At 37.8% G+C, this 576,716-nt stretch overlaps 6 protein-coding genes across 7 annotated transcripts; 1 reads left to right on the top strand and 5 right to left on the bottom strand.

The window, feature by feature from the left end:
* Positions 1–21,375: 21,375 nt before the first annotated feature.
* LOC128968153 (heparan sulfate glucosamine 3-O-sulfotransferase 1-like) lies at positions 21,376–22,416 on the top strand. Its single transcript, XM_054382500.1, has one exon. It carries the CDS (start codon positions 21,487–21,489, stop codon positions 22,414–22,416), a length of 930 nt encoding a protein of 309 aa, XP_054238475.1. The 5' UTR covers positions 21,376–21,486.
* Positions 22,417–72,724: 50,308 nt separating this feature from the next.
* LOC128968167 (homeobox protein vent1-like) lies at positions 72,725–74,212 on the bottom strand. The gene is made up of 3 exons (XM_054382521.1): positions 73,972–74,212; positions 73,577–73,812; positions 72,725–73,084 (listed from the first exon to the last, which is right to left on the bottom strand). The coding sequence occupies exons 1-3, from the start codon at positions 74,207–74,209 to the stop codon at positions 72,725–72,727; spliced, it is 834 nt and encodes a 277-aa protein (XP_054238496.1). The 5' UTR covers positions 74,210–74,212.
* Positions 74,213–83,570: 9,358 nt separating this feature from the next.
* On the bottom strand, positions 83,571–84,586 carry LOC128968053 (homeobox protein vex1-like). Its single transcript, XM_054382374.1, has 2 exons — positions 83,969–84,586; positions 83,571–83,882 (listed from the first exon to the last, which is right to left on the bottom strand). The coding sequence occupies exons 1-2, from the start codon at positions 84,584–84,586 to the stop codon at positions 83,571–83,573; spliced, it is 930 nt and encodes a 309-aa protein (XP_054238349.1).
* A 17,260-nt stretch (positions 84,587–101,846) lies between these two features.
* KNDC1 (kinase non-catalytic C-lobe domain containing 1) lies at positions 101,847–158,001 on the bottom strand. Its single transcript, XM_054382483.1, has 30 exons — positions 157,906–158,001; positions 155,217–155,415; positions 151,942–152,000; positions 137,204–137,350; positions 136,275–136,389; positions 134,905–135,926; positions 126,918–127,032; positions 123,755–123,826; positions 123,591–123,652; positions 121,152–121,310; positions 120,749–120,826; positions 120,301–120,394; positions 119,971–120,133; positions 119,029–119,873; positions 118,790–118,934; positions 116,755–116,846; positions 114,299–114,702; positions 112,120–112,213; positions 111,887–111,984; positions 110,504–110,715; positions 108,387–108,500; positions 107,826–107,973; positions 107,250–107,429; positions 105,958–106,173; positions 105,426–105,508; positions 104,067–104,217; positions 103,530–103,652; positions 103,368–103,427; positions 102,574–102,731; positions 101,847–102,078 (listed from the first exon to the last, which is right to left on the bottom strand). The coding sequence occupies exons 1-30, from the start codon at positions 157,999–158,001 to the stop codon at positions 101,847–101,849; spliced, it is 5,736 nt and encodes a 1,911-aa protein (XP_054238458.1).
* Positions 158,002–210,193: 52,192 nt separating this feature from the next.
* LOC128967977 (adhesion G protein-coupled receptor A3-like) lies at positions 210,194–467,754 on the bottom strand. Of its 2 annotated transcripts, XM_054382291.1 has the most exons (19): positions 467,528–467,754; positions 426,193–426,264; positions 374,852–374,923; positions 369,972–370,043; positions 362,042–362,113; positions 361,322–361,485; positions 344,312–344,525; positions 326,955–327,119; positions 323,378–323,576; positions 322,167–322,316; positions 318,212–318,373; positions 313,134–313,349; positions 257,153–257,360; positions 256,022–256,230; positions 246,243–246,370; positions 245,199–245,322; positions 237,712–237,857; positions 214,639–214,734; positions 210,194–211,415 (listed from the first exon to the last, which is right to left on the bottom strand). In XM_054382291.1, the coding sequence occupies exons 1-19, from the start codon at positions 467,752–467,754 to the stop codon at positions 210,194–210,196; spliced, it is 3,918 nt and encodes a 1,305-aa protein (XP_054238266.1). The 2 variants fall into 2 exon arrangements, with proteins under 2 accessions (XP_054238266.1, XP_054238267.1); XM_054382292.1 differs by lacking the exons at positions 374,852–374,923; positions 426,193–426,264; positions 467,528–467,754 and having other exon boundaries at positions 322,167–322,274; positions 369,972–370,003.
* A 61,076-nt stretch (positions 467,755–528,830) lies between these two features.
* On the bottom strand, positions 528,831–575,328 carry LOC128967879 (gamma-aminobutyric acid receptor subunit pi-like). The gene is made up of 9 exons (XM_054382146.1): positions 575,246–575,328; positions 568,697–568,800; positions 555,878–555,945; positions 554,207–554,424; positions 553,478–553,560; positions 546,762–546,899; positions 536,006–536,158; positions 534,968–535,161; positions 528,831–529,142 (listed from the first exon to the last, which is right to left on the bottom strand). Exons 1-9 carry the CDS (start codon positions 575,302–575,304, stop codon positions 528,831–528,833), a joined length of 1,329 nt encoding a protein of 442 aa, XP_054238121.1. The 5' UTR covers positions 575,305–575,328.
* Positions 575,329–576,716: the final 1,388 nt, after the last annotated feature.

The raw sequence follows: 576,716 nt of genomic DNA, 5'->3' as shown, positions 1-576,716 counted from the left end.
AAAACTTGAAGATTGATTCTCAGCATGGGTGATTATTGGCTGCGGGTTGCAAGTATGCCACAGCAGAAAATATTTCATTACAGGTGCAGCCAGAACCTCAGTGAAGAGGTGTAGTTCAAAGAATAAATAACAATGAAGTGACAAGATATTAAAAAAAAAAAAAAGTTTTCAGCAGAAAGGTAAAATTAAATTATCAGAACCAGGGAGAGCTCTCTTTCAGTACAGTTTCATCAAATTGAAATTTAAAGGCTTGCTAGCTCTTCAGGAGACTTCAAATTGAATAGTTTGGTAGTTTAGAGGGTTTTTTAAATGTATTTTTCACTGCATTTGGATTTTGATTCTTTGTTTAATTCTATCATTCTGTGTGTAAGCTCTATCAGACAGCTTAGTAGCTCAACCTCATTTACCATTAAGAGACTTTGGAAAATGGCCAAAGGGCATGAAAAGAATATCAGTATATAAACTGAATTTTTTTTTTCCCCCTGAAGTCTTTTTATTATGTTATCTGTCCAGGGAATCTTTAGTTTGTCAGTAGTGGAAAAATTTTTTTTTAGTCTTCAAAATAAAGTATATGTAATAATTTCTTCAAAAACAGGTTTACAATAACACTTTCAGGTGTTTTCCCAGCAGAAGTATATGATAGAAGTTATGCTGGGCAGAGTAGACACTAGTAGCACTAGAGAGTGTCTAGGCAGGAGACGTCCATCACCACCATCATAATATCCAGACTAACATCAAGAGTGTTTATAGTGGGAAGGAGCACACAACAGGTACTTCTTAAAAACAGTCTGCTGTGGTGGATTGAAGTCATCTCTGTGACATTGTCACCCAGTAACACTCTCTTCAAAAGAAACCTGACCCATTGTTGTCAGTAGCAGCTGTGTATCCTTTTATTACCTTTGCAAGGTAGATAAAGCAGTTCAGTAGCGAGTAGAAGCTTACTGTTTCATGAATAATCTATTACCAGAAATATGGAACAGTCCTCCAGTTTTTAGATTTTTTTAAGTACTAAACTTTCTAAACATTTTAATGCCAGTTTCCTTTACAAGTAGCATCTTCTATTGCATTCTTGTCCAAAGGATATTTTTAAAATCGTATTTTATTGCTAGATTTCTTCTCCAAAACTGCAAAAGGTACTTTTTTTTTTTTTTTACAGTGATGTCAGATGTCCATTTTTAGAGGAGAAAATGAACTAAGCATGAACTAAGAGACAACAGGAGTAATATGAGGAAAGAGTGAGATGTTAGAAAATAGTCATTAAGTAAAGGAGCAACTGGCTTTTGAAGGGCAAGCAAAGAATTTAAAATAGGGTAATGAAGTAACTCTTCTGATACTTTCTGATACTTTCTAGGATGTTTTGTGTGCAGAACTGCTCCATAAGAGAGTGAAGGACTCAACAGCAGAAATAAGGTACAGCTGGATGATAAATGAAAGATGGCAACAGGCAAGGATAGATTATAAAGCATTGAAGCAAACAGGAAGTAGAATACAGTGCAGATTTTTGGCCCATATTTTGATAGCTTCAAATCCTTTTAACCTTTTTTTCCTTTAAAGAATTAAGTTGTGGAACATTAGGGTTAAAGCAACTGTCCTTCCTACAAGATGTTACAATTTCTCAGAGAAGTTGCATGTTAATCTGGTTTAGTATTTTCTGTTAACTTTAAGTTGCAATAACTATAAAATCCAAATGATTTAAAGATCGAAGTCTCCTGAGAATACATCTGATTTTTTCCTTTTGTGTGTGAGGTTATTGAAAATTTCACTCAGAATGAATGGCTATTGCCATGCTTAATTAGCAAGCAGATCATAAGAGAAACTGCTTCTTCACCAACTGTGATCAGCAGGTATTGACAAGCAAGCCGTGTAAACTCTACAAATGACTGCTGGTGTGCTTAAAACAGCAGAAAAGCATGTTCACTGCAATGTCCCTAAGGCGTTTAGCTTTGTATATTAGACAGCAGCTTTTACTAGAAATGGGAGCACAGAGCTTGTGAACCTGCAAAAATCTATAGTTAATGTTCCAGCTATTTGAAAAAGCCCCCACATACTTATTAGTAGAGTGTCTTCAATATTTAACTTGGCAAGTTCGGAACTTTTTTCTAGGCAAATATACAAACAAAAAAAGAGATTGCTCTTTTACCATCTTTCAAAATAGGTTTTAATATGGTTTTGGTGCCTTTTTCTTCCAGCTATTAGGACTGAAGCCTTAAAGCAGTAAAATTACTTTCATAAAGGAGAGAAAAAGGAAAGGAAAATTAGAAGCTTTAATTAATGTGTATTAAATTCTGGAAATAATTTGCTTTACAAGTAAAATTCTGCTGTTAGTTATGTTGTTAGTAGAGAATTAATTCTACATCCTAATTACAAGCAACTGAGATTCCCAGATCTTGCTTGCAAATAAGCTCTCACACAATCATAGTATTGTTTTGGTTGGAAAAGACCTCTAAGATCATTGAGTCCAACCATCAGCCTAAGACAAGTATGGCCATTAAACCATGTCCTGAAGTGTCATGTTCACGCATTTCTTGACCACATCCAGGGACAGTGACTCCAACACCTCCCTGGGCAACCTATTCCAATGCCTGACCACTTAAGGAAATTTTTCTTAATATCAAACCTAAATCTCCCCTGACACAATTTCAGGCCATTTCATCTTGTTCTGTCACCTAATACTAGGGAGACAAGACCACCACTCACCTCACTACAAACTCTTTTCAGGTAGTTGTAGAGAGCAATGAGGTCTCCCCTCAACTTTCTCTTCTCCAGACAAAACAATCCCAGTTCCCTCAGCTGCTCCTCGTAAGATTTGTTCACTAGCTTTGTTGCTCTTCTCTGGACAGACTTCAGCAACTCAATCTCTTTCTTGTAGTGAGGACCCCAAAACTGAACCAAGCATTTGAGGTGCTGCCTCAGTACAGTGGGGCACACTCTTCTTGATAGAGGCCAGGATGGTGTTGGCCTCCTTGGCTACCTGAGCACACTTCTAACTCAGCACCCCCAGGTCCTTCACTGCCAGGCAAGGGTTCCAGCCCCAGCCTGTAACATTACATGGGGTTGTTGTGACCCAAGTACATGACCTGGCACTTGGCTTTGTTAAACCTCATACAACTGTCTTTGGCCCATTGATACAGCCTGTTCAGATACCTTTGCAGAGCCTTCTTACCCTCAAGCAGATCAACATTCCCACCCAATTTAGTGTCACTTGCAAACTTATTGTGGTCATCTTATATTGACCCTCCAGTGCAAGTCAGAGTGCTGACTTGACCTCGTTTGTGAAGGTACTAATTTGTTTGCTTCAACAGACCTAGGCCCTTGGGAATACTTAGCATTATAAATTTGTATTAAATCACAGCCCACCTGTGTGTATATGCATATATATGAATACATGATGGCATCTCAATCCTTCTGTATAAAAATAATATGAAAGTAAGACCTGTAAATTTATTTAGCCCACAGATTACACTGTTTTGGAGAATTTATTGTATGTGTACCTTGATTAATTATGAGGTCTTCTGTAACTTACCAATTAAGGGCACTCATGTTCAGTTATGCAGAATTTCTCTTTTCATAAAATTGAAAACCAACATGTATTTTGTATGCTTGGTCACAGAGGTGTGTGCATTGTTGTCACCTGTATGAATTCAAGAGTGACATATTGAGCATTAAAGCTGACAGGCTTAACCTTGCAGACTAATGTCAGTGAGAACTTTTTGCCACATTGGGTAGTAGGCGCAATTTGTAACAGGATTTTTGTAGATTGCCAAACGAAGCTGAGGAATTTCCATCACTGGAAATGTTTTAAGATGAGGGTATACAAACATCTGTCAAGAATGGTTTCCATATAGCTGATCCTGCCTTGGGGCAGAGAGACAGAGTAAGTGACCTCTTGAGGTCCCTTCCGCCTCATTTTTCTGTGATTCTGTGGCATTGTGATGCCATGTATTGTAGATACATGTACTAAAAGTTGCTCAGTTATAATAGTTTATTTATACTACTTTTATATATATCTTAAGCTTGGGGGATTCGTGTGCATAAGTAGGAAGGAAAGGAGAATGGTTCCTAATTAGTTATGGAAACTTGAATACCATATAATTGGATGCTGCATTTTAAGATCTGTCTTGAGACCGATGAAGAACAGAGTGCAAGAAAGGCAGAAAAACAAAGTAGCATAGATGAAGACTTGAAAGTTTTCTAAATCAACCTTTCTTACTAAAATATTTTTTAAATGTAATGCATCCATAAAGACAGGACAAAGTCTGACAGGAAAGCCTGCCACTGCCTGAGAGAAGACTTGAATGTTAGCAGAGAGGTGAGTTTAGTGTGAAATCCCATCCATGCAAGGTGTTGTGGATTCACAATTCCTGTTAAGCTCAACATGATCTCAGGGTGCATAAAAGAGCTGCAATGGACAAGTACTGCTTTACACAGTGGATTGTCTTGTGCCACAGATAGAAAATTTCTGTTTGTGCATTTACAACTGTCAATGACAGAGGTAGAATTCAGAAGGTAGACTGTGTCAAGGAAATAGCATTTATTGAAGAATGTTGCTTTCATTTCTTCCAGATAGTGGTGGTTTGCTTGGCAGAGTTGTCAGCCTTTACTAATTGGTGATAAAATGAAATATCTGTTCAGAATGTCCTTCCCTGAAGTTCATAAAAATGCATCTTTGCAGCCTTAGTCCTATTGATGGACAGCTACCTTTAGGAATCCTCATAACTATAGATGGAAGCAGATAGCAGCAACAATGTTATTGTTCCTGCCTGCAATTTATTATCAACTTCTCAAGCTCAAAAAATGAAAAGTCCAAGGAAGTTGGTAATTAAACTGGAGTTGAAAAAGGATGATTTCCTGTAAGATGTTTTTCTTTTGTGAAAAGGATGGGAAAGCTGGCAAATGAGGAGAAAACACAAGCATTATTCTTGGTGTGACCTAGCAAAGGAAAACTGGTTCTCAATCAGAAAAAAAGTCAGGTACTTGACTATTCTGATTAGTGTCCTAACCAAGACCCATCAAACATTTTTTAGTAAAATACGATTTTTGTTAAAATTGAAATGTTTCAGTTTTGGCTTTCTGCAGAAGTAACATCAAAATGAAATCTTTATAGATTATATAGCTTTGGAGTAACGATCTCCAGTACATGGTGTAGCTACAATTACCATAACTTACCTGGTATGAGAGAAACAGTGTGGCATCTTTAATCCAATCTAGTCTGAGTTTGCTAGAACTAACTGAAATTAAATCTCTGAAAGTATAGCAATAGTTTCACCAGCAGAACAGAATTCTAGTATCTTGACTCTTGAAGCATGCCTTAACCTTAAGTAATTTTTCAAGCCTAGTAACAATTCATAGATGTTTGTTGGGCTTTGGTCATTTGAAGGTATCTGTTATTTTGGGTGATGGGACTCCTCATGAATACTACTGACTTCTGGGTTTTTTTTAATTTAATATTATTTGAAATTATTATTTCATGTTTCTGTCATTAAAATGCATGTCTACTGTTAAACATTAGTTGTTGAGGATGCATTTTAAATAATACTGTGTAATAATGGACTGAAAGTATTGATGTTTTTGCAGCTGACCCATTTTTAGACATTTTTGCAACATGTGCAGATTCAGAATACAAACAACTGCTCCATTTATAGAACACTCATTAAAAATGAAATAGAAATCTACTGTAGGAATAGTTAAGAGGTCAGTGAAAGTCTCCATAGCGTGGAACTAAAGCATTTTTTACTTGTCTTGCTACATACCATTTTCAATCAGTAAGATTAAGAACTGGTAGCATGTAGGTAACATAAGCTGCTGGCTACCTCAGATCTGCATACATGATTAACTTTCTTATTCTGAGTAGACATAGTAAAATAATAAGTACTGATTATAATAATAAGCACATAAACCAATACTCACTTTCAAAGAAAATCATGAGAAACTCCAATGGATTTTGAATGTGAGTTATTAACATGAGCCTGAAGACTTGCTGAAATGAAGTCCAGGTGCTGTATACAGCAATCTAGTTAAATATTCCAAGAGTTAATGTGGAAGATACATCAACTGAGAATGATGTTGGTGGAATCGCAGCATGATATGAAAGGAATTATACAGAGGAGGAGAACTGAAAAAGGAGGGAGGGGTGAAATACAGGAGCAAAAGGAGAAAGGTGAAGCCCTGAAGGTAAATGCTGAGAGTGCAGAGCAAGTTAGATGGGAGAGATAAAGATCATAGATAGCATACAATAGTTGGATAAAAGTAGATGATAGGTGTCATTTTACTGTGAGCAGGTGTCTGCTGAAGTGTTTGAAAGGAGCAGTCCATAGTTATAGCTCACTTTCAGGAGGTTGTGTAGTCTTAAACAAATAATATGATATCAAGAGTAAAGAAATTATGGGCTTATTAGTGAAGAAATTATGGGCTTATTAACATTCTTTAACCCATTCATACGCACCATTCCTCTGCAAATTCTTTCTGGCAGGTGGGGTTTGTATCATATACTTACTGTACAGGACGTTTGCTGCAAAAACATCATTAAATCTCAACAAGGACATTTCAGAATGCTTTCATCTAGGCCACTTCCAAAACAGTGTGTTGGCATATTGAACCATTTGCTTGCTTCTGGTCTTGGACTTATGTCCCAAATTAAAATCCTATAGAAATAGAGCAAAGAAAATCATGGTTATAAGGAGCGTGGTTATAAGCAGGTTCACAGAGGTACACCTGTACTTTGAAAAGTTAAAGAATGAGTAGGATGAGTAAAGAATGATTAAGTTTTTCAAATGAGGAACAAGTAGAACTAAAAGTTTTCAGTTTGGGAAGAACAAAATTGAAAGAGGCTATGATAAATTTAAAACTCAAGAGTGGTGAGTAAATAGATTATGAGTCACTGTTCACAGACTCTTCTACTGTAAGGACATTAGGCATTAGAGAACACTAGTTGGTGGTGTAAGCTAAACCAAAGGAAGTATTCTTTTATGTTTCATCTAGTTATGCCTAGGAACTCCTTTTCTGAGTTTATGTTGATTCAAAAAGTACTAATTACTGATATTGTCTGTTAAGGACTATAAAGCTAATAATTCTGTCTCAGAAAGCCACTGAACCTCAGACTCACTGGAGGCTGGGAAGGCAGGCTTGGAAAAATGAGTGTTTGCTTTGGTTTTCTACACTCCCTTACAAGTCTGTGATGGGTCATTTCTAGTGAGGACATAAAGGACAAGGTAAAGGCTTGGTCTGACCAACATTAGCCTTTCTTAGATTAAGCTTAACAAATGTTTCAGTTTAAACTGCAAGATGCAACCAAGATTAAATTTGCATGTAGCTTCAGAGATGGAGAACTGGCTTAGTTTCTTTTGTGTGCTTGTTTTAATTTGACTTAATCTGAAATTAACATCTCACTTGAGATAAATGGGATAGCATATCTAGACCTTTGTTGTTATTCTACATGAAAGTATGTTCCTTTCATGGCTAGCTATATTTTGATTTATTCACTGCACATGTTCATCTCTTCTTTTTCTTCATTTAATCACACATGAAGTATTGTCTTGTATTTCATTCTTATACTTTGTAATATGTCTTGAATGAGAGTTGTGCTGTAGAGTTCAGTGTTTATTGGAAGAAAGCTGCCATTGACTACACAGTTTTTAAGCATAAGAAAACCAGTATGTAGAACCTCTTATTAATGACCTGGATGATGGAGGAGACATAGGTGACACTAAATAAGGAAGGGTGCAAGCACCTGGAGGGCAGAATTGGATGTCAAAATGTTGGTGCTCTATTCAAGAAATAGTTTCAACAAAATAGGCTGCAGTTTAATAGGAACAAGTACAAGTAGAAATAAACAGAAATGTTTAACTGTACAAGTGCCAGATTTGAGGTTACTGACTAGCTAAACAGTGCTACAATGAAGAATTACGTGTGTTTTGAAGGATTAGAAACTGCCCAAAAATTGATGCCATCCAAGCAAAAATGTAGGAAGAATGTAAAGATGAGTTACAGAGGCTATACTCTGGAAGCCAAGAGGAGTGGTTGGTTGTCCTCTGTGTTAGTTAGCTCTTATCTGAGGAAAGAAGCCCAGGATTTGGTTTTGTGATTGACATAGATATGAATCAACAGAAGGAGTCTGGAGGTTAGTGAGAATGGTCAAAAGTCTAGAAAACATGCCTCACAAGCCAAAATTAAATGACTGTGACCTTCTTAGGTTTTTCTTTGTACAGTATAATGTATTCAAATTCATTGAAAGCCATTACAAGACAACTGTTTCAGTTTCATCTCAATTTGTGTTCCTTTGTGCTTTGGTATCTGTAAAAGACAGAAGGCTCTTAAGTTCCTTTCTCTGTTAGCTTGCTTTGTTTTTTGTGTTTGCAGCCTCTTCTAGTATGTGACTCTCTCATGCTGCTGTCTTCTGTAAGTCATCTGACTTTGCTGATACTTTCAATACCAATGTCAAACTCCATGCTCTAATTGTACAGCTCCAGTCTTCACTGAAGTTAGTGAAACACACAAACTTATTCTTGAGCTATGACAGTGTAAACTCTAGTGATTTATTAAGAAATGGAAACTTTTCTCTGTCCCTCTTTCTACAAAACTCAACAAAGTAAATAAATACATTCAAACCTATTAAACATTATTTAGGCTTTATTTATTATGAAATTTCTCTGGAAAGTATATTCAAATGAGTTGTTATGTATTTTATATGATCTGCCCCCTAGTTATTGTGATCCCAGAAGTGCAGATTTCTCAACTGGTATTGTGTTTCACCTTGAAGTCTTGTAAAATCTATTTTATAGTATATTGCTTATTAAGACACTAAATACAGTATTTTGGTGTGCAGCTTGAAATGTCTTCTTTTTTTCTTTGTTTTCCTGTTGCCTGTTTTTTCTTTCATTTGTGTTACTTAGGTCTTCAGTAATGTTTAGTGGCAATGACATTCCTGGATTAATTGTGCGTTGTTCAGAGCATAGAACTTTGTCATCTTTAATTTTGTTGCCTTTCTGTTTCATTGAAATGTGTTTTTCCTGAACTTGCAAGGGCAAGAGCAAGGGTTATCATAGTTAATTTGTCTAACATAGCACTTGAAGTCCAAACTCCTTGGAACGAAAAATACCCACATCTTTTGAATATCTCCTTATATTAACAGATTATTTATGCTTGCTGTCAACAGCCACCTCTGAACTGCCCTTCTCTTTTGAGAGAGGTTGACCAGAAGGAAACAGTCTGTTCCTAGTCACTCTGAACCATTAGTTTATCAAAATACTTTGAAAGTGTGCTGGCATTTTCTCTCACTGCTTTTGCCTTTGTCCTTGCCTTTGTCTACTACTCTGCATCAAGCTAAAGTTTTCATGGAGATTTTTTTAGTACTTCATAAAGAATCCTAAGGGTAGGGCTTTCTAGGAAGTCTGAGTGATATAGGTGTCCATCTCTAATTTGAAATTTAAACTTCAAACAAATCAGTAACTGAAGGTCCCTTAGGCTCCTTTGAAACTCTCAGTCTGTATATTTTTTCTGAAGAAATGTGTGGTGCAATGTTCTGAATTAATCTGATGCTGAAAATTTCCTGTGTTCCTATACTTTGGTTTATGAGCTATTTTTTTAATTGGCATTGAATCTCTGCTTGTTACGTAGAAGCTAGTAGTCATTAAAATGATTAATAACATGGCAACATGTCTACAAATGCTTTCTTTTTTCTCATAACTTACATTACTTTACCCACTCCTTTTCTCTTTCACTGACAGCTTTGTGGTGCTTTCAGTAGAAGTTGGTTACATGTTGTAATTTAAAGTACTTCACATTGAATTACTCTTGCTTTCTTAAGAAAACAGGCAGATCTGTGTTTAATGAAGTAGGTTCAACTTCATGATTTATTTCTCCTGCCACTTTCAAATTTGACCGAAATTTTGTTTCTCAAACATTCTCATACTATGACTGACAATTATATCAGTCATTTTTAAAAAACATCAGGTGAGATAGCTTAATTTTATTAATGTTTTTGATGTGCTACTCTTAATTTCTTATACCATTTTTGTAAGCTTTATAGTTTAGGAATGGAGAGTTTCAATAATCAAACTTCTCACACACATACACATCAATATTGTTTGACTGCAAGATCTTTCATATCACATTTTTTCCCTTTGGACAGAAAGGTTCTGGAAGAAATTTAATGCTTGAACTATATTCATATTGATAGATGCCATAATGAATGTGGGACATATGAAAATATTTTAGCTAAGAAAAGTTAAATTACAAATTTAAGATGAAAAATCAGCATATATAATTTATAGTTTCTAGAAGAAACACTGTCCTCTCTTGAGAGGAAAAGCTATTAGCATTGCTTCAAAACAGAGCTGGCATCAATAACTGGTAGCTTACACTGCTTACTTGCATTACCTTTTTTAGCATGCTATAAAAAGAAATAACTATTCTGTATTTTACAGTTGCAAAATAAATTTAAAACCCAGATTTATTTTCCCCTGTGGGCACATATGTAAGGTAAGAGGACTGAATGTTCATAAACAGAATGCAAGAAAATATCCTTTATTGCCATAGAATTAAACATGATGTTGCATTAAATGGGAGTATATATATTTCACAAACTGCTCTGGGGGGAAATAGTCTCATGACTATGCTTTGAAACCACTTGATATATCAGTGACCAAACAGTGAGATACTAATAGCGGAGAGTGGTAGAATGGACATGTTGTAATAAGGAATTCTGGTATTTCAGCAGGTATCTTCTTTTCCTAAGTAAATTTCATGTTAATCTGCCAATATTACTGTGTGTTTGTGAAGGTTTTTTTAAAAACTCAAGTTATTCTGAAGTAGTACAAGGTTTGGACAGGTGTCACCAGCTACAAATACATAGGCTGTGAATGTTTGCCAGGGAATCTTAACTTATACACAAGTATGTTTCTTCCATCTTGTTGAGCTAGGAAATGTTTGTATCAGCATATGAGAACAGACAAACATCAGTGGAGTTCCCAGCCATCCTAGAGATACAAAAGTTCAACATCAAAGCTCAGATGCTCAACATCTTTAAAGATTACACCATCATTTATGTAGAGAATTAAGATTCTGTAGTCCTACATTCAGCACTATCCAACTCCAATTTTTAAATTGACTTCTCTGTAAGCAGCAGAATGTTTGTTTGATTTTTATGCTCTTTGAGGCACTCTATTTTGAAAGTGTTGATACTGGGCTTCACTTTCTGTTTTTTCTATGAATCTCACTGGACTTGCAAATTAACTGGTATTCAGATGTTGACATTTATTCTTCAAAAGATTTAAAGTAACTGCTAAGCTACTGATGAATGATGACACAGAAAATCTGCTGAAAATACTTCTGTTAACACTCCAGAAAAACTTAAAATTTATTGAAAGGGGGGGAAAAATGTACTCAGAGGTAAAATGTGCAATGAGACCATTTTTTTTTTTTTTGTAATCACACCATGTGTTCTTGTGGGGCAAGAGAAACAACAATCAGGATGCACAAGATTTGTATTTTATGTTTAAGGCCATCACATACAAACATCTCCATCCTTGCTTTATATGAAAATGCTTTAGAAGAAATAGAGAAAGGTGAAAGAGAAATAAAGACTGACCCTCAACTTCTCTTTTTAAAATTTTCTGAGGAAAAATTAAATGGACTAGAAGAGTATGGAATGTGTGAGTTGTATGCTACACATTAAGAAAAAAAATGTTTCTGGCTAGATGGTGCAAAAATAGATCACAAAATCAACCACCTCCTGTGATGGAAAGTAGAGGTCTTGTGCCAGTCTGACACTGAAATAACAAAATTTTGCACTTTGGGTTTTTTTTATTTTTTTCTGTTTTATCTGGAAGGAAAGAAGACAGAGAGAGAGAGGCAGAATGCAAAATAATGGACGTGCTCTTTGCTCTTATGCTATGGTAAAGTATTGATCTGGGGAAATTCCCAGTTGTTGTGACAATATAAAACTGCTGTTGTGCAGAGCAGCTGAAATCTCAGTGTCTACAATCAATTATAGTACATGTGCTGTACAGCCTACCCCTTTCTCCTCTGTTAGAGGAGTTTCTAGCACCTTGACAACAACCAGAATATTGGTAACCTTCAAGATTTAAGGAGAAAATTATTAAAAGGTCATTGTAGGATATCTGGGTGAAAAAGATAGTTTCCAAATTGATACTACATTTAAAAAATAAAGTACTGATTACAGTTTCTTTTCATCATAAGCAAAACCAAAATAGTTTCATCTGGGAGAGAATATTACCATACTCAATTCAGTCTTTGACTACATCTATTGTGGCTTTTCCTAGTTGGAGTTTCTAATGTGACCAACCCTTACCATTTGTCACAAGTCTCACAAATTTGCAGTCTTAAAGTCCAAATGAAGTCTTAAAGTTTTGAATGTATGATGGCTTCTAAATATGATTTTACCTGAAAGACCTAGGTGAAAATTGACAGACAGAGTTTAAAGGCTCAAAGAATTGCTGTAGGCACTCTCAGTCATCAAAGAGACTTTCTGAGAAGTTGTAACTGATTTGAAGTGAAGCAGCATTAAATGAATAGTGCAGAAAGCTTGTTTGGGTGCAAAGTAGGACTGAGCTATGGGGGAGAAGTGATAATGTGTGGCCTGGAGCATGTTCTGCTTGAATTAACCATGCTATTTTTCCCCTGGCTTTTCAGGTTTAGAGCATAATCACAGAATATGTTTTTCTGGGGAGACCTTAAAGTCATAGATGCAGAGATGGTTTCTGTGCAGGGGAGTTGTCACAACAACTGCCTGGACTGTGGGAAAGGGGAGAGCTTTGTCTACCACTAAAGTTTAAGAGGTTTTGATATATTTGTGTATCTCCAATGCTTTGATTCTGGTTGGACTACTGGTGTGCCTAGTTCAGGCTGTACATCCAAGTTTGAAAGATTGGAACTGCAGAAAAGCTTTCCTAAGTTCAGTCTTTCATAACTAATTACAGAATCTCAGAACGTTAGAGGTTGGAAGGGCCCTCCAGAGATCATCAAATCCACCCCCATGTCAAAGCAGGATCACCTAGGGCAGGCCACACAGGAACACATCCAGGCAGGTTTTGGAAGTCTTCAGAGAAGGAGACTCCACAACCTCTCTGAGCAGCCTGTTCCAATGTTTCATCACCCTCTGTAAAAAAAGTGTCCCCTTGTGTTGAGGTGGAACCTCCTCTGTTCTAGCTTGCACCTGTTGTTCCTTGTCGTATCACTGGGCACCACTGCAAAGAGACTACCACCTTCATCTTAACACCCACTTTTCAGATATTTATAGATGTTGATAGGATCCACTCTCAGCCTTCTCTTCTCAAGACTATACAGCCCCAAGTGTCTCAGTCTTTCTTCATAGAAGAGATGTTCAAGTCCCACAGTCATCCTCATAGCTCTCCACTGGACTCTCTCCAGCAGATCCCTGTCTCCCTTGAACTGGGGAGCCCAAAACTGGACACAGTATTCCAGGTGTGGTCTCATCAGGACAAAGTAGAGAGAATCTGTCTAGACCTGCTGGACACACTTTTCTTAATGCACTCCACAGCCACGTTGCTGTCCCATGGATAACTTGCAATCCACTAGGACTCCAAAGTCATTCTCCATGGAGCTGCTTTCCAGCAGGATCACCCCAAGTCTGTACTGGTGGCTGGTGTTACTCCTCCCCAGATGCAGGGCTCTCTACTTGTTCTTACAGGAGAGTATCAAAAGCCTTGCTGAAATCAGGATAGGTGATATCCACTGCTCTCCCTTCATCTCTCCATTTGCTCATGCCTGAGTAATTAGTGTAAAAGACAGTCAGACAAGAACCCTACTAAATCTCAGAAATCCTGGAGATAAGCAATAAGAAATGTTTGATATCAGCTATCTGCTCTTGGACTTTTCAGAGTGCTGAGCTTTCCTGTTACTGTATTTTGTCATACTACTTTGTTAGTGGAAACAGGTCTGGTAAGGAGCAAAGTTCTGATTTTTGCTTTTCTATGATATCCAGAAAATAAACTGTCTTTACTTACTCTGTTTGCAGACTGTTATCTTTGATGCTCTGGTTTTGCATGAGGAACAGTGTTAAAGAGATGTGACTTTGGCACACTGGGCCATATTCTTTGTTGTACTCTGGTTAGTAGACATTTTCAAATGGTTCCTCACCTGCTTTCATTTCTGTATCTCTGCAGCTGCCTGCTGGGTTGAGCATGCAAGTGACTCAATAAGGGATATGTGTCGAAGGCTTTAATTGAAATTTTATTCAGGAGGAGCATTATCTATTTCTTTTCTAATGTGTGTGCCTGTTCAATATTATGGCATGATATTCACCTTCTTTATTAGCATGGATTTGCTTACCAGTGTAAGAAAGACAGGCTTTTGCCTTTTTTTACTGCTTTCTCTATTAATCGATTCTAAATTTAAATTCCTAGGCAGTTGATTTCTGTGGTCTCTGTCTTCAAGTTCTGCATGTTTATTTACTTTGAGGAAAGGTAAACTGTGAGGCTTTTTTTTGTGTAACTTTGGATTCCTTGATTCTCAAAGCCTTTCAACATACCTAAACTCAGTGTGGATTGGGTATGTGGTTTTGCAAACTCTATTTCATCAATCAGGCCTTTTGTCTCTGATTCTTATCTTGACCTTGTCTCTTATCACAGCTTATGCCACTACCCAGAATTTCAGAATCATATTTTTAGCCTTAGATAAGTTGTCCAGATGATTTATGTTTTCAGCTTCTTTATATATTCCTTCATGTCCTTTGTTTTATAATCACACTTTAAACAAACAAACAAAGCCCAGAGCTGTTGTTTATTTTTCTCTGCAATATTTTTCACAGTCCTGTGTTAACTAAAAGCCATTAAAAAATATCAAGTACTACAGAAGTAGTTCTAGTGAGAAGAAATAATTATATCCTTTGGCTGCACATAGTAATGTAGTTCTTAAATTTTGTTAGTCATCTTTCAGAAGGCCAGAACATTTCAACTTTGGTGTGCCATTCTGCTACTTTGGTTTATTGTGGGTGAATTCTCAGCTCACTTTTACACCTGTGCTTTTCAGTATAATTGGTATATTCACAGAATCACAGAATGTTAGGGGTTGGAAGGGACCCCCAGAGACCTACTCCAATCCCCATGCCAAAGCAGGATCACCTGGGCAGACCACACAGGAATGCATCCAGCCCAAGGATTTGGCTGTTTCTCTTTGTGCCTGAATTTGACATTAGAAGGTCTTCAATCTACTGACTGTTGGGTAATATGACTTATTAACAAAGTAAGGGTCAGTTTATTTCATGCCTTGTATAATGGGAATATACAGCAGTTCTATACCACCAAATGCAGCAGTTCTTAACAGGCAGCAGCATCATATAACTACTTCCCAGATATCCTTGGAAAAACTCTCAGAAAAGATATTATAAACAGAGGGTAAGATACTGACCTTGGCTCAGCAGACTTGGATGAAGTGTTTAACTGTGGAAGAGCATTCAAACTGGGAGGAAAGGAGCCTCCTTGCCTGCAAGACTCCTGCTTCATAGCTTCTCTCCCTGGCTGGATCTTCACATGTCTGGGTGCCTTAGGTTAACTCTGCATTCAGCTGCCAGTGTCTGGTGAGCTCTAACCTGGAGCACTCTCACTCTGCACTAGGGCAGTGCTGGAAACATACCAGTTAATATTGACAAGTTCTGCCCAGAAAAACTCCTGCATGAGTCAAAGTTGTTCTCTTCTTGGAGGCCTTGAACTTGCAATGCTCTAGAATCCCCAGCTGTTCAGTTTATCATGGGTTTATGTTTTTGTGTTTTGGGTTTTTTTAATGTTGAGGTGCTGAAGACTTAACAAGAGGGCATTAACAGGTTCTAGGGTTCCCTGTTTGATGTCCTGTATTTGCTGGTTTGTACAACAGAGAGCTAACCTATCCTTGTTCCCATCAAATGCTTCTGTTGCCTTCTCTTACCCTCTGAGGAATCTTTTCCTTTGAAAGATGGGACTCATAAAACCTCTGCAGCAAACTCTTAATTTTAATTCCTGAACATCAGTGAATATTAAGGTGCTGTGAGAGTGAGTGTGCACAAATTAATAATATTAAAACAATTGTACCAACAATTTAATATTTTCTACCAACGTAGAAAGGTTGAAGTTTTACCTCAGTAAGACATGTAGGTGAAAACACAAAAGCTATTTACAAGTCCCACATTGTTACACCTTGTACTTTTATAATTACATAGTTGCAGCTTATTTGGCTGAAGACCTGGTGTGGCTACTTCACTTTCTATTAGTGCTGATGCATAGTTAACAATTACAGGTGCTAGTTTAAGTCAATGAAACAATAATATGATTCCATTTGAAATATGCCACTGTGATATGTAGAGTGATTAGATGTATAAAACTGCCCTTGTCATGTGCATTAAGCTGACCACTATCTATGCTTTACATGTTAATAGGAGCAGATGGGGCAGGGGGCTGATTATGACTATTTAGAGGTAGGCTTAGAATGCACCTGGCTTTATGGACTAAAATATATTAAGGGCCTTTATGAAATTGTAATTCAGTAACTTCTATGTGGATGGTGTTTTTTGAGTATGATTTTTTTTTTAAATACCATAAAATAGAAATGTGAAGGCTACATCCCTAGGTTTATTTAGCTCAGAAATAGATTAGTGTATTTATACTATATATACTACCATTTATAAGGTCCTGATGTATATTTGCAGTCATATCATCAGGCAATTTTCTGTCTTATCAGAAAAGGGAATTAAAAAGTATAATACTAGCCTCAGGGAAGCAAACTTTTTTGAAAACTCCTATCTGCTAATATCACCTGCCAATGATTTAATGTTTATAGTTTATGCTAACCTTTCTTAGCTTTCTTTTTATCCTTTATAGTCTGTGTACCTGGTAGAGGGGAAGCCTGCAGCCAATTGCCATTACTTTGTAGCTCCTATCTTTACTCACCAAATAGCTATTTTCTTTTTTATTCCTTTTTTTATTTTTTTTAAATTATTATTCCTGTAAGATACTAATTTTTGGCTGTTATAAAACTGTGATCTCATTATAAAAGGTTCATCCAAATAAATTCACAGCTATATTAGGACTTTAAATGTTAATGGCATTGTTTTACTTGGGAAAGACTTGGTTTTATATTGACACTTAAAGAGGCACCTTTAGATTATTTCATTTTGAGAAGAGTTGTTACAACAGCAAGAGAGTATTTTGGGACAGCTTGTGGGATCATAGTTTTTTAGGTAGTGCCACACTGAGGAATTCTTGGTAGACCTCCCTATTAAAAATATGTCTATAGTTTGAGTGCATACAAAAATCACAAGGTTCTTTATCAGTAATATGAACTGCTGCAATGTTTATTTAACTCTGGGATCTGTCGTCCTTTCTGTAGTTTCTTAGTCCTCTACTTCTTGTATAACCAGACACCAGTGGAGCTCAACTTGAACTCCAGTGTCACGTTTTAGTCGCACTCAACCTTTTCTTGCTTTCTGCAGCTTGCATCAGACATTTTCCAGTTACAGGTGGGAAGTATTCTTCATGTGCAGTCATGGAAACCAGCTAAGAAATTTTGATAAAGCCCAGTAATGATGTCATGGGAATGTTATTTAGTCAGTACACTTAGTCATAGAATTGTAGAATGGTTTGGGTTGAAACAGACCTTCAGAGGCCATCTAGTCCAACTCCCCTGCAGGCAGCAGGGACATCTTCACCTAGAGCAGGTTGCTCAGAGCCCCAAACAACCTGTCCTGGAAGCTTTCCAGGGATGAGTCATTTATCACCTCTTTGGGCAACATGTGCCAGTGTCTCACTGCCTTCTCTAAAATCAGGCACCAGAGTATAGAGTAGATGTGTAGTAGAATAGTTTTGTGTCCTATCTGCAAGTAGGTATCATGTGCTGGGAAAACTGTCCTTTCATATATAGTCTTCATGTTTAATGGAATGGGATTCACCTGAATCAGATCTCACTGAAACTTTTAGGACTTGGCTCTAAACATATTCAATTGTATCTATTTCTAATTGATCTCATTCTACCATAAGCCTGAAGTAAAGCACTGTTTGTAATAAAACAAAAAATCTACTCACAATTGTTTCTACGTGGGAAACTTTTAATACTTTTCGATCTCTTTCACACTCAGAAGCGTTCTCTCATTGCTTCCTGAACTCAGTCTAGGCATATCTGACCTGTGTGGGTCACAGCTGAATTTTACTTCCTTTCACTTAGTAATAAAAAGTGTACTTTTTTTTGTTCAACTATTGAACATGTGCCAACATTTAATGCCTAGAATTAATAGAAGTAGTCATTGCTTTATTGGATTTGAATAAATTGATACTGGAGTCTGTTAATCCCATATGCACTGGATTATTCATTTGCCTGTTTTACAAAAATATAGAAGCCATACTGAGAGCAGTTTTGCATTTATTATGCTGTGTAACTAGCCCTGCTTCTACAAAAGGGGAAAAAAAAGCCCAGATAAATTTCAGATCTTTGAAAGCTTTTAGAATTGCATTATTGTTGGTTTTGGTTTTGCTGTTACTTAGAAGCCAGACTGTATATGGATAGTTTATGCTGCCATAACTGTCATCACAGTGTGATTTTCTTTTTTCAAAGTTCCCAAAACAGTTCACCTTATATAACCTTTGGCTGTGAATACAGTTAGAGTGCTATAGGTTTTTTTGTATTGTGAGCATTGGAGATGTCCTTAATCGTAGACTATAATTGAGCTGTTATGAGTTTGTGTGTCTGTAAAACTTTTAAAAGTTTCAATTGTATTCAGTGGCTGATGTCTGTGCTGGGTTGAGTTGATATCTAAGGAAAAACTATACACTTTTAAAAATCCAACTCTATTTTTAAAAATCAAGACAAAAAATTGGTGCTTTGTTCTACTTGCTCTGACCACTGCCTGTTGTAGTTTTTAGTAGCAAACAGGCGCATGTCTGCTCATTGAAACAACAAAATCCTGAGTTTGTGTGCTGCTAAATCCTGAGGTAGTATGGAGGGGGGAGCATGTGGGAAGAAACTGCCATATTCCACAAAGTACTTGACTCTTATGCTGAATCGTTGAGGAATCTCTTTGCTTTTTGGTTCAGTGTGTGACCCAAATATAAGCTGCCATAGGACATGTGAGTGGCTGTCATGAAATGGCACAAAGTTGGAATTGGAAGGTGAATTAGAAGCCCTGAGGTTTTCATTCTTGATTGGACTGTAAACCTGTTGATGACCTTGAGCAGATCACATTAACCTGGATTTTCCAAAGCATTTGCGCTCTTGAACTGGCTCTATAGGTTGGTCAGTCCCAATTTCCTGTAAGGTGAGAATAGTGCTTTAATAGTGTGCAGACACTTCATTAAAAAGTGCTATGAAATTCTGCAATGCAAAGCATTACAGGTGGTGCAAAATATTGTTATGAATTAATAATATATAAATTAGTAATAATAACATGGTTAGGTTTACCCTATGATGATGTACTTTATCCTTAGCCAGGATAAACCATAATCCACTTAGGTTTTTTGGTTGTTTTTTTTTTTTTTTCTTTTTTACATTGGAGTGCAGCAGTTAAGGGTCTTTAGAACACTTCTGCAATATTAAAATGATTTTTCAGCCACTGTATTGGCTTCTTCAGTCTAGTCTATGATTTTAAAAAAGAAAAAAAAAACAAAAGCCCAAGGTATTATTTACTTAATTAGTCCCCTTTGCAGCATGAATTTCTTTGTGAACATTTCTGCTTAATAAGTATTATATCTGTTGATGTTCCTTATGTTACTAAGCAACACCACCACCATCAAATAATAGGAAAAAACCTGTGTAATAAGGCACTGTAATTCTGATCATGTATCATGGGGTTAATTTCATATGAATGGTCTGAGATTAAAAGAGTGTGCTGTGTAGCAATGTAAAATATTTATATTCCTTATAAAAAAAGAGTTCATATCTTGTAAAAGTGTGCATTTAATTGCAGAAAGGGAAAAAAGCAACACAAAAAGTATTGAAATAACATTCCAATTTTACTTGATAAATAATCTTTTAAAGCTTTACATTTATGTAGCAACTGTAACCTAATCATAGGATCTAAAGTCATAGAGCTTCATCAAAAATCAAATATCTTAGGCTGAAGCTGGAATCTTTTTCTGATGGAATTGCTCCTAAAGGCAATTTTCATCTATTTAGGCACTAGTCTTATAGCACATTTTGAATTTGATGATTTCTTGTAGTATTTTCTGGTTAAGGTTTTGGTCTAGCACTGACTCCCAAGAGATTTCCACTTTATAAAACAACTACTGAATTGCAAACTTTTTAAGCTAACATTATTGGTACAATTTTTGAAAACAATTCTTTGGTCTGTTAAAAAAAAAAGTGAAATCTCTTCTGTTACTTGTTTTTCAGAGTGTTTTGTAGATAACTGCTGTTTTCAGATGGTAAATTAAACAGAGTCAAACTTGCATTATATGTGAACATAAGAATATTCTACAAGACCAATTTTTTCCTTACGTCTCAGAATGAATTTCTCGTTTGGCCTCCAGGCTTCTTTGAATGACGGTATCTGCACCTGATTCCTAGGTACATGAAACCAGGTAACTAGCAGTTAATTAGGGATAAACTAATATTAAGTGTGTTGGACTTTTTGAAAATAATATTAAAGCAAATTTGAGCATTTTTTCATCTATCACCAGCTCTAGGAGAACACATCTCTGTCTATACTACTGCAAATTTCCCAGTCTCCAATATTTTTGTTGTGTTTTGTTTTCACACTGGCTTTACTTTATTTCAGAGAAATTCCTTCTTTATTTTCTCCTTTAAGTTGTTAACCTTGTTAATCTCAAGACTACTTAAAAACTCTAAAAATAGTTTTCTTTCAGGTGAAATAAAGTTGCCTAAATTATCTGTCAAGAATCCTCACAACAAGGGTGGCAAGACTCTGGAATGGATTGTCCAGAGAGATGCCTCCTCCCTGGAGATGTTCAGTGCCAGGCTGGATGGGGCTTTGAGTAACCTGCTCTAGTTGAGAGGCATCCTGGCAGGGAGGTTGGATTAGATGATCTCTAAGGTCTCTTCTGAGCCTAAGTCATTCTATGATTCTGTGATATGGGGTATGGTGCTCTATATGGCAAGATATGGAAGAGAGCTAGGGAAATCAAAGCAAGCAAGTAGCAGTTAGGAAATTAAAATCAGGTAAAAAATTCTAATTTGTGCTCAGAAGAAATACAAGTTGTTGAAGGGTTAGTGTCCATCACTGGTCACCTATAGGGTGAAAAAACACATGGCTTGGGTTTGTTGTTTTGTTTTTTTTTTTTCTTCTGAAATAAAGTCGGGGGTTTAGTAACTTCGGTATAAGTTTTCTATTGTGATCAAGGATTAGATTTGCAAATTTAATTTCCAACTGGTGATGGGTTTAGAAATACTGATTTGTCTTAATTTTATTTTATAGATGCTTCAGAAACTTGCTGTGCACTTACCACGGGTTCTGCCAGTCGGCTGGAAAGGGGACTTATCTATTCTTTCATTAGTCAAGCATAACCTTATCTCAAACTAATTATTCTTCTCCACATGGCCTTCCTACTCGTGTCAGCTTATCTTCTGCTGACTCATGCTCGGGGTGCTCCTGTTGAGAATGGGGCACTGTTGGAAACACTGAAGTCACAAGTAGGATTATTCAGCAATAAAAGTGAACACTATTCAGCACAGGTGAGACCTCCTGGCACAAGTCGACAAATACCTCAGACAATCATCATAGGAGTTCGTAAAGGAGGGACAAGAGCTTTGCTGGAAATGTTGGATATTCATCCTAATATTGTGGTAGCAGCTACAGAAGTCCACTTCTTTGACTGGGATGAAAATTATGTGAAAGGAATTGACTGGTATAGAAGTCTGATGCCATTTTCATATGGAAATCAAATTACAATTGAGAAAACACCAGGCTATTTTACATCGCCACAGGCTCCAGAAAGAATTCATGACATGAATAGCTCCATTAAACTGCTGCTCATTCTAAGAGATCCCACTGAGAGAGTTATATCTGACTATACCCAAGTATATTACAACAGAGTAGAAAGCCACAAGCCTGTTCAGCTTTTTGAAGATATTGTTATTAAGAATGGAGCACTTAATACCAAATACAAAGCTATTCAGAGAAGTCTATATGATGTTCATATGGAAAAGTGGCTTAAGCATTTCAGTTTGGACCAGATTCACATAGTCGATGGCAATACTTTAATCAAGGACCCTCTTCCTGAATTACAAAAAGTTGAAAGGTTTCTAAATCTTCCTTCCCGAATTGTGTCTTCTAATTTTTATTTTAACCAAACCAAGGGATTCTACTGCATTAGAAGTGATGGAAGAGAGAGATGTTTACATGAATCCAAAGGACGTCCCCATCCTCTTGTTAACAACACTGTTTTAGAGCAACTGTATTCATACTTCAGAGAGCACAATGCAAAATTTTACAGAATGGTTAATCATTCCTTTGACTGGCATTAATGCATTTGCAATCAATGTTTCTTAAAGGGCCTGAAAACAAACTCAGTCAAACATCTTTCTAAACTGTAAAGACGCCTATTACGGGACCTTCACACACTGGTTTTATGCTTCATCGGAATAACACATCTGTTAACTCATGGAAATGGTACCCTTTATGTTGGGAAAAATAAGTTTCACATAGTTGTATTATTACTGAGCATCCTACACTGATCTTTCTCCCATTATGCAAATACATTACCTTCAGCTAACTTATTTCTGATACGTATCTGTTAAAAAATTTGTGCTGGAAAAATGACTGTGTTAACAGTGTAAAAAAAAAAAAAAACCTGTAAATATTTGCAATGGTATTACTCTAACTGTTCTGTATCTTTTGTTGTTGTTAGTATTTTTTATATCATGCACAGCGATAGTGTCATTGATTTCTACAGTTTTTCATGCAATAAGTTAAATTGTATGGTGAAACAGGGCCATACCTAGTGGCTCCAGTAAGTAATTCATCCTCTGTTAATACACCAAAGTTCTTAATTAATAATAAAAGGAATCCATTTCACCTATGACTTTGAATAGGTGAAATAGAAGCTTCCTGTCTGTATATGGTTAGTATTAAACCACTCTTAATATCTTGGATTTAAAAAAAAAAAAAAATTTAAAAAAATCTCCAACCACAGTAAGAATGTAAACTGTTTGAAGAAGCTTTATATGAGAGTTCTGAATGTAAAGAAATGAGAATATCCTAGGCAACCTCAATTTACAGTGTTATTCTGTACACTAAGAAAAAAAAAAGGGGCAAAAACTTATTAGTATCAATAACTGTACAAGTATTTGACTATATGAATTACATCACTTTCTTCTTGAATGGAAAAACTCTTAATTAGTACTCCCATATTAATTATGTTTGTATTCTGTGACGGGTTGTTCTATTGCTTTCCTGGCTTTAGCTCACATATCTCCATAAGCACAATAATTCCTGGTTGCTTTTTGGTTTGGTTTGGTTTGGTTTTTGTTTTTAATAAATAGAGAGGGAGAGAGAGAGAATTTATTTGCTTGTCCTCCAAAGCAAGGAGTATTTTTTATTTTGTCATTTCTAACGCTGATCATCAGAACATCTCAAGGCTAAAATAACATCTTTTTATGCTGTATCTCAGACACAGTGGTCAATAAACCAGGTGTAACATATTCAGATTATATAAAAAAAACCCTGAATTAGGATTTTTAACTTTTTTTTTTAAGTTGGTTTTTTTTTTTTTGATTGACAGTATTGTGCTGGTCTGTTCTTTTTTTTTTTTTCTTTTGTGCATTAACATTTTATTATATGCCAATACCAAAGAAGAAAATCAACTTGAAATGTTAAATATGGTGCCAGATAGCACTCCAGATGCAGATGTGCTTATTTGAAATTGTACCTCTCAACCCAAATCCTCTAGTTCACCCTCTAGTAGAACCAGTCATGAGGTGCACTCCAAGTTTCTCAGATCACTGGTAAGCTGCAGTTGTGTGGGCCCTCTCTGAACATCACAGCATCAAACTCCACCTAACCCTGATGAGGATCCTGAGTCTATGTCCTGTCTGTCTAAGCTACCATGTGGAGTGTAAGTTCCTAATATGGGACTCAAGTCTTCCACTTCACATGCTAAAAGGTATGTATTGCATCACTGGGTTTTAGGGTTATAATACCTTTTGAGGGGGCTACTTAGATGTTAGGCAGATAGCAGTATTCCAGTGAAGCTGGACAGAAGCATACCCAGACAGATTCTACAGAAATAGTTTTCTTCAAACACTCCCTCAATAAATGTAAAATGTTAATATAATAAATCTTAATTCTTATCTCTTCCACTACTTGTATGCATATATATGAGAGAAAATTATATCTAATTTTTCTGTTAAGGTATAATTAATCTCTGAAGTTATCTTTCTGAAGTATGGTTATTTACTACACCTCTGATTTCTACAGGTGACTCAAACAGTTACTTATTTCTTCCATCTTTTCTGAGACTGTGGCTTTTAATCATTAATCTGACCACTACTCAGGAGCAGGAGGTTCTCTCTGGAATTTGCATTTCAAGAGAGCTGGTCTGTGTATGTTAATGATGCACACATCTACTTGCCTTGTTAGCACTCTTCACTCCCTCTCAGCTTTTTTGGGAAGGACAAAGCTGATGGAATGAATTCAATGATCATTCTAGTGTTTACTAATACCAGAAGAAAAATATGCATAATATAATTTGGATGAGGCATTGGTGGGGTTTTTTGGTTGGTTGGTTTTACATCAATCAAGATTCTCATCTGAAGTTTTGTTTGGGTAAATGTTCTACAAAGAGGCAACTTAACCTTTGCAAAGTAGAATTCAGTAAATATAGTAGACTATAATTTAACACTACAAACTTTCAATCAATTTCTCATTCTGTGGTCTGAAAAGTATTATCTCATGAAGCCCTGGCCTTCTCCACTCTTACCATCTTCAAAAAGCCCTTCTGTCATCCTCAGGAGAATGACAGCTTAATCCAAGATGCACTGAGCCATGCTTTAGTAATACTGGAATAAACACTATTCAGCTATTGGCACTTGGAATTCAAAACTAGTCAAAGTTTGGAATTAAGAAGGGAATTCTCAATTTAAGACATTACACATGTCCTTACCCTTACCTGTTTCCACATTTGATGCCAAATCAGAAAGTATTCTTCTCCAAACTGGCCATCGAAGGACTTTTATCTCATCATATGATACTCGAGCGGTGTTTGCAGAAATAAACTTCGTGTGGGAAGGTTGCTGAAGAGATCATGCAGTTTTTTTCAAAGGTTGTTGGGAGCATCTGAAACAGACAATAAGTGTAAGACTACTGCAGATTTTATGATGACTTGAGCAGCTCTTTGATGTCATTTTGAATTCCACATATAGTAAGCTATCACTTTAAATACTGTTTCTTTCCCTTTTTAGTTAAAATGCTATAGTTACAGTTGCTTTGATCTAGTATCACTGAGAACTAGCAATATCAACCAACCACAGCTGTAACTGGATCAGTTTAGTCTTTGACACAATAAGCAGCACACTTTTTTTTTTTTCATAGAGGCTATATATATTACCTGCAGTACATAAAGAAAAAACACTAGGAAACTGAAGAGCTAGGGTTTGGCCCCCAAAACCCTCTTCTAGTACTTAAACAATGAGCAAACAAAACCAAAAAGGTTCTCCTGTTGCACTCATCCCCATTGTTTTACTAGGAAGAGAGTTACATTTTTGTATTGTATCCTCTGCATCCAGCTCTCAAAGGCCTTGGGCTGACTTCTGGGTATTTTCTTAGCCATGACAGCGCATCTGTGGTTTCTCTTAAAGAATATCTGTTAGAGCAGAGGCAATATTGTGGAGAAGTTTAGAGAGCCGCACACTCAGTGCACTTCATCACATGCTGCTACACATCAACTCCTTCAGTATCCTTCTGATACAAAATTGATAGATAATCCTATAAAATGCATCAAAGTCTACTGCAGTGAGGTGCATCTGCATACAGAGTTTTCAGTCTTCATACACATTGTAGTGACAGACTTGATGGAGTGGGTGAAATGGCTGCACTTTGTGATCTCAGAGGTCCTTTCTGGCCTGGATTACAAGAGCACATCAAAAAGAGAATTAAAAATTGGGTTGCTTCCAGTTTGCTAATACAGATACTTTCATGAGCTGGACAAAAATTTTAATATTGTCATAACCTCTCTCATTTCTTGTTTGTGTGCCAAAACCAAAACTATGCTTATAAGAGCACAGTTGGTTTTAGTTTTTTGGTTTTGGTTTCTTCTGAAAGAGAGCCATGCCCAATACCTTGATCCACTGTAAAAGCTGCACAGTAACAATACTCACAATAACATTTCCTTGCAGAGAAAGCAACATCTAGATTGTTTTGATGTTTTTGATCATGCTACTTCAAATTCAATCATTTGATCATTTCCTTCAAAAGCTTGAATTTTATTATATAAATCAACACACACACTGGAATTAAAATCAGTAGTTATTTGCCTAGCACATAAGTCATTACCAGCAGTTACTGGCCAATAATTTCCATTTTTACTATGTCAACTTTCACTGTGACTTACTAAATTGTTTTGCTATTTTATAAAACAAATTTAGAAGTCAAAACCAAGAGTGGATAAAAAGACTGTAGTATCATTCTGTGACAATAGAGGAATTATCATGTCTTTAAGGTTAATTAACAGTGCCATGAGCTTACCACAATTCCTGAACATTATTGAAAGCCAAAATACTAACAGAACAGCAAAGTTAAATCTATTCCTTAGGGAAAATGCAACAGATTAAAAACAGACTAACAGACTGACGTAAATCATACTTCCCTGGAAAAATAGATGTGATATAAAACATGCAATATCTCATTAATTACCCCACAAAACAAGTACTATATGAAGTCTACTTTCTGATGCAGAATAGTCTTACACTTTCAGGTTGTAAGTTCTTTCTTTTAATACCATTACAACAACCTCTCAGTACATGTTTAAAGAAAAACATCTTAATGTAAACTCTTTTTATCAGTGGTACAGTTTTTCTCTCAAAGGACATTTCTCTGTTTTTTTTTTTTTTATTATTGTTTCCTCTGGGATGTGAAGGTGGTTTGAGTCACACTACAATAAAAGTAGAGTTATCATACCAGAATTAAGACCATAGCTTCTGTTTATTACAGTGCTCATTGAAGAACTTTTATTTTTTTTAATATAGGAACAACCTCTTATTTTCTCTCTCTTCATTAGATAATACAACTACATTGTAGATTTTCTTATTCAGAAGAATGTTAAACTCCTGCATATTACTCTAAAGCACTGATTAACAGATCTAAATCAGATGACAGTAACAAAAGGGAAACTGGTAATTAAGAATCTATTCCTCTTGCCACTCACACCGACTAAGATTTCCTTATTTTTAAACTCTCTTGATGTGAATATTATGATCTATTGTAAACTTTCTATTAGGAATGGACCAGCCAAACTTGTAACAGGAAAAAATTAAGGGCAACTAGAATGCATTAAGACCTTCTGCTGAGTATTTGTTGACATAAAAATGATGCATTTAAAAAGGAAAATTACAATTGGCCTGGAAAGGCAATGCACAGGACTAAGTAACATGCTGCTCCAGGGATTTATCTAGATACTCCACATGCCTGAATTGATTTTACTATCATTAGGCTTATTAGGGGTATACACAGAATGGCTTGAACTGGAAAGGACCTTAAAGAACCTGCAGTTTCAAACCCCCTACCAAAAATACACATTTTCCAAACACAGTATTTCAGCTTATTGGAAAATACTACAGTACTGTAAGGACAGGTTGAATATATTGGGTGAAATGCTGCACTGCTGCTAAGGCAAACTGGATGGGAATTAATTCTCTATACTAAGTGTTAGACACTTCTTGTAGAAAATAAGTGGCAGTAGATGCAGCAGGTTTGTTGTTTGACAAGGACTGTCACCTTAGAAGACTGAAGATACCATTTGTATACTTCACCATGATACAAATCTACAAATGAAGGCAAGTGACACAGATGGAACACTCTAAACTGCAAGGGGGTGCATTGCTGTCTTGAGTGAAGAAAGGTGAAAGGCTTATAAACAATATATGCACACATACCTGTCATATGTAGCTTGCAAAGTACACTCAGTCTAAAACAAAACCAATCAGGATCTATAGCTGTCCACTAAGTTGATCCTGTTGAAGGCATACTAAACTTGAAGGAACAACAGTTCCAGTAGGAGCTATTTGTAACTCACTACTGTATTTATAAACTGGAGTCTTAGGCCATGCACTAGGCATCTTCTGAGAGCTATCTCACCATATACTGCTCTTAATATTCTCACCTTGCAGACAATGGGTCCAGATTCAAAGTAAGCATCTATTATGTGTTTGCCAGACAGCCCATATTTATGCCATTGAAATTCTTTCTCAAGTGACCATACAACAAAATGACTGAAATGAATGGATTCTCTGGAATAAAAAAGTAGTTAATGGGTCATATGCTTAGGGTCTGTCTACGTACAGTAAACATAGCAGAGCAGAGTTCAAGTGAACTACCTTTCATACTTCTAAAAAATAAACTTTGTGTGGTTCTCTTTCCTTTAATTTAACAGGGAGGAATTCTCCTCCATATTAACAACAAACTTGTAATTTAAAAATTCAAAATTATCTTAGAATTTAAAAATATTTTGGTTTCAGTGTCTCAGATAAGAAATTACCATTCAAAAGTTACTACATTTTTAGCAGCATTAGAAAACTCTTCACTTTCTTTTTAGTTCTTTTCTGTCATGTGTCCCACTTTCCCATCCTTCCCTTCCAAAAATATTTTCATAGCAAATACCCTTTTGGACAGCAATGTTGTATGAGCAGAGTTCACAATATTAATCACTTGCATTAAAAATGCAAACATCAAACTTTAGGTAGAGTAATAGCTGAGTCTTACATTTCCACAGGTGGAAAGAAATGAGATATGAAATAAATTTATGGTCACTTAGAATGGGTACCTGAGTATTGTGTGCTCCAGATTATGCAGAGGTCAGGGCTGCTTCAACCATCCAAATAACTCTGTGCAATATCTTCTGTGAGTTCAGGACGATACTATTTGAACTGCAAAGAATAAATTGGTACTTGAAGTTGCATCTGCTGCTAGATACAATAAGCAAGAAAGTACAGGAGCTGTCATCTTGTGAGGGACCTATGCCCACAACTCCTTTTTATCAAATAAGTATTTGGTACAGTTATATATCCTTGTATGACTCCCTGTCCTATCATCCTTGTGTTCTGATCTAAGGTAGCAGGATTATGTTACCTCACTTTACCACTAATTTGCAAGACAAAATAGCTAATCCTAGTACATATAACAAGCAGAATGATTGAGGATATATTTTGGAGGTTAGGAAAAAAAAAATCACTTTCCATTTTAAAAAAAAAGTATTTATTTGCTATGTAACAGAAAAATTTGGATTCATGAGCTCCACTAATGTAAAGTGGCAGTGACTTCAGTCAGCTACAATGACTGCAGTAAAACTACCCTAATTTGTAGGTAAGGATCTAGTCTGAAATGTGTATAGGTAGGGAATGCTACTTCAGTCTTAGGTGAGTGATAAACCAAATGAAATAACTGTACTTTTGGAAACATAAATATTCTTTATCACTTAATACACAAAACAAACATTTTATAGTAATGCTAATAAGCTTTTTCTCTCTTCATTTGATTTGCCTGTAGAAATTCTCGTCAGTGACAAGCAATAAACTGCAAGGAGAGACGGGAGAAAAACTCCTTTATTTGCATTGCTGGCCTCATTCTGTCAATGTATCACCCAGATTGCTGGATACACACAGAGATGCATTCTGCCACTGCTAGGAAGGGACCTGCATTTCCTGCTGTCTATTTCAACTTATTAGTAATAGGACGATGCTTCTGGCACATCTAAAATAAATTAATATTGGATTAATTCAATTGAGAAAGGCATCAGAAAAACACATTGCAGATTCGCTCCTCACAAACTTGAGACCAATATATTTAAAAAAAAAAAGTAGCATGGTAATTATGTTTACATGTATAACTGCCTAAAGCTGAGCCAAATGACAGAACATATTCTAATGCTTTCTAACACAATTTCAGTGCTGATTAAGCTACCAGTTCATAAAACAACTCAATAGTGTTTTCAACACTAATAGTAATGCAAAGGAATGTTTTAAAATAGTTTTGGTTTATTTTACACAGCATTTCATCTGAATTACTAAAGTATTTTTTTATTTATTACTACAGATTCAAAGTTGTGCTCACTGATCATTTCTTTATTGTTCATTTATATCGCTTTGAATATCAGTGCAGCTGTCTTTTTTTAAGTGGTAATATGCTGGGCAAGAACAACTGCCAAACTTTACATAATTTACATAATTGACTTAAGTGTAGTACTTAAAAAACGTGTAACACTCTATCTAATCAATTTAAACGTAATGCAGTACTAAAAGTAATAAAGCAATAGAAAATTCTAAAGAAATGTTTTGGCATTTATAGTACCTACTGATAGGAAGATGAAAATGAACAGAACAAATGGGAGACACTTTCTGTAGCTTTTGACTAGAAATAACTCCTGCCTGTAACAGACTTTGTACTTGAGCTAGGGCTGCAGATCTCGATCACTGCTTTGAATGTGCTGTGTTCTGATATTTTGTTTATACTACCTGTGTCTCCAGTAGGACCTCAGATACAGTTCTATCATATTCAACCTAAGTAAAACTGTCAGAATTTCACTGGATGTGAGGATGAATTAGGATTTATTAATCTTGTGGCCCTAAGAGGCAGATAAGATACAAATAGAATAATAAAGATACCTTTAGCAAAAGGTCTCAGCATGTTTAGTAGCTTGCCCTTTGTGTTCAAGTGAAGAGCATAAAACCATTTTTGACTGAAGTATTTAATAGCTTATAATTTAAAATAATCAAGTATAATAGGCTCTCAAAAACTCTCAAGACCACTGGGAAATAAGCTGAAAGTGTCAAGTTATTTTTTTTTCATAAACAATGTCCACAGCAAAGAGTGATGGTTCTTTAATAAGGTTAGACAATTTCCACATTCTCTCTTCCTTTGTCAGCTAATTTAAAACATAACTACTAATAGCTGAATAATTACAGCTGAAAATATTGTTGCACAAAGCTTTCGGCTTATAGGTAGAATGCATATTTTTAAAGATACTAAGTGTATGACACATCTGAGCTCTGGGGGGCAAGCATTCCACACAAGTACTCCAGAGGGAAAGATACTCTCTCAGTTTATTCCATTTTAGAAAGCCCTCAGGCTCAAAGCGTCTTTCACCTAACCAACAAGATTGAAATGGAATACAGGGCCTCAGAAGCTGAAAATGCACTTGGGATGCAACCCTCTTGGGACTTTGAATATTAACATGAAAAATCTTAAACTTTGGGCTACCAGACAGCTGAGACAGATAGCAAAACATTGTGAAGAGTCAAGCTCCCTTCTGCTACTGTCTCCTTGCAATGATAACACACAACATCTTAGGGAACCAGCTGCAGGCAACAGATCACTTATGCAAGTTGCCCAATGCACTAGATGTGTTTCTCAAATCTGTCTTCCATTTCACAACAATATGCATCATTATAATCATCAGGGAATTCAAACAGCTTAATCTCATTATCATTGCCATGCACTTAACAGTGGCTTCAGGTCCTTAAGTTGCAGCTTCTGGTCAGTAACAGCACGTAGCCTGCACAACCTGCTGGCCTGCAGAAACAGTGCTTCATCATAATTCAAAAGGCCTCGGGAAAGAACACTTTCTTCAGACCTCCTGCCAGAACCAATCATGGTACATTAAATCTGCAGGGATTCTGCCTTAGCTAATCTCATCTTTTTATCATCTACTTCAGTCATAGAAATAGAAAACAATTGTGTGCCTCCTTTAGTTGCAACTGGGTATGGATTATGCTAGTGATAACTCAGGTCATCTTCACAAAATCACAGAATTAACCGGGTTGGAAAAGACCTTCATCAAGCCCAACCTATCACCCAACACCATCTAATAAACTAAACCATGGCACTAAGTGCCTCATCCAGTCTCATTTTAAACACTTCCAGGGTCAGTGACTCCGCCACCTCCCTTGGCAGCCCATTCCAATGGCCAATGTCTTTCTGTGAAGAATTTCTTCCTAACATCCAGCCTAAACCTCCCATGGTGCAGCTTGAGACTGTGTCCTCTTGTTCTGGTGCTGGTTGCCTGGGAGAAGAGCCCAACCCCCACCTGGCTACAGCTTCCCTTCAGGCAGTTGTAGATGGCAATAAGGTCACCCCTGAGCCTCCTCTTCTCCAGGCTAAACACCCCCAGCTCCCTCAGCCGCTTCTCATAGGGCTTGTGCTCCAGACCCCTCACCAGCTTTGTTGCCCTCAGTCCTTTGTTGCCCCCAGCTTTGTTGCTTTGCTCTCAATCTCTCAATAAATCAGATTGTGCTTTACACACAAGTATAGGAACCAAACCAGACACTTGTGAGATGCAATGCTAGGTGAAAACAGGCAAGAAAATAACTGGGTTTGAAACTATGGTGGTACCATCTGCTGTCCCAGGTGTCTTAGAAAAATAAAACAGTCCCAAATAAATGCAAGGCTGAAGGGAAAATCATGATTCTTCATACTCTTCAATTTGATTTCCCTTTCCATTTTTAAGCCTTCAAATTATTCTAGTGTAATATATTCATACATTTCTTACTGTACAACCAGAAAACATAAACATTTTCTTTAATTAAAAAATAATAAGACAAGATACTTGAATTAATATATTTCCAACAGATGAAACTTTTTTGGGGAACAAAAAAAAAAAAAAGAGCGATTACCTTGACACCTGAACTTCAAACATGGGAGCTGGCAAAGTTGAAGAGAGATTCAGCACACACTTCCTCTTCCTAGCAAATTAGCTGCATCTGCATTATCAGAAAGGAGATCATGCAAAAAGGTGGTGATATAAGACATAAATCAAAGAGGCCAACCTCTACTCCTCAGGTTAATTTTATGCTAAATGGTATAAATCAAAGGTAAATTCCTCTATTTGAATTTAACTTGTGATAGGAACTTGTTAACACTTAGATCAGGCTCTATGAACACTCACTTTTTTAATCTAGGGGATATATGCTTTCATTGATAAAAATCACTGCTACATACCCTTTACATTTTTTTCCTTATAACAACACATGCTATTATTTTAAAAGATTTGTGCAACATATTTTAAACAGAAATTCCAGATATTCAATCTTTTCCCTTTAGAATCTAAAGTCTTCTTTAGATTACTTTGATGATCCACATTTCACATGGATTTTGCTATCACTTGGTCATGAAGCTTTTCTATATGTTTCTGCAAGAAAGGAGTTAAATCAGATTGGAGCTATATTCATGCTCCAGTGCTGTCAGGCCTTTTGCCTATGAGAATGAAGTGTAAATTACATAATTTAATAAATGTCTGATTTGATAGCCAACATAGCTGTGTTGATGAATAACACCTACAAGTTAGTAAGTCAGTTAAGGATAGGAATGACAACAAGTTTTCATTTACAAACCCATTAACAAATGAAAGACCAATCTTTTCTAAAGTGCTGGAAAGGTCACTCTTTCATGGTAATCTTTTAGTTTACCCTCAAGCAAATACTCTGTCACCTTCAAAAACTTTACAATGGGAAACTTCCTTGTGGTCTTCAGAAGCCAGCATCGTATGCTAGTAGATCACAGAAACATTCAGGTAAGAAAAGACCCTCAGGATGACCAAGTCCAACTGAGAACCCCACTCTACAAAGGTCACCCCTAAACCATATCCTCAAGCACCACATCCAAACCACCTTTAAACACATCCAGGGTTGGTGACTCAGCTGCCTCCCTGGGCAGCCCATTCCAATGCCTGACCACTCTTGCTGTGAAATTTTTTTTCCTAATGTCCAGTCTAAACCAACCCAGTCATAGCTTGAGGCCATTCCCTCTTGTTCTGTCACTAATTACCTGTGAGATGAGACCAGCACCAGCCTCTCTACAACATCCTTTCAGGTAGCTGTAGAGAGCAATGAGGTCTCCCCTCAGCCTCCTCTTTTCCAGACTAAACAGCCCCAGCTCCCTCAGTTGCTCCTCATAAGATTTATTCTCCAAGCCCTTCACCAGCTTCATTGGCTGCGCTCACTCCAGCACCTCCACATCTCTCCGGTACTGAGATCCTAATCTCCTCCATCCGATTCACATCTATTTCAGTTTATGTGTAGGTACACAATCACTGTGACTAAATAATTGAAGAAAAAAAAATTGTTGCAAAGTTTTTTGTAAAAAGGCCAGCTGTTAATTTACTGTGACTTCTTTCAGCAGTAGTTAGAAGGATGTTTAACTAGGGAAAATACTGGGAGGGAAAAAAGAAGAAAAGAGAAAAGAGAGAAAAGAGAGAAAAGAGAGAAAAGAGAGAAAAGAGAGAAAAGAGAGAAAAGAGAGAAAAGAGAGAAAAGAGAGAAAAGAGAGAAAAGAGAGAAAAGAGAGAAAAGAGAGAAAAGAGAGAAAAGAGAAAAGGGAGAAAAGAGAAACAAGAGAAACGAGAAAAAAGAGAGAAAAAAGAAAAAATAAAAAAAAAAGAAAAAAGAAAAAAGAAAAAAGAAAAAAAGAAAAAAAAAAGAATAGGGGAAAAAAGAAAAAAGAAGAGGGAAAAAAAGTAAAAGAAAAAAAGAAAAAAAGAATGGCAAATGTTGGGACAATTTCATTACCTGATGCTATAGAATTTTAAATAATTTTTAAAACTGCACTCCCTTTGCAGACAATGCCTCTACTGATGTGAGCCACTGTTGGCATCCTTTATGTACACAATTCCACACTAATTGATACGTAGTCACACAGGCTGTGGTATTCCCTGAACTTCACAGCCAGAACACAGCCATACTGTGCCTATACCTCTGCTACAGGCAGAACATCTCTGGGGGATAGGTAGCCTGACCTCTAGTGGTGAATCTATCAGTGGTGGTTTATCAATTCAGTCTACTGACAAATCTTGACACCCAAAAAAAAAAAAAAAAAAGGTAACAAACAACAAATTCTCTTCCAAATTTCTTAAATGCAATGGGTCCATGTCTTTCCATAATGTGGGTAGCTGGGAAGAATCAAACTCCTGTGAACATCTGAGAAGGGAGAGAGAAAAATATATGCATTTATTTACTTCAAAGGCAGATATACAACAGAGCTACTGAGACAAATTTAGGGCCCCACAGTAGAAGTCAGCATTATAAGCATTCCTGTCATATGTGGGGCATATAAAACAGTGCCCATATTTCATGTGAAAAAAAGGTAATATTTATTGTGGTAAGATGCAGATTTACTTACATGCTGACCGTGTGTGGGTGTCATCCAATGCTAAATGGATCCTTATTTTGAAAGTTAAAAGCAATAACATATTAAATGGTAAAGAAAACAATAATGTATCATCTAAGGAGAATATTAGATAGATAAAGTTGGGTACAGTGTCACATGTAAATAGATTGAGTGTGTTGAATCTTATTTTTAGATTTTTCTTTTCCTCTCAAGATTAATCCATGATGTTCAAATATGCACTGTAGCATAAACAGAACACAGATGGGCTTAGAAATATTATGTATTGTAAGAATTACTTCTCAAACTTATTTTCTGTCATAGGCTTCTAATGATAGAAAACTACAATGTGAGCAGTAACAACCAAATGTTAAATCAGATGCTGAGCCGGTAAGAACATCTTTCAGACCAACCAAAGACACAGTGGATGTTCTTGGATTTTAAAGATACATCTTAGCTGTGCAAGTTTCACCAAGTTAGTTGGAATGACTAGCAGTCTGACCTGACAGTTACAGTTACTTTCTTTCCTGCCACAGCAATGGTTTATTTTTTCCACAGGTAGTTTTCCATGAAGTATTCCTATCTAGCTGTTTCCTCTTGACTAAAGCTAAGTTTTAATCGCAAATATCTAATTTATTCAAGTAATTTTGCATCTGTATATTATCTTTACTCAAACAGTCATGGAGGACGTTTTGGGAGGCCAAAGAGTCTGGCACTAAGTATGGGTTTTTCTAGTGCATGAAAGAGTGCAGTACATATTTCTAACTAAGTATTTTTAAATCTACTATTTCTATGTAAGTAAAGGAGAATTGGTACTGACTGTAGGCTCAGTAGGTTTTTCAGATGTATCTATTTAAAATGCAAATGTGTGTACGTGTGAATATCAGGGTCCAGGTCTATAAAAAGTCTCTTTAAATGTTCAAACTTCTAATTATTTTTTCAAAAGATGCCTGGGGATTCTTTCACTCAGATCGCCCTTCAATTTTTAATTTACTTTATTAAAATCTCAATAAATCATCCTATTGCCAACTTCTCTATCTGGAATTCATTAACATATCAGAAAATCATTTATCAGTCACATCTCATATATTACTTCTCATACATCAGTTTGTTGTTGTTTGGCTTTCATTCTCCTTTGTACGAACTAAGAAAAATCTCATTTTGAATTTCTATGAATCCAGAACACATAAATTTTAACTAGTTCAAGTCACCTAAATGCTTAAATTAACTAAGTTTACATGTGCCAGATCTGTAAACAACTTTTTTTTTTTTTGCTTGATATTGTAAACTACTGAAAGTACAGAAAAGGTTACATTTAAGATTCAACAATGTTGGCAAAATCTTGCAATAAGAGACTGATAACTGTTTATGAACAGCTAAGAACCATTTAGCTCTAGCATCACTAACAAGCTCTAACAGCTAAGAACCATTTAGCTCTAGCATTTATATAGCAAGACTACTGTTTTCTGTACAGTTTACAACAATTCACTTAAGCCTCCCTGAATCCCAGAGGGTTTCTGCAGGACATCAATCAGAAGAACAGAACAGTGCCCTAAGTAACCACTCTCCTTCTAGCATACATAGGTGTTGTGGATTAACATGTTTGTCACAATTCAATTTATCAGCAATTCAAGATTCATTAAGAAAATGAGATAAACCGAAGGCTGATTTTAGCAGGACTTACTGTAATAAACACTTTAGTACAGGAGTGATTTAATTGCTGGTTCAAGGATGACAAAAATCACACTCTTTTACTAGCTAGCAAGATATCTCCATCAAGAGCATGTGTACCACCACAAAAATACAGATACAGAAATACTTGGCCAGTGAAATATGCAGATGCCTACACTTGTAAAAGCATATGCATAAAATCAAATACCTAGATAGTTAGGGAGGTGGGCAGAAGAGACTATCCTATAGTCAAAATTTCCCCCTTTGAGGAAAATGCATAGGCTGGAAGTGGGGGATTCAGACTGGATGTGAGGAAGAAGTTCTTCACCATGTGAGTGGTAAGACCCTGGAATGGGTTATCCAGGGAGGTGGTTGAGGCCCCATCCCTGGAGGTGTTTAAGGCCAGGCTGGATGAGGCTCTGGCCAGCATGATCTAGTGTGAGGTGTCCCTGCCCATGGCAGGGGGGTTGGAACTGGATGATCCTTGTGTTCCCTTCCAACCCTGACTGATTCTATGATTCTAAAAAGAAGACAGTTGTAATTTCTTACTAATCTTCTCACCCCAATCATGTCTCTAATACTCACTTTATTCCAAACAAATTATCTCAGTCCATTTCAATCTTTCTTTGTTCTTATAGAAGTATTACTATACCTTTAATCACTTTAACACCTATCTGGACTTTTTCAGCCTCAGTTTTATCTTTCTTAGGCAGCTGTCAGACAAAGCTCTGGGGTCTCCAACATATACAGAAATACCAGTAACAGTTTCTCACATAAGATTTCTCAGACTACCAGTGAGCCTGTGCACTTGTTCATTTCTTGAATTTAAAACCCAAGATGTTCTTCTATCAGTTTATAGGCTGTAAATGAGCTTCTAGATTACACAATAATATGAGACTGAATTTGTGAAGGTTTCAAATGACAGCACAGACTTGTAAATTCTCATTAATACAAGATAGTCATGAAAACGAAGTGGCAGTCTGTCAAAGCAATATTTTACAATTTCAGGGAGTACTGTGGGAAAATATTGTGAATTATATGATAGAAAATACATGCCTAACAGCCACAGGGCCAAGAACAAGTATAAAGAACAGTGTGAGTTAAGAAAAAAGAAGTCACAGGAAATTTTGAAAAGAGTAGAAAATTAGTTGATTTAGCAAATCTACCCAGGTGGAAGGAGGGAAAGTGGTAGAAGATATTTCAAAAGATTAGAGTTGTTTTACTCTGGCTAAAGCAGCAGAGAAAAATAATTCCCACAAAGCACATATAAATTTTTTTTCTGAATCCTGTGAAGTTTAAGAATGTAGACAACCAATCACAGAATCATAGAATGTTAGGGGTTGGAAGGGACCTCCAGGGATCATCAAGTCCAACCTCCCTGCCAAAGCAGGATTGCCTAGGGCAGGCCACACAGGAATGCATCCAGGCAGGTCTTGAAAGTCTCCAGAGGAGATTCCACAAACCTCTGTGAGCAGCCTCTTCCAGTGCTCTGTCACTGTAAAGAAATGTCTCCTTTTGTTGAGGTGGACTCTCCTGTGTTCTAGCTTGTACCTGTTGTTCCTTGTCCTATCACTGGGCACCACTGAAAAGAGACCATGACCTTCATCTCGACACCCACCCCTCAGATATTTATGGGTGCTGACATGATTTCCCCTCAGCTTTCTCTTCTCAAGACAGCCCCAGGTCTCTCTCAGTCTTTCTTAATAGGACAGACATTCAAGTTCACTGAAACAATCATTCTCTTCAAATCAGTAGGGGTTTACTTGTTTTTTTAGACAAATTTTGTAGCACCATGATGACATCAAGTGGCTATTCAAGCCAATTACTCCACATCTGCTGGAAACAGTTAGTATGACATCTCCTTCATAAGCTTTTCCTACTGGGTAAACATAATTGCATTACCAGCTGCCTCTATTTTAAATTCAATTTTTACATGTCTTAATTTCAAGCCTTCTGTGCTTTCCTCAAGCTTCTCTCCAGAGATAATAAACCTAGAAATGTTCCAACTCATTAAATAAAACTTTTTCATCTAATACCTTTCAATTCAGGAAATCAGAAATATAGTTTTCTTTGGATTTAACAGGTTTATTAAATGTTGTAATAACTGGAATAATTAGGCTTAGCTAGTCAGACTTGTAACTAGAAGGAAAGAAAATAATCTAATACCCTGAAATATCTTGGTGTGTGGGACAGATTACTAATAACTGAAAGAAATTTCACATCTTAGCACAGTGAGAATATTCATTCACTGGAACAACTGCCCCAGTGACACAGTAGAGTCCCCATTGCTGGAAGTTTTCAAGGTGTAGTTGCAGAGGATGCTGAATCATAGAATCAGTCAGGGTTGGAAGGGACCACAAGGATCATCTAGTTCCAACCTCCCTGCCATGGGCAGGGACACCTCACACCAGATCAGGCTGGCCAGAGCCTCATCCAGCCTGGCCTTAAACACCAATAATCTCATATAGGCTCCCTTTCCTATGGAAGGTTGGACCAGCTGATCTTACAAGGTCCACTCCAGCCTGGGTTATTCTATGATTCTATATTCTAGGTAAGTAACATCTGTAGCTACTGCTATGCTTGTATTAAGGCTATAAAATATGATACCCAGTTTAGAACCAGTTAATGGATAAGAATTTCAAGCATCTTTTGACATTAGTAATAATATCATTCACTACCCTTCGTATTTCTCAACATTTTGTTCCAAGAAATGTCCATCTTCAAACGTGACAGTAAGGATTATCCAAAACTGAATTTGCAAACTATCCAAGAGTATTTATAGGACAATCTCTTTCCAACATGAAGAATGTGATCTTGAGAGCTCACATTTCCTTCCTAGCTGTTGTACAGGATTTCAGGAAGTCTTAAAGGGGGGGAATAATAATAATAATTATTATTATTATTGTTATTTTTATTACAACAACAACAAAAGTATTGGAACAGTCCTATAGTTTGAATCATTTGATCCCCTTACCAATCCTTACTCCCCACAAGAACCTCTATCTTATTTTAAACAACCAGATGTAACTCTGCTTGTTTTTCCTTTAGTGAGACACTATTTTGAATAAATCTCTTGCATCAGTGCCAGTTCCCCCAGGTGTCACAGGAATTTAAGTATAATTCAAGCTTGCTTGCAAGTAGCTATCATTTCAAACATTTTAATGGGTGCAAGGACTAGATGGAGAAAAACCACAGAGAGCTAACATTTAGTGAAAAACAAAACAACCAGATCCCAAACTCCCTACTAACTATTGCACTAAACAGATATCATTTTTCAAGGCATCTGTTTCTGTTCTTTCCCTGGCTCTCCCAACATCCTGTACTGATTTATAGAAGGCTAAAAAATCTTCCACATTCATTTTCTTTCCTTTTCCTTCCATCTAAATGTACTTGAGCAGAGTATCCACTCTGAAAATGCCTTGCAAAATATACCTAGAGGAGTTTTATCCAGATCTTGTCTTGGCAGTGGTTTCTACTCTGCTTGGATGTCAACCAGCATCTTCATTCAAATGCTCAAATGGCACCAAGCTATCGAGTTGTGCCAAGAGTTCCTGTAAGTCATGTTGTCGTGTTTTTATTTAAAATCTCTGACTGACTCTGGGAAAGAAGTTTTCATCTGCTATGAAGCCCACAGTAAGAAGATCTGTGCTAATTTTTAGAAAAGCAGGCTTTAAGGAAGCTACTCATCTAGAAAGAACTAGGCTGCTCTTCAGTCTCACAATCATCCAAAACCCCTCAGGGACTTTCCTAACAAGAGTCACCTTGTCTTGTCTGAGCTTTAGAGTTTCAGAGCTGGACTTGATGAGGAATGACAGCTCTTACTCAGGGCAGACTCTGGAACTAATAAACTTCTTGCAAATGACTGACAGAAAACCTGCTGCATTTAATCTGAGACTTTGTGGTACTGGGTATAGTACACATTTTTAAAGGATTTATCCTCTAAATATGAACTCATTTTTCTTCTTCAATCATGTATTCATATTGAAAGTAGTTTTAAAACACTGTAAACACGATGGTCATAGGCTTTATCAGAATTAACTAGTGTTACATTACTAGCAACTTAATAATCACCAGAGAGAGACAGCTTGAGTCTGTTTCCAGTGAAAATCACAGCAAAATGCATGAGTTTTAACAGAAATAACTCGAGATTCTAACATTTTTGGCACCTTTTTTTAATTTTTGAAGTATTTGCTTTTAGAAAAACATTGCAAATTTAAGCATCTGGAAAGTGCAGGCCATTATTCCTCTGAAGACTTCAAATTATTGCTAGTCTTACAAGTAACTGGCCAAGTGTTAGCTGAAGTGGTTCAGCTGGATTTTGCTAGTCGCATTCCCTTTCTGTGTCCACCTTTGGTAGCTCTACTTTCCCCAGAGTAAGATCAAAAGGATGTTTGTTCATGACCTCTTTGCTTTTCTTTATTCACAATACTTTTGGCCTTTCATTTTTAGGACACACTAGAAAACTAACTGTAAGCTTTGCAAGCATATTTGATTGTCATGATGCACAGATAAGAAATTCTCCTATTCCAGTCGTAGATTGAATACAAAGAGTACAGAATTAAGCACTAAGCATCTGGCATCATTAAGTCACTGGCTGTGTAACGCTGTCAGAAAATGGAAACAGGAGATATTCATCTAAAGCATTTTATACTCATTACTTCAAAGCAAGTTCTAATGCAAATTTGCTGCGAGCACAGACTTAGCCCCAGCAGGCAGATTTCAAGGTGACAAGGTGATAAAGGGCTTGACTTCAAACTTAAAAGCTATAGGAAGAGCCTGTAGGATACTGAACCAGAGCTAAAAGGCTGTTCTTCAGCTAGATTGATTTGAAGAAATTTCAGCCTTAGAGGAAAAGTCAAGGTCTTTCCATAAAGAGAAAAAATATTTTACCTAGTCTAGAAGACAACATAATGAAGCAGAAGGGGCAACAAATAGCTGAATTAGATTCAGTATCTTCTTGGCTGGCTTAGAACAGCTAAAATCATCTAGAATGTTTTTTCCCTTTCCAAATACAGAAAGATAGTTTTTCCATTTTCTTGTACAGGTTGGAAGAAAAATTGGTGCAGTGAACAAAGGAGACAAGATAAGGAAAGTTTTTTTGGGGGTGTTTAAGTGGGACCATGAGCAGAACAGAAGAGATCAAGAGAGCCAGAATGTGTATGGGATAACATTAACATAGTGGAAGTTGAAAACAAATAAACAAAGTGTGGCAAGATTTTGACAATATTAAGTTCCCACAGCTTTTGAACTATTTTTATATAGCCTGCTCTTCAGTTTATTGCCACATTGTGGCACTGTGCCTTCTCTTGTTTTGTTTCATTCCATGTTCATAAACCTGCACCTGGCTGGTTAATATCAGATTGTAGAGTAATTGAGGTTAGAAAGCTTCTCAGAAGGTCTCTAGACAGCCTCTGGTTCAAAGCAAAGTAAGCTTTGAACAGCTGAGACTGTCAGACCAGGTTAACTCAGGGATTTATCCAGCTGGGCTGTTAAAAATTCCAACACTTAACAGTCTCCATGGTCAAAAGGTTTTTTTCTTATATCAAGTAAGATCCTCTCTTCTTTCAGCTCATGTCCATTGTCTCTCACCCACCTATCAGGGACCACTGTGAAGGGCCTGAGACCAGCTTGGTGACCTTGAACTGGGAAGCTGCTATTAGATCCCCATGAAGTCTTCTCTAAAGTGAAAAAGGCAAACTTCCTCACCTGCCCTCATAGGGAATGACATCCAACCTCTTTCTGACCATCTTAGTGGCCATCCACTGAACTTGCTTGAGGTTATCAATGTCTTTCTTGTACTGAGCACAATATTCTAGAGGAGGTGTGCTGAGTAGAGGAGGATAATCACTTCCTTTGAGGTACTGACTATGCTTCTGCACCTACATGCAATCAGTGGTTTGACTCAGGGAAACTGCTAGGGAGTTGTGGACAAATTATTTCTCCTTGTCTAGTGTCACAAAGAGCTACACAGCTTATTTGTGATAGATTATTTCCTTTGCCAGTGGCTACATGACATATCTGTGCCATGTCACAGTGATGACGTAGAACAGTTACTGATTACTAAATATACAGAAAACTAGATTTGCTGTTCAATCAGCTAATGACTTAAATTACTACTTTGATTTCATAATTAATGTATTTGCTTCCTCCATGCCACCAAAACTTTTTACAAGTTTCCTGGTTTATTTCAATCCTACAAATGGACACTATTTTAGATGTTTCAGTTTGCATATTATCCAACAAGATTCTGAAACAGCATTTCCTTCCTGCTTATAATGCTTTATATTCACTAGTTCATTCTGTCTTCTAGGCTTGGAGTTTTACTGCATCAGAAACAGCCACTTTGGACACTGGGCACCTAACTTTCTCTTTCTTCTGTTTAAAAAAAAAAAAAAAAACAACAACAAAGAAAGAAACAAACAAAACAAAACAAAAACACAACAAAACACCAACCTCACAACCAGATAGAACAGTTTGAAGATCCTAGTAAAATAGTCAAAGCCCCAGAAAGCATTGCAAATAGCCTTTTAAAGTACCTTACATCCTGTATACAGACCTGTGAAAGATGATAATTCATATCTGACCTGGATTTGGAAATAGCAGAATGTCATGCCTAACATTTCTACCCAGACTCTGTATTTAGAGATTATATTCAAAATCAAACCCTGAGATGCTGTAGGGACCTATTTCATTTCACTTAGTTGTTACTGCCATCTAGTGATAAAATTTACTATCTTCAAAACTTCAACCACTTGAGTAAAGGAAGAAAGTGTTGCTTCTGAACTCAGAGACATTTCAGCATTGTTAATTAAGCATACAGATTATGCTATTGAGCACATCTATGACTTCTTGCATTCACTGGATCATTACCAAAGTAACTAAGTTGATGGACCATTAGCTATTCTGTTAGGGGTGTTTTGTGAGTCACTGAGTGTAAAGCCAGAGAATATTTCAAGTGATAAAAAAGCAGGCGTTCTGAATTCTCATTTCAAGAAGCTATCTACTAGTATCAGAAATCAAAGCCAAGACAGAAAACAGAAATCCCACTCATACTGAGAATTTTCATTGTCAAATTCTGTAACTTGCCAGAGCTAGCAAAGGGGATCAGACAAGTGCTCTCAAATCAGTGTGGTACCCAGAAGTGGTACAGGAAGAAGGATCATTCAGTCTTTAACCTTGAAATTGAATACAGGCTATAAGTAAGAATTAATTTTTAATGAAAACAACCGTTAGCCATTGTGAAAAACAAGAGCATGGAATTTAGGTATTAGGTCTTGAAACTACTAGTTTGTCACTGCCAAAAGGGGGGGATCTTGTTCCTCCTGCTTCTGACTGTATACACTATTCTTGCCCCTTCTTTCACATTTCACTTGTTCGGGTTGTCCTCCACGTCAGACCCTGCATTGAGTCAATTCAGCTTGTTGAACCAGAAGAAAACTAAACTAATAAAGTAAAGTGAATAGTTGATCTATGATTTAAAGACTTGAATCAATTTATCACACAATCAGTTAAGTGCTAGAGCTGGTATGAGGGAAAAGGTAGGATAATGCAGCAAAGAACCATTAAGGAAGAAATGATGCATTCCCAAGAGATCAAGCTATTGGATTACATCAGTCATGAAGTGCAATGTCATCCTCAAATTGTACCTCCAAATCCTGCTTGTTGTTGAGATGGAGTTTCACTTCCAAGCCATCCATACAGGGATACAGCTCCCTTCTCGCTCCCAGGTCTGGCGCTTGTCCAACCTGTGTACTACCATGATTAACAGACATTCATTTTTCTGTTGTCACTGGCATACTTTGCTGGGTTAGTGAGCTTTACTAAATAAATACATAAATAAGTTATAAAATCCAGTCAAACAAGCCATGTTGAAGTTGACATAGTAAAGGATCAGGAATGTTTAATCAAGGCACGTGAAGAATCCAGGCTAGTCCACAGAAGTCACACTGGCTTAGTTTGCCACTAAATTACAGTCTCCTTCAGACTTAGATAATGCTCTTTCCACCCCCTCTGCAAAAGTAACAGAAATATTTCCACACAGTATTCTCACTTTTTGTTCCATTTCCCTTTCATCAATGCTTTGGGCTACATCAATGTTTTTTGAATTAAGGACATGTCAATGATAACAGAATAGGGCCACTAGAATCATTAATTAGAAGGACAGCTAGAAGGTATGTGGGGACCATTAGGTCAGTGTTTAGCCCACTCTACTCCTTATCTTTACCACAAGTGGGGAATTATCTGAGGCTTACAGTCTGACTTTCTCACTAGCAGACTTCAGCAGCATGTAAAAATATTTCATTTTAATGATAATTGGCATTTTTTTTCACCCAAGTTTCTTCATATTGTGACTCACTGAAAAAAACAAGACTGAGCTAAAAATGACAAGTTTCAACACAGTATAAATCTTATTAAACTATTTGCTGTAATGAAAGCAAATCTATTATAACTAAACCCCTATAAAGACAGTATGCCAAAAAGTATAAAACCACCTGTGATATTATAGAATTCAGCAATAATGTGCCCACTATAATTGTAGTCTATATAATCCCTGATGAAAATTAATAAAAAGCACAACCAAGGTCAAAATAAGAATTTTACCTTATCACAGCTGGGTATTTATATCATATATCTAAAAAAGCAATGGCATAAGGTATGTGGAAAGTTGGGGGGTTGTTGTTGTTATAAATCTGATATCTTTTTAAAGCAATCCTGTACATAACAATTGCAAAAAGATAAAGGACTAAATGTTATGACTTTTGTTTCAGCTTGGAAGTTATGTGTTCAAAGACAGGACACGTCACTTTCACTATTTTTTTTAAATTTTACTAAATGTAATACTCCTGAAAAAGTTTCAAGCTAGCAACAAAGACACAGTTTGACTATTCAGCTACAAAGTTCAGGACAAGAAGCAATCACCTATAGAACTCACTTATTAGCTCTGCAGCAACTGTCTGGAGGTTGGTTCAGGATTCACTGTCCTTGAAATCTTTACAAGCTCTCACTGGTCTGTTGGAAATGATCAGGCTAACTCAGCTGTGATCAGTGTGATGGAGCCATCTGAAGATGCATCCCTTTTCTCCTGCAAATACAGCTCAGCATTACACCCAGCCCTATCACACAAAATGGATCTGGAGATCTCTAGGTGCAGCTTTCTGCTCAAAGAGTCAGCTTTGAGATTAGATGAAATTCCTTGGGACTTTATCTATTTAGCTATTGAAAAACCTATGAGGACAGAGACTGGGACAGGGGAAAAGATATCAAAACAGAATTAAGACAGATCTGAACTCAGGGAGAAAAACAGAATAATTCAAAAGGGTTTTTTTTTCCCCAAGTTTTAACATCTTCTGAAACAGTTCATTCCAACAACAAGATACAAATATTTTCACTATATTGTCTCATAAGATGCATTTTCTGGTTATAAATTGTGAAATAAAAATGCTGATATCCCCACACAAAAGATAACTTTTTAGATAGTAAGTCTGGTCACTTTTGTGTAGTCCTGCATTTCACCTATGTATTACTGACTCTAATTTGAGTATTATTTTACAATAGTTTGGGAACAAGGGCATAACATAAATGGCTTCTGAAAAGTCCTTTCTGCAAAAATATAAAAATTTTTAATCAGAAAAGCAGTCAATATTATCAAAGCTCTGGTTTGTTGTGGCAGTTTAGGCTGGGTGCCCCCTGCCACAGCTACATGAGATACACCTCTGGTGTCCTGGGTGCTCACCCACAGGGGTGGACACACGAAACGGCATATTTCTACCCATAAATCCTGCGCCCTATAAGGCCATCTGCAGAGTCATTCTCTTTCTCTTTCTTCCCTCTCTGCTCCCCTGGGAGATGCCCTCTCTTATTGGGTAATGCCGGGGAAGTATCCTCAAGGCCTCCTAGGCCTGTCTAGGCCTAATGCCAGGAGGAGAATGGAGGAGGGGGGCAGTCTCAGACCTGGCCAGCCTGAGACTTGCCTAGCAGCGGGACAGGGAAGAAAGAGCCCTGGGGGGTTTGGGTTTACCCTCGGGTGGGAAGAAGGGAAGGATTGGGAAGCCTTTGGGAATTCTGTGAGGGGTTCTGTACGCTTTGGGATACTCTTTGTCACTATGCTTTGTACTTTGTAGTTCTCTGTAGCTTCACCAATTGCTTTTCCATTTAAACTTTCCATCACTCTCCAATCCGTTTGTGTGAGTCTCATTCTTTTGTCCCTTTCGGGGCAAGAGACGATCTGTCTGGCCTCAAAACCAGCACAGATTTTTGGTAGCAGAGGATGGTTCCTGTGCTGAACTCTGTAAATTGGATTGGAGAAGAGCAAGGGTGGAAAAGTTAAAACAGTATCTGGGCGTTGTTGGTTTTTGGTGGCTGGGCTCAAGACTTTGTGCTGGGGCGACCGTGTGGGCGTTTTATGGGTTCCGAGGGGACACCCTGGTGCATAGCTGTGGCGTGGAATCCCTCCTGCTGTTCCGAAGTGGCAGCGGAAGCGTCCTGGGCCCATAACCCAGAGGTCGATGGATCGTAACCATCCTCTGCTACCAAAAATCTGTGCTGGTTTGGGGCCAGACAGATCCTTTAAGCCAAGCTCTGAAGTATGTTGGGTGATCTGTGTGTCATAAAAACATCATAAAAATACCTAAACATTTTTTTTATAAGGCAGAATAACTATTAAGAATGGCTTCCTGACCAGAAAATGTTTTTCTTTTCAGTTTCCCTGTGCAGAGTATAAAGACTTTTCAATATTTTATATTCTCCTTACTTTTTTTGTTTTTAACCTAAGTTTTCACTGAATTTTGAAAGTTTATTCACAGCAAATGATATTCCTTTTTCAGTACATATATGATTTTAAAAACACCTCAACAAAAATCAGGATTTGAAGCTTGTCAAAACAAATACATATGTGCTGGTTTGGGGCCAGACAGATCACCCAACATACTTCAGAGCTTGGCTTAAAGAGTTAAGATTTGAAGCAACTTTTTTAAAGTGAATGCTTATTGCACAAAACAGAAATATTTTTCTTTCTGCCATTTATCAGTCTGTCTCAAAAAAAAAAAAAAAAGTTTGTGCAGATGGCACAGAGGCTGCTTAGAGATGTTCCCAGCCACAGATACTGCCAGACATAGATAACATTTTTCACAAACAGTTCACTTGTTTTCTTTCTCTGTTTTAGGAGCTCACAATCCTGCTATGAAGGGGAGGAAATCTGTGACAATTCAATAACAGAAGAACAGACCTTTGTGCAATCCCACACTGGATAAATCTTTTGGGACAGATGAGTCATTACCCAGTACTGCTTATGGGAATCCCAGAAAGCAAAATTAAAAATTGTCTGTAACTACAGAAGTGTCAGGAGACCCTTAGTATCCAGAGCATGAAAGCCAGTAAAAACAGATATGAACAAATCCATGTGGACATCTGTCACAAAATCCTGATCTAATTACATCTATAAGAAAACACATCTTTTCACTGCAATAAAGCCATTTTTCCCCAATGTCCATTCATTTCTATCTGTCCTTAGTATATCACAACTTACTTCCACATATCCTGTATAAAGTGATCAAATTTACACATGTATGAAGCCAGCTTTCTTTTTTCTCAAAAGAGCTAATCTAATACACCCCTGGCAAAACATAAGGCCCAGTTATTTTCACTTTATGTTGTACTTTTCTCTCTTTCTACTTGCACTCTCAAGAATGCACCAGGAGAAATGTATTTTTCATCAGAATGGTGGAACTGTCAAACTCCTGTTGCCAGGTAGGAGTTTTCAGACTTCAATCTGCAGAAGAGTCTCCCATACTGCATTTCCCATGCAGCAGAGACAAATATTACACTGTGATTCACTGGGTATTGTTCTCCTTAAAGGCTCTTCAAAGAAAAGAAACCAACTATGAACTGGTGAAGTCACAGATTTACTAAAAGAACATGTATTCAGCGCAATATGACACAGCAGGTTTTCTTCGTGGCTTCTGCAAACCTAGAAACACTTAGTATTTTAATGATCACCAAAAAAAAAAAATGTTAACTTTTAAGGTCAGTATTGTTCTGGAATAGAATAAAGCACTTTTTACACACACAGTATAGAGTAGTCAGCTGAACACGATGTTTAAATAGCTCTGAAACAGTCACAAAATAAAGAAGATCACACAAAACATGGCCCATGGTAAGTTTGCTACAGAGCCAAAATAGCTCCTACAGAGTTAATAGGAGCCTCTTTTATTATAGAATCATACAATTGTCAGGGTTGAAAGGGACCTCAAGGATCACCTAGTTCCAACCCCCCTGCCATGGGTAGGGACACCTCACACTACATCAGGTTGCTCGGAGCCACATCCAGCCTGGCCTTAAACACCTCCAGGGATGGAGCTTCTGCCACCTCCCTGGGCAACCTGTTCCAGCGTCTCACCACCCTCATGGGGAAGAATTTCTTCCTATAGAGAGTGAGCTACTGCATTAGGATTCCCAGAAGTTAAAAACTGAAGTGCCTTCTCTAAACATGTTCCAAATCTCACACTCCTAAAAATCAGGTCTCATTAAGAAAATTCTGCATTTTGTTAAAAAAATGGGACCTTCTAGGGGCAGCTGCAGAGGAAAGGTTCAAACTCACCATCAGCTGCTTAGTACCTTGTCCTTAGTTCTTTATTAATATGGTCACAAAAGCATTTACCTCTAATTAGGCTACAGGTTGCAAACTTGTAGGATCCTGTTTGTCAGCTACATTTACAGTTATGCTGTCAGTTAAAAACATGCAGAAAGAAGTTAAATTCAGTGTAGATAAACTCAACTTGTAATGAAAGAGCAGGGTGGCAAATGTATGATATTTTTATTTAACTTTTAAATGAAGTGTGGATTTCACTTGTTACTGAATTCACGTTTTTCTTCAGCTGTTAGCAATGACCCTGGAGTTTTATGTTCTACATCAAAGTACAGGGGGGGAAGGTACTTCCAAAATCATAAACTGAAATACAAAAGAAAACAGAGAGCAGCTATATTTCTAGATATGGAATAACAGACTTCACTTTTCAGTAGCAGGGAATTGCTGATTCAGCAGTCTCAAAGAGCCCTACCCAACAGATGCTGTTCCATGAGTATGAAATATTCTAAATTTGTATTTAAAATAGGTTGAGTTGTTCAAGAGGCTAAGGTGGCAAAACCAAATGCCCCTTATTGAAGGGTTTTTTCTTTTTCTTCAACACTCATGAAAAAAAACCTGGCACTAAGCTGGGCAAGCTCTCTATTTATAGATTAATAGAATCAGTCAGGGTTGGAAGGGACCACAAGGCTCAGCCAGTTCCAACCCCCCTGCCACGGGCAGGGACACCTCACACTATATCAGGCTGGCCAGAACCTCATCCAGCCTGGCCTTAAACACCTCCAGGAATGGGGCCCCAACCACCTCCCTGGACAACCCATTCCAGGGTCTTACCACTCACATGGTGAAGAACTTCTTCCTCACCTCCAGCCTGAATCTCCCCACTTCCAGCTTTATTCCATTCCATTTTTCTGATGTAACATGTATCTTACAGAATAAGTTCTTTTAAAACATTTATTGTTTCTAGAGTCAGAAACCTCAGGGGAAAATTATTCTTTTTTTAAAAGCCCTAAGTATTCTGTGTAATCTCCTCTCCAAGTATAACTATACCTGTACTTCCTACCACAAAGGTGGAAATTGATGCACTTTTGTCATAAACTGCTTCTACTTGCTAAAATTCTCTATTTTGAAAGCAGCAACTTCATGGCTTGTTTTATTTTAGTATAACAATTATCCCATAAAACTGTATATCCATTATGCCATAGGCATACTTAAACTAAGATCTGAAAACCTATAGCAAAGGCACCAAATTTACACCCTAGGACACCCTATTTCTGAAGAAATTTTTAAAAAATAATAAAATAATTTTTAAAAGGACATTCTTAAAAATAGACTAGAAGACTGTTTATCACAGCCACCAAATAGCTAATAGTTAGTACACCCTATTGACCTATACATTCTAATAACAAAATCTCATGCCCTGAAATCTAAATTCTAATCATGGCATATCGAATGTGTGGCTGACAGTTTTTCAGCAGGTTGCCACAAATAGCAAAAAGATCCTCAAATACATCAGATAAGTCTGAATTTTATTCTTACTTCACTTAATTACTTAACCTTGTGAATTACATGAAAAGTAGACCGAGGTAGGAGCAAGAATTTTAAGCCTAAGATTAGGGTGCTGTATTTCTGCCCTGTTCAAATTAGGTACTTGGATGAAAGTTCACTTTCAAGAAGAGGGGTAAATAACATAATAATTGAACAAATCCTTCCACCAGGCTACAGAAAATGAGAAGGTACTGCATTTGCACTCAGAAATTTTAACACAAATAGGTCTGCTGGAACACCACTTGAAAAAGACGATAAATAAAATGTAACTGTCTGTAATCAGTTAAGAACTGTTGACCTTTTCATACCCATAACTTTAACATTGTGACATCTATTTTCACAAGACTGCTCTCCAAACAGTTTTCAAGGTTAATTTTGCTGTTACTCCCTCTGGCAGGGTAAGCAGATAAATTCTGTCTCTTCATTAATTGCTGTCCCAGCTTGTTTGATATCAGTAACTTCTTCCAATACTAAATGAAGTTTTCATCTTTTCTCAAGGCCACCATTTGAATCTTTCTGTTTCTAAAGGTAATACTGATACTTCAAAGGGTGTAGGAAAAAAACCAGGATTCCTCTTGTGAGTGAGACTGATGAGAATGTGGTATATGTTCAGTGCAAAATATTGAATGGCAAGGTGCTGTGCTTTTCCATTTCTAAATAATTAAAATTTAAAAGGATTTGTTCCAACCTGATCAAAAGTATTTGCCCCTGTGGCTGTGTAACAGAGTGGGAAGAGGAAAAAGAATTAACATTTGTTAGTCACAATGTCAAACATTAATAGGCCTTAAAGTTTTTCTTTTCAGATCATATCCATGAGAAAGTGTTTCATTCCTCCTATTACTCACATCAGTAATTCTGCTAAAATAAGAGTGCTCTACTAAATACAAACACGCAATTTTTTTTTTTTTTTAATTTGGGGAATATGATGCTTTTTGGACACAGGCAGCTTAGTTGTTGACAAAATTAATAGATTCAGACTCAAACTTGGGACTAGATGTAATGACAGTACTACATATTGAGAAATCCCTTTAGTTAATGCACATCTTTCAAGTTTCAACAACCTCCTAAATGCCACAATAGGAACTTTTATTCAATGTACAGCACAAAAAGTCTTTTGGGCCTGCCTCTGTGAATCAATATCATTTCAGCCCCAAAATTTTTACTCATTTACACTAGCTGATGATGTGGTCTACAGGAAGCGTATTACTTTGTATTTGAGGCTAGCAGATTGTTCAGATGCAATACCACCATTCCCTAATCACTCAGGTAAATGCTTGGAGTACTCAGAATCTTGTGAACTAATCCACATATTTATAGGTGAAAGAGATCTTATTTTATTAAGCATTTTCCCATGTATATCTGAAATGCATTCTTTTTCTAAAATTTTACAGAGCTACAGAGAAACAAAATAATAACAAGGGGTTTGATTCCAGTATGCTCTTTAGCATACATTACCTACTCCATTTCTAATTGGAATAGAGACAAAACCCATCTTGTGGAGCATGCACAGTTACCAGTTACACCATCCTGGAACAAGACACAGCAAAATCACACTTGTCCTGGTTATTTAGCACAGTTACCAGTTACACCATCCTGGAACAAGACACAGCAAAATGACTCTTATCCTGGCTATTTACACTTTGAAGGTGTAGTTTTGCAATCAGGACAGCAAATCTTGCTTTTACTAAAGTGGGGAGTCCTTAGTTTCCCTTCTTTTTCCTTACACCTTGCTAATCTGTCTGAAAACTACTGGTTTTGTTGCTGAATTAATCTTTCATTGAATGCTAAGTAAGGAGTTGAGCTGGGTTATGGAGAGGTACACTAAAAACAGAGCCAGCACAGAATAAGCAGCAAGACATTGTGGCTAGGGCATAGAGAGAAAGAGAGGTAGCAGCCAACTGTTAAGATCATCTCAGCTGATATCCAGAAATGGAATCTTTACAAATATTTGAAACTGACACAATTAACGATTTGCTTCCAACATCATCTTCCTCTAGATTTTCACAAACACAAATAGGGACATTTAACTTGGAACATGCTGAATTCCCTGGTATTATACTGAATTCATTACTACATCAATCAGTGTGCTAACAAAGCACAATGAATGAAGAGAGCACTGAGAAGAATTTTACAAACTGTTTGCACATGCTCCTTTCTGAGGAAATACAAGGTGCCAATGGTTCAAATACTTCTATCAATTCTCAACTTTAAATATGCCTTTTTTTTTTTTTCTTCTTCTTCTTTTTTTTCCTTCTTTAAAGTGAATAAATCTGCAGGGACTTAAAATGAAAATTATGTAACCGTTTACCAACGTTGCTGAATTAATTTGTGTGATCCACACAGCTCATACAGGAGGACATAACTCAGATATGAGATGCTAGTAATACAAAGCTGTTTTGTAGAATGTTAATTCATAGTTGGCAGAGATACAGTGGCTTTATCCCCCCCCCCAGTCATAATGTTACAATCATCTCCACAATCTTTGCCAGGCAACTGTGGAACGAATTGTTTGTCCTACTGAGGGCACAAGGGATCTGTCAGCTACTGAGCCGTTCAGCCTGTTTACCCACTGATACTCTGAGGAAGATATTTGTATGCAAAAGCATCTTGCAACCTTTATTATTTGCTTAAAGCAAATCACTTAACACAAGAAAAAAAAAAAAAACACAGCACCACATTTTAGTTCAAAAATCACTTGTGAGGTAGAAAGTGGCCAGCATCCACACTTCAGCAACAGTTCAAAGTCAGCCTGTACTGATGTGCAAAACTGAAACCAATTTTTGTTATTTTCTCTTTCAGAAAGGTGGAATAGTACCCTAGTACCCCAGATCAACCTGGAGTTTAAAACAGCTCTGCAATACATAAGTGAAAATTGTGTATGTTCAAGTTGTACCAAAAGATCACCCATACAAACACCCAGTTAAGCATGAGTTAATAGTATTTAATATAACAAAAAAAAAAATTCAAATGCCACAATTGGAAAAAAAAATCCTAAAAAACAAATATTCAAAAGAATGTGAGTTTTTCCTCCTTAAAAAGAGCAGCAGGGGGCCACTGAGGGGTAGGGAAAGGGCTCTTTGGATAGTTCTGAAAAATATGTGTATTAGTTAATATAAATCAAGTGAAACTTAAAAATAAGCAGATGGAAAACCTTCTTTAAAAAAAAAAACAAAAAAACGAGGCAACCAGAAAATAATTCCATTTATTGTGCTGAGTTTCTAATGCATCTAGACATTTAAGCTGGGTTTCAGCTCTGTTTTCTAAATTCCTGGCACTTCATATGTTACTCAGTCAAAACAGAAAAGAATAACAAAGATTTTGAGTCTTGTCTATAGCCCAGTGTTTCTCTGGGAATCTTTCACTGACCTTGGTGAACAGTGAACCAGATCTCTGAATATGAGTTTATTCTAGTGTAGTTTCATAAGCTATTTCCTGCTGTTTGCACATAATCAACTTTGTTCACCCTACATGGGCCAGGAAAAAAAAAAAAAAAATTCAAGGCCAGCAACTACATCTTGCATTCTTTTTAGTAGTTAAGAAGCTTGCCAACTTCATTCTTTCAGACACAAAATATGCAAGCTTTCTTTCTAACATCACTGACTATTTTTTTATATTTATTTTTTTATGCTTGTGCTTCAAATAACTGGGCACCATTCATGGATCTTCATTTTAAAATAATTATTCTTTTTACAAAACCCCAAGAACTAGCATAATAGAATATAATCTTGACACAGAAACAGAAATTGGCACTTGCAAAGAAAAATGCTTGTTCTCTTCTGCTGTTACAGTGCTTAACTAATTGGATCTTCCACAAAAGAACATTTTTTGCAAGGATCACTCACCACCTGCTTTTCTGTATCCAGTTTATTTTCCTGAAATAAACTTGCACAGATCCTGCTTTTAGCTAAACATATAAGACTTTAGGCACTGAACAGTGAACATGCACTGAAAAAAAACCTGAACCTGGGCATAGCATTACAATATGAAACTTCTGGAGCAGCCTAGCATTACACATAAATATTATGAACATCTTCAGTACTTTTCAGGTATGCTTTCTGTGATAAAATTACCTCAAATACTACAAATAATAGTATTTTAATTACATGTGTGCACAACTAAGGATGCTATGTTATGGAATAAATTAAAAGCTTATAACTTGACAGGGTCATAATTTAAACTCAGCAGTCCTCTGTGAAGTTCTTGTCAGATCCCCCAACCATCTGCTAAGAGGCTGTGTGTTGACCTTTTGTTTGGTAAAACACACGGGGCTCTAACTTCATTGAAAGGATTTAATCATTTGAGAGAAGAGATTCTATCAAGCACCAAAAAAAAAAAAAAAAAAAGCTATCAGTCAATAAAATCTTGCTCCATACAAACAGAAGATGAAGTAGGTGAAAACTATGAGACAATTAGTCTCACAAATTAGTGCTGACAAATTAGTCAGCATGATGTGCAATATGATCAGCCTCACAGCAACCTACCTACCAAGAAAGTTCCTGTAGATATTGAGGCAAAAGGTGAATTTTATCAGAAGACTTCCAGAAAACGAATCAAAAAGTTTTGCAGATGTGTAAACAAAGCCAGGTTGTGGAATAGAAAGCCAAAGATTCTTGTCTGGGAAAGTATCAAGGAATATTGTCATTCTTGGTTAATCAGAGGCACAATTTAGTTTTTCAGTAGTGAAAGCAGACTGCTACAAGTACTAATTGTGTATAAAAGGCCATGAATGGGGGGGGGGGGAGGGGGGGGGGAAAGGAGGAGAAAAAAAAGGCAGAATCTGCTTTATAACATAGGAAAGATGAAGGAAAAGAGGCCACAACTGACTTCTAAATAATGCTGCTGTTTCTGATGTTTGATATTTTACCTTTAGTAGGGCAACATACTAAATACTAAAATTGCATCTAATGTTTAAGGAGGAATATTAAGCACTCATGGAAAAAGGTGAAAAGACAAAAATATTTCCTCTGTGTGTGTGTTCAGTTGTGAAAGCCACCACCACAGCCTGGCAGACCCCATTCCAGTTAAAGTTCATCTTCAGACAGTATTTAAAACATAAAGAGTAACTCACATAATAAAAGAGAATTTAATTTTTAATCTTCCTACTTTGGGACATTACACAGAATGTGCAATTGCAAGTTAACATTCCAGCTTTATATCAGGTGCTATGGTAGAAGATGTAACAAATACTACTCCCGCATTTAAAATTTTAAGAAATTCACTAGAAAGGTCCAGACCTGTCATATCCAAATTTTTTTGAGAAATATTATATTGGGCTTAGCTTGGTTGTACATAGTATCTTGAGCTACTCACTCAAACTGCTGCTACATCTCCATAACCATAAAAACAACGTGCATTCTTTTAAAACCAGTGATTAAAATGAATTGTTAGCTCCACTTTAAAAATAATCTAAGACATACCATACAGAATTACTGAAGTTTCAATAGGAAAAGTGCATGGATTTATCCAGGCCATTGTTCAGTCAGTGTAGAAATCACTTTGGACATAAAAACACACACACTGAAGCTAAAAGGAGGTTGATTACTGACTTTAGGGACAGTATTCTCAAACCTTCAATCACCCAGCATTGGAGCTGTTTAAGAACACAGAAATGTGTCTGCCAAACCTTTGAAACATTGCCTCACATGTAGTGCAATCCAGGTTTGTTGCAAAATACAACAAAAAAAGCAAGATTCACACACCAACCAGATCACTACTTTTCCACCTCTGCAGCTATTTACAGCATTAGACTATCCAAAAGATATTACTGACATTATCATGATCCTGTCTCTTTGAGGACAGTAAGTGAATCATCTCTTAACAATAGACAGTTTATGGGTTTTTGTGGGGTTGGAGGGGGTGTTTCTCAGGGGGATGAGTGGTTTGGTAGGGAAAAGCTGGTAGGGTTTTTGTGGGTTTTTTGCTTGGTTTAGGTTTTTTTGTTTGGTTGGTTGGTTTGTGGTCAGTTTTTATTTGGTTGTTTTGTTTTAAAGAAACTTTGATTTTATCTTTCCTGGTCAAGATGCAAATATTTGGGCTTTGTAGAGGAACTGGATATTGACAGGACAGAATTTACATACCAAGAATGTGTGAACTAAATATCCTAGTAGTCCATCATCCTGGAATATTCAACTTTTCCTGTTTTATTAGCTGCTCAATGCAAAAGCAAATCTTTGCAAGATTGTCTTTGGCCTGCTTGGTACCACATATCCTACCAGTCAGCACAAAGGAAATTTTCATCAGGTGCTTTCTTCAGCTTTCACTTGCATGCTGTACTGAGAATTTATGTGGGAAATACAAATTCAAGCTAGGTCTCAGCTTTAACAAGACATTACTCCTCAAATATTTTTATCTAATGAAGGTACAGTGAGAATCTCTATTAGATCAATGTATCAATATATATACAAGCTATACCATCAGGATATGGTATATTTTCTTATTTTTAGGGAGCTGTAAGCAGCAACTTAAAGCCAAATGGCTCTATACCCCTGTAGATAGTGTTAATCAACACAAAATTTTTGACTGAAGAGATTCAGCAATATTCAATAAAAGTTTGTAACCAAAACCACCCCTCCTAAACTCTGAACTTTCTTTGTTCTTAGGGGAAGTACTCATGCGGTGTTTAAAGTGAAGCTTTTTCCAACACAATTCATCCTCTCTCCCACGATTTAGCCTTGAATTGGTCAGACAGTCGGACTAGATGATCACTGCATGTCCCTTCCAACTAAAAGTCTATTCTAAATTTCTCAAACAGTAAAAAATTAAAATTCTGTACAAAGTTTTATGTGCCCTAATTTAAAAAAAAAAAAAAATCCCAAAGCAAAAAGCAACTTGAGGCCCATAAATAAGCCTTTGCAAAACAACATACATAAACACACACATCTACTCATAAATGAAATTAAAAGTCCCTTTTCTACTGTTTAAGACGCCAGCAGAGAGAGAGCTCTGATGTAAGCAGATGAAAAATGTGTTCCAAAGCTTCTCAAGTACTATAATTTACCCTTTGGAAAATACATTACAATAGATAGTTGCGATTTCTAGTCTCACTAGTTCTAGCTGCTCAGAGGGGTTTGAAACAATAAATGTCTTCTAAAATATGACTGCTGCATTTCAAACTCTGTTTTTTCGTTCTGTCTTTTTTTTAAACAGCAACTAAAAGTCATGATCCACAGATCTATACATATATATATAAGTGAAGTTTGCATGGATCTTTTTATAGGAAAAGGTTGTTAAATATGAACATTTATGATACCAAATTGCACATACAATGCATAAAACGTTTGAGACATCAGTGCTTGAATGCATTAAAATGTCAGGCTACTTATTTCACACTAGCTACTTGACTTTATGTGACTTTCAGAGGAATGACTGAATGGAATACATTTCAGAAACCATGCCTTGAGGTTAAAAGTCACCAGATCACCTCTTTGCATTCAACATCAAAGGCAAAAGATTGACTAGTGTGTTCATTTCATTTTTTCCCCTAAAATTTCAAAGTTGCTTTCTGTATTTATTTCTGAATAAAACACATAATTTCATAAAAGTCTGATTCTGCAGTTCAAATCAAAACCAACTTTGATCATGCTCTTAAAAGAAACTGATAAATTACACATCAATTGTATCAGGTAAGTTTCCAATCCATAAATAAATAATACTAATTACAAGCCACAAAAATCACGAGGCTGCTCCTTCTCACACAAGTAAGCAGTCTCATTACTCTCAGAGAGAAGTTTTATCTGAATAGCCACTCCTGAGCATAAAGAGGAAAGCCTCAGGCCCCACTCCTGATTTCATTAAGGCCTTATGTGGATATAGCCCTTAGCTTCACACACCAACTAGTGTCAAAACACAACATTCCCAAATTGGTGATGTTTTCACTCTGTATTAGATGGCCTATCTAGGATGCCAGAATAAAGCATGAATGGTGCCTATATTCCAGCTGGTAATCCAGCATTTTAATGTTCAATCACACGGGGGGAAGGGGGAAGAAAAGTAAAAAAGACCAAAACCAACCCACTCAGCTCTTTCTCTCTATATATATATTTATCTTCTTATAGAAGAACACACACCAAAACCAAAACTGACAATTCCTCTAGCATTTCTGCTATATGAGAAGCTGTTTAGCACTACTCTGGTTCTGTGCAGGACAGATATTCTCTTTCCAGGTGTCACAGCTGTTTGATTAAGGCAGGAAGCCCAGCATAACTGAAGTAAGAACTTCATATTACGAATCACAAGACATACAATACTTGCTTCAGGACACAGCTAGGATGGCTTCAGACCAGAAACACAACAACTCTGAAGAAAAAATGAAAGAACTGACTGCATCCTTTGCAGAAATCCAAGGAAGAATTCATCCTAAACTAAAACCAGAAATATTTTTATTTCGAGGCACTGTACACAAATTGGGATGCAATGACTGCTTGCTATGATGGGAATCAAAAACTGAACCTGAGGTTACAAAATGGAAATCAAGGAAACTTGATAAATCAACTGACACTGAAAAGAGCACGTTTAATGAATTTCAGGAGTGTCCAAACTTTTGAATAAACAACAGCATGTAACAGTATTATGGCCACTTGTTACACTGTAGTTCTTTGAATTAATCCTAACCAATGCCAAACAATTTTAGCTGATCGCTCCAGACTTCTAATGTATTAAACAGGTCAACTTTACACAGGAAATCAAGTGTTATAGCATAATAAATGTCCTACAACAAAGAGAGCAACATGAAAGCAAGTGGTTAAAGATTTGTTAGCGAACAGAATTAAATACAGTGAAAGATGTTTCCCAGCCTTGGCATCCAGCAGGGAGCCTCACTAGTGCATGGATAAGCAGAGGAAAGCCTTGTACACAGACCTTGATATCTCCCAGTAAAGTCATATTTGCAGTGAAGGACATTGATAGAGATTCTCAAAAGAGTGTGCTAGGGAGAAGGGGGGTGGTTAGAAAACACAGCACAGGCTTTGAGAACAAGAAGTCCTCTCCCAGATCTGCGTTTTCCAAACACCACTGACGTATGTGAAAGAAAAGAGAGATGATAAATTCTCAGGGCGCGTTTCAAGCCATCACTTTAATTATTTCTATCAGTGTTGTTGTCCACTGCACTCCCATTGCTACCTCCCCCAACATATGAGTAATACTTTCCATGTTTTCAGCAGTTTTTACAAAAGAGCGCTTTTTGTGCAGCCAATCTGCAGGTGCAGCAAAGACCTTGGCAAGGGGCAAACCGATTATCACTTATGAAAACAGTTATACTGTATTGTTCATACTTCTTCAAGGTCTTGACCAAAGCATAAATTCTCATGAAAACGAACTTAGTGCAGTCCAAGCATCAGACAACGACATTGGTAAGTCTTACTGCTTTTCGTAGGGAAGATTTTACAGTATTTTATAATTCACAGCCTTTTCTCTCTCTCTCTCTCTCATGCATTTGTTCAGTAATTGAAATAGGCATTTTTGCAGCTCTTGACTTCAAAAAGCCTAAAAGACTGTGCAGCAGTGAAATGTACTGAAACCAGGACATCGTGATGGACTTCTAATTCATCTACAGGTCAATTCAATGGAGACTAATTCATTTTTTATAAGAACTCTACATTTTCATTTATGTCTTTTTTTTTTTTTAATGGGGGGGCACTGGTGAATTTTTAACATACTAAATACTGTTGAGTGTTTGCTGAATCCTAGGTATTAATGTTGGTTGTCCCACACTTTAACCTCTCTTCTAGCCTGCACTAGTTTTTAAGAGCCTTATAGTTGAGGAAAAAAAAGAAAGCAAAACCAAACAAACTTATTTTCACTCTCCTTAATCTATACATTTCTATTCCAGGTTTACTCTTGCTGCAGGTGGAGGTGATCTTGATCTGTTCGTTGTTCCTTTTTCCTATGCTTATATTTCTTTGGTAATTAGATCTAAAGAGATATAAGGCATGGGAAAATGGGGCAGCGGAGATACTTCACCATTCCTTTCAAGACATCGCCAAGGCGACCACAGAAATGCACAGAGAAAAAGGATGTATGAAGAAATTAAAGGGTAATTTATGACATTTTCAACCATCAAAAACTTAATAAAGAGATATTTTTGTTGTTTACTCTGAGATAGTAATTGAATGTTGGCTTCATCCTAAAAAAAAAAAAATCTGAATTATCACAAGAATAATATTTTAAGCATTTATCCATCTACAGTATTTAATACATTGCTTGGGTTTAGTGTGCCATCTAAAATATGTACACTGTTAAGAAGCTTGTTTTGCAGTCTTTATTCCCATAGACATCTAATTGAAAATAATGGGAATGCAGTTACACCAGCTGCAAAAATGCAGCTCTTTGAACCTATCTCATTTGCTGGGAGTCAGTCTTCAATGAATTCAGCTGGTGCTGACTCAAATCTGTAAGGCCTAGTCAGGCAAACGTTACCCAAGCAGGCTGTCTTCAACACACTATCTATTCTTAGAACTTGATCCTTTAGGATGTTAAGTACCTTCCACATGATGCCTGCATGTGTGGAATTGCAAATTCTTTCCTTGTAAAAACAGGCACTTAATAATAAATCAAATAATAAGCATGCTAATTTTTTGTTTTCTTCTTTTTCCCACAGGTATCTTGGAAGCTTAAGTGTAAAAGTTCTCTTGGCTTTCTTCATTCGTCAGGAAGATGGTTGTTAAACACATTTGTAATTTTTCTGTCCAATTGCTTTTGTTTGCTCTAATTAGCAATGTATCACATCAATTCTGGGGGGGAAATTTTGCTCTTATGAAATGGTGTAACTGTATGTATCGCATGCCAAATAAAAATCTAATCTTTCAATCACAGATGAAAAGTTTGCATTACCCTGCATCACTAGATCAGAAAAACAATCTGGGGAGAGGGGGGAGAGGGGGGAGAGGGGGGAGAGGGGGGAGAGGGGGGAGAGGGGGGAGAGGGGGGAGAGGGGGGAGAGGGGGGAGAAGGGGGAGAAGGGGGAGAAGGGGGAGAAGGGGGAGAAGGGGGAGAAGGGGGAGAAGGGGGAGAAGGGGGAGAAGGGGGAGAAGGGGGAGAAGGGGGAGAAGGGGGAGAAGGGGACATTCTGCTGCCCTCCCAGTGGAATCAGTTCTCTAATTTCGTACCTGCAAATCCCAATACATGGATACAGTGAAGAAAGAGAAGCAGCAATTGATTATGTTAGAAGGACACTTTCCAGCACCTTTGGAATCACAGTTTGAGGAAAGAGAGTGTTTACATTTTCTCTGTGCTCAATTTCTCTAATACAAACACGCATGACAGATTTGCCCTACGGAAAAGAGGCAATGCTTAACCAGACAGAAATGTTAATTTCTGCCTTCTTCAAAAACTCACTGACGTGCAAATTTAATTCATCTGTCGCACTACCTGTCAGCATTAGCATAAGTGACAGCAGTAAAGCAATAAGGAGTCATGGTCTGTACATCCAAATGTAGTATTTTGCTACAAAAACTAACAGCAGCAACATAGTACACCATGAATATTTACATTAATTTTTAACTGAAACTAAAGCTATGTCTACAAATTCATGTTCTGTCATCTGCACGAAACTCTCCTTGCTTTCTTTGCACCAATTCAGGCTAGTTTTCTGACCCTTAGTTAACTCTTGCCAAAAAACATCCAGAAAAAGGAAAATTCGTGGCTTTAAGTTTAAAAGAGGCAAACCAAACAAAACCTAAACAAAAATGCCACAAACTCCACCAAAAAAAAAAACAAAAACTTGGAGTATTTTTCTTTAACTGTTCTTTTTGTTTTGTTTTTTTCCTGAAGAACTACAGTTTAATGACAATTTACACACCGTGCATGTGTGGATAGAGGAAAATCAAACAAACAAACAAATTTTAAAAGCCGTGTCTCCACATCCAACCAAAACGGCCCAGAATGGGACTAATCCATGGGTTCGGACAACCGCTACAGCAATTAAACCGATGAGCTCTAATTCTTCTAACTTTAAATACTTGGACAAACAACAGAGAAGTGTTAGGTGTTACAAGTTTTAACAAGTCCCAGGTGTGCTTCCCTCCAAAAAGCCAAGTCAGAACAATTAGATTTCACACAGACTCCAGAGAGGAGCTGTGGAAATCCAGCATTCTCCGTAAACTGTCCCCCTGCTGTAGCACGCTTCGGCCGGGTTCCTACGGCCGCGCCCCGACCAGAGCCAGGCTCTGCCGCGCTCCCGGCGCTCCCCCTGTTGACAGCTCCCCGCTAAATGCGGAGAGAGAGAAGCAGCTGCGGTAAGAGATGGAGAGCATGACACTAAATACGGCATGTCGAATCAAAGGAGATCGGGTTTACAAAAGCAGAGATGAAGGCAAAAAGAACTGGATGTTTATGAAGCATATGGGAAGACAAGTGCTATTGCTGGAAGGAAAGAATTTGGGACCTTTAGGTTTTTTTTTTTTTCTGTTCTTTTAAGTTTCTATAAGACATGTTTCTACAACACAATCACCTTCAGATTTGGAATTACAATGTTTATTCCTGACAGCAAACTGCATCCTTTTTTGATTGTGAGCTTTGATATACAACCACATTGCGTATCTTGGTAAATATTAAGTAATTTACCAGGAGCTGAAAAGTTAACACATGATGAAATTACTCATACAATCTTAATTCTACTTTATCAAACATGTATTACAGTGTGGTCTGAATCTTCTCACTCCTATAAATTAGGATATTTTTCCCTCCACAAGACTCCTCCTCCGTTCTACAGGTTCAAAGATTTACCAGAGTTAGATATGGAAAACTGTAGGTCAAGCAAAGAAGGGAAAGCAGAAAGAAAAAAGAAAAACCTTGCAAGGAAAAAAAGGGTTAATAACATATCAACCAACTTCTTCTGGGATAGAGTTCCTGTGAGAAGGGTCGAGTTGTTGTTTGTGGTGGATTTATTAAAAATATCCTTGAGGGGTTTGTGTGGTTTATGTGGGTATTTTGGGGATTTTTCTTTGGTTGGTTGGGGTTTGATGTGTTTGGTTTGTTTTTCTCTTGGGTGTTTGGGTTTTTGTTTTGTTTGGGCTTGGTGTGGGATTTTTGTTTTGCTTTCTTTGGGGTTTTGGTTTGTTTTGTTGGTTTGGGATTTTTTTGTTTAGTTTTGTTGGGCGGGTGTTTTACAATGTAGGAAAGGGGTTAAATTAAGTACTATCTGAAAAATTATACAAAAGTATTGGTTCACTTTTTTTTTTTTAATTACCATCTGTTATCTTTTGAGGAAGAAAAGCCTTACCACTGTCGGAGGGAGCCTAAAAGCTCCTTTGTTGGAGCACATGAACTGAAAATTAAGCTGATACCCCACTATTGCTGGATCACAGATGCAGAGCACTTAAATCGAAGTGCACAGTTTTAGCCCCTAAACAGATTCTGCTTTGCATACCGCAAAGTGCCACTAGGTGACGTAATTCAGCATCATCCTGAGAGACCTTGCACCGGTGCGAGCAAACAATTCAGTCTAGTACTGGAGCAAGGAGCAGAGGACATACCACAGAGTCAAACTAATGTTATTAGAATATCTAGAAAAGCTATCAACGAAGAAGCCATATTCCAAAAAAATAATTATTTATTGAGTTATATGTGTGTCTGTAGATCACTCCAGTTCATGCCTTAGTCTCTCTGTCTGGAGAAAGTGAGTGTTATATCGACCCACCGACTATAAAGACACCAGCATTTATTTATATAAAGCAACAGAACTACTCACTACTACAAGGAATCATCCTGCTTCTTAGTTTTCCTTTCTACACACCAAGCATTCCTCTGTGCATGTTACAGAGCTCATCCTAACTGTAAAAAAGCTGTATGCTTTTGTTTTTCTGTTTGTTTCCCCCGCTGTCTTAGAAACTTAAATGGACTCCCTGATAGGTCAGCAGGTCGCTTAAACTCAGTATGTGGGGGAAAGCATGCTCAAAAAGATGGAGTGAGGAGTGAAACAACTCCCATCAATAGTAGAGAGCTGTTAGTTCCATTCAACACATTTCTTTTATCTAGTTGTGTCCTTTGTATAAGGTAGAAATCAATATGGCAGATAACATTTTTTTAAATCAGGTAAATGCCCTTTAAAATATTCAAACGATTGAATTAGCCTGTCTGCAGTGTTTTTCACCACTTAAGATACTTCCACTGCTAGCATGCTGACAAATTATAGTATAGCTTCTACACATAATATTTTCCATAATCAAACCAACAACACGCAAAGAATCATTGCTTTGTATGAAACTACCTTCACAAATGGTACAATGACTAAAAACACTTGGAGGCAATCTTGCTTCAACAAGACAGACAAAAGTAAACCAAGCTATAAATGATATGAAACATTTTCATTAAGATCTTAGTCAAAAAATATTATCCAATTTCAGCAGTAAAATGTGAATCAGCTGCACTTCTCTAGCTTACTATCCACATTCAGAGTTTCAGTATGTTTTTCTTGTCTAGGTGATCACAGAAAGTGCTAACAATCAATGGGAGATGGGATGTTTCTTCACAGGACCTGCTGATTGTTAATTACTAACCAAAAACACGTGGCAATTACCCTTAAAACTGAAATTGCTTTCATGTGATGGCCACTTACAGTATTACAATCACTCCACCAGCCCTTCAAATGGGGCCTTTGCCTCAAGCCACGGTCTGTATCTTAGGTAAATCATCCTAATAAAATTCAATGTGTGAACATTAGTATTTAAAAAACATAATTCATGTTGGGTTTTTGTGTTTATCAACTTCATAGCCACTGACACTTCCTCTTCTAATTTCTATTGAGCTCCCTGTTTCATTTTCTTTTAATGTTATTTTTGCAAGACCATTTCGACCTGTAAGGTTTGTTATGAATTAGGACCCTCCCCCTAAACTAACACCTGCTAACCAAAGCACTCAAGGAGACATCAGAAAGATCTCACAGAAAAACATGTTAAATAATACCAAAAGCATTTAATAACAAAACATATATTGAGTTTATAACATAGAAGATCACTATACATATTTTATAGTCCAGTCACATGTCAACATAGGAAAGTTTAGTCATGTTGTCTACTTCTGTTTGTAATAAATGGGTCAGTATTTAAAACATGGGCAGCCACCAGTCACTTTCATTTTGTGTCTGCACATGGTTTTCTGCTAACAGTTATACCAAGGCAAAAACGTTGTTGCCAAAATGCATTATTTTGCCCAAGAAGCTGCAGAAGTCCTTAATAGTATGTCCATATTGTTTAAATTAAAACTATTAACATTGTTTTTAACCTGACTGCATAAAATGCAAAAATATCGACAGCAGCAAACGTTCTCAGAGCAATTCTGACACAAACCTATACAAGTTTTTCTCACCAACATGAGAGTCCTTTATAAAGATACTTGGTTTTCAAAAAGAGTTGAGCAATATGGAAATCTCTACTCCCAGCCTCCCTAGTACAATTTCAAATCCAAACTACTTCAGAGAACATAAATTTTATAAATACTTTCCCAGGTGATTGAGTCCCATGGGGGAAAAAAAAAAAAATAGGAAGGAAACCTCACTAGTTAAACCAAGAATTCACTAACAAATATAGGTTTCATTTACACTAAACTACAGATTTAAAAACTGACATCATAGTGGCAATCCTTTTGTTGCTTAAATACATTTGTTCATCTGTTAAAATAAAAATAGTAATTATCAACTAGAAACGATAATAAATGAATTGATTATTTCTGGGATTAATTTGCAGGATTGTAAAACTAGGAACCAAGTCAACTAAAAATATTTCTAACGGATCTTTTCAGGCAGGTCATTCTCAACAGTGAATTATTTCCCAGCAATTTTTGAATAACATTACAAGTTCAAGACTATACCCCTTGATTGCCATCAAAGCAGACTACTTAGCCACTCTGTGGTTTTTGTTCGGGGTTTGATTGGGGGGGGGGAGGTGTTGGTTTTGTTTGGGCTTGGGTTTTATTCTTTGTTGATTGTAGTTTGGCGGGGGGGGGGGAGTATAGGATTTATTTTATATGGTAAATGTATAAAAACAATCTGCAGATTTTTCTGTGTTTTTTTGTTTGTTTTTGGTTGTTTTCATTAAAAAGAAAAGTTGTAACTTCTAAGTTGGATTTTGTTTATAAAAGCTGCAGATTGCTGTGGGTGGAAATATAAGTGCATTAAGATAATGCCACTGCCATTCCCGTTAGTCTAGCCAGATAAGCTTTTCAGTAAAACATGAGTGTCAGCTACGCAAACTCATTTCTTTACTTTGAAGTATATGTAGTCACCTCCTAGGAGTGTAAACCCCATTACATTTTATGAGAGAGAAATTATATTCTTACCTGAGAAAATACAGAAAACCGCAGAGGAAAAAAAAATAATTGAGGAGTAGAGTTACCTGAGTTTTGCCATCTCACTACAAATACATCACCGTTTATGAAAAGTGACACTAAGTTCTTTGAAGTCTAAAAATTAACATGTTGTCTCAAACATGTTAGCACTCCGTGAAAGATAGTTCATTATCTCTGACTGTATAAACTCAAGCAGTAGTGACTGTTTACTGAAACAACCTGTAAATGTGTTAGGCTGTGTTTGCAAAGGATAAGGACTGTGCCACCCCAAGCCCACTACAGACCATTTAAGTGGTTCTCTTCTCACTCTTATCTGAATCATCCTTGAACAGACTGCCTCTGAACAGTTTACACTCCTCTTCTTTGATCTACTTTATAAGAACATCAGAGCTGTTTACTTTGAAATGCACACGTTTCTTAGGATGCAGGGAAAGGAGATTATGTTTTAAGACATGAACAGATAAATTCAAGCCAGCTAGTCATTTTCTCAGTGTTTCTTATGCTGTCCAGTATCTTGAAACATAACTGCTCATATTATTAATGAGCAGTAAATCTTATTCTTAAAAGGATTACTAGGAATGAACTGATTTACTACTTACTCTCCCACTCTGCTTTCTGCAAAAGACCTAACAAATTGCCATACTAACACCACTGTGATGAAGCTTCAAACCTGCTCTCTATGAAGACTTCTTTAAATCTCTGATGCTACGTAAACTAAAGTCAACAACTGTACTTCTCACTTAAAAGAAAGAGCGGTCTTTTTTGCAACACGGACAGCAGTAAAAAACACTTAACTCTGCAAATCAGAAAACATCGGACTTTAAAAAGAGCAATATGTTACTCATAGGCATATTGGGAAAATACCAGCATCAGCACTACTCCATATTCTTTACCTGTTTGCAGGTTCAAGGACTACTCATTCCTACCCTGAGTCAGTCTCCTTTGCTAGCAGAAAAGCAACAGGGTTCTTCCAAACCTTGCATCAAATAAGCAAAAGGAGCTCCAAATTTGGGTTGAAGCCTTATAAAAGAAGCATCTCTATGTCCTGCGTTGTTATCAATCTTTTCTGAACTCCTGACCTTCATATTAGGCTATAAAGATTGACAATCACGAAGTGGTCCAAGCACAGGCCGTGATGCAATTATGAGGAGTTACGTGGTCAGAAGACTCAAGAGCTGAACTTGGCGCCAGGGCAGGTAGCCTTGAGTTCTGCTAACTACCCCGTTCAGAGATTAGGCGGATATAACAATCACCTGAAAGGGGAGATTAAAGCATCTCTCAATGGAGTCTTTTGTTCTCGGCCTCATTTGATGACCGCGGCCTTTTCAAACCAAACTGCGGAAGGTGCTTTAAATGTTTGCCCTTAAAGCCGGGCGGCTTTAGTGAGCGGGAGCGACGGCACAGTCAGGCGAGATGGAGAAGGGGCCGTTCTCAGTGGAGTGGCTGGCCCAGAGCAGCTCCGGCGCAGCCCAGCCCGTTGCTGCAGCCCACCAGCCTAACTCCCTTCTCGGAGACACCGGTAGCAAGCAGCCTCCGTCAGACCTCGGTGAGTCGCGCCTCTTCTCGCGGCTAAGGCACATAGACGGTTGGTGGCGACTGTTAGCCTAACAGGCGGCGACGTAGTCCTCTTCTGACGTTTCTATCCTGTCCCTGCAGCCACGCTCCGCGGTAAGGATGCCGCAGACCGCAGCAGCCTTGGGCAGGAAGCGGAGGCGGTTGGCGCAACCGGGCCCGGGCGACCCCGCACCAAGTTCTCGGCCGCGCAGCTGCAGGAGCTGGAGCGGAGCTTCCGCGAGCAGCGCTACATCGGCACCAGCGAGAAGCGGCGCCTAGCCGCCGTGCTCAATCTCTCCCAGAGCCAGGTGAGATGGGGCTCAGGCTGCCTTGGCCCTTGCTCTCCTGAAAACTGCGGGAGAGGGGAGAGGCCCTTGATGATCACGGGGGCGGTGACAGCACCTGCAGGTGCAGCGAGGTCAGGACTCCTGTTTATTCTTCTGGCAGAAAATAAGCACAAACCAGCTTACATCCCAGCTTCAGCTGGCATAGTTCTGCTACCTGTCATACTTCTGTGTTAAACCAGAGACAATATGCAAATGGAAAATAGTAACTACAAAGTTTAACAAGTGAAACCTCAGCATATATAAAAATACTTACACAGTCATCAGAATTCCCATTTTCAGGCTAACTGTTCGTTTAAATTTTTTATACACTTGGTAGTATTGAAGTACTGGTCCATATCTGATTATCTTGTCACAGATCATGGAGCTGTCACAGCTTGATTCCTAGTCACAGCATAATTATGCTACACTGAATATAGATCAATGTTATTAGCCCTAAATCTGTAGCTATATCCCATTACTCTGATCAAGTCTGACTTTTGCATGTATTACCATATGGAAAAGGGACAAGTGGGTTGGTTCTTGACTTCTTCCTTTGCTTTTTTTTTTTTTTTCTTTTCCTCAGATAAAAACCTGGTTTCAGAATCGTCGTATGAAGTTCAAACGTCAGACTCAAGATGCCAGGGTGGAAGCCCTTTTCTCAGGCTTGTTTTTGCCATATCATTGCTACCCAGATATTGTTACATCCAGCTGTTCTCATGAGATGGACATCAATGCCTCTTCAACCCCTACTGTTTGCCTTCACCCAGCTATGTCAAGCCCTGCCTTGCTGTTACCTTCTGTTCCAGCTCAATCCCTTCAGCCAGGATTATCTTGTTACTCTTCTGCAACTCCAGCAATGACTCTAACTGATGACCATAAAAGACTGAGTTTCCAGGCATCTCTTCTGTCTTATTTAGATTACAGATAGTACTTGGCATTTTTAACAAGAACTACCAATTATACCTTCATAGTAATTTATTTTGTTATATTAAATGGATTGACGATTCAAATTTTTTATTACATTTAAGAGTCTGGGTTTTTTAAGAAAAGATTTGTAAACTACAGCAAATGCTGGTACTAAAGGTGGCAGCTTTACAGACAAAACTGAAGAATTTGTTCAGTATTGTCTTTTATCTCTATATTCTGTACCATTCCTAAAGCCATCTCCCCTGTTTGTTGGTATATTTATTCCATTTATTCATTTAGAGAGTTGAGGGTAAGGAATTAACTGGCAAGCATGCATTTTGATGCCAGTGCCAAATGTAATTTAAATGTGGTGATGAAACCATTGGAAGTATTCACAAGTTCCAGTCTCCTGAGCCACCCAAAATGTTTCTGTTCTTACTCCTAAACTTTCAGCTGTAACTTGGCAGCCTCAGTAAATTTATACTGTGGGATTCTCTTAGCCATACCCTCAGGAACTCTCAAGGCTATTCCTAAAGCAGCCTTTATGGAAAATTATAAAGCTGAGCCTTTCGGAAATAACGAGGAACAAAAGGTCTTACAGCCACACAAAGTAAATGCAACAGGTGTTGCTACATCTTCCCTGCCCCCTCTCCCCCACCATCTTAGCCTCATTGATGGGTGATGGGCAGACTACAACAGCCTTGTGCCATACATTCCTTTCTTCCTCTTCCTCCCAGCACATTAACAGTCCTGTTGTGGGGCTAAGGAGACCAATGTTGAAATCAGGGATAGTGAGATGCAGGAGAGGACACAAATTCCATCCCAATTTCTGCCCTCCAGTGTGCCAGCTCCTGTTTGATTATAATCTCAGGTGACAAAGAAATCACTAAGCATGCCATTGGTAATTATCTCTGAATCTGCTCTCAAGCATCCTTACCTCTCCTGCCCAGTAAGGGGGAGTGGGGGTGTGGAGACACTTGAAATTTCTTCCCTCTCCCAACAGCTGCCTGCTCAGTAACACACCAGGAACGTACTGCTCTGAGATGTAGCTGGGCAGCCAAAGAGACATGTGCACTTCTCAGTCTCTTTAAACACAGACTATACAATGCAAGAAAGCAGCATGGCTACTAATTAAGTCCACCTGTAATTTCACATATCATTTTCCCCAAGCAACTAGCAACTTTGCTTCAAATATGCCAGCCTGGATCCTCTCAGAGTTAAGACTGCATCTGGTTGGGAACAGCATGATTGGAGGCAATTTTCTTTATCCTTTCCACAACATCATCTTTTCACAAGTGAGTTACCCCGTGGCTATTACACTTGAAACTCTTGATGGGTCATGGCAACAGAAGGTGCAACAGAGGGTGGAGCGGGCAAGTTTAGGCTACAATGCAACAATCAACTTAGTTTCTAATGCACTTAAAACACCTTTCAGGTTAATTAAGAAACTTCATTAAAGTCTAAAAGATCAAGAAACAATAAGTGTTAACTAAGATCTTTCAGGAGAGGAGTGAAAACTGACCCCATGAAGAACTGAAAAAAAAAAAAAACCAAAACAAACCCAGCTGAGCTACTCCCTTTTAAATGTATCTTTCAAAGGATTCATACTTAAAAAAAAAAAAAAAAAAAAAAAAAAGTTGAAAATGTGCAATTACAGGCATTTAGTGGTTAATCAAAGACCAAATTTGCAGGGGTTAAAATCCTCTATTTAGACAATATGGCTGTGAACAGAACGCAATTACACTCACAAAAAGTATTGTTTTGGCAATTGTAAAGCTTAAAAATTCCATACCAGGAGCATAAACTGTTTTAATCCCCGTTTAAAGACACACAGACTTAATATTTGTTATTAACACAGCTAATGCTTTCATGCAGGAGAGGGGACTAGAAATGCAAAATAACTCATTAATGTTTTGAAGAGAAACTTGGCAACAGTTTATCTTCCCTCCTGGAGGATGCATCTAGCCAAAAAGCTCAATGCAATGCAACAGGTGATGTCCAAGCTCCCAGACACAACAGAATGAGCATGGGAAAGTCAGACAAGATGTATTAAAATGCCTTAAAGCCTTCATTGTTACCCAAACAAGAATTCTGGTGGGCATGGTCATTTACACTGCACAAGTGCAACCTTTCTAGAGTTGGCATATATAAATATAAATCTGTTCAAATTTTTCTAACATATATGTGGATATATATATATATATAATCTATTTATATATATGTGGAAAACACAATGAAAACTATTTTCTTAACATGCTCATTTCAGACTAAATTTTTTACCATAGTAAATTTGGCAAAATAGGTTTCTCCTACTGCTTTTCTCTCTCCATTTCTCTTTTAGCATCTTCCTTTCAGTCTATCTTTTGATTATCAATATTTAAAAAAAAAAAAAAAGAAAAATAGCCCCTCAAATAATTACTATGACTGGCATCACATTCAGTAAATTTTAATATCAATTAGTACAAATATAAAATTATTCGATTTCACATTTCACTTAAAATAATAAACACATACTCTTCCAAATCCAACAACGTATTTTGAGCACAAAATATATTACATCATATAACACTTTTGCTCTTTGCCTGCTCCTTTTCTTTTTTTTTTTCACTATAATGCATATATAGGGTGGCACTGCTTGTCCATTTTATTATGAATAACCGTATGGAAAGAGGGATGAGGAAGAAAGTGTTGATGGTAGTACGGCAGCTCATTTGTTGTAAACCGGTAGGTGCTTTGTGATGCATCGTATGTGGGAAAGGAGAAGCTGAACTGCACTGCAGGCATCGGGGTAAAAGGCACGAGTCCCTGGTGCTGTGGAGCAAAGGGGTAGTGGAGACCATCTCGAAACAGAGCTGGTGGGGTTCCCAGGGGATAGCTGTAGAATGGAGTAGGAGACACGAGGCTGTGCTGGTGGTCCTGTATCTGCCTCTTCAGTTTCATCCTCCGATTCTGAAACCAGGTCTTGATCTGTGTAACAATAGGGGGAAAAAAAATGTGGTGAGGGGTGGAGACAAATCAAGGACTTTGGTGTCTGCTTAAAAATAACGTGCAGACTATAAACAGATGTATCTCAGCTAGATTGCCACCTTGCTTAACTTGCATTGTCAGAGTAGGACTGATGCTTTCGCCCTAGTTAACAGAGAGCAGAGGATCTGGAGGGTGTAGAGGGGATGAACGTCGGTGTTCAGCGATTTTATATTAATCACTTTGAACTTTAAAGCTTTGCAAGGTGCATGCAGACCGCTGCACATCAGAGGACAGCTGTTTTACCGTATTAAGAAACAAGGAACTCTGGTATTTCTTCTACGGAAAGTGCTCTCAGGTTCCCCAAATGTTAAGCTCATTAATCCACTATCCTTCCCACAGCCCATTCTAAATCAACTCTCGAGAAGACCCCTACATCAGTTCGGCGTAGGGAAGGTCAACGGACTAGGACGGATCGCGTCCTCCGGGACCCACCTGGACCTCCGAGAGATGTAAGGTAGCCGCCAGCTTCCTCCGCTCCGAGCCCCCCAAGTACTTCTGGCGCTGAAAGGTCTTCTCCAGCCGGCAGACCTGCTCCGAGGTGAAAGCGGTCCGTGCCCGTCGCTGCCGCCCGCGGGTCCCGCCCGCCGCCGCGGCGGCGCTGTCCACGCCCGCGCTCTCGCTCTCATAGCCGGATGACTCGTCGGCGCTCAGCCAGCCGCTGTCCGAGGCTGCAAAAGAGGTAAAGGGCAGGGATGAGGCCTCTTCCCTGGCTAGGGGTTGCCTGCGCTTCCCGTCGTCCTGCTGGGCCGTTACACTGACGGGAGCCGTGGTCTCGGGTGTCCCCCTCCCTCTCGCATCTTCTCCCAACCTTTCCCCTTCTAACCCACCTGGTTCCGACGGGGATGGGTCGATGAGCTCCCGGGAACTGTCTCGGCCCCTCTCCGCCGCGCAGGGCTTGTTGTCCGCGGGGCGGCTCGGCCGTGTATCCCCACGTCGGGGCTCGGCTCTGACCACAAGGGGGGTACTGCCGAGCAAGGTAGGGGCGCGAGGAGGGGGCGGGCAGCAGATGTGGGGCTTGACCCCATGGGGCTTGGTCTCTGCGGAAGGGAGTTGGGTCTGGTTCATGGTGGAGAGGAGCTGGTGACCGCCGGCCACTGCCCACTCTTATATGGGCGCTCCGGTCCCGGGCGGACTCGTTTGCAAGTGTGAACCCACATCAAGGTGGGAATCGAGCAGAGATAACAGCTGCCATCTAGAAGGAAAGTTCACACGTCTGGCAAATGTCTACAACCCTTGGCTCCAGCGTGTCTGTGGGGCCGAGGAGACCCCCTTGAAGTGCAAACCTGCCTCTCTCCCCCGGAGGGCAGGGCTCGAGCAAGCCCAGCCCCGCAAACGGGCGTTTAAAGATACCGACGGTGTAGATACCAGCGTGGTTTTACCCGCTCCCTTTTCAGCCGCGGGGTCTCTCATTCCGTAGGTACCTGAAACCAGCCCCAAGGAGGCCCAGCCTGGCCGTCACCGTCAGGGCACAGCTAACACGAGCAGGGTCTGCCAACCTTGCCGTCGGGTGCCGGCCTCCCTGGGAAAATTTGGGAAGGGGCCGCTGTCGAGAAGTCCCTATCCCCTCACCCCCTGGGACCACAGCCCGGCTGTGAAGTTAGCAGGGCTGCCAGCTCTCTCAGCTTGAACTTGGCGCCGTCTGTCTGGCCAGAGGACTCAAACGATCTCCCGGAGTTAAGCGATCAAAGCACCAAGTGAGCAGCGAAACTCGCACCTCATCAGCTTCAAACTATCCCAATCCACAGTCGCTTCCCGAGAAGGACAATTCCCTTGCAACGCAAGGAGGACACCAAGGCAATCCCTCAGCAAAGCTTGGCTGGGGAAAGGGGCATCCCGGCAGCCCGTCTTGTCTTTGAGCATTTCTTGTGTACACCTTGCACCCATTTTGTTAACCACCCGAGTGAAAAATACGGCACCAACCACCACCCCACCCACAGTAGCGATACTTTGGTAACACACAGTCCAGCCCTCGATGCTTCTTAAAGACGAGGGGAAGAGATCATTATCCCTGTAAATGGATAAATGCTGACAGGACCTCAGTTCCCACTGGGATGCACAAGGGAAAGGAGTGAGCACCATAAACCTGGGTCTAACGGGACAGAAACTTGCTTCTATCTAAGAACACAGCAATAATCCAGGCTCGCACACATAAGAGTAGACGTGAGTTTTCTTTCTCTTCAAAAAAAACCCACCCACCCAACCATTAAAAATAAGTCAGAGACTCCATCCAAATAAATTCCTCTCAAAAGTCTCCAGTTTATTATGAAAGATAAGCGGAGAAAATAATATTCTGCCCATTTTCATTGTTTCAAGTATTCTCATAACTCGGTGGCCACAGAAATGGACAAGTTGTAATCGATCCCTTCTGCCATCACAAAGGCCATGGCAGCTTATCCTAGCTCTGACCCCAGGGAAGCGATAAAGCCCAGGCACTAGTGAAATGCAAAATATCTCATCAAGCCCACAAAGCCCAGAAGCTGGATTCCTCCAGGAGCTTTACTTGCAACACCAGCCCTTAAGGGCAGGGATGGGAGAGGCTGGATTCACCTAAGCACAGTCTTGATGGAGAGATTTGCCTGTTGCTTAGGGGGTGCTAGGCACAGCCAACAACAGAGCTTCACTTATGGCTGGCACAAGACTACTATTTTGGCTGATACGTTCATGCCAGTGCAAATGTCCAAACAGCTGACCACTGAGCTGGAGGCCAGTCTCCCTCCCTGGATCAGAAACACACACCTGTGCATGTCATAGAATGGTCTGAGGACCTCCGGAGGTCATCTAGTCCAATCCTCTCCACAGTAAGCAGGAACATCCTCAGCTAGATCAGACTGCCCTGCCAAGCTTCGCTTTGAATCTCTTCAGGGACGGGGCCCGAACCACCTCCCTGGGAAACCTGTTCCAGTGTTCCACTATCTTCATGGTGAAGAACTTGTTCCTAACATCCAATCTAAACCTATTCTTCTCTAGTTTGAATCCATTGCCCCTTGTCCTGTCACTACACGCCTTTGTAAACAATCTCTCTCCATTCTTCTTGTAGGCCCCCTTCAGGTACTGGAAGGCTGCTATTAGGTCTCCCCAAAGCCACCTCTTTTCCAGGTTGACCAATTCTGGCTCCCTCAGTCTGTCTTTGTAACAGAGGTGCTACACTTTCAAGGCCTTGATCACTATCATGGCCCTCCTCTCGACCTGCTCCATCTCCATGTCCTTGTCATATTGAGGGCTTCAGACATGAATGCAGTACTCCAGGTGAAGTCTCACCAGAGCAAAGTGGCAGAATCACCTGCTGGCCACACATCTTTGGATGCAGCCCAGTCTGCCATTGGCTTTCTGGGCTGCAAGCACACACTGACTGCTCATGCTTAGCTTCTTGTCCATCAGCACTCCCAAGTCCTTTTCCACATGCCTGCTTTCTATCACCTCATCTCCTAGTCTGTATTGACAGTGAAGATTCTTCCAGCCCAGCTGCAGAACCCCACACTTGCTCTTGTTGAACCTCATGAGCTTCACCTAAGCCCACCTCTCCAGCTTGTCCAGGTCCCTCTGAATGACATTCCATCCCTCTGGTATATCGACAGCACCACTCAGCTTGGTGTCACCTGCAACCTTGCTGATGACGCATTGATCCAACAAAAATCACCACCATAGCAGGAGAGCATTTAAACCCCACTGCATCTCCCAGACACATTTTGGTCATGCACTGCTCCTCAAAAGCGGTAGTTCCTTGCACATTAGTTTTAATAACTTCTTTATTTAACAACTCTTCCAGCTGTGTATAATCCCTCTTTTTCTCAAGCAAACACACCACTGTACTTACTATCTCCATCTTATTTTAGAGCAACCATTTCTGAATAACCCCATGTGCTGAGAAATCCAAGCAGAGTAACTCAGACTCCACCATGTCTAAACCCACCCACCGCAAGCTGTTCCTCAGACCATAGTATTTACAGAGCCTGCCTGCCTCACCATGAACAAGTTTGGAGGTAGTATCTGAAAACCACTGGGATTCAGGAGCTTCTAAACTGAGCACACACCTACCCAACAAGCAGCTTTCCCATGCCTACGCAGGGCAGGCTCCCCACCGGATCTCCAGCAGATGAAACTTATGTCAAGCAGACAACCCTGGGTGCCATGTCCCAACCTGGGTACATGGTGACATCCAGGGACTACCTTCTAGGGAGACATATTTCAGGCCTACTACCAAAATTAAACCAGGCATGAGATTACCGTTTACCACTGTGCTCAAAAAGAACAGTGTGCCCATGTGTATTTATGATGTGTCTTACAAACTGTTAATACCCTGAGCAGCTACTGCCACTTCCCCTCTCATTTGACTAAGGATGCAAAGAAGCAGCTAACATGCCCCAATGTTTGCTAAAAGTCCATGAAAACTGAATTTTCACTTTTTTTTTTTTTTTAAGTAAATTAGAATCTACTCTAAATTGCCTGTTGAATAAGATGTTTATACCCAGCCCTAGAATGCTTCCCAAGCTGGGATGAAGAGAGCTGCATCTGTGGACCACATAACCACAAAACAGATGGGCAAGTGGGGGGAAGGTGTTATGTGGCAGCTGTAACTCCCGTGAGAAAGAGGTGGCAGCTTGAGAAACATGAAAATTTTGATGACCCTGGACCTTGGGAGAATAGAAGCTCTGCAGCTGCAGTTAAATCCTGCTCTCACCTTGCAGAAATATGGTGCTTCCAGGAGACACAAATTTACTTCCATTAAATTCTTTCCTATCACTTGAAACCTCTGTATTGTTCAATTGATATATAGCCACTACCAAAAATTAATCTACGTTTTTAGGGAAGTTAATTTGTACATCCAGAAAAGTGGGATACTGTATAATCTTGGGAAACATGTGCGTTTTTTCTTACTTGATTTGTCCTAAAAAATTAGTGGATCCATTTCTCCAAATAATATTTAATAATATTTATTGTTCTGCATTTGCATGCAAACCTTACAACCACAAGAATCATGCTTGCTTCAAGAAATTTACTGATAAGCTATATGCACTTATAATTCAGTATAATACAGTGACTAATGCCAGGATGTGAGAATTATAACTAAGGCTATCAGAGGGGGGAAAAGTGCTGTTTTCCTGTGAGCTCTACAAGGCTTCCAGGGACAAATGGTAGATTTATCTAACCAGTACACAATGGGAACACACAGAAAGTATAAGCCCATGGGAACAGACAGGACTGTAACAGTTCTTCATAAAGATATTGTTGAGGGAAAGATTAAAAATGGAAACCAGAAGAATAATCCTTCTTTAACACAAAAAGTAATTTCTACCATATTTGTGCAAACCTTCAGTTTCAAATCATTCTTTCTACTAGCTGTGTTTGTAAGAAGTAGTCCATGAAAAAACAGTATACTGAAGAAACTATCATAGCATTTATAATGGATTAAAGGCTGATGTAGTAGGTCACTAGACCTGCTGGGCTACCAGGTGACTGGCTCCATCATAAGCAAATCTTATTTATCTTTCTGAAAAGCCTAGCTCTTCCAAAGTTTTCTTGGCAAAACTTGAGAAGTGGAGACGATAGAGGATGTAGCAAGAACAATTGCAATGCCACTCTATGCCCAAGGGGGTAAACCCCCAACCAAACTCTATGTTTTGCTGCACAAATAGGTAGGAGAGAGTCTGGGGCAATGTAGCAGCGCTTCAGAGGCAAGTAAACTGATGTACTGCCCGGAATGAGCTTAATATTGATAGAAGCGCAGGCGAGACAAGATACTTTGCCCAGCTCTAGCCGGGGCCATAGAAAACTCAGGCAGCTGCTCCCTCTGGGCTGCGCGGCTGGTGGGACCATTGATGGTTGTTTGTACCCTTCCCTGCTCCCCTTTGGAAATGCTAACTCGGTTATTCAGCGCTTTCTTTGATGTCCTGATAGGTGCTATTAAATAGTCAATTAGGCATCAACGAGATCGATTGTTTCGGAATAGATGCTTTTCTGTTTGAAGTACCCGTGAACACTAACAGGGCCATCAGCCAGTCGCTCCTTAGACCATGGGAACAATAGGAACTAACACACAATAAATAACAAATGCTACTGACTCACTCGGCAGTGCTGCACCCTATTGCCTCCCGGCTCACACACTGCAAGCGCAGACACTCCTATTCAGCGACAGTGGAACAAACACGCGCTTTGCATTAAAAACAATTTATCGGGGAAATCTCATTCAGTTATTTGTGCAACTAGAGAACAAAGCGCTCAGATAAGCACAACTTAGCTGGAAACAAAATAGTGCTTGAATTCCCATGCACACCATCCTCACGTTGCCCGAGGACTTGTGTCACCTCCACAGAATCGCTCGGGCAGAATAACTAAGCACTAAAACAAGAATTAAAGCGCTTAACCTACCTGAATACCAAGAAAATGCCAGGATTAGCTCCCTACTAAACGCTATTAGAAGATAACACTAGGTCGAAGCCTAAGAGTTTAAAAGTCAGCTACAAAGGAAGAGTAGCAAAATCTACCACGAGGACCATGTCAGGACCAAGAGATCTCTCATCTTTCTTCTTCCCCTGCTTCGGTGGGATTTATCAAGTTAATTGTCATCTAATTGCGTATCAAAGAAAGAGATAATGGGCAGCAATTAGATGTAATGTCCTGCCTGTGCGAGATCTCTCCCGATTAGCACACAACGCTGAATAACTTCACCTGGTTTGTAAAGAGGTCCCTGGAGTGGCTCCACCGTGTCTGCGAGCTGCAGGGGGGCAATACCTAGACCCTATTCCCAGTCCCCTGTTGGCTGCTCTCGCCAAATTGGGACAGGAGTTAACGAGAGCGGGCTGCAGACAGCTCTCTGCCATTACAGCGGTGCTAATTCAATCGTATTTCTCCCCCTCCGATCACACTCAGCAGGGGAGAAAGGCTTTGAAGTTAGTCCTCTGGCAATTTTTCCCCTCCTACCCCGTTTTCCTCCCCAGGAAGCCGAATTTCCAGGTTATACAGCGTTTTCCTCGGGAGTCTCCAGGCTGAGAGCTCAAAACAGTTTCACTGCAGAAATATTAAACTGCTCCTCCTCAGCTAATCGACTCTTTTTTTTCCCTTCTTTCTTTCCCCCCCACCTCCCCCCCTCCCATTTGTAGCTGACTCGCAGACTTCGCTTTGTCTTGTCGGAGAGCATTCAGGTGCTGGTGGTTATTGTGATGCTATTAAAGACACAAAGGAGAGCGCTAGAAGCGAAGGGGGTTTTTAGTCACGGTGGGGTCCCGTTATGGGGACTGCGCTGTTCAGGGACACGGTGGCTGCCGGCCCTGGGGCCAGCGGTCTGACAGCAGCACTGCGTCACTCCACGGCTACCAATCACCACTGCACCTTTATTGCTGCGGGGAGTAAAACACAATGCACGAGAGATTCAAACAAGCAGGAATAAAACTTGAAGGGATGTCCGAGTTTCTTTATTTCAGATCAAAGTGAAGGCTTGCAATCACGTTTTAGTACAGAATTGGACCTCTCTAGCAAAAATGAAATTATTTCGCATATAGTTGTCTAGACCACTGTAATGTGGTAATTACCTTCCAGAGAAAGCTTACTTTTGCAGGGAGAATATGAATGATCATGCAGATACCCGGCACAATCTACTACTGAGTCTCACTGAACATCACCTCCCGCGTTCATTGGAGCAGCTGACGGGAAACGGGACAATATTTGCAGCTAGCTCTGCCAAAACAAGGCATTCCGTGTGCTTGTTGAGTATACACGCGTGGCCAAAGAGTCATTATGTTAAGTGATCATTAACACCTTCTCAAACAAGCCCTGCTTCCGCTACCCAGCCCGCTGCCCTAGTGCGAAGCCTGTGTGACTTAGCGAGAATACAGAGTAGACCGCATAGGTGCATCCCGCAAGCGACGCCTCCATCTCCGGGACAGCTCGGCCCGGCAGAGTTGTCCCCCACCACTCTCATGGGCATCGTTGAAAAGACTGCGACAATATATGTTGTCCCTGCAGCTCTAATTGCATCTGGCTTGCTTTGCACAGAAAGGGAACTGCTCCTCCCGCCCCTATGAGCACTGCTGCAGCTCAGCGAGCCGTGCTCGGGTGCGGGAAAATGCAGTGTCAGGCCGACTCTGTGATGTGCTCTCCATCGCATAGTCCTTCCCGGCTTTGCGGCTGTGGGGAGCCCGATACTGCAGCAGTGCCGGCTCCTCGTTACCAGTCCCGGGGCTGGGAGGATCCGGTAAAAAAGGACGGGACTGACACCCCGGGAGAGCTCAGCCAGAGCTGTCCGCAGCAGACAGCTCACCCGGGATGTTTGGAAATCCCAATAAGATGTGCTCCTACCCCTCCCTTACTACCTTTGGCAGGGGGCTCCGTCCCGCACAAACCCTGTCCCCGCGGAAGCAGCTCCCTTCCGGGAGTGGGAGTATTTTGTTCCCCTCTCTCCTTCCGAGCCTTTTCATCTCTCTCACTTCCCCCTGGCCCAGCTGCGGTGGTGCGCGTCCCCTCTTTCCTTTTACTCTCCCCCCATTTGGCCCAGGACTGGGGCACTCTCGCAGCGCTGCGGGCGGTTCCGGGCCTGGGACTCTGGCTCTGAACTCTGGCTGTTGCTTACTATTCCTTTAGTTTGGGGAGATCAAAGCATGTGGAGGAGAGGCAGGGTTCTCCTTTGTGGCTGTACAAGATTATAAGGGGATCGCCTAACCCCTCAACCACTATCCACTTGAAAATAGAATAGCCAAATTCGAGTCCCATGCTTAAGACCACCATTTTTTTTTTTTTTAGGTGAATAGTATATTTATTGTCCTTGACTGTTTTGCTGTTTTAAAAAGGTCACTGCTTTAGAGCACAGAAAATATTTGCAGAGAATGCAGAGCTTTCTCTAATGACTTTCGAAAGTCAGGGAGAAATGCATTTTCCCCCTCCCCCTTTTGAATCAATATAGGTATTTATTAATGCTTGGAGAAAAAAAAATCCACTCAAAGGAACATTTCATCTCATTTCAATGAATTTTTCTAATCCCAAACTACATCATACTCCTGAAGATGTCTCAGAAAGATTGATAGCACCTGAGCCCTGATTTTTCTGAAACTCTTGCATTACAGACATATTAATTGTGCAATTGCAAGTAAATACTAATATTTCAACAGGCTTGAAAAATACAGCTTGGATTACAAAACAATTAAGGAGACTTCCAGATGTGACAGCTACTCAGAAAATCAGCACAGCCTTCAGCAGCACCATTGTGTTTTTTGTTATTTTTTTGTTAGTTGGTTGTTTTCTTTCTTTCTTTTTTTTTTTTTTTTAACCAGGCAAGTGTACTCTAAGTGGCAGATTGGCTTCTGTACAGAAAATGAAATGTGTGTTCAAGAATGAGTAACAGAGAACTTTCAGACCATTCATTATATGAGCCGAGATTACAAGTGAATCGGAAATGTTCTAATAACCTCTGAGATCAACTCTAAAGTGATGTAAATTTTTATTACTCTTTTCATGTTAGTTGACGATTGATTCTGAAAGATTTATGGCAATTTACATCAGTCAAGGATCATTTCTTAGAGCCCTTTCTCTAGCCTGAAATCAAAACATTTTGATCTTCAATTTTCTAAAGCATCATGTAAATTTAAAAAAATTGCATAGCATAATGGTAACAAACTTTACTGCTACTTAGGAAAAATCAGCTTTGGAATGTTACATCTCTTTTGATCACCACTCTCATACCCCATTAGTTGCATGTGAGATGCCAAGACTATTTTTTTTTAAATAAGTTTCAAGGTTAGTTTTTTTCCAAGATCTGTTTAGACAAGAGGTTTGTTACTAATCCTCTGAGGCTGCACATGAAAGTGCAAAGATACATTTACATATTTATTTAGAAAGTAACTTTTTACATCTTAAAATCATATATATTATTTAAAGAGCTCCAAAATAAAGCATCTGTTCTGCTGCTACAGGAAGACCAGCATGAAGTACTAGTAAACAGCTATGAACACACACTTGGTTAAAAGCACAGTCCCATCAGAGAAAGTACCACCTACAAAGTAGCTAAAGGTCTTGGATACCTGCTTTAGAGGACAGGGCAAATTCATGCTTTTTTGCATGCATCCTCGGTAAATTGCAGGGGCCCAGAACGGATAGAGAACATGGAGCCTATTCTTCCTTTTAACGAAGAGGAGCTGTCTTTAAGGGCAGGATAAATAGCTCTACAATCCTTGTGGAAGGAACTGACAGGAAAGCTGAAAACAGTTTAGATTTATTAAAGATCCAGTTTATATTAGTGTTTGCTCCACAGTGTTCCTATTTCACACAATTGCCTATAAATGCAGCAGCCTGAAGTCCATGATTCAGATTGTCCAGTATGTCTCTCTAAAATATTTTGTTCAGTGTTGCGTTGTAACTGTACCAGGCAGTTACAGACAAGGGCAGCCTAGATAGCTATCAGTAGTGCAAATCTTCCTTAGTCATAGTCCATATCAGAAGGTCAGACACCCAGCAAGAAAGCTCTGGGATCCCTGTACCCTACAAAGCAGGGCGCCGCCCAAAAGCCCACAGGCTGTGCTCTGCAGGCGCTGCTGAGGTCCAGGGTGGGTGCCGGGAGCGCCGCCAAGTTGAAACCTCCAGAGGCAGCCCCTTGCTGGGGCAGAGGTGGTGGCCGGGCCACGTATGTGAGAGGCAAAGGCACAACGCCACTCTGAGGTCCGTAAGGGAGAGGAGGGCTGCAGAAAGGCTCTGTCCTCAGTTCCTGCAGCTGCCGCTTGAGCTTCATCCGACGGTTCTGAAACCAGGTTTTGATCTGGGGGAAAGGGGAAGAAGAGATGAGATCACAGCGTCTGTCAGCCCACACAGTGACCCATGCCCACGCGTTGCCCAGGCTCTCACCTGCACCTCCGAGAGCCGCATCCTGCCCGCCAACTTGCGGCGCTCAGCGGCGCCCAGGTACTGTTGACGCTGGAAGGAGCTCTCCAGGGTGCTGATCTGCTCCGCGCTGAAGGCCGTGCGCAGCCGCCGCCCGCCCCTGCCACCGGGCTCCTCCGCACTCGAGCACTCGGGACCGGCCTCCGGCTGGGGTTGCCCGCCCGCTCCTGGGACAGAGCAAACGGAGAAAAGGGTCACCCAGGCCCAGGAACCCTGGCGGTGCCCGGCTCCCCGCTTTCGCCTCTGGGCAGCCGCTTCACATTTGCACTTTACAGGGGCCCCGGGGGTTGGTACAAGGCCCGTCCTCCTCCTCCCGCCGCGAGAGCACCAAGATACCCGCCGGTCGCGGAGCCCGTGATTACCTGTAGCTGGGGCGGTCGCCAAGCGCTCTCTGCTCCTGCTGCCTCTCCTGGCCCGCGGGCCGGCAGACTGCTCCTTACTCCGCTCCCTCAAGCCAGGCCGAGAGCCGGAGCCGGGGCGGTGGCCCACAGAGGATGCTCCATGCGGTGAGCTCTCGATGGAGCTCTTGAGGGCCTGACTGCTCTGGGACAGCCACTCCACAGAGAAAGGGGCCTTGGTCATCCTGCTTAGTTTAGCAGATGCCGGGAAGGAGAGTGTCGGGGAGCACGGCTTCTCTTTTATACTGCAAGCCCCGGAGGAAAACGTTGTTTGTGTAAATACACATCAAAGGGACAGATAAGTATCATCTAATTGCCATCAGTCCTCCCCCCCAACAAAAGACACCGTTCACACATTGCCCACAGTTCTCGGAGGCCCGGCTCCGCCGAGTCTGCCCCTGGAAGAGTTCACTCCGCCGTCAGTGATTTACAGCTCTTGTTACATCCTACCCCGATGCAAATGGCATTTATAGAGCTGAGCAGCCTCAAACGGCGCTGGGGAATGCATCCCCGGGGGAGTGCACAGGGAACCCCCCCGGACGCTGGCGGAAGAGAGCACGTTACTGCTCCCGATGCTGCTTTTCCTAGAGATGGTTCTTAAATTGCTTTTCAAGCAGAAGACCCACTGTCTAAAGGGATCTTCCCAACCCTGCTCCGCTCTGGGCTGAGAACTGCGTTCCACATACAGCCTGAGGAAGGCAAGTGTATAAACTCACTCGTTTTGTTCTTCTGGGACTGGAGCAACAGGTTATATGCACGAGGTATAGGGTGAGAGGGTTGGAGAAGAAAATCGTGAAACAGAAAAAAGGTTAAGGCTGTTGGGTTGTGCAAGGGGCTGCCTTCTAGCTGTGCTTGTGTAAAGTAGGTTTTCTGGACTAAAGAATCAGAAAAAGTCTATTATTGCCTTACACTTAATGTTCTGTTGAGATTTCTGCTGAGGCCACAGAATTCGTGTGATACCTTCCCTCCCAGATCTTTTGCAGGTCACAGAGGCTTCTCTGCTATATTAAGCCTCCTGTCTTTCCTCTTGTTACCCAGCACATCTTTCAGAAGTGTTGTCATCTGTCTTTGGATTCTGTGTGCACGAGGAACACTTGGCTGCTGCAGTAATGCCTCTAGTATACTGATAAAAGGTTCCTGGTGCTTTATGGGCACTTTTTGACTGCAGAATAACCAAGAATTCCCTGTCCTTTCCACCCTCCCCTCCAGTCAAAAAACAGTGGGGTTACCATACCACTGATAACTCCTATCACACCACTGCCTGATATGAGCCTACTTCCAGACATCACAGCTGCAGGCCTGTTTTTATTGTCCTTGTTCCTGCCACCTCTACCACCTGCACACAAAAACAGTGACTTGCTCTGTTATTCTGCCACTCCTGCTGAGTTTCTCAGCATTCACTTTCTCTGCAAAGACAGTTAATGTAACCACCCTTCTATTTCTTAGACTGTCAACGAGGAAGAGGCTTGAAGACTGAAGTGCTCTTAGTTCATGTTTCCAGATAGTCAATTTTTTTTGTTGAAGATACATAGTTTTCTTCATATTAATCCAGCAAAAAGTTTTATTCAAACCCTCTTTCTCTATCTTTTCCTAAACCAAACATTTCAATTTCCTGTCTGTTCAAAATACATCACAAAATCCTTTCAGTTTTTGCTTATTAGAAAATTATTTTGTCCAACTGTATTCGAGATTGACTTGTGAGACCCTTTTAAGCTCTGTCAGTCCTTGCTTGTTCATTCTCATGGCATAGTCTGAGTCCGCCTCTGCTATACCAGTGATGTCACTGCTCAAGAGTTTCATTGTCTCTAACCAACAAAAATACAAAGACTAGCATCACCTTTATCTAATAAGTGATCTAGAATCACAACTAGGAATGACCAGAGCCCTGCAGAACATACACTGAAGGTTTTTTTTCCCCTCTGTGGTGTTTATCTAATTACTTGAAATTGCATCAATTTTTTCTTGCCAAACTCTTTCTGATTAACAATAGGAATTTTAGAAAGCTTACTTGACCAAATTGTACAAGACTGGTTTTCCTCTATTTTATTAAAAAATTCACCCCACCCCACCCACCCCTTCCCCTGCCCCATCTCAAATATTCCAAGCACGGGTTCTTCACTACTTTTTCACTAGGTCAATGTGAAAACTACCCCCATCACAAACCTGAGGAAATATTTTGAAATACCAGAACTGAGCATTAGCCAATCCTGGTGACAAAACATTTCACAAAGCAGAGCAAGCATACAGGAGATGGAGAAGAGACATAGAAGAGTCTGCTCTGTTAACTGAGGTACTAAATGATAAGTTCCTAGAGGCAGCTCTATTTAACATGTGGCCTGGCAGAAGCCTCTCCAGTCAAACCTGGGGGTATTAGTGCCATTATCTTCCTGGAGAATCCTGCCAAGCTTTGCTTGGTGAAATGCTTTTCTCAAGGACTAAAATTCTCACAAACATCAGGAAAAGGAAGTGTAACTTTCCTGCAAGCTTCCTTCTCAATTTAAATATCTCTGATGACTTTAACAGTATCACAAATGGGGCAAGATTCCATCCCAAGGAGATAAATATGTCCCTTGTGCCAAGAATCATTTCCATTCCTAGTTCCTACATAATATTATACATAGATATAAATAATACATGGTACTTACTTACTTTATAGAATATATATATATTTTAAGTCCAAAACAGTCTATCTCTATGACATTATTTTTTCCAGCTTTATTTTATGTCATCATATAAAGGCACTCGGCAAGCTGCTAGGACAAAAAAGACAAAAAAGGAGTACAGGACATATGATAGTACTCTAAAAAAAAAAAATCTTAGGTTTTAGCATCCATTGATACATCTGTCACATAGTTTCTTTAAAGATTTTAAGGCATTTTCACTGTCTGAGCTGCAAATTACATCTTTATACACTGCTGGTTTATTAATTGCATTTCATTGAGGCAAATGTCACAGACAAAAGATGATGTCAAATGCTAAGCTCTCAGAGACACAAACTGATCATGTTGTGACAAGGTTAAACCACATCTCATTTCCATTATACATCAAATGTGTAAATATCCCGGATGGATAGCAGATGACTTCTGGACATGACAACTGCTACAATATTTAGCAGCTGCTCATTAAATATGATGTAAAATTATTAGGCTGCCTTCTTTCAGCTTCTATGTATTATTCATTATGTGTTTGAAAACCACCTGCTAAACTGTGAATCAGAAATACCATGTCTAAAATCAAGCGATGTTGCCAATGGGATGAAAACCTGTTCGGGCTAAGTCCTCAGGAATTTGTCAGAGGGAAGCAGGAACCCATAGGACCTTTCATTCTGCTGCTACAAGAAGGTTAAGACAAAGAGCTCAGACATACCAGTATGATTGTCACTAGCAGAAGGCTTAGGATCCATTTACTTAAGGTAATGACAACACTTTATGCAGATGTTTGTACAATACATAGTTGATCTCTTTGGGGAGTCAGCACCTTCCCCATCAAAATAAAAGACCATCAGCTTCCTGAAGTCCAAAAGAGACTGAGGGTCATATTGCCAAATACCACTCCAGGCCATTCTGTGGGAGGTGATCTAGAAGGGAACATTTTAGCATCCAGGGGAATTAAAGCAAGTTGAAATTTTTCACTTGCCACTGATCTCTATATTTATTGTGAGCAGCTGCTGCATTCAAAGAGGACAAGAAGTGCCTTTATACATGTCTGTCTGGGACAGGTAGGAAGAGATCAGGATAATGGTGCTTATATGCAAACCAGCTCCACAGAAATGCAACGCTGGTTTTAAGTTTCTGCAGAACGAGCTAATCCTGCTTGGATGCCTACTAGGCAATTGACAACAATCTTTTGGAACTAATTGCTATTCCACATCCTCCAACCCAAAGGCCAGCTCTGCCCTAGTCAGCCAGCTCAGAGCCTGCAGAGGAGCAGGACTGTGCTCTGAGACATACCCTTCCTACTGAAACTTCGAAGGAAACAAAAAGAGTGTAAGTAAGGACTACCAAGTATCTCAAGTTCTCCACAGGCATGTGAGAAATCTGCCATGACTTGGCCTTGGTGCAGGAAAGGGACACAAGACCAAAGGAGGGGACTGTAATTTTGAAATGCTAGGTGACCCTTTCTTATAGCAGTGGAGGGTCCTCTGAAACTAGAGTAGGGTGAACAAGTGGTCCTTTGGAGTAGACAGGTGGTAATGCAAGGAAAAGAAAAAAAAAAGGCAGCTTAGGACAAACAGGAGGATGTGTGTTCATCTGGGGACATGCAGATTTCCTGTGAAGGTCTGCCCAGTGAAGCAAGGGCTGCTGGCTTCTCCCATACAATTTATATGCCTTTTGCCCTGGCATGTGTATCCAACTGTTGCAATCTCTGAGAAATCTCTCTTTAGGACTTAAAAGCATTACAAAGGGCCTCTAACCAATCTCTTTATTATCAATAATGATAATCATTCCTCTTTGACAGAATAAGAGCTACTTTTCCATGGGGAATGAAAAGACCATATGTGCAGAAATACCAGAAGGGCTTGGAATACACAGAGCGACAATGCATAGATGAAAATTAAATGTCTCATTAAGCTTGGAATTCATCTAAAGCAATGCAGCACTCAAATTGCAACAGCTCCCTTGGCTCCTTACCATAAGGCTGTTACCAGCAGCTAAACAGAATTAGTGAATGCTTTAAAAAGATATATAATCTGCAGATAGATGCTATAAATGTCAGGAAAGAAACCACTTCTCTGTTATGTTTTTAACAGTTCCTTACTCACGTTTAAGCTTATTTTTAAGAAGTCACATTCAATATGAATCAGGAGCACATTTAAAATATGTACCACTGTTGTTCCAGAAGCCAGGTTCACCAGCAGATTATTTAATTTTTTTTTAAATTAGGCAAACTAAAAAATTATTATAGTTGGAAAATCAGTCAAGTTTTGGGCATGTACACCCATCTTCAGCACTCATTGATGTCATACTATCAGAGAGATCTCTATGGACACTGGTCAAAAGTCTGTATTTATTTTAGTTCCTTTTAGACTAGTAATTAGACTCTAAAACTATTGGTTGAAAGGAAGCAGCATGAAAAGGATCTTTAGAAATGGTTTTATTTTCCAGAGTAGATGGGGATTGTTAGATGCACAAATATGCTTTAGGATGTGGGTTGCACTAAAAATATGAATTATCTAGGTAACACAGAATCATAAAATCATTCAGGTTGGAAAAGACCTTTGAGATCATCAGGTCCAACCACTAACCCAGGTCTACTAAGTTCACTACTAAACTACATTGCTGAGTGCCACATCTAAACAAGCTTTAAACATATCCAGGGATGGTGATCCAACCACCTCCATGTTCTAATGCTTGACTACTGTTTCAGTGAAAAAAATTTTCCTAGTGTCTAGCCTAAACCTACCCTTGTTCACCTTGAGGCTGTTTCTTGTTCTATCACTAATTACCTGTGAGAAGAGACCAGCACCTACCTCTTCTCTGTATTGTCCTTTCAGGTAGTTGTAAAGGGCGATAAGGCCTCCCTTCAGCCTCCTCTTCCTCAAACTAAACCACCCCAGTTCCCTCAGCCAACTTTCATTAGACTTATTTTCTAGGCCCTTCATCAGCTTAGTTGCTCTTCTTCATGCCTGCTCCTCAATGCCTTTCTCATACTGAGTTGCCCAAAACTGAACACAGTACTCAAAGTGTGGCCTCACCAATGCTGAATACAAGGGGACAATCACTTCCCTGTATGATATGAGATGCTCTTACAATGAATAATGTGCATAGGCAAATTCATATAAATCCCACTGGTTTCAGCAATTGTTTAAATCACTTGGACTAATAATCTAATCAAGACCACAAAATGTCACACTTGGACACTGAAATTTTTTCAAAACCTAACAGAGAGACTTACTTCACATTTGTATCAAAACCTTTTTCTTTACCAGTTTTTGATGAAGGATAGATTTTTTTCTTGTTGGTTACTTCTAAAGTTACATTTAACAACCTATTACATATAAAAATAAGAATATATTAAGCCAGAAATGGTCCTTTACTTTTACTTTTTGTTTGCCATGAATACTTTCTAAAGAAATTTAGCTACACTATGACTGAAGCATTTATCATTCCTAAAAGTAACTTTTCACTTTCAGTTATTCAAGAATTAATTTCCTTTCCTGCCCCCATTAGCATTTAATGATGAGTCAGCAGGAGAATGAGCTAACACAGTTGGCAGTCCTGGGTCATCTATCACCCTCTGTGCCTGCCCTGGTCTATGCCATACAATGCTGCTTTGAAATGCATTGGTCTCAGCAGTGAAAATATTTTACTGACTTGTGCTTAGCTCACACCTAATATAAATCAGATCTTTGTACTTCTTCAAAGCCTGTCTCTTCAAATTAAATGGAAAGAAATGTTACTTTTTTTTTTTTTTTTTGGCTCCCCCCACCCCCAACTTCAAGGCTTCTCCATTTCATGTTTCTGTTAATTCAAGGCAGCCAGCATGGCTTTACTAGGGGCAAATCCTGCCTCACCAACCTAATGGCTTTCTATGATAAAGTGGCTATGTCAGTGGAGAAGGTCATGACCTACGGACATGATCTATCTGGACTTCTGCAAGGCCTCTGATACAATCCCTAACAACATCCTACTCACCGAGTTGGAGAGATACAGATTTGATGGGTGGACTGTTCACTGGATAAGGAATTGGCTGGATGGTCGCATTCAGAGGGTAGTGCTCAATAGATTAAAGTCACTACAGAGAGCAGTGACAAGTGGTGTCCCTTAGAGGTCCATACTGGGACCTGTACTCTTCAATGCTTGTATCAATGATATTGACAGTGGGATTGAGTGCAAGTTTGCAGATAACACCAAGGTGAGTGGTGCTGTTAATATGGCAGAGGGATAGCATGTCATCCAGAGGAACCTGGACAAGCTGGAGAGTTGGGCCCATGTGAAGAAGAAGTTGAGGAAGAGAGTGGTGAGAGTCTGGAATGGGTTTTCCAGGGAGGTAGTTGAGGCCCCATCCCTGGAGGTGTTTAAGGCCAGGCTGGATGAGGCTCTGGCCAGCCTGATCTAGTGTGAGGTGTCCCTGCCCATGGCAGGGGGGTTGGAACTAGAGGATCCTTGTGGTCCCTTCCAACCCTGACTGATTCTACGATTCTATGAAGAGCAAGTGCAGGGACCTGCACCTGGGCCAGACCAATCCTCACTATCAATCCTCATCCTCACTGGGGGATGAGGTGGTCAAAATCAGCCCTGTGGAAATGGACTTGGGAGTGCTGATGGATGAGAAGCTGCACATGAGCAGGCAGTGTGTGCTTGCAGCCCAGAAGGCAACTCACATCTTGGGCTGCATCAAAAGATGTCCAGAGAGGTGATTCTGCCACTTTACTTTGCCCTGGTGAGACCTTGCCTGAAGTACTGCATCCATGTCTGGAGCCCTCAAAATAGGAAGGACATTGAGATAGAGTGGGTCCAAAGGAGGGCCACAAAAATGATCAGGGGGTTGGAGCACTTCTGCTCCAAAGACAGGCTGAGGGACCTGGGGCTGTTCAACCTAGAGAAGCAAAGGCTCCAGGGAGACCTAAGAGCATCCCTCCAGTACTTGAAAGGGGGCCTACAAGAAGGATGGAGAGAGACTGTTTACAAAGGCCTGTAGTGATAGGATGAGAGGCAATGGCTTCAAAGTAGGGAAGAGTAGATTTAGATTGGATGTTAGGAACAAGTTCTTTCCCATGAGGGTAGTGGAACACTGAAACAGGTTGCCCAGGGAGCTGGTTGAGGCTCCATCCCTGGAGATATTCAAGGTGAGGCTCAACAGGGCTCTGGGCACCTGATCTGAGATGCTGACCCCTCACCTAGACCTTTGGAGGTCCCTTCCAACCCAGACCATTCTATGATTCTATGATAATTTCTTCCATTTCCCTGCATTCTTCAAGATACACACTTTCATCCTATTTTCTTTCTTCCAGCCACATCCATCATCTACTCTGCAAATGTTGCTACTATCTGGGGAAGAGAATAAATTTGGCAGGATGCAGAACTGTAGCAACAGAGCACAAATGACTGCACCCCAAGAAAAGGGAGCACAGACATATCCTGACCTCCCTTTTCATCTTACTGATAAAGGCAAAGCTGGGCTATAACAGGTGAAGGCAAGAACGTAGTTAGGTAAGATGTTTAACACTGCCCCTGTAATGTGTAATTCAATGTCTACATATCCTCCAAGCACTGCAGTCTGCTTCCTCTGGCAGATTTTACGTCAGTGAGTGCATTACACATCAAGAGAAGGTAACTAAGACTTAAAATGACAACATTTTGTGTGCATACATTTGTCTAGAAGGTGAAAGGGAGCAGCTGAATGTAAACAGACGTTTGTTTTAAAAATGGGGTATAGAAAATTTCCACCATCTCGTGTTTGCCTGTTTCTGATGGGAAGATTTTAGGCAGACATCCGGAAGGCTGATCATTTTTCACAGTACCTTTGCTCATAGCGCAGCATATACAGCTCGAAGGCTGCAAGGGTCTCTTGTGCCATCTCCTGGTAAAACGAAGACTTCGCATCCAGGAAAGTGCTATACAAAACTAGGGAAAAAGTTGCAGAAGCTTAGCTGAGGGAGTGATAGAATCAGAGAATCATTTAGGTTGCAAGGGATCTTTAAGATCATCAAAAGTCCAACTGTTAACCTGGCACTGCCAAGTCCACTACTAACCCATCTCACTAAATACCTCCAGGGATGATGACTCAGTTCTTAGCAGCTCTTGCCAGTCTTAGAACTGGCAAGACTTGCTTTTCACCCTCCCCCAACTCAGAGATGTTCATTTTTAGAACTAAGTCACTTTTCCACTGTATTACCATATGTATATAATGGAAAATCAGTATCCCTTTACAGCATCTTTTACAGGAGCTCTAGATATGCACACCATGGCAACACCTACTTTTCTGCTATGGATCAGGGGGGAAATGCAACCAAAACCTTAAAAATTAAAGTGACTGGAATACAATTGAATTAATAACCAAATTAACAGTATAATAGCATTCTCTGAATGCAGGTAAGTATTTGTGTCCAATCTACTTTACTGAGAAGCCAGATGAATTGAAGATTACTGTCAAGCCCCTCTCCCTTCCCAGGTACAGGACCGAGTGTGTCTGGGAACTTACAACCATCTGATCTGAGCTGTTCTTACAAATGTACAGGAAAGGGGTCTTACAGGTGTGTTACAGGGGAGTAACCTGTTCCACATGAAGCTTTCCAGTGTAAAAACTGAAACAAGAATCTTCTTTGCTCCAAAATTATTATGGCTTGACTTAAACATAACAGAGCATGGAGAAAATTCTGTAACTACTCTCATTTTTCACAGCAGCATTTCACACATGCAGTCCTGCTCAATCTTGTCTATATAAGTCTAATTCTTTCAGTATTGGTTTATATTTGTAAAACATATTTTCATTACAGTCCTCTCTTTCATTTTGTCTGTATGTATCTCAAGTGTAGTGCCTAAATGGTGAAGTATTTCTGCTGATGCTTCACTAGAGCCAAGCAGAGCAAAATAATTGCCTTCTGTCATATATGGCTCTCTTATAGTACACCTCAGGTCTCCTCCCCACCAACCCCTCCTTTTGTTTTCCCCTTCTCTTCTCTTTGAAAACTGTACACAGGGATTCATATTACATTCGTAATCTATAGCCCCTGAGATTTTTTTCTGAAGTTCTGTAGCTATTCTTAATTTCTTATTTGTTCTTCAGAAATGGAAGACTTAGAGCTTAAATCATCAGCACGATTATTATGAGCTCTAATCTAGTATGTTTTGTGCTTTCCATCCCACCCTGCATTTCACTAGCAAAAATCCCAAACACAACTGGATTTAGGCTATTAATACTGTGCAGGCCATAAGAAGACTTTGTTATGACAACCCAGAATGGCTAACCTCCCTTGTCAGAGTGTGTAGAGTCTCAAACACATCTTATCTTGTTACTGTACCCTGGGACAGTTTGCTTCTTTCCATCCGAATACGTAGAGTCCCAGACACATCTTATCTTGTTTCCTGGGATAGTTCATTTCTTCCCATCCAAGTTTGTAGAGTTCCAAGCATGCTTTGTCTCCTTGTTACAGTAAGCCAGGATAGTTTGCTGTCATTCCATCTGCATGGGTTCCAAGGTGAAGACCACTTGCTGATCTTGGAATGTGGACAACAGCACCTGCATGACATCTGTTTGCTAATGAGCAAAACAAGACATTGCTGAATGGTCTGTTATTCAGTGCACATTTTATTACTCAACCTTGTGGTGCTTTCTCTTCAGCTTCACCCCTGAGCAGGGCTCCCCTGCATCAGGTCCTCATTTGATTAGTGTTGATGTCCCAGTATTCCCAGGGTAGCAATGCTACACTTTTGATAAAGTCAAAGCTTTCACTTCCTGAGTGTTGTGCCTCATTCCTGTGGGATCTGCACCTGCTTTTCACTCGTAACACATGTGTAGTCCTACCCCTTCTGCATACCAGTCAATTTATCTTCACAATTGAACAGCCACTGGCAACTGCCCTTTGAAATGAAGTATTGACCAGTTGTGTTACACTACCATCACCTGGATCTTAGCAAGCTAATATACAACCAGGTCAGGTGGATCTGTTGTCAAAGGGTTTATTAGACTTGAACATACTGTTTTGTTTCTACCTTCTGAGGCAGTTACCCTGACAAAGGAGACCATTAGGTTATTTAAAAACTTACTTCATAGACAAATGCATGTTAACCTTTGAAATTAGTCTCTGTGCTTGCAGATTTTTAGACCTTTTTTTCAGTAACACTTCTGCTATCAAAGTTCATCTGGCTGATTCCCCAAGTTATTCTCTTTACCTCACCTTTCCACTCATTCCTATGCTCTCACCCTCTTATTAAAAAGTAATATTAGTTTCTGGTTCTCTGTGAACTCACTCATTCTTCCTCAATTAAAAACAGAATAATTCCATTATTATTTCAGTTTTGTTCCTTATTACTGTAGAAGAGGCATAATCAGAATTTAATGTTCTAATACATATAATTAGCTTGATAGTCTCCAACTTTGACCTGCATTCCTGTTTCCTGGTTAGCTTTAAACAGGACACACTTCAGGCTTCTGTACCATGGGTTAGTTATTCATCTCCCCTGGAAAGCAGAGAACTCTTATTACATGACAGAAAATCGGTTAAAATGCATTTTTATTGTTTTGCTTTCCCCTTGTCAGCAATAGGCTGTTATATGTCCAGTTTTGTTCCCAACCTGCTGTGCTGTTCTTTGTAGTCATTCTTACCAACACAGCCTCCTTGTTCCTACTTTTTCCAGCATTCATTTTTTGATTTTTTTTCCCAGATCATTGATAAGCCCCTAATGCAGCCAACACTGCTCTATCAGTTTTCTTTAGTTTAACAACAGTCTATCCTCACGCCAAGTGTGGCCTGTTTCAGAAACCCTTAGAAACTCTCAGCTCTCCTGAAATTCTCTTTGCCTTAGAATTCCTTCCCCCAGGAGCTCATACACCAATTCCTTGAGTTTATTGAAGTTTGCTTTTTTGAATCCCACTGTTGCTATTCTGCTTCTTTAATTTCTTTCTTTCCTTTGGATCATGAACTTTCATCTTGATTGCTTTCCACCTTCAGATTTTGAACTAATTTACTGATCAGAATAACAGCCTTAATATCAGCCTACTGCCACAGATGAAGCCTCCACACTCTCTGGCTGATGATTAGTTACAGTCCCCATACCATGGCACTTAGCCCTTTTAAATTAAACACAGAAAATAGTATGTAGCTCTGCCTTTAGATTCCAAATCAATTACATATATTTTTGACATAATTTTGATAGTCTTCCCCTTGTCTTTCTTTCCTTCACTTCTATATGCTTGTTCCCTCCAATACTTTGCAATATTTTGTGTACTAAGGTGTAGCTTCCTGACCTTATTCCCCATGCTCCCACCACTAGCTTAGACACTCAAAGCTACATCTAATCTGTTCCCATGCCAGGCTCAGACCAAAGCACATCCTGGCTATCATAAGAGGGATGAGCAGGTAGTATGGGTATGCACTTGAAGCACAGTGTACTGCAATATGTCCCTTGGTCTGGATGAAAAACAAAAACAAAGAAAAAGTGACATTTCAAAATACATTATTCTTGCAATTTTAAATGGAGCCAAAGGTACTCGGTAATTTGTCAGCTATCTCACTTTATGTAGTTGGTTACCTATTGCAGTTCTCCATATTTTTCTCCAGGTTTCAGTCTTTTGATAAATTATTTTTTATTTAAACAAACTCATTTGGGGGGAATGTTGTATTATCTGTTAGCAGTTTTATCCAATCTTTGTCCTGCAGTTTACCTGCATGGAGAAAAGTTACCTTGCTAATGTCTGTGGACCTATATATATACCTTGGGAATCATCTGTCCTGTTTTGCTATTTTACCTTCAAGACCCTTTCACTTCTTTGCATCAAGAAATGGATAATTAGGAGATACCTGGAGGAGATAAGAAGACACCTCTTCCCCAGCATAAGTGACTTCATTCTTTATCCTCCCTTTTTCACAAAACCCAGTAACTCTAGTCTACATTTGTGCATCTGATTATCCTGGAGTTTGGCAAGTATGCAGAGCCCCACAAAAAACAGAGCACGCAACTAGGGCTAATGAAAGTATGAAGTAGTACCAAATGCCTGACTAGGCACAATCTTGCACTTTTATGTAACAAGTCACTGACAGCCACATTGTGGTTATCCAAACAAAAGTGGATGTGCTATTTAGAAATATTTTGTTTGTTTGTTTTTCTGGACATGTTCCACTAGCTTGTTTGCAGAAATATATATTGAGCATTGGTTACTTAAGTGAATAACTTACTACTGTTACTGTTTATGAGCTTCAAGAGATACTATAAATAAACATCTATTTGCAGACATTTTAATTCTGAATCTGATTCTCAGGCTCACCCATGCCCAGTTCAGCTTTTCAAATTATGTCTCTCTGATAATGGCAACTCAAATTGTCCAGTACTCTGAGCTCCTGAATTGCATTATGACAATTGACCTTTACCAGTTTAAAGCACAGTATCTATTCTAGTGTCCAAAACAAGTAGGTATTTAATTTTCAATGCCAAAATCAGAACAAGACCAAGCTTAGCATTAGAATGACAAATTAAATTAAATAATCTTACAGCTAAGACACAGGACAGATTTACAAGGCAGAACCCAAATCCCTGCCTTTTAGGCAAGTTACAAAAGCATCATTTACATTAGACCCAAAATGAACAAACAGAATGATGCAAAGTCCAGATCCCAGACTAGATTACTGAAATGGCCTGATGTAATATGGCAACTGAGAATTCCACTCATTTGTCAGACACTGAAATATCACTGAACAAGAAGTACATTAAAATAATGCCAAGATGAAGCTGCCCTGGCAAACTTTCAGGTTGTTTACAAAGAACCTACACATAATAGCTAAAAGACCTTCAAAAACTGCAACTAAAGAGCTTCTGTCTGAAAAGTGAGACAAGAAGATTCTGCAAATCAGTTTCTAGTCTACAGGGATTGTTGGCCCTCACTGACAGATTTAAAACAGCCACATAAAAAGGGCCTTCAAAATTTTGCTTCAGGAATCTTTAAATAGAGATTGGAAAAATGGAATTGTTCCTTCTCACCTGTAGTTTAGAGACTTATCAGAATGCAAAATCATAAGAAAACCTCCCAGTGGAATCGTTCACCATGGCTTCCTAATGTATTGATAGAATATTAAAAGATCTATTGGGAATAACCTTTTATGATGCAAACTCTAGTGGAGGCAACTAAAATGACTATTTGAAAATTCCTTACATTATAATACCTAAATGAAGACAAAAAAATTATTTATAGGTTCTTCAGAGATGACTCAAATTAAACTTGATTTATGGGGCTTGAGTTTCCAAATACAGTTCAAACCTGCATTTCCTATGCTTTGAGTCTCCTTCTAAAGCTCCATATGCAGTTAAATGTAATTATTTATAAAGCATGTTTTGGGGAAGATTTTCTGGGGAAAAAACAAACAAACAAACAAACAACAAAAACCCCTCAACAAAATCCAAATGGAAACTCTAAATGGATCACAACATGTAATTTAAATGAGGATATGTTCTGGCTCATACTTAAGCAAGTATGAGGGATATTATTTTATCTGCACTTTTCCTTTTATTGTAGAATCAAGGACTGAAATAATCAATCATATGTTTAACACCGAAAATTTGTTAGCTTCCTTTCTTTCAAAGTGCAGTTTATTAATTTATTATTTAGAAACAGATTTTCTAAAGTTGTAATCCTTTGAAAAATCACACACAGTACTCACAAAAGTTATGAGTCTTAGCAATGCTTATGAAACCAGCCCAATTTATAAAGAATGAATGTAGAAAACCATAAAAGCAAATTTTAGAAGTGGATGGAAATTTTCCAAGGACAGAAATTTGTTAGAGTCATGAGTCAGTGTTGATTCACAAAGTATTTCCCAGCTTCTGGGCTTGGGCTGCTGTGGAATAGTTCATATAACTCAACTGAATCTCCCTTGTTTGCTGGCAGGCTTCTGGAGGTGTTGGAGCTGGAAACCTGCATTCAAATGCGGTTAGTGTAACTAGGGCACAGTTCCCAAGTCTCTAGCAGGAGAGCTGAAAACCCCAGGGATCCTGGGGACAGACACCTACAAAGAGACACAGGAAGAGCACCAATGCACAGAGAACTGAAAAATGCTCCCCAGGAGTATACTTCCTTTCAGAAGCCCCATGGATCACTGTTTGAAAAATAAACAGCAAAGCCAAAACGAGGGAAGCATGATAAAAATGAAGGACTAGGACAAATTGTGGCAATTTGGGCTTAAAAACAAACTCTTTTTTTTCCCATTTTAATTGGCTATTGGAATGGAAACATGGGTTCAGACTGCACAGTCCCTCAGTTTTGCAATACGATTGATCTACATATTTTTTTTTGCCAACTAGAAACAACTGAACTTGCTTTTCTGATGTTTCTTTCTGTATTTTCTTTTACAATGACATTCCCCACAAAGGGATAAAACTTTAGCCCAACCCTTCCTGCTCATTAAACAAAAATAAGTCATAGAATTACATGCTAGACCTAACTTTATTCTGAACTCTGTGTCATGTAAGGTGTGCATACATCAGTGCTCACAGGCAAAAGCAAACCAGTTTCTTTGTATAAAAAGCTATTTCTTTTGTTATTGTTGTTTTGGGTTGGTGTCTAAATACAAAATCTTAAAAACACAGCAAAGCAGTATCAAAACTCAATATATGCTTTTATAACAATTAAAGGTCTAAGAGACCAAAGCATTATACAGGAGACGATTTAAAAATTCTTGCATAGCACCAGGTATCATCATAGAACAAAAAGGATATTTTCTAGGTGTAGTAGTTGTTTTAAATCTTCACAAAACTAAGAAATATATGATATAATTATCAGGAGTGAATGCAAAATACAAATGATAAATCAATCCACCAAAGAAAAAAAATTCAACAGTCTGTCAGCTATATAAAATGCATTTATTAATATCATGAGATCAGCAAGTTTTGTGGAGTCCTTTACATTAGTAAAGCTTATGCTACTTGAAATTTTACTGTCTTTCAAAGGCAAGGCGTGGCATTTAAGTGATTGGCAATTTTTAATTGAGGAAAAAACCAAATAACTACTAATAAACCAAATTACTTTAAATAAATGCATATAGATCAAACAAGAAATGTATGTCTGAAGATAAGGTTATCATAAACATTCTTAAATCATGGTATTACATAAAGATAGGAGGTAAATATTGAATAGCAACACCTTTCACTTCCCTAAGGGTATGCCAGAGTACTACAATTAATGACATGCTAGGCCTACATATGAGAAATAAAATAAATCATCTTAAAAGTAGAACAAATGCAAGAAAATTCTGTTGAGGACTGAATTCTCCAGTTTTCAAACCAATAGGAACACAAAAGTTAGTCTGGCATTAATATATTACTATGAAAAAGCAACCAAGGTATTTAATGGCAAGTCCAGACATACCTTGTGTTTGAAAAAAGATGAGCAGCAGGTGGCCTGTCATGTATATGTTGCTGTTACTGACAGGAGAGAAGAAACTTTCCTTTTATTGAAAAAAATCTACAATTTGACATGTGCACATGCATTTCTATCAAATACCACAGCACAATTTGCAAAATACCAGTGATGTGCACATTCCCACTTCTTATATCATTATCTCCCTCCATCACTAAAGCACACCAAGACATTTACTTCACATCTGCTTGTCACATCTCTCAAAGGAATTTTTTTTTTTTTTAAATTTTAAAAGACAGTTCTAGCAAATCACTTTCATGATAGAACTCATTTTAACTGTTTCTTGCCCTTCCCCAGTTCTCTTCTAGTACCACTGCTGCTCCCTCTGGTAGAAACACTTGTAACTAATTTGTAGCCTTAACATTTTGGACCTGGGTAAATCAGGGGTAGGTCATCAAACTTTCTAGCAATAGCATCACATTTCATCTCCATTTAGAAGGTCTTGTCAGTATAAGCTCTATAAACAGTCTAGGATCAAAAGTTGTACAAGTTGGAGATCCAAATTTCACACAGTTGTCTTCTGTTGCATGCTGTTGGAGCATTGCAATCCACAAAAGCAATCTCAGGAGCAAAAGCCATTATATGTACAGAGACCAGCAAAGTAATTCTTGTGCCAAATACAGAAGAAGAAAAACAATTTTGTATTTATTCTTTCTACAAGGCCACAAGAGCAGAAGTAGAGCAAAGAAGTGGTAGTATTTAGATTCAGATCTTAATTTCATTTGGAAATAGGTTAGTCTAATGACCTTAAAACTGAAACAACAACAAAAAAAATTGCATTGTGGCATTCCTCTCCTTCCTTAGTATGCTTGAAGAAAAAGGTGGCAAATTATTTAAGTCAACTATAGTTTTCATAACACACAACATAAAAGCAAGACACAGCAACAGTCAAAGAAGAGCAGAGGACCAGTGTCCCTGAATTCTATGCACACTGGGACAGATATAAGCAAACTATATTTATATAAAAATATATTCCACATTTAATGAACTACACTTTGAACTCTCCTAGGCCAACTTTGCAACAGGAGGTGCAATTGTAACTTATTGAAGTGGTATTTTTTTAGATTTTTTGTTTATGAGCTAATTAATTTTTTTTATGCTGAAGAACACTGGAAAATTTAATCATCCTTTTCATCTATACAATCTCTTTACTTTTGTCTTTATTTATATTCTTTTCATTTGTCTTCCAATTGCCAGGGACTCGGATCTCATCAGTCAGCGTTTTGTAAATCCGTGTTAAGCGATAGCATAATTTCAACTTGAAACGGAATTGTAAGTTACTTAAGTATTTGCTTGGGAATTGGTCCAGGAGATTAAGTCAACTTAATGCAGTTTTGCAGTCTACACTTGGAATAGAGCAGATGAGATGTAAATAATTACTGAAATGTTGCCTTCATTCTGCGCAGCGCATCCTGGATTTTTCGAGAATGTTTTTCTGCTGGTATCTGATGGAAGTTGGCACAGTTGTCAGCTGCCAAGGCAGAAATTTCTGCATCTTTAAAATGACTTATTCTTTGCCTGAGGTAAGACTGCAGCTTGAAATCTGGTGTATAGGTGTAAGGATTCTCTTGAAATGCATGGACTTGGCTCACGACTTTTGCAATATTTCTTGAAAGAGAATATGGTAAGGATATTAGTTTGTTTTGCTGATTAAAAACACCACCAAAAAACCCTGAACAAAACTCCTCAAGCCCCAGATCCCCAAACTTTAAAGGAAATTCCGCACTTTCTTCTATAGATATAGAATCATAGAATTGTTAAGGTTGGAAGGGACCTCAAGGATCATCTAGTTCCAATGCCCCTGCCATGGGCAGGGATACCTCTCACTAGATCATGTTGCCCAGAGCCACATCCAGATTGGCTTTAAAAACCTCCAGGGATGGGGCTTCTACCATCTCCCTGGGCAACTTGTCCCAATATCTCACCATCCTCATGGTAAAAAACTTCTTCCTACATGATGCTTCTTCTTATATGACCCTTTAGATGTCAAGACGACTGAAACCATTTTAGCTGCTGACTGTGAAATGTTGCATTAACTCTCATTTCCCCAGTAGAAAATAACACTTTAGAAATCCAGGTGACATACATAAATAGAACAATTACCTAAGTTTAGTCCACTTGTGAGCTCCATTTGTCATTGTGAATCCTCCAGTTTCAAGTTGCTGGACATGCATAGCCAAAACATGGGCTGATGGAATTGTTGGGTGTGTTTTGAATCTTTCTCCTTCCATTAAGCACAAACTGTCACTTTTTAAAAACACCTAGTTTAGAAAATGCACACAGACAAGTCTCAATTTCAGTGTGCCAGAGTAGGTTTTACAACAAATTCTTCACTTCATGTATTTAAGCACTATGGATTTACTTGTCATTACTTTTCTGGCATTGAAGCTGAAGACAACACTATCAATCAATCCGGCAGCAAGCACTTTAAAGTACAGAAATAAGGAAATGAACTCTAATCAAGATATACTTTGTACCTATTTTTTAATTGCTCTAAATCAGAGCTAAAACTACACTTTTAGAAATCCACTCTATTATTTGAAGTTGGATAGATCAGTGAGAGAATTCCTGTGATAAAAGAAACATTTAAGATTTTTCAAAACAGATTATAGCCACAAAGCTTCTGTGGAAATCATGAGGAAATCACAATGCCCCAGCTTGCTCTGAAATGTCTTTCTTGATTTTTAGACACACAGGATATATTTTTGGGAACTACTAAGATGAAAATTAATATGTAAGCTCTCAGCCTGAGAGTCAACAGCTTTAAATTGGATTAAAATTTCCTTCATCATACAAAGTAATAATTAAGGCTCTCATCCTGCAGAGGCATCCATTTAAGCAGATCTTGCACCTTAACCCTAAAGAAGTATTTCTACATTACAGACTTTATACTATACCTCAACAGCCTTGAGTTCCTCCATTATTTCAGCTACTTTTGCAGGTAAGATTTTCCAGGCCTTTTAACAAAACAAAACATATTTTTGTTTTTCACATTAACGTCCATATTGGAACAAGATTATGTTAAGTAAAATAGTTACAGAGGAGAGTCCCAAACTTACGGGTAACTGTCGCACAATAAGATTTTCCAAGCCTGCTAGGATTTGCATTGCAGTAGCAAAATTTCTTTGTTCATAGCAGCATTTTGCTATAAGAAGAAATTTTGATAACAAGCTCACCTGCAGCTGAAGAAAAAAAAGAAAAAAAAACAAAACACAAAACCTCCCTGAAATATATATAGTAAATCTGCATAAAAGGAAGAAGAGAGATACATTTTTCTCTTTGAGTTTATCATCAAAATTTTCACTCTAGTAATATTTTCCTCCCACACAAAGCTTCCTCTTTTCTGTCACTGAGGTGTCCCTGTTGAAATCTGACATCTATTCTCCTCAGGCAACTTATTTGTTACATTCTATTAGGTTTTTGACATCTGCTACTATAAAACATCCAAGACCCTCTTTGTGACAACAAACAAAATTGTTAACTGCCCACTCACAGGTGAATTTCAGAGTATTTCCTGCAGCTTTTCTACATAGCAACGTACATACAGTGATAAGTAACTGTTTCATAATAAATAATACAATATAACAACAACAAACCTTAGATGTGTGACATGTTACAATTTCAGCAGCAACCCAGGTGCTGATACTGTCTGCGTTTCTTAGTAACTGTAGAAGGTACTGATCTTGTATGCACTTAGACAGAAACAGATTACAGACTTGAAGTGAAACTGTCTCAGTAGAAACAGCTCTATGGAGAGAACGGGGGAAAGAAAGACAAAAACAATTCATGCTGACTTCGTATTTTTAAAGAAAATCATGACCGTGAAGATGCCAACTTAATAGTTTAATTTTGCAGTGCTTGCAGTTTTGAATTTATAATCTTTTACAAAGTACCTGGTGAGCTATGTTACTTTTTCTTCCTTACAATTACAAGATAAATATATGTAATTACAAGACAGGCAGGTGCTGTACCCATGCAGTATTTCTGTGCATAAAGACACCTTCACCATTTGTTACTGAATAAAATCTCCAACCTGATCCCATCTCCAATCTCCAACCCTGCATCCAATCTGACACAAAATAACAGCCAGAAATCCAAACTCATTATAAACTGCAGCTCTAAGAAATCAAGCCTGGCTCCTAGTGGCACAACACACATTTTTTTCCCCTGTGACTGAACCCTGAATCAGTATAAACCAGCTGAATTAGCCGCTGTCATTTAACAATCTGCAAAAGATGAGCTGCTTTAGATGCTCATTCCCCACTCTTAGAACAGTCTACTACATGTAGTGCAGTTATTAAGTTTTAATTAAAAGCTAGCTGAATCCACTGAGCATGTAAGAAGTAGACCATAAGCAAATATAATTATGTCCATGTGGTTGGAAACACTAATTACTGTTGGGCCAGTAACTTAAATAGGTTGGTAACCACTCTAATGACTGGTTATGTATCTATGAATACTGATACTTCATCTACCTAACAGTACAAAATGAACACTGCACTGAGAAGCTGCACTGCCTCCATCCACATTCAGGACCCAACTGCACATGATTCTGGGCAACTTATTCCAGCTGACCTTGTTCAAGGTTGGGGTGGTTGGACCACACAATCTTGAGAGGTCGTTTTCAACCTCATCTACTTTGTGATTCTGTAATTTTGGTAGTTGAGATTTTATACACATACAGACAGGCATTATCCAGCAGCCTCTTTCAGAAATCATTGCAATGTTTTTCAAACAAAACCAAAAACTCCTGACACAAGTCTTCAGAAATATTTTGGCCTGATCAATGTACCATATACATACACACATATAAAATAAAAAAAGAGTACATACACAGACTAGTTTGTTGAAAAGATGTTAAATTCTTAAGATGTTTCTCTTTTCCTAGATGCATTAAAAGTGTAAGGCTATTGTTCATTAACAGTACAGAAGGGCAGTTAAATGAAACAACTTACTTTTGGACAGCAACACATTTGTCTTTAACGCCAAGCGCTCTTGAGTTTAGAAAGTGTACTGGATGACATTTGTGAAACATTTCCTAAAAAAAAAAAAAAAAAAGAAAGAGAGAGAGAAAGGAAAAAAAAAAAAAGGAAAAAAAGAGCAAGATATATCTGTTGTTAGATCTAACAGTTCTTCTAAAATGCTCAGGGAAAAATGTGACAGAGGTTTCCCTCTCCCCAGCATGCCTTCAGCAAATTCATCAGAGGCATCGCAGCCTAGGAAGAGAATTAGCCATTCTAAATTTAACTGTAGAAATTTCAAGAGAAAAAAAAAAAAAAACAACCAACCAAAACACCCAACCCACACACAACCAAAAAACCAACCCAAACAAACAAAACCCAAACAAATGAGATTATTTGAATCCAAAGTCTTAGGAAATAGTACGAAATAAGCTTGAAACAGGTTTGGGAAATGGTAGAGAAAGGAGACTGAGTCTAAAGGAGTAAGATATTAATTGCACTTCCAAGCAACCCTAGTCCTTTGTACCTGTTGCAGTAATGTCAGCTGACAACAAAGCTGTTGTGCACTGTATTCTATTAAGAGATATGGTCCCATTTCATCTGCTTTAGCAAAGGAGACTGGGAATTCTTCTGTAAAACTGTAATAGCATGGCTTTGGCAAAACTGATGAGCTACTGTACAGTCGCTGTCTCTGATATTGTGCAATTGGTCCCATACCTTTGGAAAGTTTCCAGTTAAAGTTCTGTAGGAGAAAAAAAAAAGTAAAGCTACAACTTCCCTAAACCAAACATTGTGTCTTCCCTTGCTTTAACTTTCTGCAATGTTTTGTTACAGAAACACCTTTGTGGATGCAAAATTCTTCAACTAATCTTCAGGGTTAGCTCAGATGCTGATTGGCTTATCCAACACTGCTGTTCTAAGCTAATGTAATACAATATGCAGTCGATGAGTCTGAGCAGGAGGTTATCAGATCTCAATCAACAACTGAAACCCCTGTGTATTCAAGCTTTTTGCCATAAATGGTCTATATTTTTAAGCTTTGTACTTTGTTTTACTTCTTATCCCTACTATTCCTTGGACTCTTTTTGCTTAGAATCGAACAGCCCTTTCCAAAGAAACATTTGTTTTTGCATTCTGTTCCCTTCTTCCACCTTCCATTATGGTGCAGTGACAATAAATTAAATCTCTTTATTCTGCTTGCATGCACAGAATTCTGCACCTTTATCAAGAGGCTGGTTCAACTTGCACATTATTGACACATTTTCCTTTTACAGGTAATTGTGGTCACTCTGTAGAGAGATTTTTTTTTCAGCAAAAGCCACAGTACGCTCCAGCTTTTGGGGTTACTTTTAACTAGGATACTATACGAACCAGTAGACAAAGACAAAAGTTCAGACAAGCTTTTGCTACAAACTTGAAAGTTCTAGCAGGAAACACCTCACCCTTTCTCATCTTCCTATTATTATAAATATATAAACATATATGCCTAAAAAAAAAGTGTTCATCTGATGAAAGGGAAAATATTTCCTAGGAACTATGAGTCACATGCTAGCATCAAACATGAAGAGTTCAACTCCTCTCGAAATTCTGATTATTTGTTCTATTCCTGAAAGTGCTGACAGGGTACAATTAAGGCTGAAGATTTCCACAGTTACAGGACTATTTAGGCCTTAGATACTTTCAAAAGAAAATGTAAAATGCAGGTACATAAATTTTACTAAATCAGGGTGTAGACCCTAAGCTGGATACTTCAGGTTTTGTCAGAAAATACTATATGGAAATGTGCTTCATATACTGCATTCTGAAGAAAAGACATGCCTTTCTGCAAACATCTTCTGAGAGCTTTTTACATAGAGAATGTAATGTTTTCCTGTCTTCCTCGCCCTCCTCTTCACATTTGTCCATGCTGGAGCTCTGCTGAGCATTACCACTTTTCTTGGCAGAAGCATCCTCAAGCAATGACAATAAGTGCTCACCATAGCCATTTAATGGAGCAACCTGCAAATGCAAAATAGTTAAACAGAATATTGAACACAATTTCCCATAAATTATAAGCAAGCCATAATATAGCTGTAAGGCTCACATGGTCCAAAACCAGACATATTTAACATAGCTGTAAGGCTCACATGGTCCAAAACCAGACATATTTAACATAGCTGTAAGGCTCACATGGTCCAAAACCAGACATATTTAACATAGCTGTAAGGCTCACATGGTCCAAAACCAGACATATTTAACATAGCTCTCAAAGACAGTATTATTTATTTTTCTTTGACTTCAATTGCAATTAGGACAGTTGTTTGTAATAATCTTATATGTATCACAACTGATGTCAATTGATTTTTTTTTTTACTTTTATTTTTTCTTAAAGTTTCTACTGAAATTCTGGCTTACCTTGGAAGAAATAAATTCTTTTAGGGTACACAAAAGATCACTATTTGTTGCAAAGTCTACACTGTAGCAGTCTTCAATCCAAGCCTGCAGGATGTAGAAACTGCGGTTACGGATTTTGGTAAGTGACGTGGAAGAATCCAGGCTTGCACTGGTGAGAAGAAAAAGGAATTTATTTCACTAAAATTGATATCCAAGTCCAACTTAAAAATAACTGTTGAAAGAACCATGAGGATTATTTGGTACTGACTGCACTATCTTTAAATCTTCTGCTTCATGTCTCTAGTATCCATGGTTCTATGGAAAGAAGGCTGAGGTTGTACTTACAAGCCAGCACTGAACAACTGGCAGAAGTATGCCTCAGATTCATAAGTAAAAAATGATGCAAGCAGTCTGTCAACTATAGCACTTGCTCCAGTTTATCTCTCACTTGTTAAGAAAGTCTTACAAAAACAACTGCCACATTTAAATTAAATGTAATACTTTTCAGAAATACCTAGATAGTGTTGCAGGGGGAAGAGTCAATTGTGCTTTGATAGTATTTTTCAGGGGAAATTACTGTACCTGGATAAAGTGCTGCTGATTCTATCAAGAAGAAACTGCAAAAATTCTTCTTGTGTGCAGAAATAGCGAAAAGTGTAGAGAAATTGCTGTACGTAGCCTTCTAAAAACGCATTTCTGTGAAGCACAAGAAAAATTTCAGACAAGCCAGAACACACTTTCTGCTCACATTAGAAGAGTACAGCAACAGAAAAAAAAAAACCTTGAAAGATCAAGAATTAGCAGGGATTTTATATTCTCCTACATTATCTCTACGTAAAACCTGGATTTATTTTTGTTTTTACAAAACAAATACCGCAATTGCCAACACTGAAAGCATACTTTATTAAAAAAAAAAAAAAGCTTATCTACTTGTAATTTTGTAAAGAATCACTTTGACATTTCTATTATTATAAAAAATCATATTCTAAATGGTAGGGAAGGACATACCTAATTTTCTTTTTTTCTATCATCTCACTTCATGTTCTAAATGGTGTTCATAGAATCAACCAGGTTGGAAGAGACCTCCAAGATCTTCCAGTCCAACCGATCACTGAGCCCTAAGCAATCAACCAGACCATGGCACTAAGTGCCTCATCCAGTCTCCTCTTGAACGTCTCCAGCGATGGCGACTCCACCACCTCCCCGGGCAGCCCATTCCAATGGACAACCACCCTCTCTGTGAAGAACTTCCTCCTAACATCCAGCCTATACCTCTGGCACAACTTGAGACTGTGTCCTCTTGTTCTGCTGCTGGTTGCCTGGGAGAAGAGACCAACCCCCACCTGGCTACAACCTAGTTGTAGACAGCAATGAGGTCACCCCTGAGCCTCCTCTTCTCCAGGCTAAACACCCCCAGCTCCCTCAGCCTCTCCTTACAGGGTTTGTGTTCCAGACCCCTCACCACCTTCGTTGCCCTTCTCTGGACACGTTCCAGTACCTCAACATCTCTCTTGAATTGAGGAGCCCAGAACTGGACACAATACTCAAGGTGTGGCCTGACCAGGGCTGAGTACAGGGGAATAATAACCTCCCTTGTCCTGCTGGCCACACTATTCCTGATACAGCCCAGGATGCCATTGGCCTTCCTGGCCACCTGGGCACACTGCTGGCTCATGTTCAGCCCACTATCAACCAGTACCCCAGGTCCCTTTCTGTCTGGCCGTTCTCCAGCCACTCTGTCCCCAGCCTGTAGCGCTGGGTATTTGTTATAACAACAGCATAAAAAACATATACTTCAAGTGAGAAAATATTTTCTGTAATTCTTATTAGAGCAGTAGTTGCTTTAACAAGAGAACATACTAAAAATAAGTGTGTCTTACTTTTTCTTTACATACACACACACTCTCAAGGTCTTAACACAGGTCAGTTGTCACGTCTCCTGATGGCTCATGGCTATCCATTAAAGTTTGGGTTTGATGAATATGGAAACTGTGATTCCAAAATAATTTGTTTACTTTGTGCAAAACATTGACTACCGGGAAAAGCAGCACTCAGGATAAGAAACTAGGTCTCAGAGTTGGGATGAGCTGGGAGAAGTAGCTAGAAGGAAGCTGCTCCAACCAGTCTGGTGGAGACTCTCAGGCAGTTTCCATCCTTCATGCTATTATGGCTCAGGAACCTAAAACACTGCTCGCACCATTATTGAGGATTAAAGGACATCTTTGTCCCCATCATGCCCTGAGATAAGCCTCTATATTGATCTGTCCCAAGGTCTGAGAAAATAATATCTAAAACAGAACCTAGATATTTTCACATCCAGCCCATAATAATAAGAATTGTCAAATTATGTGTTCTGAAGAATTGCTATACTGCTGGTAGTAACATAAAGCCTTGATTCCATGGCAACTATCAGAGCAAAGCCTCAAATAAGTAAAGGATAAAAAAAGCTTAAAGTTATTAATGTTTTATTCATTATAAAATGATTTGAGTTTTGATTATTTCTTATCAAATGGTCCTCTGCCATTTCCATGCCCATTTTCTGTAAATAAGTATTCACAGAAACAACATTAAACTTAATACAAGAGAGGGGAATTTATGCCATGTTCAATAAATAGGATTTATCACGGCAAATATTTTTTGTGAATTAGAAGCTATGCCTCAACCCACTCCCAATTCAAGATGTGCAAAATATACTATACCTAGAATATAAATGAGCCATTAAACCAAGTGGTGTACCAGCCTGCAGAACTCTTGTTCCATTTTCATTATTACATTGGTGTTTGTCTGTGTTATAGTATAGTAGCAATGACGACTTGTCCACAGGTGCCACATCCGCAGTTTCAGTTCTCCCATCGTGAATGACTGCAGGCAGCACACAGGACTCCACACCCCACTGCTCTGCATACATGATCTGTTCAAGCCACCAGAAAACAAAATGTAGGAAAATAAAAAGGAAAATCCACACAAAATACAGCCAAATCAACTTCAGCCAAATCCTATTTCATGTGACTGCTTTTTTGACTTTTTAGGATCATAGAATCAGTCAGGGTTGGAAGGGACCACAAGGATCCTCTAGTTCCAACCCCCCTGCCATGGGCAGCGACACCTCACACTAGATCAGGCTGGCCAGAGCCTCATCCAGCCTGGCCTTAAACACCTTCAGGGATGGGGCCTCAACCACCTCCCTGGACAACCCATTCCAGGGTCTCATCATTCTCATGGTGAAGAACTTCTTCATCACCTCCAGCCTGAATCTCCCCACTTCCAGCTTCATTCCATGGCCCCTGTCCTATCACTACCTGATATCCTAAAAAGTCCCTCCCCAGCTCCCTCGGAGCCTTCTTTTCTCCAGACTGAACAGCCCCAACTCTTTCAGTCTGTCCTCATAGGAGAGGTGCTCCAGCCCTCTGATCATCCTGGTGGCCCTTCTCTGGACACGTTCCAGCATGTCCAGATCCCTCTTGTAATAGGGGCTCCAGAACTGGATGCAGTACTCCAGGTGGGGTCTCACCAGAGCTGAGTAGAGGGGGAGAATCACCTCCCTTGACCTGCTGGCCACACTTCCCTTGATGCATCCCAGGATCTGGTTGGCTTTCTGGGCTGCAAGTGCACATTGACAGCTCATGTTGAGCTTCTCATCCACTAGCACCCCCAAGTCCCTCTTCTCAGGGCTGCTCTCCAGCCACTCACTGCCCAGCCTGTATTTGTGCTTGGGATTGCCTTGACCCAGATGCAGGACCCTGCACTTGGTCTTGTTGAACCTCATGAGGTTGACTTGTGCCCACCTCTCCAGCCTGTCACGGTCCCTCTGGATGGCATTCCTTCCCTCCAGCATGTCTGCTCCACCACACAGCTCGGTGTCATCAGCAAACTTGCTGAGGGTGCACTCAATGCCACTGTCCATGTCACCAACAAAGATAATACTAGCAGCAATTAATTTTATTTTAATAATTTAGGGCCTGCTTGATTTTGCACTTCAACACAAAACACATTTCAGATTTCAGGTACCGACTTGAGCAGCCAACTACACTGATGCAGCAATGAAATGACAAATAAAACAAGCAAAATAAAGTCTGACTTGCCTGCACATATTTCTTCACCAGTTCAAGAAACTGAACTTTTGATTTCATCTCCTGTAGCTGTCCTCTCAGTTTGGGCAACATAGATTTAGTTTCAAGACCTTTAGATTTGAAACATACCATGTAGCAACATCAATGATTCTGATGTATAGAAAAAACCCCAACCAATAAACCCCCTTAAATCTTAAAATAACTAGAGCACCCATTTCACTACCGGCAAGTTGTTGTAATCTTACCTTTGCTGCTTCTTTCTTTCTGCAATAGTTTCTGGTAAAACTTTATGGTCTTCCTGTAATTTTTTGTCTCCATAGTTAGCAATTGTTCTAGTTCCTATTTAAAGAGAAAAGGGATTCTGATCAGAACGGTGAACAAAGATCCTAGTAGGAAACTGAAGTTTTAGAAGGGAATTATTTCATATGAGGGAAAAAAAAAAAAAAGAGCATCCAAACAGAGAAGAATATGACATCAACCAGGAAAAACTACCTCTCACACCTGTGCTTGCTTGCAAGTTAGAACATGCATCACCCAGCCCCAGAAAAAAAATTAGTTCTGCCCCAGTTCTACAGCTTAAGAACTAGAGCTGGTTTGTGTTATGATGACACCACACTGAAGTTTGTCTGAATCTGTTTATATAAATATGCTTTTAGTTATAATTACACTTATATCTCATTATTTGCAAGAGCATTTTGAAAAGTATGCTCAGAAGTCATCCAGAATTCAAACTGAAATCAGTGCAGACCCCAGAAGTGTTCTATTAGGCAGCTGACCTGTATCTGCAGCAAGAACTGAATGTTTGACTGAAAGCAATGTTTTCCAAACCAGTATAATTTTATTATGTTATACAACCAGGTCAGAAGGCAGACGAGAGCTGCTCTGTACATAACATACCAATTCTGAAGTTCAGCTTACATGTTTTATATTTATGTATTATTATGTAATATTATTTATGTGTTATTTATGTAATAGAAAAATAAATTAATTTTCTGGGAAATTATGTAACAACAAGCAACAGATAGAAATGAAAGATTTCTCAGAACAATATAAAATTTAATGTGAACATTTTTAATTGTTTGCATATCAAAGGTTTCATATTTTACCAACCAGTGGAAATGAGCCATCCAGCTTTGGTTCAGCTTCTGATTTATTATGAAGCAGCAAACATGATGTGTGTTGTGTTTTATAAAAGTGGTGGCTTTTGCACTTGGGTCCTAAGCTAACTGCCAGTGACCCAGTTACATGAAACAGCATTTTAAATGGAGTAAGTTCACTGAATGCAGCAGACAGGACTCCCACAGCAGAATGATCAGAAAACACACAGCTCAAAGTTAACATATCAAACAACAGATTGGTAAATAGGTTAGCTTTAATGGGATGGACTTACTAGAAATTAATCTGAGTCTGAGAAAAACTTGTCACTTCTTCAGAAAAGCTCAAAAGTTTTAACAACATAGTTCATTAGCAGCAGAAGTCACAAAAGGCCTGTGGATTTTTATAAGACTTACTGCTGCACAGGCCTCACAGTGAGAAGAGTGAAAGCACAGAAAAGCTGTTATCCAGACTCTGAATTGCAACATGCTTGCTTTTACTTAAAGTTTTGGGTTTGCTTCATTAACCAAAGTGAAACTATGTTAATTAAGAGATGAACACAGAAAGGAAATCCAAAAGAGTAGCGATTTTATGACATTTGGAATGTGGTGGACAGAAGGGGTTTGTCCCCTAAAAAACTTCAGGTGAGTGGCAATGAAGTCAGTAGCAAACTCCCAGTCTATTCCACAACACCTTCCACTTAAGTGGGTCTAGAATATAAGTATTTTAAATGAACCTATACATGCAATTGTTCTGCTTTCTCAGAAGTATTTTTGTCAGGGTACTTTTCTACAGAACATTTCTTAGGCTAGGGAACAAAGTAACGATAGAGTGACTCTGCTTACTTGAAACAAAACAAAACAAATTCCAGTCTGTTCTTGAAGCATAAATTTATGTGCAAATAACTGCCATTCTGCTGGCAAACAGTGAGAAGCTGTCAGGGAATGCATGGTGACCAAAGAAAAGGTGTCAAAGAATGACAGGGTGGACCTCTTGAGACCCTGTGATAGACACCAGTCATAGTCATTCTTTGCTTTTTTTCTATAATATTACCACTATGGTGTTGGTGTACATGGCAGACAGTACTTTTCCAGCCAACTTCAGGAAGAGAAGATGAGTTGTAGGTCAGTGGTTATAAATCTCATGTCAGTGCTCTTTTATTTTGGAATATGATCCTTAGCCTGGTTTACTGACAAGACATCACAAATTTTGAGGGTTTAAAAACAGTATTTAAAACAAGGGGGGTTCAACTCACTATAAACAAATATTATAGTACTTTTAATCAGCAAGTAAAGAGGTATTTTAATGATTTTAAATCAATATACTCACCACTTTTTTAGCATCTATATTTTGTGACTCACTTGATTTCTGCTTTCCAAGGTTTTTTGTGTAACTATGAACTTCTGAATCAAAACATTCAGCCCCATAAAATGCACTGCTCCAACCAGGACTACAGCCACGAAAGTCAGGTAGATTGGGAGACATAAGGTAGCTGCTTCCAGGTATCTTTATCATAGTCTCTTGCTCTGGCTCTGTATTTTCTTCTGCCAAGCCTGGACTGATACAACAGCTGTTGCTTTGTAAACATTGCTCCCCTTTCTCTACAAGGATAGTATTTTGCAGCTTCAGGTCCTTTTTGAAGTCATCCAAAGGTGACTCATCAAAATCCATTTCAGCTAATGATGCATTTCTCATAGGCTCAGCCTTCACATCAAAGATTGCTTCCCCTTTTCCTGAAGGGGATGTACGGAGGGGAAAGAAAGAATGGTCATGTGCTGCAATTCATCCTTTGCTGAATTTAAAACACTACACATATGAAACACAGTTACAAGACAAAGCTTTAACACAAAAGGTAAGTATGCCAGATTCATGCACACATTAGTAAAAAGCTTAGCTCTTGAGTTTTTTTTCCATACATAAGTTTTGAAGCTTTTATTCCATACATCCAGGGCAAGAATACTTGATAAGCCAAAGGGGACATAGATGTTAAAACTTTCTGCTCCTACAGGACTCATTCCCTTTAGCTACAACGGGACTTCTTTGCATTTATAGCAGCTACAACCAACCTTAAGGGACTGAGGCAATAGTCAAAGGTTGGTAGGATGCTGACAGAAGCTTTTATGCCTGCCAGAAGTCTCTCTTTTCACTGAGCAACACTCCAGGGCTTTTATGTGTCACCTTGGAGTCAAATGGTCCTAAAGTGCTAGCTCAAAGAAATCACATACCCCATGGGAAGGTCTGGCTCTCCATCTCCAATCATTCCAAGCCAAAATGAAAAATTGTAACATAATGACAGCAACCAAGTGCAAACTTAAAAATTTATGTTTTGCCACAGAAGTTAACAATGTAAGGGTATGAAGCATTTTTTAATGAACATGCAGTTTAATTGTGCTCAAAAGAGAGAATTAACTAAGCTTAAATGTTGGAACTTGGCTGAATCATCTTGGGGAAAAAAAAAAAAAAGGAGAGATACTAATACTACAGCAACCAAATATAAGCTGCCTGTGAATATATCAATCCTAGAAAGGGTAATGGTTTTCTTATAAGGGTAATTAGCAGACCCAGCTCAGGTTTGAGTTGAGGTACTGAAAGAGGGAACATTTTGTAAATCTTCAGTTACAAAGTTTTGATGATTTGAAACTTTTTAATTTTTCTTTGCAAAGTTCAAGCAGAGAAAGTGAAAGAGTGTCAATAAGTCACTATTGGGTATAAGAAAGCAAAATAATGATTGTTCTAAACACTTCCATTGGATAGATAGAAATGTTTAAGAACTACTACTCAAAACAAAGTGGGGCAGTCTGCAGTCAGGGCAGCTTGCTGGGGAAGAAGAAATAGCAGCCAGACACGCCACACAAAAGTATGCCAAACCCACACTGAAGTAGTCCAAATAACAATCACTAATATAATCTCACTGACTGCCCTGAAATAATATCCTGTAACCAAGTTTGTGATCAAAAGGCAAAACTGTCTTGATTAACAAATCATTTGTCCCAATGTTCATTTTGCTATCCACCTTTAAAAAGGCATTTCAGTGAATAGAATATGGAAGTGGTTGAATTTGTAGGAGAGATGAAGACTATTCTATTTTAACTGTTTGTGAAAAATCCTTTTAATCAACAGTTAAAAATGCCCATTTAGAATTAAAGAGCAATCAAGTTTCTAGATTTCTGTACAGTTTCCTTCCCCAGCATTTGTAAATAATTTTTATTGAAAACATACTTTTTTTTTAAAAAATGTTAATAGATATTTATTTTTACTGCTTAGTTTTGTTTTAATTCAGATAAGTGAACAAAGAAGAACCAGATCTGTTTGTACAGTCATTCTTCAATCAAATCTCAACTTTTTCAGTAACACTTAAGGAAGAATTTTCTAAACCTCTTTTCTCAGCCTAGCTAAGCTTGCTATGTTGTATGGAGCTGTCTTAGCCTGGCTGTCCCTCTTCCCTCTCTCTACTTTAGAAGCGTGCCACCAGAACATCTATTGGATGAACACAAGGAAATCACAGGTAGCAGTTAGGAATTTGGGAGTTTTGCAACAGAGAAATCTGTGAAAATAAAAGTAAATGAAACAGGCATCCTACTCAATGACATTTGGTTGTAGGTAAGCTTCATATAAAAGACAACAGGTCCTCAGGGCATTTATAATGTCCAGATTCACTGACAGTGTTGCTCAGTGATAAGGTGAGTGTTTTCCTGAATACACACTCAAAGTTCTAATCTCTCAACATTTATGACACTGAAGATCCCTAGCAAACACAGATCTAGAAACATGAAGTTCCTTCTCACCCTCTGTCTGTTCACTGCTTGGTAAAGAGTTATCAGATTTCTTCAGATCTTGCAATACATTGCCAGTCTTTGAATCATCTGCCTCAGTTAGGCTGAAAATACAAGATTGGGAAAAATTAGTATTTCCCAGAATCACAGAAAATATCCAGTTAGAAGAGACCTCAAAGATCATCCAGTCCAACCTTTGACCCAACACTGAAGGGGCAATATTAAACCATGTCCCTCAGTGCCAGGTCCACACACTGCTTAAACACCTTGAGGGACAGTGACTCCACCACTGCCCTGGGCAAACCAGTCCAATGTTTGATAACCCTCTCTGTGAAGAATTGTTTCCTAGCATCCAGCCTGAACCTGCCCTGGTGCAGCTTGAAACCATTTCCTCTAGTCCTGTTGCTTGCCACCAAGGAGAAGAAGCTGGCCCCTTTCTTGATCCAAGGTCCCTTCAGGTAGTTGTAGACAGCAATGAGGTCTCCCTTCAGCCTCTTCTTCTCCAGACTGAACAATCCCAGCTCCCTCAGATGCTCCTCATAGGCCATGTGCTCCAGATCTTTCTTGCAAACTACCATGTATATGAAGGGTGCCATATCATTTATGTATCTCCTGAAGTTTGTATGTTCAATTTCAGTTGCTATTTTACAAGAAAAAAAAACCCCAAAGTTCAAATGGACATTAAAGCACCAAACCACACAGATTTTCCTTCACAGTATTTGACAAAATTCCAACAAAGGTATCACAACACATATAAACAGAAGGGATAACTCCAGGAATAATTTAGCAGTGTAAATTGCAAATTGATGTAGTGGGTTTTTCAATCAGGATTCAAACCCTGGGGGAACAGCCTGACCCTAAGTCATCCCTCATTTTCAGTCAAAGAGGGTAACAGCTTAAAAATGCTATATTCTTTGTCTAAAGGATACTAAGTAAGCAATGTCCCAGAGGTATTCTGAGGCAATTCTTGTATGTCACCCAAAATCTACACCTGTGTTTTCATACTGGGTAATAAACAATGACTTCCTTTTCACACCCACTTTCAAAACCCAGTTTGTAACAGAAGTTCATACAGAGGATGGCCTCTTCATATACAGCAGTAATCCAGCTGCAACAGCTCAAGTTTCTCCTACCATAAGATTCAGCTCTGGAGAATTAAAAGCCTAATCTCCAACCAGTTTTCAATGGCTACTTTAAAATCCCAGCCCAAATAGGCCAGCCAGCATGTCAGGGTCTGATATCTACAGGTTGTAGTCTGTTCTCTCTGAATCTTGCTGTAAGGATTATACATCTTTTAAAACTGAAGTTTTTCCACACCGTATCTACCAAGCTTTTTTGTCAAAACTTCCACTCTGTAGCTCCAGATCACAACAGACAAACCCCCCATGTATAAATTCCACATTTAAATTGATTACTTCAATAAATTGGTTTTGTAAGTATGAAACATTTGGAGGCTGCAATAGAATAAAAATATTTTAAGTTGTTGTTTATTTAGATACGTCATTGAGGATGAAATAGTAAAAATGAGAAATTAACCTGATGTTTTCTTAGCAGGCTACTTCCCAAAGACTGCCAAGAGGAACACTGAGTTATAATACGCCAGTTAAGTAAAACTTCTGTCAAAGCTAAATTAATTTCCTTGTTCTTAGGTGTGAACAGAATGAAAGGATATGTAAGAAGTTAATTCAAATAGAATAAGCAAACTGAATAATAAGAATAATATATTTAACTTCTGACTAAGCAGTCTCTAACAAGACTATGAAGATTTCCATTAATGGTCAAAAACAATATTGATGAGAATTAAGTTTCCATTATCCAGCTATCCTAAAATGGAGTTAACAGATAAGCTTAACAGAAAATGTTTTCTGCTAAGCCATGAAGTCCTACTTCCTCTAAGACAAGCCATGAAGTATCTAGTTGACTAGGAAATTAATAGTTGGCAAGAAATGAGTAAGGATATCTGAAGAGAAGTGCATACCCTTCCCTGCTTCTAGGAAGTGGGGAAAAAAGCATTACTACAACAAGGAAAAAGTTGAAAAATACCTACCATAAATGTGAAGGTCTTTCTCCATTTACTACCTGATAGAGATTCTCCAGTAATTTTTCATCCCAGTAGAGGTCACAAAACTTCTCACAAATTGTATCAGAGAACATACCAAACTTGACTTCCTTTAAGTTTAAAATGAAGTTACCTTGTTTGAAAAAACAAATAAACAAAGAGAAAACAAGTAGCAACAATATTCTTATACATAAATGGTAAGAATATACAGAAGAAAAGGTACTTACCCATATCAAAAACTTCAACTCCATTCTCCAGATAGCCATCAAATGCAAACTCTTCTTGTATGAGATGAACCACTTCTTGTAGTGAAGCATCACTTGTTCTGTTCTGCTGGGGCAGGACTTCAGCATCAAAGAGATGATAATTGTCTTGATTCACCGAGGTACATGACGTGTGTTCTTGTTCAGTGAAAACACTGCCTATACTAGCAGCACACTCAATTTCTTGGCAGCTGGTTTGAATACCTGGGTTCCTTTTATCAGGCTTGTTCTGTGCATTAGTAGTCTCACAGCTTTGCATTTGGCAAAAGGAGCCACCATTATCTGCTTGTGCACTCATTTTATAGTTTGTGACAGTACTTGAAAGCAGCACTGGCAAGCGATGACAGCAATCGTAAGCAATTCTGGAACGAAGAGGTCTGTTTGGTATTTGCTCTGATACAGCTAAATGTACTGGTACAAATGTCAAAACTCTTTTCTCTGAGTCCTGTTTGAGAATGATGTTATTTATATGAAGGAAATTAGGAGATGTAGGACAAGCTAAGGATCTGGATGGAACTTCAGACAACGTGCTCTTTCCCTGTAGAGTATGTAAGGTGTCTGATGGTGATGGTAACCTAACTATAGAAGTAATTGCATCGTCTGACTTTTGGTCTTCCAAACATCTCTGGAATGAGTGGCTTGGAACTTGTAAATCACACTCAGATATTTCAGGTGCAGTTTCAACAACATATGTGTTCTCAGTACCATGGCTTTTACAGTCTTCTATATATCCTGATTGGTTGTGGTCCACTTGTTTTTCTTTTCTTGTTTCTTTCTCGAATTGCTCAGAAGCTGGTGTATGGCCCTCTCTGAAATAGAATAAAGAAAAAAAAAAATGAGGATAATTACAGTAGATTTAACAATGAATTTTCAAGTTTAACTTACTGTGCTTCAGGATATACTAACTTTGTTATATTAGCATTTTGTTGCAGAATAATAGGCTTAAAGTGAGTTGCAGGAGAGGTAAATGCAACAGGCAATGTAGTTTTCTCACAGTTTAGAGAAATCTGGCATGGTACAGGTCCTTTAACTGCTACAAGTTTACTTTCACTGGTAATAGGAACAAATCCTAAAAACAAAAACAAAGTTAAAAAGATGAACAATGTGTAAAATATAAACACAAGGTAAATAACAATTTAGGTAGAAAAAAATAGAATTGCATACAAGACTGAGGAAAATCTTACACAGAGAACTGATCTGAAAAAAAAGTAAACATGATAGATTCTCTTTGCTTACCTAGACTTGACTCTGAAGGGTCCATTTCATGTCTTTCATTTTTAAATTCAAAAGCAACATGATCTTGAGGTGAGGTTACTTTTTCTTTAACAGCCTAACAACAAAAATTGAAGTCCAAACTGAATTTATTAGCTGCATGCATAATAAATATACTTGAAACAAACAGAATACAACAATTACATATTAATGCCTTCTGTTCTCATAGAAGAGGTGATAGAGTGATTACAAAATGAGGTCACTGCTTCTTCAGCCAGAAGACTGTGTAGTCAGGGCACTCTGTGGAGTTACCACTCCAACAGTAAAAACCAGGAAAAAGCAATACTGGAAAGCTACTTGAAAATAAATACAAAAGGATAACAAATCTAACTATACTTGCAAGGAACAAAGTACTACCTGAATACAGTTTAATTGAAAACATGATGAGCATTAAAAAAGGTAGCACTCTTACCTTGAAGACAGATTTATTCAACAATGCCAAAATATTTTTGCTGTTTATACCTTGTTCAAGTAAATAACCATTGCACGTCTGGGGGGAAAAAAAAAATTCAATTAGGCAAGGTATTCCTGGACAAGGACAAAGTCAAGATAAACAGTCAATTAGAAGTAATCTAAGTTTAGAAAGTCTTATGAACCTATCCCAAATACCTTATTGACAAATTCAAGGTAAATTAAAACCACACCCATTTCTGTCCCTAGAGAGGTAACTTTAAAAGCAAATCCCAAAGTGACTGGTTATGATTTAATTAGGTATCAGTCTATTACCAAAAATAAAGTAATATTTTGATGTTCAGAGCACTACAATGAGACGTTAGACAACAGGATTTCACATAAAATTGCTTCAATCTAGTAACCTTAATTGCATCAGCTAGAGAAGGTCTTTCTTCAGGGTTTCTTTTTGCCATATCCAGAAGAAGCTTTTTCAATTTTCTTGGCAATGCTAGTTTGTGACTTGGTGGAACACTATATTTTGCAGCCATCCACAGAACTGCAGCAACACCATAAATGCAGACCTATTGATATAGTGTAAGAGACAGAAAATACATTAACAGACAAAAAACCCCACACAACCACCTTCCACTTCAAAGGCAATTCCAGCAAATTATCCAGAAACTCCTCTCACTCCCTTCCCCCACCCTCCCCCCCCCAAAAAAAAAAACCAACCAAACAACAACAGAGCCTCTGAAGTACAAAACACATTTAGCTTTTGAAAATGCTGATGAAAATCTCAATCCATTTAAAAAACTAGCTGTTATGCATGCAGGGCCAATAACAGTAGCTAATTTTCTACTGTTGGAGCAACAGACATAATTTGTCTTAGCATTTGTCTCGGAAAATTATTCAGGGAAAAAAGAAAAAAAAGTGGTTTTATGAACCATTTTGAAGAATTTCTTTCTCCCAAAACTCAGATGGCTGCAAGCCTTAAGAGTTCTACCATAAAACCTGGCCAGCTGCAATTTACTTAAAAAAGGTCAGGATAATTTAGCAAATGCATGGCACACAACAATTACAAGCCAGTCGGTATGAGTCATACTTGACAGAGAGAATCACACCTATCTGAAGAACAAGGCATTGTGTATTTATTTTAGCAGACATTGTGCTACCTGTGGCTAGACCAATTGAAGCTGCCATGATGAGTGACCTTGAAAAGTATGTGATCTTCACAAGCTGCCTTACTTGAGAATTACAATTTTCAGACAGAGCCAGGCTCGACGTTTAGCTTACGTGTGTTAACATGTACTACAAAGGCAATTTGGACAAAGTTACAGCATCATGCTTCTTCATGCTGCTTCTGAAAGACACTAAAAAAGCTCAAAGGACAGAAACCTAAGCACAGTACTAAATAATGTGGTCGTATAAAACAGTGTTTTCTAGCAGCCCTTGGAGCAAAATGAACAGCAATGATCACAGTATAACAAGGAAGTCTTCTATAAAGAAAGTAACCTGTGAAGCATTTGAACTGTTGAACAAAACCTGCTAGTAGGTATAAAAATATTTGAAATCAGAGAAAGCAGCTCCACTGTAAAGTTTTCTTCCCTCTTATGCTCAGGATTCCAAGAGTTCAATGGGATCACAATTTTAAGTTAAGCTTATTTATTCAGGAAAAAATCTGTCATCCAATCCAGTATCTCCTTCAAAACAGTTTCTTTTACTGATATAGTACTGATATAGTACTGCTGTCATGACTGACACTACATAGTCCTGATTCTCCCACCATAATTCTAACTCAGTGATTATAACAAGTAGAAAGATATCAGGAAAAACCAAAAAGACCCAGGTCATCTTATTCTATATATAATATGAAAAAACAATAACCAACCAAACAATCCCTTCCTCTCCCCCAAAAAACAAAGAGAAACAAAACTGAAAACCAAACCATAAAAGAAAAAAACCCACAAAAACCCCACAGAAAAAAAAAAAGATTACTTCAGATTTTCTAAAGAAAAAGCATAAAGCATAGAGAGTTTAGGATTATTAACTTCTAGGGTCTGGTAAAACTGCTCTGTTGTATTCCAAGGGTTAGTTTAAGCTTCAGTTTAAGTTACAGATAATTTACAGAAAGAAAATCTGTCTTCAGTAGATTTTTAGTGATTTTTTTTTTCCCTGATTCATGACTACTATGACTAATTGTAAACAACTCATGAAGCACAAGGTATATAATAGCAGACCATTTTTCTTGTTACATCATGGAAAAGCACCATAAATTTTGTTTTCCTCTTAAGAGGGCTGTGCTACAGTTTGTAATTCAGATGCAACAGAGGCAAATATTCACCTGCTATTTATTAACATTTTTATCATGTGTGGTCTGGGAGCTCCTTATGGCTTATAACTATAGTAAAAAGCTCAAAAAGCCTATATTGGTATGAGACATAATTCATAATGTTACCAGAGTGAAAATACGCTGATAGTGATATTTTTCCTCAGTCTTCCCAATGAGATTAATGTTTGGACTTTAGCCTAGACAGTCAAAAATACTGATCTTAGTGTGACTTCCAAAATAACAAAAACATGATTTCAAAGTCCATCTTACTGCTAACACACTGAAAATAATTAAGCTTTATAGAAAAATACTGAACAACATTTTTATGGCAGTTGCTCTAAAAATGTTGGAAAGCAAAATTATTTTTTTGAAGCAACTAATTTTGTAGGAGATAAATATATAAAACCCTCACAGATAACCAAGAAGTACTGGGAGAAATGAGAAATATTATCAGAATCCTTGAAGCAGTAGCAGAAGGGTACACCTGTCCTTTGATAAGACATTTAGCAGCCTACATAACCTACCACATTACCTTCTCAGTAACCACATCATCCTCTTCAATTTCAGGAGCTAAATAAAATATATCACAAGATTCTAAATGAGAAAAGAAACCAGAAACAAAAGGTAAGATATTTGTTTTCTTCTCCACTCCCCTCCGAAAGAAATAAGAGCAGAGCACATAATGTATTAGTTTACCTTCAGCTTTTGGAGCAGTAAAGAGGATACTTCCATGGCAGTCAATTAACACAGAGTTCAAACATAAGACCACTGCAAAATAAGCCACAAAGCCACACGGCATAATAAATATCTGTTCTTGATTGATACTAATAAAAATAGTTTAAATTATTTTTAAAGTAATTTGCAGAGCCAGCAACTACCAAAAAAAAAAAAAAAGCTTTAAATAACACGTCTAGAACAGACAATATCCAATAAAGAGACAGTGAGTGCATAGTCACTAAAAGAAATCCTAGAGAACAAAGACAAAAACATAAAATAAAATGGGATCACAATAAAAGGACTCAGAATACCAGAATAAGTGACAGCTAGATGTACTCTAGTCTTTTCACAATAAAAATTAGTCAATTTATCTTAAGCATTTCACCTCTCTTCCTTTCTCCAGCCCCATCAAAATACAGGGTCATTATCTGGAGACAGTTGAGATGTGGTCAGATCCAGAACTTCTCTAGGTGTGATCCAAACCGGAGTCCAATTTTGCACAAGCAGCTATAATCACACACATTCTCCTTCTGAAGTGTTACATAGAGTGCCATTTACAAGGCCTTGAAATTTTCTACAGTTAGGGAAGAAATAACTGACTTCTAAACCTGTTTTAAATGATCTGAGGTCTTCAGGAACCTAACAGTAAGGTCACGAGATCACGTTACATAAATTCAATGATGAAAACCCTGTGGTAGAACTGTGTCTATCTGTTTGGTATCGTCAAAGCACACTGCAATCATAACATGTTTCAGTATAAGCCAGCTGGCTAGCAACATAGTCCTGTCTTTTTAGGCTACCAAATATACTTTTTTCTTATTAAGAACAGAGTAATAGGAAAATAGATTCTTATGTTAAGTTAAATGAGGTTAAAACACTAATTATTTAACAAAACGAGGCACTTAGTGCCATGGTCTAGTTGATTGGATAGGGCTGAGTGATTGGTTGGACTGGATGATCTTGGAGGTCTCTTCCAACATGGTTGATTCTATGATTATATGATTGTAAATATTGAAGAGGTCTAAAAGTAAAGCAACTGTTTTTTATTAACTAGTAAGTTGAGGATGTGTAAGAGAAAAAGTAAAATTAAAAAAGGTCATAATGCCTCTGCTTTTGTAGTTGCCTGTACAAAACACACCCAAAGCCATTAAATTGTTCACTATGCTTAATGTAAATGAAGGCTTGTCTACTACCCTAACATTTAAGATGGAAAAACAAAGCTATCCTGAACAGCTCCCCTGAGAACACCTTGTGCTCACTATCTCTGCCTCTCAAAAGTTAACACCTCCAGCCCTGAGTCTGCCACAGCAAACAGGATCCCAGTGATTTCAGCACAACAGAGAATTCTCACCTGAGTTCTCTAAAGGCAACATGTAAGCAACATCCTCTGATAAGAGGAGAGAAAATAAGTGAAGTCTTGATGGAAGGTACAAACAACTTTTGTTGCAGGATTGAATGAAAACAAAAATATATATGAGGAGGCTAATTCTAGGGTATGTTTTCTTACCCAGATAATTCTTGCTTAGGATAATGAAAAAAAAGTGTAATCAAGGAAGAATTTGGAGAAAAAGGCTAACTAACTAAATAATAAATAATTCATTTTAGCATAAATAATGCACCTTGTTCTACTTTCAGATATTTTACTGTAACTCAACAGCCACCAATGTTACTCTATCACTAACACAAAGGGTATTTTAGCAAAAGCCTTATAGCATATCAATTTCACCTTTAATAAGTTAATATTATTCAAAAGAAGCACTAAGATAACTTTGCATGTGTGTGAGTACTGAATTAGCAACACCATTGGAAGTCATCCCACAATGTACAAACACTCTCAGAATGAGCAGAGAATCCTCTGGCAGAAACATTCTAAATCTGAAAACAACATTTAACTTCAAGGCACCTTTATTTGTCAAATATGGAATTTTAAATGAGGTGCCTCTCATTTAGTGGTTTGTATCATTATGTTAACAGGCTACTTCACATTCAGATCACAAATCAGTCTTTAGTATTTTGAATATTTACACATTCTGGGTACACATAATAACAGAGGCCAGCTAGGCATATTAAATTAGAATCTGAGTCATTATGTGCAGGTATGTAAAACCTTCAAAAATATTAGGAACTATGCTATGAGGCTGCAATAATCCTTCTGTTGCAAGGTACAGTAAAAACTTTATTTTAAGGGTAACTTTTGTGGCCATTTTCCTTTTTAACAGTTTTATATCATAAAAAATAGAATAGCTGAAGATGAAAACCAAAGAGATTCAGAAAGTTTTCTGGATCTTACTATCCAATTGTTTATATTTAGTTACAGACTTCAAACTCATCTTAGCCCAAACCCCCAAAAGCAAACTTTTTAAAAATGAAGAAAAAGCAAGGTACTAATGGTGGGAACCTCTGCTCAGTTTTTCATAACAGGGACATAACAGCTATAATTATTATTAATACAAGTGTAAACCAACATTTAGAATAACTATGGAAATTTAGGTCTTCAAGTGTCACACATATTCCAATTCTATCAAAGAACAGTTCCCTATTCCTCTCTCAGAAGTTGACTTCTGATAATTCTTCTGTAAACTGAAGCATAGGAAATGTGGAAGGAGTAATGTCATGATAACACCCTGGTGGCCCTAAACTGACAAAACCCTGTATTGTAAAAAATATGTCAGGAATCATTTGTCACAAAGAAATCCAGGAAAGAGAGGAAGTTTTATGTTTACATATATGTAAAACTTTTCTCCTGCTTTCAAGATACAAGTCTCAGTTGCTTTTCTTAAAAGTCACAGGAGTATCTCCGTCCCCAAAACATCTGAACCCAATACTTGTTTCACTGCTTGAGGTTATAAAGACGTTTTTCCCCTGCAAAAGCCATTGAAACTCTGAACAAAGAGAAAAAGCAGAAATTCTTCCCTATATAGAAGAAATTTCCCAACTAAGAAACAAACCAAAACAAAATCTAAGTCCCAATTTAAGACAGTGAAGTTAGAAACATTGCCAATTTTTTTTTCTGTACAAAAAGATCACAGGCAAGCTATTTTGCACCAACAGACTAAAAAAACCCCACCATTAATACAGTGAACATAAATAAACATTTTAAGCTAAGACGATTTGAGACTGTAAGATTATTTATTGACTATACCTGGATAATCTATGCAAGTCTGCAGAGTACATAAGCACTCGTGACATAATGCCCAGAGTTCATAGTCTTTCAGGGGTTTACCATACCAGGACAACAGGAATTTTAGAGAGATCCACTGGAAAAGAGTGCGGATGCAGAGAGTTATTAAAAGTTATCATAAACCAAAAATGTTTACTGATGCAATGAAAAAGTAAACTCTAATATATTGGAGCATTAAGAAAAGGCATTTATTGCCCTTGCCACTATTTAACTAACAGTACTTATTGAAAAAGTATTACACAGTTAGCCACTTGTAGTAGATGAAGCAGCAGTTTCATAATTGCATAACAGAAGTGTAAATCAAGTGAGATTTCAGCAAGTGTTTCAGAAGTGAGCTGTTTGGAAGCCCTTTCTCATTCAGGAAGGATTCTCTTTAGAAAGCTGAAGATGACAACTATAGGGACATTACTCAGGCTTTAAAAACAAAAATCCAAACAATCACCAACAAAACAATTCCCACCTTCAAATCCTAGTTTACCCTGACAGTTGCACTACAAGTCTTACCTTAGAAGATTTGATCAACATTTCTTGTTCTGTGAAAGATGTTAACAATATAGACAGAATTAATGACAGGTTTATTTGAAGTCCAAGTACTCTTTTCTGTTTTGAAGCACTGGGTGCTCAATTTGCAGTAACAGCACTTGGTTTTCTGGCTATCAATTTCACTTTTGATATCTGGCATACTACCTTAATGTGACAATGGAAACTTACTGTTCTTCAAAGAATCCATGTTTTACATGTTGGGCTTTTGTTTTGTTTTAGTTTTTTGGTTGGTTGGTTGTTTTTTTTTTGTGACTATAAGAACCTGACATCAATATTACTTGCAGATTAAACTCCATTAATAGAAGAGCTTATCACTACTAGTGGCTCTTTAAATCAGATGGACATTCATCTACTAGAGGAACAGTAAAAAATTCACTGTAGGCAGAAACCTCTGGAGCCATTCAATTATTTTAAAACACAGTACCAGCATGCTTTCAGTGCATATGCATCCCTAATGATCTCTAAGTGTCAATTTTAGGCCATGTTAGAAAAAAGAACTACCAGGAGAAACTCAAGATCAACTCTGGGGGAAAAAAAAAAAAAAAAAAAGAAAAAAGAAAACCAACGAAAAAACTGGAGCACAGGAGACAAAAAATTAAAGCCTCTGAACTGCTCTGTTGTTTTTACAGACACTTTTATATCCCAATCAATGTTTGTAAAAATCTAGAGACTCACACACAACAGTAGCACATCATTACATTTGACAAAACATTCCCAGCGCTGTAATTTACTGCAGTCAAGTTTTCATGATCCTGGCATAATACACCTTTCAGTGAGGCACTATTTGGACTTTACGATAAATGATGTCATTAAAAACAGACTACTGCAAAAACTTTCATCAAAATCAAGAAACAGAAATAGCTTCCCTGCTATAGATGGGGAGGAGAAAAAGAACCACATTAATTTCTGTAGCTGATATTTTGTTGGTAGTTTAATATTTACCAGAAGACCTTCTCAAGGACCACAATATTTTGGGCTCATACTGTTTAAATATTCCCTGAAGGTGAACCAGATAACAACATGTACCACCAAACACACCTTTTGAATTAAAAGGTTATGTTCTTCCTATCTGTGACACACTTAAAAATTAATTGGCTGCTTTTATTCTCCTATCCTCCATTGTGGCAAAAATCAGTAACTCCCGCACAGACAGATTTGAAGGCAGGCATCATTCTCAAATTTTGTTATCAACAGCATCCTGATGTGCAAAATTCTTTTGTCAGTGTGTTCCTTTGTTGTATCTAGAAAAGTAAACCCTTGAACTGTCTGGTACACAATTACACAGCAGGAAGGAAAGAGACAGTCGAAAGAATTAATTAGTCTACAGAGAACATTCAAGAGACAGCTTCATACTGTTAAGTGATTACTATCCCTGAGCAGTAATACACTGCCCCCTCTGCAGCATCCTGGTTCTCACGTGCTCTAAACATCTTTGCTCACAGACACTTTGCAATGAAAGAAGCAGACACATCTTCAAATTCACTCTGCCCAGTTGATATGCATGGAAAGAAATCAAAGGAGAAATTCCACAGACTGCACAGAATATTAAGAATGTTTTGGGATCTTTTGAAATAAGTAGACACTACTGCCACATGTCTCTCTGTAAGAGAATCTCCTTCTCTTGAAGCTTATGTCCCTATAGGTTCTAAAAGCTGCAGCACAGAAAGCTGAACCTCCTTTATTGTCTATACAAATCACCTTTCACTTCTGTAGAAGGTTATGAATGGCTAGCAAAGAAAGAAGAATTTCTCAATAAATAGGAGACTGAAGTTTGTTGTATAGCAGAAACCTGAAAGGCATTTCTTATCACATTGGGAAGAGCTCAGACTCTTCAGAAGAAGAAAGAAATGACAGAAAGAAATTTAAGCACGGGAGGAAAGTAAGAATAAGCCCCAAAAACAGCAGCAAAAGGTTATAGTAAGAAAGTGACAGTGACAGATTACAAAATAGAGGAGGAAAAGGCACCAGGAATAAATTCTTTTTCAGAGGAAAAAAGATGTAGGAAAAAGCAAACCTTAGCAGACATGAGAATCACTGCCATCTACAGGATGACCAAATTAACCTTAGTCAGGAATTACTTATTTTAATAATGTACATTATTAAATTTTAATTAATTCAAGTTTTAATTAAAGTAATTTACATTAATGTATACCCTGTCTCTAGCAACTATCCTACAGAAAGATTATATTGATATTGTTAGCTGGTACTCACATGCTATTTCTCCTCCTGTGACACCAATAATCTAACTGCATTCCTATTGTCTCTTACTGTAATTCAAGTCTCTCCCACTCTGATCAAAAGATTAATTTTATTCCTGAAACAAATACCTGAGGTTCATTCTCCTAATGTACTACTGATTCAAAAGTTCACCTTCCTATACCATAAAGGGAGAATTGTGGAAGACTTCATCTGAAGACTGAGAGTTCAGACCTGTTGGAAAACTTGTCCTTCTAACATCTTGTAAAAGTTATTTGATATAGTTAAGGTACATGGTAAGACATGTTTCATCACACATTTACACCTGTGATGAAAATAACATGCAGTCTGGTTAAAATAGTTTCCAAAGGAGAAAAAAAATACACTTCTCATTCTCAGGTTATAAGGCAATTTTTATGTAAGCCTCAAACCTTAAATAAAGGTATGTAATGCAACACACATTGACATTCCACTATATTTTGAGAAACTCAAGTGTAAAACTCTTATGTAGGCATCAGGTTTGGTTGTTTTGTTCTGATTTTTATCATGCAAGTCTCTGACTCGTGGCTATTACTGTTTTCTACAACTTCAAAAATCCCCACTCAATGACTGAGAAAAAAAAAAACTAAAGTGCTGAAAAAGATGATTAATTTTTTTTAGTCAAACTGCTTCTAGCACACATTGCTTCTTAACTACCTATTCACACATCTTAGCAAAGCAAGATCAAGACATCTGTAGAGCCTCCATAAGGTCTCAACTTAGGATCATAGAATCAGTCAGGGTTGGAAGGGACCACAAGGATCATCTAGTTCCACCCCCCCTGCCATGGGCAGGGACACCTCACAGTAGATCAGGCTGGCAAGAGCCTCGATTTAAAGGAATTAATATTAATACTGATAAAAAATATGAATATCTTATCACCAGTGAAACTGCACCACAGAGCAAACAAAACTATAATTCAGTGCCTCTTCCTGGAATTTTTTCTTTCATTTTCCAAACCAGACCTTTTCATAACTGAAATAACTCAGTTTGTAAAGGAAGAGAATGTTTTTCACAGCACAGAAATTTTAACAAAGTATGAAAAAGCCACAAGTGATTATTGCCTATAGCTATATACTGGTGACATTTTGATTTATGCCAAAAAGATTGCATTTTAAATCTCACTTGTTGAAAAAAGTGATGTTTTTCGTTTAGTGCTGCAAAGATCTTTTATTTCATTGTTGGCACCAGAATTGTAAACCCAGACTTTCAGCAAAGTGTTCAGACTATGTCAATGTGCTGCATTTTATGAACATAATGCTGGCATATTTTAAACAGCCAAAGCAAGCAAGATTCTCATTATTCTTAACTACTATTTTGGGAATTGGTAACTTTTCTTCTATTAAAGTGTTATTTCCCCAGCATTCAAGTGTCATTCTCTAGCTATATGGCTTTTCACTTCTCTCATGCTTGACTGGTTATGAATAACCAACAAAATAAATGTGTAAATGTCAGGTTACCACTAGCCCTTCCCACGTAAAGGCCATAGCATTTGGATCACAAAGAAACATTTAAAAGCATTAGAAATGAGATACCTGATTGGAATGAAATTGGTTAGTGAAATAAAAAGATCCCCACTCAAACTTGAAGTGAAAAATATTTATTTATGGCATGCAAAACTATAAAAATGACTAGGAAAACCCTCACAAGATACATTGCAATAGCCAGACACAAGCAAGCAAGTATTTTTAGTAATGCTTACTAGTAGTTAAAGCACACAACATTAAGAAGCACTGTTGGAATATCAGAAAAATACTGTCCACTGGAGAAATACTGACAGGCAAGAAAAATTGTCTGTTCTCCAGAGTAGACAAGGTTGATCTTCAACCGGATGGGACTGGTATTGCACTTTCTCTAAGGAACAAGAAATGCATGAAGAGATGTTAGAGATACTATTCTAAAAGCTCTATTTGGTGCAATCAGCCTTATCTGTTATAGAAAAATATTGAAAGAGCAGCGCTGTAAATCTTCTGAGGTGTTTTCTATTCAGCCTAGAAGATAGAAATCACATTAGTTGGGGCTTCACAATTTTTGTGCCTTTGCAGTAAATGAACAAACTCTCAGATTCAAGTTTTGCCTTCTTTAAAAATACCCAAATATCAAACATTTTTAGGTATTTGGTAAAACTCTGGCACAGAGAAATGAAAGGGAACATGAAAAAGACACATCAGTTGTAACTTTTTCATGTAAGGAATGGTGTGGCTTTATTTTTGCAGTTGTCAGGAGATAGAGGCAGAAACTGCTATGTTTCAGAAGCCTGAGGAATAAAATCTGTTTTCCAAAAGAAGAAAAAAGCTGAAAACATTTAAACCCCCCCCCCCCCCCCCCCCAACCTTTCTCTAAGAAAACTTCTAATAGAGTCTGCCATAGAGTTCAATGACTACTGAAAACAAATGACCCTCCTTCAGGAAACAAAAGATTACAAAGGCAAGAAGCTCAGCATTTCAGGGAACAGACAGCCATTTCAGAAACCTAGGTGTTAGTCACAGATGTGGATATATTGAAATGATTTTTTTTCTCCCTAGAGTAGTTGAAGAATCAAGGAAGGATTTGTTTAGTTTTTTTGGGGTTTTTTTGTGTGTGGTTTTGTTGTTCTGGGTTTTTGTTGTCATTATTGGTTTGTGGGTTTTGTTTGTTTGTTTAAAACCAGTTTAGGATTTTAGTATACTGTCTTCATGTGGCAGAACCAGAACATTTGCTGGAACTGATTGCTAACAAAAGAATAGAGCATGCATTTAGCAACCCTTTTCTTTTACTGAAAACACAGCTTTAGGACTCTGGTTTCACAGACAACCACCCTACTGTTTTCATTTCACTGCTTATTAGGGTAACTGGAATAGTTTTTAATCTCTTCTAATTCACCATGATTGTCCTGTGAACTCAGTGGGAGAATGAAAATCTCACTTGTACTTATTTAGAAGAATGAAATTCTGTTCAGGCTGAAAGGACACTATTTACATTGATGATGAAATACTTGAAGAAAAAGAGGATTTCAAAATGTCAGAATAACCCAAAAACATATTTTGGTTTATTAGTCTGTATGGCAATCTCCAGTGCTGCTACAGGGAATACAGACAGGACTATTCACTGCAGCTTTTAAATTCTGCAAGATTTTTGGGAATATGTAATTCTGAGGAAGATTATTTTCTTGGAAGTATATTCATGTACCCAGATTTAAATTGTTCTCCTGGTAATCCAGTAAAGACACAACATAGGTCTTATTTCCACCAATTTTTTTCCTCTTTAAAGAAAAAATTCTATCATCACACTCAATTTGTATTCTTAAGTGATGGCAGCTTATTCACCACACCTGTCTAGTTAAGAAGGAGGCTAAAGCAAGCTCACTTCCACCTCAAGGCAAGTGACTTCAGTGTAGTACCTCTGTTTCCCAGAATGAAAAGAAACCACAGCCACCACCACCAAGAAACACCAAACCAAAACTAAAAACCCCAACAAACCAGCTCTAGTGGTCTGATCGCCTTATCTTATCCATCCATGCTCTCCATGACAAATAAATATGCAAATTAATTCCTAAGTTTATACATTTTAGAATAAAAAAAATATAGAAAGACTCCATTCTGAAAAAAGACATTTGCACATAAGATGACAGTTGTTTCTGTTGCTTGAACACTAAGACACCTCTAGGTTTCTGCATACCAACAAGCTTGCTCACAAGTAGTCAGTGACTGAAATTGCTAGGATCCTTGACAGAAATATAAGTACATCTACCTAATGAAGAAGGTTCATGCAACTCCAGAATAACAACTAACAAGGCAAAAGGAGACAGTTTGGGAATGATTATAAACCTGGTTATTGCTTTGTACTCTCTTCTGAATATGTAAGGTTGCATTGTCCAGAGCACGAAGGAGAGTGGGAGGGGAAAACCAAAACAAAATCAAGAAAAGAAAGGATGTGTCTACAACAAATGGATCTTTTCCCAGAGTCTGAAAGAATGTACCTGCAGGATTAAAAAACTAAATTGAGGACTTAATATGCATAGAATAGAGTAACTCCCTCAGAGCAAAACCATGCCATGTGGTACTTATCCATATTTACCATTCTCCTGCACACCTGACAGTCCTAGACTACTGCTCTTCAGCGGAGGCATTCAGTCAAGGCAAAAAGAGGGATGGAAGCAGCCTTAAAATAATCCTAGGTGCCACTGCACAGAATGGCTGGAAGACTGGTGATTAGGCAAGGAGAACATGGCTGAGTTGTCAAGTAGACAAGTAAGGAAAAACCTTAGCATCTTCACCTAAGCATAATTTCTGAAAATTTAAAGTGGGAAGTTTATGCTGCTCATTTTTATCAAGTCACAGCAAGGCTGGAGAAGAATCAACTACGCTGCACTTTAGCCAGCAGCTCTCTTATGACATGGATTGTGTACATCTCTGAGTATAGCACAAGAGAAAACCATCTAGTCAGAGACCAAACTTGTCCACCTTGAGAATACGGAATTTGAGCAGAGAAGTGACCATACTACAATTACCAACAAATTATAGCAGATTAATTATCATTTCTCCCTCTTCTTATTTAGCTGCTCATAAAGGTGAAATATTTGAGACAACATATCCATCATATTGTGCACATATTTGAGCTCTGTAATGAAATACACAAACACAGAAGAGGTAATTTAAGAACACAGAACAGATATAGCATATGTACAATTTTCAAAAACTTAAATGTACATGTAAACTAAAACCAAAGTGGAGTCTTTTCACCTTCTGAAGCAGATGAAATATTCCCACTGATTTCAATGGGGTCAGGAACTCTGCAATTTTCACAAGCACCTGGGAAGCTCATTGCAAAGTAACAAAATTTAGGCATTGACAGTAACATAGCGTTAAAAATCTGCATACATTCTGGTACTGTTCTCTTAAGTATGCTGCTCTAATACACTAGGGAGCATATTCCATTTGTAAGAAAATACCCAAAAAATACCCAACAAACCTAAAATGAATGTTGATTTTGCAATAGCATAAAACTCGCTGTAGTACTTTACTTTCAACAAGGAAAAAAGGATTACCATGATTCCAATATTGACTCTTAGAATGTGCAGACTAGCAAGGGGATGCTAAAGGGGATGGGGGAGAAATCACAGTATTTAAGTCATTTCATCTCCACATAAGTGACTACAGCAACTATATAATGAAGACTTTATTTTTACTACCTGCTCATTACTTTTGATTTCTGACCCTCTGCCTCCACAAAGATTATCTTCATTATTGTTTGAGCTCATTGCACCGTTGCTCAATTCTGGAGACCTAGTTGGGTTTGATCCATATCTGTTCCCATTGGGTTTTGTTGTTAACAATGAAGTCATCTTGTTAAAACGTGGTAAATAATTTTCATTTGACCCTTGAGAAGTTTCAGAAGAGTCTTCCAACACCACGTAATTGTCTAGTTTATTTGCTTCAGCAATGGAATCATTCGGGCCTTTTAGCATACCAGCTGTATTTGACATTTCAGAGGTAGCATCAGAACAGTCTTCTCTGTGATTAGATGAAGCAAAACCTATCTTTTTACCATTAATAAGTGACATATGTTCTTCTAGATTCATGCCAGACACCTGTGTGCATACACATGGAGCTTCAAAATGAAGATCATTAACCTGGTGACTCTTTGGTTCTATTTTTGGTGGACTACTAATAGCAAAAGAATTAAGATTTTCCTTTGAAAAAGCAACCTCGTTATTATTTTCTGGAGGTAGTGACTCTTGTGTTAGCAAGTGATTTTTCCTAGCTAGTGGTCCACTGTTGGTTAGAGATGTAAAAAAGTTATTTGTATCTGTAGGTTCAAGTGGTAGCTTTGGAAAGGTTTTAATTTTTCTCAAAGAACCTTTCTTAAAAATGCCATCTCTCTCCAGGTCAGTAACACATGATTTTATATCCAAAGCAACACTAGCAAAACTGTCAGTATACATTGCATGTTTGTCCTCTTCTCTGTTCTTTTCAGCCTGAGTTCCAAGTTGAGAATGTCGAGTTTTCTCATCATCCAGATCAATTTGCATTTCCTTTAAACTACTTTCTCTGCCAGTCACCATAGAAACTACAGAAGAGTCCTTATGACAGGTAGCTGTCACATCTTCCACTGCAGACGGATCACCTGCTATGTTGTTTTTCTCATTTGAACATATTTTAGATCCCAAACTTTTCTGACACATTCTTCCCTTCCACATGTTATCACAGACATCTAGATGCAAAAAACAGATGCTTGTTACATTAAATGTGTTATTTAAACCTTCTAAACTTTCTTAGTAAATATTTTTATTTCTTTTTCTGCTGTTACATATCTTCAGTATGCTACATAATTTAATTATTTTTGGACAAGTAATTGCTAATACTAAAGTACACTAACTATATTAATTATGGTCATTAACAGTCCTATGTCACCTGCTCCCCGTTCCCAATCCACAAATATTTAACAATAACTTTTGGATATATTTTAATATGTATAAGAGGAAAGTACACAAAGACAGTATTCTAAAAGTCATTAAGATACATCAGGCAATCTGAAGTTCTAGGCATTGTAAAAGGTTACCTTGAGAAGCACCAAACGATTCAATTGAAAGAACCCTCCTTCCAACAGCAGACAAACTTTGACAGATATTACTTGAAGCAATCTTCAGTTTTTCTTCACATAGTGACAAGATGCTCTAAGAGAAAATTAGTGTTAAGTATTTATTTAGTGACAAACAATTTGTGACTTTTGACTAAAGCAAACCATATTAACTCACAGAGTACATCTAAATTTTTAGGATACTACATAGGAAGTCTTTCCTGCACTGTTCATTATACTGTGTGGTGCTGTAACATGGTTGAATTAGTTTCTCATTTTTACCATGGTCTATCATGCAATTATTTAGTATAGTTCAAGTTCTAGCCCTATAGTCAGAGCACTAAGAACAACAGATAAAAATGAGTAACCTTAGATGTTATCCTTTATGAATAATATACTGAAAACATAAAAAGCCACAGTAAGGATTATTTTTAAGCAGGCAGTCACTCACTTAAATTGAGTGACATAGGGTGATTAATGTTTTTATTACTGAAATTACATTAAGTCTTTTTAAAACTGCAAAAGACAAATATGTAGAAAGCACCATTCCCAATTAGAGAAAGCAATCAGTATCAGGTCACAAGAAGAAACAATACTACACATCTCTTGATCATCATTTGATGGCATTAAATCCCACACAATTAACCACAGACATTCATACATTGAAAAACTTGTCACTGGCTAGGAAGTAGAAGAGAGCTGCCTTTCCAAATGCACCTCAATGTTTCCTCTGTAAATGTTCCTATATACCACTGATGAGACCTCACACAACTCTGAGGGGCTGTTCTCACTTCCCCTTTCTTACAAAATCTGAGCATATTATATATAAAGATTCTCTCTCTATTAACGAGCACACATACAGAAATATTTTGGTCACTTTCTAAACAGAAAAATACTTAGTGCTATTTTACCTCAATATCTGGCCTATTTTCAGGCTTCTCTTCTTGCATTTGTTCCAGCAGAGCATGCAGATCTTGCCCAAATTCTGCTTCTGTCTCAGGTTCTACTATATATTCTATTGCTGCTTTCAATGTTGCACCCAAAGAATAGATGTGTGCCTGCATGAAGTTTAAAAAAAGACATCAAAAATGCTACCAATTCTCTTTCTCCTGCCAAAATAGCTCTGAGATCACAAGAAACACAGCTTATATTGTTTTCATTTCTAGCTTAGAAGGTAACAGCTTAATGGAAAGGTGGTCTAATTTAAACAGGAGGAACAAAATGGGCTTCAGTCCTGCTTTGGGTGATATGCTTGTTGCAAGCAAAATAAATAACCCTATGGGGTTACTTTTATTTCCTCACCAATAATCATTCTTACAACTGTTCATTAGCTACAGTTAAATATAAAACTCAGTCCCCTGTGTGTGTGCAAGTAATATTTAAGTTGGAAGGATGCTGGGAAACTGACATGGCATTCCTCTTAGCACAGGTGGAGAGGGAAAGAAAAAGAAAAAAAATGCAGTTTCACAAATACTTTGAATTGTAGAAGTACTTTTTGTGCTATCAGCCACAAAGAATGGAAGCAGAAACAATACAGCACAATATCACTTGTCTCTGAAGACACTTATGAAATGATTTTATGAAAATACTCCATGTTTGCCACCTCTGCTTCTCTTAAAGCCTACAACCTCGTGATGAGTTCCAATAAAAAGAAGTGAACCAATGACTTTCTAAAATATAGTGCTAATGCACCAGATTCGCCATACAACACCACTACCACTTCAGAAGTTTTCTGCTTCTTACAAAAACCAAAACAACAACAACAAAAATACTTTCAAAAGAACTGAAAATATTTTAACCCTAATTGTTAACTTGACACATTTATTTTTCCCTACTTGGCATTTAGCAAACAGAATACTTCAGGGAAATTCAATGAACTAGAACATAGAAAAAAAAATTCTTGTCCTGCGTCCTCCTCTTTTTGTTCAGTTCAACAGTGGTATTTTACATACTTCTGCAAGCATAACTTTTGAGGCTATCTTTTAGACATTACCTGCATATTTAAGCCTCTCTAAAAGATGTGATTCCTCAGCATCTGATTTAATTTACAGAATGTACTGTCTACTTCAAATACACACTGCATAAGACCAAACAACAGTTTATCTAGACTTCTCTCAGTAGGAAATCTGTATGAAATGAAGTATTTCTTATAATACAGAAGAATAAGAAAGTATACTTGAATATAATCTCATTAAATACAACTCAAATGCCAATTCCAAAAACAGAACAGAAAGATCAGGAACTTGGAAGGAACAAAAAAAAAAAAAATTGTCTTTGGACAAATTTTCCTCATCCACATGTGGATTGATGTGGACATTATAGGACACAGGAACCAGAGGGCAGAGCAACTTACTACCTCATCAGCACTTTCTGCAATTAATAATTTCTGTTCACAATGGAGTACAACTCATATCTCCTAGTCTGCCTTTAAAAGTATAGAGTGTGAGATATAAGTAGACAGGCTTTCAATCCCTTAATTTTGCTGTCCTATGTTCACTGTATCTTTTCTTTTACAAGGGAAGGTCAGTCCCAAACTGAATGAAGAAAAATGTTATTTTCTCTCCCCAAAGAAAATTGTTCTGCTGGTACTTTCAGTCCTCTGACATCCAGAACAGCTTAGTCTGGAAGATTTAATTACCATAGCTTGCAAATTTGGCCATTTAATTATAATAGCTTGTCATTAATTTATGTGTTAAAACATTTTTTTGGGAACTTCAACAACTTTTCCAACTTGAAACTTTTTATTTGACCTAAATCCCCATTTTAACTTTACCCTCTCTCAGTTCCCCAGTCACTTTGCCCTCAGGAAAAAAAAAAAAAAAGGAAGAAAATTCAGCTATTTAATCAATTTCCTGAGTTGGCAGTAAACATGGTTAATATGTAATGTATCCAACATAACCTTAAGTCTCCTATCTGAAGAGATGAGACAGTGAATTTGTGATCATCCACTAGGTGGGGTGTTCCCCAAATTTATGCATGGGACTTGCTTCTCCTCACCACATTGTTTAGGCTTAGGAAGATAATTTCACTTTAAATGTGAAAGCAGAGCAAGACAGTAAATGCAACAAATAAAGCACATTCATAAGTATAAAATACCTAATGCTCACTAGAAGGGACTTCTCTCAATGAAAACAGTATCACAATTAAGCTAAGAGGCTTTAGTGTGTTACAAGGAAATTAACAAACAGGAAGGGGCAGCAACCAACCTTCCTTTTCCTGGAAGACAAGCAGAAATTGATACTGTGTTGGCAGTTAAGGATTTTCTTAAAGAATTAAGAGGATTTTTTTCAGTGGAGATTTTTTCCTTACTTGCTGAAAAAGCTCACCCTTTTTAAATCTAGCTGCATTACAGGGTGCTATTAATGGCCTGATACATAGCATGAATTTCAAGAAAGATACAGATGAAAAAAAAAAAAAGGAAAGAAAGAAAACCTGCATCAAAACAACCTCTTCACAATTCCTAAAGTGACTTCCAAGTTAAAGACTAAATGTAACTTGTTACAAAAATTATGCAGACCCTGCAGGCAAAACTGCACTATACTAACAGCTTGAAAAAGGATGGGAGGAAAGGGAGGGAGTCACATTTAGAAACTGGTTTTCCAGATTTGGTCTTTATTACTTTTAGCCAAAAGTTAGCAAATGTAATAAGAATTGTATGCATCACTGGGAAGGTCATCATGGAAATAACATGCCCTTTAAAATTTAAAATGGCAGCATGAAGAAAAGATTTTTTTAGAGAAGTCACAAATATGATCTGAGGTCCTGAAGCTCTTCCTTTCAGCAACAAGCTAAGGAAGCTCATGCATTTCAGAGAAAAATCTGAAGGTCATAATCATACAAATAGCTTCAAATCAAGATAACTTCTAATAACCAGAATGATTTCAAAGACACAAATGCAGAGCAAGACTTAAAAGTGAAAAAAACCCAACCAACCAAACAACAAAATCCCCCCAAACCATCTAAAGATTCAAATGGTGAAGATACTACCTATTTTTAAAAAGTTCAGGCTAAGTATTGGAAGTACTTACACCAAGGGAGAGGGCAGATTCTGTCATCATGTTAAAATTTTATATTGTGAGTGAAATATATCAGAAAGGTGTCTGTCAGTTCCAATCAAAAGTTACCGGGCTTACTGCATGCCATTTTATGACCATTAAACAGTCAGAAAATCAGAAAATAGTAAAGATTCATTCTAGATTTAAAATCTGAAACTCAAAAGATCAAGAGAGGAAGTAAAAGCTCCAAGCCTACACTGAGTGTGACAGAGGCTTTGTTGTATCAGAGTTTGGCAGGGCTAAAGAGCTAATACTCTATAGGAACTCAGACTTGCAGAAAAACACGACAGAAAAAATGCTGACAAAAGAGCTTTTGAATAGTGGCTGCATAAGCACTTAGCACATTGCAATTATGAATAATGACCATTTAAATTTTGCATCGACATTTCACAGAGTTCAGAAATGTAGGTCTTCAACAGAACTGAAAAAGACAGACCATAATAGAACTAATAGTTTCTGTAAGATCTTTCTGACTGAATATTAAGCTATGGGAATAGTGTAAGACAATTCTTGGTTTGGACATTCATATCTGACCCTTATTTTACTTTGTAGTTTTTTCTTACTTCATTGAAATTGAAGTATAGATGAATATAGATGTTCTACCCTTTCACAATTCAAAGCATTTAAAGGGTCCATAAATGAAAGCATCAGTGTTGTTATAAAACTCAGCTTTATAAACAAATTCAAGATAATGCTTGAGAAAATTACCACTGGGAGAAAACATTCCATATTTAAGTCTTTTCAATGTACTCACTCTAAAATGCACTATTTTTATGCAAACCCAAGTCAGACAGTAGTATTCTTCAGCAACAAAAGGAAAGGGAAATAGGCCTATTATTTTTAATACTTTCCTTCACTACAAGGGGACTAAACATTTTTCTGCATAACTGTAATTACTGGAAGGTACTACACCAAATATTAGATTTTATTCATTTGGCACTTCGGATGTGTAGATAATTAGCCTGCAGAATGTGCTAAGAGTGCTAAACCACTGTAAACTAATCACAAAACATAATGATCTATCTTGAATTGTAGTAAATACTGGAAAACAACAACACTTTAAACCAAATCTGTATTTGCAGTTTGTCCCTTCTAGCTACAGTTGCCACTTAGCTTCATCTAAAAAAATTCTTTCCCAAAAGACTGCTAAAAAAAAAAATGTGGCCACAAAAATGCAGCTATAGGTCAGATTTTGTCAAATAACCTGTTCACAGCTGAAGTTTGCAGGTATTTTAACTCTCAAATTCCCTTTTAATTTACCTAACTGACTGAAAGCTTTCAAGTTTTGATATGTTCTTAGGCAACGGTCATGTGATCAGTTTACACTGCAAAACACAACCAAGGCTTCACAGATAACAATTGTCTAAAAAGCAATGCTGCAACAACATAAGGAGATACAAACCAAGCAAAACCCAGATGCACTTTGAAAGAGCATTGTAACAGTGTGAGAGCTGAAATCTCCATCCCACACCAACAATAACCAGGCTAGCTCAGTCTGGAAGCAAATGAAAGCTGTGTTTACAAGCAAAACTACAATCTATGATGAAATGCAATGAATATGTACAAATATACACTATTCACAACATTTACAAATATGTACAATCAACAGAAAAGCACAACCAAGCCCCCTTTGCTTCCCCCAAGGGGCCGCCTCCCCCCCAGCCAGAAGGAAACCCCCCAGGTCCCCCTAGCAGAAGGCAGAGTCAGGAAGCAGAGAGGCTGTTAGACTTAGCTCATCCAGGTCAGCATGTTATCTTCAGCCAGAAAAGAAGAAGAAGCAGACAGAAGCCCAGCAAGTTGAGACTGCCCAACTCCCCAACCTTGTTTTAAGTAGAGATTCTTAAACGTTTCTCTGTCTCCAATGGAAGTGTTTAGAATAATCATTATTTTGCTTTCTTACACCCAATAGTGATTTATTTACATTCTTTCACTTTCTCTACTCGAACTTTGTGGAGAAAAATTAAAAAGACAGTCTTAAAACCATCACAATCATGCATAACATCCTATGACTACATGTTTTCTACTCCCTGCATTTTACTGTCTCTTGGCTTCTTGTGACCCCAAGTGAGGAACTCTACCTAGTACATCACTCTAATCTCACAATATTGTAATCGTGGGCTTCTTGTCTGTCATGGTTCATGACAATGGTTTGATCTTCATGAATCTGTCTAAGCTTTATCCACACACAACCTTTTGCACCTAGATTTGCAGACATAATTGCTTATTGCATAACAAAGAAGTATTGCCTCTTGTTTGAGTCTACGTGTGTTCATCTCATTGTTGCCAGCTATTTCTTCATTTATGAGGGCTGGTAAATCCTCACTCCATGGCTACAATCATGGCATACTTTATAGATTTCCAGCATAATTTCTCCCTCAGGGCACTCTCTTCCAGGCTAAAGACCATTACTCTAAGTAATTGCTTCTTTTATGAATGCTGTTTCACCATCTGCTCCTGGAAATTTACTTTACTGCTAATTTCATCATCATGGTCACTAGTCTACTCTGACACTCTTATTTGAGTCACATTTTTAGTAACTCCCCATAAGGAATAATTGCAATGCAAGAACCTCCTGAAGGCCCCACAAGATGAAAAATATTGAAACTGTTTGTCTTCTATATCTTTCCCTGAAAAACTCTTCTGCATCTGCAGTTGTTGCAGACCTTGGGCAGCATTTCTGTGTTTTGACTGATTTAGAAAAATGTTTTCTGCTTTTTCAGACTTTTGTAAGCTTTGTGCATAATTTTTTACTTACTTCTTATCACCTCCTTAGGCTTCTGCACACAAAATTATTCAGCTGTTTTGGTTTTTTTTTTATTTTTTTTTTTTTTTGATAACTGACATCTTCTTTGATAGGAGATACATATTTGTTCCAAAGAAAAAAATATACAATATGTTTACAGCAGTTCCCCAAGCTACCTGGAAGCACTGTTTTAACAGCCATGTGTTTTGGGTTCCATATGGCTATGTAAAACACAGGTAATGGCTGTTCAGGCTAAGCTACTAGCATTTATACCATTCATTAATTTGAAATGCAATATTGTCAAGTCAGAGCTGCACACAAAGAAAAGGTAAAAATTATGATTTTTTTTTCAACTAGAACTCTGTCTAATTTCAAGAAGCTGTTACCTTAACTATTGCAGTGAAGACTGAGCTATAGCATGAGCTTCACATTAAGAAGTAATGCAAAGACGAACGTACACAGCACCTTGACTAAATTTGAACCAGGCTATGTCCATGAAATTACTCATGCACTTGCAGGGTAAGAACACAAATTAAGAAGAGCTTTCTTACACTTTCATCCCATTTTCAGTCTCACTCACAAAAATCAGCACCCTAACACTGATGAACAGCACACCAACTGACTCCTTTCCTACAAGTCTGCAGACATGTAATTATGACAAGTAAGGAACTACATTGCAATGAAACTGCTGAAGACCTCAGAGGTGAGATAGCAAAAGTTGCACATATTTATCTTTAAAGCTTCTTGAACAATGGAATTTTTCAAAAATTCCCTTAGAAACTGAATTTCATGTGTCAATTTTCCTTATGATTTATCAGCCATTAACCTCCTTACTTTTAGGTTACCTGCCATAGGTAATTCATTTATCACTTAATTAAACTAACAGAATTTATTCCCTGTAGGCATAGAAGCAAGAAAACCTAGAAAGAAGTTATTAGCATGCTGAGCAGACCTGCTCTGTCTTCTCTCAACTCTATAAATAATATATTTGCCGTACAATGAACAAATCTTAATGTTATTTGTAGCTATTGAAGTTATTTGTTTAAAATCTTAAGCCTAAAGAAGGTGCCTACAGATAAAATCTGTCACTCTTTGAGTTAAATTATGAATTTGCATAATCCTGTATTGGGGGGATGCTTATTCCACATTTTGAAGCTATAAAACTGAAGTGTAACACTTCCAGTTAAGAACACTATGGGCAAATAAACTCAGATAGCACCTCAATTATTTTACCATGCCATGAATCAGGGACATCAGGATTCTGATATGCAAAATATTTGCTGCTTGACAGTTTTTTTGATGGGGTTTTTTGGTTGGTTGGTTATTTTGTTTGTTTGTTTTTTTTTTTAAATGTTGTAACTGAGGAGAATTATGTGTGTGACAATCATTTTTGTCACAATCCTGAAGTCTCAAGCAACCTAGTAAGATAACTCCATGACCATTTAACTCATAGTGAAGACCGAACTAGTCTCAAAATTTTAATCTAGAGATTAGGACATTGTCCATTCTGCCACCTACTTCCATCTCAGTCAGCTCCTAAACTTTGCAAACAGAAGGTGGTACTTCTGAATGTTCTCATGCACTGGCAAAACAGCTCTATTTTCAGTTCATACAATGAAATTGTTTGTCATTGTTCCAGGGAGTATAAAGTCTCCAGATCCAGCCTAGCAATGATAATGGACTTTTTAGTGACCTGAATATCTATGTGGAATAAACATAAAATTAATGAAAGAAAAATCATTTGATATTGAGTAATGACAAAGAATATTATTGCTGGAGCTTTTCATTTTGCTTTAAGGGTTCAGGGTTACATTTTTGACATTCTAAAGAGTAAATTATGGAAATAAGTGGGGAGTGCAATAGAGAATTAAGTTCTGACAATAAGGCCAGCACGACAGTTAGTTCACCAAAGAAATGAGTTTGAATAGTTAGCAGCAGAAAGTGGTAAGATAATTCTACTAAGACTAAGGAGGACAACTGAGAAAGCTGAGAAAGTATCAATTCTAATCAGAAAAATTCATGTGGAAGAGGATGAAGATAAACAACTGATCCAAAACATTTGCATATCTTCCAGGAGCCTAGTGCTTTATGCCACTGCACAAGCATAATAGGGGAAAACTACCTGTTCTCTTTGACATAGTTCCCATCATGAGCAGAAAATCTATCTGCAAATTTATCCAACACAGGCTGTGTTGAAGTAAACTTCATCTGTCGGAAGAACCAACTGTTCTGCAACAGAAAATCAAGTCCTCTTTCCCAATTTCCTCCCAATCTTTCCCTCACAAAACCAAAATCCTCAACTAAAGCTGGTATGAAAAATGCTTTTGTACATCAGAGGACAATCCTGCTCAATCTTAAGGAAAATATGTATGTTAGGTTTAATAATGCTTTCTTGTAAGAACCTAATAGCTCACTAAGGAAAAAACTAAAATGTTATGTATTTTCCTTGAGCAGGTAACCTGTACAGTCAGTAATTCCTTCTGAGGGCATTTTTCTACTTTATCTTGAATAGTCTGTCTCTTAGGCAGAAGTAGCTCTCTCAGGAGTTGTGTTTCATATTTAGAGGCAAAACTGTAAAAATATTAGCAATAAACTCAAAAAGCTACCTAGAAAAGACCAATATGACAACTTTGCAAGCTCAACTTCATAACTAAGCCATAAGCTATAGGTTTTCGAGGTAATCAATTTATAAAGTTCAAGATATTCTATATATTAAAAAACCAAAAAAAATACAAAAAGGAAAAAAAGACTGCTGTAAAAAAAAAAAAAAAAAAGAAAACAATCCAGTCAGCCTACTTCTTCCTTTGGTTAGCTCTTTATATAAGCAACCGAAGGGTGCTACTGAGTTTTTTATTTAGTTTGTTCCAGGGGTTTTTGGGTCTTCTTTTCCACACCCCACACCCCCCTCTCTTTTGTATAAAGAAACTTGCTCCATACTAAGTTTTTGAATAGAACCTCATTTTGGGCCAATGATGTAGAAGCAAGAGCAGGAGAATTCGATCTCCTCTTCTATAGCACAGTAGAGGCACAGGTAATCAAATAAAAGTAACTTATTTTTGTCACTGAAGGAAAAGACGGCTTTGAATAAGGATGGCTTCAACTACACTAGGAGATAACTTATCATTTTCTGATGACAAGCCTTGCTGCTGTTAGATAGAATTAGTCTCAAGAGGAGGCTACATGAAATTAAGGGAAACAGAACTCGAGAAAAAAAGGCACTAGGTGTTTCAAAAGACATATTTCCCCCATCAGATAAAAAACAAAACCACAAACCCCTCTAGGAGAACAAGCAAAAAGTTTTTTTTTTTCCACCTGCACTGAGAGCTACAGAAAGAATAGAACAGGAGAGATAATCTCACAGCATTCAAAGCTACTGCTTTAAAAGACTAGGGAAGTGACAAAGGCAAGATTTCCTTTATTCTTTCTGTTGTTTTGATTTGGGAGAAAGACGAAAGCTTTCATATTTAGAGATGGACCAACAGCTGAGACCTGAGCACTAGCTCAGTCATGATCAGCTATTGAGAAATATTGCAGTATCAAACCATCAGATGAGTTTTCTTCAGTAGGACCAAACCATACATATAGACCTTGAACCTTTCTTTTTTTATTCCCTGTAAAACAGTATGTTTCATTTGGCTTTTCAATCCAGGCATTTGGATGCATATAAAATAACTGTATGTATACAATGTATCAATCCAACTGTCTTACCAGACTTCATAGGAATATGCCATATGAATCTTAGCAATTTCAGTTTAAAAACCCAAGTAATACATTTTAGCTTTTATCTTTACACAAGGTACACCATTTTGTGTAAAACAGTTTTCAAGGTTCTTGAAACACTTGGACTTTTTTGCATATAATACATATCAGTTATAACCCCTGAGAACTGCAAGTTGACAGCTGTCATATTCTAGCAAAGAGACAGGCAGTGTTCAGCCTTTTCTGGTTCTGATTCTCTCCCAGGTGAGAGATCAGCAAACCACTCATACCATGATAGTAAAAAACAAGAACAAGTTCTAGATGAGAAAACAGCAGTGTGAACTTCACTGTCTTCTCATTCTCTATCACATATTTCCTCCTTCCCTTCAAGGTAGTATTCAACTCTGTGTCACTTTTTCAGTTCTTTTGTTTTCATTTATTTATTTTATTTAATCTTGCTGCATACTGAGCTTTATCAACTACTTCACTTTACCACTTCTAAATAACATCAGAATTCATTCAAGAGAAGAATTCTTCCAGTCTGCTTTAGATATTAATTTTTAAAAAAAGGCAGATGACTGCAATTTCACTTTTACAGAGGTTCACTAGAACAAGCAAAATCAATAGCCACATTATTAAAAGATTATAAATGCAAATTCACACATGGCAGACATCAGTCCTTCATCTCACTGAAAGCTCATATGTTAGAAATGTGGGGTTCTTCATCAATGAAGCTCTGTGTCAGACTCAATGGCAGTTTTGTGATGCAGACAAATAGATATTTGAAACTGGTCTGAGACAGCCTGTTTCTAACCTGCAGTTTTATGATGCAGACAAATAGCTATTTGAAACTGGTCTGAGACAGCCTGCTTCTAACCTGAGGCAAATTTGTATTGTAGTAACAGAAATAAGGCTTATTAATGAACTCACCAATATTTAACTATTGCAGTTGTGCCTCACGCTGGTCAAATTTCACAAGTCCAGCACTGTATTTCCCAGGGCAAGAAAAAGAAATAGGAAACATTTCCACAAGGAAAAGGTTAAGTTACAGTGTGGAGCATAACTTTGAAGTTTCTCTCCTGTTTCCCTTTATTTGCAGCACCAGTCCACTAGGGCATAATGGTAATACAAGACTGTAAGGAGATAGCAAAGTTAGAGGGGAAAACAACAACATGAACTGATACTCAGAAGGGTCTCTACTTCAGTCCATTGTGTCCTCGAGGCCAATTGTACCTGCTTGGCTGTCTCTTCTGCTTACATCAGGAAGAGGAGGACACAACAGAACTATCCTATTAAATGGTGCTCTAACTGCTTAGCAACACAGTCATTTCAAGTTCTCTAGACCCTCAGAAACTGCAAACCTTCCTCCAACCCTACAGATTGGACCGGTGGCAACACTAAGGAAATCACCAGTTGGAAAGCTCTGCCACACTTTACTGTTGACATCAAAAGCCCCTTTCAGAGCTGCTTCCTTCTTACCATCTTTCTCTGAAAAATCTATTCTACACCTGACACTGAAATTGACAGCTCCCTCAAGAGCTAATTCTTAACCTTCCTACTCTCCAGAGTAACCAAAGTTGGTCTTACTATTCCAACTTTACAAATGGGGAGCAGGTCAGGAAACAGGGCACAAGTCTAAAACAGACTATGTGAAATCAGTTATTTCAATCCTGTGCATTTGGATGAAGCTTTAGATCTCTTGTTATTTGAAATTCCAACTAGAAACAGACATTTTTAATAGTGTTGTTTCAGACACAAAGACAGTAACACATTTCAATTTGTTTCCTGTGTCTATTACCCTTGTGTGCTTGTGAGTTCCAGCTAAGTTTAGTAACTAATTAGGCTGGAGTCGCAACTCCATTAGAGGTCTGGATCAGTAATTCACCAAGCAGGAAACAAAACAACTCTTGTTGAAATAACTGTAGCTTTGAGGGATTTTTTTTGAAAAGGGGCTTGAAGAGGAAGAAGTCATCCAGTAGCTACACAAATCTCACTGTGTGCTTCCATTCTAGAAGCCACAAAACAGGTCATGCTCAAATCAAGAGAAACCTCTGGCTGAAATAGGTATTTTAAATTAGCTGAGCTCTGGCACTGGATTAGCAGCTATCAAAGATCATTCTGAACATTATTAGTTTCAATGCTATTTTTTTTCTTTACATTGAAATTTAACAGTTTCAACACAATCACTACTTTCTGTTGTTCTCAACAAAGCCTACTAAGTAGCTGCAAAAACACTCCTGCAACAAAGAGCAACTAAGTAAGATCACTACAAAGGAAGGAGAATGAAGTAATGCAGATTTCATGCACCTGTAAAAAGGGCATCTTATTGCTGTAGTATAAGCAATCTTATAATAATGAGAAAGGACAAGGGACCAGGGCTTCCTCAGAGAGGTACATAAACAAGTGCTATTCTTCTGTTACACAGTAGGAGGTTACAGCTAGGGATATAGACAAAAGTATCAATACCTTTGAAAGAGAAGAACTTGAAATATTGGCACCAAGAAGGAAACAGCATGGAAAGACTACAGCATTATAAAAGCCTTGTAACAAATACATAAGAATTAACCCACTGTAGGTCCTAGAAACTCCAAAACCAAAAGCAAGCCAAGGTCAGTGTGGAATCCATGTCAGAATTTGATCTGGTACTAAAGTAATTAAAATTCAACCAAACTCTACAAGTGGTTTGAGGGAAAGCTTTAATAGTTCCACAAATACTCAGAATTCCCTAGCTGTCTGACAAAATGCACACAGTGTGCCCTTGTGGCCAAGAAGGCCAACGGTATCCTGGCATGCATTAAGAAGAGTGTGTCCAGCAGATGGAGGGAGGTTCTCCTCCCCCTCTACTCTGCCCTAGTGAGACTTCACCTGGAATATTGCATCCAGTTCTGGGCTCCCTAGTTCAAGAGGGACAAGGATCTACTTGAACTTGAGAGAGTCCAGTAGAGGGCTACAAGGATGATCAAGGGACTGCAGCATATGCCTTATGAGGAAAGGCTGAGAGCTGGGGCTTTATAGTCTGGGGAGGAGTAGACAAAGGGGATTTAATAAATGCTTACAAATATATGAGGGCTGGGTGTCAAGAAGGAAGGGACAGCCTCTTCTCCCTTGTACCCTGTGATAGGACAATGGCAATGGATGTACACTACAGCACAGGAAGTTCCACCTCAACAGGAGGAAGAACTTCTTTACTCTAAGGAGCACTGGAACAGGCTCCCTAGAGAGGTTGTGGAGTCTCCTTCTCTGGAGACTTTCAAGACCTGTCTGGATGTGCTTCTGTGTGACCTGCACTAGATTCTATGGTCCTGCTCTGGCAAGGCGTTTGGACTCAATGATGTCCAGAGGTCCCTTCCAACCCCTAACATCCTGTGAAATACCTGAATAAATCAATATACCTCTGCCTCAAAGGGGAAAGCCCTAGCTTTTCAGTCTTGTGCATTGACCTAGGTCAATGAGAAAGAGCTCAGGTAACAGGACACTGCTCTCCCTGCTTTGTAAGGCTCCCCAAATTGCTAGAAAAAAAAAACAAAGGAGCAATAGACAGAAAACAGTGCACCCAGGCCTTACTCCACAACAGATAAGGCAGAGCATGTTGACTTCCTTACACATTAGTGTGTACCTGCTTCATGTATCTTCATTGACCTTTGCAAAAGAAGTCAATGTTCAGAGTCTCTCCTGATTCAAACAGCTTTCACTGACTGTGTTAATTGTTGTTTGAGCTGTCCTTGGTATTGGAGATTCACTGGGCCTCAATAGGCCTGTAAGTTCTGGTGAAAGGACAGTCTTCTCAAACCTCATTTCATTTTGTCCTATCTCTTTGGTTTTCAAACCTCTTTCAGTGTATCTATTGCTATATGCATAACAGCTCAGCACCTCCTAAAGGGGAAAAAAGGGTTGAGGGGAAATGCAAGTTTGACAGAGGAGCAAATAATTCCACTATTCTTATAAATGTTTGTGTCAAGTCTTGGAGGCTTTTTAAGGGGCAAGGTCTGGAGAATGTATTTGCATAAAATCTGAAGTCCAACGTTTGAAGTGCAACAAAAAAAAACAAAAAATAGTCACCTTTGGGTGACTGTATGATGTTTGAATATAAAGGCTACTACTACAGTTGCCACATTCATGTGCAATACTGGCCACCTCCTAACCATTCCTCACTGGCCCCTTGTCCCCAGACAGACTCCCATAAAACCAGTCTAGGAGTGGGAGGGAGAATGAACACAAAATCACTAGAGCTCTGTTGGGCTATGTAACTACATCAACAAAGTGTAGCAAGAGGGAGAAATGCTGCCTCTCTAACCTTCAAAGACTTTACTATTTCATATTGTATAACACCACCCTTCCTGCCTTACTCTCATCTTACTTGTATCACACACTTCCAAGATTCACTTACCCTTCTCTTCCCACCTCCTTATGCCAAGGAAATACAGACAACTCTAAACATGACTATGAAGGATACAACTACGAAAAGTAAAAGGTACATAAACTATGAAGAAATAGAGTATTTTTTTATATATACCCTGAACAGAACATGTTGCTGATCAAAGCATTTGCATTATCTAAGAATAAATGCCAGAAAAAAAACTGTATTAAAAAAAGGATATTAAGCAAGCAAGCATTCCTGCAGCATGCAATGAGATGGTTGACTAGGGAGGCTAATGAATTAGTATAAACAATTTAAATCTAATTTAATTTAACAATGCAGAGCATTTGTGCACTGCAGAGCAACAGATAGTCATTTGTTTCTTCATTAAATCAAAGATAAAATTGCTGATCATCCTTCCATGAATTATTTTATTGAAGAGGATGGCAAACACACTTTATATTTAGTCATAAAAGTTCATGGCTAGTCCCCAAACAAGCAAATGTAACCAGTGAAGGATACCAGTGAACATAATAAAGACCAGCTGTGGTTTAGGGCAACACATTATTCAACCAAAATAGACTCTCACATCTTAATGAACAAATGTTTATACAGAAAATTAATACAGCATTTTAAGTTTACTTTTTATTTCCACAAAACATATCTAAATAACACAATTTATTATTCACAATCTTCAAATGTGTTAAAATTATACACTGAGAATGCTGAGAACTTGGTACTGCCAGAAATGCTAAAATGATTAAACCTCTATTTCACAGACATTTATGAACTTGCCTCAAAAGTGTTACCGGTGATATCAAATTCTGGTGGAACAAAGGCACCCTCTGGATCATCTTTGAAAGCAAAAGGAAACAATCCAGATTAGAAATTAATAATCTTCCTTTAAATAAAAAAACACAAATCAATTTGATTATAAAAATGTAATGATATAGTCACATCTGATACAAAAGAAACCATGCATATAGCAGTGTTTTGTTTCACTCATACCTGATGTTTAAAGAATTTGTTATACATGTTTCTAGCACTTTAAGTAAGATAAAGTGCTATTTTCAAACTGTCTGCAAGATGACACCATACTTTCCCTACCAAGAAACAAAACTGACAAAACAACCTCAAAGGAATACATTTACCATGCCTAACCACTTCTTGCCTTCAGACGTTTATATCTGGACCAAGTTATCCCCTAAGCTGGTGTGGCTCAGCTGTGTCAAGTCGATTTGATTCATGGGGCACATCCATTAACTGCTTTCCTCTTCTGACCTGGGTGACAAGTGCTCAAGCAGTAAAACCAACTTGAACAGCTAACTGCATCCTCATCTACAGACCAGCTTAGAACCTTGACCCTTCTGCTTTGTTTTAATTACGGGAAGAGCTGAGGAAGTACATTCTTCACCCACATGCTGCTTAGCAGAGAACAGAGCTACTGCAGCAGCCACTTCTGAGCAAAGAGGTGGAAAGAAAAAGAGAACATCTTAAGAGAAATTGATGCTGCTGCATCCAAGCATACAGCATCACACTGTACTGATGCCACAGAAACCCAGTAAAGAACAAAAAATCAAAATAAAAAAAGTGTCTGTCTAGAAACCTTCTCTTCATGTACAACTCACCTACACTGTCCTTCTGTGAATCTAATGGATGACTGAGACTGTAACTTTCCCTTCTCAACAGGAAATAAAAAATGCAAAAAGTATGCTCATGGGTATAGCAGTCATCATAGCTTTAGCTCCAACACAACTTTTGTGTGTGTGCGTTAGAAGCGAAATTCAAAGCTCTTATTGCGAGGTTACTAAGCTCTGTTCCATGGTAGAGAAGACAAGAGGGCACTTGTTTACATATTCATATATTGCAGCTACCTGGCGTGGTTGACTATCCTGATGCAACTAACTGATTTTCAGTTCCTTATGTTCCTGATTCTACTTTCCAACTGAAAAAGACCTATATACAACTAATTCTGCATTCCCCACTACCACCCACAACTTTTTTTACCTGATATTTGGGAGGCAGAAGGGGAAGGAAAGTAAAGGACACAAGACGTTTTGCTCTACTCTCTCCCCCATTCTCAGACTACTGCTCTTTCTTTTCATCTCCCCACTAACTTCTCCCTTTCTTTCAACAGATCACTTTAAAGGCTGTACAAGCATATAATTTTTATCACTAGTAAAGCTTAGCATATTATTTTAATATAATATTTAGAGTGGAAATTTATCTGATTTGAAGAGGCAAGAAGATATCAGAACCCTTGGCAGAACATCCTATTGAAAGTTTGTCACTTTAGCAACACAAAATCTGCAGGAAGCAGAACTTGCAGGAAGCAGAGGCGACAGGCTGTTCATTTTGTCTGCAAATCCAGAGGTCATAATTTTCTTCTAGAAGAATGAATCCATAGGCAAAAAACCACAGGAAAACAAAAAGGACAACTTCCCCAAGTGCCTAACCAGCAAGCTATATTTTAACCAAATAGTAACAAGATCTGAGGGACAGAGACAAACACACAGTAGAGTGTGTGCATGGAAAATATATATAACTTTGCATTCCTAGAAAAAAATGTAACTGTCTCTAAGGAAAACTAATGAAAAGTCTCTCCCTTAGAGGCTAACATGACTTCAGGGAACAAAATCTTTGTACATTAGGCTTTGCACAGGAATTTGTTATCCCACATCTTAAACACTTGAATATGGCAAATTCGTGTATCAGCTGTTTGCCAGCTATTCAATTAGACTAAAACATTTAGGGGGAAATTGACTTTTTTTCCCCTTTCCCAGCTAAAAGCAAAGATCTTAGTTGAGGGGTGTTTTTCATCCACTAGATTTATTTTCTTCAACAAGCCTTTCACACACCCTGATGAATATAAACAGCCTTTTTTTCTTTCTTTCTTTCTTTTTTTCAAAAGTAATTTTAGTTTATGACAAGCTCCTTAAAATAAAGGTAATTGATTTCACATTACCATGTTAACGTGGAACTGAAAGTTGACTCACATCTATTTGAGACATTTAAGCACAAAACAAATACCACAACAATTCTGAAGATACATTTTCACTGTTATTAATTACATCTTATGATGTTACATGCATATTTGAAAAAATGTCTTTAATTCTAAAAGCAACAAGTTGCAAAGTTACCTTATCCCCATTCTTCTAGATACTGTGATCTAGATTTTTGACCACAAAAACAAACACTTGTTCTGACACGGATTTGAAAATAAATTAGGTCAAAGAAAACATGACAAAAACCTGAATAGTGGATATATGGACTAGAACAGCTTTTAGTTACAAGCTCTCATCATTTTAAAAGGACTATAGAATAAGAGCTGGGTTTTTTTTTTGTTGTTTTATAATATCCTTAATAGACTCAAGACAGGTCATGTGAAAAGACAACAGCAACAATAATATGCTTTTTTTTGTCTGTGCTGAAATCTGAAGTAATCTTTTAAGTTAAGCATCCTCCCATTCATCTGCTAAGACACCTGAAGATCTTACATGCTACTACAAACTGCTTTTTAGCATATTAAAATTAATTTCTCAGTCAGTCACCATACTTGCGAAGTTTAAAAATTCTGACTTTAAAAAAATAATAATCCTTTACCCAAGAGAGTTTTCTTTCCTAGCAGTGAATATGCACTAGAACTGTCCCATTCCCTATGGCCACAATCTTCAAGGTACATTAAATGTCAGATTTCTCTAGAATGAGAACATATTCATGGAATGAGAAGAACTGGAAGGGGTCAAGAGCATGTTTTATATACGGAAAGAACACAGGTAAACAAATACATAACCACAGTGTTTACAATGGGTTAAATTCCTCTGGGTAAGTCTTATAACAATTAGGAGAAATCTTTCAAGTGAACTCATAAAAGCCTTTGTGCATCAATCACAAAACTGAGCATGTCACTTCATATAGACCTATACTCACCCTTTCCTAAGCAATTTTTTTGTTTTCTCTTTATTTTAATTGTACGTCCTAAGAATAGAATATGCTTTACTATAGTCTTTCACTATAAGTTTTCATAGTTCTAAAAAAAAAAAAAAAAGCCTGAAAACACAAATACTTACCACTGAGCTGCTCCATGAAGCATACATTGCCATTGGTGTTAAAAGCCAAAGTGTCAGGAGTGATGCAGAGTGTCTGGAAGATTGCAGAATGGGCAACGCTCTTCAGAGAATGGCAACACTCCAGGCAAATTGCCCAAATATCTTGCTCTGTAAGACAGCTATCCCGCAGTGACAAAATATCAGCAAGGGACACGTTCTCCTGCCAAGATACAAATTCATAAATTACCCTGGATTTCATGACGCTACTTTGTGTATCATAGATTACATTTGACACAATTGGCTAGGAGTAATGTTTCCAGCAAGTTCTAAGACTTTCTAGGACACTGATTACACCCCAAGAAACACCAAGTGCACGACTTTGCTCTTAACACAATGAGTTTCTTAAGACACACAATTAACTTGAACAAAGGTATCACAGTATGTTAATTTCAAAACCAGACTTAACGTGGGAGCTGTCATTCATATAAACATTGCATCAAAGTTATGGAAACAGACCATTTGGAGGTATAAGCAGAGATACTAAGTTAAAGCATTTTGTTTAACCCAGGTGCCTTTGGATAAACTATTTAAAAATTCTCTTCACAGCAGCTTTCCCCCTACCATCTGTAAGATGGGGAAAAGTACTCTCTAAACTAGCCTGCCTGAAAAATGATGATGTGAAGTTTAGTTTTGTAGGCCATTTAATAAACACTCAAAAGCCAAACAAGCTGTAAGAGAAGTGTTTGTATACTTTGACTTAAAACCAAATACTTGGTTGTCCTAGGCATCCCCATTACACCAAGAGCTCTTAGTGATTGAAACAGTTCATGAACTTCATGTCTAAGTCACTGTCCTAAACTGTAAGTCAACTTCCTTTGGCCTCATCATCACAGTAAGGCTATGAAGAGTCCAGCTCCCAAAAGATACAGCTATTCTAGTCAAGATGTTCAGAAACAATGTTCAGACCAAAGCAGCTATCCCTTAAATGTTTGGTTTTTAGACCAAAAAACCAAATATGATACCCAGAGGTACAGAATTAAAGTTTTCATGAACTCCAGTGACAAAAATCATAAAAACAAGACACCAATTCCACCTGTAAGGAAAAATAAGCTAACAAAAATGGAAGCATCTATGTTAGTTACTTTGCATCAAAGCTATACCACTATTAATTACACAAAGTATTTTCTCATTTATATGTAGTAATTAAGGAGTATATTTCTGAATGATGTTAAATGCACCTTAAAATTGTAGCTGCACATTACTTAGAATATATTAGAAAGAATATCTGTCATCATCAGCAAAACAGAACATGAGGAATCTTACAGCTCATGAAATTATAGTGGTTTCAACTTTTATCTTGGAAAATACAGTTATAATTATCTTTATGTATCTCAGTACAGGAGAATGGGGTTGCCTGAGCAAGCTCACTAAATCTCACTAAAGCTCTTCAATGCAATGCTTTTTTATTAACTTCACTGTAATCATCAGGTGATAAATAATGCCAATTCTTTCAACAAGAATACTGAAAGTATTCATGTGCCTGGAATAACTAGCAACAATAATATACTGGTGGGAATCCACAATCCCAGTATACACTGAACAGTTAAGAAAAACAGGCTCTGGCCTTCCTCATACAGAAGAGTTGAACACCAGCCTTCTTATCCTGAAAAAAAATAATCTAAATATTTAAGCTTATGCGTAGAAAGGAGGACACTACTACCCTGCCACCTTTCTTAATTATTTCTAATTGGCCAATCTGAGAGGTCCTACTACACTCAACATTACAGATGATGGAAGGAAGAGCCAAACTGGTGAGCCACTAGATGACTGATGAAAACTGGAAGGCACTTTCCAAACTCACTTCCAAATCCTGATTCAGCTCAGGTTCTTAACATAGCAGATGAGAACATCTGCAAGGTCTGTTGTAGGGAACAAGTGGCTCACATGTGGTTTGTAAGACTTTTACTTAAAAAATCCTCACAACCCAAAAGGTATTGCCCAAGCGTTCACTAGGGAGTAAGAAATACACTTCACATGGAAAGATAAAAAGAAAGATGAGCAAGAGCAATAAAAGCCAAGTGCAAATTAAAGTACGAACCCACACAAACACCAGGGCAGAACTGGGTTTAGCTACAGGTTATTTTAGCATAACAACTGAAGAAACAGATTTAATTAGATCCTTTTTTTTTTAAATTTCCCAGTGAAAAAGGCCTTTTTACACAGGCCAGCAAAAAACAGCTGCACAAAAATCTAGCTGGCAGCCACTGGAAACACTTTTGCCCGTGTAATAAATTTCCTTTGATTAGGTACGACAAGGATTATAAGGTGCGACAAGGACACATCCTAACTGCATCAGTAACAAACGGCTACGACTTGCTGTCGTCTGAAGAAGGCGCACGGTGACGGACTAAGCTCAACGTGGTAACCAGGCTCACCAGGCAAGAGAATGCAGGAAATTTGCCGTGAACACACGGAAAGAGAGCGCTTATGCTGACGCGGCCTGGCCGCTCCCAGCTGGGCGGGTGAACTCCCGGACCTCGGCGGTCTCCGGGGCCCGGTGCAGCTGCTGGGTTTCCTCCAACAGGACGGGCAGAAGGAATTGAGACGCCACGGGGTGGGGATGGGGGGACGCGGGCTGGCCCTGAGGCCGCCTCATTACAGGTGAGAGCAAGAGAGGCAGTAGCTCCATCCCCGCACCTGCCTCACTCACCTCATCCTCCAGCAGCGTCGGCAGAGGCTCGAAGTCGTAGCAATTCACCTCCTCCTCTTCATAAAGCACGTCTTCTGCAGCGCCAACAGCCTCCATTCTGGCCGGCGGGGGAGCAGAGGCTTCACCTCCGCAGCCTCCCTAAGCGCCCAGAGCACGGCCCTCGGCCCCCGATGCGGCTCATTCCCACACCCGCCTGCGGGCTGCCCTACGGCGGCAGGCCCGCCCGTCCTACCCTACTTTAACCTCTTTCCCCCTCCCAGCGGGTCTCGGCCGTGGGACGCCCCCTACCTCTCCCCACGGCCCTGCGCCGCCCGCTCAAACCCTTGGCTGGGGCAGCGCTGCCATGGCAACGAGGCCCGCCACCGCCTCGCCTGCGCGGCTTGGCTTTACTGCGGTGGCTCCCGCCCTCCTGCGGCGGTGCCCGCCCCCGTCGCTCGCCTCGCCCCGGGGCGCCCTCGAGAGTCACCGGGGGACAGGCACGAATTCTGGCCTGTCTCCCGCTCCTCCTCCTCCCCGCTCGCGATGAACTCGCGGCAGAAAGGCGGTAGCGAGGCGGTGGACCCTGAGGGGCGCTCCTGCCGCAATGCCAGCTGTGACTGCCGGGGCGCCGCGGGAGCCGGTGCAGGTCCCCTGCTCGGCAGCGCTCCCTGGGCGAACGCGGGTGATGCGGTGGGAGCGTGGGGCGGTGGCAGTGCCCTGTGTCTCAGGTGCTAATAGTTCGTACGGTCGGAGAGCTGCCCCCGCCCCGCCAGCGAATGATTTCCTCCCGTGAAGAGCACTTCGGTCGAGCTTAATCCCCCTCCCCGTCTGCCTCGGACTTGTTTTATAGTCACAGGCTCTTCAAATCACTGTGTTTACAAACAGGGAAGGACTGGTGGGTGATGTGATGGTTGGAAGCCGTCTTGGGCTTAGTGATCATGAAATAATAGAATTCTAGATTCTTGGTGCAGTAAGGAAGCGGGGGGATATGTCAGTAAAACGCTACCATGGACTTCTGGAGGGCAGACTTTGGACGGTTCAGGACACTGGTGTGTCCGTTAGGAGACAGTCCTGGAGGGCAAAGTGGTCCAGGAACGCTGGACATACTTCAAGAAGGAAGTCATAGAGGCACACGGGCAGGCTGTCCCCATGTGTCATAAACCGCTGGGGAAGACCTTAACCAGCCTTGCTGAACAGGGAGGTCTTGCAGGGGCTCAGGGGAAAAAAAATAGAGGTCACTGCCTTTGGCAAGAGGAGCAAGCAACTCAAGAAAAAGTGCAGGGATCTAGTTAGGTCATGCAGAGAGAACATCGCAAAGGCAAAAGCCTAGCTGGAACTCAACCTGTCTGCTGCTGGGAGGAATAACAAAAAAAGATTTTTACAAATACATTTAACAACAAAGAGAAAGGCAAGGAAAATGTCCACCCTTTATTGGATGCAGAGGACAACACTGCTATCGATGATGAGGAAAAGGCTGAGGAGTGTTGATCTGCTGGAGGGTAGGAAGTCTCTGCAGATCTGCAGATTGATGGGCTGAGATTGATGGGATGAGGTTTAACAAGACTAAGTGTCATGTCCTGCACTTTGTTCACAACAACCCCAAGCAACACTACAGGCTTGGGGAAGAGTGGCTGGAAAGAACTCTGGTGGAAAAGGATCTAGGGGTGCCAATGGATGGCCAGCTGGACATGAGTCAGCAGTGTGCCCAGTTGGCCAAGAAGGTCAATGGCATCCTGACCTGTATCAAACTGTGTCCAGCAGAAGTAGGGAAGCAATTGTGGTCCTGGGGAGGCCACAGCTGGAGTACTGTGTTCAGTTCTGGGCGCCACAATATACAAAAGACATTGAGGTCCTGAAGCATGTCCAAAGAAGAGCAACAAGGCTGTAGAGGGGTTAGGAGGGCAAGGCATATGAGGAGCTGCTGAGGGAGCTGGGGTTGTTTATTCCAGAGAAGAGAAAGCTTGTGGCCTAGGCTCATGACAGCATTGCAAATAAAAAGAAAAAATTCTCTGGTGCATAAATTCGGTCTGAGATCTACGGTCATCCATAAATACACCCTAGAGGAGTGCTCTCTTGCAATGACCTCCTGTGCATTCACAAACATTTCTGAAAAATCAGTTTAATTCAATCCTATAGATGCTGCATGAAAATTCACATGCTAGTTTTGAAAGGATCAGTGTTATCTGCTTAGTAAGAGAAATTCCCTTGCTAAGAGCAATTAGTAATTGAGTGATATGACATTTCCCTGTAAAGTTATCAGACTCAGGTTCGGACACCTACCCTGCATTATTTGGAACTTGAATCTATGCTTTGGTAGATTTTGTCAGAGTGAGTGACTAACTGTATCCCAGAGATTCAAGATGCTTGAGACCTATCTCCCAGTTGCTCTGGTTAACTTACTTGCTCTACTGAACTATTTATACCCAGTGGAATATATACAAAGGATTTCTCTGCAAACAAAAACCTAGCAGACTTAGCCTTATCACTTGTGCCTTGGTAGCAGAGTAGAACTGTCACTGGAGCTGATATAGTTGGTAGATTTAAAAAAAAAAAAATTAAATTGCTAAGCCTCCTCATCAGTAATTCTGTTGTTTTATTTTGCTCATTGGTCTCATGGTAGAGGCATGTACAAAGCCTTGTAACTTATTTGATACATTCATGTAGCAATTCTCACACTAGAGTATTCATTCTTATTAACATCTGCAATTAATCATGGCCCACAGGAATTGTTGGAAAACATGCAACTATAGGCAGTTCAGCATTATAAAAACACACGTAGATGAAGCTTTCAGTTTCTCTGTAGTCATATTTTCCATTCTTTTCCACAATATTTTTTAAAAAGTTAGAGTTCTTAAGAGGTCTTTGTAGAATATTGGCAGGTATTTTTCTAAAGACACTTTGATGGATATATGAGTGTCTGTGGAAATTATCTTCTGAGTCTGAGGTTCACTGAACATGCAAGTGAATATCATACTAAACTCAGAAATATGTAGAAGAGCAATTGGGTTCTCAAAGGTGAGGATTTTCAAAAGGCAGACATAAAAACATCACTTTGCACTAATAATAATCTATAGCCTGGAAAGAAATGAGAAATATTAGCATGGATGAAAGGAATATGACTGAAATTGTTTTGGAAAAACAGGTTTCATTATGGAAGTACCAGAGAGAGATTTTATTTCCCTGTGATCAGGTTTGGAATATGAGCTGAGACCTTTTTAGTAGCAATGACAACAGGAATCACAATTATTAGAGATTTTGACTTCTTAACTGCAGATTGGAGATGAAAAACCAAACAAAGGTAAACTCCAGGTATAGTGTAGATATACATGAGACACCTCTCAACCATAAAGTCATTGAATCAACATGGAATTTTGTCTCTTAGTGTATGATCATTGACAGTACAGAAGGACTGGATCTGATTTCAGTCTCCTCTCAGTTCTAGCATGCTCCCCTTAAGATGTATCTGATTTGGAGTAAATACAGTAGAGTTAGGGGAGTTTGTAATTTTCACATAAACCATGTTTGCAGCAAAATAGCTGACTGGATTTCTGTCTCTGACAGCAGTTGACAGCAGATATCTAGAAGACTGTAGGAACAAGGTAGTTACCTACTATACTCTTACAGTACAGTCTCACAGCTTCCAAAGAGTCACAGTTCAGGTATTTCCTAGTGTGGCATATACTGATTTAAGAGACACCAGAATATTTTTCTTTAATGAAGTTGTTCATTCACTTTTTGAGTCTGAATAGTTTCAGTGCCCACCACATCCTATTGCAAAATGCTTCAGCTGACAGACACATTGTATAAAGTACAATTTCCTAGAAAGTACAACCTTGTTCCACTTGAGACCCCTAATTTGTTGTATTTGAAAAGGTGGTGGATAGATTCCCTGTTTGTCATCATTCTATCACTCCCCTAGTTTCATCTTTTCACACTGAAAGGTCCTGGTCTAGTTGCTCATTTGCAGCATAGATATTACTTCATGACTTCAAATATGCTTTAGCACTTCACGGTACTTTTTCCAATTGTATCATTATGTAATTAAAAAGAAGGGAAGGGGAAGGGGAAGGGGAAGGGAAGATTAGCAGACTCTCAAGAAATTTTTGAAAATAATATATTAGTGACCTGCTAAGTTAAAGGAAGTGCCTCTCTTACCATGGTTTAATGATGCTTAGTGACGAGCTTCATGCCTTTTTATTTCCAGATGTCTTGATTCGTGAGATATTGTCAAGAAATAACTCAGTGGGTGCTGGCCATAGAGAATATATTCATGGAAATTCTGTCAGCACCTCTGTCACTGTATCATAGTCTAAATATAAGCTACAGAAAAAGGAAATTGTATAGGCTACTACTGCTACGCCACTTTGTGCCACTGGAGATGTCTTTCATGTTCTTTTGTAGGTTCTTTGGTTATTCATTTTAACAGATTATATAATCATAATTGACTATTAAAATTTTGGAGTGCCAGCCTTGTAGATGAAAAGTACACATTTGTTACACTATAATTAGATTGTACATTCTCCTTTTAAGAGTTTTCATTTAATGGCAGTTTGCCTAAAGGTTCTCATTTTAATTTAGTTTGGGTGAAACTGAGGGAACTGAAGGATTGCAGTATAAAGAATTGGGGTTTGTGTGTGTGTGTGACTTATATCCTTTTCAATTGTTTGATTTTTGTTAATCAGACATTGCTTTAATGCCATAGACTTTAATACTTTCACAGTCAATGAAATGACTCTTCTTCCTTTAACAGTTATATATATTTCAAGACAGAGAAAAGCTTTCTGCCAGTGGCCAACCACTGCTGCCTTTGTGGCAGCAGTGAGAAAGCATTGTAATAAAAAGCAAATTATGCATTGCTGCTACTGAAAAGCCTGAAAGAATTCAAAGGTAAAGATACTGCAATTTTTAGAACCCATCCCATTGCTGCTACGAATCACATATGAGCATAAATCTGCTTGCCTAAAGTGGCAGGTTAGTTTGTATTCCAAGTACTTCAGAATCTTACAAAGGCAATAGGGATGTGTTAGCTTTGCATTTCTGAAGAGGATCAGAAAATTGTATGCATTGGCTTCATACTCTATGGGCAAAACCATATATATAGGCATTCCGTTTTCACGGAGTTGAATGGTAGAATTGCAGACTTCAGAATTATCAAGCACAGTCTTCAGTCATAATAGACACCTGTCACTTCATTCTTTTCATAGAAATATCAAACTCCACCTGATCCTACACATCAGGAATCTTCTGATTTCCAGCTTCTACTTACACTCATTCACTTTTGCCCCAATATTGTCTTTTATCTTTTAATTTCATTTCCTCTTTCTTTACAAATTACTGTATTACATGTAAATCTGTTCTCTTGCTTTTGACTTTGTTTTCACCTTTTCCACACTGTTCATTTTCTTAAACTTGTGTTCTAGTCATGAATCCTTTACACTACACTACATTTTTCTTGTCTTTATAATACTGATAAATCTTAAGTTGATAATTTTCTCAGGTGCTTAGAAGATGTGATCTTTTCACTAGAATTCCATATACCTCCTTGGTGTATTTCTTTATCACAGAATCACAGAAACATTCAGCTTGGAAAAGACCCTCAGGATCACCAAGTCCAACTGATAACCCTGCTCTACAATGTTCACCCTTATGGAGCCTTGTGGTTTATTTTTCATCTTCTTAATCTTCTCCCATGTCTACTGTCTGAAGACTTTGATTTAATTTCATCTTCTTTGAATAGTAGTTTCATTTGTCCTCATATGAAAGAGTATCAAAGGGTTCTTCAGCTGTTCTCCTGAAGACATCTTTCAATCATCTAATATGTTTTCATTTGAACTGCAGCTGCATCTCCACCTCCTGTATTTTTTCTACATGGAATCTACTAAGCATAGATAGCTCCCATCATTTAGGCATCTCCACTTTCTTTGTGTGCCAGTGTGAGAAGAAAAATTAAAAAGACAGTTTCAAACCATCACACTTTGTCATACTTTAAATATCCTGTGCTGTTGGAGATGGATACTTCCTTTCTGTACCAGCTGAAAGGCTGGGAAATGCAGAAGGAAAAAAACGTATTTTAGCCCCAACTGAAGTCAATGGCAAAACTGTCATGCATAATTTCCACTGAAGAAAACTCACTGAGATGCAAGACTGAAGAATGGAATTAGTTTTTATTTGTATAGAAATGGGAAAGCAACCCAGTAAAGATTCAGTAGACAAATAAGTGACTTTCTTTTCACCACTGAAAAATTAGGACTAGAAGAAATTCAAAATCAGTCCAATGCTAAGTCTGGCATCTGAGAATTTCTGAGTCACTGTCTCATCAATTCAATTAGATTATGAGGTTTGTCACAGATAGTATCCAGAAATATATGTGTTCTATCACACATATATACATACAGAGAATTTGATAATGGGATTCTTTCTTCTGTTATCAGCCTGGAGTGTTATATGATTTCCTTTATCTTGGTGTCTTAGTACATCCCAAATATTCTCACAAGGTTTGTGTTGCAAGGTGAAGGCTGCTTGTGTGCTTCACACAGTAAAGTGAGGCACCATGAAAATAAATCACTTCCAACATTACTCAGGAGGCTCATATCAACTGGAAATTGAAGCTGTAAACCTGGAGAGCCAAATTTATGCTATAATTGCAAAGCATCCTCCAATTGATTCTGAACTGCTCTAGTTTTGACGTTATAATGTTGTCTTCATAACATGATACTGTCTTTATAGTACCTATTGGTCCCCTTGCTCTTTTAATTCATTTTAGTGGTGTTCCTTTGAAAGCACTAGTAAAAGTTGTGCAGAAGATCATTTAAAAAGATAATGTGCATAATAAAGCCTAATAGGATGCCTATGGCAATTTCACACTGGAAAATAAGCTGCAGGGTACTGCCAACCATTGTTCAGAGAAACACCTCATAATAATTAACTAAATCTTAAATTCGTATTAAAGAAACATAAAAATTAACTATGTGCAGGCAGAATTGTGAGCCTGAGATTGCTTACATTTCTGACATTTGACTATTTCTTTAACATTTCCTCTACAGAGATTTAGGAGATAATTATGAGCTGCTCATAATCATAAGAAAAACATTGACAAGTCAAGTATTCTCCCATCCTTGGGATAGTGAACAAAACTGCATTGTTTAAAGCCTTCTTGAATTTAATGAATCAGCAGGAAAAGTCCATCCTAAAGACTTACTGTCTCCAAAACAATCATCTGGTAACTCCAACAGCTGACATGAAATCCATGAGTGTCTTTGTTGTTTTATTCCTTTCTACAGAGACATAACCATGGTTATCCTGGGAATATTTCTCAATAAAGACAAACTAGAACACAGATGACACGATCTACTAGGAACAGAGTTAATGCACAATATTTACAATTTAATCTTTTTTTATTTACTGCGAGTGTTTGTCTCTAGTGAAGATACAGCTACTGTGTTTCATGATTGGGTCATTGCAGTTCTTTGTTCCTGACACTGAATTGAAAAGGCATTCAGAAATCCCACCTGTGCAGGACAAAACAACCAAAACTCTTGGAAGTGTACCAGATGCTGTTCTCTATATTTCTTACAGGGTCTCCAAAATAAAAACATTGCTAATCCAGCAACCTGTTCTCTATTCTTACTTTAGGAAAACAACTGCTCTTCATGGAAGCCCAAGGACTGCAGTACTCCACTGTGAAGCTTTCAGGAGCTGAGATCAGACCGTTCTTGGCAGAGGACCCTGTGTTGTGTTACTTTGTGCCATAACTGATTAGAACGAGTCTGATCACAATCAATTTCAGATCACAATGCCAAACTCAATCTTTCTGCCAAGCCCTTCAATCAGTAACAAAGATAGTTGAAAGAACTTTGAAAGGCACAGATTGTCCAATAAGGTAACTTGACCTCACAAGAGGTGAAGAGCAGATGTTTTCTATGTACAAACTGAGGCAAATCTCATGCAGGTTAAATGTTTGTTGAAAAACACAGCAGAAGCCATACTGAAGCTATTAAAAATGGAAACTTAATTTCCAAAATAGTTCCACAGAGATTTTTATCTTTCATATATTAGTCAGAACTGCAGAGGAAAAGGGCATTTGCTAAAGCTGATCTCTGCTGTCAAGGGTTAATGCTGGGCTGGCTAGTAAATCAGTGACAGACACTCTCTATTAATCCCTCTCCCTTTCCAGAGGGAATAGAAAGTGAATAATGGAGAGAGACTTATGGATTGGAAAAGAAAACTAAACTAGCTTTAATAAAAATAATAACAATAAAATTAAATATGTACAAATATATACAAACCCAGTGTCAAATCCAACCCCCTCTGATACCAATTACATCACTCTTACCACTGATGCTGTGGCAGAAGTCCCAGATTGGAGTCAGTTGCAGACAGGAACCAGATTCAGGAACTCATGGATTGGGATTGAAGGTAGAATGGTAAGAATCCTCCTTGGATGCCAGTTGTTGAGGAAGAGAACTTGACTCTTGTGATCCTTCAGCATTATACTGAATATGGTGTATATGGAATAGAATACTGCATTCCTGGTGGATGGAAGTAGACCTTTACACAGTCAGAATTTCAGTTTGAACCCTGGTGCCACACAGAGGTGAGTTCTCTTTTTGCATTCTGAGGAAAAACTCCAATGTTTCTATTTCCAGACACTCTAAATTAAGACTCTAACTTCTCAGTTTAGCTACTAACCCCAAAAAAATCAATTATTTGCACTACCCAAGTCTCAGTTTTGTAATTGCTGCCTAGACGATGCTGGCTGATGGATGCATTAATAATACCTTTGTATTGTGGCACTGGGGACTCCTTTATACTGCTCCTCTGAGGAGAAATAGTGAATACCCAGAATCTAGCCATGAAACTCATAAATACAGCCAGAAAACATAGTTAGGACTGAATCTTGTACATTGCACATACAGATTAGCAGGAAGAGAGAAATTCTTAGCAAAAGAGCTCCTCTTACCAAGAGAGCTCATTAGCAGAAGGGAGAAAATAGACCTCAGCCTTCACATGATACAAGGCCTGAAGATATAAGCTGCATTCTGGTAGACCTGTACATTTGTAGACTTCCCTGTCTTTTTTAGAACTACTTCAGGAGCAGAGGTGACTGATTTGCAGACTCCCAAAGACATTATTATTAGCTATAGTCTACCTGGACTTCAGCAAGGCCTTTGACACTGTCCTCCACAGCAAACTCCTGGCCAAGCTGGCAGCCTGTGGCTTGGACAGCAGCACTCTGCGCTGGGTTAGGAACTGGCTGGAGGGCCAGGCCCAGAGAGTGGTGGTGAATGGTGCCACATGCAGCTGGCAGCCTGTCACTAGTGGTGTCCCCCAGGGATCAGTGCTGGGCCCCATCCTGTTCAATATCTTTATTGATGATCTGGATGAGGGGATTGAGTCCATCATCAGTAAATTTGCAGATGACACCAAGCTGGGAGCAGGTGTTGATCTGTTAGAAGGTAGAAGGGCTCTGCAGAGGGACCTTGACAGGCTGGACAGATGGGCAGAGTCCAACAGGATGGCATTCAACAAATCCAAGTGCTGGGTGCTGCACTTCAGCCACAACAACCCCATGCAGAGCTACAGGCTGGGATCAGAGTGGCTGGAGAGCAGCCAGGTGGAAAGGGACCTGGGGGTACTGGTTGACAGGCGCCTGAACATGAGCCAGCAGTGTGCCCAGGTGGCCAAGAGAGCCAATGGCATCCTGGCCTGCATCAGGCATAGTGTGGCCAGCAGGAGCAGGGAGGTCATTGTACCCCTGTACACAGCACTGGTTAGGCCACACCTTGAGTACTGTGTCCAGTTCTGGGCCCCTCAGTTTAGGAAAGATGTTGAATTGCTGGAGCATGTCCAGAGAAGGGCAACGAGGCTGGTGAGAGGCCTTGAGCACAAGCCCTGTGAGGAGAGGCTGAGGGAGCTGGGACTGTTTAGCCTGGAGAAGAGGAGGCTCAGGGGAGACCTCATTGCTGTCTACAACTACCTGAAGGGAGGTTGTAGCCAGGAGGGGGTTGGTCTCTTCTCCCAGGCAACCAGCACCAGAACAAGAGGACACAGTCTCAAGCTGCGCCAGGGGAGGTTTAGGCTGGAGGTGAGGAGAAAGTTCTTCACAGAGAGAGTGGTTGGCCATTGGAATGTGCTGCCCAGGGAGGTGGTGGAGTCACCATCCCTGGAGGTGTTCAAGAGGGGATTGGACGTGGCACTTGGTGCCATGGTTTAGATAGGCATGAGGTGTAGGGTGACAGGTTGGACTCAATGATCCTTGAGGTCTCTTCCAACCTTCTTGATTCTTGATTCTTCTTGATTCTATATGTTACTGGCGCTCAAAATAGTGTTTAATGAGCCATGAAGAAAGGTAAACTGCTGAGTTCAGCTCAATGTCTATAGTAGTTACAGCCAGTATGTGTTTGAAACATTTATCATTAATTAGTCACCGTCAGTTACCTCTTGTATGAAGCCAAAGCCATCTTGGGCATCATAAAATCCATGAGCTGCAGTATATATCTCCAGAATTTGATAATCTAAATGAATCAACTGGGCAAAACTCCCTTCCAAACTGTTAGAGCTATTGATTCATCTGGATCTATAACATGTTATTAAATTTTCATTCTTAGTAAGGATAGTTGATTTATATTAAGAAAAAAACTCCAAAGACTGTCTGTAGCAAGCAGTTAGGTACATGAATATCTCTTAAAGAAACTCTCCTAGCACACACAGGGAGAAGCATAGTGCCACTGTCTCCATCCAGTACTATGTAGGACGCCACTGATTTCATGAAAGTTTTGATCTTTGCATTGTGTCTCTGTGAACACCCTTTTCAACAAGAACAAAAGAGCTGACTACTTGTATCTCAGAGGCAATACATCTCGATTTTCATCTACCTCACAAGGATCAGTACATTATTTCAATTCAGTTTATTGAATTAAAACACTATTATTTGCAGGAGCATAGCCAGGAAAAATGGTTAAACCAACCAAACAAACCACCTGTATGCAAGCTTCCCTAGTTCCTCTAATCCTGGCCAATTCCTTACCACTCCACAGAATTAGGGGGAAACTCTTCCTATTATGACTTCTCGCTGAATAGTCTCTTCTGTTTGGGACCTAAAAATACAGGACTAGATTCACTTACATATTCAGTGTAACAACCTTCAGTTGTCCTGAATGTATCTGATGCCTTCTGGGTTCCCCAGTCACAAACATTTGTCAGGGTGGCACAGGACCAGTGGAATGGCTTATTCCTACATTATGCAAAAAGCTACCTGGGCATGACTAGAAGACTAGGCCTCCAGGAACCTTCTTGGGACTGATCTGATCAGTGTGAAGCCAAACTACTGGATGGTTGGTTGGGTATGAAAGAGAGCCTTCAGGTGCTGTAGAACCAACATGGGAACATCCAGCTCATCCAGCACTCATATGGCTTATTCTGTCTCACGCTTGGGGCAGAACAAAGTAAAGCCTAGCAGCAGTCTAGTGTGCCAGTTCCCCTTGGCTGTGCCAGGCACACCTCAGCTGCAGCCAACAACCTGGCACTGAGGCTCAATTAATCAAAAGAGGTTATATAACAAGCACAGAATTCCAGCCAAGAACATTAAAACCTATTTGCACACAAAACCCTCATTGTCCAGTCCGGTCACTTCTGTTCTGCACCAGCTGCTTTTGTGAACAATTTTTCAGTTTATCCTCAAACAGTATCTGTCCTTGATCATTTAATTGGTATTTAAAGCTGTGCCTGTGATGTTATTGATCCCACTTGTGCCTCTAGTGCGTGTGTTTCCAATGGAAAATCCAGCACAGAAGAAAAGTGCAGAGCACTTTCTCAGCATCCAAAAGAACAAAAAGATGCTTTTTTTTTTTCCCTTTCTGATTTTATGGTTTGTTGTGTAATAGCAATAATCTCTATTGCTTTCATATACTTGCAGTAAATGGCTTTTGAGATCGATGAAATGTCTGAGCTTCACTTTGGCTATTAATCATTCTCACTAGCCATTTATTGCTTCATATATTACAAATAACAGAAGATATTCCTTAAACCTGCTCAGATAGCTGAGGACTGCAAATTTCAAACCTAACTCTGAGAGACAGATTCACTGATGGCAATCCCTGTGCTGTCTTTTATAACAGTAAGTAATAACAACAGCACTGTGCCTTCCATCTGCAGATTTCAAAACCCACTATACAACACATTAAGGTAAAATGAACCTTACTTTTGTAGTTTAAGGAGGGGAGAAGGTAACAATATAGGTAAGAAATATCTGTGAAGATCCCTTACCAATATTTTTCTCACTATCTGACAAAGCAATATTTGTAACCTGGTGCTATCCTGCTAGCAAAGCTCCTTGGGAGTTAACTTTCTGGCTTCAGCTAGGGGAACAGCCACTGACTGCCCTGGGAGTGAGATTGTGTTGTTATTCCTGGTCAACATCAGCAAGACTGGTGTGAAACAAATGTTCACTCAAACTTGCTTGACATGTTTCCTAATCTGAGAACTCTTTAGTCCCTCTCTTTGCTCCCTACTGGCCTTCTACCTAGGGCCTAATAATTTTTTTTTTTTTGGGGGGGGTGGTGTGGTGAACATAAAATAAAACTGGGCAGTGGCATCAAGGGAGAGAAATTCCCTCTAAGTTTGGGTTGGGAAAGCATGTTCTAACCCTGAGAAGAATAATGGGTGTCCTTCTCAAAGACTGAACTACCAGGAACTTGAGCAAGTGTGCTATTCTGCTGTATTAGAGGCTTCTGCTTTGACATATATCTGCCTCTTAGATGCCTCTGCTTTGATCATCCATCATTCCTTATTCCAATATAAATACATAGCCTATTTCTCAGTTCAGTGGAATTCTGTATTTGTTTACTCAGGTAATGACATTGGTATAACACCTTTGCCTGCAGATGGGATTTATCCAGTCTGGTCAGAAACTGTCATGACTCTGGTGGCTGTGACTATGTCGAATGTGAGTGGTCAGGTGCTAAGAAGCAACCAGAGCGTTCTCACAACAGGGCACAAAACATCTTACTATTACCATACACAGCATGTGAGGCTGTGTGAGCTCAGACTGTGCAGGAATCCTGGCTGGCTGGGAATAGATGTTGCTGGGAACTCAGAGAAAGAACGCCAGACATCTTGTCTTTGCCATGCAAGTTACATTGCATCAGGGCAAGGGCAGATGGTCAGTAAATCAGGGTGCCAGCTCCACCAGCAACACTGGCACTAAGTACATACTGGGGATGTACACAAGTATAAGTTCATCAGCACTGCAAATATATACCTCCTTATCCTAAAATTTCCAGTGAGCTAAGATGAAGATGGGGTGTTCTCTCACCTACTTATTTTTTCTGCAAGCGTCAGAAAGCCAAAGTGAAACTGGACTGGGATATCACAAGTCTTTTTTTTTTGGGGGGGGAGAGGAGGCTCAGCTAGCCTGAAGAAAGAGAGGGGAAAAGCAGCTTTAATGATTGTGACAGCATTCATTTTGATAACAGGCTTAGTGACTGGCTGTTTTATTATTACTATTTTTCAACTAAAGGACAGAATTCACTTTCTTCTCCCAAGTCTAGTCTAGGTACTTTTGTCTCTAATGTTACATTATCTTTAACCTTGCCTCATGGTTTAAAAATTCTTTATCCAGATTAGCCACCTCAATTCCCAGAGTTTATTGTAATGTTTTCTACAATTTAATAATGATTCACCCTGCTGAGTCTACTTCTGCATATAAAATAAGTCTATACTATTAATATTGAAGCACACATCTGCAACAGGCACATAGGTGAAAAGAACTGCCAAAGAAAACTCTGCTTTAAGACTTCCCTGGTTTTCAACATTTTCAATGTATTTTCATTAAGCTTACATAGGACATTGTGCCACCTTGCAAAGTACCTGTGTTTTAACAGTGCCTTCTTATTCCATGGATTACTTGCCTTTGAATATTCAGAACCATATTTTAGTAATGGTTTATTTACTGTCTCTCGCTCAATACAAGAAGATCAGATGGGGGAGAATTGGTTTCTGTTCCTTATGCATCAGTGGCTGATTTTTTTTTTTTCCACATTTTGAGTTTAATCCAGATTATACTTGTGTAACTTGAGAGTATGACAGAAGAGATGCAGGATTGAATCTGAGAGACTCTCGTAACCTGCTCTTAGAAGTTTAAAACAGTATTATCAAAAATAGTATTTAAAAAGTATTAAAAAAGTATTCACCATGAGGGTGGTGAGACACTGGAACAGGTTGCCCAGGGAGGTGGTAGAAGCTCCATCCCTGGAGGTTTTTCAGGCCAGGGTGGATGAGGCTCTGGGCAACCTGATCTAGTGTGAGGTGTCCCTGCCCATGGCAGGGGGGTTGGAACTAGATGATCCTTGAGGTCTCTTCCAACCCTAACAATTCTATGATTCTATGATTACAGACCTCTTCTCTCATCCTCCCTTACTCTCCTACCCTACTTTTCAGAAAGACATTTATTAGGGATGTCTGAAGTGGTTGTTCATACAGCTAAATGAGGTCTTCAGAACCAAATGAAGAACAGATCCTCCACATATCCAATGAATATAATTAATATTTTACCTCTAGCTACATGAGGACAAAATACAAGCTCTCATGCCTGAATATAAAAACTGACATATGGGTCAAACCAGAGATCCAGTTAGTTATGATGTTTCTGCTACTGGCCAACGGTGTGTTCTTAAAGTCTGTAAGAACAAAGCATGTGCAGAATGGTCCTTCCTCACTTTCAGGAAACAGTGGTTACAAAAAGATCCTTGTTAACTAGTGAGCAGAGCACAGGGGTCTGGAAAGATGAGTTCTCTAAATGACTCTTTGAATTGCTTTGTGCCCTCAGGCAATTCACAAAGGTTTTGACTCATTTACTCATCAGTGTGAAAATAGTCATCAGGCTTTGCAAGTTGGTAGGGATTGGATGCTCTTACAAAAGCTGTGTGTCGCCACAGCATGGCTCGTGACACAATAGCCATAAAAATCTGCTACTGCCAATAAGGGAAAAATGTGCCATGATAAGTGGCCTACAGATGCTCTCATATCTTGAAAACCAAACAGTCAAATGAGATTGTAAATTTATGATTCAGGGAAATTTCTACAGAGTTGAAACGGCAAATGAGATAGAAATACGTGGGTTTTTTTTTCTTTATTTGCAAATTGATTTCACAAACCTCTAAGACATCCCATGTTTATGTTTTGGAGACATTATTCATCATATTTCTATTTTAAAGATGCTGTTCTGAACCCATCAGTGTGCCCTGTTGTTTCACAATTGCCTCCCAGCGTATTTGTGTATCAGTTTTACGTGATTACATCAGGGAACAAGTTTCAAAATCTAGAAAACAGAAATATAACTCCTCAGAATAAAACTGTACCACATGTTATGTCTCCTAATTTCTACTTGTTCTTCTATTTAATAGAAAAATAATAAGAAAAATAAAGAAAACTAATTTACTCAGTGAATTGCATATATAAGTGGAAAAATATGCATGAGTTTCTTTGCTACATTCTAGCAAATTGCATATTATCCATCAATAATATTATCCAGCCATGTGGAATATTAAATAATAGGTTGGCTGCTTTCCATGACTTTCATAAAATGCTCCTGTTATACTTGAAAACCTCTTACAGCTTCAATGAGAAAAAGGTCAATCAGAGAAGTCCAGTGATATTCTTCACTATTTTAGATTTCTGACACAAGGGAGTTCTGTCTTGCTTCACTTGATACCTTGTCCTCTACTGTATTGGCTGCTATTTGATATGGTGATAAAATTTCCTCTAAAAACATCCAAGCATCTTGCAGGTTATGAAAAATGTATTTTGTTCTTTACAGCTATACTTTATCTAGTGGCAAATTGTGTCACAACCCTTAATGCATGTGTAGGCTAGTATTTTTCCCTTGTTCTTTAGAGTCTTACCATCAAATATGATATCCACTTATATTCAGAAAATGTAAGAATTAATAGTAAAAATCTTCTTTTTTAAAAGGTTCCCCTTCAACATCACCTGCCATAAAAAAGGTATATGCAAGTTTGTTTGGGTTTTGTTCCAAACACTGCTTGATCAGCAGCAAGGAAATTGCTTCCTATCAAAGTCTGAATGTTATTGTGTGGCAATGTTCTCCTCAGATGAGCTTTTCTGTACAGAAAAGCTGACCAGAACAGTTCTTTTTTTCCAAGAGATGTTTTTCTAAAGAGGGCTATTTTCCAAAGTAATGGTTTACTTTTTGAGTGCAGGGATGATGGGTCAGAGGGAATGCATTCCACTCCATTTTGCTGCATCAAAATCCTGCAAAGAACTAGAGATGAAATTTGCTCTTTGCCTCAGTTTTTTTAAGAGCAGCATGAAAGCTATTAAATAACAAGGCTGTCATCACAAGTAATTGTGGCATGTGATCTGCTTCTATCCGCAATAAATCACTGAGTCACCATATTGCATATTCGTAACATATAGTTCCCAGAATGGTCTCTGTCAAATGAATGGACTTATATGGCTCCTGTTAGCCATTAGGCACTAGGGAGTTTCACCTACAAATCCCTTTGTCTAACTATACTTGAATTATAATTTGCATTGTGAGAGGGAAATAGTAGCATGAAAGTTAAAGAGAAGGATGCTGCATTCTTACAATTGTCAAGATCTATGAGTAACCAAACTCTGAGAAGCTGTTCTGTCATATCAGCTAAATTATTTTCTTGTGGGACTCCAAAAGCATGAACAATATGGCAGAAGAATGCTCTAACATAAAATCAGTGTAACCAGAGAATATCTAGAAGAATATAAAAAGAAGGCATGATATATCTGCATGAGCTCAGAGTGACTCTCAGTTGTTTCATACCTGTCTGTGCTAATTCTGGACTATCAATACCATTTAAATTTTATGGTCACAAGCCTATCATTCCAAAGATGTAAGTACACCTAAGACAGGAAATGACCTAGGGAAACTGGAGAGTTTGACAGAGAGGACATTTTGCTAGCTTATGATTATGCCAACAGTATTCCTCTTTGTTCCAGTTTGTGGAAAGGGATTTGAAATGACTACTCATCCTTCCTACAGCCCTGTGAGAGGTAAAAAAGCCAAATGAATATTGCATTTATTTTTGGGTAATGTTTGAAAAGTAACTCTTCTTGTACTGTGTGTTGCTAAACCATTGTGTGACCATTCATGTGCATGAGTCTGTGTACCTGGGAAGGAACTGAATGTTATAGAACAGGAGAAATGCCCTTTGGTTGAGTTATGTCATAAAGTACTATATTATATATTGCATTTCTCCACACCATGGCCAGTGGTCAATAGAATTGAAACACTGCTTTCATTAGCATTTAGCTAATTTAATTACAAGAGGTCCTTGTCCTCTGCTGGCATGGGTTATGTAGCCATACTGTGTGGTCAGTGGAACTAAGTTGAATTATCCAGCAGAAAATCAGGACTAGTAGATTACTTGAAGTCAGAGTTGAGCTTCTTGATACTGTTCAGGTATTTTAAAGAGTGAAATGACTACAGTAGTGTTGCCACCAAAGAACAGTGTGTGCTGCATATTAACTGTCTCCTTCATCTTTATGGAGCAACAACAACTGTCACAGACTTCAGTTACAGACCAAGCTGCTCCTCAAGGTATAGGTTTTGTCAACCTTTCTATTTCTTGAGATAAATCATAATGCTATTAATAGGTAAGATATTGGGGGTTGCTGTTTTTGAGAACATCACAATAAGACAGAATTTGCAAGAAAAACTTTCACGATAAATCCCTTCCAAGAATGAAAAAAATAATGTAATATAACGTTCCAGTCCCGATGAAGTAGAAGATCTGGATAGCATCCAGCAACCAAACTGAGTGGAACGCTGCAGCTTAACATCTGCTTAAACGGAAGGAGCTTTTCAAGCCCCGGCTGCTTTCCTCCGAGGGTAAGCTAGCGCAAGTGCATTATCTCGATGCATGCAGCAGAGGACACTATTTTACACATCATCACCTCCCTGGCCAGTGCGGCGTGGCAACACAGCCCCCGCTTTCGTCAAACCTCGTCTGTTCTCTGAATACAAAAGCGAGGTCACATGAAGTTGTGGACGAAAGGCCATGCATGCCAAGAATGAAATGTCATCAAGACATCATCGTATAGTATCAACCACTGCAATGATAAAGGGATAGATTAGAGTTTCTGTGTTAAAGGTGTGAGAATGTGTCACCTGACCGGAGTTTTGCTGTGTATGAGCACTCTGAAATTCCCATTTTCTTCTTCCTACTTCCCCTACCTGGGATAATAAGCAAACTCTCACTCAATCCTCATCAGATCTCTGCGTTCAGCCATCTGTACATTCTGAACCCAGGATGCATGGTTGTGCTCTAAATCTCCTGGACTTAATTGGGTGATTCTGACTACAAGCAAGACATGGGGCACATGAAAATCTAGAGGAAAAATGCATTAATAAAGGTTGTTAAATGATTGTTATCCTGTTAGTTGTTTCAATGCTTAACTTAGTGCATCTAGGGAACTATTAAGTTTTCTTTGAAAGATCCTAACTATTAGCATATTTTAACAGGATTGGGAAACATAACTATATTCTTAGTTGAGGCTTTAATATATATATGTAATATTGACCTGCCTGCCTCCAACTAAGATGCTAAGGAATAAATTTGTAATGGTCTTTACAAAAAGAATTAAAAATCATCAGCATAAAAGTTCTGAAGAACCAGAAATTAAGACTTTGTTAAAAAAAAAAATTCCTCATGACCCATTTTCGAACTAGTGAGTCATTATATGGAGCCTTCATATAAATTTGATTAGGAAGCATCAGTCACATTCTACCTTTGGTGCTGTCATGTTTATTTATTAAGAACCGTCAGAAAGTCACATTTTCTGGACCAGCATAGTAACTCAATGACACAAGGCAAAATTTGGGATTCTCCCCTTCCAGTTCCCAGAGGCTTTCTGGTAACACCAAAGGTTCTCTTTCCTCATTTTTCTTTAAAGTCATGCTACACGAACATTTTCTACTTTATCTTGGACTCTTTTGTGTTTTCTCTTTTCTTCACTTCATATTTATCTGTATCCATTCACAAAGTCACTGCTCAAAGAAAACAGTAGGCACACTTCACGTTCACAGGCAAAACTTGCTGTGAAATACAATGGTATTACTTACCTGTACTGTTGCATGTGAAAATCACAAGCACATATCCAGGCTCTGTTGTGCAAGGAACAGTACACATGCACTAGGAAAAAAAAAAAAAAAAAAAAGATGTGTAACTGCACAAAGGCCAGTTGAATTGCATCACCATTAAATTACAATCATAGAACTGTTTTGGTTGGATTCCTAGAATTCTGGATATTATTTCTTGCTTCTGAAGAGCTTGTGCCTCAGAAATCAGGTTGCATTCCTGCTTTTACAGCAGGCACAGCTGTGTGTTTTACAGCAAAATGCATTAAGGCACAAGAGAAGTATCTTTTCTTTTGTCTTGCAATGCATCAGGCATATCCCAGGCATGAAACAAATAATAAATAAAATAACAGTGTAAGCATGGCTGGGACTAGCATACTATTACCATACTCTGGAGTCCCTGTCATGATCTTTCATCTAACTCTTGGCAATCCATTTGCCAGTTCACATCACAGTTTGAGAAAGATGCACCAGCATATCAGCTACATATGAGAACAAGAAACTCTAGATATATTTTTTATTAACTTGCTCTCTGCATGAGTGTTTCTCAAGAAGGCCTTTGAATATAGGTTCTGAGTACTGGCCAGTACAGAAAGACAGTGCAAGTTTTAGCATTTCTTTCCAATGAATTCTTAATCTGTCTTCTGAAAAAAAAAAGGCTGATATCAAGGCAAAAATACATATCCTTGAGCTCTTCCTGCCCTTTCTCCACTCTAATCCTTTGTTTGTGTGTGACTATATTGCATATATTGGAAAAGTCTGGTGAGGAATTCTGTCTCTAGTAACAATTATCTAGATTGTAGCAGTTTTGTATGTACAGGAAGACTAATGTAAACTGCTTAATAAATCCTGGAACTCACCTGGCATGGAACTCACCTGGCATGGCATTCATGGAGTTAAACACAGCCCCAAGTGCTGTGATTGTTCCACCTCTATATTTTATCTGACAGTTCTCTTTCTCTCCCTGGATTGTCATGTAGCCCTTTTGCTCTGTCTGTTCACATTACACTGTAGCTCCTCTGGTGTCTCTTTCAATTTTTTCCATACAAATGCATTCCCCATGATACATGAAAATTTGTGCACAAAAGACTTCCTTAGGCTCACTGGTTGGTTTGGCACACCTACCTTTATGCATAAATAATAATAATTAATTATATGAATATAATCAATAAACAAATGCCTGGCCAAAATATGAGGAGCACCTATGAAAGTTAATTTTCACAATATATGTCTTAACAAACTGCCAGCATAAAATTTCCCTTGTGGAGGTCTTCCTAATTCTTCCATAGTTTCACTAGTTTCAGTGTTTGTATCAGCAAACAGAGGAACTTTCAGTAACAAAAACTGATGGGGACAAAGGCTCTGATGAGGACATAGACTCAGATTTGTGAGAGATGACCACAAGTGCCCTCAGGCAGGGGCAGGCAAAGGAAACCTTACTGCACATGGCCCCAGGTATTAGAGGTTATATTACTACATAAAGAAAGACTTGGTGGATGTTTTTCTCTCAAAAGAGAATGGACAGGTAACATTCCATACAAGGACATTCAAGTTTTGCAACTGAGAAGTTAATATTTCCTTGAATAACTCTAAGGCTCCTCCTCTTCCCCAGGATGATTCTGGATGTGATCTGAACTGACACCCACAGTTGTGTGTTTGAATAGGTCTATTCAGTGCTAGGTTACAGTTTACATGTCAGCTTCCCAGACCTAAAAATCATGAAACTCTTGATTATGTTTGTCAGCCCATCCTAACTTTTTACTTCATTATGAAACTTATTGAAAAAGAAACATTGAGCACTTGATTTCCGTCTTCTAGATCTCTTTTGAATGTTACAGAAAAACTCACAGAATAATATAAATTCTCTCCCTAAAGGATTTGTATCTCTCCACATCAGTAATGACTTATAAACAAGAGAAGTCCACTTTAAAAACCTTTGCACAACATTATCCCTTGTTAATACATAGTTTGGCCTCTTTGGCTTGAAAAATACGTGAGACCAATGTAAATGAAAACACACATAAAAAAACTTACATGATCTATATACTTTCCATAGGAAATGAAAAAATTTCAAATGAATTAATTCTGAAAGGAACAGCTTTGAGGGTTATTGACTGAAAAAGCAGATGGTGCAAGGATACATTAGTGTCACGTAGCATTACCTTCATCCTTAGGAGCAGAGATGGAATCTCAATGGTGAACAGGGCTTTTTTTCATTGCTTTCTAGGTGCTTCAAATCATAAAACATAAAACCCCCTTCTACTTCTTACTAAAGTTGTGTACCAAAGGAGTTAACGTATCTCTGATTTACTCTTTGCATATAGATTGCTTCTCTGAGGGGAAAATTCAGCTTAAAGATGCTAACTCATTTAAGTCTCACCTAAAACCTTAAAATAGAGTGTAAGCATGACTTAAATTATGCATGAATCTTGAGATAGCCTTTTCAGAAGGGTAAACTTGGTTTCCTTAACCCTCACATGTTAGAAGTTCACCTGTTTTCAATTATAAAGAGAATGAAGGTTTGGCACATGGAGATACCTACTTGTCTTTTTCAGCTCTTTCCCATCACATAACCAGGTGAAACATGCTTGTAAAAAAATTCCTGAGTATTCTAATAGCAATATTCACAATTATCTGAATCCTGTCACAGCATAGCCTGGAAATCTGTCCTAATCCCAGAGCGCATCCTGTGAGGGTCACTGTGCCTTGCCTCAGGCTGTGCTGTGCTTCCAGGGATTCTGCAACCCAGATAGCAGCAGCCAGGATAAAGCAGAGAGGTAGCTGCCTTCCCTTCCACTCATCCAAGTCTTTTAGTAGAAGAGCAAACTAGGAAAAAGCTACCATGAACAAACCAATACAAAGGTTCCTATTAATCACATAAATGTAGTCCATAAAAACACAGTTCTTTTTAGTAAGCGCATCGTTATCAGTTCACTCAGCTCAACAGTCTCAGAAGGAGATTTTGCTAGAGAGACTACAGGAATATTAAATAATTACCTTTTTTTGGCTTCCTTCTGAGGTCACCCTTGCTTCACACTCTTAGCCATCTTATCAAACACACAGGAAGGGACATAACTCTTTGGGGCCTTACTGTGCAATTGTGACAAACCCAGGAAGTGTTCCCACTCCAGTATGACAATTTAATTCCATCAGTTCACACCTATTTTAAAAGAGACTCCTCTGGACAAAGTTCAACATTCAAAGTCTGTGTAAGCACTCCCTGGGGTTTTCTGTTCAGCCAGACACTGAATGTGCATCTGGGTAACACCTCATGGAGAACAGCTGTATGTCAGCAGGAAGAAGGAGCTAGATGACCTCACAAGTCTTTCTTTGGTCTCACTGCTGCTTTTTGATCAAGGTTAAAATAAGTTATACTAAACTGCCATCTGAGGCTGGGCCTTGATCCAAGCACACACAGCAGTCTGCTGTATTGGTTTGCTGAAGAAGGTGCTAAGAGCACGTGGACTTGCCCTCAGTATAGAGAAACAGCCCATGCTCCCAGATACCTCTAAACTTCTCCAGCCTCTTATAGAAGAGAAGATGGCATGAAAACATGCTTGTGGCAGCACAACTGCCTTTGGAACTGGGATGCACGTACTGCAGGAACCCCCTAATCAAGCCTCAGACAAATGGCGCAGCTATTTCTTCAACATAAAGAGGGGAGGATTGTGGAGACCCCTCCAGACTCTCCAGCTGTGCTCTGCCTTGCATCATTTACCTTTTTTGCTAATTAGAACCCTTTCATGAAGGAATTCCAGAAGACTGCTATACCTGGCTTTTGTATCACAGCTGTGGGAACATACAAGAGCAGAAGAGAACTTTCAATTGAGATTCTATTAAAAAAAAAATGCATTAGCTCAAGGAATGTGTTAATCTATAATTAAAAAGAAAAAGAAACAAAAATTAGCAAGACTTTTAAAAGATGACTTGACTTGAGAAAAATTGTTGAGAAAAATGTAAACTGAAATTAGCTCATTTCAGAGAGAGCTCATTTGGTTCAAAATGGTCAGGGGCTTAATTTACTTTGGCAAAAATACTGAATAACCATAAAAGTTTACAGACTTCAGACATGCTGTTGTTTATATATTACTATTAATTTACAAGAAGATGGAGGGAAAAGATTAATTTGCTTGCCTTTAAAGGTTTCAATTGCAAAGACATTAAAAAAAAAATCAAATGAGAAAATGTTCCTACAATAACTTAACTAGTGAGTGCAAGATGATTCATACTTGACACAAGACAACACATGACTATAGTAATGCATATGCATAAGATGATTGCAGGCAGCCACATTTGGATACTCTTCTCACTACTGTTCTAATGAATGGAACCCAAACAATCCCATTCTGCTGCAAACCTGCTTCCTTTGAGTAATCCCTTCAGCCATAGTCAAACTTGCAGATGAGCTTTTCCTATTTCATTCTTTTTTCTTCATTTAATATTGAAATGAGAGGAAACAAGCAAAAACGAGGTCCCAGATACTTGGTTTTGGTGGGTCTAGTTATGACTCTGACATTGTGAGTTGCCAGTAAAATAGTGAAGAGATGGGGAGATGTCTTTTGAATAGACAACTCTCAGAGTATCTGGTAATCAGGCACAGACCTCAGGCAGGCACTTCCTTGTTTAAGGTTGGATTCGTTTGATCTACTTTAGCCTTCTAGAAGTTGGGCATATGGTATGACCCACACTTGTGTTTCTAGTCAGTGGAGAGAACAAGGCCCTCAGAGAAGGTGATTAATCTTACCTATCTCAGGAAGGAATGAATCTTTGATTTAAAATGTTCATCTTTTGCCTAATAAAGTCAGCTGTTGTCTCTGTGTAGGTGGGAAGCTTGATTTGGATACGTAACAGTTAAATAGCTATAATTAGTGGAGATTAATCCTTTACATCTTCCCATTCCTTAATAAAATACAGTCTGTTTTTTCTAGGTCTGTCAGTAAAAGTACATGCTCCAGTTTCCAGCTGATGGGGAAATGAAAGTCCACATTGCACACCATCTGTCTGTTGTGAGCCTCAGCTTGGGCACAGGATATGTTGACGTAGGCTCCCCAGTATCTGAAGGGAGCCTACAAGAAAGCTGGGGAGGGACTTTTTAGGATATCAGGTAGTGATAGGACTAGGGGGAATGGAATAAAGCTGGAAGTGGGGAGATTCAGGCTGGACATGAGGAAGAAGTTCTTCACCATGAGAATGATGAGACCCTGGAATGGGTTGTCCAGGGAGGTGGTTGAGGCTCCATCCCTGGAGGTGTTTAAGGCCAGGCTGGATGAGGCTCTGGCCAGCCTGATCTAGTGTGAGGTGTCCCTGCCCATGGCAAGGGGGTTGGAACTAGATGATCCTTGTGGTCCCTTCCAACCCTGACTGATTCTATGATTGTATGATTCTATTCTAAAATGGTGATAAATGGTGGGATTCTGACTCCACTGGTATTGGTCAGTCCTGGAGGTAAGGCTGTGTAACAACAAAGTTCCATCTCACATACCAAAAAAGCCCCCCCAAACCAAACCATGTCACATTAAATATTCATAAATGTAATGTTTCAAGGTAGTGGGGGTTGGTTGGTTTGTTGTGATTTGGTTTGTTTTCTTTTCTTCTCTAGTGACAACTTAGACAAGTGGAAATAGGCTAGTTACATGAGCAGAAATTAAATGAAACAGTGAGAAGTGACAGGTTTCCTCTTCTGTGTGGGTTAATGAGACCCTGTAGGACAGCAAGAAGGTGGTTTTAACTGTTCTGATTAGCTTGACCTAAAAGCCATTTCACGATTCACACACAGAAAATGTAATTTAAAACGATCAACTTGATGATCAAATATGGACAAGTTAACAATAGAGATTTTAAAATGCCTTCTTCACAGCATCTTCTGCTCCTTCCAACCCCATGCCAGGTTTTATTGAATATAATGTCCTGGGCCATGAACAACTGCCACCAGAAATCTTGCATGTTTTAACACGCAGGATAGTTTTTCAGCACTCTTTCAAGTGATGTCTTTAAAATACACTGGATAAAAAATTCAGGACACCCACATTTCACCCTTTCTTATTCCTCTTTCCTTACCTCCAAACAAGTTTGACGGTGCCCTGTACTGTGTGGGTGAAGTCTGTCTGGGAGGAAGGATGCTGAAAGCCTGCACTGCAAGGGAGTGCACTGCTGGATCTCTGCTTTGTGGAAGCTGTCCTAGAAACCCGCTGGGAATTCTCTTGTTACAGAAGAACACTGTCTACATTAGATTTTTCTCCTATTGCTGGCTATTTTTGGTGGTGGTCCAACTTCATTATTGATGGGAAACTACTGGCATTTTAATCAGGGGCATCTCATTCTAATCTAACTGTAGGTGAAAATGGAAAAGAAAGGATGTATTTGATCCATCCTTCTAGCAAGGCAAAATTTTTCCTGTTGAATACTACAGAATCAGAGAGTTAAAACTCTTCAGATGACTAGAGGGAAGGTTTGAAAATCAATTCTACAAACAGTAGTTTGAAATGAAACTAAAGCTGCAGGTTCTGCTATAATGAGAGCAACAGGTTGGACAAATGAGAGAAAGATGTGAAACATGCATGTGATGTAAATCAGCACATTAAGTAATCTTTGTACTTATAAAGGACTCCCTTTATATATGTTAGAAACATATTTGGACAAGGGATATCAAATTAGCATAGGAGTCCGTTCCTTTTTTTTTTTTTTTTCCCTTAGTACATAGCCTGAAGTCTTTCCTAAGCCTGAAAAAAATGCATCTACTTAATGTGGTCATTGTCCTATAGCAAATTAATAAAGATCATAAAATCATTCATTCTTCTGAAGGCCATTTCCAATCTATCTCATTAGCACAATGTTCAATCCAGTTAAAGCTGAGTCAAACTAATGTGAGCAACTAATGGACTGAAACACTGCATTTTTTTTTTAATATGAATGTTCCTGAGCTAAAAAGTATATCTCAAATATAAGACCAAATGATAGATTGCAGCATTTTCTTGAGAAGGACTTTAAAAACAGATGACAACATATTCAGAACTGATTTGTTCTGGGCAAAAAATATGTTATGAAGGGATTAAATTGACAAGATACAACAAAATCCAAGTTGGATCCCAAGTAATAACTGGAAAGAAAATGAGTAGCTTTTGTATGTCTGAATATCATAAAAGTAATGATAAAAGGGGTAAACTTACCAAATACTATCCAGGTCATATTTAAATTCAAAAGCAACAGCCTGTAATCTATGCAGATTTTAAAACAATGCAGGTTCTGTCACACATTCCTATTTGCACTTGCAAAGTCAAACTTACCAGTATATGACTGAGGAGATTTGTATATATTGACTTGTAAGAGTTAATTGTGCAAAGTACGTTTTATACTTGCATGTGCAAAACAGGCAGAGAGTCTGGATGTGATCCTGACTGTGCTCTTCTGAGCTTCTGGCTACTAATACCTATACTGATGCCACAAACAAGTGATCAGTTCTGCAGGGGTCCTGGGATGGGTTTAGCACACATCCACATGCTCAGTTACAAGCAGACATGAGGTTGCTCCAGCAAGCCAGTGGGAGGCAAATGAAATCTCTCTGGACAAGGTGGCAATTTGCTTCGCCTGAGGTAACAGACTGTGCAATTCACTCTGTGAAACATATGCAGGCTGGACATATGCATGACCATGCAATTTCTCATTTCAGAGCTGTCGCTTAAATAGCTTTCACAAGGAGGTGTGTGTGGAGAAGACTGCACTTTTCTCCTTAAAATTATCTTGAAAATTGGCTGAAACTGACCCTATAAACACAAGCTAATTAGTGAATACAAGTGTGGGTCTGGGGTTTTTTTTGATCCAGTAACAGCAACATGAATGCAGTACAAACTACTCTACCATCCTGGTTCCCAGCATAAAAGAAATAAATATGCTAAGACACTGCAAAACCAGAATCACAATAATGCTGGTAGAGCTGTGGGAAATACTAAACAACTTAGCAAAATTAATTTCCTTAGCTTATCTATAACTAAATTAAAAATATTTGGTAGGAAATAGTCTATTTTGTTCAAAATTCTTTATAGTGAAAAGGAATCCTGTGAGAAGAAGAATCCTTCAACAAGCTCTAGTTACATCAGCAATGTTTGTACCTCATTTTCTTTTCTTTCTTTTCTTTTCTTTTTTTTTCTTTGTGGATGGTGGTGTTTTTGCTTTCTTATATTTTGAAGGAGAAATACCCTTTCTTTGTCTTGAATAACGACCAAGTTGTTTGTCTCCCTGTTCAGCTTGTATTGCTTGACATTTCAGAAGGGAATGACTTACAGTTCAGAGGCATTAAAGTTATGATCATCACAAGCTTTTGTTTTGGTGAAATAAACACATTTCTCTGTTCTTCCTCTCGCCTGCCAGCACTGATGACAATAGGTACACTGACAACTGTCAGGGCTATTAATGTGCATTGGGGAAAGACAAGGGAAAGGATATAGCAAAGAGCTCTTTGCTGTTGGAAAATTTCTTAGACTGGTGACAAATCCAGCAGGTGAGAACTCTAATTTTTACAGCTACAGTAATTCAGATCAAATTGGTGTAGTCTGCCTCCATAGTGGCATCTATCAAAAGCCCACCCAAATCTGACAGTGTTTAACAATGAGATTTTTCTCTGTGTGCAATGGAGTTTCTTGCAGTGCAGTGAAGTTCATGACATTCAAATAACTCTGGAATCCTCAGCAAGGGAAGGACTTGCTGCTTACTGCAGAGGGGGTTGGACTAGATGACCTTTGGAGCTCCCTTCCAACCCAGACCATTCTGTGACATGGACCTGTTGGAGCAGGTCTAGAGAAGGGCCACAAAACTGATCAGAGGGCTGGAGGACCCCTCCTGGGAGGAAATGCTGAGAGAGTTGGAGTTCAGCCTCGCGAAGAGATGGCTCTGGGGAGACCTTACTGCAGGCAAAATTTAGCAGGGCCTGTTGTAACAGGACAAGAGGTGATAGTTTTAAACTAAAGGAGGGTAGATAAGGAAGAAATTTGTTACAGTCATGAAATGCTGGAACAGGCTGTCCAGAGAGTTGGTAGATGCCCCATCCCTGGAAACATGCAAGGTCAGGTAGGATGGGGCTCTGAGCAACCTGCTCTAGTTGAAGATGTCCCTGCTTACTACAGGAGGGTTGGACCAGATGATCTTCAAAGGCCTCTTCCAACACAAACTACTCTATGATCCTGTGATGCCCAACCCTACCCTTGATAAGTTTTGCAGCACTGTTCTCCTTAACAACTTTTTTTTCCCCTTTTCCTTCCGCTGTGTTGCCAGGAAAAAAAAAAAGGATGAAAGCAAACCCAGTATTTCAGCACAAGACAGATGGCTCAGTCGACAAGACACTGCTGGTGACAGACTGAAGAAATCTTGGCTGGCTAACACAAGGCACAGAACAAGCCAATATTCACCCTTCACTATCAGGAAATAGATATATATGATATTTTTCCATACTCTACTCATCACGTTGCTTACCTCGGTGCTTCGTTCTCTGCAGCAGTTACTACCAGCGTCAGTAAATTCTGACCTCTGTCATATAAAAGGACCATGGGCTTCTGTAATCCAAGGACAGGTCAGGTATCTGAGGGCAGAAAAGAAAGGTCAGTTGTCTCTTTGCATCATTCCTGTAAACCACAGTATTATTACAGTGGTCTAGGTAGTTTAAACCAACCGTAAGGTAAGTAAAGATTCTACCAGAACTGCTTCTGTGGTTCTGAATTCAGCTCCAAGAGGCAAATAAATATAAATGAATCTGCATGTCTGGGGTAACACAGAAAAAAAGGATTTCTCTCATAATAGCAGGCTATTAAACTAGACATAAAATATGAAAGGCAGGGGAATGAGAAGGACAGAAAAAGAAGTTCCATCCGTTATTGTGTCATCCTCTGTGCAACTTCAAGTTTTCATTAACAAAATACAATTGAGCTCATCATTACTAAAGAACCTTTTAAAACATTCACATAAGTTTCCTCTCCCCTGTAGTTTCCATGAAACAGATGCATGTGCATATTAAGTTATATTTTACGATTCATCTGGGGCAACTTAGCTCTGACATATCTTTTTGTTTGCTACAAGAACAGCCTGGATTGGATTTTTTTTTGGCAAATAAATTGTTAGTGAATGACAGACTAAGGATTTTAGTTGCCAGAGTTGTAAAATTGTTTCTTCTGCTGTATGTCAAGTCAAAGCAATGCATAGCCAGGTTCTCATCAGGTATCGGGGTACAACCTTAAGGTCACATATCCTGACTCCAGTTTATGCATTAACAGAAAACATAGTCCATACTATGGTATGGAGCTGCTGTGGGATGGCAGCTTTAATTGACAGTTTGAGGGTGGCTCTTGATGGGTTATAGCTTCTCTCTAGCCACCAAGTCACTGACTTTTCTTTGAAACCTTCCTAATGTGCCTCAATGATTCACTTCTGCAAGGTGATGCTGAGAAAGCTCAGACAGCTCTAGCTGATGCATTTAGCCCTGGATTTCAGCAGTAAGGTGATGGCTAGAATAAAAATATTGAGGACCTTCTGGAATGGTGGTCCACAGTGTGCTGGAAGGTCATAAGCCCCAACTGCTGCACAGGGAACACCTGGTATTATGAATGTAAGATTGTTTTTAGTGAAGGCAGAGTGAATTAGGTTGCCTTATATAACAAAGGACTTACATTTAGATAAAGTACAGCCACCCGAGTGCTGGGGAAGACCTGGCTGGTTATTCTGTTGCTCAAGTTGTTTTCCCCTTCTATAACATTATCTTGAGTTGTGCATAGGAGAGTTTTTTCCACTCCATTAAATCGTACATCTGCAACATAAAAAGTTCTGCAAGCAGGTCTGCAACAGGCAGGTCATTAAGGTTTACTGTCATCTAAAAAGGCAGCAGGTTTATAGACCTTGTCATATACTACAGTAGGAGTTATTTTTTGCATGGTGTTGTTTATATAGGAAGTCCCAGGATGCTTGATGAAACTTCAAGGCTCTTATGCTTGATGTTTGAAATACTGTGCATGCAGTCATATGGTCATTTCATTCAGCTTCTTTTTCTTTCTTTTTCTATCTTTTGGTTTTTCTTTTTTCCTGCAGATTGCCAGATAATTGTGCAACACCAGCTCAGCTTTCACTGAAAAATACTGATTTCTACTTTTAGGGACAAAACTACCTTTAGTAACACTAGCCAAGCAAGTAATTTGGAAATGTCCACTTGAACCTGCAGGGAGAAACAATAACACCAGTGAGAATCACATCTGTTCATCTCCCATTTGCTGAACCTCAAATGAAAACAACAGGAATTAAGTAATATCTTTCTTTTATAGTTATTTCTTGAGAGAAATAACTATATATTATAGTGTATCCATTTTAATTCCCTTTTCTTAGGGACTATGAGTTTATACATGTCTCTAACCAAAGTCTGGTTTTGCTCTCAACAACATATTGTATCTCCATAGTAACATCCCATAAATAAAAGACCATTTAATTTGGAAAATTCTGGGTTCAATCAAATAATTATTTTTCATTTTTCTTGTAAACACATTCAAAAAATATATGAAAAAGAAATTTGTGTCAGTTATTGTAAGTGGATACAATATAGGATATATTATGGCACAACCCAAATTACTGACAAGGTATGTCTTACAATCAGGGAATTATGAAACAGTATCACAGCATATCAAAGGTTGGAAGGGTCCTCAAGAGATCATCAGGTCCAACCCCCCTGCCAAAGCAGGATCACTGAGGGTAGTCTGCACAGGAATGCATCCAGGTGGGTTTGGAAAGTCTCTAGAGAAGGAGACTTCACAATCCCCCTGCGGAGTCTGTTCCAGAGCTCTGTCACCCTCATTGTAAAGAAGTTTCTCCTCATGTTGAGGTGAAATCTTCTATGGTCAAGTTTGAACCCATTGTTCCTTGTCTTATCACTGTGAACCACCGAAAAGAGCCTGGCCCCCTCCACTTGACACCCACCCCTCAGATATTTATAGACATTGATCAGATCCCCTCAGAACTACCTTGAATCCAAACTGGCAATCACTCTTCTCTGTAAAGTATGCAAAGTCTCAGGATAAAATATCTCAGTTGCTAGTCAGTGCCAAAAGTCAAAATCACCTCATGTCTCCTGGTTGCCAGCATCTCCTGAAGTGACCACCTCAATTCTCCAATCTCAGTTTTACTTCTTCAGTGTGTTCTTTGCCTTAGTGTGTCTGGGAAATTAAATCTCCCAGTGATGAAAGATCTTTTATCCTTTACTTGTACTAATGTAGGTTCGATATCAATGTTATCATTTATGCTTTAATAATTCTTTTCTTTCCATTGTGTTACTACCCCCTCCAGCACTGATTTATTTTCTCTCAACAAGACAAGATCATTTTGTATCAAACTTCATTCTGCCTTCAAATGTGGTTACATGTTGTCCATCTGTCCTCTTCAGCTCAAATAGTAGGAGCTCTACCACCAAAGTGGCTATCAGAATACCTTTTTTTTTTTGTTGTTGTTTTTTGTTGTTGGTGGTTTAGCTTGCCTGATACCTCTGAGCATGGTTCTTACTGTTCTCTGTTACGTTAGTGACTCACAGATATGCTGTGGCTGTCAGGTTTCCAAATGTTTAATCTCAAATGTATAACTGTTGCCTTCCTTCCTAAATGCATTCCTTTGTTCAGTAAAAAAAACAAACAAAAAACAAACCCAAAAAACCCCAAAACTACCATGGCTAGATATTAATACTTTCTGCTATTAGTAATATTTGTTCTAAAACCTGTTTCTGGAAGGTCAAAATCTCCCACAAGGAGAATAAATCTTCCCAAATGATAATATTTCTCTTCCTAATAACATTACGGAGATCTTTGTCCAGTACAAATTAAACTCTAGGGGGCTAAAGCAGACATCCTACATTACTCAAACCTTTCTATGATCTTTCCTTAAATTGTTTTTATTTAAACTTATAAATTTTATCACTTAAACTTATTTTTTTTAGGTGAGCATATTGTATCTAAGTCTTTACCCTGCCTTTCATTTCTAGCTTGTCTGCAAATATCTACTCTTTCTATTTATGTTGCATCCTATTATTATGATTATTCTACTCAGCTGGGCTACCCCAATTATCTCTGGCTTGACACCTTGCATCATGAACTCAGTTTTCTTTCTTTTGTTGTCCAGGTGCTTTTAATTCCTATACTAGTATTTCTATTGCTTCTCAGTAGTACCATATGATTGCCTAGCTAGATTAGGGATATTTCATTGATGGCATTGCTCACCTGACTACTAATGTTACCAGCTTTTTCCTCCTTCAAATTCTGCAAATGACATTCCTTGCAGCTTCTTCACTGGCCTGTGCCACTGCTTGTGGTACACTGAGCCACCAAGGGTTGAGCAAAACAAATACCCAGTCCCTTCCCTTATGAGAGGTCTGTAGGTGTGAAGGAACCTGAAGAGAACAAGAAGAATATATATTGAAATTCAGAGTCATTTTGAAAAGGGTTCATTTACTCATAAGGTAACTGATGAGAAGAGAGAGCTCTCTCCCTCCCCCCCTCATAAATTCACCTGCTGAGGGTTTCTATGGTCACTGGAACTGATCTCCTTCATCTTCCACTGTACAGGAGCTGTGTTTTTAGGATAATGTGGGTTTGACAGAGAACAGGCTTTGATGTCAGAAACAACAGACTCAGGTATTTCCCTAAATCCCCTTAGCACAATAATAAAATATCGATTAATTAATAAAAGCATCTCCTGGAATACCAGGCTTTCAGAAATTAAACCAGTGCCTATGATGCTGTGTAATTCCATCATAATGTGCTATTTTAAATTGCTGTCAAAATCTTGCACTGGAAGGAAGGTGGCAACATGTGCAACAACTTTCCCCCTACCTAACATCTATATTTCTACATTTAAAGATGTGAGAAAGTTGTTATATTACTTTCAGATGTTGCACTGACTATAGAACTGGGTTGGTTTTGGTTTGTTTTTTAATCTGTAGGACTCTGTGACAAAAATGTCTTGACATCCAAAGAAAGAATGAATTCTATAAACATTGGAGTAGAATCTAAGATTTTTGGAGAAGGATTTCTTAAAGCACTTGCATCCCAGGCAGAAAATAAAAAAAGAGCTATGGAGTCAGATGAAGGCAAATAGAGAAGTCATAGCTGACACTGATTATAAACATGATAGGATTTATTCTTAGTACAAACTGTCAAGCAACAAACCTTGTTTTGGTAGGAAGTGAATGGGACAAATCTGACCTTCATTATTCCAGCTCCTCTGAACTATTAAACATGGCAAGTATTGAAACACGGATTTAGGGTATTTTCGCTGCCACTGGAGCAGCGATCTTAGTGGGGACTCAGATCCAGCCACAGGGCTCCATTAATTAAAATAGCCACTGTTAAACTATTTACTGCCCCTGATAATCAGAGCTATGCAATTTGTACTACTGAGTAAACAAATCATGCTTTGTAAGCTCCCAATTGGCTATTACAGCCTAGTCTGTCCGCTGTCATTTAGTTACAAAACCAATTTTCCATGTAGTTTATTTGCATAAACAACATTTTTTTTTCAAAGAGCTCCATGGAAAAAGAAATCACATTAAACAAAATTGAAATTAGGTTAAAGCAATGTTAATAATCTGACAAGCTCCCCAAAGCCAAACTAGTCCAAGATTTTTTTTTCTTTTTAAATTTCATGCTGAGCTTTTTTCTGATGTGTTCACCTCTCTAGGCAGGCTTGCAGTCTGTTAAAAGAGTGATCATTGCTGCTTCTTGAATCCTGTTAATTATGCATGTGCAGGGTTATTTGTAATTGGTCCCTCTCCAGATATTCTCTCATCTCTTTCCATTTTCATGAAAACCTAAAAAACATCCATGCCTGACTATCATTTACTCCCTAATATCTCTCTCATATATTTCAGGTGCCCTATAGTGATGTGTCCCAGATTGGACAGATTATTATCACATTGATTTTCTTCGGAAGGACAAGTTGCATCTGCCCACATTCCTTTACTGGGCCACCAGCTGTTTTAACACATTATAATCACAGACAAAGTGCAATGAATTTTTAATTTAAATATAGAACACTTCTCATAATTTGCATATACAGCTTAGCATATTAAATCTGCTCGAATTAGGACAGACATCTCATGCAAGGCACACCTAAGGACTTTTCACAGAGTAAGAATCCAATGGGGGTCACAGTGCAATCATGGATCTTTGGTGAGCAAATGGCATAGTTAGACTTGCTCTGTATTACAACAGCCTTCCCCTGATCTCCAGTAACAGTCTATGTGCCTTTACATCTTGTAACAGGTAGCAGAACTACCTTTTCAAGGTAGGAATAATACTTTAGTTTTATACATTTTTTTTTTAATTAAGGCTTTTCTCCATGTACTATCCCAATATCTTGTGTTTCACTCATGTCATTGAAATGCTGTTGTTTTCACTGAGAAGATTCTGCCCCCGAGATATAAATCTGACCAAAGATTGTAGTTTAAGGCAACGCTGCAGGGAATCCTGCTACAGTTGGAGCAGCTAAAACACTGTTTTCAACTGGGAAGTGCTGAAGGGTACAAAGTCTGCAGATTTCTCTGGAAATCTAATGTGCATCAACCACCCTGCAGGACCTGAAAGAATTGTTAACAAGTAAGTTTTAGGTAGTATCTGATCTCTGCTGTAAAATTTTCATTGCTTTATGATCCCTAGTGAGCTTTTAGATCTTACATTTATAATATCAGATGAGGAGAAAAAAGGGAAATATTGAAGCTGCTGAGTAAATAAGAGTAGCTAGACCCCTGTGCATCTTTCTCCTGATGACACTGATGCAATGAAAATTTGTCAGTGAAGATGGCATTTGCAGGTACAGCAGAGTTGCAGAAAACAAGAAAGGTCTTAAACTACCATGGATGGCTTTACCTTTGGGCAAGGAGAAACTTCTGAGGTTTACAGGATATTATTTTTTTTTTCACATGTCATTCAACATATGCTTATGCAATCAAACCCAATCTTGTTATTTATATTTAACAATATTTCAGGCCTGCATTTTCCCTTCTTCCCCAGAGGTTTGGCTGAGCTACTCTTGCTTGACTGCCTCTGTGCCTGCATCTGATTCCTGAGTGAATGTGCTTTCATGCTGCTGAGATAAAGGGCTTGCGCTGCAGTCATGACTTGCACAGGGCTGGATATTAGATCTCTTTTACGTCTAGACCTACAGGGATGACGACACGCTGACTCATCTATGAATAACCAAAGTGAACTCTCAGTCTCAAAAATAGGCTTTGCTCAATTCTGTTAACCCCAAGATGCCTGAACAACACTGAGATGTGGAAACAAAAGTCATGATGCATGCTCTGAAGGGATGTACGTACGTCTTGTAAATAGGATGAGACATAACAATGCAGAGGGGAATAAGGCTTAATTAAAGGCTGCATTTAAAAAATGGAGCTTACAAGTCTTTAAGGACACAGCCAGCTATGGCTTTCGATTTTCAGCTGAACAGATCATACTTTGATTCTCAGAGCTGCTCTTTTGCCCCACAACTCACCACTGAAACATAGAAATTCAATTGTTTTAGTATTAATTTCTCCTTTAGACTAGTCTCATGTATTAAAAATTTGGAATATTTTTGTTCTGTAAGTTATAAAGTCTACACTTTTCCTTGAATAAATATTTCTTAATTGAAGTTAGATGCTTGAGCATTGGCCAATGAGGAGAGAAGGACACTGGCTCACATTTATAGGGTAGTAGCTTATGGAAGCACACAGTAGCTAGGCAACTTGGGAACAGCTACAAATCTATTTCCTCCCTCAGGCTACTGTCCCAACAGAATGAGGTGAGTTTGAATTGAAAGATATTTATTTCTGTAATGTTTTCATTTCAGCATCAACAACAGGGGATAAACTTTCACAATTTGTCTGGGAGACTGATTTTTGCCTTTTGCCTAAAAATCTGCCTGCAGACATTTTCCTCCTTCCTCCCTCCCCACCCCACACCAGTAACTCCCAAGCAATGCATCTACAGATTGATGTGAATCCTTACTTTAATGGAAAAAAAGGTCATCTTACTGTTTATGAATTAAAAGATTTTATCATTATTTGAGGAAAACAAAATACTTGAGGTGTTTAATTAATTTTCTTACATCTCAGATTACTTATCTCACAATCCTTTAATGCTCACCCAAAATTATTGTTGTATTTTTATTTACTGACTGTTACAATTAGAGTTCAGATAAACATCTTGTGTCCAGTAGTCTTTTACATTGAATTAAAATTTAGAATAAATTTTTGAAATAAAGAACTGACCTCTGTTTAAAAGACATGTTTCTGTGAGGTCTTTTGCACTGCTGATATTTTTGTTTGTTTTTCAGTTTACAGACATTGAAGTAAGGTGACCTTCCACCACAGAGACTGCAACGAAGCTTAGGGGTGGCCTTGGGCACTGAATATCAGCTGCACCTCAATTTAGTAATCTTATTGTCTCTCTCAAAATTAGGTCATCTGAGAGCCAAGTCCTGTTCTTGCCTGTGGGGGATACTACATACCATATATTTCTATACAAAGAGATTTAGATGGAAGTGTTCACCCAATATTTGAAGAACAGACTCAGATTAACAGAAAGCAATTTTTCTACAAATGCCAGGAAGGTGCATGAGTACTTCTGATGAAATAATATAGTATCTGGCTTATGCTGAGATTCCATGCAGTGCCTGTGGATCATCTTTGTGTACAGGAGAAAAATGCAGAACGATTTGCTGACCCTCAGCTTTGTACTTAAGAGCCATGTGACATATCCCATGAAAAGTAGCATGTGTAAAGCATCATGTTATTATGTACAGCTGTTAAAGATCCAGAAAGCAAACAATGTGCTACTGACATACAAATAATACCTTCTGTGCACAGTTAAACATTGGTGCTATTTTTGCCAGATTTTAAGCTCTTTTGAGGCCAACTGGAACAGCTGAAATAGAACATTAAAAAAAAATAATAATGTTTTGATGCTGGGGCACAGATGGTGGTGGCCCAATGTGTCAAAATAAATGTTCCATTTTGGTTCTAATGTGGGGAAAATAGACCTTCTCAATTACTCCAATAATCACAGGTGCAGTGAATGCACTCTGTAGCTGTTTCAGATGGGCATTCAGAGAAATTCTATGTATCCTACTTACAACAGCCCAAAAAAGGTGAATTACTTTAGGCCAATGACTTACTGCCTTTAAAAGGGCTCTAACAGCTGCAATCAAGCCTGAAGTTTTAATCATTTATGTTGCACCTGAATTTCACAAACACAGAATTGCCTCTTCTGAGAGCCAGTCTGACGGACAACGGATCTCTTAACTTGACATCAATGTTGTGGTTATGGTTAGGAAATTTAGAACGGCTCAAACAGACTTCAGTACTTAAATGTTTGTCCAGAGTTTTCAAGAAGGCTTTGATGGCGTGCAGAACAAACAGGAGAGTTAATCAAGTGCAGGAAAGTTGCTAACATCTGCCCAGACCTTGCATGTCAGTGGCACTGGATGGCCACATCAAGCTAGGTGCATCCTCCAGCCTGTTGCAGCTGCTGGTGACACCCATCCTTCTTTTGACTGTTGTGTTTGTAACAGAGAGGACAACGTCTGCCTTTTGAAAAGGGGTAATCCACCAAGACATCCCACTGAAATATTAAAGTGCTCTGAGGAGAAACTTCAGATAACCCACAGATAACACCGTGGGAGAAGATAGGAGCTATTTAGAAGACAACATGTAAAATTACTTCAGCTGCTGATACTGTACACTGCCTGGTAACAGCTACAACACAGGGCTTTTGTCTGTAAAATGAGCAAAGTTGCAAAGAGTGAAGGATAATCCTTATGCTACAGCACAGCAGTAAAATGGTTCATGTTCTCTTACCCAAGATTTTACTTCCCATGTGAAATTTAAATCTGCTCCAGCTGGTGCAGTAGTAGTTCTCACAGTCTATGTGGCCAGGGAGGGAGCAAAGCAAAGTAGACTTGCTACTGGATCTGGAAGGCACTGCTCGTTTTCCTGAGACTGTGCCCTTCCAGGCAGCTCTACAGCTTGCTGGTGCAGAACTGTGGCTTTGTATTCTCATCTGCAGTGAGATTGCTGCATTTCTGCTGAAGAGGAGAGATTGTTGTTTTTCCCTGGGCACTGCACCACAGAAGGCAATGTATGAGGTTTTGGCTCTAAGGGACCCACAAAGACTGAAAAGCCTGAAAAAGTTTGTAAATACTATTGCAATATTCATTGCCTTAATCTAAACCACCTAATTTCTTTCATGCTTCTTAAAAAAAAAAAAATAAAAAAATCTGTTTTCAATGTACCTCAAAACGTTACTTTTTAGTGGGGTTAATTCTGTTCTCTAGGAATAAAAGTCAAACAAATAAATGAAAGAAAAGAAAAGGAAAAAGAAGAAAAAGAAAATAGAAAAAATAAAAAAGAAAAAAAGAAAAAAGAAAAAAGAAAAAAGAAAAAAGAAAAAAGAAAAAAGAAAAAAGAAAAAAGAAAAAAGAAAAAAGAAAAAAGAAAAAAAGAAAAAAAGAAAAAAGAAAAAAAAAAGAGAGGTTTGGACCAAAATCATTTGTTTTCAGAAGACCACTACGGCTGATTCTGTGCTTGAAGATGAAGTGCTTAGTGTGGGTTTTATGTGGGTGACCCAGGAAAGGCATAAGAAGGGGAATATGGTGCACACAACAAGTAAAGAACAAAATTATGAAGGTCTAGCCTGACTATAGGCTTTTAAAAATGTTTTTCACAAGCATAAACCCAGCATGACAGCTAAACCTCTGATCCATAAAGGTATTTCAAGGAGACAAAGGGATGTGTAAGAAGGTCTGTGAACTCTATGTTCAAAGAGCCCTCATGAGAAGGGACAGAAAGCACTAAGAGTAGTAGACACCCCATTCTCCTAGGTCTGGGAGAAGGAGGTTCTCCACAGGGGCCACAAATCCCCAAATGCTTCAAACTCAGATAGCTGCAATAGCTGGTATGCAGCTGCAGCTACAGAATCAATTCTGTCTGCATTCTGCTTTAATTCCAGATGGATAAATTAAGGCCAGCAAGAAATGAAGCAGCAGACAGTGACTGGTAAATGACCTAAATAAACTAGGCCAACAAAAAAGATTTCCAAACAGAGAGTTGTTAGAGCCACAAAACTTGCTAGAGGCACAGAGAAGTTGTTGAGCGAGTTAATTGTCAGCATCCCTCAAGTTATTATAGACAATTCTGAAGCTAAGGTTGAGCGATTCAACCTCTCATGTATGAGAGACACAGCACTTAGTCAAGAAAATTACAGCACTTATTCTGAGTACAGAATTCAATTTTCAAGGATTAATAAGTAAACACCTTAATTAATGTATGACTTTACAATAATTAAAGTAAGCCCTTTAAAGAGATTTAACACATTTTTTTCCAGGCTTTTATTTGTCCTGAATGATCTTCAGAATAATAACTACGCAAGCATTCCATATTTGTAATCTTCTACATCAGCCACAGCCAAAGAGTGGTTATAATTAAATTATTAATGATTCCTGCCTGTAATTGTTATGACTAGATAGACTGCAGTCTGACTCATTTAACTCTTAACTGGAGAAACTCATCAGTATCTTATTGTTCATGGAGAAATTTCCATTTGTAAACTCCATGCATCTGAAATAATTTGATTTTGAACCATTGTACTGGTTTTAGGGCTATGCCTTTACAATTTTTTCACAGATCTTGAACAGAAAGTAGTCAGAATGTAAATAAATCACTACTGGGTGAAGTTAATGTTGGGAGGGGAATTTCAACCCACCACAACCACGCAGCTTCAACTCCCTCAAAATACTGCACAGTAGTATTCTTTGCTGATAGAGTAAGACATTCCCATGGAATGTTGTTAAAAGGAATTTAAAGCTGCTAATGGATTTTTTTTTTCCCTTTTGTGAATAGCTGGGATACCTGTACCACTTAGAAAACTGTGGGTTCTATTTAAAACCAGTAGGAAATATTTCAAGTAGTGGTAAGACATCAGATTGGAAGACATTCTGAAAACACAGGCTGCTTGCTCAAAACAGAGGGAGGCAGTAACAAGCACTAAGTTGATGTTTCTCTCATATTCTTCACAGCTCATTTCTATGTATGTGTACAGATAGCCCCACACATACAAACTCTACACATGTATGCACACAGATACATGCACAGCTGTTTTAGAGCTATATAACACCTAAGTGCCAGTGAAAGGAAAAATAACCTCTCTGCTTTGCACAGTCTTTTCAGGTCAGCAGCCTTCTCTGGTGAGTGACAACAGTGAGACCCTTTCCAGAAAGGGCTAACTTCAGGAAGAGACCATCTGGATGCCATCTGAGCAGTGCAGAGCAAAGTGTGAGAGGGAGAATAAAATCCAAGAAATAGTAAGAAGCTTTAGGGGCAACACAGAAGTGGAAAGTAAAGAACACCTTTAAAGGGAAATGAAAGATACTTCCTGGTAGATTTGCACAACACTGCTGCTTTTGGGGGATGTCAGCAGAGGACTCAAACTGGCTGTGCTGCTTGTGTTTCAGTATTCATAAAGAATTAGTTTCTAGGCAAATAATGGATATTCCACAACAAATAGCATAGAAAACTAAGCAGAGCTGTGGGCTGCATGGCAGAGGCATTTTTAGAAAGGAAGAATAAAGAAGAGCACAACATGGATGCCTGACACCAAAGTTACACAACATGCTTGACAAGGGACACAAGCAATCCTATCACAGGACCCAGCACGCTGCAGCAGGCAGGAGAAATGTAGGGGGTGGGAGGACTGCAGTTTAATTATCTCCCTGGGTAAATCCACATCTAGAAGGAGAGAGAAAAAGACAGCAAAGAGCATTTGAGATCATAGACATGACACTACCCTGTCAGCACAAGACCTGGGGCTGTCAGGTAAACCGAGGTCGTGGCTGATCCTGTGCTGCCTTTCCAGAAGGACATGAAAAAGTGAGCAGAATGTACAGTAATGTGACTGAGTGCACAAACCAAAGTCAGGTAATGAAAAAGAGGGGAGGAACCATTGTGCATGAGGCTGGAAAGAGAAACATAACCAAGACCATTCAACACGGCCCAGGAACGGTTTCATTCTGTGCATCACAGTCTGAGGTGCACAAGTACAAATGCTGGGACTTATGCACAGACAGTAGGTGCAAAACCAGGGCTATCTCTACCTAGGAAACACCAGCCTCTGTGCAGGGTGTTAGGATCCTAACACATGGCTGATTTACTTTTGTTCCCAGCAGACTGAAGGCTGAATCATTTTGCATCAAGATCAAGTAAACATACCATGTGAAGAAGATGAAACTTTGCATGTAGAAGCTGGAATAAGGTTTTGGAAAACTTTGAAACTATGATTTTTCTGCTACTGGACATATGAAATTTGGAATTATTTTACCAACTTTACTGGAAAGACAGAAAACTCAGAGGATTATAAAGAAGATGTTATAGTATAGGCAACATCCTGGGATGCAGAAACATAAAATTCTTAATGTGGATCAAAGTTTGGCTGTTATATGCTACAGAGGAGATAAGGAAGATGACTTAGTGTGGATCATTACAGGAAATACTGATAACATCTAATTAAGCAAACACCATTGTGGCTTCAGAGGCTAAGGGAACTTTTAACTTAAAGCTGTAATTAAGAGCTTTATTATATCGCAGAATATAAAGTTTTTATTCATTAAAATATATGAACAACCTGGAATCATAAACCTAAAAATGGCACTGAAACTGAACAATGCCATGAAGCAAGGCCAGAGGGTGTGAGAGTACAATACATTTTCCAAAGTTCTCCTTAGATGGGTTGAGACATTGTCCCTTCTATTTTACCTCACCTCTACAATCCTGCTTTCTGAAAGTAGGATTTTTCTAAGGAACATCAAATACAATGTAAACTGTCTAGAAAACTTTACCCTGCAGTTCTTACAGCACTAAGGTAAAAAAAAAAAAGTGTTTGAAGTGAAATATATTGCTGAAAGGTATGCTCTCTTGAGTTAAGAACTTCAACTTACCATGTCACTAAGGAATTGTTATGAAGTTAATTACTTTTGCAGATTAAAGGACAAGTTCTCTTTCAGCTCCTAAACACTGTATCTTTTTTATACCTTTGCTGCTAGATTAAAGAACCTTCTGTGTGGTAGTTTCTGCCCATAGATACCCATGAACAGGGACTGAATCACACAAATTTTTCCACCCTCTCTCCACAACCAGAACATATTACATGCCCTGAACTTGAAGCATACTTACACTTTTCAGCCCATCTTCAAGTCTACTGTCCAAACATTAACAGGTCTCTTGGCATCCTCTCTGAATGAGCACAACAGGAACAGGCTCACCTGTGCAGTCCTGCTCCATTCATGCCTGCCCTTCACTCATGCAGGGCTTGTGGTCACTCTTATTCTCACACCATTTTAGCAGGCACTCGTGCTCGTTCAGTTATGCATCACAACACCCTTTTCCACCATTTCTCCTTCATTTCCATCCACTTTTCCTCCAGATCCTTCCCTCTGAGCATGTATGTCAGGACATGCAACCCCACACTATGATGCAAAACCTCCATTTAATGAAGCTTATAATTTTTCAGATTAGGTTCTAAACTGTACACTCTGCCTTCTCACTGTGCATTCAGCCTAATACTCATGAAAACCAATGGAAAGGTTCCTTGTAATTTCAACTCTACAGCTTATTGCTCTAAGGTGAAAAAAGTTTCACTGAAGACTGCATAAATAAAACATTTACAGCAGTAGTTACTCAAGGAATGAAAGCCTGTGCTGAGCTGTTCAAAATGCTGCTTTGTCGCTCTCTTTCATCATTTCACTGATTTAAATTCCAACCTCCTTATATCCTACACAAGATATTTGATTCTTACTTTGTCTAAGTAAAGGACTTCTGCTAAAGATTTTTCATCCTACAGCTCCAGGGCTTTTGAAATCATCTCCTGTATGTTTTTTCTCTATCAGCAGTTTCCCTGCATCAGTCTGCAATGAACTACATAAGCCACTTATACCAGAGACTGCTCTAGTCATTCTGGCTTTGATTGGCATATTCTGAGCTCCCAGGTTGTCTTAAGCAGGTTGAATTTTAATAATTCACTGAGAAGATGAATGGACTAATGAAGCAGGTTGCATGATCTGGAACGGTTCCCTTGCAGGTGAAGTTCTGAACCACTGACAGTAAGAGGATTTCTACCTCCTCCCTGCATTTTCCATGGTTATTTTTTGCTCTTGGTGCAGTGCTCTGCTCTGCAGCTCTCTGGCTTTGTGTTAGCTACATACTGAAGAAAAAGAACATCTCAGTGTAATACAGATGATTAGCTTTTTGTGTAATTAAAAAAGAGCAACTTTCTCTCTTTTTACTTCAAGTGCATGTCCGTGCTAAATGGATCCTTATTTAAACCAGCCCACCAGCACATTCAAGGATGCAAAAAATATTTCCACAGTACAACTGTGTACAGCTTATTTTCACCCAGAGGAAAAGCATTGTGGGTGAAGCATACTTCCTTTCAATGTCCTATAGTCACGTTGCTTGTGCTGTGCTGTGCTGTCAGGTGGAATACAACATTGTTATCGTGCTAGAATTAAGGCTTCTGTAATAACTCAAAATGGCTGGGGGTTTGTTTTGGTTTTTCTGGAGCACTTAAACTGTTCCCCTTACCATCCCAGAAGAGACTAGCAGGCCATTTAACTCTTTTCTCCCTGTTGTTGTTTCCCCCTCATATACAAACACAGGGAAGGTCTCAATAGGTTTTACACATCCCTCCATGCTGATGTTGCGTTCTCACACCATCTCATCAAGGTGACTGCAATTTCCCAGCTTGCAGCTTGGGCAGTAGACTCAGGGTTGGCAATGGAGTATGAGTTTTGACGAGACAGAACCTTCCTGGAGCTCATAGCAGAATGACTTTTGTATGAAGGCAGGGGCTAAACCTCATATTTGTATTGTGAAACTCTCTCCCACTGCTTAAGGTTAGCCAACTGTTGGCTTGAAAAGACCACTGTGTAGTGCCAGAGACAAAAGTATGTCCCTCTCCCATCAGCCAAAGCTGGCACATCCTGCACTCTGAAGGGCCAGGATGTGTAATGCCCTTCTCAGCAGCCTCAGATATGTTCCGTATAGGAGGCTTTCCAGAATAGGATCCATTGCAGGAAGATAGGATTTATGGGCAGCCCATATGTCAACACAGATATCACAGTTAAGGCATAGGCATAGGCTTCCTACAGTCTGTAATACAGCTGAACAGAGCCAGAGACTTCCTGGCTTCACTCTGCTCCTTCTCCTATTGCTCACAGCGACACCTGGAACAATTACACAACTTAAATACTTGGGAAAAGAACCCCAAATGAGGGGAAGCACAAAGAAGTCTTTCAAAAGCCACATCTTCCTTTCTAGCACTCAGCAAAGGGAAGAGTAGAAAAAGCAAGGTCTGTTATCATAAGGCTTCAACTTCAGAGTTCGTCTGAGAACGCTTTCTTTAAAAGTTCCAGAAAAAAAAAAATCAAGGAAAAAAAGATGGAAAAGAAAGTTTCCAGTGAAATGATGGGTGTACCTCTAGATGTCCACAAACTCACACATTTGAAGAACATTAGATGTGCAGCATCAAAGCCAAGGTGTTAGGAACAGCATGCACTCAAATAGTTAAAAGCAACATCAAAAGATAGACCAAAGCTGTGAATGGAAGCTCTAAAGGCAACCTTAATTCTAACAGTTCCTCAGATTGGTGCATTTGATTTTCACGGTCACTGACACTATTTGAAATCAGTTGTCTTTTTTTTTTTTTTGGTGATAGTTCCTGGATTTTGAAAAGGGACCTTAAAAATACAGAAATTCTATCATGTGGCACATGAAATACCTGGTTAATCAACAGCTTTGAGCATCTGTGATTTATTACACAGATTCCTGACACTTATGTTAATGAAATAGTTGACAGTGCTAATACACCCTCATTCTCCATGAGGACCAACACTATAAGCTGTCATGGTTTCAGGCCCAGCTGCAGCTGAGCCCCACACAGCACCTCACACAATTGCCTCCTCACCCTCTCCCCCTGGCACAATGGGAATGAGGAATTGGGAGTGAAATGCAAAACCCTGTGGGCTGAGAGAAGGGGAGTTCAACAGAACAATGCGAAGAGTGAACAAGCAACTGGAACAACAACAGTAACAAAGTAACATATAAACTGAGTAATATAAAATATGCAATGCATTCACTTGATGCTTTGAGGTCTGTGCAAGCCCTCCTCCCTTTATGTGGCAGGCATGACATTTATGGTATTGAGTATCCCACTGGCTGGTTCAGCTGACTGTCCTGGGCATGGCCCCTCCCAGCTTCTGGCAAAGAAAATTGACCCTATCTTAGCTGAACCCAGGACACAAGCAAATAACCATTTTGCTAGTAGGTTTTAAGATGCATACTGAGTTCAGAGGAATCACAAACAGCTTACACACCCAACTATGGACATAATTGTTTCACCCTACTCTCCCTCTCCCCCGTTACCAATTTGGTTTCAGTCTCTTCCCAGGCTCCAAGTCCTCCTTTTCGACTTTTTTGTCCTCTTTTCCTGCTGTTGTGACCCAGCCACAGAGGGAGGGTTTGTGGGAGGTTCTTTAGGGACACAGGGATAAAAGGTGAGGTAAATTGGCACTGAAATGGCTAGAATGATTGGCAATTAATTGATTACAAGTCAGTGCAGATCACTTTGATCATACAGTGGTTAAGGCAGGTGAGGTGATTACCTAGTCTGTGCCACAGAGAGAAAAAAAAAACACACGAGAGGGTGAAGAGAAGAGTGAAAACTGAGATAAGATCAGAGGTAGGAGGAGAAAAGTATCACCACTCCAGGTTCCAGTGGCATCTTGCATGGTCAATGTCTCCTTGGTGGTGGGTGCACACCAGCAGTTTGCGCTGCTGCCTTTTATTCCTGAATTCCTCTTCGCTCTCTGCCCATGGGTGGTTAGCAGAGGTGTTCCCAAAGCAGGGTGGATCATGCACTGCTTTGCTCGATGGTGCAGGCACATTGGGCATTGTGGTGGTCACAAAGTGGTGAGTGCCCCTAATATTCCGGGGGACTTCTGCTCCACCTTTGTTTGCACAAGCTCAGCTGTGAAGTAATGGCCTTGAGCTGGCACAGGTAAGATGCAGGCACACAAGGGGTGCCTGAACTGCAGCGTACTGTTCCAGGAATAGACTGTCATAGATGCTTGAGTACAAAGAAAGATGAGCAGAGAAGCAGTCTGTTTGAGAAAAATTTCTGTGATGGCAGAGAAATAGTTTGTGCAGGACAAACTTCTATGGGGACATATCTCTGACACCCTCCAAGCTTCAAATCTGCCCCCAAGCCAGCTTGTTGCAGCTTCCTACTCACACAAGCCTCTCCCCTTCTGGTCAGAAACCTGAAAGTTTTCTCCTCCATTTCATCACAGTGTCTATGAGGAGAAAACAAGCTGAAGAGTTTAGCAGAGAACATAAGAAGCTCCATGCTTTCCATCCTAATCATAGCTGAGGGCAGCTAAGTCAATCATTTATAGGGCAGATCCTTTTGAGGCCTTTGCAGCAGCACATACCAGTGAGTGTAGCCTCAGTCAAGCCACACATATATTAAAAAGAAGGGAGACTTTCCACAGTGGCATATTAGGATAGTGGCTGAAATCTGTCATCTGTATTGAACTGCTTGCTTTCTGGAAATAGCAAAAAGTGCCCTTACCTCTTCTTGTACTTGCCGTATTTCCCAAAGTTTTCAAATAATGGGCCTTGAAGACAGAATCATTAAGAAAACACTGAAATGTTGTGGACAAACATACTTTTCTCAAGCCTCTTTGCTGAAACCATTGCAGCTGTTTTGGTTGAACTCTAAAATCTGAGGGCAGTAACTGCTGAGGGCATAAATCAAGCTAAATGGTTAACTTCTGTCTATGTTCTAATTAGTAGAGAACAAGGTTTTACAACGGAAAGAATCAGGGAATAAGTAACTTTAACTGTTTATAGTAACAAATGGGCTAAAAAAACAAACTGCTGTGAGAAGAATATGACTAATGTGTTTTTATTGCTTTCTCTTCTAGAACTTCCTCCTAGCTCAAAATAACTCTTCCTGCTGCCTTCCTCAGGTCTTTTTGAGTACCTAGGAACCAAATAAAGGGATGAATGAAAACACCAACTATACTGGACAATCAATAATATGCTGCAGGTTAAGGGGTAAGGCTGGAGCAGAGTGACAGGCTGATGGGAACAGTCAGTCATTTTGCTGTTCAGCTTGCAAGGCACTACAGAATTCAAACAGATCAAAATGTAAAGAGACAGTAGTACCTGTGGGGTATACAGACACTACATTTACAAAAAAACCCTTACCTCTCAGGCATAGCCAGTTGCACAAGGTTCAAGTAGGATATTTGTCTGAGGTTGAACTGCTCTAGAGCTTGCAAACCAAATTTCAACCCTTCTTGCAGAGACGTGAGCCCTATAACACTGTCCTGAATTCACTGCTGCTTGCTTGTTTGGCTCCTGAAACCTCAGTAAATAGACTGGTAGGAAAAGGAAACAGGGATTCTCCTTTACAGACCTAGGAACAAAAAGCCATGGTTTATATAGTCAAGGCAGTTTGTAGAATTAGTTTTCTTCTTAGCAATTATATTTCTAATTAAAAGCTCATCAGCTGGGCACAGCAAAAGAAAACAAATGACCAATCTGAAAGCTCCCTTCTCTGTAGAGTTAACTAAGCAAGCAAAAGCTGCCTAGAGCACCAAATCACTACTGAAATTGCTTGGCTGAAGTCAGCCAGCCAGCCAGCCTTTAAACCCAGCTGATGGACTGTGATTGATCCAGCTGCCTTCTACAGCTTCTTTCTGAACTTGAGGATGCTCATACAGGAACTTGAATTTATGTTCTGGTAGGGAAGCTGCTGAGCTGCTATAGTCTTCATCAGCCTGACATGTTTTGTAGGCAACAAAAACTCATTGAGAGTAGAAGTGGTTTTCTTTACAGTTAACCATACCCACCTTTCTTTATTTCCTTTTTCAGGCAAAGATTCTATAGGAAAAGGGTTACAAGCCTGATCCCAGTGACAGCTTTCTTTTTCCCAAATAGTCAAATGGACAAGCCTCCTCTGTCAGGTGATCTCTTTATTGCAAAAAGGCATATAAATTAGAGCAGAACCTACCTCCAAATTTGTAGCATTGCAGTCAGCTTTGTAAGCATTAATAGTATCTCCCCTAGAGCGTTTTCAGATCTTCAGGGCATCCAGGATGCTTAGACCTCATGTCTCCACACATGAAGCAACTTTGTGGCAGAGAATCCAAAAAGGTTCTCCAACTTGAGTTTTCTGATAATTAACCCTGTTGTGCAGTTGCAATCTCATTTCAGCTAACCAGGAATTCTAGGTAAGCTGACTAACTTTGCCTAGATTTGGCAGATGTCTGTAGGCAGCAGATCTACTATGCAGGTGGTTTGGGCAGAGAGCTAGAGGAAGGAGAAGCTATAGTGCTTAAGGACACTTTTATTAGGTTCATCTGCCTTTAGTGCTCGGTATTCAGGTAGAGGCTGCCCAGTTGCCTGTGTTGTCCATCAAAGGTGGCCTTGACTTTGCTTTAAACACAGACTTTGCTTTTGGTTTAGACTGAAAGAATGCTTTAGATCTGCAGTGAAGGCTCTCATGGCAGGTTAACATCTGGATAGAGTGCCCACAGCATCGCTGGCAGGCAGCTGTGTGGTGAAGGAGAACATGTGTTCATGGACACTGATGGCAACTGCTCAGTCCTATTAGTGCAGACACAACCAACAGACTTGGGAACCACACATATGCTCAGGCATAACGTGTGAAAACTTATGTTGTATTTTTTACACCAAAACTCTTTAGATGAGGCTGGGTAGGAATTCCTCTTAACAGTCTTCATGACTTAATGGAGTCACCTATATGATCTGAAATTCGGTGATAAAACCTGCAACTTCTATATGCAGAGAAAAATACTACAGCATCAGAGCATATTTTACCCTGCTGGTACTGGAGTAACAATCCTTCAGATTTCTGTTGATTGCTTCAATCTCCAAAATTTTTTTAAATGAAATTTCTCTTGCTTAATCTCTGATAGAAACTGAACAGTACAAATCTATTCAGTTATTTTTATGTCATCAAAGAACCACCAAAACTAACACTTTGAAATGTGTTGCATGTGTATGCCCATGAGGAATTTACTAGGACAATATATTTCTTATACACCAGTTATTTCACTGACTTTATTTTTATAGGAAAGAAAATCAGGTAAAGAAATAATGGTTCACTGTCTATAATCGACCAAAGCCCCACAATAAAACAAAGTCAGACTCCCAAAGCATTGAAATTATCTCATTTATCTTAAGGAAAAAAAACAAACAAACAAAAAAGTCAAAAGCACAAAAAGCATTTTGGTCAAATTTGATGTTACAAAACATTTTTATATTTATTTAATATCACGTTCTCCTACTCTGTAGTTATACTGTATATTTTCTGAAAAAATAATATGCAAACAGCTTATTGCATAACACATCTCTTCCAAATTAGCCCAGAAATGTTCACTAAATTAATTTTTAACACAATAAGAAAAGTGTTTTAATATTTTACGTTTCAATTCCAGAGAGTTTTATCACATAAGATATTCTGTGGAAAGCAGCACCTATTTACCTCTTTGTAAGCCATTATGAAGATGGAACTTGCCTCTCAGACAAAACGACAGGGGTGATTAAAACACAAGCTGAATAAAGAAGCTCACGGAGTGGGATCTTGCAGGCTGAGTATTTCACTTGGCTGTGTGTGAGGAATATTTTGCATAATGGTCTACAGACCTCCTAGGATTTTGCCGTTACAGAATATGCATATACAGAGTGCTGAGACACAGAGAAGTGGTATTTCATATTATGTCTATGCTTGTTTAGGACTCACTGTCTATGTGGAATGAGTAAAAGTAGTATTAAAAGAAAATAATTAACAAACAGAAAATATTTAATTATGCAAACAAAGGAAAATACTGTATTTTAGAGACAGTTCACGCATATACAGCATATACATAATAAAGCTCAAGCATTTCTTTTTTTTTTTTTCTTTTGTATAAGCTAAAGAAGAAGTAGTGAAACTGTGGTATCTTGTGGTATATTGGCTTAAAACTCGACAACCATCTAGTGCACTCTTCTTGCTCACCTTTTAAAAATACACAATCTGGGATGGATACATTGCACCGCTGGAGTTTACAATATATATTTCAAATTTACAAAAATACAGAAGAAAACAAGATTTCTTGCACTCAGATACTGAGCATTAACCCTTTGAGTACTAAGTCCCACCTGCAACACTGCAGAACACATTCATCCGACTTACATGTTTTCATAACATTCTAACAATTATAATAATCGTCTTTATGTACAATATTAGGAAATGCATTCCTACATATTAAAAAAAATTAGAGACTGATAAACTGCTAACAACAGAAAACCAACGAGCTAAGGTCTGTGAAGATTTCTGCAATGTATACACAGAGAATTGCAGACTGATGACCCCTCAAGGTAATTTTCTATTTCCTCTCTGCTGCAATGTAGCAACTACATAAGCTTGTGTTAAGACATGACAGCAAACTTTCTTTATATGGTTATACAGAATTGTGCTTTTTCTGTTATTTATGGATGCACTGCTCACTTTCCACTGCAGATATTTTTCTCACAACTGTATGCTCCTGTTCACTTTCTGAAATCCATTATTGTACTGACCCTTCCTATTTGGAAAAAAAAAAAAAAAAAGCAGTTTTATTTCATATAGGGGTAATTATGATGCATTTCTGTACTGTGACTTGATGCTTTGTGTCCAGATGTTCATGGAAACATGAAAAAATTTCTTGCCAAGAGCCTTATTATTAGAGAGTGGAACTGACCCTGGAATGCCCTACAATTCAGCAGAAATCATGAACACAAAGAACTTCTCTGAAGGTCAAATTTGCATTAAAGGGTGAAGACAATTTGCTAGGGGAGGAAATGGCTTTTCAGAAAGCGAGTGGTGAAATTAATAGCTGAAGTCTAAGAAGCTATGTTTTGGAAAATGATTGAGTTTTCTCTTTCCTGACAACTCTGGACTACATTGATCATGAAACTAAACAGACAGTATCATATATACAGCGTCTCTGAATTAGAATAAGCCACTTTAAGAAAATAACTGTAGTCCTCAAAGAGTTAATGACAAAACTGCTCTACCTTAACAGATGTGGAAAGGTTATGTGGTGAAACAGCTTACAGAGTTGTTCAAAAGGCATACTTTACAAGGAAGTGTAAAACTTGTTGAGACAGTTGCTATTACACCGCACAGTGCCACATACGATGAGTAGTGCATGCTCTGTAAAGACATTAGAGTGGACCCTTATCAAAGCTATCATATAACCTTATACAAAGGATTGTGCCACTTAAACTAGTGCAGTGATTTTTTTTCCTGTAGATTTATAATGCTCTAGATTAATACCAATAGGGTTTTTCACAGCCTTGTACAACACTTTTTTTTTTGTTCTTTTTTTTTTTTTTAACACATATAACACTAGAAAACAGCAAATGGTATATCCTGACATATGTCATGCAAAATACAACCGATACAGCACCATAGATGTAACAGAGACATTACCTAGCACTTCTCTCCAACAAGAAAAAGGACAGAACAGAGACTGTACATTACACAATTTTACAGGCTGTATGCTACAGAAGATTTTTAGAGGCAGTATCGCTTTTGTAGATCTAAAAAGCTGTAAGTTTATAAAATCCAGTTTACCATTTCCACCATAGTCACTCCCAATTAAAATCCATGGCACATTAACAACATTTTGCTACAAAAATAAATAAGTAAAAGTTTAAGATGCTGATATGTTTTTAAAAAGTGCCTGATGCTACTGCAGAATAAAAGTGAAAGCAATGAATAAAAACAATGCGTTTCTAAAGAAATGTTCTGTGTAACAAAAGGATATTGCCTCTCATATTCAATTATCTAGACTTAATTTTCTAATTATCTTTCAGAATAATTTTATAACTTTCTCTTAAAAATAACTTCATTTTAAAACTGTCACTATCTCTCTCTTTTATACTCTTATTAAGAAAATGGAAATAAAGATGGAAAAGCTGTACAATTTACTGATGAGCTCCACAAATATGTTATCTTACTTCATTTGGAATAAAAACGAAGCTAACGATGGTTTAAGGGGGAAAACCACATTAGGATGGCCCAGGAACTACACAGTAGTTTCATTTTTCCACGGGCCAGTTTTGATATTTCCTGTACTATCTGAGCTGTAGATCATGGCTTCATGCACATTTCCCTTGAGAATTCCATTGTGATTCGTCGTATTAAATGGCAATGACTGTGTCCGTGAGTGCATTTCAAAGTGAGCAGGATGGTGCACAGTGTCACTCTCTGGCATTTTAGCACAGCTATATATTACAGTACTTGCGTCGCTACTTTCGGGCTGGTTGACAGTAGGATATGGATCACTTTTTGAGCAGCAGGCCCGTCTGTGACCTGACTGGCTATCATGTGTACTGTGGGGACTGTCTGTATGTGAGCTGTGGATGCTGCCGTCGATACTGGAAGGAATGTGATAGGCGTATTCTCTTTCACCTGCAGACCTATGCCGACTGAAATAACGTGGCTTAGTTCTGCTTTTCAGACATCTATGAATGTGCATATTGGGTCTGAAGGTTCCCTCGCTGTGGACGTGAATGTGAGCTTCATCGTCGAGCAGCTGATCACAGTGCATTTTTGCACAACATGGTGTCACAGGCGAAAGGCAGTTAACGTGATTTTGAACTGCTTGTAGGTTAGTAAGTTTGCAGTGGCTAGCTGCTGGATGATTAAACACAGCTGATTTGTTGGGACACGGTGACTCCTGAAGACAAGGTGCATGAACTTGAGTGTCACCATTGACATTAACCTTTGGGCGCACATTAACTTGGACAGAATAGGTGTTTCTTCTAGATGGGCAACAGGACCACCAGCAATGCCACACATCATCTCGTTTTGCACAGTGATGGATCAGGATGAAAAGCCCCAAGGTCACACAGAAGGCTCCGTAAAGACAGCTAAATATCATATCCAAGAAATGACCTTGTGATACTGCAAGCGCTCCAAAGGTCCAAGTGGCAGTAAACAGGAACAAAGTGAATGCTGCAGCCCGAAGCTGAGCCTTAAATGAATGCTCATTTTCCAATAAGGAGGAAGAAATCATGGAGCAAGTTGGCTGGGGAACTGACACAGAGTCTGTAATATGACTGTGGCCTACCTCAGTACTTGGTATTCTCTGTGGATCTTCTGTCTTTTCCTTTAACTCATACTTGCGCTCAGGATGGCGTTTCAGCTGCACGTACGTGCACAGAAAGTAAACACAGGTGACTAGCACAATGAATGCCACTGGCCCATAAAAAGCACCGAGACTAGGCTCCCATGCCATCCAGCAACTGAAAAAAAAAACAAAAAAAGAGTGTCAAGAATGTTTTATAGCCCACATTAGATGTGATGGACAACTGACTCATGTGAACCTGGGCCTTCTGACTAAGCTGCATGGCCCAACAGTGTCGCAGAAGTTTGGGTACATTCATTGTGGAGAAAGGGAGTGTGTCTTTAACATCAATTAAGCTGAGGCATCACTTTCATATTTTTAATAGAATAAAATGTCTAGTGTAATTTACAGGATATTAAAGCTGAAAATTTCCAAGAAATGTAGGTCAGTTTAGAATCTAGAATTGCAGTGAAGTATAAGACCATTTTATGTCAACGCTTTGTTCTGCTATTAAAAATGTCAGCGCTAATACTTTGATTAAAAAGCAAACGAGGCATAGTTTATACAATCTGTGTGAGCAATAGAAATGTACAGATTTCAAGAGTTTCTATTAATGAACTGTGATCCAAACTCTTAAGCCTGAAGATTGTTCTTACAGTTGATTTTTTTTGTTGTTGCCAGAGGACAGCCTGAATAACAAGAGAGGCTGAAAAAAGACTTCCAGTGTAACAGTCACTACGTTCTGCAGTGAGCAGCCCCAAAAGATAAATGCCGTTTCTGAATTCTGCACTGTTTCCGAGATTCCTGGGAGTTAATTTACATCAATTTGAATGTCCTCAGAAAAATTAATGGTCTCTTTGTGCTACACTGGTAGCCTAATGCTCTTGTAGCATGGATCATTATTTGCTAGGCTTTAAATGATATAACCATAACTGTTTTAGAGCAGCTTTAAGTAGTTCACAGGCTAGTACGAGCTGAACAAGCCTCAGTCAGCTGCATAATTTAGTAGCAGTCTAACAGGACTGTCCTGAGGATGAATGATCTAATCAAATAAACATGGGTGAAGAAAACACTTCTGGCTAATGAAATCCTAGATGGAAACTGGGAGAACTTTGGTCAGGGGGAGAAGGAGAACTTGCCTAGTTCTCAATCTTCTCTATGATCTGATTTTAGCCACAGTTACAGACAGGGAACTGAGCTGGCTGCATAAGGTAGTACAGCTGTTACTAGGTTCTTATATTCTAAATATTGCATGGATTTCTGGAAAAAGGAACGAGTTATCTATTGGACTAGAACAAGAAATAATGTGATTAAGCTGCAGCAATAAAGACTTAAACTAGATTTTTCAAAAAAGTTTCCTAGCTGTTAGAACAATTAGGACAATAAGCTGTTGGAATACACTGTGGTCTACCTATTATCAGAGCATTTAAAGGACCTCAAATAACTGTCAAGAATGATTTAGATATAGCTAATTTCCTACTGGATCAGAAAGACAGACCAGGTTACCTGTCATGCTCCATTCCAGCTCTAGAAGTGACACTGTATGACACTTCATACTCATTTAGGTGTGTGTGATTGCTTGTAGTCCCTCCAATAAAGCGAGGAACCTTCTGATACCACATTCTTGTCAAGCCAGGAGTCATCTACAATTTACTATAAAAAGTGCAGAATGTTTTCTTCTTCAAGGTTGAGAACCTCTCAGCTAAAAGGAGGCAGTCCCACTGGGTACTTATCACAAGAAACTGCAGAGTAACTAGTTTAAATTTTAAAAATCTGAACCTTAAACAAAAAACATACCCACTCTAAAGAGTATGTATTTTGCTGTCAGACATGGGCATGAAAAGATTCCCTGAGAGATAGCTGTGAATAGACAGGTAAGCTACCACCTATAAAATTGGATAAGCAGAGAGGACAAAGACACATGAATACTTGAAGTACATTTGAATGCTGCATATTTGATGTGAAGTGGAAAATGGAATGCTCCCCAGTGGAACAGTCTCTAGGGATGCTCTTATTTCAATTGAAATCTCATTGTGGATCACTTAAAAACCAGTTCAGTTTAAAAAAAAAAAAAAGTTCCAAGTTTGTGCATCTTCATTTACTGTACTAATAGCATTAAAAATTAATAAGGCAGATAACTCAGAATGCTGTTGTTGAATTAGAAGCTGTCTTTTAATTCAGTCTTATAACCATGCCTTGTTCGTGCCCTTTTTTTCTGTACTGACTCTGCTACCAGGTATTGATTGGCTATGATTAACAAGATTAAGGAAGCATAACCTCTGTAACTGTGCCAAAATGAAAAATGTCTCACATTTGTGCACATAAATGAGTCTTTTAATATACCACTGATTATAAGTGATTGTTTAATTGGGTAAGTTTGAATAAATATATGAATATGAGTTGGGCCCAAGGCAGAGCAAACAGTTAGCCATGGTGTGCGTTAATCTAATATCAGAATTTAAATTTCAATTACCTGTAAATATGCCTTTAAGGAGCCAAATAGCTCACTTACAAATCATTCGCCTTTGTTTCCACTTTTCTTACCCAGAATGTAACTAGTTTCAAATATATTAGAGTGGATGCTCAAAGCAGTAATTAAGAGTGATGTCCTCCAGAGTACTAGTGCTGGCAGAGTGCTAATATATCCATTGCCATGCCGATCATTTACACAGGATGTATTTAATGGTGCAGTCTGACTCATTTTCTGCTACTCTTTTTATGGAAAGGCTTACTCTACTTTCTTGATAGCTCATGTTTCATGCCAAGAATTAATCACAATGTGATGCCTAGACAGCTTGTGAAGGTATACTGAACACTAATACACTAGTACACCAGAGGGCCGTGTCAAGATCACAAGACATTGTGGCTGGAACAGCAGATGGTGAAAATCCAAAATAATTTGATTTGGTAGAGGAGGGGAAGGAGAGGTTTTTACTTCTCCCTTTTTTCCCCTCCACATAATTATAAGTAAATTACTTTAAATAAGTCACCTGAAAGGTACCAGTTCATGGTAGATAATGAATTCAGAGAATCACAGAATGTGATTATATTTAATTAATCAGTAGTTCCACTGCTATCCATTAGGTATTTTTAATATTCTTTCACTTATTTGGATGTAAATGAAGAGTAGTTCTGTAAATGAGGAGTAGTTCTGTAAATGAGTAGTTCTGTAAATGAAAAGTGATTCTATTGGCTGTATCAATTGAATCAAATTGATAGAAGTGAAGCAGCAAAGCCCAGATTAAGACATGATTCTTCCATAGCTATTATTTAACAGAATTTCCTAATAAATGTCATCCCCAATAGCTTGCTGGTAGCATTTATGAAGTCAGTTATATTTATTGACATAAGAAAAAGAGTATGTTTTCCTCAAAAGTTTTATGACAATAGTTTATACTTACTATGGTGCATTGCCTTCAATCCCGTAATTATTGATATTGGTTGCTGCTGTAATCCCACATATAATAAAAGGAACTCCGCCACTAATCAGGTAAAATCTGTTGAGAGATAACAACTGATAATTTGCCTGATTTGTAGTCTAATACTGTTTTTTAAAATAATTGTAACTTCTTGAAGTATCTTGAGTCTACAATACTGCTGAATCATTAAATGTCCATAAACCCAGAAAAGCAAAGGATGAAGTACTGTGACAATAAACACTATACTTTATGAACAGCAGAAAGCTTAATATTTAATATTTATACTCCTAACAGTCTTAACAAGCTCTTGACTTACATCTTTAGTAAATGTAGTTACTACTGCAGTCATATGAAGAACAACACTTGGTCTAATGAAAGAACCTACTTTCCAGATAACTTTATTCCACTCACCTAGATACTTATATTTAATAATATTAAATATGTAACCATTAAAAATTAAAAGATATTCAGGGAAAGCAGCTGTATTCACTTTAACTTGAAAATATTCCCAGGGAAATTCAATGAAATCACAAGAACGTTTTCCTAACTCCTAGATGACAAAGGAAATGGAGTTCAGCTAGGCAAAGACAAAAAGGGGCAGTCCACACATTCTGTTTTTTCTTTGGCACAAAGGAGCAATCTGAAGAAATCAGGAGCATTAAATGTCCCTTCACATATACCACACTTTTCTTCACTCACTCAATTCACAGCCTTGCAAATGTATTAAAATGTGATGCCCTCTAGGACTTCAGCAAGATCTCATAAATATCCAAGAAGGTTGTTAATCTTTCTGTAAAGACTTGTATTCAAAGAGAGAAAGCTTCACATCCCTTTAACCAGTTAAATGGCACTGAACTACTTGGAAGCAGCAGTCATAGCCCTGTATGATCATTAGGCTACACTGAAGTCCCAGGGGATGTCTCACTGAAGCTGGCATCCTGCATTCCTGTGTCCAAATTCAGCTAAATAAACCATCATCACCTTTTCCATCTATATAAGCAAACCACAAAATTATGAATGGAGCACAGCACTTTCACTGCTGTGGTCTCTGAGGTGCAGAACACTGGCCCCTGGGCATATGAGGCTACAGCTGGAAGGAATGCTGCTCAGGAACATGTTCCATCAAACATGTTCAAAAAGGAACATGTTCCACCAAATCTAGAAGCTCAGCTGGTTCTCTGAACATCCTGACTCATTTCCTGGTTTAACCAATCATTTTCTGTCAGTAAACAAAGTTAGCTTGTTTTCATGCCACTCCTCTGGTGCAGAGAACACTTCCTAATCACTATTATGTTGTTAATCAGGTCTAAGTGGAAGGTGTGAGACATATTCTGACCACAATTTGGCCATTAGTTTTCTCTAATGTGTTATAAATATCAGGAAATCTCACAGTCATTGCAAGGCAGGACATTTATAGAAATAGAGTTATAGCAAGATTAAATAAATCATTGCAGCATTTAAATCAAATCCAGAATTAGTGCTATAATGTCTTAACCTCATTTCCCCATCTCTTTCCAAAGCAGAATTAGAGGCTAGGCCTCAGAAAATTTCATGTTAACATTCAGAGCCAATCTTTGTCCTGGTGGTTTGAGCTGTGAACAGTGCAGAGAAAATCATCCTCCACATTCATCAAAATACCCTTCAAGATTTTTAAACTTTATAACTTCAAAGTAATGAAGTATAAATTTTTTCTTCAAACTTGGCTTATTCTGTAGAGCTCAACAAATTCCAATGAACAAGCTGCCTCCATACAAAATCCATTCATTCACTGCAGTTTAATGAGTGTACATATTTTTCAGCTTAAGCATGTTGAATAAGAAGGCTTAATAGCTTATTATTATTTTTAACAAAGACATGTTCAATGACATTTTTGAAATTCAGGAAATGACTAGGGTAAGCAATGAGGCATAGAAAAATGAATCCCAGTTTATCTAAGAAATAGTAAGGGGCAGAAAAATAGAACCAAGTATAGGAAACTGTACTTCAAACTCCTCTGAAGTGATTACCCCATAGAATTTACCTACAATGCAAGCTGCAATTTCATTTTTTGCAGTGCTGACACTTTTTACAGATTGGATACATACATTTAAATTGTATCTTTATCTAAAGTCTCAGACAAGCCAGTATTTGGGTGTTAGATAATCTGCGTCACATCTCACACTTTCAGTAGGCTGCTGAACACAGCAGTAGCATCAGATGTTCTGGAACCACTTAGCTCTACACTGCTTCAGATGTATGGCAAAATCTAGCCAAATTCCTGTCCTGGCTCATTCCTAAGAGAAAGAAAATACATCCTAGAAATAACACAATGTGAAGCCAACTGGTTTCAGTGTACCTGAGTTCCACTGTACTGATAACCTGCACAGCACAATGCTTGCCCTGTCTCACTAGAAAAAAAAAAAAGAAGAAAAGGGAGGAAGGAAGGGAGGGAGGGAAGGAAGGAAGGGAGGGAGGGAAGGAAGGAAGGGAGGGAGGGAAGGGAGGGAAGGGAGGGAAGGGAGGGAAGGAAGGGAAGGAAGGACAGCTTATACAAATGATTCTTCATTTGTGGATTTGGAGTTCTTGAAAAAAGTCTGCCAAATAGAAGAAAGTCAGCAAGAAAGGAATGGGATTGAAATAGAACGAACAGAAAATAAAACCAAAGAAATGGAAGTTAAATTGTAAGAGCAGGAGTGCATACTCTTGCCCATTTGTCTGAGCTCATGAGTGCCTTAAAGAGTATATGAAGCAGAAAAGATCACACTGGGAAGTGAGAAACATTGCTGAAGATCCATATACATGTTAGTTGTGAGGAAGTACTCCTAAATTAAGAAATTTAGACCAGTCTTTCCAAACATTAGTTTCTATGCAATCATTAGTTTTTATCAATTTCTTCTTCTTCACCAGATGAGATGATTAGGACAAATAATTCTGAAGAACAAGCTGAAGTAGAACTGATAGGGCATGAATAAAAAGTGAAGAAAATGTAGATAACAGTAATATTTTATTCTTTTAGAAAACCTTTTATCTAAGAGAATCAAAATGCTTTATAAGATTAATTCATTTAGCTTTACAGCTCCCCGTGTGGTCGATAAACATTATTATCCCTATTGTACAGATGAGAAAAGAAGCAAGGAGAGATTAAGTGTTCAAGGTCACATAAAAAATCTGTTTCAGAATGAGTCTTCTTAATTCCCATCCAATGTTTAAATGCAAGGCACCTCTCCATTACTGTAAATGAAAAGACTGGACAAATCATGGCATTCAAGAGTTTGTGAGTTCAAGCAGGAGATAGAAGAATATATCCATATCTGAAAGATCTCCTGCTTGGGGTGGTTCCCTCCCAGTACTCACTAAGCCTTGACAATGATCTGTTCCTCTCTTACAAAGCCTGACTTTGGAGGAGAAGCCCACATGCTCTATTGTGCAAGCCTAACATCCACTATTACTTTGTATAGCACTGCCTGGGTGCCCAGATTGTCCAGACCAGTTACAGTGATCTGAGCTTAAGGGATGTAACTGGAGAAACACCGGGTTCTGCTGGTTTTGCTGCTGCAGCCAATTTCTGGTATCTTTCAGCCACACAACAGTAAAAGTAGGAGGCAATGCTCCTGTTCAGTAAGGCTCTTTCACAACAACACAACAGAGAAGGATGAACCTTGTAGGCTGAGCAAATACCTGCTTTTCAACCATCTTATTTCCCTCCCCTCAAATATATTTTCTTATTTTGAAAACAATGAACGATCTTTTCCTACACTGTTTCCCTAACATTTACTACTTCTTCTCATGATGATCTTTTGGTTTTAAAGGTTTAAAGGTCTATGTCTTCTGTTTCAGTAACCAGCTTTTACCTTCCAATTACGTTTTTTGAATTAATTTTCTAATTTTTCTTATTAAGCCAGTGGGCTGTCTCCTCTTCACAAAAGAACACGTGGTTACTCAGCACCCAGAGCCAATTTAATTTGCTTGTGTTACTCTTTTACCATTCAAGAACGCAAACAGTGATACTCAGGCAACCAGTAATGAAACCCAGTAATGAAGCTCTGTAGGCAGCAGTAAGAAGACAGAACTGTGCTCTGACAGGTGTGACTTTTGTTGGAGCCAGCTAACACAGAGGGTTTGGCTATAGTCAAGATGGCCATGCATGCAAGTCTTTAAAGACTGGGAAACCACAGAAAGGATTTTTTTTTTCAGCTAAAAATAGATTTTGACAAACAGTTAATCTATTAGAATATTTTAAAACCAGCCTAATATTATTTTTAGTTTACTATCACTCATTTCAAACTATCTGTGGGATGACTTGGGGCTTTGAAACAACTGCCAAGCTGTTACTTCAATAGCCCTTGGGAAGAGTTTTAAAAATTTGTATATTGTTGTTGCTGGCCACCCAGGGATGTCCTGATGATTCCTAGCAGGCTTTCACATCAGCATACATTTATTTACTGAAGCTCGTTCTATCACATCTACACTAATACTGTTACCCAGGCTAATTAGATTAAAGCTAGCCTGGTATGCCTCAGCATGCTGCACTCGCACCTCTTAGCTGCAGTGTAGGCAACACCTATAGCCTGAAAACCAGGCTGTGCAGACAAGCACAAATGATGTGCAGTGATTTGTGGAGGGAGAAATCATACTCATTAAATATTAGCTGGAACCCTGAAGTTCCTCTTGCAGCTGCCTTAAACCAGCAAGTACAAAATTTTTTATTACATGCACTGACACAAAAACACCCCAACAGAGCAGAAGACACTGCTTGAGGTGATGTCCCTCTGTTGCCATCATAGTTTACAGTTTTCCATCTTCCTTTCAGCAAGAACTCCTCTTATAAGGCAAACTATGACAAAACACTGGGAGCTACATAGCCAATCTAACAGAAACAGGATAATGTCAGCAAGACTGACTGCAATAGCCTGCAGGCAGCATTCATTATGCTAACTTAACATATAGTATATTCTTCCAAGTTTATTTCCATAAATATTATTCAGTAAGTCAGCAAGTAAAAGAAGAGTTCTACCCAGGGATGAATTTTTTGCCTAAGCATCTGGCTATTCCTCTAGCCCCAAATTGCTTCCAGATTAACAACCTTGACTCTGGAATGAATTCTTACAAAAAAGACCTGGACTTGGCTTTGTGGATGTAATGCAAGAGAGATTTAACTTTTTTTTTTCCTGCAGAGGTTGACAGACTAGTGATGTATCAGAAAGTGACTTAATAGCTTCAAATAGCCTTTATTGCCAATGTTACTCAATTAAAATGCACATATATTTAAAAGTATTCCTCTCTGAATGTGCACATCTGGAAAGGTGCATGTTAGAAACATTACTCAGGTCATAAAAAAAAAAAAACAGGTTCATTTATTTATCTCTACTTACTTCTACGGCACATTTCATATAGGAAGAGATGTTAATCTACTAGCCACTTACAAAATAAACACGAGTTAAAAGAGGAGTCACAGCAAGACAACCTTCCTCCTTTATTTTTCCTTGAGCTGGACTTTGATTTTAACATCTTTGTGAAAATGATCCATACAGCAAATGTTCATTAACTTCTGAGCTAACCAGATGCCACAGTTCAAGAAGCCGGCAGGCAGACAAGTAGCTGCGTTGTAGAAAGCTGAATTTATAAGCCTGATTTTCAAATTATTCTTTCTGAATTTTTCATGCCTCACCTAATTTCATGGTCCTTTTCCCAGGAATTTTTATAAAACGAAAAGGAGACTTTGTATAAATTATGGAATTTTGAAAAGATACTTTTAATTAAAAAAAAAAACCCAAAACAACAAAAAGGGGTAATTTTGAATCCTATTCCCAGATAATCTTGATTTATGAACATGTTTACAAATACTATGTTAATTTTATTTCATGGCTTTGCTGAAGAGAAATAGCCTATATTTCTGAAGTGTAGATTAGTAGAGAGGGCAGAGAAACAAAAAATGCATATACTAAAAAAAAAAATATTCAAGAACTCGAAAAACGGTTAGAGAAAATCCAGTAGAAAGAGAAGTTAAGTTTCATTTACATAGAGAACTGTATTGTGTATTGGTGAACTAGACCAACTTGAAGAGACATTGCATCTAAGAAGTGAGAATGACCTTGCCCTTTTTGGTTTGTTTGTTGTATGCTTGTTTTATTGAAGAATGCCTTTGGGATCTGCTGGATGTCAAAGACTGAGACGTTTCCAACAGCGCATTCCATGCTGCACCTTAGGTCTATTGCTGCTCGGGATTAATAAATAAATAACTTAAGTCAGGCTATGGAGGTACCCATACTGAATATGAGTATATGGAGGTACTCATACTGAATATACTTCTGAAGGAAAGAAGTAAGTAAAATATTAAGCAACATGCTGATGAGAAGGAAAAGAGATTTATTACAATTAAAAGAAATAAATGCATATGTATTTTAAAAAGTTTTAAAAGAGCATTGAGCTCATAGAGAGAAAACTTTATGCTGATGCTTAGAGAGAAACAATAGCAGGAGAAATAATACTCCTGCGTTGAGTATTTTCTATTTGCACAATCATTTTATCTGTAAGGGGCACAACAGGCCTTTCAAATCTGCTTCCAGAGTTAATTTCTTATAGTAAAATGGCTGATACTCTGAAGCAATTCATTGCTACCTCATTTTTCCAGGCATTTGACTACTTTGGTCTAGAGCTGTTAGATGAAATTATATTTGTAGTTCCAGCTTACTGAATCAAATACAACTGCTTCACTGAGCATTGCAGTACACCTTTAGAAAGTCAATTACCATGAGGATGTCCTTCTGTCTTTCAAAGGGGAGAAAAGAACCATTAACCTATCAACCCTTATCAAGACAAGAAATTCTGATAACAGCCTATATATGACAATGCCATTTAATATAATATGAAAATGAAATGGAAAGTAAAGCATGCAAAGATACTAAGTGCTGCACCTTTATATTAGCACATATTTAATGCCCAATTCACATTATATTAGTATCAATGTTTTATGACTGTCAGTAGAATCACCTTGAATTTTAAATTGAAAATATGGATTTCTTTGATTTTACTTAATGTAATATTTCATTAAGCCTGCCAAAGGAACCAAATGAAACTATTAACAGGATGAAATATATTTTAATTTGGGTCAGCTGTAGAAGTCACTGACAGAGGTTTCTGGTGTATGACTAAATTTTGAAACTGTATTTTTAAAAAGGAACTTATGTCAATTCCATTATTTATTATGGCAGTCATCAACAAAACTCCTTGAATCCCCATTTCTTGTGCATCACTCAGTTTAATGCTTACTTCCTTTGTAGGCAAGATTTCTTTGTCAAGAAGAATGTTTTTTCTTCTGCAGTATTTTTCTTACATTTCAAATGGACCAGTCAAGTCCTTGTTTTGTAATTTTTACATCACCTGAAAATACACTATTTCCACCTCTCACAAGAGTATCTTCAAGTATCTTAGAAAGCTTGTTTCATTGACACAGGCTACTAAAATATTAAAATAACATGTTTAGGAAATCAAATGTTGCCCCATGAAATCTGCCATTTCTGAAAAAAAAAATTCTTTCTTCAATGAAATACACATAATTATATGTAAAACTGCTAAATGAATCAGCTGTTTTTTGTCAACCATTCAGTGATTACTATTATACAGAGTACTCTCAGAAATACTTTAAAATTACACATGTTCTGGCCATCATGTAACATACTTATTTTTTAATGTTAAATAGATTCCTATTTAATATATTCAAATGTCCTTAATAAAGTATTTTCTTGTGGAATTTACAGAACAGTGGTAAATTTAAGTTCTTTACCTAGGTTTGTTCACTATACCCTATGCATAAGCTTGAATGACACCCACCTACAATACCCAAGACATATTTATATTGTATGTGCATAGATAATACATGAAGGTAGCTCAATTGGATTTTAAATATGAAAACTTCAATGTGTTAAAGAATTCTCATTGTTTCTGAGGATTTCATCAATAAGGTAATAAACCTCTCATCTTTAAAATACTGTTAAGGATTAGGTGCTACATCCCCCAAATTAAACAGTTAGCGTTTCAGGCTTCTGCATCTCTGGTTTTACAATTATGTGCTAATCACAATTTACTCCTACCTTCCATCTATTTAGGTAATTGGGTTTATTTTCAACTGCATGTATCTAAAATCTAATCACACAGCTACAGTAAGATACATCCTCAGGCAAAGTGAGACTACAAACAGTCTTGTTTCAGACATGAAGAAACCACACACTAAATAAAAATAATATCGTTTTGATTATTAAATCTTCTTGGTCTACAAGAAGTATTCAGTCACAAACCCAGAGGGCCATTTAAAAATCAAAAAGCATTTACACAGAAGATCCATGGAAACCACAAAACCCTTTCTGCTGAGTGTTTCCAGCTACCATGCTTTTGTCATCAACTAATCAAACCCACATTTTAAGAGAAAAGATGAAACAGATTTCTGAAAGGAATTGTTTCTGATGTGAAAAGCATATAAGCAGGTTTTGAATTCCTCTATAGTCCATATTCACTATGCAGTACAGGAAGGCACTCTGTGCTTAATTTTGGTTCCCATGTTTTGATTTTTGGGGAATATTTTTAACATTTTAAGGATTTGCCACAGGTTAGTAAAGGAAAGGGGATGCCTGGAAGTTAAAAAAACCCCTAGTACCTCAGACATGATCTGCACAGAATGCTTTCAATCGTAAAAGAAGGCCTATGGAAACATTTTGAAGTGAAGTTAGTGCAAGGCATGGATGTTAACATCCTAAGATACATCCTAAATGACTTGATGTCTCAGTTCTGAAGACAGTACTTTTACACACCAAGGCTGCACACGGGAAAAATCTAATTTAAAAAAGTCAAACAAAGAAACAAACAAAGAAACAAATGTATTATGTAAGATGTTTTGTAAGGTTAAACACATGGCTTTTAATGTTTTCACATTTCTATCCTCATGTTATCTTTGTTCATAAATACTGGTTAGAGGAAAAAAAATTCAGTACTTATACAGAGCAGCAGAACATAATAGAGTGCCAGCCTCAAGACTGAGCCTGTACTCCACAAAGACTAGAGTTTCTGAGAATTTATGTACCAGAAAATTTAAATGAGATGCTGCAAAATATAGCTCAGGTGAAAATCACTAACTATTAAGATGAACCACTTCAATTTTCTTTTGCAATCAGAATTTTTTCGGAATATCAATTATCTAATTACTTGTGAATATTGACTTCAGCTTCCTTTTCAGAATAAGAAGATATATCAGAACCACTGTCACCTCCCAAGAATGATAATTCAGATTTACAGCTGGCCACATTTGTAACATTTATCTATAGTATATGCAACCACTACTTACGTCTCAACAGACTCATACAGAAAGGAAACATTAGAAATCCAAAATTTCACCCTTACCATTTGCAAAATAGAAAAAGCTTGCTTTTCCAGGCTTGTTTTAATGAAGAAAACCTTACATTAGGATTTATGCAATGTTATCCACTTCTACAACTTCCAATTTATCATCTTGACAGACATCCAGGTAGCCAAAACCGTAAAATGTTACCGACAAGGTGTTACTAAAAGTAACAAGCAGCAGTGAAGCATTAAAACATGATGGAAATAACTTTCCCTCATGGTTCTGGACTTTTGATTCTTTCTGGAACATTTTCTCCTTCACATTCCATACAACCTAATTCAATCTGCTAATGCAGAAGCAACAAAAAGCATCTCTTTTCATGCCATACATAAGAGAATGATTATGAATTACCCTGCTATTTAAATCATAGACAAACTGTATTCAATTAACGACGTGACTCCACAAAACCATGGAGATTTAAATTTACTGGTAAAAATTCAGATTGATGTCTTCTCCTTAATTTACTCTATTGAAAAGTAAGGAACAAAGGTACAATTGTGTGAGTTCCTGAGCGTCAACCCCAATTTTTAGCTTTAATGCTGAGGATTTTTACTCCTGTCGGTTTTAGTCTTACTAAGTTGAGCTACAGAAAATATTATATATATGATGATAGCATGAATGTTTGCTTTTATTTTGTTGTTTAAAAACTGACCTACACAGAAATCTATTTCTGGTGATCCATACCCCAGATTTTAACCAGAAGCAAAAACAAAGCTTTTCCATCATATATAAAAAGGTCAAAGGGTAAGTTTCTAAAAAAAAAAATCACATGGTTTCTTGGAGCACTCATCCAGAAGTGATTGTGAAATTTTGAAAGAAAAGGGCAAGCAAAGAGAGAGTTATCTTGACAAATAATAATTAAGAAATATTAATTAAAGCTAGGAATGACCCATCACTTACAGAATGTTACTGCATTATTAATGCAGAAAAAGGAATGAACAGCAGCCATTGCCATCTTCACAAAACTAGAAAAACCTTCTCATCACTCAACTTTCCTGGTCAAAAGGCCACCTAGGTTTACTAGAGGTGTTAACTGTTATCAGATTTGCCAGTACCAGAACCTCAGAAAAAAGTAAAGTGTTCTCTGTAATTGGAAAACATCCTCTTAAATACATGCAGAGAGAATATAGAATACAGTAATTTGCCCATGATTCCTGTTCCTTATCTTTTTGATTCATGAGAATGAATTTCACTGACATCAGTAATCCCAGAAATGAAATTCCAAAGCAGTATGCCTAAAGTAACAGAATCGCTTTGACTGGAAGAGACCTTTAAGATCCTCAAGTCCAACCTTTAACCTAATACTGTAGGTCACCACTAAGCCATGTCTCTGAGCACCACATCTACATGTCTTTTAAACATCTCCAGGAATGATGGCTTCACCACTTCTCCTTGGTCCTATTCCACCAGGCAGCTTTTCAGCTGCTCCTCACTGGATGGGGTTGTTGTGACCCAAGTTCAGGACCTAGTACTCCCCCTGAACCTCATACTATTGACCTCAGACCCCTGATCCAGACTGTCCAGATCCCTCTGTAGATCCTTCCTAAATTCAAGCAGATTGACACAGCCTCCTAAAACTGGTGTCGACTGCAAACTCATTGAGGGTGCTCTCAATCCCCTCATCCTGATTATTAATTAAAATATTGAAGCAAATAGGCCACAATACTGATACTGAGCTCTGAAGAACGCCACTTGTGACAGGCCACCACATTTCACCACAACTTTTTGGGCCTGTCTCCATGCATCCATTTTTTTTATCCTGTAAAGCTGGTTATTTCTTGTAAATAAACTCAGGTAGTATAGGTATATTTTCCAGCATTCCAGATGTCTGCAAACTCATCTAATATGAAGAGGCAAGGTGCTGTGACTGACTGCTCATGACTTCTGTAGTTAGCAAATACGACAAATTCAGGGACACTCCATAATGAACCTATGAAACGGATGACTGCAAAGGTAAAAGATTAACAGATAAACTAAAGCAGCAAGATGGCTGAATAAATTATCTGCATAAATTTGTGGATGACATTCTTAGTGAATTGCCTGTATCTACTGCTGTGACTATTTGTAATAAGCATAGCTACCAGACAAGGCATGCTGGAACTGAAAATTACTTCTTACATTTCATATGTTTCCCACAAGAATCATATAGAATATTTTAAGGTAACTCTCCGAAAACTCCGATTTCTTGACACTGATCATAAATATTGCAAAGAAAACACAAATGATCTTCACTTTGTACTCTGAAGTTCTTCTTCCTCATAATTAGTAGATAGAAAGTCAGGCATCTCATGGGGTCAGGTTTTCTTTCAAAGAAAACCTAAGCAATATTCACTTTCAGATAAATGTAAAATTTTGAATGATTCCCCGAGTACCATGTGTGATCCAATAATAATGACATCATTCCTTTGTTTGAATACCCAATCAATATAAGCATAAAGTTTAATCTGGCTATTCTAATTTGCTATGTTCTGTTAAATATTATATATTTAAATTATTTTACTCTCTATCATTAAAATACCAGAGAATTACCCGATTTTATTTGTAAGTAGCAATAAGCAATAATTTCCACCTCTGAACCAAAATCTTCCTGTGATTAAATATGTGCAACTCCAAGTGAAAACCTGTTGTGGGTGTGGATGTTTCAGAGCAGAGGCTGGCCTAATTTTTGTTATATTTTATATAGTAACATGGTACCTGAATAAAAATACCTGGAGGATCAGCATCCAGGTTTCACAAGACTCATAACATTTCCAAACACTGAAGGTGTGTTTGGAACACATTAGTTTCAGAGTCTCTTCTCTCAGAATTTGCTTGCATAATAAAACACAACATATTTTTTACAAGATGAGCAAGGCTGTAGGAAGTCAGCAGCAAAAGGTTTGGGAAAAGAGAACATTGCTAGGAAAAAAAATACTTGTTTCAGGAATAACAGAACTGTAGGGTGGGAATGAACATCAAGAAGTGATTTAGTCCACTCAAAAGCTTGGAGGCAGGGCCACATCAAAAGTCTACTATGACTGGCCTGGATTCATCTTATCTATGTGAACAAATTGCTTATGACAGAGTTTCCACAGCCTCCCGGGTAATCTGTTTTAATCGTCAAATATCTGCATAGTTTAAAATCTTTTTCTATTATCAACCTATTTACCCCCTAGTGCAACTTAAACCTATTCTTTGTTGTCCTGTCTTCAATAGTTTCAAAGAATTTAATTATCAATACATTTTAAACCTATCATCAATATTGTTGTTAACACTCATAACTTAACAGTGAAGGTCCCCAACTTTCAAGTGATTTGAGTTCATGTATTTCTTCTATTTTAATGTGGGGGGGGGTTTCCCTTTTTTTTTTTTTTTATGTGGCCGTCATGGTAAATAAGGGATTAGAATCTCTCTAAAAAATTTAAGCTGAGTGTTTCATACATGAGTCCAGAAAGTCAAGCTCTAAATAGACTATGAAATACCACAATTTTTGTGATGGCACTGCATGCATATTCTCTTTCCTTTCCCACCCTTTCAACTGTGGAACTGCTCAAGGGGCATGTCTCATGAACAGAGAGGTAATTTACTATGCCATTAAGAATAGGGTTAGAACAGAAATCACAGAAGATAGCTAAGGACAGATATGGACTTTTAAAATACATGACAAATTTTTTACCTACCTTGAGTTTTCTTGTCTCTTACCTTTCTGCAAGCTAGTGTTTTACTCTATTTTCTTTATTAATATTATCATCATTTCAGATGCCCTCATGACCCTAGTGATCTCTTTGAGACTTCCTGCAGTTCTCCCAAGGTCTGTATGTTCTGTTTCAAGACTCATCCTTTGCTTTTCATTAGATGCTTTCTGTATCACTTTCACACTCTCTATTTTATTCTGAGGCAAAATTTCATCTCCTAATGTACCTCATAATTTCTGTGACATGGCAGTTTATCAGGCTGCACAAAATACTTCACAATTCTTCACATCTTATGTTTGCTTGCAACTTTGTTTATGCTACAGTTAAACTGGATGTATACCAATGCCCACTTAAAATAGAGGTGCAACAAGCTTGGAGTTCCATCTTTATCATATAACAATTTTCCCAAGTAAGAATTTGTATTTAATTTGACTATGGGTTTATTTAAATAAAACAAAAGCTTCATTTTAAAATGTTCCTAATAAAAAAAAAAAATAGTACAATCATAGAATCATAGAACTGTTGAGGTTGGAAGAGACCTTTGAGATCATCAAATGATCCACCATTAAAAGATGGATAGCCTTTCCTGTAACTGTGGTGAAATTATTTCCTGCAGATGGGAATCTTAGTTCTTTGTCCACACTATGGCAATAAACACATTTTAAATTATCTCATGCATTTCTCTTTACAGCTTTTTTTACATAATCAAGTTTAATTTATATGACATCAGAGAATCATCTGAGAAAATGTTTAGCTCTTTCAAATCTGATAAAGTTTTCTATAAAGCTCCCATTGGAGTTTGAATATATTATCTTCAAGGATTTTTAGAACTTGCAAAATTCCCAATCAGCATTTTACATTTTGCCCAGGGCAGCATATCAAAACATGGAGCATTTTATCAAGCTTGTCCTACCCTCTAAGTTATCCTTTACAATTATGCATATGATTAGCTTGAATTCTAGAAAATGTTGAGGCAAGGAATAGTGAATCCTGAATTTCCAGGAAATACCTATATATGAACTCATGATAAAAGCAGCTGGAAAATTCAACCTAATATAGTTCTGCAGATCAGCATGTTGCAGTTATTCAGATTTCAAATCTGAATACCTCTCAGGAATCATTACAAGTCACCTGGAAGCTCACAGTGTTTCAAGCTTGTAGATACCATAACTCAATACAGTTGAAATTTCTAAGTTCCAAGAACACCACTCCCTCATTAAACGAAGAGTTATCACTCAGATGTTGTAATTTTCTTTTTTCTTTTTTTTTTTTTTTTGGCTACATTTGTCAACAGCTCTAGAGCTGAGGAAAGTTTCAGTTTAATGAGTCTTGACACATAACTTGTTAAGCTCTTTTATAGCTTGTTTACAAGTAGTAGGTTGACATAAGTTCCTTTCACAATAACCATAAACGAGGTATTTTCATCTATACTATCATAAAAAAAGCTACACTAAGCTGCTCAGACACTGTTCTTCAAACAAAGAGAGTAAAATTACACCTTCTACCCCAATATCTCTTAAATATTTGGTATTATTGGATTTCTACCCTGGAAAGCATCAACATTATGTGTATCTCACCTGTATGTTAGCTAATGAAGTTACGTAGTGAAGTTAAGTAACAAACCCCTTTGACTGCAATGCACCCTTGAAACATGATCAAATCAAAGAGGAACCTCTATTCCAGGCATTCACATTTGATAGTGCATTCAGGGCATAACTGAAGACTAGTGTTACCAGCTCGGAAATAAGAACAAACTTTTGAAACACTTCCAGTCTGAGTCACCATTCACAAGCCAGATGAAACATAACTAAAGGTAAAGTGAGTGGGTCTGTTGCTGTCATGCTTTTGATAGCACAATAATTCAATCACTCACCTTAAAAGTGAAGAAGCAAAGTTCTAATCACTTTTGCTTCATTCAGTGTATTCATGAAAATACTCACACACTGTGACACCATACACTGGCAGTCCTGTACTGCCTGCCATGAATCTTTACATGGCCTCTACAAAGTGGAACAGCTTTCTCAGGGTAGCACTGAAAGTATATTGCTACTGTGAATCTCCTTCATATTTTAGTATTTTGTTTTTACTGAAAATGTTCTTTTGCAGAACAATTAATTCAAAGCTGAATTAAACATTTTCTTTGACCTAAAATAATTTTCCCCTATATGGCGGAAATTTATTTAGTTTCAGGCTGAAATTGAATAAGAAGAATTCATGAAAATGTTTCCCTTGTTACTGTTTCATACTCCTTTTCCACTGCAGAGATTTCAGTTACATTCCTAGCTAGCAATAAAATGGCTCTGGCTATAATCCACGACTCCCTCTGACCATATATCAGGTTTTTAAGAGTGATCATGTTGAACAGCTTGAAATATCAATATGTCCCTAAAGTATCAAACCAACTTCCAAGTTAGGTTCTGCAGTCCTCTCTCTCTATCTCATTCATAATGAACAGTGTGTTTTGTTCTTAGCCTTCTGGGTTTTTTGCTGTCTATCCATCAGGTGAAAGATTCTTTCTGGTTATTCTGGCTGAAGTCCTACTATTGCAGTTCTTTGTGTCTGGTTGGATTTTTGGGGACTTGATGTGGTTTTTTGTTTTGTTTTGAGAACTTTCTTAAACTGGTGGACTGATATGACACAGTACAGTCTGACTGATAAGATCAATATTTCTGGTGCTACTGTTGTATCACTAGCTGTGTTGTGCTATCTTTGAATGTCAGAATTATTAAAATTATCTTCAGAAAACAGCATTGTTCAAAAGATTTGATCCCTAATTAACCCCCCCAAAAAATCTTGGAATGGCTCTTATGCTTAGATTATTTTAATATAATAATATACTAGCTTATTTTGATGTTATGAGTCTTATTTTGGTGAATAAAACTAAAACTAATAGCTGGAAGGAAAATATGGCTGCTCTTACAACCAATTTTTATCAAAGGCAAAAAATTTAAAATTGTATTTCAGCAATATGGGTGTTCTCCTTCCTGGGAAATATGATAAATACTGAAACAAGAAACATGGGAATGATGATTTGCAGATAACATGTATGAAAGCAGCTGTTACACATTTGGTTCTTTTTAGGAATTATGGCCTTGTCTTATGGTATTGAGGCTACTAGATGCCTTGCAAATACAGGAGGATTGCAAAAACTTCCATTGTTCAATAATGAACCTAATTACAGCACAATTTGAAAATCATCTACCAACTACACACTGGAAAAGACAATTTTTTAGTCTTAACTTCCAAGGACTAACGTAAGAAGTGTTGATATATCAGAGGCCTTAAACTTCCTGGTGACTGACCCTGCCCACATCCAAATATTCTGTCCTCTAAGCAAGAGATGCAATAGAGTATTTAAATTATAGACAACTTCCTTGAGCATGGTATAGCAGATTTTCAGTGAGACAGTTTGCTTAGTGTGCCATGCAACTGGTGGAAGTATTCCTTACTTGGAGACAGCACTTCTACTTACTCTCCAATAACAGAATTGTGTCTAGTCTAATGGTAAAGAATGAACAATAGAGATCTTCTCAGGGCTTCCAAGAATCCTGCCCCATGACATTTCCAACTTATTTCAACAGAGATAAACTATAAAGAGTTATTAAGGAAAAGGCAGATAATCCTTTGGGACAATCAGTCCTACATTAGCCCAGAAGACCAGTCACATCCTGGGCTGCATCTAAAGATGCATTGCCAGCAGATCCAGAGACCTTTGGAGGTCCCTTCCAGCCTGGATGATTCTATGATTAAACTTTATAGGGGTGGTTTGGGATATTCACGGTGGGAAGGAAAAATGATCTTCCGTGGATCAAGATCAGAGGCATTAATATTTAAGGGCACACCATAAAGAAGAAAACAATGGACTGAAATTGCTATTTTTCACCTGACCTCTTTCGCTCTCCCTCTCATCATTGTTTGATATCAGCAGACACGAATTCATGAGAGCCACCGCTAATGAAAAATGCACTAGAACTTAACTGGATTTCAGAGCAGCTGATGTCAAGGAGAAAAGTAATGTCTGTGTCTGTCAGAATGTAAATTTAGTCACTTCATATGATTCACACTCAAAATCCAGAAAAGAACGTGGCCAAGAAAATGCCTTGACATATTTGGCAAACTTGATGTTTAATAAAGAATTTGTTACCATGGTCAGATTTTGATCCCCCACTACGCTGTTGTTATGCTGCGATAAATGATAGCCTTGTTATCAAAGCTAATAAATCAATCATAAGTTACAACTTCTAAGGGAAATTTTCTAGATTCTGAGAGCAACAAAGATAATTTTCTGAAGACACTCTTGACTTCAAGAATATTATAAAGTCTTAGCTATTTTTATTCTAGGTTTTTCTCTGACAAAGGACATAATCATTCTTAAAAGTAGTTAATATAAGAAATCTTTAGTCTTTATAGCTGATGTGGTTTTAGTACCTCATTATGGTATAAAAACATCATGTGCCAGTTTTCAATGACATTAATATTGTTGTGTGCAATTCAAATTCAAGAAATAGCCTGCTTTTTTGGCAACTTATTCAGTAAAAATTGCCATATTATCAATTTCTGATGGAAAGCACACAGCAGTAGATTAATTTGTGCCCATGAGTTGCTTTCTAACTTGTCAGAATTCAGATCAAGCATCCAAATGTTCATCCTGAGACAAGCAGGGTTAACATTCTGAGCAAACAGTAAGGAGATGCCATGACCTCTGTGGTATCAGACAAGTCTGTAAAAATCTCCTCACTGCAAGGCACAGGGATTATCACTGAACTGGCTGACACAAACCAAAGGAGAGAACTTTCCTGGATTTGAAAGTTTAGCATGGTTTCTCCTTTTTGCAGGGGAAAAAGGTAGCATAATTCAGTGTTATAAAGATACAAAGCTACTGCTTAGCTGGATGCTATTGATTAATGTTTAGGTTGTTGAGAGAAATAATGAGCCAGGGAATGACTGCAAAGAGCTGCTGCCACGTTCACGAGAGAGGAGGAGGATGCAAGAACAACTTTATCCCATCTTGTACATCCATGTGATCAGGATGTAGGTTGTTAGTCATTACCACATCATAAACACTGCACACAAGCAAGACCCTTGTGTTGCTGCTACTTCCAACACACGACTCAGTCCTCTGGAAGTGTATGGATGATGTACAGAAACTTGCCCATATACAAGCTCATGTAGAACAGCAGACACAAAAACACAGGTACATGCACCTACACATCTATTACCAGGTAATACAGTTCAATGGAACAACTTCAGTGGTTCTCACCTACTATTTCTAGGTCTTTTCTGTGCAAGTAAAAATACAGTTAGGACACTTAAAGATATATGAAATATGCAAACTGCTTTCTCATTCTAAAATGATTCTTAACTTTTAAAATTAAAGTTGAAAACAATAAGAGAATGAAATTGAAGCCATTGGTATTGACTGTAAGCTGAGTGTGCTGCTGAAAATTCTTTTAATTTCCCTGGGTTATGATCATTCCCAATTCTCTATGTTCATTTTTAATAGCTACAGTACGAAGCCTAGTGCTCTGAATAGAGAAGGATGTACAATCTATTCCTAAACTGCTACTCCAGCTACATACACAATTTTTTCTAAAGCACTGTATGAAGTTCTTTTCCTAGAAGCCCCACAACTTTAGTAAGAACCTTTTAAAAAACTCATCAAAGTATGCTACATAATTAGCAAGATGAGACTCAGGAGTGACATCACCTGTTATACACTTTACAGTTGATTCTGCAACTTTATCTATGCACATTGCTATTTTTTCATGACATATATAGATTATTAAGAATCTCAGTAATCTGAAGTCTGCCATATTAGTTGCCTTGCAACATGTTAATTGAATGAAAGAGGATGGAAGAACTTAGGAGACATATTTGTACCTAACCCTAAGATAAAAAGTAACTTAATAACCTTTCTCCTTAACACCAAACCCTGGCCCATCTGGCAGCTTAATTATTTTTTATTTCAATGTTTAGAATGCAATTCTATCCAGTAGTTATTAAAATTACACTAGTCCACTTTTCCACCCCCTGTCTTTCTGGAAGGGAATGACGCTAGCAGAACATCTTTCAGAAATATTTTCTGCTTGGTCTGTACTCCTGCCTAATCCATATGTGCACAGAACATCACGTGAAAAATGCATGCATGTATCAGGTACTAAAAACTAATACTAAATGTGCCTCAGCTTGGGATGATGAGAAGATTTGTACATTGCAAGTAAATGCTGAATCTTGCATGCCCCTTTGTCTTTGCTGGCATAATCTGACGTCAGGTGAGTCAGAAGCCAAACTCTGCCAGGTTTACCAAATGTCCACAGAGGATGAACAGATAGAATAATTTATTTCTGTTAAGAATACCAGAGAGTATGTTTTACAGGAAGCAATTTCATTATCTGTTGAAGTGCTAGGGTTCAGTATTTCAATACACAAAAGTTGATCCACCTCATTAGCATGCAGGCACATTTAGTGAAAAATGGCAGAGCTGTTGTGGTAGATTCGTTATCAAAGTTACAGGCCCTGAGAACTTTAACTCTCTTAATTAATAGATAATATAACATATCTAGTATATATAATAAAAAAATATAATGTATAATATATAACATAATGTATCATACATGATTAATCTATAAAAAGAGGCAATTTTCAAAATCCTATTGTTATGAAGAACAAGTACCAGTAAAATCGCACTGCAAAAATATTTCAGCTTTGATCACTGTATCTAGAACAGAGAAAATAATAGAGAACCATAATTTTACAGAATAGAATCCACTGTGCCACAGCTCAAGGAAAACTAGGAGGAAAAGATCAAATGAATATGCAAATAGCAGGCAGAGAAACTGAGGCAATTTTCTGCTAACAGGCAAGGTCTCCTTCTAGATTTTTTTTTTGGGGGGGGGAATATCAGCTACTACTTAGAGTGGATCAAGTTCCTTGGAAAAAAAAATGTGGTGAGAGAATGTTTACAATTTCTTGTTAAATTCCATGACACAGGTTTATGCATTGATTTTTTTGGCACTAGTCCCTACTTACTGACTCATTCCTTATGTCTCATATAGCAAGTGTATATATAGGGAATACAAAAACACTCGTAAGTGAACTGTTGACCCAGTCTATCATATACATCCATCACCAGAAATGACCAAAGGAGAATAGCAAAGTATTACAGTTCTTGCCAAGAGTATTCATGTACTTGTGCTCAACAAAACCTGAACACAAATAAAAATACTTCTATTGGCAGGGATTACTGACAAACTACCTCTTGTTTAAAAGTGTCTTGCACACTGTGTTATATGCTTCCTAGCACTGATGGTCCTGACATATAAAAACCAGTTAACTCAATCATCATTTAAACAAATCTTATTACATTTAGCTATCTACTGGTATCAAATGGAGACAAATCCAGACCTGGACAAACTGTGATTTTATCTTTTATGTACCTGAGGCACAATATGCATAATGGCTGGCATAAGCTTATAAATACAAGAATACTGTCTAGTTAAAATGTTTCTTACACTGAGATATAAGCATCTTAAATGGATTTTATGGCTATATTATGATACAGAAAATTCTGATTTTATTAAAACCAGGATAGTTAAAGTGTCCATAAAAATGATCATTATCATTCTACAAGAACAACAATTACTAATTATGATTTTGGTATTTTCTTGCTTAAAGCAATTTTTAATTTTCCATATACTGTGACCATTTTCTACATGAAATTGATCCCTACTACTTTGAATCTAGTACTAACCATTATGAAATCACATTAGACATTTCAGTGCTTGTGTCTCTAGGACATATGGTGCTCTGAGTGAGAAAAGGAACTGATTTCACTTAGCTATTAAACAATTATATTCATGCTCTCTTAAAGCTAAAAGGAGGTTTAGAAATTCTATTACTAAACTTAAAATATTTACTGTTTATTTTCACTGAAAACTTTAATGTGACTGGTACAAGGATTCTAATGAGAGTAATCTTTGCTGTAACCCGATTGCCTATTGTTTTCCAACTCAAACAAGATTTGAATTTCAAGAACATACACTATGCTAAGTCTGTGTAACCTGTAACAATTTTCTACCTTAATAGCCACACTGCGGCATTTGAAAATTGGCAATTATTTCTTTTGCCATGAGCTGAGTGATACTCTCTTCTGTGAAGAATGGTATAGTAAATCATAGACTAGCAATTCAGGCACTCTCAGTCAAAGTATAACCTCTTGCTTACACCTAACAAAGCTAATACAGCTCTTCTCTTCAGCATACAAATTTTATGTTAACTTTAATCAATTTTATGCTTTCTTCAATATAACCCGGTTTTTAGTACAAAACTAATCATGTCAATAAATATTTCACTCAGTAGAAGCAGAGAGCAACTTCCGAAAGACTTTTAGAAAGTTTTGACAACCTCACACAACCATCTGTAAATGCTACTTAATAAACATTCTGTGTTCAAAATAAAATAAGCTAAGTCTGTTAAAAGGAATGCATGAGTGTGCACTTTACACAGCAAAGCCATAGAAAGTAGAATTTGCATTTCTTGTCCTTCATTATAAAGCTGAGGTGTCAACTGTAAATTGACCATTCAGAGCTTTCCATAACCTGTATGGAAAGAGAGGAACCTCCATGAGACAGTTCATCCTGTCCTCATGCAAACATTCAAGACACATGGAAGGAACTGCTCTTTGGAAGTTCCTCTTTCTCCTCCACTAGAAAACTTTAGCTAATATCTAACTTTTTCATGGCTAAAGTCAAAAAAGATGAATCCATCTTACATTCCTTTGGTTGGAAATCCTAGTTTGTGGTAAGTTGTTGCAGTGGTGTTTTGGGCTTTTTTGCTTTTTTTTTTAAATGTAGATGGACTATTTTGGCTTGAAGTTTCAGCATCTCACAGGCATCTGGTTAAAATTCTTACTGCATTACAACTGCCATATGTAACCTGTCTCTCTTAGAGACACGTTAGACTGCTGTAACAGTGTGAGAGCTGAAATCCCCGTCCCACACCGACAATAACCAGGCTAGCTCAGTCTGGAAGTAAATGAAAGCTGTATTTACAAGCAAAACTACAATCTATGATGAAATGCAATGAATATGTACAAATATACACTATTCACAACATTTACAAATATGTACAATCAACAGAAAAACACAACCAAGCCCCCTTTGCTTCCCCCAAGGGGCCTTCCGCGAGGGGCCTCCCCCCCAGCCAGAAGGAATGCCCCCCAGGCCCCCCTGGTAGAACGCAAAGAGTCAAGAAGCAGAGAGGCTGTTAGACTTAGCTTGTCAAGGTCAGTATGTTATCTTCAGCCAGAAAAGAAGCAGCAGCAGATAGAAATCCAGCAAGCTGAGACCCAGACAGCCCAACTCCCCAGCCTTGTTTTGAGTAGAAATTCTTAAACATTTCTATCTCTCCAAAGGAAGTGTTTAGAATAATCATTATTTTGCTTTCTTACACCCAATAAATTCTTTCACTTTCTCTGCTTGAACTTTGTGAAGAAAAATGAAAAAGTCTTAAAACCATCACAACTACTCCATCTAGAAAGCTGACAGGGAGTCCAGACTTTCAGTAGCTCTTGTAATAGTATTAGATCTCCGTTGATGAATGAGGAAGGTTACTAGGCAATCAATATGGATATGAGCAAGATTTGCAGCAGAACAGATAAGGGTAAAGTCAGAGCCCTTATCACACAGTTTCTGATTATTAAATAATGCCTTAACCCAGAAGCAAATCAGTTTTTATTTTCCATAAGAAATCAACATAAATATTTGAATTGTTCCTGTTCAGGTCAAGGTATCTGAACCTAGCCAATATCAGTTCCGCATATTTAATTCCCTTGCACAGAGTTATCTATTAGCATACAGTAAATATTCAGATCTTTAGACACACCTAAGTGACTCAATTCTTTATGGTTCCTATTTATAGTCTGTAAAAAGTAAAGAATACAGAAATAAAAAGGAGACTTTCTTTAAAATTCATGGATTAGGAGTACATTTAAGAAAAAAATATACTCCATACCTGAGTAGTGGTTGCTTTGGATAAGAAGGTTGATCACTGTTTTGGCATGACTGAGGTTTTTTTGTGACTTGCTTATAAATATTCCTGGCAGTTACTCCAATCCATAGCATAGTAGAGAGTGTAGAATAATGTAACACTATGCCAACCTAAAAAAAAGGAGCAAACAGTTAAACATGTCAGCAAAAGAATCAGTAATATCAGAGTTTTATAAGTATCTTATGGCAGAAGTATATAAGCAAATATTTTTTTAACTGAATTTGTAAATGTATCAATTTTTATCTTTCTTTCTGGTTATTTCTAACCAGGGAAAACACTTTTAAAAAACAGATTAAATAACAGATTCCATCTATCATAAACAATATATGTGACAGCAGATGGTATGCTGTGAAATCAAGACTGTAAAGACATTTGTTTCCTAAAAACCTGATTAATGACAACTTTCTGCACCTAGATTTAAAGTGACACAAAACTTAGTTTGTGTTGCAAGCTTTGTTAGTTTATCATGACAATGCAATTTAAAAACTAATGAAAGGCCAGCATTTGTGTTTGCTATTAAGCTACTCTTTTATTTCATTTTTCAGGACTATCCTGCTGTAGGTCTCTCTCAGCTACATATAACCAAAGCTGACTTCTTGTAATGGGATCAGTGCTGTTTGCCTAAAACCAGATTATTTTCAGACATATTTCAAGGAAGTTATAAACTTGGCCCTACAATTTTTAAAATTAAATGACAGATCCTGGCATCCTTCCTTGAAAGCAAATGCAAACTCCTCACTAGTGTTATTATCATCCTGTCCCCAAGAAAGTAGCGTGTTTATCATGGGAAGTAAAATAAAGTACAAACACCTCTAAAATACTAACATCTTTGTTATGTTAGTAATTGTTATTCATTACTATGGAAACAGTAATTGGAATTTTATCCAATCTCCAGTGCTTTATTACATCAGCTAAGTCTCCATCTGATTATATAAAATGAGGTTACCTTTGAAGCAATAATCTGACATTTTGCAGTGACAAGTAAAATATTGCTATAATTGGAAAGCACATAAATGTTTAAGGAATACAGAGAATTGCTGAATAAAGCTAACGCATCTATTATAACGATTTATTTGAACTAGAGCTCATTTTTGCTCCACTTAAAACAAAATAATTGATGGGTAAAGAAAGTAAGTCAATGAATTTTGTTTTTGTTCAGTAACATAGCACAAAGCTTGAAGATAGCAGTGAATATCACCAACAGAACACCCTTTGTAATTTTCTCTGGGACTTGTCTGACACATCAGACAAGGGAGCATAAAGCCTTTGTAGCTGTTGTCGCTTGAGGTAAAAGCAGCGGAAATAAGAGAATGAGACAACTTTGTACCATCAGCTGGCAGACGCTGCCAGTTCAGTGGCTAGTGCTGTCTGGACTTAGTTCATATGCGGCTTGCAGCATTTCTGTAGGGATGCAGTGAATATGACTATGAGCTGGGGGGAGGGGGGACGGGGAGTGAAAAAGTAAGGCAGAAGGGAGAAGACGAGGAGGAGGAGAAAGGGGGAGAAAAAAAGATGTGGGAACCATGAGAAACAACTGGAAAGAATCTAGAGCTTTGGTTCATAGCCTCTTTTGCATTTCGACATAGCACTGCTACTATATATTCAGTAGTTATTCTACACAAGTATGCCAAGGAGTCCATAAGAATATGAACAGCAGGTTTGTGAGAAGGCACTTACATGTGAAATCCTGACAACATATATAGCCATATATGCAGAAATGATCAGCTGCTAAAGTAAGTAAAATTCCTAAATATAGTATGATAAAATGATTTTATTGAACTTTCAAGGAGGCAACTGAACTGAAAATATAATCAGTATGCCACACCTTCATCAGATTACTTTTCTTCACAGTGTGCTCATATTTCAGCAACTTAGTTCCTTCTGATACATGGACAAATTGAACACAGACAAAAGACAGAAATGTTATCTTCTTCTCTACTAGCTCTTTAATAATATGCTATTTTCCTCTCAAAACCCCAAAACCTAGCAAAACAAACAAAATCATTTGCATTTCTTGCTTAAAGGAAAAGAGGATATATGCTGATGACACAGGAGCTCTTACAGATTTGAAGGACAATGATGAAAATCTGGAGATAAGATATATATGACACAACCAAAACATGGAAGTTGGAAGGGTGCACTGAGCTGTTATACTAAATTCCAAAGGAAATTACTTCTGCGTGGTAACGATTTTTGTTTCTCACTTCCCATCACAAAGTACGCTTTCTGGACTAGAATTTTTCCTCTTATTAACCCATTAATAATATTTAATAAAGAAAAGCTTGTCACACCTCATCCTGAAAATTCAGTGTTTCAAAGTAATGGGCTTTGCTCTCTGCTTTCCTTCTCCGTATCTCCACAGTGATATCAGTCATAGCATGGAGATGTATTTTCCTCACTGCTGCACTTAGGAGCTGTGGCTGCATGCTTTTTTGGTCCCCTTCAGTAGGCCCATCTCTTCCTAACTCTCCTAAGCTAGGAAGACATCTGAATCCTACGCTAGAAATATGCAAGATAACAACTCATGACATAGGAGGGGAAGACAAGGCTCAACAGAATGGGGAACAGCACAAAGATAGTTCTGTTCAGCAAATTCTCACTTAACTCTGTTAGCAAAAACTTAAGAGGCCAATAAGCAAATGCAAACTAAGTACCCATGTGTTAACTCAAAACCATTTTCACTACAAGTAGAACTTTTGTATTTCATTTAAAATTGTGTGGGAAGGGTCAAGTCTTCCACGCAGAACAGAGGATTATGCTTGAATATATAAAAGTAAGACCTTATTTGTAAGGTGTTCCACTGACAGGCTGAAAAGAACTGTCAGGACACACACATCGAAGACAGATTGGCACCTAAAGATATTTAATAAGCACACTTACACGGTGAAAATTCTCCTCTTTTTTTGGACTCATTTTTCCATGTCCTGTGCTCTTAAACCTCTTACCTTCAGGAATAAGCTCCAGCCTACTGAATAAAAGACTATGCTTTTCTATAGTAAGATGTTGTTGTCTGTAAGTGCTCCTTCAATAAATTCCAGTACCTTAGAGGTAACTGAAGTTCCACATCATGCAGTTACCATGGTAATGGCCAGAACACACATTTATGCAAAACATTTTGGAGCACGAAGCTCTCTTGATCAGCTTCAACTTGCACACAAAGGTCTTTGTTTTTGTCTAGTATTTAATTTAATTTCTCTGTTTCCAGCTGTAATCATACCTCAGATAAGACTGTCCTTCTGCAGCCAGTTCTATTTAAATGAGGATATGGATATGCACTGACATTCCGATTAAATAACTAATCCTGCACTGAAAGTGATTCTTTTCTGTGAGATGAAGGGATTCAGGAATTTCTCTGCAGTCTAGACCAGCACTGGATGTGAATATTTCATGATCTTAAAACATTTAGCCTTAGAATAACCTCATGTTTCCTTTACAGACAGAATTTAGAGCAAGATGTTGAGACCCACAAATCAGGTACCTGAGACCAGGCACATCTAATTGCATAGTGTGGAAAGTTTTTAGTTGTCATAGGTTGCTTTGATTAAAGTTTTCAGCCACCTAAAGTCCTGCTTGTGCTTCAGCACTCATCTCAACAGTGCTGAAAAATGCAGCAACTTTCTCACCAAAGACCACTCAAGAGTTCTTAAATAGCATTCTTTGTTTCAGACACCCTAACTGGCAAGCCTGATCACAGTACGTTAATTTCACACCCATGCAGAAAGAATTGCTCTTTTCCTTCTCTTTTTGGAGTATTTTTCTGCCTACCACTGCTACCTGAGATGTGGTGCATAGCTCTTAGGATCTCCTTAGTTTAACAGGATTCAAATGCAAATTATGGACTTCCAAAGGGTAGTACTCTAGCTTCTACCCTACCAGCTAGTATGCAACGGGCTTTGCCTTTCTTGCTGAAGATCATCTGCTCTACACAAAGGAATTCACAAGCAGTTTCACATAGGAAACTTGTCAGGGAGAAGGAAGATCTGAGCCTTTCCTAAATTTACATGGAGACTTATCTTCAATAAAACATACAGGTGGTACTTGGAGTGTGATCAAAATGATCATGCCACTCAGTGACCAGCCGCTAGGATAAAAAAAAAAAATATGATTCTGCCTCAATCCCTAACTTTTCTGGCTCCTGAATCTTGTGCCCCTAAGCATATTCATGCTTTAACATGTTGAACCAATTGTTTGATCACCTAGCATTCATAGCTTCATGGCTATTATACTCTATGGGAATGCAGATGACGTGAGACTGAAGTCTTTCAGACAGAGGGTATAGATTCAATCCCTCCCACACATGGGGAATGATCCAGCTACAGTTATGTCTCCTGCCTCATTCCTTATATGAATGGTATAATCCCCCCCTCTGCATTTGGAAGAAAGGTAATCTGAGACCCAAATTCTGGGAGATGGAAGGAGCTGACTACACCTACTGGCTGGCTAGCATACTGGCTCTGAATAATCCTATTCTGCCTTTCCTAACACAACTTTTGCCTTGCATGAAAGACGTTGCCATAAACTAGACTGGGTTCTACATCAACAGCAAGCATTCAGTGACACCTAGGATCACATTCAAGGATAATCTATACAGTCTGTAGATAGAATTCACACAGGGAATCTGTGAAGAAGTGATTAACTCTTCCAGACCATCACTCTAACACCAGTTTTCTTTATACATCATGAAGACTGCATAGAACATGCAAGTGAGACTGTCTATACAAATCCTCTTTGAAACAGGTCTGCAGGTTTGAAAGAGAGATTTAAATTTTCAGATTTCGGATAAAAATAAGTATCTCACCATCTTTCCAACACATTTTTTTTGTGTAATTACCTCACCTTCAAGGGGATGTGAAGGTTATTCCAGCTATCTGTCACAGAAAATGGGTCCATTTCCATAGGATTAATTCCTGCTGCTAAAAATTAAGCTGGGACAACTCGTTTAGAGGGAGAAGGTGATACAAATGAAGTTATTTTAGAACCACTCTTTCATGTTTCATTACAAAGGATAAAAATTAACTCAGTCTATTATTTCACTTGGGTAAGGATGCTGCAGTGAAATTTGTGTGAAAGTTTAAGGGATAATTACAATAAGAAAGATGGAGGTTCACTAACTCTAACACCACATTTCTGTTAGGACAGAAATTGCTCACACATGGAGTCTTCCTAGGAAACAAAAAGTGCAAATTACATTGCTGCAGGGTGAAGCTGTGTTTTGAACTGTAGCAGACAGAAAGGCACCTGTGCTATAGCACCGGTAGTGTTACACGTGGAATATAACTAATATTTTAGCACTGCTTGAAGAACTAACTTTTTTTAAAAAAATTATTTTTAAACCTTAACATCAGATTTTTCCAGAACTGAATTAAAAAAAAAAAAAAAAGAAAAAAGAGACAAAACTTAGACTTGATGGACCCACAAGCCCAAAACAGCTATAGAAATATACATTTCATCAGACTGAGTGATTTAATGAATTGCTATGTTCCATACACAGGAGAAAACGAATGCTGGTCACCCAACCACAACTTAGGCAAGCTCTAGGAAATGTTCAAATACGCGAGCTTCTTGGGAAACCACCAGTAGTCTAACTTTCCTACCTCCTAGCTTTAGCACTCTTGAATGTTAATTCAGAGTAATACTCTCAGGGTTATTACAGGAAGAGACAAGCAGTGAGACTAACAGAATTTTGAAAAACTTCACTGTCAGTAGGCAAGAAAGAGTCCATGGTGGGGTGCAATGTTCTGGGAGTAAACATGTGTTACTGGCTATCATTTTGCTTTAGGTTCTTGGACCATTAGCTCTACCTAATTACATAATACAATTTCTACCAGGAACCAGAGGACTGTGTGTCTTGTGTGTCCTGTATCTTTCCTGTATTTTACCTGCTGATGATACTGTCTCTTGATATAGCACGGTGTCAGGTAAATAAATAACTTTTAGGAACTCATTAGAAGGCATAGGTGAATGGATTCATTCTTTTTTTTCTAAGTATCCATGATTCTTGGCAGCTCCAAATCTATCCCTATACCATAGCAAGAAACAGCTGTCACTGGTAATACATTTTATGAAGATATTCCTGTAGCTTATGTATTACTCATAACAGATTATTAATAACTCATTTATCTCAATCAATTTTTCATTATCACTGTTAATACTGCATTGTTATCACGCAATCTGCAAAGTAAACACCCAGACAATAATTGCAACAACAGATGGTCATTTGTGATTGTGTAATTACATGGCCATGGCTGCCCTACAAACTAATCTGTTACCCTCACTTGCAAACTGCAGATAAAGACAATGGTAAGTGATATTTGAATTTGTCAGAACTCACAGATTAATTATGACACGATATGCTAGATATTGTTGGATATTTATCTCAGAATAATCTAGTGGTCAGCTGTGTTATTTAAGTGAATACCATGTAGACTTTGCACATAGAACATTAAAGATGCTTATAAGTCAACATGTGCTATTGATGGTCATGCACTAGTATAGGCAAAAGGCTTCCAAAGCATCTCACTGAAAATTAGAGTGATAACTCTTGCACTAATTATGCAAGTTTTGCAATGACTCTGCTGTTGACTGGTGACTTTTGCTGTTTACACCCATTCAAGCCAATCATAAGAACCTGATTAGCAACAGGGACTATCTGGGACAATGTTGGCTGAATAAAGTGCTTTGCTACAGGTGAATACCAACAGAGAAGAAGAAATATTTAAGACAAACAAACTGCAACCAGCCCTCTTCAGGCAGCACAGAAGATGACTGAAATTACTTTCTATACATGCTGTACAGACACAGCCTCAATATTCAGTGCAGCTGAAGCCATGCCCTCTCTGTGCATCTCATGGCACTATATTCCCAGGAAGGATAAAGCAAGAGATGTGAAATAGTGCAGCATTGTAAAAAGAGGTCCAATAATTTCAAGTGTATTCACCTGTTTTGTCTCCTTAGCTTGAGTTTTAATTATAAAAGACATAATCACACCCTAAACAATAAGCTGCTCAATTGCATATTTAGGCCCTTAGGCGAGGGCCACCCTAAGGCAAATGGTACACATATCACAACAGTGCAGCAGTAAATTTAGTTCTACACATTCAATCCAAAGATCAGAAGGGCCAGAAATATTTGGGAATTACAGGTTTCAACTGCCCTGTAGAACAGAGAAACATGATTTTCAGTTTGTTTTTTTTTTTTTTTTTAAATCAGGAAATCTGAGCTGTTAAGAAGGTAAATGCATTGGTCAGCCTCTCACAGAAACTCAGGTGACAACCAAACACTGAACGCTCCCAGTGCCAGCCTTTAAAAGACATGCTTACAACGATGACTTTTTGAGAACTTAAGATCCAGGAATAATACATGAAAAGAAAAGAGAACTATCAATATTATCTTAAAAGATGCAGTTTCAGGTTTTCATTCTATTAGGAAGAATTACTAAGGCAGATACTTACAGCTTGACATATAATTGGATATTTAATGCGATTGATTCCACCAGCAAAAACAGCAAATGTAAGAGCAGTATGGAAACAAAAGTTGAGAAGCATATGCCATCCTTTTCTACTTATTCGGATTGTGCTGTTGAAAAATCACATTTTAAAATTAAAACCCAGTGTATCTATTATGAAAATGAGAATTTGGAAAAAATTAATATGATAGAATTGAATTGTCTGACTCTCGAGTACATACTTAGCAATCTATCTATAGGACAGAGTTTGATTTATACAGCATTGAAATCAATGGTAAAAAGGTAAAATCAATGGTAAAAACTGTAGCCTACTGACAAGTGTCTACTTCAAGTTTCCTCCATCAAGTCAAGCATTTAAAGTAGAGTAATAAATGCAGTAGGTTTATTGCAATGCTTCTGATATACAGAACTTTAACAAGGCATCTCTGAAGGATTAAATGGAAACTGGAGATCAGAAGTCATTGCACTAACTAATACTTAGCAGCTTCTACAGTACAGTACATTCCTACTCTTTTAAATTGCTTATGGTCTTTAACAGAAGTATGTTGTTAAAATGGCATTCATATAAATCTTTCATATAAAAGAAGACAAGTTTTCTAAAGTCAAGAAGATTTAGAAGTTGAAGAAAATTTCTTTTATTCAATTATTTTTACCAGTCTTTCAACCAAACTTGGTCTTAGAAGCCAATGCCCCTAGTATAGCTGTCCAAAATGCTGCCTGCCTGGAATCTGCCAGAAAGCAACCTGATAGTGCTCATGGTTTTATGTTCAATTGTCAAGTCAGAAATCTCATGAAGGGTATGTAGACCATTTAGTCATATATCTAAGGAAAGACAGAGCTTGGGAACAGCTATATCTGAATCTGTGATAACCTTTTTTTTATTTCTCTGGTGTGAACCATATTGCTGGTGTCACTACCCAACAGTAATTCAGATAATTTTAATTCAACTTTCAGTGAAGGTCAGAAAAACTGAAGAACTTCAGCACAATGCTGACCATTTAACAGAAGGTTTTAAAAACTGAATTCTTACCTGTGATGGACAATGTAGGTGATAATGGAAGCAAACAGGCACAACAACATAACTGCAGTACACGCATATACCACAGGGTGCAGAAACTCCCCTGGGTACTGGGGGAAAGACAACACTGTCTTAAAATCCTATGGAGAAAACAAAATGATTTAACATTGTTAGGTATGTGTGAAACTCTGAGGCTTCATTTCAATATATCCTGTCCTTTCTAGCTGTTCCCTTGCACAAGCAGGAAAATAAGATGATGAACTTTTTATGTAGATACAGTTCATGAATTTACAATAAGATCAGACTACTCTTCCCTCATCTACATACATTTCGCAAGACAGAAATTAACCTTTTTGTACAAGCAGGCATATCCTAATTTAAAAAAAAAGGGTCTAAAAAAATACATGCATTTTCCAGGTAGGAGCAGTATCTGTTCCTTCTGATAACATGAACTGTGCATATTTTACTAGGATTTTAAGTATGAAATATTGAATTAGTATAAAGGCCTCAAAAATGGCATATACATGGCTGTAAAAGAATCACTCCATGAAACAAAAGCCATGAAATAAACTCAAATTATCAACTCCCTTGCTCTTATATTCAAATACAATTACCAGCTGATACACCTCCTCTGACCCAGTGACCTTCACTCTTAGTTGCAAATACTCTATTACCTATATCAACTCAAAAGCAGCTTGACAGCCACGTTAACAGCACGGTAAGAATCCATGCATTTGTTTTGGACCTGCTAGTACCTACTGACATGATTCTTCATGAAAAACAGAAAGAAAAACTGTAAATATCTTTGTAAAATCGACCATATCACAGTATCAGAGTATATCAGAGGTTGGAAGGGACCTCAAGAGATCATCAGGTCCAACCCCCCCTGCCAGAGCAGGATCACTTAGGGTAGTCTGCACAGAAATGCATCCAGGTGGGTTTGGAAAGTCTCCAGAGAAGGAGACTCCACAACCCCCCTGGGCAGCCTGTTCCAGGGCTCTGTCACACTCACTGTAAAGAAGTTTCTCCTCATGCTGAGGTGAAATCTTCTGTGTTCAAGTTTGAACCCATTGTTCCTTGTCTTATCACTGTGAACCACCGAAAAGAGCCTGGCCCCTTCCACTTGACACCCACCCCTCAGATATACATTTTTTTCTTCTCTCACGGCTAAATCCGCAGGCGTGACGGATGCAAAAACCAGTATTCCTTCAGACTTCTTGAATTAAACCAAACATTAGACATTCACTGTAATGCATTAAACCACATCTGTTTGTGGCACTATATTTCTGCAAACAAGTACTCTAAGTTAGACACAAATTATTATCCAAGAGCAAATAAAGTGTCACCTACATGCCTGTTTCCATGTGCAGTGGTATTAGCTGCACACACAAAAATGGATATACATCCCAGCACAGAAAAAGCTATGACCTGAAGTACTGAATATGACAACCCAGCAAATTTCAGCACTGAACATGCTGGTACACATTTAAAATATTTTGTTCTTATTTGTCAGTTTTAAATTACCCTTGGAAGAAGATTCAATGCATTATTTTCCTGAAGTGAAATCTCCCCTTTGGAGGCTGGGACTGCAACACTAATACATTTTTCTAATCGCATTTGCATGCAGAGAGCTGATTTCCAGAACCATTATTTATGTATATGAACTTGTCCATGTACAAGCAGCTAATGTTCATGAGTATACGCAATTATTAAATCAGGGGGAAATGTACTATTCTGTTTACCTTCCAGAAAAGTCCTTACAAGTAACAGATGCCCCAGTAGTAATGATTTTTCTTCGTACTAGCTTTAAAGTTCCTAAAATTGATTGTACGTGTTTCTCCAGATGCATACTAATGTCAGTGCTAAAACAGAGCAGCTTCCAACATATACAACAAAGACCATCAAAATGAACAAATAAGGTATGATCAAGATGGCAAAATAGATGTCCACTTCCTAAGCTTGCATGTGTACCTCAGTTAAATCTGCTCAGTCACTGCTTGCCCCACATGTCTCTTCTCAGCCCTGGCCAGTTTACCAAGACTCAAAGTCAGAGGTGGAATCAGCCATCACACAGGTAGTCTTATGATGTCTCCTTAAATCTCTTGTTACTCTTCCCTCAACCACAAGTGGAATATGAGGAAAATAACTCTTTTGATGTGGTAGCTTTTAATGTGATAGTCCTTATGCCTTTGAGGCCATCTCTTTATTTCCCCCCCCCTCACAAATTTCAAATAATTAGTTAAAAATCTATTGACCCAGAACTTCCACAGCATCTCCACTTGAACACCCATTTTCTGACTGTCATTTCTCCCAAGTTTTCACTTGCATCATTTCACAGGATCACAGGATGTTAGGGGTTGGACAGGACCTCTGGAGATCATCAAGTCCAACCCCCTTGCCAGAGCAGGACTATAGAATCTAGTGCAGGTCACACAGGAATGCATCCAGACAGATCTGGGGAGCCCGTTCCAGTGCTCCATGACCCTTACCATAAAGAAGTTCTTCCTCATGTTGAGGTGGAACTTCCTCTGCTGCAGTTTATATCCATTGCCCCTTGTCTTATCACAGGGCACAAGTGAGAAGAGGCTGTCCCTTCCTTCTTGACACCCAGCCCTCGTATGTTTATAAACATTTATTAAGTCCTCTCTCAGTCTTGTCCAGACTGAAAAGCCCATTTCCCCACTAATTCTTTTACAGGTTGAATTTCTTGAGGTAGACTACAAAAATGTTCAGTATAATTTTGACTCATATTATTAGAGAAATAATTTAAAGAATGGTCAGCTTAAATAGACATACTTTGCTGAAAGCCATAAAATATTTACTTGTAGCTCTTGCTGATATAAACATATATTGGTATACTAATAGTATGTGTTGCCATAATTTTATGTACACACTTGCTTCATTTGTGTGCATTAAGAAAACTGTTAATGCAATTAATGTAGTAGTAACAATGTAGTTAAAGAAATAACTATCTCGAATATTTCTTAGAAAAACAAATGAAAAACAACTTTGAAAAGTTAACAAAGTTGTGAAAAAGGTAGCAACAAAAAGAAGCAATTTGATTTGAGAGAGCATCATTCAGCATACTAAAGAACTAGCTTTAAATAATGTAAATGCAAGGATCAGCCAATCACTATGTTTGAACATGAACATGAAAGCAAATACACTATGTCCTACAGGAATACAATCATTGTGCTTGCAGAAGAATCAAGAACAATCAGCACCTTTAAGCTAATTCCATTTTTAAATACTCTTTTTTTTTTTTACTTATCTCTTTTCTAATCATGTAGCGTTAATAAGCGGTAGAACTTCTGAGTATCATAATGTACAATTGCCAACGTAGAATATCCTTTTAAAGAGTTTTATGTATTGAAAACTGATTTTATTATAGATATATAATAAACGTATCTTGTCTGCTTTTTGATGATAATTAAACCTTATTGATCTGTCAATCTCCCCTGAGTAATCCTCTGGGAGAGACAGCATGCAGAAAACAAAGGGGGGTTTAAGTCTCTACACAAAGCAGCATAATTTTATGTTACATTTTAAAAAGGTGAGTTTGACTTTATTTCCTAGAGGGGATTCAAACAATTATGATATTGAAAAATGGCATAAATTATCTACATGAAAATCACTACACACAAGACTTTGACCATTACTAACTGCTGCCAACAACTACAATGCCAGTGAAATGTTGTCTAATGAGAATCTGTCAGTCATTCACCCTTGTAAGGTATGAAACCAGCTTCTTTCAGTTGTGAATTCCACCATAGTACATAAAGCACAATAGAAATCAGCAATGGAAATTAGTGACAGAAAATACTTTTTATCAGCTACTGCATCCCACAATCAGAGTTAAAAAAACATCAGAGTGTAAATGGGACTTTCATTTTTACTTGAGACTTCACTCCAAAAACTGACTGAAATATTGATCAGTTAAAACTCAATATGAAAGAATAAAGAGGTACAGAGAAACTATATACCAAATGCAGTCCTGAGACATCTAATCGCAGATGCTGAGAAAGCTGAGGTGACCATTCTACAGGGAACTAATACTCTCTGATCTTTTGACAAAATTACAGGTGCTCAAAACAATCTAGTTTGCATTGTAAATGTTTGCAACCAATCTTCTTATACTGGCAAATTAAACATTTATTTTTAATATACTGCTTGTAATGGTATGATGCTGGAAAGTATAGCCTGACTGGTTGCATTTAAAGCAAGACACCTGAAATTGTGTTCCCTGAGAAAGCGATATCCAAGCACCACAGAGACTTGGATGAACACAAGTGCATTGAATCAGTTATGGTAAGGTTTATATTTCTATTTGTATTTAGATTCCTCCTGCTTAAACTATTTAGATTCCTCCTGCTTAAAACAAATCTTAAACCTTAGGTGCCTAATATTAGGATGTTTAGGAGCATCACAGTATGGAAATTATCCACAGAGCTGGATCTCTACAGAAAGCTGAAAACACTACAATGTACATTGAGTGGAGCAGTTGATGTGATGGAGGAAAGAACCACTATTTGACAGGACTGAAAGAAGGGGTTTACAGCAACCTCATAAAGTTCAACAAAGAGAAATAAAAAGTTTCCTCTCTCTGGCTTTGCAGAAGGATCAGAGTGTCCTGGTGAACAATAAATTGAAAGCAAAGCAGTGTTGAGCCCTTGTGGAACATAAGGTGAACCACACATTGGGCTGTACTAGTAAGAGTGGTGGAAGCAGGCTAAGGAAAGTGATACTCACTTTCATTCGCCACATGTGAGACCAAATCTCAGTTAGTGTGCCCAGTAAAAGACATTGATGAATGGGAAGGAACCCAGTAGAAACCACCGAGACAGTACAATAGCTCAAGACCTAGATTCTTTAACTTACATCTCCTATCTCCCAAGAGTTGACCTATTTTACTGAGCTCTTATATAGCACAGATCCCTTTACTCTCTGGTTGAAGTTGCACCATGAAGAATGCAAGACCCATTAAGCAGGGAGAAAGCAAGAGCAAATGGAAAAGAGTGAGTTTAAGCCAGAGGCTTGATTTGTTATAAAGTCAGTGCATTTTGAAGGAGACAAGCCTGGATTTTTGTTGCCAGTATCAAGCCAGTTTATGCATTTTACAGAGCAAATAATACATATTATTAAGTGTAATTTAATAAAAAGTAGGTGTAATCAAAGGAGAAAGGAATAAAAGCTGGATCTTGCTCTTATGAGTACTGTAATTCTAAGGTTCCATGCAAAAGATTGGCATATTCAGGAATATTCTGAAAAATATTCTGGAAAGTTGGACTCAACGCTGGCTGTGTGAGCTAAGCAGTCTCTGTTAGGTGAGCAGTACATGCCAGCTAAGGACTTCAATGAAGAGTATGTTACTCCTTGTCAGGCCTCTGAATGACAGCAGAGCTAAAAAGTCTCTCTCTTCACACTGGGAAGCATAGACACACATGCAGAGTAATCTTTTTCCAGGGAATTTTGCAATTCCCATTACACTGAATGATAATGTCACAGATAGCAAGTAAACTTTCTGGATTACTTGCATAGTCTTTGGTGCTTAAACTCTGCTAAGGTCTATTTCTGTAGGTGTAAAAGTAAGCATTTAAAACAAACAAAAGTTCATTCCTGAACTTCTCTTCATAAGCAGTCTGATTTTTCAAAGTAATGAACCATGTTTCTACATCCTCTTACAAGAAAACTCTGTGTTCTCTATGAGGAAAATGTCAAATACTGTAATTATGTCAACCTTCCAAATGACATCTCTGTAATACTTCCCTAACTCATGGCTTAATTTCTCAAAAGGCTTTGACAAGCTGTTTAATTTGGACAAGATCTGAAACGTGGAAGTTTACAACATTGTTCGCAGAATTCAGTTTCATGAATAGGTCTAAGAAATTCTGCAATTGTCTCCAATCACACTGAAAATATTGAAAACGTAGCTTTTGTGGTACTGTGATCCTACCAATTTGGAATGACTTAAAAGATTCAAGCAATGGTTATAAAACAACAGGAGAAAAATTCAGTAACTCTCGGCATGATCTACATATCTTGACTTTCCTCAAGTTCTCGTTGACAGAGATTTCTAAGATTTGCTTCCAGAACACCTTTAAATTTGTTATGTTTTTGTAAGCTCACTCTCTTCAGCCCTAATTATCTCAAGTAGCCATCCACTGAATGTATGCTACTTCTGCAAATAATGACTCTTTACACTCAAAGAAAAAAAAAATCCAACAAAACCTCCACCTGTGTTGTTTAGAATAATGAGATACTTTGTGACAAAACAGGAAATGAGTTGTACCTGGTTTTACATTCGTTTAACTTATCTTCAGGAATACAATTAAAAATGCTAACAGTATTTATTAATCCATTTTATGTTAATTGAGAAATAATATACTTAGGTTTAAGAATTTTACTAGTGTTTATTTGGCAGATTTGAGGAAATTATTATTGACAAAGCAGTCTGAGGAAGGAAAGGAACTACTGTATGCAATTACAGTAACATTCATTACTATTGAGTTGCCATTCTCTTCTAAGAGAAACTAAAGGAAGAACAAAGGACAACGTATGCCAAAACGTATCTAGCAAATTTTGAAATTCAGTGTTGTGATTGAATATTTTTGTAATATTCTGAATGGTTTGTATTTGGATATACTATGGCTACAGGGCAACTAGACTGGTCATAACATAACCAGATATTGTCCCAAAACATTAAAATATTGACACACAGCTCAATTCACAAAAGAGTACAAATACTTATAATTAAATATACCAAAACTTCAGAATATGTAAGTTCATAATGTTACTGTAAGACAGGTAATCACCAAGACTCTAGAGGGGTGTGGTCACCTCCCTTACACACTAGAGTGTGACTGTCTGTCCTCATCCTACAGATAACAGAAGAAAAGACAAAATAGAGGACTGGTCTAAAGACACAAGTATATGAAGGGAAAGGCTAGAACATAACTCAGGAGTTTAATTCACAGTATTTTACTCTCACCCCTAGGACATACCATTCAAAAGCTGATCAGAAATGATAATGCTGTATTATGTCTGACACTGCTATTTTACTTCCAACCACCAACGCAACCCAGAGCAGAGGGAAAGTGTGAGAGTATGCGGAAGAGCTTGTACCTCCTTTCCAACCCAACCTCCAAACTGTGCTCTCTCTCTCTCCTTGACATCACTTGAATAACTGTCACAGAGAGAAATCAAATGGCTCTACATGAATCCTCTCACTTGAAGTGTGCTCATGCTTATTAATTATCAATCATAGTTGATAAATCCTTGATTGCTGCATTTCTAAAAAAGGATTCTATGAAATCTTTATTTTAACCCTTTTATGGTACATAGGCAGAAACAACTTTTACAAAAGCAATTCAGGGAACTTTGTCCTACTGTTTAAAAAGATAACAAATCAGAATATGTGTTATACTAGCTATAAAATGGACATTTGGAGTAACTGAGGCTTCTATTTCATCTTCTTCCACAACAGGAAGAAGATGAAATTATTCTGATGGTAACCTTCAGCATTTTGCTTTATTGCTGCTCTTCAGTTTACAGATGCTACTTCAGTTTTCTTCTATTGGCCCAAAGTGTAATATCAATTACAAATTTTTATGGTTTAAAAGATCAGAGAATTATAGATTAATAGCATGTATCATAATATTATAGCTGATTTTTATTGGCTATATACCATATGCCAGCTACTTTGAATTTGCTCTCAGTTAAAATTTGAAAATAGACCAGGCACTCAGGTGTGAATTAAGAAGATACTTATAGATAGGCACTTTATACTGCTCATATTATAAATTAATATCTAACCAGAACAATGAAATATTTTTAATTTCTGGTAAAAGAATTGAACTGCCCCAAAAAGAATAGTCTCTAATAAAATATTCCCTGACTTTATGCCAAAAAACACTAACAAATAACACTTGAACGAAAATGATTTCACTAAATAAAGCTACAAAAGTTTCCAATAACTGTTTAAAAAGACAGCTGTTGGAACATACATTTGTGTCTGTGTGTCTACATGTATTAAAATGACTTAAGATCAAGCACTTTTTTTTAGTGACTGCAAAACACGAGTTAAAGAACATATGACATTATTTGCTGCTGTATCAATTGTAAAGCAAGAGTGTATCTTGCACAGAAAAAAAAGCAGGTACTGCTGAAAAAGACAAGAATTAAACCAGAACTACATACCAGATGTGAAAGCTGCATTAAAAGGTGCCTCAATGGCCTGGATGGCTGTAGAAATAACAATCTGCTACATCTTTCCAGAGATGAATGTGCATGCAGCTTTACAAACCAAAAATTAATTGTAGCCCTTGTGTCAGCATACAAATTTTGCAAACAAAATGAAACTACGGAATTGGCTGTTCGCAAGCAACTAGTTAGCATTTAGTAACTACTCAAAGTTTGAGAAGAACAGGCTGAACTCAAGCAGTTGAAGGAGGGGGAAGCCATTTTGGGTGTGGCACCTGCAAAGTCAACAGGTGCTTTCTTTAATGAATTGAGAAAATCACCCTCAAAGCAAAATTATGTTTCACATTTTGGGAAACAAGCAGCTGGGGGGAAAAGTGAACCATAGAAAGCTGTAGGAAATGGGATATATTTCGTATCATTAAATCTTAGGAACAGCTCTTAAATTCTGAACAATTCTGGAATGGGTGAATAACTCTGAGGGAAATCAGTTCTTATGAAGTGGACGATAATATCTGCATTTAACTCGTGGGTGCCACAGCCTTGTTCTATGATTGGCTGCCATCTGGGCTCCATCTGACAGCAGCAGATTGGTATTCTCTGCACACGTCCTTGCAATTCCTGTCGCCTCTGTTTGCTGTCCCTTACACATACACACAATACATTATTTACTCAACTATAAACATTTCTGTAATGTACACAAGCAGCTTCTACAGTGCAATCATGCACCAGCATTCAGGATCAACCAGGTATTAACAACACACATCTGGCCAATCTTTTTACCACTGATTTATAATAAATATTTTTAATGGTGCAAACATTTTCTTACTATGTATGTTAGAAAGATCTCACTTTTTTTTTGTTTGCTTTCCTCTAGTCCCTGAGCAATAAAAGGTCATGCATGTATCATATTTTTGCTTTCATAAAGGTAACTTTCTGTTAAGCAGGATAGTTAAATAACAGCAATGGGAACTGTAAGTGTGACTGAGAACAGACCAAAGCAGGCTGATGTGTTAGCACCGCACAGAAATATTTTTCTTCACAAACAGCAATTTTATCAGGCAGCTGTCAGCATTGGGATACAAACTGAAACTCCTACAGAATCAATAAGGACAGCACTGTCTTTACTTAAAAGAGAAGAAGATGCTATTCCTCTCCATTTATTAAATGATTCAACATTGCGGTATGTCTGCAACTAATTAGTATGATCAACACAGTGCAGGGCAGGAACAAAAGCAGACCAGCCTCTGAGATGTGCTGATGTAAAAGCACACAGGAGTATACATTTTAAAACCCTGTCCTGTAACTTACAACCATTACATACTGATCGTCCCTTGACAGAACTTAAATTTGTAATACCAAATTTAATGCCATTTCTGATTAGGCCTGTTTCTGGGTATTAAAACTGACCACCAGAATTATTTACTTTCTATTCACTTAAATAACTTCCTTTCTTTAAGACTGTCTTATACTAAACATTACAGAAAACAGAAGGTCAGTGGCTGACAAGAATGATACAGATGCACATAAAAAGAACGTATGTATGGCAAAGGAGAGAGGGAAATACAGGTATATTTGCTAAGTCATATACTTACCATTAGCACTGCAAAGTTACTGAAGTGTGTACTCTGAATGGTGGTAATATTGCCTGCAGAACTAATTATGTGGCACCCTTCTCCCCACCAGCCTCCATGTCCGTCTAGAAGGTCAAAATCCCAGAAGGCTGCAATGGGGTCTATACCCCGTGCAAAGTGCCTCAACCCTATAGTAAGAGGGCTGGTGAGGTTTCCAAAACTGCACCCATCTGCAAAAGCAACAAACAGAATCAGGTAGATGGAGTGGAAAACCCTTTATTGATGAATGCTGTGTGAAGAGATCAGATACACTAAACTGAAAGCAATAGACATATATGCTTAAGGGTCAAAATCAAAGGCAGTGCTCACATTCAGAAAAGTTTGCAATAGCATAAATAAACCTGAACATTTTAGTCCTATTATGTGTCCAAATGATCTGATCATCTTTCACACAGCAGGTTTTTTGTTGTTTCAGATTCTTCAGTTACAACCAGTGCTATACTACTGCCTGTGTAACTGCAGAAATGGCTCAGTTTCGTGGTATAATTAACAGCTGAAACAATCTGCACTTTGAAAGTCACATTTAAACGTTTAAAAAAGGTTAACAGAAATAAAAGCACTATTCAGTATCAAGTAGAATTAGTAAAATTGCCTAGGTGAATAATTGATCAAAATAATTACTCATTAGGACATACAATCCATCACATTTAGACAAAAGCTTTTAACAACACCTGTTTTATGTCCATTGTATCAGAAAGTATACTGCTAAGTATTGATACATGCAACAGGACACCAAGTCCCATTTCAAAACTGTATTTTTATCAGCACAGGACGTTAACATTGCAATTTTCATTGTGAAGTGTAAAGCAAGATTCTTTCCTAGAGCACCGAGCTTTAAGAAACAAGCATCTGTAACAACACTGTTAACAAACAGTAGCACAAAATTTGCATTCTAGTCATACAGCAAGTGCATTTCTCTATTTGGAAGATAATTTGAATAAAATCATACAGATAGGAACAACTGCAAACATTTGTAGTAAAGAAAGAGACTGTGTTCAGCCTCTGAGCACACTGTATACTCTACTCCTCTGTTCTCTACATAATCAAGTATAGCTTTTAGATTAAAGGAAACAATGCAGAACAGCTCCTTACCTATTTTAGCAAAAACAGCTGGTGTGGCAACCGTCCTACGTTTCCCATCATCTGCAAGATTTGATGAGTTTCCTGTGCTAGGAAAGAGTTTTCCATTCCGAAAGACAATAAACTGTAGCTTGCAAGTGGAGTTATCAACAGATTGCCAGGCTGAAGACTGAGAGAAGACAGACTGTGGCAAATGAACTGAAGCTACTGCTACAGCATTCTGTACAATGAGAAAAAAAAAGAAACATTTAAAATGCAAATCACAACAGGGCTGCTTTCATGATGTTTTAAACTCCTGTGCAAGAAATGTATGCTGCCTTCCTTTTCCAACAGACTGGAAGCAACCAAAGAAGCACGAGCTGTAACCATGGGAATAGGATTGGTACAGTGCATATTAAAAGAGAAAACGTTTTGATTGAATGCGAGAGTCTATATGGTCAAGCTCCCTGCTGCAGAGGTGAGAATGGTTCTTACCGTGCCTGCTAGAGGGTCCATCAACACTGCAGATCTGATTTAAAGAGACAACCTCTACCAGGTTTTCTCCTTCACTTAAAACAGAATCAGACAACTTACATTAAAACATTCCTCCAAAAGGGTACTTAAGGAGTAGAAAAATAATTTTATTAATGCAAAAAATTACATCAGCAGAGAACTGCAAGTGCAGTAAACACATTTTATGAATATGGGTTTTTTGCTTCATATAAGGAAAATCAGTTAACTCTGTGTCTGAGTAATGCAGGATTAAAAAAAATTACCAGCATTAACATGAAATAAGAAAACAAGACAGCAGTAGGAGAAAATGAATGAAGACTGTCAGCTCACTATAATGGTTTTGAGTTGTGAGTGTGTTATACACCCTTTTACAAGCAGATAATTCCCTTAAAGCAGAGCTATAAAATACACCAAACATTACATTCTGAGGACTTCACTCATCAAGCATTTTTTTTCCTGCCAAAGTAGCAAACTAATTATTAGACAGAGGTATTTACAAGAAAAAAAACAAATGATGAGCAACGGGAAAATAAACAGGGAGTCTGTCCTGAGCCTCGAAGTGAAAAGCGTATGTATTTAAAAACAAACAAACTACAAAATGTTCTAATTTGCATTTCCCCCAAGGGCAAAGTATAGCTTCTGTGCACATAATTTACATAGATTATCACACAGTTTACTCATAGCACATGTGCACTACCTCTTTGAGAAGTAAAACAACAATCTTCACAGTCACATAAACAAGCATGACATTAATATATACGTCCATGTAGTAGGAGAAATATACATGTGAGAAATTAAAGGTACAACAGAGATTTGTGAACTAGAATGAATATGATAGACATCTAGTGACCTCATCACAAACATGAGAGAAAAGAATGAGTACCAGTCTGTGATGTCACTGAAATGCTTAAATAAACAGATAAGGCTTCTGTACCATTTTCTCTTCATTACTATGTGTATTTCGGACAAGTTTTGTGATTTTAACAATAAAAATGCCCAAAAATTCTTTTAAAAATATGTATTCTGTCTAGGCACTGCAACTTATTAAAAATAAGATCAAATAGCAACAGGACATTTCTACATTAGATTTTAAAATTACTGTGAAAGCTTTAATTGGAATGAACGGAGCTAAATATCAAGCACTTGCCCTTAGACTGATTCCACTGCCTAATTCACTAAAGCTGTCATAACTGGCTTTATCTCATGCTTCTGAGAAAGACGTATTTTACTCTTTGATACCTCAAGGTACCTGTATGTGTTGAACCTCTTATGATGCCATTTTGGCTTTAAAAGTTATCAGCAAGTATGGACAGAATTTTTTTAAGTGTCATTTTGTCAAATGCTAGATCACAGTCGAGGACTTACCTGGAGCTGTATAGAAGTGTGAGGGAAATTACAGTGTGACTGTTATATTTATATTGGATTATTATTATTATTCTGTGTTGGACAAAGCAATAACAATGACATATTAAATTACATTAATCACTAATTATAGATAAAAAGTGAAAGCTAGAAGCATCTGAATAAGCTTATGATAATGAAACCAACAGCTAAAGGCACTGGGATAAGTACCAATGTGCTATGACTTGACAAATCCAGTTCTACACAACCCAAATAAATTTATAGCACTTTTGCTAAGAGGGGAAATGTCTAAATCATTGTAGTTCTCTGATTTCTTCTCCACTGGGACTTATGGGCACCAATGCGAAAAAATAATAGTGCAGACATCTTGGCTGTGAGACTGTGGAGGTGCAGAGAAGAGATTGCACACATCTGAAGCACAGAGAGCTGGCATGCAAGTCTGATGACAGCTTGCACAGCTGGGGAAAGACCAAGGTTATGTCCACCCCTTACCCTCTCACTATTTCCCTGTCTCTGCCTACACAAGGACCTTTGTGCTATGTAACATAAAAGAAAGGAACCCAACACAGTGCTCCAAATTTACGCACATACAACTTCACCTCACAGGGGCAAAGTCAAATGCAGTGAAGAAAAGTTATGTAAAGCCTACAGATGGGTTTAGTGTGGGCTGGTCATACTGCATGAGCTGACTGAGTAAATTTCACACATAGAGTAATTTACAGGACAAAGATGAATTTACAGAGAACAGATTTACTCATTAGACTTCAGGAGAGTGTTTTTCCCACTCTCTCTCCTCAAAACATACCAAGAATATGAATACTCATAACTAATTATTTCATAATATTTGCTAAATAACGTCTACAGTCACTTCCTAGAATCACAATTTAATTGTGATTAGTGTCCTATCTCATATTTCAAACAATTTCTTTTGAGTGCAGGCAGTCTGGTGAAGCAAAGGGCAAAGGGACAAGGCTGTTCCTTGACTGGAGAAACTGTACATGTAAAGCAAACTGCTCACTGCACATCAAATATTTACTTTACACAGAAATTCCTCAAAATTAAACATCAAACTGCCTGTTACAACAATATGCCTGCCAACAGGCTCCTCTGTAAGGATATTAATGAAAAATGCACACATTGTGATTGCCCACACAGTCACAATGCTGTTTATGAATAAATATTTATGAACAATTTCTACCATGTAAGATATGTGAGAATCATCTTTTCAATAGCATTAGTCATTATTCACAGGAGCAGGATGACCAGTGCACCCAGGCAATCCCCGTTGCTGTGGTAGGGAATGGGTGGAGTTTGATTGGAGTCTCAGTCTTGAATTCTGTTAATCTTAACATGTGATGATGAGTAAGTCAATTTCCTACACTTGCCTCAGTTTCCCTCTCACTTGGTGAAATAAAAATGATGGTATCTCTTTTGCTCTGTAAGGTGATCCATAGGCCTGAGATGAAGTCTAATATGGGAATAGATTATTACAAAACCCAATGAGATTAAAAGATTAAATTGTGAGTAAATGACAATGTTTCAGATACTTCAAAATCCACATAAATCATCTCATTAAAAAACTAATTATTTGGACACCATATCACATCACATAAGATCTGACATTTCTAATCATGCCAGTGCAGTATCAGGAAGCTGCTCCACCTCTACGAGGGCAGAAAGAGCACCAGAAAAAAACCCAAACCATCAAGTGTTCTGCATAGCAGCTGCAGTTTTGCAATGACATAGGTCGGCACTGGCATCTCGTATTTTCCCTGGAAAAGCTTAGATTTGGTGTCAGCAGTTTGCTAGTTAGGTTTAGACATTCTGTGAGCGTTTTCAAAACAGAATGTCAATAATCCCTTCAAGACCCCATTTCACTTTTAGTCCTATTAACTGGATTGTACTGGCATTGATTAGAAGAGGAAATCCTGAACATACTGTAGATTTTTCTAAGGAACATTTCTCTTCTAGAATGTCCAGTGTTTTAAAATGAAAGTTGTCCAAAGACATCCACTCATTTGCACAAAAATATGACAGAACTTTCAAAACCTCCCAGTAATCTTCTGTGTTATCTGCCCAGATACTTGAATATCTGCATTACGACCTACAGCCAGGGAAAGAAGGCTTATCAGCTCAAAACCAGTTCTGAGGATTACCCTGGAGGGCTCCTAGGAGTCCTGGGGTCCTATGCCATCTTGGGACCTAGGAAATATTCCAAGAAGCCAAATGAAAGGCTTTTTCAAACACTGTGAATCATAACTTGGAAAGTATGCTTTTGTAAGTACTTCTAAAATTTTATTTTCTCTTTCCAATTCAGAGTTATTTTTTTTTAGCATGTGGAAATTTTCAAAGTATCTATGCAACATAAACAGCACAAATAAATCCAGCTGGATCCTACAAGTTCTCAATGTGATTGGAAAATCTCGTTCTAAAGAGAAAATGGCTTATTAAAACTGTTTTAAGGGAAAAATGAAAGATTTAAAGTGAAGTTTTTCCACAGGCAATTTATTCTGGTCAGCAGTTCATTCCTTACAATCAATTTTAGCCTTAACAAGGAACTTTTAAGCATTTAGGAAAGAGTCTTTTGCCTTAGGTGCCTTTGAAATATGTAGGCCCTTCTACTTTCACATCTCTTTTAAGAGACCTGCTTCTGCTTCCACTATTGCCTCCCCACAATCATGTTCTACTTGTCTAAAAGCCAGCATAATATTGAGAGACCTATTATCAGACAATCATTATCAAGGGAGATGCTTGGTAATCACTGCGGAATAAAATCACATTTTTTTTCAGTAGCTCTTCCTTGCATATGCTTTAATACTAGATTGATTTTGAATTCAAGCACAGTGTTTCTGTTTGAGATAAAGCGTATTTCACAGGAAAGCATCCAATTTTGAGTCCTCAGAACACTCATAAGGTATATTTTCCAGTTGGCAATTTCCTTTACTTAAAAACCCGCAGCACCTCGACAAAAGGACAGAAGAAAACTGATGGGAAAAGGAGTAAATGAAATAACCTGATCACTTGGCAGAGAATTGGAAAAGCAGCTCCACTGCTTCCAGATTTTAAAGAAGCTGATGAAGTGTTTAATAGATTCAGATACAAGATGCCATATATTATATTAATTATATTATATTATCAATGATGAACAATTTGACAGGTCCTAAAAGAGATAGGATTGATTTTGTTTTCCTTTTTTTTTCAATGGGATAATACCGCTGTTTAAACACATATCTGGTAAGGATCTGGGATGACTAGCAAGTTAAAAGCAAAATTTATAAAGATTCCCAAAGAGAAATGAAAAGGTACAGCCAAAAATGCAACACAAAATCATCTGCCTATTGAGATGAAATTGCTAAACATGTTAGGATTATGTGATAAAGTCATTATGTAGTAATGCTGTAGTCCACATCCATCTCAATACCTGGAAACCTAAGCACAAAGCCCAAGATATGATTGTTCTAGCCAGGAATAAATGCTGGCTGAATGCATAGTGAAAATGTGGCATCAAAAAGAAATATAGGCAAATTGTATGAAAAACTACAAAATTATCTCAATGTGTGATTAAATTTCTCACTAATTAATAATAAAGGTTTCCTGGAGTCACGTTGTAGGAGAGTTATATTTAGCAAATAGCATGGAAATGTCAGAAAAACTAGTAAAACAACATCATGTTGGAAAACCTGATCATCAGGAACCATTTTGTAATAAAAGTAGAAATGAAAGTTGTCTCCACATTAGGATTTTGTATTGCAAATTTGAAAACTTGGGAAACTCAGGAAATTAATTGATAAAAGTTAACAAGACTTACAAGATCAAGAATGGATAATCACATCAAAAAGAACAATTAATATAATCAGAACGCCTATGAAAAGGACAACACTGATCAGTGAAACAAAATAGTACTTTAAGTTCTAGAAATAGCTGAATACAGTGATAATTGCTAAAATGTTTTACATATAACTACTAAGATCTTTAGATCTATTGTAAAAAAAAAAAAAGGAAAGTAGGGCTGCCATTCAGAAAGAATCAAGTAACACATTTTTATTTAATACCAATGAAAGTGTTGATGTTTACAGGAGACAATGTTAGGATCAATAAGAAGAACAAGAATAAAAATTTACCACGGAAAGAATAAAGAATTACCACGAATGTCACCGTAAAATTCAGTAATAGCTGAATTTTTCATACAAATCCTTGAAAGTATTGACACATCCAATCAAAGGACAACTGCAATTTTGATTTTTAGATAGGAATCTATCAAGTTGGCCATAAAGCAATGATGAGTGCTCTGTAAAATGATCTACAGTTAGGCTGAATGAGTAAACTATGTTTGGCATGTAGCTAATGGTATAGACTTCTGCATAAATTAGCAACTTCATTGCACAGTTCACAACATCACTTATAGCCACTGCTGCCATATTGGTCTCTGTGTCCACAGACAGACCACTTTTAACAAGTTCAAAAGAGCTGACTGATAAATTACATGAAAATATGGTGCCCTTTAGGCACTTCTATATGGACCACTATGCCATTGCTCCTGTGTTCCTGTGTGATGTACTGAAGTTGCCTACACATTCGTGCGTTATTCCTCCAAACCACAGCGCAGTATTTAGAATTTTGTTATTAATATACCTATGAAGATATGTCAGGAAACGTGATTGTTTTTTTCCTCAGGAGAGGAGAATGAGGAATTCTACAAGCAACAACTGACATCTAATATCATCTGACGGAAAGAGAAAAAGAAGAAAAAAAACCCTTAAGATATCGCACAGAGAGACAGGGTAGGTTTGCCAAAGCTAAATAATGCCAGACCCACAAGATAGTCCTTGACAAAACGTTTTTCTCAACAAGGCAAACAATTCACCTAATTTCTTTGGTGTTCAATAAAATATTGCATGATACATCAAAAAATGTTAACTGAGACGTTGAGAATTTGTAAGAAATAGTATCAGGTGCAGCAAGCTAAAATTTACTTTGAAAGGCTGGAGTATTTCCAAACTGTCTATGAAAAACAGTTCAGAGACTCCCAATTGTTATTTAATGACCTTGAAATACAGAGAAATGTCACACAGGACAAAGATCAAAATTATGTCTTTTACAGATATATAATGAGAATTTCTATTATAAGCTGGTGAAACAGCCCACTTTGGAAAGCAAGGGACAAGAAGGACCTGAAAGCACTGGTTGATCACAGGATGACTCAGAGCCATTCTGATTTAATTGCAACCAAAAAACCCAAACACAGTCTTGAACATAGAAGACAACACATTTGCATGAAAATACTCTGATTTTAAAGCCCTGACTAGAAACATACTACACAATTTTGATCAACTGGGATCAGGAAAATGCAGTCCAGAACAGAATAAATATAGAAGACAGTTAATAGGGTCACTATTTTAATGAATAATTCGTTTCAGAAGTGCAGAGTAAAAGATCTCAGCTTTCTTAACCTAGCAAAATGAAAGAACACCAGAGGAATAGCACCAGGGAGAAAGAGGAGTCATGTGAGCAAGCAGCTAGCATGTGCACAGGGACAAATAGAATGCTTGTCAAGAGCAAAAACGCAGACTAGAATGTATGAAAATGTTTCCGAGCCCTTATAGCAGAGAGGACAGGACAATTTTCAACAATTATGGACATACATCAAAATAAATTATCAGTTATTGAGTGAGTATTTGAAAACCTTATGATAAAATTACACAATGCAGTTAGAAAAATTTTGATTTGTCTGTTCTATAAGAAGTGTCTAAAATTCCTTTTGAGAACTTATGAATTCTGTGAATAAAGGAATTCTTGAACTTCCTAATTCTGCTTGCACCCCAAGTATATAGTTGACAGTTTGTAAAACTGTCAATAATAATGAGTTAAAAAACCTATACAGTCATAGTAGATCCAAAACACTCACATCTGCAATAAAAGAACATTGAACATAAAAAGGATATTATATTTTTGGGGGGGAACAAGAAAAAACTCTGCACATATGTAGGCTGCAGTCTGCGAACTTGAAAACTGAGCCCCTTATTTAATGTAGGCATCTAATTTAGAAATTTTAAATAAATGTCTAAGAAAAATAGAACAGTTAAACACAGTTGTCAGACAGAACAGTAAGGAATGAAGACATAGGTATGTTTTATTACTTATTTTCCTACTATTTGCCCTTAAAATTAAATAGATCTTTAGCACTTAAGTTACAAAAGCTCAATCTCCTATATGGTGTGGTGGTTGACAGCAATATCTGTCACTTCACCATTAACTACTGATACTCAGATAACATTTCTAATATATAATCACATAAAAATTGAATCACCCTAATCACTACACGACCATTCCTTAAAAAGAATCCTAGATTTACTCTACCTGAAATAGAATATAAAATGAGGATATCCTTCATTTGTGGTAGCATCAGTAGTAGCACTTCTGTGGCTACTACTTGTGACTCTGAAGAGAAGACAAAATCCACAGTGTTGAATCTGGTAAAAATCTCTAATATTTTCAAGCTGCAATTATAGGTAGGGCCATACTACTTAACTCCAATACTGTGGTGATTTCAAGGAAAGCCTCTGAAACAGAGGGAGTATCAGCTGAAACAGGTGATTCTGTGAAAGTCTCAACACAACAAACATGCAGACAACCTCCAACGTTATAGCTCCAGAAGGTAGGATGTACAAACATGGAGTAAGAACCCAATTTGTGAAAGACTTGTAGCTGATAATCTGTTAGCATATTTCCGGTGTGTTCCAAAATAACACATCAGCAATCTCATTTAAAGATTTACAAATTTTACCCAAGTTTTCACCTTTTATGGCAATGTGTATTTTGCCCAAATGTTGACAACAGGAATAAACACTGTAAAGCACGAGAGAAATCGTTATAGTATCAGTTGAATTTTATATGAGAAATGCTACATCATTTTGTTATAATGTCAGTTATTATTATATTTAAGTTTTTATCTTGAGGATCTTTTAAAGATTTTTTTTTTTTCCCCAGACAGTGCTAAATGACTGCTTCAGCTCTGGGTTCCTTATTGCATGCGAAGTAGAGTCCACACAATACTTGCCAAAATCCAGAAAGCTACACCAGAGGATTCATAAAATAGCTCTTCCTTGGGAATGTAAGAATTCTTAAGGGTGGTTTATGAGTTTTCAACTGGAATTTAAGGAGTTTGGAGAAAGAAGGTCCTTGATGTCTTAAACGAGTTTGGTCAAACCCCAAAATTCATACTGTAAGTTTCTGTTGTTTTCCTCTGGACCTACAGAGACTCACCGCAGCTTCATTTTTTGAAAGAATGTGGCAGTGTGCACTACAAGATTCACCCTATTAAGAGTTTGGTTCATGGGGCTCTTCAGGACATCTTAAAAATACATTTTCCTCTGGCTACCCTGGGATAAAGCAGTATTTTTCATTTCTATTTATAAGCTCAATTAATTTTTAGTTATTCAATATGTGAGATCTTTCTGGAAAGATGATAAGCATATTCAATTTTATTATTACATCAATGAGACTGTGGTTTAAAGTGTTGTACATGAGATGATAGAATGGGCATATAAGAAATTGCAAGAATCTTAAAATAAAACCAGAAAACAATCTCATGATTTGTCTATGTGGAAGAAACAGCTACATAATTACAAAGCTATCACAATGGATCTTAGGAAGGGCATCATAATTATACAGAATACATAACTAACCAAGTATCTTTTACAGCTCACTGAATTCAATTATACATAGAAACTGCCAGTTTAGAAGAAGGAATCATGTGAAGCATAGCTGTGGTATATTGGCATCAAGGTTGTTTTTTTTGCCATGACCTCTTTAAATTTATTTTTTTAACTAGGTGAATGGTGCTAAGGTAGGCCTTGTAACGGTCTTACTTCCTGTGTGGTCCATAGCTTAGTAATTATTGTATGTAAGCAACTATTAGGAATGGGAGCAAAGAGAATATTTCCCACTACTCCAACATAAAGTGTTAATAGAGGTTTTTTTAAGGTTGGAGAAACACAATTTGATTAATGGAGTGCAGTACATAATGTTACGGATTTTATATTTTTTTCTAACATCTTAGATAATTTCTGTATATCCATTTATTGAATCTAAGTACACAGTGATGCAGCCATTAGCCAATATAATAATTTAAAATAACTGAATATTGCAACTATTTAATCACACTAGATGATAGGATTTCTAATTTCACTGATGTGATATGCACACTTAGTTAAGCTAGATAAATATGAAGTTAATTTAGCAACATTAAGTGGGAATGTAGTGAAAAAGATTAATTCAGAAATTTTTGATTTCTGATTATATTTTGATATAATTTTCCTGAGGCGTAGTGAGTTTCTGCATTTCATATAATGTAGAGAAATCCGAGTATTAAAGTGTGTTTGTAGTGCTGCCTTGTCATAAAGATGACTGCAATGAACTGCTGACATTGCTGCTTGATGACTACTGAAACATTGCCCCTGTCTCATAATGAAGGTAAGCTGAAATGTCTGAAAATAAATAATTTTAGCAATTTCGGTTTCTCAGTATTCTGCAGAATTTGAATTGTTTAGATATTATCCTCAGGAATGATCCCCATTGCCTATAAACAATTCAGACCCAGCATTTCTCTTGCCAGCCATAATTTGGGCAAGGCACTTATTTCTAGAAGGGGATGTGCGATTACTACATTCCGTTGCTCTGCAATATAGAAAAAATTTCATGTATGCACAGGTCATACTTTCCTCCACTCTATTACAAGATACAAAGGTCAAGAAAATATGTCTCCTCAAGAGGAAAACACATAATGTAAAAAAAGTGAGTAAAAAAAGTACCAGTAAGAGAGAGGTTATGAGTCACAGAAGTGTCTTCACATTTGGATGGAAGTAGCCAAGGTCTCCAGAATTCGTATAACTGAGATTTGAATACAAAGAAGACAGACACTTCACTACTGCTAGCACCTGTAATTAGTAGCTGCTGCTCCACAAAGCTCCCATGCAAAGGGTGCACCTTGCTCCACCTTGCACACATCTTCAGGATTATGATCCATCCAACGTGTATACAAAAGATAACGTGCTCGACATGACAATGAAACATTAAAGTCAGAATTTCTTCTTTAAAGTCCAGTTCTGGCCAAAACCCATGCTGAGCACATAGTTTAAGCAACCAAATACATATTTGGCATGTATGTTTGTGTGTGAAATGAGAGACTATAGGTATTAAAAGGGATTTATCCAAGGCAACAGTTACATGAACTAATTATGAGCACTAGTGGGTCCAAATTTGTGCCACTGTGGTGATGTAAGCCTTTGTTTGTTTCTGACTTGAGAACTGGCTAGAAAAGGAATGGAGGAGTCACCTGGAAAGAAACTTGTCAATTAGTTAACAGCAGTACCCCTTTACAAGCCATTCTGGTTTTGTGTTATATATAGAAAACAGGTATTTTAGTATATTCCCCTATTCCTTTTTTAAAGAACAGTGTAAGTTGTCCTTCTTATACATAACGTATTTGCAGATACAACAACAATCGAATCCAGAGCCATGAAGAAGCTTTAAATATAAAGCATTGTGGGACATATTCCTAAGTACGCTATATGTATAGTTCATGTGAAAGTGACAGTCCTTTGGTTCATCTAGAAAGCATTCAGAGCCAAACAGAACACTTTCACCTCCAGCTGAATCCTTCGTACTCTCATTGACCTCATCATAGATTACTAGTTTATATGGACAGACTCCTTAGCCCAGAACACATCTATTCTAACAAGCAGCTTTGACATGGGATGCCAAAGAAGGTCACTTGAGACTTATACAGTACATGAATACTAACTCCAGGAGGAGCATCCCATTCAGTGACTCTTAATGAAGATTCCTAATGTAATAGGATAGATTTCTAATTCTTCCTTTAAATAGGGAGACAGGTGCTAGGCTACCTAAAGTCAGATGGGATGAAATTCATATAGGAATAAAATACTGAGAATGAAGAACTTGTATCAGCCTTCTCTCCACATTTCTCAGATCGAACAAAAGGAAACAACAATCTTAAATCTTCCAGTTGTAAAACTGCTCTCAGTTTGCAGTGGATGTGAAAGCATAGCCTTTTTGTTTTGCTCATGGCTTTTGAATTAATACAAGTTTTCAAGTATTAGTGCTGCAGGGCCTGCATACTGAAAAAGCAGCAGCAACATGTTCATTAAAAATAGCGGTCTATATGCCATGAAGTGTTCAGTTTTTAAATCTTTTACATTAGTTATGTAAGCAGCAAATTTGCAATTTAATCAGGAGAAACTGAATTGGTTTACATTGTTATATATAAGCATTCACAATGGTTTGAATATTTTTGGTCAACCCTTCTTGCTCTACTGATTTTCTAATCTTTTTTTCAGTAAAGGTCAATTCTTCTGGCATCAGTATATTTAATGTGTTCACAAATTTGTACCAAAGGCCTTTATTCTAAAAGGCTTCATTTTATCAGACACATCAATAGTGTGTATAATTCAGACTTTCTCAAGGGCTTCCACTGCCAAATTTGACTGATATTTTTTTTTCAAGTGTGTTATCATTCTTGCTGAATCACTTCCAGTCTCCTATTAAACTGATACGCCTTTATTTTTGGTTGTAGCACTGTTCATTTTCTATCATAAAAACTTAATATGTTCACCATTTCACTGCTTCTTCTGGACTCCCTGGTTTTACTTTCTGCATTAAATAGGATGGGAGTACTTTACTGAATCTTGCACATGCATTTCTGGACTCTTACCACTGCTACTGCCAGATGCCAATATGAGTACCTGAGTGTACAAATTAATTATTTAAGACTGAGGATCTCAAATAAACGTGCTCATGGAGGGAAAAAGAAAATCAATACAGAAAAAACCTGAGTTTCTCATGTCAACTGAGGAACTAACATCATGTACAAAATGAATAACTAACATTATTAGCTGAGAGACAGTGTATTTGAGAAAAACTGGCAGAGTCCCAAATTGTCTATCTCAGCAACAAGACTGAGGTGTGTGTTTTTGTTTTTCTTTTTTTTTTAAATCATCAGGAATTCTGAGTCTTGGAAGCTCTATATGCCTACAATGATATGAAAACACTGCTGCCAAGAGCAGAGACTCTACTAAAAACTGTATTCCCATTTTCTCTGGCTATTGTCTAACATAAAGGAGAAGCATTTTTATAGTAAGTATGAGGAACTAGATAAAACTAGAAAAAAATCATTTAACAAACAGATTTTGATCCTACTTCCCCAGCTACTCAGGTTTTCTTTCATACAGGATACATGACTTGAAAAGCAAAGGTCTTGAAAGAGCGTTAATTAAATTTTCAACTTAAAAAAATTGAAGTAACTTCAAATAATGTCCTATTTTCTTCCCATACATAAATGCAAAAAATAAAAATTGATTGTCCACTTCGTGCTCTTCTAAACTTTGATGTTCCCACATTTCCTCAATAAATCTCCACTAAAAATGCAGGGACAAATACCTTCATAAGAAAGCAAAACCATTTCACTAGTTATAAAGATCTTGCAGTCAGTCTTACAATTTTATATCCTCATGGCTTTTTTTGAGGGACATGCCAAAACCATATTTTCTGTATAGTTCTGATATTCTCTAGCTTTTTAGATTTTTTTTTTGTAATATCTCTGTTCAGAAGCAATAAACCAAAAATGATGCAGTCTGCATGTCTGAACAACAGCATTTTTTTGCTTTAGAACCTTGACATGGGGAATGCAAGATACTTGTACTCGCTAAGCCATGGTCTATTCAGTATCATTGTGTTAGCATTACTCACCAAGTGGAATTAAAAACTGCACTACAGTTACCATGACAACGAGCTGTCTCCCACATACAGCATCAGTTTGAATTTGTGCAGACCATTTCTAACAATGATTTAAGTCAACAAATCCAGTATTACCCTAAGGTAAAAATCTGGTTTAAAAACAAATATTTTCAGTTTCACACTACTTAGCTCAATACATTAATCCCAGTTATGACCTGTGAGATCTTCAGACTGCAGCAGTGACTTTTCATAGAAATTAAATTAATGGCAGTCTTCTGGTCACTACACAGTTGAGGAGCACTTAAATTCTTGATCCAATGAACATGTAAGAAGTATATGGAGAAGAGAAGGCATAACATTCATAACAGAGTTTATGGGAAAAAAGCATTAGAATATCTTTTTTAATGTTTTTCAAAATTTACATTTGAATGATGCTGTTGATTACCTTGGGTAAAATCACTAACATCTCATCAGTGTATGCTCGCTATGCAGATTCTTACTAGAAAATAGAAGTGTAATACACGTTCATCCAAAAGTATCAGCCAGAAATTGTCCATTGGGAAAATAATCTGAAACGTGGAATGTAATTTCTAGGGCAGGGAATTCTAAAATAAGTTCCTTTTCCAGTAAACTTGCAGAGTTTTTTGGTGGTTTTGGTAATCTACTTACAGGTACAGAGAACTTCCAGATACTTTTGAAGCAGTTGAGCTATAAAGGAGAGAGGGAACAGAAGTATGCCAAATGGATATTATATATACACTGTCTAGTGAAACATCATACAGTTACATATCCAGCCATTAGCATGAAATAGCCACCTGGCAGCTTTCAGATCCTTTCAATCACAAAGCATTCTTTCAGTGGAGAATGGCCAATTTTGATTAAGATTGTTTAGTCTAGATAAAAAGAAAAAAAGGATCAGGGGAAACCTTACCACTCTCTACAACTACCTAAAAGGATGCTGTAATGAGGTGGGCATTGGTCTCTTCTCCCAATTAACAAGCGATGGGACAAGAGGAAAAGGCCTCTAGTTGTGTCAGGAGAAGTTCAGACTGAACATTAGGAAAAAAAGGCACTGGAACAGGCTGCCCAGGGAAGTGGTGGAGTCACCATCCCTGGAGGCATAGGTGGATAGGTCTGCTTGCAGAACAGTAGGATGTATTGTTATGAAGAGAGGGAAAATAAGAACCCCTCATACTACCATAATTGTGCATTTGTAATTCGTAATTATGCATTTGTATATTGAGTGTGGGGAGAGGGTGGAAACCAAATGCTGAAAATAATATGGTTAAGATATTAAAAATGTAAAGGTAATAAAGTAACAACACTATTTTTATTGTAAGAAATAATATTAAAAAAAAAATCCAAGACAGAAAATTTAAAGAGTCTTGTATTTACTAAAGAAACCACTAGTGCTGCATACTGAAGAATGTACATATTGTTGACAGATCCTACATTTGTTCTTCTGGAAGCAAGTGCCACAACTGAATGTTACTGCAGACTTCTCAGTTGGTATATAGTACATCACTTGTTGCATCACAGAACATGCAAGAAAAGCAAACTGGATGAATAAATGTAATGCATCTAAAATGAAAACATACAGAGGCTATAAGGAATAGGATGCTATTATAAGTAATTTAATCTGTGATTGAGAGTTTTAGATCAAATCTAATGCTTTCAGTTTTAAATAATTTCATTTATGAGGGAATGCTGGTCAGAGGACAAAACCAGGAAAATAAGTATAATCAGAGAATCGTATCTAAAAGATTGAGGAAGGAAGTAGCCCAGAAATGCATTCAGTCCTGGATTGCAGTGGACACATTTGTTATCAGTGACAAGCAATGTGAAATCAAGCACAAACTGAAATCAAACCTTTCTTTAAGGTTATACTAAACTGAACTGACAAGAACGCTGCATGCAAGGAAGAAAAAGAAATTGATTTCTATAGAGCACTTCGATCTTCAACAATAGGAGTGCATAATGTTTAAATGTTAAAATGGGAGATTTCGAGGCAGAAAAGAGCTAGAAAGCAAGAGAAGAATAAAATATAACCTGAGGCTCCAAATCCACAAACCCAGACAGGAACAATTTTTTTGCCAGCAAAAAGGCTGCACAGTCAAAGGTAAACGACAATGGGAAAACAAAATACTGGAATTTAACAGATCTGTAGCAATCCATTAACCCTTAGACTGAGCTGCAGTATAATATCATAAAACAAAATTAAAATTAAAAGTAAATCAAGATGACAGCATAGGCAGACATGAATAATTTTACCCTGTGGCTGAGTACATATCCCTGTGTCAAAGATGCCTTAATGGGATGAAAACTGCATTGCTAACAATTAGTAGATGTTTTCTTGTTTTATTTCTAAAGTCAGGGGAAATGTCCTTCAGATATCAATTTTGAAAATAGAAAAACAAAAAAAATGCAGTCTCACCACTGCATTCCTCTAAAACAGGACTTAAGATATTTTTTTATAAGCTTGCCAGAACCATGCTTCTTGAGCACAGTAGACTTACAGGAGTGTCAGTACTAATGTTTTAGTTTAGATTTGGAACAGTAATCTGATATTCAGATACTGTTTTCAAAATGTGCCTGATATGAAACAAATTTGCCTTTGAAATTGTTTTTCCACAGATCTAGGCTGACATTTTCATGCAGATACCTTCTACTGTATTTGATATATACACTGGTTCTACTAACTGCTATGCTGTCATTATATTAATGCCCACCAATGTATGTCCAGTATTACAGAGGTTCACCTCTGCATCCTTCAGCTTTCATGAGCTGAAGAACCAACATTCAGTAAAACAAAACCACACTCTGAATTCAAGTGGAAAGTTCAAAACCACAATTTTGAAGTCCTTTCTTAAAACATGTGATAACAACATAAAAAGCTTACAAGCTCTTTTAACAATGCACCAGTTAAAAGGGAAAACTGCTCCTATAGTAACATATTGCCTCACAACATTCTGATTTTCTGAAATCATGGATCAAAGGATCACTATTCTCTTAGGAACAGACAACACTGAAGCTCAAAATCAATGGGTAGATGTCAGAGTAGAATTTTGCCTACTGCTCTGTTAGAGTATTTAATATGTTACATGGAGGATTATATGACACAAGATAAAAGAGAAGGATCATCTCTATGGAAACACTATGGTCTACTTCATCAGTAGTGGATAGCTCTGAAATGAACTATCCAAATGTTACAAGGCAGTCCAGTAATCTAACAATTTGAAACTAGTGCCTACATAACGAAAATAGAAGTATAAAATGGTTCACACTAATTGCGTGGGAGAGTTTACCAGCTACAACCACCACAGAGGTGATTAAACTTTTAATTGTTCTTTGGCCTTAGAGTGCATAATGTCCCCAAGGCTCCTTTCACTATACTGTCTGTTTCAAGAATTAGAAGTAAACTCTCATAGCATAATTTTTGACAGATGACTCAATTTTACACATTTAGTACAATCCTAGGAACCGACTCAGTAATTTCAGTTCTAAATTATGAGTATTTGAAATTAAATTCCACTAAAAAAATAAAAATATTATGATAAAATGGTATTGTTTTAATCAACAGCTTGACTCCTAATATTTATTCATGATGCAATTCCTTATTTTGGTGCCAAGGTATTATTTTTTTTAATTTTCATCAGCCCAGACATAAAACAGCAAAAAGCAGAATGAACTGTCTCCTGCTTCTCCTTGTGCATCACTGACTTGTACCCAGCCAGATGAAATTACAAAAAAACCCATTTGAGATGGTAATTGAGTAGTGGCATATTCTGAACCGTAAAAATGTTAGGTTTTGATTTAAAACAAATTCTAAAGTATAGGCTTTAAAGTACATCATAACTGGTAATGACTTAGCCCAGAAAAAGAAGTTTAATCATTGGTACTGATTCAAAATGCTGTACAAAAACTCACTGAAGTGACCTTAAAGTCATCTAGTTTCAACCCTCCCTGACACGGGCAGGGACACCTCCCACTAGACCAGGCTGCTCAAAGCCTCATCCAGCCTGGTTTTAAGCACATTCAGGAATGAGGCCTCCACAACTAAAGATTCGTATGAGTTAGAACAATAGACCTGGAGAAAGGACACCCATAAGACAGAAACTGGACTAAGTTTACAGAGAAAATGAGAGCTAGGAATAAACAAATTATATTCAATTACATTCCTTTTCTGAATTAATTTTGGTCTTGTCCTCCATATCTCTTCCATCTGTCTGCTGCTCTCAGTGACAGGTTCTATAACTGATATACTGCATACTGTTTTCATAGCTGCAAAAGATGGTGATTATAGTGCACACAATTATTTTAAATCTCAAATTCATTTTACATGAATTGTTAACTACATTATTCTCATTCTTTTTTTTTTACAGGTCTACAGTGGGCATGCACTGGATTCAAAGCTTTGCAAATGCAGATTTAGACCTATGTTTACAATAGGATCTTGAATCTATCCAAGAGGCTGCATGAAATAACCAGTAAGTTGTCAGCAGTCAGCAACAGACACTTTCTACAGTACTAAGTTGACTACATCTGGGTCAGAAAGAATCATCTACATGGCTTAATTAAGTCTTTCTGTTTGCAATATTCTTTTCACATGAATGACAAAGTGAAAACTGTTTGCCGTCAAACATTTTTGTTTCTCTTACTTCTGCTTACTTCTGCTCTCATGACTTTTTTTTTTGTTTGTTTTGTTTTTTTGGAACAGTTTCTATATATGTTATCTATTTGAACTGTTACTTATGTGTATAATCAGTCTATGCACACTGTTTTCATGCAGCATTCATAATTAAAGTAGCCCTCAATTGTCTAAGAGAATTAGCATCTACATCTAATTTTAATTAGGCAGGGTACTATATGGTCTGCTATGTTCTTGACCAGTTACCCTCTGCTTATGTCCATCTTACAATGGAGGATCTGACTTCTGATTGAATCTCCATACAACATAGTAAAAATGAAAAAAAATGAGAGGACAACAAATAAGGACAATCAGACTCCAAAATTTTCAAACTTAGCATTGTCAATGTTTCAGTCAAACACTATGCAAAACAAACAAGACAATTAATTGCAGGTGCCTGGTATACAATGTGAGTAAACCAGCCTAAAGCTATATGCCTGTCATATTGATAGCAAAACTCTTAATCCAATGAACTAATGGTGTTAATAGGTATTTGCAGACCTTGTACTACATCCCTCCTCATTGGTACTATGGACAGGTGCAGTAAGTAACGGAACTGATGCAGTCTTGCACATTTATGAAGGAATACCAATAGAGGATGTAATATGGTATAGGAAAGATATATTGTAAACATCCATGTTGGGAATGCAGGTGCAAGTCACATGAAACAAAAGCAGAGACATATGTCATATAGGAAATCAAGGCTCATAAAGCCAAAGGATAGCAAGAAAAAGGGATTGCAGAGATGATGCCATGCAAAAATCCTTTTGAACCATGGCTGAATATCTCTGCTTCGAGATGGCATGGCATGGGACATAGTAAAAACCCCAAATACCTTAAGAACAGGGTTATGACTGAAGATACCACCATGCAGAATCAACACAAAGATTAAAACAAAAACAGGTAAGGAGCATGGTAAATATGTATTTTGCTTTAGTTATATTCCAGATTTGAACAAAGCTTTAAATTGGTCAAAAGAATTTTAATTCAGAACTGCAAACTGACTTACATATGATATATTTTTGGGCAACACACAATCTGTGTGAAAGAAAATTACCTCAGTTTAATGTCGATTGCAATACATCTTTCTCAGCAATACAGTGAAATCCAGCAACCCACTAAAAATCAGTAAAAAGACATAGCTGTAAGTACAGAGCCATGGATAGAGGAATTCCTTCCTGACAATGTGTAATGAATTCACAAACTGATTTTTGGAAATGAGTCCTCAAGATGAGAGGACAGGAGCACACCCTGGGAATAAGCTGAGACAAATATTCTGAAAGCTCATGTGCTTCATAGCAAAGTATATGTTTTTGCCAATTTGTTGCGTATTATGCCGAACATTTGCATAATTAGGTTGGTGCACCAAATTACTCATACAAAAGCAATAAAAACATGTTAGTAATTAATCTTATTAGAAGTTGTGTTCATATACTACAGGCAATGCCAAAATCAAAGAATTATGCTCTTAATGTTAACAGAGAATAAAAATGACACACGAGACTACAGGATTTATTTAGCCAGCAATGTTGAATACTGTCTTTTAACAAAGTGAAAGTCAGAGATCAGAACATCAGTTTCAAGCCTGCTAATTCTGCCATACTGTCTTCACTAGTGGGAACCAAAGCCCGTTAAAGTTTGGAGCTCTTACTTGCTGGATATTTTAGCATTTTAAAAATTCCTTGGATTCTTTGTCATGAGAATAGTATTTTCTTTCTTCTCAGAAGATCAACTAATCTAGACAATGGCCTACAGAGATACGAATGGTAGGAAGATGATAACGATTCAGGTCACTCATGTGAGGAAAAATGTACAGTTCAAATGTGGAGCCACCAAAAATGACATATTTGTGAAAAGCCAGAAAGACAGCCTATGTATAGATATTTACAACAGCAGTTTAGGTCCTACTTCAAATCTGCAGTGCTCGCTTTCACTGAGTAGCTGTTGAAGAAATGCATAAAGCACAGAGGGAGAAAACAGAAACCAAACTTCATGTTACTGTTCAGCACTCTCATGGCTACCAGCGAACAGCGTCCAACCTTTTCTGGGGTCAGGAAAAGGGAGGAAAAGGATTAATCTCCTAGCAACACTTTAAAAACTCCGGTTTTATTGCTTCAAGTTAGAACATTTACAAAAGACTTTGAACTTCTCTAGAACACTGTGTTGGTGTGAGCTGAAATTCCCCCCCCACCAACAAGTAACCAGGCTAGCCCAGCCTGGAAGCAAATGAAGGCTGTATTTACAAGCAGAGAAATGCAATGAATATGTACAAATATACAAAATTCACAACATTTACAAATATATACAATCAACAGAAAAGCACAACCAGTCTTCCTTTACTTCTCCCCAAAGGGGACCCTTCCCAAAGGGGCCTCTCTCCCAGGAGCTTCCCCCCAGATCCCCCTGGACAGAGAAGCAGAGTTAGTTAAGCAGAAAGTTGTTAACTTAGCTGCCAAGGTCAGTGTGTTATCTTCAGCCAGAAGAGAAGAAGAAACAGCAGCCAGACAGCCCAGCAACTGCCCCCACTGCCGAACGCAGAATGTGCAGAGTGCCCACTTTGTTTTGGGTAATAGTTCTTAAACATTTCTATCTATCCAATGGAAGTGTTTAGAACAATCAGTATTTTGCTTTCTTACACCCAATAGTGACTTATTTACACTCTTTCACTTTCTCTGTTCTGAACTTTGCAAGGAAAAATTAAAAAGACAGTTTCAAACCACCACAAAGACCCAGTGTAATTGTGGTTAAATAGAAACCTCCCAGTTTCTATACATAAATAATGACAATTAACAATAGACACTTGGTTCCAAAGATATGACACAGAGCTTTTATATGAACTAGTATTGTATCTCAGTATCACAGTATATCAGAGGTTGGAAGGGACCTCAAGAGATCATCAGGTCCAACCCCCCTGCCAGAGCAGGATCACTTAGGGTAGTCCACACAGGAACGCATCCAGGTGGGTTTTGAAAGTCTCCAGAGAAGGAGACTTCCACAACCCCCCTGGGGCTGTAATAAAAAGAGTTTATGTATTTGATTTCTAGGAGAAGTTACTGCAGTTTAAGACCCATTTAACAAGATATTTGGGTAAATGTAACTTAAATGTGACTTCAAAATGCCAAATCTACACTGCTGTGCAAAAGCAGTCATGTGACTGGATCTGTGAGCAGTTACTTTGGATGCAAGCATTATAAGGAGAACCTACAAAGCTCCTAGGCACCTAGCTAGGCAATGTGCCTACCTATCTCACCATATTCTGTCTATTTTTGCTGACATTAGGAAACTGATGTCATAGGCAGTGATCCTGGCATTGGCAATTGGAGTAGACACAGAATAAAATTGCTTTTACAAAACATAGGATAAGGAATCTGCACTTAATACCTGAAATCTGTTGACCTTTCAAGCAGAAATATCTAAGCAGAAATATCCCCCAAACGTTATCTTGACAGTTAAAAATAAAGTTTAGAAAAAGAAAAACATAGTCCTAAAGATCAGGGAAGACCATAAACTCTGAGTAGGATTCAGACTGAGCAAAGAAAATTCTCAAGTGATTATAAAAAAACCAGTAATAACAGCATTCTGCTGAGTGAGAGATATATTCTTTCAATTCACACTTCTTTTTACTGGAAAGAATTTGCAATTTGCAAAACTAAAGTAATGCAAAGTAATTCACACCCCTGTATCTTGCTGTCTAAAGGTAACCACTGACATCAGTATTTATGCAAAGTAAGAAAAGAAACTAGCCAATTTTAGCCCAGGACTAACTCAATTTAATGCAGCTCTTATACTCCAGAAACAAGCATAGTACAAATATAGATAGAAAATATTTCCTCACCTGAAAAAACCTGATCTTATATAAGACAGTAAAAATTCTATTTCAGAAGTTTTACATGCCAAAACCAGTGATTTCCCTTGAAATCTTGTACTTGCCAGGCAGTGTAAGTTAGTGTCATTATTTGAATTACTGTAGTTGTTACAGTAAAGAAGGTCATATTGTATATTCTGAAGTTATTTACATAGTTTTACAAAATTTTTCAAGATTGGCAAGCGTGACCTTATGAGCTGTTTTACGTAAGTATTTGTCATGAACTTATGGATCTGTCCAGCTTCTCAACAAATTAATTTGCAAATGCAACAAGAATTGAACATTGTACCAAACTTAAGCAAAACAAATATCTATCGTTAACAAAAGAACAGTTTCCACCCCTACAGTGCATTCTATTCAAACATTTGAAAGTGCTTCATTAACATCTAACATAATCACGCAAGGTAATAATTATCCCTTAATTGCTCAGGTTTAAGAACTGAGTTGCAAAGAATTCAGGTGATTTAAGTATTACCATGGAGAAAATGATGTTCAGGCAGAAGTGCAATCCACAGCCTGCCTATGTACTAGTCTGAACCCTTACCCAAAAAAATGCATTTGTATGTTGTTCCTTGTATTAGACTAAACAGTTGAGATATTAGAAATTATCTAGCCATCGAGTTTGCTATAGAGACCATTAGTAATGCTTTACTGTTGCCCCCTGTCTTTTTCATGTTCAGTTCCTTATTAATCTGTGTGGCCACTTGCTGATTCAGTATGTCCATGTTCTTTCTGTACTGGAGAATCTAGACACAGCAATCCAGCTATGGTCTTACTGGTGCTGAGCAGATCATATGATGCAGACAGACTGCACTATCTAGCTGGGGCATCCATGATCTCTCATGTAATGAAAATGCAGAACAGCCTCTAATGTGAAGGAAACAACATAAAAGTTCCTTAGTATAAAGATTTTTAATGAGCTTCTGTAGATAAATAACCAAGGAATTAGAGCACGGCAACACTAAGCATAGTCAGGTCCCCTATGAAATCAAAGTATGTGCTTTATACTAACTTTCCAAAAAAAAAGAATAGTAACTAACCCCCAAAAATAGATGGCTTCTCATCTGGTGAGGTGTACTACATATTTATTATGTGATGCAGCATATATATTAGTCTTGAATAATACATGTTGTGTAGTGAGGTTTTCAGCAAGCAGCAATGTGAAGTCATATACATGTTGTTACGAAAGAAGCCTCAAACCTTTTATTGTTAAACAGACCTGTAATTCTTAGGAAGCGCTTCAGAACAAGGTAATGAAGGCAATAAAAAGTCAGTCTCTTCACCACAGTAAAAATATACCTCTTGGTTTCAGAGAGATTAAATAAAACCACATATAAAGTCTATGAGGATCCCTTTATGACCTTATAAAACAGATGTTTACACTTCAAAGGATATTTGTAGAAAGAAACAACCATTCATATAAAACAATAAATAATATTGAATGGTTACAACTGGTGTAAATGATATGTACATGACCACGTACAAATTTTGAGTTAATTTTCTGTTGATCAAACAAATTTCATTTTCACGTAAGTATTTAGAAGCAAATTCTAGATAGCCTTGCAACACAAGTAAATTAGCTCTACATAATGCAAAGTAAAAGGAGAGAGAAAATTCTTCCCCTAGGGTTCACAGCACTAGAGCAGCTGTTCTGCAGTCATTACTGCAGTCCATAGGCAGCAGCAACCACAGCTGTTACACATTACCCTAAACAGGCATCTTGGACAGTAGATTCATGTAATCACAGACTTGATGGTCATCTTCCCTCCCCTTGAACTCATTAACTCCTCATCACTGTTACAAGGGGGGAGATAGAGATTCTCCCAAAGTGAACAAGGAATGAAGAATTTCTGGTATGCCTTTGATGGCTTTCTCCTTAGCAAAACATTCTGTATGTACTGCTGCATGCATTGAAAAGAACAATGGAAATTTGCCTTCTAAGTAGTATCTTTAGTCTATGACATCTTCATTTTCCCATTATTTTTCTGCGTAAGAAAATTTGGGGTTTGAAGTTTTGTTTTGTTTTGGTTTTTTTTTTACATTCTGGACATATATTAGAAATGTGCCCTCTAATCTGCTCAGTAAATGGAATAAGTCAATACTTACTGCTAATTTGCACATGCATTGCATATCCAATCTTATGCAAAGTTTCTGTCAACAAAGCAATTCTCTTTCAGATCTCAGTTATAATAATAGTCATTGTAATAGCTAACAATAATTTAATGCCTCATATTCAGACTTGTTAGAATCTTTTCCCACCCTTTTCTCAATATTGGGCATGCCCTTAGAAAACTAATGATGGAGAACATTTTCTCATTCAGGCTTCTTTTCCCATCTCTTCCTCCTGTCACAAATGCTGTACTCAATACATCGATCATGACATAATTCCCAGACATTTAGTACAGTTCACTAAAGTCTCCAGATTTCAGTCTGTGAGCTCAGAATTTTTTCTTTTACATAAAATGTAATCGTATTCTATCAGTATATTACGGTGATACTGTGCCTCCTCAAGCTATAAAAAAAAGTGCTCCTTAAGTAAGGACATACAAGTGAAAAACAGAGGCAGAGATCCACCATATAGCTATAATGAATACATATTCTCTGCTGTTCAAGAGCTTAATATCTGTCAGAGACCTCTGGATAAAGATAAAAGGGAAGGAAGACTGGACCTGTCTCATAATAGGGGTCAGTGGTATATCAAATCAGTCAGAGAGTGAATGACTACTTCCCAGAGCAATTAACAGAATCAATCAAAGGATAGGGAAGTCCAAATAATGGCAAACTGGCTATCACTCTACTAGGTGAGTACTGCTGGAAGACATGAATTGTCTAACAAGTATTTGCTAAAAACCCTAGAGAGCTGAACAATTAAGTAGGCACTGGTTACAATTGCTACTTACACAGAAAAGTCGGTCAAGAGTATAAAGAACTAGGTAGTTTGAGTGAAAGATACCATAAAACAATCAGAATTCTACAACACTAGGAAAGGAAGTGTCACAGCACATTAAGAACAATGACATTCCAAAATCAGATGTTAACAAAGTGAGGAAACAAAAGATAGGATCTCTTTGGCAAACATTCAAAGTTTGGGTTTTTGTTTGTTTGTTTGTGGTTTGGGTTTTTTTCACTCTAAACAAATGAACAAACAAAAGGTTCTGGATAACTGGAAGTTTTACACATAACTGGTTCTGGAGGCAGAAAAACAACTTATCTCAAACAAGTGAAAAAGGAAGCACATGAAGAGCCCTAAGAGTCTAAATAAAGTTCTCTTGAATGATTAAAATTTTTAAAATAATTTTTAAAAAATAATAGTACTAAGAGTGTAAACAATATCACCTGTAAGGGAATAGCATCAATTTCTCAGGGAGGGTAGTGGATTAGGATTCTAACTAGGTAACAACAGGCAAGGTGCATTAAATCAATCAAGAAAATGTTATTAAAAATTGCAAGTAGAAGAAACTCAAAAGGGCCATTCATTAACAGAAAGAAAAAAAAGTCAAATCACTGACAACAGAGAAAGCTAAAACAGTTTGGCTTTTTTTTTTTCTTTTTAAACGAATGTGAGAGCACAGCAGACATGATGAAGGAGAAAGCGAAAGAGTAAAATAATAGTTAGATCTCCAATTCAGCAAGACTTAGCAATTTAAAAGCAATGTCAACTGGAACAAAACTTTAGCTGTTATGTCTGATAACATATGGAAGAGGAGGAGGTCTCAGAATTAAGGCAGCAACACCCGCGCTTACACTTTTCCCCTTGCTTTTTGTATGTACCTTGGGATTCACAAAGTAGTTGATTAAATTGGTGTATCTGAAATTTTACTAGAACTAATTATTCACAAATCCATTTCCAAGCACCTGGGGATAATAAGATAATAAACAGACAACACAGATTTGTCAAGAACAAATTACATTAAACCAACCTAATTTTATTTCATTTTTGTCAGACTAATTAGTCTAGTGGATAAGAAGGAAGAAATATTTGTAATGTATCCTACCCTAAGCAAAGGAAAATATAGTTTAGCTGACAGTCCTTAAAGATAAGCATATGTGGGCTGGAAATAATGAATGCAAAAAGTACATTCGATGCAAGATTACAGCAGAGAACATTTCTGCTTGAATTCCAAAAGCCCTGTTTGGGTCAGTCACCCTTACCTATGGTGATGAATGATTTAAGACATTGCATAGAAGACATTAACATTTAGTAATAGATTATTCTAAAAATATATACAATTAGCTTGATACATTTGGGAACAGTATGTGAGAAATTTCATGAAAGCAAATGAAAACTGTTACATTTTAAAAGAAAACATAAGCAGAAAGGTGATACAACTGATTAAGTCAACAGAAACAGAAAACTGTAAGTCATCTAATGCTGATGCTTGAAAAATGGATGTGTTTTGAAATAGGTGACATCAGGCAACTGAAGTGTCACATAAAGATGCAAAATGTTGCTATTTCTCTTTGTTTAAAGTTTTTGAGGTCTCAGCTAGAGTTCATTGTGGGGCATCCCACTTCCAGAAGACAGATGATCAGTTAAAATGACTTGATGTGATTTGATTTGTTAAATCTTAAAAAAGAGAAGGCAGAAAAGCAACATGATAACAAATTGTTTCACATTGCATGCAATCAATCACTTTCATGATATAAAGCAAAAGTTGGCTTATTTTCAACAAAGATGATACAGTTCTGATATCAGGAAGACCTTTTCAAAGATTAGAAGGCATAAGTTCATTACTACCTGTGCAAGGCTCTGATCATCAATACCTCTTATGAAAATAGATTTGTCAGCATAGCCTACATGTACTTGAAGTTGATAAAAAGAAGGTAGAGGCGATAGCTCTCCAGTCACTTGCTGCTTTCTTTTTTCTCTGCAGTTAAGCCATTTGATCTTAGCCAATTTTTGTTTAAGATTCTACTTCTAAAAAGTTAAATAACTTCTCTAGAAGATCTTTGTAGCCTCAAAGCAAACAAATACCATGGTCAGTGGACAGGTCAACAGGCCACTGAGAGAGAGACAAGGAACTAACTAGCTTTCAGGAAGAGAGGACTTCTTAAAAGGAGGATATAATACTGTTGATGTGAAAAAGACTGCCAGCCCCATACTCTCCTGTCATTGTTCCCTCCTGCTACAGCATTTCCTATCAACATACAGAGAGTCACTGAAGCTGAAACAAAGCCAAACTGCGTAAGAAAGCTGGTTATTTACCTATGGAATGAAATTCATACTGTTTGTTTTTGAGGTTGACATTTAGAATCAAGCCTCTTAAGAGGCTGCAACAGAACAAGGCACTTTGGTCATATTGTGGCACCTTTTTAGTTACACAAGTAGATATGCTGCAAAACCATTGACAAAAGCTCCAAATGCCCCAAATCCCAATTCAATGGGATTGCAAATTGGAAATGTACAAAGCTACATTCCAATTTGGAAAGACGCAGAGTATCTTACCACCTACCTATCTGTCATCTCAGACCTTGGCTTGTCCAGCCAAAGTATGCCTAGATGATTCTGGGAGTGATTTTTGGTCACACTGCTTGAAGACTGAAATATGGAGGATAAAGTATTCATACTGATAAATCGCAGTGCATGACAAAAAGATTCATGAAAGGAGAAAAAAGAAACCACCCTTCAACTTTAAAGCACATGCCTGAAATTTAAACAAATGGAACTCCCTTGTCAGCTTTTGTTGGAAGGTCATCTTCAAGTGATTGAAGAAGGCAACTGTCAGACAAACATTAAAAAGTCTTTGATTATATTTAGGTTTACTACATAACCTGATGACTTCAAGGAATCTCAGCGTTTTCACCCAAAGCACTCAAATCTTCATTAAAAGTGTTTAACTTAATTTTCAAAACTTAACCAAATGATGAAACATAGATTAAACTCCAACTCTGAACACAAATTTTATTGCTATTCTACGGCTTTCCCTCTATTGCATGAATAAGCACTGTGCTAACTGCCACGACAAGCTCTTTCCTTTCCAATTCTTACCAATGCAAGCATCTGTATTCTGACCATAAAGACCACCCTGTCAAAAAGTAAACTCAATTTATCCTGGCTGCAGTGTGGGCATTTATGAATTTGTGCCAGCTCATACACTGGGCTTCACTGGAATACAAAACCTGAAACAATCAGAAGCAAAGAATATATATTATATATTACATATTTTGTTTCATTATTTTAAAACATCAGTTAGAGCTCACAAGAACATTAGAATGTTTTAAGAGGCACGTTCCATATTGCGTTCTTTGTCTGCACATGGGAAAATATTTATGCCACTTAGCTACTTCCTGGCAAAAATGGGAGTGCTATCAATACAGATAATTCTAACATAGGTCCTTTGTTCCTTATCAACTTTATGTATTTCCTGGTTATATTTTATAATTTTACAGGTCCATCTTGTAAGTGGTTACTTACTATAGATTAGTCTAGGCCTCTTGCTTGGAGTACACACTACTCAAGGAAGAGTTAACAGGGAGAGAAACATACTATTATGCAATAACACCCCAATCAGCCATTTTTTTGCTAAGCAGGTATATAAGTTTTATTTTAGAAGCTTTGATTTGGTTTATCGCAAACTATATATTTATCAAAAGGTAAAATACTAATTTTTTAGAGGGTAACTTTTTTTTAATTCAAGGAAGCAGTATTTGTTAACATACTATATTTTACAAAAGGATCTTTGTCAGTTCTTTATAGGATTAGCTGTGCACTATCTACACTTTGAGTTTTTAAGATATATAATTTGTTGCTTGGTTCTTTCATGAGAAAGGTAGATTTAATGACATTTCAGATAGGAGTCTTCTAAGCATTTTGAGTTGTCTCGAGGCACTTCCATGCTTTACTGGTTTGGGATTATATAGTGAAACTTTAATTTTATTTTTTAAGATTGGTTCAGCTGGAAAAAAAATCTCATTTTTTTTTCCTCTGAGTCCTTGTGACCTGATATTTAGCTTTGGTGACAATTTTATTAAACTTTTTTTAATGTGTTTAAATGCAAACTCTGCATTTGTGTGTATATATTTTTAGTAATCTGAATGAAGAAGAAACACAGAATTCTCCTGCAGGTACAGATACCTGTGAAAAATGCAGCAGAAGTTCTAAATATTGCTAAAACACAGTCCCTCTATGTCAGTTAACAAGCAAGTCTATGTGATAAGGAGAGTTCCACTGGTGAGACTGCAATTCAGATATTACTGAAAAAGGCAATGGAATACAGACATAAGTTACTTAACCAGAGATAATGCAAGCTAACGATAACCAGCAAAACACTCTGCAGCATCAACAGGATTTGGCAGTTAGGGTACATTTTAACAAATCTTCAGTTCAAACAATGTTCCCATCATACCATATGGATAAAATAGATGGAAATTCATTAGCAGTGCCAACAGATGTCAAAAAACTCTCAAAGCAACTGCCTTAGAAATGGTTATCTGTATTAACTTTAAACAAAATACAAACACGCCAAAATTTCTCAGAGTTCATCAACCTTCCCTCCTCCCTGTGCTTGACCGGAAAGACCTTGAAAATATTCTGAGGCTCACATGAAGAATGAAGCCTGGGTATTTTCCTTTGCAGGGCAGAAAAACAAAGATGCAATGGGCCAAATGATATTATCTCCAAAGGAGAATTCTTGGAATAGAAAAAGAGAAGTGGATTTAGCAACAGGGGGAAAAAAGTCTTAACAGGACAGTGGTGACATAACCTTACTAGTGCCATAAGCAATATTTGATTCTGTGGGAAAATCTATGCAACATTTTTTGTTCCATTGAAACACTAATGTTATGCCGGGGGAATCTGACCTTTTCAACCCTTTCCAAAAAATTCTCTGAGGAAGGGTGTATTCAAGAGAGAAAAAAGGTCAATTTCTTTTTTTGGCTAATATTCAAACATGTTTCTCTTTGTTGTCTACAAACGTTCCTTCTCTTTCAGGCCATTCTGACCAATTTAGGGGCCTCAGATGGAAAGGAATGATTTGACATCAACTGTAAAGTTAGAAATGCTTTCCCTCCCCAGTCTGTTCATTAAAATGTAGCTTTTTGACTCATGCAAAGAGAAAACCTAGAAATTTCTTTTGAAATGTTACTGAGTATTTCTAAATACAGCATTGTTTACTGCATCAGACTTTAAGGTAATCTTTCTATTTATTCTATGGCAACACTGAAACCTGTTTTGCATCTGTTCTTAAAAGAACAAATTGTTAATAAATTCTGTGGAAGTAAAATATACAGTGGTGTGATCAAGCAGAACATAGCTGAATAATCTAACATCATTAATTCTTTGGCATTTCTTTTTAAAAAGAGATAGACAGAATGAAAATTTACCTGTCAAAATACAAAAAAGAAAATACCTGCTGGCACAGAAAATCAAGACACAGGTCATTGTAGCCTTTTTATTTTTCCCTTTTTTCTAAAATATGATCATGTTATCTTCTCAAGCAAATGAAATAAATATCAACATTATCAGGAGACCACTTTTTGCCACTAATGAATGTCTTTTGTTAGCAGTCTTCTCTATATGGGACGCTTGAGGTTTGGGATATATCATTGTAACAGAGTGGAAGACAACATTATGAATAATTACAGACTTCCAATATCAAAATACACATTTCAGTCAAATAGTTGAAGTACTTATTCATTAAATAATGAATGATATAGAACTAAGTACTTATAGATTTGGCTTGGTGCATTTTCTTAGATTTTCTTTTGTTGGTAGTTTGTTGTTGTTTGGCTTGGGGTTTTTTTTTGTCCTTTTAAATATTTGAAGATTCAGAAAATTATAAATCAGAGAAGACAAAGGATCTAATGCTACACAGAGCACAATTTCTAGTAACAGTCTGTTAAGAGTTTTATATATTGTTTACTGGGACACTTATTCTTTCATGATGTAGAAAACCCTTGTCAGAGTATTGTAAATCAATATACACAACGTATGGCCTACTAGAGTGAAATGCCGTATTTTGTAGCTGCTTTTAAAACAAATTTGTAAAAGGATATAAAGAGGAGTTTAGTCCATTGTAATAGAAAAGCAGTTGGGCTTTACAATATATTCAAGCAAATCTATTTGACACAAAATGTTAGTTTCATAAAAGGTATGCTAGAGAAGCAAAAGCACTCCACCTGAAAGTATGGAAAGCTTACCAATGCTGATGTGATTTAAGAAATATATATATATAATATATATACATACTACATACATACACACAAACACACACATACATGTGTTTACATATGTATATGTATAGGAGCTGCTAGTCCAAGAGAAATAATACATGTAGAGAGCTGATTTTGCCTCTTCCGTCTCTGTGCCTTCCTCATAGGCAAAAAGCCAGCAACCCGTTTCAGCGCCTGGTTAGCTGATGAATTATGTCAACTCTATTTCATCAACAGATTTCAATGTGTGGACCATGAATTTCTGAGAACATGTAGCCTACAAGGTCTTTTTAAAAAGTACTACAAAAAATAAATTCATAGATACTGTATACCAACCAACAAAGTTTCTAAGTCGTTCTACACAACCAGTGAAACAATACTAACGGTTCCAGGAACTGAAAAATCACTGGTGCTTGAACCTGAAGTGTGTTTACATGATGCTTCCACATAGCATCAAAATTAATTTCCCAAAATAGCAAATAGCAATGCAAATATGTTTTCAATTTCCTAATATACTGAAAGAGAGCTCTAGTGAAATATTAAAGTATTTCTAAAATGTTACCCAGATGAAATCAGTCAGATTATTCAAAAGACTGAGACCTCATCTGATCTGCCAACAAACTGTAATGAAATATCAGTGGAACAAGTGACAATTTTCCCCTACAACAGACCATGATAGCAGACCTGGAGCTGTTCAGGAACATATCTATGAATAGTCAAGATTAAACATAATATTTTGTACTTTTGCTATTATCATACTTATATAAATAAATATATATGTGTGTGTGTGTATGCATGCGTGTGTGTGTGTACACATATATTAAAAAGCCATAGGCTAAAACTCTCAGAGGAGTTATGGTAAAAGCAAGATAAAGATAAATTTTACAGATCTCAGGAAACAGTGTGTCACTGAATATTTGCTGTACATTATATTAGACAGTAAGCTTAGTAACTTCAAAGCTAGTGCAGCTATTTTGCATTATTTGAAAGATTATTTTTAGGTACTCATGTTAAACAGTAATTTCTAGGGGCCTAAAAGAATTGCACACAATTATCAATAATTTAATAATTAATATTTTAGTAGTATTATTAAATTCATTTATCAAAACAGGAAGCTTTCTTTAGGTCCTAAAACAAGAAAAAGCAAGTACATATGAGAGGGAGTTCCTTCGACATAGTTCTGTCATGACAATTTACAAGCAGTGAAATGTGTATCATGCCTTTCAGCCAAGTGCATCAGATCATACAAGATGCTAAACACCAGCTCTTAAGTATCCTGTTTTGGCAGATTATGCACTGGTCATGACTGAAAGTGTTGCAATTTTCATTATTAACAGTAAGATTTTTCAAAAATCTCCTCATTTTCTATCAAGAGAAAGTTTCTTATTGTCCTAGTTTTGAGCCATGAGTTGCCCAGGGCAAAAAGACTTCTTCCCTTACAAGGAGTAAAATAACAAATGCTCCACATTGGATTGGAAGTTTAAATGGGAATTCTATTTACAAATATATACATTCAGGTAAAAGGAATACAGGTGAGCCTTCCAGGCCAAAACATTCACAGCCTTCCAGAAATCCCCACCCAAATCAGCCTCAGCAGGCCCAAGAGCAGACCACGCTGCCTCCACAACTAGACTCAGGTCTACCACAGGCTTCAACAGGTCCAGTTGCTTGGCTGGAGATATGCTGCCAGCCAAGGCCAAGAGAAAAGCTCTCCCCCACAAACCATAAGATAAGATCATGCACCTCCCAACCAGAGAGGAGAGAGAGAGAGAGATAGATTTGTAGCTGTACAGTCCCTTAAAATAAAGAAATACAGGAAAACAGAATAGACTAGCAGATTACAATATCCTGGGATGAACTGCCCATCCCCATGGGACTCTCTCTAGCCTCTGGAGGACTTATCTTTGTGGTTATACCAATTAACTCTTGATTTCCCTTAACCTATAACACTCATCTGTCATTTACTGAAACAAAAACATGACTACAGATTCAACATCTGACTTTTACTGAAGTCAGTACTCTACTTCCTAGCTGAGCTGTTATTAGTAAATAATGTACAACAGTCTGCCTGACAGTCACAGACCAAATCCATGCTTCACGTAAGGTTTAAAATATAGTTTATCTTAAGTCACAATTCTGCCTCTTTCTCTAAAAAGACCCTAATAACAACAACACGTTATAAGATATTTCTCTAGCCAGGTTTGCACAAGGAAATTCAAAGCTGCAGACTGGTGGAGGATGAAGAAATGTTCGGGGACACTCTTCAGGCTAACCCTTTTCTGACACCCCTCCCTAAGCACTTGTTCTAGCTGCTGCCAAAGAATGCACAAGACATTGACTAATTTTTAGTCTGGGTCATTTGCATGTTTTTAGTCCTTTACCATGGATCCTAGGTTCAGCATCAATTAGTTAATAATGATATTTATACAAACTAAACACCATATCTTTACAAAGACCTTTGAAATTCATGGCCTATATCCCACACAAAGAAATGAGCACAGGCCAGGCCATTTAGACGACCTACCTCCTTCCACAGCATACACATAGGTTGGGACTTAAGACCTTCTAGGGACAGAAGGAAGATATTCTGTTATGAAAGAGCTGAGGCTGTTTTCACTTCAGGCTGTTTAGCCATCTACACTGCCCAGAACAGAAAACCAGGGTCAAACAATGGCTGTGGCACACAGGTGTGTTTGTAAGTGGCAGGCATCACTATGGTGCTCTGAACTGTAATGAGGCAAAGATGTAGATGCAAACACTGTATCTGTTAAGTCATTTCTAAGAGAAATGTAAATATGAAAACCACATGCAAAAACTGCAAACGAACTAGCAGGTAATTTCATGAAGATGATTTATGTTGGTATATTTAGACTATGACATTAAACACAAAACTGCACAAAGCAGCAACCTGTTACTGCTTTGATTAGTATTTCCTTCCATAGATATAGGGACACATGCTCTAGTCAGTAATATTTTTAACACAAGTGTTTAAAGTCTAGAAAAAAAGTTCATCTTTTAGCTACATTTCAAGTGTGTGTGTGTCTGCACTTGACTTCCTCAGCATTGACATCTGCAGCAGGTTTTTTTGAGACTTGAACAGTTTGAACCTTCAGTAGGATGGTAAATATAGTACACATATAAGTTCTTAACCATTCACATAACTAACTGAAGGTCAAGCCTATTAGGCTTGCTTCAGCTCACATCAATTATCCTCACCATTGAAGGTGATGTAACTATGATTCCGGCTAATTAAGTCTGTAATATTGAGATAGAGTAGCTAACAAGGCTCAACATGGGAGAATCAAGTTAACTCTGTCAATCTTATTTATAATAATGTATTTTGTCATATTAACAGTCCAACAGCCTAAGATTTGTAGATTTGCATTTGAGTGCCTTTTTCTGAAAGGCATATACAAATGTGTTTCTCTTGTGGTAAGATATCCTTCAAAGGCATTCAATGACATTGCACTAAATATATCCTAATATTGAAGAAGGTTAGGCCTATTTTACATTCTAGAAATAATTTATCACCTGTAAATGAGAAAAACAGACAAATAACCTCCAAGCAGCATCTAGTTAATAACTGCAAACGGAGAAGTATCTATCCAGTTATTCCAGCAATCAGTGTTAATTTTCAGTCTTCACATAGCTGTAGATAATCACATTCCTGTTAATTTACAGCTATGTTCTAATCCTTAATTTAAAACTCTACTGAGATTTTGATTTTAGTGCCTGAACAATCATTTGACAATGTGTGAAGAGGCAGAAGAATACTAGTAAACCTGAGACCTAGGTTTTGTCTAAGGGTATATATTCAAAGTAGAAAAGCATAAAAAATTCCTAGCTAAATGGACATCCCAACAATAACCCCATTTGAGGGTGGCTGGTCATAGCCTAGCCCACGCATGTGGTTTATACAATTCTCCTTCATCTACCTGGTCTCTCGTTAGACCATCTGAAAGGATATGGACAGATTTTGGAATAGCTGAGAATGTTTTTTATTCTTTTCTGGGGAGGATGGGTCAAATACCTGGAATACTGCTTTGTCCCAAAGCTCAGGAATCAGCTGAACCAGCTAACTGAGGCAATTACATGCAGGCTCAGCTCTGCTTGAAATACATATTAGAGGTGAAATGTACTACTACACAGATATATAATAGTTACAGCTGTGATTCTAAAAATCTGCAATGAAACAATATCTTACACAGGAAATTCTACAGTATTCTATTGCTGTCTTTGCATAAAGCATTTTAATTTAAAATTGCTAGGACAAATGACCTTATTTTCATATATTTTCATGATGTCAAGGTAGGATTCATGATGGTTTATCTCTTCAAAACATTAATGTACTACTACAGTAGCACTCAAGTTAAAGTACAAGGATTGCAAAACCTTTCTATTAAGCTTTCTATGACAAATTAGCATTCAACCCTTGCCACTAGCAAAGTGCTATTAATTATGCTTAGACAGCATAACAAAGACAACAGGTGCTTGTAGAAAGGTCACAAAGAGCATTTCACATGGACCTAAGAAATGATTGTTATAACCAATTGTATATCATAAAGCAATATACAATTTGAAGAAGAATTTACTTCTTGAAATTTGTTAATGGTCTAAACAAGGAAAAATTTGCCAGTATCCCAAAGAATATAATAGTTTTTCAGATTAAATGTATCAATAAAAATATGTAAACACAGGTGTGCTAAGCTGATCCAGCTGGAGGAAATAAAACATTTCATTAAAGATGTCATAAGTTTGTCTTTAACTACAATATTCCTTTATGCACAGGTGTATTGGAACAGTGGGAGAGCTGAAATCCCCCCTACCGACAGTGGGGGCGTGTCTAGAGTATCTTGCACTCTAGACAAACAGCAACTTTTAAGAGCTTCCAATCTGAACGTGTTACTTACCAAAGTGATAAGCTGTACTTAGCAACAAATAGAGGAGGCCTACTTTGCTACTAAATTTGTCACTGAAGATTAAATGATTAATTCACCTGTTCACTGTACAAGAAAGCTTAAAAATGAGGTTTGATGAATATGATTGTATTTGTTAAAGCTGAGGTAGACTCCTCATCATAAGACAGAAAAGACATGCAGAATATTACTAACATGGCTAAAACTATATTGTGCAACTAGAAGTACTTGTCAGTCCTTCCCATTTTCACCTGTTTCACTTTATGGTAATGGATTGCTCCTCCTCTACCCACATTGCTCCCATTGCAGAGACTTCTCTAATTTTCATTTCCAATAGATGTGATACCAGATCTTTTTAATAGTAGTTATAGAATTTGACTGTGTTGAACATTCCTGGACACCTAAAACAGAGTAATCTGCAGAACAGAGTATTTTTCTGGGCAGTAACAGAAATGCAGCAACTATCTGCCCATTATACAAACACAGGATTTTAAAGGGAAAGTCTTTCTTATACTTGAGCTCCTGTGCTGATCATTTTCTACAACTGTGATGAAACAAAGTTCAAGTGTTTAAAACAAGAGCCACTGTGTTGTAAAATCAACTTCTCAAATCAAAAGGGAACTTCTCTCTTGCTTCCCATTAACTGCCATACACAGGTCATCATCCTGGTGACACTAAGTCACAAAACCAGTAGATATGGTACTATCTAGCAGGTGAGCATGGTTCTGAAAAAACAGCTGCACGTTTATAGTAAAAGCTGAGTTGTACTTGGAATAGCTGGCTCGACTGTATTAGCCCTCTCCAATTTTTAGCATGAAAAAGGAAGAGATTACAGGCCAAGAATTTTCTAATAGTGACTACATTAAAAACTACTCCTGTAACCTTCACATCTGACACTGTGGGATAGGAGAGAGCACATTTCTACCCTGTGAATGAGCAGGCCAACTTTACCCTAACTAAAGAACGAGAGTGGTCCTGAATTCCCTAAGCAGTGAGACTGGCTATGATGATAGCATCAACTAGTACATACTATGGGATTTTAAAATCCTAACACTTCTTCCACTTCTGATTGAAAAAAAAAAAGAGAGAGATACTATCTTAAAACAAGTATTGAATATTCCTTAAAACTCTCCTCTTTTATACAAATTAAAAGATTTATAGTTGCAAGTCTGCTGCCCTCCTCCAGGCAAATAACTTCCAAAAGCACTAATATTAAAGTGTGAAATACAGTTGAGCTTATATTTCATCAGGTAAACAAATTAAAAAAATGAAATATACTTGTCTTACTATAGATGAGCTTCTAGGTTTTATCAAAACCATTATAACTTTGTTTGAGATTTCTGGGACACTTGAGATGGGGAGAGTGACCAAAAAGAACTGCAAGTCTATCATGAGAAGAAATAGAGAAATCCTTATAAAGAATCCATAACTAAGGTTTGGTAGACTCTTGTTCACTTGAAATTTTGTTCAGTCTCTGAATAAGTATGTTATAGGCCACAATAACAGAAATCAAGCTGTGATGGAAATTTCAAATGCAAAAATACGGCCTGAAGACTAGATGATGTGACCCATGGTTCACACTATGTGGTAGCTTTTTTCTAAAGTACTTTATCATATGATACAATCCCACTTACTAAAAGGTTATTTAAGGTTCTTGTGTCTTAAAACAAGAATGCAAGTAAACCACCACAGATCCCTAGACATTTCTGTGATTTATCTACTATACTATGAAAGTTCTTGCTCTAGGCATTTAAAATAACCACCATAAAGTCATGATCAATATATATATATATATACATATATTTCCCCTCCCCCCATCCTTTATGTCTATATCAAGATTAAACTTCTGGGTTTATGCAGTGATAATCATCCCCACAGTAGTATTTTTTTAAGTGAACTATTAAGATGTATTAAGAAATCAATGACAAGAATGACAGACAATATATATCATAAAAGATCCATAAAACCATTTAGGATTTCACTTCTTTTCACTGGGAAAGTAAATGTCAACTAGTTCTGCAAATAGAACAAAAGATGTGCAAGTTTAACTGAATGTATACTAAATATTCAATTCCCATGGAAGAGAGGTGAAAGATAAGCATTTACAAATCAGTGCCTGTACAAAGTTAAAAACAGTGTTATTCGTAAGGACTAAAATGGCTGTATAAAATACTTTTAGCTGTTTATATTTTAGTTACATATCTTGTATTTCTATAACCTCTGATAATTCTCAGCATTCTTTCAAATCTGAAAGAAACTCATTTGGCTTGGTCTTACTACCAGAGAAATAGGAGGGAAGGGAAGAAAAATGCCCTTTCTCCTTGAGTTTCTCAATTAGCCTTGACTGAAAGCATTTGAACCCTTGAATACTTAAGTCCATCCTTTTCATATCAAAGAGGCTTCATTAAAACAAACAAAAAACCCACAAAACACAACAACAACCAAGGATAAATAATACTTATTGGCCTCCTAGAGGTATTCTGAGACTAACTGGTTAACCCTTACATAACGTGTTAATATGTAATGTTCTGTTGCATGTTCCCTTACTAGTGTAATCACCACCTACATTAGAGGAGATTTGCCCATTGGCAAAATAGATTTCTATGTTTAATGGAAAGTTAAATGAAAGCAAGAAAATATGTAAACAGCTATTTTACAGAATTTAAAATAACTCTGATAAAGGTTTGGATTGCAACTCAGTGATTCCCCCCCAATTTACCTAATTTCATTTTAATCCACTTTTAAAGCACATTCTACAAGAAAGGAAGCTCTTACTCCTGTGGGAGATTAAGAGCAAAAATGGAGCAGATCCTGGAAACATTAAAATTAATGATGTCTGAGAAATCATTATGGTTATAAACCTTGAGCCTGACAGTTTTAATTCAAGGCTCAGAAAAACTGAGAAACAGTTAAATAAACTGAAGGACCAGATGGTCTTAGCCTTTAGGGATTTCACTACAGACAGATAAATTAGGAAACAAGAGTCAACAGTCAGAAACTAAAGATATTCTGAAGTGTTTTGAAGGGTTTGACTTCTGATTAAAAACTTGAGAAGATCATTTTTCTAAAGAAAAATAAACTGTGTTCCCGAAAACTGTTTTTCTAAAAGATTTTCCAATACTTACATTGCAAGAGGTTCAGATTTGGTGTTTCTATGCCCAAATTCAGATCTCTGAAATGAATTTTTTTTTAAAGAACATTTTAAGGCATCAAGACTTAAATTTGTCAAAGGAGAAGGAAAATTTCAAAATTTTACTTTCTAGAACTTCAGTTGTGACAAACATCTCTGCAGCTGAAATGGAACAACATAAAAAATTCTTTCAACATCTAAAAAAGGTCATTATAGGCAAACACAATGTCTTCCAAGTCATTATAATCTGAGAAAATTATGAGACTTGAAAAATTACACTACATTTTCCTGACTGAAAAAAAAAAGAAAGAACAATTTATTTCAGGTGTCTGACAGGTCACTAATGATGGATAATGCATCAGTAACTTAAAAAGAAAAAAAGAAAAAGGCAGGCAGCAGTTATCCACTCAAGTTTGCTTCTAAATGATACAGACTAAAGAAACCCTCTCTAATACCTTCTTCTGTCTCTATTGAGAGGCAAGTAAAACAATCTCATTTCTTCATGTCTGTGGCTTATAAAACCATGGAAGAAAAGTCAGCTAGTATTAGAGTATTAGTATTTTAATTCTTGAATCAGAATCATCAGGAAGTGATTAGGACAATGTGATCATATTGTCCAGACTGCTCCTTTGGTGTGACTGCTATTTAGCTTCCTACAGTTCAACAAAGTTGGCTATTTTCTGTCACATGAGGTTGTTTTTTTGTGGGTTTTGTTCTTGAAAATGCTATCCAACACCTCAAAATTCACAAAATACCACAATCAAAGAAGATGACTTCTGGTTAGTGGAATACAGGTAACAAAGAAGGAATATGGGAGGAGATTCATCAGTCCCTCCATAATACTTCAAGGTAATAGCAAGAACAGATGAAGAAGTGCACAAGGAGTAACAGTACCTGACACTTCTGCACAGTTGCCTCTTAAAGGAAACAGTTCTACAGTGTGGGTTGTGACCAGTAAAAGGAATAAGAAGTCAGAAAACAAAATTAAAGCATTGGAAGACTCACCCCAGTGATGGCCTGAGAAGTGTTACAAGGGTGGCACGCGAGCCCAAATGGGTTCACCATCAAGAAAGATTATCTACACCGTTCTGGAAGACATTAAATATCAAAATGAAAGTACCCAACTGTTTATTTTAGAACTGATGAAAAATTTTACTAGTTAGTGAGTAGGATAGATAATATGGAAATTCAAACATGGAAAGAAGAGAATGGCCTGAAACTACCTGCTAAAGTGTACCCATGACTTTTCAAAAAAAAAAAAAAATTGACTACCAATCAAAACTCGAAGCCCTGCTAACCAGACTGGAATTAGATGAACAAAAGCCAAAATTAAAGAAGATGTAGAGCAGCCCTTCACTACTCTGTTTTGTTGAAAACAACCCACAAAACAATTTACCAGTAAGGTCACCTGTGCTGAAAAGGAACACAATAGAACTAGTGAGGCCATTTGGGTTCAATATTGGCACCACACAGTACAAAACTAGTAAGATTTAACTAAAATCCTTGGAAGAGGCTTTTCACCAAGATTCTCTCTCACACATGCACACATATATACATATGCATATACGTTCTATAACAAACATCTAAATCATTCTACAAATGTTTAGTATTACTGTAGGTAGACAAACATTCAGTTTCCAGTCCCTGCATTGTCACTAGTAATGTCTGCAAGTCTGCTGCTCTTAGAGGGAGACTAAATGACATCTCTTTTTACATTTTTTTCCCTGATTGCCTGACAAGTAAAAACATGCTGCCATTAGATGCTGAGAAAAACACTGCCTGTGCATTGAAGCATTTAGAAAAAAGTGACCCCAAAATTCATAACTCACTTGTACCCTCAGACTTCCACATCAAACAGATTTTATTAAAAGGAACTAATTATGTTTTTGGTTTTTTCTCAATTAAGACAGAAGTTTGAATTCTAATACAGTAAGACAGATAAATAACTGCTTGTTCCTTCTTCTCTTATCCCAGTATGTTTATTACATTTTTTTACATATAATGGCAAACGACAGAGCATTAAAAAATGAATTTGTTTCAAGCTTTCGAAAAGACGTGCAACTAATCTAAACATGTGCCAATAATAACATTTCCTGCTCTATGAGATCATTAGCTGCTTAACACATGAAAGTAGGTATGGCATACTACAATGTGTATTATATAAATACTTCACTCCAAATCTATGCCAATTACAACAGAAAGGAAATTATTTACAAAAAAAAAAAAAAAAGATAAATTCAGATGCTTTTTTTTGCTGCAAAAAGACTTTGATTTTATTAGTGTATCAGTTGTTCACCCCCTTCAAAACTAACACTTTTCATGCATCATTCATAGGTTAACTACTTTCAACTATTCTCTGTGACTGCAGACTAATTTTCTGTAAATAGTTTTAAAAACAGCCATCTGACACCAGATAGGCCTAAACCATACATGGATGTAAATGATTTCACAATGACAGGCCTGCTCACGCCTAAGCCCATTGATTCTCAATATAGAAAGCTAGATATTTCTACAGACAAAAAGCAGTGATAAATATCTCACTTCTTATAAAACTGAGGGGATTTAAAGCAATACTGAGGCTTTAAGAGAAAATCATAGAATGCATTGGGCTGGAAGGGGACCTTTAAAGGCCCCCTAAAACCAGTACATGTAATCCAACCCCTGTTCAGTAAGCAGAGACATCCCCAACCAGATCAGGCTGCTCAGAGTCTCATCAAGCCTGACCTTGAATATCTCCAGCAACATGGCCTCCACCACACCTCTGGACAACCTGTTCCAGTGTTCCACCACCCTTATAGTAAAGAACGTCTTCCTAATGTTCAATCTAAATCTACTCTTCTATGGTTTAAAAGCATTGCCCCTGGTCCTAGTGCTACATGCCTTTGTAAAGAGTCCCTCCCCAGATTTCTTGTAGGCCCCCTTCAGGTACTTGAAAGCTACTATAAGGTCTTCTTGGAGCCCCCTCTTTTACAAGCTGAACAATTCTCTTGGCCTGCCTTCATATGAGTCATGCTCCAGCACTGATCATTTTTGTGGCCCTGCTCTGGACCCTCTCCATCAGGTCCATGTCCTTCTTGTATTGAAGGCCACAGAGCTGCACACTGTACTACTACAGGTGAGGTCTCACCAGAGCAGAGTGGCAGAATCAACTCTCTGAAAATTACTACCGGACATGAACTAACCTCTATCAAAAGCTGAAAAATATGCAGGAGCTGATTAATATGACTTACTACAACTATATTGAATTTTCACAAATTATCAGAGATCAACTTGCAGAAGGACTAACATCCTACAAAACTAAAAGAAAGCTGTTTTATTCTTTAAATATACAGCTGTGGGACATCCCACTATAGAATGACAGATGTTCCTCAATAACTGTACAGCAGGTAAATCTATGTACTCTGTAGGTCAGATCTTGTTAGCGACTCTGAAGGGCTTTTAGAATTATTTTCTAGTAAACCATGCACAGTGAATATGCACATCTTTTATCCTATTTCATTACAATAACACATTTGTTTTGATTGATTTGTATATTTAGGACCAAAGTATGTTGTTATTAAAAAACCCTGAAATATAATGAGCAAAGTTTTACCCAGCTTCTCTAACCTTATGTTAGAGATAAGAGTTATTATAATCTAGATATTTATAAAAGTAAATGGAGCAGTTGCTGAGCTATTTTTACATGGTTTATATTGCACATCTTTAAATAATACAAAAAATTTGATGAGTAAAAATTTCTATGACAATTCAACAATAAAAATAACTTTTGGCTTAGTGTGTACAATTTATAATTTTTTTCCAGTTATCTATCTAGTTGGTATTGAGATGGTCTCCAAGGAGTCTGTCTAATGATCATGAATTGAATGTCTTTAATTTGAAGAAAAGTAATTAGTGCTTTCACACCTGAACCACCAGTGACACAAAAGCAAAGAGCTGAATAATAAATCTCCTGTGAATGATGAATCTCCTGTGTTCCACTGCCCCTTATCCTGTCACTAGACACCATTGAGAAGAGTCTGGCTCCGTATATAAAAACACGTATCAGAAAAGCCCTATAACATAGACCTTTCCACCTAAGAATGTAATCCAACACTCACAGGATCACAGGATGTTAGGGGTTCAAAGGGACCTCTGGAGATCACCCAGTCCACCCCCACTGCCAGAGCAGGACCATAGAATCTAGTGCAGGTCACACAGAAATGCATCCAGATGGGTCTTGAAAGTGTCCAGAGAAGGAGACTCCACAACTTCTCTGGGGAGCCCGTTCCAGTGCTCTGTGACCCTCACAGTGAAGAAGTTCCTCACGTTGAGGTGGAACCTCCTGTGATGTAGTTTATATGCATTGCCCCTTGTCCTATCACAGGGTGCATCTAAGAAGAGCCTGTCCCCTCCCTCTTGACATTCAGCCCTCAGATATTGATAAACATTTATTAAATCCTCTCAGTCTTCTCTTCTCCAGACTAAAACGTCCCAGGTCACTCAGCCTCTCCCCACAGGGCATGTGCTGCAGTCCCTTAATCATCCTCCATTAGACTACGAAGGAAAAAAAAAGAAAAGGAAAATAAAAAAGAAAGAAAAAAAAAGTAATCAGATTTAAAAAGTAGTGAAAGAGAAACAAGTGAAAATAGTTCTCATTATCTTAATTCTACTTGTGCTTAATCGATAAGCAATCCCTCATGGCTAAAGCCTTCGAAGGCCCAATCTGATTTCTAAGGAATTCTTAGGCAAGGGTAAAGAAAACAGCCACAGACTACATTTTTTTTAAAAAAAGACTAATTCTTCAAAACATTGTAAGTAACATTTTAAAAGAGAAAGAGGCTTGCATTGTGACTTGATGTCAGAGCACATGGATTTCATAGAGTAGCTGGTCTTTGAATTTTAACTCCTTCATGTAAGATTCTTCTCTTACTATGGATTTGTGTGTATCTAATGAAGTCAGTCAAGAAAGGTGGCCTGTCCATCCTATGACAATAGTCACTGAAGCAGGATTTGCTACTGTAATGCTCCTGTACTTTGCCATGGGTTGAATAGCAGGTACAGCTTTGATGGATTTAGTAATTCGCTTCCTATTCTGCAAGTCTCGTAACCTGTAGGAATACAACAAATTCCAATAGGTTTGTCTGCATACAGATGGATATGATGAACCTGAAAATGCAGGCACTTCCTTCAAACAGTATGAGATTTATGCCTCTTTACAAAACACAGACACGTAGCTAGCAAAGCTTTCTGTGATTATGCTAGAAGGTGCAGGATTTCTTCCAACAAATAATAGTCTAACTAAATCAGCTCTAAGCATTTATCTTGCTGCTTAAGGGTTATAATGTGCTTGTACTACAAAATAAGTACTTAGAGCTTATAAGAAAATATAAACAGATATAAGATGACAAAAGCAGCTGGATATCTTGACACACACTGTCAGCAGCTTTATGAAAATTTTATGTACCTGAAGCTCCTCACTGATAAGTTCTCCTTCATTCAGCTCTACAGACTTATGTGCTTGTTATAATTTGAGGAATCAATGTGTATTTTTATTACATTTTATGCCGTGCTCTGCCTGGGTTGACTGCACAATCTTGTTATGTGACATAATTTTGGTAAATTTTATTTAGTTTATTTTCATGTTATCATTGTTTACAGATCATTAAAATAACCCAAATGGAATAATTTCTTCTATCTTTTTATTGTAATGATTTTTTAATTTAAATTTTATTTTAAATTTAAGAATGCAAGGGACTAAAAGTAATTGCTGAGAAAGCTACTATTATGTAACAGTATGAAACTGTTGATAAAGACATCTCAAAGATGTTATGAACAATGAAATGAAATCATCCTGAGCATGTGTTTAGACTCTGAAACCTTCTCAGCAATTTCTAAACATTGTGTTATGCAAATGTCCATTCCAGCTGTAACACAGCTTTTAGAGCTACAGTGATGCCACAGGATAAAAAGCTTACAGCATTTTTCAGTATGTAGATCCTCAGTTAAAATGATCTACCTTATTTCTTATTGGGATAATGAGAGGCCCATCAGTCCTCCTGCATGGCATAACAGATGAAATTCAACCAGGATGCAATAACAAAGCAACACTGAGACAGAGAGAGAGGAAAAATACCTATGCTTTCAAGACTGATTAAGCAAACAAAGTTCTCCTATATGGCAGAGGTATTAGAGAATGAGCTGCTTAGACTCCAGAGGAAATTATTAGGGAAAATGGGGAGAGAGTATGTCTCAAGGATGTCTGAAAAGGACGACCAAGAAAAATTAAAAGAAGTTATTAAAAGTCTTAAAATAAGTGAATATACTGCACTTTGATAATTTTCTTCATAACTTAGTGGCCTGGATTAATTTCCAAACTAATTAAACTAATTGAATTTGAAAGGGTACCTACTTTGGGTTTTGCTTAAACACTAAAAATCATTCTGATTAATTTTTCCCAGTATGTAGACAAAACTCTTAAATTGATTACAAATGAAGAAATGGTGAATGGAATGCCACTAGAAACCACTACTTTAAAAATAAAGTCTTCAGCAACTCAAAACTTACTATTTTGTAACACATTTTATGCATTTTTTTCAATATATACATATTGAAACCTACAGAGGAGATAGGCTTGTGCTCTCTCAAGCTCATTTAACTGCTAAGTAAAATGGAGTTGGCACCACTATTTCTTTGCAAATCAGTGTGGTACATTTTCACACCTGCACAAGAGAATGTATTAGCAAAGCTAAAGACATAACAAGATAAAAAGAGGTCTAGTGGTAGAGAAGTTTTTCCTACAGTTTTTTATTCTTCATAGTTGTGTGAAGATATCACCACAGCTGCAAGTGAAATCTGTAGCCTGTTCCATTTTTGCACTGATAATATTTAATTTAGTGTCCTAAAGTTGTGAACCTCACTCCAGTACTTGTTCAGTGAGCCAAATAAACATCTCCTTCCTAGCTCTTCAGGTTATATAACAACTTCGCATGACACATCTGCACATTTTGCCAACAGAAGGTATATTTAATTATGTTTGGTTTTTTTCCTACCTATAGCTCAGTTACAGAGCGTATATTTAATTTTAAAGGAAACTTATTCTAAAGTCCTAATAATTATTACAAATTTTAATTGTTTGGACTGAAATATAAGGCGAACTAATTTTACCAATGTACCATTTTCAAGGATACTGCGAAATCATCAAATACATGGTAGCTCATGTCAAGTGTATACATGTTCCTGAAAACAGAAGGAATGTTGGAAAGAAAATCATCATCATCTAGATATTACTCTTCCTAGTGGTAATAGTGTTTTAGCAGAAGTAAGATTGCCAGGGCATGTCTAATACATAAACAACTATTACTAGCATAGGCCTGAGCAAATACATTACCATCTGTTAAGGAGGAGCAGATTATTAGGAGGAGCAACTTGTTACCAGCTCATGCTGGTAAGTGTCTCAGTACTTACTGAATTATCTTACTTGGATGACTTAAGTTTGGCACATATTAAAGCATCCCTGAGCATAATGCTAAGAGAAAAAGACAACCTTTGGGAGTTTTTAAAATGTGACTTATGCTCTAGTCAATTTAAGCTTTTTTAATTTTTTTTTTAAAGTCATAAACTGTGCAATATATTCCCAGGAATTCACAATTATTAGGGAAAATAAATACAGATACCTTTTCAGTGCAGCGATTCCAATGGGATTACACAATGGTAAAGAAGGTCAAAATACTACAGTAGTATGTTTTCTGAGTATTTATTGCAAATAGTCAGCTATCAATAGATTTTAACATTCACTGTTAGTTTTCAGTTATGTCTAGAGTGATGTTCCATATTTCCATAGAATCGTAGAATCAGTCAGGGTTGGAAGGGACCACAAGGATCAGCCAGTTCCAACCCCCCTGCCATGGGCAGGGACACCTCACACTAGATCAGGCTGGCCAGAGCCTCATCCAGCCTGGCCTTAAACACCTCCAGGGATGGACCCTGAACCACCTCCCTGGACAACCCAATTCCAGACTCTCACCACTCTCATGGTGAAGAACTTCTTCCTTACATCCAGTCTGAATCTACCCACTTCCAGCTTCGTTCCATTCCCCTGAGTCCTGTCACTACCTGATATCCTATAAAGTCCCTCCCCAGCTTTCTTGTAGGCCCTCTTAATATACTGGAAGGCCACAATAAGGTCACCTTGGAGCCTTCTTGTCTCCAGACTGAACAGCCCCAACTCTCAGTCTGTCCTCATTTTAATGAATCACCAAAAAAAACCCAACACTCAGAACCACTGTAGAAAAAATGTACTCAAGTAGTCTGAAATTCTTTGAAAGCTCCTAGCAATTGCAATGCAAGGAAAACTTAATGCTGAAGCTTGACTTTGCCATTTGATTTGATATTTGACAGAATTAAACTAAACTCTATGGGTAAGAAGCATTTAATAACAGAGTAACACACAAATATACTACATGCATTCTGATACATGGTCCCATTAGACTTACTAACAGACTTCACTTAAATCACACATGAAATTTCTGAAAAGGAAAGACTAAAATATAGATGCCAAATCAATCAACTAGACTGGAAGCCCACAGAGACTGAAAAACATTGTTCTGGTGAACAAGAGCTGTAAATAGTTTGGAATGCATTTGTAATCCCGTTTTATGCAGAAATTGAGAATGTACACAATTAAATGATCAGTACTACTTCAATAGTATATCTGATGTTCTGTGGCAGTTTCCAGGCTGTATTCAGTAAGAGTTTCAAATCTTTTAGATACTTTACACAGTATTGAGCAAAGTGAGTTTATGAAATATAGGAGGTTTTCTCCTAATGTCACAGAAATGATTTTTTTTTTTTTTTTAAGTGTCAGGTCTTAATCCTACTCTTTTTCTCTTAGACTAGCAGCATATGCTGGTCAGCGAAGCGTACACTACACAGCTGCTACATCTACTGTATGACCTGTACATATTGAATTAGCCATTGTGTTTATAAATGCTGGTTCATCAGTTTTGATCTGAGGAGCTTACTCTAAACTTAGCAAAAGAATACAGTTCAGTGTTATCTTGTCTATCTATAATTCATAGCCTCCAGCCTGTTTTGATGCAAAACAATTGGTCAACTTTACTTTTTTTCTCTTATAAGTAATAACACAAGACTCATGGAAAAAAAAATCAGTATAATGGCAGAAAGCCTTCAGGACTGCAGTTTGATAGTTTATGAATGTATTTGGGCATACACACAGAGGATGTTAAAAGTTGTGAAGTTTTTAACAATCACTATCACTCCTGTTCTCAGGATTTTACATTAGATACTAAAAGACACAATCCATTAAGATGTCTCAAAACTTCAGAACTTTCTTTTTTTTCTTAAGAATGAACCAATTTCCTATATTGACAATCTTCTGGATACAGTCTGTTGTAGAAGAAATCCATAAGGCATACAAAGGTGAACATAAGAGAGAAGCACCACTTTATTTCCTTTACTCTATGTACTTTTCTTCCAAAGCACCTAGCCTATTAGACTTTTACCAGAGACAGGAAACAAAATTAAATTGAGGTTTGAGGCAACCCTTTATGCCTCTGCTTATATCTTTACATTCAAAACTTCTTCACTAACAGTTGGAAGAACATTAAATTTGAGTTTCTTACTTAAGTACTGAATCTTTCTAGCTGTCACAAGTACACTTGTAACTTCTGACTAGCATTTTGAAAATTAGTTTTTAGTCACACATTGATACCAGTAGAAGAAAGTGTTCCAAGGCCTGGATGAAGAGACATCTAAAACCATTTGTTTTTCTCAAATTCCTTAAGAAAACCTAGTTGCCTGTACTTCATCACTAAGTTCTCTCAGAAACAAACCAAAGCTGCATGTGAGTTTCATTCCCTAAAAGAAATATTGTGAAGCAAATTAACTTCACTTAGAATAACTGTGTATTAAGTCATACAATTTGGAATTCTATTTGGAATTCCTTTCTCTGTAAAACAGAGTATAGGTGCTTCAGCAAAAACCTAATCTGGCACTAAAACCAGTCAGTTCCTTCCTTGATTTGGAAACTCAGTTGTGAGTTCCTTCACTAACAGTCTGGGAGTACAACAAAAATTTAAAGTAATATATTAAGTCTATGTATAACTACAGAATTTTGAAGATGTGATTTTTATAACTCAGGGAGTTATGCTATCACATCTGTACTTTTCAAGTCAGTATTACGCCAACCATACATAAATCAGTAAAACAGAAAGAGTATAAACAGTATAAACAAACATGAATCAGCATGTCAACATTCATTTAGTTACCAATCACTTTCTCAGTGAGATGGGCTCAAGAAATACTATGCACATCTTCCTGAGATGCCCACCAGGATGGTACTTATGATCTTTTACAACCTATTTTAAAAACGTAACAAATTATATTCAGTCTACAATGGCAAAATAAGAATAAAGATTTACACTCTTAGACAGATCTCCTAACATCACAAGTCTTTTCATAAAGTATTGTTTCTTTAAAAAAAAACCCAATAAACAACTTCTTACTCTTTCCTCTTTCCCTATCACCAGATCTGTAGTGTCACTATAGTTCCTAACTACCACATCGAAAATCACACAGACTTATATTCCATTACATCCACAAAATCAAAAAGAATTAAAAAGCAAATCTTTGATACATGACCTCATATACTGCTGCATTTCTCCTAAGCATCTCTGATCCTTAAAAGGAGCTCCAGCTAACTCAGTCATTTTTGTACCTTTCTGTGGGCACCTTTATGCCACACGCAGTCTTTGAATACTCCAAAAGGAACCTCCTCATCTCTGTTCCATTGGCCATTTCCCCCTGATTATCACTTACAGCCAGAGACTGGAAAGTCAGGAAACAATTAGAGTTCCTAGAAAAATAACCCACATTCAGGAAAAAAACCTGCAGACACACAACCTGCTAATCATCATAGGAAATCTATTTTAGTGAACTCTTTGCCATCATCAAACTATTTGTGGCGCAACATAAGCCAACAAGAGTCAAACCATCTCTGGGAGAACAAAAATAACTTTTGAACACACTTCAACGGTTACTAAAATTGGAAATTGGAAGCGCCAGCGAAAATAAGTAACAATCAATTAGCTAAACGACCACGTAGTGAAAAAGGTTTTGAGGAGTTATTTATAGGATGGGGATGTATGTTCTGTTACATGGCATCAATCTTCCTCAGTGAAAATATATTAGGCATTAGGAAAGGATTTAGAAAAGAGCTGAAAATACTCATTTCCATATTCAAATATTCAGTTTTATAAGAAATGTAAAAAGTTGATTATTAGTGTAGAAGAAAATTAGAGGTGATTTGTAAACACTCAAACATTGATGCAGAACTTGGAATTTCACTGGTAGTCAGTATCCTGCTTGTTCATCATTACCATTGTACCATTAACTTAAAATATGTTGGAACAACTAAACTACTGTGGTATTAACTGTTATACTGTCAAACTGCTTTTGTGATGAGATTTATCTTTATTAGTGTACAAACTATTATTTAGCAGCAGAATGCACATGAGGGAGTCTGATAGTTTATAACAAGGAAACTAATCTTATAATGTCCTTTTGGAAATCCCAAAGAGAACTACTTTTTTTGTAACAAGTGCAACAGTGCAGAAAATCAGAACAGTCTTTTACCCAACCACTGTGGATGAGAGAGTGACAGCATATCGCTCAGATATATATTGACAGCAAACATAAAATCAATATGAGTTTTGTCTGTCAATAACAGAAGCTTGTTTTGCAAGAAGGGACATGTGAGTTGAAATAACAGAATTTTATATCAAACACAAGTTTGCAATCTTCACACTTCTTTTGTCCTTGTATTAATTTTCTTCAAGCTATTCAAGTTTTTACTTCTTCATACACAAGTTAGAATTCCAAACTGTACATAGTATTAAAGAAGAAGCAGTTAAATGACTTTAAGTTTTAGACATAATATGTCTCTCTGAAACATTAACATGATAAACATTGAAACTCAGAAAACATTTCCAGGTGGCCTATGCTATTTGCAGAATAAGCTTTTTTATCTGCTAAAAGAGAAATGGCAAAGTGCATGATGAAGATGAGCTTGTAATTACACATTTTAAAGTTTGTTCCTAGCACCTATGAAACAGAAAAAAGTGAGAGAATACTTTTTTCCTACTTTCAAATAAGCATAATGTATATTAACTTTTCTATGTTAAAACATCTAACAAATACAAGAATTGTAGAAGCCCTTCTGCATACCAACTGTATCTGACAGTTGTCACACAGGCACAAATAGTATTTTGGCATCGTTCCATTTTCTCTCTCTTTAGAAAAATCTGCAAGAGCAAGATAGCCATCCACACTATAGAAGACCATGGAAGCATGTGCAGTGAAAAGAAGATATATTGAACATAGAATACCAAACTATAAATGTTGAAGATGTCACAGTAGTCATAGATACATAAAAACATTGTCTGAGAAGGAATAGTAGTAAGCAGTATAAGTATATGAAATGCCATTTGAGCATTCTGGAAGAAGAAAGAGAGGGGCAGTTTGTCTTGTCTGGTTTTGATTTTGTAATGAAACCCATCTAATCAAATGAAAACCCAGATATTTCAGTTTTTTCCATAGCTAGAATTCAGTGTACAATCTGAACCCACCTGCAAGCAAACCAATGCCTGCACAAGAATACCAGTTTATGTATCATACTGCTGTAAATTAAATTGATAGAAAATTCCTCCCAGATCTTTTCTTAAGACTTCTACTGTAGTAGTTTTACTTAGTTTAAATTTTAAACAAAAACTCAATGGCTATAATAGGAGAGATACCAACAACTACTTTTCTATACTTCCTGTATATAATGTCAAAGAAATAAAAAGAATAGTAAAAAAAAAAATCTTTTTTCAAATATAAAAACATATTGAATGGGATTATTCAGATTATTGAATAGATACTATATGTCTGATTAGACTCTAAATCAGATGAAATATAATAAACTTCAAAATCCCTATATCACATAAGATATCCCTTTGTGACAGTACCAACAACCTACCCATGGAGAAAGAAAAAACAGATCCAGAGTGAAACGCTCCCCTTCACAACTGCTGTTTAGGTTTTCAGTTCTGTGTATTATCCTGCCCAAAATGCCTTACCACTTGGTGAAAATCTCTGCATTAAGTATTTTTCTGCACTCCTGTTAAATTTTACATGAGTTTACTATTATTTATACATTATTTGTATGATGTGACAATCAAGATTTATTTTATACTAGAAGATGCTTTCTTTCCATACTGATTGTACATTTTCCAGTAAGTATCTGAGACAAGAATACTTCTAAAATTGTGTAATGTCGTAAAGTGGTATAAGCAAGTCATCACAGGATTTTGACAAAGCACTTTAAAGGTTTTTTTCATGGTTAGCATGTCTAGAATGAACCACAGTACCAATTTTACCTTCAACATTTTATGACACGGACATCACCTGTAATACAACCTGACAAATCAAAAGGTCAGTCTGACTCAGAGCATATAATAAATAAAACAAATTGAAAAGTTAAACAGAATGCATGGAGAATATGGATTAAATGTGAGAACATAGATCACTGAAATTTTGAAACTTTATTTGATAATTTGTTTCTGTCAGAAGAATAATTAAAGGGAGAAAAAGACTTATTATTTGACAAGTGTTTCCAATGAAGCTGAAACTGTAAATTATTTTAATAAAACACTTTCCTTAAAGTCCAAGCATGAATACTGAAATCTACAATCCATTATTAATTACTTACTTTTTATGTATGTTAAAGTAATTTTTATTACTTTATGTAATAAAGTTTTATGTTAAAGTAATTTTTGTGAGTCAGAGGAAGGGTTAACTGCAAAACAGATTATCTGTGCACACTAGAGAGTTTACAGGATGAGTCTGGGAGAGAGATTAGATTCAAAGTATGTTTCAGGTCTGATATCAAATGGGAACCAGACACTGGATTCAAAATGAATGGCACTAAAATTTTGTGCAATAGTGATGAATAATTATTCTCAACCTTTCTGATTAGTTATTGGCTACAGAATCAGAATTAGATTTAAAGATACAAATTTGTGTTATCAAACTGCAGGAATATTTTGGTAGGGTATTTGGAAACACTGCAAGTTAGTATATAAAAGACCCACCACATATTTGAACTGTAAGTGGATACAGGTATATTTTAACAGTTATCTCCTACTAAACTTCTCTGAACAGTGGATCTCATTCAAAGCTGTTTACATTATTTAATTTTCATAGTTTATTCATCTTTACTGTTTTTCTAACTTATTTATTTACATTTTAAACATTTCTTCCTCTGTTTGTGGCTTTCTATCCGGTACCAACCAGATCAGTTCAGATCAGTACAGCCACTGACTTAGTTTGCATCCATTTCCTACCATTGCCAGAAATTATCACTATAGGTAAACTACAAAAATTTTCATTGCACTATTTGTGCAATGAAGTGATCACTTGATATAATCTTTTTCAGCCTTCTGTCAAACTGCCCACAAATTGCTTCATTAATATTCACTTAATTAGTGCAATTGGTTAGTAACAGACAAACAGCATAAACAATTGTTTAAGTTTAGCAAGTAGAGGATTTACAAAACCATATATTTGAGGAGGGCCAGCCTTTTTAGAAGAAAAATATTTAAACATTCTCTTTTAATATGCCTTTTAAGGACAACTTTTCACATTTCTATTAGGAGTAAATTATATTTGTAATTTGTAGCTAGTGATTTTCATTAGATTCTTTTATGCTTTATGATTAATCGTATGCTAAATAGAGGAAGATTCTAAGAATAATAATCTCAGCATCTAAGATAAGTTCTAAAGAGTCATAATAGCTATTACTTTAAAATACAGTGACTAAAACATAGGTAACTAAATTAAGCAACTCCCACCTCCATCACAAATTCTGTTTTCCTGATCTTTACATAGCACAGTCAAGTACTGTGTCAAGTACATTTACAATTTGCCTCCATTGAGCACACAGAGAAATAATTTTGCTAACAAATAATTAAAAAAATTCCCATTTTCTGTTATTAGTTACAATTCTACACACCATTCTATTATACAATAAAGAAATACAACTCATTTCAGAATTATTTAAGGAGTGCTTAACTTGGAAGTTGTAACATTTACAAATTCATATACAAGTGATAAATACTGACTACCTAATAAAGTCACTTTTGTCAGGATATGTATCACATACTTCCTAATGAATTTGCATGGCAGTAAGTTTACTTCCTGCTAGATTCGTTCTTTGTGTATTCAGTAGAGTTTCTCTGTATAAATTCAGTTAGGTTCAAAATATATTAGGAAAGATTTTACTGTAATCTTTACATTGTGATATTCTGCCAACATTTTAGAAAGAGGCTTCAAATATTCAAACTATTTGATGCATGCATGCTGGTAGGAGAGATGAGAAATTTGCATTCATGGTAGAATGCTCTGTAACAAGAGAAAGGCTCCAGTGCTTGCCCATCAAACTTTCAGTACATTGATTTACTAGAAATGTTGGTACTGTTTCTGAAGGAATACAAAATACATTCATGAGGCTGATAAAGAAAACTTTTAAACTCATGTAATCTCATGTATATTTCCATAATGGTAATACCCTCCCACAACATTGCAGAGTGTTGCTGCTTCTTGCAAAAATCTTCTCTTTTAGATCTCTGACATTTGGTTTTCTTCTTATGGGTGTCAAACTTTTCAGAGACAATTTTCTCTTTCCCATAGCCAGACATGTTAACAGTGTTTCCAGAAGAAATCAACTCAATTGCAGAAAGCAAATTTAACCTATTCTTCCATTATTACGATTACTTCTTTTTACCAGAAGATCTTGAGACCATAAACTACTATATCCCTGACTGTGTAGTTGACACAAGAAGATTAAAACGCACCAAAGAGAAAATAACTTCAATCAAAACACTTTCAAAGTTCAATGAACTAGTAATACTGTCTAGAAAAGTATCATTTTGTCATAATAAGTAGTTCAAGAAATAAGCCTATTAAACTGAGATTCAGCTCAAGGATAACAAAAATTCAACCCTGCAATACTAAAATTTAATAACATGCTCAGCCAAATGCAAAATTCCATTTCCTGCTAGATCAAAATTTAATTGTTCCACTTTATTATTTGATAATAACAGTGCATTCTATTAGAAGGATTATTTATTATTGTTTTTCTTCAGTTGCTACTCAAAAAGTCCAGTGCAACACACTTTCTGTACGAAGTTCAGAAGTTAGAAAATGTAATATAATTTAGTGGATGTAAAGGTAATTTCCCTTTAAAAATTACAGTTTTGCAATATAAAATTCCCTGAGAGCACCTCACTAAGACAAACATTTCCAAACTAATTTGAAGAGACTGCTTACACTTAGAAAAGTTCACAGAACTGGATCCAGAGACAGGAACAAGACATTAACTCATTTCTATTCACACACTGCATTTCTGCATTTTGCCTCATTACGTTATTGGAATATTTGTTAGCACAACAAAATATGCTACATCCATCAGTTTAAGGCCACTTACATGCCGAAATTACTAACCAACATACAATGCTAACATTTTCCAGACCAGAATTCTACCTAAAGGTGCTACAGAAAATAGACAAATACGTGTTATGATCACAATTGTACTTACTTACCCTGGTAGAAGAATTCACCAAGGAACCATTCAGATTTCCAGTGTTGCACTTGAAATTTAAATGTTGATCAGGATGATGATTTGCTTCCCAGCTTCCCAAATCATGTACCACTGACTTGTCAGAATTTGCAGATATTTTTTGGAAGGCAGTGCAAGTCATTCCTGTGAAACTAGATGGTTTGATCATAAAGGCCTCTAGAGCTATATTGCGAGATACCTGTGAAAACATTGTGAAGCAGATATGTTGCTAACTGATTAAGCATGTATATATTTTACAAAGTCTTATGCATGTACAAACTGCCATAAATATTCATAGGGTAAAAAAGAAAACATAACTTATTTAAAAAATCTGATCTATAATTCCACAATGGCATAGTGGGTTTGCTTAAATCTTCTTTAGGAATGTATCTATCAGTTGCAACAGGTGTTATTATATGTGTTTTGCAATTGTGTCATTATCAGCCTCAGTGAAATAAATGTACAAATGAGGCAAATGTATATAAAATTGGTGTGAAACCATCAGAACTTGAACCATCTTACTGACAAGAAATTATTTCACTGAAGAAAATCACATTAATTCCCAGTATTAAATGAATCTAAAGAAAACATTTAGCATTATAAAAAAAAAAAAAAAGAGAGAGCATGAGAGACAGTGCATGATTTGACTGGTCCTCCTTTGACATTAAGAAATGTTTTTTGACTGCTCCTTTTTCAGTCTGATGATTCTGCATACGTTCAAAGTTAAAGTACTGAAGTCTCACTAAGAAATGTATTTTAATTTTTGTCAAAATTACACAAAATGCAGAAGCTTTCAGTATATTTTATATATAAAAGTTATTTTTATATATATATTTTACTATTGAATTAAAAGCAGCCTAAAGATTCTTTCAAGTTGTTTCCAAATCTTGTGGATTAAATTTCCACCTCTTCTGTCCTTGCTTGGAGGTGATTTTTTAGTATGCTTCAACAAAAATGCCAAATATCACAGTATCACAGTGTATCAGAGGTTGGAAGGGACCTCAAGAGATCATCAGGTCCAACCCCCCTGCCAGAGCAGGACAACTTAGGATAGTCTGCACATGAACACATCCAGGTGGGTTTTGTAACTCTCCAGAGAAGGAGACTCCACAACCCCCCTGGGCAGCCGGTTCCAGTGCTCTGTCACCCTCACTGTAAAGAAGTTTCTCCTCATGTTGAGGTCAAATCTTCTATGTTCTAGTTTGAACCCATTGTTCCTTGTCTTATCACTGTGTACCACCAAAAAGAGCCTGGCTCCCTCCACTTGATACCCACCCCTCACATATTTATAGACATTGATCAGATCCCTTCTCAGTCTTCTCTTCTCAAGACTTAACAGCCCCAGGGATCTCAGTCTCTCTTCATAGGGGAGATGCTCAAGTTCCCTAATCATCCTCGTGGATCTCTGTTGGATTCTCTCCAGCAGGTCTCTGTCTCTCTTGAACTGGGAAACCCAAAACTGGACACAGGATTCCAGGTGTGGTCTGACCAGGGCAGAGTAGAGGGGTGGAAGAACCTCCCTAGACCTGCTGGACACACTTTTCTTGACGCTCCCCAGGATCCCATTGGCTCTCTTGGCCACAAGAGCACATTGTTGTTCCATGGAGAACTTGCTGCCCACCAGCACTCCAAGGTCTTTTTCTGTGGAGTTGCTTTCCAGCAGGGCAACCCCTAACCTGTACTGGTGCCTGTTGTTATTTCTGCCCAGATGCAGGACCCTGCACTTGTCCTTATTAAACTTCATGAGGTTTGCCTGCACCCAGCTCTCCAGCCTGTCCAGGTCATGTTGGATGGCTGCACAGCCTGATGGGGTGTCAGCCAACCCTCCCAGTTTTGTATCATCAGGAACTTGCTGAGGGTACTCTCAATGCCCTCATCCAGGTCGTTGATAAAGATACTGAACAAAACTGTACCCAGTACCAATTCCTGGGCGACACCACTTGCCACAGGCCTCCAAGTTGACTCTGTGCCACTGATGACAACCCGATGAACTCTGTTGTGGAGCCAGTTTGCAAGCCACCTCACTCACCAGCCATCTGTGCCACATCTCCTGAGCTTTTCTATGAGGATGTTACGATGGGAGACTGTATCAAAAGTTTTACTGAAGTTAAGATACATGACATCCACTGCTCTTCCCTCATCTACCCACTTGGTCATAACTTCATAGAATCAAATAATTTTTGTATTAAAAATCCAGTGTCTGTTTATCGGGAAATCCTAAACCAGGTTTATCTGGATAATTTCTGTATAATCTGTAGATATCCTTTCAAGGATATCTAGGGAACAATCCTTGCTATCAATACAGACTAGGAGATGAGGTGTTAGAAAGCAACCCTGTGGAAAAGGACTTGGGGTTGCTGATGAACGAGAAGCTGGACATGAGGAGGCAGTGTGTGCTTGCAGCCCAGAAGGCAAATCACAATGTGGGCTGCTTCAAAGGATGCGTTGCCAGCAGATCCAGAGAGGTGATTCTGTCACGTTGCTCTGGTGTGATCCCATATGGAGCCCTCAATACAGGAAGAACATGGCCCTGATGGATCAGGTTCAAAAGAAGGGCCACAAAAATGATCAGGGGGTTGAAGCTGGGGGTGTTCAGCCTGGAGAAGGCAAGGCTCCGGGGAGACCTAATTGCAGCCTTCCAGTACTCAAAGGGGGCCTACAAGGATGGAGAGAGCCTGTTTATAAAGGACTGTAGTGATAGGATGAGAGGCAATGGCTTCAAATTGGAAAAGAGCAGATTTAGATTGGATGTTAGGAACGTGTTCTTTACTACGAGGGTGGTGGAAAACTGGAACAGGTTGTTCAGGAAGGTGGTCGGGGCCCCATCCCTGAAGATACTCGAGGTAAGGCTCGACAGGGCTCTGGGCAGCCTGCTCTAGCTGAGGGTGCCCCTGCTTACTGCAGAGGGGGTTCAACTAGATGACCTTCAAAGGTCCCTTCCAACCCAGACCATTCTGTGGTTCTATAAGGAGTTAAAAAAAAATTATTCCAGCAGTCTCAAAGGCTGGAGAATGACATAAAATGCCTACCACTAACCTGGGGCCAGCCTCCCCTCTGCAGCCTGTTCTGGAGACCACCAGGCTTTAACTAGACATGGTTACTGTTGGGCCTGACCCTCATCCTGATCTGCAGCCCTGAATTCCCTTCCTGGCCTCATCACTGCCACTGAGGATGTGGCCCTGGGCTGAGGCTGTCCTCAGGTGCCCCCAAGTCTGCCCTTCTCCCTGTTTAGGGGGGCCCTGGCCCACACAGCATCCTGGCAAGAACCTTTTGTCTATGTGACTTCTCTAAGATTCTAAATACCATACAGCAGAATTACATCATCATTGTTTTACTGCTACATAATTATTAAAGGAAAGATAAAGGAAAGAAGAAAAAAAATATTTTTATAATATATATATGAAATAATCAAGTATTTGAAAGTTGCTACTGGTCATTCTTCTTGCAGCGTGTTTCGTATGGCATTTGACAGCAAGGGAAACTTCAGAAGATCTAAACAAAGGTATCCATCCTGGTGTTTTTCTGACCCTGAAATCAGTCACCCAACAATCTCATGAAACTGGAAAAAAAAAACGCTTTTGTCCTCCAAAAACAATACAGGAGTAACAGTAATGGATCCCATGTAGCTTTTCAATGTACATGGAACAGAGTTGTGCATGTTAAGTAAGTGATACAGTTTAATCAGGTTCCTTTTCTTTGGGAATTATAAGCTAGCAGATACCTCAGATTTGGGGGTTTTGTTTCCTGTTGACTAAAATAAAGAAAGCAGATGCAATTTTCTGGCTGGCCTCCCAAATGAACAGAAGTGTTTGGTATTACATTAGATGATACCAGAAAAAACTCTACAGCTTTGTTTATTAACAAATTGCACTCAACAGTAAACTAATTCTCCTACAGAAAAAGATAAGAAGCAAAATGATAAAGCATGGCAAAAAGGTTAGCAACACAGCTCTACATTTGAGGACACAGAATTACTGTTTACAGCAATGTCAACAGCTTCCTGAAGCACTGATGAGGAAAGAAAAAGACCTTTGGCACTTGACATTTAAAAAAAACATCTAAGCATAAAGCAACAGAGCCTTCCTAGCTGTCACATTGCAAATACTTCTAAAAGGCAGATTACTGACTTTACGTATTTAATATAAATATTTTAAGTGAATTTTCAAAATGGGAATTAAATACAAAAATCTCCTTTGAAAACTGTCCAATATATTTCTGTCTTTGTTTGAAAGACTGCTTTTCTAAAAATATAGGGTGAAGGAACTGCAGCCATTATACTGTTTGGCTCAGCCTATAATTCAGCTCAGGCTACAATTTTTTTTTTTTTTTTTAACTTTTGTACCTTATGGCTGTAATTGAAAGTAACACTGAACTCACTTTTAAACAGCATATTCATGTAAATGCAGTTGACAACTGAGAAAATAATAATGGTTATTAAAATCACTCAAGAAAGTTAACCAACCCAAGGAGCAATAAGGCTTACAAATATTTATCAGAAATTCTAAGGGGGTAAGTTTCAAGCTTTTGATTTAGATAAATTTCTGCTATTGAAATGTTGAAACCGGCAAAAGACAGTTGATCAGTGTCCACACGACAACACCTCAGTATCCAAGTGACAACCTCATGTAGGTGGAGGCCAAGGTATAAGCACAATTATTTCATACCACAAATTAATAGTCTTTATGACAAGATCCTTTTCTAAATCCTTTAAGCAAGTATGGTCTAGAAGCTTCTCGGAAAGACATTAAAATCTTCAAGCAACAAGGGAGCATGTCTTTTCTTACTAAAAATTTCACTCTACTTGGACTTTTCAAAATAAACCCCACATTATTACAGTGGCAAGAAGAATAGAAACAGAGTGAATTATAAGAACACTAGAAAGAGAGTATTGTGAACAGTCTATTGTAAGAATAAATATAATAAATCAAAGTCAAGAAAAAACATTTTTTATTACCATGAGTGATACTAAAAATAACATTTTGGTCTTTCAGATAGAATTATGAAGAAAAATGACATTTTAAAAATACATTCTGAGAAAAAGCTTTGAATTTCATGAAATACCTTCGATATAACTTGAATATTGCTGGTCAGTATTTGACTCGCAATGTGTTCCACACATCGTACAATCCTGGTGCAGGCCTTGTCTTCCTTTTGAGCCATCCACAACACATGGTCATCAACCAACATTATATTGCTGGCAATTTCAATAAGAGCATCTCCAATCTGAAAGAGTTGGGGGGGGGAGAACCAAAGCAGAAATTTTAGTCTGGCAAACTCACATAAATAGGAAAAGAGTAGAAGTGAAGCATCATTCAAAGACAACTTTTTGATTCTATTAAGAAAATTAAATGACTGAAAAAGAAAGTCCATGAAAAGAAAAGAAACTGAAAAAAGTTTGGATTTGGCACTTAGAGCCATAGTTTAGTTGTTAGGAGGTGTTAGGTATTAGGTAATAGGTTGGACTTGATGATCTCTGAGGTCTTTTCCAACCTGGTTGATTCTGTGATTCTGTGGAAAGATTTTTTTATTCATAATTTTAGAGTTTACATTCTAGATACACCACAAAGATTGAGGTTCTTACTGGGCAATAAACAGAATCCCAGAATTCTTAGATGTCTTTCTTAAATGAATTAAAATTGACTATGCCCCTCTCTAAAGAACAGCTTCATGCTTAATCAAAGGACCTCGGAGGGGGGAGGGAAGGGGAAGCAAAAACAACAAACCATAAATTTGAACTATAACTCAGGTGCTGATGCAAACCTTTATCATCTCATTGGCTATACAGAAAGTGTGGGCTTATAACTTCGAAAGTTTTCATTCACTCTGGTGGCTAACCCAAAGCAATAAATCTTTGTATTGTGAGATGACATTTTGCAGATTTCAGTAAATATGACTACGTGTTTCAATTTTTTACTGGTATATTACATTTAGAAAGAATAAATATCACTGTGAGTATTTGTCAAGTTCAAATGAAAGTATTTACTTTTTAAAATTCTAAAATTTAATTTGAGTGACATTTCAAAGTTAATACTAGCACACCACCATTATTAAGTTAAAGATATGCCAAAAATATACAAGGTTGTCACAAATGAACCTGTATAAAAAGGTATATAGAAGAGAAAACTGACAGAGAAATATAGCTGAAAGTTCAAGAGGCTAAAATGTCAAACTAATAGAAACAGAAAAAATAAGACAAATACACAGATATTTCAGTGGGATGGGTAGAAGAAATTCAGCAATGGTGAAAAAGGTATAAAGAATGACCGAGGTTATGAAGTTAGCTATTTCTGCATTTTCAATCTAAAAATACATAAATTTAACATGCACTGCAAGGCACACAGAAATAATGAGACTATATGTGAAACTTTATGTGACTCTTCTTGAACTACTTCATGTATTTTTAAGAGCATAATTACTATATAATGCTAGAGGGCTTTTGACAATGTGATAGATTTATCGACACCATGAATAATAAAATGCACTAATAGATTGGAGTGATTTATGAAAAACAATTAAAGCATACACCAATCAAGCTAAGCAGTAACCTACTGAGGGTAGAATGATAGTCTACAAATACACACAAGGAGAGAAATAAGAAAAGGAAGTAATTTATACCATAATTAAATATGTTAAAGGAGAGTAAAGGCATGGCATTAAAAAAAAATATTTAGGCTAATACTTGTACATCATTCTTGCAAAAACTACAGTACATTGCAAATGTCCTGGTGCGGCTGTTGAAGCTCTCATTTGAGAGATGAGCCACCAGATGGGTCAACGTCCCACACTAACTGACATGGAAAAGAATAATCCTGTGATAAGAGGGAGAGGCACTCCCCAGAGATGACATACAGAAACTGCACTCCAGAAGAAAATTTTTCAAAATGAGAACAAGTTAGACATTGGAATAATCTCCCAAGGGAAATAGTTGATTCCCCTACATTGGACAATTTTAAGACCCAACTTGAAAGGGTGCTGTGCCATCTCACTTAAATTCATAGAATCATAGAATCAGTCAGGGTTGGAAGCGACCACAAGGATCAGCCAGTTCCAACCCCCCTGCCATGGGCAGGGACACCTCACACTAGATCAGGCTGGCCAGAGCCTCATCCAACCTGGCCTTAAACACCTCCAGGGATGGGGCCTCAACCACCTCCCTGGACAACCCATTCCAGACTCTCACCACTCTCATGGTGAAGACCTTCTTCGTCACGTCCAGTCTGAATCTCCCCACTTCCAGCTTTATTCCATTTATTTATACTATTAGCTAGGAAGGCTTGACCCTCCTTAGGATCCCTTCCAACCTGGCATTCTGTGATTCTGTACTAGTTTACTAAAATGTGTTTTATATCATTTTGAGAAATCATAGAAAACCTTTGTGGAGGTATTTTCATTATAATGGTTGAAAACATGACATTGAAAGATTAACTACATTTTGAAATGTTTTTATATTACTTTTGTAAAATTATTTGAAAGTCAAAAAATATTTATCAAGGTTTCGGTTGCACTGATACATAAAATAAAAAAAATAAAATACAATTTAAAAAAAAAAAATCCTTTAAAACTTGGAGTAGATGATCTCCAGAGGTCACTTCCAACCCCTACCACTCTGTGATTTTGTGATTAATTTCTAATTATTTTATTTACCTGGAGTTTCAGCTGCTAGTCAATTCCAAACGAATACACTTTTGTTCATATGTTGCTTTGTACTAAATAAAATTCAATCCTATTTATAATTACACTAGTGCAGCCTCACATGTGTAATTGCTGACACTTTAACTTCACATGTATTTTTGTACCATCCGTGTGAGAGCTAAGAAAGAGGTGTTATTAAAGAGTTTAGTGAATGAAGAAGCTACTTAGTGAACTTGAGATGGACAAAAAAAATGTAAAGTCTAAAACAGAAGGAAACAGAGACAAATTAGATGAAACATTTTAAGCTATGAAAACAATAAGGTATTACAAAGTAAGAGATGAGGAGATAAGTGGTGGAGATGCAGATGTTCTGCTACCAAAACCCAGAAACTGAAACCTGTTTAAAAGGTAGAAGATATCCATAAGAACATTAGAGTGGTGTTCAGTTTTAATGGATAATGCATCAGCTGCTAGAAAAATAGAGAGTTAATGGTAAATCCAGCTGTTTCTTTTGAATGGTAAATTTTTGTTTTGTCAGAAAGCAGTAAGATCTTATCTGGATTTTAAGCTGAAATACAGTCATAGCTTGAAACACAATTCTTGGAGAGCACTTAATAATATACTCTAAGTCTGGCGTATGATGATGAAGTTGGAGGCTTTCTCAGATTGGCACTAAAATGGTAACTATTACAATCCCCAGAGCCAGAATGGAATGAACATTGCCAAACCCCAAAAACCCCAAATATTTTAACCATAGCTATCATCTGTACAAAATTACAGGTTATGAAATCTTTATCCAAGCAGTTACTCTGAAAATTAACAGTAAAAACTATGACAAATATTGCTGTCCTCTATAAATAAAACTATTTTTCCCATAGGGTTTGCATAAGTCTATTAGACTTCCTTGTAAAAATGCCATACACTCTGCTAAAATTTTCTGTAGGAAGTTGCACTTAAAGACACATGCTCTTCTCTTCACATGAACTGATACAGATGCTTTAAAAACTCAGTGAAAACCTCCCCATGAAATGGAAGAAAATGAAAGAAGCATGTGTAATTCCAGTGGCCAGATAGAGAGGCACCTTGAGTTCATTCTAATATGTTAGACATGCTAGAAATTAGAATGAGAACTAAAGCAGCAGCTTATGGAAATGCATTTTTATTCCTAAGCAGCAACATCTTTATCAGTCAGATAAGACAGCTTAGTGGTCCTTTTTGGCATAAAAATCCCATATCACAGCATGTGTTGAACATTTGCAGTCAGAACACCATCAATCAATTTTAGAAGCTACTCTTCAGTGCACGCCTGCATATATTAAGAACAGGGCCATGTGTGAAGGCTTCTAAGTGATACTTCTTTTTCAGTATAGAGAACATATCTTACATCTTCAACTTCATCCACGAAGACAATTAACTTTTCCATTATGTAAGCCAAATATATTACATCCATTTTATCTGCAAAGCGGGAAGCACCTCTCGTGTAGGCTGTCAGCTGGCGGGAAAATTCGAGCACGGTTGTCAAATTGATGTGCATCTGAAAACATAGCAGAACTGTTAGGTGCAATACATCAGGTAGCTTCCTTCTCTTTTAAAACTACAGACTACATCTATTTGTGTAATGCTTGCTATAATTTCACATGGGTTTATATGATATGCATCAGTAGTACCACGGACATAAATTTCAGGGGCATACATATGTATCTTCAGGATTAGGTCTTAGATTTCATTACTGTTATTTGAAAACATTACAACAGGACAAAAAAATTTTGAAGTCTACTTTTTCTAGACTGCAGCTATAGGTTCATGTAAGACGATACCAAGCTACTAACCTTGTTTTGCCTGTATCTTTAGATCATCATGACAAAAACAGTGATCGTTCATATATAGAGCAGTGCACAGTGGGAGAAGAAGCAACAAAGGCAGCAAGTTGAAAGAAGAGGAGTTCAGACTGATTATGAAGAAAATCTTTTCTGCCATGAGGATAGTCAGGCATTTGAACAGGTTACAACCAGAGGTTGTGCAGCCTCCATCCTCAGAGGTTTTAAAGACCAGAGTGGTTAATGCCCTGAGAAACCTGGCAGAACCTCCTTGCTTACAGGAGAATGGACAGGATTCTAGACAGCTTTCTAATTATTTTCTTTTACTATAATTGCACTTATTTTCAAAAATAGCATTCTAAAGTAGGCTTCATTTCCACATCTCTTGTTAATACAGTATGGACAATGGCCATGAGGAAAGGCACTTCAGCTGACAAAACTCTGATATGGGATTTCAAAAGAAATTAACATCTTTCTGGTAAAAATGCATCAGGGGAAGACAAAGAAGGAACTGAAGTGAAGCTATTAAGGCTTGTCAGCATTTCTAATGGTCACCTAGACACCAGGCATAGAGGAAAAAAAATAATGAAAAAAACAAAGGCAGTAAATTCTGTGCACTTATTTCTATTAAAACTTCAATTACCAAATACTTTGTCTTTCAAGTAAAACATTGTTAGAAGTCTAGCTATTCCAAACTTGTGGCACCACAGATATTTCTTGTGAATTATTCAATAAAATAAGTACTAGAAAAGGGAAGTCCTGAATTTCATGGCATTACCTGACTAAAAGCATGAAGAACTTGAGTCACTTCTTGTGAATAAGGACATTGAGAATAGTTTTCTTCATCCCAGCGTCCAGTTCGATTACATTTACGCCATGCCTTAGATTCTTCTGCACCATTGTGAAAGGCAAAGGAGTTAAATGAATATTGGAGACAGGGATGATAAGCAGTTATCCCAGCCAAAGTTTTGGGCCATCTATGAACAAAATTACAATTAAAAAATTACAACATGAAACTTCTTATTTAAAGACAACTTACAATATGGCAAAATACACAGAATAGATGAGGAAAAAACCCCACAATTTTAAATTTCATCTCATTATGTTCTGTAATGAATTACTTTATTTCCTTGAAATATGTTAAAATGATAAAAGTTCAGGTCTGGCTGATCACATATTAATTCTACACTGATTCCAGAAAGACGTTTGGTGTTAAGAAAAAAAAAAAAAAAAGGATGGTATTTCCCCTGCATTTATCTTTGCAAGCCGCAAAAAGTAGAGCAGTAAATCCTTAAAGCAAAAAAAAAAAAAAATCCAAGCCCTATTACTAAATGCTGTAAAAAGTAAATGCTTAAAATGTACCTGACAATCTTTCCTTTGCATTTTGACCCAACACTGCTAAGCCCTCTCTGCCACCAAGTCCTGAAAAGCAAAAATCTCTGAATGTATCAGAAACCAATGAACAAGACTGCAGCAGAGATTATCTCTCATGGAGAAGGAAGAAGGTAGCCCTCGAAAATTAACTATTTAGGTTGCAATTACATTATTTCTAATAATAAATAACATGATTTATGCAGCGTGATTCCAAAATACCCTTTGAAAACGAAGTATAAATCAGGAGCAGCTAGAATTTTTTTTAGTACATGGATCTATTATACAATTTTTTTTCTTTTGGCACATCTTCTGTATCCTCTAGAATGGCACAACTGGGATCTATTACTTTTGGTACCAAATCCATTGTCGTGTATGGACATAGAATGATCAGGTAATTGGGAGAAATCAAAGAAAAGCAGAAACATATCATTAGCAAGTCAGCATGTCTGAAGAGGATATGGTTCTTCAATTGCATTGATGTAATGAATTAATCCAATCAATCATAAAAATACTCTGCTTGCCAGCGAAGCTGCCTACTGACAATCAAGTTTGCCTCAAATATACATATTAGTCCCTCTTAGTTATACAATGCAGCTCCATTTGGCTATTACATGACATACTGATGGGGTTTGAGGCCACATAAGGGTTCCTTACTTCAAACAAAGAAAGGGTAAGAAGAAAAATACTTTTTTATGTCATAGCTATCTGTCACTGGGAAAATTAATTTTGAGATATAAAAACAGTTGATAAAAAAATGAACCATAAAAAGCAGCTTCACAAAAAAAAAAAAAAAATCAAACTGTATACAGTAGAATGTTCTCCTTTTGCCTCTGGGATGAAATATTATTTTAGCAAAACATCTGCATTAATGCAATTGGGACACACTGAGTAGCATCTTACCTGAAAGGTAAAAAACTAAAGTGATAATTCTGAAACTAATACTAGCACAGGGAGCAAAATCTGGCCTTTTTGGACAGGAACGTAGGACATAGCTTTATCATTTGCATTTCAGGATGATCTTATAGAGAGTTGGAAAAGAAACAGTCAAACAAAAAAATAAGCAAAACAGGGCCATCACAGAAAACAAATTAGTAAATAAGGTCTGTTCATTCTGATTTACAGTTCCCAATTCTTATTACATTCATGCAATTATAAATATCACCTAGGATAGTCAAATGAAAGAACTACAGTTACTCAAGAGTTGATTTTTCTCCTTTTTTTTCCCCAATAAAGGAACATTTTTTTCTAGCTTTGATTTATGGTTCAACTCTTCCTACTTCCATATTTGCCATATTACCAAAACTTCAAAGAGCTTTGCAAGAAAAATTACTGGTGTGATAGCTGCATCTCTGAGGATAAACCTAATGCCAAGATGGAGTCTGACAAATTCTCTATAATTTTAAATTCATTCCCTCAAAGGCCAAAGAATCTGTGGACTCAGCACCATTTTGATATAAATTTTAAAAATAAATGTATATGTATTTCTAGAAAGAGGATCAACAGGGAAAGAGATGTGCACTCCTGTTCTTTTGATTTATATAAAATGACCAAAAAAGCCCGTGCTGTTAGTTTGTGCAGTCTGTAGAATTTATAAATATTTATTTCTGAAGAAAAGGATGTCATTTTTGGGCAAGAACACCAACTAACAGAAGGTGTTAGCAAAAAGATTCAGTATGCATTATCTGATAGGAAGTATGTGTCTTTTAAAAGATCTAATTAAAATACATTCAAGTGTCTCCAATATGAGAAAACACAATGGCAGCTTTTATGATCAAAGATCTATAATGAACTTCAATCCATATGTATGTATTAAACAGGGATATAAATACAAGTTTAGCAAATGTAGTATACTTACTGTAACTAAATTAAATGCTAACCTTAGCATTTAATAAAATATCTTCATAGCAAAGGGAAAACAGATTATGTGAGTCAGTTTCTCCACTTCTTTCTAATTAATTATTCAATTTTTATTCCATTTCAGAAAGAGTAGCCAAAGGCCTTTAAAAAAAACTTTTAAAGGTAACTTGAAAATGATGAATATTTCAGAAAGATTTAGCATTTAAGAGAAGCTTCCTCTCATCTACTTTACCTTTCATTAACTGTTCAAGCTGCATTTTTGTCATAACTCACTTGGTAACAAATTACCTTCTTAATTTCTCAGTGGGAATGCCATCATGAATCAGTGTTATTGTCAAGCAGGTAATTATATATTGTTTAAGAGCTTTATGCATAGTATTGAAGTATTTTAAATCTAACTGAAAACAACAGCAAGTTCCATAGAATCCTTAAGTTTTTCTTGAGTTTAAGGGTATTACAAGAAAAACCACCAGTTTATGTAGACAAACATAACGATGAAATAAAAATTACATTTATTCAATAGAAATGAGCAGACTCAAAGATTCAGAGAGCAAGAGAGATGTGTTTTCTAATTATGAGATATATTGGTGGAACTCAGTGTGTCCTTAAGCTCACCTCAAATGATCTATTTGTTTTACTAAACAGTTTTACTCGTTGTTTTGATTTGCTTCAGTGACTTATTTTACTAACAGTTTCATGTTGCTACCTCTAATCTCAGCTGAACGAAACCAGGAGAACTGAAATCAATTAGAAAAGTACTGAAGATTTCTTTTATAATGCTTTAATGCAGTGTTCTCATATTTTGTAGTGTAGAATATATCAAGAACAGTTTTCAACCCTCTCTCCTTTTGCTGTAAAGAGTCTACATCTTTTAAAACTTTCCATAATATTACAGTGAGGAATTAGAAGATTCTCTAACTTTCACAAGCCACTGCAGCTCTTTGAAGCACTAGCTGCCATTTCCCATAAAAATCAACACAATATTCCTCCTCCTTACCATGTTACATTAAAATGAAAAGAACAAGTGACATCTTCATAACTGACACTGAAGTATCACATAAGCATGAATATGGTCCATATCTATATTACTACATGAAACACACTCCAAAACCAGAAAATCATACCTGAAATCTCCCTTGTTGTTAATAACTCTTTCTGCAGGGCAGTAGGGTGCAGCTGTTTCGAGTACCACAATTTCTACTTTTTTAGTGCTGTTTCCATAGGAATTGTTGACTAAACATTCCCAATCTCCAGTTGCATCAATATCAATGCTGGATAGGATAAGTTCACTATAAAAATAAAAGATTATTTATTGTATACATATTTTCAGAGGTTATCTATGAAAATACAAATCCAGGTTTTGCTCTGTGTTATTATAGGTATAGACAATATTTGAGTGATTGGTATTAGGATTTTAGCAGCACTGATTTGAGCTGACCAATCAAATTGTAACAGGTTGTAACACAGATTATAAAACTTCATAAAAGAATATCAATTATGTATCAATGTCCATTCTCCTTTCCCCAAACACTGTAAAATGTTGACTTTGTTGCTTAACCAAACCCTTGAAAATCATAAATGCTTCTGAAGTCAACAATGCAACCAATCCACAAAGAATGCTTCCTTCCAGCTGCAATTGCAGTTCTCATGACATTTCAAAAGAAGGATCTGCTGCTTCTGTCATGACATGGGAAAAGCTTTCTTGAATAGCTATCGACTTTGAAAGCCATATGTGATTTTCCTAATGAAAGCAAAACGATAGCAAAATGAAAGAAAATTCTGATATTTCTTATATAGAAAAAGAATTGCTAGCCATTCTCAGGTGGAACAGCTCAGTATTTTCATGTCAGAATAAGTGATTGCACTCTTAAGAAGCCCAGCAACAGCAGTCTCTTAGCTAATTCTTAATGCATCTTTTTACATTCAGGTTGAAAAAGTGAAGTGAAATTAGCCAGCTGATAACAGTTTTAAAATTAAATCTTCTATTCCGTGTCACAACAATTTCACATCATCTCTATAGACAGCTGAGAAAGAATATATTCCCAGAGCTTGTAAAAAGAATTACCCACAAATTCTCTTTTTCACTGAAACAACAGGCAGCATTCACCTGTGGTGTCAAGACCTGGAGATTTCCCAAGCGAATATAATATACAATAGATATGGATCTTTTGATATACTTCCTATAAAATATCAATAACCATTGCTAACAACACAAATCTGATAAAACTGGGAACCATGGTGATTTTAGGTTAATACAATACTTGAGCATAGTTTCAGACCTACAGGTAATCAATATTGAGATAAATAAATATGAAAAAAGGTTCATTTCCCATGTATTTAAATTGCTGACATATGTTCCAATGCAAATTTATCTGCTGCTAAACAGATCTGTTATTAGATAGTCTCCCAGTTCTGCATTTACTGATACATCAGTATTCCTTCTTGTAGAAATGCAATACTTGAACACTGGTATAACTTTCTAAATTTATGAGCAAATCCTGACCTTCACACTGACAATCTTCCACAGCCCCTTCTTGAGATGGTGAACCAAAACAAGCCAGAATAGGTTTATGCAACATGGAAGAAGCTGTATAATGACTAGAATGTAAAATTGCCTCCTGAATTGCCATCTGGCCACCGTAACTGATGCATTTATTTATACTCCTCTAGGAATACTTTGGATAGCAAGCCCAGTGGTGAAACTGTTCATTTACTTACCATCTGGATATGACAAATGATAAATTGATCTTATACCCCTGGAGAATTTGGGGGACTGGATTGAAAAGAAAAAAAAAAATCTCAGAAAGAGCAGTCAATTAGATCCTTTAACATTTTCTCCACTTACAATCCTTGGCAACTTCAGAGTCCTGGCAGATCAAAAGGGAAGGGTGGGTCTGTATAGAACTTTAAACCTTTGTTTTCTAGTAGGTCAGTTTAAAGCTTGAGTTTTCTAGTAGGTCAGTTACATACTTTGAGTCTTGGCACTGTTACAGCAGCATGCCCAGAGGTTCCCCCATTTTTCTTACCCTTAGTAGGAAGAGCTTCTTGATCTCTCTTGGCCATGCCAACAAATTTTGATAAAAGTCAAGGTCCTGTGACCTCAGAAGGTAGCAGGACTCTCTGTTTTAGGAGCTTGATAAAAGCACCATGGAATTAAGAGTGGATAGCACCTTTGCTGCATACTTTTCTTGTTATTCCTATCTCACAGAAGATAATAAAGACCAGGCCACTGTGTCGGTGTGAGCTGAAATTTCCCCCCCACCGACAATAACCAGGCTAGCCCAGTCTGGAAGCAAATGAAAAGCTGTATTTACAAGCAGAGTCTAAAATCTACAATGAAATGCAATGAATATGTACAAATATACAAAATTCACAACATTCACAAATATATACAATCAACAGAAAAAGCACAATCGATCTCCCTTTGCTTCCCCCCAAGGGGACCCTCCCAAAGGGGCCTCCCTCTCCCAGGAGCTTCCCCCCCAGAACCCCCTGGACAGAGAAGCAGAGTTTAGTTAGAGCAGAAAGTTGTTAACTTAGCTGCCAAGGTCAGTGTGTTATCTTCAGCCAGAAGAGAAGAAGAAGAAAACAGCAGCCAGACAGCCCAGCAACTGCCCCCACTGCCGAACGCAGAATGTGCAGAATGCCTACTTTGTTTTGGGTAATAGTTCTTAAACATTTCTATCTATCCAATGGAAGTGTTTAGAACAATCGTTATTTTGCTTTCTTACACCCAGTAGTGACTTATTTACATTCTTTCACTTTCTCTGTTCTGAACTTTGCAAGGAAAAATTAAAAAGACAGTTTCAAACCATCACAGTCCACCCCTTCTAAACAATTCCATTGGCTGCTACTATCATCTATCTAATCTAAAATAATATCTACAACAATAGGTGAATAAAGACCATAGTCCATTCCGGCTATCTCAGATGTAGATGATTCAAAAGAGTCAAATCACAGGAAAAACAGCAAACAGCTTGTTTCCTCGCAGATGGAGCGAAGGAAGGAACAGGGACTCTCAGGTGACTCAGGGCTCTCAGGGTTCGTGCACCGTAGATCTCATGAACTCTCCTCTTGGGCGCGATGCTGTATCTGTGCAACACTCTGAATTTAACCTCTCTCAGCCAAAGTTAGATTTCTTTGTGGAATACACTGAATTTCACCATTTTCTTGCATCACCCAATAGGTGTGACCAGGACCTTCAGCAGAAACCACCCCTCGGACAGGTTTGGCCTCTCCTGAAGGGGAAAATACCCAAACAGTTTTGCCTAACAGATTCTTTTCTCTGATAACAGGAACTCTATCACCTTCTTCCTTTCGCAACAAATCTGATTGGGCAGGTCCAGCTCGATTCACTGAACCTCTACTATTCACCAACCAGGTTGCTTGTGCTAAATGTTTCTCCCAGTTTTTCAAAGATCCACCCCCCATGGCTTTGAGAGTGGTTTTCAGCAAACCGTTGTAGCGTTCGATCTTCCCTGCAGCTGGTGCATAGTAGGGAATGTGGAATATCCACTCGATGCCGTGCTCTTTGGCCCAGTTTTTTACAAGATTGTTCTTGAAATGAGTTCCATTGTCCGACTCAATCCTCTCTGGAGTTCCGTGTCTCCACAGGATTTGTCTCTCCAGGCCAAGAATGGTGTTACATGCAGTTGCATGAGGAACTGGATGAGTTTCCAGCCATCCAGTGCTCGCCTCTACCATAGTCAGCACATACTGCTTACCAGATGGAGAACGAGGTAGAGTGATGGAGTCAATCTGCCAGGCTTCACCATACTTGTACTTGGACCATCGGTCACCGTACCACAAGGGCTTGATCCGCTTTGCCTGCTTAATAGCAGCACAAATGTCACAGTCATGGATGACTTGTGTGATAGCATCCATGGAAATGTCAATGGATCTGTCACGAGCCCATCGGTAGGTTGCATCTCTGCCTTGATGTCCTGACGAGTCATGGGCCCACCGAGCTAAGAACAGCTCACCTCGGTGTTTCCAGTCAAGATCAGGATCAGGATCAGAGTTTGTGTCCACCTGGGAAACTCTTGCAGCTAGATCTGCCTGATGGTTGTGGTGGTGTTCCTCAGTAGCTTTGCTCTTAGGAATGTGAGCATCGATGTGTCTCACTTTCACTGGGATTCTCTCAATGCGAGCAGCAATGTCTTGCCACAGATCTGCAGCCCAGATTGGCTTTCCTTTCCTCTGCCAGCCATTCTTCTTCCAGTCTTTCAGCCAACCCCACAAGGCATTGGCTACCATCCACAAGTCGGTGTAGAGATAAAGCTTTGGCCATCTCTCACGTTCAGCTATGTTAAGAGCTAGCTGGACAGCTTTTACCTCTGCAAATTGACTGGATTCTCCTTCTCCATCTCTCGCTTCTGCAACTCTGCGCGTTGGGTTCCACACTGCAGATTTCCATCTCCGCTTGTTCCCAACCAGACGACAGGAACCGTCTGTGAACAAAGCATATCTCTTTTCATCATCAGACAGATCACTGTAAGGAGGAGCTTCCTCAGCACAAGCTACTCTCTCCTCTGGAGGTTTAGCACAGCTTGTGCCTTCTGGCCAGTTTGTGATCACCTCCACCAAACCAGGCCTTTCGAGATTTCCCATTCGAGCTCTCTGTGTTATCAGAGCCATCCACTTAGACCAGGTAGCATCTGTTGCATGATGTGGTGAAGAACCTTTGCCTTTGAACATCCAATTCAGAACTGGCAATCTAGGAGCTAGAAGAAGTTGTGACTCAGTTCCGATCACTTCAGAAGCAGCTTTCGCTCCTTCATAAGCAGCTAAAATCTCTTTCTCTGTTGGAGTGTAGTTTGCCTCTGAGCCTCTGTAGCCACGACCCCAGAAACCAAGAGGATGTCCTCGTGTCTCCCCTGGAGCTCTTTGCCATAAGCACCAGATTGGACCATTGTCACTCGCGGCCGTGTACAGAATGTTCTTAATGTCTGGACCAGTTTGGACAGGTCCCAGACCCATCGCTTGGACTACCTCTCGCTTGATCTGGTCAAAGGCTGCTTGTTGCTCAGGACCCCATTGGAAACTGTTTCTCTTTCGAGTCACATCATAGAGAGGTTTCACAATCTGACTGTATCCAGGAATGTGCAGTCTCCAAAATCCCACTATGCCTAGGAAGCGCAGAGTTTCTTTCTTGTTGATGGGATTTGCCATGGTGGAGACTCTGTTTATCACATCCATTGGGATGTGACGGCGACCGTCTTGCCACCGCACTCCCAGAAACTGGATTTCTCTGGCAGGTCCTTTCACCTTGTCTCGCTTGATAGCGAAACCAGCTTGCAAGAGAATGTCAAGGATTTTGTTACCTTTCTCGAAGACTTCTTCAGCAGTCTCACCCCAGACGATGATGTCATCGATGAACTGAATGTGTTCTGGAGCTCCACCTTTCTCCAAAGCATCATGGATCACTGCATGGCAGATGGTTGAACTGTGAATCCACCCCTGGGGCAAACGATTGAATGTGTACTGAATGCCTCTCCAGGTGAAAGCAAACTGAGGCCTGCATTCCTCTGCTATGGGAATAGAGAAGAAAGCATTAGCAATGTCTATGGTAGCATACCATTTGGCCTGCTTGGATTCCATCTCATATTGGAGTTCCATCATGTCTGGTACAGCTGCACTCATGGGTGGAGTTACTTCATTCAAGGCACGGAAATCAACTGTCAGACGCCACTCTCCATTCTGCTTTCTCACAGGCCAGATTGGACTGTTGAAAGGTGAATGAGTTTTGCTGATGACCTTCTGACTCTCCAACTGACGAATCAAGTTTTGAATGGGCACCAAAGAGTCACGGTTGGTTCTGTATTGTCTGTGATGCACAGTTTGAGAAGCAACCGGCAGCTTTACATCCTCTATCTCATGTTGTCCCACAACTGCAGATTCATCTGAAAGCTCAGGTCTGATAGACAACTTCAATTTTCCTCCATCAATTTCTACAGTTGCTATTCCAAAAGCCCATTTGTAACCCTTAGGGTCTTTAAAACGCCCTTCTCTCAGAAAGTCAATTCCCAAAATACAAGGTGCATTAGGACCTGTTACAATAGTATGTTTCTTCCACTGCTTCCCAGTTAAACTTATGTCAACCTCTATCTTAAACAACTCTTGAGATCCACCAGTGACTCCCTGAATAGTTATAGATTCTCCCCCTTGATAATTTGATGGTATTATGGTGCACTGAGCTCCTGTGTCAACCAAGGCCCTGTACTTCTGAAATTTTGAAGTGCCAGGCCACTGGATGTACACATCCCAATAGATTCTGTTATCTCCATTATCCCTTACCTCCCCCTGGCGGAAGGCAGGGCACCCCTAATGGTGGGGATTACCTCCACATGTACAGCTGGCACAACGTCCAGCATCAGAATTAGGATCACTGTTGGAGCTATCAGAGTTGTTCTGGGAAACTGAGGAAGCGACAGCTACCCTCCTGGTATTGCTACCTCGGGATCTGCCCCTCTGCAGCTCCCGTAACCTCTTGAAAAGATCAGAAGTTGGTTGACCATCCCATCTGTTCATGTTCTCACCAAACTGATCACGCAGAGTTATCCAGATACTGCCACATGATTGCCTCTGCTGTCTGTTTTGGTTTGACCTGTTCTGGAATGGCCTTCTTGGAGCACGTCTGTTCCTAACAGCTGAAACTTGTATCCATCTGAAGGAAGAGGAATCAGAATCATCCCCCTTCATCAAGTTGGATATGGAGGTTTTAAGTTCCTCCTTCAGCTCTTTCATGCAATTCTCCATTTTTCCAGACAGAGTTTCAATGGCTGAAACCAAAGAAGTACGTGCAAGACTATCCTCCAACTGCCTCATTTGGTCAGTGAAATGGCCAACAGTAGGAGGCACTCCACCATAATTTCTTGCCACAATCCTGCTTGCCAGAATAGTGGCATAATTAGGAGGAGCAAGCTTAATGAGCTTTTTGGCAAGGCCTGTTCCAACAGGAATTTCATCAGGATTCAGGGTCTTATGATCTCCATACATTACTTCTCTCACAGCAAACTCTCTCAGACGCTTGATTCCCTCAGCTATTGTGGTCCAAGGCTTAGGGTTCCATGGTAAATCATCTCTGCTGGGGTACCTCAGCGAGACTGCCAGTAGGAGGCGTGCCCACAGAGAAACTTTACCAATGCACTTGCCTAGGTGCCTGTCTATGCCTGTATCCTTTGAGAGCATCCCCAACTGAGAGGCCGACTTGTCGCCTACCACCAATGCTGGGGCTCCCATATCAAAACACCTGGCTAGCCAAGACAGGACTGGCTCATTATCTCCTCTGATGTAATCCTTTCTCACATGTCTAATTTCCTGTCTGGGTGCATTAGCTGACTGTATGTCATCCTCATCATCATCATCATCATCATCATCCTCATCCTGAGGTCGCTGTCCCCATAATCCTATTTTAATCCTCCGTTGAATTTCTTTGAGTTCAGAGGCACTACCAGCAGTTGCTAATCTACCAGGGTCTACATCCTGACCTACATCTCCATCATCCATGTGGGGTCTCAAGAGGTCTACCAGAGTTTTAAGGCTAACCCTCTCTTCCTCATCAGAAGGATCTTTCTTGAGAGAGGGACCCTGAGTAGAAGGACTCTCATCTCCATCTGCACCATCTCCTGCAGCATCTGCATCTCCTTTACGCTTTCTGGTTACAGCGGCCACCAAATTTACTGGCTTGGTTTTCACATTCACAGCAGAGTTGGAAGAGCAAGTAGCCTTATGTCTTTCTTGACACAGTGCTATCAGTAGCCATATGATTATTCCAAGAAGCAACAAAATTAAGATTAAGGCTAGCACAAGATATCTAGGGTACCACTGGTTCCAAGGACCCTCTGTAGTTGTAAGAGGAGTAACAAACTCATATGTGTCTGCTAGCAGATCCATAGTTGAGTTACCATAGCTTCTTAGCCCAATAAGACCACAACAGAATTCACCAACATTCAGTAACTTGTTCTTAACCCAAAGAAATGACTTATATGCCACATATCTCACAATCTTGTCTATCATGCAGGAAACAGCCCATCTGTAAACAATTGCACCGATAATAGATGAAATAAAATTACTCAAAATCCAAAACAGCTTCATTTTGCTTCCTAATCTGAGCAGAAATAAATCAAACAAGCAATCGAGCCCCGAGTTGGAGCGCCAAAAATAAAAAGTGTGTGGGTGTGAGCTGAAATTCCCCCCCCACCGACAATAACCAGGCTAGCCCAGTCTGGAAGCAAATGAAAAGCTGTATTTACAAGCAGAGTCTAAAATCTACAATGAAATGCAATGAATATGTACAAATATACAAAATTCACAACATTCACAAATATATACAATCAACAGAAAAAGCACAATCGATCTCCCTTTGCTTCCCCCCAAAGGGGCCTCCCTCTCCCAGGAGCTTCCCCCCCAGACCCCCCTGGACAGAGAAGCAGAGTTTAGTTAGAGCAGAAAGTCGTTAACTTAGCTGCCAAGGTCAGTGTGTTATCTTCAGCCAGAAGAGAAGAAGAAGAAAACAGCAGCCAGACAGCCCAGCAACTGCCCCCACTGCCGAACGCAGAATGTGCAGAGTGCCTACTTTGTTTTGGGTAATAGTTCTTAAACATTTCTATCTATCCAATGGAAGTGTTTAGAACAATCGTTATTTTGCTTTCTTACACCCAATAGTGACTTATTTACATTCTTTCACTTTCTCTGTTCTGAACTTTGCAAGGAAAAATTAAAAAGACAGTTTCAAACCATCACAGCCACAAATTAAACAATCTTATCTCTGCTATGTTCCTTTCCTAAGGACAGACTACAAGTGAGGAAGAACTCTGTCTACATTAGCAATTGCATCCCATTTCTCAGGCTGTGACAGTTTCTTATTTCATGGAACTTTTTTGACATACCAAGACCTAAACCAAAGTCGGGAGTCCATGAAATAGTGTCAAGGCAAGCTGAATATGAAAATTGCTGCCTGATGAGAACTTAAGGAGGACTAGTAAGCTTTTCTCTGTTTTTTGTTGTTGTTATTTCATTTGTTTTTGTTATTGTTGAATTACAGTGATCTCAATACAAATATTTAAAGAAAGAAAGGGAATACACATGCTTCTTTTTTTGTACTGGTAAGTTTCATTCATGGTAGGATTCCTTTTCAAATGTGATGATTGACATATTGCAAAATTAATTAAAATGGGCGGCTGCTGCAATTGCAGAAAAATGCTGTTATAATATTCTGTAGAAGCCTGTGGCATTTGTCATTACAAAGAGAGGAAACATAGTACAGGCAGAAGCCATACTCATGTAATCAAGTAACCTATGACAATAGATTTCTATTTGATGCAGAGTTTTGCATTGCTATAGCTATGCATAACTAATAAGACAATCAGAAGTAGGTCTCATTATGCAAGTTACTCAACCATGTCCTAAAGAATACCTTAGTGGCATTTATTTTATGCCCCAGCAGTCATTTGCATGCCAGGAAGCAGAATAGCAATTAAAGAGGAGACTTTAACACCATATTTTGATTGGCTTTTCACAGGAAATATTTTAAGATGTAACTTGAGTTCCTGAAATACTCGAGAAGAACCAGCCTCTCATCCTGGAGAAAAATTAATTTAATTACTCAAACATAGATAACATTCAGGTTTTCTCATATTCTTCTTCAGACAGGTAAATAGCAAATGCTTTTCAACTGTTCAGGCAAAAGACCTACATAACCTGCATTCAACCCATACCACCTTGAATTATTAATACAAACACAGAATTAAAAAAATTGGTGTTGGCCTCCAGAATACAAGGCTGTTTGGAATACAGCCTTCCATGGGGGATATAAGGTTGAAACATGGAAAATGAGGAAAGAATGTGTAAATCTAGGCGCTTTAACTAACCTTAAATTGCTAGTCAGATCTCTCTGACAAAATTACTTATTTACTGACAAAAGAAACAGCTTCAGAAGGTGGATGACCTTCAAAGAAAGCTTGTGACCAGGCAACAGCAAGAGAAAAGGAAAACTAAAGTTGGTACCAATTTTTGTTAGATGTCCAACAAATGTATTCAGCTATACATATAGCAAATTCAATACAACGTTTTCTGTTTCTTCTGATTGAATACAAAACCAAAGCCTAACTTATCATTTAATGCCATCTGTAGCCACCCAAGAAATGTAATGTGCTATGACGCATTTTTACTATTGCTTATTTATTAGCTAATTTGCTCACATCAGTATGCTAGAACCACGACAACAGTTGGATTTGACTCCAGAGATGCCAATGTAAAGGAGCTACATTAAATGACAATATACTGACATAAAAAATCCACAATCTACTCCCAAGATGGGAGAAAATACTCATTTTCAGTCAGTAAATCATCTTCATTTCCTTTTACAACTCAAATTACTTCAGCTGAAATGCAAATGTTCAAAAACATTGTCATCCATTTGTTATGCAGACATTTGGCCAGCAGTGAGATATGTTTTCTATAGGTGGAAGTCAAAGAACTTGTGATCTACGTTTATATGCCATCAATTTGTTTCTTAAAACTGAAAAAATAAGTACTAATAACATCAGACTAACTTTACTGAATCATCTTCACAATTTAAGTCAGAAATCTAAACAGCTCTACAATATACAACACAGGTTTGGTTTGCTTTATAATCTTTTCTTTCTCGTTGAGCTTGCCAGGTAGAGACAATAAGCTACCTTGCAGCACTGAAGGGTGCCCATAAAGATACTTGCATTTATCATTTTATTCCCACAGTCCTAGAGTCAATACATGCCAGTCTGGCTAACTGAGAATGTTAAATGAGGAGGGGGAAAACAGAGGTATCAACAGCTCTAGAGTACTCAAAGCTTTCTCTTGATGGAGAAACCTTCAGGGAGTTGGCAGGTCTGTAACAGCACAGTGCCATAATGCTATCTGAAGAGAGTACACCTGTGCCAAGGCTTATTCAAAGTACTTCGTGAATCAGTTGTCTGCCACTGAGCTGCTTTGTTAGTTGGTGAAAGCTTTAAGGATAGTCATATGTGTTTATTGTTGTTGATTTTGTTCTGCCAGCAAACTGCTTGACTGTAGGATGTACTCAACTGCAGTCTTCCTGGGAAATAACGCTACACCTGTTGTATGCCTTTCATCTGCCCTTAGTAGTCTGTGTGCTGCAATGTTATATTCAGAAGTGCCTTTATTTCATTAGCATATCTCTTGTGATCTGTACACTATCAGGAGTTCTTCGACAAAAATAACACTATTTAGATACACTATATATACGCTATATATATAACCAGACTATATATATATATATACACTATATACAGACTATATATATAAGCACACTATATATGTAATCACACTATATATATAATCAGACCAACAGCCAAAATTGCATAAAAAACTTTTAACATGAAATATTTCCCAGATGACTCAGAAGTGTTAACCTGCTTATGACAGTTGTGAGGATTTGATATGTGCCATGGGGACCAGCAAAAAAAACCCCAACAAACCTACACAAAACCCCCTAAAATAACTCAGAAAAGACAACAAAATCATTACTATATTAAATTTACAATTTTAAATTACTTGTCAGATACACACTACTTCGACAGAATTTCCTACTCTCTCTAGTCAGTGGTGATGGTAGAAACGTAGAAGTTAATTAATGGATAAAGTAATTCCACATTAGGGCTAAAATACTGATCTTTTTTATTTCCTGATCAGCAAGAAATTTGGGAACATCTGAAAAGGTTGTAAGACATAACAGTCTGCTACGTGTGAAATCTGGAAACAATCTCTATTATTTCTCCAGTATATAGCGGAGTTGGTTAAATAAGTTTAGCCAATAGGTTAAACTTCATTTTCTAATGGCCACGAGTCATTCAATCAAAGTGCCATGAACAATTAAAAGTCAGAAATCAGAATTGCTCTGATAATCACAACTAATGCACAGGGTTGTAAACTACTGGTTGGACTGAGAGAAAATGTATAATTATTCCTGTCACCACCACTGTCAGGTAAAGTAACCTTTAGAAGACTAATCCTCAGATGTTCACTCCAAACTGCTGCTGCAGTACAGCATATCCTCAGTTTTATAGCTGCAATTATTTGAAGAGTCCCTATAAATTCGAAGTCAAACTCTATTGATTCCCCCTTGTTGGGGGAAAGAACACATTTTTGTTTTTCATATTAAAGTTAGCATTTATTTTTATTGCTGTGGCTGGATGGACCTATACATTGCTGTAGGAAATGGTCAGAGAGAGAAGTGAGCAAACTATCATCTTAATCTGGTCTCAACATGGAAAAAAAAAAAGCACAACTCTTTTAAAGTTCTAACTTACTATTTTTCTAGGGTGGTTTTTGGTTTTTTTTTTTTTTTTTTAGTTCTATCACCCAAAAATAATTACATGTATTTCCTGTGAAAACATCTATTTCTCAATCATGTTTCAATATGCAGTTCCCCAAATTAAGCCTACATTTTTTCACAGCACAACACAATCCTTACCCAATGGTATATTCCTGCAATGGTAGAGGGTATCATCACTGCTGCTTTTGCTTCTCATAGTATTAGCATACTTTTCCACAGGTTATATTTTTAATTATTCCCCTAACTGATTAGTAGTAAAACTGTCATTGAGTTTTATTCAGATAATTGGAAGATTTTCAGGGAAAAGGCCAAAGTTTAATGAGTCGGCAAATTAATTCACATGAAGATTTTCTTAATCTCAGATAATGAAATTTTATAATATTCTGCAATGATTCTAAGTATTATCTTCCTGTGTAATATATGAGAACACTTCTGGTAAAGGTACATGTCTCTAGTCCTTTGCTGCCTACAGTGCCTGAAGTAAGCTGGAGACTATTGACTACAGGGTTTAAAGTAATCTCAGAACAATACAGAAACATTGATTTACAATTGAAATGGTTATTTTGCTTCATTTCTTTCCTAACTGCTTGACAACTAAGGGTCAAACAGAGTGAATTAGGTGAACCAACAAAATAATCAGCACTACACAATTTGTGCTGATTTCCCTGGGCTTCTCAGTAGGACCCTCAGCTGCTCAGCTCCAAATGCTCATGCAGCAGAGTATGAAGAGACTGTAGGTAGTTCTGCATTTATGAATCAGATTCCTTGGACCTGTTCTAATGCTTTTGTTTTTCTCCTGTTCTTGTGTAGAGTGAATCTCTAGTATTTTGCCATGATTTGGTACACATCTGAACTTTCACTTGTGTATCCAACCTAGCAGCACACTCACCAGTGCTATACTATTTTCAGACTGTTCTTTACCTAGTATCAGTCCAACCCACTACTGCTTGCTTATCTTGTCTAGATGTGTTCTTGCCATTAACTGCTAAGAGAGTTCAGGGGTTGTATGGATCCTTTCCACAAAAAATGCACAGAAAATTTCTGCCATTCTCCCTGAAGTTTTGGAAGTGTTTTGTTTTTTCTTATATAAAATGCCTCCCTGAATCTCAAACTTTTAACGATACCACCTGTCTTCTCCTGGACTTGACTTTGTTTCAATAATCATACCTTACACAGCCTTTATTCTCTTAGTGTAACTGCCTCAAATTCTAAATTCTTCACTAATAGCTACAGTAGTAATTTCAAAAATTAACTGAACTCAAAACCCCCTTTAAAATGATGATAAAAATTTTAATTCACATTTCTTCTTTTTTTTCCCCTAGTTTCTTCTCCATTACAGCAGAAATGGATTATGACCATATACCTCTAAAAGTAGCTTTCATAAATTAACATAAACATTATATAATAAATTTTTAAATCAGTTGTCTTACTATTGTCCCTATCCTTGTTACACCTGCAGGTTCAGCTGTAGTTCCACATTCTTTTAACCTCCAACATTATTATTTCTGTTATTATTTACTGTAGACCATTCAATACTGGTATTGGCTGCTGTCAAAAGCAGTAGATGCTTTCAAATAACCTAGATTCTTCAGCTTAGCTTACATTTCTTTATTTTTCCCCCAAACAAAACCTGTGTATTTGGCAACAATATTTAGAAGACTCTGAAATACTTAGGAGAGAATTTAAGAGAGAAATAGTGTTTGTGGGGGATCACAGTTGAGACTGAATAGTCTGTATATCCGGTGACAAATCTATCTGCATAGCTTAACAAAAATTATGTCTGAAAACCACTTCTGATACTATCACCTGCTGTCCTAGGTTTAGTTGGGAGCATGTCCAGTTCCCCCAGTTGCAGAACTCCTTTTTATGAGTTCTTAGCTTTCTGCACAGTTTAATGTTTTCAGAAGGAGCACTTGGGAACTGTAATGGTCCCAGAACTGCCATTGCAGCCATCAGAGGAACAAGCCCTGTTAACACTCTACACAAGTATTTACAGAATAGAACTAAGACAACTTTAAATTCGTCATCATAGTCTATGTGTTTAATAATAAACTTCCTGAGAATTGAAGTCTCTCTATTACTGCAGAGGTGCTTAGTTCATAAAAGATATTTCCTTGTTTCTGGTTCTGTATTTAATAGCTGTCCTGCAAGCCTCTCCAAACATTGCAAGGGATCAGTAGGGAAGTTAAGAAAGATGCTGTGCTGCAGCACATAATATGCCTTCTATGTGACTTCAGGAAAATGGATTGTTTCATTGCCACTTATTGTGAGCAAACTGATAATCTAATATTTCAGGCTTAAGAAATTAGGCTGTCTTTATGGAAACACAAGTAACAATTTCAGCTAGATTCATTCACAGATGATAGGAAATTAGTTCCACATCACATTTACATTTTCTTGTATGACTATGACATTTTTACACAGGCATAATGACAGAAAATTCAACATGAGCAAAATCAAATATTATTATCATTGGCAAGAAATGGTAAATGTGAGCTAGCAGCAGAATTGAAAACACCTTCTCAAGATCTCCTGTAAGGGAACACGTGCTGCCAAGAAAAATGCCACAGGCAGGAATACAGTTCAAAACTTTCATTTAATTACTGTAACAAAAACATTTATTTTAGTTTATTCTGCTTTATCATAGGAAACAAAAAATATGCATTTGGATATTTTATCCTTCTATGGTGCCAGTTAGCAAAACAGAAGGGTTTAGTATGATATTTATGTTGTAAATTCATGTCCAGAAATATCTGGATCTACCCAATAAAATAACCATCTAAAAATGTTTGAATAAGCAGTCTTTGGAACAAGACTGCACCTCTTTGTTCAAAACTAGCTTCAGAAATTTTAAATTGCTAAGAAGCACAAGCCAAAGCCTCTCCTTTAGTGCAATCACAGAAAGCCACAGACAGTGGACATTTGCTGTAAAGGGCAGGTATAAGAAGGCAAAACATGACACTTAAGTACTGATTTTAAATTACCTTTATTTTTACTCCAAATCCTATACTTAGCATATAAAAAAACCTCAGGGAGACATAGTCTTCCTGGTGTTTCACAGTTACTCATGCCACTGTGATTTAGCCTAAGAGCTAACACAAATTAATGTGTAATAGCGTGTAAGAAGCATATTGGAACACACTACTTTAACATGTAATAAGCATGCTATTACATATTAACATGCAACAATAATGATATTAATGTAGTTATAGGATATGTGGTCATGATGATGGGATTAAAATTTAGACATGCTGAAGACAGTTTTTACAATGGCCAATGTTTTCTCATCTTCACCATGAAGAGACAATAAACCTCTATAATTTGTGTTTTAAAAACATCATTGACTTCAAAATAGTATAGTTTTTAAAAGCTAGTTTCAAAAGCATGGTGGCAAGTAAGTTGATTTTTATTCAGCCCCTTGATAAAGGCAAAGCATAACTCTTTCAGTATTAGCACTTTTGGCCCAATAAGAACCATGATGTACAGTAAATGCAGTGTTGATGTCCTGCTATATTGTGAAGTGAAACATACAACTCAAGTAAATGAACAATTAAAATGTCGTACACTTTTAAATAGCTGTTTAAAGAATTTGAGTTTAATTTAAAAGAAACTTTATCTCATTTTGAATATCAGTTGGATAACTCTAAAGTATTTTTCCAGTGTATATCAGCAAATTCGATGATGTATTTACATGCAACATGAGCATCAAGGTCACCTATTTAATGGCACAATAAACAAGGTAGGTAGCAGATCACCCATCCTTACTAAAATATTGCTATGGTAGACAATGGTTTTTATTTTAGTCTGGCAAATATTAAGCAATATAAGACAAAACTCAGTAGCTTTTTAAGCAGGACAGCTATTTTGAAAATCTTTGTGGACAATTTATTTCAGTTTATTACTATGCTGTACAAATTGTTCATATAGTGCAAAATACTATTCAGTTGAAAAATATGGGGTGATTAACAGCATGTATTTTAATTTTGCCACCATGGAAATAAGAAGAATATGCTTTAATTAAGTGACTTGGCAGTTATATAATAGCTCATGCACTTGGCACTACCATACTAATTGGTCTAATAGTCATTTTCATTATTTGCTATATCCATACACTTTGGTATTAGAAGAAAGTCAGTAGCTGCAAGAATAGCTCAGACTATACCTCTAGATCCATAGGGCTCAAAAGGGGTCAAATAATCAGTGAGAAGATGAAATTAAAATCAATAAAGCTGAAAGACCCCAGTGGAGAGAGGAATTAATTTGACTCCCTTCATAACTTTCATTTGATAGCTCAAGAGGCATTTCAGGTCAATTATATTAATAGAAACTGGTTGAGTGAAAAGCTGTTAATGATGATCCAGAGCTAATTAGCATAGCTATTTTCACTCCATCTTCTACAAAGAGAAGGACAGAACATAGACAAAGAATCACTCTTTTTTTGATCAGTGACGAAAACTGGCAGAGGACAAAAGGATATGTGTAACAGCTTAGCAGCTTTTAGTGACAATACCTATGAGGAAAACAAACAAAAAAATCTGTAGAAATTTAGAATAATTTATTAAATGAGATTTGAATTGGAAAACTGGAGCAAAACTGGAATGATAAGGCCATTGCCAAATAGCAGTTTTTAAGTCTTGTATGAAAGGCTGCTCTGCTTCATTTCTCTTGCATTTTTAAACATCAGCAAAAATTTCTGTGAATCTCAGTCAGATGGCAAAACTCATAAAAGGTTGAGAAATAGTTTTAATAAGAAACAAATATGAGGTAACCTAACTAAGGAATACAGGATCCATTACATCGGAATCCACAAAAACTAATCCAAGACTTTTAAATTGATAGCTCTTCACAGACTTTTAGATAATGTCAGGAAGCAGTTTGACTACTGAAGCTATTCCAAGTTCAGTTTCTTCTCATCTTACTGTGTAAGTAACTCATAGTGGCTCAAATCTGGATACTTAAGACAAAAGATTTGGAACCACAGCAGTTCAAAGCCATGAAAAATCTCTACCTGTGTGTTCAGATTCAAGTATGCAATTCAGTTGCTTCAAACAACTCCTGACGCACTTTTTAAATGAGGCTTACTCCAAGTGTTGAATCTGTTCACCTTGCCTACAAGCTCTGACTGTTACAAGGGGTAGAGGTTACCGTGTAATTAAGCAGCAGTCGTGAATGATGCTCTCCTCCACAAATACGCCACGCTCTTCATCAGTTTCGATCAGGCGCCCAGCGTGGTACCAATGCACTTGGGTAGTATTGTCAACGTATGTTGCGGTACATTGAAACGGCAAGCGGTCCCCGTGAAAAACCACTTGTCTTTGTGAAGGGATCAGCTCAAAAAGAGGAAGTTCCAAAGGCCCAGCTGCAGGGAAAACAAACCAAAAATAGGGGAGGAAAGAAAAATAAAAAGAAGTTACGATGAATTTCTCTCTTAAGAGTATTGTACAGTGACCTAGCTGTGTACAGTACTAGATTCCTAGAGCTTCCCTTTAAAGCACTAATATAAAACACGTGCCCCAAACTACCCACTTGTTGTCAGTTCTGCAGTTTACATTTCCCTCATTGGTATGAGCCCAGAAAATTGTAGAATTGCTACATCATCTGTAGAAAATGGGTTTCAACAGAATAGATCCCAGAATGGCAGAGGTCGGAAGAGGTCTTTTGAGATGCTCCAGCTCAACCTCATTCTCAGTGCAGGATGCTTTACTACAAAGGTATACAGGGAAAAAAAAAATATCAGTCTTTCAATTTAAAAGTAAATACAGCTATCAATATAGGTGCAGCTAACTTTTATAAGACCACTTCGCTGCCAGTGGATAAAATTCCCACTGTGGTCCAGATGAAATTTATTCACTCTAGAGAGCCTAAACTATCTCATATGCCTTCTGTTTGGGTAATAATAAGGCTAATAACAAAAGTTAAACTTTTCCCTGAAGTTCAAATGTCCTTATGATTTTTCATTTCTGCTCCTTCTGCCTCTTCCACAAGTCATCTTTACTCTCTAGAAGGGTTCCCCAACATTAAATATTGATCTAAATAATTCCTTTTACTTTTTAGTAGTGGAGTATGCTTTACAATCTTTTAAAAATTAATTTTACCTCTCTTTCCCCAAGAAATACTCCAATAATGGGAATATTGCATACTCTAAGTAGACTATTACAAAAAAACAGCTGCCGTAATCACATACTCTAATGCTTAAACATAATTAAAAAATAAATAACATTGTCAATTCAGAAGGCATATGATTTTTTTTAGCCCTGCTAAAAGCCTGCTAATCTGATAGATTTTATACTGATTAAAGGCTATATCCTTCAAGCCTACACTCTCTGTAAAGAATGAATTCCTAGACAGTATTTGTTTTCTAGATCCTGAAACTACCTTAACACCACCTCTGTAAAAAAAAATTTCTCTATGTTATCAGATTAATTCTATTTCTTCAAATCAGTAGCAGAACACTGGAAAAGAGAATTTTAGCAAAAAATGATTGAAATAGAGGCTATTAATCTAAAGAAAGAGGATCATCTTCTATAAGAGAATAAGGAATTAAGGGAAAACACTTTCTTTTTCTTTCTGAGGCAGAAGAATAAAATTACTACCTCTGATACTTTGTTATGATCACACAAAATTCCAATGGTAATGAACACCCTGCATAACAGTTCCTAAAATGCAACTTTTTCACCTCAGCCCACAATGCCAAAACAATGAATTAAGTCTGGGTCACTTTAACTCTTCACTACTGCAATAAAATCTAAGAAAATGCTTACAGCCTTGCACCTTGGAAATCCTTCTGCCTTGATAAGGAAAGAGAATTTTTAATGTTGATCTCCTTTATTTTTCTTCTGTTTTCATTTAAAGGTCTCTCACCATTAACATCCACCTATCCTACAAGGGTTGTGATTTGGAAGGCTGCTTTTCCACATGTGCACTGCTAGTAACTATCTCAAACATCTGTTTTTCTGGCAAGCACTTCAACATTATTCTTTTTCCCCATTTCAGTGCTCAACATGTCATCATCCTTAAACTCTCTCTTCAAAATCCTCCATTGCTCATAATAAATACAGATAAACCTAATCACACCTAAACAGATTGCAAGCCACAATCACTGGTTCTGCTGTTGCTAAAATCTGTGGACAACCAATATTGTTCGTTCCCCTCCTTACCCAGCATCCCACCCTAACATGCATCTTTATGTCATTCAGATATTGTCTTTGGAATACTCACATTATGAAAAGCTGATTATAAAACTAGCTCTGGGCCCTCAATACTACAGGGGAATTTAAATGTTAAATTATATGTTCATCATCTGCTTTGAATAAACAGTGAGAGGGGATCACTTCTACTTTCTTTCACAGAGTAAGAACCCTGGCGAGCATAATATGCAGGGTTTGTACATGAGTGAATATGTGAAATTGCAAAGGATTAAGAGGCTAGCTGCTCTCTCCTGTGACTATAAAGGGTAGGTTTCATAAATCCTTTCTTACTTGTGTATACATTCTGTACTTTATCTACATCATGTGTTCAGCTCCGCATAAGAAAGTCACAGACCTCTTGTAGCCAGTCCAGAGAAGGACCACAAAGATGATCAGGGGCTGGAGCACCTCTCTTATGAAGACAGGCTGAGAGAGTTGGGGTTATTCAGTCCAGAGAGGAGAAGGCTCTGGGGAGACATTATAGCATCCTTCCAGTACTTAAAGGAGGCCTACAAGAAAGCTGGAGAGGGACTTTTTACAAGGGCGTGTAGTGACAGAACAAGGGATAATGGCTTTACGCTGAAAGAGGTTAGATTTGTATTGGATGTAAGGAAGAACTTCTTCACCAGGAGGGTGGTGAGGCACACGAATAGATTGCCCTGAGAGGCTGTAGATGACCCAGTCCCAGAAGTGTTCAAGGACAAGTAGGACAGGGTTTTGAACAATCTGGTCTATTGAACGTCCCTGTCCACGGCAGAGGGTTGAAACTAGATGATCTTTAAGATTTCTTCCAACTCAAACCATTCTATGATCGTATGATCTTCTGATCGTGCCTAGTATTTGTGGGCATAAACACACTACTAAAAATTCCTTGAAACCTAATTAGTATTTTTATATGATCTTTGGCTTCCAAGTAAAAGAAGAGAAAGTAAACTAATATCTCATCCGTAACAGCTGCAGGCTTGGTCTCAGACATTTACATTAAGGGCTTTTACTAAAGATGGAGAGAGCCTAACTTTATGAATATGAAATACAAGGAAAAGTGGTGGTACAGAAATTTAGCCATAAATGGAAATGATTATTAAAATTGACTCCAGAAAAATTAAAAAGCAATGTATCACACTCAGAGAAATATTTCTCATTAATACAGCAATTTTTCACTAAGGATATTGTATTTTGTCAAAAGTTCTTGGTCACGCAGTGAGTGGTACATTTATGTCATGAGGCTATGAAATAATGTGAACTATACTACCAATGTTTCTTAAGTCAGGCTAAATAACTTGCCTGACATATGGTTGTAGTGCAATGCTATCACTTTGAATTTATCTCTGCCTTTACAACTGATTTCTAAGGCTCTTCCATTACCACGTATGCTGCTCAACCTTGGGAACCACCCAGTGCAGAAAGGGAGTAGGAATTAAGTATTCTGTACAGATTTTGTCAATTAATACTCAGGAGTAAATTAAACCTTTTTTTTACTGCAGCATATCAAACAAGAAGAAAATGATACCTTGACTGACATCAGTCATATCAACAACTCACTCGTCGTCTTTTCTTTTGCAAATCCTTCTTCTATGTGCAACAAAGATACAAAGTGAATGAAACATACCTTCGGTTTACCATTAGGCTATAGGATATCTTTCTAACTTGTGCAAAACATCTACTTTTAATCTGCTCTGTGATGTCTACACAATATTATTAATAGAAATAACCTTCAGTTGTTTTCCAGAAATAATTATGATTTAAATGACTGAGGCTGGTTCTGCAACTACTACTCATGCAAAAGTTCCAGTTGATTTTAGTGACACAGCTCAAAGCTGTAAGGATTAACTGCATCAGTACAATTTTCAGGATTAGGGCCAATACCCTTTATCCTGAATGCTTGTAAAATGATTGTACAGTTCCATCAGCATCAGCTGGAAATACTTATTTTAAATCCATAATCCAACAATCCTTCAAATCCAGAATAATATAAAAGTATTTACTAATGCTGTACACACGTTCTCAAGCTTGGCTTTGAGAGTTACGTAAGAAGAAACTCTAACAGTGTTTGGAATTATTTTGGCATTGATTTGACAGCACTTGAAATATAACAGCTCTGGCAAGCATATCCCTACACAATAAAACTTTTCTTTGATTATGTATTACTAAAGACCAAATAAATATCTGTCATCTCTGATGCTAGCATATGTGTGTGAGTGTGTGGCAGATAAAGCAGCTTCATAAGAATTAAAAATAATTTATAGTTTACTATTTTATCCTGGGAGAGGAGGGACTAACATTGGGGGATATATTTAATTAATTTTATTTAATTTTTACACACGTAAAAAGTATTTCAAGACTCTCCTTGCAAGACAATCCACTCTGTGGCCCTCAAGTTTGAAGCCAGAAGCACCATCTGCAAATGAGAAGTGTGAGTTTCCTATAGGCATTTAGATTCAGAGCTGCTGGAGCATTTTACAGTCTTTACCTGTCTCGTCTCTCTAGTCAGCACTAAACCATGATTGCAGCAGAGCACCACAGGAATCACTGATTGCAGCATGAATTTAAAGGTCTAACCTGTTATTACAGTAATTACATCTTTATCTTTCACACTTCTCAGCAGAAAAGGGTTTTGTTGACTGAAGGCCAGATTCTTTATGTGACCCAGTCTTGTATTTTGGATTAGCTCTAGACTAGAATACTGAGGACATATGGAGGTGGAATCAGGTCACACATGGACCACTGAATTAGAATACCATTAAAGAGCCATTCCCACAGGAAGTATATCCCTGCACATTTTAATGCATGCAGTGCCCCAAGACATACATAAAGTTGAAAAATAAAATAGAAATTAATTTTAATAACCATTAGCTAGCACAGGAAAACAGCAATGTGCACTGACACTCTAAGGAAACGTTCTCATTCTTATGCCCTTAACATCTTTGTCAAACAATTTATCTCACACACACATTAGATACTTCATCTTTTCCCTACAATTCAGGTCTTGAGATTTTAAAAACAGTTAAATTTTCTACCTAATTTTGGCCTTCTTATTTGTTATAAAAGATGGAATGGTGAAGAATGTGAAGGAAATACTGCTCTCACTTGACATACATGGAATACAAATGCTTGTAAAAAAACCCAACACCACAACATAAAATGCATTTCTACCCTGTATTTTAGATGCATTTTCAATACAATACGATCACATTTAGAATCCATGCACTTCTAAGGAATGGGCACTACTGTTTTCTGCATGAATGATCAAAAGCAAATCTTCTGTAAGCACAGAAGTTGGGCCATGCAACAGATTTGTCTGAACACCACAGCAAGTTGGACAGTTGTTGGCCAACATGATCGACACATGCAGACATGATTGGAGAAAAAAATGAAAGTACATCCTACCTCCAGCCATGTTTGTCTCATTTTCCACTGCATAGCCTGTAACTCAGCCAGCACAACTCTCTACAGCTGAACAGCTACTATACTTAGTAGTACTTAGTATAGTTACTACACTACCACATTTCTGTGTTCAGTCTAACATTAAACTAGTTTTCTGTTACACTTCTCTATCCTTCATTAACTGGTTTGCTTTGATACTATCAACTTTCACAGAGTCAGTAATAGGAAAATCTACAGGTATCTCCATGTTGCTCACACATCAGTGCAGGTTTAGAGTGTTCATGTCTTAGGATACACTACTTCTGTCTTCTGGTAGAAAATTCAGTTTACTACAGTGCACCACAAGCTTTTGGATAGAAGAAGCAAGAGGTTGGCACATTGCTCCTTGTTAATCACTTGATTTATTGTATTGCCAATGGGCTTATTTGAATTGAGTGTGTCTACACAGTGCAGTACATCCTGCTGACTAAAGTGTGAGCTTGAGCTCTAATATTTGTATACAATCTCAGTAGGAAACAAATGTGCATGGAAGCACAGTAGGGAGAAGCGGTAAGTGAGGACAAAGTAAAGGAACTCATTCAATAAAAAGGACAGAAGAAAGGACAGAAGAAAATGAGGAAAAACAAATTGAAAACATGAGTTAAAAATCTGAATTGCTGACACAGCAAATGATAGCTGTTGATATTTGCTGAATGGAATTAAAGAGAGTGATCTAAATTACTCTGAAGGGCAGTTCTGCCAAGGGGAGGTGCCAGTACACCAATACCAATTTCCATATTGCAAAATTTGCTGACTATAAGAAAAGGTTTGGTGCAGAAGGCTACAGAGAGCACCATATGCCAAGGAAGTCAAGAATGAATACAGAACCGGAGCCAAGCTTCAGCCAAGCTTTGTCTAGCTCAAATGTTAACATAATACAAAGAAAATACAGATGCCAACATGTATTAAACATATCAAAATAAGATATGTCTTTTGGGCTTGGGACAAGAAAGCTTAGCATCATATTCATTCACCACTCGCTACAGAGTGAGTGCTCTGTTTCTGTCGACCTAATAGCTTCTGTCTGTGTAACAGCTTCTTATTTCCAGCAACTTCATAATGCTGGCAAGGCAAGGTATATTCCACATTGTATTATCAGGCCCTTTCACTTTCACCCATGCTTTGCAGACAGGAACATAAAGTAGATGGACTTTCTTACAGCATCTCACAATTAGATCACAGGTTTAGGTTTATTTCGTAATACCAAGTGCTACACTGAAAAGGTAACTCCTAACTAAAGAGCAGACTTCAGACAGTTTTCTTTTAACTTACACATTTTGTATTGTGTTTTAATCCTGCCAACTTCTGTAAAGCCATCAAAGACAAGAAAAAAAAAATAGAGAAAGGGGTATGTCTCATGAGCAAGCATAGCAGAGTTCACAGACTGAGGCACTGATAAGAAGCCAGATGCTGCTGCAGGGATCTGAGCAGAAATAGCAATCCCAGGATTTATCCTGAGTTAGAAGTACAGTGAGCCCAAGCTGTTACAGTCCACTGCTACTGGTGCTTCAGTTATCCAGGTTGGCTAACCTCATAAATATACTTCATATCTACAAAATAGAAGATTCAATTCAGTGCAGTTATATCAAGAAAAGCTACAATCATAATATTGGATGCCAGGCTCATTGAGAAGCACTTGGACTCTGTAACTTCTCAGATTTAATTAAAGTTACACCTGTGTAGAAACTAAGGAAGGCTGAGTGGGAGAAGCACAATTCAAATCTAATCACTTTTAGCAAATCCAAGTCATAAAGGTCCCAGTCAATACTCAGCAGGTTGATGACAAGTTCAGCCATGACAAATTTATTTAGCTCTCCCCAGACTTTTAAGTCTCTGTGAAAATAAAGTAACATTTTTGCAGTGGGTCTAAGAGACTGATGTGTCTTGTGTTCATTACAACCATTTTAAGTGAGGGAACAGTGGAAAAACATTTTATTATTTAGTGATGATAGCAGTGACTTTGTAGGAAAAAAGAGAAACTCAGAGGGAGAAAGTCTCACTGAATAGCATTTAATATAAAAGCCAGAGATCATAATGTTAATTTGTAAAATTATAACAGCTATTTGAAAAATTTCCACAACAGGAAATTCAAGGTTTCAAGTCCAGTTAATCAATTAATCAAAAATATTATCTGCATCAGGCAAGATAAAGCCCACATTTTGCATTGCCATATCTAGAAGCAATTTGAAAAGAAAGAGCAAAGCATTTTTCATCACTGATTTCTTCCTTATTATATAAAACTTGCCATTTTCCAATTTCTTATTTTCAAACTGTCCTAGAAGTTGAATTAAGAAGCTGGGGATCATTTGATTATTTACCACATCCCAAAACTTGAAGACCATGGCATACTGAGACCTGTGGTACTGGAAGATTCATAACACAAATCCCTTCACTGACAAGAGTCAGAAGCCATTGCTAGAAAGCTAATTTTGATTATTCAGATATCCTTATGGCAAGCAACCTGGCAGGCTCATAGCTATGCACACTCATTACAGCTTATGGTTAATAAAAATGGCTGAGGGGTGGGGCAAGGTAAAGCACCTAGCTCTATAAAATATATTTATTAGCTTTATTTAACTGGGAAAAGCTGTGTTACCACTCATCTTTCCAAACCTTAAGAACTATCAGCCACATTTTTATTCTCATATCACTACTACATTCTTAGACCACGGAAACATGGCAGTAGGAAGATTCCAGTGGCAGTGATTGCCCTTAATTGCCCAGAGTCCAGCAGGCTGCATGAGCACCCATCTATGCTGCAAGAATGCCAGACAAAAAAGAAATTTAAAAGTCATAAAAGATGTTGAACAAGTGACAGTTCTGTTGAAGTAAGAACTTGTCCCAGTCATTGTATGAATTTTTTTTTTCCATTTTAAATTTCTCTCAGGCCAGCTGACAGAAACTGCGGCTTTTGACAGCCATTTTTATACATATACTAAAGAAAAGTGCTATATGGTGAACTATGCTATAAAAAAAAATCTAAAATACCACTTATGACACACTCCACTTAATTAGAACAGAGGATGAAGGCTTTATAGGGAACCTCCTCATGAACAAGAGAAAGTTTATTTACAATAAACTGTAAAAAGTGCTGGGTAACTGGACAATACAAACATAAGTTTGCTAAAGAAGCTTAACATTTTTTCTTGCAATTACCACTACAAAATTTATTCCATGTCTTCTAATGTACATGTTATCATTTTAAGAATAAAGAATATATTTTCTGGGACACTCCATGGGCCTTAGTCTTACCACTACTGGCTGTCTTACCATTGCTTTGCTCATAAGCAACCTGTTTTTGGAGAAAGCCAGTTAAGTCTGCAAAGGCAGAAGTTTTGAAGAGTAAAGAGGCTTCATATCATAGAATAGCTTTGGTCAGAAAAGACCTTTAAGATCATTGAGTCCAACCATTCTCTAACTATCAAAATGGCTGATAAACCACATCTCTTAGCACTGCATCTGTGCATCTTCTAAACACCACCAGGGATGGGGATTTGATAACCCTGTAAGTGAAAGAGTTTATTCCAATAGCCAATCCAAACCTCCCCTGCTACAACTTGAAGTCACTCCCTCTCACTAGGGAGAAGAGACCAGTGACCCACCTTGCTACAGCTTCTGTTCAGGTAATTGTAGAGAGTAAGAAGGTCTCCTCTCAGCCTCCCCTTCTCCAAACTAAACAACCCCAGGTCTGTCAGTCACTCATCATCAGACCTGTTCTCCAGATCCTTCACCAGCTTTTGCCGCCTTCTGGATCTGTTCTAGCACCTTAATATCTTTCTTGTACTGAGGGCCCCAGAACTGAACACAGTGACCTCACCAGTGCTGAGTAGAGGGGTGCAATCACTGCTTGTAACACTATTCCTGATACAGGCCAGGATGTTTTTGGCCACCTTGGCCACCTGTGCACGCTGCTGGCTCATATTCAGCTGGCTGTCAATCAACACCCCCAGGCCTTTCTCTGCCAGGTATCTTTCCAGACACTCTTCCCCAAGACTGCAGCACTGCATGAGGTTGTTGTGACCCAAGTGCAGGACCCAGCACTCGGTCTTGTTGAATGTCATACAACTGGTCCAGGTCCCCCTACAAAGCCTTCCTATCAGCTTTCACTAATATACTCCTCAATACATCTTGGCTAAATTTTCCTTTAGTTATTCTGCATGCTTTTTGAAACAAGCAGGCAAAGACAATGTAGAAAATAAGACACAACTGTACATTAAAAACCTCTGATGTAGTTTCAGAGCAAGCTATGGTAAGAAAAACAAATTATGTTTGTTTTCCAGTATCTAAATCAGCAGATTTCACAGATTCACAGAATCACAGAATCAACAAAAGACCTCAAGGATCAAAGTCCAACCTGTCACCCAAGACTTCAGTGATTAAAAGCTCCATTGTACTATATATGTTCCTCTCTGAGCACAAATACAAGACCAAAACACAGAAGTAAAGCTCCATCCTTTAAATTTCTCAGATGATTTTGATATTTCAGCTATTTCACATTTATAAGTTTTAAATATTTTAGATGTTTATCTTTGTGTCCCAAACCTAGTAACAGTGTTCTAGATTACCACTAAAGAAATTAGATACTAATGTTTAATATTAAATGTAGAGCAACATACTTCTTTCTTTCCCCAATTTGAAACTGATCACATTAAAATGAGAAATTTGGAATCAGAATGTTAAAGCATTTTTAGTTTCATATTGCCAAATGGTAGTATGGAAGCCAGCTTTGATATATAAAATGGCCATTTATCTCTGACACAAAATAAATCCACCACATATATCTTTGAAAGATCCAAAATGCAGCTACATTATTTGATGTACAGACATTGCATTTTTTGTGGTTAAAATAATCCTGAATTGCTAACATTGTACAAGAGAAGTAACTGCAAGGAGATTTAACTACCAGCTAAGTACAAAAAATCCTGACTTCCTAATACCATAAAATAGAAATAATTGCAAGAAGATTTAACTAGAGCTAATGGTAACAATATCCGTATCTTGCAAAACCTAATCCTGTGAAAGTTTACTAATGTGAATATTCCTATTTCAACGTAATTAGACCTATTCATATGATTAGGCTCTCCCTGCAGAATTGAAGTCTTGATCTTGCATATTCTTGAAGACAATGATACTCTGCATGAATGCAGCAGGCTATCTGTGCGCTGCCAGGAAACTGCAGGACTAGAATCTAAATCTGGATAATTAATACATCATTCTTTGTACTTGAGATTTTGGGCTTTGTCAGTCACTACATACTGTAAAAACCCAAACACTTCAACGTTTACATTGTGTTAATGCAGTAAGAATGACTTTTAAATTAAGAGAGTAATGGCTGAAACAATAATCTCACGGCCACCCCTGGATTTAAATAAATAACAAATGACACCAAGAAAGTGTTTTGAGTATATTAAAAGAAACAAATGAAGAAAATCAACATTTTTTCCTATAGGAAAGAAAAATTTTAAGAGCAATGTATGTGCATATATATATATGTGTATATATATATACACACACACACACTTGCCATTTTAAGACTGCGGTGGCAAGGCAGATAATTAATTTTTGTCACCATATGAAAAAAAAAAATCAACTTCAAATACAATTTCTCAACCAATATTCCTAGTGTGAAATATTTTATAGTATTCTGAAAAGCTGATGCAGAATGACGCTGAATGCATTCAGTTGATTTCAGGCTTAAACGCTGAAAAAGTTTTCAATCAAAAATATAATTTTCCAATATCAATCTATTCTTTTCTATTTTTTAGCATTTTAAAAGTACATATCTCTTTCAAAGTTCTTACTTTTGAATACTAGAAACAGACTTACTCTGCTAAGGATGAAGGGAAAATGATGTGCATGTACATCAACTAAGAGGACCTTTCAACATATATAGCATCTAAAATATCTACTAGAAAGAACTTAAAGACACAATGTGTTTTAGCAAACTTTATACAAGACATATAGAAAAAGAACATGTTCTCTTTTTTCCCCAATGGTATTACTCTAAGTGATTTCACCTTACCTTGGACCTCCTAAATGTTTGTGCCATTTTAGATGAGATTATTTATGAAAAGAGACTAGGGAGCTTCTGGGAGAAATATGCCTTAATCTTCTGCTGATACTTAAGCACGAGAAATGCAGATTATAAAACACGACAGTAGGTAAGTAATGATGAAAATGCTTCATGGCTTTCTGTGTAAGAAATTAAATCAAGATATTTCTAGGTCAAGATATCTCTAAGAACATAACTAGAAAGGGTGTATAAAGAATATTGATGTGCTCTTTTCTTTTTTGGTTTCCATTAGTTTCAATGTGAACAGATACAGAGCATCAAAGCAGAAAGTGCTTACATTTTAACCTGACTCTGCTCCTTTAGAAGATGAATACTCTGATTCTCAGTGAAGTGAGGCAAACTACAAAAGACAAAGTGCTAGTTAAGGACAAACAATTCCCTAACAACTGTATCCCTACCTTTCCAATACGTTATTTACATACTCTGTGAAACATTTAATGAATTGTATTGCAGAACACAGAAGCCAGAAAAGGATCTATCCCTTTGATTTGTATTCTTCCTTTCGCAGTACTCCACCCTGAGTAGGGAGTCTATTATACCAAAACAAGCACATTGCAGTAATATTTTATGAGCAACAAGTTTTAATTTCACCCATGAACTGACCCTTTAAACTAAGGTAGTTTACAGAACTCAAACTGAATAATAATTCAAACACTGTTGGTCACTCAGAACTTATAGGTGCTACCTTCCATTCTTTCTCACCCTTGTTTTCAGCAGGATGGATTTTTATTCTTCTTTACTGTTGACACAGCCCCCTAGTGATAGTTCTAATTCACTATTCAAACTATGAGTTAATTATGGACCAACTCAACTTTTCTCCACATTTTTGATGTAAAACATCACAGGCACACTACCCGCAAAGAGAATGGACATTTTGTCATAACGCATACTTTCAAAATAACATACTGTAACAATCCAACAATCCCTCTAAGCCATATGGAACATGCTACAGTTGATTTTCAGGAACATCCAGTACCCAGGGCAACAAGAGAATTAAAAAAACAACTTCTGGATACTCAGAACCTCTTAAAGACAGGCCTCTCAGCCTAGGAGGGCCACCCTACCCCTATTACAGCATGTGAGACACTACATAAAACAGATGCTATCTCAGCCATGCTAATACAAGAAAGGAATATGACTCAGATGCAGTGTTTTGGTTTGTAATTTGCTATCACTCTGTGCTCTGCAAGTTCTGTTTTCATTATATTTTCCCTTGCTACTTCCTCTTAAAATTAATGTATCTAACATTTGAGTTTATATCTATTACCTTACTCTGGAAGTTTCTTTACTGAGGATGGTCATAGAAAACATGCCTTAATACTAATACCAGTATTTTATATATATGTATATATGCATTATAATACTATTATGCTAGTACTAGGTATGCACTATATAGGTGAATAAATAATGCTGTCCCTTAGAACTTTTAACTCTTGTCCTACAGTCCTATGTTGAAGCAGTTCAACATTCAAGATTCTATAACATTCAATGCAACACAGCAAATAAGAAAGTGTGAAAGAAAAATTCAGCACAGAACCATAATAAAGACACAAGCAACTAATTAATTTCTTCCAAGGAAAAGGCAGGTGCAGAGGTTTCCATCAACAGTTAAAGAGAGGAAGGTAAGTATCAGGGGATAACATTTAGACAGTTCATCATGAAAGGGTCAGATGCAAATACCTAGAAAGAACTCAGCTAACAGAGCCTGAGAGTCATTCAAGACTGTTGAAGATTACTTTATCAGGTTTATTGCCAGACTGCCTTGCAGCAGACTGCTAGAAAGGTACAGATGACAACAGGAAGGGTGATGTTCGCCTGAAAGTGCTGTGATGAAATGGGGCAGATGTATGTGTATAAAACCATCTGGCCGAGTGAAGTGATTTGAGAAACAATCTAGGCACCTCTCCACGTTAGACTTCCTGAGAATTGATAAGATTCTGCATTCAGTTCTTTCAACCTCTGTGTTTTCTAGGTCCATGCAACAGTTTGATGCCCAATGTAAAGACAGTAGACTACATAAACCTGAAAAGCTACTGACACCGAGAAAAGAACTAGACTTATCCACTCTCTGCACAGAAAAATGCATAAGGATAAGAAGCAAAGATGTAATTTAAAAGTGCATAAAACTCTAAGCAAAAAAAAAAAGGTGTAATAATTTCTTAATATCCTTTTATCCTTACTTTTGAAGAACTTTTTTTTTTTTCATTAGAAAAGGCAATGACATGGTCACAATTGCTTATTTATAAACAACTGTAGATCAAACTTATATGCAAAAAGAAATATTTTCATCTGCAGGAGACTTGTGTGAGAAACAGTATTCTGTCCCAGGAGCATTAGATAATTTTCTTTCTGGTGGAAATAAATAAATAATGATGTCCTAATGCACTATAAAATTATTGTTAACTTCAACTCTTACAATATTTTTTGTACAGTTTAGAAAAGATTTGCATCATTTTCAGCCAAATAATTTATGGAAAGATTATTCATATTATGTCGACTACTTCCTAAACTTTAAATAAAATTTAATTGGGGGATAGAAGAAAGTCAGCACTTTTCCTAACATCCATTTTGATGAGTAAATGTTTTCTAAAAGAAAGAGGCTTCATCAGAGTTGTGTGTCAGTTGCAATTTGCAGAACAACTGAACTTTTACTATTTAGTGCTACTAGTTCAATAGCATCAATACAGCTTTGAGACTGAGAAACTGAATTCTAATATCTCATTCAAGAGGGTAAATAAACAAAATCCAGCTTTAAGAGCAATCTTTCATAGTCACCTTAAGACCAAAAGCTCATGCAGGTCTTTCCTGAGTGGAGAAATTGGTTTACAGAATCCATTTCTGTTGATGATATGTGCAAGGGAAAAATCACAGACTCCTATCAGACCTCAGGTGGAATTTATAGCATTGGTATTCAGGAAAATGTCATTTTCCTTCTGTAAATTGAGTAACTTTTGTTGGGATGGTAACAAGGCCCTGCATGAAACCAATTGCACAAACATTTCTCAGAAAGATACACCGTTCATACCGTAACAAATTCATTACAGTCCCTCATCATTAAGGGATAAGACAAAGGCAAAGCTATTTTTTTACCATCAAACTCTTCACTATTATTTCCAGCATTGGCAGAAATTGGTTTATAGATGAACATTTTTGAAAGCTGGAGATTTTGTTGTTAAAGAAGATGTAGGTATCACTTATAAAATGATAATGAAACATGCTAGCAGAACCCTGTGAATTCTAAAACTCTGCAGTGACTTAAATTAACTTTTATAAAAAACACCCAAAGTAGGTTTTTAACTGTTTTCAACAGGTTGCCTACCATGAGTTATCAGATGCATGAGAAAGGTTTGCCAGAAAGAAATCTGAGATTATTTTTTCTCCAAATATAAAATAAAGGTCATGGTAAACTGCTCCTTGTAGCTATTCAGAATTCTCTTTTTCTATCTAGTTTCTTATACACATAACTTTGACTTTTCATTAACTCCCTAACTCATCTACAAGACCTTTGTCATTTTCCTTCTACTTTTATTTTTCCCCTTCCATTCTTTTTTTTCCTTTCCTCATCTTGTGACTGTGAAACTTCATGACGTTTTCTAGCACACAGAAGGAAGATAAATAATTATAAACATCTGACACTATCGTAGACTTTTAAATCACTTATTATTTTCTTTAGAATATGTTAAATTCTATTAGTTCTATGCATGTCTCATCATAGGTTATTTTTTAAGGATTCTCAATACCTGTTACTATTTTGGTGCCAGACAGCCTTTTATTATGTGTAAGTTCAAATTAAGTTACTGAAAGTGAAACTGCTAAATGTTTTTGTGTACACAAAACAGATAGCCCAACAGATATTATGAGCACTGTAAAGTAACTGGCAGACATTACTGAGCTGGTGGAAGGCTCAGCAAATACAACCACTTGGAAGCTCTTTGCAGATTTTAGAAGAGGTGTCAAACTATTGGTAGGCATTACAAACCTTGTCAAGCATTCTGTGGACATTAGAAACAGCAATGAGAACTAGATGGGCGCTATGAGTTCTGTATCAGAGGTGTGGTAACAAGGCCTATTAGGAATTAAAGTATGAAATTATGAGAAATTGCTTTAATTTCCTCTGTAAAATTCAGGCTCATATTCACTAGCAAGCTGGAAATACTAATTAACAGTCCTTAATCAATTCTTCTGATCATTCCAGCGTTTTCAGAAGGAGGACTTTCCCTGCTGGGAAATAGATCACTATGAGGATGTCCATGCTGGGTCTCTATAAAATGGCAGCTTGATATTTGAGAAGTATTGCAGATTTTCAAATGTTCAGCAATACAGGCTACTGGAAATCCTCTGCCTTTTCCTCACAAAAGCTCATTCCATATTTCCTTATTCAGCCAGTTATCTGTGTTTCCTTAACAATTCAGCTGATGGACCATCTGCAGCTGATATTCACATACTTTCACATTTCTCCCAACTTGTAAACATATTTGCTGTTAAAACCAATTTTTTTGTTACTGCTCCAGTCAACTGATTTCCTTTCACCTATAAAGGGGTTAGCGACACACATCATTTCTCCTGTGGTTATTAGGACAAAAGTGTGACTTTCCTTTTGTTTCAATAAGACGTTAGAAAAGTTATCCCAGCAATTTTCTGTCATTCAGAAGGTCAAAGATCCTGTGATTAATCAAGTATGTGTGAAATTATACTTCTGATTATGGAACCCACTAGCATCATCTTCAGCAATGATTTCTTTCTCTGCGATATGTGATACTTTTACTACCTCTGGTTTAGTCTGCCCTTTGCTAGACTGTGTTCAGTGTGCTATGGACTTTCTTCCTCTTTTTCATCCTTTTTTTTTTTTTTTAATTTTTTCCTCACTCCATATCAATCACATTTGCTATGATGATTCACTTCTAGATCTTCAAATACACTCCCTCACTGCAAAAATTCTACACATTTCCAGGACGCGTTGCGACGACGTACAAGTTACAGGTTTATGAAAATGAAAAATGCAAGAATGGAATCTGACATTTATGTCACAAGGTCAGAGATATAACTTTGAAGGAACATTATTCTTAGGAAACCTCAATTTCATGCAGTATACAACATAGAGCTACCATGAAAGGTTAATATTTTAAATCCTAATTACAGGTTATCTAATCTGTAGAACAGCAGTGGTGTTCTTGCAAGATACATACATACATATATATATATATTTATATATATTTTTTTTTGTTTGTATGAAATAAGAAGCTTGTACTTTCTTACACTATCTTTCAACTTTCTTACACTATCTTTCAACTTTCTTACACTATCTTTCAATCTTAGCTGTATTTTCTGTGCCATATACCTGAATTTCTTGTGCCCATAAGCCAAGTCAGATTTCTTACTCATTTTTTTTTTACTTTTGGTGTCACTTCTATTTTTTAATATTTTCTCTAGATTCCACTTCAGTTTGTAACGTCAAATGAGAGTACAGCTCACCACATATCAGCTGGTTTTCCTTCAGGTTACGAAAGGACTGTCCTTGTAAAGTACTAGGGTAAGCACAAACTGTTTCCTCTGCTATTCGAACTGAAGCATTTCTGGCCCATTGTAAGACCCATTTTAGATTACAGTCACAGATGAGTGAATCAGTGTTGAAATGCCTGGAAAGGCAAAGAAAGATCAAGTTGGTATACATGCCAGTTTCATAAATGTACTTTTCTCCTGTTAGATTCAAATTATCTAAGTCTAAGGAGAACTAATTCTAGACAGATGCATAGCTATGGATTTATAACTACAGATGCATAATTGTAAAGATATCCTGAGACAACCAATACACATTGTCCCACTGATAATGACTTTCAAGACATTATGCCAGAATTCTGGATTTGGGTGCAGAACAGCATCGCTGACTACTGAATTAAATTTGAATATAGGCTTATAAATAATAAAAAAACATGGATGCTAGTCAGGATGGCTAGACTGGGCTAGACAGGAACAAAGTCAATTCTTAGTGCTGTTTGTTTCACTAGGACAAGTAAAAGATGGCAGCTCATCAATAGCAGAGACAGCATTGCTTTTGCTTGAAAGCAAAATGCTGCTCTGGAATGCATTGCTAGAAATAATTCTGTTTGAATTCATATTCAACTCTCCTATGCTTATTCTAATGTTTTTTTTTTCAAATATTTCAGATTTCCAAATATCAGGAATGATACTTACAGTGCTTTCAGAGCTAGCAACTCAGAAAAAAGTCCATTCATGAGGCTTGAAAAAATATTCCCTGACAGATTCCTAGAAGGAAAACAATTTACAGTCAGTAATAACAAACACAAGAGGAAAATAAAATTACTATAGAATGAAATTTTCCCAGTCCTTATTAAGAAATTATGTTTTCTTGACAACTGTAAAAACATACTTAAATTTGTACTTTGGGTTTTGTTTGTTGTTTTTTTTTTTTTTAATTTACAGCAATAATTAAAGTAAATCATATGCTTTTACTACTTTAATTTTTTATAGCAGGTCTAATAAACAGGACTGTTCCTACATATACAATACAGTAGAATTCAGAGACTGACTGTTCTAGAAATTACATTAAAATATTCACATGATTAGTCAGTGAGACCTATGTTGTATTTTTGTAGTACATACATAATGCCTCTTCCAGGTAAAGAAATAAAACAGTGTCTTAGTTTAGCAAAGCTCAGAATTTAAGCTATTCCTTAAAATAGTAATGAGTTGGACAATTCCATTCAGACCAAAGGCAGCTTTCAATCTGCTCAGTATTTTAGGAAAGAGAAATACTGTAGCAGGGGTCAGCAGATGTATGGTAGCCACACATCATCAGTGGTGCCCATTCTATGTCTACAGAATCTGGGCACTTTGCATGGGTCCTACCAAATTCACTAAGATGGTAAGAACTGACCTGCACTGTGCTAACCTAAAAATTCCTGTACCATTTCTAGATTTATTACTTCTTTTTCACAGAATCACAGAATCACCAAAGCTGGAAATGACCTCTGAGATCAAGTCCAGCCTATGACCCAACACCACAACATCAGCTAAACCATGCCTTCAAGTGCCACATCCAACCTTTTCTTAAAGGCCCCCAGTGATGGTGACTCGACCAGTCCCTGGGCAGCCCATTCCACTGCCTAATAAGCCTTTCTGTGAGGTACTTCCTAATATCTAACCTAAACCTCCCCTGGTGCAGCTTCATACCATGCTCTCTTGTCCTGTCACTAGTTACCTGGGAGAAGAGCCTGGCCCCCACCTGACTACAACTTCCTTTATCATGACAGAGAAGCATGCAACCCTTTTCTTCAGTGGTTTTGCCAAGTGCTGGAATAATTGAATTCCTGACAGTTCAAAAGTTCAAAGCCAATTTTCACATTCTTTCATATTCTTCAGGCAAGAGCCTAGGTTTTGAAGTTTCCATATTACAACTGAAAATTAGCAAATTGGGATCATGTTCAGAGTCGTCCAAGTCATAAAGCAGTGAGTTTCTGTGCCCAAACCCTACATAATTACAATATCTGGATCTCCAACAGTGGAAATAGGCTCTTTTCAAATAGAAGTTTCAGAAATCTTCTCAAATCACCCCAAGAACACATGCATTTCCAAGCGAGTTATCTGCAGCACAGTGCAAATGCCTTGTTCTGTCAGTTCACATCATTTGTGTTATGCATTAAATAATCTCCAAATGGATAGTGTCATGAAATTCCACCATTTCAGACATCCTAACGACTCGCTCTAGCTTGATTTAAAAGGACATTTCTTCTCAAAGCATCTGCATCACCCAGTTTGTAAACATTTCCAACATAACAAATTAATGCACTCCAAAGCTGATAGCACTTGCTGTGACATTAACATACCCCATTAACAGAAACGTGCTTTCCATCAGAGGTAAACATTTTAGTCTTACATCTAAGGTCCCACACTTCTTTTTTTTCCCCATATACAAAACACTGTTGTGCTTTTACAGAAATTAATAAACCACTTTTGTCAAAAGCTTTGATATAAATGACAAATGCCATAAAACAGCCAGGGGCAGCTACATGTCTCAAAGGACCATTCTGAGACAAAATATAGGTTGAAGCAGGAATATATGAGTATGAACACTGCTTCACTCTTATAAGCAGTATTAAAAATCAAAAGCTGAATGCAAGGGTGAAAGATTGCTATTCTGTGCAAAAAGACTTGGGATAAGAGAAGTTAAACTATATCAGAAATCCAGGAAGGGCAAATTTCAGTGCATATTTTCTTGATGCTGCTTATGTGAGGTCACTGATTCACTACGTCACTGGGTTTGTACTTTATTTCTGGCATCATACAAAGTGATTAGTTGCTTCAGTGACAACAGGGAGGTCACACTAGAATTTATGGCATAATAATATCATAAAGCTAACTGCTGGTAACGATTCAGAGGCAGGATGAAGAATTAATCAGATACACATCAAGAGTTCTGTTTTGAACTTCCAGAGGGAAGATCCAGTAGTAGCTACTTGTTGCTACAGCTTAAAGGTTGCAATGTTTCAGAACCCAAAGAGCTAACTTATAGAGGGCTAACAAAATGGTATATTGGTACAGTAGCATCACCCCAGTATTAAAGCAGTCTTGATACTTACATTAAATATAAATTAATTAATGTGAATGGTAGCTCCATTTCCTAGCAGAAATGCATTTGCATATGTAACATTGGAATAAAGCACTGAAACACGGCCACCAAGAACCAAAGGAGATTTGGAAGATTTGTTGCATGTAATTATGTCACTCCTATTTAGAATATATGTATCTCATCACAGCATAAAAACAGCCAAAGGGTAATATATAAGCCAAGAAGTTAAGCTAATATCTTAGAAGACATAATAAATCTCCTCTTATACTACCCGAGGCACTGTCAGCTCCATCTGTCATATGATGTGAAAGCATCTTGGAACCATTTTCCACAGTAGAAATCATCAAATCCAAGAAGGTATAAAAATCAGGTAAGTCTCAAGGAACATAATCACAACTCACTAACTGCAGTAATTGCAGGAGCTGTGCAAAATTTTAGATTTCATTAGTAACTTGAAATTCAATTCCAGGTCATTGAAATATGCACTCTGATTCAATCGGAGTAAAACGCTTCTACAATATCAAGAGGCTTATAATTTTTTGTGGTTTCTGCATGTGTGCATGTTTTCAAAACAGTTCTAGATGCTGCTACAAAAGAGTATTTTCTTAATTCAAGAATTGTGTAGGTTGGCCTGTTAAAAATAGACTACACAAAACCACCCAGCCCTCTGAAGAGAGCTTGCTTTACCCCAAAAGCTCAGGCAGTTCTCATCCATCAGTTCAGTAAAGTATTTAAACATTCATTTACTGTACTCTGTTAGATATATGCATCACATCCTTTGGTTAAACTCCCTGTGTCAGATTAGCCCTCAAGTTATTTTTCAGCTCTAATCCCATATTTTCAAACTGAATTAGATTTACAAGATTGAGTGTGTCAATTTGTTTCACCTGGTATTCGTGCTTGTAAACAGTGTAAGAAAATCTTATCTCTGGCACATGAAAAGATTTATGTATTTTGCTCCTTCCAGTGGACTCATGGCTCTCCCTACTGGTTTTGGTAACAGCTTGCAAAGATCCTTCTGCATTTTGCTAAATGTAATGCAGGAATGCTCTAATTACCATAATCAACAATGGCATAGATCAATGCATATGCATATACCTATATAGTGCTCCTTCAGAAATGTAAACCACATTTGATGGTTCTGAAGCCAGTTCCATGTTTAAGACCCTGAGATCTTCTCCTTGGTACAATTATATACAGGAATGTTACACTAAGTAAATGCTTCTCCATAATCTTTTGAGAGAACAGCTTTCTCATACCCCAAAAATGATAAACCAGCACAATTCAGAGGTATCAGTAGCAATGGAAAGATGACTTCTTGTATTTTAAATACTTCTTTAAAAGTTTGATTTTGGAAAGTTTGTATGAAATTCCAAGGGGAAAAAAAAAAAAAGCTCAGAACTGTTCAAAAAGTACCAAGTGGCTTTATCTTGCAGTCAACTAACAATCACCAGTTCTTAGACCAGACACAAACTGAGATCTCAGTTCAAATAATTACTATCACCATTATGTCATTTTGAGATTTCTAAGTACCAAGGGACAAAGGATTCTTTGAATGGCACCAAAGTGTTCCTTTTGATGGAGATTATGGTTGTACTTCTTCACAAATAATGGTACTCTTGACTTGGGTTCGGTAAGGAGGACAGTCCCTACAGAGAAGCAGGTCATGCCTTTTGACAAAGCAATCACAAATTGATTTACTTCAGATGAAAGGTGAGTTTCAACTTATCTATTACCATGCCTCTGATTTTCAAAGGACAGACTCTTGACTCTTCCCTGCCCATGGCAGGGAGGTGCAAACTAGATGATCCTTGAGGTCCCTTCCAACCCTAACAATTCTATGACATTAAAAAAATAAAATAAAATACAGCAATTAGTAAAGAAATACTGAAGCATGTTAATTGGAATGTAGGATGGCTGCATTTATTAAATCTATGGTAAAAAAGGCAATTTAAAAGCCAAACAAGAAAAATGGAAGACAGACTAAATTAATCAATAACCAAATCTTAAATAAGAATTCAATTTTTAAAAAGATCAAAAAGTAGAGAGGCTATGATGAACAGGAAAAGCTTAGCAAAAATACAGGAAGCATAGAGGAACCATGAGAATTAACAAATATCAAGTTAAACTTTGGAAAAAATACTACAACAAAGTGCAAAAAGCACTTTAATAATTATACTATAATTAAGAAATGAAGAAAGGTATTATTGAGAGCCTACATATATCCCATTACTACTATTTTCTCTTCAGTTTGGGAAGGTTGGTCATTTTGGATTGTAGATATTTATGGGAGAAGCATACTCTAAATTCTTGAAATGATCTTACTCAAGACCATCTGCAGTATGACTATTGATCTGCAGAACTAGTTAAAATTAAAACAAAAACAACAACCAAAAAACCCCAAACCAACAATCTGGGCAACTTCTAGGTTAATTCCATTCACATGAAAACATCAGTATAAAAAGGTAATGGTTTTCTCCTCTTACCAAGTCAGATGTGTACAAAAAAAAAACCATTATATAATTTCCCTTATCTAGAAAACTTGTGATATTTTTATATGATTATATGATATATCACCAATGGGTGTATGTATTTTCCTCATTTCCAATTTGCCAGCAATTTTTTCCATTTTTCTTTGTTTCAGAACTCAGTCACTGCATCAAGTCCCAATGAGGCCAGACTAACAGGTTTACAGTTTCTAGAATCATCATTTTTTCCACCATCACATGGACATAACATCCATAAAAGCATGAAGAACTTGGCATTAAGTGCATTTATTTTAAGACACTGTAAGATAATAGAAGAGTGGAGAGTGAGACTGCTGGCATTTTGCAGAATCAGTCTTCTGACTGTATTTAATGCTTTTACAATAGCTCTGGCTCAGAAATCTAAGCATGTGAAAATGACATCTGGTAATAAAACTAAAAACTGATGAATATTATGAGAACTACCATGCAAGAGGAGGATGTTCTTGAAGATGAGAGGTCTAGTAATTTTGAATAAATAATATTATTCAAAGGAAATAGTGTAACAAGAACATCACTTGAAAAATTATACTTAAGGAATGTCTAATTCAAATTTCTGCTCTGAATTTGAACCTCAGAAGGAAGACAATATAGAAAGCCCTGGATCTGCAACCACCTGGAAAAGATACTCAGCCCCACCTTGAGAGAAAAAAGTAAATATTTACTTAGGATGCAAAAAAAACCCAACCCTAGATGCAAGAAAAACAGTGTTAATGACTGTAGAGGGAACTGAGACTTTCTCTGGATTTACACACTCAGAAAAGATTTGTCAACACTGGGACAGGTGCAGAGGTTACTAGAATGTACACGGATATGGCAACTCTGTTTTCCAAAATGAAACTGTAATGGTGTGGTTTGATCAGCCCAGCAACTACAGGCATTCAGCATGCACATTGTGCCTTTTTCCAACATCTAGGGTATCAGTGAAGGATGTGGACATATACTGGAGATATCTGCTCTGGTTGTCAGAGTAAAGGGATAGTACAACCAAACGCTGTCACAGAACAAATGTTGCATGCTTACTGTGAGCGAATTTCTGTTCCTTACAGGACTGAAATTCTGTATTTCTAATTAGCTTTTAAGATGAGGAATGGAAAATTCACAGTTTGAACTTTCAGATATGTTTCCCTGAGAGAGCAGAGATTCAAACAGATTCTACTGAGGTTGTTCCTAGCATCTAGAAGAACCCCTCATTTAATAAGGTGACTTCACCACTTTGAATGAAACATACTTGCTGTAGTAACCTGGCTATATCATCAGAGTCATGTTCACTGGGCACAATAAAGAAACCCAGCAACCCTCATTAGTTGAGTTGGGTTTGCCTGGCTCATCTGAGATGAGCAAAAAGATGGGCAGTCATCCACATGCTGTCAAGACTCTTCCCATCACCTGTTCTCACTTGTTTTCATCCAAGAAGTTTTGGGACAGTTGCTCTCATTAACATGATCAGTAAGCTTACCAGATCTCTGCCTTTTACCTGGTGTCATCCTGACCTCAGGGCAGATCTTTCTAGAAAGCTTTCCCTGTTTTTCCAAGGAAATGTCAGAACTGGCTGAAGAGTAAGAAAATAAAGTATGAGACTTAACTCTATGATGAAGTTTAGGAATTTATTTCATAGAAGCATAGAATTGTCTGGGTCAGAAGGGACATCTAGTCTAACACCCCTGCAGAGAGCAGGGAGCAGAGAATTCCCATTCTGGAATGAAGACAGATGTGAATGAAGATGCACAGCCCTCCTAGGTCTGTCCAAATGTCCATTTAAATCAGGACCCTTCCTATGAATTGTGCCTTTCCCAACCAGGAAACTTGCAGACAACTTATTCCTAGTACTTGCCTATACCATATCATAACTTTGCCCATTCCTCTTCTTCTGTGAACCTTTTCTACTTTTAGTCATCTTTTTGAGAGAAGCAGACTGGAACAGCCCATAGTATTAAAAAAAAAAAAACCAAACAAAACAAAACAATTGTTTTGCTTTTTCCTTCAGTAGTACAATGGATGTTCTCCAATTTGTTCTCTCTTCCTTTAAAAATACTCCCTGATTATTTTCTTTAAAGCATACTGAGCAGATGTTCTCACAGCATAATCCACTATAATCTCGAAACATCTTTCCTATGTTTTAAAGGTTAGCCCAGATCAGATTTCCTTTTTCTCACTTTCATTGCTTAATATTTATCTACATTAAATTTCATCTTATTTACTTCTGTTGTCCTAAATCAACTCTTGTCTCCAATTCTCTGGTTAACTTAGCATCTACTAGCACATCATTGTACATTTTATTTCTTCTTCCCAGACATCTGGTTCTTCCAAAAACTGAACAGCCTGATATAATATCACAATCTCATATTTTCTAAATGCTCTTTCTTCACACAGGCTCTCTGGCATGCTTATGGATATGCAAGTTGATTGCTTTGCTCCCTGGAGTGTACTCTAGTGCAGTTGCATATGATAAACTAATGACTCAAAAAGTACCATGACAAATATACAACACACCACCTTAAAAGGACAGTCTAAAATTGATTATTTCTGAAGCAATATGAACTACCCTGATATTCCAATTTGATTTGATACCTCACTCTTTTTTTTTTTTTCCCACAATATAAACTTACTGGTTTTTGCAAAATGCCCTTCTGGGAAAACCAGAAAAGTTATAGAAGTCTAATCGATTCATAATGGATAGAACCTTCTCAACCTAAGTCTCATTTGTTTGACATTTACTTGTATCCAAGACATGCAGACAAAAACACCTTCGAACAGAAATGCCATGTTCAGCCTCTTTTCAATGTGAAAATGACATTTAGTTACTTGCAGTTCTGATATTTTACAATTACAAACAGAATCAACATCTTTATCAAGTTTTCACACTCAAAGTCTCAGGAAAGGGATTGGGGTTTTTTAGCACAAAATGTATCATTTACTTGTAAGGAAAGTTCATCACCAAATGTGCTCAGTTAAGCCATGTGGCAGTTTACCTTTCTCCTGTTTAAAACAAAACTTGTGTTATACTCACAGTTTATGAAGACTGTTAAGTCCAACAAACATTTCTGGTGTTAGACAGCCAATTCTGTTATTTGAAAGATCCCTGAAATAAACAAACAAAAACATCTGAGAAACATTAGTTCTGTCTTATACCCATTTACATAATCACACACAACCTCTTTATTTTTAACACTTAAGGACTTAGTAACAAATGAGAAATAAAACCTTCTTCCTAACGTAACTGAATTAAACAGATTCAACAACTTTTGTATTAACATTATGGAGCAATATAATCAATACTTAAACATGCCATACTGTAACTTACACTAATTGCATTAAAACTCAAAATTATTTCCAATATATTTTTCCATATCAAAGTCACAAGCACCTGTTTGTTTACTTATCACAGTATCACACAGTGTCACAGTATATCAGAGGTTGGAAGGGACCTCAAGAGATCATCAGGTCCAACCCGCCTGCCAAAGCAGGATCACCTAGGATAGTCCACACAGTAATGCATCCAGGTGGGTTTTGAAAGTCTCCAGAGAAGGAGACTCCAGAACACCCCCAGGAAGCCTGTTCCAGTGCTCTGTCACCCTCACTGTAAAGAAGTTTCTCCTCATGTTGAGGTCAAATCTTCTATGGTCAAGTTTGAACCCATTGTTCCTTGTCTTATCACTGTGAACCACCGAAAAGAGCCTGGCCCCCTCCACTTGACACCCACCCCTCAGATATTTATAGACATTGATCAGATCCCCTCTCAGTCTTCTCTTCTCAAGACTTAACAGCCCCAGGGATCTCAGTCTCTCTTCATAGGGGAGATGCTCAAGTCTCTTAATCATCCTCATGGCTTTCTGTTGGATTCTCTCCAGCAGGTCTCTGTCTCTCTGGAACTGGGAAGCCCAAAACTGGACACAGGATTCCAGATGTGGTCTCACCAGGGCAGAGTAGAGAAGTAGAACTTCCCTAGACCTGCTGGACACACCTTTCTTGATACATCCCAGAATCCCATTGGCTCTCTTGGCCACAAGAGCACATTGTTGTTCCATGGAGAACTTGCTGTCCACCAGCACTCCAAGGTCTTTCTCTGTGGAGCTGCTTTCCAGCAGGGCAGCCCCTAACCTGTCCTGGTGTCTGTTGTTATTTCTCCCCAGATGTAGGACCCTGCACTTGTCCTTATTAAACTTCATGAGGTTTGCCTGCACCCAATTCTCCAGTCTGTCCAGGTCACGTTGGATGGCTGCACAGCCTGATGGGGTGTCAGCCAACCCTCCCAGTTTTGTATCATCAGGCACTTGCTGAGGGTACTCTCAATGCCCTCATCCAGGTCGTTGATAAAGATACTGAACAAAAACTGGACCCAGTACTGATCCCTGGGCGACACCACTTGCCACAGGCCTCCAAGCTGACTCTGTGCCACTGATGATGACCACTCTGTGTGAAAAACCATAGTGTATGAAAAACACTATGCATTTTTCTGCAGCCAAAATTGACATATTTGGCTGTTTACTAACATCTCATCGGCAGCATTCTTTCTTGCTGAATTCAGAGGGCAATTCATTTTTAAGCTAGTAAGAAGGTCAGTCTTGATAAGCACTTGGCAAGCTTTTGAGAGCAATACTGTGTCTGTCTCAGACTGCAGAGTGTACAAGGCATTATGTTCCATACCTCTTGTCTGCAGAAAGGTGAGTAGATGTTTTCTGTGCAAGTCAAACACAAAATAATGTATAGAATATGTGTAGGAAGAACACAAAAATAGATATGATCAATTAAACTGTGATAACAACATGTATATTGCCCTTTGGCATATTCTGGATTAGGTTTTCATTTTTAAACTGTGATAACAACACAAATACTGCCCTTTGGTTTATTCTGGATTAGGTTTTCATTTTTACATATTTGGTTTTCAAGCTTGACTCAAAATTCTTTCTTGTCAAGTATGTGGGTTTTTTAATAACTGCAGCAATATATGGAGTTAAAGTGATCATACATCTATTAAAATGTGCACATTGATCTGACTATACTTTGGGTTTACAATCAGTGGTAGCCTTCTAATTCTTTCCTCACATTGTGCAGATTCCCTATTTTGTATTGTTACATGAGAATACTCAAGTGATCACACAGAAGAATAAATGCTGTGGTTTGACAAATCCAGTTATTGCTTTCATTGAGACATATCCAGTTAGCAAGAATGAGAAGGCAATTTCTTTAGAATTCATTACCAGGTCTTTCAGGACAAGAATATATGGTTCTATAATTAAATGATGAAGCATCACATTACAAAGAAAATATTTCTTAAGTGCCTGTCAGGGGTATTAAGTAGGCAACAGCTGAGAAAAGCATAGATAACAATATAGTGAAATAAATACATAGCATTATTCTTTAAGTTTTCCAAATGAAAGCTACATAGAAAATTCAAAAATACAGGCTTAAGACAAACAAATATAAATATATCTATCTTTATACTTTCCTGTCAAAAGATGCAAATAGTAAATGGGAACCTACCCAGAGTTCCTGGTAGGGTAATGCTTCTGCCTAACCAAAGTCTGAACTCATGCATCAATATGTGGGGCATAATTTGGTTAAAGTGAGTAAATTTAATCTAAAATGATCAAAACAAGTGCATATTTTTCTGAGCATGGCACTTTGTTAAAAGTGAAAGGCTGCATACCCTTTTTTCAAAGTTTACTTCAATGAGTGCTATTTTCACAGTAAGATATAAGGCAGGGGTTGAAATATCTGTATTGTAAAACATGTTTTCTACAAAAACATTAGCAAGAAGAAAAGACATCTTGCTGCATATTCCTCCAGACTAATGCATGTTATACTGGACATAATTCAATTCATAATGTACAAAGCTGGTGTTGCTTTTCAGGAGTAAGACATTGAACTTACTAACGCTGACCTATAAAATTGATGTAAGAGAAAACACAACCCTCCTCTATCGAATAACCAAGTGCCATAATTTTAGTGCTTCATAAATTCTCAATTTTCATCAATTTTGTGTGTACATTTCTGAATAAGCCCCTTGAAATAATTCAGTTTGTCATTCATCCAAATTATAACAATTGTCCAAATCATTTACAGAAAACATTTTGATGCTAACAGCTTGTAGTTTGTCTTACTGGCCATAGCCATATCTTTTTCAGTTGCCCATATTATAATAGCTTCTGATTTTCACAGAATCATTTATATTTTACATGTGAAATAAGCTGATGCGGATGTAAAGTATAACCTTCAAGTAATTACTGTGCTCAGCATCCACAGGAATTTACACTATTTATTCCTTTTGCTCAACTGCTACCCAACAGTTGCACAGCGAAGGAGAGCAAGGATTTTCTTATTTACCATGAAACTGCATTGGTTTGTGCCAAACATACAGCAGATTAGCAATTAATCAATTCCCCATTGCTCCAAATATTACTTGCTCATATCAGCAACAAGGCTTTTTTGACATCTAGGGTGACAAATCTCAATGTTGCCATTCCTAGCTTGCTGAAGAGTCTTTTCTTTGCACTTCTCCCAATGCCTAATGACTTCCTTGTCCTTGATTTTTCTCTTCTGGTTGATCCAAGGCTCTACCTGTGCAGTCTTCAGATGTGCAGCCCACGATTTACACAGGTTTCCTGGTTTTCCCACAAGAGGTCAGGGTTGTGTTATTAGAGTGTGCAGCCAAAGCAACAATTAGTACTAATTTTGATCATTTCATTATATTGTTTCCCTAATAGGAAGACCAAGCAAGAAAGTTTCAATTTGTTCTTTTTCTTCATATTAAAAAGGCATTCGATCCTGTGCAATGACTTCATCATTCTTCTGGCATTGGCTTTCTATCCAAACACACTAAACCAGGGTGGTTTCTGTTAGAAAAAAACTGCTTACATGTATGGTCAGAAACAGAAGTCTTTTATTTAGGTTGTGTGGTATTCTCTGCACACACATTTCAGGAATTTGCATCAGAGCAGAAAAGCAGAAAGATGTGTACATTTCTTTTTCTGTGCATCTGCATTCCTTCTCATCTGAGTCTCTCTTTTATGATAGGTTTTCTTGTCACCCATAGCACTGCACACACACTGGCTAGGCAGATTTCTGGCACTGATGGCTGGGGTTAGCCAGTACATGGACATTTGGATGCTGTCACTTGGAAAATTATAATTACAAAGGGCTCATCTCATTTTTCCTTTAGGCTGAGTAGAACGAAAAAGGGTCTGTAGTCCTTGTTAATTAAAAGCAAAAAGGCACACTTGTAGGATTTTATTAACTTAGATATGTTTACCCTCTACAAATGTAGTTTAAAAATCAGCCAGTGCTTTTAAAAAACACTATAAGAACATTTTCAGAGTGGAATACAAGAATGATGGACAGGGAATATGTTGTTTCCTTAGAAAGCCATGCTAAAGTCAAAAATATCCATGTGAGAGGTAGGAAAATGGCAGAAAAATCCCCAAGAACGACAAATTTTCCTTTCTAAGAATTTATTTTATAGACCTGGTCTGTGATAAAGTGGACCTAATATAATGAAAAAAAATTAGCATAGTACAAAACACTGTTTACATAAATTCAAACCACTTACTATTATTTTCTGATTAATGTCTACAGTGATACATTGTGTGCTAGGTCATTAATTAGGAGTGGTTTTTAACTCTGTAGATGTACTAGTTAGGGCATTTATTGGAGAGTAAAAGTCATAATTAAATGGATAAGGGTAGAAAAAGAAAATGGAAATGGGGGAAAAAGGGAAAAAAAAAAAAGAAAAAGGCATAGCAAATTGAAAAAAGCACAGAGTGTGATTCTCTATTTTACAACCAATGTCCTTATGTGATTATTGCTTGGTGGCATATTTGAGTAGCCCAAGGATAGAAATGTCAATACAAACACAATTTTCAGAAGGATTCAAACGGAATTAATACTTACAGGCGCTTCAGTTCGGAAAGTCCATTGAAGGCCCCTGGCTCAATTGTGCTGATCAGATTATTCTTCAGATCTCTAGGGAGACATAATAGAATGGGGCAATTAATTATCACTTTACCTACTGTACTACCACTATACACAAAGAGTGTGAAATGCAGTGCTGTTCTAACCTTTAGTTGTCTTAGCTAGACCCAAGAATTAATGTCTTTAAAATAGTAACAGCAAAAACATTACATCGTTACAACATTACATAAACTTTTTGGTTTGTTTTGTTTCAAGTAAGATCATTATGTTTAACTGTTAAAAAAAAAAAAAAGGGTGAAAAAAAATTATGTTTGCTTTAACTCTTCTCCTATTTATACATTTTACAAGCTCACCAGTCATTCTTGCCCCAGGAAAAGTGTTTTAATCGACGAGTGAATAAAACAATCGGTCAGCAAAGCAGCAGCCTTTATAGCTTGCTTGTTCATTGTGCTGTGCACTTTACACTTCATAAATTTCTCATTTTTACCTAACGTAGGCAAAGCAGCTGGCACATGAGAAATAAACAGATAGGCCAGGTTTCTGTCCTGAAATACCACCTGTATCTCCTGTTTGGCAGATAGGTGCTTCACTCTGCACTTGCTGAAAATCCAACGGATCGGTTCTAGCGCAGATAAAGAATATTTCACTGGCATTAGTAATCTCATCTGCTCTTGGCACAGTGCTTGGGGCCATGACGTTGCTCTTAGCTCAGTCCCCACAGAGATTTACTGCTGAATTGTCTCAAGACTCTTTGTGATGTGAACCCTGAGGAAATGCCTTCAGTGCAATTAGATAAGCAGGCCTAGGGGAGAAACGCTGTAAATTCTTACAGAGCCAAGTGTTCATCCTCTGATAATTTGCAATTCATACAGAACAACTGGTGCACAGCAGTATCACTGATGTTTCTCAGACTGGCCACCTCCAGGATATTACAGCACATAAACTGCTTGACTCTGCCAAAGTATAAATGTATCAACAGCCACATGAGTCATCTTATTTATGATTTTTTTATTCTATTGCAAATAAAATGCATGCTAAGTGAAAATCTGTTTCCACCAGCTGTAACAGTCCTCACTAGGACAAAATGTCATCCAAAATGTGTGGTTCATAGTAGGACACATTTTAATTTCACAGTCAAAAATAATTTTTAAAAAGTCCTTTCTGCAGCTCTTTTGAATACAGTCCCAGAAATCTGTGTGTAACATGCACTTTGTTTCAGTGATGATGTTAAGTGATCTGTCCCTAACAAAGATTTCACTCAGATTCTTAATGGTCAAGCTCAGCTTTCAGCATGAAACACTAAGAGTCCTTAAGAAGATAATAAAACATTTTGATTACTCATGTACAAGATGCTTTGTCTTACACAGAAGAAATTGGATGTATCCAATCCACAGCAAACAAGGAGTGGAATTTTGATGGAAAAAAAAATCCTGGAATATCAACTCCATTTAGAAAATATATAGTTACTCAACTGCTTAAGTTGTAAAATCCTAACTGCAAATCAGATTCAAGGTAATCACTTAGCTTTTGCTAATTTCTACCCAAATCAAAGCTTATTCTGCATAATCAGCAAGGCATGATACACAGATATGATACACGGCAACATCTGATGTACAATAATTTTAGATTACCATTTCTTCTTCCAGTTTGTTCTATAGAAATGGCTTTCATCATGACTATCTATAGCACCTGATCTTGTGTTGCTACTGAAAAAAAAGCAAAGGTAGGAAAATTGAAATACAACAAATGCTTTGAGTCTTAAAAATGTGAGCACTGCAAAGCATACATGCTTATTAGGAGTGCCTGTGATTAAGTTAACTGAAGTTACAAACATTCACAGAGCTAGGAAATATATTAAGAACATTTTTTAGCCATGCAGGCCCAAAAATCAGTGGCTTACTTTTCTTACTGTTTTTATCTGCCCAAGGAGGTGGTAGAAGATCCATCCCTGGAGTTTTTAAGGCCAGGCTGGATGTGGCTCTGGGCAACCTGATCTAGTGGGAGGTGTCCCTGCCCACAGCAGGGTGGTTGAAACTAGATGATCCTTGAGGTCCCTTCCAGCCCTAAAAATTCTATGATTCTATGATCTTAGCTTATTTCAGATATTTCAGAGTTCTTTTCTTCATCTGCTTTTTTCATTAATAAACCATTATCCCTTTGTCAAGCAAATAAACTCAGTAAAATATGCTAACCTCAGTCCCCCACAAATGCAATGGTTATTAGAAGAAGATATTAAAAATGCATCAACTGTTTCAGTTCTTTAGTACTTCTGTAACTTTTAAACAGTGCCACATTACTGTATGCAAACTCAAGCATATGCACTGCTGAATATAGTTCATTCCTATTTGCTGGAGTCACAAGGGCAGTCCCTCACTCATTGCTAAGCTAATAAAAAGCATAAAAAGCTCCGAAGTAGCTGTAGTGCTACCACGCAGTACAGAGGTAAGAATATCTGTACTGCCTGGGAAAGGGAGGGAGTCAGAGCCCATGAAATTCCCCACAGTCCTGAGAAAACAGAAATATGAGCCAGATGCAAGAGAAAAAAAGGTGGCACATTGAAGGGTAAGAAAAAAGGAAAGTGTTAGATGAGGAGACAGGTAATGGCACTAGAAAAGAGGCAGAGCTTGGGCAAGGACATCGATGGTGATTCGAGCCTTCAAAAGAAAGCTGTATAGGCTATGGTTAACTTTAGTAATATCTCTAAGCTTTTTCCTTTCTCCTGGAAATCATATATGCAAAATAATGGCAGAAACAGACATTAAGGTTCGTGCTTGCACTGATTCTTATCTGGTAAAGCACACAACTCCATGGAGAGAGAAAAATCAGGGGCTACAGTCATCCTCATGCAGGCATTCTGTGCTTCTCCCTATTCCCTAGGCCAGGCAAAGCAGTTTCTTTCCTTGCTTTGTTCCATTCCCTTTCACTGGATTACAATGAAAGTGACAGTAGCTGATTTAATCACAAATTACATACAGGGGATGATGCATGTTATCATGAAAACACTCTCTAGGAACTGGAAAAAAGCTTTGTTGTTTTTTTGGTGGTGTGTTGGTTTGGGTTTTGTTGGGTTTTTTTTCAATTTTGCAGTCAAACATTTTCATCTTAGTTCCCTGGTAACAGCATCAGCTACTAGATTCAAATTTCTTCTGCCTCATCTGCTCAACAAGTTGTGACAATTCCTTTAACTCCAAATTTTCCACACTTTCTCATAAACAAAGCTGTTTACACAAACCTCCTGTAATCTCTTCTCCACTACCCCATGAACTCGCAAAGATAAGGCAGTATGCCTGGTAAAAGTTAATCTACACAAGTATATTTTCCTTTGATGGGTTAGGATTTTTGCTGTGTGGGTGAGCCAAAGCCTTTTTTTCTTTTACCTCCAAACCTTCAAATATTCAATAATAAACAGTTTGGTCTACTGTTTCTTTTCAAATAGAAGACCAGGGCTTAAGCTTTCTCTAAGACAGCACCACTGACAATATCCTCACAAATGAAATGAAGATCTTTTTGCTTGTACAATATGTAACTTCTCAGGCTGAAAGAAGCTCTTTAACTTGCAGAAGTGAGTCTAGAGGAAAAGAGGAAAGGATGCTGCTCCCACACATGAACTTCTGTATTTTTATAAAGACAAAACCAACCAACCAAAGAAAACAAAACCAAAAACCCCAAACCAAAAAAAAAAAACCCCGAAACAAAACCAAAAAAAACCCAAAACCCAAAAAAATCGCAAATACAACAAAACCACAAAAAAACCCACACACACCCCCAAACAAAACAATACAAACAAACAAAAAACCACACCAAAAAACAAACCAGCCAACATAAACCAAACCAAAAATCCACAAAACAACCCAATGCTATCAGTCCATTGGATCTATGCTGATTTACTTCAGGCTTTGCTTTGGGACACGTTTGAAAACGACTTAGAGGCATAAATCAGAGCAAATATCCACATTTTAGACAGGGAAAACGGACAGTTTTAATCATTAAACTTTATAATCAATTACATACATTCTGTGTTAACTGACAACTCATCTCGATGCTCTCCAGGTTGTAAACAGGTGAACTGATCATCTCTTATAGCCAACAGTGGTAACAGCTCACAAGATATACAAAAGTCAGTATGGGTGGCGAACTGTTGGCAGGTGAATTTTAATGCCAGTCAAAATAACCAAGTAGACAAAAGATGTTCCATTTACTGAAATTCTGTTTTCAAGTTTATGGAAGCTTCTCTGTTTCCCCATAACTTGTAACCACAGAGGGGAAAAAACCCATAATCCTAAATCATCATCCACAGGCAGGAAAAAAGCCAGTTTAATGTTCGTAGAAGGCAGATCATCTCAAGGAAAAGTGTCCCTCAGCTGCACTGCCCAAAACAAGACACCAGGTCTCCTTATTTTGGAAATTACACTTAAGTTAGGTAGGTCATTTTAGTAAGTATAGTCTCAGAAAAGTGCAGATGATTATACTACCCACAGTCCTGGTACTTTCTTACTAATTAGTATTACTCCATAATCATAGAATCAGTCAGGGTTGGAAGGGACCACAAGGATCATCTAGTTCCAATCCCCCTGCTACTTCTGGCCTAATAAAATAGGTGTTTTCTTCCTCTTTGTCCATGAAGACTAAAATGGGATTAAAATGCAAATTATCACAACTGTTAATCACTTAGAATTCTTACTTCTGCATATAGAAGAATATATGTTTTCCTTGCCTCTCACTTGTATTTTTTTTAAATTACTTTCATGAAAATATTAAATAAGCTTCCCCATTTTCTAATTTAGCAAATAGTTTGTAATATGGAAGCCTTATAGCACCAACTATCCAATTTCACTGAGCTAAATAAAGAAATAAAGAGTAAATTTGGTTGTATGTTTACATTTTTTCCCCAAGAGCTACTGCTGAGGTTTGGCAAAAGGTCATGATCCAAGGCATGCCAAACAGCAGCCTGGCCTGGGCCACACACATTCATACATAGCAGGCAAGGGATTTTATCATTAACCAAAAGTAAGAGAAGAGGGAAGGAACCCCAGTAACATAATATTGAATGACCACAGCATGACCCAGTTAAAATCCAAAACAAAATCATTTCCTAACTAACAGTTATGGTTTTGCATCATTCCTGATGCAGCATTCTAACTTTAAAGTATGTATTTAAAAGCTGAATGATGTGTCATTAGTGGTGTGGGTGTATATATACATATATATATATATACACATACACACATATATATATATATATCTAGTGGCACGATCTGAAAATAAATCAAAACCAAGTCCCTCGTACAAATACAGATAGATGGAAGCTACATGAAGATAGATACAGTCATAACAACTGCAGCACTTATATTAAGGCTACACAAAAATAAAATACTACAATATTTATCGAAATATGTTTCCCCTAAATTTATTTCCCTTGCTAGATATACTTGTTGCACACCACTCTGATCTTAACCAGACCTGAATAGAGATAGTAACAATACAGAACGGACAGGCACCAGGACAGGTTAGGGGCTGCCCTGCTGGAAAGTAGCTCCATGGAGAAAGACCTTGGAGTCCTAGTGGACAGCAGGTTCTCCATGGGACAACAATGGTGGCCAAGAGAGCCAATGGTATCCTGGGATGCATCAAGAAAAGTGTGCCCAGCAGGTCTAGGAGGTTCTTCTACCCCTCTACTCTGCCCTGGTGGGACCACACCTGCAATACTGTGTCCAGTTTTGGGCTGCCCAGTTCAAGAGAGACAGAGACCTGCTGGAGAGAATCCAATGGGGAGCTACAAGAATGATTAGGGGACTTAAGCACCTCTCCTATGAAGAGAGACTGAGAGCCCTGGGGCTGTTTAGTCTGGAGAAGACTGAGAGGGGATCTGATCAATGTCTATAAATATGTGAGGGGTGGGTGTCAAGCGGAAGAGGCCAGGCTCTTTTTGCTGGTGTGCTCTAATATGACAAGAAACAACAGGTTCAAGCTTGAACATAGAACATTCCGCCACAACATAAGGAGAAACTTCTTTACAGTGAGGGTGACAGAACACTGGAACAGGCTTCCCAGGGAGGTTGTGGAGACTCCTTCTCTGGAGATTTTCAAAACCCACCTGGACGCATTCCTGTGCGGACTACCCTAAGTGATGCTGCTCTGGTAAGGGGGTTGGACCTGATGATCTCTGGAAGCCCCTTCCAATCTCTGATTATTGTGATACTGTGACTACATTATTAAAGATTAATCTCAAATGGTTACAACAGTTAACAAAGGAGAGTTTCCTTTTCACTTACAAGTCTGAACTTACATAAATTACATATAGTAACCATCAAGCACTGTCTACATGCATATAGCTAATTTGCATGCATATGCAAATAACAGACCCATAGGTAAAAACACTTGTGAATTCTTTTAGTAAATATCACAAGCTGCTGGGATTTTGTTGTTTGAAATATTCCCTTCGTGGACAAATTCCTGATTACCTAAATGTGTTCTTGAGATTTTTGATGCTTCAGCTTCACAGTATGCACTAATATGGTATTAAACACTGTAGGGGAAAAAAATACAGAGTCCATTAACAAAGGAATCAATTTATCTTAAACTATATTCTGATATTTTGGGCATTTTGTAGTAACAGCTATGCCTTCAGATACTGCAGATTCCTCCCCTCCACTTACAATATATGTGTAGATATTTTGAATACATATCCATAACAAGAACATTCAACTAATTCCAGTACTTTGTTCAAATTCCTGACATTGATACATCTCTCATAAAAAATTATAGCTTGTACCAAGAGGACATCTGTGTTTAGAAAGCTGTCATTATGGTGTTGCAAACTTTCCAAAAAAGCTCTGAGAAGAGCAATCATTTGTTGAGCAGACGCCAAATACCAGTGAAATATGACTGACTTGCCACATTTTGCATAGTAATATGAAACAACAGCAGAAACCCCCCCAAAAAAAACCAAAAAGCAACACAAAACCAAAAAAGGTCACATCTTCCACTTCTTTCTCATGCAAAATATTCCAGCTAAACTAAACAGCACCTTTGACCAAGAAATTAATGCAGACTTGGGACACTTTTGAAACATTCTTATGATCACAGTAGTAAGAAAAAGACACAGTTAATGACAAAAAACACCATTTAGCACCCATCCTTCAGTCAGGATAAAGGTTGTTAGTTAGCAAGCATGGATATAGGAACAAAGAATTAAAATATAAACACGTCTGAAGACATTTCAAATAGGCCTATCTGTTCAGTACCTATCTAGAGTCAGGGACTCATTATATTTTGATGGCCTGGATGTTATCAAAACTTATTTTCATCTCCAATATTGGTGAACTCATTGCTGGTCACACACTACAGATCAAGAGAAGGGTAGGTTAAGCAGTATCAATTACCTAGTACCATCATCAATAACAAAACCTCTCCCATACAACTCCAGAGCTCTTGTTTTATTGGTTTTTTGGTTGTTTTGGTTTGTTTTGTTTTTTATAAGAGTGGATATTCAATCTACTTTCCACAATCAAAAAAGCTATGGCTGCATTGCTGTCAAGTTTCAAGACATAAACATAAATCTTTTTTATTTATATTATTCCCACAAGATAATAAACATAAACATAAATATTGTCAGTAATTGTCTGTTAATTGTCTTTTTGCAGACACAGAGGCTACAGGTCTTTCATTTGTTTAGAATGTTTGTGCATGTTGATTATGAATTTTCCTTTAATCTTTTTTAATCCAAGCCATTTCTGGTTGGATTACCTAAAACAATAGACCCTAAGGACTGGACAGAAAAAAATAACTGCTGCCTGTTCAAGGTACTAATGAAAGATTGGAAGTTTCAAACCAGTCACTTGATAGCAGTAATGACATCTAGAACAACAGAAAGGTCATCACATTTGTTTTTTAATTTAAAAATGATGACTCATTCACATCAAATGTGCTGTGGTAATTTGGCAGTTACTCATTATTTAGGAATATGCCTAAAAATGTTAAACAAAGTGCCAATAATGGCAGCTGAAACAAAACAGATCCAGGCTTTACGGCAATTTGCTTGCTCAAAGTATCCCACAGAATGCTACAACATAGTTAATTTAAATCATAATAATTACAGAGCAAGAATGTAAGGCTCAGGGATTTTAAGTGAAAGAACAGTATGACATATTAAAAAAAAAAGTGTAAAATGCTTGGTAAAGGCAGATAAACTTTCATTGCAATTTTTTTGTTGATATTTTTTTCTACCTGTATATATTAGATGAACATTTTATAAGATTAATGTATCCAGTATAAACTCTAGTTTCACTCTAAATATACCATCAACCAATCAGAACCTGGCATGAAGATGGAAAGATGTTTGGTACCTGCCTTTATTTTATCATTTTGTCATTGATAACACAAAATGTATTTTTAATAAAATAAAAACCATCTATGCTTTCCAGATTTTTACCCTCCGCCTCAGCCTCTTTTTCAAGAAGAAAAAAATAAGCAAAATATTCAAATTCCAGCATACACAACTGTTCCTATATAAGTTTGGGGTTTTTTTTTCCTGGAAAACGCCACAAATCCAGGGATGACAGGGTCATGTTAGTTGTGAAAGTTATTCCCTATGTAGGTGCAAAAGCACATGCTTGGAAGTTGTAACTTGAGGAGTCAAGATGGGGTGGCTATGCGGTGCCACAGAAGGAGTCCTGTGCATCAGTGCTGAACAAGTCAGAAAGGTCAGAAGCAACAAACGCCAGAAAAAGCACACAAAGCGGATTGCAGCGCACACAGCTTTGCAGGCAGCTCTGCAGTGCCAGTGGAAAATACCTCCATGAGCGTTAGCAATCATGCCCTGGTGTGCAGCAATACATCTGGCATAATGTTGATGAAACAGTAGCAGAGATTGTGTCTGCCTGTAACTACATAGAGCGGTGAAGAGCAGAGAAACCTTTGGTGGCTGAAAAGAGCCAGAGGCTTCCTTAATTTCTACATGCATTGGGGCTTCTCTGTCTGTGCATGCCTAGAAGGCATTTCTGCACAGCTTCGGTTTTGTTTTTAAAAAAGGCCAACCATTGGGGAAAAAAGAACCCAAAGGAAAAAAAAAATAATTCTGAACTGAATTCCAACCTGTGAGGAAACTGTGTGCAAAGGCAATGGGATAGTAAGGAAAAAAGTATCTTCAACTATTTTTTTTTTTTTATTAAATGCATAGACCAACCAAAATGCAAAGCCTAGAAAGACACCTAGAAAGTGACTAAAAATACTTTCTACAGAGAAAGGTTTAAACTCCAGTGCAGGAGTTGTTATAGCACATAGTAAGACCACACTCATTTGCCTGTGAATATTGCTAGAAATCAGAAACACCTCAGTTTTCAAAATCTGGAATCAGTTTAACAGCATAGTTACAATTTCAGAAATGAAACACTGGAACTTTTCCCAGTGTTTTCAGAAGTGCATCTTCCATAATAAATGCAAGATAGTAAAATAGGGAGATTTGAATTTTTACACCAAATTATCAGAAGTATCAGGGTAATGAATATGTGTTTTGTTAGCTATAAGAACCATAAAATATATAAACAATTGTATCATGGAGCTTTGGGTGTTTTGGTTTGGTTTTTGTTTGCCTTTTTTTTTTTTAATGAAATGTTTGATTCTTTTTCTTGTACTAAAGCAATTCTTTATTTCTGAACTTCATAGAAATATTTTCTTCACTGGCTTAAAACATCCAAACAAAAGTTGAAAGAATTCCACCTTGAGCTGTGTAAAGGAAAGGTAACTATCTGTGGATGACCCACAAATTAGCTTAGAGTAGTGCTGAGCCAAAAATAGGACAGTTTACTACTCAGTGTAAATAAAATTTGACTAATATTTATTTTACTGTAGTGTCTTCATAAGACAGAAGTAGAACACTTCTAAAAATAAGGTGATTCAATTATGTCAAAGCAGGACTCCATCTGCCTGTCTGCTTACTATTTCTATGTAATCTCATTAAAAGAGTAAGAATCTTAATTAAAGATATCACAAAGAACATAGTCACTGACTACATACTGAAACCCAAGGGACCTGCAGTCATTACTTAGCTTGTGATGGACAGGACAGCACTGCAACAGCCTTCACCCATCTCCAGGAACATGTATACTCAAAGCCATTCTTCCTATTTATCAGACTCAGAGCAATGCCCAGGCACATTCCAGTATCACCTAGTGAGGGAAGCCTTTTCCAGATGAGGGGAAAAAATTAAAATTAGAGACCATTTGAACACTTAATTCAGCTAATGTTAGAGAGAACATTAATTACATAGAAATCCTGTCAATTATAACTGTCAATAAGAAGTGCTTTAAGGATATCAGGGGAGAATTGTCTATAAGCAGTTTAGCTCAGAGGAATTAAATCTTGGTGAAAGGCTAGTCTGGGAATCCTTCTCCAGAAGCCTCTGTTACACATAAACTGAGGCTCTGGTAATAAGTTCGACAAATTTAAATAACTTTAAAAAACAACCATGTACGCCAATAAAGAGAATGGTTTTCTCCTGCAGAAATGAGGGTTAATGAGAATGCTCTTCAGCTATTCTGAAGAATTCCCTTGAATATTTTCACTGCAACATTTTTACATTTGCACTTTCCTGCAGGTACTTGTCAGAAATTACTTTCTGCTAAAATTTCATATGACATATGAATGAATGATAGAGCAAACTAGAAGGATGAAAAGTAAAAGAGACAAGAGGATTTGTACAAATGTAAAATTTCTACAGTCTTTAAGCTGAGCACTTTAGATGCTATGCAATGAATATATTGTGAGATTTTCAACTATACATTATTTTAAACAAACAAATTCTTTCTTCTACCTCAGAAGTGTCAGATGGATAGTAATTTCAAGCCAAACCTCTCCTATTATAAATCAGTTGGCATACACTTTACAACTTGTTCCTGTTAGTGTCGCTTGGAATGTTCATTTTCAATGAATTCCATGATTTGTTACACCTTTTCCCTGTGTTTCAGACAAAATTGCATTAAAAAAAATCCTTTTGTTTATATAAAGGTTTCAGTTATTCAGTTCTACAAAATGCAAAGATTATTAAAATAAAATAAAATGAAAACAACAACAAATATCAACACAGCCATAACAACACAAAATAGCAGCTGGGGCCACAGGAACACCCCAGGCCTTCAAGCTCTGAGAGCATACCAAAGAAATGGAGAAAACAGGAAAAGCATAAAAAAAAAAGGATGAAGGGAAAAAGGGAGCATGTTATTGTTGGAGATAATTATTGCTAAATGCTGCTAGCATGTTTCCTTTAGTTCAATATCACTTCCTATTCTATCCTTCTCACTACACAGTGTAATAAAACTTCTTTTCCCAGCTTGTTTCATACCTTCCTTCGTAGCATCTCTTTTCCTACCTTCTTCACCTCAGCCTCTCAGAAACAGTGCTTTGTTTCCAGTCTTCCTAAGTAAGATCAGGGACTCATCTATTCTCTCCCACACAGAACTCAGCTTATTTGACAACAAAACTTGATGCAGTCATGAAAAGCAGAAAAGCCTACAGGTGCTTTGGAGAGCCACAACACAATCTCTGTTCCCTGCTTAGTCAGGTGTGCCATGCTGGTTTCCTAATTGGTTAGTGGAGGTGCATTAAGGACTGGATTCCTCAAAGCACATGTGCTACATTGAGAATAAAAGTATACAGACAAGGGGTTAATCAGCAAGAGATACCTCAATTCGAAGCTCAGAATCACAGTCATGTATTATAAATCTTAATGTCACTATTTTCCATACCAAAAGAACTGTTGACAATTTCCAGTCCTGCTAGAGCTACAAGTATTAAAGAAGAAACTTTGGTGGCAGCAAAGGTGCTGTATGGTGGCTATTTAAACACATATATTAATGTGCACTTGATACATTTGCTCGAAGGGTGACACCATCTGACACAAATCATCTGGAATCTTAATGACATCACTATATAAAACATCAGATGAGCATTGTTATGTAGCTGAGATGTCTGACTGCACATCAGACTAACAGAACTATTTGTAGTCCTAATGGGAAACATGAGCACAGATACTCATAAATTCAATTAAGTGACTTTCTGAAATAGAGCTACACTGCATGTTACAGAAGTAAAAAAAAAAAAAAAAAAAAAAAATCAAACAAAAATATATTGTCCATTATTTAAACAGATGTATAAACTACCTTTACAAGTTAGTTTATATTCCTGTCATTTATGACTACTAATGTTGACTTTTTATGTAGAATATCTTATATATTTTTTCTAATGGACAGCCCTCATAAACCTATTCATGATTGTGCTATTCAAAAAACAATCTTAGTTCCTAATCAACCACTTTGTTCAACTATATAAGTAACTACACTTCAGCAAAATGATGACTTCACAGCAAGCGTCCAGGCAAAACTCCTACAATCATTGCATTTTGTGAGGTGTATAAAAAAAAATTCCTTATAACACTAACTCATACATCTGATAAATGCAACTAAAGTAGTAGACTGTTAGATTGTTCTAGGTCAGGAGTAGAGCTACAGCTTATCATGAGGAACTGGTTTTCTATTTCATTGTTTAGGTGCTTTGTACTGACTGATCACACAGCAAAGACGCTTTTGCTTCTAACTTGACAGTAGAAGTGACTGCAAAATATGACCTTTCATTCCTGCTTATGGTTGTCTAACACAACTCAGTGTCACTGTTTATAAACAGTTCACTCACTTTTAACCAACAGTGTTCTCCCTATATTTATTTCCTTTGCTAACATCGCTGTCTATCGAATTTCAAGCAGAAACTCCTCGCTTTTATCACATTCTGCACAGTTTATATTCATGCAGCACAAACTGTAATAATCTTGATGATAATTTTCTATTAAAATATTTCCCTGGGATTATGTTTAATAAAAATATACATCTCCTATTCATTCCTCCCACTTTGAGGCATTTTTCTTTTACACCTGGAAAGCTACACACAGTATGCTTTGCCCTTTTAAAAAGGGATGAATCCAGCACCTACATCACAGTACTTGACTGTTGTCTAAATAACTTGCAGCTTCTTAATATTTTTATCCATTGCAGATTATGACCATCACTTGCAACAACCACTCTGATTAAACAATCTTTAATCTTTTCTATAGTCCTGTTATGGACTGTTTAGATACTAGAATAAAGTACTGTAACATAAATTACTATTTAAAGACAAAAAACGTCTTGATTATAAGGAGCACAAAGACAATTACCATTTCACCAGTAGAATGTGATAGCATGGAGAACTCTTCCAAGTACTTGAATTACATACTACATCCAATTTTAACAGCTACATCAAGTCAAATTAGACCTTGTATTCCAAATGTCTCCTGCATCTCTTCATGAAGAAAATGTTCACAGAAGAAGCTTTACTACACCTGCACAAATCATTACCAAGTATCAAAAGGACTAGACTTTTCATATCCTTCCAAAGTCTCAAATAATGTGATCAACAGAACAACATGGAAATTTTAGAAAGCACTGTAATATTTATGTTGTTTTTTTTCCCAAAGTCATATTATTTGACAAAAATATTTACTGTTTAGTATGCAGCTTGCATCACAGCATATAAACCTCTCAAATGGTCTTCTGCAAAAACATCTCTCTTCAACGGCTACTTCACTTGTCAAGAAAACAAAACCTCACTCTGGACCATGCTATGTCTCCTTCAAAAATACTAAAATATTTCTTCCTTTTGCAGAGATTTATGGATGGGGAAACAATGCTGCCTCAAACTAGCATTTTTTTTTCTAAGTTGACTTTTTTTAAAGCTTTCTGAGACCTTCTGAGCTGCAAACCAACTCACAACTCTGTGCTTCATTCTGATTTCAATTCAAGGTAACTGTGGATTCAAGTACACCATAACTGTTTGTGAACTAGCAGAATCTGACTTTTTTATTTAAAGATGACTGTGAATCTCCTTAACAGATGGCCTAATGTGAAACTTGTCTATTGGGGAGCAGTCACTCTGACTTTTCTAAGGTCAATATCCAATTTTTAATTCACCCTTTCCCAGGAAGCTCTGCAAATAACTCAGCTCAACAGATTAGCAACAGTTGCCAGAGAGCTCAATAAATAATGCACATGGTGTTCTTTGGAGATTTTTCCTTTTGTAAGTTATTTTTACTTAGCCAATATTGAGACATGAAAAACCTGTTGTATTTATGCAAGCAGTATCAGTAAAGAACACTGGGACACAGCTAGTTAAACCATGTTAAGTATTCAGCAACAGGAGAACAAACATTTCCAAAATGAAAAGCAAGACTGGATTATCTCCACTTTAAATCAATTGACCTGAATGGCAGAAATAATTTTCATCACTTAAATGCTTAAAGTGTATAAAACTCAGAAATTACTTAATGCCTAGCAGAACTACAGTATTTATACCAGCCACCTGAAGCATGATGGGAAAAGTGTTGGTCCAGGTCCAAAAAAGCACTTAGGCTGAGTAAAGTGAAACTTAAGTGGAACATTGATACTAAATCCTAGAGTGCAATTCACAGCCCCCTCTTCATCTCATACAAGTCAGAATGGCTGCAGGTACCTTCATCTTTGCAAGTTCCCAAAGCACAGAAATGGTGCTGGACATACCAAACACCTCAGAGCTGGTCTCGTACAAAAGCTTTTTGGGATTTGCAGACAAGACATGCACACACTGCGGCTCTCTGGGGGCTCTCCAAGGCCATCATCCCAGAGAATGGCGAAGGGTGAGGAAGTGCTGACATCCATCTTTTCTATGGCAACCAAGCAATTAAAGTTGAGGAAATGAAAGTCACTGTTTCAGTACCATCCTTGCCCAGAAGGGAAATACACCTACACTTAAAACACAAAAGATTTGGAGAAACAGACAGGAGTCTCTGTTCCCCTATACCAGTATTTTTGTATTTTATCAAATGAATGTTTATAGCAAAACCCATTTTCTCCTTGTTGATGAAACACCCTTGGCACTTGACCACTTTTTTTTTTTCTTTCTGACCCCATAAATCTTAAACACTTGACTGAGTATTGGCACAGCTCTGTTTTAGCAAAAGGGCTTTCCCACAGAGGTAGAAAACATATGATGCACTCAGGCTGAAGAGGCTGGACCAGAGTCCTTCTCTTCCCAAGCACATATTCCAACCAATATGCTGGTACAGAAAGAACAAAAGCACAATTATTTTCTTTTAGGACCATGTTTCAAAAGAAAATACAGTCACTTTTGTGCCTATAAAAAGGAATGGCATCAGAAGAAGTATTAGGTTGCAAACCTCAGGTCCACAAAGAGTTCTAACTTAGGGCTGATCAGGAAAAAGTCATTACAGGCTCCAGTATTTCTGCAAGCCACCTAGTACCTGTTTAACCCCTCAGCATAATGGCTGGTTTGGATCCTCTTTTCACACACCTAAATCTCTCTGTTCACTGTACGAAGAGCTTAGGCCTCCAAAGAATAGATGAGAACTACATTTTGAAAGTTAAATATCTGTGCTATGCACGACAGTGCTGAGAACCACTTACTGTATCTTGCTGCTGATGGGAGCCTTAGTGACTTCCTCAGCTAGCCAGCTGCTAAATTTTCTGTTTAAGGGCTGTATGTATTATTAACTACCCATTTGCCTGGCGTTTAGTTTGGTTTTAGCTGTTTTGAGATGGCTTTGAAATAGGCCAAACCTAGAATCAACTCTCCCTTCAATCCAGCAAGCAAAAACCAAACAAGACAGTAGAAGCAAACCAGAGCAGAGAGCATAATTAATGTGACACACGCTCCCTTCCAATGCAGAGAGCTAAGGTATATGTTTGGGATTGCAACTCAAATCTCTAAGAAGTAATGGCATAGTGCAATACCCCTAAGAATCACTGCAGGCAATACTTTGAAAACCACTCACTCTTCCCAGTTTTCAAAGGACATGGAACATAAGGCTAAATATGATTCTACATTTCCTTTCCCATACAAAGCATTTTAAAGATATACACTCCACGCATATTTCACTCTTATCCCTTCCTTGTCGCTGATAAGTGGTGGGAAAGGGCAACTCGGGAAAAAAAATGTCATCCTGTATCTGTCTCCCACTCAGTGCACACTAACCCAATTCTCAGCAACCTCATCACACTGTCCAGCTCATTAAATTCAGCTGAAGGATGAGAACCAAGCTGCACCACTAAGTGTGCACAATTTGTGTTTACCAGCAAGAACACTGTAGGTAGTGTTGTTTACAACATACCCTGTAATACGGAACCACTCTTGCTGGCAGCTTGGACAATTTATCTATTCACAGCAAAGTGAAACAGAGGCTGCTTTAAAACTGTTGCTCCTTGTCCGAATGGAAAAAGAAGAATATTAAAAACTATCACAGTGAAATCTCTGTTACCATCAAAAGGTCATTGATTCAACAGACAAGCAGCCCAGTGTTAATGATTTAACAAAACATTTTTCACACAGATTACATGCTCATCCATCACTACGGAATATTTTTCACATCAAGAAAACAATTTCCCTTCAAAAAAAGCCACTCCCGAAAGAGCGGTGTGCAAATCAGATATGATGTTTAATTATGCTTTTTAACCTAAAGGAATTAGTGAAAAACACAATTAAAGGAAAATGCCATTGTTTGGAAGGAGGCTCATTAATGGAAGAACTATCCTAAAAAGTGAATAATTTGGATGATTTGTTCAGCAGCCTTTTGACAGAGCTATATGCAAGCAAACACATAGGCCTGGATTTCTTCAATCCTTGTCTCTTTTTTAGCATATATGTGCATGAGGGAAAGAAGCTAAGGTCTTGACTTCATATAACTTGACCATGACATTCCTGTTAAGCAGCATATGAAGTAAAATAAACATTACACATTATGCCAATCGTTCTGAATTTAAGAGAAATAAAACTCACACAATAACCAACACAGCAAAAAGCAGTTAAGGCTATTTAACTTTGAAAATAATCCTTTTTTGTCTCAAGAAAAGTATGTTAAGAATATCTTGATTCTGAAATTCGCAGCATAACAATTAAAAAAAAATTATATGCACTTAACTCCTATTGAAGCTACAGACAACAAAATGAGAAACTACCTAACTGGAAGGATCAAAACAAAACAACCCCCCCATTTCTGAAAACTAAAAAAAAGAAGCCTATTGATAGATGTATGTTAATAACACAGCCACATCCAATGCAAGCTCCATTTTAACATTATATTGACAGTATTCTGCACTATTTCTGATAATTTACAATATAGTACACTGTTTTCAAGAAATTAAAATACAAATTACTTATCAAAACATGTACAGTCAATAAGTGAAAATAAAAATGGAAATGTTTCTGTGCAGGCTTCAAAAGTATTTTGCAGACAAAGTTGAAATCTACAAGTTAAATTTTAACAAAACCCACCATCATCAGAGAAATTTAGCAGTTTTAGTTGCAGCCACATATGTATTTTTCCATAATTGATGATGGCAACACACTTGTTTATAATGTATGAAATATAAGACTTATGGTGTATTTAACTATTCATTTTATAGCCTAAGTGCTGTCTTGGTGACTGCTGGCATTAAAAAAAATGAGTTGAACGCTGAAAATGTTGACAGGTGAAGTTTGCCTTTTCTGTTGTGTATAAAACGAAGGCCCCTCTCATGTAGAGATAAATACAGACAGTCTTTCTAACTTAGAATCAATATAAGGCATGGGTGACTGGTCCAAAACAATGTCATATAGGTGGCACAAATTGAAAATCATTCCCTGACATTCTATTCACAAGTGCAGAGTGCAACAGAATTAAATAATTCAGAAAAGTGATTTCGATACAACAGTAGATTCTGAGAGTATGAACTGAACTGTGCATGTAGTTCAGTAGAGCATTTAAATTGCCTCATGGCAAGATACTAGAAACAACCCATCTATATGTGATTTATTTCCCACATTTTTAATTTGATTGTATCTTCAATGTGGGAATTGTTCAGGCCATATACCAGTGCAGTTCATCTATAAACTTGTCAACATTTGGAGTATGTTGTTACTCTTGGTTTACTAACAGGCTGGGTTAGTACTAAACTTGTACTTGACTACCCAAAATAACAGGGATAGTTATGACTAAGCACTGCTACATTCTACTAAGCTGATAAATCTGGCTATTTTGACATTGACATTGAATAAAATACAGAGGTTGATAGTCAGAATTATTTCAGTAGTCCCTTTTACTTTTGTATATTTCTGTCTCAATGACAAATTTTGACTCAATAACAAGGGGAAAAAAAACATGAAAATATTTTACATTTATCTTAAAAAAAGTCCCAGTCAGGGCTGGAGCACTTTTGTGCTATGCAAGTATATTTTTTTCTCCCCATTCTGTATACATATAGAATGACTGGACATAAGCTCACCTGTATACAATCACTTGCAGGATCAGCTAGAAATGTTACATTACCTGCCCTAAAGTGGTCAGGATAAAATTCATAGGAGTTTTGTCACTGACCTCTGAGAGACCAGGAAGAAGTCAAAGAAATTCTTGTCTTACAACTATTTCAATAGCAGCAGAAATACAAAGTAGTAGCTGAAACAGAATGTAAACTAAACATGATTTGAACAGATGAAAATGGCCCAGATTGCTCTGTGGGGGGGCGAATGTTCATTTTAGGCTAATTCTATAACCTATGAGCATTTGCCTGGGCACAGACTCTTCATGATACTGATTCCACTAAAAAGCTCCTTCCCATCAGATCTGTTCATTCGGACTTAGCAAATGTATTTATGACACCAGTATTTAAGGATCTGCACAAGATTTATAGGCTAACACTGCATGAACTCTTGCCAGTAAAATCTTAATTACTTTCAGAAAAATGGAGAATGTGATGACTATGTTTATTGTTACAACCTTTTTCTTTTTGAACTAATCAAATGCAGCTTAAATCATTCACTGGGAAGACAAAATATTCAAAAAAGCTCTACAAGGCAGTAATTATTGAAGGAAGTATCAAAAATTTGCAGCTTTCCCAGTAGCAGAAAAAGCCTGTTCCATTTCTGAAAAATAAGCTGGCACAGACCAGCATTTCTGGTATTTATAAACATCTGCAGTGTTACCCAGAAAACAGATAACTACTGTATAGTGTATTATGATCCTTAGTACAGCTGGTCCAATTTTTCTAAACTTTAAAAACCATTTCAAAAAATACAAAGCATTTTAAATGGATTTCAATGGTCTCTTTCTTCTTTTACATAAAATCACTCAGAAGAAGGATGTTTTCTTAAAAACAATCTGCTATCCAGGTCCACCCTCCCAGGCATGTCCCTTGGAGCTGTTCCCAAACTATCCCAAAGCACTAGCATTTAAGCAACTGGAATGACAATTTCTTTTTAATTGTTTGAGATCCTGCAGGCTTCTATCTGAGAACAAAGCATGCACATAAAGCACATTCTATGGCTATGATTCAAGTTCTTTTGAAAATAAATGATATAGTGAAACAATGATATGTTATATAAAGCAGTCTGACACTGGATGCTCAGCATTACACCACGTCATAGCCAAGCTAATTTCCCACCCATGCAATTGGACATACTAGAAGTGCAATAAAACTTACACAAAGCAACTTTTTGATTATGTAGAACCTAAAGCATTTGGTTGAAGTCTGAAGGGACTTTACCATGAAGAAGAAAAGATGTAGCCTGTTTAGGAATGGGCAAATTAAATAACAAATCCAACAGAGAAGTCTGTTTGATGGTTGGTAGCAACACATTCTAACGTGACAGGAACAAGGGAGCATCTAATGAAGTTCAAAGGCAATATATTTAAAGCTGACAAAAGGAAGTATTCTAACACAATATGCAATTAACCTACAGTCATTACTGAGATACATCACTGAGGTCAAGAGCTTAGTACGATTCACTAAAAGAATTAGGAATTATATGCCTAATGAGGACATTCACATACACATCAGACAGGATTTCCGAGGACACACTATAAAAGCAGAAAATTTCTTTTATGGATTGGTTACTCTTTAATTGCCTTTTCTGAAGATTTGATAATCTTATTAGACATGTGAGCTCAAATTCTGACTCAGTAACACGAGTAACAGCCAGTAACTTTAAAGGAGTAGGATGTTCATCTCTGGAACTGGCAAAAATATTGGAGGAATTGCAAAGATACTCTGATTTACAGCATAATTTAAATTCTTCTAATTATACCAGTAAAAGCCATAATGTAAATGTTTTCAGGGCACTTTGAAACTGCTTAATGACAAGTAATTTTGTAACTAAATTACAGAATTAAGTTAAGCAAATTTAAACAATCTCTAAATAAAGTTAGGTTTGTGTACTTATAAAGACACAGTACTTTTTCCACCTAGCCCTTCCAACAGGAGTACTGAGGTACATCTCTTCCTTCACTTACCCCTTACACCTAACAATCAGTTATTAATACTTTTTTACTGCCCAAACGTCTCAGCTATAATGTAAACTTTGTGACAACTGATTCTGTAAATTTAAAGCAAAAGTTTGAGCTGCTGTTCTTTATTTTTTTTTTTCTCAGAGTTGGCATGTGTTTCCCAGGCAATATAGAGAACATCACATTTATTAAATTAAGCTCTGGGCTTTCAGAAGACTTTGCAAAAGGTTATGTTTGTAATCTTCAGTGGTTATTTTACTATTAAACCAACACATTCAGCAATAAGTCAGATTTATTGTGAAAATAAACACATTAGGACCTTATAAATAGCTGCTAGAAAAGTTCCGTATGGTCTGCCAAAAGCCCCAAATGATTGGTTCATGAACTTTTCCTCTGTATGCTCTAATGGCTTGAAAAAATTGTTTATTTTTGACTGGTTATGAATAGATGAGGATTATATTTCATCTACAGTCTCCATTAAAGTATCAGGATTTAGAAAACTTCCAAACTTTTAAGAAACTCCCATTAAAAAAAAATAAACTGTTGACAGCAGACATACATAATGGAATGGGCAGCAAAGGGGAGTGTTATTTTAAAGCTGCATTTACACAATGAGTTTCTCAACTTACCTGATTATATCCCCTAGAAAGAAAAAAAAAATTAATCATTGCTCAAAGATACTGCAGGACTTTAACTTTTAAATTCATCTAAATGCTTACAGCAATTGCTGAAGTGTGGGTTAATGCAAAGAACCGTCCCTGTTTCATCACGAAATATCTTAGGTTGCCTTATACTCACAGCAAATATGCTTTAACAAGTGTAGGAGTCTTCTGGTGAGAGGTTGCATGCGTATCTAGCTGCACATAATCCCTGCATCCTTTGGTATGCAATGCCCTCACAAACTGGCTCCCTGGGAATGACATTTTCCCCAGTATGGAGTCAGCTCTGATTTCCAAACCACTCAGTCCTTTTCAGAGCTCTCCAGCACACCGACTGCACACAGAGCCCAATGCACTACCTCCAATTGTTCCTCTGAATTGCAGCCATCTTTCTACAACTGTGCAGAAAGATTGAAGTCCTCATCCTCAAACCTTAAAAGAGTATCTGCAAAATGATATTCCAGTGCTTCTGAAGAGATGAAACCAGCTGTCAATACTTTAATAAAAAGTGTACTTTGGCCGACACCATGTTAAGGGAAGTCGTCTCAGTAGTGCTAAACAGTAATAAAAGGGAGGGCCAAAAATGTTTTTATTTCATGAAAACTGAAAGCTTGACATTATTCTCCCATTCAAAACTAGAAAAATAAATCAGTTTCTCGATGCTTTTGAAAGAAATAAGAGAGATGGGGAACAGCCGAGAGCCCAGCAGGCAGGACAAGCCTCGTGACAGGGAAGGGCCACTGTGGCACAGTGCAAAGCAAATACTTAAATCTAGCACTTCCCTGAACTGAGGCAAATGCCTTGCCAGTTTGATTTCTCAAAACTGCTCCCTTTTTTTTTATGTATAAAGTAAATGCTATCTGCATTAGACTGGTTCAGCAGAAGACATTGGCAAATCAGTTACCTTGGGTAGAGAAGTAAGCCCCATTGAGTCCCCTGCAGTTCCAGCCCTCCAACCGGAACTGTCATCAATGCGTCGATACAAAAATGTTCAGTTTTGAATTAGAGAAAATACTCCTCCCTCAGTTTTGAAAGCAAATGTGGGACTCTTATGTCACCTGATAGCCATCAGAAAGTCCAACTATGGAAAAAAACATGCAGCAGAATTCCTCTTAAGTGAGCTGAATTATCTCCTACATATAAGGGTCTTTTCTGTTTCTGGGGGGTTTTTGGATGCCTTTTTTTTTTTTCCTCCTTACTTTTACATGCTACAACAGATGTACAACATTTTGTATTAGTTCCTGCTTAAATGAATAATGGAGACAGGAGCACTTGTATAAACAAGGAAAGGTATTTAATGAACATACTGTAAAGAGGCTGCTTTCTGTTGGAAGAGTGTAGAATGCATTTTTCCAAGTGCATGAAAATCCTATATTAATGATGCATAAATTTGCTACGAACTGGGCCAGGCATAAGCTGTCAACTGCATTTTAAACAGCAAATCAAACCTGATAATTGCTCATTTCAACATTAAAAAAATTTTGAAAAAAAAAAATAAAAACCAAACACCCTCAGAGAACAGAAGATGTCTAAAATGATAGCATAATTTTTACACAGTTTTTCATTAGAAATCATTTGTTTGTATTTCTATTTTGAAAATTCAAGCCTGCTGGTCACAGATGAATGTGTTCCTCTAGGACTGCAATTTGTTTCATTGTGCTTTCATTCATTTTCATACTCTTCCTGGGCAACAGTGACACTTGAAAAACCAAAAGAAAGGGACAGAGTAGTTAGAACCTCATATTTACAGTGTATTTATAGTATTTGGCATGTTGGGCACAGTTTTCTGAAAGATATTATTAGATTTCTCAGCGAGTGTCCTGCTGCTTTTTCAGGACTCTGTGGGTTCAGCCTACGAAGGAAAGTGCTGAGGATTTAAATGACTGGCTGCAGACAGACTCAAGTGAAGCACTTCACTTTCCTATGTAAAAGCAGCACAAAAACTACCAGACAGGATGAAACTAAGAGTCCATCCTGTCAAGAGTCCTGTGGCCAATGTTGGAGACTCATAATAAACGCTTATGAGGAACAGTGACACCTCCCTCAAGTATTTTCCAAGCTATGAGCTGGATGCACCACATGCATTTCATCATTCAGTTATTGAGAGGAGACAGCAGCATGCTCTTCCAATACAGGGGATTACACAGACACCACATGGACATGATGACACAGAAATGAGTAATGCAATAGGAGGTTGCTGTGACTTTTCTCATGGTTACTGGGAAGTCAGAAGTATGGCAATGAGCACAGTAAGTGAGTGCCACAATGTCCCACTGAAGTGGTTATCAGCCTTTCAGATCCTCTGTATGCATGAAGCTGTGCAGAGGACTTTTCCAGCTCTGGGGAACCAGGTTCATAGATAAGTGAGGCTGTAGCCATTCTGAAGAAGGCATTTTTAACCTGGCCTGGGTTACCAAAAACGGTGACAGAAATTTGGGTCAGTAGTTTCAGACTAGCAAGACAAACAGTGGGTGTTGTATTGACAGAGATTTGGGTGACAATGACTTCTGGATTTCAATCATAGTGACAGGTGACGAAAAACAAGAATCCACAGCTGGCACTCCCAAACTGCACAAGATTCCTCCAAAGTCCAAATACTTTGGTTAATCAGAAATAAAAATCAGTCATAGTGCAAAATTCCCTTCACACAGGACTACAGGGAAGGTACATCCCTTATTGATAGCCTTTAATGCATAGCTTTTCTCAAAGGAAAGATGGTCACAGTGATGTTCTTTCCCTTCTAGTTTAGGAAGCCTACACCTATTTCCAGTACATAAAACCTCAGTTGTCATCAACTTTCTAAATACCCTCCTCACACAGGTATTTGGTATTCTCCTTATGGAATTCCTTAATCACTGGCATTGAAGTTTTCCACTTTGAAATTAAATAACTCTTCATCAAATTAAAAAATGCATTAGTCACAACTATATAGATGATGCATTCAACATTTCCTGAGCTGCACACAACCACAAGCTGAAGTCTTAAGATTATCAATTGCCTCTGTCATGCAAAACAATATCTCTTAGGCCAGGAAAAAAAAAAAATCTCAGAGATAACTTTAACAATATTTCATTGCCTTGAGTTTTTTCCTAGCAAAGTATGTGACAAGCACTTTTACATCATGTCATGTTCTCCACCAATTGGCTGAACACCTCCAGCATTAAATCTAGGTCAAATCTGCTGGTTAATAGAAAAATGAAAAACAAACCAAAAAACCCCACAACAAACCAACCAACCAATAAAAAAGGCAAAAAGTTGCTCGAAATCCCCCAAACCATTTGCACATCTGAATAAGAAAACACCATCAAAAATATACACACCATGGGAGCTGCTACAAAATATAAACATAACTACAAAAATGGAAATTTAAAAAAAAATGTTTAAATTTGCAAATTGTTTAAACTTTAAGATGACAAACTGTTAACTAGCTGCTACTCACAGTTCAGTAAGATGGTAATTTGCCTTATCCATTAGTTAAGGCACTACTGAAAACATTTCATGGCTATTCTTAACCAAGCTGGATATTTATGTGAGATGAAAGTGAAAATATAAGGGTTTAGATACAGGAGGTATAAATACATGATGTGGCTAACATTACTCAGCTATATGAATTTTTAAAATTATTTTTCTCTCCAAAGAGTCTGTTCAAATTCATTTCTTCAAACAAATCTCCCCAAAACTGTTTGTATTGTCACTTTTAACAGGCATGTTGGTAGGATGGAAAAGTCTTTGAATCAACACCTTTGTTTTGATGCTTGTACATAGCAAAGTTGCACATGGCTTGGGAAAACTTACCCTTTCCTAATACAGCACATGATAAAGAAACAAGAACAGTGACCCCAGTAGAGCAGTGCTCTGTAATTTCTCTTGCCCAGGACTTTTCTGTTTCTTCCTGACCCAATTGTTCATTATTTTGTACACAGACTTCTGCACCTATTTTAAAAATCTATTAAATATGAAGTATTTAAACAGTAGTCCTGTAACAGTTATTGCTGTAACAACTGCTGAAACAGAAGCAAATAAATTCATCACAGTAATCAAAGGGTAGCAAATTATATTTGTTTAATTCAGATGTTTTATTGGAAGGAGTAGGCTTCAGTGCCTCAGTCATGCAGCAGCAATGTCTAGGGAATAAACTGCTAGAGGCTGATTAATTAAACAGTTATGAAGGGACACCATGACCTTTTAGTTTCCAAGTATTTATAATTAATTTTTTTAAAGACTGAGGAATAATCTAATTATATACAGCTATATAGAAAATATGATCAATTACACACAATTTATCATAATAGAAGAGTAGCAAAAATGCTCTACATTTTATGCCACTGTCTTTCATAGCCAATTATGGGCTCCCAGCTAAGAGTGAGAGACCATCATCATTAACTGCATTCAATTTCACATCGATAAAATTGATCCTATTAAAATAAGCCTACTGGCACAAAAGGCAACTTTCATTGTTTCTTTCCAATCAGCCATAAGGGAAAGGGGCCTCAATCTATTCCTACTTAAATCAGTAAGCTCTTTAAATGGCATCCACTGTGTTGCTCACCAACATTGCCCTCTGAAGAACCATTCTGCTGTTTTTCTCAACCAGAGATGAAAAGGAAGACTGTAATTTTCTTTTACTACACAGAGTTGTATGCCTCTTCTGTGCATCATCTACTGAGGCTTCATCACCATGAATATTAACCCAATAGAAGTGAAACAGTTTATATGCCTCAAAGTTCTGGTGTAAATAGAATCATAGAATCAACCAGGTTGGAAGAGACCTCCAAGATCATCCAGTCCAACCGATCACCCAGTCCTATTCAATCAACTAGACCATGGCACTAAGTGCCTCATCCACTGTCTTCTCAAACATCTCCAGGGACAGCAACTCCACCACATCCCTGGGCAGCCTATTCCAATGGGCAATCACTCTCTCTGTGAAGAACTTCCTCCTAATACTGAAAGTGGTAGACCTGTTCCAGTCAAACATACCAATAACATCAAAACAGATTTTAAATTTCATCTAGTTAGGAGAGACTAAAGGCTAAGTATTGATTGACCAGAAAGTATTAAAACAAAAATGTCTTTAGTGACAATGCCTTGTCCCTCTGAGCTGAACAATTTTAAGTCATGTACTTATAAACAGTAATTCTACTGTGTCCAACACCATAGCAAGATGCAGCTTGTATAAATCAGGACCAGAAAGTGGTTTACTCAGCTGCTCCATTTAGTGGCTCTGCCTAGACAAGCACGGTTTAAAGGCTTGGACTTCTTTTCTAGATTACTGCCTGACAGTGCAATACATCTGAGTGCAGTACATCACTTTCAAGAACCAACTGCTTAAAAAAAAAAAAATCTACAATATCAAATACGTAGAACAGTTTTATACCTGCACAACTTCTCAATTTTATTTTAAAAGAACCAATGAAAATTTAGACAGCAAGTTTGACATAGATCTTACTGCATAGTTAGCAGATGTAAAAGAAAAAAAGAAGTACTCAAAAGTATTCAAAGCATTGTGGTTTCAGGCATTTTTGTATGGCTTACACAAAAGAGAGAGGTACACTCCACAGACCTCTGAAATTTGTACAGATATTCTTACTTCTTCCTACTTAATCAGGTCATGCCTATTACTTAACAGAAAAGATCATCTGAGAGAAAGTATTTTCATGCTTTCATCACATTGGATGAGTTCCAAACGAATTGCTACCTTAAGGCACTAGTTTTAGTTGCAGGCAACAGAGTTGCTTGGCTCTTCTTTCTGTAACATGATCCAATCACATGGATCAAAATATTTATTAATAGAATTCATACATAAAATATAAAGCACTGATACCTAAGTTTTATAAAGACCTTGAATTCATACAAGATTAAATACAAAACTTTTAATGGGCAATAAAGGGCCAATATATGGCACATCAGTATAATGTCTACTGTTGCCACAGACATTGTGACATACATCACTCTACTCACAGGTATTTACAAGTGTTATTGCTACTTTCTAACTCCATGGTGTTTCTTTGTTGTTACATGGACTCAAGTATCTTCTACATTCATGTACCTTTCAAAAGTGGAATGATTTTTACATGCCATTTTCTCATTAAAAAAATCTCCACCATTTTAGACAGTGGAAAGATAGAATTTCTTTGGCACTATGAACACTGACACCATGCACAGAGTTAGCTGTCACATTTAGAATTCTAATATAACTATTAATGAAAATGTAAAAGTTTTCTAGGTAGAAGAAGGTTTAGGGGGAGAAGGCAAACATGCATTACCCAGGTAGCATCAGACTGTCAACAGTGAACAAGTGAGGTACAAGAAGTTTGAAACAGTCAAAAGACGAAGGTTAAATAGCCTGAAATATTCTATATTGCCACAGAGCATAATGAATTTCTATCTGTCACTACCAGGAAATAGGACACGAAGTTGACATCAGGTGATAAAGGTCAGGAAACACAAATCAGTCTAATGGCACTTCTGTCATATTTTCCATATTACACACTATCATGAATTGTTTCCCACACAATTATTCTTCTTTACTTTAACATTCCACGTATACACAATTTCCTGCCCCAAAAATCCAAGCTTTTGCTTGACGTAAGGGAAAACCTGGCATCTACAAAAACTCAGTAAGGTTTGTGTTAGTGACTGGCAAAAAAAAAAAAAAAAAAAAAAAAAAGTTTCAAACTCTTTGAGCTATTTTAGATAGAATATAGCTCCAGATTAAATCTATAACTGTGTTTTAAGGATAGCTGCCCTCAATGCACATATATAAGATGTGCTGCCACATTTCAGGTCTGCTTCTGCAAAATTTATTTCTCACTAACTACTCAGGGAATACAAATTGCATAAAGATGACAGAGAAGAGGAAAAGAGAAGGCGAAGAGGAAACACATCAAATATTTTAACCTGACAGTGTCACTATCCAGAATACTCATTAGCCTGAAATTTTCAGACAACTGAGTGCATGTAACAGTTTTGACACTTCAGGGACATACTGAACCCAGCAGGGTTTGGCTTGCACAGATGTCAGCTTACACCCAGAAAATTAGACCCACTGGATTAACTCCACATACACAGATCAAAAACAAAGCACATGTCCACCTAGTTCATGGATTCATATTTCAGCCTGAGGCTTCCCAGAAAATTAAAAAAAAAAAAAGTTATGCAATGTAGCTGTAGTAGTGCATCTTTGCCATACTGCTCACTGAGGCTTTGGTCACCTCAAAAGTTTACCATAGAGCTGTTCAACTCCTGGTTAGGACATCTGTGGCAATGGTATTTGGCCTAACAGTGAATATAACTATACTAAATACAATAAAACTAGACTATAAAACAAAACACTGACTCAATTTTACATATCAGGGAGAGGGGGGAAGTGCTGCAAATCAGTTTTGTGATTTTTTGACTGACTTAGCATGTAAAAGCAATAACCAAGATACATAAATGTACCATTGCATTGTCCTCTCCTACCACATGTTTTAGAATTCTAACAGAGTAATTTTATATAAATGCAAATATTTTTATCTTTTTTAAAACAATCTTGTTAACTGGTCAAACCAAGCAGGTTCAAAACCAAGCTTTTAGAAAGTAGTTAACTATGCATCTGCATTTCTCTACAAACTGCATACACATGCATGCCATAGAGAAAACTGCCCACAACCCCTGTACCTTCACTAGTGACCTCCCATTATGTGGCAAGTAAGAAAAAATATAAAGTTAAATTATGAGGAGTATTCATGACTAACTACGATCTTGCATTGGATCCTATTGGATTCAATACTTATAGAAGTTTCTTATATTTCTTTATTTCTTATAATTCTTGTATAGAAAACTCCTGTTCTTAAACTGCCAGTCTTAAACTGTGTGGCAGCTCACAGGCAGTAAAATCTGAGAAATCCCATACAATTTTTATTAAAACAACACAAATTCCATTCCATATGAAAAACAGAGAGGCAAAATGCAAATATTTTCAAATTAAGTTGAAGCTTGATCTCACTAGGAGACTTCTGGGCAAATATTCATTAAAACTGAAAGACCTGCTATCAAGCAGTATCACCTCTAAGACAAGCTTGAACAGGTTCCCACATCCCATCCCCTTTCCTGTAAACATCCATCTGACCACCAAGGGTCACCAAATTCAGTGCAGTCTCTAATCCGAGCCAAAGGGGACGGCAGAGTTTGGTTAGTAAGTGAGATAATGTGTAGCAAATACAGAGAAATCCAATTTCATCAAGTTAGAAGTCTTCGCTACTTGGATGTCTGCAATGTCCTTCTCAGAACACTCTTTTTCAGGAAGACTGAGGAGCCTACATGCAGTAGTGAACTCATTCCTATGTATATTTACTTGTGTCACTCACCTGAAAATTTACGATCTCTGAACCATAATTCACAGGTCCAGCAGAGATCCAGTACCCATTTTGAGATCCAGCTTTGTGCCACATGGAACTGTGCCGGCTGCTCCTGAATTCACAGCTGTCAAAGCTGCACAGCTATATATCCATGCACTGCTCTGCTCAAACTAACATCTATTGCAGAAACAATCTGCAGCTCAGACGATAGACTCATGGGTAAACAAAAGCTGTCCATATTTAAAGGGAGAAGCATTTTCAGGGATCAGCAAAATACCCAACAGGAGTCCCAAAGAATTCAAACAAACAAACTAACTAACTAACTTTTGTTTACTTGACAAAAATCTCATGAAAATACTTAAAATGGAAAGAGACAGAAAGAACTCTTTTCTTATGTATTTAAATGTTCATAGTATTAATTTAATTAATTACTTTTAATTTAATTAAATTAATTACTTTTTAATTAATAAAAAGTAGTGTTTTCTGGAAATCCAGAAAGCAGAATATGTCTCTTATGTTAAAAGCAACTCCTTCCATTGTACATAAGATCCCAATCCAGGGTTATTGCTACACTGTTATGTTGTTTCATCATAGCAGAGAAAAAAAACCTTAAAGCAATACTTGCTGCCTTTCTTTCTTTCCCCCCCCCCCCCCCTTTGTAGGACTTTTGAAAAATACTAATAATTTTCCTTAAAATTACATTTCTTTTCTTAAGAGAATTTTCTCAAGGGATGGAAGTACATTAACACAGAAAAAGTTATTTCCCCCCACCCCCCATGCCCTGCCCCTCAGTCACAAGGTAACACAACAGATTTCATAAATTGAGGAAATGAGCATAAAACTCAATTTTTCCCATATAAAATGCTATTATATATTAACTTACATAACCATGACCATCTCAATAAACTTTCCAATTATAGTTTGAAAGTATTTGAGATTGACATCTTTAATACAAAGGAAAATTAATGGAAATTCCACAATGTTCTTTAGTGCATCAATAGAAAAGCATTCCCCAAGGGAATTAAGGAGCACCTATATTTAGCAGCAATATAAAAGAAAATGGTTAGGAAAAAAGCTGGCTCTTTAGTACTCCTTATTAACTTCACTTCCTCCATTTTTCTTTGAAGGTCTCGCAGAAGAAAGGCAAAGGACAAGGTTTTATTTGTTAACATGGCAACTATAAATCTGATTTGGAATAGAGGATTCTAGGAAAGCTGGCTATAAACAAAATGTAATCAGCAAAAGTACAGATGATATACAGTGTTTCAGTGAATAATGCTTTCCTCCGGTTTTATGTGGCTGGAGTAGAAGAATCTTTCAGCAACTTTAACTAAAACTGAACGTGTCTTACATTCATCACCCTGTTAACAACTACAGGGAAACAGGCACGCACTTATTCAGCTCTGACGTTCTGCCTAAAGACTTCTTTCTCCTTTCTCTTTCCTAATTTAGGGGATTCTGTTTTCTGTTACTTCCAAATTAAACCTGACCAGTAAAACAATAGAATACTGTGCAAATGATCCTGCAGTGCAAAGTCTAACAAAAGTGCTAACTTCATCAATATGTGAAGTAATACCAACAGGTTTTCCCTGTTCTCTAACTGCAAAATCTTTGGGAGTTTGTAATCGGTCACTTCTCTGCGCCCTCATGAAGGGGAGTGAGTGCATTGAGGGGTGCAAGTGGGTGGCTGGGAGCACAAAGAAGGTGCTCATATTTTTCCACACCCTGTGTTCCCATGTGCTTCCCCAACTACATTCTTATGCAAGACTGTATATATAGCTAGGGCTAATATACAATTCCTCACTTAGACAACGCATTCTTGCCCAAGTGGTGCACAGCTGCTTCAGTCGTTCAGAATATTTCACAAGGGGTTGGTTTTGCTTCGCAGTGGACATCTTCCCTGCTGCCTGCTGTAAATGAGTCTATGAGCACATATAAATGGTGATTTACTCCATTATGTTTGCTGAGCTCCCTTGTGAGAAAATGCTTTGGATAAAGGAAAATTAGCCCAACAATAATACCATTTTGACTGCATGTATGTCTGAGAATCATATTTGCAAGCTCAATAACGAGCAGCAGTCTTTGACAAATGAGATCTTGCTTCAGTTGGGAAGTCAGGGAAAGGGAAATAAATGGTGAGTGGGTGTATTTTGTTGATAAAATCACAGTCTCAGAGGTATCTATAGACATTGGTATACAATACTAACATACTGCATTATGGATATTAACAGTATATATTATTTACAATGTATTCAATTAATAATATTATTTATATTACTGTAATAGAGGGCATAACAGGAGGCTGCAGCCAGGTGTTCTTAGTGTTCACACAATCAAGATTTATCTAATAAATTTTTAAAAACATGTTTCCTCGCAATGTTATGAACAGCTAAACAGCTGCTTGAATGGGAAAACATGTAACTTCCTGCTACAATGGTGCATTTAGTCCACAAATTCCTGATTTTATTTCCTTTAATTCCAAGAACCACAACTACACGTTAAAAACAAAATAAAAGCCCAGAGCTAGTTAGTTTTTAAGATAGAGTCTGATTTTATATTTTCACCTTATAAAGCTGCCTTGTAATAGGAACATATACACAGATGAGGTTCTATTCAGGTCAGTTAATTGTCCTAATATATTTTTGCAAAGACAACAAAAGTGTTCAATATCATACTAATTAATGCCAACATAGCTGTGTGGCTCAGAACTAACAAAAATATCAAATCAGATTTAAAGCCACCCACTGAGCTGAAAATATGTAGAATTACGAGTGCAGCATGCTGTAATGAAGGATTTCACAAGCTCTACATCCTTATTGCAGACAGCTCCTACATTAAACATTTGATGATGTGAGAAAAACAGAACACATTCTGCAAAAACCTTCTGTCTAGTCTAGCAGCAAAAATAAATATTTCATTGAAAAAATCCTCAAACCTGTAAACGAAGCACTATAAAATTTTCTTATACAGAATCAGCTTTATCTTCTGGGTGGCCAAGTATGTACCAGGCAAAATAAATGGAGTCCTGCAAAAGAGAAACTTTCTCATTCCCCTGTGTTGGACTCCTCGGAATACGAAGCCTTCCCTAAAAATCTGGGGTGTATCTCAGTATTTTTTAAAACACTGCATACAGCTTGGCACAACACACACCCAAAAGGGTTCATTACACACCAAACGCTTTGGCATTTCAAAACATTTAAAAAGCAACCTACTGACAGATGACAAATTTCCACAGACAGCAGCAGCTGCGTGGCCTGGTGCTGTTGCCACTATTAACCTCAGTTACAATTTGATGGCTGAATTAAGTTGTCTGCCAGCAGTTCCAGCTGGCATAATACATTACAATGTGGTGTCACGCTGTTTATCTATGGTCAGTGTTGTGACATGCTGAGCTCTGTGTGTTTATCCTCTTTTACAGATAAAGCATAAATCCTGGAACTTCATGCAAAGTAATGATTTCTTGAAGTTATAGCCAATCCAAACCCTATCAGTTCTAGTTTTATAGGTTTCATCAAAATAAAGTTATAAACTAACTAAATTCTCTCATCTCTGCTCACTGTGGTACCATACATGACAAGACTTGAGAAAACTCTGGCCTAAAGATGCTGCTGAATGGCACTTTGGAGGCAAATAAAGTTTCTATCTGTATATTTCCTGGCTTTCAGATTGTTCTCAGAGCTGAAATAGTCCCTGGAAGATCAATATAAACTCAGTGTAATCTCCAGCAAGCTACTTTTGGATGGCACCTAATCTCGATTTGACAAAGATGCACAATCCAATTCCACTTCTAGCCTCCATGTGCCCTGGATTCTAAGTGTTATTAAAAGACACATTTGTGGGATACCAAAAAGCATATAATTTTATCAGTAGCACTTCTACTAATGCTCCCCATTTTAAAGCAAAAGTGCTCAACTTAGAGTCCACAGGACATCCCTGGTGTCCTGTTTTCTGAGGTGGGTACCTGCAGAGGAGTCAGGCTGCAGACTTTCTCACTCTACAGCCACAATAAACAAAAACTAACCTGTTGACCCTCATTATCACTTATTAGGTATCTACTGTACCAGAAATAGGAAAACTGTAAACCACAGCATCCTCAGAAGCTGTACTGCTTTTTCTAACACACTATGTTTGGTACTGTATGGACCTATGACTTCAAATATATTTCAGGATCTGATTTTAAGAATAGCAATAAGGCAATTAAGAGGGTAATTCCACTGGCTCATTTTGAGATGCTGGGAATACTTCACAATGACATTCTGACAAACAACTTGTTATTTGAGAAACAATATTTCTTGCCCTCTCCAGATGTAAAAATAAGTAGGTTTTGAGATTATCCTGCATTCAGTGTTTTTAATGGCATCATCCTTCGTTATTTCCAATAGTGCATAGAAACAAGGGGGCTATTACCAACGGTCCCACGTGGAAGCATCCTCATCTCTGCCATTTCACCAGCCTCTCAGGATGTGATTTGACATGCTGGTTTTGCCTGCTCTAACACTGGCCACACTTACTCCTCCTTCCTAATTACATCAACAACATCACATTAAAGAAACATTATAACTTACTAAGTAGCTCCGCCACAAGACAGTGCCTGGTCACTTCTAAGAGGTTAAGTTACAACAATTCTCTTTGAGCTGTTCCTCAGTCCATACCAAAAGCTCAGAGAATAATCAAGTAACAATTTTGTTATATGCTTTTCTGAAATAAAAGAGCTTTAAATGAAGTTGTGGGATTGTGTTATTTTATTTGGGGTTTTTTCTGGGGATGGGGCATAGGAGGGTGGGGGGTGGAAAGAAGGTGATGTCTTTTGATTAATGTGAATGAGTCTTTCCCAAGCAAGCAAAATGTGTAAGGAATGTAGAACGGAGCCCTTGAGGTATTTGGGGGATGGTGAGGGAAACAAAATTAAAAGTGACTGAGGTGCCTCTGTTAAAACCATCTACTTTGTAAGCACATGAACATTTCCTCATTAAAGATTCATAAGGACTTTATAGTTTTAATGCACATGTGGCCAGGGTTACAGTTCAACAGCCAGAACTCTTAAAAAGGGGAAACGAAAAAGTGAAGACACTTCACTGTTTTCTGATTCTTTCTTCAGAAGAGATAGAAAACCCCTTTTTTAAACACCAAAGCACAGTGGCTGAAAAAAATCTGCCACTCTATGAAGATGTGAACAGACGAGAAACAAATCAGTATTTCTGCTGTAATTCATATTCACAACCCCTACCCATTTCCACTTTTGAATGTCTATGTTTTCTTGCCCCAAGAAAGGATGAAATAATGTCCCTTAGTCACAAATCTTTTCTATAATCATGCCATTGGTGAGGAACACCTTGAATGTCTCAATAGCTGCAAATGATAAGGTGGCACAAAAAAAGGCACAAAAGGATTGCAGAAGGGAAAGAAGAGCTCTCCCTATATTAAGCTTAATATTTTAACACACAGGGCTTGGCCCTGGATTTCTGTAGGCCAGCCTAGGATACTTAAGACTTAGCAGGATCTACTTGCTGTTTGAGAATGCACTGGTTTTCTTTATTTCTTTAGATCATTTTCTTTATGTCATTTTTTCTGATGCAGCTTATACTCCAGTTCTACTATAGCCTGTTGTGTTTCAAGCGTGGAGACTTCTCTTTAAAAGTAGGCACCGTGGGGCTGTTTTACAAGCTGGGTAATGTTACTTTATTTTTGATGAAAAAGTGAAGAGCTTTCTCCTGCACTTTTCCTTCTCATTTTCTTCTATTGGCCAAATGACCCATTTGACTTTTCAAGGGTTCTTTTATTTTTCTCTTTGCCAAAACATTATAGGCACCAGGCAAAAAGGCCTGACTTTAGACAGAAAATTGGCAGACACCAGCAAACCCTCAGTAAGCTACCAAAGCTTGTACCAGGGACTGAAGGACTGCATTACATGCCATTGGAATTCTGGCACAGTTGCACAAAGAAAAAGTTCTGCAACAAAGCAAGTAACTGTGTAAGGATTGCCCTGCAGAGTGATTACATTTATTAAATTATTTTTCTCCCCAAAGACACACTCCTAAATAACTTTTCCCAATGTTAACACGGACCATTCATTCATTGGTTAGACACCCTGCCCCTCCACCCCTTTTAGAGCCATACAACACATCACTGAAGTGCATTACTTTTAAGCTGTATGAATTACTTCTCATCTTCCTCCTCCATTGTGCAGTGTGTGACTCCCTCTGCAGTATTCATGCCTCATTCTAGGGATGGGGAACACAAACCAAGCATCTAAATGCAGGCTTCCAGCAATGTCCAAGGGCAGACCTAGCCAGCCTGCTCAAATAATGCCACATACCTGTGGACTGAGAAGATTCAGAGCAATTTTTGCAGCAGCTCTCTGGTACTCTCACTCCTGACTGTGTTACTATCAGCATGCCATCACTCGGTATGGTGGTTCTTTTCACAGAGTTCAAGCAGAAAATTCAGCCATTCTGCATTTACATCTTCACAAGCTACCTCCAAAATCCATGTATCAACCTAAATTTTCCAACCCTCTTTCCATCTTGGTTTTTATTTAGTCTCGCACTCCATTTCTACTGCTCCTATTTCTATCTTCTCTTTTATGCTTTTCACTATTAATTATAAAGACAGAGGCTTTAGTCCTCAGGAACCTTAAAGTCTTCGTAACAATATTGCTATCTACAAAGATCCCCTTCATCTTCAAGTTCAGTTGAACACCCATGGTTCCCTGATATTAGTTAATGTGCCATTTGGCTTAGTGTTGTGACACTTCAAAACAGATAAGAAACTCAGAAGGCATCACTCTGCACTCCATCCAGGCCATGTAAATCCCTGATAAAGCAAGCAGCCTTCCTATACATAAACTTCCAATTCTGCCTAGCTTCTTGCTATAATAAATACAACGCTACCTCCCCCGTATTAGTAAAATATTTAGTGTTCTCCATCTGACTTTAATTCCCTTTAATTATTTGGCAAGAAAATTCCCTGGATCCCAGGATAATTCTCTCACTATTCAGAAAGAGAGGGTATTTTTGCAGCAAATGACCACATCTGTACCACGTCAGGCTCAGTTAGAGATTTAATAATGGGTACTACTATTCCGCCTACAAATTTTCATGCTCATGCAATCTTACAGCTGTATTAAGAGTAACAGATCAGACCATATACTTACCATAAAAGTCAGTCACAAAAGTATGCAACTTACCTGGTAGCACTGACAAAGTATTGGGAAGATGCAAAACATAAATTTGATCAGTGCAAATATGTTGACTAATACTCCTCATATTTTGACTCAGTATAACCTTGTTTTGTTATATATTCTTGTGACTATAGTGAGTTTATTATATTAGTTTATTATATTATATTTATTACATTAGTTTATTATTAGAATAGTTTATTAACTATTGTATAGGATTAAACAATTCTTACGCCCACATCTAAGGGCAAAAACAATCAAATTGAAAACTATACTGAAGGATACCGTAAACAGAAGGAGCAATTTCCACCTGGGTTTCTAAGAACAAGAAAAGAGGGTATTTGATACTTCTCAGGATCAGCTATTTGATATATCACCATGAGGAAAACGTCCAGGTTCCTTATGATGGAATTCTATAGCCCACAGCCACAGCAGCCCTCCAAACACCATTTCTTAAAAATCTTTTAACAAATTACTTTTGCTGGATATTTTCATATACATAACATGTACCAGGGGAATGTTGTTAGATCACTGAGTTCATCATTTAACATAAATCTTTGGATAAAATGCAACGTATTTTTTCAAAAGCTTGCATCTCAGCCAAATGAAAACAGATCATTATTGTACTGTGCAAGACCACATCTGAAACAGAGAGACAAATCTCTGCCAGACTTCACATCTGAATATTTCCAATCTGAAAATAACAGTGTTGAAAGAGGAGAGTGGAATGGATAAAAATCTCAAATTTTTCATTATTTCTTTAAATCTTGGCCAAAACACTTGCCCATTTTTCCTCAGAAAGGACCCAGCTGCTTCTTAATGAATCTCTGTAAGAAGTTAACCCCTGGCTTAACCTAAAATGAACCAAAAAAACCCCAAAAGATCTGATAAAATTATTTGCACTAGAGATTAAAAATACAAAATTAGAACAGATCTGTACTAAGCTTTCAGAAGAGACTCTTGTGTAAGGAAGGGAAAGACAGATCTTCATGTTTTAACCTTTTAGATGAAGATTCTTAAAGGAAAGTTTTGCACAAATAATCTGTACAATGTTACATTTGCCTGAAGGATGGCAATGATACTTTTAATGACAGTATCTCCTCTGTTCTAGACAAATACAGTATACAATTCTATTAAACAGTTATAAAAACAGCTCATAAAAGAAATTTAGGAAGAATTTTATAATATTTTTTCTCAAATAAGGAATTTATGACCCATACTCACCATGCAACCAAGCAAACCAGGAATCAAACATGATGTCTCAGATTATATAAAAACCCAAAGCAATCCAAAAGTATGGGAGATGTGTAAGAACTGGACCACCAAGCATTATTCTAAGCAAAAATCATGCAGATCAAATGATTCCTGATGTACTTGTTGCTGATGAAAATTGTGTTATGCTAAGAAAAGACTGACCTACAGCATCACCTCAGAGAGAGGTTTGTTTAAGCTAGGATAAAAGAGATATGTTTTGGCCTGGTAATAGCCAATCAATTTTGTGGTGTGTAATCACTGATTAGTTTTTGTTTGTTTGTTTTAAATAATCTTCTGATAAAGGTTTACTTACCAATAATAGACCAAATAACCTGGAAACAGGAAGGCAGATCATCGAGGGGCTGTGTGTACATATAGGGGTATTTTCCTTACACAAACTGTAACCTTCCCTCTGCAAGGTGTGGTAAACTCCAATCACTTCAATTGCCTTCTCCTCTGAGAGGGAGACAAGGAGGCAGCAAAGAGGGGTCAGAGGATAACAACCTGCAGCAGTATCTCCTATTGTGCTTCCTTCTTGCACTGTTCACTTAAGACTTTGCTCAGACCTTTTCAGGAATGAAGCAGTTAAGAAGCAAAACGGCCACCGTCACTTTAATTCTCTAAAGTCAGGTAGGATAAAACTAAATAGGTGCACTTAGGCAAATATCATAGCAATAAAAATAAATCCCTTAGGTTGAGGAATGTAATAGAATAAAATAATACATGGTTAAGAAAACACAAGCAGCCAAGCCATAAAAATAAAGCTTACATATTCCCAAACTTAACATACAGAAAATACACAGAGTAGCTGACATGCAAAAGGAAAAATGCAGCAAAGAACAACAAAAGCTTTGACTTTTAGCATTCTGGGATGTAGATAGCTTGCTGTGTAATTGGCTGATTGACTGTTCTGCTAACTTTCTGGGTGAGTGGTGGAGCAGGCAGGCTGCCTTTTTTCAGGCTCACTGCTGGAAAATTGGCACTGCTATCATGCATACATGCACATGCCTTCTCTTTTTGAATTTCTTTGAATCCATGCTCATTCTGCCTCACACAGGAGCTCAAAACTTCAAATGGGAAATGAAAGATGATTGCATTTAGAAAAAATACTGACAAACTGTCAGTCTTGTTCTAACCTATCAGTTCATACTTAGCTAACCTGAAATGATCCTAGAAATCGATATGATCATCATTTGCATTCTCCAAGGTAGAACTCCATGACGATACATGCTGTTCTTAATGTCAGAACATTACCTTAGCAGCTAGAGCCAAAATAATGTTGCATATAAAACATTTGAATATTGCAAATAAAACATTGGTTCTCAAAGTCAAGATCGATACAAGTTGCTCAGCTTTACTACTGTCTCAACACTGAAACAAGTGAAGTACCATTTCTTGGTTTACTTCAGCCTGTGTACTGAACGAGGAAAGCAAGCAAGCAGCAGCTGCTCTCACAGCTTCTCTTTTTACATGAGCCCATTACTAAAGTTTGCCAGTAAAATGAGTATATCTGCCAGTATAAAAAGGTTCTTTCAGTCATTCTGCAAGACTCATAATGCCTTGCATGGTCCTGTCTGCTTTTTCCTGGCTCACCACCCTTCATTAGGGTTGGTTTTTCACATATCCCATATACCATCTTCTAAATGTTGTTGAACTATAGTGACTTCAATTACCAGAAAAGGGTTTTTTTCTTCATTTCATGGAAGTCTAACTGTGGATCATAAAGAAGTGTAGATGCTGTTTACCCTTCCCAACTATTACATAAATTTTAAGTTTTGTGTAAGCTCAGTTAATGAAAACAGTATCCACATCTGCTTTGATATGTAACTAACTTACCAGGAAAAGTGGGTGACGAATGGGACTTCATAGTGTACCACAAGTGACTTCAATAGTGTATGCAAAACCAAACTTACCAGCTCTGAAACATGCAAGCATTAAAATAAATAAACAAAAAGCACACAGCTAATGCTGTGCAGTTCATTACAAATGCTAAAGTTTTAACCTGTGGAACCTCAACCCTACTAAGAGACATTAAGTAGTTAAAGAAATTCATTGGCCAAGGTAATTTAGCAAAAGGAAGCGTGGTGTACCCCATGTTAGCATGTTGCACAAGCTGAAGCAGCAATGAGAGGCCTATACCAGTTTTTGCATATGTTGGCATGAGCCCAGAGTCCTGAAGAGTTCATGCTTTAGTTGCTGGCATATGCTCAACTTCATGCACCCAGTATACATCCTTCGTAAATTACGATTTTTATTTTCTTGGTAGATATCAACCAGAGTTTCGTTGCCCAGCCTGCATCTCTCTCTTCCTAAAATGCTTGCTAATGAAATAGCTGCTTTGCAGCAGGCCAGCTATGTTTTCTGAAGAAACAAGGGCTGTTCCTGTGAAGGAGAGAGTGGTACGTTGGGGAATAGCACCTCCATAACATGGGGGTGTGGAAAGCCACAAGTGTTACTGAGAGGCATTAGGCAAGACTGAAGAAATGAAACTTGGCTTAGGTCACTTAGGTTAAGAATCAAATCCTAATTATTTTATTGGGATACTGTCATGTGAAAATGTGTGACTGGATTTGTGGGGGAAATGGGCCAAAATTAAGAATATCAGACTTCAGAATGGCTAAATAATTATAGAGGTAAATACACATAAAACCAAAGTAACCAGAGGTTATTTCAACACAATATGAACATGCAGAAAAGAATGATGTAAGAACACAAACACAGTGACAAAGGACAGCTGCTTTTTTTTTTTTTTTTAATAGGAATACATGCCTAAGAAATTAATTTCACCTAGACACAGAACTTTGGGGAATTTTCAAAAGGGAGAGATCTGAAACGAGAAAACAAAACTTTAGGACACACATCCACTAGCTCAGCAACTCAATACAGAGGTGGGAAGACCAGAAATTTCCTTCTCTCAGTAAGGAAAGAAGGAAGTCTGTGTAAAGACCACTTCCAATACAAGCTATTGTTAACTCCTCCCAAGCAATTCGGTGCCTTCCCATGTTTCCCCTGTGTTCTCCCTCCACCCCTCTGCTAATATTTATGATGTTATGATACCATTTTTTCTACTTTTATTAAATGTTTTTCCTTTCATTGTCACTGCTTAACATAAATTAGACCAAGGAAAGTAGGAAATTGCTGAATGAAGGAGAAATTATGTCAGAGCTCTTAACTGAGATTGATTTTTTTCCCTCTTAAGGTAAATCAGAATCTGAAGATGAGTAGATAGGTACATGAAACCAGAGAGCAGCTGCTATGTGATAACAGTCAGAATGGAAAAATGAGTGAAATGCATTTTTTGATTCTGAAGAAAAAGACATTTAATTTCATTTACACAAACTACAAAGCAATCATCACAGACCGCTACTCATACACTTGAATGCAACCTGAACTGCTCCAGTACTGAAAAATGTGTAGGTGTCTGTATTGGTATAAAATTGCTGGCATGCATCATGCTTAATGTCAGATTTGGACTGATAAGGATTTATTGGTTACAGTGGCAAAGACACAGAAAAAGGATTTTTTTTTTTTTTTAAACCTTGTGACACATTACAATTTCTTCTCCTCTGACACACTATAATTTTTAGGGACGTTATTTTGAACTGAAGTTTGTGTTCTTAATGGAGTGCTGGAAAGCAATTAATGGAGTGGCTAGTTTATGGTGTCCATGATGAGATGGAAGGCCAAAAAAAAATTTCTTTTTATCCCTGGAAACTCAGCCTGGCTGCAACCCATTCTGCTCTTACATTCCTAAATATTTTTGTAAGTTCACATAACCCTGTACAGTAAGAAAGCTTTATACACTACTCAAACTTCACTCAAATAGGAGAATTGTCCCTTTAGAGGCACTTGGACTTCTCAGAAATACCTAAAAGCAATTAATGGTACAAATGGGGGGAAAAAAGCTTATCAAATTCTCAACTTAGCTGCTGACACAGTACAGTAAACACTGTTTTGTTCTGAGCACAATGTACTTTAAACTCTCATTTCAGCTGAAAAACATTTCTTTAAGGTCTTTAAAAACTATTAACTTACTTTGCATTAAGAAAGAAATGGGAATATTGAACATGAAAAAATGGAAAGAACACTTGGTGAAAATAAATGCATCGTGTCCCCAGAGAACATATATTTGCTGTAAATGGCCATTAATTATAGCCTCATAGCAAAAACATTACAGTCACGGTTGAGAGACTACCACACTTTTTAATAATTTTGGGGGAGGTTCAGGCACCTATAATTAAAATATTTTTTTCCTGATTTAGCATCTTTCATATTTTTTTCATAGACAGAAATTAATTGATTTTGAGAGCTTCGAGCTGCTGCTTTGACAGTTTTCCAGGTTGTAATGGCGTGATAAAAAACATTATTTGTGCTTCAACAAGTTGATTGCATTATGTTAACTCAAGTGGTCTATTTTTAACTCAAAACTGCTTTATTTCTGCAAGATGAAGCTTGCTATCATTCCACAGAACAAATTTATTCCTTCAAGTTCACAAGCAAGCACACATTTTCATTACAGTAGAATGCTTCTCTCTGTATTCTCTTCAGCAAAACACGTCCTAAAGTAGAGCATAGAGGAATTTTCTAACTCTTTTTTTTCACAGAATATGTGCATAGCTTGGACTATACAAACATCCTCTATAGCTCTCCCAGTCACTTTCCATTTCAAGAAGGAGGCAATTTGTGTTAACACAAGACAGCTTATGGTGCTAACTCTGCCTGCAATTTTCTCGTGAGAACAACCATTTTGTACCTACTTGACACATGCAGCACTACACTGCACCCAACTAATCAATTCTGTCTATATTAAGAAGTGGGGAGGAAAACTGCCCACAGCTGTTATTTTACATCAGCTTCCCTAACTACTTCAGACAACTCATCCTGGGGATTTTTTTTTTATTATTATTTAAACTAAATTGGCATAAAATATAGCCTTTCTTTTCAAGTTGGGTTTTTGTGTGTGTGTGTTCTTTTTTTCTTTGAGGGGGTGGGGGTGGGGTGTTGCCTTCTCTTTTTTCTCCTGCCTTCTCAGAGATTACTGGTGAAGTACAAGTGTCAGAGAACAAGCTATGCTTTCTGCAGGCATCCCCATGAGTTTTAAGGGCAACAAGCTTCCAGGGGCACTGCAAACTTATGTTTTCATCAGAGACCTCATGAGCTAGTCTTGTAGACATGAACTTTTCCAAGAGTGTAACTTTTTTGGTTTTGCTCACAAGTAAGCAAATGAGAAATGTCTGTCAATAATAAAGTCAAAGATAGGAGCCAAAAAACAAAAAAAGTTATCAGCAGAATCAAGAGAACAACAGGGGTTTGGAACTAGATGATCTTTAGAGTCCCTCACAACACAAGCCAAGGAGTTTGAAGCTTTCCTTCTGAAACTGACTTCTACCCAACAAGACCATGATGTTGAGGTGTTCCTATTCAGAATTTTAGGTCTTTCACATTTTCTGTATGGATACTACCAGATGAGGTACCAAACCTCAGTCTTCTTAACATGCTAAAGACCACATCGCATATAAACACAATAAATGTTGTTTTTTGGAATTTGAAAACGTTATTCCATTAACAGGCTACAGCTGAAGGACCAAAACCACAAAAACACTGAACACAACTACTCTGACAACTTACCCCACAGATCATTTCACAAGATTACCCCAGTTATCAGTCAACTAACACTGATTTTTATCAGCTTGGCATCATAGTTTGCTGCTCTGTGATTTCACACAAGCCACCCTTAACCCACGTTTCTGGTTTTCCTACATCTCCAACCAGTCTAACATTTCCTTATGGAAAAAGACAGACAGCTTGCATCCTGCCTAAGTGGTACAGATCAGCTTTATAATTTAAAAAAGATTCTATACTATGTGAATGCAAATCACTTGAAATGAAATACTGACATCTGTGGCAAAGACATTCCTGAAACTGCTGTGTCCCCACAGAACATTTTTATTTTGCCACGCCAGCAATTCCAACAAAAATCTGTTTTGTTAGTGAAAAGAAAACACAAAGAGCTACACTCAAAAGTATAGCAATGCAACCTGGCAAACCACTGTCTTCTTAAAGGCCATTACTATACCACATACATACCAGCAATTAGCAACTTCAGGCCCAAGCTGAAACCATAGTTTCACTGGAGGAATGCAATCTCAGCAGCACAAGCAGAATGGCATAAATGCACATCATGCCAAAGAGCAGCACCAGCAGGGGAATGCAGTGTGACAAATCTTATGTCTCATTATGAAATTAAGAGCAAAGACTTGGCCTTCTAGATCACCTTGTTTCTATCACAGGGGGAAAAATAATACCACAAGAACCAGAAAAATTAATGTGGCAGACACTTAAGGTAGTAAAATAGGAACACTTGGTTCTGGACCCTCGCACTAAAACTATGGCAATAATTTTATTACCCAATTTTTCAGATTTAATACTGCTATTTTTAAATAGCACTATAATGCCCCAAAAAGGAAACTTCTCCTTTAGGAATTTCTGCTTTTTTTTTTTTTTTTTTTTTTTTTTACATTATGGCATAGCAGCTCTACTCAACTAGATATAGGCACTATTTTCCTGTTGTCTCATCCTCTAAAATATAAAATACATAATGTCTAATAGTCTGTATAGTGACTTTGTACTAGTAAATAACAAATGACTAAAGGAAAAAAAAAAAGTATTATCTGTCAGTCTACATTACAAGTGCTTTGATAGTTACTTTGTGCTTGTACAACTTAGAATACAGGTATTAGAATAGAGGGTAATGCAATTTTCCTTTGAGTTTTTAACTCCTCTGACAGCCATACTAAGAATAACAAGAGTTTTATAATTCCTGATATAATGCTAACTCTCTAATGCTGCACACTAGGACATAGTAGGTTCTGGATTTTAGAGAGTTTGGGAAGGTTTTTTGTTTGCTTGGTTTTGTGTTGGGTTTGGTTAGTTGTTTATTTTTTTGAGGGGAGGGGAGGGGAGGGGGAGGGGGAGGTGAGGCATCAAAAAATGCACATAGTCAACTTCTGCACAACTAAATGAGTAAATTATTGTTAGTCAGAGGATTCAACTGAGAGATCCATAAAGCATCACAGTATTAAAATGAAAAGTTAATGTTTAATTGTTTGCCTTGATTGACTTGTGACACTGACCGGGCCACTGCTTCTCCTCTAGTTCCTGAAAATGTCTATGAAACAATGGCAAATTAGATCTCCTCCTTCTGTGCAATTCACTAAAATACTCCCTTCAGCCAAATAACATTCATGTGGAAATGCATTTCACCCTGGAATCCTTCTACACAAGGATCAACAGTGGGTTTCTGTTCCATGATATATTGCAAAGCTGTTGCCCCTTGCTGCTTATATGTAACCCACCAAGATACAGCAGTTAGGGCATCCATGGGTCACTCTTGTTTTATTCTTACAATACTGGCCCCAGAAGATACACATGCATCTACTGGCTGTGGCAGTAGTAACTGGAAGAGTCAGAATATCAATTCTGCAAACCCAAATTCCTAATGCTGGGTTAGAATTTGATTCATTATCTACACTCTTGCTCATCGTATTTCTGATATGCTATTATTCACATAAAAAATAACACACTCAACAGGACAGCTACAGCTCATTTACTTCCATTAAAAAAAAAAATCTAAAAAAAATTTACAGGTAGATCTACTTGCTAGCAGGATTCTAACAATTTTTAATGCCAATATGTTAATACAAGTGTTTTATAGATGGATCCATCTTACTTGTATTTTTCCCCTGTGACAGTTATACCAGATAATATTAATGGTAGAATAGACTAAATTTATGTTTGGACTAAAGTTGAGCCCAAAAAGTCAACCAAGACAAGAGGATGACCTCAGCCACATCCCCTGTAACCCTGCTAGATGTTGTCACAGTCCTCTCAGGCACAGAGATGTGCCTGCATTGCCTCAGTCTTCTCACTAAAACAGTGAGAAGATGTCATCAAAGATGACAGGTTGAGAGTTGTCTCCACCCCTGTCCAACATCCATGTGCTATTCAGCATACACCATGCTTGGATTGGTGTCATGGGATTTAATGAGAGTTACTTCAGCTGTAGTCAAAGCTAAGAACTTTTCTGATACAGAACAGTTTCCTGCTATACAACCTGCTTTTTCACTGCTTGGAAAAAAAAAAAGAAAAAGAAAAAAAGAAGTGAGGTTGTGAGGTTTACATTTACTAACAAATTTCACTAACAACTCAGTTTCTTGGGCTGCATGGAGCTGCACAAAATACGTTGACTGGGCATCAGTATCCTCTTTCTGCACTAATGTATCTGAGCCCATTAAGGCCACTTCCCAGCCAGGCTAGGAATACAAAATCAAACTCAAATAAATGAGTCTATGCAAGTTCAAAATGTTAAAATAATTGGTATTACATAAGCATCAGTGTAGTTTTTCTTAACAATGTTTTCTCTCTCTAGTTACATTAGGATACCCCAGCATTATTAGATTTGGAGACACTAGGTAAGCAGTACTGTTTCACACACTAAACACAGAGCTAAAGAGAAAGAACAAAAATTGAATGACAAAAATTGAATGAAAATTTATGGCAAAAAATAGAAGAAGAGAGTCCCCTAATTTCCAGGCATTTGTCTCAAATGATCCTTTTTTCCAAGATTCTCAGAAGAGTATTTTGTTTGACATCAAATATATATTACTTGACCCTTACATACTTGTTACAGCTTGCATAAAATTCCCTATTTGCATAAACATCTTTATGATTAAGAAGGGTTAACTGCTTTTAAGTGAAAGATGTAGCAACTAAGAAGGTGTATTTATTAAATGCAATGCCTAAACCCAGCATCTTCCAAGATCAGGTGATGAAAAAAGATATCTATCAAAAAACAAAGTCATCCAACTTAAAGACTCAGTTGGAAATTTATTCATTATGAATAAGAAAATTTTAGCTAAGTAAGGTGATAGGGGAAAGTTCTCATTGCATTTTATTTGTAATTTTTTTAAAAAATAAAATTATTTCTTTTTATGTTAACGAGGAATCCATATTTGATGGTACAAAAAACACCTTCCAAGTGAGGGACTGAAAATATTCTGGTGCTACAAGCATCTTTCTTTTTATTCTCTTTTCTCAGACTCAATATTAATCCATGCTACTAAAATTGTAAGATATCAAAATTATTCCATAAAAACCCATTGCTATGGGATGCCAATGTGCATTTATTTATTTAGCAACAATTAATTTAAATGTTATAAACTTTATTTACAGTTACATGAAGTTAGATATCTACACACATTCATATAAATGGACATGTGTCTTCTGGCTGCATCAGAATAAATGTGACATTGGCATTATTGGCTAAAATGACCAGAGGCAGAGGGCCAAGCACCAAAGCCAGGCAAAATTTCAGAGCATCTGGGTTATTATCACCACAATACAAGACCAGCAACAGCAGATGCAGAACAAATCACAGGATGGGTAAGGAGTCTGGTTCTAACTGGACAAAGATTAGACAAAAATATCTTTCAGCATCTAATCATTACATTTAAGCCCAGTGAAGCATGAAGCTCTGATAAATACAACCCAACTTACGAGCTTAACACTCATTTTCTTGGTAGAAACCTGTTCTCTCCATGCTCCAGGATGAGCCTTAAAACTATGAATTTCACAAAAAGCTACTCTAATTTTAGATGATAAATAATTATTATATTAGTAAATGTTTTCTTCCCTCTTTCTGACATGTTGATAGCTCCTCTCCCCTCCATATTTGTAAAGCTCTGGCATATCTCAGGGGTTGCTTCAAACTTGCTATTTGCAATAGAAGCATCTCTGGAAGATCACAGTACTTTAACTTCTGTAATTCATTAGTTTTCAGAGCTTTCCTTTTTGAGCTCAATATTTATAATTCCCTTAGTCCTGAATATATTGCAGGCAAGCACACTTAGCATTGATTTATAAAAATGCCAGCTGTATTAGCTGTGTGTGGAAGTGACAAAGGCACCTATCATGCCTCATGCAAACACCAGCATCATCATAATTAGAAAGACAATCTCTTAAACTGGTACTGCAACCAAAGAGGTAATTCAAAGTTGAGTGAGCACCAAGAGGAATATGAATTGTATTCAGCCTAGTTTAGAGTATGTGCACAAAATAGTCTTGATCCAGGAGAAAAAAAATCATCTCCCATGACTAGTCCCACCCTCTCTTACCTACTGGAATATGTTCAACCACTTCAAACAGTAAAGCAGCATAATGAGTTTCCTGCAGACAATTACAAGAAGTCAACACAGTAAGAAATTTTACATTAAAAAAAAGGCTTAGATTTCCCTAGGACTCCTAGACATGTTACTAGACAAGAAAAAATAATGGTTGGAACATATATATATATATTTTCGTTCCTTGAGAATATTTAAGGTGAATTTAAACAATGAACTTGCTTGCTATCATTATCAACTAGATCTGGAGAATTTATTAAACCCATATGGGATTTGAAATGCAAGGAAAAGTGGCAAGAAAACTTCAGATGTTTGACAGGAGCCTGAACTGATTTTCCTTTCTCTGTAATTTCCCAAATAGAAAAATTGTATAAAACCAGTTTTAAGCATGCCATGTCTACTTACACCACAAACAGCTCTAAGAAACAGGTTTTAAAAGTGACTTCTTCCTAACGTCACAGAATTTCTATAAACGTGGTTAAGTAGCATTTCAAAACAATGTATGTGGTCACTTGAGGTCTCCAAGACTATTAATCTATTTTCTGTAAAAAGCATGTGCATGAAGTTATGGGCACACCCCTTAATTTCAAGCTCTTCATTTAAAAAAATAAAACTTTTTACAACTGGATCTTGGCTGTCAGTCTGAAATACTATTAGTTTTTAGTAACAGGTATTTTTCTATTTTTTCAAACAATTCTAAATTTAATTTATGAAATTTCTAACTTCATTGGTTTCTTCATGTGTGAATGTGTGTCCACACACATTTCAAAAGCATAGACAGGAAAAGAAATGAAGTGGCCAGTAATTTAACAGAACATAAACTGCATGTTTAAAGAAGCACAGCAGTATATCTAAACGTAAAACCTTTATATTTTACCCTTTCATCACTGAAGTTTTGGTAAAGAACATCTAAATACCACATTTTCATACTTGCTGTTTAACAACATTGTTTTTCCTATGCTCTAATTCGTTTTGCTTGCCTTTCCTGCCCTTTCATTCCCTCAAGTTAATGTGCTGTTACTTCAACTGCACAGCACAATATACAGTTGCAGAATGTCATACTCAGAGTACATTCTTTGCAATCTTACCTAACACTAAGTGAGGACAACACATGACTGCATAGCACTACCACACAGTTGGTAACTTTACAATACAGGAACGCTCAGTACACGCAACCTAGGTGTGACCCAGTTGAGTAAGACTGATCCATGCAGCTGAAAAAATAATATTCAAACAAAGACCAAATTCGGTGCCAAATTCTTACAAATACTTCAGCACTATTTTGCTTTGTTTAGAAACAGGCCTAGAAGTACTGGGGAAATGTAACAGCAAGTTTCTGTAAAACACTCACTGGTGAAGCTTTAGTGCCTGGCATGCTTTTCTTCTGGGTCAACTGTGAAAAATGTGCAATCTTGCCTAGTGATCTTTCATCCTGATTTTCCAAGGAAACGCTGCTTATGCAATGCTGGTTTGTTAGTGTATGTTTGTTTATTTTTATTTGCTGGTTCCCTCCTAACAGCTTCTGAACCCATTAAACAGTTTCAACCACCAGGGACAACGGAGCAGCAATCTCAGAGGTAATTATGCTCCTATCAATGAAAACATCCATTTGGTTATGAAACAGAGAGAGACTTCATACATCCACTTTAGAAAATGCCAAGTAGAAGATTAACACCATTATGCACCAGGAAAGCCATGACAGATTGTCCCCAGCTAGAGGAAACATGGAGTGTTAGCTCAGGATAGGGCTACCCGGGACATTCTAATACAGAGGTTGCTTGGAGGGCAGGAAAATTAGTAGTGTGGATAATAGGTCACATACATACTGTTTTGTGTCAGCTGACATCAGTATGAGAGTATAAGATTTATTTTCCTAGTCTAGATCTTCACCTTGGGTCCAGCACAGCTGGAGCAACCTGACCTAACAACCCCTAGTCATAGTCCCTAGAAGGACTATGGCTGGCCAAATATTCTCAAGCACAAAAAGACTTGCCACAGCTGTTACTAACAATATTACTTTGCATTCATGAATTTAGTAACTACTTTATATTGCCTTCTGAAAATACATTCATTACGTAGAGCTGTTGACACACAAATATTTTAGCTTAAGCTGTGGGAGATATTTTAAGATAGGTGTGATAAATATTTACTCATTTGAGATGCACTGGAAAAGTTGCCTAAAGACACAAAAAATAGCCTTTTACACTTGCTCACATGATTATTGTCAAATCACAGGATCACAGGATGTTGTTAGGGGTTGAAAGGGACCTCTGGAGATCTTCGGAGTCCAAGCCCTCTGCCAGAGCAGGACCATAGAATCCAGTGAAGGTTGCACAGGAACACATCCAGACAGGTCTTGAAAGTCTCCAGAGGAGACGACTCCAAAACCCCTCTGGGGAGCTCTGTAACCCTTACAGTAAAGAAGTTCTTCCTCACGTTGAGGTGGAACTTCTTGTGCTGTAGTTTACATCCATTGCCCCTTGTTCTATCACAGGGCACAAGTGAAAAGAGGCTGTCCCTTCCTTCCTGACACCCAGTCCTCATATATTAGTATACATTTATTAGATCCCCTCTCAGTCTTGCCCTCTCCAGACTAAAAAACCCCAGCTCTCTCAGCCTTTCTTCATAAGGCACGTGCTCCAGTCCCTTAATCATCCTTGTAGCCCTCCATTGGACTCTCTCCAGCAGATCCCAGTCCCTCTTGAACTGGGGAGCCCAGAACTGGATGCAATATTCCAGGTAGGGCCTCACTAGGGCAGAGTAGAGGGGGAGAAGACCTATGAGTGACCTATATATACAGAAAGTAGCATTACTACAGTATAGCTGTTCCTGCTTATTTATTCCACTGAAGTTTCCAAACATCAACTTCTTAACTCCTTGGTTGTTCCTAAGCCTTCTTTCTCCCCCAAAATACCTGCTAGAAATACACGGTCAAGAAGCTTTATCAAAGTCATTGTCTGCTCCAGTGATAAATGCTGTCCAATTTCTTTAGAACATAATTAAAATATAGACTAGAATTAAAATAGAATTAAAATGGAAGTATTGGAGACCAATGAGTTAAATAACCCAAACTACATCTTAGGTATAGTAGTGTTGCCATTACATATATCAGTCTTCGCTGTGATAGTGTACACAGTGCAGTACAAGTCTTTGACTCAATGTTTATTTTAATTCCAAATTGATGACTGTGCTTTCCTGTATTTTCCATGTCCATCCCCATTCACTCATTTTTTGCTGTTTCTCAACTTGATGATTGTTTAGAAACTCTGTGTAATACACTTCAGAACATCTCAACTTCGTTATCTTACGTTTGCTTCTATAAGTAAAACAAAAATAATTTTTTTACTGAAGGTGGAACAAGGCTGACCAGTTACTCACAGTCTCTCCAGGGATCTCAGTCCAAAGAAAGAGCCATTCTTCAACCACAAGATCTTGTTGTTACTCAGAATCCTACAAGAAGTCAGGAAAGAAACTGGTTAATAGAATATGGTAATTCCACTGATTAAAACCACATAATTATAGTAAATGACTGCTCAGTAAAATACTAATCATAAAATTCTCTGCTTCATTTGCATTTTCCCATCATAGCAAGTAAATAAAGATTACCATTTCCTGAAGTGTATGGTTTCTTCTTTATTAAATAAAAGCACATTCGAGACATACATCAACAAACGAATTTTGGCTTTAACTTGAAAATTGTCACAGATAAATGCCGACACTTCACTAGCAGATTCTAAATTACGACTCGTGAGGGTTATCTGTTGGGCTTCCCAGTTAGCAAAAAGGCTGATGAAGCAAGGGATATGTTAAAAACCCTTCCAGAGGACAATACAATCACTTTGCAGTGCCTGCTGTAGCAGGTGTGTACAAGGAATAACACCATCAACAGCCAAGAGATGCAGAGAAAGCATTTTAATTTCTGTATGAGAGACAAACAAAACCCCACCCCTTCACCACAAACCCCAGACTCGTTTAAAAGTGTTTTCCTACTGCAACCTCTGCATAGTAGAAATTCAATAATTAAGCTGTGCCTGGCCCATCAAGTACCACCCCCAATGCGAACTGGCCCTGCATGCAAGCTATTGAAAAAAGTTGTCTATTCTTCCTCTTTATGTCAAAGTCCTGTCAGTGTCACAAGTAGCTCTTCTAGCTCAGTGATTTTTTTTTCTCATGACTGTTTTCTCAGCTATTTCAGAAGCAATACAACATGAACATGCACTCATTCTGATGCCACAACTTCAGAACTTCACAATATACAAAAGAAACACAATTTGTTACAGAAGCTCAAGAAATTGCTTTTTTGAAAAGACCTAAAAAGACCTAATGATTATGCAATGCACAGAAGAAATGTTTGTCTCTGAAAAAAACCTAATTTAAACTGCTTGAGAAATGAGTCTTTTAATGTAATATTTACAATAAATTAAACTTCTCTGGCACACAAAATTCCATTTAAGAGACAGCTTGCAATAAAGATAGAAATAAAAAGATTCAAAAAAAATTTATATTCTTAACTAGCAAACTTGAGACTCTGAACAGATTTTTTTTTTTTTTACTTTTGTAAAGTTTTAAAACAATCTATTACACAAGACTGTCTCTCCCTGGTTCAGCTGGGATAGGGTTCATTTTCTTCACAAGAAAACGGGGGGGAGCCACAACCAGGACACTAAGTCTGGTCAACGGGGTATTCCAAACCATAAATGTTAGATAAGAAGGGAGGATGGCATGGGTGGCCCTGGGGATTCTCTAGTGCAGCTTTTTTGCACTGTCTTAAGTTGTCTCACCCTTACTGTTTCCTACTGCGTATCAACTGCAAAGTGCTTTGCCCCAACTTACACCTGCTACATAAAATCTCAAGTCTAGGTGCAAAAGACAACACACAACACTGACCCAGAGGGAAATCATTTCTGATGCACAAAGGTTAAAATATTGTAATGGCAATAAAATTTGGCGACTTTTTGAAATTTGTTTCTAAAATTCATCAAACAACATGTAGATATATTTTGATGTGATTTGATGAATCATTATCAAAGAACATGGAGAACAGAGCAGCTTAGATTTGACCTGTGTGCTATTCCATTATATGGTTACTGAACACACATGTGCAGCAGCATTACTCCTCATCTGTAACCAGTCAGCATAACCCACACTTGGCAATCTGGGAGCAATTATCAACACTTACACCCAGGCATCTGAAAGCATCCAGAAGCCTATGTTTACAACTAAAATTAAACATGCTGCAATACATGCATGGTCTACTGCCATCAACAAAGAAACTCCACATCACATAAAATATTCTGCTGTCTCAGATTAACAATCATATGTATGACATTAAATATCTCTCGAGTCTATCAACCCTCCACTATCATTGTAGCAATACATTTCAGCAGTGTCATGAAGAAAGACAAATCGTTTCAGTATGTCTTATTTGACAGATTTTCTCCACTCTTTAGGTGCCCATACAGTGACTAAGTTGGAAAATTGCTTATCTAAACTAAAAAATATAAACAGAAAAAATGAGCTATTATTTTATTCTGCTAGAATCATAGAATCAGTCCGGGTTGGAAGGGACCACAAGGATCATCCAGTTCCAAGCCCCCTGCCATGGGCAGGGACACCTCACACTAGATCAGGCGTTCTTTTATTCAGCTTCTGTTCCAAGGCTGCACTGAACTTGTGTCAGTCTAGAAAAGGTGAAGTACCAAAATGAAAATTGGCCAATCCTAGAAATACTAAAATCACAAACTGGGTCATTTGTTTATATGCTGAGAGACCATTTTTGAGGTCTCCTACAAAGACATTAGACATAAATATTTGCACTGCTTGGCATAGTCTGATTTGAAAAGATACACGCACTTCAGAACACTCATCTGGTTTACATACAAGCAGCTTGGTCTTTCAAAACTTTCCATGGTATTTTTCCTGCCTTTTATTTTTTTCTGCCTAGAAAAAGAGGGCGGTTTGAACTTTGTTGGCAGCTCCATTAAAAGGCAGCACAAGTCAGCAGTACATGGGTCTCCTACTTTCTACCTCTGAGTCACCTCTAAAAGTGCAGACTGAAAGTAGTATCATTAATTCACATAAAACAACCTCCCAGAAAATGAAGACCACTATGTAAGTAGTAATAAATCACAATATTAAGCAGAACATTTAGTTCATACATGGAAGGCTCATTAAACAGCTGATGTTCTGCAACACTGCCATTACATTGAGTAATTTGATTTTTCTGAAAGATAAACTGAGTCTTGAAAAACTACAAGAGACACCACAAAACAAAACAAAAATAATGTAAATGAAACCTTTCTTTATACCAGACATTCAGAGACTTTCACACAGAGATCAGGTTTCAAAAACTACGTTTCCTTCAGGAACTTCTCTTTCCTACAGTGCCAACTAAAATTCAGGTTTTATAAACAAAGTAGTATGGGTATTATAGTTAAAATACAGATGTCTTTCTGTTCAGAATTACAGCTTTAGAGAATCCTAGCGTTCCAATAAGGTCCATAGGGGAAAAAAAAAATTAAAAAAGGAAAGAAAAAAAACAAACCACAAACCAACAATAAAATAAAAATCTTCTTTCACTGGTTGGTACACTACATGGAAAGAATCCACCTGTTTTTAATTACCTTTAGCCCAAGAACTTGCAATGGGCTCTTATCAAGAAGGACTTTTTCAAGTAATCAATGCCCGGTCAAGTAGTGCCACTTAATGCTGAAATTACACAGAAAAATTTTGTGTATTACTTCTTCAGAAAAGAAACAGAAGGGACATGGAATATATAAAGTCTGGCTGAAATCATTTGGAATCTCTTTTCCTTTGATTACAACCACCTCCTTACAGAGAGATGTTTGTAATTAGAGACGTGCAGAAATTCTACAGTAAAGCAGAGACGTGAAAAGCTTCCTTTTCTTGTACATACAGATGCAAAAGACTTGTGGATAAACACATGAGAAAAGATGCTCTTCATGTATTTGATTTCAGACAGTTTATAACATAGTTATAACTTTCAGACATAATAGAAAAAGAGTCACTTATTTTCATAAAAGATTAAATATAGTTTGGATTTTTAAAACAAATCACCACCATGCCCCCACTATGATTAAGTATTTCTCACATTTTATTTATTCACAGCATTTTCACTTGTCTGTTTTTGGGATTTTTTTTGATGTGCTAGTGAATCACAGTGATGAATATTGCTACACATTGTGACTAGGCAGTTGGTTTAAATACTTACCAGTTCCTAGCCAATGTGCTAAGAATCTCACATTTTCAGTATTTTACTTCAAGGAGAGAAACACTAAGAAAATGAGCACACTTTCAGTTCAGTGAAACTATTTTCCATAACCAAAATCCACTTAAAGTTTTACTTGTCTTTAAAAAAAAAAAAAAGCCAATGAAAGAAAAGAGTTTTCTGGAGAAACATTCTGAAAAATCAATCTATTTTAAACTTCAACATGCAAACTGTCTTTGCACTACACGTAATGATCCAAAACCCAAGTAACTGGAAGTCAAAATCATAGCCCTCGCGGGATACATCTAAGTGAAATAGTGCTGGGAAGCAATTCACTAGTCAGCACCATCCCACTGATCAGACACACTATGAACTCTTTGCTCACTTCATTAACCCTTCCAAATCTTATGTCTCTGCTGCTCCTAGACACTTTGGCAGACAGTTTACACCAGGGAGCACATTCAGAAGACTACACTAGGTTTGTCCTTTCCCAGATCTGTGAAGCCCTCCATCACTATTCCTAAAGACTCTGAAGGGATAGCCTCAAAATACCCTCTTTTAACCTACAGTGATACCCTAAAGCAATACGTACATGCAGTTTCATGATGTAAACATACTTCTCTGGTGGGCTGTAACACAGGCTGCATGATAATTCAGTCATCTTGCACTGGAAACAAACCAACTTCGTACATACACAAGGACCAAAATCATTTTAAGAAGTATATTAGTAACTGAGATGCATAGATGGTCAGTGAGCCATTGCTCTCCTACACCTCTTCCTTCAGAAGAATAGACATGCACCTGAAAGAATGAATTGTTCCAATGGGCTACAAGCCATCTCTTTGATATTTTTTTCCCCTGGTTCTTCCATTTGAATTGAACAAGCCACAAATCAGTTTCCTTAAGTTCATGTTATGATGTTTGTTTCTGTGAAACCACTAAAAGAGTAGAAAGTTGTAATCCTGTGCAATGAAGTTTCATTCAAGTACAAAACACACTCAGTATAAGAGTATATACTGTAGTATTAAAAAAGGTACCAAATAAAAAGCTCTCAATCACAATGCAAACAAACCTCAACTCCCCTCAACAAAATCAAAACAATCTTTTTACCATGCCTTCAAGTCAATTGACTTGGGTTCACATGACATTCCAAGTAAAACAATTTCTACACCTGAGGCTTCTTCAGCAGGATGGTACTGTGTCACACCCAGGAAAACCTAAAGACTGTGAGGTAACACAGCAATGCATCCACAGAAAAAAACACCACATCTCAAATAACCAAATTCAAGATAAGATGTTGTCAGAAAGACTGCTATACCAAAATGCATAGTGAACACAAAAGGAAGTCTGACCTATTACTGAAAACAGGTATTTACTCTGACAATATTCACAGGAGAAAATAAAAGCCACAAGAAAAAAAAAACCAACCACCTAACTTCACAAAAAAAAAAAAAAACCACTGGAATGTCAGCTTCCTCCTGACTTTTCTTGTAGGCAACCCATGAACTAGTTTAGATCAGGCTTGGACCAGTCCTGTGTCTAGCTGATACATAAGTGTGTAACAATAAGATGGACTTGCACTGTAACAATAAGATGCACAACCAATATCTAGAAAAATTAATCCCTCCTGCAATCCTTTATTTTTGGCCCACTCATTGAGACCAGCTGAAGGTACACTGAAGTACTACCAGAGACACCAACCAGGAGACCAACTATCCTTGTCCCCACCATGGACTTCCTCTTAATTCCCATTTATTTTCCCAAGGTGTGTTACAGATGATAATCAAGGTAATTTCACCAACCAGTAGAAAGCTCAGCCCATTAAGATTGTATATTTGTTTCAGATACTAAAGTTTCTCTTATATACTAATTTCAGTTCAAGCAGAGGGGAATATTTTATTCTAAAAAAAAAAAAAAAAAAAGAGAAAACTAAGTTAATCTTTTTTCATAGAAGCCTGATAACAGCAGTTTAAGCTGGTTGTTCTCTTTATATAGGGTATATGCTTGGATACAAAAGGAGAGTTCACCCTATGAAATACTTGGACACATGTGGGGAGAAAAGTATTTAACTTATGTTATCAGAATAAGACTAGAAACATTGATATTGAAATGTTACAGTGTCAAATGAAAAACTATTTTTAAGGTTTCAAAATCCTTCTCAGTGAATCAGAACATTGTTTATTCCCCAAACATCCATAATTCATTGAGAGTTGCACCATAAAAACAAATTAAGAAGGAGCTTGCACAACAAAAATAGCAGGAATAGAAATGAAAAAAGAATGCTTGGGTTTTGTGACACATTAGGAGACATAAGGAGCTTTCAAAAAAGACAGGTAGCAACTGCACTGTTTTTTTCCGTGCAAACTAAAGTCCATAGCTGGGCTTCTACAGATAAGAACTACACAAAGGAACATTATAAAACAGTAACAAAACTAAATGAACAAGTGACAAAAGAAAAATGATGGAAAGCCAGCCTTATTGATAGCTCAATAAATAGAGTATGGCAGACACCAAACAGAAAGAAGAAAGAAAAATTGTAAAAATATGCGAAGTAGATATCCATTCATTATCATTACTTCTGTACAGTAACAGTGCCTGCTACTCTGTCCAACTTTGAGAACACCAAAACATAAAAAAACATGAAGATGAGCTATCAGAATACTAATAACCATCTCAAGTTATACCTCACTTCCTTAAGGGGATTGTGGCCCATGTTTTTGTTTTTTAGAACTAAACAAAGAGTGTTGTCAACATTCTTACACAAAATTCCTGCAGAAAACAATGATTTTAGTCACTGAGCACCTCTAATGCCAGATGTTTTATCATTGTTTTGTTAAACTCATTCACTTGCAGCACAGCCTTCCCAAGCATTAGGGAAAACAGAAAAATACTCAAAAACTACCTTCCCTCATAGATGGTCAAAAAAAAACCCACAAAACACTCTAAACACCTATATCCAAAGTGGCAATTACAGCGTACTAATTATCCTTCTAAGTAGAACAGTACGAACAGAACAACTATTTCCAGATCTTGACACTATCTGGTGATAGGAAAAGAAGCAATGAAACCATAAGCACCAATCTCCTTGTAGTTAAATGGAAGTCCTGCCAAAAGTGCAAAGAAATGCTAATAACCTGTCATATGTTTAAGGAAATATGGGAGAAAGTGTAGGTTGACCTCTCAGGTTGTGGAAACGCCACACTGCTTTTGTGGAAAACTGCTGTTCAACAGCCTCACTTTTGGCAATTCAAAATACAAGGCAAACCTCTTCTTTTTATTGCTTTGGTGTTTGTACTGGTGGCTTTTCATCTATAGCCCTCTTGGGTGATAGACTGCTAGGTCACGTTCAAACCAACAAAGCCAGAGAGTTCCTGCTCAAATCACGCTGATTTAATGGACTAAAATCATATTCAAGAGTGGTTTTGTGCAGGCAATATCACAAGTCAAACTGTAAAACTAAATATTATCACCACCAGGATGACACACAAGGTATCCTCCCCTTAATATTGGTTCAGTGGTATTAATCCCTTAATGACAGGAAGCAGCAAGGTCACTCTCAAGTTGAAATCTTAAAATTATTTCTTAACAGTGGGAGAGTTAAAAGAGTTCCCAACTTTTGAAAAAAGCCCCATCCACTACAGGGCAACATTCATAAGTTGAACAGGACAAGAAGCAGCAGGAATCAAAGTATTACTGATAGGTTGTAAGCACTTTAGAAAAGAAATATGGTTGTCTATTTTATAACTTTTCCAAAGCAACAGCAAATGTCTGAACTAAATGATCCTCTTTAGTAAAACATTATTTTCCCTCCAGGAACTTTAAGATTCAGAAGTTATATTGATAGATCACTGAAGACCTAAAGTATCATACAGGACTCGATGCTCAGAGTTTAATCACTTGTACTGAATAAAGTCAACACCTGGAAAATTTATGTCATTAGTGGATGATCACAGAAAAAAGGTTTGATGATGTGCACAGTGTGTAGAATAAAATTACGCACTGCTATTTGCTGAAATCATGCCAGACTGACCTACAAAGGATATGAAATGTGATGAATCATTACTGGTTTACTACATGCACATATATTTGCAACATCATTAAACTGTCTAGATAAATGGCGTTTTTAGAAGTTTTGAACTTGGGTACAGATAACTCTTTCAAAAGTCAGCTAAAAACACAAACACATGATCTTTTGATAAGACAGAGTTTCCATTACATCTTTGAAAAAGAGAATTCCATCCAAGTGAACTTTTGGGCTATGCCACTATACCACTTTAGCTGAGAGATAGTTGTGTTTAACTTTCTGTGATGAGTCCTACTGAGACTACCAGAATTATTTCCATGAATTTCGCATGTGCATTAGACTTTTAAGATCAAAGATTCTGTTGTCAACATTTTCTTTGGAGAAAGGAAGGAATTGTTCAAAGCTCTCTCTACAATAAGAAGGAAATTCTTAAATGTGAACTTTCAATGAAACACCATTTCTAAAGGACATGGAGGCAATTGATGACAACATGGATCTACAGGCCATGTTGTTCCTCCTTTTGCCTTTGACTCACTGCACAGGCATTATTCAATGACACTGTACTTAAAATGCTTTTTTTGGTGGAAAAAATGAGATAGATACAGTATATAAAAAAATAACAACTTCTTCACTAAGCTGGTGTAATATGCAACAGGATTTCATGATGTGATTGTGTATAGGAGAATAAGGTTTTTGTTTGCTTGTCATTCAACCCAGCTGACACTATAGGGAAATGACATAATTTCTGATTCAAACTTTCATACAATTCATTGATAGCTACAGTGCAAACACCACCAGGAGGAGCAGAACAGCTGAGTGAACAATGCCCAAGAATAATAATACAGATCTGAGTATTTCAGTGTGCATGGCATCAGTCAGACAAGAGCTGAGAAGTACGTTTGTCCTGTAGGATAGGAATTTTTACACTCATTTCAGTAAAAATAAGTTCATGTAGGCTCCCCATTTCAAAAATGGTTAATGGAAGTAATTTGCCATGGTGATTAATGGCAAGGTCAATGTAACAGCACATCCTTCCTTTCTCCTGGATTTACACTCTACTGCTCAGCCAAATCATCACCTACAACACAATATGTCTTCCAGCTCTTGCAGGTGGGTCAAATCTGTTTGCATTATCTGTGATACACTCATGTGACTTCATTTTACAAATGAATTCCAAATTGTTAAGTTCAAGAATTTTAATAAAATTAAATGTTGGTAACAAACTAGGTCAAATTTTTTGAAGAAATAGTTAATCTTTCCTAATTTGGGTTTTACTGCACTTTTCTTTCTTCTAAGCCATTTTCAAAAAGGATTAACAAATCCTGAATTGTTTTGTTTATTATACTTTATATTACCTTTTATTTCCTTCTGAAGTTCTTTTCAGCATTACTTTTTTCCAGCCCACTGCTCTTCTCTTAAACCCTGAAACACTTGTTCTGCTATTCCCACTGCTGATAATTTTGTATTTCTAAAAAAGTATTCTCAAGTTTCCTCATTATTTCTGAAAAACATGTCCAGAATTGTCTTCAAATACACTGCTCAGACAAATTATAACAATTGCTGCATCGAAAACCAGAAAACTTGTGAAAATTTTTCACTGCAGTAACTTTTTTTGATTTCCCTCCAAATTGGTTTGTTTTAGCAATGGTTGTATCTTAACTCATAGGTTCTGCTGGGACTGCAATTGTGTTTTGTGAGGTATGGATCTGCAGCAGTATTTTTTAAAATGATGATGCATATCATCTGATAATACAATAAGATACAAAACTCATTCTAGATCCTTTGGGTAATATATCTGAAAACTACAAGCGTGAACATAAGACTAGTCTGACAATATAAAATGATTCCTAGCTGAATTTGAAGAAATTTTCTCATAAGGAGACTTTTTAAACACTAGGCTATTAAATCTAAATTGTTTGGTTTATCTCGCCTCAACCAAAAGGTCTGCATGTCAGAACACTCCTCTTAGTCCTCCCTCTGGTTTCTAAGACTAAGAACAGGGATTTAACTGCTAATAGGGAGTGACAAAGAAGTTTTTCTAAAGTACTTCAGACAACTACTGATACATGCTCTGGCAGAATGAGATCCTGAAATTTGAAACAGTTGGTGATAATTCATATTTAATGCAGAAAGCAAGCGACTCTCGCATAATGCATACAGGCCATCGTAGCAGGTTACATCCTTAAGCAATGCTGCAAAGCTTGAAAAATAGTTTTGAAAACTGAGACCAGGGATAGCATCTAGCTGAGGTAGAAAACACCAGGACCACAGCTAATTTACAGTCTCTGAAATACCTAGATTGGTAGGGACCTCCAGAAGTCATATCCACTTCCTACCCATAATAGATCCAGTTAGATCAGAGGGCTGCTCAGAGTGGTGAAATGCTGACATGGTTTTGTAATGAACATATCAGTACTGGGACCAGTTTTTGTTCAATATCTTTATCAACAACCTGGATGAGGGGATTGAGAGTACCCTCAGCAAGTTCACTGATAATACAAAACCAGGAAGGTTGGCTGACACCCCAGCAAGACAGGTTGGAGAGCTGGGTGCAAGCAAACCTCATGAAGTTCAATAAGGACAACTGCAGGGTCCTGTATCTGTGGAGGAATAACAATAGGCACCAGTACAGGTTAGGGGCTGCCCTGCTGGAAAATAGCTCCACGGAGAAAGACCTTGGAGTCCTAGTGGACAGCAAGTTCTCCACAGGACAACAATGTGCCCTGGTGGCCAAGAGAGCCAATGGGATCCTGGGGAGCGTCAAGAAAAGTGTGTCCAGCAGGTCTAGGGAGGTTCTTCCACCCCTCTACTCTGCCCTGGTCAGACCACACCTGGAATCCTGTGTCCAGTTTTGGGCTCCTCAGTTCAAGAGAGACACAGACCTGCTGGAGAGAGCTCAACGGAGAGCCACAAAGCTGTTTAGTCTTGAGAAGACAAGACTGAGAGGAGATCTGATCAATGCCTATAAATATCTGAGGGGTGGGTGTGTCAAGTGGAAGGGGCCAATCTCTTTTCAGTGGTGCACACTAATGAGACGAGAAACAACGGGTTCAAGCTTGAACATAAAAGATTTCACCTCAACATGAGGAGAAACTTTACAGTGAGGGTGACAGAGCACTGGAACAGGCTGCCCAGAGAGGTTGTAGAGTCTTCTTCTCTGGAGATTTTCAAAACCCACCTGGAAGCATTCCTGTGTAGACTACCCTAGGTGATCCTGCTCTGGCAGATTATTTGCTGTTGTGAGTTATTTTGGACTTAAGAACTATTTATAAAGTGGACTACAAGAAATTAAACAATGCCCAAAACATTCAGATTCAGAAGTTAAATCCAGACAGCACAGAGGTACAATGCTTTCTATCTGCTGCAGAGACCAGACATTTATAGCAAAAACCAGGGCTGTCACAAATATCAGACTGAGGAAACTTTAAATTGAGGCTGCAGACCTTAAGCTTGACCTCAATCATCTTCTGATTTACCCAACACAGGTCCCTAACTGGACCAAGAACATTTGCACTAGGCATTATACAGCAAAATCCTCAATGTGCAGCCTGCAGGTTGGATGTGTTGTATTTACCTTACTATGACTGCCTTTTAAGCAATTTTTCAGGATCCATGTCACAAGCATGACCATGACAGCAACCTCTGTCAGATCACCTCCCAGCTTTATATTGCCTACACAAGTCAAACCGGAAAACTATTAAAACATAACATTTATTGCAAATAATCTGTATAGAATTTCCATTGCTTCTAGCACTAATTAACATTATTGAAGGGTTTACTTCAAAGGTTCTCCATACCAATATATTATTCCTGAATATATATACAGAAAAGAACAAATAATCATTTCCAGAAGAAGACACACAATAAAAAGCTGGCTGAATACTTATTTCCACTTTGGAAATATATTAAGGTGTGTCAAATAAGTACACAGAGTTTATAATAATTATTAGAGACAGAAGACTCGGTTTACTTAGGTAAAAGTATTAATTTTAAACCATCTCTCAAAGAGATTTTGCACTTGTGAAGAGCAATGTGATTACCTTAAGAAAATGGGCTAAAAGATAAGATTCTTCTAAGACATTTACGAAGGATCTTCTAACCTCATGTGTAATGCATCTTACACAGGAGCAATCATCTCTAAGTGCATCTACCTCTCAAGCTTCCCAGCTAAAATGGTCAATGATGGTCTCACTTGTGATTTTTCTTTTTTTAATCTCAGCCTCAAATGCTATCTATCAGTTCAGGTACTTAAAATTATCTTCAAGGCTGAGTTGTTCAATATTTGATGTTCTTTCCATTTTAGTTAAAGCCACAATTTTTGAAATAAAGCTTTCAGGACAACTGTTCAAAACACTAGCATAAATAATACAAAGATATCTAACATTGGATCCAACTTGCATCACGCAACTTTTCCCTACTTCGCTCTCTTTTTCTCTTTCACAGTAGCCATTGCTCAGCCCCTTCAGCCAATTTTGGTTTGACACTTGATAACAATTATTCAGCTTTACCTCTTGGTGTGCATTTCTGTCAAATGGCTCCTAAAACATTTTGCTGTACAGTAACTGTAGCTGACTGCATTACTTTAAAATAATAAACTCTGGCAGCAATATCCACAAGGAATTATAAAGCCTTTCTTTGCAATCATGTCCTGAAGCTATCACAGCTATGTTAAATGAAGCCTGGTTATTCGTAATGGTTTCCCAATTCATTTCTTGTAGTGGTTTTCAAAGTTTTCCTAAAATGATGACTACAGAATAAGTTGTTAATTTTTCAAAAGCGTCTTCAGATCCTTGAATAAATAATGAGAGTGATAGCACCTTTCAGGGAAGACTGAAATGACACTGAAAGGAGCTTGCTTAAGTGACACAAGTTGCACTTATTTATTTTTTAAAAACCAAGACTGTCTACTGGAAGAACAGAAGAAATAAAAGGCACAAAAGAAAAAGAAATGCAGGGACAGGAAAGAAAGTATAGCTATGAGTATAAATGAAGAAAAACAACTGAAGTAAGGTACACATACATTTAACCAGCTATTAATTAAACTAGCCCACAAGCAACACACAACCTTTGTGCTTTAGGAAAACAACACAACCTGTTGGAAGCAGAATGACCAAAAAAAGAAGCAAGTCTCTAAATAACTCCTAAAATAAATAGCTAAGACATTAATTCTTTGGACAAGCTACTCTCAGAGCAGTGGACAGTTGGGCATCCAGCTGTGGAAGATGCATCATCTATCAAAGACAAGAAGGTACAAGAAAGCACAGAACACAAGAGAGAGTTCTAGTAACAGCCCAAATCAGCACAGGTACCCATCCATTTCTTTTCCACTAAAATGCTACTTATAACTGCATTACATGCAAACACATTATTTCTTTACTGATCACCCACACAGGTGACATAGATAACTTCATGTTTACTGTGTTAGCATGTAAGATGGCTAATGCCTAGTATTTCAGGCAGCAAACTGCTAGTATAGATACCCAGTCCCACCATGTGATATAGATTAAAACCATGCAACACTTCTTAAAGGCTGCCAAACACGAGCCAGATGATAAAAATCAACAAATAAATAATAATTTGCATTAGAAAGAAAAATCTGTAACAGACACTCTGGATTGTCAAATAACATTTGGATCTTTGTTTAGGTAGTATCCAGGGCTAAACTGTAGCAGTTGCACTGTAACCAAATAACTCTTCCCAGCTGAGAAGGGGGATGGGGAAAAGAAGATGAGACCCTTAGGTTGAAATGGGAACAAGTTAAATGAAACAGCAAAACTACTACTAACACCAACATAAAGTACACCGAGTTATACTTAGCCCAGCAAACATACAGCAGCAACAACAAAAAGGAAAGCAGTGCTTGGGTTTCGTTTCCAAAACTATGATATGAGACCAAACACACACTTTAAAATTGGCTGCTCATTGTGACCTTTGCAGCAGGCATTTTTTTTTTTTTGACTAAGTAAAAACTTCCTTATTTCAAGTCCTTCACAGAGGTCAGGCATTTGTGAATTAATTGCTCCTGAGCAAAACCAGTTATATTCAGTATAAACTAGGGGAAAATTAATTAGATCAATATGTTAGTTCTATATGATTCTAGGCTAAGCAATTTGAATATTTATGTGGAATAATAGAAGATTACCTTAAAGCATTTCATGGCAAGGTAATCAGACACTCTCATAAGAACAATATACATGAAATCAAGCTTAACACATCCACATTAGTTGCCTACCTACAGCAATATTACCTGTTGTGTTATGCTCTGTTTTTTTCATTCCTTTTTAAAAAACATATGTATATATATATGTTGAGAGAGAGAGAGAGAGACAGACATTTTTCAAGATGGCAGATCTAGAAAGGAATTAATTTTTGAAGGATGAGTAATTTTTTCAAAACTCCAGCTCTGATAAGTCTGATTTTCAAGTTTCTTGAAGTTTCCAGATATGGAATTAAAAAACAAACCACAAACAAAACCAACAAACATCAGAAAACTGACCCAAGTGTACCATATAGATACACTAGAGGAAATCCTTAGGAAAAAGGCTTGTTTTTTTTTTTTTTTTCCCCCCTCAGAAGATGACTCATGACTTCTGACCACATGAATTTGACAGCAATGCTTCCTTCTCATGCTTCAAACTCTATCACTGTAAGCACTTGCTGTAACAGAGTTTGGAATCCCGAAACAGTTACCTCTGGACTACACTCCATTCATTTCCTCTGCAGCCCACAGCAAAACTTCAGGATTGCCAACTGTTTTGCAAAGGGAAGGAAGTCAGGACTCCCAGAGTGCACAAGCAGTGCTGGCAGGACTCTGCACAGCCTCCCAAGCATATAGGACTGGAAAAGTGCCAGGGAGCTGCTTATGACTGAGCCCACCTCAATGGGGCATTCATGCTCACCCAGAGCCTTCTCCGGGTAGCAAAAGTCAGGAGGAGAGTGAGAATTTAGGAACCTCATCAAATGATCAGGGGACTGGAACACCTCTCTTACAAGGACAGGCTGAGGGAGCTGGGGTTGTTCAGCCTGGAAAAGAGAAGACTCTGGGAAGACCTAATAGCAGCCTTCCAGTATCCAAAGGGGATCTACAAAAAGGTTGGAAAAGGACTGTTTAACTGTTTACTGTAGTGATAGGACAAGGGGCAATGGTTTTAAATTAGAGAAGAGTAGATTTTGGTTAGACATTGGGAGAAAGTTCTTCACCATAAGAGTACCATAAGTTCGGTAACGTGAGGGTGATAGAACACTGGAACAGGTTCCCTAAGGAGGTAGTTGAGGTCCCATCCTTGGGGATATTCAAGGCCAGGTTTGACAGAACTCGGGACAACATGCTCACTGCAGCAGGGTTGGACTAGATGACCTTGGGTGGTCCCTTCCAACCCAACCCATTCTCTAATTCTATGATACTCACAGTGAAATATTCAGATTGCTGGCAGCTAAGTAGTTCTTAACTGAAATTGCTGCTGAATAATCCAATACTTAATACAGGCATGGCTTTAAATTCCTATATTAAATAAACAGAAAATAGGTTTCCTGCATGCTATTTTTACAGTTCTATATAAAATGACTCTATTTGTAAATTTACCTCTCAGAGTTAAATTTTGGAGTCATACATGCTGGAGATGTACAACTCAGAAATGTTCATTTACAGACTAATTACATCCTGGGGGATGCTTTACCTTTCAGATACTATTGTGTAGATATTCAGACATTATCATGGGATTCATCAGAACCAAGATAACCGGAATTTTACATTGCTTTTGATGTTTCTTACATCTACAATAACAAATGACATAATAGCCATCTATTGTGATACAAATGCATCCGAAGACCGTTATCATGCTGTAGATACTGGCAATTATTTTTATATGTTAGAGTACCAAACTAAACTGGCTTTTATAACCAGGACCAGAAGGGAGCTGTAGAACAGCAGAAGGTATTATCTTCTTGTGTCATTTTTTGTTATTCCAATATGTATACACTAGAGTATATATAAACATATCATTCCTTACTTTGAAAGGTATTTTACTTGGCCAACAGAATTTTCTTAGCCTAGAATCCACTACCAGAAAATGTGACTGCTCATGCACACAGCTCATCATAAACTTAAAGGCAGCAGCAAACAAATCTTGCCTGAGAATGCAGCTACTGAACCCCATCAAGGTGTCAGATGTCTGCTGTACTCTCAGCTCCCTCTTCAGTGCAGGAGATAAATAAAAAAGATTGCTGGACTCAATGACATCTTTACACAATCTTTAAGTACTTGAGCTTGAAAAGATGATTTTGACTGTCAAAAGCTCTTCACGCATAATCTCTACACATATTTGAAGGGCAAGAGGTTGGAAATTTTATGGCCATTCTTGTGGATTATGATGACAACTGAGCCCAGCTAATGATGAGTACTTCAATTTAACAGGTGCCACAGCTCACAATAATGACTGTATTTAAAATTTGCATAGGAAGGGCTAAATCAGTTGTCACTTGGTGAAATTCTGACATTTTTATGTAGATACCTGGCTACCAACAGCAATGAAAAACTGGTGGCATTCATTGACCCTTCATCCACATTTAAATGCCTGACAGAAAAACTTATCTCAGTCTGTCAATTATAATTGCTACTGTGCTCTCACTCTGATCAACTAAATCATCTGTGATAAGAAAAACAAACACTCCCTCCATACTTACATTGGCAATAAGTCTCAGGAAAATATTCACTGTTGGATAAGGTTTTGAGCTTGCACCGACCTTTCACAGCTGCAATAAATCACCATGGTTTGTGTGACCACAAATTCATCTCAAATGTTGATGAAATTGCATTTGTAGTCATGAGCTGTACTCCAAAATAAGATGGCTACTTTTATAATTCTTTTAAAGACCACTTCTACAGCTGATTTCAGAACTTTAAGGACCTCTTGCTAGCACTGGAGTCTAAAATCAGATCTTCTCAGCTATAGCATCTATTTGACTTCAGCTATCAAGAACCCAGGGAGGGGAGTGGGGGGGAAAGAGGGTAATAATAATAAAATAGCAAAATTAATGAATAACTTCCTGAAATACCTTAGCATTTTACAGATTAAAAGAGGCAAATATCATTCTCATTTGGAGAATGTCAACAACACATAAAAACCATTCAGAGTGCAGTTAACACTGCCTGACTGAGCAGTACAGTATCTTCAGTTTACAGATTTGACTACATTCAGAACGCTAGGCTTGGAGAGAGTTATTTTTTCTTTGGCTGAAATTATGTATTTAGAAAGCTAATGAGATTATTAAAGAGCAAGCAATACAAGTTATAACTCTCCCTTCCACATGACTATAAAGCAACAATAGTAGGGCTGCTCTGTACATTGTACTTTGCCACTTGCAATTTTGTTTAAGCCATTTCTTTTATCTTAGGTATTATTCTCCTCTGATATCTTTACAGACTGAAAAGAATAATTTTAAAGGAGGTTTAAAAATGACAAGAATGACTTCACACCTAAGCCTGCCACTTTCAATCATGTTAAATCATACTGATCTAATACTCTTACTCATATGGAACATCACCAAGTAGCTATTCAAGTCTCACTGAAATCTAGAAGGTCCATTTGTAAATATCTTTATGCATTCTAGGCAATTGTTCACCCAACTAAACTCTTTGCACAGATCTCGAATATTCCCAGAGAATACCCATTTCACCAGCAAAGAGTACCAATGTGTGCAATTTAGAACCACCTTCACATTAAGCTTTTGCCACCTCCATCTCAGCACCTGAGGAAGTCTCTCATAGCATGCAACAAAATGTGGTCTACAAATAACAGCCAGAAGAGGGCAAAGAGAGAAGACCCAGGGCAGAGGTGACTGAGGCAAATATTTAACTCAGACTGACACTAGAAAAGTGAATTCACCTTTTATCACCTTCTCACACTTTTCAGATTTCAATATTCTTTTCAGAAATGCCCAAGAGTCAAATATTTCAATGATTGTCTCACTTAATCTGATGTAGAAAAGAGTTAGTAACCTACCAGGAGGTGCTCCATTTTAACTACTTGATTGCCCTTCTTCTAAAGTATCTATGGTTGCAATTTTATTTAAATGATATACCACACCTATAAAAAGGTCTTTGGTCTACAGCCTGGATCACCTCACTCCCATCTGTAAATCATCAGCTAACCAGTGACTAGTCAGCAGTTACACATTTTAGGTAGTAATTCAGTGCATAATTTTTAAAAATATAAATATATATATTTTTATATATATACACACACACAAAATTATTGTGGGCTTTGAGAGGCATGCAAGAATAAGATTATCAGAGTTCTTATTTAGCTTGAAAATAAGTTAAATAACATCATCTGCATCAGCAAGCTTATACAGACTCTGTGATATTATTTCATTTATATTTCTTTAAGCTTGCTACAAGATTTTATAAGCTGCATTAGCCCAAGGCATAAAACACCCATAAGACGATACAATTTCCAGCTGCATAGTTTATACTGCATAATTTTGTAGCTGCACAGTTTCAGAAACAATCAATGGCAAAAATCAGCTACACACACCACCAGTCTCATTCATTCCCAAATGAATTATCACTTAAAGTGAAAATTCCAGATCTTACTTTCTAACATGCAGCATGATTTAAAATAAAAATATACACTATGTTTTTTTTCCAACTGGACTTGGGACTACACAACATTCATTCTGTTCCCCAGAGGAGGATATCAAGCTCCTAATAGTTCCATATAGGCTCAAAATAAAAGTGGAGCTCTTGGCCATACTGCTTTGGAATGTTAAGTCTGCAAACTAGGCAAAGTATTTTAAATGCTTAAGGGTAGTTTTGATTCTATAATAAAAGGAATTTAAATTCCTAAATCCTACGGTGTGATTATGAACCTTCAAGACAGTTTTTTAAACCTCAACAATGTGCCTTTATCTTCAAATTCCTTCAGCCTTCCTGCCATGTTTAAAAAGAAAGAACTTTCATAAGGCTGATTAAAATTTTCCTAAGCTATATAGTTTCATAAATATGTTTTGACGAAGAAAGAAGAGCTCTTGAACTTGAGATGGGCAGCTTTTAAATCTAGAAATTCAATTTCCTTAGAGAATATCTGAAAGCCACATTACAGGAAGCTATGGTTCCTGACTTAAAGGAAGTGGAGAGAAGGAAAAAGTAAAATAACAAAACGTGCAGCTGACCTAAGCCTGCAAAAAAAAAAAAAAAAAAGATTAAAAAAAAGATAAAAAAATTATTCTGCATATATTGTCTTGAGCACATACATTAAAATGACAGCCAATAATAAATAAAAAAGGTAGGAAATCTGTTTAATTACCAAAACAAAACCAGCAGCATAAACTAACTATTTTTATCTACATTTGTGAGGGTTTTCTTGCCTTTTTTTTCCTAACACTTCAAACACTTTTCTGATTGCTTTTGGTAGTAAAATAACCACACCAATACAGGAATTATCTTGTTAACAGATATATTTTACGCTACATTGACAATTGTTTCTGATCATGTGAAGTACTGCACACTTGAAGGGAATAACAAAAACTTCACATTGATGGTATGGAGTAACAAGATTATTCAGGACAGACTTTAAACAATTAATGTATGCCTGCAGCCCTTTTAATCTACTCCAGTATAAACAGATTTTCTCACTGTACATTTTCTTTTCCAAATTTCCTTTCAAAGCATTACCTGCCTTGACAGTTTCACTCCCTGTATTTACATATAGTTTATGTAAGTACTGGATTTACCAATTCTGTCTTTCATATTAAATACATTTACTGCTTCATTTGGCTATTTCTGTTTCAACCAAAGATCTTTGTCTCAGATTTTTTTTTTTATATTGCAATGTTAAACTTTTTTTTTTAATGTTATGCTGTTTTCATAAGTAAACTTTCATAAGTTGTGTCATTATTTCCTTCATTTTCACTCCTATTTCATAGCATAGTACCTCCTATGTTTAGTGTTCATTATATCCTGTCAATGTATTTGTTTGCTCTTTATGCTGATGCATCCACGTTATTCACTCTTCACTTAGTGGGGATTTTGTCCCGAATCACCCTCTGAAGTTCAGAGGATTGAGTTTTCCTAGTTCCAGTTGTGTCAAAAACAAAAACATATGAAGATCTATAAGCAGACTTTATGTAGTCCAAGGGTAAAAATTTATGAGATTTTTCTGTTAGAATTCAAAAATATTATGGAAGTGAAGAAAAGGAAAAATTGAAGCTTTGTCTTTTTTAGTGAACTGATTCAGTAGGGTTATTTAAATGGGTCCAGTTCTTGTTTTTAAAACCATAAACATTGTTATATTCCAAAATTTGTATGTAAAACATGAGGGTTTTAATCCAAGAGTGCAGAACAGGCAAATAGTAATTTTTCATTAGCACTCAATATATACAAGTTCAAAATGTGAACTGTTTAAAAATACAAAGTGTGGACCAAATCCCAACAATTCTTATGCCTCTCAAGGACAATATTTGGCCCTACCTCTTCTCTCCTGAGAAATTAAGAAAAATGTTTAGAATTTTAAAATAAATTTACATTTTCCAGGTTCAATGCATAAGAAATGCAGATAAGTATCAAAAGTAATAGACACATGATAATGACTAGTGTGTTAGGAAACACACCGACACTAAAGTATGTTAAAATACATCCTTAAGTTAATTCTTTTTTCTCCTACCAAAGCCAAAATCCATGTTCTTACAACACTGTCATGTGAAAATTCAAAATAGTTTTGTTATATCCAAGAGGTTTTTTACATCTCTGTATTTGAATTTTTTTCTCCAAAGGTTAATTCACTCAAACTGTTGGCTTCTTTCTGGTCCCTAAAATTTCAAAATATTATTACTGCCAGTAACATGTACTTAAAGACTTGATATTCCTGCAAAATTGCCTTCACAGTCTATTGCATACTTTGTACCAATCAACTGATTCATGGGACAAAACGACTGATGCAGTTTCAGGATCACAATGATCCAACATAGCAAATATCATTTATAAATAACCCCCCAAAAAAAGAAAAATAATTAAAAAAAAGGTGTCATTTTGTTCTTCAATAAGAACTGCTGAATTAAACCAGTACTTTAAAATCCTTGATTTTAGCAGATTTGCCTACCCTTATACTTATCAGATTATTTATGAAGTCCAGCACATCTTCATGGTACTTCATGGTGTCCTGTTGAGCTCAAGGCACAAGCACGCTTTGAATGTAAGCCTCCTTATCCCTACTTCTGTGCTTTGGTTTGAAGTACAAAACAGTCTTCAACAAGCACACTGATAGGATTTCTTGCAGGTGAAATCAAGTTCAAATTCTGCTTCAAGAAAGCACCTAATGCCTTTGAGAATGAAAGGAGCACTCAAGTCTGGGAGACCAGACTAGGGCTAGTCTGAAATTAAATATAAATACATACACACCAACTCTCATCCTCAAAGTATGTATAATGGAGTTTTACAGCAGCATTTAATGTTCCAAAGTAACAACTGAAACCTCTAGAGGATGGGCACCCATTTCTCAGCACCAGCTCTTTTACCCCACAGATCCTCAGCACCTGCCTGTGCAGAAACGTCCTGGGCTACCAGGTACCTGGAAATCCACCACCCCTTCCCACCTGGCTGCCAGGTACCTGGAAATCACAGCCAAATAGCAATTTTATCTCTGATGAAATTTCCAGGCAAATTAAGGTGTGGTACCTTCTTGCCCTCAAGCATCATCACAGCAGCTTTTATATTTTACACAGTGATGAGGGAAAGGAAATACCACCAACATCCCAGGGGATGTCAGATGAAAGTACAGGCAAAAGCACAGCAGACGCTCAATTAATTTACTTATAATTTATTTACTGAGCTTCAGTGCTTGGCAGAAACTTCTTGGAAACACTGAAAACCTATGACAACTGACCTCCCTCAAACACCCCCTTCTCATACATCTGCCATGAGTCCTACATTCATGAGCCCCATTCAAACAGTCAGGCTTGGAAAAGCAACGCAGTGATGCTTTTGTTTACTATCAGAAGCTACTGCTGTTTTATTGCATTATCCATGACTTTCTATGTCTGCAAGAAACAAACTGTTTGGCCATCTCCCTTACAACATGGGCAAGAACTCCAGCATAACTGTTCTTCTTTGTATTACCATAATGGAAAAAAAATAGTAGATGTGAAAATGCAGTAGGACTGAATGGAAGTGCCAGTGAATTGCTAAGTCTTCCCTCTGCAGCTAAGGAAGTACCCATCTGTTGCTTGAAGGATGATATTGACCATATTCATCTGAATCTCTATGACATTAAGCAGTTTACTGCCTTCCTACAAGCTAGGCATCACCACTGTTCCCTCTCATTTTTCATTTTTTTCCCCCCTATAATCTCAAACATAACAATCCTGCAACCTAATTTCATACTTTTCAAATGCCAGAATTTAGAGAGATGGTATTTTTTTGCCTAGAGGACCATCAGTCTGACTTTGTGAGGTGTTTTGTTTTGCAGGCTTTTCTTACTCTTCCTAAATACTAACTGTCATTTATAAACAACTTCAACATGTACCTTGCCAGCAAAAAAACGACAGAGTGAGCTATTAAAATACAACATAAACTTTGGTCTCACAAATAATTTGTATCATAAATATAACTAAATTTTCACTTGTTTTCAATGGCACACTCAGAACAAAAAAATATTCTAGACAAAAGCACCATAAATTTGGCACAGATTCTGGTAATGTTCAAATTAAGTCAACTTGCACTCAAACCAGTATAAATGCTATAATACTGCATTTTTTTGTCACAGACTATACGAAGTGTTTCTTCTGGGTACCAACATTTTTGAGACTCTTCAAAAAAAGCAAACAATGAAGATTATTTTTTTAAATGGATCTTGACTTTGAGTACTGGATCATCTAGATAGAGCTGATTCCTTACTGTAGAAAGTGGGAATTCATCCCTCTCACACACAAAATCACAGAATCAGAGAAGTATGGACTGGTTTGGGTTGGAAGGGACCTTTAAAGGTCATCTAGTTCAACCTCCCTGCAGTCAGTAGGGACATCTTCAACTAGAGCAGGTTGCTCAGAGCCCCAGACAACCTCACCTGGAATGGTTCCAGGGATGGGGCTTCTATAGAATAAAGAGCCTGAGGCCATTTATCAGGCTGGTTTCTGTGAAACTAGACCCAGCCTCACATTCCCAGCTTCTCTCTCAAACCAGGTTCTTCTTAAAACTGGTTTGGTTCATCTGAGAGAACCGAAACCAAACTCAAGCAGCACCAAATGAGCACCCAAGGCTCATTTGTGTAGTCTCATACAACAGTGCTCATGGTTCCAAATGCCTCCAGTTCCTGCTATTACCACACAGGGACTGGTGCACATATAGGTCTGTACTTCAATTAAATAAATTATCTCTTAAATTCATCACAGAGCTTGAGCCTTAATCCCACAGGCCCCTTCAGCACATAAAAAGCTTAGCTTCATCCAAAAATCTTTGTTTTCTTAACCAGGTTTAGGATTCATCAAGGCAGCCAAGTGAACCAAGTACATCTTGCACTAAAGGTTCCATTGATACATTTCTGTCAGACTGGTATGAGTAAATTCCACCTTTCTATATTCATTAAAGTGTGATAAGATTTTATTCACCTTGAAAGAACACAGGACATTTTTCTGCCCTCTCTGTTCTTGATACAAGTCCCATAACCAGCAGTTATCACTCTCACCAGGCTCATAATTTGAACATCTAAATAAAGTATTGCACTATTTATGTGTTCCAGGAAGAATTACATTCAGGCAAAGCTTGTTTTCCATCATTCAATATACTTTTGGTTTATTAGATATCCCCAGAGTATAAATTTGGCTATCCCACTTGTGAGCTCCTACTGTCAGTTTGTATTTTCTCAGCTTGGTTGTTATCAAAATTTATTGACAATAACATTTGGAAATACAAATACATATTGTATTTAACAAGACTAATGATACATGCTGGACCATAAAATTGTCACATACATACCTCATTAACAGTGCCATTAAACTGATGCCACTTAGAAAGGATTTTTCCATGAAAAATGTTGCCTGTTTGCATAAATGGGCAGCAATCATTGTTAGCAGCACCAGCGTCAGATTTGCATCTGGAGACACTACAGATGAAGAAGAGTTCTGAACAGAGCAAGGAAACAGCAGCTTCCCTTAATGCCTGCAGCATGGATGCCATAAAAACCTTTCAAGATCCTGCTACTGAATTCTGGCAAAGGACTTTGCTCTTGAATACTTTTGTAATAGCTTGCACATTGCCTAGGAAAGTCAGTCATGCAGTTTTAAGTTACTGAGGAGAAAAAAAAAGGTTGATGGTTTTAGGTGTTTAAAGGGTTCGGGGTTTGTTATTTACTTTTAAACATAACCCCTCACCCCCAGCAGTTATGCCTCCCTCACATTCTAATTTAATTCCAAATGATTAATGGTGATGTTTTGTACAGCAGAAAGCTGAAATGCACAGTGAAACCTCCTCCAAGTATTTTTCTTTGCAGATTGGAGCAACAGTAATGTAACTGTGCAGAAAGCATTTGTGATTAAAGAATTGTCAGCATAAAGACTTTCCCTGTCCCCTAATACCTTGGATTACTCCTCTGAGCTCAGAATACAGATATAATGTACATACTTACACCTTTTACACAAGAGATTATCCATCAATAATACAAAAATAATCCTAGATTACATTAGAATTTACCAGTGAATCCTCAGGGTGATTAATATGTTCTTTCAAACAGTTTTTCTTTCAGTAAGTAAAACATCCTAATTTCACATACACAAACTGTAGTTGTAGGTTCTTCAGCTAGCTGTAAATTTGACTGAAAGCTATGTGAAGAGAGCAGACATCTAACTTGTTTAGTCTGTCTTTATAAATGACAGTATTTTACTCATAAATTATTAAAAGAAGCATGAAGAAAGACCAAGAGGAAAGGCTTTTTTTTAATATGGCTAAAAGGTCACACTTCCTAGTACAGGAAAGAGACAGTGCCAAACTGCAGAAATAACTTTTCTTGTATTATTATTTTTAATTTAAAATACAGGGAACAGGGGAAAACTTGAAAAACAGTAGCTACTGAAACATTAAACTTAATGAGTAACTTAAAGATCAAAGGATGGCTACATTCAAATCACAAGGCTCTTCATGACTTTCATCTCTGCAATAAAGCTGCTATACAGTGACTTAGAGCTATACTTTTTTTTTTTTTGTAGCATCCCTTTTACCATCACCACCACCCAATAAAAATCCTACTGGTAGCATCACACAGGGAAAACAGTAATACAGTTCATTAAAGAAGCATGCAGACACAGTCCAATTATTTTTAAACTGCAACTTCTTATGTTAATAACTTCTTTGTTATCAGTAATTTGTAGGTAAAGTGGTGAGGACTACATTTGAAGAAGAAATTAAATCAGTTGGGTAACATCAAACAGTAAGCAAATGCCATTAAAATCACTGGATTCAACATCTCGAGAGCTAAATTAGAGTCAGATGATTTGGCAGAATTCAAAGCAGAAGAAAAATCCACAGATGAAGTACACCTGGTGAACACATCTGCCAGCATCAAGCCAAAAGACTCTTGGAAACTATCCGGTGCTAAGCATTTCCAAATACACAGTGTACTGCTGTACAGGCAAGCAAATTATTTTTGATACTAACATGACTCTACTTCCACATTAAAAAAATGAGTCCCATTTTTACAGATTATACTAGATTGGCAGCTTCTTCTATGTGGAAAGAAACATTGCATAGATTCTTGATATATTTTGATAGGGCTTGAAACTAGGTTCAAAGGGGGAAGAGGATAAAAGCAAGCTCACTAGAGATGAGCCTAGGGGTGGCATGCCCATGTCAGGGGTGAAATAATAACCCAGCTCAAGTGCATGCAGCATGGGTACCAAACAGAAGGAACTAGAAGCCATTGTGCAGCAGGACAGCTATGGTATAACTGCCATCACAGGAACGTGGTGGGATGAGTGTCATGACTGGAGTATTACAACGAATGGCTGCAAGCACTTCAGAATGGATAGGCAGGGAAGGAGAGGGGGTGGAGTGGCACTGTATGTCAGGGAGTGTTTTGTTTGCATGGAACTTGACAACTGTGATGCTGAGGTCAAGTGTCTATGGGTAAGGATTAGGGGAAAGGCCAAGAAGGCAGATATCTTGTTGGGAGTCTGTTACAGACCACCCAGCCAGGATGAGGCTGATGAGGCATTCTACAGGCAACTGGCAGAAGTCTCCAAACTGCCAGCCCTTGCTCTCACGAAGGAATTTCAATCGGCTGAACGCCTGCTGGAAATACAACACAGCAGAGAAGAAAAAACGCAAGAGGCTCCTGAAGTATGTGGAAGATAACTTCCCGGCACAGCTGGTAAACGAGTCAGGGGCACCTCCAAGGTACCACCATGAGCCAACATACCTCCAACTACCAGGAGAGATGCTTCACTAGACCTGCTGTTTACAAACAGGGAAGGACTAGGGGGTGATGAGGTAGTCAGAGGCTGTCTTAGGCTAAGTGATCATGAAATGATAGAATTCTTCATTCTTGGTGCAGTAAGGAGGGGGGTCAGTAAAACCACTACCATAAATTTCCACAGTGCAGACTTTGGACTGCTCAGGATGCTGGCTGAGAGTGTCCCTTGGGATACAGTCCTGAAGGGCAAACAGGTCCAGGAAGGCTGGACACCCTTCAAGAAGGAAGTCTTACAGGCACAAGGACAGGCTGTTCCCATGGGAGGCTAAGCCAACCTTAATGATTCTATGATTCTGTTCTACGTGAATACCCCAAACCACTTAAATCACGGTTTTGGTAGTATTCATATGTATGTGTGAATAAATACTAGAAGTAATTTTTCACCAATTCATTTAATGCCCAGAAGAGACCAGTGTAATTATTTCATATAACACAAAGAGCTTCTCCAGTAAAAGCCATGTTAAGCCACTAACTTCTGGTTGAGCTTTTACAACACCCAGTTGTAATTTAAGGAGTGATGTATCTATTACAGTTCCTGTGTCTTCCAAAGGTTAATTACTCTCACTCAGACCTCCACTGGCATTCTTACTCTGAATGCGTTTGGTTTGAGCTCTCAATGACTGTATCTCATTATTTTCCAAATTAAATTACCTTTCAAATCACACATCTTTTTTTTTCTGTGTACACACCTATGAGACACGATCAAATAACCTCTTAACCTCCAACAAGTAAAAAAGATTTATGAGGACACATTTAAAGTCACAGCACATTTTCTAGTTCGTAAATCATCCATGATATTTTAAGATAGATTTATAACATCTTTTCCTAGTAATCTTTTTCTCAATAGCAGCAAACAAAAGTAATATTTACTCTTGAATTCTGCTTTTTAGTCCCTCATTTTGGATCCAAGATGATATTATCAGTGTGCCTTTAGTAATATCACACCAAGAACAGATGTTTAACTGATTGTGCATCATTATAACTGACTGCTTTTCAGTGACACAATTTTGGATCTGTTTTCTGGAACATGCAAGTGCAAACTACTTTCTTTGTTCTGGATATATGACTACATTCTTGGCCATGCTGAAATGAACACTCATCTATTGAATCCAGCTTGCCAAGTGATCCTGGTTGCTCTACAGAGCTGCCCCAAGCTGTAATCATTCCTCCTGACTCTGTCTTCTGAGGACTTTATATTTTCCATCTGGATCATGAACAAATATACAGAACAGCAACAAGTAATCAGGAGCAGGTCAGGCAGGAGTCCATTTAGCTCCCTGTCCTGTCTTTGACAGTGGTCATGAGAAGACACATGAGGGCTCTGCAGGTAGCCTACTTTTTCATTTCTTATCCTAGCCAATAATGTAGCCAGCTCAGTTCTACACTATCAAAAGCAGTGAATAACATTCCCTATTCACTTTCAGCACCATAGAGGTTGGGTGGATAAAACTTCCTCAGCTATTCACTGTTCCTGACACACAACCTTTTCCATAAATCTGTACATTTCTGGTTTTTTTTTTTTCCTTATTCCATCATGCCCTTTTTGACATGGAAGAACCAGAACTATACACAGTATTCAAGATGCAGATGCACCAACGTGGGCTTACACAGCGGGAACAAAATGTTTCAGTCTGTTACTTGTGTTGACTACTGCTGAGCTGTCATGTTCACATGGTGTATGTTACCTCCAGAGTATAGCTTCTGCAGATTGCAAGTGTCTAGTTCAGAGTAAATCAATGCATAAGCAAAGTTAAAATGTTCAACACATCCTTCTTCACTTAGCATTTACCAATACTGATTTTTTTTTCTAATCACAGAAACTCACAGAAAACCACAGGAAAGCAGAGGAAAAGACTTGGACAGCTATTTGAGTGTTCTTAAGTTCAAGACATCAATTCATATTCTCACCCCCACCTCCATTCATTCTTTAAAGCACTGGCAAATGATTAAAATATTGTTTGTTCAGTGATAATTTACTGCTTTCTGCGAATAACTTCTATTACAATGTACTGCAAAACCAGACAAAAAGTACTATTTGAAGCCAACACTTGCAAGCTCCAAGTAGCCATTTCCCTGTAACTACATCCTTATTCAGGGCTGGGGAACCCATCAGCATCCCACAGCATCCTCTCTGGCTGCAGGATAGCCTTTGAGCAACCACTGGACACATTTCTCCACACATGTATAAAGTGCTTGGTGGAACAGATCTATCTCTGATGACTGTGCAGGATCTCCTCTATGAGGTCTGTAAATCTTCAAACCATGCACATAGATGAGTACAAGGGGGAAGTGATACCAATTTTAAACATTCTGTCCTGCTTAAGAAGTACTGATCCCCTTGATCAGGTGTAAATACCTTGTACCTCTGTCTGTAATACCCTTTTTCAGGGTCAGTCTAGCAGACGTTATCCACATTAAACAGTCCACAGTGGCAAAAGCTTTCCTCCTAAAGGTTCAATGAGAGGACTTTCCTGCTGATCAGTTCCAGGAAGGTAGTTCCCATGATTTACAGGTTAAAAAAAAAAATAATAAAACCAAAACAAAACCAAAAATACAAATAAAAAATAAATACAAAATAAAAAGCCCTAGCAAAACACAACCCAAAAAAATACTGTCAAAAAACTAGTCAGCAATATGGCAGGAAATGAGGAAAATGGTGCAGAATGAAGAAATAAACAAAAGGACAAAGCACAGGGGTCTGCCCTAAGCCCAGAGGCAGGGATGAAACACAGGTTTTGTAGCCAGCCTACACAAAACAATAAATGTTTAAAGACCACCGGTCTCACGTATGTCCCACAGAGATAATGTGGAGAGAGTCTCAAGGAGGGAGCATTACAAAAATACTTCCTCTAGACTGGCTAAAAAGGAATAATCCAGTTCAAAATAACATTGTCAATATTTTTACATTTCCCCCCAGTAAACTCAAGCTGAAAATAATTGGTCCACTTTTAGTTTCTTCAGTCCATGTCTTTCCCATCTCAGATGAATAGAATAGTGACCATATTCAATATGTAACAAAATCCACTAAACCATTACCAGCCTGTTCTAAGTCTTAGAGCTGTGAACTGAAGAATACACAGGAAGACAAAACTGAAGCTTAACTGAAGCAAAGTGGTGATAAGTAAGCAGAGCCATCCTGCAGTCTTCCTGAACAAATACATTGCCAGCATCAATACCAATCATTTTTCACAGATAAAAAAAAAAAAATACAAAGGACCTGCACTCTGTACATTTTAAAGCCATTTAACTTCCCCAAAACTTTTCTCACTGCTATGCTGTTATTGCAATTTAATAGTTTTTCTCTTAAGTCAGACCATCTCCCTTTCTCCCTTCCATAGTGCCAACTAAACAAAGCACAAAGTATTGGCCTCAACATAGAAAGAAAATTGAAGATGCACTTATTGTTCAGGAATATAGCTGGATAGAGGAAAAATCTACCAATTTGCCACTAGAAAACTAAGCTGACCAATGAGAAAGCGGACTTCAAGCTTTTATTAATTTTTCATTAATCCAAAATGTTAAAAGCAGAAGCAGACCTTCTTTTGTATTTTTAGGTCCCTAGAAGACCAATGCATTTCCCCACAGAGTGAGTTAAATTTAATTATCTGGGTTATAAAAAAATGTTTTATCACTCACTGCTCTCTTTTCGTAAAGTTAAATACAATATTGATTGCATGCAAGAAATCATAGTATTAATTTTACTTCTTGAAATTTCATCTCTTGCTTTTCAACTTCCTAATAGTAACTAATGATAAGACGAAAAAAGTAGAGAGAGGTTCCTCTATTGCTGACGGAACCTGGTCCATTTTCTTGAGCTTGACAACCAGATCAGCTCTGGCTGAAACCAATTAAAGAGTTCCAAACTCTTGAAAAATCAAAAATAAACAAAAGGAGGATGTCCCTTGGCAGCATGCGGTTGAGCTGTGGTACTTCTTGGCATGAGTTCGGGGCAGAGGGTGAGGACCAGGTTGTGGAAAATCCATTTTGGTAGTTGGGATGAAGACTAGAATATCCTTGTGAAAACTATCACACTTCTAACTCCACCCTAGGCACCTGTTTTAAAACACTTAAACTGAAGAAATGGTACTGGGCTACATCATGGCTGTTTGATCTGGTCCAGATCAGCCTCATGTATTTTTAATGATGGTTCAAACTGCAGAAAAATAGAAGTTCTGTATTCATAAAGTCCATGTTTCATATTTTCACAGACTCAAAGATCATATTATTAACTGAAAATTCAGACAAAAAAGCAGCAAAGCAGCAAGTAGAAACAGAGCAGAAACAGCTGCCCCAGTTCTTCAGCCTAAAGCTTATTCTGAAGCTTTATTAGCCATTCCGATTTCTAAAAGGAAACACCAGTGAACTGAAAAGGTATATAGACCACCTAATCATATGGAGCCAATGGCTCAACACACAATTCCAAAAAAAAAAAAAAAAAAAAATCACAATTTGAATAGCTACTTTCAGAGAAAAAAAAAAAAAAAACAACCACCAGAACTTTACTTCAGTGCTATTAAATAAATGATTACTTGAGGGATTTTATTTGTTTAAAACAATCACTCTGCCTCAGCTAAAGCAATACTCTAGAAAGCTAGCATTAAAAGAATTATTTGCTCTAATCTATTCCAAACTGGAGTTTGGTATCTAATCCCTCTTCATGACCAAACAGCTAGGTAACTAAGTATTCCATAGCCATAATAACCATACCAAAGAGTTGACTGAGTTCATCAAGAATAGCTACCGAAACTAAAAATGTCCACAGCATTTAATTACAGGGAGATCTGAGCAACCAACTCACTTAGTCTTGTTAACAATACATAAAAATACACATAGGATGTTTTAATTTAAAATCATTTTGCCCACTTAGCAATACTGCTGTATTATTTACTTAAAAAAAGTCTCTGTAGTTGGCAATTTACCATTTCACTGTGCATAGTCTTCACTTACGAAGACTATTTTATGGACCAATTTGCTAATGGACTAGTTATTAAATATAGGCACAAATTAATTAATTACAATTATTTCAGGAAGAATAGCTTATTAGCAATAGGTTTATAATGATAATCAATAAGCATGAAGTACTTCAAAGTGGTAACTTCATTTGCTCTAAATGCAGGAGATTATAATTTATTACAATTATTTAGCGCTTATGGCTGCTTTTTGTGTCATCAATCTCTATTGTTGACTCTTTACACTGTTAATTTATAACATGTAATTGTACAGAAGTAGAGAGAATTATGAATAGTACAACAGTAAATGACCATTAATGGGAATCTTTTTCCACATTTTAACTGTTAGAAATTTCATTATTCTACCTTTTACTACAGAAGGCATGGGGGGGGGGTGGGGGGTGAAGAATGTTAGAAAAATTGCTTTCCCTTTTCCTGCAAATCTCATTGTTTCTTTTTCTGTTTAAACTAAAGACATTAGTACTAGAATATCTGCTATAGCTTCATGAGGACTAGCAAATATATAATTATGCCAATAACATGAGCAGCAGTTGTCACTAATTTACTACACATTAAAACACACAAATAGGTAAACAACAAACATCTATGATTGCCAACATACCATTTTCTGATGTCTGTATCTCAAACGTTGTCCTCCCATCCTTTTTCTCAGACACACTTCAGGTCCACAAAACACAGGAGCTCCAACCCAGAGAATTTAATTTGACCCTATCAGCACTGTTGCCAAAGAAATGGAAGCAAAGCAACCCGACCTTAAGGATGGCTTCCTTCTCACACTAGATGGGCTGAACTTCTTACCCAAAGTCTCACAACACTAATGAGAAAAAGTATGAAACTTCCTTTTACAAGACTCCTATATGGTACCAGCTGAGGGCAGATTAACTTTCTAAAAGCCTATTGTTACCAAACACAGAGGAGGAGCTCCCCATAAAGTAACTACAGATTATTCTCACATGTACCAGTAGCTTAACAGCTACTTGAGTATCAGGTGGTGTAACTCTTGCAGGTTGACTCCCTTTTCTGAGTACCAGGTAACTCAAATTCCTTTAAACCACCATGTTATCCTACTTTGAAGAGTTACTTAAGGAAAAATATGACAAAATTTTACCATTTTCCCTCTACAGAATTGCTATAACTGCAGCGACTAGCTGACTCCATCAGGGACTCTAGTAGAACACGACTCAAATGATGAAAATGTTGGTGCAATATAATTCACAAAATGTGTGCCCAATGCAAAAGCCTTATAATGATGACATTCATAACTAAGGGAATAACATCATTTTCTTTCAATGGAAAAGCATGCTTTGTTTTGTGTAATTTGACTGTTTCCTTCCCTACATCCCATGTGTGGCATGGATGGAAAATTGTGGCTTTTGCAAAATTAGTATGGATTTGTCAACTGCTACAGCCATAGTTGAGAACATTCATTAACTTGATCTAATTTAAGATAGAGATAGAAGATACTCTTAAAATGTGAATAATAGTAGCTATATCACAGAAGAAAGGAATGCAGTCCCTTAAGCTTAGATTTGCCTACATATTGAAAAGCTTTGTTTTCTGGCTCAGGAACTGCAATGAGAATAACAGCACACATTCATCTTTATCACTCTAACTATTTGCATTACACATTTTGCAGACTTGAAAGGACAGTTGCAATATTGTTTGAACGTTACAACACAGGTGTAGAGAAAATTGGAAATGAAGCTTTTCTTTTTCTATTTTAAACAACACACAACGCTGAAGATGGAAAAAAGAAATATCTGATTATTGGAACTGTTTCCTTTGAGCATCAGCAACATGCTTGCTGGGCCAATATAAAGTTACTGCTCAACACAATCACACTCAGAATTCTTCTCTATTCCACTGGCTGCAGTTCTGATGATAAACTCTATAAGTAGGCAGAGTTGGCAAATCAAACATCTTTCTTGCTTTTAAGTTATGTAACAGAATCAAGTCCATCTGCCTGGCCCCAATTCCAAGCATCACTGAACTCCAGGACTTAATTCAGATCTCTCTGAGGACCCATATCCTTACTCATTTCAGTTCTACTCAGCAAGTTCAGAAGAAAAGAATAAAATGAGTCAAGGATCAAAGGTGATGAAGATATAATGGACGGTTTCAGAAAAGAAGGAACTAGAAAGTCATGTAAAAGTAATAAAGTGGTGGAAACCATGAGCTGGAAGCAGAGGTTGCAGCACACAGAAGTGAAAGTACAGATGCTGGAAGAGAACCAGAACATGCCAGTAGACCAAAAGCAGAGCTGATGAGAGGGACAGGTTTTTCCTTCTTTCAGAAATGCATTTACAGTAAAGTGTGCAACATATGTAAGCAGTGAACAAAAATAAGATGAAGATATGAAGAAAAAACTGAGAAGCATCAATATAATAATGGCAACACCACCAATAATAATCAAAGTGTAGAATTCAAATGCTCAGGAAAATTGGCAGATTGGTCCAAGCACAGAGCAAGGCCCATGGAAGACAAACAAAAGCAAGCATTTTTCCTTAGTATACGAAGCTTCCCTCATAGGACGCATGTTAAAGTGTCAAAATTCAGTCACTTAGGAGTGCTGGTAAATCTCATTCCTCAAAATTACTAATAACTTTTATTTTTCTTCTCCCTCCCTCTTAAATGCTGGTAGGTTTCTTGTTGCACTATGTTGTTAGCATATTTCACTAGAGGAACATTTCCTAACTTTTCACTATACTCCCTCTGAAATTTCTATAAAGCTTACTGTATTAATACAGTTGCTCATAAACAGGTTATGCTCTTCTTCCACCCCTCTGCTCTCAAATACACTGATAGCATGCATGTTAATTTGTAATGCAGATATCAAAATAACTGTTTCCAGGGAACTACTAATATATAGTAATATTAAGTGCTCAATTAGTTCATTAAATCTATGTTTCTCTTCAATTTTTCCTGGTCTGACTTGTTTACTACTAGTTTCAACTTTGCCTTCCACTCTATGATGTAGTTTGTTCTTTTCTAAAGTTGCAGCACACACAAAACCTTTATCCTCCTTAATTATGCTTTTTGTCTATAAAACATGCACTTTCTGGGACAGTCTATCCCCTAACATTAAGAGAAGAGTTTCATGGAGAGACATTGTCTTTATTGCTATTAGAAGGACGAAACCAAAGCAGTTCCTCAATAAACACAGATAATCATAAATGTCCATAATCTGGAATTTAGTGACCTCACCTTATAAGGTTACTTGAAAACCACAATGATACCTTAATAACACAGAAAATCCATTAAACTTGGGTTTCTGTTATACAAAGCCTACAGTCTATATGCCGAAACTGCATGCCAGTGCCTTTATACCTTCAGGACTTTTGATGAATAGCCATTTAAGGAGACAGCCACTCACCAAAAGAAAGTCTAAAATACAAGTTTAAAAGAATTTAGTTATTTATGCATTGCTATCAGCATATCTAAATTCTATACTATCTAGGAATGAATCTCAGTTTTTCACAATGCTTTATAGGTCTGTGAGGATAATACCCACACGCCATTGTGTGCTTGCTTTATCGGCAGAATGGTTTATACATTTGACATACTGCTGTTCAGATAAGATTATATCCAACTAAGTACAGAAAAGAAACTGTCAACAAGCCTGTAAGACTATTATGGAAACTGCAAAAGCAGAGTTTTGGTATAACTATACCTTCACAGTACTCCCAAATCAGTCCCAGATATGAAAACAGTTGGAACTAATTTTAAGAGAAGGGTGAAGAATGGCATGTTGCCACAGAAATAAGAACCAAGCCTGAACTGTGTGTTCCCTGTGTTATATAATTGACAAAGTAGATGGGGGGGGGGGAGTTAATATTATAAATAATGCAGAGTTTTTAGCCAAATTATATTTGGGAAGTCCAGAAGTAGAGAGCCAATGTGTGACTGATCAAAGTTAATCCCAGTTGATTAGAGAAGCACATACCCAATCTTTTCATGTTTTGTGCGCTTCTACTGCTGTGAGAGTTTGGATATTTTATCAGGAGGATGGAAAGGGAAGAAGCTTAGAAATCAACATGCAATTTTTCATCAAAAAGTCCAAGTCAAACAGCATAGTGATTCTTGAAAATATGAAACATGCACAAGCATTAAGTACTGAAAATCAAACTGTCACAAACCTCTGACTTTCAGATGTGCATGAACAGTCTTTAACAGTAGAACCACTGCCCTCAGTAAAGATGCTCTGCCCTTTAACTTTCAGATATATGCCAGCTTTGCATTATAAAAACAGGTCAAACAATAGAAGTGAGGAAAGCAGGGATGGATTATCTGAAACATGGTTGGATCTAACAGCAGCAAAACTTGTGATGACAGAGGGTTCCAGAAGAGGAGAAACTTTGCACAAGAAAGCAGTGTTACTCTGGCTGTTTCTGCCCAGAAAGTTTCTAGGCCTTTGTTAATGGCAAAGGAATGAATGAGCTTGGGAGTCACAGGAGTCAATAGGACCCTGCTGTTGTACAGCATTAAACAAGTGAGATTTGTGATTCTAAACCTCTGAAGATACAGAACAAGTAGAACGTCTATAGTATTAAACCTTTAGACCTTCATTGTAATAACATTCTTCAGACCCTTTCCCTCTGTCTATTCAGAGCTGGTTTATGGAAGTCCTTTCCCCTTCTTCACACCTCTCTCCCCACCACTCCATCACACCCATGTCTTATAATACTGTCAGAATATTTAAATGGGGACAAGAAAAACATACTTTTGAGAAAAAGTTTCAGTATGCCTTTGTGATAAGAAAAAAAAAAAAAAAAAAGGCTACATTTTCAAATCTTTGAAGAACAGTCCATTTTACAGGCTGACAGTACCTTGGTCCTGAGGGGCAGCAACTCATGCAGCAGTAATGAGAGAAAGAAACTTCAGCATGATTCATGCAATCTTAAAAGGTTAATCTGGTAACTAGAAGAGCTGCCTTTACTGTATTTTGGACATTATTTGCAGAGTTCTATTTTCCTTAAGAGAATTTTTTCACACACCCCCCATCTCATGTTAAAACTTCCAGTAATGCCAATGCACCAGTTTCATCCAAAGGAAGTCATCATTTTGAAGTGATCATAATATTTCCTGCTATTGACAAATAGGCAATTCAGGTGTAGATGTTCCTTCATCAGATATGACAGAAAGAAAATTAAAATATTTTCAGTTATGGTATTTTATGGCCACTGTAGCTGAATCTGTAACACGAAATATCAAGAAAGATTAGACTTTTAATCTTCACTGGATTTTCTCTTCTTTTTATTTTGCTCTCCCCAACAATCTGTCCCAGACCTTCCAAGTCTTATGTGTATTTTATGCTTTATGTTAGGAGTTCCTTTCACAACAGGCTGGCTTTTTAAAGGAGTTTTGGAGAAAGCATGTATAAATATGTATACACACATAAATAATGGAGCAGGAAACCTGTTTTTTATTCTGCTACTTTTAAGTGCACACAGGAAGCCAACCAAGGTGAAAATGTTTGTGAAAACCCTTATAATAAGAATTAGCCTGTCTTCTCTAATAACATTGCTATTTACAAATTAGCAGAGTTATGTGAGATCTCATATCAGTAAAAATAGTTTTAAGATATGAAAATAAAACTATTGAATAATATTTTTTGTTTATCCTTTCCTCAAGTCTTGCTTTGTTTACTTTGGCTAGCTTCAAGCTCTTGGGGACATAAAGAACATTTTTGTGATCTATTTTTAAAGCATGATGCTTATATTAAATGAACCATACTGATACATCCTAAACTGAATACAGGAGTGTAAAAGACAAGACGGGACATGAAACAAATTTAGTAGTATAATAACTTTGAATAAATTCCAGTAGACATGACATAAATGAATGTGACATAAAAGCAGTTCTGGGACAGAGAGAAGCAAGGGAATGCTACTTTGAGAAGACTACTTAATGTTTTAAAGTGCTTTGAAGATGAAAACCCCTATGTATGTATTATGGCTATGGATTACCACTGAGGGAGTCATGTAGCCTCTCTCTGAAATGGAGAACCTGAGGAATCTGCAACAACCTCCAATTCAAAGTTGGAAGAAATGCATAGATATAAAAACAGAAAGATCTATATGGGTCCCATCCGTGGAGGTGTTTAAGGCCAGGCTGGATGTGGCTCTGGCCAGCCTGATCTAGTGTGAGGTGTCCCTGCCCATGGCAGGGGGGTTGGAACTAGATGATCCTTGTGGTCCCTTCCAACCCTGACTGATTCTATGATTCTATGATTATATGATAAGGAATTGCTAAGAGCCACATATAACCTTAAATTTTCTTCATTGCTATCCTGACAGCTAAACCAACAGATTTCCATAGGTGTATCTCTAGGAAAAATTTGTAAAAAGAACAACTTTCACCATAAACATTGGAATTCCTTTTGAATTGAGGGAGAAAATAATAATTGTGATGCTACTCCCAGAAACTGGTAGCATTTGTAACTTCAAAGCATATTCTGCCCAGTGATACCAAGGTAAGTACTGAACTGAGAACTTCTTAGACTAAAAGGATAAACTTTTCAACACCACTTGACAGAAAAAAGTATAGAAAGCAAGTAACTGACCAATATACTGTCCAGTTTACATGAAATAACTCCTAACAGAATCTCATCCTAGAAGTTTGAAATTCTAAGACTTCCACGTTGCAAAATGCACCAACACAAGAACACAAGTTTTACTGCTGGGTTCTATACAGCCCAAGTTTCAGCAAGTAAGTTAACAACTATAGTTTCTGTTAGCATGGAAGAGAAATAAAATTTCAAGTAATCTTTTTCTTCAGAGTTACATTTTAACAACCCAGTCACATGACTGAAAAATGAAATTGTAAAATATTGATTCAGTATAAGAATTCTCAAGTATTCAGCCATAAAGTCTAAACTGAGCAAGCTGTATTATCCTGAAAGGACATGAGTCCTACTTTTTGGATCTCCACTTCCATGCCTAATGAGAGCAAAGTGGTAAGAGCAGATCCCATAAATTAGTGATTCAATAACTGTATTCTTCATTGGGAAGAAAAAAAAAGGGGGTAACTTCCTAACTCCACTTCTGCTCCAGTGTACAAGGTACATCCTGCAAACCACTATGGGCTAGAATTCCTTTAAGATATATGCAAATACTTTATGAAGGTACATCAAGCACTTGAAATCTGTTTCCAAAACAGTAAAACATTAAACACAGTGAAACAGAGAATCTTTGAAGATAGTTGCTTTATCAGTTTATATTTTTATTTTTAGTGTGATTGTTTATTATTGGGAGCGTTCAGATGGTTCTGAATAGCCCTAGTGTGTTCATATGATTTTAAAGAAAATATCTGCACCTCTTAAGCTGGAAGTAACTGGTCCAAACCTATCAAGAATAAGCATTTTTTCAGTGACTTCACACCAGTTTGTATTCACTGTGTGGGACTGTCAAAACTATTTTCAGTAGCAATGCCTGTAGCACATATATGCCATAAGGAGCCTAAATTGTCAAACTTAGACAAATTCCATGGTCACTTGGGTGAAAAAAAACATAAGTCATAATTTCTTACATTTGCTGATAAGCAACATTACCTAACATGCAAATGAAATGTTACACATCCACAGCTTTATCTCTTAATGGCTTATGAGATACAGAAAAGATAATTCCGCTGTCATCTTTTCAGAACAGTTAGAAGAGTTTAGCTTCCACCTTCCCTTCCAAAACAGCACAGCACTAGGAAAGCAACATCCCTACACACTGAATATACAAGTGAAAAAATTAATCTGATCCAAACCTCCCTGAACTGTTACAATGCTTCATTACGGTGTTATTGCATCTGAATATACATTCCTTTGTTCACCTCTGTGCTTATTAATTGATAAAATTATCCACAAGATTATGTTCCACATGTTAAAGCTCTCTTTCTCTCTGTGGGCCCATAAAACTGGATGGAAGGAGGCAGTGTCTACCCCAAAATTCTCTTTTGCCCAAGTCTTCCAAGCAGCTACAAAAACAAAGAGAGATAACGTTTGAGCTTTTAATCATTATTTTCTACAGCTAGTCAAATCTCACCACTTCATCAAAAGCAACACTTTCTCCTGGAAATTTTTTGACATATTCAATCAATTCATCATCTGTATGGTCCAGAGGCCAAAATCGATTACATCCCTAACACAGATTTTAAACTTCTTTTCCTCTTTGCCTTCAAGACGTAGCCTTAAATTTACTTATTAGGAAGACAAAAAAAGCTGGGAAAACACACTGTATGAGGAAAGAGATGTTTAGGTGATACATGGTACTGTACTTGTCCAAGTGAAATACAACAAAAAATAATGTATGTTTTATATCAACTGAGGACAGCTATCAGTTCTCAGGGCAATGGCTGTTTGTAATTAAGTTTTTTAAAAGCGCCTTATAGTACCTTTCTAATGAGTATGAGCAAATATTATCCCAAATGTGCATGTTTTGGGTGATAGTTTTGCTACTGGTGCCTGAAACGATATGAGCAAATCCTCCCACCTACCACTTCAAAATCACCACCTCTCCCATCAGATTTTCTCACTTCTGTTTCCAATTCAATTTGATTTCATTACAGTGAACACATACTTAGATTGATCTTATGCTCAGCTGGATTCCTCTACTGGTACTTACCCCATCAAAAGAAAATATTCTTTTTTAAAAAAAAAAATCTAAGTAAGACTCCATAAATCCATGCTTAAGTAGAAGATTTGCAGGCAGATCTTTAATTAATGGGAAAATACTGTTTCTGCTTTCCTAAGATGTCAACATTTTATACTTTGGAGGGAGTACAAACTATAACTGTATTGCCAGTCATATAAACTACAAAAGTAGCAGTGAATTTATCACATAAATCAGAATTTAGGTTCATGCAATAATTTCAGTCTAAACCAGCCCATTAAAATTTAGCAATAACTGTAGTTATTATATATTAACAAGCAAAAGTTTCCCAAATTATGCTGATTAGCTGTATGCTGATTATTTGAGTCACTCAACAGCTACAGCTAAAACTGAAGCATACACAGAACATCTGTACATTTACAAGCACAAGCTCCCCAGATGTTACAAATTACTGTCTTTACCAGTTGTCTCCTAAAAGTGTTGATTTAAAGAAAAGGCAGTGAACGGTAGAGATGTTCACAGCAGGAATTGTCAACAGAACTGAATTCAGCAGTAAAAGATCTGTTGATATATGCGTGATCTAAAGGGTAAATGTCACAGAGCTATTACTGCCTGGGTCCATTACAGGGGCATTACTTTCACCTACAGTTGATGATAGAGTTACCAAAAGTTCTACTATTTACAAAACATACCATTTATTCAAGTGCACCTAAGTGCAACAGGCAACAAAAACATCATAACCTATTCCCATGTCACTTCGGGGAAAAATAAACAAACAAAAAAGGTGATACATCAAACTGCGACTCATTGTCAATTACCAGAGAACTTGAAACAGTACTGGAGAGGGGTCACTTCAAATGGTTGTACACAAACTCTTGTTTAAAGAAAACAGTCACCAAGTTGCAAACTTTATTTAGAGAAGATGAGAGGGAAGGGGGAAAAAACAGACACACACAAGTCCAGATGGCAGTTTACCATTATAGATACCATTCGTTTATTGCCCGGATAGTTCCAACCCATCCCGTCGCCGGCAGAAAGGTGCACCAGCGAGCTCCATCAGTCCTGCTAGCACTGACATTTTCCAAACCACCACATATAGCAGCATGCAATTTACAGCAGGGTAAGCCCAGCTTCCCCAGCTCGACCAAAATGCCAGCAAGAGTTTCCAAACTGAGAACAAAACAAAACACAAAACCAACCTCTCACATACTTTTGAACAGCCGGGACAGGGCTGTAATGGGCGCGGAGCGGTTCTGCCCGCTCCTGCGGCAACGGTGGGCACAACCGCAACGAGCGGTGCCCCCGCGCACACGGCTGCGCGTTCTCCCCGCACCCCTCGCCTTCCGTCCTCCCTTCGGGGCACCCCTCGCCCCGCGCCCGCGGAGGGAAGCGCGGGCCGGCCGCCGCCAGGTGCGCGCTGCCCCGCGGGCCGTACTCACAGGGACACGGTGCGGTTGGGCAGCACGGCGGGCTGCAAAGTTTCCACCAAGTCTCCCCCGGTGCAGACTACTTTGATGCGGAGGGCCGGGCGGCCGGGTCCCTTGGCGCGCTCGGCGGCGCAGAGGCAGCGGTCCACGATAAGGTCGGGGCAGTTCCTGCTGCCCCCGCACAGCCCCAGCAGGGCGGCCAGCAGGCAGAGCAGGCGGCGGCGGCAGAGCCCGCGCATGCTGAGCCAGCGAGCGAGCGCCAGCCGCCGCGCCACGCATGGCACGCGCCGCGCCGCGGAGTGCCGCGATCCCTCCACGCCTCCTGCGCCCACCCCGCCCCGCCTCGCCGCGCCTCCTGCTTTGGCCGGCTTCGCTTGGAGGGACCCCCCCGCCCCCCTTCCTCCTCTTCCTTCTCCTCCTTCTCGGAGGAGCCGCCGCTCTTTTCCTGCCGCAGCGGTGGCACTGGGCGGACCCCGCGGCGCGCAGCGGGCCCCCTCCTCCCCCCGCCGCTGCTCGCCGGGTGCGGGACACCCCCACGTGGGTGTGGGGCCGCCCCCACGTCCCGCCGGCAGCCGCGGCCCGGGGGAGTTCCCTGTGCGGATGCTACCTGCGCTGAACGGCGGAGTCTTCAGCCCGCGTTGGGTGTCCGGTAACTGAGGGAACCGAGCCTCGGTGCAAAACGGGTGCGAGAAGCCTAGGCACAGGCTGGGAAACCAGGAGCTGCAACAATTATGTGGTCGGGAATCTTGTTTTGAAAATAGCTGTGTTTCCAACCGCTCGTGAGATCCGCGTGAGCAAAGCGCTTTTCACACCTGTGGTGGTGGGAAAGGTGTTGTCAGGCCATGAGCAAAGGTCAGCGTAGACCAAGAGAGACCACCGTCCCTCATCCCACTCTGTGCAGACCAGTCACTGCCATCAGTGGAGGGTCCTTGCAATGAGCTTACTTTCAGAAATCTCAGATAATGCTGCGAACATGACCTAAGTCAATATTTTGATCACTAGTCAGACTGTTTCATCATCCAGGTCAATGAGAAGATTTCTCCTCTGCTTGTATTTGTATTGTCTTCGGCACTCTGTGGCTTTGGAACATTCTCAATAGTATTTTTGTGAGATGATTAGTAACTCTTAGGGTAGATTTTCAGCAACAGCTATAAACCTCCCTGATTTTTTTATCTGAAAGTGGGCAAAAAAACTCCAATTTGTAACAGCAACTTCCATTTTTAATGGGCCTTTATAAAAAGAGCATGTTCCTTGCCTTTTCTCTGACTCAGCGGAGACTCACAACACACTTTTTCATTGCAGGATCTAGGCCAAAGTTAGCAATACTCCTCCATGGCTCTAAAGCTATTTCAAGAAATTACCATTTAAAACAAAACAAAACAAAAACATATTTTATTCTAGTCCCTTAGGGAAGATTTGTCTTGCACGTTTACAATGCATCTTATCACTGTGTTCTAATACCTAATTGGAGCATTTAGGGATTAGGTTTATTAATAAGCAATAGAAGGGTTTGTGCCCTTGTGAAATTTCAGGGTGATAGGATAGGAAATTTCTCAGGACCAATCTTTTTCTTTATGGTTGTTGATTTAAAGAATCATAAATATTACAACCTCTGTTCTTTTATTTTTAAAAGCAAAGTTGTGTAAGGCTTACTGGCAGGGCAACAAAATGGACTATGTTACATGAGACCACTCAACATTTTAATGGTTACATGTGGTTCTTTATCATAAAGAAACCCTATGTAGCATTTAAATTTACAAGTGCTCTTTTAGCCTTGAAAATTTGTGTCTCAACAGAGTGGTTTTGAAAGCACAAGTGGAGAATACACATTTAAGGAGATGTAGTGTAGAGTTCACTCAGTGTTAAACTTGCTGTGAAGGAATTTGGTTAAATTCATCCCTAAACACATGCTAGCAGAATTTTAACTCACTGATCCTGAATTTATTTTTATTTTCTTTTTTTAAAGGAACAGGAAGGTTTATAGTCACTTCTAAGTCATCTATCAAAGCCTACAGTAAAGGTAGAACACTACTTACTCGTAACATTAGAAGTATAAAACAAGTGGATTCTCCTCTTCTCAATGTATCTGATCCATTTTTTTCTTGTTTTATTGCAAATAAGGAAAAATAAAATCTCGGTCGTCTTCCCCCTCCTTCACTGTCATCTTCAAATATGAAGAAAATAATTTTTTAACAATGATTTAAGAGCACAGCTATAGTTCCTGCCCTGAGATCTCACAGTCTAAACAAGTCCAATCAACAACAGGACCTCAGCAGCTACACAACTCAGTACTGCTTTGCTGTCACCAGCCAGCACAGCAGAGCATTTAGTATTGGCAATAGCTAACCTTTTTCCCAGACTTTGGAAGATGCAACTTCAACCTGTTCGTGATATACCAAATGAATTTCCTGTATTTTGGGAAGGCAGTATAATCCAGATTCCCTTGTAGGATAAGAAGAAAAAGTCTTGTGGCACTGGAAACTGAAAAGCAACCAACATTGTGTTATGTTTGAGTTCCAGAGGTGCCAGTTTTAGACAAACTCATTTGCCTACAGTTTGAGTGCCTTTGGACAATGACACAGGAGAGAGGATATGATAGGGCATGAGCTCCTTAGCTGAGTTTTGGTGTGTGCAAAAAGAGAATTATGAGTTTATATTGTCTATTAAAGTCAAAAGATACTTGGAGAGGTGTCTGCGCTGTTAAATAGAACTGAGTGCAATTTTTTTTTTTAATTTATAGTTGACCTTGGACCCTTCAATTTCTCCTATATCTTTTATAAAAAGTCTACCCCAAGGTTCTTGCACACGCACAGTGGAAGGAACATACTGTAGGATTTTTCTCCTCACAGTTTTCTGTCTTGGTTTGGTCAGCAACCACAATGTGATGTGTGCTGGCCTCCTTTTGCTTACAGAGCCAACTAGGAGAACATAAGTCCCAGAATGTCAAGTTCTGCTTAGAAGAACTTCCTAGCAGACAGAAGCAAAGCCAGAGTCACTTGAAACACGAAGTATTTTCTAATTTTAACTATTTATTTACGGTTAAATTCCTGGTTCAGTTATTTGGTTAAATTGTAGAATTTAGGAGATTATTTAAATCACAGAAGCATAAATTTTCTATGAAAATGAGTATGTGACTATTTTCTTTATATTTTTATTTCTGTACATCAAAAGCCTTAAGGATTTTTAGTCTGTCCCTGTATGCATAGACCATGACCTTACAGCAGTACTTGAGAGGGGATTTTTGGCCTGTGGCTGACCATGTGTTAAAAAGGAATGTAAATACATTTAGGAAGATGATACTAGAATGGTATTAGCCTGAACAAAGATGAACAATATTGAATAAGAGATTAGAGATACAGATGATTAATTAAACTACAAGTTTATACTACATTTAGACCATGTTCCCAAGCACAAAGCAGCAGCAGCACCTGCTTAACATCACAGGACATTACACAGCAATTAAGTAACAAGAATGTGTTATACAATAATAGGAAATATGGGGAGGCAGAATGTAAATAAGTTAATTTGAATTTTGTCAGGATTTCAAAATTGTCTGTTAGTATTGGAACAGAGCCATGGAAACTTTAATAACCACAAGCAGGTTTGTTTTATTTCTTATCCAGAAGTTGGCACTCTATCAGCACTCTAATTCCTTGAACATTGACCCTTTATTGACAGTAGTGAAACAATAAATTATTCATCCCATTTCTTCCAGCAGCTCAGTATCCCAGCACTGTTATCCCATTTTGACTGCATTTCATGCTACTCATCACATCAGCTTAGCAGCGAGTTAAGTCAGTAAGCCTTCGCAATGAAATGATTAGGGGAAAAAAAAAATCCTAGAAGAGATTTGGCCTAGAAAAAGGGTAAGTAAAGTAACTGGAAGAAAAACAACTGAGAACAAATTTCCACTGGCACATTTGGTATTCTGTGAAAAGATATTGTTTGAAAGGTAATAGAAGAAAAAAGTAGGGTGGATAAAAAATGCAGTACAATATTCCTGTAGAAAGGACCCAATGATTTTTTGCTTCACACAGAGTGAACTAAAGTCAGTAGTAGGCATGGGATAGTCCTGCTCGATAAAGACCTCTCATATCATATAAAAGGGGACCAATGCTGTGTTAGAGAGAACTGATGAAACAGGATTTCCATTTCTGCTATTCTGCATCAGCACACTCAGAAACACTTCTGTATTACTGTTAAGAAATTATACTGTAAGAAACCCTCAAACACCATTGCACTGTTTTCCCTCCACTTCCATTCTGCGTCACATTCACAGTTGTAAATGTAGTATTGTATCTGAAACCAAAATTAGTTTGGATGCTTCTGTCCTTGCAGTATGACAACTCTCCAAAAAGTTGTACTGAACATTTCATTGAAATAAGGAGGCCCTTGAATTTAGAGACCTCCTATGGGGAAAAAAAAAAAAGGTAAAAATGTAGCTTTATTTGTTCTGTAGCAGAACAGAGACCAGTACAAAATTCTGTTAGAAACTGAGAATGCAGCTCTGAAGTTATGCACAAATAACAATAAGCTACCAGTGGGGAGTGAAATAATTACTGTAAAACTATCAACAGTGAAATAAATAATATTTGGAGGAAAAGTCTTGAGTGTTAGCTGTTGCTCAATGCTGAGCCACATTTTTTTTCCCAATGAATACTCCAGAGTTGTTGCTAAATAATATAAATTCCTCCCTCCCTTCCTCCTCCTCCCCCCAAAAAATCCACCCTATACCTACATGGGAATACATATCAGCATAAATGTCTGATGACCACCAAATGCAACTGCAACTGTTAGCAGGTCCCTCAGCTGCCTCAGAGAATGGATTGAAATTGTTTAGAAATGCTATTAATGGCACATATTTTTTGAATGTTCTGGCATTCATTTCTTCATGCTGTTTTGTTTACTTGTCCAGTAACAGAAGAATAACACTTTGCATGGTCAGCCATAGGAGAAGCAACTTCTTTTTTAACTTAGTACCTTCTGAGGTCCCACATGGGATAAGGTTCATACTACAAAACTGCACTGAAAGTTGAAATGCTGTCCTGCAAAAGGCAGAGAAGAAAGTATAGAGGGAATAGCAGCTGCCTGCTTTCCCACAGACCACTGCATCCAGTCCTGCAGGAATGTAGTGCTTTTGGGAGAGCCACTGTCTTTCCTTCACACAGGGTTTTAAGATGCACTGGGAGAACATGTTTTTGGATTTTGATGTGCACATGCCAGTGCTGCTCAGTGTTGTTCATCCCTAAAATGTATGAGAATTCTTACTGACCAGCATGCCTTATACCAAAGAAAGGACAAAAAAAAAAAAAAAAAAAAAAAAAAAGGCAACAGAAAAAAACCTAGCACCATGAAAACTGAGGATTTTTAGGTAGAGAACTATTTTAAGCTTTATTTTCCTGTGACACAAAAATACTTTTTGCTTCTTTCATCTTCTTGTATAAAGAGGGACACATGAGTCTTCTCCATGCCTTCCTGATTCATGAGGGTCTCTCCCTTATGTGTCAGGTGTTCTAGCCCCTCAGCAATTCCACTGACACTCTGACAGATTAAAGCCAGTTTACCAATGTCTTTTTTTTTTTTCTTTTTTTTTTTTTGGTATGACTTTACCACCTTGTGACAATATATAAATGGTGCAAAATAAAAGCAATTATTGCTCTATTATTTCCTTTCTTAATCAAGTTAATGGCAAGGATATCTAGGAAATTTCTGGGTTATTTGCTCTTATGTTTCTAGTGGCTTGCTGGTTTATTCACTCGTAGCAAAAAAGGAAAAATAATTCTTTATAATCTGAAAGATAATGATTAAAAAAAGAATCTCATTATACAATAGATACTTAAGATAGAGAAATGTTTCATTGCCTGCTGCATTTTGCCATTGTCTTTCAGTTATGGGGAATCCTACTTGGATGCCAACAGTAGCATCACAGAGAAGACAGATTTTGTGCACAGCTAGTAGTTCTAACTAACTAGTTTTTAAATGGCCAGTTTACATCATAGAGAAACAAATTACTAACTATAGATTAGAATTTTTATTTGTACATGAACAGGTTGGTTTTGTTTTGTTGTTTTGTTTTGTTTTTTTTTTTTTTTTAATAAACTGTACCATGGCTTGGACTAATTTTGTAGAAGATTTAAGTAGATTCATATTTTGTGGCCAAGTTAGAAAGTCCATTGTTAAAGAGTCGTAACACGAAAAGCCAACAAATACAATTACCACTAACAGCTGTGCAACAATTCTGCTAATATCAATAATCCCTTAGTCCAACTAAATTCTAACACACTTCCATCTTTCTCTAAATTCCTTCTGTCAAAATAAATTTCTGTTCCTGTTGCCTTACAAGCAGAAAAATTGCATTTATAATTTTCTGTCTGTGTATCCCCATTTTCATTTCATTTGCCTAGAAATTGTCAGTTGATATTACATACTATTTCTTTCATGTTCCTTTGGAGACCTCATGCTTTCCTCAACTTCAAGATGGTTTAGACACTGATCTACTCCTCTGTCAAGTAGAGATGCCTTCTTACCTCAATTACCAGTGTCTTTCAGATTTGTGAGTAAGCCTTGGGTTTGCTTTTACACCGTTGCTTTGGCCTCCTTATGGAAAAATATTAAGAATAACTTATCCCTTCTGTAATTTTTCACTTGCCATCCTGTTTATTAAAAACTCATATGCTCTCTTATGTCATTCATCTTGATACTTTTAAAAAAGGTAAACCTTCAGTGTTAAATCAAAGACTATGTAGCTACGTACGCAGCAAGAGCATTAAGTGTCAACCAAAAAAAGCACTTAAAGGGAGTAGTATTACAGGCATGGAAAATGAAAAGCATATATATTTTCAAATCTTAATTGCTCTTAAGCATAGCACAGATGATTTATGAAAGTATTATTGCTTTTAAAGGGCCCCACCTATATCTGAATGTTATGGTATCAAGACTAGTTGTTGAGGATGTAGCTGTTGCCTTAAAACTTGGGAAAGCTACTGTCCAAAAATCCTATTGTGAAAACGATTTCACAACAAAAAAATCACTCTAAAGCTTTCTGTGGTTATAAACCCATAAATACACTACTTGAATAAGGATAACATTCAGGAAAATAAAATAACTGACAAAGATCAATCGGTTTTTCTCATTTGTAAATCTGTGTCTCATACAGGTATTAACTAGCATCAGACACTAACCCTACCACACAACAAGCTGGTGAGGGCTGTTTTTTAAATGAAGACTTCTAGCTCCCAAGAACCACTAAAGAGCTATTATTCTTTATTCTTTTCTTGTAAAATGTACCATTTTCTCACTTTGTTTCCTAACCTCCTCTCTTAATATGCAAGTGCATTTGGAATACTGAATCACACTCCAGAATGGCAGCAATTGGTATGCATACAGTGTTAATTGAGTCAGGAAACATTCCTTACCAGATGGATATGGATTTTTGTGAATGCATAATGGCCCTTTAAGAAGCTTAATAGAAAAGTATGAAACCTTTTACAAACAGCATTCCAAAGCAAGATTGCCAAAAGCAAGTGCACATAAATAGCTCAGATAATTGGAGCCGTATTCCTGCACCCATCCCCAGCGACAGAGAGGGGCTGCACAGTGGTTTGTATTAGCTTCCCAGCCTGGGCTGATCCTTAAGTTGCCCACATCTTCTTTCAAATACCAGAAATTTAGGGTTTGTCCTCTTTGCCAGATCTTTAACATCGTTTAGTCACTGAACATAACTTCCCACTCTCCAGATAGAAGTGGATTTTCAAATCCTGCCCGTTACAGAACCAGCAACAGGCTGGTGCAAAGGTCTGGACCCACCATGCTGTACATATTCCTTCTCCAGGCACAGCAAGTCCTGTACCCAAATGAAAACTAAACAAACACACCAAAAAAAGGGAGAAGAGGAGATGAAATTCAGCAGGACAGTGGTTACAAAAGGAACAGGATGCAGGCACCTCAATTTCACATTCTTCAGCTGGGCCAAGGGGTGCAGCTGCTTTCTGGTACTATTCAACATTGCAATGGTAGTTTTGAGGAGTCTCCTGTAAAGAACCATCTACATAATACTATTAATTATCTGTTTTCTTTATCTACATCTTCAGGAACATCATGTGTATGGCATATGTTTCTCATCCTTGACTATGACCTTTGTTTATTTATAGTTTTAAAAACTCTGACTACTGGCAGACACTATTAAAAATAAACATTTTTAATTGTTTTCATGTTTTACCCTCCCCTCCCCTTTCCACCCAACTCTGACAGGATGAAACATTGTTTTTTCTCGGGATATAGCTACTTCTGCTACCAGAAGAAAGTGGACTAGAAGGAAGTTGTATACATGTTATCAGAATAGTTTTCTATTTGACAGTCTAGAAACAAAGCAAACTACCATCTCCCAGCCCCCTTTAATATAGGTCTCCCCATTCCCAGGCCCTGTCTTCAGCTGAGGGGGGGAGAAATGAGTACAGAATTACTCTCCTGCCTTTAGCCCAGCCAAACCTAGCTCACTCTTCCCAGCAACACAGCCTCAGCATGAGAGGCCGTTTAGAAAAATAGCTGGCCTGGTAAGTGCAAGGTGGGTTTGTGCTTCCTCAGGCAGAGAAAAAGCTTTCAGCATCCAAAATGAGTTGCTTTAACAATCAGAATGAGAATGTCACAACTGTGTCATACTCCTTTCTACCTTCTATACATAATTTGTGGGTTCATCTCTGGAAACAGACATTTTTACTCTGCTGGAGTTTGGGATTTTTTTTTTTTTTGCATGGGTTTAGAAATCTGATTGCAGACCTAGGCAAAATGGGTACAAAATACCAGGAAAGAGTTAAAACACTTTTTTTTTTTTTTCCAATCTTTCACTCAGATGGCTTTTGTGGTTCATTACTCAGAACAGTCTTTTCTGTAAACCTGATTTTGGGGTGCAAAGCCATGTTCAGGAAACTTGGATTCCTCCTTGGCACCATGGCTTTTACTGCATGAAGTCTGCCATTCTAATAGCATTACAGAGCCTAAACCTCTCAGACAGTATGCTGGTGAACAAGACAGAATTACATACATCAAAGGTGCTTCTAAATCTCCTGCAATATTATCTACAATTACTGGTGTACCTACTAGAAGCTGTAAGTTACTGACTTCTTTGATACCTGACACACCTTGTTTTCTGAAGGTGGCTTCTACTTGATTTCCTAGTCAAGAGTAATGGCAGTATTTTAGAGAAGCCACTAGACTGAATCAATTTTCCAACATAAACAGAGGCAGGTCAAGCTGTATGTCTCAATTTTCTTTCTTCCGTTATTCTTCCATTTACCTTTTTTTAATCACATCTCCTTAGGCAAAGCCATTCCTTAGTAGGTCTTTCTACACTGGCCTGGCACAGGGGATCACAAACAAAGCTGGAGCTCTTCAGCAGATGCAGTTCTTGCAAAGCAGTGCAGAAGCAGTGTCATGTAACATGTTCTGAAGCTGGAAACAAAGGACCCAAAATATTTAGGGGCAGCCTGTCAGAGTGAAGCAGTACAGTACTAACATGCATCTCCTCTGGAAAGATTGCTCCATTTCTTCCCAGAAAAAGAGAGGGTAAAAAATATTCTCAGCCCTTAGTAAAATTTCAGTGTATGTGTGTGTCTGGGTCAGTGGGGGTGTTCAGAGATGGGGCAGATGGATGTCTTTGCATTCTTTGTGACCTGCCTGGAGAGCAGGTAGAAAAATGGAGGAAACAGTTAAGGTGATTCCATGTTGTTTCTTTGCCCAGATTTGTTTTGTTTCTATGATTATTGGTGTGTCTGTCAACAAACAATCCTGCTGAATATATTCAGTTATTTCCCTGCTCTTTTTTGGTTCTCTGTGTTATATCCCTTTGTACAAGTGGAATTTCTGATCTCTTCCCTCCTTCTCTAACTGTCTGTAGCTATGTCTTGATGATAGAAGCGAAATTAACTTTCCATGCAGGTAGAAAGTCAAAGTCCATGGCCTAAAATGTTGGCTCACGATTCAGAGATTTGTTTTTCCATTTTATCTCAGCAGGTGGCCATACAGCAGGTGGTACAATGTCAAAGTACCAAAGTGAGTCCTTATTCCTTCCAGAGACAGCAGTTATGCAGCATTGATTGACCCAGCTGACTGGAAAGGTACAATCACTCCTCAATAGGAAGAAGTGATGGAAAATTTGGTTTCCAGCCTATGGTACCTGCAGTACCATTGTGCTTAGGAACTGCTGCTATGTTGAGATAAAAGTCAAATCCTGAATTTCCAGAGAAACTGCAAAAAACATACCTTCCTCTGCTGATGCAGCAGACACTTCCCATCTCAGATGTACTAAATAGGTGTTCTGAATTACATACAACTCGTGAGCCACAGTGAGCAGCACAGCTGAATGTAGCCTCCTGCTTCCCAGTTTGCAGAATAAAACCCTGATTCCACCTCCTAACTAAACCATCATTTCAAAAATAATTATTCATAATCCAAATTAATAATCCAGAATTATTACTGTGTAGTTAGAACCCTCAAGCAAATAAAATATTTCAAGGTTATGACATAACTTAAATCAGTGACAGTATTTCTACTGAACTCAGATATCCAGGCTTTTATCCATCAAATCTTGCCAAGGCAGCAGAACCCTTGTTAATAATCAGGGGTTCCACTGATGATCTGACACCCTGATCTTATATATAAGAGAAGCTCTAGGGGATTCCAAAATTATGTCCTAAATAGAGATAAAATATAAGTAACCATTCAGGAAAAAAAAAAGAAAATTAAAAAATCCAGCTTTGATTTATGGATTGCTGGTACTGGAAGACTGACTGTAGCCTTTACTAAAATCAATGTCTAGGTTAATGGCTGCCATCTATACATAGACTGCACATTGTCTCTATGAGAATTTGCCTAGCTTCTAACTGCAGACATGGAATTTTGTTCTACTTTTAATTAACCAATAGAACATTACCTATTTTCAAGACCCTATTTGTTACAGGTTGGGAAAAAAATCCCCACCTTTAGCCTACAGATGATAAATTAAATAGATTGAACTTCTTGTGGTTTTGTGTAAAGTTTTACATCCTCTTCTCATTCTTGTGATTCCTGTCTGACCATTCCAACCTTTTCCTGTAGGAATGGGGAACCTGCTATTCAGGCAGCTACACACAAGCTGATACTACCCCTCCTCAAAACCACACGTTTCCGTTAACGTTGGTGCAGGCTTGTAGCAAACTGGCTTGAGCAATTAAGCAGATGTTTTATCCAGAAATAAATCTCTCTAAAAAGAAAGGGAAAAAAAAAACCCTTAACAACCTGAACCAAAATTAGACCATTGTAAAGTCCCTTCATTGTGCTTTACTGAACAAGGTGGGCAAATGTTATTTCAGCTCATCCTGTCCTGGGTTACATTAAGATACGATGCATTCTGGAATATTTACCAAGTGGAAGAGTAGTGAAAGAGGCCTAACACTTTTTCAGATTGAAAATAAAATAAGTTTTTCCCTTTTTAACTGAAATCTGATCTTCCTATGATAGTTCCCTTGCAAGTAGAATTATACAACTGAAGTAAATAATTCGATGTTCAAATTCTCTGTGTCTGGTTAGTGGAGGGGATGTAACATTTGTCAGAAGCCTCAAAAATTAATGTTGGGTGAATAATACTTTAATTTCCATAAGTTGCAAAGAAACCCAAAAACTTACAAACAGCTCTGACTCTTGTAAACAACGTGAAAGATACACAGACTGAATTTTAGAGGCAGGTTAAAAGTTCTACCCCCTTTATTTATAGAGGTGGGGAGAGACAAGGATATCCTTTGGACTACTGCTGCTCAAAAATCAGAATGAGTTTCCTGCTTCCAACTGTGTCACTAGGAAACAGGAAAAGCAAAAATATTCCTCTTGTTTGTATATATTATATCAAACTGCTATTGCTATGGCCATGAGGAAAAAAAAAAAAGTTTAACATCTAGTCTTTCTTGACTTTAGGCTATTTATTATCATAGATTTACACTTCTGAAATCATAGTTAACAAGAGAGCTCCTCTGTGTTCAAAGCACATTTATAGGCTAGGAATAGCTGTTGCCAGAGGAAATAAGCAAGAGGGTCAGGGGACAAGCAAATTAAAAACAAACCCAAAATAATCCAGGGAGTACTACTTTGATAAATATAAACTTGTTTTAGATGCTCTTCTTGTAAAGAGGATATCTATATTGCATCAGTAATAGTATGATTATTGAAACTTATAGGAGTCCATGAGGTATTTATTTTCATGTGAAACACAGCTCTGATATCTGTGGAGGTGACAAGGAGATTTAATAATGCATTCCCCACCCCCCAATGTGTTTTAATCCTGATTAGTTCCAATTTTAATGATATTTTACAGCCTGATTTTTTTTAAGTTGTTACCACAACACACAGCAAAATCCTAGGCTTGGCTGCCAAATTGATCTAATCCTTTACTCCACTTTAAATAAAACAAAATATAATAGTACTGTTCAATGCTTTCTTCCAGTGTGGGAAAGAAACCTCCTAGCTATCTTTTGTTGAAGATGTACAGTTATATTAAGGATTTCTCATATTCCAGCATAGGTCATGCAAGTGGAATCAGTTAGTTTTCAGAAACCATTTCAGGATGTAATTTCAAAAGGTACCACAGTATAAGTAATCCTGAATGTAGATGAACTCAGTCCATACACAACAGGAAGACAAGTCTTACGATGAGCTGTGTGAACTTGTGGTTTTCTTAAAAAAAAAAAAAAAAAAAAAGAAAAAAAAGAAACCAAACAAATAAAATCAAAACCAAAACTCCCAACTACAAACCACAAACAAACCCTCCCTCCTCAAAACACCACCACATGCAACAAACAACAACAGTAAAAAAACCCCAAGCCATGAAGAAACCACTTCCCCGCCACAAAAAAAAAAAAAAAAGGCAAAACACCAAACAAAGATTTGGGAAGTGTGACGGGGGGGGGGGGGGAGGGGCGGAAATTAAAAAACAAACACCCCACAACTAAAAAAAAAAAAAAAACCAAAAACCACCCAAACCTCTTTTTTTTTTTTTCCTTCTCTGTGGCCTAAGTTTGAAAGTTTGAAAAAGTCTTCATAGAGAAACAGTCAGATGACAGCTTTCTTGTATTTTCAGTTTCAGAGACAAGTACACCCCTCCTGCAAGAGTGTCAGGTAAGCCCATTTCACTCAAAATTGCTGGAGACTCAATTACAATTTTACAGCTTTGTTGCAGTCTTCAGTTCCTTCTCTATGGAGGTGAAACCTTTCACATTTCAAATAGGTATATGAAGGCGTGTTGCTGTTGTCAATATTTAGACCTAAGTTCTTCCAAAGGATTGGATGAACTTCTGTGGCTAGGCTTTCAGCATGGCTGAGCTAAGAATATTTTAAAATAAGCCAAATGATCCAACCTGCTTTGAATGGTTTAAGTAAACACTATTTTCTTATCAGTCCCTGCTAGATAAAGAACAAATTTGTTTAACATTTAAATTTATTTAATACCTAAGTAAACTAATGGTTGGCTGTGAATACTGATCATGAATAAGTTGAAATATTGTCATAGGTGATAAGACTTTTAGATGGTTGCATGGCCAAGCTGTGTTACAATAACAGTCGACCTTAAAAAAATAATACTTTTTTTTTTTTAATAATCTCTTCATCTACTCTCCATTTCCCCCCTCAGTCTCAGTACTTGTATATTCCAGAGAATGGTTTAAGCATTAGGAATGTGTTTTGAAGCCAATTTTCTTGTCTTTATTTTCATACTGGAAAAAAAAAAAAAGTCTACCGGTTTTAAAAGGTACAACTTCAAAGTATTATTTCTCCCCTCGCACAATGGGCATTTTTACTTAAGAACTGGAAGTATTATTGAAGCACTGTCACCCAGATTAAAACTCTTATCTGGGTGGTTCCACCACCAACAGTTTCACTCACACCACCATTCTTACTGCCAAATATTTCAATATTTCATGGTAATGCAGAACGTGAACTAAACAAATCTTTGGAAGGGGAGCGTGAAAGCGCCTGACATATGTTCCCACGGGGCTTGAGAGTCATCTGGTTGTTTCTAAAAGTAGAAGAAAATGTGCCCTCTTTACTTTTTCCTTTCCCTCAATGTAATTCTATTTCCTCTTAATGATCAAGACAGTGGTGATTTTGCTGATATACCAACAGCCTGACATGAGAGAAACTCCAGAGCAGAGAAATGTCTTAAAGGAGTGTCAGGCTGAAAGGTAGGGTCTGTGCTGGCCCTGTGCTTCAGCAGAGTCACCCTGAAATGCAAACACTGCAACAGGGCCAGATTGTCCTCCTATGTTTTTCAGCCTGTTTCCCAACACAAATCAAAACATCCAAACATATCTAAGAATCTTCTTGAACTCTATCAGGGCGTGTTCAGAATTTAATACACTTTTACAGAAGGTTTATTTCCACTTAGCAATGGATTAGAAAGCAGAGGTTGAAATTAATCCAGCACTCAATTTAGAAGTCAATGAAATAAAATAGGAGATACATGTTTTTAAAACTGTATGTACTTCCCAAATGTTCCTGAAGTAGTTATAGTAGCAAGAATAAACCCATCAAGATTAAATATTACTTCTCCCTTTGTTTTCTGTGATCATAGGAAAAATAAAAGCTTTTTCTTTTTTTGTCTTCATAATGCAAATGATGAGTTTTTACCTTATCTTGCATCATTTAAATGAAATTTACTTTTATGTTATTTTAAAATACTGGCCCTGGGTATGACAGATGTATACCACACAAACACAACAGTCACCAGTATAGCAGAGGCTTTGCTGTCAAGTATCAAAATTCTGCAGGTTGGTTATAGAACTTGGAGGCACTTGATGCTCCTATTTGTAAGAATTTCTTCACAGGATTACCCAGGAACTAACTCAAAGAAGCCCAGATAGCCCATTAAAAAATCAGTCATCAGCTTTAAGTTCCTATCTGTCTGATGTCCCAAGGCAGCCTAGTGTTCTGCTGGTTACCAGGAATTTCTTTTAGAGAACAGAAGAAAAAAGTCTGCACCGTGAAAGCAGAGGAGCAAATGGAAGTGAGCCCTCAATGGGAATTAAAATAAATGCTCCGTGTCACTCCACTCACAACAAGGAATAAGAGTCTGGAAGTAAAGCAGCAAGAAAAGCTTGTCCTTTTTGCCTATCTTTTTCCTTATTTTCTCCTCACGAAAATGAATGATTTCTGAGTAGCTAAATTGGTCTGGAAAAAAAAATATTTATAATACATGAGGTGTTTATAGTAACGCAGGATTACTGAATACTTAAACACATAAATCACAAATGCACTGTAACTCTGACACACATGATCTCTCATGCTAACATCCAGAGACTTCATCAGCACTGTGCCAGGTCAGATAAAAGCAAATTCCTTCTGTTCCTGTCTCCTTTATTTACTAATGCAAACAGTCATAGACAACTTACTCCTGTTTTACTTTAGTGGCAGGTACCTTCCTCAGTCCACTAGTCATGCAGAGATCATCACATCAGAGTAAACTACATCTTTTTATTTTATGATTTTTTAGTAGAGTGGCCCTTTAAAGAAACTCAAATCAAGATTCTTCCAAAAGAGCAGCAGTATCAAGATCTAGTCATTGTCATTTTAGTTCACATTGCTCTTCCTTCTTGTATCTACTAGCATTGTGCTTCCTTGAATTTGTGCAGGATGGAAAAAAGGAAAGCTTTGTCCTATTACCTAAAAGTAATTAACTCTTAGTGTAAGAAAATATTATTCCAAAAGAAACGTAGGACTGCTGATCAGCTAGAGTTCATGAAGTTGCAGAATAACTAAGAAATCCAATATGGTCAGACTACATTCTCTTCTCCCACTTGTCCCCTGCTTTCCACATCACCCACAGGATCTCTCTCTCTCTCTCTCTCTATATATATATATATATATATACATATAAAGTTGTTGTGAGTCCACTATCCATTCTCCAATCCAGACTGTTTACAATAACACATAAAATATTAGAAACCTAGGAATGAAAACACTCTATATAAGCACTAGCTTCAGAGAACTGGTATTCTGCTCTAAGATATTATGATGAAAAAACTTCACCAAGAAATAGCAGACTGATTTAGATGTGTGAACTTCCACACTAAAACCTTCTTGAAATAGGCTAAGGCATTTGTTTAAAGAATGTAGGATGAAACATAAAATTGCTTTGCTTTGTTAATCTTTGTAGAAAATTACATTGAGGGATGCATATTCAGATACTTTAGAGTTTAATGTATTAAAACACCACAGCAGGACTTGAAAGAGCTGCAATCTATCCCTGGTTTACTAGGGAATACACATCATAGCTTTCCATATCCATGATTTAGTTCCCATATAGGTGGTTGTTTTTATTAAGTTCTTAGCAATTTACTGGCAAAAAACATATCAAGGAGTTATTATTTCTTTTACATACTTTGTAATTTTAATGTTAGTCCTTCTTCCAGTCTGCATGTCAAAGTTCTCATTGATCTCAGTAGAAGCAAGATCAAGACTTCTGGCAATTATTTTGGGAAGTTTATGATTTTTCTGACACCAAGCTGAAAGTTTCCAGCAGAGCTGAGGTAGGCCAGATTGATATTTGTCAATGGGACTTTCTACCTAAGTTGTATGATTGACATTTTGGTTTTTTGTTTGGATTTGTTTTCTGAATTTTTTTTTTTTAGCCCTTTGCTTTCTATCTCTAGGAGATGGACAAATTCATATGCATTTTATTTCTACCCATCCAGTGTCCAGCATGTGTGGGGGTAGCAGCTGCTTAAACCACTGTTCTTTAGCTTTCTGAAAACTGCTATCATATATGTTGTCTGCCAGCTAATTCAAACTTACTTTAGGGTGTATCAAGTAATTACAGAAGCTGGCAACCTTGGTTTGTTTTAGCTGTTCTTTTGCTCTCTCGGGCTTTATTCCATCATTCAGTAACTGGTTGCAAGACTTGTACAAACTACAACTTGTCCTGTACTGCAAAAATGCCCTTAGATTGCTTATTTTTTGATCCAGTATTTGCCTTATATGCTGATGGAAATCCAAGCTCATTTGGAAAGGATGTCTGCCTGGAGCCACCACTTTCCTTCCGTAATGTAATACAATTGGTCTGGTTTGGTCCTCAGGTACGAAACAAAAAACCGCAACTTTCCAAGAAAAAAAAGCTGACTTTGTTTCCATTAGTTGAGCAGCAGAATAATAAAACTTAAGGATGCAGGTGTGAAATATCTGAAAAACTAGTATAGATTAAAAGCAAGCAAAAGTTATTGGAACTGTGTGTCTCCTAGCATAGGCTTGTATCTCCTGGCATTCATTGGTAGCACTACAGATTAGAATAAGTTGTTAAAGCACTTTGAAGTGTCAACAACAGCCAGTTTCATAACTAAGACATAGGTGGGAAGTGCAGGGAAGAGAAATCATTCAAACATTCAAGCTACCATCTGCTCATTCCAGCAGCTTTCCCTCTCCCTGCTCGTGACCCATAGATCTTTAAAATGCCTTGTTCAAATAACTTCAAATTTACATTAAAAAAAAAGAAGAAGAAGAAGAAAAAAAAGTTGTCAGCTGGCCACAGACCACACATTCCAGAACTGAAGTAGAAAGGAATGTGAATGGGTGGGTGGGGGAAAGGAAGGAAATCAGATTTAGTATTGAAAACAAGACTAAACTGAGAAGCAGCTGATGTGCACTCAAGCACTTGCAGTGTGCAAGACTATTTTTGTTCATAACACCTCATGTTCAGAAAAAGTAAGTGGTGCATAGCCCTTTACTCTTTTACTTTGAAGGTTTTATTTCAACTTCATTGGTGTAACATCATTTAGGAGATACCAAAGACAAGAAGTAAATTCATATAAGCTCTAGGCCATCTACAGGTCAAAAAAGATGGTTAATATTTCTTTATTCAGAATGAAGTAATATCTCAGGAGACACTGAGGCAGATTAATTCACTTAACCAAAAGCTAAGCAAATATAGACTCCCAAAGGCAATGAGGATCATAAAAGATTATGAAATAAACTGGTCAGTTTGAAGATGGAGCCCAAAGGTTTGTGTTACTGCCAATGTAAAACTATTCCAGAGATTTTTGCATTTGGTGTTAGATCAACAGTAGGTGCATCAGGAAAGGGAGGAGGCCTGACTGAGCTACAGTTAATATTACCTACTTTTACCCTGGGACAAGAGAGATAAGAAATTAGTCAGGAGCATAAGAGTATTATTAGCTTTTTAGTCTGAGCAGTGTTTAGTCTAGAAATTTATTCTGCAGAAACCCTGCAGATTACATGTACATAAAATTATTTCTTGCTTTCCACCACCACTTCTCAGAGTCTAAATTAGGCTTTTCTCTATTCCTAAAAGAATTTCAGTGGCAAGACCTCAACTCATCTGTAGTGGAGTCAGAGAAGTCCAATAGAAAAAAAAGAAATTCTGGAAAGGTGTGAAGGAAGCAGCATAGGCAAAGTAATTGAGCCACAAAACAGATAAATTAGAAGCATGCATTGCTACCAGTATCGTCAGAATATTTACTTGGAAGACAAACTGGGATTCTAAGAAGAAAAAAAAAATATTTTCTTTTGTGACAAAAATTGCAAGATGTTTGAAAATATATTTTGTCTGACATTTTTTTTAAAGACCTCAGAGATTAAATTGCTACTGTTTGTCCAACATCTGTGTTCATTCATCTGCTTCAGGGCCCTCACACTGAAGTAAGACTCTGTTGGGAGTTATTATACACTTCACTGTGGGAATAAAAATGGGACAAAGTGGGCCAGATATCCTGTGATGGCAAGGCTTGGTTAAACCACTTTAAGGAGAAGAAGGTGGAAGTATCTTTGTAAAGTGAAGTGGCAGTGCAGCCCTCTGTCCCCAAAGAAGGAAAGCTCTGGTTGAGGTGGGGAATGCTGACGTTGATCACAGTCAGATCTTTTTTGGATGTACTTCTCCTTGCTAATCAGCTGGTCACAAGTTTTTTCCAAGAAGCCAGCCCTCTGGTCTGGTCAAAGAATGATTATCAGTCTGATTAGTGCTAGTTATATCAACTGGACTCTTGTCTTACTAATAGGAAAATAATATAAGGCTCCTTCACTGGCTAAATAACAGGTCCCTGGGGGAGAAAGAGTCACACCATTTTGTCCCTGAAGTGGAAGTTCAGAGGCGAGGCTGGTCCTGATTACTCTGCATCTGAGCATCCTCATCTTTGTTTGCAGGCCCCTCTTCACAAGTCTGAATGTGGAGAACATTTACCTGAGTGTCACCACATTCACCATTTTAAATTCCAAAAATGAGGCTTTGCCATCTCCCTTCTCTGAAATCCATAATATAAACATTTCTGAAAGAAGTTTCTAGAGAAGTCAAAATTTCCCCAAAAAGTAAACAACCAAGGGAAAAAAAAACCTCCAAAACAAAACAAACCACCAACCAAACAAACAAAAAGGCAGAAGGAGTTGCCTTAACTCTTCATATTTCTCTTCCTAAAATTTCTGTCAAACTTCCTCCCTTCAGCAGAGAATCAAATATAGCGTTTAACTAATCATTACAAAACCTACATATAACTTACATCCTATGAAGAAAAAAAAAATAAAAAAATATGTGAATCAGAGAGATCTCAGATTGCAGGTGCATGAGTAAGTGCACTTGCCTACTTCTATATATTTCTTATTATCACATTTAGAATAAACATGTTCATATAAGATAACAGGAAGTTAGTAACAATAAGCTAAAACAATAGGAAGGAAAGTAATATTGAGGCAGCAGAAGAAATGTTTCACTCAAGAAAATATTTGGTTTGCTATTTCCTGCATGTTGGTCTATTGTTTTCCTCAAATATTACTCAAAAAAGTTATTCTACTGTTCTCTCACAGAAGTCTGTTAAAAATGAGGGAGCTAGTCATTCATTTTCTCCTACCAATAGATTTAATATAAAGATTGTCAAACAACAGAACAGATAATGCAGGCTAAAGAGGAAAATGTGGGAAATAAAGGCACAGCTGGAGCTGTGTAGCTGGCTGTCACTGTTGCACAGCATACTATCAACAACCCAAAAGCTTCCTTCAGCCTGGCCCTTACCTGGCAAAAGCTTCCTTCCCTGCCCCCAAATCAAACTGCAGCCTAATGCACCTGAAATTAATTTCATAAAACGAGGAATACCTTGCAGTTCTTCTCTATGGCACACAACTGTAATAGGCTCACACCAAAAAAAAAAAAATCTAGGAATTAAATTAAAGTCACCATTAACAACAGGGAAACATTACACTTTGCAGAGTATAGAGAGATAATTATTAAAACCCTTATTTTTTATTGCAAGGGTGCAGAACCTCTGTTGTGTGGTTTTGTACTTTATAGCAGGAGCCTTATGCATGTATGCTACTAAATCACCTGCAGTCTATGCCTATCCTTTCTGAAAGTCATCTTGCCCTTTGTTTAAATAACTTCTAAATGCTTCTACTTTCTATCATAGCTATAATATATTTAATTGTAAAATTATATGGCCTAAAACTACCTCTGATTTATTGTAATGCTATATGATCAGAGCACCTCACCTATGAAGACAGGCTGAAAGAATTTGGGCTGTTCAGAAGGCTCTGGGAAGACCTTATATGGACTATTTAGACAGACTTGTAGCAAAAGGAGAAGGGGCAGTGGTTTTAAACTGGAGCAAGGTAGATTTAGGTTAGACATAAGGAAGAGGTTCTTTACAACGAGTGGTAAAATACTGGAACAGGTTGCCCAGGGATGTGGTTGAGCTCCTGTCCCTGCAGACATTCAAAACCAGACTCAATGTGGCCTTGGGCAAGCCTGGTCTAGTTGGAGGTGTCCTTGCTGTTGGACAAGATGACCTTTGAGCATCCCCTCCAGCCCGATGCAATCTCTGAAAGCAAAACTGAAACTGCTTAGACTTGATATATTTTGATTATGAAATGTTTCTAACTGGATTAGTAAATCCAGGAAAGAAGCTAATGTAAACACAGAAGATTCTATGTAATACATTTTAAGAGCTAATAAGACAAAGGAAAACCACAGTAAAAAAAATAAATATTATACTTAAGTAGATAAAATTTCTGAATTTCTTAATGTCCCCTAAGGAAAAGCTTAGGTCAACACAGTGTATCTAAGAAATCCTGTGACAGATTTTTCCTTGAAAGGAGGTTCAAATACTACATATCCACCTATGCCTACACTTTCTAATTGTCTGGTTTCATCATATGGTCCACAGGTCCAGTAGCCCTTAACTCATTAGTATCATTGATGTTTATTTGATGTCTGCAGTTGTACTTTCACCTGTACCATTTAGTGCATGAGACCTCTTGTAATTGAAACCAGTCAGCTTCCCATGTGGGCTGAAAGAATTTTAGGCTGAGAGTTTTCAAAGTAGTCTAAGGGATTTAATTTCAATAACCAATATGCATCTAAATCCCCTGGAGTGCTTTGAAGAGTCTCAGCTCAAAATCCAAGCATGCTGAACCTCAGGTGAATCTATTAATTACACTGGGCTGTTGGCTTAAGAATGGGGTATTCAGTTTATTACAAATAAATACCTCCTCAAGCTTTTTCCACTGGGATTTCTCTTCATTTCAAATTCAGTTCTGGATCTTTGTGCAAATCAGATACTCAGAAGTTTCTGGAACATGAAACTTCAAATAAGTTTAGATGGCAACTGTGATTTCCTGTAGTGGTTACAGAAGCTGTATGGAGTTCTCTAGTTCTATCATCCGTTTTGTTTAGTTCTCTAAAACACAGCTTTGCAGGTTCAGACATTATCTTTGCTGTGATGTTTTCTTCTGTTCAAGAAATGTAAGCAAATGTCACTATTTTCTCCCTAAAGTGAATGCAGCTGCCATGAAGGTTACTGTTCAGTACACTGCATATCTCTTCTGTAATCTGTACATTACAGCTAAAGCTGGGAAGCGTTACATGAAAATTTTCCAGTAGTGGCTGAATGCATATTAGATGCTGTTAAATGTCAGTTGGCAATATAATGTGCATTCTACTGCATGAGTGATCACCAGAGGCAATGCCTTTGACCATCAATCTAAAAATGGTTATGGTGATAAGATAAAGCTAATACTTATACATGCAGGTCTGAAAACAGACCTCCTTTTACATGGCAAAACAAATGCTCTCAGCCCATGTGTCTTCAGCAAAGCAAAGAGGAATCTCTTTTCCAGTCCTTGCAATGGGCCTGAGTTTGTTCACATTAAGAAGTGACCCTACAACACATGCCAGTGAAATCACGTTTATTTTTAATTCAGCCAGGAATTAAGGAGGTGCTCGTCTTTCAGAATGTAGATTGTTTTTTTGCAGTGTGTTCTGATTGCAGACGGAGACTGGAATGGAATAGTTATCTAGGGACTATGGAAAATGAAATGGCCTTTAAAGTGTGAGTTAAGTACCAGAGAGGTTAGAAGAGCATGTAATTGTAACAGCTCACAGCTATTGCTTGTGATAACTCCACAGTGCCATTACATGAAGAGGAAAAAAAGTTGACATTATTATAGCTTATGTTGAACAGATGAATGTGTTCAGCTTGTTGCTATCATTACCATAAGCATCACCATAGGGCTGAATAGGCATAACCATTTTGTGCTAATCATTGTACAAAAGACAGACATGAACAAATCTTTAACCAAAGCACAAGAGTCTTAAGCAGAAGAAATGAGACAAGCCAAAACAAAAGTTGAAGTCAGTGAAGCAGAAAGACATGAAGCACAAGGATGACAAGACAGCTCAGCACTATGAGGTGGTTGTTTCAAGACACCACCAGCATAATAATTTTCAAGTACCTTATTATTTTTTTAGGACAAGCATCAAATGGCTTGTCACCTACAGTACCTTATGGTAGAGATGGAGATGCATAAGCCTCTTCTGAGACCTTTTCTAGAAGTTTCTTGTCACCAGTGTTTAAGATTATCCTGAGGATAATCAAGGGGGAAAGATCCCACTTCATGAGAACAGCTTAAAAGATTTAGATCTGTCTTTGTTTCACCTAACAAAATGTGAGGGATAGTATTGCTGTCTGTAAATATATAATGGGTAAACACTAAAAAAAAAAGGGGAGGGTTTTACAATAGTGGACACTGCTAGTATAGGAATTAACGCTTGTAATAATGGTGGGTAGTATTTAGCCATGAGTGAAGAAAAGTTGGGGAATAACTTCCCAAAAGAAGGTTAGTTGGAGTCTGAACTGATTATTTCTAAGATTGCATTCAGTCCATTTTACATAACATGACTTCTGTGGCAATTTGATTGCCTATATTTAATAACCCAAAGAAAAAAATGTCTTCCCTTCATTTTTTTGTGCTTTGATATTGACCCAAATTTTACTTGGCTGAAATTGCATGAAAGGAAGTCCCTAGTCCCTTTTTTTTTTTTATGTATACACCATTTTATCATCCTATCAACAGCAGGAAAACTATACTGTAATTAGACACAAGCAGGCATCAGCCACTAAAAGCAGTGGGGCTCCATGGGATGTAAATATCTACTTACATGGATTAAAGTGTCGTGCAGGATTACAGATTACAGTCTCTGACATGTTTAAAGGAGGGGAAAAAAAATAAAAGGGCATAAAAGCTTACAACATATCCTGCACTTCCATGGCATTAATGAATTTAATGTTAGATTTCCACAGACAGCAATTCATCATTTTTTTCTTGTGAATGAAGGGGTTGTACATGATTAATGAAGCTCACAGATGACCTGTGACGTGTGTTATGTAACACAAGGTCTGGTACGTTCCCACTGATGGGCAAAAAATCAAGCATTTGAACTTAGGCTTCATGACTGCTAATGGTTTTACAGCCACTTTGAAAAACCTTATAAAGCAGTAAGGAATGACTTCTCAGCTTGATAGAAGGGTTTAATAAATTTAAGAATAAATATTTAGCCATGCCTCCCAAGCTGTACTCTTTATCCTTTAGTCCATTTATTTGTGCGTTTTCTCTGTCTGTGTGTTCTCTCTACCTCAGGTTTTACATTTTCTCCTAACTTTCTAGGAGCCTATAAATCACAGATAAGAAAGAATTTCAGGAACCATGTTGCATACCTTTACCAAGAAAAAGTTCATTTAAAACAAATAGTAAAAAACAAACAAAAAATGCAGTTACTTTTTGTTCTGCTTAGATATGTTACTTTCTGTCTGTATGACTAACAGTAAGCATTTTTTGAGAAGTATAACAATGAAGTAGATATTTTTTCACAGATTTCCAGAAGCATAGAAGTAGTCTTTTACCATCTAATCAGCTGAAATACAGTTTTCACTAAAATTCATGATTATTCCACCAAAATGTTCATGACTGAGTTAAATTCTATTACATTTATTTCAGATAGGAGAGATTATTCAGACTAAAATAAATCATTTGCATCCAGAAGGTCATTGTGGGGTTCTTTTTTAGGTCTGTATTCTATTAATGCCCAGATAGAGACAGTAAATTTCTGGTTTACCTGCTTCACTTACCAAGAATTCCTACTCATCTATCCTGAAGCAGCTAGGAGTTTTTTCTTATGACTGTCAGAGAAAAATAAAGGGTCTACTGGAAAAAAAAAAAAAGAAAAAAGAATACAAGGAGTGAAAGGAGGTATTTTGAAGAAAACATCAGATGATTCATTGGTGGTGTTCACTAGTTGATGTTCATTTCTGTAATGGATGCTCCCTACATCACTCACTGACTTAAATACTTTCATTAGCCTGACATTTATGACACTAACATTCAGAAGGCATGTTTTCATGCTGAACTCTCAACTCCACATAATCACAATGACCCAAATAGCATCAGAGCTGACAGCTTATTCCCCTTGTCTCATGGGTTATAAGGCCTCGGTGAGTGGATTTTTGAGTCGATAAACCAAACTGTCTTTTACTATTACTTATTTTTCTTTATTTTACTACTGATCCATGTCTGAAATTCTTCCATGTATTCCTCTACCAGTCTGATTCAATTAAAAAAAAAAAAAAAGAAAAGAAAAAATTATTTATGTATCTGGGATATCCACAACAACGTGGTAAGTTTTTGTTTAGTACTGTTCTCACCTTCTTATTCTCAGTGTGTTAGATATTTTTGAGATGTTTCAGGTCAGTTCTGTCACAGACTAGGACTAAGAATGTTCAGTACAGAACAAGACCTTTAAATTTAACATTGAAAAAATCTGCCTTTGGGATCCTCCTCAGCAGGTACCCTCTGTATAGATTTTGTTAATCACTTTTTCATTTGGCTTCATACTTTTCATGTTGAAATTCAGAAGACAGAAGTTTGTCTGAGAGAGGGCATGGTTCATCTTGAGCAGTAAAATGAACACAAAGTGAACACTTCCTCCCTCTGAGCTTTGCATTTAAATGTTGCAGCACACAATTGATAGAGTTCTTGACTAAGCATAATAAGCCACAAGGAAAGCCTCAAAAAAACCCCAAAACACCAAAAAACACAGAAAACCTTATATTTCAAGTTTGCTACCTCTGTGTTTTTCTAGAGGATGCCAACTTTTCTTCTGTATCTCTCTTTGTCCAAATTCTACTACCTGATTCTGTCTGTGACATCTGGTACAATACTACATCAGTCAGAGAAAGCATCTCCACATTAGTTCTCCAGTTGAATGTAATGCATTTGAGCATAGCTGAATGGAACAGAATGAAGAGAAAGAAAAATAATTAAAAGGTAAAGGTTAAATAATGTATGAAGAACCACTCCTTGAAAAATTTCTGAAATTATACTATAACAATACGCTAAAGGGATCTGTGCAGTAATGGGCAGGTAATGGTTTCTGACCCCCAGCCTGACCCATACAGTTTATTAATTCAATGCTGTCCTTTGCTGCCAATTGTTAAAAACTCAGCAAGAAACTTCCATGAAAATTCTCACCATCAGCAAGTGAGAGATTGGAGAGGTTGTCCCAGTTAGTGTCTGTCACTTGTCTAATGGCCAGCTCGGCCCTAACCCTTGACAGAGGTGTTGATAGCAAACAGGCTTCCAGAGGCCACATGTGCCTCCTGATCTCTGACAAACAGCCTGCAAACAGCTCCTGGAGCCGTTTCCAGCAGTGTTTGCAGTAACACGTATGCAAAACACGTAACAACCAAGATACAGGATTTCAAGCACTAACACCAGTCTCTTGAGCAAAAAAAAAAATGTGGGTTCCCAAGAAAGAAATAGGTGGAGCATTTGACAGAGTGAAGAATTTACTGATTAGTCTTGTAACTTATCCACAATCCTTTTCATTGCACCATGGAAGTGTCTGATGGAAAATAAACTTAGATGTTATTTGCTGTCATGAAGCCAAAGGACAACACAGCATAAAACAGATGGTTTCCATGTGAACACAGCACAGCCCTGTTACCTAGAGGATCCTATTAGACACAGCTGAGTTTTCTCTACACACACACATCCTTTCATGCTTGGAACCTGTGCCAGTTTTTAAGAGAAAAATCAGTCTCCATAAATCAGCAATTCAATCAAACACAGCAATGGGTAAAACTCTTTTTGAGTAAATGACAACTCTATGATAGCATCACCACAGATTTGCAAAATATCAGGGCTCTTACAATCCCATGTAAAGTGCTGTTAGAAATGGCTACATGTTGCAAGGGCAAAACACTCATTTTACATTTACTGAGGACAATGGCTTTCAAGTGGCAGGGTATGTGGCTGCTCCTCTAGAGCTACATTAAAACAAATATAATCTCAGATAGGAGAAAGTCAAGATAGCCCTACAGCGAAGAAATTTCTTGTGGCAGTTGCAAGTTGTGGTTTAAATATGGTATAACTGCATGTAGTTTTGTTTGAGAGCTTGATCTTTGGTGTCCTATGAATACCACAACTCTCATTTTAACAGTAGTGTCTTGTTGTGATCTGAACAGATTGAGGTTAGAAACTGTGAACCCTGAAGGCAGTGAAATACAATTGTGTATGGTATCATAGGATAAAAGGGTGAAACACATGTTAAAATACCATCATCTTAGACTACTTCTATTATCTTTGTATCAACTCATAATTATGAGTTTGGTTCATTGTGATTGCTTTAGGTCTCAATAGATTGAGTGAATCAAGAACATATTGAAATGGTCTTCTGCCTATTACAGTTTTTACCATCTGTCAACCTGAATTAGATTTCTTTTCCTGAGATAAAGCGTAATAAATCAGAGGATACCTATCGTGCTTGTTCTGGAGGGCTTACATGGTACTATGAGAAACTGGCTTCTCCATTTTAAACATCTGCCTTCTTGTTTTTAAGGGAACTACAACACAGCTATGGGAATGCAAAAATGCCACTTCCTCAGAGACAGGAAGAATTGAGAAAAAGTCAGTTGTCAGGAAAGATGCTGTTTCTAGCACTTATCCCTCACTGGGGAGCTTTACAGTCCCTTTTTTCTCCTAACAGTAAGTTACAAGGCTGATATGGTTCTGAAGACAGAAATGCAGCTTTCTGCCTAGGTATCCAAGATGCTACCATTTCCCTAATGAGGCCTTGGCTGATGTTTCCTTTTCTCAGTTTGTTTTTTTTTTCTTTTGAAAACAATGTCTTAGCAGCAAAAGCTAGCATAATGCACTCATAGGAAATTACAATATTTTATGAATCACTAAGTGAGAATGGCAGAGATTGAGGTTTATTAACTGAGACAGCAAATGCCTTTGTTAGTAAATATTTATGGCTATAATGAGCTCCAACAAGCTGAAGGAAAAAGGCTTCAACTAACTTTCTGTCCATTTCTTGTAAGCAGAGATCCCAGCCTAGCTTTAGTCTGTGTGTCCTTGCTGAGCACATGCAGGGAGATAAATAATCATTCAGCATGAGTATATTAGAGGTGTCACAAGAGTAACTGGACAAAGTCAAAGTCATGGCTTTGTTTCACATCCATATTGATTTGCAGTCAGAGCAGAGCTAAGAAGAAAATCTTTTACTTGCATACAGCTTTCTCCAGGTACTCTTTAAGGTTTATTGCATGAAGATTTCATTTCTAAACGCTCATTTGATTGGTCATTGCAAGTTAAGACCACAGAACTCCTTTCAAGGAGTAATATATCTGAGCTTTGATGAACATGCTTTAAATATCCATTTAGAAATAGCTTTCATTACTGAAGTTATCCATTTTTGCTTATGAGAAAAAAGCTTATTGTGGATGCAATGCAGGCACAGTCAAACTGAATTTATGGCCAGATCTACTTTAAAAACATGTTGTTAAGGATACTATTTGTCAGTCTATATAACAAGACAATTTTTAATGAAATGAAAATTGGATTTCATTCTTGCAGCTTCACCCATGAACTAAAAATCAAAACACAAAAAGCTGGAATTTATGTGCATGGTTACTCACCAGGGGGTGGCTGCACTTGCTCTTTTTTAGTGATTCTCAAGTCAGATGAGATTATTTAATTCTTTTCTTGTGAAAACCTCTTTAATGGTCATGTCTGTGAGAAAGCCAGATGGGTAATTTGAGTCAGAGCAATGACAAAGGGGGCAAGACAAATGGTGAAATGGCTACAGATGCAAAGAAAAATAGATTTTTGCATGCAAAGCAGTAATACAGCAGATTCTAGGCCACAAAACATGGATCTTGTTGACATCTTTTCTAAGTGTTAAAAACAGGCCACATCTAAGTGATTGTGTATGGAATCTTGTTACCAGATGTCAGAGGAGAGAAGGTGGTAAAACATGAGGCTTAATCATCTTCTTCGTATTTGTTTTATGTGGGATCCAACAACGAAGAGAGATCTTTTTAAAATGCCTGCAAAGGCTGATCACTGTGCCTTCACATCTGAAACTTCCAAACAGCTCCTTAAATAATATTTTTTCACTATTGCCTTTTAAAGTTGATCGATGACATATGAGTTTGAACTTACCTTCTGATTAAACATCAGAGCAGATGATACAGCAGGCAATTTGTTTAGCTTTTTATTGATTCAAACCCACTCAAACTGGAAATGGACAAGAGGATAAGACCATAGGATTCAAAAACTTCTGGCTAATATAAATTTTTGAAAGACAAAGACAAACTTTAGGTATGCAAAATTCTAATGGACTTTTTTTCCTGCTAGATAGTACCTAAAATTTTGGAGTTTTTTGGTTGGTTGGGTTTGGGGTTTTTTAAGTTCTGACTACCTTTAGCTGTCTTAATCATGTTGCCTAAGTGATTTAAGTACCTTTGGAACTTAGCTAAGAGGCCTACAGACAGTTTGGTTTCTATGACTTGCAAATATCATAATCCAGAGCAGAAGTTCAGATAATGAATAAGGATGACATTAGGGAGGATGTACATTTACAAGTATCTTGAATTTACCACAATTTTTTTTTTGTAGACTGTGGACCTAGTGAAGGCAATCTTCTTCAGGACTTTCTGCCCTTCAGTCTTACACTTCCTGGCCCTCCCAATAATTCCAGTTTGCCTTCTCATTTCTTCTATGCCATCACCCTTTACAATATCCACCCTCTCTCTGCAAGTATCCTAGGTCTCACCTTCCTTTACTCCCATCTCCACAAGAAGCAATTTATGCTGTAGCTGTTTCTGAGTGATCATCCAGTTTCTTGGCTCACTGATTTGTGCCAGACAGAACAGAATAGGCTGAGCCTTGTACTATATGCTTTTCTTATGTGGAGCTGCTAACCCAGGTGTCCTTCTAATAGAGAGTCTGTCCAGTTCTCATAAAACTTACAGAAACTTTATATGTCTGAACATTTTCTGCTTATCTTAAAATTTGTTTGAAGTCAATCAACACATTGCAAAGCTGTTAAGAAAAACAGGCAGGAAGAACACATCTCCCACCCAGAAACAAATCTAAACAAGAAAGAGGAAAGAGTATCCAGATTTCTCCTCCTAAAACCCCACCAAAAGATCTACTTTTTTTCCTCATGAACTATTGTCTTGGTTTAATTATTTTTTCCATAGGCAAAACTGCAATCTCTCTGTAGAATCTATTACTGCTGTTCTACCACATCATTTGTTGTGCTACAAAGTAAAGGAGAAGGTTTCACAGCATGCATGAAAGCGTTATAGCTATGCTGGGTTTGAGTGTTAGTAGCATTCAAACCCAGGGATTTCTCTGAAGAATCATCGCTCCATCCCTCATCAGGTTAGAGCTTCATTCTGGACCCAAAGAAGAGAGAGAATAGTAAGGTAGGTGTGCCCTCACCTGCTGCATTTTCAAATTCAGAGAGCTCAGCTCATTGCAATCAAGGTGATAAATAAGCATATGTGATTTGGAGGTGTTGTCAGTGAGATAAATAAGAAGTTCAATGAGACTAACAGCTGTAAATGACAATGTGGAATGTTTAAATGTGGCTGATGCTAATTTTCAGTCTACATTACAATTAATTAGATAGACATTGTCTACTATGCTACTATGCAGTAGCAATGCTACCACATTCATAGTAAATAGTCATTTTTCAGAATTGCCTCCTAAGCCTGGGCTTAGAAAAACTTCCAATAGCTTCAATGGCAGTGTAAAGGAAGAACTGAATCAAGTACCAAGAGCTGTATTCCTTCTTCTACTCACTGAGGATCATAAATCTGTAGAAAGCAGATACTCAAGACATTCAGCATGTCCTTATTTCTCCTGAACCTATGAAAAACTTTCTCTAATATGCATGCAGTTTGAAGAGGAAAAGCTTAAAAGAAACATATGTTTGCTATCAATCCTGGAGAGAAAAAGAGACACTAATAACATATAAAGATTGATTAGTTTGGATCTCTGAATAGAGGTTTTTCTGGAACCTTCTTGTATGGTAACCTTCACATTCCAGTCCTATCTACCTAGATTGCCAAGCAGCTGCACTGAGGCATGAAGACTTGAGAAGAGAACTTTTCTGAGTAAATATGTCCCCAGGATTCAACAGGCATCAGATGGCAGACTATTATGAAAGTTAAACCTTTTCCCCACTTCTTTTGCTTGTCTAGAGATACAACACTTTTCTTATATCTGCATATGTAGATTATTCCCATGTAGGAGAGGTCAGAACTATTCTTCCACCTCTTACTATATAACTGTACCATGGATTATTTTTTTTAATTATAATTAAAAGGAATATGAAGTTTTGAAATTGCTTATTTCAACAAAAATCTTGGACCTCCACTCTGATAGAAAGGCAGCATTTAAATACACCTACATGCTGAGCAGGAGTCAATATTTAATCATGTACTAAGCCAGTAAATGCTGTTAAATTCCTTTACATTTACATTATTTTATATACTCTTGATTAAAATGTCCCATGTTCTAAAATAGAAATCATTAGTGAACCTGTTAGTTCCTCTGACCTCAATAATGTGTAACCAGAATTAATTATCACACTTAAGCATTCGCTGCAACTTGTCATTAAGTGAGTATTGCAGAGCAAGAATGCAGGATCTCAGGGAATTAATGTGACCTATATTTTCTGGTGCTTATGCTTCAATTTAGCCTTGGTCAGAATGACAGAAGATCTGTCCAATTGCATTCTTGTTAAATGTTCTCCACTGAATACTGTCATTCAGTGAATAAAGGAATGCTTTCTTCACAATGCTGTCACACATGGATTGGTATATTGATGGGAACTTTTAATTCACTCAGCTGTGTCCACACCAGAGTCTCCCCAAGCCCTGTGTAGGCAGCAGGTCCCTGCTGTCCCAAAAGCAGTGAGAACTTTCTCGTGGAGTACACTGGGAGCAAGTTTGAAACATAAATTATAAATATACTTTTACTTCAGAGCACTCAGCAGTGGAAAAAATGTTTCTCTGAGAGAAAACCCATTTGAATACTGTGATAGACACCAGTAATTCACCAGTTTAGAATCAATGTGCTGCAGCAATTTACTTGTACTGTAATGTATGCCCAGGAGGATGGAAAAAGTGATAACCTCACGGTAAGTGATGGTTTCTGACAATAAACAAAAAAGGTTATGGTTAGTTGGAGAGAGAACTTTTTCCTCTCCCATATTTAAATATAGAACCTATCATGAAAGTAAATTACATCAGAAACAACAGGAAGGCAATTTTTAAATAAAACCCATTGCACTAGTATGGAATTGATACTACATAGCTATACCTTCCCCCAGCAGAAAATACAAGGGCCATTAGGGTAAGAAGATGCATTTTTAATACTGAAGTATAACAGTTAAGGCAAAAGAGAGCAAATTAATAGAAAGAAAACCAAACAAACACATACTGCTGGCTGTTTGACCACTAAAACTGCAGAATTGCAGAAAAAGAGAGGGCAAACACATGAAACAGATTTGCATACTGATGTAATTTCGTTTGGGTCAAAAATGAAATAGGCTGGGGTTTAAATGGGAAAGTTGAAGCTCAAGATTAGAGGTGCAAGAAGTTATTTTTATGCATCTTGCATTTATCAACCTTGAAAATATGTTAGGTGGGACCCATCTGACAAAGTGGGGGCAGACCATTATTTTCCAATAGGCTTACTAACCTAGTGGACATAACTTTAAACTAGTTTGAGTTTCTGGGGTTTGTTTGTTTGCTTGTTTGTTTTTACAGGAGAGATCTATGTCTGGATAAACAGGGGAGAAGCAAAGCTGATCATGAAGACCATCCAGCGGGGGAAGCTGTAATTCATCCCCTGAGAAATAATCATGAATGGGGACTGTTTTAAAGTGCTAGTACAGACATGCTCATAGAGCGTGGAACAAACAGGATTTAGAATTCTATGCACCACTGCATAGTTCACTATTTCTGGAATCAGAGGGATAAAGTACATGATGGAAAGATATAAGTACTTTAGGTAGGATCCAGAGTTGATTAGTTTAGGATTTGGTCAGGGAACTGGCAGACGAGAGCTCGTGGAAGACTGCCCTGAAAGGTAAAGGGCTCAGGAGATCTGGTTAATCTTCAAGGAAAAACCTCTTCAGAGCAGAACAGTGTCCTGACAGGACAGATGAGAGCACCTGACAGGCTAGAGGAAGAAATTCTGAATGGGCTCCAACACAAAAGGAGGCATAGAAGAGGTAAACGTGGGGATGTGCTACCCAGAAGTAGTACAGAAATACATCCTGGGCATTCAGGGCCAGAACCAGGCAGGCCAAACATCCACTGGGGACAAAATCAATGATGAATGTGAAGGGCAGCAAGGAAGACTCCTACAGGGTCACTGGAGCAAGAATGAGGCTGCTGTATTTTAGTGACAAAGGACACAGGAAAGGCTGAACTGCTCAGTACCTTCTTTGTCTCAGTCTTTACTGACAAGGTTTTCTCTCAGACCTTCCAATTCTAACTGGCTTGGGGCAGAGTCCAGAGCATGACTTCCTAGCTGCAGTAAATAAAAATTGAGTTGTAGACCCTTTAAGCAAACTTCCCATAACACAAATCTATGGAACTGAATAGGATGCATCCAAGGTGCTGAGGGAGCTGGCTGCAGTTGTCACAGTGTGAATTCCTGTCATCTCTGACAGGTTGTAGCAGTCAAGGAGAGTCCTGAGGACTGGGTAAAGGAAGATGTCACTTACATTCAAAGAGAGCAAGAAGAATCCAGGAAACTACAGCTTTACTGTCCTATTGTTCATTGTTGCTAAGCAAAAATCAATTTAAAATATAATCAAGCTTAATTTGTTTTTTTTAGGAGTTAAAATTAAATCAGTGTTTTCTTTAATGGACTAGAGGTGAAAAAAAAAAAACAAACCACCTTGTCACCAACTGAATTCTGCTTTCAAAATCTCACTAGAAACATTTCAATATTTCACAAACTCATATACACCAGCCCAATATTTGCTGGAACACACACTAATTTCACAAGACAAAGAGTCACCCTTTGAATACAGATACAGAAAAAAAAACCAACCCAAACTTTTAAAGTGAAACAAAGTAAAGAAGAAAGAATCTCATCTCCTCAGAACATACAGTGCACATACTATAGATTTTTACTTTTTCCCCACCGAGTCTGTTTCCTATTTCACTACATACTTATCTGCTTTGTTGAAACAGCTGCATCTTTCCAAGACAGTGTGAGTGCAGATCACAAATAATATTTGTACAGCAATTTTTAACTACTGTACAAACAGAAACAATCACACTCTTAATTGTCATTTCCTTTCTATGCATACAGTATGTTCTTTCTTCTTAAGAGAGGTGTTGACACTATGAAAAGCCCACCAGAGTGAAAATGTGGATCTTCTATTATTAATTAGGTGAAGAATTTTACATGCACTGATTTGTCTTGCAGTTAAAAATAAAATAAAAAAAAAGAAATCTTGCTTTATAATAAAGAACCTATGCCCTTATTTGCAAAAATGATGATACCATCTACCACTTTGTAGAGTACTTAAAACGTAAAAGCAGCTGAGGTGGATCAGACCCAAGATCAGACTAAAGACAAAATTCTGTCTTTAGTAGTGGTCACTACAGACACAAAATGATGCAACTGGAGAGTGATTATTCTTGCAGGATGTACTCCCAACTTTCATGGAGCTATGGTTTAGAGACTTCCTGAATTTGAGGTGGCATGAATATAATTCTGCTTAATAGCTTTTGTGGGTCTTTCATCACCATCTTAATTGCCCCATGAAGCCATTAATAATTTTGCATTTACTAAGTGGGGTGACAATGAGTTCCAAAGTTACATTACATGTTGTGAGAAACAGTGTTCCTTTTGTCTGTTTTGGGTCTGCTGCCAGACAACTTTATTAGGGCCCTCCTGATTGTCAGGGGTGATTACTATTCCTCTTGTTATTTTCTTCTCAAAGCAGTTCTATGGACACTGCAGTTTGACAGTTCCTCAAACATATCCCCCCCGTGATCAGAACTTCCTCAAGCTCCTTTTTTCATAAGCACCAATGCAAAAAGATTGCTTTAGCTCTTTTGATGTCACAGTTTTATTTTACTTTTTTGGGAGGTTTTTTTGTCTTACTAACATGTCTTTACATTCATTGATCCTTGTTATCCTTTCCACGTTTCCAGCATTCCTTGGCATTCTGGCTACCTGGCCACTGACAACAGACAGGTCGCATAATACTGTTACTAAACTTTTCCTACATTGGAATGGAATTTCAGTCCATGGGGATGGTGTGTAACTGATGCACAAAGTTTAGAGCCATGTCAATTTTATTACCTTAGCCACTGATGTAATAGCAACACACAATCAGCTTCCAGTGCATGCAGTATATCACACAGATGACAGAAGCCTACTAATCAAAACAACATCTCTATTCTAAGGATGAAACCCCACTATAAATCTATTTGCACATTTTCTCTTAACATCAGTAAATTATGCATGGGAGTCATTATTTTAACACCTTTGATATAGAGACAGAGATAATTGCTTTCTTAGAGTAATTTAAATCCCTCTACTAAAGCAATACATGGTCCCACTTGTCAGGGTGGGCCAGTACTTAACTTTTTGCAGCTTCTGATGTACAAGGAAATACTTTGTGTGGGTTGAAAAAAACTGGACAAGTTAATGAAAGGGAAAACAGGAGGGGGGAAGTATTTAAAAGTCCATCAAGGATTACTAAACAGGCAGAAACAATGACTGTTTCAGAACTGAACTGCAAGTCACCATAAGGTCTCAGAGAATATTCTATGTGCTTGCCTGGTCTGATGTTATTTTCTGGACATCTGCTTTCTCTAGGCAGTGTATGACAGATAGAGAACTTTGGTCTGACATAATGCAGCTGTTATGTTCCTGTATAACATAACAGGATTATGTTATGTTATATTTAGTGACGACCTCTAAAATCATCAAATCCAATCATCAACCCAACACCACCATGACCACTAAACCATGTCCCACATTTTTTTTTTAACATCTCCAGGGATGGTGACTCCACCACCTCACTGAACAGCCTGTTCCAATGCTTGACCACTATTTCAGTAAAGAAACCTTTCTTAATATCCAATCTAAACCTACCCTGGCACAACTTGCAGTCATAACACATATTAACACCACCAGTCTCTGAAACACATAGGGTTGTCTGGATATATAACACCAAATCCTACTAGCAGGAATAGCCTAAAGTGTATTGTTGTGGGAATCTAAGTGGTAGGTATATTTCCATCAAGTTGACAAATACATGTGATTTACTCAGAGATATCTGATTATTTTTTGGTCTTTCTGTCTCAGGCCTTGTTACACAGGCTTCCATTGTCCTCTAACTTCTTCCAGGAGCATGAGACTTTCACAGTTGTATAAAGAGAATTTACTGTTGGGCTAATGCCATGTGGGATTTGGAAAGTTCCATTTCTCAAACATCTGCTCTTTTAAAGTAAAATTTGGCGCATTTTCAGCTTAATGAGTGTGATATATTTGTAAAATCAGCTGAAAGTGGAGACTGTATCCTGCAGACAGGTGCTGGGATCCATAATCCTTCAAATCCTCATCAGAATAAAGGGGAAAAATAAGATATAAAGATACCCCTGAGAGAAGATGAATCAATTAAAACTGGTTACTGTACTCCATATTTATAACTAGATATATATCACAGACTTATAAATAAAATGTCACAAAACCTAAGGAACATGATTTTATCTGTTCTGCAAATGGGTGGAAGACTTGCACTGTACGTAGGGCTGTTGTTTCTGTATTTTGTAAGCTTTTATAGTCTCATGTGAAAGACTGTTTTAGCTTCAGTGTGTGTGTGCATTTACTTTTCCTAACCAAAGTGTTAGTCTGACAGTTCAGTGCTCATTTTGTGGAAACCTGTGGCTGAAGAAAGAATAGGTATTCAAAAATCATTTTCACAGAATAATTTAATATAGTTTAATTAAGCTTATGAGCGAAGAAAGGAACTGGATTGTAGAAGGAATGTGTAATATGTTAATGATATCTGTGACACATCACTTGTGCATATGTCTATTTATTTGAGTAAACATTCATTCATTTCAGTCAGCATTTCTTTAGATGAACATATGGTTCATCATGCATACTTACAATCCTGTGTTTGACAATGAATGCACACAAATTTGATTCTCTGAGCAAATAACTTGTGATGTTTCTAAGGAATGGCACATCTGCACTCAAGATTTCAAAATCACATACCAGGATGCTGTTTTTCACCAGAAGCACAGCTAAGGGACTCAGTCCAAAACCTGAAACTGTTAGCCAGAGATGTATGTCTTTATCATACAATCACACAAACATTCAGGTTGGAAAAGACCCTCAGGATCACCAAGTCCAACCGAGAACCCTACTCTACAAGGGTCACCCCTAAACCATATCCCCAAGCACCGCATCCAAACCACCTTAAACACATCCAGGGTTGGCGACTCAACCACCTCCCTGGGCAGCACATTCCAATGCCTGACCACTCTTGCCACGAAAACATTTTCCTAGTGTCCAGTCTAAACCTACCCAGTCACAGCTTGAGGCCATTCCCTCTTGTTCTATCACTAATTACCTGTGAGAAGAGACCAGCACCAGCCTCTCTACAATGTCCTTTCAGGTAGTTGTAGAGAGCAATGAGGTCTCCACTCAGCCTCCTCTCTTTCAAACTATACAGCCCCAGCTCCTTCAATTGCTCCTCATACGGTTTATTCTCCACGCCCTTCCCCAGCTTCTTTGCCCTCCTCTGCACTCACTCCAGCACCTCCACATCTCTCCTGTATTGAGGTGCCCAAAACTGAACACAATACTCGAGGTGTGGCCTCACCAGAGCTGAGTACAAGGGGACAATCACCTCCCTACTCCTGCTGGACACAGCATTTCTGATACAAGCCAGGATGCCATTGGCTTTCTTGGCCACCTGGGCACACTGCTTGCTCATATTCAGCTGCTTGTCAGTTAGAATCCCCAGGGCCCTTTCTGCCAGACAGCTTTCCAGCCACACTTTCCCTAGCCTGTAGTGTTGCTTGGGGGTAGCTTTATAAGCTTCCTTCTGAGACTTTTCTTTTCCCCAGGTTCTTTTAACATTTCTGTTGCCTGATGGAGAAAAGTACAATCTCTCCCAAACTCTTTAGGCACTTGCAGTGCAAAAGTAGTACTCCTTGTAGCCAACGGTCAGCAGCAAGTGCCAGCTACCAACTTTAATTTAGCTGACAAGAACCCACTCCAGAGCACTGTAACTGTACTTAAAAGGAGAGCAGTTTTAAAACACAGAGAGAACAAAACAGACCTCTGTTAAGTGGCTCATACACCCATTTTGAATTATTTTTTGTATGTAGAAAGAGATTTCTTGGTTGCACTGGAAAATGTTACTCCAAATAAACACACACCAGAAAAAACAAAACCATGCTGCCCCAGAAATGCTTTACTTGATATTTTAGGCATGTATAAGGAGGCTCAGGAGTACAAATGTTCATGCTATGCTTTAGAAAATGTTGCTGTTTGTGTTGTGCTCCCTGTTTTGTGACTGATCCACAGAAGATATGAATGTCACATAGTTCTTACAGGCATTAATATCCATGAATGTCAAGGTGTTAGGTATTACTAAACAGATAAGCTTATCAAGATTAAAAGTCTTTAAAAAATAAAATTAAAAATCAACTTTGTTAAATTACTGTTAAGCAATGGGATAAGACAACAAATATAAATTCCTTCACTAAACTGTGCTTTTCTAAGACTCTGAAGTGGTATATCATTTCTTACAAAATATATTACCCTTTGTGAGAGGCTTTTGTACTGAAAATGTAGTGATTTTAAATGATACTCAAAAAAAAAAATGCAAGAAGCTGCTTGTCCTGGGTTCAGCTGCATGTTGTCATGACAGGGGGACACTGGCTAAGCCACGATCAGAACGCTGCAGTAAAAATGGTGCATGTTTGGAGATGATTCACAGTCTGATTTTTATTCACAATAAAAGTAGAAATTAAAATTTAAAATCACCCTATCTTAGCAATTAGGTTTAGAGGTCGTTCAGTCTGGTCTAAGGAACCAAAGAGAAATTCTGCCTGCACAGTTATATTATAAGACTATTCCCCTTAGTGTTCAAGAGCCAAAACATCTATTTGAGTTTAATTTGAGGAAGCTAATGGACAATTTTTCTTTCTTTTCTCTTGTGAAGGAAAAAGAATTATGGGTCCCTAAGGGCATGTGTAACCTGCACAGTCCCAGAGTCATACCAGATTTCTACCTCTGGATGCTGACTTGTCTCTTGCTTTTGTGCTACAATACCCTCAGCATGTGTTTTGCTCTCTGCATGCCCCACTTACCCTGCAAAGGCCCAGATAGGACAATGTTTCATACATGGTCTATATCCAGAATATCATAGAATTACAATACAGCAGAATGATTTGAGTCGGGAAAGACTTCTAATCAAAGATCAGGTTGCTCAGAGTCAGGCACATCTTATCTCAAATGGTTCCAGAGATGGGGCATTCACCAATTCCCTGGGCAATCTGTTCCAGTGGTTCATCACCCTCATCATAAAAATTTCTTATCTACTATCTAGTCTGAATCTACCCTCTTTAAGCTTAAAACCGTTATCCCCTGTCCTGCTGCTAAAGCCCCTGCTAAAAAGACTGTCCCCATCTGTCTCATAAGCCCCCTCTTAAGTATTGAAAAGCCACAATAAGGTCTCACCAGAGCCTTCTCTTCTCCAGGCTGAATAACCCAAACTATCTACAAGTTTTCCTAAAAAACTAGGAAGAAATATGTAATAGGAAGTTTTGCTCTTCTGTCTCCATGCAACTCAGCCTGAAGTTTAAGCTTTAGACTTCTTCAAGGAAAAAAAAAGCAAGAAGAGGAGATACTATGGGCTGCACAAGAACTGCTCCCGGGAAGGAAGGATGGCTCCCAGTGCAGAACGCAGGTTGCAACATTTCTTTTGTATCTGATTCTGTAGTACAAATAAACACAAACATACACAGAGGAACTCACAACAAGAGGAAGTAAAACCAAAATGAAACACACTTACAAGCTTTCCTTCCTCTGGGGAGGTACTGAGTGTACAAACAACGTGAGACAGATGTGGGGATGCTGGATCTTTTTTCCCCCCTTTTGGTGTGCTTCTGAAAGGAGCTTCATAAGTTGTGATCCCAAGCATTATATAGGAAACCCTACAGAAAATAACAGAGGATAAACAATTTCCTGCCTGTATAACTGCATTTCACTGCCAATTTTGTACTGGGTGGTTGTACACAGATGCTGCAGCCAAAACTGTGAGGTGTGTGTTTTTTTTTTTTTTTTGCCAGCTGTAACAATTGAAGAATTAGCTCAGTTTCTGTACAGTGCCATAAAATGAGCAATGGCTGTCATAAATACCATATCTTACAGATTCTGCCGTTTGTTCCTTTTTTTTTTTTAATAATGAATGTAAATATTAAAATGCTGGGCTATTTTTAAACTTGGCTTTAGAATACTGGAGTGGCTCTGTGGGAAAAATCATCTGTCCCTGGCTGTGTAACAATCACTTTCCACCAGTCAAAACTCTGGCTACAATCTGTTTCTAATTAATCAGGAAGACAAGACAGGGCGAGTTTTGTACTGAGACAATGTCATATATAGCAGACTCACTGTAAAGCATGCTAGACAAAGATGTCTTTAGTACACTAAAAGGAACATTCTTATTATCAGCTTAATGTTCAAGTTTTGCATTCTTTTGAAAAAAAAACACACATTAAAGCACAGCAAGTAATCCCTTATACTGTAAAAACATGCCATGTAAAATAGCACTGCCTAGGCCAACTGGAATATTTAGAATTCTACCATAAACTTATTTAATTCTTCCAGAAGTCTGAAGAGTACAAGACATGGAAAAATGTTGAAAAATCTAGCTCCTTGTTCAAAGTGATTCACCTTCCACCCTCCTCCAACGATTCACCTTCAATCATTTTTAGTGACAAAATATTTTCTACATCTTACAAGGTAGAAGAGGGGAAGCTCCAAAAGACAATCAAATTGGACAATTTTTTTTTTAAAAAGCAGTTTGTGAAAGCTGGTTGTATTTTTTGGCCAGGAACAGTTCTTAGTTGCTGAACAGAGCTCTCTTGCAAACCTTCCTAACACAGATGGTTCAGCTAAAGTAAGGCGAAGCATTCATCTATCAGCAATGTGCAGGGGCAGATCATAAGAGAGAAAAATGATTTACTTTAGAAAATGGGAGTAATGGAAAGTCTGTCTATGTGCACTTTTATTTTGCTCTTGTTCCTTTTATTCCTGATGTGAGGAGCACTGTAGTGAATGCTGCGTGTCATTGCTCTTTGGGATGCTGGAAATAGAATAGGAATTGCTCCAGCAACAGAACTTTGAAATGATAGTCACAGAGTGTGTTTGTGAAAGAGGAGTTATGTCTGTTTATTATTCTGTCTTCTTTTGAAGAAGACCAGAGCTGTCCTAAAATCTCTTAAAATTAAACTCTCTTCAAGCTCTTCACAGAAAAGTTTTCCACATTTTATTGTAAATATGAAGTCTAGGGTACTGTTTCTATGCTTAAAACAAAATAATGGTCTAATATATCTAGATGGAAAAAGTAGTGAAATAGCCCATAGGCTTGTGGAAAAAGTAGTGAAATAACCCATAGGCTTGTTTAACTTCTGCTCATGTTATAGCACAGCAGTGTAAGATAAAGTGATACTGTGAGTGCACGAATTTAGCTCAAGGGTTGCTGTTATGTTGCAGATTAAAATCACAGATGACAGGAAGACCTATAAGTTGCTTTGTTTACCAGCAACAGAGATTTCAGCTGACTTTTACATATGAAGCAGCTCTTGTGAGTGGGTGGGCTTCGTGGGCAGAAACTCTCTCAGGACCAAGATCTCAGTTGATAATCAGGCTCCGGATGTAAAAATGTTAGCCATTGCAAACTTACTCAAGGAAAGGCTTTTTTTTTTTTCTCCTCTTTCTGTCTGAATTTCCATCTATGCAGCAGATATCCATTTTCCTCCTAGACCTCCAGGTCTGCTTCCTTATCAGCAAAATGCACAAAAAGGATTTGTTACAGATTTGTTTTGCAAGATTTGTTATAATTGATATGAGTACATGAACAATATGCAATATATCTCTTAATTAGACCACTCCAATACCTTTTAAATGTTGGCCTGCAATAATTTCTCTGTTGCTGCATTCTGCTTAGTACAAAACTGTATATTCTTTAGGGATAGGAATTTGTGTGAAAATACTAGTTTCATCAAGTATCACAGTATATGAGAGGTTGGAAGGGACCTCAAGAGATCAAAAGGTCCAACCCCCCTGCCAGAGCAGGATCACCTAGGGTAGCCCACACAGGAATGCATCCAGGTGGGTTTGGAAAGTCTCCAGAGAAGGAGACTCCAAAACTCCCCTGGGCAGCCTGCTCCAGTGCTCTGTCACCCTCCTGTAAAGAAGTTTCTCCTCATGTTGAAGTGAAATCATCTATGTTCTAGTTTGAAGCCATGTTCCTTGTCTTATCACTGTGAACCACAAATGTAAAAATAGTTTTGCACTATGACATTTTGCCCTTCTACCTCTAGTGCAAGGAACTTAGCCTGCCCGTGGGCTATATAGGCTTGACTAACAATAATTCCAAAGGAAAAAGTAACTGTATCAGAAAGGAGTGAGTGAAATCATCCTAAAGTCTGCTAAGGCTAAACTAAATAGCATGAGTCACTTCTCAAAGGGGACTATTTCTGTGTAGGCTGAGCACAAGATGCTAGGGCCAAGAAAGCTCATTATGAGTACCTGAGCCCAGCATTGTTGCAAAACAAAGAGGAAGCTGTATTAAATAAAGTGTGAGTGGAGAAAAACAAACAAACAAACAAACCACCCAAAACAAAAAACCAACACAGAGAAACTCCCCCTGGGGAAAAAAAAATAAAAAAAAAAAACACAAAAAACACTGCCATTGATAATCAAAAGCAACTGCAAAGAATGATGACTGCCAGGTACCTTTCCTCATGCATTCTTAGCTGTGGCTGCAAATCACCAGTGGCCTGAGAGGTCCTTCCTGGAGGTTATTGAAAATATTTTGATCACCTCAGGTTGACTTCTTGGTTTTCATCTTCTGAACTCAGTTGAAATAGAACAAATAGGGAATCACAGCACCGGAAAAGACCTCATCTAGTCCAATCATTATCTAGCTCTACCAAATCTAGTTCTACACCATGTCCCTTTGCACCACACCTATTTCTGTCAAAATATCCTTTGTATTAGAACTTATAGAGGACATCTCATGTTTTTGTATTTGAGAAGAGGAGAGAGAGCAGTGAAACAGCCAGCCATCTGAATAGTTAATAAGAATGTGACAATACCAAGGAGACAGCAACCCCATAGAACTAATCCTGCCAAATAACAAAATACCGTGACACTCTAACACTATACAAGAAGCACACTGTGTAAGACTTTTGCTGTGGTGTTTCCAGGAATTGAACAGATCATCTGTGGCTTGAACCTAAGGTATATGGACAGCCAGTTCTTAAGTAACACAGACAGTGCTGAGGGAGTGGGTGGGTGGCAGGTTGTTTGGGGATTGGTTTTGGCAATGGGTGGGGACTTTTGATGGATTTATCACATTTATTAGTCTCTTTTTGTTAAGGGAACCAAATTAAGGAAGAAAAACAATATAGGAGGGTGGCCTGAACATGGAAGAATGTTGGGGGGGTCGGTTCTTAGCTTTATGGAACATTTTCTGTGGTCCTCAAAGCGCAGACAAACTGCAGCAGCTCTGCTTGACTGCCCAGGTATATGCTCTCACACAGCAGCAAGTACAAGGTGATTTGAGATAGCATGAAAGCTGACTTTGATGATCCTTGAGGTCTTTTCCAACCTTACTGATTCTGTGATTCTTTATGCCTGCATTAATTATGCTCCTGTGTAAGCTAACTCATTGGTAATTCCGGTTGCCAAGTGCTGGCTCTGTTTACTCCAGAACTTCTTATGGATTTTCAGTCACATACCAGCATTAAAGCAACTCTATACAAATCTTTAAAGTTTCTCAGTAGTATACTTAAAACCAAAATGTTTTTGTAAACTCATTAGGCTGTACTGGCAAGAACACTTTTTTTATGTATATAGAAAAGATGTTTCATTGCTTATTTTTACTCTGCCCTTTAAAATAGAAATAAAAGTAAGCCATGAGGATGATTAGGGAACTTGAGCATCTCCCCTATGAAGAGAGACTGAGAGCCCTGGGGCTGTTTAGTCTTGAGAAGAGAAGACTGAGAGGGGATCTGATCAATGTCTATAAATATCTGAGGGGTGGGTGTCAAGTGGAGGGGGCCAGGCTCTTACTGATGGTTCACAGTGATAAGACAAGGAACAATGGGTTCAAAATTGAACATAGAAGATTTGACCTCAACATGAGGAGAAACTTCTTTATAGTGAGGGTGATGGAGCACTGGAACAGGTTCCCCAGGGGGGTTGTGGAGTCTCCTTCTCTGGAGACTTTCAAAACCCACATGGATGCACTCCTGTGCAGACTATCCTAAGTGATCCTGTTTTGGCAGGGGGGTTGGACCTTTTGATCTCTTGAGGTCCCTTCCAACCTCTGATATACTGTGATACTGTGTAATCTTTTTTTAGGCATTCCAAATTTACTCACTGAAGTCCAAAAGAATGCTGTGATATGCTATTATAAACTTTCCTGAAAGTAGGAAAACCTGGAGGAGATTCTGGTATCTTCTATATAAAGCTTCTGGGCAAACATGCCAGGGATTCATTAGTGCAAAAAAGGACAGAACTTGCCTGTAATTATTCTGAAATTAAGTACTCGTGAGTATTATGAACTGAAGTCGCCCTTTTCAGAATGAACTGATTTTACCTGCCCTTAACCACTGTATACACCTGGCTAATCCATATTTCAGCACATTCTGAATATCATTTTTAGTCTGCAGCTTTTTCTTCACCTTCAGTAGTCTAGCTAAAGGAGGAAAGAAGTGACATAACCCCTCAAGTCCTTCTTGCATGCACAGAAGAATTAATTGCTTGCACACTGATCTTAGAGCTAGATTCCTTCAAGCACTTTGTAACTAAACAGTGGTCTTGTATTGTTCACAGAGCACCCATGATGGGCTCCTTCTGAGGAAGGCTGCATGGTGCTGCCTTTTGAAATACCCACAGACTAATTGGTTAGTTCCTTGTTCAGTGAAATGACATCACAAACATGGTTAATATCCAAGCAACCTAAAGCCATCAAAATACTGGTCATTCAGGAAAATGATAAATTAGGCAATACTGCAGGACTTTCATGAATTCTTATTCCTGATGCTAACAAGACAGAAGATCATGCATCTATAAATTTACTGCCATTTGATATTCATGACTAGTTACAGAAAAGAAAGAGTGTTAAACCTACAGATGTGCAGAGCCTGGGAGGAATGTCTTTAGCTAATAACCCTCCACCTCTCAATGCAGGCTACCTGGATTTCCCTGTCTATCAGCAAATGTCACTGCATTATTGCTCATCCTGTGAAAGTTCCAAAGGCTAAATCCAAGGAATTAATGCAAAATGTTGCCTTCATGATATTTCTGGTGGCCTGAGCAGATCCAAGAAATGGAATTATTTCATACATATCAAGCTGAAGTAAGAAGGCACATGGGTCTCCTAGATGTTCATTTATAAAGCTTATGCTTTGTATTCAATTCTTCATGACCAATTAAACAAATGCTATTTTTCTGTGTCTGTCAAGGTTGAAAAAGATGCTATGGACCCTTAATTTCCTCAGTGAGTTCACTAGTGGGTTAATTAGCGTTCAGAAACTAACTAAAACATTTAGCAGTCAAACACAGTATTGGGGTAAAAAAAAAAACGTTTTGGCAAGGAGGCAAAGACAGACAGAGAACTTGAGTCCACAATCTTGTGGAGTAGCATTTCTACCACTTCTAATAAAATTGGGGAAAAGATGGGCAAAAGAGAAGAGCTTCAGCACCAGTGGAATACACGGTACTAACTCCCAATGTCAGTGCATTTGTGCACATAGTAATTACAAAGTGCTAGACCAAGGTCTGTGAAGCTTTCCATAAGTTCAGAGTAAGCATAGAGGTTACAGGAGAATGCACTAATGCTTTCCTATATAGCTGTCCTAATTCCAGTCTCTGCAACAGGGCAAAAGGGGTGCTAAGCCTACCAAAGGAAGAAAAAAATTCTTCTTTGCCACAAGCTTCCTCAGTTGTCTTTAGATGAAATTAGTAAGTGTTCCTTTCCCACCTAGTTTAGTGTTGCGAACTTGTTTACAATTAAAATCTTTGTTAGCATGGAGAGAAAATACTCTGCAGGTCTCACTTCTGGTTGCCATCATCTGTAGCTCGATAAGCAAATTGCAAGTGAAAAAAAAATAACTCTTTTTATACTGATGGCAGTTCAAATGGACCTTCTCAAATCACTACTAACCATCTGGAAAAAAAAGTAAATTCTGATCAATTTTATCTATCAGAAATATTCAGCAATGTCTGTTTGTTGTAGATATCTTTCAGACCTCAAACTTAAGGCTATTAAGCAAGAACCTGCTCATTCACATTAACATGCTCCTTCCACATAGGTTAATTTGCTTGGAAGCTTGAGAATCTGCTGAAAAATTAATTGAAGTCAAACAAAGATTTTCATTCTCTCCATTGAAAATTCAGTCGGGCACTTGGTCTGCAAATAACATGGATCTAGATATAATCAGTCATGTTTTTCTTTACTATTTACCACATGTCCTGTGACTAACTTTTAAATTACTTGTATGAGAAAAAAATATTTGAAAAGGTTGTGATATAATATGCAAGTCTATTGACATTTTAATGGAAAATAATTTAACTCAATGGCTTTCAGTAAAGAGAATGATCTATACTGTCTCAGTAAATACAGTTACACACACTTAGAAGATTATTGAAGCAGAATAAAGCAAACACCCTGTAGGAATGGTCTTGTAATTAACAGCAAGATGGCTTGCATAGATTTAAGTCTTTATCTTGGTATACACCTAATGCATACATGCAAGCAAACATGAACAGTGACATACATCAGTGTCCAAACCCAGACAGACTTTGCTGCAAATCCACTCCACCTCCTCGAATCCTCAGTTCCCTGTGTAATCTACTGGGCCCCTTAAAATCTCTCCCCACCAAAAGAAGAAATGATTCTTACACTCAGTGACAGAATAAAAAATAATTTAATTTTTTACCTGTAATACATTATTGATATTTAAAACTTTCAAAAAGCATTGGAGGAAGCATGGAGGGGAGGAGAATCCATGCCTGAGACTGAGTACAACAAACCTGTACTACACAGGTTCTTCTCTGACAGAAGAGCACTAAGCACCTGCAATCAATCCAAACAATCTTTATCCAGTCTGCAGACCTCAGGTGCAAGGGACAACTGAGCCTATGATGCTATCTTCAGAAGCAAGAAATACTCAGAAGGAAGATAAGAAAGTAGTATATGGGTGTAATTGCAAAACACTGCTTCCTTTCCTGAGAAAAAGAAGTTCTACCTTATGCTTGTCAGTGCAAGATACCCCCAAATTCATTTGACATCCACCTCTGCATAGCAAAAGATAATATATCACTCCCTGTCCCTATCAGGACTGTTTGCAGTGTAGACACCAGCACAGAGAGGACCAGATGTAGCATTCTTGCTAAATGTGTGTCCTAGTTAAGTGAGCAACTTGACTAGTGCAGCACTTTTCCTAACAAGCTCGCTGCAGGGTAGCAAATACATCTCTCCAGACTGGCACCTACTAAATGGGATCAATTGCATACAGTCCCTGATTGCATTGTTGTTGGTGGGAGGGTTTGTGTTTTAATACTATCAACGAAATCACTAACTGCAAAATATTAAAGCATCCTGCATTCCAAATCAATCTTGAAATTCAGAGAAAAAAATTACCAGCTTCTGCAGTTTGTCATTTAGAATAAACAACACATGCACTGACTGAATAGCACAACCAAAAATATAAATCAATACAATTTAAATCCCCACAGCATCATCTTTCTCTCAGCCTTTCCCCAAGACTCACAGTTGCAGGATGTCTGCCAGAGAAGTAGCATAAAACACTGCAACAGAGATAAATAAAATACAATTATCCCATCTAAAAGGCCAGATATGGTTTTGCCTTTTCTAGGGCATTACTCCTAAAGTATTGTTTATATATAGATATCTTGGCTCAATGTTTCATAATCTTTTCATATTGTGTTATCCCTCTGCTTCCTCACTTTATCCAGCTAGGCAAAATTTCAAGGAGAGAAAGGGAGTGTGCAACTCTTTTGCACACCAGAGGCATCCCTTCAGTATCTTTTCTTAGATATTAGCTGCAAGGTTCCAGGTCCTGCTTCACACTTGATTACAACCAGTTGCAGTATTTCCATTAATAATTAAAAAAGTTCTAATGATTCTTTTTCAGTGCCATCCAAGTCATATGCAACTCACATATTGGTGTAGAAGAAAGGAAGAGCAAGGAATTTTAGACTTTATCCAACATACAAATGTTTAAGGGAAGGAGGTTTTTTGCCATTTGTACAAAGAATAAGGATGGCTCAATCACTACATCTTAATTTTTCTTAGTCCCTTTAAATATTAAGTCTCACTTCCAAAGGCATTGTCAGTATTAGATGGTGATTTTACCAGTAAAGTAGAAAAACAAGTTAATTCTTTTACTTCTTTCACCTGGCAATAGATTCAAACTCAGCTCTTTCACTGGCAAGACTTTGGGAGAAACATTTTCATATGGACAGCAAGTATATTTTAAACTCACATGACTGTTTGCTTTTGACCAAAGCTTCTAAGCACAGAAATCAACCTTCAATCCTCTGCTTTGACAAAATTCCTCAAACGCATCACACAGAGGTTTTTAAGTCTTTGCAAAGTGAGTGTTGAGGACATAGACTTTAGACAGATCTCAAAAGGGAGAAAGAAGGGGAAAAAAAAAAAGAAAGACATATTTACTGTTAAGACCAGGACTGTTGAAAAGTTTTTGCAGAAAAAATACCTTGCTTGATGAGGAGATTCCCCAAACTATCCCACTGAGAGCTGAAATCACTGTGTCAGTATAGGGCAGGATTTTGCAGACCTTCGTTCAGTCATTTATTTCCTATCCAGCAGCTGTGATAATTCTGAAAAAATTGACTTCACATGATACTGAATAGTTAGTTCTCTGTCCTATAGAGATGGCTGTGGGTTATCTGAAGCAATACAGTTGCAGTCATTGGAATGAGGAAATAACTAGGTGGTTCTTTACACATAAGTAAATTTTATCTCTAAAATTCACTGTATTTTGTCATTGCTGAAGAGAACTTATATAAATGCTTGTTTTACATCAAGCCCCAGCTGCTGCTACTTATGAAGTTTCATTTTCTTCCATTTAAATAACCTGAGATGGGTCCCTACACACTTTACCAACAAGCAGCAAAGGGTACAGAATCAGTCATGTATTCCTTGTCCCAGTTTTATTGGAGAAATTAATTCTGATTTTTAAAATTATACATTATATCCTGCAGTCTGCTCAAGGATTTCTTCACTTTTCTTGCTTGTATTTTCCTCAGAGGTCCAATATCCCTCTGGTAAGCCCCCATGCTGGCTGTTCAAAGGAGCAGGATATTTTCTAGATGTTCTGCTGATAGCTAACCAACAGCAAAGTGGTAGTCACTCAAAAGAGGGTGATTAAGAATTGATCCAAAAGTTGAAATAAATACACTGATGAGCTTTCTTTTTTTTTTTTTTTTTTTTTTTTTGCAAGATCATTGCCAGCCAATGCAGGTATCTCAGCTTAGTAACAGCTTTCAGACCATGGATCCTTTATGAACAGTAAAATATTTAGAAGTGAACGACAAAAGCTACCAAAATTTATGTGAGCTTAGAGCATTAGCAGAATAGCAATAGGCAATAAAGAGAGATCCACACTTGCACATGTAATCAGGTCAGATTTTTCAGGAGCAGCCAAAAGAAGAATATAAACAGCAAATGTGAATGTTTAAGAATATGCACAGCCATGGAAATTTATAGCTTGTTGCTCCTTTAGATACTGGGGCCAGAGGAGCAGCTCTTAGCAAGTTCATTTGCTAGCCTTCAAAGTGCTGGAGGAGGTAAGGACAAACCAACAGAAAAATATTGACTATAAATTCTTTCCTGTGACATATAAAAAACCAGCCCATTGCTCTTAGATATTTTCAGTAGCAGAATAATTCAGCTCATTCTTTGCAGGCTGAGGCATCAAACAGAGAAAACTCTAAGATCAGTTCTTCTAAAAGCAATTATCTTTTTCCACCAAACTAGAAAAACTACACGGAGATCTCTGAGACATTTTATTTAAATTACCCTTAAATGGAAGGTAATTTTTGATTGCAAAATAGTTTGCAGTTAACTGTTTTATATAGTATGTTCACATTTGTTGGCCTTCCACATCCAAAACTCTGTGATTCAGAGTTTATAATGATAAACTGAGTCTGTTTGTGTTTTAAAAGCTTTCTCTTCAGAAATATTTAACATCTGAACAGATATCTTCATTATATGGCTTTTTGACATGTATTTGCACCTTCACCTGTCCTAATAATCAAAGTCATCCCAGAGTCAGAAAAATAAGGACTAAAAGATACCCAAAGTACAGTGTTCCTTCCTTTTTCCCAGTCCTGAAGACTAGGATGCTCAAAGTCCTGCTAGAAAATTTCTTCTCTTATTTTAAGAGTAACATACAGCTGCTGATAGTAGTTTGCTTTATTAGATCCAGGACTCCTATGTGAAATGTTAGTAAGTGGGGAAGTTCTGTCTGAAAAGGACACCAACAGATTTAGGAGTAGCAATAAAGTCTCAGAAAAATCTCAGTCCAGTGCTCTGTGAGGCTACAGTGCTCCCTATGCTGGTTTGTCAGTGGGGAGTAAAATCTATTGAAAATCAGACCTTCAGACTTTTCTTTTGTTCAGCCTATACCTCATCAAATACAAAGGCAATCAGACAGAGAAATTGTGATGTTCTGGGATGGAAATGTCCATCCCTTTCTTTACCAGAATAGGTGGAAACCTACCTTAGAAACAGATGGAACAGACTGATACTTTCCAAAGTATCTTATGGGGCTCTCATTATACTGCTGCTAGACTCCTTCCAGGCATTTAGAAACTGAGTGATCTATGCTGCTATCCTTACAAATGCTTAGCTGAATCTGGCTGAATTTGCTAGGCAGCAATGGAAGTGGTGTGTAACCAGCTCTCAGCTCATGCTATGCATGCATTTCTATTTGTAATACTTGCTAGATCTTAAGGGCAAAACTCAGTTCTCCTGTCTGCAATGCAGTGTTTTAGCTGCAGTGCAGATCACTTATACCTGTTCTCCCTGTTCAAGTCTCAGAGAGGTCAGCTATGATTTTGGGAACATCTCTCTGCAATTGCTTTCCACATTCTAGTGTCTCTTTCAAAATCAAGTGCGATTAGAGGGTAAGTATTGCCTTTCTGTGCTAGCTCATTGCTGACCTGACTCTCAGTTACTGCTTTTCTGTATCATTTTTTAATGCACTTTCACTGCTTACCTTCCACCCACTCTTCTAGCCTAAGTAGACACAAGGGTGACCTAAGGGCTCTGACCTCCCTTCTTCAATATGTAGTGAATATCCAATAATTCATGTGTTTTATTCTCTGATAAGCCTTTGAGTCCCACTGTACAGTAATCCATGTGAAACCAGAAATGAGCTTCTCTACTGACAGTTGGCACAGTGCTGCCCAGCCACAGAGTTCCTTCATTTTTAACCTGTCATGCTGAGGAATGCAGGAACAGCAAGAACTTGGATGGAAATCATTAGAATGGCAGTGACAGGTTACCTCATGGTAATATGATGCTTTCGTATAAACATTTCATAAGAAAACTGGTCTTGTTTTTGCGTTTTCTCACTTTCTTTTCTTACTTTTCTTCTGAAAAGTAATGAAAACATAAACCTATGTCTAAAACAGCGGAAAATAGCTTTTCCTTAATCAGGGTCCTGACAAACATCAGATGTTTTCCCACAAATGTGAACAGACTCAATGAAGCAGGTCACTATTTTTATTTCTGCTTGCTTTCTTAACTCTTTCCCAAAAGGCCTCCTTAATGAGTAGCTCCTTTCTTGCACAAGGACCTGCAGGAGCTCTGTTTATCACTCAGGCTGATTTTTGACCTGACCACTGATGCACATAACTGAAAAGCAGTCTCTTAAGTGCAGAAAGAACCAACCCATAAAATTATGCTTTTTAAAGAATCATATTTATAGATACATACACACATGCACAGAGAGTAAGAGTCCTTCTACAGTCCATTTCAGTCACTGCTGTTGAATGCAAGAAGCATGAGCTTCTCCCTTCAGGCAGTTTTTGTATCTGCCTGTAAAAGATGGTTGCTTGATACTTCACACATGTAAGTATTGCTAAAAAACCTGAAATAGTGGGGAATCAGAGTCAGAGAGGTCTCTTCCATGAGCAGTCTGAATTTACCTGCTGCTACACAACTCCAGATAAGAAAATTGAGTCTGCAAATGTCTGAGATTATAGCCCTGACTATCCTCTAATGCTATGAGCACAGGAAAATTTCATCACCTTAAAAGACTGTCCATCCAAAACATGGAGAAACTGCACACATATATCAACTAACTTTTAAAAGGTTTGTTTTTATCCATGGCATCAACACTGCTTTAATAAAACTTATCAAGTGTCAGGTATTTTGTGATGTACTACACTCCCTGCAGTGAACTCTGTGCTTCAGTGCTTTGCTAAGGAAATCATTACTGGCAGCACTAAATTTTCATTAATTTTTTCTTTGAAGATTAGTTAATCAACTGTTTGTGAACACTTAGATATGTGGGAAATCTTAATCATTGGAAATTGATCACTGAGGCTCTGTGTTATTGTTTCTATTGTTTCATCTCTGGATAAAGATGCAAGTGTTGTTGGAAGGAATTGCTTCTCTTGCAATTTTTGATGTTTTCCATGGCACTCAGTCATGGGTGCTAGGAATTCAGTTCCTGTAAATATTAATATCACCAGAGCATGACTGCATGAGAATATAAACATAGTAAATACTGTGACCCCAAACAGCAAGTTCATTTTGGAATGATTTATGTTAATATTACAGAAAGCCTTCTAGAGCATATAGAAAAATCACATATCAAAGACTTGATCTTGTATTTTACACATGGTGCAGGAGGAAGGGCAATCTGCTTAGTGAAAAATCCCAGAAAATATTTTGTGAAAAGACATTTTATTAATCCCAACAAAGAGAAAATTCTTCAGACTCACACCAAAATGTTCAAAACAAAACCCAAACAGCATGAGCTGAGAGCACCCTCTTCTGATCATAGTTTTGTTCTTCAGGTTCCAGAAAAAATATCTTCTCCATATATTGTAAAATTCCAGTGACCTGCTCTTCAATCAGGATTGCAAATGCATAATCTTCTCAGAAGATGAATACAATACGTTTCAGCTACAAGATAACATTTTTACTTTAGCAAGTCTTTTTCCCAAAGATGAAGCCACTTCTCCCAGTAACTTCCCCTTGTTCCAGTTTCATTTCCATGAGGCCATCCATGGCCAAAGGTGACGGAAGCAGGCTGATTTTTAATGTATCTTATGTCACTGAGAGATTTACATTTAAATATTCTAGTCCAATACTAAATGAGTATATTTGCAAAGATGAAAGGAGGAGGAATTGGTGTGGGGAGAATGAGAACAAGAGGAAGGTTAGGGACATAAATATGTTTTCTGTAGCTATAGCAGCATCATTTGCACAGTGTTCTCACCCAGGCCAAACTGAGGACATAAATTCTACCTCTCACTGTAACTCAAGAAAAAGAACATTGAGAGAAGTTCTTCTGCCCTTCTATCTCACTTCCAGTCTCCGAGGACCAGAAAAGTAGCTTATGAATATTAGCTTAATTTTTCTCCAGATTTGTGTTTCAGTGTTGATTGACTCTCATGTCTGCAAGTTGTAAATTGTGACTGAAGCTTGTTCTGCATTCAAGACATTCAGATGTGCTCTCTTCCATGTATTTTCTCTGGGAATTAAAAAATACTCAACTCACCCTGTAGTGCTTTTCTCAGTGGATAGCATTCAGATGCCCCTCTGATCTGGACATCTATAAAGTTTGTAAGAGCATCCTGCCTCTGAGATGTCTATTCCTTGATCATATGTGCTAAAAATACAACAATAGGGTCAGAAAATTAGGTGGTATGGACTAACAGGCAGATGTATTAATATTTCTAACCTAATGGACTCTTAACTCCATCTGTTTAAGACTCCGAAGCTTTTTGTCAGAGAACCCTTGAGAGGGAGAGGTGTGGGTAGATGTTCCCCTTGGTGTTGGTAGTGATTCAAATCAGAAACAAAACACAAAGAGACAATAGGAGCCAGCAGCCATGTCCAACAGTTTCCTGCACTGCAGATGAGGCAGCACATTTTGGGATGAGTGAATCCACCTCTCAGCACGAGAGGCTTACATACCAGCATGCACTCTCAGCATCCTGCACATTGAAAGCCAACAGAAATTAAATTGTAAGATACAGGCACAATCCCATTATGTGATAAGGAAACCAGGGTGGATAGGGACAGCACAGAGATAAGAGGGTCATGAAAAACTAACAGAGCAATTTGGATCTGAGAAAGTGCATGCACTATTCACCAAATATACTCAGCCACGCTGGATTGCCAGATGAGACTTGTCCTTGTCAGAATATAATAAATTAGTCCCCTCAGCCCTCCCTACATTTAAAATTCTGGCACAAACCATTTTAGACTAACAAAGATTGATGGCTGCAGTGTACACAGGAACGACACAGCACCAGGATGATGCTGAAACATCATTAAAATTGATGATTTTGGCTTGTCCCTCTGTCATCTTTAGCACAGCATGGCAGTGCATCCTGAAGACCCAATGTAACTGAGCAATGTACAGCCTTCTGAGAAGGGAAATGTTAGAGCAGGAATACAGGCAGAGATGCACACAATACAGACAGGTTTTGATTCTGCTGATAAAGAGCTGAATAATAATTCAAGTGAGCCAACAGGAGAGAAACCCAACTCAGGCCATTACATGGCACTTGCTTAAAGAACAGGTAACCTACACCTGTGTTACGGTCACAAATGTTCAGATGCAACTCAAGGCAAATACAACTTTGAAATTACTGGCCCAGAAGTGGTAAGTTAGAAATAATGATTTTAGGATATAAGGGTAGAAAGAAAAGAATTAACTCTTCCTACTTTTGGGCTCTTTTAGTATATTTGGTTGGAGGTGCACGGTGGGACTGGGCTTTACCCAGCAGCTGGTCTATGGTGGAAAGGACAGTCACAAGACAAGGACTGTACATTTTTGAGTCTGGTCATTTGTTCTGCTTGAAGTAACACCCTAGCATCTGTGCAGATATGTGGTTTGAAATGATGTAGGATCCCATACAGGATCCTCTATGGGAATGTGTGGAAATCTCAAGAGTTATCAGTTATTATTACTAAACTTCACAGAATGTGGATCAGTAGTTCATTAAAAGGTTGTTCAGTAGAATTAAAATTATCCAGGGGCACAGGAATCCTCAGATTTCAAAGACTTTAGTTATTTGTGTATCATACTTTAGCCTTTTCTTTAAAAAAAAAAATAAGATTTCTGAATTTTTCTTTGTACTTTCACAAAGTACTAGGAATTATACCTGAGCACAACACTTATAAAAAGATGATAAAGAATGATGGGGAAAGACAAAAGTTCTTCAGGCCTTAATCTGCTACTTCTTTTTGGTTTTTTGTTTTAAGATTGTGCTGTTTCGTAAGGTCAGACTGTCAGTTCTTCTGCACTCAGAAATGCACCAAGGGTTCATCAAGGTAAGCCTTAAAAAACCTACAGCAAGTACTGGACCAGATCTTTTTTTCTTTTTTTTCTTCACAAGAATGGAAAATACCACAGAAAATGACAGTTATATTCATTAGATACCATCAAAAACATATCGCTGTGAATGGAAAGCAGTTTGATGAGGACTGAATTAGCTACATGCATAATGGAGTTCAGCACATGAGTCTAATGGACTAGCATTTAAATGCATGTAATTGAACAGATGGTTCTCTCAGAAGACACTAATGCAGTGTTATATGATTCTTGTTCACCTTGCAGTATCACTCATCCAAAACAGGTGGAAGTGGACTGAAATGAACTGGCTCCTGAAGAAACCAGGACAGGAAAGGAGGAGACAATCCTTTCTTCTGCATATACCAGTGGGTGCAATGCTGGCTTTCCTCACATGAGCAAATCTCACAAGTTTGTTACTGTTTCTGAGATGAAATAAATATTGTTTGAAGCAATAACATTAACATCAGTGTGAGAGCCACAGGCACACAAGCTGAGAATGTCAGGTTCAAAATCCATTTCATACTCTCGTGTGAATTTTTTTTCCTAACTTGTTCTGCTTTCAAAGAGGCCAAGTCCCAGGTACAGACAGGGCTGTTATTCTTAATCCACTTCTGACCTGCCTTTAAAGAAGAAAAATTACATTCCTCTCTTTCCTGAGAAATCAGATAACCTTTGTATCAAATCTTTTTACAGTCTAGGTTCCAAAGTTACCTGCTATAACATGGGAAGCAGCAGTGGAGCAGCTGTGCATGCATTAATACAAATTACGTTATCCAGTGGTCAAATCTGGATTAAATTTAAATTCATAGCAGAGTTTGAAAATTAATCAGGATTATGGTTTGTGTGCACATGCAATAGTGCTATAATTTTATGGGGGTTTTGGTCATTCTGAAATTTTGGCTATGTTTAATCTGAAAACAAGGCCCATTGCTGTTTGTAAAGGAACCCAGAACCCAAATTATAGAAGTAAACTCACATCAAGAGGCTGAAATGCTCCCTTACCCTTCTCTTTCTGAGGATGGAAAGTTTGACTGTGAGATGGGACTGTGAGATGAAGAAAGTTGTCTCCAGATGGAAACTGATGAAAAACTCAACTTGGCATTATTATTAAAGTGGACTCCTGGTTTTAATTATAAAGTTATATAGCAAGTAATAGCAAATCCATTCCAAACTTTGAAATCATGTCAAGCTTATCTGCTTCAAGCACTGCCAAGCACCCACTTCTCTACAGTAAGCAGAATCCACTCCAGTCTTGAGCTCTCAGATTGAGATAGCTTGTTCTTGTAGCAACCTGTTTAATCAGCCCAGAAGACTCCCATGGCTCAGTTTCCCACTTTTTCAACATACCCTACACTTCAAGGGAAACTTTTCCAAACTCTTTGAACTGGTTTTAAAAATTAATTTCATCGTTGAGTCAACTCTTAGCAGTGTGCCAACAAATTACCTGGGTACATTTATTTAGGATTCAGAATTATTTATAGGAAAACTGTTGATAGAGCCACTCTTCAGCTGCCTTGAACTACTGAGATGTTATAGTACTTTGGTTTGAAACATTATAACCTGCAGGAGAAAATCTTGACATAAGAATAGAAAATTCAGACATAAAACACAAGGGATTTTAATCATGAAGTTACTTTGCAGAGTAGCAGAATGCATTCATGATTTCAGTGGATATAAACCAATGGGAAGAACAGTCTGGGTTTGAGAATCCTGAACTTTAGTGTGAAAAGCAGGAGACCTCAACAGCCCACCTGACAACGTGGTTTCACCTGATTTTAATTAATCTGTCACTGCAGACATGACCTAGTTACCACGCTACAAATGTCAGCTTGTAATAGCTTTTCCCTAGAGTCCTGCTGAACTAGCATTTGCCATTTACATGTGCTTATTCAGTCAGAGTGGTTAATTAGCTCCATCTACTGCTGCATGGAGTGAATTGTACAAGCAGCACCAGTTCTCCAGTAGCCTCTTCAGATCACACTCGCAGAGGTGTTTCAGGCACTCTGCTGCACTGTGCCACTAGCAGCTAGCAGAAAGCTGAGGGCTTATATCTTTCTATTTCTTCTTCTGACATCAGCTTTTCTGACATCAGGTTTTCTTTAAACTCTACTCTTTTTGGTAATTTCTTTTTAACTGGCAGGCTGACAACGTGGGGCATTATTTTTGTTAATATGTTTTCCCAGGCCAAAAGATTTAACAGTTCCCTTAAATTAACTACCACAAACAATGCAGAGAGTTACAAGGAAGGAAACTATGTTATTTAAGTTACAGCTGCACTGATAATAATGAAGGTCACTGTGCTGAAAATGGGTGCTCAGACCAACGGATGACTTTCATAGAATCGTGCAATCATACAATCATAGAATCAACAAAGTTGGAAAAGACCTCAGAGATCATCAAGTCCAACCTTACACTTGCTGTACGTATTGGCAGGGGCATTCAGATGGGGTATTTGGTGATTAGAGTTCTAAATAAATGCTCTGATATTCATTTTAAACTCTTAGTTTATGAGAGAGCTAATGAATGCCTGTTCTAAAACATCATCTTTTCTTAGTATTTCCTTTTTGATCTAGGTGGAATATTTCAAATGCTCTCAAAACATTCCAACTAGCATCCCAAGAAGCAGGCTGCATGAGATATTTACCTACAACACAGTCAACTCAGAGAAATGCAGCAGATAATCACAAGTGAAAAGGCAGCAAGGATGAATACCTTCAGATGTCTAAAATCTCAGAAAAAAATGTTCTTATTACATTTAAAGAAATGTCTCAGCAAAGAATTTATTTTCATAATAGTTTTCCATTAAGAAAGCTAATAATACTAAAGATAATAATGCTAAAGAGCTTATTAATGTCAAAGATGTTTTTCTAGTCCGCACAGTGCTTAGACATTCATGAGATGGCTCTTAAAGCAAAAGATCAGGATTGCAGGTATTTCACAGAGGATGGAAATTTACTCTTTGGGCTGGTGGCTACCATCAGATATGTCAAAAGCAGCACACCTCCTGCTAGCACCAAAGTAAATTACATGAAAGTGCATCATCAGTTTGTGCTTCTAGCCTACTTCACCTACCTCAGGTCCCTAGTCGTAACTTCTGCTTCAAGTGGCCTCAAAATACAGCAGGACACTGCTGAATAATTAGTCTGAGAAGACCTCTGAGTAGAAAGCACTAAAATCTGAGTAAGCAAAAGAAAGAAAACTAACAATTGGAAAATTACTGCAGAAAGTCCAAGGTCTTCCCTCTTTCTTTTAAGCCAGATGTGAAAACAAAGCCATTTTCATTGCAAGGCCTCAAATTTGCCCCCTGTTCTTTGCTATAGAAGAGACTTCTGTGTCTCTAATTTACCTCTGAGTTTTAGCCATGAATGCCACTGACTTGGAAGAGCCTTTCCAGCTAATTCCAAGGAATCCAATAGCTTCTGGGGACAGCTTTGTACGTTTGAAGGGGATCATTTAAATGCTGTGCTTCATTCTTCATAAACTGTACAGAAAAATCTGTTCCCTGCCTCCTGGAGAGAACATCTTCTACTTACACAAATCCATGTCAAACTAAGTTTTTCAAATTAGTAATGAATGCAGAATTATGCAATGCAGAATAATAAATAACCTGTCTGTGCAATCTAATATTTCTTGGTAAACATGAGGGACTTCATTGTCTAACTCTGCTTATAATTAGCACATCCATGGAAAAAAACAGACCCTGTTATCAGTTAATGTAAAAAAAGCTGTCCAGGCCTTCAACAGCTTTCTAAAAGAATATTTAAGGTGATTTTTTTTCCAGGTTAATTGGAAGCTACAAAACTCTAAATGCTTACTTTATCCTTGTAGTAAATTTAAATTCCAAATTCAGTCCTAATAAAGTAGGTAACTTGTAACATGTGAATAATTATTTGAAAAGATTCAGGATTCACATAAATTTCAAATTTAAGAAAGTAAATACAAAGATTTACCATATGCCTTCTGTGAATTTTACAGGAATAAGAACTGGAAAGAGACCTTGGAGTCAGGCTCCACACCTCAAGACAAAAATCCCATAGAATCTGCTCCTGAAAGAAGAGTTTAAGGTTGAATCTGCAACAGCAAAATATTAATAAAAAAAAAATACAGGTTTGTTTTTTCTGCTTGTCCTAAACACAGGCAGTCTTGATTTGATTCCTGAATGCATTTGCTTGCACATGAAGGTTAGAAGAGCCCCTGGACAGTTCTCAAAGTCACATTGCCTCAAAAAGCCTTGCAAAAGTCACTGGTGATAAGAGCAAAGAAATGAGCTTTCAGTACTCAACTCATTTAGATAATCAAGTTACCAAGGATGTTTTGTTGACATAAATCTTGTTTATGAGTGCACAATGATTTTTATGGATTTAGTTGTGAGCAGGACCAAATCTAACCCACACTGGTATTTCACACTTTCCTTCTTCTCATGTAATGGTGTTCTTCACATGCAGCACACAGGTGGAAAGGTTTATCAAAGAGTCTCAGTACTATGAGGGCTTCTAATGTATTTCTATGTGTCCAGTGTATCAGATCATCATAAATGTGGAGTTCTGCATTCTATAAAAGCACTATATACACATTTATACATATATATATATAAAATATGCAACCAACACATATACTATCACCAGGAAAAAAATGCGTGATAGGTGTTTCTAAACTTCAGACTGCAGTACAAGAAACAAGTTTCCATGTCAACAACTTTTGTAACATCTGCCACTGAACTCACCAAGTTTAACCATGGGGGTCATAATTTCACCTGGGTAAAATGTCCTCTTTTTCAGTCAAGAGTTATTGCATAAGCAGGGTTTTATTTTAAATTCCTTAATTAAGCTTTTTCATCTTTAAGTGAATTTTTTAATGGCAAGTGACTCCAAAGTAATTTTCTAACATGAAAATTAAGCATACAAAATTTGCCTTCTGCAAAATAGTTACCTCAGGTATTTGTGACTGAGTAGAGTAACAACATCAAGATAAATGGTCATAATTCCATTAAGGAATATGACCAACACCTATGTATTCTCACTTGGGGAAAACATCTCTTGGATCTAAACCTCTTGGCTCCAGCCTATTTCTATATTCTTACTTATACACTTACTCAGAAAGGCCATTGATGCCTCTGGGCATTCTGTCTACAGATGCAGAGTCTCAACACACATTTGTGACATTTCAAAGAAGAATATACTCTTTGGTTTGTGCCGGTAGACCACACCTTCAAAGCTGATTCTTGCTGTGAAGCAAAACCACTGTGATCTGTAGTTATACATAGAATTATAGAATCAACCAGGTTGGAAGAGACCTCCGAGATCATCCAGTTCAACCAATCACCCAGCCCTAACCAATCAACTAGACCATGGCACTAAGTGCCTCATCCAGTCTTCTCTTGAACATTTCCTTACATGATCTGGGAAATCAAAGCTAGAAGAAATCGAATACAAAAAGCATAGCAGGAAAATGACACTTCCTTTTCTTTTATTTTTGAATGTATTCAATGCAGTTCAGAAACAAGTGTAATATAACTCTTCTTTTACAAAGTTGACCATTAAAATATTTTAAAAGGACTTACTGGCCTTTGATAAATTGTTTAATATGGGAGATGCATGCTATAGGAAAGTCAGATTTGGATCACAGTTACTTAACAGTGGAAGAGTTAACGAGAAACTTTGTACAAATGCCAGTAAAGGTGGCATGTCTTTTCATATCTCTCTATCCAAATACATCTAATTCATTCTTCTGCAACTTGCCCTCCCATTACTACTTTGTAAACTTTCCCACAATTTGACACATTAACATATTTAGAAATACAAATAATATACCCAATAAAATACATTAATTATGATGAATGATAACGGGAAAGAAAACCTGGCATAGTTGTCTATGTGATAAGGATTTTTAACACGGAAACAATCAAAGATACATAAAAGCCTTTTCATTACCCCCACTGGTGAACTGCACCCATTCTGTTTACTTCTCTCCCTTTTTCTCTCACTGCTGGTTTTGCTGCTCTTGTTTAAATCAGTCTGGTTTGTATTGTCTGGGACACTGCAACTGTTAGCAGGTGCTGCCAGGATTCCATTCCCCTCTTCTTCAGCCTCTCCATCCTCTTCCTAATAGGAAACAAAGCAGCAGATACTTAAGTGCACTTCAGAGCTGCAGCAAATAACAGGACTTTCCTTATGACTCTTCCTGTAGCTTAGTCCTTAATTTCAAGGGCAAGTACCTACAAACATCAGACAGCTCCTTTCAGCTTTCAGAGCCTCCATTTACAGGAAAAACACTGATTTAAACAACATGTTATTGCACAAGCTTTCATAGGAGTGGATTTGTTCAAATATAGCTCACTAAGCTTTACTTAAGATGGCAGCAAATCAATGAAATAGACAACAATAAGCTGTCTTCTGCTCAGCAAAATATTGGCAAAGGTCAATGTCAAGAAAGCAGGTAAAGCAAAGCCTTAGTCTGGAGATGGAGAAGGTAAGGGAGCTGCCAGATCAGCTAGATAAAGCTGATTGCACCTCAAACCAAGCACCCCAGAATACAAGATACTTTTCTTATGTGCAGTTGGCTACTCTATTCCCAGTGCTTTGTGATGAAAAACAAATTGCTTTGAAAGAAAGAGAAAGAAAAGAGAAAAGAGAAAAAAAGAAAGAAAAGAGAAAAGAGGAAAAAAAGAAAGAAAAGAGAAAAGAGGAAAAAGAAAGAAAAAAGAGAAAAAAGAGAAAAGAGAGAAAAGAGAGAAAAGAGAGAAAAAAGAGAAAAGAGAGAAAAAAAGAGAAAAAAGAAAAGAGAAAAGAAAGGAAAATAAAAGGCACAAAAAAAGGATGACTATCATAAAGAAGTCAAGCTCCACAACTAGTTCAATACTAAACAGCTCAAAACTACTTTCAAGCCCTGAAATCCCTGCTCTAAGTTCAAAGTTGTGCTAAGGTTAAGCACATTTTTATGTGCTTCACTGCATCAAGGCAGCTCTTTGGAGAATGTTGTATAAGCCTTCTGGTGGATTTTGTTTCTTTGATTAGCAGTGGCTCAGGGCCACGAAGTTCATGTAGGAAATCTTCACTCTTTGAAGTCAGTGGGCTTTCTGTTATTGAGTCAGAAGACATAGGATTAGACATCAATTGCAGCTTCAGCTCTGAACACATAGTTTCTTCAAATTTTGGGGGTATTTAGTTTGGCTTGGGATATTGGAGAGATACCAGCAGATCGAAGCTACAAAGCTTGGCTTCAAATTTCTTAATTTCTTCTTCTTCTTCTTCTTCAAACTAAACCCAAATTTGTGTATTTAGAGGAGGAATGCATTTAATTCAGGCTGATGTACACATAATTTTCAATTTCTCCTGGTGATTTCATTACCTTCCAAATCAGTGAGTGGCATACAAGCAAGAGAAGGCTAAACATGTATTTGTGAAATGTAGAATGTAGAATATCTTTCCTCTGGCCAGTTTGCTTTTTTCATTTGCATTATGTGAAGAAACAGATTAAGCAAGGACAAACTTAAAAAAAAATGTTAAGATGTACAGCCCTATGTGTAGCCACACAAAAAGCTCATTTAGAAATATCCTGGTTATTAAAGTCAAAGAAAGCTCATTAAGTCACCTAAATACTCTCCTTGTTGGTGCAAAACTGCTCTTCTGCCCAGGGTACTTGTAGACAGCACAGTTATTGAGCCTTTCGTAAACTAAAATTAGTAATGTCCTCAAAAATTAAAGTGGAGTCTGGACAATGTCCTCAGACTGCTGTGAATCAGTAGAGCAGAACAGATGGGGGCTACAAAAAGGGATTATTACTGCTTCCCACTTTCAGTTTGCCAAAAAAAAAAAAAAATCCAGTATCTTTTATTTGAGAGAGATAAATGTAGCTCAGTACAACATCTCATCCTAAAAATACACTGACTACAAAACCTCCTTCACCTAGCTTCCCACAGCTACGTGAGAACTTTAAAACCAAAGGCCAGGATAAGAGTCTGACTATAAAGCATTAAGAGGATCAATCCATAAAATTCCAGCCTGAACCTCAAACAATCCCCAGAGTAGTACTAAAACTCCAACCTGGAGTTTTACTTGGAGCCTAGCTCTGTTATAAATACCTGGCTCTTCTGCTTCAAAAAGTTCAGGCAGTTGAGGGAAGCACCAGGGATAGCAGAGAAGCCTTTGTCAGCAGCATCTGGCACTTGAAACAAGGCACCGAGCAACAACCTAATGAATGCACTCAGTGCTTCAAAAGTTAATAAAATACAACAACCTGCCAGAAGAGCCCTGGCTTTTTCCCTCTGCTCTCATTTTTTTTTTAGAAAGGGGAAAAAGAGGAAAGCAGGGGGGGGGAAAATGAAGAGCAAAACAACATCTATACTTCTAAACTGGCAGGACTAGGGGCATTATTCAGGCTAAGAGTCTATTTGTCTCTCAGGTAGGGCTGGCTGAAAGTCGTACAGAATTCGTTTTCCTGCAGAGCATGCAAGGACATTGTGTACGTGCCTTCTTTGCTTTTCACACAGCCATGTGTGAACAATTCACAGGAGGCTGCTCCTAATTCCTTTCTGCTACCCAAGAGGCAGCTATTACTTAAGCAGAAAATACTGTACACCGTGCAGCTGTACTTGATTCTGTTTGTGCTGTTACAAAGCAGGGCTCTGGCAGAACAGAGAGGAGTTTACAGCAAAAGTGTATTATCACATGGCTTGAAAATGAGAAACTAGTCCAGAGGAGAATCATAGAAGGGACCTCAACGATCATCTAGTTCCAACCCCCCTGCCATGGGCAGGGACACCTCACGCTAGGGTCAGGTTGCTCAGAGCTGCATCCAGCATGGCCTTGAAAACCTTCAGGGATGAGGCTTCTACCACCTCCATAGGCAACCTGTTCCAGTGTCTCACCACCCTCACAGTGAAGAATTTCTTCCTAACATCCAATCTAAATCCACCCATTTCTAGTTTTGCTCCATTCTCTCTAGTCCTATCACTACCTGACATCCTAAAAAGTTATTCACCAGCTTTCTTGTAGACACCCTTCAGATACTGGAAGGCCATAAAAAGGTCTCCTTGAAGCTTTCTCTTCTCCAGACTGAACAGCTCCAACTCTCTCAGTGTGTCTCCATAAAAGAGGTGCTCCAGCCCTCTGATCATCCTCATGGCCCTGAATGACAACTGCTAGATTATAACAAGCTGCAGTCTTATAAACTGGTACTGTCAAGGGACTTTTCCAACTCACTATGGACAGATGAATGTGATGAAAGACTAAGCTGGTCTACCTTACTTTAAAAAAAAAAAAAAGAAAAAAAGTGTTGCAAGTGTTCAGCAGTGGCTCTAATTTTAAATGTCACACTGAGGTTTTTCTGGATTTCAGCTGTCAGTGAGAAAATGGCAGCTGGCACTAAGGTGGCCTCTGTTTGGATACCAAATCTGTAGCATCCAAGAAAGGTACTGCATGACACCTGAAAAGCACTGCACATGTTTCAGCCTAGGCTGTTGCACACCTGGGGCTCATGATGCTCAGAAAGACTGCATGATGCTTGCACAGGAATGCCACATAGGCCCTTGTAACCTTATTTTCAGTTTTCAAACTTTCCTCCTTTCTGAACAAAAGGGAGAGGTTTACTTCCAAGACAGATGAAAGCCAAGAAGAATTTGTCTTTTACAGGTGAACACAATTCTTGTCTTTGTACAAAAGAAAAAACCCAAACACCTCCACTTAGGCAATCTGTTATGCAGCTGACATGAATGGTACATTTTGCCTGCCCTTCCTTGTAGCAAGTGGTTCCTCTGTTCTTGCCATTAGCTTTAAAGCTATCCCTATGGGTCCTAGTTCACATGATGTGAGACACTGCAAGCCTGTGGATACTCTGAGCTCTTCCACCAGTTTAGATGCTAGACCAGAGACCACAGAATCACCCAACCTGGAAAAGATCTCAGAGATCATCAAGTCTAACCTATTACCTAATACCTAACACCTCCTGACAACTAAACCATGGCTCCAAGTGCCAAATCCAATCTTTTTTTTTTACACCTCCAGGGATGGTGACTCCACCACCTCCCTGGGCAGCACATTCCACTGGCCAATTACTCTTTCTGTGAAGAAGTCTTTGAAAGGACCTCATATGCCAGTGCTTTAAAGAGCAAATCAAAAAGTAAAGCAGTACAACTAATTGCTATACAAGGCAGAGGGTTACATTTTCAATTCACCCCCTACGTTTATTCACATAATTCTGAGTGCAAATTTCATATCAGTTCTCATGGAAATAACAAACTGTAAGTGAGATTTCTAATTAACCCGTGTCCACAAGAAAATATGGTAATGAAGAGAATACATTTGTGATGATGATACTCACACAGAGATTTGTAAAGTACCTGTTATACAGTGAAATTTTAGCTGCTACTTCTGTCCTTGTGATGTTTTGGGTTTTGCAGTGAGAAAGGAGAAATTCCAGTTAGGTGTGCTCTCTATAGCACCCTGCTCAGTAAGCAATGCTTGCCCTTGGCTACAGTAGGAAAAGGATGTGACATGCATTTCTTTATTCTACAGTCTTCAGCTGATTTGAGACCAAACAATTTTTCCCTTGGCTTGTATGCTTGTGTTTGTGTGGGCAAGTAGTGAGTCTGACTTTCTTGCTCACTCTTGATGCACAGCAAAAGGCAGGAATATGCCTGAAATGACAGACCATCTCTTTCAGTCATTAAATTCATCACAAAACTGTATATTAAGTCTTCTTTCCTTCCTCATTTTAGGGATGTACTTCCCCTTTCTCCCCTCCATGTCTTTTAAGTCCTCAAGTTCCTATGTCTATCCTATCTGCAAACACTAGTACATGTCACCCAGATGAAAGGGAATCTGACACAGGTAGGGGAAAGCAATGGTAGTCATAAGTGCCCTTCACAGATCCAAGGATGCTTAATCATCCAAGCACTGAAACACTTTCTTACCCAAGCCTCCAATAAGCTGTTGTTGTTATTGTTGTTCTTTCTGCTCTACAAGCAAAATGACAACCACTTACTTCACAAGATGGATATGCTCACTGATGCTACCTTGCCAAGAAAAATTACTTTCAGGCTTTCCACTCAACTCTTCATTTGAAATGAGTGTTTGCCAATTTGCAGACATTCCCCCATTAGATGTTGTCTTTTTAAAACCCACTGGGTGGCCCAGCTTTGTGTCTGATTTTCAGTCCTTTTCCACACACCTCAGTCTAATGACAACTTTCAACACTGAAAATGGTGCTAAACACTGGAGATGGAAGATGTGACAAAACTTCTACACGAACCTGTTCTGACTGTACCAGCAAGATGACAACCACCACGATGCCTATTTGATTTGATCTCTCTTTATTTTGTTTCACAGTATTTCAGAGTTATGACGAGCTCATTAGAGCAGCAAAAAGCACTGCTATAATAATGATGCAGAATCCCAGCCTGAGCTTCAGCTGCAGCCTTGAAAGGGAAGATGTACGTGGAAGGCGATAGGGATCAGAAACAGCTAATTCATGAAGCTGTCCACTGGTAAACCAACTCATGAACCATGTATGTGCAGAAGGATTCATGAATAGGATGTGATAATATCTATTCTTTTTTTCTGTTTCACAGTGGGATCAAGTCACTGAACTCAGTCTAGTTTTCAAATTGTAAGAAGGTGTATGCTACTGCTGGCTAGACAAGCACCTGTGATTTTTGGTTTATGTCTAGTACATTATTTGATAAATGGCCATACAGTCTATGCCAAAAGTGAAAAACATTATGCAAAGTGTTTCACTTGGTTTGATCTCTTCCACAAAGGTTTTGATACACAAACAATTATTTTCTTTTCCAAGGTTATCCTATTTCAACTGTCTTTATTCTAAAATAGAAGCTTCCTTAAATACATTTACCATTAGTGCTAAGATAATTCATTCTCTTTAGCAGGTATAATTGAAATCTGTTTTCTAAGACATCAAAGAATTAAAATACCTTTGGGATTTCCTTTGGGCTGAGTCGATGCAGAGTGCAGAAGTGAGCCACAGCATACTCTAACAGCGCTCCAAAGATGAAACTGAAGCAGATACCAAGGTACACATCAATTGCCTTAATAAAGCAGTTAGCACTAGGCAGGGAAGTCCTGGCTCCCATCATCAGTGTTGTCATAGTAAGGACTGTAGTAACACCTGTGGAATGTAAAAACATCTTTGTTCTGATAAAACATGAGTTGCAATGACAGCCTCTACTGCAAGAGCCCTGCCACAAAGCAAATTTTCCTGGCTCTGTGAAACCCTACTATGACACAGCATTTCATGTGTCGTGTTTTGGAAAGAAGACTTCCAAATGAACTTGTGATTCTGAAGTTGAATGCTTAAAAACACTCATTAGAAACATTTAGAAGGCTTAGGAGGCTGAAAATTAAAATTAAAGAGATTTTGGTGTCACAGAATGTATAGCTATTAACAGCATATTATTATTGCAGTACTATGCAAATTCCCTTTAAAACACTGAGGTAGCATTTTGCTCAGTGCAGTTGCCCACTGGCTTCATTAGAAGTGAAATCTTTCTTTCTTCCCTATTCTGTAGAGTGTTTTCCCAGCCTACTTCCAGTCTAATCAGAACTGGTATGCATTCTTTCTCTTTCAGAATATCCTTTATTTGAAATTAAATATATTTAATCTCTTATAATTCTCTTACTATCTGTGTGTTAATTAGCATGTACCATCAGGCCTCACTAAAGCCTCCCAATTCTGCCTGTGCATTCCAAAATCACTGAGCCTTTCCCCTTTGCTTTCAGCAGCCTCCCCTGCATCCAAGTCTTCTGCAGCTCCCAAAGATGGTTTCTTAGTTACAGAATAGCAAGGCTTTAAGGGGAATCTGTGTGATGCACTGCAGATGGCTAAAAAGGAAAACAATTCCATAAAACTCAGAAGAGTTTGCAACTTTTGGAAATGGATTCCATGCACATGCAATAAAGCAAGGACCTCAGTGATCCAACTGTTTTGCTTTCTTGTTTTATCAGCTCCTCACCTATGCAGATTCTGGCTGGAACCGATGACTGGCTTATCCAAAATGATACCCAGGAAAGCACAACCAGTAGGATTGATGGCACATATGTCTCTAGTATGAAATATAAGATGTTTCTCTTGAGTTCAAAGTGAAACACTAGTCTGGGATAGCGTCCTATGGAAAAAAAAGGGGGGAAAAAACATATATAGTGAAGGTGTAATTCATAAAAAGTTCTTTAAATTATCAGTGTGCTTCAATTCTGTGTGTTACAATGCAGCAAAAGCTTAACAAATCAGCTTGGGAAAAAAAAATGAAATAAACACCACGCTGCAAAACTCTATCATGAAGACTTTAAATTGAACTGAAGGAAAAAACAAATTCAAAATACATAACCCCCTGTCGTATGCTGAGTTTCGTTAATAACATCTTGAACTGGAAACCTACTGAGGATTAGGAAAGGAAAAAAAAATGTAATCCATCAATGTGTGGAAAGGATTTTTCATTATATAACACAATGCAGGGAAATTTGACATTACACACGTATTTAGCTGTGGCTATTCATAGGCATTACCACAATAAACTCCTGTATAAACTTGCATAATAACAATTGTCATTTTATGAAGCTACACAATTATGTCCTCATCTTTCACCACCACAGATACCTGGTTTAGTTTGCCCTTCACTCACTGTTGCTCAAGATGTGGATTCAAAGGTACCTTCTCTGATAGTACTGACCTACCTCTTCTATTAGAAAAAGCCATGCCTTTGCACCTTCACAAATAAAGGGTTTGCTTCTAAATGAGTGATTTCCAGAAGATGAAAGCTTTGCCCCACAGTTAAAAACAGAGTTGCATTTTTATAATGAAACAGGAAGCAGAGCCTGAATTTGACATTCCGCTCAGCAACTGAGCAGAACTTTGCTGTTTGGGCAAGAGAAATGCAGGATATGAAACTGTTACCAGTGGATCAAAGTAAGGCAAAAAATTTGCTTTTTACTAACTTAAATGCGCAGAATGGACTTTTTATTCTGGCATTCAAAGTTAAGTGTTAAAGTAGTTAAGTATTAATGTATTTAAATGTTTTTAAAGCATCATTTTAACTAATTTCTTGAACCAGAATACCAGTGAGAGAGTAATGCTTGAATATACTGTGATCGGATAGCTTTGACTTCATCTATTTTTGAGACAAGAAATTAAGATCTCCAGGACCTATATTTGTTTCCAGTGCTGCACACTGAGTCAGGGCAGGACTACAGAACAGTGACTGCACTTTAGCAACAACGATCTCTGCACAGGCAGGCTCTTTGTGCATCCCTCAGGTGTGCTGTGAGGCATGGAGTCAAAGAGGAGTACTTTTAAAAGCTTGAAGTGCAAGTAACAGCTGCTGGGAAATGTCTTCTTACACCCAGGCTAGAATTGGCATTGTTAGATTTCCATTTTTAGAGATTACATCCAGAGAAGGAAAAGATTTCACAGAACTCTTAAAACCAGGAAGAATCACTAGATTATGTAATCTGATCCTAATCACAAATCATTATACTTCCTCAATTATCCCTTCCTTCAAACTCAGAATCCACCTTTCACACAGACATCTAGGCTTAATCTGAGGCTATCTAGACATGAGGCATTCATCATTTCTCTCAGTGATCTGTTACAATTAAAGTAATTCTTTCTGTTTAAAATGAATGCCTAATTTAGAATCTTAAACTGATTTCAGCTTTCTGCTGACTCTGTCTTTTCACTAGAAGACTAAGTAGTCCTTTGGAAGTCAGGTTTCTCCTCCTGAAGAGTCACAGAATGTTGGAAGGGGCCTCAAAAGATCATCCATCCAACCCCCTGCCAGAGCAGCATCACCTAGACCAGATCACACAAGGCTGGTTTTGAGTATCTCCAGGGAAGGAAACTCCACAGCCCCTCTGAAAAGCCTACTCCAGTGTTCTGTCACCCTCACAGTGAAAAAACTTTTTCTTCTGTTTACATGGAACTTCCTATGCCTCAACTTCAACATATTGAGTTCTTCACATTTCTGACTGATAGAAAAAAAGGATACAAAGATGGAGAGCAAACTTCAACTGTCTCCATGAGGCAGGAGATCCAAAGATTATTTATATCAAAGGAACATTATGTTCATGTAATGAGGGCTGGAACACCTCTCCTACAAAGACAAGCTGAAAGAATTGGGGCTGTTCATTCTGGAGAAATGAAGATGCTGGGGAGACCTTAGAGATACACTTCAATATCCAAAGGGGATCTACAGGAAGGCTGGGGAAGGACTGTTTAGAAGTGATAGGATGAGGTGCAGTTGTTTTAAACTGGAGCAGAGTAGGTTTAGGTTGGACATAAGGAGGAAGTTCTTTACCATGAGAGAGGTAAAACAGTGGAACAGGTTCCCAGGGATGTGGTTGAAGTCCCATCCCTGGAGACATTTAAGATTATGACTTTTGAGGGTTTCTTCTAATCTGCTGCAATCTGTAAATCTATGTACCTCCATCAACACTGTGCTTTTTCTACCAATACAGCTGTTTGAATAAATGTCATTTTGCACAGCAAGATTGATTTTAAGAGTAGGCAGACCAAAGCAAAGAACTCAAAAGTCAGGAAATGCAAAACTTAGTTGATTGTGCACCATTACTTCTGCTTCTATCTGCATGCATCCTTGCACTAAATCAAGCACTAATGCTACAGAAAAACACTCTGCACAATAAAAGACTATAGCATAAAGCATATTTAGGGAAAGAGAATCAGAGTTGTACAGGCAGGCAATTGTAAATCTCTGACTTCCTGGTATGCAAGAGCAAGCACTTGAAGCCTTAATAAAAACAACTAAGGATTTTATTAATCTTGCTTGCAATCTTCCAGGCTGCTACTTAACTAGAACTCAGATACTTGTAAACAGAAAGACAAAATTTTATCTGCAGTGTTTGTACTCCAAACTGCCATTACTGTGGCACAGTTGCAGTTAGCACACACAGGACAAGAGCATGGCCCCTGTGAGGGAAGGCTGTCAACCCAGAGCTCATGTGAGAGTGCAGAGGGTGCAAACCATCAGCAGGAAACTGAATCCTCCACAATAGGAATTTATCTTGTGCTTCTGTTCTGACCAAAGGGAAGGATGTAGTGCCATGTGCCCAGGAGAGGGGGGTGAAAAGATTGGACTATGCTTCACACAGGGTACCACAGGCACTTGGGAGTTCCTGTAGTTGAGCCATAGAACTTGCCCTGAAGAAACACTCTGACATAGCCTATACATAACAGCCATGCAGCAATACTCTCTCCTTGTTAGCACTCTACAACTCTATCTCTGCTTGTCTTAGTATAAAGGCCAAGTGTGTACAGAGGAAGTTAGTTCAAAACATCAAGCTTGAAAGTTGCATTTTGCCACTTTGCAGCAATTTCCAAGCATAGACAAGGCCTTTAAACATTCCTGTGTTCTTTCATGTTGTTTCTTCTGACAGATACTTCTGAAGCACTACGAACAATAAAGAGAAATAAGAGGTGTAACAGCTTATAGCTGAGTGGCTTTTGGGTGAAGAAAGGAAAGGCATTTCTCTAACCTTAAAGCTTTCTGCTTGCCAGAATCCAAAGACATACCATGGACATGATAATAATAGTCTCAGCGTTTTTCTAAAGAGCAAGGGAAATTTTATAATGGAAATTTTGAAGCAACCTGTATACAGAATTCGTATGAGCTCCTCCTGTAATAAGCTGAAGAAATAGTAGGAAAAAACTACTTAATGCATAATTATTGTGCTAAATAAATGGGCAACAGGACAAAAGGTAAACAGGAAAACATGGTAGTCTTTTTTTATTCTACACTTCACATGTACAAAAAATATTTATTTGGGTTGCATATGAGATAGAAATGCTGCATCTCATTGCCTTTGACTTGCATGTCTGAAGGTATGGTGCCATCAGTCAGACCAAAAGCAAAACAGGTTCCTAGTCCTGGCTTTACAAGAGTTAACTCAGTACAACACAAGCTGGCTCCTCATAACTACTGAGTTCGTCCTTTGCTTGAGTTTTATGGGCAACAAAATACATGCATTCAAATGAAAAGTTATTTTTTCATTCAAATTCCTGGCCCACAATGGATGTCATCTCAGTGTATGACTGTTTTGATTTAAATTGGTTAATGTGATGGAAACAATCTCCGTGCAGAGAGCTAACTCTGCAATAAAGGCACAGTGTTGCTGCTTACCAAAGTACTGTTTAACAGTGCCTCAGATGAATCTGAACCAAAATGACTGTCAATATACATACACTCTAAACCCATCACAAGCTGAGGTATTTCACCTAGGTGACCCCACAGCAAAAGAAGATTAAGCTGAGTTTCTTGGCTTCATAGGATTTATAAAAGGGCAGAAGTACAAAACTAGACAGCAAAGTGCTCTAGCTTATAGAAAACAAATCTAGATAATCAGAATATTGCCTCCACACCTACTCTCTCCCTTGATTTGACATAAATGAAAACAAAGAAAAACGAAAAAAAAAAAAAGTACCCTAGAAAGCAGAAAGAGGTAAGAGATGAAAAATAAAATTTCAGTTGGTTCCAGCTGAGTATTTACATTAGTATTATAAAAAACTACACCAACCCAGCACAGACTGTTTCACAGTAGCTGAGCAGGTGTAAGCCTAGGTTTAAGGCAGGTCTTTCTGAAGGCAAGAAAAGCATCTCTGCTCTTTCCTACTTCCCTCTGACCAGCAGACAGTCATGGCAGAGGCATCTGAAGGAAGGACTGATGCCCTACAAACCCTCTCAGCAGATTCTAACTTCCATTCTAGTGTTATGGGATGGGAACATCTTCTCCACAGTTGCTTCCTGTGGACTTTTTGGTGAACTCTATTCCAGTAAAAGATTGTTCCACACCATTCTTTATGTAAGAAGCACTTTGGTGTCCTGCATAGGGCTGTGCAGTCAGGCACAAAGAGCACATTCTTCTCTGCCATGAAATATGTATGCTAACCCCTCAGGTGCCAGCTAAAATGTGTGATCTGCATCACACACAAGCACCTCAGTATAACTCTACCAATGCATCATTTTCATCTTCATCCCCCCCTCCTTTTTTTTTTTCACCTTTTAAGGGCACAGTACAGGAAAGCTTTAAAAATAACCTTACTGCTTTAACTCTGTGCTGCAAATGTAGTTTTCAATATGCAAATTTTTTATTGCCTATTTACAATGAACATATGCATTAAGGAACAGGTGGTGTCCTCACTTTCACCCAGCAAGTAAGCTGCACAAATGAAACAATACTCTAAGGGTGTCAATACACATTGTTCATATGTTATTACAGCTCAGAGAACTGAGCTGAGTCCTCTGTGATTCACAGTCAAGATTTTACAAACGGTCTGTTTGTTCTTCAGAGGTGAGCTAAAGGAAATGACAGATCAGGGCAGACTTCTCAACGTGTGTTTCCTCTTCATGAAAACACTTCACCAAAAATTACTTTAAAATTCAGCATTTTCTTAAAATGAAACAAACCCCATCCTGTACTGTTTGTGTGCAGATACGGCTAAACATTTAGATTACCTGTTTAAAAAAAACAAGCCAACAAACAAACAAAAGCTTACAAATACATATGCCACAGAGTTTTTCTGTGTAGATCTGTCTATACTACAAAGAACTTCATGGAAGTTAAACATAAAAATGCCTCTTCTTAATATCCTTAATATTCATTTAATTCATTGCATTTCCTTAAGGTTTTATGTAACTGTATACCATGATGGGACTCGACCAATTGATCCAACCTGCCTAGGTCCCTCTGCAGAGCCCTCCCCAGCTCAGTGTCATCTAAAAACTTACTGAGGGTGCACTCAATTTCCTCTTCCAGATCATTGATAAAGATACTAAACAGAACTGGCTCCAAAACTGAGCCATGGGGGGCGCTGCTTGTGACCAGCTGCCAGCTGAGTTTAGCTCCATCCACAACCACCTTGGGCCAGGACAACCAGCCAGCCAGTTTTTTTTACCCAGTGAAGCATCCACCCATCCAAGCCATGAGCAGCCAGTTTGTCCAGGAGCATGCTGTGGGAGACAGTGTCAAATGTAGTACTAAAGTCCGGGTAAACCACATCCACAGCCCTTCCCTCATCCACTAAACAGGTCAATTTGTCACAGAAGATCAGGGTCATCAAAGAGGACCTGTCCTTCACAAACCCATGCTGACTGGGCCTGATTGCTTTCTTGCCCTGCACATGCTGTATAATGGCATTTGGGATGATCTGCTCCATAACCTTCCTGAGGTCAGACTGACTGGTCTCTAGGTCCCTGGATCCTCCTTATGACCCTTCCTGTAGATGGACATCACATCTGCCAATCTGCAGCCAGCTGGAACCTTCCTGATTAGACAGGACTATTTGTAATGGTTAGCCATTACTGCTTGCAATCCCTGTATGGCAAAGATGATGTTCTTAGAAATAACAATTGGAGAGCAATGACAGATTACAAAAGAACTGATAAAGGGAATATGAGCAGTTACTCAGTGTACCATACCTCATAAATCAAGAATTGAAAATCCTAGTAAAGTTTGATTGTTAACTAAGAAGTCTCCTGAGCCTTGGGAAACTGCAGATGGGCCTGAAGGACAAAGCAAGGTTATGCTTTTAATTTGAGAGAAAGAGACTATGACTGATAACATACACTCTGTGCAGGAATCTGTGATATTTTTACACTGTTATATACACCTTATACCTTATTTACAGCCTATGCACTTTTTTATGTATGGGCTCACTCATGACCTCCCACTTGAGAAGCCAATACCACAAAGCAGCTACAGTCCAGCAGACTTTCAGCACAACATAGCCAAAGGTGGTCTGATTTGGCCTCTAGCCCAAAGAGGCTAAAGCAGGATTTGTGGTAGACACCAAAACCCCAGCAGTGAATGCAGACAAGAACAGCAGCCAGCTCCCTCTGTAGTCTTTATCAGGAGGACAAATGTCTATGTTCATCAAGGAGACCAGCTTTTTGCTTCTGTCTCTTCCTTCCCCCTGTTCTGTAAAAATAATACCAGTTGAAAATGCCATTTTGCTGACTTCATGGTTTTTTCTAAGAAAAGAAGTGCTTTGAGAGCCCTGACTGCCTGACAAGACTCTCCCGGCCTTCCATGTTCAGGCTGGAAACTCAGTGCTAGATTAGACGTGAGCAAGCTGAGCCTCTGCATTAGCACATTGGAGAACAGGATTAGAGTTCAAAATTATCTCAATAACTATCAGCCTGAGTAAAGCAAGATATGATTCAGCAAAAGCAAGGACAAAGTCCTACACTTAGGTGGTAATTACTAGCTCCCTAAACAGAGTGTAGGGAACGTGTGCCCACAGGGCAAAAAAGGAAGCATACTGCTAGAAGGCAGTGCAAGACGAATGAGGTCAAAAATGCACAACAGTTTTCTGCAAGAACAGCAAATATCAGCTCAGAATTAATAAAGAGGAACAGAGTTCATGATACACATAAACTAAACTCTTCCTTCTATGAAGGATGAAACCTAATAGCAGCCTTCCAGAACCTGACGGGGGCCCATAAGAAGGCTGGAGAGAGGCTGTTTGCAAAAGCCTGCAGTGACACAATGAAGGGCAATGGCTTCAAACTAGAAGAGAATAGATTTAGATTGGCTGTTAGGAACAAGTTCTTTATTATGAGGGCAGTGGAACATTGGAACAGGTTTCCCAGGGACATGGTTGAGGCCTCTTCCCTAGAAATATTCAAGGTGAGGCTCAATGAGGCCCTGGGCAGCCTGGTCTAGTTGAGGATGTCCCTGCTGACTGTGGGGAGGTCGGACTAGATGACCTTTGGAAGTCCTTCCCAGACCATTCTATGATTCAATGGGAACAGGGTATCCAATTCTGGGTGCTGCACATTAGCAAAGATATGAGAAATTCAATAGGAGAACAATAGCAAAGACAGGAGATCTGGGAAAACGTTCCTATTTCTATGAATTAGAAATAGGGAGAGCACTGGTTTGAGTAAACATATATCTGTCCTCAAATAGTGAAAAGGCTGCTGAAAAACAGCAGGAAGTTTCTCTTCTGTACCCACATAATGCATTCGAGATGCAGCAAGGGAAATCAAGATTAGGCATGAGAAAATATGCATGTAACAATCACCAGGAAAAAAAAAATCATCCAGGGAAGGTGAAGCAGACTCTTTGGAGGTTTGTCTAACTGACTCCTTGAAACATCTGTCAGGAAGTAGGCTATAGATCTAGATGACCTTGCCTTGTGACATGAGAATAGATTAAATAACTTCTTAGAATGTATTTTGGCCTTATTTCTATGATTATTTACACAAAAAGCTAGACTGTAACAGTCCTTCATTGCATTTATGTTTTCCCAGTAAGAAAGGCAGGCTTTTTATATCACTATTTATTAATCTGAGAATGCAGGTGGTGCTGGCTAGACAGCTAAGAGAACAGCAGCCACCACTGCAGGTATATGATTTTGGGGTCTAGGACTGTATCAGTGTAGGCAGAACAAGGACTGTAATTAAAAGACATGTAAAAAGTGATTCCAACAATTAATTTGCCCACGCCCATAATTAAATTCTTTGTACCAACACAAGATCAACACAAACCCTAACCAGCAGCATAACTAACATTATTCAAAGTGACTTACTGTTATCTGATTGCAATAATGGGATTACTATTATGTGATGTGTGCTATTCTGTAAACAAGATTTATCCATGATGTCCTTTCCTTAAATTTACTGAGGTCATTTATGCAGGAATTTTGCTGACTGCAGTTTATATCTGTCTCTGTCAGTGGCTGTACGTGAACTTAAGGGTTGCGCTGTTGTACAATATTTCACTTGCACAGCAGCTGTACTGTCTGTTCAAGTTCACAGAAGTATCAAATTCTGATTTTTTTTTGTTTGTTTTTGCTGTGTTAGGAAATATTACACATGGCTCTTCTCTCATAGCTTTAGCTTTTTGAATCATGAATGCTGTAAATAACTGTTATTTATAATGCAACTGCTATTTATAAAATACTCTCAGATGTCTATCAGTGGTGTTAAGGAACTGCAATTTTTTCATTCTGCAATTGGTTACTTAGTAACATAATCTGCTTACTTTTTTCTTTTAATAGGGGCTACAGTAGGCACTGCTTTCTGAAAAGAAAAGGGAAAACAAAATCTGTAGAAAATTACACCTAATTCATAAAAAATTCATAGAAAATCAAGAGGATTATAAGATGTCATTTTAAAAGTACTGCATAACCATTGATAATGTGGCTTTCTTGAACAGGATGTGGGAAATTTTAATCTAATTAAGTTGCATGTGTTAAAATGTATAGCTAAAACAAAAGTGGGTTTTAACTTTATATGTATGATTCTTGCCAATATGAAAAGAGGAATATTGTATCATTTACTGAAAAGCACAGTTCATCTGATCTTGCCTCTTGGGTTACAACAACTGGAATTGGGTTTATGCTATTTGGAGAAAAACAAACAAACAAATAAACAAACAAACAAAAAAATAAAACACTACTTTGTTTTTTGGCATTAGTGCCTGGACTCTGTGACAGAAGATGGTAAGAATTAAGCAGTTTTCCTCTTCCTCTTTCCTGTATGGAGAACAGGTCCTAATATCCTTCTGGGCAGAACAGCAATGAAGGATTATTCTCCTTCAACTGAACCTGATGTTGCTTACCCAGAACATGTAAAATGGAGAAAGACAAGCCGATGTCACTTATGTAAGTAGCAAGATATTTGTGGTCCTGAAGCCTGCAAGCACATATTTCCTCTCTACTTCTATACATTTAGTGAATTTTGACTTCTACCCTGACTAAATTTCTGAAGTTAGAGCATAAAGTTTCGCTGTGTTGAATCATTAAAGCAGAAATACCCATGGAATAAAGAAATGGAATAAAGAAAATAAACATGTGATTCAGGATTAATATTCTCTGGTGAAACCACGGTTTTGAAGGATGTGTATGCCTTCATTTAAAGATTATCCTTGTGGCTAGTGTGTTGAGTTCAGCAGAAAAGAAACCGAGTACGTGGTGAAGAACAGCAACAAAGGACCTAAGAGGATCTCAAAGGGCATAAAGTAGGTTTGACAGGTCTGTACTCTCTGAAATGGCTTTCAAAATCTGTAGAAAATAAATATGAGCAGACTCTCATGAGGCTAAGCTGTGCATTTAGAGGAAAATTTATACAGTAGTTTCCTGAGATCAGCAAAAGAACAGGTCTGTAGAAGTGCTTGTGACGCCTTCCTGGGCGGAGGAGCTTCAGGCCAGGTAATCTGTGCTGTGCTGCCCACCAGGCTGGACAGAGACTGCTGCAGATAAAGAATAACTCCAACAAGCACTAGCCATGACACCCAACTTCTTGCAGTTGTAAAAGCACTCAGCATATTCATAGAAATTTTCATGGTTCCCTTGCCTAAAAAAGCCAGAATGGCTATTTCCAGGAAGGCTGGGAACTGTTCTGAGCTGGCTACCCAGGGTCCCTGATCTCTCTCACATTTGAATGCCAAATTCACAGGAACAAGAGCCTGTAAATTCACAGGAGATCTTCCTGACATTGAAGCAGTACAGCTGTTGTTCATCATTCTTTAGATAATACATAGCCTCCAAGAAAATGCTCCAAAACTCTCAACCTTTACATTAGCTAAGTCTCCACTGCTAATACCTGGAAAAGTAGATAGGGTTTCAAGAGTGCAACCTAGCAGAAAATTACAACAGTCATCCTAAGAAAAAGGAAAATGCTCAGTTCCTTAATGCTGGTCTCTTTACAAAGTCATATTCCAAAATGTACCTAGAAAGTTTGGGAATGGTGTTTTTACCTGTTTCATATACTGCTTCAGATACTGAGGTAAAGTGGTCTTCTACTGTGTATTGTGCCAGCCGGAGCGTATCCAAACCTCGAACCGAATCATTTCCTCTAGTCCAGTAAAACATGACATCGTTGATGTTATAACCCCCTGTAGTGATACACAAGCCAACAAAAGTGTTTACTTTACACAGTAATTCATTTGTGTGGAGCATACTTACGGTTCAGCTGTTTCTTATTTCTCTGACAGTACAATTAGACATAAACAAAGAGGGGTTTTGGCAGAAACGTGATGTCTGTTCACAAAAAACCTCCTGCTAACATGCAAGGTCCTATCAGTTTAAAGCTGACTTTTTTGGAGGTGGTCTTTTTTTTTTTTTTTTTTTTTGCTTTTGTGTATTTTTTTTCAAGTATAGATGACAAATTCATAAAAGAGATGAGTACCACATGGTGTTATAAAGCTACTAATCTGAAAAGAAATTCAATTTTTATTAATTATGTCACTGCCAGCATTTGGACTCAACATTAAGTGTGCCCTTTGCTATAACCCAGGCTGCTGTTTCTTGATGCATTGCATTTGGACCTCACTCCCATAGGCATGAAGGAGTGAAGAAGCATGTGGAAAAACGGTGCTTCACAAGCCGCACAGAGACAAACAAAAGCATTGGGGGCTAACACATGAAGGGAACCTCCTAGCACCAAATTTCTTTTCCCATTTAGTCTCTTTTGAGGAGAGAGTCTAAATGGAGCTTCAATTCTGGGCTAGCTCTTTCCTGGCAGCAGTTACAGCCATGTGTAAGCATGTGGAAAAAAGGTGCTTTACAAGCCGCACAGAGACAAACAAAATCATTGGGGGCTAACACGTGAAGGGAACCTCCTAGCACCAAATTTCTTTTTCCATTTGGTCTCCTTTGAGGAGAAAGTCTAAATGGAGCTTGCAATTCTGGGCTAGCTCTTTCCTGGCAGCAGTTACAGCCATGTCTAAGCATGTAGAAAAAAGGTGCTTTACAGGCCGCACAGCAGAGCTTCCATATTCCAGTGCTGTGTTCCAAGATGGGCTCAGTGACATTTTGGCTTAGGAGTTTGAATGCTTCCCGAGGACACCGATGTAGATGCTGATGTTTCTGCAGGCTCAAGAGCATGGTACACTTCAGGGGTCCCAGGAGATTTCCTCTTAACCTTCAGGTAGTAATTAGGAGCTGAGATGCGACACGAATCATCTATCAGAAGACAACTCTGTTTTGCACACACTTGTCAATATGCAGCACAATCACAGCTGAAATACCTCTGTAGCTTTTCCCCATTATATTACAAGGGAGGCAATTTTCAGGCTAGTGTATGTGATTAATTCAAGATTATGTTAATGCAATTTACATGTTAACAGGGAGCATTTGAACATCTTTTCCTTTAGCTTGCTCAGATCAATCAATCTTGTAGTTGACAGACTTATATTGCAAAAGTTAATAGGTAAGCTTAGGGGACAGAAACATGAACAGATGATTATTTTTAGACTTCAGTCAATTATAAGTAAATTACAGCGTGAGACAATGCTGTAATACATTGCACAAGGGTATATGCCACAGAAAGAACAAAACTCTAAAATCATAGGGAAAAAAAGAAAGAAAAAAAAAGGCATGCACTAATGAAAAAAGAAAAGGAAAAAGAAGGAAAAAAAGAAAATAAAAAAATAAGAAAAGTATTTAAATATCTTTAAGACAATGACTTTGGTTCTTGCAGCAACAAATTATAACTCCTTTACTACAGCAATTTAATGTAGGAAAAGCAAGTGTTCGGAAATTTTCTTTAAAGGAAAGAGTGAACTGGTCACAAACTAAAATTACAGTTCCACATGAAAATTCTTTCCCTGACCATTTTTGAAAATGCAAGTCGTCTTCTTTTTCTGAAAAGGTATAATGACCAGGAATCTCTGCTCACATTATCACATTTATAGCAATTCAAGCCAAAACACTTCTCTGTCAAAAGACTGAGCCAACAGCATGTGCATCCAAGCTAAGTTCACGATTCCCTAAAACCACAGGCTGGGAAAATTCCCACATTTGAGAGAAAAACGAAAAGTAACCTTTCCTATAAACAAATGATTGCATTGTTCCTAGTCCAAACAAAAAGTTCATGAAGCAGTTTTTATTGCATGCCTCCAGGCATGGATTCATTTTACTTTCCTTCAGCGCAAACAAACTGCAGATATTTAAATAAAGTCCAAACAACTAGACAGTACTGCAGTAAGCTGTTTGATTTTTTTACAATATATTGAGTCTTCCAGCTTGTGAGAAATAAGAGAAATTCTCAATGCCAGATGGGTGATAACAAGCATATCTCCAAATGGAGTTTTGACCTAATAGAAACATTTTTGTTCTGAACTGTTTTCATTAGACAGAACAATCAGGTTTTGGTGATCCCTCATGTGAAAATTCTTTAAAAATATTCATTCCAAAACTTTACCTGTGAAGAGTTTGTGGGAAGAGCCTTTCCAATAGTGAGTAAAGTTAAATAGCACAGTACTCCCTCTGTGCAAAGATATTCTTTATTCAGGGGATTAATATTTTACTAATTCTGAAGTATTTTTTAAGTTTATAGAGATAAAATTCCTAAGCCATGTCATTTGGCTTTTACAAGTAATCTCTATTCTCTTCATGTAACACTGAGTTTTTGTTCTAACTAATTCCTCAAGCCCAATATGCCTCATTCCTGTGCCTCACTGATACAGTGCAAGCAACTAATGTCAACAGGGTTAACTACAGGAATAGTAAATTTGGGATTAAACATTCATAATGCCTAATACAAATGAGTTTACCTTTCCATTGCTAATTTTAATTTCCCCTGATTGTGAAGCACAAGTTAAGTGTCTTCACATGGCTCTTCACTGAATAAATGCTAAAGGACATGTTCAAAAAGGAAATAAAATTTCAGAGATGAGCCCAAATCATGAATATGTATTTGTACTGGAGGCCTGCATCTGGGGGGGGGGGGGGGGGGGGGGGGGGGCGGGAAAGAGGGTAGAGGGGGAAAGACAGAGGGAAAAAAAAGACACCCACAACCCTGTGTGAATGAATGGTGGTGTTCCCTACCACACAGCAGAGACCATGAAACTTCTGGCAGCACCAAACAAGGCAGAAGCCCTCCAAGTCCCCAAATGTCACATCTGCCATGTCAACAGAGACTTAGAGTGGCAACTCTCTGTCTCCAAACATATGCCAGTACTACCTTCTGAAGTGTGGGGGGGGGTGAGGGGGAGGAAGTAGGCATTTTGGCCAAAATCTGATTTGCTATGTAGAGTGTAAGTCAATGAATGTTACCAACTAGTAGCAGCAAAAGAGCATGTTGTAAAGACCACTGGGGATGCTTTACTGTGTAAAGCCATTACTTGATAATATGTTTATCTTTGCATTAGTGATCGCTTGATAAAAGGTCTGGCACTTTGTTTCAGCTCAAACACTTTCTATGTATTTTTTCATTTTGTTTTATAAACATCAGTGTTTGTGTGGAAGCGTGTGTATACCTGCATTCAGAATCCTTAATTCCAGGTAATGGTATCTGCAAGAGTTATTCTAGGATGATGTCATTATTCATCTATATATTGATATCTTGTATCGACATCTATAAATTGACACCTCTTATCTCGTGAGGGAACAAACATCATTTCCTACAGACCCAGAAGAAATGACTACAGTTCAGTGAGGAAAAAAGGCTGTGGCTGAAGGCACATTTGTTTCCTTTCACATTTAATATTTCTAGCTGTTTTCCTTAAAACTAAACACCAGTGTCATGGGAGCATTTTTGAGGACATTACTATGTTTTCCCCTCAGACAGGAGTCACTTGTGTGTTGTTGAAAAAAGCAGATGGAATCATTCTGGAAAACGATTATTTATAATTATACAGGGAATTATCCTCTTTTTTCTTTTCTATTTTTTTACTTCTGTCAAATAGTTTTATGTTCCTGTGGGACATATATTTCATTCCGGAACTAGAGAAAACATTAAATGACTCGTTAGGCAATGTTGTTGATGTAAATCCATATGTGTTGACTTACCAATATGTTCTAAGAGAAAAAAAAAATAGAGAAAAATCCAAATTCCAATTCAAATTGTTATTTGTTGAACAGGTGGTCTTATAAATATGCTGATTCTAGATGGACTCCTGTGTGAGGAAGATTTGGGCCTTGTTTCCCTTTATGGTTCTGGCCAAAATGAAATTTTGCCACAATATTATAATTCTTAATTAACAAGAGGAAATATAACAAATGTATCTGAAATGGTAAAGAACAAAACTTGACAAGTACTGCAAGGCCTTGCAAAAGTCTTTGAATATGTATTGATATATATTTGAACACATATTTTCATTTTACAGGATTGGATATCCTTATACATTATCCCATTTGAAAATATGTCGAGAATTTTATCACCTGAATAACAGCACACACATTTGGGTATCTGCAAAGCAACCATTTCTACAAGGAGAGCACGTTATAATGAGGATATTGGCTGCTCAAATGAGAGCCTATAAAGGTATATTTAGCCTTGGACCATCAATTGATAACATTTTTTTTCCCCCCAGGTGTCGCGGAGAGGGGGAATAGGGATGGAGGATGGTGATTATTAATTATTAATTATGAAAATATAACGTATGAAATTATTGTTTATTAATATTCGATTAATTACTTTATATATATTGATTCGGATGCACGGTTGTAATAATATAGACCGTAACTGATTTAGTATTTACAATTATACCCAATTATAATATTTACAGTCAATTTCTAATTAAGGGAACGAAAGGGTGCAGTTCCGCCGCTTGTCCACTAGATGGAGACTCGACAAAGCGCTTGCGGCTGCTATCTAAGAGATCTTTATAACGTTACCACGAGACAGGTTAAGCTGGAAATACCACGCGGCTGTGCGCGGGCGCTTTGAATAGAACGTTACTAAATGTTACACACATGAAGCTACATGCAGCGAGACAAATTGCCGGATCCCGCGGGCTCGCTGGGTATCTGCTTCTGCCCGAGGATGTGCCCGTTCGGCGGCGCTTTCTTTCTCCCTCCGGGCTCTGTGGGGCGGGGGCAAGGTTGGCTTTCTCCTCCCGCGGTCTGCGGGAAGGGCAGTTCGCTTCTTTGTCCTCCCGCAGTCTGCGGGGGGGGGACTGGCTCCCTGACTGGAGGACGGCTCAGGAGGGCCAGGTCTTTTCGGTGCTCGGCCCTACGAACGTGGGCAGTTTTCCCGTAGGCAGGTCTCCGGTGGGGGGTGCAGTGACGCGATGCTTTCCCCCCTCGGCTCGGCTGGAGGTGAGCTGACTGCCGCTTCTCTGGGCGACTGCTTCCATTTAAATTATAATGGTACAGTCATTGCCTTGACTTCAATGGAGAGGCTAACCTTTTGCTCTCTCTTTTCCTTCGGGGAAACCCCGGGTGTTTCACCCTGATAAGGGCTGCAGAGCCGCTGCAGGGGGCGGCTCCCTTTCTCTCCCGCGGTCTGCGGGGGCCACGCAAGATGCGTTTCTGCATATTTGGCTGCTTATGGCTACTTAATTAGCTTGCTGCGTTTTCTGGACTGCCGGGCTTAGGCTAGTCCTTCCCCCTTTGGGTTACAGCTTACCCTCTCTGGGGGCTTCCCTCAGTCTCTTTCGACTGGGTCAACGGCGCCTCTGGTGACAGGGTCATCCTTTGCGGTCCCTCGATGCACACTCCGTGGGCTGGCTTCCATGTTCGCAGAGGCTTCCAAGTACGCTTGCGTGAAAGGCTTATAGCTTACACAATCGTGAGTTGCGTGATGGGTGAAAGCAAAAGGAAAGAGCAACGTGGTACCAAAATGGAACAATACTTATAGACACTCGAGGCTGGAAACTAGCCAGTGGGCACGCTTGCCAACAACCTGCTTCCACCTATAGAAAGGTGAAGCTAGAATTATGCCCATAGATGGCAAGACCATAGGCATGCCATTGAGATGGGTGCCTGCTTCTTGTTTGCCCCTTAGGAGACAGGCAGGCGCCTGAGCCTTTTGTCTTCCCCTCCTGAAAGGAGGGTGGAAGGGGGACTTCCCAGAACATGTTGGGACAAGTTAGCTGGTATCAGGGGGCATAATTCTGGGCATGTGATGCCTTCACGACACCAGGGCACCGGCACAGAGACAATTAAATAAGCCATAGAAGGATCTGCGTCTAATCCATCTCAGAATAGAACTAAGCAATTACCCTTTTTTTCAGTATGAAGGCAGTAAATTAACTAAATACGACCTTTATGCCTTACAAATAAACCTTATTCTAATTTATTTCTTTCCCAAAGGAATTGTGCCTCAGGGGGGAAAGTAATACATGCTATCCGAAAGCGGCAAGGCGGGGGGGGGGGGGGGGGGGGGGGGGCTAGTATTTTCCCGGATGTGATGGAAAATATCTGCTCGCAGAGCTCCCCCTAAAGGTCAATTGAGTAACTGCAGGACGTGCTGCTAAATCAAGCCTGTGATCAATCTGAGGCTTGTTTAATCGTTGATAACATAGCAGCTTTCACTTTTGCCATGCTATTTTCAATAATGCCTCGTGCACTTATCTTCGTATACAGGTGCTATTGCAAATCAACAGGGATTGGTCACATACCACTCCTTGGCTTCTTTGAAAATTCCAGCCTCTTTGATAATAATACCTAGCAGCTGTTAACAAATAAAAAAGGGTCAGAAACATTTTTCTAATTGTACAAAAATAACAAGAATTAAGTTTCTTACAGCTTTCCAGTTGCAAAGTGCATGTCTGTTTGTCCATGGGATATTTGGTCAGATCCATGCTGCAAGCAACAGTTGTGGTGATCCTTGAAAGAAAAAAAACAAATAGAGACTATTGCTGATTATTAATAGAATAGAATTGTTCATCATTAAAAATAAAAGAAAGACATATCTCCTTCTTGAACTATTATTTGCAGGAAAATATTTATTGTGAGGGGAAAATCTAGTATTTGTCATTATTTAACATGAAATAGTAATAGCATCCCAAATAGAAAATTAGTTTAGTGGCAGCCAAAAAATGCCACCCCTTGCTCCCTTCTCACTTACAGAATGCATTTTACCTTTCTTGGTATTTTTCAATACAGTTTACAATTTTGTTACATTTATCAAAATCTACTGCAAAAGGCAATGTTCAACAAATAATGCAAATCAGTCATCAGAGCTTGCTTTCCTCTGTGGTGACTTCATTGTAAAACTGTTGGAATGACAAAACACAATTCCTGCATTCAGTCTATGTGAAACAAAAAGGATCTATTTGGGGAAGAAAAGAAGACCTACTAGTAAATTTAAGAATTTAATCACATTAGCCCATTACACCATAAATTACAAGACCATGCAATACTCTGCTTTTGCCAAAAGACCAGTTCCTTAAGCACAGAGTTGTGCCAACCTGGAAAGTTTAAAATGCAAACAAAAGGCAAACATAAAGGCTGGCATGGGGTTGATACATACCGTAGTGCATACAAGACTGTTCCATTAGGGTATATTCTTATAAGACGATTCTCCACAGTGATATCATGAAGAAAAGACTTCTTTGAATCTACTATGAAGGTATCTGGTACCCAAAGCATTTCCACAAGCCGACCATCTAAGCTTAAACTCTTATTACCATCGAAACAAAGTCTCTCATCAGTCCATCTCTGCCTTAGAAATATGGTAGCTGTGTAATCCTGAAAGAGAAAAACAAAAATTATCATACAGACCAAGCCTTTATTATATCCTGATTTATAAAAGCATATGGAAAGAGCTGCTGGACAGAAACAGCCTGCGACTCTCCACATACCCATTCTTAAGTGCTGGCACTCTGATAGCAGTTGGATGGGCTCTTGTACTGCCAAACTTTCCAGCACTAGATATGAAGTTGATATCATTAAGAAATATTATCTTGAGTAGAGTTTGTTCTTTTGTCTTTGGAATTTTACAGTAAAAGCTGATGGCCTAAGTCTGGAAATACAAATCAGCTGAAGTCAGCAGAGTTCTGTAAGCAAATAATCTGGCTCTGTAAATCTTCAAATTTTAGAATGATTTACAAGTGGCTGAAAAGATCATTTTGTTCACATTAAAAACCTGCATTATTTGGTAGTTTAAGACAGCTTTGTGAAAAGTTGTATAAATTCAGACAGACAACAGGGCAAAAAAAGTTAGTGAAATAGGAAGGGAATCATCATCTTTCAGCACAATTTATCCTTTCAGCATCACAAGGGAAGGAGTAGAGCCAAATTTATAAAGACTTGAAATGTAGTTCTCATCCCAATTCACTTTTAATTTGGATATGTTTTGTCATTAAGATTAAAATCACGCTATTTCTTAGCACTTCTTTTTTTAAAAAAATGGTATGTTTATATCAGCATGAAAAGTTCATTTTAAGTTCTGACCTTACTTCCTCCTTGCTAAATACTAGTTAATGCTTACTAAGTACAGAGGAATTCTAATATTCAACTTCTGTGGAAGCCTGTGTAATGAAATGGTGAGGTACTTTTTATATATACACCTATTATAATGTTCTTTATATGTATATATATTTTTTTATTTTTATATATAAAAATTTCTTTATATATTTATACACTTTTATACACATACACAGAAAAATGTTTTGTAATGCTGAATAGCTGATTAATTAATTTTGTCCTTTACTTCTACATACCAATGGAGGCTGTTTAATTAGAAAAGTGTATTACATTTCATAGTTTGTTCAAAAATAAATGATACAAATGTAACATGTGACAGTAACAACAAAAGAGAAAAACTATGAGTTCAGCTGTGTCTAATTACAAGGAAAGGGAGTGGCTCCAATGTCACATGAATATCTCTTTAATTTTCTGAAATGCATAAAGATTTAGATGTTTCATCTGGAAAATAAATACTTCTCTATATGCCCTTTTTTAAGATTAATACTTGGAAGCAAATTTCTGTTTGTATCTGTGAGAGGTGTGACCTGCATCTGCATTTCTATACTTATTATTAGTGATACAACCACTCTCTGAAGTGAAAAATACAATTCCATCTCCTACCCCACGCTGACTGCACAAGGAGAAAAGCCTCAAAGTCACATTGCCAGCAGCAGTAAACACAAGACATTAGCTTATCAAAAACAAACAAAACAGCTTGCAAAAGCTACAATACCATATTTATTTCTGATATTGTATCTATGCTTGCAATATCCAGGCTCATTCCAATTGACACAGGACCATCTGCAAAAAAAAAAAAAAAAATAAAAAAGAAGAGCAAGTCAGAATCTAGCATATAGCTCTTTAACATTCAGTGTTCAGGAGAACTGTTTATAAAATCTTTTACAATATGATATTTTTAATTTTTTTCCCCCTAAGTGTTTAGTAGCTACTTTTCACAGGAAATATTCCTCAAATTTAATTAGGAAAGAATTTTAACAATTTCATAACCAAAATATAATACTCCAGACTAACATTATCTTGATTTAATAAGCATCCTTTATTGACAAAATATTTCCTGGTTTACATTTGGGTTCTTTTTCCCCTCCCCAGAAATAAAGTTCTGGGGGAAATGCTGCACAACAAGCTGTGGAAGGAACAATCCCCATGGTACCTCACACCCTTCTGCTCTGAGGTGCAGAGCAGCGGAAAGAATTCCTCCAGTTGCAACATCTGGTCCATCAGATGTTAGGGAACTAAGGAGTTGCTCCTGGCAATGTCACATGAGGAATATGCAGATGGGAGAGCTGAGTGACTTTATTTACTGCTTATTTAAGAATACATTGTCTATATTGTGTCACTGTATTTTAATATCAAGGTTTTGACCATTAGCAGCTAAAGTGATTCAACTACTTGCATTTACAAGCTAGACATTTCATTCTTACAATATTGCTATCAGCTGAAGGTTTACTCAGTGTGATTAAACAGCTTATCTAAGGAGTTGTCACCCTGTTATTGTGAAGTCAGCATGCTCAAACTCTCATTGCCTTGCGAATGTGCATTTTGCAGGGTCAGAAGAAAGATCACCAGCTGTGCACTTTGAAACACAGGACAAGTGCAAAGCTTTCCTGGAAATAAGACATTATTCCTAGTTAGGTGTGTACAGAATCATTAGCAGAGTGCATGTAAAAGGAAAGTCAGATCACTTCAGTGCACCTTTCCAAGTAACTGAGAAGCAGAGAATGCAGTACTGAGAAATGCAGAAGTACAGTAGATGAGATCTGTGTAGCTGATGCTGCCAGTACATCACAGACACAATGCCAAGACCCTCTTTGCTCCTTACAACGCCTCATGTACACAGCTCTGATATGCCTCCAAATGGCATCTAGAGGGCCCAAATCTATCCCACTGAGTAACACTAAAATAAAAAAGTGTCTTCTAAGTGGTGCCAGTGCATTACTTTGGTGGTTTTTTTCAAATGATATTATTATTGATAGGAACACTTGATCCCTACCTAGTTAAGGTGATAGGACGAGTTCAGTGATGACACCAAGCTGTGTGGTACAGCAGACATGCTGGAGGGAAGGGATGCCATCCAGAGGGACCTTGACAGGCTGGAGAGGTGCACCCAAACCAACCTCATGAAGTCCAACAAGACCAAGTGCAGACTCCTGCATCTGAGTCATGGCAATCCCAAGCACCAATACAGGCTGAGCAGTGACTGGCTTGAGAGCAGCCCTGAAGAAAAAGGACTTTGGGGGTAGTGGTGGATGAGAAGGTCAACATGAGCCACCAGTGTGCACTTGTAGCCTGGAAAGCAAATCACATCCTGGGCTGCATCAAAAGAAGCATAGCCAGCAGGTCGAGGGAAGTGATTCTCCCCCTCTACTCCACTCTGGTGAGACCCCACCTGGAGTACTGCATCCAGTTCTGGAACCCCTATTAGAAAAAGGATCTGGACATGAACATGTCCATAGGGCCACAAAGATGATCAGAGTGCTGGAGCACCTCTCCTATGGAGAGGGACTGAGAGAGTTGGGGCTGTTCAGTCTGGAAAACAGAAGGCTCTGAGGAGACCTTATTGTGGCTTTCGAGTATCTTAAGGGGGCCTACAAGAAAGCTGGTGATGAACTTTTTAGGGTGTCATGTAGTGATAGGAGTGGGGGGAGTGGAACAAAACTAGAAATTAGTTGATTCAGATTGGATATTAGGAAGAAGTTTTTCACCATGAGGGTGGTGAGACACTGGAACAGGTTGCCCAGGGAGGTGGTAGAAGCTCCATCCCTGGAGGTGTTTAAGGCCAGGCTGGATGTGGCTCTGAGCAACCTGATCTAGTGTGAGGTGTCCCTGCCCATGGCAGAGGGGTTGGAACTAGATGATCCTTGAGGTCCCTTCTAACCCTAACAATTCTATGATTCTATGTGATTAGGAGAAATGTTCATTCCAGTATAATCAGTTCTACTGAGAGGAAAAGCTGAATTTCCAGGAAAAAAAACTGAAATTAAATTAGCATTAATTTTTCTGGAATCATAGACACAGCACTTTTTGTATTGCTCCCTCATGAAAACTCAGCAGAAAGTTACATCCACTCAGATACAGCAACAGGGAGGACTTGTGGGAAAAACAAAACAAACAAAGCAAGCAAACAAACAAAAAACACAAACAAAAAAACCCCACACCAAACAAACACACCACAAAAACAACCCAAAAAAAAAATAAGACAGATTGTGTCAAAACCAGGTCAGCAGACCAGATGAGGCAGTCAGTTCCTAGATTTCCATATGTTTGGCAGGAACTGTATGTGTAATGACAAAGATCTAAAAATATTTTGAAGAAAACTAAAGACAATCTGTCCCACATTAGTGAAAGGAATCTTCAAATCACAGCGAAGAAATCTACACAATCTAATGAACATGAATTCCAATGAAGTTAAAATGTATGTACAGAGACTGCTACTTTATGCACTTTACAGATATTCACAGTAATCCCCTATGGGAAAGGAGCCAGAAGAGTGGCAGGCAGCACACCTAAAAATTAGGTCTGGATCGCTGCAATGATCACAGCCTGTTAAATGTTGTACCACCACTGTGTCACATATGTATTTGTAAGTCTGAAGACCAAATACTTCCATTAGGGTAGACTACTACTGTTAGGATTAGCCATTTTCCACCTAGGGTAAGAGAATTGAAACAATTCTGACATTCAGAACTATCTCAGAAGGATGGCTTTTTGAATCACAGAATGTTAGGGACTGGAAGGGACCTCGAAAAATAGTCTAGTCCAGCCCCCCTGCCAGAGCAGGATCACCTATACCAGATCACACAGGAACACATCCAGGTGTGTTTTGAATATCTCCACAGAGGGAGACCCAACAACCCCCCTGGGCAGCCGGTTCCAGTGTTCTGAAGGACACCTCATCCTGGCAGTAATACTGGATAGGATACTATGTATGCAATGCTAACAGAGAATTAGAAGGAAAAGGATGACTAGCATAATTTATTATAGTTTTATGAAAAACTGTTTCTGTCTGCCCAATTACCAGCTTTGCTCTGTTTTAGAGTACTATGGACTCTTAGCTGAAGTGATGTGTTATGCTTTGATTTTTTTTCAGTGCATTTGATTTGCCTCTGCAAGACAACTTTCTTGGCAAATACATGTTATGTGAAGAGACTGGCCAGATTAAGATAGGCTTTCTGACAGATCTCAGCTGTTGGTAAGAAAGACATCAAAAGACAGACCCATTTCTAGAAGGAATCAGCTTCCCATTTGCTCACATCAATGGTCTTTAGACAGTGATGTAGCTTTGCTAGTACAGTTTGTGGACATGATAAAAATTGGTGTGGATGGTAATAACAACAGCTTGTTAAATCATTTGTCAAACAAGAATGTTTTAATACAGCCAATGTAAGCAGTTAGCATGGGGACAACTAACACAGGCACTATGTACAGGAGAGGAAACTATCTTGGCAAGCAGTGCTTTTTGGAAGGGTTTAGAGCTTGTCACAGATAATCACTTCAATGTGATCTTTCAGTATTATGGTTTGGCAGCAGCACTGTTGCAACGGGAAGCAGTACACAGAATTAAGTTATCTTGTAATCTAGACTGTATTGGCAAGACTGTTACAAGATTACTGTGACAAGATTTGTTTTCCACATTTGGAAAAAAAAAATCTATTAAAAAAAAGTGTGAACAGCAGACAGAGTTCAACTGAGAGAGAGAAGTATTCCAGACAAAAAGCAAAAAACTCTAGAAACTCACTATCAAATCTTGTAACATGAAAATTACTCATGTCCTCAAAGAGAAGACAGAGAGGTGACTTGCCCAGCATCAGTAAGGGCACAGTAAGGTTATTCAGTAATAAGTTGTATGCATTCTCTGACAAAGCAAAGTGAGATCCCAGTTTATGGAAGCTGGAGGCAACATGAAACTTCAAATAAATTGAATTTTTTTTCTAACTGAACTTGATCACTGCTCATTATTTAGAGTCTTTAAAACTTACTATTTAGAGTCACTCTAAAACCCACAAAAAACACCAACCAATGAAAAAAAACCTAAACAACAGCCAGAAAAAAAAAAGCCCAAACAAACAAAAAACAACCACCACAAACAATGCACAAAACCACCACAACAAAAAAGGAAAAAACCTCAAACTGTCCTGCATGCAGGATGCTGGGGTTTGATGACACCAATAGACTCATGGGTGTCTCTTATTTCCGTGGTAAAGGAAGGAAAATCTACATTACCATCTGTATGCTGAAATTCAGGTTTTGCTTCAAGCTAGTGATTCATTAACTCACAATTTTGAGGATCCAGCTGGAATGCAAAAAGATGTTTCTTTCCAATATACAACTGGCCAAATGTATTCTGGGCTGGTTGCCTTTCTCCGAAGGATTAGGTGTTGGCTGTCTGGTTCATAAAGCAGTCTTTAGATGATGATTTCATATTTCTTTCTCTTTTACCCTGTGAGCTTGTCTCACTAAATCAAAGGGACTCAGACATGGCTAACATTCTGATATCTCCTGGTCATTTTTAGGGGTAAATTGTAAGATTTCCAAGGATTAAAATTACTTCATCTAATTAAATTCATATACTTTAATATAAATGACATTTGAGGAAAAAAAAAATATGATGACTTCTCTTTTACACAAGTTTCGGCCAAAGCTTTAGTTCTCTTTCTTAAATTTAAACCTTAAGACTATGAAGTGTATTACTCATTACAAAGCTAAAGAAAAATAATCTTTTAAGTAGGCATTAGAATCACTGATTTAAGCACAACACTTTTCTATACCACTTGAAAGCAGCTTCCATATTCAAATACACTTAGCTGTGACCTTTTCGTGGTCTCTCTCACTTTAATTAGAGCACTTAAATTATCAAATTTAATCACAGAATCAAATCTATTTGTATAAAATTATTTACAAGATTTTGTGCAATCTTTAACAACTCTGTGAACCTTATCCAACTCTCACTGCAGTCAGCAAGAATTGCTCTTTAAGAGGACTCCTCTTTAAGAGAGGTTTGGCACAGCACCTGAAGTTGTAAAACTGGTCTACACAGTTTCAGTAGGAAACCTGATGTAGGCATCAGCTTGCATTGCTGAGCAAAAGTGTTAGGGTTATGCAGCACAGTTAAGGGAAATAACTGCATTTTTAAATCCCTCATGTCAGCTTTTGTATAGAAGACTTTTAGACAGATGTTAAAGTCTGGGATGGATATTATCACATTAAGGAGTACTATCTATTAACATGAAATACTCCTATACTGAAGAATGTCTAAAATCATCCTAGATTAGGCAATTTTTTAATTCCCTAAAGGAATTTCCTGCATATATGTGTTAAGTTTAAGACTTGTTTGATGAACCAGCTCAAAGAGGGACATTAAAATGTTACAGTTAAGGAAACAGAATATTCTTAATAGTAACATTTCCATGAGCGCAGAGCTACCTAAGTAGTTCACCTGGGATTCCTCTGTACTAAACACCATGTAAAAGTATCTCCATCATTTGGTAACTGAGATGAGCCACCCACCACGGACAAAGATAAAATGCTCAGTCGGTTTTACTTCCCTGCAAACTTTGATGCATGAAGACTACTTTCAACTAATCTAACTTTAAGCACCTAATTTAAACACCTAGAGACTGGAATTAGTCTGTACTGGGTATAAATGTCAGTGTTTGAATAGAAGGGGTCTGGAGGGGTGACCTCTGGGGGAGGAGATGCCAAAATAAGGTGAAATTAATCTGGGCTTAAAGTCTAGAAATCTACTGGTTCCAATACATGCAAGGAGAGGAGGACACAATTTTTATGTTGCTATGCACAGTCATAGGATTCAAACGAAAAATATCTTCATAATCCCTTCATTAATTTACACTAGTTGACTTGTATCTGCAAAAGCAATTTCCAGTCACCCGCCAGTCCCAACACAAGGACCAAACACAAACAAATTAAGGGTTTAATTTAAAAAAAGAAATTATAAGCTGCCATTAAATTCTCTGGACTAATATTTCTGTTTCTCTGGCCTTAGGTGTAAAGAGCCTTCATTTTATGATTGTTTGATTACACCTAATACTTTCTTTTTAGGACTAAAAAAAATGTTTTACTAAATATTAAGGAATTCAGTGTCACTGATTTTGGAATAATATGATTGGGTCTTGGCAGAAAGTATCACTACAAAAAAAAAAAATCCCTGTTTACTGCCTAAAGAAAATTTCCAAGGCCAAATACCTTTGAGATTACTTTGAATTATTCTAAAATTCAAGATATCCTCTGGCCTTCTCACCTGATAAAAATCAAAATCACATTTCAGTGGTCCATTATGACTAGATAACAGTAAGTTCAATGCACTCTATAAGCCAACAAATAATACCAGCTAGTTTTATGACAAATTTCTTCATGCATGTTTATGAGTGGATAGGGGAAAAAATATGCATGATTTTAAAAGCTACAGAAGACACTTCACTAACTATTTAACAGGTATGCTTCAGCCATTGATATAGTTATGGGTAAAGCCAGTTATACTGAAAACTTTCACAAAAAACAGATTTAAGTTACACTAGCTGCTGGCAGATAATGTCCATAGAAACAACGAATATGCTACATGAAACAAAGCTAGGATAGCTGTGGTCACACAAATCAGTCTAATCCATTGATTTGTTAAGATGAAGATTTAGGTGATTTATTAGCTCTGCTTCTGAGAAGAGAAATAGCTTCTTCTGGACTTGAATCTCATCCAAGCTGCAAACCACTTCGTTAGTTACAAAGAGGGGAATAGACAGACACCACCCCACTCTGAGCAAACATGCCTTTATCACATGGAAAATAATCCCGAAGGATTTTGCAAAAAGATGCATCTCCAAAAATCAGGAAGAAATCTTCCTGGGTCATCTTAATGTAAAATTGCTTCTACAAAAAGGGAATTCCCCACACACCCACCAATGCTACATGAAGAATTGTCATCAATAAAATGTATTTTTCATAGTCTCATCCCATTCCTTCTACAATAGGGCTAATATAGAGCCATCAAGAGATGCAGTGTTTACATGACTGAGCTGTGGCAAGCATATGCAATAATGCTGGCACTGTCTGGAAGTGCTAAACTGGCTCTCCATATGACACAGACTTGCTCTGTGCTTGAGCTCTTCTGGGATTTCCAGGCAAACACAGAAGGTCCTTAGAATCCCTCTGAAAAAAAAAAAAAAATCCCAGGCACAAAGAGAACTATTGCCTTGCTGCATTACAACAGCTGAGAAGACAAAAAAAAAATTGGCTCACATTAGAAAAGGGAGATTCATAACTCAAAAGCTTTAATGTTGCTCTAAACTACTACCACCACAGAATTTTAGAATGAAATTCTGTTCGCTGTTTCCCAAAGCACATCCATCATAGTGGTGCAAACATATTTCTATTACTAGCATGAAGTAATGAATGAAAGATCTTAATGGTCATATGAATACAGTTATTTTCCATTATGCAGCATCTCCAATGAGGAGAAGATGGTTTACTTATTAGCATTACTGGTGAAAATCTTCTTGGCCCATGTAAATACGTCATAGCAGTTATATCAGCAGCTGAGACAATTACAGTACCACCAAACAGTTGAAATAATTTTCCCTTTCTCTTAAACCTAAAATTCTTAATATCTTTATGAAATGGATTCAGACAGTGCACATGAAAGACACATTAAACAGGTTGGCTTGGGAAACTATTTAGTCAATCATTTTAAAGCAGAATGTACGGAGATATAAAGGCTTTCATTTGAAACTTTTAACATTTCTCAAGATCTAAATCAGAGCTATTGCTACCATTCAGTCTGTACGCTGCTTTTCTGATAGACAGGTGGTGCTGAGCATCTGTTTTAGAATTCCTCAGTGGCTCCAGGCAGTGTAACCCCACTTTGTAACTTCAGTTATGTTATGAAATATAAATTCTCACTGAAAATAAGCGGCGGAGATATTTATAAAGGTTTAATAAATATTTATTAACACTATATTTATTTAATATGTAATTTATTTAATGTTTATTAACACTATATTCTCACAATTGGAGTACCGCACTGGGGGGTTATAAGCTCTTTAGGAGAGACAGGCAAGGGAGAAGAGGAGGAGGGGTGGCCCTGTATATTAGGGAATCCTTTGATGCCTCAGAACTTGAGGTTGCAGATGAAAGGGTTGAATGCTTGTGGGTTAAAATCAGAGGGAGGCCGCACAAAACTGACATCCTGGTTAGAGTCTGTTATAGACCACCCAACCAGGACGAGGAGGCCGATGAGATATTCTATAAGCAGCTGGAAGCTGTCTCAAGATCATCAGACCTTGTCCTTATGGGGGACTTTAACCTACCAGACATCTGCTGGGAACTTAATTCAGCAGAGAGGAGACAGTCCAGAAGGTTCCTAGAGTGCATGGATGACAACTTCCTGATGCAGCTCTTAGGTGAACCTACCAGGGGCAAGGCTCTGCTTGATCTGCTGTTCTCAAATAGAGAAGGGCTGGTGGGAGATGTGATGGTTGGAGGCTGTCTAGGGTGCAGCGACCATGAGATAGTGGAGTCTTCAATATGCAGGGAAATAGGGAGGAGCAGTAACAGAACCCTCACTTTGGACTTTCAGAGGGCAAACTTCAGGTTGTTCAGGCAACTTATTCGGAAAGTTCCCTGGGTAACAGCCCTTAAGAAGAAAGGGGTCCAGGATGGTTGGACCTACTTCAAACAGGAGCTCCTAAAGGCACAGGAACTGGCAGTTCCCACATGCCGTAAGACGAGCCGGCGGGGAAGACGACCAGCCTGGATGAGCAAGCAGCTCCTGAAGGATTTAAGGGAAAAAAAGAGGATTTATCGCCTTTGGAAAGGGGGGGGAGGCAACTAGTGATATGTTTAAGGATGTTGTTAGATCATGTAGAAGAAAAATTAGAGAGGCAAAAGCACAGTTAGAAATTAAACTGGCCGCTTCCGTGAAGGACAACAAAAAGCATTTTTATAAATATATTAATGCTAAAAAGAGGGCAAGAGGAGCCTCCACTCTTTGTTGGACGTGGAGGGTAACATTGTGACTAAGGATGAGGAGAAGGCTGAGATTCTAAATACCTTCTTTGCCTCCATTTTCAACAGTAAGGCAGGAGGACTTCAGGATAACTGGCCTCCTGAGCTGGTTGATGGGGTCAAGGAGCAGTGTTGTACTCCTGAAATCCATGTGGAATTAGTTCGAGACTTGTTGAGTCACTTGGATATTCACAAGTCCATGGGACCTGATAGGATTCATCCTAGGGTGCTGAAAGAGCTGGCAGATGAGCTGGCCAAGCCTCTCTCCATCATTTTCCACCAGTCGTGGCTCACTGGAGAGGTCCCAGAAGACTGGAAACTGGCCAATGTGACGCCCATCCACAAGAAGGGACGCACAGAAGAACCTTGGAACTACAGGCCTGTCAGCCTGACCTCAGTGCCAGGGAAAATCATGGAGCAGATTGTCTTGGGGGCAATCACTGCATACCTGAAGGATGGCCAAGGAATCAGGCCCAGCCAACATGGATTTAGGAAGGGCAGGTCCTGCCTCACCAACCTGATCTCCTTCTATGATCAGGTAACCAGCCTGGTGGACGTGGGAAAGGCTGTGGATGTAGTCTACCTGGACTTCAGCAAGGCCTTTGACACTGTCCCCCACAGCAAACTCCTGGCCAAGCTGGCAGCCTGTGGCTTGGACAGCAGCACTCTGCGCTGGGTTAGGAACTGGCTGGAGGGCAGAGCCCAGAGAGTGGTGGTGAATGGTGCCACATCCAGCTGGCAGCCTGTCACTAGTGGTGTCCCCCAGGGATCAGTGCTGGGCCCCATCCTGTTCAATATCTTTATTGATGATCTGGATGAGGGGATTGAGTCCATCATCAGTAAATTTGCAGATGACACCAAGCTGGGAGCAGATGCTGATCTGTTAGAAGGTAGAAGGGCTCTGCAGAGGGACCTTGACAGGCTGGACAGATGGGCAGAGTCCAACAGGATGGCATTCAACAAGTCCAAGTGCCAGGTGCTGCACTTTGGCCACAACAACCCCATGCACAGCTACAGGCTGGGGTCAGAGTGGCTGGAGAGCAGCCAGGCGGAAAGGGACCTGGGGGTACTGGTTGACAGCCGCCTGAACATGAGCCAGCAGTGTGCCCAGGTGGCCAAGAGAGCCAATGGCATTCTGGCCTGCATCAGGCATAGTGTGGCCAGCAGGAGCAGGGAGGTCATTGTACCCCTGTACAGAGCACTGGTTAGGCCACACCTTGAGTACTGTGTCCAGTTCTGGGCCCCTCAGTTTAGGAAAGATGTTGAATTGCTGGAGCATGTCCAGAGAAGGGCAACGAGGCTGGTGAGAGGCCTTGAGCACAAGCCCTATGAGGAGAGGCTGAGGGAGCTGGGACTGTTTAGCCTGGAGAAGAGGAGGCTCAGGGGAGACCTCATTGCTGTCTACAACTACCTGAAGGGAGATTGAACCAGGAGGGGTTTGGTCTCTTCTCCCAGGCAACCAGCACCAGAACAAGAGGACACAGTCTCAAGCTGCGCCAGGGGAGGTTTAGGCTGGAGGTGAGGAGAAAGTTCTTCACAGAGAGAGTGGTTGGCCATTGGAATGTGCTGCCCAGGGAGGTGGTGGAGTCACCATCCCTGGAGGTGTTCAAGAGGGGATTGGACGTGGCACTTGGTGCCATGGTTTAGATAGTCATGAGGTTTAGGGTGACAGGTTGGACTCGATGATCTTTGAGGTCTCTTCCAGCCTTCTTGATTCTATGATTCTATATTACAAGTGATATACAATTGGTATTTACAGGTTCTAGTATTCAGTCGGAAAGAATCACCTCTGCAGAATGTATATATATAGGCACTTCGAATAGTTTGAGGAAATCTGTATGTTTAGAAAGTGAAACTAAATTGAAGTGAGAGGGAGAGAGAGCCGGGGGGGGGGGGTGAGTGCTTGTCGGGAAACGGCAAGCCCACAAACAGGCAGTTTGCACAAACTGCCCCAGAAACTCTATGAAGAAAATGATCAGTTTACTCACTAACTGAAGAAAGTTCTCGAGGTTCTTTTCTTGATACCGTTTTATAGTCCCGGAAGTCGTAGCACGGATGTATCGTAATAACGTGATACAAATGGCGCCGACCGCGTGGTGCCGTGCCGCGTGGTAGCGGCTTCTCTCGGAACAAAGGGTCCTGGAAGATTACCGGTGGTTCCCGGACGCTTTGCAAGTCAGTTCATCGTTGCGCTGTGTAAACAAGCTTGCCGCTCCAGGGGAAAACCCTTGTCGATGCAGCCGCAGGATACGGCCAAAAGCGGCTCCTCTGCAAAGCTAGAGCGACCCTTTCCGCGATCTTACGGAGATCGTCTGGGGAGGGTGCCGGTCCTTTGGGCAGAAGCGGCGACTTGCGGCAATGCACTCGAACGCTGCTGGTTCGAGTCCCTGGCAAGTCGGATCTCTCGGCGGCAGAAGGCACGAGGCAAACACAGGCACGCACACAGGAACAGGCACGGGTATCAACACGGAGCACCGAACACGGAACACAAGTTTACAGAAACAACTCCTATTTAACATTTGCCTCACGGACACTGGTCCAGTGAGCATCCTTGTTAAACAGAGCGATTGACCAATGAACTGATGTTTCACCAAATATAATGTGAACATAACTTGTGAACAAAGCCAAGTATGGGCATGTCGTCGGCGTGCCATTGTCCCAAATGACCCAGGAGATGGTCTACTCTGACAGAGTGGCGTCCAGCCTTCCCCCTCCCACTCCAGAGGGGAGAGGGGGTTCCAGCTGAACACGTAGGCCATGTCCACCACTTTAAGGATATAGCCTTGGGTCATAGGCTTCATTCACCACAAGTTATTTCTGATACATGTAACAGGCAAAGAAAGTGTTTGTCAGTGACATTTCAGTTCCCTGATGCCCATAGCACAGCAGGAAAAACAGCCTTAGTGCAGGAGACTATGTGGGTCTTCCAACATGGTGACCCATGATGACCCTTTTGACACATGGAGCTGATATTTTCAACTCATTTTCCTTCACAGCTCTGCAGTGAACCAGTTCAGTGACCTTTACCACCCAAGGCAAGAAGCATTTATTAAATATTTCTCTTTCAATCTTATAATAGGTGTACACGACACTTGGTGTAGTCACAAGATTTAGTTATGCTTTTATTAACAGTTTGATATATAAAGCTTTCTTATATTTAATTCAACTTTTTATAGGTATTATTTAGGAAATTAGAGGAAATCATGCTTTTAAGTTGGTATGGTATTACAGCTTATTTCACAGAGGACACCTGACCATCAATTGTCAGGTTTCTTACAGAGTCATGCAGTCTCACTTGTGGATGTCTGGAATATATAAGTATCCCCCTGGGCCACAAAAGCTATTACTCAGTATCTTATTATATCATGGTGCACTATATATAATCAGATCAGTCCCTGTCAAACACTGGAGAGAAAAAAAAAAAAAAGGTACAAGGAAAAAACCATTTGCTCTCATTGGAGAGTTTCAGACACTGCATTATGTTATGGCTCAACCTTATTAAAACTGCTTTTCTACTTACCATCAAAAAAAGGACGTAGATACTTGTTGTAGCCTTTTATTATTTTTTGTATAGTTGGAGGCAGAATTTCACCTTTTCCCTCAGCTTCAAGAATTTGCATTGACCTAAAAGGAATGGGGAAAGTGAGGATGTTTTAGAAGAACACCATCAATGATAGCAGAGATGACGTGCCAAGAAAATGTTATATTGGTTTGAGGTTTACTGATGATTACTGACCATCAGATTAATGTATCATGAAACATTTGTATGTTTGCATTTCACAGCACTGTAGAAAATCAATATCCTAGAAAATAACAGGGTTTATAATCTGCATTATTCTCTTATTTGGAAAAAAAAATATTACTTTTCTATCTTAAAATTTATATTTTTTTATAGAAAGAGTTGAATCTTCTTTAATGCCTTCTCTTAAATAAGAGCATTATTGTTGCAACCTAGAAATGCAGGAGAAGCACTGAATTGTTTATTCCAGCATTTAAAATTAAGCTTCTCTTTAGATAATGAAATACATTCAATTTACCTCCTGGAGAGAAACAGAAACCAGTCTCAAAGATTAGGACGTAAAAACACTTTCAAAATCCTGCTTTTACAACACAAATTTTAAACACGTTATGAAAATAATCCTGTTGGGCAAAGTCAGTGAAGCATAATGAGAATGGAAACCATTTCTTTGTTCAGAAACAGCTACAAATATTATCCACAGAAATAACACATAAATAAGGACAAAGCCCATTTTTGCCCTGGAGTCCTTGCAATAGCCTCATTGCAAGGAGGAGTAAAAGTACTCAAGAAGATGCACATCTGAATTAACAGTGCTTTATTCAGAGCACACCAGGATTCATTTTTGCACATTCTCCCCCTTCACCTTTTATGGGTTTTGATGGTCACCAGCTGTGGGGGGGATGCCTGCAGCCATTAAGGGCTGTTACACCATAGATAGCTGTCCCATAGCAAAAGATACCACAGCTTTATTCTCCATCTTTGCCTAACACCTTGAGATTGCAAGAAGAGTGTGTTCACCCAGCATAGATTCTTCACAAATTAAACACAGGTGGTACTGACAGCTCATTGCCAATGATTTGAAGAAAGCAAGGATATAGCTGTTCTTTAATTATAAAGGTGGGACAGAGAGCAGCCACTTATGTATTCACAAGGAGACAGTACATCTGTTTTTCATACCACACACATCAAAAGTAACTGGTTGCTAAGAGTGACTAGTACTCCTTAGCTCCTCTATAGTAGATGCAGGAGCTGTAGTGGTGGCTCATCCATGGGGACAAGGATGGAAGTACAAACTGAGGACTAAATGGACATGAATTTTTTGGTCCTTGATGAAATTTTTTCTTCACAGAGCTGCTTCTGAAACATCTGACTCTTCCTACTGGTATTTGTGGGCCTCTACAGCTTTCCAAAGTTGCTTCTTTGATTTTAGTTTTACTACTGTTTTGGGAAAGCTTGAGCTCTTCTGTCAGAAACTGTGGGTTTCATCCACTCTGAACAAGCCAGTATCTTAGGTTGGCAAAATTTAAGTGTTAAATTTTTCTCATGGAGTGCACACGGCCAACTGTGGTTTTAGATGTGGTGTCTACTGTCTTGAAGTGCTGCTCCTGATGTGTAATTTTCCTCTTCACCAGACCCCATTCCTCCATAAGTAGCTGGTTTTCCTTATCAGTCTTGTAACTCATCTATCTTAGACATTTGAATCATCCTATTTATCTCTGTTATTCTGACCCTGCTTTTTGTTTCTTTATTGCTAGAGAGCTGTATTACTTTCCTTAATGTTAAGTGTGGCCTCAAATGATGCCAGCATTGAAATAAGGCATATCTCTCCTGTTGTGTCCTAAAAAAGCAATCACAGACATTTGGAGTTGAAATGTGAATATAAATAAGAAAGACCAGGTTTATGTTGCACAGAAGTGTTGAAACTAGAAATGTACTGAATTTTGTACTTGCAATAGGTTTTGGCATTTGTGTTTGCTTACCTGTGGGGTTTTAACTAACTGTTCAAATGACCTGCAGTAGTTTAATTTCACAGCTTTACTGGGTTGTTCTTGAATAACTGAGACTGAGATCCCTGGGGCTGTTTAGTCTTGAGAAGACTGAGAGGGGATCTGATCAATGTCTATAAATATCTGAGGGGTGGGTGTCAAGCAGAGGGGGCCAGGCTCTTTTTGGTGATACACAGTGATAGGACAAGGAGCAATGGGTTCAAACTAGAACATAGAAGATTTGACCTCAACATGAGGAGAAACTTCTTTACCATGAGGGTGACAGAGCCCTGACACAGGCTGCCCAGGGAGGTTGTGGAGTCTCCTTCTCTGGAGACTTTCCAAACCCACCTGGATGTTTCCTGTGCAGACTATCCTAGGTGATCCTGCTTTGGTGGGGGGGTTGGACCTGATGATCTCTTGAGGTCCCTTCCAACCTCTGATATACTCTGGTACTGTGAACTTTCACATACTGTGATACAATAAAGCAACACTTGCCTCTTGTCCACTGCAAGGGTGTAATGTTTTGCTGATCAGTATTCAGCTGTGGAATGGTCTAGTGTGTTATAATTAGCAGCTCTGCTCTGAAATAAATCTTAAATATTTGGCATTATTGCATAGAAGTCCTTCCCTTAAATTGCCTGTGGGACCCTTTTAGGTAGTTCTTGATTTCCCTCATTAACACATGATGTGTAGCCTCATATCTTTAGCCTTTAATTTTTATAGCTAAGGACTCATTGTCATGAGAAGGCTGTTGTGCAGTAACTGAAGCTGTGAGACTGTCTCTTGTCTGCTACTTTGCAATATTACAATCTCTGAGCAGTCCTATCATAGTAAGCCAATATAAGAAAGGAACATGACACTTCCTAAATGCGAGTTGCCCTCCCTGGTGTACTTTGGGGATACTTACAAGCAGTTTGCAGTGTTGAAAGTCAAAGAAGCTGCCATGTGCCTTAAGTGGCTTTGCTTATCTACATTTTCACAGAGGAAGACCTGTTTCCTTTAAAATGCTCTTTAGTTTACATCTTCCATTCACAATTAAGCAAGAGTGAGCTCACAGCTGCACACATAGAATCAGTCAGGGTTGGAAGGGACCACAAGGATCCTCTAGTTCCAACCCCCCTGCCATGGGCAGGGACACCTCACACTACATCAGGCTGGCCAGAGCCTCATCCAGCCTGGCCTTAAACACCTCCAGGGATGGGGCCCCAACCACCTCCCTGGACAACCCATTCCAGGCTCTCACCACTCTCATGGTGAAGAACACACATTCTGGTACTGTATCTATAGCTTTATGCAGGGATCACAAAGGATAAAACCAGAAGCTGAGACTCATTCCTCTTATGCGTGAACATCTTCTCATCAAAGCTTCACTTTTACACAGTATTTGCGTTACTATGTTTAACTACCTGGCATGAATCTGAACATGGAATTGTCTTGAAGCAGCTGTTACAGCCACCAAGGAGAGAATAAATTTTACATTTGACAGTCAGAAATATCTACCTATTCTGAGTTGTCGTGTATAGTAGATGTTTTAAACTCTTCATATTCAGGGACCCGTGCTTGCTTTTGTAAAAGCTGAATTATAACTATTTCATTCCCTTAGTTATCCTTGTAGCTCCAAAAATTTAGCATTTGTTTACAAAATAGTCTAAACTTGGATGGTACAACTACTGCTTGTTGTTTAAGATATTTTCAAGTCAGTGTCTTAGCAGAATTCTATAACTGGAGGGGGATAAGGGAGCATCTGCCCTAAAGAGTAGTATATGTCATCCCTTAAAACAAAAGTACAGTCTAGACGTGTGTAGGAATATCTTTCCTGGCTATTTTTTGTCAGAAGTTATGTATCATGAAAGAGGCAAAACCACCTTAGAACTGAGAGGAGAGAGGAGAGAAACAAAATGCCAAACACAGTCTGAGCAAGCTTTTGAAATACCCCCCTCAGGAAAAGCTAGGGAAAAAAGGCACTTTTCAGGCAACCACTGACAGGCAGAGGGTTTACAGATGCAAACAAAGGTGCTACTTCTTGTTTAATACTTGACTGCTCAAGGATACAGGCTTTTGTATGATCTTTGTAGATAAACTGCAGTAGAATCCCCTAGATCACTGATTAATTCCCCTGCTTCAAAATAGGCAATACTGTCATGGGGTTTTTTGTTAACTGGTGAGGTTGAAACAGTTATGTTTCCACTTAGCAGACATATTATTTGTTCATTCCTGTAAGTGCTCTTAAACTCAGCCAAAAGAAAAAAATTCCCATATTAATTTCTGGTTCTGACCCTCTATCTTGAATATCTTTATCAAAGGTCTGGAAATGGGAATTGAATGCACTCTCAGTAACTTTGCAGATGGCACCAAGTTGGGAGGGAGTGTAGACCTGCTTGAGGGTAGGCAGGGTCTGCTGAGGGACCTGTACAGCCTAGATCAATGGGCCAAAGCCAACTGCATGAGATTCTACAAGGCCAAGTGCTGGGTCATGCACTTGGGTCACAATAATCCCATGCAATGGTGCAGGAAGAGTGGCTGGCAAGATGTCCAGCAGAGGGAGACCTTGGGGTGTTGATTGATGGTTGGATGAACGTTAGCCAACAGTGTGCCCAGGTGGCCAAGAAGGCAAAGAGCATCCTGGATGCATCAGGAATAATATGGCCTGCAGGACTAGGGGAAAACTTGTCCCCCTGTACTCAGCACTGGTGAGGCCACCTTGAGTATTGTGTTAAGCTTTGGAGCCTTCATTATAAGACACTGAGGTGCTGAAGCACCTCAACAATGACTGAGAGAAGTGTGGTTATTGAGTTTGGGGGAAAGGAGGTGGCATGGAGTCCTTACCTCTCTCTACAACTACCTGAAAAGAGGTTGTAGTGAGGTGGGTGTTGGTCTCTTCTCCCTATAAACAAGGGATAGGATGAGGGGAAATGACCTCAAATTGTGCCAGGGGAGGCTTTGATTGGATATTAGAAGAAAATCCTTCACTGAGAGGGTTATCAAACATTGGCATAGTCCCCTCCCCCTGAGCTGTGGTTGAATCCCCTTCCCTGGAGGTGTTATTTCTGTTTCAGTGCAAAGCAGTTTGGGTTTTTGTTGTTGTTTTAAACAACACTTTCACTAAACCTTCCCAATTCCTGCACTGGAAAAAGGTGTTTGTATAGCTACACATCAACTTGGTTGTGAGCTTCTCAGCTCCTTCACAGCCTATGTTTGGATTTGGATACAACATGAGCAGATGAGTTTAATGCTGTGCACTTGTGTCCCAGCTAAGCAGATGCTCTGTGAGCACATAACCCCCATGGATGCTGTTCAGGAGCTGTCAGTGCTTCTGGATACTCTTAGCTATGTGTTGCTGTAAAGAGGATTCACAAGGTCTACCTGATAATGATAAAGGCAATCATATTCTGTAGCACAGGCTGAACATCTTGGGGAATTTTGCCACCTTGTTACTTAGATGCTTCTAGAATATTGTTGGTCTAGCAGTGTGTTTTATTATTGCAAAACCCTGAATCGTCCAGTGATTACAGAGTGTGGCAAATCACAGTTGACAAGGAGGAAAGGTAGCATTGGAGCAAGTGTGTGCTCAAGACAAAGATCTCTTTGTAGCACTGCAGAAGGTAGGAGAGATGTATGTTTCAAACTCCCTTTCAGAGGACTATGCTACTGGCCCTGGAGGCTTTATCTAAACGTGTGTTTGCACACCCACTTGAACCAAAGCTCAGGAAGAATCTTATCTTGAGGAATTTATTGGGAGACCAAATAGGTTGGGCAATTCTACACAATGAATTGGCTAATAGACTTTAAATGTTTCAGTTGAAGGTGGTAATGACAATGTTCAACATGCCTATGCTTGCATTTTCTCATTTGAGTTACTTACAAAGACTTTTTTTTCCTGAATACTTTTTGTAAGAGGAATAGATTTTACACTTATCCATTGCTATCTTTTTTTTTCTTCTTCTTCTTTTTTGGGTCATGGCAACTGCAGTTAGCAGGGTTACTTTTGTATACAAAAGAGATCAGTTTCAGTTTCACCTTCCAGCTTAGCACAACTCAGCTTTTCTCAAGATGTCACAACTTCATCAGCAAAGAATTGGAAGACAACGTTTTAATCAGGTAATTCTTTTTAAGATAGTTTCCTTTAGTGATGAATGTACAATAACCTTGAGCTTATAGTACATCTAGGTGGGCTGTGAGCTGTGCTTTGGCAAAGTGCTCTGCTCCAGGCAAGGACCACATGCCTTCTAAATCTGCTAAGTATTTTATATGATATTCACACTCTCTACACAGTAATTCTTTATTTGAAGGATCATTTGCTTAAGTTAAATGCTTTTCTTTTTTTCCCCCCCATCAGTTTTCATCAAGCAGGGCAACTGAGATGATTCATGAAAGAGTTCAGTCCTCTATTTCTGTTAATATCCAGGGTGGTTAATCTTTGTAAGCACCAAGATTCACCTGTCAAGTAGATTTTGCATTTGTTACCTGGTCAGATGTATTTCTAATTACGAGTAAATTGAGTATAAACCAAGTGATATTATTGTGCATTAAAGAAATAATATTTTTATCAAGTATTTCTTACCTACACAGCATCAATAGAAAGAAGATTCTGGGACTGCAGCATTTAAGCCTACACATCATCAGATGTGGTTGCAAAAGTTCTTGTAGCTCCTAAAAAATAAATTAAAACATGCAGAGGTAATGTTTTATAGCACATTTACTTTTCAAATACACAAACTTCACAAAGATTTCAACACTAGAGATATGTTATCTTGAATAACTGCTACTATAAATATATTATCACAGTATCACAGTATATCAGAGGTTGGAAGGGACCTCAAGAGATCATCAGGTCCAACCCCCCTGCCAGAGCAGGATCACTTAGGGTAGTCTGCACAGGAGTGCGTCCAGATGGGTTTGGAAACTCTCCAGAGAAGGAGACTCCACAACCCCCCGGGGCAGCCTGTTCCAGTGCTCTGTCACCCTCATGGTAAAGAAGTTTCTCCTCATGTTGAGGTCAAATCTTCTATGTTCAAGTTTGAACCTATTGTTCCTTGTCTTATCAGTGTGAACCACCAAAAGGAGCCTGGCCCCCTCCACTTGACACCCACCCCTCAGATATTTATAGACATTGATCAGATCCCTTCTCAGTCTTCTCTTCTCCAGACTAAATAGCCCCAGGGATCTCAGTCTCTCTTCATAGGGGAGATACTCAAGTCCCTTAATCATCCTCATGGCTCTAGATATAATCAAATGTCTCTGACAATCAAAACCTAAAAACTTTTTAAAAACAAAACAAAACAAAACCCCCCACACAAAAAAGCCTCACCATGGTAGCAGCAATAATCTAACTTGCCAGTAGAAGATGCATTCCAGTGTACTCTAGCTCTATCATTTTTGCATCTGTCCTTAACATATTAGGAAAAGTAATCATTTTGAAAAAAATAGTGCAGTCATGTGCAAGAAGAATCCTAAACGCTGGGGACTGTCCCTGCCATTCATGCCTGTAAATGAGTTAATCTCTGGCAGCACAGTGCACTCCTATAAATGAAAAATACATAACCTCACCCTAGAGCACAGAGGTGTATAGGGGCAACATCTCTGATACATGGGTAGTAACAATATCTATGATACATACCTTGGGCAAGCTTTTGGTTAAGGAGAATTTTTGAAATTATGTGTTTTGACCTCTAGATATTAATAAAAGGCCCTTTGACTGTATGTAAACAATCATATATAACCACCTACATTCATCACAACATTTGGCTGAGGCAATATGTTTTCTCCTAAATCAGATTTCTTTGATTTTTGTCAGTATGATTCACATCCATAATGGTTATTTTAAGTAACCTGCCTGCTCTGTAATCCATTTCTGAGTGAAAAGAGTATCAGGCAATAGTTTAATGCAATCATGCCACAGATCTAAAATTCAGACTGTGCAAACTTTTGCTATATTTGATCAAAGCACTGAAATGCTATGTGTAAGACTTGCTTTAAAACTTAAAGTTAAAAAAAAAAAAAAAAACCACCACCAAAAAAACCCAAAGAACTCT

This window comes from Indicator indicator, chromosome 7 (assembly GCF_027791375.1).
Source record: "Indicator indicator isolate 239-I01 chromosome 7, UM_Iind_1.1, whole genome shotgun sequence".
Classification (NCBI taxonomy): Eukaryota; Metazoa; Chordata; class Aves; order Piciformes; family Indicatoridae; genus Indicator; species Indicator indicator.
The sequence above is the reverse complement of the archived record's forward strand: the minus strand, read 5'-3'. Positions and strand labels throughout refer to the sequence as shown.

What these genes read in the sequence shown, in the direction of transcription:
- LOC128968167 (XM_054382521.1), bottom strand. Translation starts at nt 74,209, where the DNA reads ATGAACCAGACCCAACTCCCTTCCGCAGAGACCAAGCCCCATGGGGTC. An exon ending in CCCATCCCCGTCGGAACCAG is followed by an intron (nt 73,813 to 73,971) that starts GTGGGTTAGAAG and finishes CCTCTTTTGCAG; the next exon opens with CCTCGGACAGCGGCTGGCTG. An exon ending in TACATCTCTCGGAGGTCCAG is followed by an intron (nt 73,085 to 73,576) that starts GTGGGTCCCGGA and finishes ATTGTTACACAG; the next exon opens with ATCAAGACCTGGTTTCAGAA.
- KNDC1 (XM_054382483.1), bottom strand. Translation starts at nt 158,001, where the DNA reads ATGGAGGCTGTTGGCGCTGCAGAAGACGTGCTTTATGAAGAGGAGGAG. An exon ending in CAGAAGATGTTTGCAGAAAG is followed by an intron (nt 106,174 to 107,249) that starts GCATGTCTTTTC and finishes TTTCTCCTACAG; the next exon opens with AACTTTAACTGGAAACTTTC. An exon ending in AGCTGACATTACTGCAACAG is followed by an intron (nt 105,509 to 105,957) that starts GTACAAAGGACT and finishes TTTTTTTTTTAG; the next exon opens with GAAATGTTTCACAAATGTCA.
- LOC128968153 (XM_054382500.1), top strand. Translation starts at nt 21,487, where the DNA reads ATGGCCTTCCTACTCGTGTCAGCTTATCTTCTGCTGACTCATGCTCGG.
- LOC128967977 (XM_054382291.1), bottom strand. Translation starts at nt 467,754, where the DNA reads ATGCGCGGGCTCTGCCGCCGCCGCCTGCTCTGCCTGCTGGCCGCCCTG. An exon ending in TTGCTAGCTCTGAAAGCACT is followed by an intron (nt 361,486 to 362,041) that starts GTAAGTATCATT and finishes TTGCCTTTCCAG; the next exon opens with GCATTTCAACACTGATTCAC. An exon ending in ACCTACATTGTCCATCACAG is followed by an intron (nt 245,323 to 246,242) that starts GTAAGAATTCAG and finishes ATTTTTCAACAG; the next exon opens with CACAATCCGAATAAGTAGAA.
- LOC128967879 (XM_054382146.1), bottom strand. Translation starts at nt 575,304, where the DNA reads ATGATGTGTAGGCTTAAATGCTGCAGTCCCAGAATCTTCTTTCTATTG. An exon ending in TGAAGCAGTATATGAAACAG is followed by an intron (nt 536,159 to 546,761) that starts GTAAAAACACCA and finishes TTTTTTCCATAG; the next exon opens with GACGCTATCCCAGACTAGTG. An exon ending in GCCCAAAGGAAATCCCAAAG is followed by an intron (nt 529,143 to 534,967) that starts GTATTTTAATTC and finishes GTTTCCTATTAG; the next exon opens with GAAGAGGATGGAGAGGCTGA.
- LOC128968053 (XM_054382374.1), bottom strand. Translation starts at nt 84,586, where the DNA reads ATGACCAAGGCCCCTTTCTCTGTGGAGTGGCTGTCCCAGAGCAGTCAG. An exon ending in TGCGGCTCTCGGAGGTGCAG is followed by an intron (nt 83,883 to 83,968) that starts GTGAGAGCCTGG and finishes CCTTTCCCCCAG; the next exon opens with ATCAAAACCTGGTTTCAGAA.